At 39.9% G+C, this 566,276-nt stretch overlaps 3 protein-coding genes and 1 long non-coding RNA gene across 6 annotated transcripts; 2 read left to right on the forward strand and 2 right to left on the reverse strand.

The window, feature by feature from the left end:
• Positions 1–26,481: 26,481 nt before the first annotated feature.
• Positions 26,482–480,133, reverse strand: LOC124884263 (calsyntenin-2-like). Of its 3 annotated transcripts, none has more exons than XM_047392088.1 (17): positions 479,670–480,132; positions 318,151–318,273; positions 233,980–234,175; positions 210,518–210,726; positions 191,454–191,603; positions 144,944–145,129; positions 128,574–128,831; positions 121,698–121,819; positions 67,329–67,491; positions 60,867–61,033; positions 56,402–56,550; positions 46,703–46,914; positions 39,852–40,022; positions 39,616–39,761; positions 36,774–36,909; positions 32,163–32,347; positions 26,482–29,935 (listed from the first exon to the last, which is right to left on the reverse strand). In XM_047392088.1, exons 1-17 carry the CDS (start codon positions 479,731–479,733, stop codon positions 29,729–29,731), a joined length of 2,844 nt encoding a protein of 947 aa, XP_047248044.1. In that variant the 5' UTR covers positions 479,734–480,132; the 3' UTR covers positions 26,482–29,728. The 3 variants fall into 3 exon arrangements, 2 of the variants coding, with proteins under 2 accessions (XP_047248044.1, XP_047248045.1); XM_047392089.1 differs by having other exon boundaries at positions 36,786–36,909; positions 479,670–480,131; XR_007042408.1 differs by lacking the exon at positions 26,482–29,935 and adding an exon at positions 32,652–32,757 and having other exon boundaries at positions 32,206–32,347; positions 36,786–36,909; positions 479,670–480,133.
• Positions 231,281–252,438, forward strand: LOC124884264. The gene is made up of 3 exons (XR_007042409.1): positions 231,281–231,565; positions 234,011–234,206; positions 252,295–252,438. It is a non-coding gene; the product is annotated as an uncharacterized LOC124884264 (long non-coding RNA).
• A 23,079-nt stretch (positions 480,134–503,212) lies between the features above and the next one.
• On the reverse strand, positions 503,213–505,545 carry LOC124884278 (lysophosphatidic acid receptor 6-like). The gene has a single exon (XM_047392108.1). The coding sequence runs from the start codon at positions 505,382–505,384 to the stop codon at positions 504,509–504,511; it is 876 nt and encodes a 291-aa protein (XP_047248064.1). The 5' UTR covers positions 505,385–505,545; the 3' UTR covers positions 503,213–504,508.
• A 55,709-nt stretch (positions 505,546–561,254) lies between these two features.
• LOC124884360 (retinol-binding protein 2-like) lies at positions 561,255–563,051 on the forward strand. The gene is made up of 4 exons (XM_047392255.1): positions 561,255–561,394; positions 562,301–562,479; positions 562,571–562,672; positions 562,903–563,051. Exons 1-4 carry the CDS (start codon positions 561,322–561,324, stop codon positions 562,954–562,956), a joined length of 408 nt encoding a protein of 135 aa, XP_047248211.1. The 5' UTR covers positions 561,255–561,321; the 3' UTR covers positions 562,957–563,051.
• The last annotated feature ends 3,225 nt before the right edge of the window (positions 563,052–566,276 follow it).

Below are 566,276 nucleotides of genomic sequence, written 5' to 3' on the forward strand. Positions count from 1 at the left end.
ATGATATGCTAATTTTGTGAGATAGGAATGTTGGGTTTTCATGAGCTGTATGCCAAAATCATCCGTATTAAGACAATAAAAGACCTGAAATATTTCAGTTAGTGTGCAATGAATCTAAAATATATGAATGTTAAATTTTCATCATGACATTATGGAAAATAATGAACTTTATCACAATATGCTAATATTTTGAGAAGGACCTGTATGTATATTCTCACTGAAGGCATCAAAACAGTGAATGACACATATGCAATTATGTAGCAAACAAAAAACTGAAAAATAACTTTAAATATGTTTTAGATCTTAGATTCCTTAAAGTAGCCACCCTTTGCTGTGTTGACTGAAATATGAACCTTTGGCCGTCTTTCAGTGAACCTCTGGGAAGTTCTTTGAAGACTCTTTGGAAAACCATCTCAGGTGACCACCATGAAGATCATGGAGAGAATACCAAGAGAGCAAAGCAGTCATCAAAGCAAAGGCTGGCTGTTTTGAAGAATCTAAAATATAAAAATGTTTAGAGTTATTTCATATTTTTTGTTTACTACATAGATCCATGTGTGTTCATTCATAGTTTTGATGCATTTGGTGAGGATCTACAATGTTAATAGTCATGAAAATAAAGAGACCCATTAAGTGAGAAAGTGAATCTAAAACTCTTGACCGGTAGTGTACATATTAAAGCTGCAGGACATGCAGTAAAGTGGTTTAAAGTAGAGTGTTTATGTAGCTTCACTGTAAAGCATGGAGGTGGAGGTACAATGGTGTGATTATTTGAAAATATTCAGATTTAAGTTAAAAGTCAGCAGTAAAGATTCAAAACATCTATAATAAGTCATTCTTTAGTGAAGTCCCTCCATCTTGTTAGAGGAGAAGATTTCAACTTTATTTACTTCTTTACTTATTTGGCTTTTTTTTTATATTTGGCTGTTTTGCAATAAAAAACAAACAAAATATGGACTCTTCTGACTGAAACTCCTCTCATCAGTTGCTCACAGGCACCGACCAAACACAGCAAGGAGGGAGCGCTACCTAGTTCACAGATCATTCTGTGATGCATTCACATGTACTCGGACATCTGTTTATTAGTCATTTAAATGAACGTGTTAAAGCCCTGATTAGAAGACAATGTAATCAGAGAGTATCAGTGATGCATTAACATCATGAGTGTTTGAAATAAATAAAGCTTAAAATGAACCAGTAAGGTATAAACCCTTCATAAGTCTTTAATAGGCAGTTTTAGTGGATTTTTTAAAGGTGGAGGTCAAATAGACCAGTGCCTTGTAAAATAGATAGCTGTATGACAAGTTAAAGGTTTATGACTCTAAAAAAAGCCCAATAACTAACCATACAGGTCTTATTAAAACGTGTTATAGAACAAGTTAAAGAGCATATAAAAAAAAGTAAACAGTAGAACAATTTGTTTGCTTGTAGCATCTGTGCACACACAGAGGAATTTACACAGTTCACAAACTGTGAGGTAGAAAGGAGTTTGAGCCAGGAGACGTTTTTTCAAAGTCTCACAAGAAGATTTTTATAAAAGATATGCCATAATATTCTGTGCCAGTTAAAACAACTGTCGCTTGCTCTGCCCTGACAGACAAATATAGCCACATGGTCTAAAACAAGAACAATGCATAAATCAGTCTTCTGCCTCATAGTGATGCGAGTTATTAGCGTCATTAGAAATAATCCCTTTTAGCCATGTTTAAAGAGATATGAGCAGATGGAAGATTTACAAGAAGAGCCACTGTGTGACATTTACTGTGCTGCTGACTGTCGTAAAACAATCTGCCACAATCTGCAACATGCAGTAGGAACATCATAACATATATCCATCCATTTTCTTTAACCCCTTCCTCCCTACAGGGTTGTGGGGGAGTTGGTGTCTGGGCGAGAGGCAAGTCACCAGTCCATCACAGGGCAACTTAGTTACAGTGCCTTGCGAAAGTATTCGGCCCCCTTGAACTTTTCAACCTCTTGCCACATTTCAGGCTTCAAACATAAAGATATAAAATTCTAATTTTTTGTGAAGAATCAACAACAAGAAGTTGGACACAATCGTGAAGTGGAATGAAATTTATTGGATGTGTCAAACTTGTTTAACAAATAAAAAACTGAAAAGTGGGGCGTGCAATATTATTTGGCCCTCTTGTGTTAATACTTTGTAGCGCCACCCTTTGCTGCAATTACAACTGCAAGTCACTTGGGGTATGTCTCTATCAGTTTTGCACATCGAGAGACTGAAATTCTTGCCCATTCTTCCTTGCAAAACAGCTGGAGCTCAGTGAGGTTGGATGGAGAGCGTTCGTTAACAGCAGTCTTCAGCTCTTTCCACAGATTCTCGATTGGAGTCAGGTCTGGACTTTGACTTGGCCATTCCAACACCTGGATACGTTTATTTGTGAACCATTCCCTTGTAGATTTGGCTTTATGTTTTGGATCATTGTCTTGTTGGAAGATAAATCTCCGTCCCAGTCTCAGGTCTCTTACAGACTCCAACAGGTTTTCTTCCAGAATGGTCCTGTATTTGGCCCCATCCATCTTCCCATCAATTTTGACCATCTTCCCTGTCCCTGCTGACGAAAAGCAGGCCCAAACCATGATGCTGCCACCACCATGTTTGACAGTGGGGATGGTGTGTTCAGGGTGATGAGCTGTGTTGCTTTTACGCCAAACATATCGTTTGCATTGTGGCCAAACAGTTCGATTTTGGTTTCATCTGACCAGAGCACCTTCTTCCACATGTTTGGTGTGTCTCCCAGGTGGCTTGTGGCAAACTTTTAACGAGACTTTTTATGGATATCTTTGAGAAATGGCTTTCTTCTTGCCACTCTTCCATAAAGGCCCGATTTGTGCAGTGTAAGACTGATTGCAGTGGTGTGATACTCCTTCCATTTCAATATGATTGCTTGCACAGTGCTCCTTGGGATGTTTAAAGTTTGGGAAATCTTTTTGTATCCAAATCCAGCTTTAAACTTCTCCACAACAGTATCTCCTGCCTGGTGTGTTCCTTGATCTTCATGATGCTCTCTGCGCTTTGAACAGAACCCTGAGACTATCACAGAGCAGGTGCATTTATACGGAGACTTGATTACACACAGGTGGATTCTATTTATTATTATCAGTCATTTGGGACAACATTGGATCATTCAGAGATCCTCACTTCTGGAGCTGCACTCAAAGTAAATGTAGCAAGAGGTTGACCAGTTCAATGGGGGCCAAGAACTTTCTTAAGGCACTGTATATACAGGACAAACAACCATGCACACCTAAGGGGACTTTAGAGAGACTCATTAACCTGACAGTCATGTTTTTGGACTGTGGGAGAAATCCAGAATACCCAGAGAGAACCCACTCTTGCACAAGGAAAACATTCAAACTCCATGCAGAAAGACCTCAGGCCAGGAGTCGAACACAGAACCTTCTTACTGCAAGGCAACAGTGCCACCAACTACACCACAGTGCAGCCCAAGGTCATAACATAAAGGTGTAATACCAGGTGTCCTAAAATATTATTGCAGCTTTTTGGGAGAGACGTTCAACACTGAAAAGACATGGGAGGTGACCTTTTGCAGGAACATACCAGTCAACCTATGACTAGACTTTGCACAACTGGTGTACAAATGAATGTGAACTCTCCTGTGCTAACTAGGTCCTTGCATTGTTTGTATTAAACTTGTTTTCACTCAGGATGCTGTCAGTGCAGCAGTCCTGAGTGAAAACAACTGGATAATTGGTGTATAATAGGTTCCAAGAACTGAGAGAAATACTTCTAAGGAACAGTTATTCCTTCTCTTGGTGCTGCTCTGATTTCTTGAAGCTCTTCTTCTGCATGATTTAGACTTCTTCAATAATCCTTCCAACACTATTCACTTCAGGAGTGAAACATGATCCTGAAGGTTTTCACAACCTTCTAGCTGCAAAAACATTCTGTTTTTTTTAACCTTTTATCATTTAATTGCAGTCTGTAAGTCCCAATCTTGCTTGAAATGATCAAAACACTTTTGGGGCTCACGATATCCTACACTCTGATCTTCAATACTTTAGGACAAGATTTTTTGGTATCTGTTCTTATGATTTGGACACGTCTTTTGCCCCATTTCATACGTCCACATTGTAATTTCATCCCTTTCTACTTATGTTTTGCACCTGTAAAGCTAATTCCTTACATAAGGAATTCCTTACAGCTTAAGTATTTTCATGCATTATGGTCATAAAAATACTCAAATATCACGCATGAATTAATTCAACTGTACATTATTATTAAAAAACTTTGTATTCTGCTTTGTTTTCATTGTCATTCTAAGCTCTGTTCAACCCGTTGACTCTTACTTGGCAGATTAGGACTTGATGCAGTTGTCAGTGTGGGTTTGAAACATCTCCTTGGTGGGTATGAAGATGGTATAATTTTGCACCAAAGAAAGATATGACTGAAACAACCAGAACTGTAAAGATACAGTGCTGTAATAATATATTTATATAATAATATATATCTGTAATACAGATTTCTTCTGTTTTTGCTTTTCTGCCACACCTAAATGTTTCAGATATTTAAACACATTTTAATATATATTAATATTATAAATATAACCTCAGTAAACACGAAACATTGTTGTCAAATGATGATTTCATTCATTAAGGGAAAAACAGCTATTCAAACCAAGCTGGCCCTATGTGAAAAGCAACTGCCCCTCAAACCTAATAGTTAGTTTTGACACCCTTAGCAGCAACATCCCCACTGAGGAATGTTGGCCAACTCTCTTTTTCTAGTCCAAATCCAATTTATTTATAAAGCACATTTAAAAACAGCAAATTTGTACAAAGTGTTGTACAAAAATAAGTTGGATAAAATACACAAAACAGTAATTTAAAGCATTCATAAAATAGAACAGAGACAAGAAAAAGAGCACCAACACCTGAAGAGATGTTTTTAAAGAGACACAAAAAAAGGAATTCAAAATGCCTGTCATATTTAAGAGCAATGTATTCCAAAGTGTGGGAGCTACAACAAAAAAGTTCAATGTCATCTGTGTGTGCCTAGTATTTGCAGAAAAAACTTCACCTTTGCAGAGATGTTTTAATTCAGTCTCATTGAAGGGTTTTTGAGCATGAATGGCATGTTTGTTTAAGGTCATATCTGAATTGAACTTAAGTCCTTACTTTGGTTAGGTCACTCAAAAACGTTCTTTTGTGTTTTTTCAGTCATTCAAAAGTGGTCTTGCTACTGTACTTTGGATCATTGTCCTGCTGCAGAACCAAAGTGTGATTGGACTTAAGGTCTCCTGCAGGATATTCTGGTAGAGAGCAAAATTCATGATTCCATCAATTATGACAAGTTGTCCAGCCCTAAACCCTCACACTACCAGCAGTATGTGTGACTGCCAGTACCATGGTCTGTTTCTGAAATGCTGTGCTAGTTTTTGGTCAGATACAACATCACCCACACCTTCCAAAACATTTCCCATTTGTCTCATCAGTCCAGAGAACATTGTCCCAAACGTTTTAGAGATCATGAAGGTGGTTTTTACCAAATATGAGATGAGTCTTTGTGTTCTTTTTGGTCAGCAGTGGTTTGGCATATGAACTCTCCCATGGATGGCATATTTGCCCTTGTTTCTTTCTTATTGTTGAATTATAACCACTGAGCTAAACTAAGCCAAGTGAGGCCTGCTTTTGTTTAGACATAAATTCATGGTAAATAGTAAATTAATTTATTTAAATGATTGTCAGTTTCGTTTTACCCAGAGGTCCAGTTTGGTTTGGGTACCTTTTGTCTTTTAATGAATCAAATCATTTTTTGAAAAACTGCTTTGTGTAAGCAGTTTAATATTAAAATTTATTTGATGATCTTAAACATTTATGTTTGGCAAAAATACAAAAACAGAAGAAATCTGTAAGGCATTAAACACGGCCCCCATCTAGACCTATCAGAAGAACATAAATAAAAAAAGAAGTGGTCCCAAGGTTAAACCTTGAGGAACTCCTATCTTTACCTTAAAGGCTGTAGCATTGTAGTTATCTACAGCAACATACTCAGATTTCCTGGTTTGAGAACATACAATCATCAAAACCTGTGTGTTGCAGAATTTGCAATAGAAGACCATGATCTATGCAATAAAATGCTTTAGATCTACAGAAAGTGTAAATTAAAATATCTCCGTAATTTGACATTATGTTTGGGAAAAACTCTGAAAGTGATTCAGGTGTGATGAAACAGAGAAACATTTTAAATATACTGGGGCAGAATTGAAGTTTGTTTACTTTTGATGCCTATATTTCTGCTAAATATGCTAAATATTTGATTGTAAGAGATTTTTCCTACATAACAGAGTTTCTGGAGTTGATTCTAAGGAATCATTCATTCGCATACAGTACAGTCCAAAAGTTTGGACACGCCTTCTCATTCAAAGTGTTTTCTTTATTTTCATGACTATGAATATTGTAGCTTCACACTGAAGGCATCAAAACTATGAATTAACACATGTGGAATTATATACTGAACAAAAAAGTGTGAAACAACTGAAAATATGTCTTATATTCTAGGTTCTTCAAAGTAGCCACCTTTTGCTTTGATTACTGCTCCGCACACTCTTGGTATTCTGTTGATGAGCTTCAAGAGGTAGTCACCTGAAATGGTTTTCACTTCACAGGTGTGCCCTGTCAGGTTTAATAAGTGGGATTTCAAGCCTTATAAATGGGGTTGGGACCATCAGTTGTGTTGTGCAGGAGGTGGTTATAGTACACAGCTGATAGTCCTACTGAATAGTCCTACTGTTAGAATTTGTATTGTGGCAAGAAAAAAGCAGCTAAGTAAAGAAAAATGAGTGGCCATCATTACTTTAAGAAATGAAGGTCAGTCAAACTTTGAAAGTGTCCCCAAGTGCAGTCGCAAAAACCATCAAGCGCTACAATGAAACTGGCTCACATGAGGACCGCCCCAAGAAAGGAAGACCAAGAGTCACCTCTGCTGCGGACGATAAGTTCATCCGAGTCACCAGCCTCAGAAATCGCAGGTTAACAGCAGCTCAGATTAGAGAACAGGTCAATGCCACACAGAGTTCTAGCAGCAGACACATCTCTAGAACAACTATTAAGAGGGGATTGTGTGAATCAGGCCTTCATGGTAAAATAGCTGCTAGGAAACCACTGCTGAGGACAGGCAACAAGCAGAAGAGACTTGTTTGGGCTAAAGAATGCAAGGAATAGACATTAGACCAGTGGAAATCTGTGCTTTAGAATGATGAGTCCAAGTTTGAGATCTTTGGTTCCAACCACCGTGTCTTTGTGCGGCGCAGAAGAGGTGAACGGATGGACTCTACATGCCTGGTTCCCACCGTGAAACATGGAGGAGGAGATGTGATGGTGTGGGGGTGCTTTACTGGTGACGCTGTTGGGGATTTATTCAAAATTGAAGGCATACTGAACCAGCATGGCTACCACAGCATCTTGCAGCAGCATGCTATTCCATCCGGTTTGTATTTAGTTGGACCATCATTTATTTTTCAACAGGACAATGACCCCAAACACACCTCCAGGCTGTGTAAGGGCTATTTGACCAAGAAGGAGAGTGATGGGGTGCTGCGCCAGATGACCTGGCCTCCACAGTCACCGGACCTGAACCCAATCGAGATGGTTTGGGGTGAGCTGGACCGCAGAGTGAAGGCAAAAGGGCCAACAAGTTCTAAGCATCTCTGGGAACTCCTTCAAGACTGTTGGAAAACCATTTCAGGTGACTACCTCTTGAAGCTCATCAACAGAATGCCAAGAGTGTGCAGAGCAGTAATCAAAGCAAAAGGTAGCTACTTTGAAGAACCTAGAATATAAGACATATTTTTAGTTGTTTCACACTTTTTTGTTCAGTATATAATTCCACATGTGCTAATTCATAGTTTTGATGCCTTCAGTGTGAAGCTACAATATTCAGTCATGAAAATAAAGAAAACTCTTTGAATGAGAAGATGTGTCCAAACTTTTGGTCTGTGCTGTATATAGTTACCCTTCACATTAAAAGCTCTGGTAATAAACAATACTTTGTTAAGAGATGATCAAAAGAATTACCACAGAAAACATCAGAGGCTGATCATTATGACATCTTTCAAGATTTGTTCTCCTTAAAAAATACTTGGACGCATTGTTATTGCCTCAGAATTACTTTCAGATAAGTTTCAGACTTTAATCAGCAGTTCAGTTTCAGTGACAGTCAGCTATCACAGCGGAGCTCTGAACGTTCCTCGCCTGGTTCCCGAACAGCCTGTTCCTCCACTCTGAACGCAGTGCTGATAACCAGAGGAACGTTGAAATAAAATAAGCAGTTAAAAGAAAGAGAAGGGAGGAGAGACGGCAGGTAACAACTGGGGGAAGAGAAGATAACGGAAGAAAAAACCCTTCCATCCACAGAGAATAGAAACATAGTTAATGGGGCTTTTTTTCTGTTTTCCAAACAGCAGCCTAATGAGCTCATACATAGTCTGAGCATAAATTCTAATTCCAGCAGCTCTACTTCAGCATCTGAACGTCTGTATTTAAGTGAGCATATGCATGAGTCACAGTTTTGCCTCAGCACTGCACACCCCCAGCAGGAGAACTCAGTGCAAGGCCAAACAGCAACTGTTTCGTATCATCCCTTCATGTTTTCTCCCTCTGCTCTCTGCACCATCACCATCTCCCTCTCTTCATCTTTGTGTGTGTCTCTCTGAGTTAAACAAGTAGAGAACTGACTACAGGAGTGTCCCTTTTTTCTTTTTTTCTGCCTTTTTTGAAGAGTAAAGGAGAAGCAGAACAAATTGCTGCGGAGTTCCCCGGCTTGAACTTGTTAACGTGTGCCAGTAGGACCACCCATGTGCCTTTCCCAAATGTTAACTGCTGCTTGTTAAGCAAAACACTATTGGAATCCTAAATGATAAAAAAGCCTACCCCTAGGTTCAGACACACAGAGATTTAAAGAAAGGTGATGGCCTGCAGACAATATATCTCACTGTTATATTTGTACATAGAAAATCTGTGTTTGTTCACTGGTAGATTAATGAAAACACTAAAACCAGTGAGTGACTTCATCGTTTCATCTAAGCAAACACAGCAGCCATTGTTGTCACTGACTGTGTGCCAAGGTTGTTTAATTCCTCAGTAGCTACACGTGGCCCTGTGACGTTAGCCCACAAAGTGGTCTGTGCCCAGCGGCCTGCTCTGACTGCCCGGCATTGTGTCCTCCGTTCATTGTGTAAAAAGGGAAAGCAACCAATGACAGGCAGGAATTTAGGCTTGTGGCCTTTGATGCTTTGTCCTGATTTCGATCACTTCTTTTGCTCCCCTAGAACAAAATATTAGAGAGAATATAGAGAGTATAAGAAGAAACCATTTGTTGACAGAAAATCCCATTTGCAGTTTGCCACAAGCCATCTAGAGAGCACAGCAAACATGTGGAAGTCAGTGCTCTGGTCAGATGAGACAAAAACTGATCTTTTTGGCCAGCATGCAAATGCTCTGTGTGGAGGAACACCGCACTGCACAGCATTCTGGACCCACTACCCCCATAGAGAAACATAGTGGTGTCACTATCATGCTGGGGGATGCTTTTCTTTAGCAGAGATAGAGAAGCTGATCAGAGTTGATATAAAGATGGAGGGAGTTAAATACAGAGCAATCCTGAATGAGCACACCCAGAAGCCACAAAAGATTTTAAACTGTAGTGAAGGTTCAACGTCCCTCAGGTTAATGACCATAAACAGAGCTGCAATCGAATGGTTTAGATTAAATAGATCAAAAATATGTGTTAGAATAGCTTTGTTAAAGTACAGACCTCAATAAAATGGAGACAATAGGTCTTCACAGACACCATTCATCTAATCATGAGTTTAAGCTGTTTTGCAACAAAGAATAAACAAAATATTAATCTCCAGATGTGCAAAGATGGTGGCGACATACCCCAAATGATAGTAGACACTGGGAGTTCCACAGAGTATAGACTCTGGGAGTTGAACACAACTGCACACCACGTTTTGGTTTTTTCTTTGTAAAAAAAATGTAGGAAATAATTTTTTCCTGGTCTATCCCAAAATTTCAATTTTCACAGTAATGAACTTTCAGAGAGATTGCCCATAATATCACAACTTATACAGTTAAAGAGATTAAATGAAAATCAAACATGTTTTGTATTCACCTGAATTCATGTTGCAGTGTCACAGCTGCCACCATCTGGTTGACTAAAAGCATTGCAACATTTAGATTAGTCAAAACTGCTGAGAAGGGAATGTTTTAATTTAGTAGTATGGCCTTTGTGCCAGTTTAACACTACATCCGTGTGTGTTAGAACAAACTGTGTAAGTCTTAATAATAAGATTATTTTCAAAATTTTTCAGGGAAATTCCACGTTTCTTGATATAAATGATAAGATATAGGAATTTAATAGCCCAAAGTAGCACATGGTTTTTACAGTGCAGTGTAAAAGTATTCATACCCCTTGAATACTTTATTTCATTTTGGCTGTGGCTGCATCAAAGGTCAATGTTAAAATCTATCATCCTCGTGGGGGAATTTGCTGTGAAGACTGCAGTCACATAAAAACAAGCACACAACATTAACAAAAAAAGTCATCCTCATATTGTTTTCTTTATTTCTGGTGAAAAAAAACGATCCCCACAGAATGATGCTGCCACCAACATGTTTTACTGTAGGGATGGTCAATTCAGGGTGATGTTTATGTTGTGGGATTCCATAGTTTCTTCCATGTTATGGTAAGGTTGCTGTTATTTTGTCTTAGTTGCCGTGTTCCTTTGTATCTGTGTTCCGTGTACTTTGTGTTGCAGTGTCACCTAAAAGCCCCTTCAATACACTGATGATAGTGGTTGTCATCGGACAGTTCAAGGGGTGTGAATACTTTGGCAAGGCACTGTAATTTATTTCTAAAGTTTAGAATGCAATTGTTTATTGTAAAGAAACTTAAAATGAAACCACCAATTATCCAAGCTAATTCTATCTAATTCGGTTTCCATCTTTTTTCTGTTTGCTTCAAATTTTTTCTTTCTAAGGTTCTGCAGCCTAGTGCGTGTAAATAGATCTCTGTGAGAGTCCCCCATTACATCTCGGCTGCTTCAGTGGGTACAAGCGACGCCGAATCCTGTGACGTATAAAAGGGGTGTGACAAGCAGCTGGAGCGGATCTTTTCCCCGGCAGGAGAAGCACAGCTGGAGTAGCATTAATGATGCCTCAGTTACCTGTGAATCTCTCAGTGAGGCATGGCTGTGAAGCAGCATGCACATCACCAGGAGCCTAAGCCCTCTAAACTGGGTGTAAAATCTTCCACTCTTGAAAACATCTCCTCCACCTAAAGTAGTGATATTTTGTTAAGTTGAAGACCTGATACCTCTGCCCCTCTCACTCCAGCCTCTGGTCCTGATCCCCTTTGCTCTCTGGTGTAATGAGATAAACAGTCAACAGAAAAAGAAAATACAACTTGGGGCTGTTAAAGCCTTAACTAGTAATAAAAAGTTGCAGTTTCATCTTTATTTTTATGAGTGTGTTGTGTTAAAGTGGCTAGCATAAAGCTTGTTTGTGACGAGCTGCCTTTCTGAGAGGCTCAGCTCATTTTTGAGACCCGACTCTCGTGCTGGGGCCTCGTAATTAGAGCAAAGTGGATTAAAGTGTACTTGACTGTGAAATGGCGAGTTGCTGCTGCCCGCTGGAGTGTGAGGAGCTGTAATTGTCGGACAGTACACACCAGATGTGTGGAATCCCACGTTGAGTTTAAGAAGTGATTATGAAAGCAAGTTTATGCGCTTGTGCTTACATGCTGAATTTAAACTACATTCAAAAATGAAAGAAAAGACCTCATTAGCAGACTGACTGAAGCTCTGTGGCCATGAAAATATGAGTTGTGAACACTGCTGAGCCCTCAGTGCAGATAGACAGATGGGAACTACTGAAATGAAAGGGTGAACAGTGGAGGATTTCATACAAATTCTTAGAGCTTCAATCAGGAGCTGACAGTGAAAGCTTTTGATTTATTGGTCATCAGCAAAGAAAAGCTTGGAAAGCAGATGTTTTGGCTGTTTGCTGTTCATGCAAGGAAGAATGTCAGCAGCAATTAACTTAAAGAAGCAACATGGCTGCACATCAATCTGGGATGTTTTATTGGTCATTTTCCAACCATTTATAATCCCACTTTCTGCGCTGAGATAGATTATTCACAAGTACAAAGACAGCTTCCATTCAACCCAGCAGCAGATGACCCAAGGAGTTCACACTGGGGTCAGACTGTACATTGATTAAAGAATCCCCCATCCAAAAAACTAAACAAAACAAAGATAGAGCTACATCTCAGACTGAAGGCTAAAAGTATGGCTTCTTTTCCAAGAAGAAGCAGGTGTGTCTTAAATGAAGGTGGCAGCATTGTTTTATTCTTAATCTTCAAAGCATTTAGTGAAAATTAAACAGTGAAAATTAAAGCTCTGTGTAACTCATTTGTCAGTTCGAACACTCATTTTCTCCATTCCTACTACCACTTCAACATAGTTCATGGAGATACAAATTTCATAAAATGCCCAAATCTCATGCATTACTCAATGTAATCAAGAAGTATATATGTGTATATTTATGCATATATATATATGTAATACTGTATATGTAATATATACATTATTACATGTACTCAGTGGGAACTGGAAGTTTTCACAGATTATGATAATATTGGAGGATCAAGTTAAGCTCTTGGCTGTTTACTCAGAACAGCATTTGTTGTTCTCCACTGTGGATTTGTGTGAAGTGCTGGTCTGTGCTGCTTCTCAAAAGTGAGTTTCCACTTGCTCCAGTTATATTTGGAATATATATTTGGTGAAAGTGTTATTTGAACCACAACCCCAATTCCATTGAAGTTGGGCCATTATGTAAAACGTAAAGAAAAATCATGTTGAAGTCTTTTGTTTGCCCCTGTCCCAGCTTGTTAGGAACGAGTTGCAAGCATGAAATCCAAAATGGGTATTTTGAATTTTCATTTTTGAGTTTGAACGTCAAATATCTTGTCTTTGTTGTGTATTTAATTGCATATAAGTTGACTAGAATTTGCAAATCATTGTATTCAGGGCCTGTTCTAGGCATGCATTGAGTCGCGTGACTATGTTTTACCTTAAAATGTAGGAGGAGGAGGCAGACGCAAGGCGGGGGCTTGTGATTGAGAATTGAATTGAGGGAGCCAGGCATTTGTTTGAGGGCCCCTCTTGCCCCTGCGTAAGCCTCGATTGTATTTTTTTAAATTTATGGTTTACACAATGTCCCAACTTGTACAAATTAACAGTCCACCGCAGCACAATGTCCAGCTTCCAAGTTGTTTTCCCTCTCCCTGGGGCATTCGGACATAGGGGTGGTGGACTGTTTGCCTAGGGCCCACTTCAGGAAGGGGTGCTCCGAAAGCCTAGAATGAAAACATTTTTTTAAAAGTCCAGTTCTTTAATGCAATAACAAAAATCTCTTGGCTGAATGAAAAGGCTGGGCGGCAGAATATTCCATTACTAATGACAATGGTTGCTCTCTGAAGTCCTTATCTTATACCTTATCAACTTCGATTATGTTTTGATGAATTTTTCTTTACTTTGTTTCTCTTCCATTTTCAATATCCCCCACATTCTAGCTAAAATCTCTGCAGACCCCACACACCCCGCGCGCAAACTGTTTAGACTTTTACCTTCAGGTCGGCGTTGCAGAGCGCTATCTACTAAAACCAGCTGCCACAGAGACAGTTTCTTCCCCCAGGCTGTTTCTCTGATGAACACTTGACAGTCAGAGTTCCAGAACAACACCATGCATACCTGCACTGATCTCACATTATATTCTATTGTAAAGTCAGTTGTGTATATTTGTACATTTAAAAAGATATTCTTTATTATTGAGAGCACAGTGCCAAAGTCAAATTCCTTGTTTGTCTGTACAATCTTGGCAATAAAGCTAATTCTAATTCTGAAGAAGGTGTACATGACCCAAACGCGCAAATTTATGGGAGGGGGATATGCATATCTAATCCTTTACTACCCGCAATGTGATTTATTAAACCTGAAACGGATTGCGGGTGCTGTTTTTGTGTCTAGATTTAGCATGTTTGAAATGCAGGTACTAACTGGGATGCAACAATTTCTGCTGTCACTTTGGCCAAAAGGAGGCATATCGAATGATGAGATAATCTTCTGTACATGTGTCGACAGATTTGGATTGTCAAAAATAAAAATAATATAAATAGATGAGAATAGAGGATTCTGTGTAGGATTATCTAAGGTCTGATTTGGAGGCAATCACAAAAAAAAGCCATGACATATTTTATCTGATAAAACTCCTTGCAACACTTTTTTTCTTGAGTCTGGATCGTTCCAGCGCACCATCGCTGTCAGTGAGATGATCTGCTGCTGAAGCACAAACCTGATCATGGCGAAGTGCGCATATAACTGATCAAGCGCCCACAACCTGTTAACTGTAATTGTACATCATGCAAAGGACCCACTGTGCTTTGATGTTGATAATATAATTAACAGGAAAGAAATAAAGACATTATAAGGCAGTTTCAATCCTTTATATGCAAAATGGACACCAAAGTCACCATTTTAAGGCGGCCCATTCCATGTGGTGCAAAAGACTAGTCACTAAACAAAAAAAAAATTGCACTTTGACAGTGACATTGTGTCAATGCAGAGCAATCAGAGCTGGACCAGTTTGATTACTCTGTTTAAATGTATGTATATGCCAGGGGAGCGTTTATAAGAGAAAGACAGCGTTATACAGCGTTTATACAGTGAAAAATGATTTTGTGTCACCAAAAAACATTTAAAAAAATCAAACACATTTTATATCGTTAAAATATTGGCAAAACAAACAATGAATTCAGTAAAATCTTAGTTATTTTTATGTAAATAAATGTTCGACTATGTTATGTGATGTTATGTTTAAAAATGAGCAAAGCTATAATATACAGATACCCAGTTCCTATAACAAACAATTTTTTAGTTGCTAATATTACGTTCAGGCTTAAATATTGTGGCTGTTTATGATAAACTCCAAACTCTTAAAACATATACTCTCAAAAAAAAAAAAAAAAAAAAAGAACACGGTGAGTCTTCAAAAAGAGTTAAAAGATCAAGGGAGGCTGCGCAATGGCCGGTAATCCAATATTTTGATCAAAGGTGATGCCCAATGTAGCCTCACTGGGTTCATCCGGACCACAAACAAAAAGCATTTGCTTGCAGAACAAATTCAAACTCAGCCTTCTGCATGTGCAATTACGCACTCAGAAGCGTCCCGCGCAAATGAATAAGCATGCATGGGATCATAAGATACACAGTACAAGTTCACAGTAAGACAGCAGACCAAACATGACTTATGTGTCTTTGTAGATATAGTCTTGTTTGTTGCATTTGTCGGGACCCACAGCCATGGATACAACATGAAAGATGCGGTACAGACGTTTCTGGAACTTTCAAAATAAATTGCATTTAACCGACTTCCAGCAACTTAGGAAGAGGGGGGTAACAGCGGACTTCCCATGATGCCACTAGCTGTATAAAACCCCCACCTTTCCAATGGTCCAATCTCTTCTACGTGGGTCACACGGGGACCTGGACAGAGAGACCCAGCCCAGCGGCGCTAATGTCTCTTTGCTGCCAAACAGACATAAACTCTTCAAACTGGATCCAGGGGTGTCATAAGATCATCGATCATATGAACAAGTTAAGTATGAACGAATCACTGTTTGTTTACCGGGTATTCATTCATAAAAAGGTGTAAATTAATGTATAAGCATTGCTTTACTTTCTCTCTGAGACCTGCAGAATCAAACTGTGTTCCAGAGAATTCCCTGCAGAGACGCGGTCTCTACGAAGCCGAGAGGAGCAGTTTTCCTGAAAGAAAAGTCTGAAAGAAGGACAACAGGAGCCGCATCACCGTGGTAACGGTAACATGCAGTTTGGTGGCCCGACAGAACGAGCCACTCCCCACAGCTAAGAGAGGTCCGTTTGTTGACTGTGGACGTTTCTTCAAACTTCGCCGCCCTGGACAGCTTTTCCTCAGCATGGTTCAGAGGTTAGGGGTTTGGGCAGAGAAAGATTTAGAATGAAATCCGTCTAAACGTTTTTCATTTTATGAATTTTGGTTTTGTTTGTGTGAAACTCTGCTATCTTGGTGCTAGCAGGCTATCTGCAGCACACGTGCTCAGTTTTGTGTTCTGTGTTTGTATGTTTTTAAAGTTAAGACAAACTTTATTTAAAGGATGATTTTAAACACAGAAGATTGATCATAACGCGCCGTCCGCGCTCATGCAATTTAACTGTTTTATTTATGGTATTTTAAAGGTATGTGTTTGATTCTGATGATAAGCTATCAGCTTCTTTTGTTAGCTTTAACTGCTAACAGCTAAGAACACGTGCTTGCTGCTAGGGAACATTTAACAGAAAGGTTGTTAGTTTTTATTCCAGTAAATAATGTGTCCCTAAACATTATTTTACTAAACTTGATAACTAGGTAAACACCATTAAGCCCCATTTCTCCAGAAAGATTTGGCTCTTTTCCAAAATATTTCCTTAAATATTTTACAATTTCCTTAATAATATTTCTTTAAATATTATTTTAATAAATAAATGCAGCTAATTAGACACTGTTGAGAAATGGTCATCCAGAAGGTTGGTTTTATTCAGCAGATCATTCTTTAAAACATTATTTTAATAAAATAATATTTTATCTGATCTTGCATTGTGAATGGTTGTCTAAACGTTTGCTGATTATTGCCTAAATTGGTTCCAAGACTAACTTAACTTCATTTCCAGATTCTTCAAGATAATCCTTGGTTCTCAAACATAAATAACATTGAATGGTAATGTTGCATCACTCTTTTGGTCATGGTTTTCAACCATCTTTAATCAACTTGTTTATATTGTACATAGCCCATTAGTCTTCGTTATTCTTTAATTCTGCTTGGTAGTTTAGTTGGATTGTTTTAGCATGGTGAAGAGTTTGTTGATTGAAATATGTTTGACTTTGAGTTGACTTATTTTTGTTAATAAATTCTTGTATTTTAAGAAATTGTGTGAATCCATTCCATGTGTGTGCAGAGTTTTTGCTGTTCATAAATGTCAGAGCTTGGTTCACCCTTTTGATTTTGTCCTATTACCACCGCCTTACTGGGCTGGTATTCACAGGACAACCCTTAACAGATCGAAATATTATTTAATAAAATATTAAATTATCAATATTAAATATTAAATAATATTTTCAGATTCATGGTCACAACACATTGTGACCATAACAGTTCCTCTGTAACATTGTAATATATGAGTATTAGCAAAACGTAGCATTATGAACCACATAGAAAGATTAAACAGCCCATCAGTGAAAGACAATTGGCAGGAAATGAAAGGACATTAGAGTAGTGCTGAAACACTAATCAGATTAATTGTGATTAATTGATTATCGAAATAATTGTCAACTATAGTAATCAAATAATAGTTAACTGGAATATACAGACTCTAAAACATGCCATTTGCTGAAAGATCACCTCAGAGCAGTTATCCGGTCAAAATTGTAAAACAAATACATACCTTTTGTGTTTAAGATGAAAAACGTTCTTTGTAAATATGCTCTATCCAGAACTCCTCAAGTGGCATAGCTTTAACTTCACCTAGTTCAAATTCTGTAAACAATCTCACATTAAGCACCTTTTGCTCTCTGATTATTAATCGATTAATCAAAAGAAATCAACAGATTATTCGATTATCAAAATAATTGTTAGCTGCAGCCTTACATTGGAGACCCTATGAGTAATTTTGCAGAACTAAGAACATTTCAGGGGACATTATCGGAGAAGAAATTCTTTATGTATTTGTTCAGCCATATTTCCAGCAAAGGCTAATGATCTTTTTCTGCCAGTAAAATGAAGACGAATGATGACTGATTTGAGCTGCAGCTAAGACACCTGAGACAGCTGCAAAAACAATCTCTTCCAGTTCACATAAGCAATGCATAGGCATTGTTCCTGGTGTTAAAACTAGGCTTGGGCTGTTTATCAGTGTCCAGTTATACCAGGGGTTTTTAAGGTGACTGTTTCAAAACTACTACATTTTTCCTTCATGTTGTTCCTTTGGTTTAAAGTCCTTTTAAGGAGATATGAGAGAAAGTGACCGGAGGTTCCCCTGGCTGTTTGAACCAAACAGAAGCCCCCCTCCCCCACATGTTGCTACACACTCCTGGTCACTGCAACACTTTTCACATTATCTGATTGGTTACTAAATATCTGTAGTAATCAATATGTCATCAATAGCAAGTCAAAAGCAGTTTGGATACTCGTTGCTTTTTTGTCTTAAATAAAAGCGATAGTCATGTTGTAGTTGTTTTTATTTTATTGTACAAACCATGATATCATGAAACTATGTTTCTGCCTGAATCTCTCATGCGTAGTGAAGACATATGTACAGCTGCACATGTGCTACACTGCAAGCTGACGACTGGCAAACCTGAGCTCTTTAGCAGCAGTGGCTCTGACATGCTAGCAATTCAATTAGCCTATTTCATGCTATTTTGATTGGAATAGCTTTATTTGTTTTGAGGTAAGGTTTTGTGAAGTAATTCTCATTAATAGTTCCCTTACCTGTGGCAGACAGATGTCATATCACAGGAAGTTGGCAGAAAAGTGGAGAAATTCTCAGATTTCTAGGAGGCTAACAGCTAGTTAGTGAAAACCCCCACCTTAGTCTATTTTAGAACTTCAGAACAACTCAAATTGAAAATGTTCAAATTTGTGGGATATGATTAGTAAACATTTAATGACTACACCTTCACAAGAGAATGTTAATAACCTTACTTAATGCTGTTGCAAAATTTTAAAAATTTACTCTAGTCTCGGAGGGGTTAGAGTGGAATTACAACTCCCAGACTGACATTTAGACATGTATTATCCCCCGATATACAGACCCATTCAATAAACAAAGTGAAACAAATTATATTGATAAATTACACACAGACGTTTTCAACCCTTTATTTTTAATATGATTTTCCACATATTGCAAATGAACACACAACATCAGAACATTGCAGATCATCATGACTATGTTCAGTGCACAACATAAAACTTCAATAACTGTTTTTACACATTTTTTCTTACAGATTTGTCGTTAAAATGTTGACTGGTTTATAAGCAAAAACATGGATGCTGATTGGTTTATAGAGCTCAAAAATAGAAATATAATGATGAGAAAAAGTATATATATTTTTTTATTTTATCAGTCTTATATAAGTTCTTGTATCAGTGATAAACCAAAATACAAAATGCAGTTTTTAATTTATGTCATAACCTATGAAAGGAAAAAAGCTATCTAAACCAACCTGGCCCTATGTGGCAAAGCAATTACCTTGTATTACATCATGAACTAATGAGGATTAATCATTTCCTTGGGGAAGATGAGTTCAGTTTCACTTGCTAAAAGGCTAATCAAGAAATCAATTAAATAGAACCTTTCTGACAACATGAAGTAGGATAAAAGATCTCAAAGAGCAACACATCATGACCTGAACTAAAGAAATTCAAGAACAGAAGTGGAACAAATCCACTGGCATCTGTCACATTAGAAAGAGTAACAAAGCCATATATGTTGTTTTTTTTAACGTGTCCTGTCCAACATTATTGTCTGAGTATCAAGAAGAAGCCCAACAAATTTACTTTCACAAGCGGCACATCAAGGATTTCACTAAAAGTGAAATTTTTTAGAAGTTGTGTTACTTGTTACTTGTGGCATAAAACTAACAACATTTCAGAAAAAGATCATAGCAACAGTCAAACATAGTTAATATGCAGTAGGATGCAGCAGGGTAATTATTCAAAGCACACCAGCCAGTCCACCTCTAATTGGTTCAGAAAAGACAGAATGACGAATTTAGCGTAGCTTAATCAAAGTTTAGACTGCCAATTTAAATGCAATTGAGATGCTGTGGGGTGACCTAAATAGGCCGTTTGTTCTGAAAAACTATGGAATGTGGCTGAATTGAAACAATTCTGCAGAGAAGAGTGGGCCAAATTTCCTACTAAGCAATGCTAAAGAGTCATTTCCAGTTATCATGAACTGATAGTAGTTGTTGCTGCCATAAATGACACCACCAGTTATCACAATTAGAGGCAATCGCTTTTTCACAGTGCTGTAAAACACTTGACAAAAACATTAAAATAAAAACCTCTTTATCAAAAGCAGAGAAAGAGATGTTTAGGTTTAGCTTGTCGGAAATGTGAATGTAACAGTTTCTCTTCTGGTGCATATATGAATACAGCCGATAGGCTATCATTGTGCTTCGGTGTGAAGAACAGGGAAAGCCCAAATGTACTGTCTGTGCAGAATATAAATGAATATTTTAATGGTCATAATTCATTACAATATATTGCAACAGACTGATGCAGCACGGAAAACACCACATTGTTTGAAAACCTGAAGCTGTTTAGCTCTCAGCTTGCCTGCTGTCTGTATCTTCCTCTGCCTCTTTATCATATGAGTGGTATCAGTCTGTGTGGTGTTGTGCTGCGGGACACTGGCAAGCATGAAGGCTGCCGATCACAGTGGGAACCAAACTGAGCTGTTCTGGCCTCATATTTTCCAGAGTGAACAGATTCTAAACTTTAAAAATTCCCTGCGCACAAATGAGTGGACCCTCTCCTGTTATTTCTATCAGACAACCACCTGCACTTCACTATTCAGCTTGGCCCTTTCTTCTGGCTCACAACTTTTGATCCAGTCATTAAATTCAATTCAATTCAAAAATACTTTATTAATCCCAAAGGGAAATAAATTAAATGCTTTGATTTTTATACTCAACTTTCTCTTATAAATGATAACACTTGCCTATTTATGTTAAATCATATATTTACTTCTTTCTTGAAATGAGCTGTACTTTATGTGCTAAGTTTTAACACTGTGATTTCTCAGTGCAAAGCTACATGTAATAAATTAAACATGCAGAATGAGGCTTGTCTATTTCTGAGGCAAGTTGAGCTTCATTATTCATGCTCATGTCTCAACCTTCACTGGCATAATGCCTCAGACACGTCCTGATTTTGGAGCCTTGTTGTTGAATACTCTAGTGTGAGCTTTGAATAGAGGAAAATGGCCACGTGTCTGTTGTTGCTGTGGCTGGTTGTAACCATACCAAGTTACATGGTTAAAGTAGGTTTCAAACAATCTCATTGTTTTTGCATTCCTCCCTAGTTCTCTGCAGAAGGACCTACTAGGTTACAGAATCACGTAAATTATTTCACAATAATCAGGTGGAGGATCTCTTGGGTCATTTTCTAACATTGGAGTTCAGATTGGCTTAAATATGAAAGAGAAAATTTAAATTGAACTAATCAACAGGTATGTTGTTATAAGGTGATTAAATATAGCACAGACGGGACCATGAAACCCTGCTGGAATGTCCCACAGACCATATGTTAATGGTTTTGAAGCTAGGTACTGTACTTTGTAGCCACTAGATGGAGACATTCCATTAAATATTGAGGAAAGCCATCGCAGCATTAAGGCCCTGTTAAGAGATGATTAATGATGTGCTTTTATGTTCACAGGGCACTTATTCAATAAGCTCAAGAACCCTGATGAGAAATCATTTGATTTACTTTAATACAGTGCCAAAACCCTTTTACTTTGCACACAGGTGTGGTGTATCATTAATAAATGGTGTTGCCTTGTGCAGTGGTATTTGCATTAAACATCATGTACATATCTGGAAATAAATTTCATTGACACCAAAGTTAGAAAAAGGACAGAGAATTGGTTTTAAAGTTACCTGTCATTAGCATTGCTGTTTATTCCAGAGGTCCCTGTTTTTTTTTCCTGCATAGAAAACAAGTCAACCATATAAATGTTTTCCTAATGTTCCTTGCATCCCATACCAGTGGGCTGGTGTACACTCTGGACATGTCACCAGTCTATCACAGGACTACACAAAGACACACAGGACAAACACAACGCACACACATTCACACCTAAGGGCAATTTAGAGAGACCAGTTGAGCTAACAGTCATGTTTTTTGGACTGGGGGAGGAAGAGAAAACCCATGCATGCACAGGCAGAACATGCAAACTCCATGTAGGGACCCCAGATCGTGATTCGAGCCCAGGACATTCTTGCTGCAAGGATATAGTGCTAACAACTGCTCCACCGTGCAGCTATAATTCAATTCAAGACCCCAAGATCCTTGAACACCTCCATTTGAGGCAGGAACTCCCCTCCATCCTGAAGAGGACAAGCCCCCGTTTTCTGGTCGAGGACCATGGCCTCAGATTTGGAGGAGCTGATCTTTACATCAGCCGCTTCACACTCAGCTGAGAATTGCCCCAGTGCATGCTGTAGGTCTTGGCTAGAGGGGGCCAGCAGGACCACGTCATCTGCAAAAAGAAGAGACGAAATCCACTGGTTCCCAAACCAGACCCCCTCTGGCCCTTGACTGTGCCTAGAAATCCTCTCCATAAAAGTTATGAACAAGACCAATGACAAAGGGCAGCCCTGCCGGAGTCCAACATGCACCGTAACCAGGTCCGACTTAGGGCCAGCAAAGCGGACCAAGCTCTTGCTCCACTTGTACAGAGACTGGATAGCCCCTAATAAAGGGCCCCTGATGCTGTACTCTTGGAACACCCCCTACAGGGCACCACAAGGGAGACAGTCGAATGCCTTCTCCAGGTCCACAAATCACATGTGGACCAGTTGGGTAAACTCCCATGAACCCTCGAGTACCCTACAGAGGGTGTAGAGCTGGTCCAGTGTTCCACGGCCGGGACAAAAACCTCACTGCTCCTTCTGAAGCCGAGGTCCGACTATCGGCTGGACTCTCCTCTCAGATACCCTGGCATAGGCCTTACCAGGGAGGCTGAGGAGTGTGATCCCCCTATAGTTGGAACACACTCTCCGGTCACCCTTCTTATGAGGGGGACCACCACCCCAGTCTGCCAGTCCAGAGGCACTGTCCCTGACAGCCACGCAATGTTAAAGAGGCGTGCCAACCATGACAGCCCCACAACATCCAGAGACTTGAGGTACTCAGGGCGGATACCATCCACCCCTGAAGGCCTGTCACTGTGGAGCTTTTTAAGCACCTCGGTGACTTCAGCCTGGGTGATGAGGCCAACCCCGAGTCCCCAGCCTCTGCTTCTACCAGGAAATGTGTGACGGCAGGATTGAGGAGATCCTCCTTCTTCCACCACTTGATAATGTCCCCAGTCAAGGTCAGCAGCCCCTCGCCCCCGCTGTAAACAGTGTTAGCGAAGCACTGCATCCCCGTCCTGAGGCGCCGGACGGTTTGCCAGAATCGCTTCGAGGCCAATTGGTAGTCCTTCTCCATGGCCTCATCGAAGTCCTCCCAGGCCTGTCACAGCCCGGGCCTGTCACAGCCCGGGCCGCAGCACGCTTGGCCTCACGGTACCCGTCAGCCACCTCAGGAGTTCCACAAGCCAACCACAGGACTTCTTCTTCAGCTTGACACCATCCCTTACTGCCGGTGTCCACCACCGGATTTGAAGATTGCCACCGCAACAGGCACTGCAGACCTTACGGCCGCAGCTACGGGTAGCAGCATCAACAATAGATGCGGAGAACATGGTCCACTCGGACTCTAAATCTCCAACCTTCCAGCGGAATCTTGTCAAAGCTCTCCCATAGTTGGGAGTTGAATAGATCCCTGGCCAAGGGCTCTGCCAGACGTTCCCAGCAGACCCTCACTATGCGCTTGGGCCTGTCAAGTCTGTCCGGCTTTCTCCTCTTCCAACGGATCCATCTCACGACCAGGTGGTGATCAGTGGAGAGCTCAGCCCCTCTCTTCACCTGAGTGTCCAAAACATGCGGTTGAAGGTCTGAAGACATGACAACAAAGTGGATCATCGACCTCCTGCCTAGGGTGTCCTGGTGCCAAGTGCACTGATAAAAACCCTTATGCTTGAACATGGTGTTCATTATGGACAATCTGTGACTAGCACAGAAGTCCGATAATGAAACACCACTTGGATTCAGATCGGGGAGGCCATTCCTCCTGATCACGCCTCTCCAGGTGTCACTGTTGTTTCCCACATGGGCGTTGAAGTCCCCCAGCAGAATAATGGAGTCCCCGGGAGGGGTACTATGCAGCACCCTCAACAAGGACGCCAAGAAGGCCGGGTACTCTGCACTACCACTTGGCAAGTAGGCCAAAACGACAGTCAGAGACTTGTCCCCAACCCGAAGGCGCAGGGATGCGACCCTCACATCCACCGGGGTAAACCCCAACTCGCGACAGCTGAGCTGGGAGGCAACAAGGAAATCCACCCCAGCTTGCTGCCTCTCCTTGCGGGCCACTCCAGAGTAGAAGAGAGTCCAGCCTCTCTTGAGGAGATGGGTTCCAGAGCCCACACTGTGTATGGAGGTGAGCCCAACTATTTCTAGTTGATATCTCTCGACCTCCCACACAAGCTCAGTCCCCCCCCGCGGGGTGACATTCCACGCCTCTAGAGCCAGCCTAAGCATCCGGTGATTGGGCCGCCGTGGTCTCCACCTTCGTCCGCCCGATCCTATTTGCACTGGTCCCTCATGGTTCCCTCTGCAGGTGGTGGGCCCACTGGGGGATGGCCTCGCGTTTCTCGTTCAGGCTTGGCCCTGCCGGGTCACTCGAGGAGCAACCTGGCCACCAGGCACTCTGACGAGTCCTGACCACAGTCCTGGCTCCAGGGTGTCAAGTCAAGTTTATTTATATAGCACTTTTCAGCAACAAGATACAGAAAATCAAACGCAGAAAAACAAATCAAATGACACTAATAATCCTTTTGAGTTTACTGGTAAGAGCTGGTTCTATTCCAATCTTTCTAATAGAGGTAATTGGCTTATTAAGTCCTCTGTGGTAAGGAATTCATCCGGTGCTAGAAGAAAAATGATAATATTAATCCTTGAGGTCACTGGTATGAGGCAGTTGTGGTCCCATCATTCAAATAAGCAGGGTCATTGGTATAAAACAGTTTTCGTCCAACCTTTTTAAATACTAATAATGTTTGGCTGTCACTGGTATGATATAGTTGTAATACAATCCTTTTAAGAAATCTAAAATTATCTGGTCATTGGTGTAAAAACAGCTTTAGTCCAAATTTTCAAATACTAATAATATTTGGCTTTCACTGGTAATCCTTCTGAGAAGTCTGAAAATCTATGAAAAGTAATGAAATCACACAATTAGGTAGATGAGAAAAGAGACCACATTAGGTAAGCAGAGGTAAAAAATCATATTTCACACTTTATCCTTATAAGGATACAGTTTGAGATTGCGAAAAAACCTCAGCACAAAGAAGCAACAAATATACAAACAACATTATGCATGGGGATCCGGTGAAGGTGGTGTGAAGGGGTGCATATGTTTATCTTGAGCATGTGTGTGTGCAAAGTAAGTCCTTGACGCACTGTCACAAAGGCCATTGTCCTTGATGATACGATGGAATGTTCATCAACCGGCCACACAGTTCTAAGCAGGTCCACAGATTTCCTCAAGGAAGGGTGGGGGCAGAGGGAGCGGAGCGTCATGTTTACATAACTTCCAGGAGAAGTTGAAGGTAGCCAGCCATCAAGGCCGTACAGGGGAGCCAGATTCAGAATAGCAACAATTACTTGGGTTAGTCTCTTAATTAGAAGTTGGTGCTTCTCAATGGCGAATCCAAAACGCCAAATTCCAGGTCCTTTCCGCCACATCTGAGCGAACAACTTTCTCCAAGATTTATCTCATTTCACCCCTGACTCCTGGAACCGCAACCTGCCTGTGATCCTGTGCAAGGATCACAGGCAGGTTGCGATTCAGCTCATGTAACATCTCAGTCTGAGTGTTGATCGCTCTGCAGATCCCATCATACATGCCAGGCAGCCTTACAATGGCCAGAACAGCTGCCGACGATTTTCAAATTTCTCGATATGCCAGGTAACCGCCAACCCCAAAAAACAGAAATCCTGTTATCAAACATCCAATTGTGTACACATCTTCGACATCCTCGACTGACAATATATATATTAAATAACTTAGATCAGTACATAAAAATCCCATTTGGAACACTATAAGTAAATAAACAATTGGTGCTAACAAACTAGGGTGAAACAATCTGTAAGGTATTTGAAGTTTAGAATGTTGACAGTGATCTTCTCGCCAGGCTTCTTACATGCTTAAGACACATTCTTGGCTTGTTGAGTTGGTTCTTATTGAAGGAATAATGTCGCCCCAAAATATGTTTAGGAACCCTACAAGCTGTTTCCTGTTAGCCACTGGTAAGATGGCAGAGAACAAATAACTGCTTCAGAATCATGGCATTTGCTGCTAAGGCTTAGCAGGTAGTGCAGATTTAAAGCCAAGCACTAGCTCTGCTACATGAAAGGCACCTGTCCAATAACTCAGAATCCAAGATGTTCATTGAGCTTTATAGATGTTGTTTCCCACAAACCCACCAGAACCACACACACACACCACAAGAAAATAGCTCTCAAAGATTGATTCAAAAACAAGTCTTTATTGGCCAATTTACAGAAAGTGCTGTAGTGACCATTCCAAAGAAAAACAGAACAAAGAGTCCAAAAAATAAATCAAAACAAAATATAATAAAATATACACGTTTCAATACAAGGTTTCAATGGTAATTCCAATGTCCTCTTCTAAAACAAATATTAGGACAACACCGGGGCTCAGGGTGATGCAAAATCCACCAAAGTTTTCAGGTTGGGGTGCAGAGGGAAGGCGACATCACAAGACAAGGTGTCAAGGTAGATGAGGAGAATTCCTAAACAACATATGAGAGCTTTACATGGACATACAATAGAGCTTACAGTACACAAACACAGTAGATTTGCCCAAAATATACCGAGAGAACAGCTGGAAAAAGCTCACCAGGTTAGAGGAGGCCACTCTCCAGCAACAAACCCTTTGATTAATCCTCATCAGACTGTTCTCTGGTTTCTCTGCTATCAAACGGTACATACAGGCTGGATCAGGATGACCACGGTCAGGGAGTAATGCCCTTTCACTTCGATGTGAAACAACTTCCATCTGAGGTCTCTGACCAACTGAAATGTGACTGTATAATGTATTCATTTTGTTTCCAATTCTCCTACTGCTGCACCAGGCTACTGGCAACTTCTCAATTTTGTGGATTTAAGTGGAGGGGAATGAACAGGGATATATGTACTGCTGCGGCAGTCTCTATACATTATTATTATTATTATGCTGGGCTTTAGTCGGTGCTACTTTCAAAAGGCTGCTCACAGTTATGGGGGGTGGGGGGTGTATACAGTCTCTAAAAATGATACAAGGCTTTTGATTTTCACATTGGAAATTGTAATAGTTAATGCTTATCATTCATGTGGAAAATCACGTTTATGGGTTATGAAACAGCAATGCTTTCATAGCATTCTGTCAAGGCTAGACTGACTGATCACCTGGATAGTGGTGTTTGGCATGTTCAGGCTTACTGCAGATATTTCTCACAATTAGCACACAATTAAGAAAGGGTAAGCATCTGTTTAAATGACTGAATTCCCTTTAATGGACTTTTGACCATGTGCAGCTGATTTGATAAATGTGCGAGAAATAGAACAATAATTTGACGTTACACATTTCCACTCTAATTTAAATTCTGCACCACTTTATTGTTGCTCATAATTTCATTGTAAATTTATTTAATCCCTTTCATTTCATTTCTGTAGTTAGATTCATCAGTTTTTGGTACAGAAATGTCTAGTCAAGTGGGTTTCTTAAATTGGACAAATAATTATATGGCCACTAGATGTCATACTAAAGCTGCAAATATTCGGTTCAGAAAGAGTGAAAACTGACAGCAAAACTCAACTTGGAGCATTTAAGGTTGTGAAATTGTGTCAGAGATCGGCTGACTCTAATTTTAATCTTTCTCATAATCTTCTCCAGCTTCATAACCACTGAACAAAAGTGGTTTTCTTGACTCAGTCCCTACAGAAGCAGTGGCATATCCACTTGAACAAACCCAGGTCAAAAGCATCTAAAAACACTAGCATACAGTTTTTCCACCAAAACAGTTCCAGGAGAATCCAGTGAACTCATCGGAAACCTGATCAATTAACATACCATTTCCAAGTGCTCCCAGGTTACACTAATCACAAGTGGAAGTTGTTACTGTGAGAAAAAGATTCGGCATACGCTATTTTCAGTGTCGGTGAGGTGTTTAAAATAAGTACAGAGCAAGCAAAAAATCTGGAGAAGGCAATGGAGCCAACTTTCACAGATAACAGGAAGGCTGAACATATTACATCAAGGTTGCAATTTGTTTTTTTGTCTGGCTAATGTGCTAAAGACAGTTTAAAATGTCTTCATATTATTTAGCTTGGGATGTCGCCTTTGCTCATATTGTAAGTAATAAAGGAACATTCACAGCCGTAAGATTAGAAAATGCTTTCTCAGTGCCATCAATATTTGTTCTTGAAGTAAGCAGAGCGAACTCTTTGACAGGTACATCACAAATGCAGTACCTATAGAGGCAGTAGCACATCCATTTGAATTTTAACCACTATCAGTTGAAATGGTGCGATCCAGGAGCTAAAAACCAACATATAATAGGTGCATGTTTTGTGAAAAGGTAGGGTAGGAAATGCACAAAACTGCAAAAGTACAAAATAACTTGACATTCTATCACAAGGAGGATTTATAAACACCAGAAGTAAAATTTAAAGGACCAACAATTTGTAAATACAGAGTTGTAAATGGCAATAAATTAAGTAAAATTGGTTTGTGGTTCTCAGGTCTCCCTACCTTAGACCAGTAAAGAGGTTTTCAGGTGTTTCACCTGTTCAAACATCAAAACTCTCCTGTAAATTCTGGTTAATCTTGGAACTGGTTTGGTGGAAAAAAACAAACAAACTCTGGATTGTGTTCTTGCCGGCTAAGGGGTCAGAGTGTGTGCTTGTGTATAAAGATGTGACGTGTGCTGTGTACAGGAGGAGAGAAGAGAGTTTTAGGACATTTAGGGATAGTGATAAAGGAGAAGGATGAGGAGGGGTATCATCTACTTTACTTGATATTTACAAGAAGGGAGCGTATAAAAATGTACAAGGAGACTCCTCTTCCATTGCCAAAAACCCAGAAAGTAGACCTGGCTTCTAATTCGACATGACATCTGAAACAGCACATTGATCTTTTTTTCTTTGTTTTTTTTTTTTAAATACCATTGAAAATATGCTTTTCTGTAAAATCACCTGGCTTTGCCATAGTGGCTAGAATAAAGACAGATAAATAATAAGTATACAAACCAAAAAATAGTCTCATTTTCTTAACCTTTGCAATTAATTATTTTCTTAAATAAAGGCTGTTTTGCATTTTTAACCTGGGGACATCCGAAATCTGAATGGGGAATTTTACACATCAAACTGGATGGAAGGTACCAAGTCAACAAAAAATGGATTTCATACAACTTGTTTTCACTGAAGATTGTAGAAATGAGGGAGGGACATAGATCTGACAATGTTTGTTGAGCTTTGTTGATCAAGAAGCAGTTGTAGTGTCCCAATATTTCTCTGATCTGTATTTTTTTCTGTTTTATTTAATCTTCCACAAGGGGGCAACAAAACTTCATTTCTTAAGAACGCAAAGTCCCTTTTTGTTGTTTACAGCCATCTGTGGTGAGATTTCATTGAGGATGTATTGTGAGAAATGTGTGTGTCTGTGTGTGTGTGGGGGGGGAGAGTGATAGTATGAGTGTATGTGTATGTGTTTTCAATAACATATTGTTGTTTTGTCCCATCTTTGGGACTTCTCGCTCGAGCGTTGCATCCTGGGTAGCTGGACGTCCACTTCCTCCTCGCTGTCGTCCGACTCATCGCTGCTGACCTCTTCGTCCTCCTCATCCTCATCATATTCCTCCTCTTCTTCATCCTCTTCCTCGCTGGCCTCCTCCTCCCCTGTTGCATGATTCTCCATGTTCTGTGGTGAGTGATAAAAAGAAACCACATTTTTTTTGCTCTCCAACAATAAATCAGATTAATCTTTTCCTCTTTTAAATCAGTTAGAATCACCAACATTATTTTCTAAGCCCAGGATAATGAAATATTTTTTGTTTGCTTGTTTTAAAGGTTTAAATATATCTGTGTAGTATTAGGTATAATTGCCATTTAAACTGAGAGTTGGGTCAAAGGTATACCCAGATGATGATCTGTCATGATGATGCCATCTATTTTGGCAAACACCCCCACAGCATAATACTGTCACTCTCGTACCTCACAGTTGGGATGGTGTTCTCAGGCTTGTAGCTTCCTCCTTTTTATTCAGAAATGGTCATTATTGCTAAACACCTCAATTTTAGTTTCATAAGACCACAGAACAGGTCCTTGAGTGCATTGTAACTAACAATTTTCTTCCTGATATCTTTTGATTTTTCAACGATTAGGAAGCAGTGTGCTTGAGATGTTGCCTAAAAATACAATCCTCCAATGAACTTAGATGTTACCTTGTCATCATATTCTGTGATTTTCCAAATTGTTTTTTTAAAGCGTAGAAATCCTAGTGTTCATTTCTGACTTTAAAGATGTACATATCCAGTGTATGTAAATATCTGGTTTTAGTTCTATTTATCACACACTTTGAGACAGATGTACCTTACAGAACAAAGCATGTAAAGTGGTGATCTAAAATAAGCCCTGATGGGAGTAATTAGTAGTTGCATTCCTCTGCACTCCCTGAAATGTGATTGAGTCTTACATTTTGTGGATTAATGACTCTATGCTGTGTCCCAAAACAAGCAGGAGGAGTGCTTTCTTGTCAGCCAAGAAAAGGTCTGCCAAAGTGTTGCGGCATGCTTGCATGCTTCCAAACAGTATGCCAAAGCTGAGCCAGGCAGTTGGGTTTGATTAAGACTTTTTTTTACACGTTTTTATCCAGTCCTGTTTTATTTATTGATATCTTAGAGACATACGTATGCTGATGCAGAGGAGATTCATTTTTAAGCCCAGGCCTCTGCATGATTCATAGCTCCTCATTCTTTATTTTAGTGCTTTGTTTATTTATGTTTTATTTATTTTCCGCATCTATTTCATCAACCAAAGAAGGATCAAAATAAATACTACAAGCTTAGATATGGGGACATTTTTGAACCAAAAAATTATAGCAGAACTGGCAAAGCACAAATATCATCAGCAGAGTTGCACCAAGGAATCTGCTGTTTTTTGTTTAGCCTTCCTGCTGTATGCTGAAGTTGACTAGGTGACTGCCGGGAAGGAAAAACAAAAAATCGCATCTTTTTTCTGATCTATGAACACATCTTAGCGAAGTGCTACCAGTGACAACAACACTCTTTTGTGTGAAAGGTGTTACTGAGAGAAAATGACTGAAAGTCAGCTATTTTAATAGCCAGTGAAGTGTTTGGTAAAAGAAAGCACAAACACTGAATGAAGCAAATAAGAAACCAACAGTATTTTATCCAGAGGCATGTTGGGTATTAGTCTGGGCTGCTACAGCAGAAACTGGACTTCACATTTTGGTTTTTGCCAAGTTGTACTTATGCACTTTTGGTCATTTCATAGATGACTTTTTGGTGTGAAATAGAGCCATGTGCCATGGTACTTTAGTTTGCACCCATGTTGGGGATGTTTCATCCGGCTAGTGAAGAAGCAGATTGATCTGGAGCTGACTTCAGTCGAAAGCAGGTAGGCTGAGCAGTTGCTCTGTTAATCCTTAAGAACATTCCCTCACAATATCTGATGGAACATGCTAATTATATTACTTACTAATTAATATGTTCTAAACAGTTTTAAAAAAGCCAACTCTGTAATCACTATATTTTTGTTAAAAAATCTCAAAAACATGTCATGTGACATTGCCTTTGCACCTAATAAAAAAAGATTAATGACCAATCACTGCAGTAAGGCTTCATAAAAAATATTTTATATAGTGTAAATCCTAGTTTTAAAGATAAATCAGAATCATCCAAATTGGTATCTGCTGGTCAAAGCTTTACCATGACCGGAGATCAGAACTCGATCACGAAACTCTGATCCGTGCATTTCTAATCAGCAACATAGATTGAAGGACTTATGATGGAGTTAGTTTTAACTAACTGTGAACTGCAACACCAGAGTAACTTTTCTTTGTTTTGCTGAAGTTCTAACCGTTGACACCCTGTTCACAGCATCCATCCAGCTCTACCTCCTCCTACCTCCATGGGGTTGACTGTAATAGTCAGAGCCGAGTCGTCCCAGTTTGTGTCTGCCTCCTTGGCCGTCTCCGCCTGCTTCTCCTCCTGCTGGTGGGTCACGTGGATGCGGTATATGCCCAGCACCACCACCACCACCAGGGCGGCGATGCACATGACGATCACCACAGTGGCAGTGCTCGGTATGCCTGAGAACAGCATGATAGGAAGCACTCAGATGAGGTTGATGGAGTGCAGAAGCAATGTGCTTCTCTGTAAAAGCCAAACATGATTAAGTCTGAGTTTATTCTGCTGTCTTAGTTAAGTAGAGCAGCACAGTGGCTGTAGATAAACTTTATGTTAATGGTCAGTTGTTCAGGGACCGGGAGATCAGTCCGTGGCTTTATTAGGAGCAACAGCAGGTTAGTCAAAACATATAACACTGGTTAGATAAGAGGTTAGATAACAGGCAGTTATAATCTAATGTAAAGCACATCTCAGCATGATGTTTACGTTGTTAGATGTGGGCGGGGCCAAGGCTGGGCTTTTGGGTATCTGCTCCTTTTTGTCTCCTCTCATTTTGTTTGTTACCACACCTCTCTGTCACTCTTTTCTCCATCTGTCACACACAAACATTCAGAGTTGTGGCTATGCTTTGCTTGGGTGACATCGCACATAGCATTTTTTCGTTTTCCAACTTTGCGCACACCCCAGCAATGGATGACATCTCTGTCGACATCTCTGCCTTCATCGTAGGATGCAGAAGGAAAGCAGGTAAACATCACAGTAACTGCAGCACATTTGGCAAATGGTCAGTAGCACCCAGTGGGCTGGATTGCGGGTCTGGCAGGGTACCATCAATGTCGCCAGACGTGGTTCCATTTAAACACACTTGCTGCTTGGTCAACAATCTTTTCTTTTTAAGTCAAAAAGTTCTAGTCCAAGTAAAGTCATATCTTTGAAAGTCCATGCCATGTCCTAAGTCTTTTACGGTTTTATCAAGTCGAGCCTTCAATCTGTGACTCGGGTCTGACTCAATTCCAAGTCCCATGACTCGTGTCCACACCTCTTCTTATCATAGTTTTTGTTTCATGTTATGCGGCCATTACTCTTTGACTGTCACACTAATCATTGATCATTTTGATTTTTCTTCAATTACATTTGTTGGTAAATTGCATGCATTTGTATTCAGAAAATGCAACTCAAGCTCAAATCAGATTGAATGGAGAGCATCCATTCTATTGTAGCTCTGGGTATATATGTATTTAAGTTGCCATGTATCTAACTCCATCCATCTCCTCATCATCTCTGGGGCAGCTCCCCTGTCCCTACCAAAGAAAAGCTTCTCCACAGCATGATGTTGTTGCAAACATATTGCACGGTGAGAATAGCGATTCCAGGGTGATGGTCAGAGTTAGTTTAACGCCGCACAAAGCCTTTTGCACGCAGGCCAAAAAACTCAATTTCAATTTGACCAGAGGACCTGCTTTCACACTGTATCCTCTGACCCTTAGGGCAGACTGCCAGGAAAACATCTGATGGCTTTCTTTCAGCAGTGTTTTTCTCCTTGCCACCCCACCTGTCACAATTTGGCTTATAAGGTCATGACAAAAAAAATGGAGGCACACAGATTTCAGCAGCCAAGTGTTTTTTAAAATTAAATTATACTTAAATAGAGGCAAAAGAAACAATCACCAAGGAATAATAAAAGCTTAGAATGTGAGAATCAGTAAATCAGTTGTGTTTGGTGTGGATGTTTATGAAAGAGTGAATGTGCCAGTATTTTATGTTCTAAAACAAGCCAAGACCTAACCAAAGCAAACCAAAACTCTGCCAAACCAAATATCTGGACTGCCTGCTTTGGGAAAAGCAAAGACAGTCACATGTATGAAGAGCAGCCTGGTTTAAATAGAGAGGAGGAGTAGATATTGTTTTGTGACCTCAGTCTGCTTTAAACTTCCCCACAACTTTCTGCTGTGTATCTTGGTTTTAATGAAGCTGTTTTTTTTAGTAATATTCTCTAGCAAACCTCTGAGGCTTCATACAGCGTCTGGATTAATACTGAGTTTAAATACCACTTCTGAAGGCAAGTGATTGCACTAAGTTAAAGAGGGCTGGACACAAATGCATGCCACACTTTTTAGATTTTATTTCATTGTTTTTCAATTGAAAGTCAGGCCTAGATTCCTGCAACTTCACAGTTAGCTGCTGCTGTTTGTTGGTCCGTCACATAAAATCCCAATAAAAAAATATTTAGTTTTTTAGCAGTGACATGACAAAAAGTAAAAAAGTTTGGGGGGGTGTATATAATTTTGCAAGGCAGTGTTCTCCTAATCACCCTTCCAAACAAGTCTAAACAACCATTTTTAAGAAAGAACTCTATAATTAAACATGCTGACTGAGGTGTGTTCAGTCTGAGATGTTATTTTTTGCTCCTGCACAGTCTCCCTGAGCATTGTACTCTTGGTTCTCACAGTGAACATGCTGGAACGGGTCGGCCTGTTCGATATTAATGCAGTGACGTGATAAATAGCTCTGTGCAAAATGTTTTATTCAGAAAATGGAGCAGATGCTCATTTCACTCTCTGTAGCAGATGAGATGGTAAGAACATCTGAAAACTGTACATGGATTTGTTATCCAGAAAAACAACTTTTTGTCTCAGGGACAAGAGCTTAATCAACATTATTTAAAGTTATCTCTATTTATAAAAAGTTTTTTATGGAAGACTACTAAGGCACATCATCGTGTTGCAGCACATGCTGAGGCTTGGCTCTTGAACTGATGTTTATTTGGTTCACTCCAATCTCCAGCTGTCTGTAAGATGCGTGACTTCTCCGTGCCGCCCCTCTCTCCAGCAGTCCTTCCTGGTGAGTCGAAGCCTGTAGTTAATGAGACCTCGACTCTCAGAGCCCTCTTCAACTGATAATTTGATTCAGTCTAGTTTGTAGATTTTCACACCAAATTCAGGGCTTTTGATCTTCCAATTAATACTTTATGCAACTCCCTCTGAGTAACTCAAAGGTCTGTGTTTACACGTGTGCATCCCCACCCAAATTTGCAGGTACCCGAGATACCGAAGTCTACTGAAGCAGGCGCAGGTGCCAGAACAGTTTTGCCATACACTCATTGCTGAACCTCTCTCCGCCCTCCTTGCTCCTCTGACCTCCTTTCACGGACACACACACACACACACACGCACACGCTCCAGCTCTCTGATTCATTTACAGCCTCAGCCACTGAACTCTCCAGGACTCTGAGTGGAATCCATTAGAGTCTGATGAATAATTAAATTGCATGTGGTAGATTAAGACCAGCTCCACTCCTTCACCCCACACTCATTTTACCTCAGATCACTCGGATGCTAAGAGTCAGGAGAAAGAGGCGCGATGGAAAGCAGCCCTTTGAGCAGCGGAGTCATAAACAAACTTAAAAAGAGGAACTGGGCGTTCTATTGGATCTCGGTTTGTGTACCCAGAGACGGATAGCTGACATCATTTTTTTATTTTATTTCTCCAGCAGCTTTGCCTTTTAAGTCAAGCTTTCAGCCTTATTACTTTTGTCTTTTTGAGTTTCCCTTGAGATTATTCATCAGTGTCTGCAAGTCTGCAAATACATTTTAATCAGATTTGCTTCTCCCAAAACAATAAGATTTTACCTAAGCTAACATTTCAAAGAGATTTATGTCATCCATTGTTTCCTTACTAAACTATTTATACACCATTTCGCATTTTGTCTCGTCACAATCACAAACCTCAGCTTATTTGATTGAGATTTTATGTGCATAGGTGTGAATTAAAAGGAACAAGACACATTTTCAAAATAATTTATTAGTAAAAAGTATGACGTTCACTTGTATACAGCTCCTCTTACTCTGATGCCCCAGAATAAAGTCCAGTACAATGACTAGTCATGCACTACATAAATCTGCCCTTTATGAAAGGGTGGCAGGAAGAGAGTCAAGCTATAAGTCCTGTTTTAGGTTTGACACAAACAATGTTGGGGACACAGCAAAATAAGTTATGCACAGTGGAAACGGTGCTCAATATAGCCCTTTTCCCTTAACATATGAACCGCACCGTGAAACATAGTGATGGCAGCATCATGCAGTGGGGATTGTTTTCTTCAGCAGAGACATTTAAGTGGGTCAGAGTTGACAGGAAGATGGAAGGAACTAACAACAGAGTAACAAGAAAACCTCTTAGAGGTTGCAAAAGACTTCCAGCAAGACTGTGACCCCAAACATAGAGTTGCTGGAATGTTTAAGATTAAAGTATTTTGATGAATTAGAATGGCCCATTTAAAGTTCAGACCTTTTCTGCAGGATGCTCTCTATCCGGTCTGACAGAGATTGAGCTCTGCAATGCTGATAGAGACAAACCCCGAAAGACTTGTAGCTGTAATTGCAGCAGAACACAGCGGGGCTAATTATAAATATACACAACAATTTCTTCGATTTTATTTGTAAATATGTTATTGAAAACCAAGTGTGGTTTTCTCCCTGTTTCATACCAATGCACTGCTATGTGTTGGTCACATAAATCTCAAAGAAATACATGAACTTTTGTGGTTGTAACAAGACTGAATAGTATGTAACTGACACTTTCTTCGCTGTTTGGTGAAGAAATCTTACAAACCTGTTTTCCTACCTGAAACATGGTTGGGGTACAGGTCGCTGATCATGGATGGATGGTGGACCACCTGCATGTACTGAGGGGGGGCCACCATGTGACTGATGTGCTCCCCTGTTTCTGAACTGTGCCAGATGCTCACCTGGTTGGAGGACAGAGGGAAACTGATTGAAGCAGAATTCCTGGCATTAAAATGTTTAAACTATTTAACCCAAACAGATGTTTCCTCCAGGTAGAATAGAAGGAAGTGAACTTTTGTTCCAGTCAGAGACACAAACAAACAAAGGCTCACTCATCAGGTAAGAGGTGGTAGAAAACATCAATGAACCTGCCTTAGTGTAAAATGCTTCAGAAGAACAGGGAGTTTAAGCTGTTGCTCTGTGTCATGTCTTACAAATGAGAAACAGGAGTCTCACTTCTGCTGAATGTGTACATCTGCAACAAACTGATTGGTTTGATGAACACGAAAGTGAAGTTGAACATCTCCCATGGCCTGCACAGTCACCAGATCTAAATATTATTGAGCCACTTTGGGGTGTTTTGGAGGAGCGAGTCAGGAAACATTTTCCTCCACCAGTATTACGTAGTGACCTGGCCACTATCCTGCAAGAAGAATGGCTTAAAATCCCTCTGACCACTGTGCAGGACTTGTATATGTCATTCCCAAGATGAATTGACGCTGTATTGGCCACAAAAGGAGGCCCTACACCATACTAATAAATTAATGTGGTCTAAAGGCAGGTGTTTCAGTTTCATTGTCCAACCCCTGTAGATCATTGATCTGTGTGTTAACAACTGACATGTTTTGAGCAAGCATAAGTGATTGCATCAGGAATACATCCGAATGTTACATGCAGTTCCTGGAGCTTCTGACAGCCACTTAAAACAGTGAGTGAAGGTCACCAGAGGATACCTCATAGAGGTTTTATGATGCGTTCTGTTAGTACCTGGAAATCGCCGCCTGAGTTCTCAGCCCGAACTATAAGCAAAATGGCCCCCGAAATTGACTCATCTGAGATCTCCATGCTGCTCCAACTTTTATTTTCAATTTGGTCACCATGGATCTTAAATCAGGTTCACACACTGTACTTTACAAGCACTCTTTGTGAGAATGTGCCTTTGGTCTTTGAGCACAAAATAAATCATGAGAAATTGAATGTTATCAGATTGTATAGCCATTAGTAGTTACCAAAACAACTATAGGCAAATCCTGGTTTTACAAATTGCAACTACTCAGACATGAAATCATTTTCATGTTCTACTTTTTAGAGGGTGGGAGTTCGTATTGTGCCTGGGAAGCGAGGCATGCAGATGTCTTAGAGCTGCTGGAACCGATGAGAACTTGAGGGCACCTACATACCTCATCTTATCCTTGTTCTTTAAGAGTACACCAACCCGGAAACGGAGAGAATTTTGTTCCAATGTTATTGCAAGCAAAGGATGCTTTTAAAAAGGAACTTTAAAAAAACGTCTTAATCAACAAAAACGTTTTGAGAGTAATTTCAAAAGTTGAACTGACATTTTTGCTGTTTTCTGTTTTTTTTTCAGATTTTTTAATTGATTTTGTTTGGAGTCTAAGTTTGATGAATGTCATTCTTTTCAAATAGTTTTTTACAGATGTGTTTGTCTCCGCACTTCTAAAGGCAGGGCTTCCTCTGATGGGTGGAGAAAAAAACCCGTAGAGAATGTAATCTGTAAAAAGCGATTTGAAAAGAATGCAATTTCGTAAAACTCAGTCTCCAAAAAAATAATAATTTCAACAGCAAACCGCAATAATGTAGGTCCAGCTTTTGCATACACATTTTAAATTACTCTCAAAACCGTTTTGATTTTGATTGAGAAGTTTCTTAGAGTTACATTTTTGAAATGCGTTCTTTCCTGTAATAATATTGGAACAAATTTCTCTCCATAACTGGACAGATATTTGGCCAATATGAACTCTGGGCCCTCATGCTTAGAAACAATATGACCCAAAACAAATAACTATCTGTCCCTGGTTACTGCCTGTAACAACATCAGACCAATCATGTTGCCACCTATTATGCACTCTTGAGCTGCATGTGTAACATAGTACATCTAAACTGAAACATTTCCTTAAAGTGCTTGACCTTTTCATCATAGATTGAACCTTATTATCTGTATATGATGGCTAAAACCAAAGCACTCAGTAAAATTGCGTTCATCTCGATAATGCTGGTTAGGACATAAAAACATTTTACTGTGATTAAGAATTACTTTTACCAGCAGTTTATCTAACATTGCCCTTTTTACTTTCTGACTTAGAGATGTCAAACAATGTGATGAAAAGAGTAAACAACTACCTGGGTTTTATGTGGTTTATCAGATGACAAACAGCAGTAATTCCTCAGATTTGTTTTTGCTGCAACCAGTCATGTTCATGTTCTGTTTCATTCTGGTGTAAATGCCATTATTGGGCCTGTTATGTTGCAGTGAGCCATTCACAAACTTGCACTATTTGCCTCAGTCATAGAAATTCAAAATAAGCAGGGAATGATTCAGTCCTCTAAAAGTGCCTCCAATAAAATCCCAATACGGCTACCAAAATGCCTGTTCCAAGTAGCTCCATTTCTGAGGCCATTTTCATTTAGGCCAGAAGCAAACATTTTGTCTTATTTGTTTTAAATATAGATTTAAACTAGTGCTCCCAACATATGTCAATTTTGCTGCTTTTTATTTGGTTAAATTTCTACAAACGGAAGATTTAAAATCAAAATGACACACAGAGGCACAATAATGGCAGGTAAAAAGCACATGAACAATAAAACGTTCCAACAGAGAAAACAAATAATATAGAAAAACAACTCTATAAAGCTGTTGGATGGCTGACCTCAAGGGTGAACTCATTGCTAGTGTAGCGCCCATTGAGCTCTGAGCAGGTCAGGCGAAACCTTCTCTCCGTCAGCTGTCCAGGCTGCAGGTGGTAGTAATGTACCTGTCTGATCACCTGTTCATAGTTTGTCATGGAGTCCACGCCTGTGGAAAGGGACAGCAGAGGGCTTGTTACTGCAGTTATTCCATATATCCAGCAGATACACCGATGTGGTTTTAATGTTGGTCACCTACCATATATGGACATGCCGGATGTAGAGTTGGTGGCATCAAGGTGTTTTCCCAGAAGTGAGCTTAGCTGCAGCTGGAGAGATTCTTGCTTTGGATTTAGCTCCTCCCCCAACACAAGGATATCACAATAGTCCAAGTTATGAATGATCTCCTCCAGGACACCAGGTTTATGAGCTATACAAACACAGACACCAACATCACTGCAGGTCTCCTTGTCAGACGTTTAAACATACAGATGTCCAAAAAACATATGTTTTCAGTTTGCTGTTTTAAATTGCTGGTCAAATCTATTCAGTTAGGGCTTTTAAAGACTCAGATGAACCATTCTTTTCCCCATGGTGGAGATTATACAACTTCCTTTACTTTAGAAGACAAGAATTGTGTGAATTATGCATGTATCCCCACTAAGGCTGCACAATATCGCACAATTATATCATTCTTAAAAGTGTATCAATATCAGTGTGTGGTATAATCATATCAGAGACGACTGTTTGGAGTGCAGTAACTATTGAATAATATATTCCAAGTGTTATGAACATGCAAAGTCATATTTAGCCAGCTGGACATAGTCTCATGGCTGCAGATGTTCACACTAGACATACATGACATTGTCCAAAAGGGTGAAGGTCACTGAGTGTAGGAAGCACAGAGAAAGAGAGGAAGGAAAGAAGATCTTTAAAGTTGTTTAACATCCACGTAGGAGCACCAAGAAAGAAGGGCCCCCACCAAAGTTGACCCCTTCAAGGACGACTGACGGTTCTAAGGTCAGATGAGGCAAAGCATGAACTCTTTGGCCATAATGAATGATTGAAGGAGACATGCATTGTAGTGACAACATCCTGCTGAGGGTCTGTTTTGTGGTAAAGGTTCATTCTATAAAATAGACAGAATAATAAAGACAAAGGACTACCTCCAAATTCTTCAACTACACCTTAGATAAACAGCTAGCCAGTTAAAGCCTAGAAATAAGTGAGTATTCCAACAGTACAGTGACCCAAAACATTCATCCAAACTGGTTTTGATAACAAAGCGGGCTAATATTAAGATTTTGTAATGGCCTAACTACTATTTCTGCCAAGTAGAGTAGTCAAACAGGCCATCAGATTTATGCCAGTAGCTCAATGATGGTGACAAAAGACGTTTTGTTTCTCTGCATCTTGCTAATATGTGTCCAAATACTAATGAAGGTTCATATATATTTCAGCGTACAGTGAAAATTAAAAATGTTTAAGTTTTTAAAATGTGATTGTTTGTTTTATAATCATTCCACCTTGATCAAAATAAAAGGTTGAAATGCATCTTTATAGTCCTAAATAAATATGATATTAATGCCCAAGATGAGTGTGTGTAAATTTCTTACCCGGAGCTGTACCAGGTTCAAGCTTTGGGTCTGAAACTCTAGTTTGTTTTGTTTTTCTTTTAATTATTTTTAGATTTAAAAAAAGCTTTTGCTCAAATTAACCAAGATTATATGGGTTTTTGTACCTCATGTACCTTCGTTTCTTGCTCACTAACTGAAAAACACTAAAGCTTTATCAACAGAGCAAATGAATATGTACTTGTCAAGTCACTACTTAGTAATGACACAAAGGCTTCAAAGAGGCATAATTCAAACTGTTAAGGACACAACAGAAAACGACACCCATTCATGGACAATTACCAGTAACCGTCTGAACACAGGAAGCCCCACATACCAACTCCCTCCCATTACAGCTCTGAGTGAGTGCTGGGGGGCTCACTGAAAGCAGTATCCTCCACTTCTCACTGCGACTCAGACTGCAGGTTCCCAAGGGAGGGAACCGGGAATGGCCATTTAACAGCTTCCCAGTGGGCTCAGACAGAAATGGTGGTGGAGGGGGTGTTTGTTGGAGTAGCAAACACATTGAGGGAAGTTATGTCTAAGAGAAGAAACTTAGGTTGTGGGTATGAGGACCAAAGAGGAGCAAAAATCACCTTTATGGTGTCTTAAACACTTTGTAGCTTCTTTTCAAGTGAACAGTTGCTTTCAGCTTAAAAGAGCTAAAATAAAGCTCAGAGATATTCCCCCTATAATAATTAATGTTAGCAGCTGACAGGATTTGTTCAAGTATTAGGAAGCAAACTTTAGGAAAGAAAAACTCTTATGATTTAAATTTTAGGCCTTAATGAATTCTGAAGAAAATGTTTTTAGAAGCACAGTCGCCTCAAAACACAATGCCTTGCCAAATAAAAAGTCGCCACCAAAAACATTTTTATAATATAATTAGAAGTAATAAAATTTCGTTGGACTGCCTCTAGCTTTGATTACAGCATGCATTCGCTGTGGCATTGTTTCGATAAGCTTCTACAATGTCACAAGATTTATTTCCACCAAGTTTTACATACATTTTTCACCAAGATCTTGCATTGATGATGGTAGAGTCTGACCGCTGCACAATTCAGTATATTCAGGTAATCAGCTGACCTCATCCTTTGAACACATACTGTTGCTGAACCCAGACTTGACCAACTGCAGCAACCCCAGATCATAGCACTGCACCCACAGGCTTGTACAGTAGGCACAAGGCATCACTTTACCTGCCTCACTTCTTACCCTGATCCACCCATCACTCTGGAACAGGGAAAATCTGGACTCATCCGACCATGACCTTCTTCCATTGCTCCAGAGTCCAATCTTTATGCTCCCTAGCAGATTAAAGCCTTTTTTTCCGGTTAGCCTCACTGATTAGTGGTTTTCTTAAGGCTAAACAGCTGTTCCGTCCTAATCCCTTGAGTTCCCTTTGCATTGTGTGTGTGGAAATGCTCTTACTTTCACTATTAAACATAGCCCAGAGTTCTACTGTTGTTTATCTTCGATTTGATTTCACCAAACGTTTAAGTGATCGCTGATTTTTTTCCGGCCACATTTCTTCCTCAAAGATGATGGGTCCCCACTATCCTTCCAGTTTTTAATAATGCGTTGGACAGTTCTTAACCTAATTTTGGTAGTTTCTGCAATCTCCTTAGATGTTTTCTCTGCTTGATGCATGCCAATGATTGGAACCTTCTGAAACAGACTGACATCTTTTCCAGGACCACGGGATGTGTCTTTCAACATGGTTGTTTAAGAAATGAGAAGCAACTCATTGCACCAGTTGGGGTTAAGTAACTTGTTGGTAGCTGAAACATAATCGCCCATGCAGTAATTATCCAATGGGAGGCTCGTACCTATTTGCTTAGTTAAATCCAGGTGGCGACTTTCTTTTTGGCCAGGCAGTGTATAACAGTTGCAAAATCAGTTGTCAGCAACCATTTTCAGCAGTCATACTACAAAATAAAATCAGCATAGAGCCCCAAAACCTACATGTAACTTGTTTATTTTATGATTATAGAGCCAGGATCTTATTTCCATATATTACATTTTGGAATAAAATATTTCTACATTTGGGTATTTATGAAAAAAAGCTTTCAGTCAATCATTTTAAGTGCAGGGAGTCCTTGCACTACTAGAACCACTCTGTTGTGGAAATTTAATTCAAATACTGCATGAAAGTACACAGAAAATCTGCTAAAGTTAGCAGAAAAGCCAGTGGGATAAAATGTTGGGAACGAAACGTACCTGAAAACTGCTACAAAACCTGGCAGGTGGTTATTCTATAATTGTACTTAGGTCTGTGTTTTAAAATACAAAAAAATAATACTTAGGCCGTTTCATATAATGAGAATGTCATGATGGCAAATGCCTAGTCATGCTTTATAAGAAACATGAAAAAAACACCCTGGTAAGAGCTAAGGCCTACAAGCTTTGGTACCTTGCACCTAAAAGCAATTTAGGACTAACAAAAAAAATTAAAAGATTTCTTATAATAATAAAAAATAAATAAATAACGGAAATAAAATGTAATGCTGGGAGTGTGTAAACAAGAATGTCATTCACCCATCAGTTATTTTTCAATCATTCAAAGAAATATATAATCTGTGGATTGTAGAGAGAATCACAAAGAAAACACTTTAGATAAAAGGAGGCTGAGTGAGCAGCCAAGCACCCAAAGGAACAAAGAAACAGTGACCTCTAAAGAAAAGCAGAACAGATGAGCCTAGATGAGCCTAAATGTCTGGAAAAAGTGTCAAAGCACTTAGCATTAAAATTGGTGACTTTCAGAATCATCTGTATTTGGCTTGAAATAGACATCTAGGGGTATTAATGAGAGAAAGAGGGAAGGCAGTGCAGTGTAGGTTCAAGTAGAAGACAACCAATGGCAAAGATGTAATAAACAGCTGCAGGAAAGAAACTTATAGCATGCCTCGCAAAAAAACAAAAAAAAAATATATATATATGCAGTTTATCTTAAATCCTTTAGACATTGAAAGAGAACAAAATCTAACCATCATAATAATGTAACTTCTCCCAAAAAAAATCCTATCAACTCTTCCCATTTCTCGGCCTTCTATTCTTTCCATTCTTTGGCTTGCTGCTAATCTGTCCCTCCCAGCTGTAGTTTCCATTTCACTTCCAAAAAGAGTTCCTTCAACTCCCTGAAAGCAATGCCACTTTCTGCTCCTCTTCCTTCACACATTAAGCACAATGGAGGCTCCAGCTATCTGCTCCTAATTGACTGCCAGCGACAGGCCTGCGAGCCGAGGCGGGCAGTTTCTTGCTTCTTTGGTCTGATTGTTGGACGGAACTGGAGCTGATGGGATTTAACTGTCGCACTTGTTTGCTACCGGTCAAGGAGGTGCAATACGAAGAATCAGTACCCCAGCAGGTACAGGCTTTATTCAGCAGCAGGAGGTCTGCAGTTGCTGAGTGACAAAGAAGAACTGGAGGGGCTGATACCTGCAGACTTTTGCAGAGAGGGATGGACCATGCTGCAGGTGAATGACTAAACATGGTGGGGAGTAATCTGAACAAAAGGCTCTTGTTTTCACTGCAGCTACTGTTGCTGAGAAGAGCTGCTCATCCTGTAAACTAAAAGATGGAGCATCTTTTAGTTTACAGTTCTCTGGTTTGTGTTTGGAAGTCATTTTGTATCTATTTTATGCAAGTTTAATTCGCTGTGCTGAGGCAGAAACTCTACTGATGATGAGAATTATCACTCCGAGAGTGCTTTACAGTTATACGTTGCCTTTTAAAAATATTATTTTACGATATTTTTCTCATTTTGGTTACACAACAACCACAAACCTTAATGTAATTTATTGGAATATAATGTGATAGAGCAACACCAAGTATTGCATAAATGTGAAGTAGAAGGATTGAAATAAATTCTTTTCAATTCATTTTTACTAATACTAAATCTGAGTGTAATATACATTAATATTCAACCCCCTTTGCTCCAATAATCCAAAATAAACTATTATCCAAGATGTTGCCTTGTGAAGTATCTGTGAGGTAAACAGAGTCCACCTGTGTGTAATGTAATATCAGTATAAATGCAGAAGTTCTGTGAAGACCTCAGAGGTTTGTTAAAGAACATTAGTGACCAAACAGCATCATGAAGACCAAGGAACACAGAAGACGGGTTAGGGATGAAGCTGTGGAGACATTTTACAGTAGAGAGCAGTATTCCAAACAATATTTCAAGATTTGAACATCTCACAGACCTCTGTTCATTATATATCCAAAAATAAAGAAAGGCACAATGGCAAACCTACTTCAGGCATGGCCGTCAACCTAAAATGTCAAGCAACAATTACATTAATCAAAAAGGCAGCCCTTGAAATCCACTCAGCTCAGTTGGGAGAATCTGACAACTATTAGTCTTTTCTGTCCTTTATGAAACAGTTTCAGGAAAAGGAGGGGGGAGGGGGACTGGTCAGAGGTGAAGATGGTTGGAGATAAAAACAGGGCAATCCTGGAAAAACAACTGTTAGAGGCTTCAGAAGACTTGAGACTGGGCTGAAGATTAACTTTCTGGCATGACAAAGACCCTGAACACACAGTCGGAGCTATAAGAAAAATGTATTAATCTAGAATGGCCCAGTCAAAGCCTAAACTGAAATCCAATCAAGAACCTTTGGCAAGACTTGAAAACTAATGTTCATAGCCAAAGTTATTCTACAAACAACAATGGTCAAAAATTTTATTCTCTAGATGTATAAAACTGGTAGATTCATATCTCCAAAGACCTGCTGCTGTAACAGCAGTGAAAATGGTTTTTATGACATATGGACTCACAGGGGCTAAATATATGCATACCAAACATTTTTGGATTTCTTTTTGGTAAAAAGCTGGAACAGTATAATTTTGCAATGCATGTCGCTCTATCACAGAAAGAAAAAAAAATACACTAAAGTTTGTGTTTGTGACATAATGTGGAAAGGTTTAAGGAGGGTGGATACTTTCGCAAAGACAGGTGAAAAGAACAGTTTTGAGAAAAATTGACCATAAAGAATCACCCTGATTACAGTGTTTAAAAAAAGAACTTTATAACTCGAGTTTAAGAATTTGCCATTATGACGGTGAGAGCACAACTTTTTGATGCCTTGACTTGACAAGTTGTACAGATGCAGGAGATGAAAGAAGCATCTGCTTATCCTCGGTTTCAGGAGGTGTTATAAAATGTTTAGCTTTCTCTGAAGGTTTGTTTAGCGAGACAGGTGATGTGTGAATATGCTATGGGGCTTCATGAATGAGCCAACATACCATGAATATAAAAAAAACACCTGATGAAATATTTACCGAAGACAGATTTCCACTTACAGGGAGGAGCTTACTCAATCTAAAAACTTTGTGAGGTAGTCAGACTTTCTTCCTTGTTGTTTAAAAGATCATCACATTTATGTTCACTGTTTGGTCATCCGTTGCTTAAAAATAGGGAGTGAAAACTTAAGAGATCAAAAGAATATTCACTGATTATTCACAACTGATCGATGTGTGTGTGAAAAGGTCCTACCTGCGTGACGGGGGGTGGCATCTGCCCTGGTGACAGTACTGACAATGTGGAGGTCCTGGAACAGAGTGATGCCTCCCGCCTCCCTGAAGTCAGTGGCCGACTGGCTGAGTCTCTCCACCCCACTGATGGTGATCCTGGGCTCACTGGGCTGCAGAACCATCACCACGGCGTCAATGCTGGGGATGGTGATACATGTGTCTTCACCAAAACACCTAAGCCATAGCAAGATTTTAGTTTGAGACAGGTTTCAGAGTTACAGACACTTCAACAAAGCTTGGACAACAGAGTTAAAATGAAGACTGTAGGATACTCCTAGGCAGAAAACGTTTTACATTTTGCCAAATGAAAGAAACAGTGCAGAAAATCATTCATAAAACCACTGAAGTGTTCTTGTTGCTAAAACTCTTCCCTGGATTATTTCCAGACTGCAGATTTGGGGAGTTGTTCACTACAAATTGTCTTTCTCTGTTTATTTTTTTCAAAAACCAAGCAAAAGACCAAGAAAAACAAAACACATTCAATAAATGCAGCAGTAAAACAGACCAAAGCAAACACAATTGTGGACCAAACACTACAACTCCTGGCAAAAAGTATGGAATCACTGCTCCCAGAGGTCGCACAGTCAGCTGATTCCTTCGCAGCAAAGAAGAAAACTTAACATATGACAGAAAAGTGTTTTATTTTTAGCATTCTAGCTTTGTCCAACATACCTCTAAAAACAAAAGACAAAGGAATATTTTATCAACTGGTTTTGCCATCTTCTGCCATTCCCCATGTTAATTTGCCCTCATAAAGAAGCTTTGCAACCCCTTCCACTGTGTGAACTGTTAGGGACATGTTTCCTATCTATCAGCACGTTACATCTCTCCAAGGTCTGTAAGCACTTTTCTTTACTTGCAGATTTATTTATATAAATTAGACTTATGCAGGAATTTGTTGGTGAAATTCAAATTACTGGGTGATTCCATATTTTGTTTTCCTGTTCCTGATCTGAAAAAATATGTGCAATTAATCACAACAATTAAGAACGTTTAATTGTTATGAACAGTGCTGTCCACATATGTTGTTGAGATGTGTTAAAAGCTTTGAAATTAGTTGCAGTGTATTTAGCGGAGAAAGAAAATCCCATGTTTAGAAATAATAGATTTGAACAAAATCAAATTTTTAGGCCTGAGCAGCAAAGCGCTGCGAAGGCCTATTGTAATCAGCGAATTTCTTGTTATTATTCTCCTGCCCCTTTACGTGGCTTTTTGGGGGCCTTAACATATATGAAAACTCACCAAGCGTTGCCCAAAATTGGGATTTTAAACAGGATTTTAATGGAATTGAAAATGGGCGCGGCCAAACCGCTCTACAACGCCCCCTAAAATGAGATAGCAAACTGGTAAATCCAAGAGATTTAAAATTTCGTACAATGGTAGATCTTTTTAATAATGAAAAGAACTCTTCTGGGGGTATGCCCTGAAACGAACAGGACGTTCGCCATTTTGGGTCAAAGGGTCATTTTTGACTTTTGTATATGTCGAACTTTAAGGAACTCCTACAGCTCCTTTGAGCCATCAGCTTCAAATTTGGTCAGTATGGCCTAAACACATACTGATCAAATTTAACTAAAAGTTAAATCCTGAGTTTGTGAGCACGTTTAGGGGGCGTGGCCAGGCCACGAACTCAACCCACTCACCAAAAAATTCAAACAGTTGTATTTTTCACATACAAAGGGTGATTAAGTCCAAAGTTGGTATGATTAATGCCCTTTGGGTACCCGATGATTGTCAAATCATTAAAATCCCACCCCCTGAGATCATGAAGTTACTTTTTTTACTTGGAAAGGTCCTTCTCTGACCCTCTTGACCCAATCAACTTGAAAGTGTGTCAGAAGACAGATAAGAAGTTGGTCTAACTTTGCTTGGAACACAGAGACTGTACTCTGGAGGGTGTGGCCATGGTGAAGTTGGATGTTTGGCCATGGGGTGACGTGGGGTGAATATGGTTCATCTAGGTCAACCCCCAAACAAACTCTATTGTATTACATTGGATCTTGGATCAACTTCGCCCCCTAGGAACCTTTAAAGACTTTATCTCCCTCATGCATCCTCGGATCAATGCCAAATTTGGCATGCATCATCATTAACAACTGCTGAACAATTTGGCATGGTCAACTGATAACGTCATCGTAGCTCTGCCCACTTAGAACAGGAAGTCACATGTTTCACTGGTGGACGTCCTTCTTTTACACTGACTCTTACAGGTTTCATCACAAATAACAAGGCAATGTTGAGTCCTTCTTTGAACAGATGCTGTTGGCCAGACAGTGTGGGCGTGCCAAATTTGTATGTCTCGCTGTTTGCATACATTTGGCTCTAAGTCAGAAATGCATTGTCTGATTTACTCCAAACTGAATATGGATAATCATTGTCAACCCCCAAACAGCTCTACTGGATTACATTGTAATTTAGATTAACAGCGCCACCTAAAGATTTTAAAATATTCTAAATTCCTCATACATCATCAGATCTGCACTAATTTTTGTGTGCTTTGTGTGTTGGTGAGGACTGCTCAACATGTTAGCATGGTTGATTGATGATATCACATTAGCCACAAAAATGACAGGTTAATTTGATGATTTTTCTCTTCTTTAAAGCCTCTACAAGTTTCAAACTTTGTCAAATAACAGATAATAATTTGAAATGACAAATTCAAAGCACGACAGGAAGTCTTCATTAATCCTTTGCCATGCCACCAAATATGAAGTGACTGCAACTTCAATCAGGAAGGTCAGATTTCAGCCAAATTTTGAACACTTCTTGGTGGAGCAGAACTCAGCATGAGGAAAGTTCATGTGAAGGCTTGCTCACGTTACCACCTATTTGCGATGTGTGGAATCGAGCAGCAGGCTGGCAGATGGCGCGGAGGTAGTGATCCAACTGTCCTTCGGTCGCTACACAGCCCGAGCGGCTCTAAGCTGCGAGCGCCGCCCAATGCTGCTATTAATACTTAATCCACAAATTTGTTGTGTAACTATGACATAATCCAGAGGCCCTTTGCTGTTAGTTACTGGCCACCAGCTAGACCCAAATTTACGGATGGTAAGGTAAACGTAAATTTTACGCCAAAGCTCACTGTTAGACAACTGCAGCCAAGAGTGGCATCTTGGTGTCACCAAGTTGACCGACATAACAACCATCAGACACTATCTCCATGCCAACCAGGAGTTTGTAATTGATGCAATAAAAAAATTATATTTTCCTACCATCACAAATTCAAACGTGGAGTTTGCAAAAACGTACTGGGACTTTTCATGAAACTGTGTGCTTTGGTCAGATAAAACTCAAAAATAGCCATTTGGAAATAAATAATCCCTGTGGATTTGACATAAAAGAAGAGATGAACATGTGAAAAAGAAATCCTGGTGGCCTCTGCCAAAAAACAAAAACTAGTTTATTACTGGGTCTTTCAGTAGGATAATGATCCAAAACAAACTGATAAAGCAACACAGACATGGTTCATCAGGCACAAATCTTCTTTCACAGCATTCAGTGACCCAAAACCCAAAAGATCCCTCACTGTTTGTCCCAACCTTTTGAAATGTTCTAGGAGAACAGTAGGAGCTGTTCTATTGGCAACGTATTAATAGTTATACAATTTGTGATTTTGTAACAAACCAAATTGGATTTCTGTCCCCAGTCAATTAATATACTCACACTATAGGCTGGGTTTTTCAGGATTTTCAAGAGTGAAAGCATGCTACTGGAGTAAAATGATGAATACATTTTAAGGCTTTTTACACATCTTTATCAGGGGTGCCAGTACATGCGGCCAACGCTGTATATTATACAAACCCAGAAAATAACTTTTAGTCTTATTTCAGAGTTTTTTTTTTTTTTTTGCTACAACAGACAATATTCTCCAAGAGCTGTAATTCCATGTTTGTTTTTGCCAAGGTTTTCAGCAAGCCTCAAATCAAACCTCTGATACTACACAGAAGGAAAGAAAAAAACGTTTACAGTTATTTAGGGTGTAACACAGCCTGTTATGTAAGTTTCCTACAGCAGACTCAGACCTGCAGCATTGTCCTTATTGTCTTTGCCTGCCTCCTAAACACACACCTTTCGCTGGCAACATTTAATGGGTGGGAACATATTGGCTGCTTAGGATTGGCTGTGATCTCTAAATGATGCTAGGCTAAGAACGAACTCACACACACACACATACACACACACACACACACACACACACACACACACACACACACACACACACACACACACACCTGCCGTGTTCACATATGTATTTGTACAGAAACTATGCAAAGCCTGACTGATGCATTGGCTGAAGACTGCAGGTCGCACATCAATCAAACTGAAAACATGAGCTATTAAAACGAGAATGGAAGCGGGCAGGCGGGGTGAAGGATTGATGCTGGAGCTGGTGGTGCTGGTGTGGTGGGGTATAAGCAGTGGGAGCTGAACAAACATGCTGGATCTTTGTTTTTACATTTTACCAAAGGCCTTCCAAGCATACAAACGTGTCGAAGAGGGAGGGGGGTCAGAAGAAACAAGAAATAACACGTTTTCTTTCCTGGATTGGATGTGGTGTACAGTTTATGCTACTAGGCATTATCTGTCGATTGCCACCTACGTTCTGATGTAAAATATGCTGCAGTATATGAATCCGTGTCATACATCCTCACGTATTTTCCCATCTCCAACGGGGACGTTTTGTAGGGTTTTTGTTTTGAATTTGCATTTAAAAATTCAAAAAAGATATGGTAAAACATCAAAGCTTCTCTTTTTATTTCATCATCCAGAATTCAGACACTCAGGTTAAATAAAAAATGAAATAAATTAAACCCGTGGTCCAAAAATTTTAAATGTAAAATGCCCCACTTTTCTGATTTTTGAAGATGTTCTTAACCCAGCCAAGCAGCTGCAGATGGAGAACAACACAGAATCTGAGTGTGACATTGATCCCACCTGCACCTCACAACTGAAATGACAAGATGCTAATAGGAGTGAGCGCTGCTGGAGAAACGTGGATGATTAAAGAGATGTAAAACATCAATTTTCCAATGTTTTAAATCAAACCCTTATGTTTTAAACCAGGATACACATCCTAATAAGCTGTGTATGTTAATCTGACGTATGGCAAACAATACTTCATAAGTTTATTGAAATTTAAATAAACTTAAGTGAAAAGGGCAAAACAGGCTGGTAAAGCTTTTCTTGTACCATTGATGGAGAGTTTTAAAAGCACAGCCATGCTTGTTGTATTCTTCAGGTCTAAACACTACAATTCTCACGGATATGTATTTTAAAGCCATCAAGATACACCATGCATAATTCTGTCTTGTTGGTTGACCACTCCTCTTATAAGAAATAATATAGTCCATTTAAACTGGGCTGTGTCATTCAACTGATCCATCTTTTAGGCATAGATCATACCTTTATTCAGTCTAAATCCAGTTTGGATCTGTTTGAACCATCTGAGGTAAAGAAGATAAATATGGAAGTTGTCCTTCACCCTTCTTATTCCAAACACTGTCATACCATTATGACAGGCAGCTAAAAAAATACGTAGCATGATGTTGCCACCACCATGCTTGACAGTTGGGACAGTTTACTTAGTTGTGAAAGCCTCACCTTGATCTCCTCCAAACATTATTTTGGTCACTGTGGCCAAACAGCTCAACCCTAGTGATCTCTGATCATAGAACCTTTCATCAGAATGCCTTTGGCTTGTACATATAGACAGCTGCACATATTTAGCAACCTTGTAAGTGTCAGGTTTTGGAGCAGGATCATGTTTCTTGGTCTGCACTTTCCAAGTCCATGTTGATGTGAAAGTGACTTAATCGTTAACAATGACACTGGTAATGGTGACTGGAAACAGTGACACAGCAATTTCCACTTGATGGCAGCCTTAAACCTTGATGGGTCCTCCTTGTTTTTGAACTTAAAAACAATATCCTTTCATCTGAGGATGAACACTTTGGCTGATCTAAAACTTATTAAAATTTGCTCTAACCCACAACAACAACAACAATGTGATTAAAAACTATGAAATCAGACAGTGGTATTATCACATTTTTAATTACAGTTATGACTGAATGCATCTTCACATGAAGTCATGTGAAAATGTGTTACTGAAATGAAGTTTAAATGAGCTGCACTAACCCCAGCTCCTTAGTGAATGAGGTGGAGAAAGCAAAGGAGTTGAAGCAGCAATAATTTTCAGCAATAAAAACATAACGGTCAGTGCAAGACTTATGTAAGTCTGCAACTTTACACAGATTTTACCAACACAGACTCTCATGTTGTAAGCAGAGCACAGGTGGGAGCTACAGAGTGCCTGTTTCTTTCAAACTCAAAATCCGTTAATGATACACAATCATGGGGGTTTTGATTGCTTAATTTGTATCTTGAAACATGAACACTATAAAACAGGGTTGTCAAACTCAAATCACAAAAAGGGACCAAAACCTTATACACAGACAGCATTAAGGGCCAAACACGATTAATGCTTATCCCTCCCATTACAAAAATCTACTCCTGGTCCATTCTTGCCATTTAGGGCTGTTAACTGGAAAAGAAGTCTACCTACCTTCTCAGTTTTGGCCCTGGTTCCTACTACCCCCAGATAACTACTGCGTTTCCTTAAGAAGGACTCTGCAGTGTAGACACACCTTTAGTGAGGGTGTTTTAATATATTTAAGCCTGTATGTATAATTTTATTCTTATGTGGATAAGACAAAATCCACAAATTGAAACATTTGAACCCAATTTTTGTTGTGGAAATTCAAAATTCAAAGTTCTGTGTCGTATGACTATTCCACCTTGCAAAAGGAAATGTTAAAATCCTTTAAAAGGCATGACATCAATGCCAATGGTGAGTGGATGTAAACCCTTTTATTAGCACAGTACACTAAAACAAGATAACACGTAACTTTCCATCAAGCTTGATAAAAGTCCACATATTGCCTCTAATCCTGCAAAATTTACAATTCACAGGGGTTTCCAAAGTCCAGTGTATGGGACATTTAAAGCCCTGGATATAATTTTGTAATTTGTAAATTTAAAAATTCTTACTGTAAAATGGAAAATGTTGGGTACAACAAGTTTGTTTATATTTTTTTGCTTACATTTCAATTGTATAAAAAGTAGGTTACTCAAAAACTGACTTAGGTGCATCCATTTAATAAACTTGACAAAGGCTTTTCTGAAGGAAGAGCATCCATATCCCCATATTGTTAACCCAAAAAAAAAAAAAAAAAAGAATTCCAATCTGCATTTTTATTTGGAAATAAAACTTTTTTTTTTGCGGCTTTTGAGTACTCAGTTACTGGCCACGTGGCGGAAAATTTGGACACCACTGATCCACAGGCATCTTATTTTGTCGTTGGCCAATTTGCAAATAAATTGCGTTTAGAGTTTTTTTTTGTCTGCAGCAATTTTCTTCCTAATACTTGCTGTCAATACAAGCTAGAGGCCAGTGTTTCCCCTGGTCGTTCTTTTGGATGGAGCACTTAACCGTCTAGCTGCAAATTAGATCAGCTAAAGGATGCAGAAAACTGCACACAGATTTGCTGTTGTTAACTCAAAGTAGATAAAACACTAACATAACCATGGCTAGAGGCAGCACATTCAGCTGTCTAAGGTCGATAAATGTGTAGAATTAAAGGTCATTAGGAAAACCCACTAGGTTTATTAAGTAGTCAATACAGATGCTTTCCTTTTAAGTGTAAGAGCAAAGAAAATAGTTCCCTAGTATGTTAAAACACTATATTAAAATATTCACCCCAGTTAATAAGTTCTAGATGTTATACATTTATGTGCAGTATAATGTGCCTATTTATCCCATCATTCTCATCCAACCTCTGCAAGTGTAACAGCAGAAAATTTACAGGCAGACTATGCTTACCAAGCCATTAAACCCTAAAAAAGTGGCAAATCTACCTGGGAAAATTGTTAAATAAGAGGGAATGGGTTCTCAGAGCTGAGTATTTTCTCTAAGAGATGACTTCTCATGGTGCTAATGCATCTTGCCACTAAAACAAAACTTAAAACTTATGCATTAAAACTTAAAGAGAGACAGACCAACTTAATGACATGGCCAGGAAAAAAGAAACATAAAAAACAAATGGTTCATATATTGCTCCATCCTGTAAAGTAGACTGGTCGACTACCACACCAGAATGTTGCACCTGAACGTTTAACAGTGTTAGTTTAGCTGTGTTTCCGTCAGTGAAGTTCATTCCTCAAACAATTCAAGCTGCCATGTGTTGATGATTAGATGAGATACAAACTGCCAGAAGAGGAAAGAAACAATATTTATTTACTGCAGCTATTTCTAGGAAAAAAGAAAGTGCAGCCATCTTGGACTTAGAAGTCAGGATTGATCTCAGATTTTCCCACTTAGAATTCCATTTTTAGATGGACCATTCTTTTATTATTTGGAAATTTCCTTTAACTAATCATGCAGCGATAATGGACAACTTTGTGTCTTCTTCTTCCCACCATGAAAATTTCACACAGAAGTATGGTGGAAGCCCTGACAGTGCTTATCATGAGGCATTTATGGATTGGAAAATGTTCTGATCAGTTTGTTTTTGGCTGGTCACCGGTCAGGGCTGGCCAGGATAGAAGAAATCCTCCTCACTGGAGGATTTTAAAAAATTGGTGTCTAATAGTAACAGCAACAAAATCTATGACGTATTCGTTTGTTAGTGCAGCTTTGGAGAAACAAATCAGTTTCTCAATGTCTACAGCCACTGCAGTTATGAAACGTCAGCAATAAACCAGTATAACGGCCAAAAATCATTTAGCATATCTGTTCATTTCTTCAAAACAGTTCTCACCAGACGGGCTTTTTCCAGCAGTTGCCAAGATTTTGTGGCAGGAAGCCAGGTTTCAAGTTTTCGTATTTGTTTATGCACGTGAAGAGCCATTGCAACTATGTTCAGGACTTCCAAGCAAAACTTCATTTTAACAAAATTTAGCAATGATGCACGCTTATTTGCGTTTGCATAATGTATTGCTTGACAACTGGTTAAGCCTCCAGCTTCAATGGCTTTGCTTTATCACCAACGCCTGTGCAGCACTCACAGACATTAGCTGAAGTCCTCGGGTCCGTGTCTGTGCAGAGAAGGTGAGGAGGGAAGAGAGAATGAACCCAGGGCTGTGCTGCAGGGGTCTACATATATTTAAAACAATCATGAATTTTAATAGTAACCCGCTGAGGGAGACTGTTTTACAAGCCACTCGCTCTTTCTCTCCGTCCCTCCCTCACACATACTTTCTTTCCCGACTCCTCCAGCAAAACCCGTCCGGAATTATTAATACATGACATGAGGGTGTTAAAACTAGTCCCCAGTGGTGACAGCAAACTCAATTTGGTGTGTTAACAGGAAGTGACAGCCGAGGAAACGGCAGCACAGGGACAGGACTGAGAGAAAGGCGTGTGAAAATCAATGTGTAAAAAGGGAATTATATTAGTCAGGCTGCGTTGTCTTCTGTGTTGTTGGTACACTTAACAGAAGTGTTGAGGTGGAAGAACATTCAGAGGAGAGCCGCAGGGACCCAGAAACAATACGAGACAACTAAACACACGCAGGAATGCAGAGGGAGGAAGGGGATAAGTTGGGTGGAAGTCAAAATAATAAAGGAGGGAAAGTAACTAAGTACAAGTTGGTGACACACTTACTGGACGGTGGTGGCGATCTGCAGGCGGCGGACTCCGGGTGTGGGAAACTGGCGGGAGTTTATGTAGGAAACTTTCCTCATAGCTGTGTTAATGTTCTCCAAATTCTCTCCCTCCATTACCAGGATGGACTGAGCTGGGTTGAAGTGGAACTAGGGAAGGAAAGAGAAGAAAAATTGAAAAACATATGTTAAATGAACTGATGGGCATTTCTACAGTAGATCGCCCTGGTTTCTGCTATAAAAACCATCACTCTCACTTGCACTGTTGCTGTGAACAGATTAGCCTGCCAGAGGACCAAAAGTGATCCATTCCCACTGAAGCTTCTGTGCAGTGCCATTTTCTGTGCCTGCATACTAACAGTCAGTGATTTTCTGAGTTTAAAACTGATTTCAGGTCGTAGCTGCTAGATAAATTAATAAAACTGAAGGCAGAATAAAATTCTATTAATATATACTTTGACCACCTGGGGGCAGTGTAGCGAGTTGTGAGCACCAAGATAAATGATCCTTGTGTAAAACTGTTGTGGTGAACATGTTTACAGTCAATTACAAATCCAGTAGGTGCAGAGCAGCATCATTAATCATTTGGAGTGGTATCTGTAGCAACTTTGTGCAGGAGAGTCCAATAATCCCTCTCCTCTAAACTCTGCAGCAACTCCTGTGGGAAATTTGTGGCTATTTAGCTGCTAAGTGCTCCACTTTGTTCACCAAATAGCTTTGTCTGTCAGCTATCTGATTGCAGCACAGTTAGCGTACTGATGCTTTTTTTCTTCTTCTTTTGGAATGACAACTTATTGGAGACTGAAATTATTCAACAGCTTTAAAATAGTTTGTACTGATATGAGCCTTGGATATTTAGACATTTAAGATAATACAGCCATTTAATTTGGTTTTGATAATATAGCCTTTCTAACTCTAAAAACCAATATCCGTCAGCGGCATTAAATGTATATATTGAACTTGTTGAGGAAACTTAAGTCTATGAAAAGACAAAAGCATCTTTCAAATAACATACATTGTAAATTTTACAAATGTTTGGAGTTCCCAAATAACTATTCTGCTTTTTTTCTACGCCTTTTATAGTTATAATACTGACCTAGCCAATTAAAAAACAAATACAGTCCTATCTTTTTGAAACCACACTTACATGCTGTGCTAATCAAATGAAGTTGGGTTTTTCCCACAGAGTTCCAAATTTGGTCCATTCATGACCTCCAAAACATAGTGGGCTTATATCCCAATAGCATAAAAAAGCCAGCTCCAATCTGCTCACAACAGTATAAATATGCCAAAGAGGTTTTGGGATTCTGTTCTGCGTAGCAATGAATCAAAACTGTAACCTTTAGGGCCAAATGTCTGTCTGGAGGAGGAAGAATAAAGCATGTACACTGAACATAACACCATACCTAAACTGAAGCACAGAGGTGGCTTAGTGATGCTCTGTAGCTGCTTTGCAAACTCAAAAATATTAATAAAGTGGGCAGTATTACTCAGCAACGCTGCCAGCTACTGGTGTCTTGCTATGAATCATGTCTTCAGCGGGTCATAACAGCAAAATGATGCTCTACTAAGTACTAAAAGTGCTTGACATAAAAACGTTGAATAATTTTGAGAATGTAGTAATTAAAAGTTGCATTTTGTTTTCAATTTGGTAGAACTATGCATATTTTTTTAATCTGTTTATGCCAAACAGCTACTAGGTTTTATATTGTACTGCTAATTTTAGGTGCAACTGTATATGTATCAACATAGATACAACACAAGGAGCTGAAAAATGGAATCTGCTCCAATTTGTGCAGTCCTCTGACATTAGATGGCACACATTTCTTGCTCCTCCAACTTCAGAGATCCTATTGTGTGTTCCTACGACAACATCACCGATTGCCACCCATTCCTTCACGCTGGGTCTTGGCAGCAAGGTGACACTCCATGGAGCTCCCCCCTGTCATTTTCTCATTCACATCACCCTTTCTCTTGGGGACTCCTCTCAACATTCTGTTTTCTGTCACCACTCTTACTGTCTACCTTCCTCAGATTCTCCCTCTCTGCAAGTTTGTCTCCTCTGATTGCACAGTGCCAGCCCTCCACCTGCTTGGATAAACTCTTTCCTTTGGCTTCCTACACACTTATTGGAGCCACATGAGAGTGTGGCTAAGAAGAAGATATAATGGCACTCTAAAGATAAACTTAAGAGGATATCCTTCCCTGCTGTCTCATATCCTGACATCTCGTTTCACCTCGTCATCTCAAAAGGTTGCCAAGCATTTCTTCGTTGCATCACAGCACAAGGAGCCCTATGCAACTAGCAGGCTATGGGAGAAAGCACGACTGAAGAGGGAAAGATAAAAATGAGAGTTAAAGGGGCTGATGGTGGGTGGTTAAGGGGGGGGGCAGCTTGGGTTCTGCACAAACCCCCATTCATCTTGTCTGCCCCCTGTCTTCCACAGCGGAGGGAGATGGATTAGCCGAGCTGGTGCAAAGGGAGATTTGGGGAGAGAGAAAGAAAGAAGCAGATAAGTTCCATAAAACCAGCTGGTGATTCTGCTTGTGATTTAGAGTAAAATATTTCTCTCCAAGCTGAGATCGAAATGTGTGCTTCTGTTTGTACACATCCAAGAAAAATGTATGCACTATGTTGACTCTGTATAGATAGGACAGGTTCTGAGGAAACAAGATGTAAAGCATTCTGGGCTGCAGAAAATGCTCAAGTTAAAGAAGCAGTTTCTGTGGAAGAGAAGGTAGAGGAAGATGACTGATGTGGCTCACAGGTCTGCTTGCTTCTGGTAGTGTGTGCAGAGTGTGAACAATAGAAAAAGTAGGAGCAACTAGAAAATTATGAATGAGGCCCAGTGGATGCAAGCCATTAAAATCTGAGATTTAGTATGCATGTTTCAATTATATTAACACTTGTTGCTTTTATAACTCATGCATATGTGCATAGAATGTCATTTTCTATCACTATTTATTGATAGTTTTAAAGAAATATCCTCAGCAACATCAACACTAAAAATACCACACATAATTCCTCCAATAATTACCTAACAAAATGTTTGTCATACGGCAAAAATAAAAAGGTATTTTTATAAACAATCTCACACATTTTAAAAAGAAAAGAAAAAAAGGAAAAGAAAATACAAAGAAATAAACTTGATTGTCCCTCAGTGGGTAAATTTAGGTGTACTAGCAGCAAATTGTCAGGAAAGTTGCAGATTCACACAAAAATATAAAAACAGAAGGTAAGAACAGGAGACTTTACAGTAAGTGCAAATTTACAGCATATATTGCTATGCTATTTTGTACAGTTATTAAAATAGTATACTAAGCTTTATAGAAATGGGCAACTGAGTAAGATAACTTTTTTGTGCATAAAAAACAACTGACTATTTACATTTGGCCAATGTCATTTTCTTTTTTCTAAGCATTATAACACTCAAAAGAGGAAAATGTGGTGCAGGATATTTTATAGAGACAATAGTTTTGAGTCGAACAGAACATGAAACAATCACATTACTGCCATTTATGCATCAAAGCATTTGTCTAGCCTATGTCTGATTTTTACTAAAAATCTTTTTTAAAAAGTACATTAAAATAGATGCTGTTGGTTGATGTGTTTCTAAACTGAAAATAGTGGAAGCTCTTATCAGTGGAAAACGGGCGGATTTCCACCTCCGTCCAATAGTCAGATTATACATTATTGTTTTTTACAGTCTGGGTTAGATTAGGAAGTGAAGGGAATTTTAAAAAGCCTATGTTTGATTCTTCTGGACCATGTAGCTTTTCAACATTACAAAAAAAAAAAACAGTTTTTTTAGCCTCTCTGTGACTTGTTATTTAATACTTAACATATGCTTTGAAAATATTTCTGAATATCTGACTTGTGACTCAGATAGATTTATTTTCACCACAACCATATATGACTAACAGCACATAGACAAGTAAGAGCCTACACTAATGATGGTCCCAAATGTCTCTTAGATTATCCTTTAGTTAACAAGAAGGCATTGAAGAAAGAAAAGGTGCCTTTCCAAACTGTGCAAGGTATGAACCCCGAGAGCATCCAGGGAACATAAATTGATGGTTCTAAAGGGTCAAACAGGCTCAGATGGGTTGAGTTATAAGGGGAAGGAAACAGTACAAGTCCCATCATTCTTATACTCATCCAACCATTCTCTGCTAGTCTTCAGTGGACAAAGGCACCCTTAACGACAGAAACGTTTAATCACAGAATAAAACTTAACAGTTCAGAAGAACTGTGTGTTCATTTGTATTGTTCTTATCTCAAAAAAGGCACAGTCAAAGTATTAAAGGTTTATTTAAAATGAATAAATGCTATAATACGTAAAGACAAAAGGTCATTGTTTACTTTAATCTATTTTTAAGTTTTTTTTTAAGTTTTTTACTATACTATTCTCTCTAAATTATTGTAGGCTTCTTTTCCTTTTTTCTCAGAGTATTTGTGTGTGTACCTTTATACTCTTATCCAAACTTTCAAGGGAGTTAATGTCTAGTCCCTCTTTGCAGGCCTGCAGACAGGAAATGACTTTCTGGCTCTCGATCTTCCCCGGTCGGATGGTCAGTCCAGATAGGCTTCCCCGGAGGTACTGAGTGAACCGGGGCTTGCTGACTTCCCCACCTATAAGCATAAATAGTAAACATAAGCATCCTTGTAATGTCTTTTTGCAATATGAAAAAAACTTAATATTTATGCTTTTTGAGGTTAGAGTGCTAATGGAAAAATGAGGACACTTTACAACAGACATATGGATATTAAATTTAACAATACTAAAATACAAGCAATATAAATACACAATAACTGTAGAAAATACCTCCTGTTAATTTCTGGAGTGTAATAAATTAGAAGGCACCCACATTTATTCCAATTTTTTATATTGTAATCCGAAATTACACATAAGTATCATAAAAGTATTGCTTTTTAAACATGGTTTGCCCAGTTTAATTATGGACATTGAGTTGATGGGCTCCTGACTGTCAAACTCAGATCTGTCTGAGGCCGTCAAAAATAAGTTTCTCAAAACATTTTGACATTATCAAGTTTACTGTATGGAAATAGTCTACAAGTGAAGGACATTGAAAGTGACTACCAAATGCCCAGGTCTGGTGGTATGAACAAGTTCAATCTGAAAGCGAATGCAAGATGCTAAAAGAAGTCTCCAAAAACCCTAAAATGTCATTATGTGACCTTTAGAAGATTCTTAACACTGTTGATCTAAAAGTGCATGTCAGTACAACCAAAAAGTGACTGCGCACATTTGTCTTTCGTGGGAGATGTCCGAGGAGAAAACCTTTTCCCCCTAAGAAAAACAAGAAAAGGATGCTCTGTGTCTTTAGACCGATCAGTAAGATTAGGGAAAGTAACTAATTTCTAACAATGAGTTTCCAGTGCATTAATGTAAATAGTAGCACAGTGATTCCTAACCCCAAACAAGATGTTGGCGTGCATAAACAAAACTGATTCTCTTTTATCTTTTACCGCCTATGACCTTCGTACTGAAAATATACATTTAAAATGATGAGAATAAGATAACTGGAAAAAGCACCAGGGGAAATAAGCAAAACTACCAGGTATGCTGTTGAGCCTTTAAGTCCTATATACACTAAGTAGCAGTTTTACCTTCTTATGCGGTGATGGAGCAGCAGGGCACTGTTCTAAGTGATATTCAGCCCCCCTATTCAGGCTAAATAAAGGTAAGGAAAAAGTCAATACATTTAAAGTCTGTCCTCTGAACTCCATAAAGGCCAGAACCAGCAAGAAGCGTCTCCAAACCATTCATTAGCTAAAAGGTTACTTTAGCTCTGGGTATCAAACTTCACCTTTTCATTCCTTTCATTTATCTCCTCCATCTTTCTCTGCTGTTCTTTAATTCTGGCAGTAAGCCACTGGAGCACTAAAAATAAAGAACATTCCTCTTATCCATTATCTGTCTGACAAACGTCAGACTGGCTAATTCATCAAAAACGATTGGGAAGATGAAGTGAAGCAATGATAGGCAAGGTGTATAACAGGAAACCAACGTCCTGTACTGTATCTTCTGACTTGTCTCAAAACATACCTTTGTGAACCTTTGTCACATGGCGCGGTTCTTCACAAATTCATTGTGGAACAAAACCAAAAAGAAGAAACTTTTTCATCTTTCTAAAGGACACAACACAACTGCATGTTTAGTGCTGAAAATCTGCTCATGTGATCTTCCATAGTTTGTGATCTAGTAGCTATGTCAAATCAGAGAGTATAAAGGGTTAATGAGGGATTAATCCAGTTAAAAGTGTAGCAAATGAGTGCACATAAAGGAGGGAATAGTGACAAGCAAACACTGAATCAAAATATCACACGCAATTAATTCTGATCCTTATCTCTCGGACTAGTTCATCAGCATATGGAGTGAAACAAGACTGAAGCATGTATTATCCCCTGGCTTTATGCTGCAAGAATAAACTGATTAGACAAAATCACGACAAACTGCCTATTAGTGTTTTTGTCTCCCTTTTGCTATCAACCCAGCCCTAACCCATTGAAGCCTGGATTTCACTCAACCCCTGATGATAGGCTGTGGTATTTGGCACCAAGACTTGAGCAGCTGATCCTTTAAGTCCTGTAAATTGTGAGGTGAGGCCTGTATAGCTCAGATTTGTGTGCCCAGGACATCTGACAAATGCACAATTAGATTGAGAGCTTTACAAAGTGAACTTTGTAAAGTGCAGTAACTGCATAAAGCAACTTTAACTGTCTAGTTTTTAAATATTTACCATTAAAAGTGATTGGAGAAAGATCTCAATTTGATGAAACATTTTTTTTTGTCAGGTCAAGAAGCATCAGCAGCATGCATACTGTGAACATTCTTTTGTAACATTTTGATCTTAAGTGGCTGTTTTTCCATTTACATGTGGTTGAGCCACTTCTAGTATTTTTTTTAATGATGACTGCCTTTACAATTCCAGTACTGGAAGTGTTCTGGCATAGTGGGTGAAGTGAAAAAGAATAGATACTTCCCACACATTTACAAAAACCGCAGGGTCACATATTGAACCCCTATATATTAAACACATACTGTTATTGTCACGCTTCACCTGCTCTCTCTTCTAGACTCATTTTTAGAAGTTCTTTATCTTAAGACGTCCAACTATCCCTCAGTTCCACCCTGACAGATGTTATCAATTTAGGAAGCGGTCAGGGAATCTATTAGGGTCCCCAACAGCAGATTAAAAGACAGAAAGTTGAGATGAGAGTATTAGTAAGACACTGCAGAGAGAGGATACGAGTGATAAAGATGGTGATTATTCTCGTTTACTGGGATATATTTTATTTCTCCACAGACCTTCACTATTATTTTTATTCACCTCCAAAAACAGCAACAGATGAGAGTGGAAAGGCACTGCTGAGCTGGAAACAGGATTGTTAAGTATAAGTGAGAAATTTGAGTTCGCACTCTGTGATTTAGAGTATGTGGATAAATGCATCCATGGTTGTGGGCCTATTTTTATTCAATTTACTCTGTAAAAAGGCATATCAGTTTCAATTTGTGCTCATGTGCAATCACAAGCGGATCTGCCTGCATGCTTGCTGCCATGGGAAGTTAGGAGGGCAGGAGGCAGTGTGTGATTACACACTCAAGGGAAGAAAAGAAGGTGGCAAAATGAATGTGTTTCTCTAAATATTACACACTTCTGAGAAAGAACTGGTCAGAGGGTAAATATAGGGAGAGTGTGAAAGAAGTGCACAGCCATCGCTTACTCTCTTATATCAGAGAAGATAGTCTAAGTGGGAGGAAGATACTTTTCTTACAGAATAGAAGAAAGTGATGGTGTGGAAATGCACTCGGAAACTTTCCCTTCAGGAGGCTTTGCTGTTGTAAAGATTAAATTCAAAACTTCTTCAGGGAAAAAGTTGAATCATGTTGTTGGCCATTGAAGATTGTCAGAAGTAAATAAAATGTATGTGTATGTTTATGTAGGAACACTCTTGTACCATACACTACCGATCAAAAGTTTTAGACACACTTTTTCATTTAATGGTTTTCTTTATGCTTATGACTATTTCCATTGTACGTAAATTCTCACTGAAGGCATCAAAACTGTGAATGAACACATATGGAATTATGTGACTCTAGTGTAAAGCGCTTCAGTCCATTTACCATAGCCAGGAGGAGTGACTGCTACAAGTCTCTGACTCGATGCAATCTGCTGGGTTTCCTTAAGATAGAAAAACTTTTCATCCAATTTGAATAAATAACTGAATCTGACCGCACTGTTCAATAGTTAGGATTAATTGGAATGTATGTACCTTACTTTTGTGAAGTGCCTTGAGATAACATGTGTTGTGAATTGGCGCTATATAAATAAACTGAATTGAATTATAAACAGAATACAAGAATCATAAGAAACTAAAACTAAAGCACCACCTGAAATACAATGATCAGATGCAAGATCCAATACACGAATAGAAAAACATAATCAGAATCAGAGAAAACCCCAAAACAAAACTCAAACACCTTTAAATCATGACAGGTAAGGGTACTGTAGGGGAAATAGTCCATGTGGGGGACATGTAAAACAACTGCCAATATGCCCAAGTCTGACTGTCCAAGCAAGGTCACCCAGAATGTAGACTGCAAGATGATAAAAGAAGTTACCAAAAAACCCTAAAATCTCATCTCGGGACCTACAGCTGGCTCTTGTTCCGGCTGATATAAAAATGCAAGCCTGTACAATCAAAACAAGACTGCAAAAGCTTCACTATCATGGGAAGTAAGCAAGGAGATCTCTAAAAAAACATGGAGGCTAGGTTCAATTTAGCCAGAGATGGTGTAGACAAAGACAAGAACCTCAGGAATGTTGTTCTTTGGGCAGATTAGTCTAAAAATAAAATATCTGGACACCAGAACTGAGGACATGTTTAGTGTAAACCAAACACGGCATGTTCAGGAAAAGAACCTCATACCAACTGTAAAGCATAGAAGGGACAGTGTCATGGTTTGGGGAGGCCTTGCTGCAGTAGTATCAGAGGGTGAATGCAGAACATATGAACACAATCTGTGAAACAAATACAAGCCAAAACAAAACTGGACCCAGCTGCATGACAAAAACCCAAAGCGTATCAGTAAATCCAACAAGATATGGAATGTCCTGGGCTGATTCAAAGACCAGATCTTATTGAGATGATGTACGGTGGCTTAAAACAGGCTGTACATACAAGACACTTCTCAAACATGGGGAAAACTTTCCTGACTGATGTCAAAGATTGGTAGAAGGCTACTAGAGGCCACTGAAGTTATTTCAATCAAAGGTGGTAAGACTGGGGTTCAGGGGTTAGGGTATTCCAGCTTTTTTCCTGTTAGAAAATGCAATTTAGTGATTTTATTTTTTGTTTAATGGGTAAAACAAGGTTAGATTTTGGTGTTAACTTCCAAATAAACCAACTTTTTTCCATAGATGAAATGAAAAAATTTTGAATATTTAATGGAATGCCCTATTTGTTTTTACATAACTATGTGATAATATTACGAGTTGTTCATCTTCTTTGCTTACACATGATTGATTTATTTCTGTCTATGCTAGTCCACTATTGACACTTTCATTTTCAAAGCACAAATCAAATCCTTGTTTTATTCAGATCAGAAAGCCTTTTTTTACATATAAAAATTGTCATGCTGCAAAACCCCACATGTTAGCAACTGCTAACAATGTTAACAGCTGGTTTAATTACAGGTTTTACACACTGGCTGATGCACTCAAAATCCTGTCACATTAAACCAGATTGGCTCCTTTGGGTAAACACATGAAATACAATAATTCCATGTGAAATTTATTTGCTGTGGTCCAAACAGAATATGTTCTCATTAGACAATGCTCACTCGCCATTTGTGTGTTATGAACCATGAAATTAAATCATTAAATTGAATTAAATACAACAGACTATTACTGCAGTATTTACAGCTGGCAAATATTTTATTTACTCCACAATCACACTCCATCAAGCTGTTTACTGAGAGAACTTTATATCGGCCACTGAATGTTTTATAAACACAACCAGTAAGCTAGAAAATGCAGATAATCACTCTGGCAATTCTGCTCTGAAAATGGGTTCACAGCAGAAGCTTCAGGAGTCAGTCACACAACAGATGAGCTCATCTTTGCAATCAATATGGCAGACACTAACAGCTTAGCGCTGTGAAAAGGCAATCTGCTGTGGCTAATGGCTTATGTTAAGATTTTAGCAGCGCCTTTATGACTCTTAACTGAGGCTTAGCCCAAATTGTAAAACCGCTGCAATACTCTCTCAACTCCCTTTTCAATTCAAGTCTCTTTTAATCTTCCCAAAACCATGTTGTGCTGTGTTCACTGAAAGAAATGGGAGGGTAAGGAGGAAGAGGAAGAGAGAGGTAGGGTGGCGCGGTCTCTGCCAGAGATGAAAGCGACAAAAGATGACCCGCTCGCGCTCTCACACAGAGGGATATCTTCATCTGAGGCAGAGCATCACTGAGCAGCTCTTTGGTCTGTCAGATCAATGGTAGGGGGCACCGGGGGTAAAAAGTCTCATTTCTTCTATCTGTGTCCAATTAGCAGCAGCTATCAGTTTAGAGGACACTTTAATAGTGGGTCTTCATTCAGACTGGGTCAGTCGTTTGTCAAAGGCAGACTAAGGGCTCTTCTTAATTACATTGTTCATTCAAGGCCAAAGAACATGGTCCACACCCAGTGTCTCCCTGATAGTAATACTTCAGCATTAATATTCTGGAGTTTTTAATATGAGGAAGCAGCAGAATCCCTAAAACCCAAGTAATGACTTTGACTTTTACTGTATGTCCAAACTTTTGTTTCAGTTGAACACTTTTCCACTCTCCTGTGAGGCAACTGGATTCAAGTAAGAACTGAATACCTCGTACTACTTATAACATCATCACCATCATCACCTTGCCAGCAGGCACCAACTGTAAGCTGCACATCAATCTGCGACGAGTGGATAGGCCAGTCATCTGTCACCAGGTAGGGATCGTAGGTGACTCCATCCACGTAGAGCATCACCACCGGGAACTCCACGTTGATGACGTAGTAATGCCACTCCTTGTCACATATCTGGAAGGAAAGAAGCAAAAGAAGAGGACACATTAGTGCATGGACTGTTTACCCTAAAGATCCTGTTCAGCAACGTGCTGTATGTGCTGTACATTTCCAATGCCAAAATTACATGTTTGCTCACATATGGTATCCTCAATATGAATCAATGGAAGTCTTGCAAAGAAACTATTGGATGTTTCAACTTTAGCTTGACTGTGAGTTTCTTGTCCCTAAGGGGGAATTATTTTTCACCTTCAAACTACTTGATGTATCTATAAGAACAACACCAGTGTGCAGAAAGGTTCCTATCTCTTTTCCTTTCAGTTTAATAAAGCTGATTGACATTCCTTTGGGTTTCACTCTGAAACAATTTCTTGCAATTTACTGTGATGCAGTCTTTTAATAACATTTATACACTGGGAAAGACGGCCAACAAAAGGGCAAAAATGCAACCATCAAGTAATGGCACACGAGTTCCAATGTAATGTAAAGCATTCTTAGAGGGCCTTTTGCTGGTTGTCTTTAAGATATAATGACATTGTTATACATATTTAGAAGTTAAATATAACACATCACCTCTGCTGAAGCAGTCTTAGGGGACAAATTAAGACCTCAGTGGGAAGACAGATGTTTCTACATACAGTTGTAAAAAAAATCTTACTTCCCAAACAGATTTGTAAATACAATAGTTTGTTTTCTGTTTCGTTTTGTTTTTACTTGGAGAGTCTATTAGTTTTTAAGTTAAGCTTTCTCTGCACATTTACAAAATAAAAAAAACAGAGGGATTATTTTAGATCTTATAAATGCATTTCTATTATGTTGACTTTTAATAATTAAAAAATATAGATACATTTATGCTTTCTAACATATTTAAGTGAATTAGATGAACTTTGAAGTTTCTTTCAGCAGCCTTTTGCTTTTCTTGTTTATATAAGTTACAACTTTTAGTTTCACTCAGAAATACCTAATACTAAATATTAAAAAAATCAAATGTTTTTGCCGAGATCGTTTATGGGTGGCGTAGTTTCCTCTGTGTGAAATGCTCAGTAAAAATTGCACCTCTTAGGAGAAACACCTCGCTGAATGGTTCTCCAACATGCTTGACTGCGTACCCTGCCTTGTTGTGAGATTTAATTGCAGTGGCTTGACCACGTCTGCCTGTCGAACTTTCCTTCCCCTCTTCTCTCCTTTCGGACCTGTGCTTCAGCAGTGGCAACCCTCATCAGGCCGTGTTTTTCCTCTTTCAGCTCCTTTGATATAACCTGGGACAGCCTTTGAACATTCAGCCTTGGGTAACCTCCCTCTTTAATGAGGAGCTCTCAGATGCCTGCTTATTAACACCATGCTAGCATGGCAGATGGGAGTTCTAATCAATGCGGTTCCTTTTCCCAGTTATGGAGGAGTGAGGTACAACATCTGGCCCACTGATAATCATTCTGCACAGCTGCTTCATGCACATGCAGTGCGTTGATCTGCTGAGACGTTGCTGAGTGTAGGCAAGGGGGATAATCCTGTTAAGGTTTTGATGGTTCTGCAGTTGTGATTGAATCTAATGGGATTGAGTTTACTTAGCTATTTAGGATGTTAGAATACCACCAAAAAAAGCCTACCACATACAATTTCCTTGCTCTGCTTTACATCTTATCATGATTTAATTATTTTTTTTAGTTCTTTTGGATATACTAAGTATTGAGCACATCCTGGAAACCGCCAATTCTTTTTTATCTTTAATGTCTCCGTAAGTAAGATTTTATTGCCATATTTTAAACGTGGGAAATCGTATTACTCAGCTACTGGGTGTAATGCAGCTATGTACACTAGCGTGCACAAACATTAATTCCTTTTGCACTTTTTGCCGCTCAGCATTTCAAAGAGATCTCAGGCCCATCTGGGATGCAAGGCCCTAGCGGGTGACTTCTTCTTGAAAGCTTCAAAGGGGAAATGGTGCGGCAATATTGCTCAGGAGGCTGTTGCCTGAGCAGGCTTTTGATGATTGTTTGGTGAGATCTCTCTAGACTAGAAGGAAGAAGAGAATAGCAGGGCCGCATGTGTTGACAGAAAGCAGAAGACCTATGAGTAAAATAAAAACAACAATCTAAGAAGCTCTAAAAAGAAAACCTCAGTGAATGGCACATTTTGTGGTTACACGGAGGTTAGTGAAAGGGCGTTGAAACATTTCAGGTACATTATGCTTTAGACCAATTCATTTTTGCATAGAAACCAACATCAAATGCTGTGACAGATTGACAGTATCTGAGGAGACATTGGCCATCTATAGAGAGATGGGCAGAGCAATGCTAGGCTACAAACACACATATTTATTCATCATTAGGAAAATATAAAATGAACTTATTCAACACTTAACTTTATATCTCAGACCAGAACCTTGAGTATCTAATATGTAAAAAATTAGAAAGGATGAGTGATGTCAGACATTTTTAGCGATGTTTGTAGACATAAAGCACCAGCATCCGCGCTTCTCGTCTTTGCAATACAGTTCAAGTGAGAAGTATAAACATATTCATCATGGCCATGAATATGACATTAATTATGAGGTCATAAATTATTTGAAATATAAAACATTGGTAGTTTTATATTGATAGATTAGGATAAAAATTATTCTTGCTTTTCTTTTAAACATATTGTCAACATTATCAACTGTCAAATATGTTATCTTAAAACTAGATATTTATATACACTGAATAAAAATATATATATGTTCCTTTCTTTTTGTTACCTTTTCCAAATGTAGAAGTTATACACAATGACCCTGATCTTCAAAAGGTTTACGTGTACAAAACCACACGCAAACCTCTTTGCATAAGCAAAGCTGATCTACAAACGAGGTGGTAATCGGATTGCGTGTGCAAAGTCAGCATAACTGCGGTGCAAACGTTTTAGCGTGTTTGCCTTCATGAATATGCAAAACATATGAAAATGACCCAAATTTATGGGAGGAGGATATGCAAATGTCATCCCTTACCACCCGCAATGCAATTTTCAAAGCCTGAAATGGTTTGCTGACGCAATTTTTGCGTGTGGATTTAGCACGTTTGAAATGCAGGTGCTAACTGGGACGCAAAAATGTCTGCTGACCAAAAATAAAAATATGAAAAATAGATGAGAATAGAGGATTCTATGTAAGATTATCTAAGTTCTGATTTGGAGCCAACCACAATCAAAAGCCATGATATTTGTCCTATGGTAAAACTCCTTGCAACACCATTCCAGCGTTACATCGCTGTCAGATCATCTGCTGAATGCGCACAAACCTGATCATGGCAAAATGCAACCATAAGTGATGAAGCGTGCACAGCCTGTAATCGCACATCATGTAGAAGACCCACTGTGCTTTGATGTTGATAAAATAATTAATAGGAAAGAACCAAAGACATTATAAGGTAGATTAAATCATTCATTTGTAAACTGGATGCTAAAATCACTTCTTAGCAGGTGAAAAATCCCCATATTAAGTCAGCTTTTCCATGTGGCGACAAAGACAGTGTATGGTCTAACCTTGTCACTAAACAAAACACATTGCTTTTTTGACAGTAACGTTATGTCATCGCAGAGCAATCGGAGCTGGATCAGTTTGATTACGTTGTTTAAATGTGAACATATGCCACGGGAGGGTTTTGTTTTGTGTCACCAAAAAACTGTTTAAACAATCAAACATGTATATCATTAAAATATTGGCAACATCAACAACACAAATTTAGTAAAATCATTGGAAAATTATTTCTTTTTACGTACATAAATGTTTGATTTAACTTTGTGCAGGACAATTAAGTGACGTTATGTTTTAAAATTAGCAAAGCTAAAACATACAGATTGCCAACTCCTACAACAATCTATTTTTATGTTGCTAATGTTACGTTCAGGCTTACATATTATGGCTGTTTGAATTCTTCAAACATATATTCTCAAAAAAACAACAGAACCCGGTCAGTCTCCGAAAAGAATTTATCACATTCTGGGTTTGGATTGGACCAAAGGGCAGATAAGAGCTTGGCAGCCGCATGATGAGAGAAAGGCTTCTCTTTAATTAAAGGTCTCCAAAACGGAACATAATCCAGCATGTACAAACATGAGTCGAGCCAAAAACGTATATGTGTTCACAGTTCTGTACCGTAGCAAAACTGAGCATTAACAGGGGTAGTGAACGAGGAATAGTGACGGAGGAACCAGCGGGGAACGAAGAACACAGACCAACTAATATATAGGGAGAAAACAAAGGCAGGTAATCACAAGAACTAAGAACAGGTGTGGCAAGGAGACATGGAGGCATAAGGGACAGGTGGAACTCATTAACAGTAAAGGAAAACATAGACCTAAGCACAGTTAACACAAAAACACAAACCAAGTCCAAGGATGTCATACCATGACAGAATTAAAAGATCAAGGGAGACATATTAATTAACAGACATATTTGTCTTATATATTATATTGTTAATATTGATTGGCCAATTTGTTGCGAGTTACAAACCTGCTGTGAGTAGCACAACATAAGTTAACTATACTGCAACAGTCCAGAAAAGCAAGGGCCAAACAAAACAGAAGGAAAAAAAAACGCTATTTGGGATCTAAGTGTACAATGACCTTAAACAATTTACAATAGCACAAATGACAATGTCATAGCTTTGCGTGCTTAATAATTTTATAACATTTAAGTTAAATGGAGGCATGTCTGTGGAAGTGTTTTAAGACAACACATTAAACACACTGCTTTTTTGAGTGACATGATGTAAAAAATTTAAATAAATCAAATAATACTTCAGGAAGAGAGGTGGTGACATCCTCGGGTACATCTTCTAGATTCCTGAAGGTACCACATTTATCTGTTCAAACAGTTATCTACAAATACAGTATAAACACCATGGGAATAGAGATTCTGTTTCTCTGAGAAGAATGTGTTTGGGTGTGCAATATGTTCATCGATGCCAGAACAAAAACAAAAGACCTTGTAAAGATGCTGCTGAAGCTGGTAGAAGAATGCCCACAGAGAAAATTTCCTGTAACAATTGGTTGATTGGTTGGTAGTGAGGAAGAAGCCACTACCAAAGGGAACAAAAAAGCCAGATTACTGTTTGCAAATGCACAAAGGAGCAAAAATGGCCTGAAATTCTTGGCCATAATAGCCCTCATTTTATTTGAAGGGAAAAGGGGGACGCTCTAAAACCAGACACCCTAACTGTGAAGTATGCTGGTGGTGCCGTCATGATGTGGCTGTGTGTTGCTGCAGGAGGGACTGGGCGCCTCACAAAACATATGTCATAATAAGGAATGATACAATTTATGTAAATATTTGGTTTCATCTGTACATACACCATTACTAATATTTGAAAATATTTTCTGAAGCTATGTGTCTCAAACAGACTTCTTGGAACTATCTGGCACACTTCTGGTTAAAGATGTAAACACTGTTTTCTGTACTTTAAGTAAAGTAAACTTGAATCTTTGTTTTATGGCATGGACCGGCCTTTTAAGTTTGCAGTTGTAGAAAGTTATCAGTGTTATTATCATCTGAATTTTTCCATTTCAAAATCAGTCTAAATGTGTGTTAGGATTATTGCTCTGTTGGAACATCTACTTGCTTCCAGATTTCCACTATATAGTCATTGATTTGATGTAAAGTAAAGAAATAAGAAAGAAGTCCAGCTTGTTCTATCCTCTTTGTACAATGCATCAGCCCCACAGCATGATGCTTCCACTGCTATGCTTGATAGTTTTTACAGCATCTGTTGCTGTGAAATCTGTTGCTTTTAAAGTTGTTACTGATCATTTTACTGTTGGAAAAAGGTTAAAAGTATTAGATACACTTTCTCACTTAATGTGTCTCTTTATTTTCATGACTATTTACATTGTAGAGCCTCGCCAAAGGCAACAAAACTGTGAATGAACACACATGGAATTATATAGTGACCAAAAAGTGTCAAATAACTAAACATTTTTATATGTTAGGTTCTTCAAAATACCCACCCTTTGCTCTCTTGGAGTTCTGTCAATGAGCTTCATGGCGGTCACCTGAAATGGTTTTCTAAAGAGTCTTGAAAGAACTTCCCAGAGGTTCATTGAGAGATGGCCAAAGGTTAATATTTCAGTCATCACAGCAAAGGGCGACTTCTTTAAAGAATCTAAAACATAAGACATATTTAAAGTTCCTTTAACATTTTTGTTTGCTACTTTATTCCATATGTGTTCATTTACAGTTTTGATGCCTTTATTGAGAATCTACGTACAATGTAAATAATCATAAACATAAAGAAAACAATAAATGAGAAAGTGGTTCTAAAACGTTTGACTGGTGGAGTATATATATAAATATATATAAATTTGCAAACTGTTATTACTGTGGAGTCTCCAAAGGTTGCAACTAAAAAAAAAAAAACCTGAGCACAGCATCAAATAAGGGAACAATGAAGTCATAGTTAAAGGTCATGGTATTTGTGAAGAGCTGTCCAACCACATTCTTACTGTGAGTCATAAATGAAGATTGATGATAATAATGAGTGTTTAGGTTGTTTTTTTCTTCATGAGCACAATATTTCATCTTCTGCATAATATTATTTTCATTCTGCCTTTATACAGCAACCATTTCTTTATTTTTTATTTTAATTTTCTATCTCTTAACCGGATAATGACAATATTATGCAAGAATAATTTCCTCATGAATTTGATACAGTGTTTTAGGATCAATTTTACCTTCTCTCTGTTGGAGATTTGTAAACTATACACCTTATTCCACCTCTTTTAATGTCCCGTACAGTGCCCTGTAGATTAGCTAAAACTGAAAACAGTATCTAGCCCAAACGACAGAGATGGCAAAAACATTTGGCATTTTCTAATCCCTTAAAGATTAATTCATATTTCGAGCTCTCATGTACTCCTGTTTACAGGACTAAGGCTGCATTTAATGAAAATTTTTTTGCTTGTGTGTGAAAGAAATGAAGTTGATCCCAACCTCAAAGCTTTATAGTAAAACTACAGTCCATTTGTGCGTGTACACATGCATACTGTGCTCACCTAATTGCAAAATATAGAAATATAGAGTGAAAACACTGCTAACCACATAAAACCAGCAGCTTTGCAGGATGTGATAGCTAAAACATTTGTTCAGCACCATCAAGTTGAAGCTCAGTTTCAGTAGAGCACTCCTGGCTTTGCTTGCCTGTGAAAACCAAGCCAGAAGTTTTCCGTTCCCCAAAGCCTCCTCTTCCCCATGTCTCTGATGCAACTTGACAGATGGAAGAAATGAATGAAAAAATAAAAATAACCACACAAACAAAGGAGAGGGAGGACTCGAAACAACCAGAAGCCAATGAATAGAAAGGGATTGAGGTGGAGAACGAAGACAAGAGACATCAAAGGACCCTCCATCATCTCTTGGGGCACTTGTCGGGTGAGACAAAAACAAAAGTTCTATTGCCTCCCTCTATCTCACTCTTTCTCTCTGCAGTTTATTTGCTCTCCTCTCTTTGTTGCCTCTCTCTCCATAAGAACTTGACTGTGGGAGTTGTTGCCTCCAGTTCTTTGGAGTTGAAAGGCTCTAGAAGATCTGTCACCCAAACCATCATCTTAACTTCAAATATAAGATGGAAAATGAGATAGAAGGACGGAGTGACGAGGTGGTATGAGAGAGAAAACTGGCCCATGGAGGAAGGTGGAGGAATGTAATTTAATCACAGCTGGAAATAAAGAAAATGATGAAAAATATTTTAGAATAATTCTTCTTTTTCAGAATGCTCAAAAACGAAAAATGCACTTGCAAGTATTGTTTTCTTTTTTTTTTTAAGGTGTGATGGGCAGATGCTCCTGCACAGGTGTTCCTCATTCTGACAGCAATCAGCTGGAAACCCAGAGATGCGACGCCTTCGGCTCATGGTTCTTGCTCTATTCTCCACCTCCAAGCCCAACATTCAATTGCCTGTCCACCCTCCAACGCTCTCCTCAAGTCGCAGCGAAGTTTTTCTGGATCGCTTCTAACTGGACATCACAGGAACTAGTCGGCTCACTGCCTGCCAACCACAGACGCTGTGGGAAAAGACTAATTCTCCCCACTGTCTCACCCAGCCTCTCACTCAGTAAGTCCGCCTAACAAAATCACTAACAGCAAGATCTTTTTCCCCTGTGTCTGGACCCGTCTAAGTTTTCTTTTGCCTGCCTAGATAAACTCCAGTCCAATCCGCATACCCAGTCCTCGTTCCTGTTCATCCTCGCATCTTTTTGATAAACTGTTTTCAAAACTTTTCCCTTTGCCTCTCGTGGTTGTGTGGTATCAGTCTTAACCAGCATTATGACAAAGCTAGTATACAAACACATCTGCAGCTCATACCAACACTGAAAAAAACAAAATTCCTGTCCTTCATAAAATAGTGTTTAATAGAGATACAACAATACATTCAGCTCATGAAATCATAAAGTACATTAAACTGGTTCATTAGAGTGATGCAGTGATTTTAGAAATATGTTTGAAAACACTAAAGGAATTTTTTTATGGTTTAAACATGAAGAAATGTTGCGCATCCTATCTCTGAAGTAGGTCTGATGCTTTTGATCCTGGTTTTGTATAATGTCATTTTTGTTTGGGATGAAGGGTGTAAACAGGGTGCTACTGTTTTAGGATGGTGGATGTTACTGTTTCCATGACATTATCATCTAACTTTTTGTTTAGTTGCTTTGTCGTATTGTTGGGACCCCAGCCATGATTACAAAATGAAAGGCCAGTACGAACTTTTCTGGAACTTTCAAAATAAATCGCATTAACCTACATACAGCACAGCCAGGAAAAGGGGATTACTTGTTTATGCCCAGCGGACTTCCTGTGACGTCACTGTCTGAATAAAAACACCACTGTTGCAACAAGCTGACCTCTTCCACCCAGGTCCCCAAAGGAACTGGATGGAGGGACACAGCGCGCTAATGTCTCTTTGATGGGAAACAGACATAACTCTTCAAACTGGATCCAAGAGTGTCATACAATCACGCGATCATATGCACTAAGTTAAGTAGGAATGAATAGCTGTTTTTATATCCGGTATTCATTCATGAACGGGGGTAATTAAGGTTCAAGCGTTGCTTGACTTTTCTCTCTGAGGTCTACAGAAGCAAACTGTGTTCCAGAGAGTTCCCAGCAGAGACCCTGTCTCTACGATGCCGAGTGGAGCAGTTTTCGCGGTCTGAAGGAAGGACAACGGGACCGCATCACCGTGGCTACAGCTGTAACGTGCAGTTTGGCCGGCCGACAGAACGAGCCGCCCCACCCCACAGCTCCTGAGGTTAGCTGCAAGTTAACCCTTTGTTCACTGTGGATGTTTTATTCAAACTTCGTTGCCCTGGACAACTTTTCCTCAGCACGGTTCACGTAAGAGGTTAGCTTTGGGCAGAGAGAAGTAATTTAGAATGAAATAATCTAAACATTTTTCGTTTTATGACGTTTGGTTTTTTTTGTGTTGAAAACTCAGCCATCTTAGTGCTAGCAGATTATCTGTTCAGCACATGTGCTCAGTTTGTGTGTCCTGTGTTTTTTTTTGTTTTTTTTTAAAGTTAAGACAAACTTTATTTAAAGGGTGATTTTAAACACAGAAGATCGGCCATAACGCGCCATCCACACTTATGCATTTTTACCCTTTAATTACTGGTCTTTTAAAGGTATATGTTTGATTCTGATAAGCTATAAGCTTCTTTTGTTTGGGTGTGTGTGTATATACAGGGGTTGGACAATGAAACTGAAACAGCTGTCATTTTAGTGTGGGAGGTTTCATGGCTAAATTGGACCAGCCTGGTAGCCAGTCTTCATTGATTGCACATTGCACCAGTAAGAGCAGAGTGTGAAGGTTCAATTAGCAGGGTAAGAGCACAACAAAAATAATATTTCCTTAAATATTATTTTGCTAAACTTGATAACTAAGTAACGCAATTAAGCCCATTTCTCAAAGATTTTTATCTTATTCAAAATAATATTTCTTTAAATATTATTTTAATAAATAAAGGCAGCTAATTAAACACCGTTGAGAATTGGTCATCCAAAAGGTTGTTTTATTCAGCAAATCATTCTTTAAAATAGTATTTTATTAAAATAATTTATCTGATCTTGCATTGTGAGTGGTTGTCTAAACGTTTGCTGATTATTGCCTAAGTTGGTTCCAAGACTAACTTAACTTCACTTCCAGATTCTTCAAGATAATCCTTGGTTCTCAAACATAAATAACATTGCATGGTAATGTTGCATCACTCTTGCGGTCATGGTCTTCAACCATCTTTGATCAACTTGTTTATATTGTACATAGCCTATTAGTCTTCGTTATTCTTTAATTCTGCTTGGTAGTTTAGTTGGATTATTTTAGCATAGCAAAGAGTTTGTTGATATATGTTTGACCTGAGTTGACTTATTTTTGTTAATAAATTCTTGTATTTTAAGAAATTGTGAGAATTCATTCCATATGTGTGCAGTTTTGCTGTTCATTAATGTCAGAGCTTGGCTCATCCCTTTCAATTTTGTCCTAATGCCACCGCCTTATTGGGCTGGTATTCACAGGACTACACTTAACAGACCGAAGTATTATTTAACAAAATATTGAAGTATTAATATTAAATATTAAATAATATATTCATATTCATAATTACAACAGTATTTATTTATTATCTGGTCATCTCTGAGTGGGTACTCACTGAATTTTCCCCATGTGGACAAAATATCATAAGAATTAATCAGAAAATTAGAAGGACTGCTCTCCTAAACGAAATTCCTGTAAGCAATATGATAAATATTTGTTCGCTATTTAAGTGTTCTTTAAATAACAATTTGATGGAAGGATTATATCTTTAAATATGAGGTTACTTTTAGCAACAGAGGGGAAGGAAAAGTGGAGATAAAAGAGAAGTAGGGACAGAGCTATGAGGGGATTGGGTCTATGGGGTATGCTGCAGAAGAGAGCCACAACAGAGATTGATGAGCATTAGAAACAAGGTGACTTTACACAGAGGTAGAAAGGAGGAAGAACTAGAAACAAGAGCATATTTTTGTGGTAACAGGCAAAATGGAAGCAGATATTTGGAGCTGGGTGCCAAATTAATCTAGAAACACAAAAATACCTAAAATAAAATGCACCTCATTTTTGTTTGGATCAAACTAAATGTACGGTTAAGAGTAATTTAGAGTTTTACCTTTTAAAGCTTTACCAGTCCTTATTGGTTGTCAGCGAGACTTACCTTTTTGGGAATTAGAAATAATACATTTATGAACAAGTGTTCTGTTGCCTGTCAGTGTAAAAGGGCGCCCCCCTATGGTACGCCTGGCTTAAAAAGATATTGTGGTGCACTGTGGGTGGCTGATGACCCTGAAATTGGTATCTGATTTGCTGTGTTTTAAGCAATGTACACTGCATTTGACAAGCTCTAGTTCAAAATCATATATATTTAAAATGGTCAGACCTCAACCAATTTATTCTACACTGAACACAGATTAATACCTGTCAGTACATGTTCAACCTCTCTGGTGTCAGAATTACATAGCCACTCAAGATTCATTTGAATGTATTGTTTGAAAAAAACAAAAGTGTCATAAATCATTGGCAGCTCAGTGTCAGTATAAACACCATTATCATGTTAAATACTGAAAGCTTCCAAAATTGGGGGTTTGAGGGCCTTTAATTACAAAAATAGAAGGAAGAGTTTAACGAGAGGAGTGATATGGAAGTGATGGTTTCTGGTCTGTGTGTATAAAGTGTGCACTGCTTGCTTGTCTACTTGTTAAATGAGGAGCATACTTGAAGGTGACTATGAATTACCGGCTGGCTAAAGTGACTAATTAGAGAAGCAATTATACAAGCGCTCCAGGCAGAGACCCAGAGTCAACAGCCAAATGACCTCTATACAAGCTCTTAATGGGCCACACATAAATAGATACTCACTCATACACAGTAGTAACTGATTCAGAAAGATTTAAAAATTAACTTACAGAAATGTGTTTTACAATGCTTTCTATTGAATTTTCTACTGTAAACATTTTTTATGAATTGAAATTAATATGTAATTTGAAACTTTTTTCTTCTTCTCCTTTAAAAGAAATTACACATCTTTTACACGGTGTCACAATGCAGTCATCAAGCAGTGCTTGATGTTTGTGCTGTGAATGTCATGCATGTTGAACAGGTCATCATTTTCACAGCGGTGCTTTACACGACCAGACCTTTCTGAAGCTTACAGAAAAAAGAGTCTATCTTCATTTCTTTTAACATATATTTTGAAATAATCCCACAGGAAGCTTATAAAAAGTCTCCTCCACAATAACAGTTTGCAGTTTTATTACCAGCCTCAGTTGATATGCAGACTATTGTGCAATTGTTGGGACAGTTGGTTCTGCATACAACACACTCAACAATTATTGGCTTCCCTGGTAAAGATGTGTACAAAGAGCTAAAATAAGTTGCTGTTATGGAGACCAGATGACTCCCAAGATGCTGCTCTTGCTGCAGATCTCCAACAGCTTTGGAGATTTATTTTTTACCTCCATCACCATACTCCTTACTGTAGATAGGGTCAAGACAAACTCTGGTCCTTATCCATCTTCATTTGTCACGGTTTCAGCTGTTTTAAGCATTTTATTTATTGTTCTGACTGTAGATATAAACATGTTCATGCAAAGGGTGTTATCAAGAGGATGAGGGAAGTTGGCTGCTAGCTTAATTTGACATATTGAAACATGGAGAGTGAGCAGAGCAATGCTGGTAGTTTTGCCACCAATAGATGTTTTGAGGAGAAGGATTTTTCACTCCTCTCCTGACTGGAGGTTAGGGGGGCTTTGTGGAGTCCAGCAGGCCTGAGTCTTATCAGTCCGAGCCGCTGGCTCAAGGCGCTGACTCAGTGATGCCTGTAGCTAGTGCTACCAAGGCAGAGGAGGAGCAATTTTAACTCGCTTCGGGGGTGTGTCTGAGTGAGATGGTTTTATAACCATGTGACATAGACAAGTACCAAGCTGTACCAAGCTGTACCAAGCTGTACCGTTTGAACCAATAGGAAAATCCAACTGCAGTAATTACGGTTCAACCCAAAGAGGTCAGAAATTACAGGGTTTTAGGACAAATATTGCTAAATTAAACAAGTTTACATCAAAATGTGAAACAATCCACAATAACATAAAGAAAGCACCCTTAATGACTAATTTATACAGTTTATCTGCAAAGAAAATTTATTTTTTGTTTCAGTCCCTCAGTCATACACCAGCCAAGAAACAGTCATACACCAGGCAATGTTTTCATTTGTATATGAATTAGGTGTTGTAAAGCACTTCATAACTGATTTTATGACCACAAATATTTAGAATATTCTGGTTCAAAAAGGACAAAACAAAGATGCCCAGTCAATTAAAATCAGAATAAATTCCCAGGGCTCAAAAGAGAAACAAATTTTGTATGATTTCTGTTAACTATATAGCAGAGGTGCTCCCTATTAGCATGAATGGTTTTAATGTTCTCACAACTTACTCATAGCACACCACTATCAAAGAAGATGTTTCACTTTCTATGGAAGCAAATGTGTCCCAATATTCAAATTAAAATGTATTAATAAAAGCTGCATTTTTTTGACTCATAAATAAAATAAAAAATAAATCATTCAAACTGCATTTTCATTTTCTTCTCCAAGACTGCATTCACATGTTTCAGCTGATAGAAGGAATGTGAAGTCCTGAGAAATGTGAGAAATTCAGCAAACGATTTTAATAATACAAGCATACACATCTATTACATGTTGCCACATCCACAGCTAATACAAGTCCTGATGAACTTTGTTCAGGGACAGCCAAATGTCCCTGGACTTTGTTCAGGGACATTTGGCATTACTTCATGAAATTCAAACATGACTTCAGATGTGTGTCCCTGATGGATTCAGAGGGAGGTGATGGAGAGATTGAGCAATCTCAGGTCATGTGCTTTATGGAACCTTGATGGATCAGAACATAGTGGTGGACGGCTCCTCTCTGTTCAATGCAGGACAGAGAGATTTTGAAGATCCTTCATTCCTGCAGAAATCAGGCTTCCTTTTTAAAAGCAAAATGTGAAATGCAAATGAAGTTTGCTGGGTGGCTCAAAACTTTGAATACACTAGCTTAAAACTGAACTTTAATAATTTCTGGTCTGCTTACTTGTTTATGCCCAGCTGCTGTTCAGACCCAAATATGTGGGATTAAATAAAGTTGAGCTGGAAAATGGACAGTGAAAGTTTGTGCAGCAGGTTCTGCATCTGTCCAATATGGGCAAGGGTTTTCCTTTCTGGACAGTTATATGCAACTGAAAAAGAGGGCCTAGTTATTCCAAGTTAATATTTTTCTAAAACACATTCTCAAAATATAGGTAACAGAGTGATATCAATTAAAATACTTTAAAACATACATAGTAACATAAATATAGACTGAAATAATAACCTTTGGCCGTCTCTCAATGAACCTCTGGGAAGTTCTTTCAAGGCTCTTTGGAAAATCATTTCAGGAGACCACCTCATGAAGCTCATGGAGAGAATACCAAGAGAGCAAATCAGTAGGGGCAACTCTGGCTCAGGTTGTAAGAGTTTGCCATGTAACCAGTGGTTTTCCCCATTCGAACACCCGTTCCATCTGTCTCAGTCGTGGGTCCCTGAGCCCCATTAGCCCCAGAAAGCGCCCGGACGCCGCACAGTGGCAGCCCACTGCTCCCTAAAGTGATAGGTTAAAATACAGATGTCGATTTCTCCATTGTGAGATCAATAAAGTCACTCAGTCAGTCAGTCAGCCAGCCTGTGGTGAGAATCTACAATGCAAATAGTCATGAAAATAAAGAGACCCGTTAAGTGTATCGAAAACCTTTGACTGGTAATGTGTGGGTGTGTGTGTATATACAGGGGTTGGACAATGAAACTGAAACAGCTGTCATTTTAGTGTGGGAGGTTTCATGGCTAAATTGGACCAGCCTGGTAGCCAGTCTTCATTGATTGCACATTGCACCAGTAAGAGCAGAGTGTGAAGGTTCAATTAGCAGGGTAAGAGCACAGTTTTGCTCAAAATATTGAAATGCACACAGCATTATGGGTGACATACCAGAGTTCAAAAGAGGACAAATTGTTGGTGCACGTCTTGTTGGCGCATCTGTGACCAAGACAGCAAGTCTTTGTGATGTATCAAGAGCCACGGTATCCAGGGTAATGTCAGCATACCACCAAGAAGGACATCCACATCCAACAGGATTAACTGTGGACGCAAGAGGAAGCTGTCTGAAAGGGATGTTCGGGTGCTAACCCGGATTGTATCCAAAAAACATAAAACCACGGCTGCTCAAATCACGGCAGAATTAAATGTGCACCTCAACTCTCCTGTTTCCACCAGAACTGTCCGTCGGGAGCTCCACAGGGTCAATATACACGGCCGGGCTGCTATAGCCAAACCTTTGGTCACTCTTGCCAATGCCAAACGTCGGTTTCAATTGTGCAAATCTTGGGCTGTGGACAATGTGAAACATGTATTGTTCTCTGATGAGTCCACCTTTACTGTTTTCCCCACATCCGGGAGAGTTACGGTGTGGAGAAGCCCCATAGAAGCATACCACCCAGACTGTTGCATGCCCAGAGTGAAGCATGGGGGTGGATCAGTGATGGCTTGGGCTGCCATATCATGGCATTCCCTTGGCCCAATACTTGTGCTAGATGGGCGCGTCACTGCCAAGGACTACCGAACCATTCTTGAGGACCATGTGCATCCAATGGTTCAAACATTGTATCCTGAAGGTGGTGCCGTGTATCAGGATGACAATGCACCAATACACACAGCAAGACAGGTGAAAGATTGGTTTGATGAACATGAAAGTGAAGTTGAACATCTCCCATGGCCTGCACAGTTACCAGATCTAAATATTATTGAGCCATTTTGGGGTGTTTTGGAGGAGTGAGTCAGGAAACGTTTTCCTTCACCAGTATCACGTAGTGACCTGGCCACTATCCTGCAAGAAGAATGGCTTAAAATCCCTCTGACCACTGTGCAGGACTTGTATATGTCATTCCCAAGACGAATTGACGCTGTATTGGCCGCAAAAGGAGGCCCTAAACCATACTAATAAATTATTGTGGTCTAAAACCAGGTGTTTCAGTTTCATTGTTCAACCCCTGTAGATGGCGCTGTTGTGGAAGAGATCTAGAACTGCGGGTCTGAAATTGCGGTCTTTGAGTCTGCAGACACATGCTTCTCACAAAATCAGCCACACACACAAGGATTGTGCGATGGTATGAGGGAGCGCCATGATGCGTGCAGTCTCCGCCACCTAACGCACAAGATACATAATGGTGTGGTCTGGGGTAGGAGAAGAAGAGTTGCCACTGATGTCACTCTCCTGCGTCGCTTGGAATTGCGAAGTCAAATTGATTTATGGAACACTTTTTGCGGGCGCAGGCATGAAAATAAAAAAAACCTTCGTTATTTCACACAATGTCACACAATGAGCAGTCTTGAAGAAGAAAATGAAAAGGCAGTTTGGATTATCTATTAGCAATGTCATTTAGGAGTCAAAAAATGCAGCTATGACTTTAAATTGAAAAAGCATTTTTTGTTAATACATTTTAATTTTCAAAATTGACATTTCAAAATGAATTTTGGTCACTTTTTGCTGAGACATCTTTTGAAATTGAAATGTTAAACGTTATTTATTTATCATTTTAATTAATTAACAAACTGAGCAGTCTTGGAGACGAAAATGAAAATGCAGTTTGAATGATTTATTTTTAATTTTATTTATGAGTCAAAAAATGCAGCTTCATTTTGAAAATAAAACAGCATTTTATTAATACATTTTAATTTGAATATTGGGACACATTTGCTTCCATAATTTTCGGCTACTGTGGTTTAAATGTGAAATAAAATAAAGCATTCAGAAAAGACAGAGCCCTTTTGCTTTTAGTCCCTACTTTTCTAAAAACCCACTTACACAGTTACTATATTTCTTAGCGCTTGTTTTAGAAACACTTTGGCCCACTTTTGATTCCAACACTCCCCAAAGCATTTTACGTTGGCTCAGCAAGCAAAGAGAGAATATTCAGCTCCAGAAATTGTGACTGCCTTATTTCACCCCATTGGAAAACTGGGTTTCTGCACCACAACGTCATGCTGTGCTGCAGCTTTAGCTGCAAATTACAATGCTTTGCATCGGTTTCCGCCATTGCAGTCTTGATAAAGATGTTTTGAGAAGTGGGTTGTGAAACGACTGCATCCTGGTATTTGGACTCTGTATTAGATTTGTGTGTTATTGTGTTGCATGGAGAGCTACTTGACTCTTCACAGAGCTTGAAGAATATGAACCAAACAGTATGCGGCCAATAATAGGTTAAAAATATCTCTGCCCTCACAGTATCCCACTGACTTTTATCTTCCTCCAGTTCTATTCTCCCATCAGAGTGATATGCAAACACAGTAAAACACTTAAGTCTACTTTAAATTCAAATGAGGCTGAAGCCTTCTGATCTGAGATTGGAACAAGAGCAGATAGAAAAACAAAATCGGAATTCTGCACCAGAGACTCGGTGAGCATGTAGTGTGCCTAGGTTTAAATGGGATTTGCAAAGAGGGAGAGTTTATGCCTTGAAGGTTCAGAACCTGGAGGCCACATCCAAATTAAATGCACCTTAAAGCTTCCTTTTAGGGCTAACTATTAAAGATGTCTTTGGATTCAACAGTGAAGGGGAGGCCCCTTTAGACCAGCAACATAAACTCACTGGCCACTTTATTAGGTACACCTGTTTTGCTGCTTCTTAACACTGTTGAGGAATTTGTCAAAGACAGGGCACCAACTGAAGTTTAAACCAAGCATTAGAGTAGAGAACAAATCAAGGAATTGAGGAATTAAATTACTGAATGTGGCATTGTTGTTGGTGTATTACTGGCTGGTCTGCTTATTTTAGAAAATGCTCATCTACTGAGATTTTCACACACAACTGTCTCTCAGGTTTACAAAGAAAGGTCAGAAAATGATAAAACCTCCAGTAAGCAGCAATTACAGTAGTGAAAAAAAGCATTGGTGATGTCATAGGTCAGAGAAGAATGGGCAGACTGGTTCCAGATGATGCAACCACTCTGTGTGTGTATATAATAAAAGTGACTAGTAAGTGTAATGTCATTGATGTTGTATATTTATATTGATAAGTCTCTCTGTTTAGCAACTGATCATCTATCTTCCACAGTTGCAAAATATTTATTTATTTATGGTAAATTCATTATTATTACTTGTTGTGTTTCAGTTGAGCCATTGGTTAAAAAGTCTCTTACCTACACAGAGTCCTTTCATGGTTAGTTTGTGTCTGGTCTAATGCATGAGCAAGGTCATAGTCATACATGTTGTCTTTTAGTTTACTATTCTTAAATAGGGAAGTACATGACACAGTACTAACTGATGACCTGCTGTGTTTAAAAACCTTTTTGCCAAGGGGGAGGCTCATAGACATGTTTTCCTGTTGCTAATTGTCATATATTACTACTACTCACAACTGATTTTTACTTAAGCTGCTATCACCCTGTGTCTTATCCTGCCATGTAGTGTATCTTAAAACATATATGTATATAAAAAACTTATTATGTGGGTCCAAGCACACAACTGTGAAACATCAAGTTTCCTTCCTGATATATTTTACAAATTTAAATCTGAAAAGTACTGTAGCTCCAACTCAGACTACATGTACAACAGATATCTACCTTTATTGAACCTTGCCACACGTTTAAGGTGGACTTAGGTCACATAAAAATAATTAGATCTGAACCATTTTATTGGAGCTCTGGCTGTATCTTTAAAGTTATTGCCCTGCTGGAAGATGAACCTCCGCCCCCAGTCTTAAGTATTTAGCTTCATCCATTAAAACTAACCAGCTTCCCTGTCCTCACTGAAGAAAAAAACCCACAGCTTCCACCACCTTTTATTACCATGGGATTGTGTATTCAGTCTGATTTGCAGTTTTGTTGTCAGTCACACACTGGGTTTTGCATGTAGGTTAAAAACTTCAACTTTGGTTTCATCTGACTAGAGCACCTTCTTCCACATGTTTTCTGTTTCCCTAGATGGCTTGTGTCAAAATGTAAATGGTCCTTTCCATGGCTTTCTTTCAACACTGACTTTCTTTTTAACACTTTTTAATAAAGAGCAGATTAATGCAGTCCAAATTAGCACTGAATCTCTGCAGATCTTCCAGAATTACCATGACCCTTATGGATGCTTCTCTGATTAATGCTTTGAATACCTCTGCAAGGAACTGTAGGTATACAGCAAAGAAAGTACACCCTTTCAAATCTAGAATTAAAAATATCAGGACATAATAAAATGTTAGGTTGACTTTAAAGTGATTGTTTTCCATTGTTGAATATTCTTGTTCACTGTATAATAGTAGAATTTGTTTTTATTATAAAAGGTGTTATAGCCCTTCCCAGATTTATGGACAACAACTGCTTCTTAAAGGTCACTGCTTATGTCTTTTGACCTTGGCATTGTGTTAACATAGACCTGTATGATCCACACCGGCAAACTGGCAAAACTCCTGCTTTTATAGATCTGGTCACACATTTGCTGACAATCACTTCATAAAGTGAATTTGAAAATCCTTGTTTTTTTATTGTTTTAGTTACAGCATTTTAATTATGACTTAAACTTTATTTAATAAATAATAAAAGTATGAAATGTGCTGTTTGGTTTGTACACTTCAGTTAGATTGGAATAATTTTATAACCTATTAAAGCCCAGATTCTTTCTGCTATGTCCTGATAAATTAAAACCCTGAAATGAAAGGACAATATTTGTAAATGTTAATGCAATACATGAAAAATTATTTTCCATAAGCTTGGATTCCTGTCTGGTGAGTTTGATGAATTTATTAGTAAAATAACAAGAACTGGAGGCATCGTAGTATGTTACAGTTATGTTACAATTTCATTTTCTGCAAGGCACACATTCATTATTAATGAAGGCATGATGTTAGACTTGGTAATGTCTCCTTCTGGCCGACATATCAAGAAGTGCATGCTGATGCAACGTGTTGGCTGCTGTTTATTGTGAGTGGCTGTGGGGTAATGCTGATGTTTGAATAAAGGAGAAGTATCGGTTAAGCCACAAACCAGAGATTGTGAAAGAACTGCGGGAAGAAAAAAGAAAGTATGGTCAATATGAATGGACCGCTGCAGAACTTTAGCAGAGAGACAGAGGGAGATGTGTTGGGGTAGGGACGCTCATGCCATCTCTCCTTCTTCCTCTCCGTATTCATCACATGCCTTCTTTTGATTATCTAAACCCGTAAAACAAGCACATCGCTGTTACTCCTACACCAAATATACCTGCTTTCCACCTGGCTCCCTCACTCCTCTGCCTCACCGTCTAATCCCTCCTTCAATTCATCTTTACTCTCTCATACCTTTCTCCTGTAACACTTAAGGTCAGGGTGAGATTTAAACAATAAATCTTTGCTGCATGCTCTGACAGCAACCCTCAATCCAGGAAGTGCTTTGGCTTGTCAGACACAAGAGGAGCACTTCACCTAGACACTCCCCTCTTAAAAATAATTTGAGTAGGCAGAAAGTCAGGATGAAAAGTTTGGAGAGTGCTATTTGGTGTGAAAGTAAGACAAATTGGTGAAGAGAAAAAATGAAGAGAGAAAAAAGTGCAGAGGGTAAAGGGAGGGAATTTCTGGAAGAGCAGTGGATCCGGTGAGCCCATGTTGTCGAGATTAATATGACGAATGGCACAGAACAGCAGCTCTAACTGCACTATTATTTTCTTTTATTTGGCTTTGGTGCTCCCTTACAGCCCAAAACGATATCAAAGGTCTTCAATTTCTCACCCTCAAACACACAAACACCTACGCATATACTGCAGGTATGACAACGTGTGAACAGGAGATGCTGTATAGGTGCAAATGGCGCTGTTGTAAAGCACTAGACAATGCTCATCCCAACAGTAACAGTTGGTTTTCAACATCTTCAAACACAGATTAAGACTTTTTCCCCATTCAGAATACCTATCTATAGATAGAGAGAGAAGTCTGTCTACATCTTTAATTTAAACATTATTTTGGTTATTGAGTGTGTAAAGACTTACAATTAAAAAGGTCTACATGTCTTACAATCCAACTAGATTACTTGCATTAACAGATATACACTATATTGCTAAAGGTATCGAGACACAGCTCCAAATAAATGAATTCTGGTGTTTTAATCACTTCCATGGCTGCAGGTGTAGAAAGTTTGGTGTGGAGAAGCTTGACTGGCCGGTACCAATTCCTGACCTCAACCTTCTTGAACATCTTTGGGATGAATTAGAGAGGAGTCTGCAATTCTGGTTTTCTCATCTAACTATGAATACACTCCTAAACCTTGTGGAAGATGTTTACAGAATATTTCAAGCTGCTGTTGCTGGCAACAGTGGGTCCATCAATAAATTGGACCTTATAAATTAAGAGAAAGATGTCATCAAAGTTTATATACATGTAAAAGTAGACAAATACTTTTTGCAATATAGTGTATCACAGAATCATGACAACCATGTTAAGTGAAGTCAAATGTTTGCTTTGAATATATAGAAAAATAACTGCCAGAAACATCTGAAAAGGCAAAAACTTACTAACCACTGTTAGAAACTCAAAACGTATTTTCATGTTTGCATGTTGTCTCCATGTATGTGAGTGCTTTCTCCAGGTACTCCAGTGTCCTTCACAGTCCAAAAACAAAGAGGCTAGATTCATTGGGGATTCTAAATTGCTTTTAGATGTGAGTTTGTTTGTGTATCATTTAGGTCTTGTTTCTTTATTTGGTGCAATGTTGGACTGGCAATCTGTCCAGGATGCACAATACTTCTTGATCATGATATTGGTCAAGAGGTGATGTTGTCGGTCATGCATACAAATACGTGGGGGTCATACAAAGTACTCAGTACCATTTTGAGTTCAGCAATGACATTTCAGCAAAATGGACTAGTTTGCCGCATCACTTTTTCCATTTAAAATTCTTTTGTTCTGAACACATTACCCATTATGTATCAGTATGGATATCCAGCATGATGCAGATCCAATTGAGATGGAATGAGGTTTCAAAGTGTTGATTTTGTTTTGTATAGCCATCAGACACTCAAACTTTGTTGGAGACCAACTCTGTGTGATACATTTTTGATGAAGTACCCCGCATTTAGAAAGACAGAATGGACAGTACCAATCACTGGACTTTACCCAAAGGTTGTTTTGCAGGCGAGTTACTTTTTTCCTCCACACGGCTGTTCCTGGAAGAGCTTGAAAGCTGGAATTCTACAAGAAGGTCAGAAGATTCATACACTGACCGAATACCCCTCCAACACTCCGGCTCAGGTGAAAACCCACAGAGATTTGTTGCCAAGGAGATGAGTTTTCCTTTTTGTTGATTCAGACGACTGCAATGGTTGCTCATATTTTCCCCATTTTAGACAGATGAGAAATTCACCGTTTTTGAGTTGATCATGGACCCGTGTCACTCTAGCCCCCCACCCCTCCACCCTTGTTTTTCTTCAGACCTGCGACTCATTGTTAAACCGGTGGAGAGAAGATATCAACGTCAAAGTAATTTCGTTGCTTTTTTAAAATATTAAATCAAATAGGTGTATTTAGAGGTCTGAGCAGGGTGAGGCATACTTAAGGTGATTTAGAATCACCAATAGTTAATCCAAGGTATGAACTTGTTGCATGCAATACTGATTGAAGTGTTTTATGCTGAGCTCATGTAGGCGGGACAAAACCAGCTTGATTTTTTATTTATGGATTGCCACAGACTTTTCTTAATAACTTTAAAAGATTGGTGGATCATACATGTTCAACAAACGTTAAGCAGAGACATGTGGGAATAATAGATAGACTTGTGTTGATGAGGCACTGTACACTTGGTCAGCAGGAGCTAAGGGACATTGCTCGTAGCACTTCAGTTTCCTAGAGGTGGGAGCAATGCAGATTCTGTAAAACAAACTATTCTGGAGAAACTAATCTCATGTTTGGTAAGATAATTCTTAAAACAGGAACACATTTTCTCTTGCAAAACAATCAGTGTTTTGCAATTTTCTTGTCAAGACTTGTTTTAAGTACAGCTCCCACTCAATTATTTCATGTTAAAAATATCTCAGCTAAATTCACCCCCCAAGACATAAACTAGTTGACATCTACTTATCATTTCTTTATGAAAAAGTAATCAAATGCAGAGAAATTACTTCATGCGTCCATTGGCATACAGATTAAATCATCATGAAATTTGACGTCTAGTTTCTCCTGTTTCCTTTGCTTACATAAAAAGAATTTAATTTGTGGCCAGATTTTCAAAAAAACCTGAATTCATTCTCATATATTTACCTTTACTTGTCAGGAAGCAAGTGTTTCTAAAACTGCAAAGGACATTCAGACCATGCTTTTCATTGGAGTTATGTTAAAGTAGTGAGGTTGGTGGTTCTTTTTGGTAAAATCATAAATACTTATAGGACTTTCAGGTGGTAAAGACTTGCTCATCTCTGCTGTGATTATAGGCCAACACTCTCTTTTCCTGGAGCAGGCTCTTGTTGGGTGCCAACACAGCTGAGCATGAAGGCACAACCTGGCCAATTCATTCAGTTTCGATGTGTAAGTCATTGGACTTGTTATAGTTGAGATTAAAGCAAGCGGGGGGCATACATTTTACAAAAGTAGATTTCTAAAAGACAAATTGTGTTTTTGTTGTGTCACATCAATAAAATAGCTCGGTGCATGTGCACACAGTAAAAAAAAAAAACTTTTCCTGAGGGTAAACATTGAGATTCTTCCCAGTATAAAGGTGTTCATTTTTTTTTAACTAACTATCTCTTAGTTTGCAGCAGCTGTTCACTCACTAATAGAACACAGTTTAATGTTACTATGACAAGCAGAGTGCAGTTTAATTTTATCAGGCAACAATATCATCAAGCTCAGAGAAGTCAAAAAAGTTAATGCTGTTTCAATGCGTTTGTGCCAACCCCCATTACAAAATACAATTTTCTATAGACTTTTATATCTACATAGACTTTATACTTGATCCTAAAATTGTTCAAATTTACTTTAGTTTAAACCTGACGTTTTCTTAACATGGCACTTTCCCCTCACAAATAAGTTTATCTGGCAAGCAAATGGGTCTGAGCATAAATGCTCATAATGCATAGGACACGCTCACACTCCCCTATGCACAATTGCAAAAATGCACACCCACTTTTCTCTTGTGCCCCACATATCACTGCTACTAAGTCACCCACCCGCCTGGGGTGAGAATGGGCAACATAATAAAAGCTATTTCTCCTCCGCTCTGTCATTTAGTGGCCTCTCCAGCGCCATTTCCACCCATCTAAGACCCACAGTACTTCCCACGCTCATAAAGGGGAAGGTAATATCCTGGGATGCTTGTGTGTGATGGAAATAAAAATAATGGAAAAGGACATAGATCTGGCTTTCAGAATATGGTTTTGTAATAAAGGCTGATTTCATTTGTGAAAGAGGCTGTGCTTGCAAAGGTTGAGAGATGCGTTGGCAGACTGCAATAATGCTGACTGTGGTGAATGAGTGATATCTCACTAAGATGTGTGCTACAAAAAACTGCCTGTTATGAATGAATTAGAGAAATTATCGTTGTGCACATGTTGGCCTCTTTATGTAATTTGCAATGTTTTTGTGTTGATCTAATGGAAATCTACCTTTTTGTACATAAGACTTGCTTTGCTCCCTTAACCTAAAGGGGAATTTTGTTTGTGGCATATCACAGTGATGGTTTTTTTTCCATCCTGCTAATATTTCCACATTTCAGTCCTGTTTAGCTACCATTTATGATATCTCTTACACCCTCCTTTTCTCTCTCCATCTTTCTCCTAAACAAATTTTCTCTTTTAAGCTTGTCCTCTGAGGTTTTCCTCTCCTCTGCTTTCCTTGTTTCTCTTCCTTTTAGTGACTTTTCTTCCCTCAGTTCTCTGTCTCACCCATCTCATCTCCTGTGGTTATTGATTGTTCTTGTCAATAGGAACCTTCACCTGAATACAAAAAAGGCCATCTTCAGGCCTGACAATCAATCTCCAAAATCCAGTAGTGGCCATTCTTTATTTAAAAGCAAATCTAACGTTTTATTTCAAGGTGCTGCGTGAGTATCAAAGATAGGATGGAGACTGCTGTGACAAGTATGTTTCGGGGGAATTTTTACAAATGGATTGCATGCTCCACTTGATGCAATTCTACAGATAGAGTGCCAAGAACTGTTGAGTCTGGAAGCTAAGGTAAGTCCCCATCCTATTCCTAAGGAGACTCCAGGCAGCAGTCACAGCTTTTAATAAAAGTTGTGTTTTTCTAGCGACAGTTAAGGATTTTCTGAAGTGTAGTTCTGTTATAACTTGCAATAGTTAACTCTCTTGGCATCTTCATCAGAATAAATCCAGGTTGGCTGGTCCGGGAGGGTAACAATAATAGATAGTCCATGAGGGGCAAAGACAAAACTAGATATCTATTGTCTTGAAAAAATTTTGTCTTCTATTTTTTTTTAACCTTTAAACTTGTCACATTTGCATTGGGTTGTTATTTACACAAAGGCTGTTTATTTACATAGGAAATAGAGAGTGGAGGTGATATGGTACATGTTATGGAACAGGCATCTCAAACTGCAGTTCTCAAGGGCTGGTTTTCTGGACCTTTTAAAAGTGCTCTTGGTCCAACACACCTGAAATAAATGGCTGAATTACCTCTTGAGGAATCAGCTTGAACAGAGCCCTGTTGATGGCCTAAATATTTTAACTATATGTTGAAGCAGAGACACATTAAGACCCCTGATGTAAAGAATGGCTCTTAAAGACTGAAATAAAAGTGGGGTTAAAAAATGTATAAGAGATGCTTCATTGCTTCAGAGAACACATCTCCACTAATCTTGACTATAGAGGGGTAGAAGGGTTCTTTAGTACACTGCATCTGACACTTTGCTTTGCTGATGTAAGGCTTGGATGCAGATGCTCAGTCATAGAAAAACCGTTCCATGAAGCTCTCTATGCACTATTCTTGAGCTATTCTAAAGGAGGTCTGCTACTAATGCCTGTAGTAATTTAGTGAGCTCTGTGCACAAATGGTTGCAGCATCTGCTGACCCCATTTGATTTTAGGTGGCCTAACACTTTGTGACTGAGTTACTCTTGTTCCAAATTGCCTCAACATTGTTTTACTGCCTCTAACAGTTGATATTTGGTTGCAAAGGAAATTTCCAGCCTGGATTTACTGCATAGGTGGTATTCTATCAGTGTATGACACTGCAATTTATTGAGCTCCTTAGTGACCTATTCTTTATCAAATAATTGTAGTAGTAGTCTGCGTGCCTAGGTGCTGGATTTTATAAACCTGTGGACATCAAAGTTATTGGAACATCTGAATTCAAGGATTTGGATGAATGAGCGAATTCGTTCAGCAATTTAATGTATAATAATGTATAGAAATCTGCTTGGAGTTCAAATCTCTTTCTAAGATAAATCAGAAAGTAGGCCATGCCTTCAGTTTCACTTTCAGTTTTCAGCATCCACCTCACAAAGGTGAGTTCTTCATTTGCGTTGCACAGCATGAGATGAAATCCTCTTACATTAGTGAGATGCTGGAAGGTTTTTTCTGTCATCATGTCTTCCTATGCAACTGAATTTAACACTAGGACTCCCAGAATTCTAACACTACTAGAAATCCCGAGCCGGTCAGTTTGACGGTGAGCATTCTGGATGCGGTGATGACGTCATCGCATTACATTGGTCAGAATGCTAAAGGTTTTCTTTCACGCTATAAAATTATGGTTTTGACAAGAATTAATAATAGTATTTGATCAAAACCTATTATGGTTTATTATTATTTATAAATAGTACTGGAAAATAATACAGAGTAGTGGGTACATTAAAAAAAAAAAAAGCTTTACTAGTCTGACCAAAAGCTGAACAGCTCCATATTACGCCCTCATTTCATTTCGCGGACATAAACTAGTGCTAAAAATGCCTTCAGCTCATCCACACTCATGTCCGAGGAGGAATCATCTCCTAAAACTCTGCAGGCCTCAGCCACCCTGCAGCCCTGAACGTGGATGAGCATTTCGGCATCCACCAAGCAGAGGAATGCGGTCTGGGCATCCTGGATCTGGCGCTCTGTCAACGCGTTTTGGCTCTGACGCCTCCCTCTACTTTCTTCCTCCCCTACCACTGTCCACACAGTCCCATCCTTTCCTATTTCCTCCTCCTTCCCAGGTGTGCGCTTGTCTTGCGATGAAAACACTGTAAAGCGCAGGATAGATTGTTGTTACTGGGCTACTATATTTATGACCTAACTTATTGTTTATTTCTTTTTCCATTGTTGGGACCCACAGCCATGGTTACAACATGAAAGGCCAGTACAGACTTTCCTGGAACTTCCAAAATAAATTGCATTAACCTACTTCCGGCATAACTTAGGAATTGGGGGTAACAGCGAACTTCCCATGATGCCACTGTCCACATAAAACCCCACTTCCCCCTCAAGTCTTTCCCTTCCACCTGGGACTCCGCTGCGAGGCTGGCCGGAGAGACAATCGCACTAATGTCTCTTTGCTGGCAAAAAGACATAAACTCTTCAACTGGATCCAAGGGTGTCATACGATCCTGCGACCATATGCGCAAGTTAAGTACTGATGAATTACTGTTGAAAGAATCCGGTATTCATTCCTAAAAAGGGGTAAATAAAGGTATAAGCATTGCTTTACTTTCTCTCTGAGGCCTGCAGACACAAACTGTCCCAGAGAAGTCCCCAGTAGAGACGCAGCCTCTACAAGCTGAGTGAAGTTTGGTTTTGTTTGTGTTGAACTCAGCTATCTTGGTGCTAACAGAATATCTGCAGCACACATACTCAGGTTATGTTCTTTGTTTGTATGTTTTTAAAGTTAAGACAAACTTTACTTGAAGGTTTATTTTAAACAGAAGATTGATTATAATGCGCCGTCCGCGCTTATGCGTTTTAACCCTTTTATTGACGGTTTTAAAGGTGTGTGTTTGATTCTGGTGCCAAGCTATCAGCCTCCTTTGTTAGCTTTAACTGCTAACAGGTAAGGACACGTGCTTGCTGCCAAATAATATTTACCCAGAAAGGATTAGTTTTCAATTCAGTAAATAATGTGTCCCTAACATCATTTTAATCAATTTGATAACTAAATAAACACCATTAAGCCCCATTTCTCCAGAAAGATTTGGCTCTTTTCCAAAATACGTCCTTAAATGTTTTACCATTCCCTTAATAATATTTATTTAAATATTATTTTAATAAATAAAGGCAGCTAATGAGACCCCGTTGAGAATTAGTCATCCAGAAGGTTGGTTTTATTCAGCAGATCATTCTTAAAACATTATTTTATTAAAATAATTTTATCTGATCTTGCATTGTGAATGGTTGTCTAAGTTAGTTCCAACACTAACTTCATGTCACTTCCAGATTCTTCAAGATAATCCTTGGTTCTCAAACATAAACATTGCATGGTAATGTTGCATCACTCTTTTTGGTCATGATTTTCAGTCATCTTTAATCAACTTGTTTATATTGTACATACCCTATTAGTCTCCCGTATTCTTTAATTCTGCTTGGTAGTTTAGTTGGATTGTTTTAGCACAGTAAAGAGTTTGTTGATTCAAATATGTTTGACTTTGAATTGACTTATTTTTGTTAATAAATTCTTGTATTTTAAGAAATTGTGTGACTTCATTCCATATATGTGCAGAGTTTTTGCTGTTCAATAATGTCAGAGCTCGTCTCACACCTTTCTATTTTGTCCTAATACCATCGCCTTACTGGGCTGGTATTCACAAGATACCCTTAACAGACCAACATATTGTTTGATAAAATATTAATATTAAATATTAAATAATTTACAGATTCATAATCCTAACACCATTATCAGAACCTTGTTTTTTAGTTTCTCTCCTGCATCTGGCTCGTCTCCCTGTCTCTGAACCTGCGCTGATTGTGGCACTGTTGCCATAGTTTATATATTATTAGTTTACTAATCTGTAAACTATAGCCTAAAATTATAAAATCATTACATAGGCTAGTCTTTTACTACCTTGAAATTATGCGCCACAACCTCCTGCTAATGGGACGACTCGTGTTCTTTTAGCCGGGGGAGGCTCACTCTCTGACCCGCTGTCACTGGAACTGAATGCTGACCAAGAGTCGTCAGAATCCCTCTCAACCCCAGTTCACAATCATGTAATTTTTGAAGCATTTCCAATGCCTCTTGAGGAGAACATATCCTTCTAGAAGCCATTTGTAGGATGCCAACAATCTCCTTCTCAGACTGCGTTCTGGAGTGGCAGTTGCTAGGCAAAGCTTGTGCGTATATTCAGCCGCGGGAAAAAAATATCAATGTAATTAATAGGGCTGTCAAAATAGCGACTGTGGTAGTTAGAGGTAGAAATACTTATATCTTTTATTTACTTTGTTATTTTAAAAAAATAGAGACATAGGAATACACAAGACACAGGTTTAGAAAAAGTCAGGATGCCAGGAAGATAAGAGTTTTAATAAACCAGAGTTATGGCATGTCAAACTTTCAAAACCGTCAAATTGACGGCCCTGGGAGTTCTAGTGTTAAAGTGAGGGCTGCCATAGTGTGACAGGGGTATAAGATTAAAGTTGTTTTATGATGGTAAGTGTCTGCTTTTATTCTCTCAGACTAGCCTTTACTTTCAACCTTTAGCTCTACCTAACCCGAATTTATAGTAAATCAACATGCATAGAGGGTTGGCTACTGCAGGTAAGATTTAACTGCTTACAACGGAGCCTTTAACAAACCTAACCTGACATAAAAATGATGACCCATCCCTTTAAAGTCCTTCTGCTTTAGAAAAAGGAGAGGCAGCTCTACACAGACATGAAGAAAAAAGTTTACAGACAGAACCTGAATTGGGGCTTAAACTGTATGCGTCAAAATGCAAGGAAATTAGACAATCGAGAAAATTCTTCAAATATATTTATGTGTGTTTGTGTGTGTGTCCATCAAGTTTGTTGAAGACAATTGGTGCAGTGGAGCTCTAAATTTAGCAGGCTCTTTAGAAGGAGTCATCTATCATTTAACATGACCCCTCCCATGAGGTGTGAAGGAAGTGCTGTGTGTGGGTGTGTGTATGTAGGACACACTAAAAGATACACAGATACAGTAAGAGACTTCGAAGCCTGCTTGATGCTGGAAAGAAGGTTGTTCTGTCATGTTTTGTGTAAGTGCTGTTCAAATAAAATAATGTGAGCTGTTATGCTCTTTAATTAGGTGGAAACATTTCATTTTTTCCTTTATTAAACTAGGATTGGAAAAAAGTTTTAAAATGTCCTTCTGATGATCATTGTGGATTTCTTTCTCATAATCTTAAATAAATCTTCTACATAAAATGATGCATGTGAAACAAATCTGCAAAACACCCTCCATTGCAGTTTAGTACAAAATAGAAGCCAGCTGCATGTGCTGTTCTTTCAGTACATGCAGCTTAAAGAACTGTAAGTGCTCAAAAGTTCAAGGTTGGTGCACCTCACACAGTATCTACAGGTCCTTCTCAAAATATTAGCATATTGTGATAAAGTTAATTATTTTCCATAATGTAATGATGAAAATTTAACATTCATATATTTTAGATTCTTTGCACACTAACTGAAATATTTCAGGTCTTTTATTGTCTTAATACGGATGATTTTGGCATACAGCTCATGAAAACCCAAAATTCCTATCTCACAAAATTAGCATATTTCATCCGACCAATAAAAGAAAAGTGTTTTTAATACAAAAAACATCAACCTTCAAATAATCATGTACAGTTATGCACTCAATACTTGGTCGGGAATCCTTTGGCAGAAATGACTGCTTCAATGCGGTGTGGCATGGAGGCAATCAGCCTGTGGCACTGCTGAGGTCTTATGGAGGCCCAGGATGCTTCGATAGCGGCCTTTAGCTCATCCAGAGTGTTGGGTCTTGAGTCTCTCAACGTTCTCTTCACAATATCCCACAGATTCTCTATGGGGGCCAGGTCAGGAGAGTTGGCAGGCCAATTGAGCACAGTGATACCATGGTCAGTAAACCATTTACCAGTGGTTTTGGCACTGTGAGCAGGTGCCAGGTCGTGCTGAAAAATGAAATCTTCATCTCCATAAAGCTTTTCAGCAGATGGAAGCATGAAGTGCTCCAAAATCTCTTGATAGCTAGCTGCATTGACCCTGCCCTTGATAAAACACAGTGGACCAACACCAGCAGCTGACACGGCACCCCAGACCATCACTGACTGTGGGTACTTGACACTGGACTTCTGGCATTTTGGCATTTCCTTCTCCCCAGTCTTCCTCCAGATTCTGGCACCTTGATTTCCGAATGACATGCAGAATTTGCTTTCATCCGAAAAAAGTACTTTGGACCACTGAGCAACAGTCCAGAGCTGCTTCTCTGTAGCCCGGGTCAGGCGCTTCTGCCGCTGTTTCTGGTTCAAAAGTGGCTTGACCTGGGGAATGCGGCACCTGTAGCCCATTTCCTGCACACGCCTGTGCACGGTGGCTCTGGATGTTTCTACTCCAGACTCAGTCCACTGCTTCCGCAGGTCCCCCAAGGTCTGGAATCGGCCCTTCTCCACAATCTTCCTCAGGGTCCGGTCACCTCTTCTCGTTGTGCAGCGTTTTCTGCCACACTTTTTCCTTCCCACAGACTTCCCACTGAGGTGCCTTGATACAGCACTCTGGGAACTGCCTATTCATTCAGAAATGTCTTTCTGTGTCTTGCCCTCTTGCTTGAGGGTGTCAATAGTGGCCTTCTGGACAGCAGTCAGGTCGGCAGTCTTACCCATGATTGGGGTTTTGAGTGATGAACCAGGCTGGAAGTTTTAAAGGCCTCAGGAATCTTTTGCAGGTGTTTAGAGTTAACTCGTTGATTCAGATGATTAGGTTCATAGCTCATTTAGAGACCCTTTTAATGATATGCTAATTTTGTGAGATAGGAATTTTGTGTTTTCATGAGCTGTATGCCAAAATCATCCGTATTAAGACAATAAAAGACCTGGAATATTTCAGTTAGTGTGCAATGAATCTAAAATATATGAATGTTAAATTTTCATCATTACATTATCGAAAATAATGAACTTTATCACAACATGCTAATATTTTGAGAAGGACCTGTAAGTCTGAGGGTGAACCATAGAGAAAGAATCCTGGATATCTTTTTTCCAACTTGCAATCTCTTCCTTGTTGGAGCCCAACAGATGGCTCCCGTCTCCCAGTAAGTTTAGTTGCTTTTTTTTTGCACTATGACTTTCACTGTGAAAAACATAATTTTCTAACCTCATCAGGTAGGGAGGTCCCATGACTGCCGATAATTTGTTAACAAGCAGCTTCTGATGATAGCAGCACAAAAAGTACCAGATGCTCTACGTTCAAATAGCACTCAGGAGACGTTTGTTTTGACAAAGAGCATGAACCACTGTGGGGGAAACTGCAGTAGATGTAATGGCAAGAGGGTCAAGAATGTTTCATTCTTTAGGCTATTTGGCTAATAACCTGGTTTATAATACTGTATTTAAACTAATATATTCATGTTGTAATTGTCTTGAGGTAAGCAAAAATGTATTGTGCAAAATTGAATATTAAGTAAGATAAATTCAGAATTTGAAAACAAAATGCCAGTTTTTCTTAATCACCATCAAACTGCAGCAGATGAAGAATTATAAACATCATGTAAGCTTTTTAAAATATAGCATCAGCTTTGTTATTATAATTCAATAAACACAAATTTTCATGTTAATTTGAATAAACAAATGAGATGTGTTTAGTGAAGATGGTGTTTTTAAGCTTAGTGGCTGTTAAAAGGTGCTATGTTGAATGATGTAGAACGACCATGCAATCTAAAAGTGTCAGGACACCGGACCTCAAGGACTAGAGTTTGATACCTTTGACTCAGAGGCTGCGAAAAACTTGAGACAGGGCTGGATGGTCAGCTTTAAGCAGGACAACAACCCTAAATAAGGCAGCCATAGGCAACACTGGAATGCACTGGAGCAATGCATATTTAAGTGTTAAAATGGCAGAGCCCAAGACTTGACCTGAATGTAATGAAGAATCTGTGGCAAATAAAAAATATATATATCTTCACAAACTCACTTAGGTTAGGTGAATTGCAAATAAGAATCCAGAGATATACACCAAAAGACTTGTAGTTGTAATTGCAGGAAATGAGGGTTCTATGAAGAATTGCGTCAGGGGCAAAGACAAATTTCACATTTAATTTACAAAAAATGTTGAAAAGTATTGACCATTTTTCCTTTGTGGTATGTCACATAAAATCCCTGTGAAATGCATTGATGTTTGTGGTTGTAATGTTCTAAATGTGAAAAAGGCCCTATTCACTGAACTAGTGAGTAGTGAGGACAGGACCCTTACTTCAAATGTTAGTAACCAAGAGCACTGTGTTATGGGCATCAGTGAAACACCATTATTTAGTTTGTATCCAAACATGCACGTTTCATAAGGTAAGGTAAGGTGAGGAAAGTTTATTTATATAGCGCTTTTCAGCAACGAGACACTCAAAGCGCTGTACATACAATTACAATACAATCACAAAGCAAATAAACACAGATACAGACACAGAAAAACAAATCAAATTATAAAACCAAGCAACAGAGGTAATTTAAAAAAGTAAAATAAAATAAAATAAAGAGAATAAAATGAAGGACAAGAAAATGAAAGGAAAATTGGACTGAAAACACAACTAATCATGCCAAAATGGCACAGTCAAAGGCCACTCTGAACAAATAAGTTTTTAATCTTGATTTAAAGCAACTTAGGGTTTCGGCGCTTTTACAGTTTTCTGGCAGTTTATTCCAGATTAGTGGAGCATAAGAACTAAAAGCTGCTTCTCCGTGTTTAGTTGTGGTTCTGGGTATGCAGAGTAGATTTGAGCGAGATTACCTGAGAGGTCTGGGTGGTCGATACACTGACAACAAGTCTGTAATGTATTTTGGTGCTAAGCCATTCAGTGATTTATAGACTAACAGAAGTATTTTAAAGTCTATTCTCTGAGCTACAGGGAGCCAGTGTAGGGACTTTAGAACCGGGGTGATGTGATCCACTTTCTTAGTTCTAGTGAGGACGCGAGCAGGAGTGTTCTGGATCAACTGCAGCTGTCTGATCGACTTTTTAGGCAGACCTGTGAAGACACCGTTGCAGTAATCAGTTCTACTAAAGATGAACACATGAATTAGTTTTTCAAGGTCCTGGTGAGACATTAGTCCTTTAATCCTGGAGATGTTCTTTAGGTGATAGAAGGCCAACCTAGTTACTACCTTTATGTGCCTCTGAAGGTTCAGGTCTGAGTCCATCAATACACCCAGGTTTCGAGCCTGACTGGTGGTTTCTAGCTGTATTAACTGAAGCTGTGTGCTAACTTTTATGGTAAAATTAGTTTTAATCTGGAAAAATACAAAGATTATAGTTATGGTGAACAGTAGAGCTGTGCTACTATTGCAAAACAGTACTTGTGACTGATTGATTTTTTATGTTTTCCGCTGCTGTTTACATATAAAGCCAGAGAAAATCCCCCCTGGAGTGTTTTCCTGATTGCTTTCTGGTTTCTATGGGGGGAGCTGACAGTAATGATGCCCTTACCACATTCAATTTAGACCCCTGCTGCAAACATCATTGAGAACTCAATTATCCCAGTTGTCTTTTTGTGTTGTGTTTTTCCATTTGAGGGGTTCCAGGTGACTTCTTATAGATTCTTGCTTTTTGTTGAAAGTGCTCTAAACAGACAATGATGATGCTATTACTGACATTTTCTAAGTTGATACTGAAGACTTCCATAGGTCAAACCTAGTAAGGTTTGCTTTATGCTACTTGACACAAACTTTGTAGCAAAGGCAGAATACTTATGTCAAAAACTCAACCCCTTTACCTTTTATAATTATACAAGTGGTCAGACCCACATGTAATCGATCTCTAAATAGTTGTCCAGAATGTGGGAACTGACTTCAAAATGGTTCTCTTGGTTTTCTTGGTCTTGAAAATGACAGAGGTTGTGGCATATTTTAAACTGTGTTGATGTACAGTAATTGGCTGAAGTCAGTTCTGTTGTTGAGTAACAACTGCGACTCTTAAAGAAACTTAGCTCTTTCCACCTGTTTCGCAAAGGCTGTAATAGACCAAGTTATTGGGAGAACATGATGAGATTACGTTAAAATCATTTTTAAATAGCAAATTTGCATGATTTTCTGTCTGTTTATCCCATCACTTAACAATATGGAAAAGCAGTTCTTTTTTGAATATATCTTTGAGGCGACCAGGTGCCTAACTGTGACTTTTTGATTGGACAGCTCTCAATGAACTAATTAACCAACAGAAAGAGCAGATGTTTATTTTTATAGTTAGTGTTTAAAAAGGAGGGTGTGTGATGGTGCAGTGGTGAACATTTTTGCACCACAAAAATAATGTCTCCAGTTCCAATTCTTACTTGGAAGATTTATGTGAGGAATTTCCATGTGAATGTGATATGTTATGTTTTTTCCATATTTAAGAATCAACTGAGCATCTGGACATTAACGCTCAATGCTCTATGAGTGCCCTAAGTAATTATTGGCTGTATTACTCAGAACTTCAGACTGGCCTTTGGTTGGTTAAAAAAGCTGTGAGCATTTTGCATGCAGAGGTGGTTTAATCTTCAGCATTGACATCTGTGCATCTGCATGGTGTAGTATGACATTATACAATCATATTGGGTCATTGCTGTTACTTACATAAATTCCATATAGTGGCACATAGCTGGCACACAGCTAAAATCAGATGTTTACATACATGGTATAAAAAGATTTATTTTTTTAAACACTTTTTTGCACTGCGCCATCAAATCAGACTAAACTTCTTCTATTCAAAGTCATTTAGGATTGCCAAAGTTTTTGCTAAAAAGATTTTGTTTGACATATTTTTGAAAAGTTTATTCAAATTCAAAAGTTAACATACATTTTGTTAGTATTTGGTAAAATTGCCATGATGTGGCTCTGCATCAAATGTTTTCTTTATCTTCGCACATGCTGGCAATGACCTCTACACCTCTGCCCCCAAATTTTCTATGGGATTGAGATCAGGGCTTTGTGACGGCCCATTGGAAACACTGACTGTGTTTTGCTTAAGGCCTTTTGTAACTAATTAGGTGGTATGCTTTGGGTTATTGTCCATTTGGGAGAGCCTTTTGTCCCAAGGTTTAACTTCTTGGCTGATATCCTGAGATGCTGCTTCAATATTTATGTTCTCTTCTCATAATGTCATGATTTGTAGATGTAAGGGCTTTGTTTTGGGTCTTATCTCTGATTGTTATTGTTTATGCTCTCCAGGTGGTGTGTTATAAGTTAATTCCTTTTGATTATGTTTCTTACTTATTCTGTTTATCGTGTCTTTTAGTTCTGCTATATCTGTAAGACATTTCTTTAGGTTAGATTGTGTCCTCGTACTTCTGTTCAGTTCAAGTCATGTTTTGATTTCACTCTCTGCCACCGCAATTAAACTATTCATTCCACGTGCATTTGCTAATCAACCCCTTTGTTTTCTCCTGCAGCATGCCGCCATATTTATACTGGTCAGTTAGATTCACTCCTCACCGGTGAATATTGTTTTAGCGTGCCAAGCCGGTCCAAGTCCTTGACTGCTTCTGTTCATGCCTACTTCTGCCACTTCAATACTGGCTGTACGTTTTCACTTTTTTTTAATTAAAACTCTTCTATTCACTGCACGGCTTCGTGCCTGTCTGCATTTTGGGGTCCGATCCTAAAACCACATTCCGACACATAATGTCAGGCACAGGACATGTTTCAAAGATTAAGATCTTTGTCTCCATTTGTATTTGCAAATTGTAAACTTATTTATGTTGTTTTTTGAGTAAGGGCATCCTCGTCTTTGATTTTCCTTCCAGTCGCTGCTGGTACAGTACTCATTTCATTTTGGATAGCGACACTCTCTTAGATTTTGAGATCTATAATCTGGGGTTGGTTTGAACATTTTACACCAAAATATGCTTAATCTCTAGGACACCGAATCCTAAACCTTCCTGAACAGCACGATGACTGGGCATTCTCATGGTGTTAATGCAGCATGTACCTGAACAGATGAATAAAACCTTCAGGCAACTGGAAATCATTTTTTAACAGTATACATAGTGTCTCAGAGTTGAGGTCCTCATGACAGAATTATTTTGAAATGTACAAACAAATCACTGGGAGCATAGCTTAGCTGGGGTTCGCACTGTGTATATTACAATATTTGAGAAGTGTAGAAAGGTCTTGCTGGAATATTAACTCTTGCAGCATATCTTTCCACATGACTGAAATGCTAGACAGAACTCGCAATTCATAGCTTTGATTGGGCTGGAATGAAATTATACATTTTTCTTGTTGTCAGAAATGGAAACAGAATTTGTGACATGTTAAAAATTTAAAGTATTTCACTTTAACCTTACAACAAAAAAGGTACAGCAGCATTAATAAGGGATTTATATCCAAGATGTTTATGATAAGTGCTTCTGAGATATCAAACAGAATTGAATTTAAATGACTTGTTTTTCTAAGTGAATAGAATAATAAAGAATCAAAAGCGCTTACACTGTGGATGAACTAATGATTCAAGATGGCGCCGACAATGGCAGCCTCGGAGCTTCGCTCTCTCTTTGTTTTTGGATTTTGTGTGTTTTTATGTTTTTCGAGCCACAGTTCTGTGGTGTCGGGCCACAATCCTGTGGTCTCATTCAGTAGAGAGGAACTTCTCAACATCAGAGAGTCCTCTCTTAGGTTTTTTTCACCATCTTTCATTGATCCGAGGTTCACTGAGCTTCTGACGAGTGGAGCTGCGGCTCTATATGGGATTCTGCGCCGAAAACGGCGGAGGGGAAAACGTGCTGGCGCACTGGTAAAGCTCCGCAAAAGAGGACTTCGCACAGCACTGCCTTCAATCCACCTGGCAAATGTCCGCTCTCTCAACAACAAGATGGACGAGCTGCTTCTTCTCACCGGTAAAAACACGGACCTCCGCGGATCAGCGGTTCTCTGCTTCACCGAGACATGGCTGAGTGAAAACATCCCGGACCGCGCACTGCTGTTGCCGGACTTCCAGCTGCACAGAGCGGATCGCAGCGCAGCGCTATCGGGGAAGAAGCAAGGTGGCGGAATCTGCTTTTATATAAATGAAAGTTGGTGCAGAGACGTAAAAGTGCTGGGAAAAACATGTAGTCCTGATCTGGAGTCATTTTCCATAATCTGTAAGCCGTTTTATTCACTGAGAGAGTTTTCCTCCTTTATAATAATCGGCTCATATTTTCCACCGCATGGCTGCACTTCTGCCGCGGAAAAACATCTTGCTGAACTGATTACAGACCTGGAGAAAAAATACACGGACTCTTTCATCATAATACTGGGAGATTTTAACAGAGCAAACCTCTCCCATGAACTCCCCAAATACAGACAGCATATTAAGTGTCCCACCAGAGACAAAAACACACTGGACCATTGTTACACAGCTTTAAAGGACTCATATCATGCTGTTACCAGGGCTGCTCTGGGTTTTTCGGATCATTGTCTTATCCACCTCATCCCAACCTACAGACAGAGACTAAGAGCTTCCAAACCCAAGGTTCACACTGTTAAGAAGTGGACTGAGGAATCAAAGCAGATGCTGCAGGCCTGCTTTGAATGCACAGACTGGACTGTTTTTGAAACCTCAGCCACTGACCTAAACCAACTAACTGATGTGGTGACATCATACATCAGTTTCTGTGAGGACATGTGTGTGCAGACCAAGACCTTCTGCACCTTTGGGATCAATAAGCCATGGTTTACTCCACACCTCAGGAATCTGCGCAGGGAAAAGGAAGAAGCTCACAGCAGTGGAGATCGGGCGCGGTACAGGCAGGCCAGGAACAAACTAACAAAAGAGATCAAAGCAGCTAAGAGAAGCTATAGTGAGAAGCTTAAGAATAGCCTTTCTACTGGTGACACTTCAGCTGTATGGACTGGTCTAAGAAACCTGACTGCCTGTAGGAGCCCCCCCACCCTTCCTGAACAGAGTCGTCTCCTGGCCAACCGTCTGAATGGCTTCTACTGAAGACATGACAAGAAGCCATTCACACCTCAAATCATCCCCTCTACATCCCATTCAGGAACAAATTCCTCCCATAAAGCAACCAACCCCCCACCATCAGATCCTCTGCCTGCACTAAAGATCTCCGAGGAAGAGGTAAACAGGCTCTTTCAGCGCATGAAAACAAAGAAAGCTGGAGGACCTGATAACGTCTCGCCATCATGCCTGAAAGCCTGTGCAAATCAACTTGCTCCGATCTTCACAAGGATCTTCAACAAGTCACTGGAGAAATGTGAGGTCCCCTCCTGCCTCAAACGATCCACCATCATACCGGTTCCCAAGAAACCCACCATCGTAGGATTAAATGACTACAGGCCTGTAGCCTTGACGTCTGTGGTCATGAAATCCTTTGAGTGGCTGGTGTTGAAGCACCTGAAAGACATCACAGGGCCCCTGCTGGACCCCTGCAATTTGCTTACCGAGCAAACAGATCGGCAGATGATGCTGTTAGCTTAGGTCTACACTTCATCCTGCAACACCTCGACCACCTAGGGACGTACACCAGGATCCTGTTTGTAGACTTCAGCTCGGCCTTCAACACTATCATACCAGACATCCTCCACCAGAAGCTCACACAGCTCAACGTCCCAGCCTCCACCTGCCAGTGGATCAACAGCTTCCTGACAGACCGACAGCAGCAGGTGAGACTGGGGAGCATCTTCTCCCGATCCAGATCAATAAGTACTGGTGCCCCCCAGGGGTGTGTTCTATCCCCACTCCTCTTCTCTCTGTACACAAATGACTGCACCTCATCAGACTCGTCCGTGAAACTCCTTAAGTTTGCAGACAACACCACTGTCATTGGACTGATCCAGGACGGTGATGAGTCTGCATACAGACAGCAGGTGGATCGGCTGGTACACTGGTGCGGTCAGAACTACCTTGAACTGAACCCACTCAAGATTGTGGAAATGGTGGTGGACCTTCGGAGAACACCACCCCCATACACCCCCCTCACCATCCTCAATAACACTGTATCGGCCGTGGACCACTTCAGGTTCTTAGGAACCACCATCTCTGAGGACCTGAGATGGTCTTCACACATAGACACTGTTCGAAGGCCCAGCAGAGACTGTACTTCCTGAGTCAACTCAAGAAGTTCAACCTTCCACAGGAGCTGTTGGTCATCTTCTACACTGCCATCATTCAGTCTGTCCTGTCTTCATCCATCTCAGTGTGATTTGGCTCATCCACAAAACAGGACAGGTCCAGACTGCAACAAATAATCAGGACTGCAGAGAGAATAATCAGAGCTGACCTTCCCTCCATCCAGGACTTATACAGGTCTAGGGTCAAGAAAAGAGCTGCCAAAATCTCTGCAGACCCCACACACCCTGCATATAAACTGTTTAGAGATTTACCTTCAGGCCGCCGCTACAGAGCACTGTTTACTAAAACCAGACGCCACAAAGACAGTTTCTTCCCCCAGGCTGTTTCTCTGATGAACATTCAATAGAGTACAGAACAACAGCATACAGATGTTGCAAATGCACCTTTTCTATTAGATATGTGTATATTGTACATTGTAAATTGTAAATTTGTATATTCTGTAATGTAGAATATTGCATTGTACATTGTAAATTGTAAATTTGTATATTCTGTAATGCAAAAACAGAACAAAAGAGCAAAGTGTACCGGAGTCAAATTCCTTGTTTGTATGCACGAACTTGGCAATAAAGCTGATTCTGATTCTGATTCTGAATCGGGCACTGTTTCAGGGAAAGGATTTTTATGTTTCTATTGTGCATTCCAAATCAATCTTTGAACCAAATCAAACCTTTGAAGCAATAAAACTTGCAGAAGCCTATAATTGCTAATGCAGGGAACATTATAAGACTGGCAGCCTTCTTTGAAATTCTTATAGATCTGCACTGAAAGAATATGAACCTATGCACAAAATTCACAGTAAATGCCACCTCAGTGCAACAATTGTCCATGATGTCAATTAAAACCTCAGGTGCCAGCTCTTAACAATGCAGACAGGGGAGATAAAACCAGTACAAATATGGACCAGCAGTGGACACAATGGGCCTGTGTATGAAGCCACCCTGCCTCCAACTACTGCATCTGGTATTTAGAGATAGCACTGTCATTTTGTCGGTAAAACTAAAATCTATAACCTTCTTTTTCTAGTTCCACTCATTATGTACCAGCTTACTATGCCTGATTGGATTGTAAGAAAAATTAATTGGGCCTATGTGATAAACCAATGTAGCGAGACATTCTTTAGTGCAAGGCTTCTCTCAGTTTGAGATATTCAGATGTTATTAGAAAGGCATTAGCAGCCGAGGAGCATGTGCCATCAAGGCAAGAGGAGATATCAGCTTAATGGAAATCTTCTCCTAAACCCCTGTATTTGAGAAAACTTTAAACAAGAGGGAAGATGATGAAAAAAGATAATTTATAAAAACCAAAAAGGATTCAGAAATACTCAGGACAATTCCAGCAATCACTGTAGAGGTTATTATGGTACCAGCACAGTCCCTAAAATATTTTGTTGGATGTTTGAATGGGGAATTTAATTTAAAATAAAAAACTCACTTTTAGTGATTATCGAACATTGCACATTACCGATCACCACTATGAAACATGGTGGTGGGAGTATATTGCTGTGGTGGTGCTTTTTTCAGCAGCGAAAGTGAAGCAGGTGGGACAGATGGATAGAGCTGAATGAAGGACAATCATGAAAGGAACCCTATTAAAGGCTGCAAAAGACCTTCCAGCTGGACAACAACCCTTAACATAATGCCAGATGTCATTGAAAGCATTGAACGTTTTTTTTACTTCTATAATACCAAACAACAATCTCCTTTCTGATAAAGTTGCCATTTTCTTTGTGTTGGACTTGTTTTGATTTTGCAGTCTAACCGGCTATCACACTGACTGCATAAATCTCCTACATTGGACTACCACTTACTGAAGGATTTATTCTACACAATGTCTTTATTGTTCCATATTTTCAATGCTTCCAAGCAGTCAGCAGTCTTGTAAGATATTATGCTTTAAAGCCTTTCTATACTGAGCTTAGATACACTAATGATTACTTCTGTCTTTTGAATTTCATCATCTACAAATTTTATTTTAACACAAAAAAACTGATGCTGTTCTTATATATGTCTTCCTCTCTAGCACATCTGCTCTGTGCAGTTTGATGCCGCTGCTGTAAAAACAGTCCCAGCATGTATTCTTAGCAGAGTAGTCAGGAGACACTACAGGGACTTTAAAATCTGCTCTAACAAAAGAAGATAAGTTCTGGAAACTTACAAAAAGCAACTATCTGCAAAGCATGTAAATTATTATAGCTTTGTGTGATGTATTATCTACAATAACACTCAAAGGGGAATTTTAAGTTTATGGAGGTCTACTCATAGATCTCAAGCTGTAAGCAGCTGTGAAGAAGAAGCGTAAACAACAGAGACTAATAATTTACTGTAAAACATCTAAATGTTAGGCTTAATAGCTGAAGAACAAACAACAGGCTTTCTACGGGAATCACAGGTATTGTGTAGATGGCATCCCAGCACAAATGGACTGAGCAGAGCCCTGTCTGATGAATTGGGTAGTCTCATGAATCACTTTACCCAAGAGTTACTTGGACAGCATGTTGAAATTTGCAGCAGCAGATTTCAAATACAAAAGGCAGCCTGGAATTGACTATAGAATTCTAGCCTGGTAAAACAAAGAAAATGACAAAATCACTGACACATGTCCTAATAAAATATTTATGTTACTCCAATATTAAACAATGGATGTTTTATATGTATTAGGCTGCTATAGGTGTGTGGCTAGACAAAGGTTTTAAAGAGTTATGTTTCAAAACTACTAAATTATTTTGTCATGCTGTTCCTATGTTTTGAAGTCATTTTATTATAATGGCAGAAAAAGTGCTCAAATGATTGGAGATTTTCATCCAGCTGTATGGCGCATAAAGTAACTCACAGCAGCTCCTCCCCCACCTATTGCTGCTCACTGCCAGTCAGGTATGGGAAATAAACTATTACACTTTCCCCTTGCCTACAGGACACACAAATTTGCCAGTTTGGAAACTTTTCCAGTCATAGAAACCCCAGACAGTCATTGCCTGGAAAACTCTTGTTACGGTATTGCTGATTTAAAACTGCAGTTAACAAGCTTTGCACAGCACATCCGTTAAGCTAGTGTTTCTCAGTGCTGTTCCAGAGGGCCCACTGTCTTCCATGTTTAATTTAAAAAGTAATGGTATTATTTGAATCAGGTGTGCCAGAGCAGAGACACGTGTAAAACATGAAGGAACGGGGGCTTGAGAACCGGGGTTGAGCAGTTGACTGCAGGCTAAATGTATTATATTCTTTGCAATAAGCACCTAAACTTACTACTGGATTTAGGTGGACTTTATTCCATATTTTTTCCTACATCTTTTTACCTAAATCAAAATAGCACAAGAATTGCCATATGTTACACTATTTTAACTTTAAAAATCAATATGTATGATTCATTTTAGGCAGCAATGGGAAAACTTGTTGCATTCAGATTTAAATAAAAGCAGTTGTACCATTTGACACAATTTTAATTTAGGTTTTCTACAGGGGTTGGACAATGAAACTGAAACACCTGGTTTTAGACCACAATAATTTATTAGTATGGTGTAGGGCCTCCTTTTGCGGCCTATACAGCGTCAATTCGTCTTGGGAATGACATATACAAGTCCTGCACAGTGGTCAGAGGGATTTTAAGCCATTCTTCTTGCAGGATAGTGGCCAGGTCACTACGTGATACTGGTGGAGGAAAACGTTTCCTGACTCGCTCCTACAAAACACCCCAAAGTGGCTCAATAATATTTAGATCTGGTGACTGTGCAGGCCATGGGAGATGTTCAACTTCACTTTCAATTCAATTCAATTCAAAAATAATGTATTAATCCCAAAGGGAAATTAAATGTTGTTATAGCTCATATTATGAAGGTTTCCTCAAAGAGCCGTTGTAGAGGATCTCCTGTAAACGCTCCGTCTTACAGCAGATCTGAAGAAGCCTCTGACTGAAGACACTCTGTTGTTGTAGGACAGTCTCATGAAGAGGATGCTCAGGGTTCTCCATAATGTTCTTCATTTTATGAAGAATCCGTCTTTCCACAATGATCTCCAGAGGTTCCAGAGGAGTCCCCAGAACAGAGCCAGCCTTTTTTATCAGCTTGTTGAACTTTTTTAAGTTCCTGGCTCTGATGCTGCTTCCCCAGCAGATGATGGCAGAAGAGATCAAACTCTCCATAACAGACTTATAGAAGATATGCAGCATCTTGCTGCAAACACCAAAGGACCTAAGCTTCCTCAAGAAGTACAGTCTGCTCTGTCCCTTCTTGTAGATGGCTTCACAGTTGCATCTCCACTCCAGTCTGTTGTCCAGGTGAACACCGAGGTATTTATACTCCTCCACCACCTCCACTTCTTCTCCCATGATAGAAATAGTTTTTGACTTATTCCTGTTTCTCTTAAAATCTACAATCACCTCCTTTGTTTTAGTCACGTTCAAAATGAGATGATTGTTTCCACACCATGCCACAAAGCGGTCCACCACCTTCCTGTACTCATCTTCTTGTCCATCTCTGATCCACCCCACGACTGCAGAATCATCCGAGTATTTCTGCAGATGACAGGAGTCTGTCTTGTACTGGAAGTCTGAGGTGTACAGAGTGAAAAGGAATGGTGAGAGTACAGTCCCCTGTGGTGCTCCTGTGCTGCTGACTACCTGGTTAGACTCATAACCCTTCAGTCTCACAAACTGTGGTCTGTTTGTCAGGTAGTCTTTGATCCAGGAGATTGTTGAGGCCTCCACCTGAGTCTTCTGGAGTTTCTGACAAAGCAAATCAGGTTGGATTAAATGCACTGCAGAAATAAAAAAACATGATCCTCGCAGTGCTACTGGCTTTGTCCAGATGACAGTGGGTTTGTTAAAGCAGATGTATGATGGCATCTTCAACTCCAACTCCACAGCGATAAGCAAACTGAAGGGGGTCCTGATGGTTTACTGTTTGCTTATTCAGGTGGGCCAACAGGAGTCTCTCTAGGACCTTCATGATGTGAGTTAATGTAACGCATAGAGTTACAAGTTACAAGTGTCCTGTCAGCAAAAAAAGGGGGGGTGTGGGGGAAAGGGGGAATGTCAGGGTGGTTTCCGGGCTTTGTTAACCAGGCTGGTGGCAGATGGGAAAAAACTGTTCTTGTGGCGTGAGGTTTTGGTCCGGATGGACCGCAGCCTCCTGCCAGAGGGGAGAGTCTCAAAGAGTCTGTGACCGGGGTGGGAGGGATCAGCCAGAATCTTCCCTGCCCGCTTCAGGGTCCTGGAGGTGTACAGTTCCTGGAGCGACAGTAGACTGCAGCCAATCACCTTCTCAGCAGACCGAATGACACGCTGCAGCCTGCCCTTATCCTTGGCTGTAGCAGCGGCGTACCAGATGGTGATGGAGGAGGTGAGGATGGACTCAATGATGGCTGTGTAGAAGTGCACCATCATAGTCTTTGGCAGGTTGAATTTCTTCAGCTGCCGCAGGAAGAACATCCTCTGCTGGGCTTTCTTGATGAGGGAGCTGATGTTTGGCTCCCACTTGAGATCCTGGGAGATGATGGTTCCCAGGAAGCGGAAAGATTCCACAGTGTCAATTGTGGAGTCACAGAGGGTGATGGGGGCAGGTGGGGCTGGGTTCTGCCTGAAGTTCACAACCATCTCCACTGTCTTTAGAGCGTTGAGCTCAAGGCTGTTCTGGCTGCACCAGTCCAACAGATGGTCCACTTCCCATCTGTACGCGGACTCGTCACCATCAGAGATGAGTCCGATCAGGGTGGTGTCGTCCGCAAACTTCAGAAGCTTGACAGACTGGTGACTGGAGGTGCAGCTGTTGGTGTACAGGGAGAAGAGCAGAGGAGAGAGAACACAGCCTTGGGGGGAACCGGTGCTGATGGTCAGGGAGTCAGAGACGTGCTTCCCCAGCCTCACGCGCTGCTTCCTGTCAGACAGGAAGTCAGTGATCCACCTGCAGGTGGAGTCGGGCACACTCAGCTGGGAGAGCTTCTCCTGGAGCAGAGCTGGGACGATGGTGTTGAAGGCAGAGCTGAAATCCACAAACAGGATCCTGGCATAGGTTCCTGTGGAGTCCAGGTGCCGGAGGATGAAGTGAAGGGCTAGGTTGACTGCATCATCTACAGACCTGTTGGCTCTGTAGGCAAACTGCAGGGGGTCCAGGAGGGGGTCGGTGATGTCTTTTAGGTGTGAGAGCACAAGGCGCTCAAAGGACTTCATCACCACAGAGGTCAGGGCGACGGGTCTGAAGTCATTAAGCCCTGTGGTCCTTGGCTTCTTGGGAACAGGGACGATGGTGGAGGACTTGAAGCAGGCTGGCACATGACATGTCTCCAGTGAGGTGTTAAAAATGTCTGTGAAGACTGGAGACAGCTGATCAGCGCAGTGCTTCAGGCTGGCTGGTGAGACAGAATCCGGACCAGCAGCTTTCCGGGGGTTCTGTCTCCTGAAGAGTTTGTTGACGTCCCTCTCCTGGATGGAAAGAGCCGTCCTCGGCGTGGGTAGGGGGCTGGTGGGGGTTGGAGGTGCCAAGGCCCCTCTTGAGGTTGGGGAGGTGGGGGTGGTGGATTGTGGCTGCAGCTGTTGGGGGGCGTCGTGGGAGATGGTTGCAGGACTGTCCCTTTGTCTTTCAAAGCGGCAGTAGAACTCGTTCAGGTCGTTGGCGAGGCGTCGGTCGTTGATGGAGTGGGGGGCTTTCGGCTTGTAGTTGGTGATTTGCTTGAGCCCTTTCCAGACAGACGCAGAGTCGTTGGCTGAGAACTGGATTTGGAGCTTCTCAGAGTACAGTCGTTTGGCCTCTTTCACTGCCTTGCCAAACTTGTACTTGGCCTCTCTGTATATATCTTTGTCCCCACTCCTGAAGGCCTCTTCCTTATCCAGTCTTAACCTTCTGAGTTTAGCTGTGAACCAGGGTTTGTCGTTGTTGTAACTCACCCTGGTGCATGATGGTACACAGCTGTCCTCACAGAAGCTGATGTAGGAAGTCACAGCCTCTGTGTACTCGTCCAGACTGTTGGTAGTAGTCCTGAACACTTGTTAGGGCAACAGGTCTATAGTCATTGAGGACTGATGGGTGAGTTTTCTTTGGTACCGGAACAAGACAGGAGGTCTTCCACAACACCGGAACCTTCTTCTGGGCCAGGCTAAGGTTGAAGAGGTGCTGCAGAATCCCACAGAGCTGCTCTGCATAGGCCTTCAGGACTCTAGGGCTGACATGATCTGGACCTGCAGCCTTATTCCTATTCAGTCTCTCCAGTTGTCTTTTCACCTGACTTCTTGAGACACACAGGTGGAAGGGGGAAGCAAAGGAAGTATCAGCATCTTCTGATATGGTTGAAGGCAAACATGTAGAAGCAGAAGGGTCTAGGGCTGAGGTGGAAGATAAAAAATGTGAGGTGTTACTGGACAGCGGTGGGTCCTGTGGGTCAAAGGAAGGTGGAATGTCTGTTTGGCTGTGAGCAGGGAGGAGGATGCGAAGCTTGTTTCTGAACTGAACCTATGAAGAATGTGTTCAGTTCATTGGCTCTGTCCAGACCTCCATCGGTCTGATCATCCTTCTGCTTGAAGCCTGTGATCTTCTTCATCCCTGTCCACACATCTCTGATATTGTTTTGCTGGAGCTTGCTCTCCAGCTTCTTCCTGTACACCTCCTTGCTGTCTCTTATCTTGACTTTAAGTTGCTTCTGTAAACTCCTCAATAATTATCTGTCTCCCTCTCTGAAGGCTCTTTTTTTCTTGTTAAGCAGGTCCTTCAGGTCACTGGTGATCCAAGGTTTGTTATTGGGGAAGCATCTCACGATTCTGGTGGGGATGATGTTATCCACGCAGAAGTTTATATAGTCGGTTACACACTCAGTAATGGCATTGATGTCCTCTCCATGCGGCTGGCACAGTGCGTCCCAGTCTGTAGCCTCAAAGCAACCTTGCAGAGCTTCTTCAGCTTTCTGTGACTATTTTCTCACAGTCCTCTTTATTACAGGTTGCCTCTGAACAAGGGGCTTATATTTCGAGCAGAGAAAAACAAGATTGTGATCTGATTTGCCTAGAGGAGGTCTTGCTGTAGAGATGTATGAGTCATTGACATTTGCATAAAACAAATCCAATGTTTTGTTTTCTCTGGTAGAGCAGCTGACAAACTGTTGAAACGTTGGAAGTGTAGCAGAGAGTGAAGCATGGTTAAAATCACCAGAAATTGCCACAAAAGCGTTGGAGTTTTGTGTCTGTAGCTTAGCAACAACTGAGCTGATGGCATCACATGCAGTGTCAGCAACAGCGGAAGGTGGAACGTAAACTGTTGCCAAAATAACACTTGTGAACTCTCTGGGTAAATAATATGGACGAAAACTTACTGCCAACAGTTCAATATCTGGACTGCAGAGATGACACTTCACAGTTACATGTCCTGGATTACACCATCTGTTGTTCACAAGTACTGCCAGTCCACCTCCTTTACATTTGCCACTCCTCTTTAAATCTCTGTCTGCTCGTATGGTTAAAAAGCCCGGCAGAGAGACGCTGGAGTCGGGGATATGGTCCTGCAGCCATGTCTCAGTAAAACACATAATACTGCATGCCCGGTACTCTGGCTGGGTCCTTTGTAGGGCTTGGAGTTCATCCAACTTGTTTCCCAACGATCTCACATTGCCCATCAAAATTGACGGAAGAGATGGTTTGAACTTCTTCCTTCTCTCTCTTCTCTTAGCTCCTGCTCTGCATCCACGGCATCTCCTTTTCAACTCATCAGGGATTTGGGGTTGTAGCTTAAGTATTATTTGAGCTTTTGAGATATTAATCAGCTGCTCCCGGTTGTAAGAAACAACCCCGTTGCCATGGCAATGCATCATAACAAATGTCCAAAAATAGAAAGTATTAAGAAAAATCCTCCAAGCTGCACAGCATCCGACACTGGAGTGGACAGTCATCCAAAAACAAAATCAACTGTATCCACCACAAGAGGAATAGTTCCCAAAAAAGAATAAATCAGAATCAAAAGTAACAGAGCTACTCCAACCTGCTGCCACCTTGAGCGGCGCAATTCTAGAAATGTCATGTTCGTCACACCAATCTTTCACCAGTCTTGCTGTGTGTATTGGTGCATTGTCATCCTGATACACGGCACCGCCTTCAGGATACAATGTTTGAACCATTGGATGCACATGATCCTCAAGAATGGTTCAGTAGTCCTTGGCAGTGACGCGCCCATCTAGCACATGTATTGGGCCAAGGAAATGCCATGATATGGCAGCCCAAACCATCACTGATCCACCCCCATGCTTCACTCTGGGCATGCAACAGTCTGGGTGGTACGCTTCTTTGGGGCTTCTCCACACCGTAACTCTCCCGGATGTGGGGAAAACAGTAAAGGTGGACTCATCAGAGAACAATACATGTTTCACATTGTCCACAGCCCAAGATTTGCGCTCCTTGCACCCTTGAAATCGACGTTTGGCATTAGCATGAGTGACAAAAGGTTTGGCTATAGCAGCCTGGCCGTATATATTGACCCTGTGGAGCTCCCGGCGGACAGTTCTGGTGGAAACAGGAGAGTTGAGGGTCACATTTAATTCTGCCGTGATTTGGGCAGCCGTGGTTTTATGCTTTTTGGATACAATCTGGGTTAGCACCCGAACATCCCTTTCAGACAGCTTCCTCTTGCGTCCACAGTTAATCCTGTTGGATGTGGTTCGTCCTTCTTGGTGGTATGCTGACATTACCCTGGATACCGTGGCTCTTGATACATCACAAAGACTTTCTGTCTTGGTCACAGATGCGCCAGCAAGATGTGCACCAACAATTTGTCCTCTTTTGAACTCTGGTATTTCACCCATAATGTTGTGTGCATTTCAATATTTTGAGCAAAACTGTGCTCTTACCCTGCTAATTGAACATTCACACTCTGCTCTTACTGGTGTAATGTGCAATCAATGAAGACTGGCTATAAGGCTGGTCCAATTTAGCCATAAAACCTCCCACACTAAAATGACAGGTGTTTCTTCAGTTTCATTGTCCAACCCCTGTATATATATATATATATATATATATATATATATATATATATATATATATATATATATATATATATATATATATATATATATATATATATATATATATATATATATATATATATATATATATATAGCAAAGTGTCAGCATTCGATTAATCTGAAGTTAGTTTTGTTCTACAGTATGTATGAGACTTTTAGTTGCAGTAAGATTATTTGTTTTTTGTGTGCAACAAATTCTCCTTATGCACATGCCATTGTCTGGTAAGTCAGCACAATTTACACAAAGAGAACCTTTGACTTCTAAGCAAATAATTTTCTTACAACTTCAAAAGGCTGATGCAAAAAATCCCTCACATAAAGAAAATGTAGAGCTAGAATACAAAACAAATCCCAATACTCTGAGCTCTCTGTCTAAAAAGCCTCCAAATGATGACTCACACACACTTTATTTTCTGTCAGGAAGGTGATGGATGACCTCGCTCATGCTCTCTACCCAATCAAGACCAGTCATCCGTCTGATCAAATTAGCCTAAGGTGCTCCATCTGGATGTCCAGGCTTAGCTGTGTGTCTCTAGCCTGAATTCTATGTCCTTGCTGGGTGCAAGTGTGGGGTCTTTGGAGTCGAGGTCACCTGTCTTACACTTGGACACCCTCCTTAAGCAAAAGACAGCTGCTGCTGTTAATACACAACACAAACACACATAGGTACAGGCCACCCTAGGGTGACCATGTCTACTTCTGCCATGCCTAATAAACATCCATAACTTAAAGAAGTAAGTTAAACATAATAAAAAGGAAACATGAAAATTAATGAGAAAGGCATACACTTTATCAACGTTTAATTAGCTATCTTATAAAATATTTAAATTCATACTTCAGTGTTTCCAACCCTATGTCAGTTGACATGTTGCTTTAGCTCAGAACATACAGAAGCTGTTTAAAAATGTATGAAACGGCAGAAGCAAAACAGAACTACAAAATAATGCAAGACCAACAGGAGTCACACATGGAATGATGTTACCATCTCCTAGAGAATGGAAGTTAATCTTTAACAGAAATTGCCCAAAGTTCAGTTCATAAGATTTCAAATAACATTAACTCATGGTCACCCTATCAACACTGAAAATTGTGAGCTAAATTCACACTCTAAACATTTTAGGTAAACTGAACAGTTATTTAAAGCATACAGTCCTCATAGGTGTAGTCTGTTACGTTTTCTTCCCTCTTCATCTGTGTTGATACAAGTTGTATTTTACCAAAGCAAAAATTTCAATAGACCAATGCATATTCACATTTTGTTTTTGTTTGTTTTGTTATCAGAAAGCAGACAAATCAGAAATTCTGACTGAGGATCAGCTCATTGGTGGTACGATTATACTGATGATGACTTTCATAGCACTATGGTGTTAATGCGCTTTAATTAAATCAAATTTAAATGCTTTTTTTTTTATAAACAGAGTGAAAACCCCAGGTTACAACAGTAAAATAACAAGCTGTTTGATATTTGTTTTAGCAATAGTTACACATAAAATTGTTTTTCTTCTTCTGTTTGTTGCTTTGCATTTTCCACGAGGCTCTTACTCTCAATTTACAGATCAGTTCTCATATTTCTTGTGATCTGATTTTAGCAATAAATACTGAAAAGGTCATTATAGTGGAGGATTTTAATATTCATGTTGACAATGAAAGAGCCTAAATGTAGCCTCCAATGCTATCTTAGACTCAATTGGCTTTGCTAAAAAATCCACAGACCTACCCACTTTTGTCTTCATATTCTGGACCTTGTACTGAAATATGACACTGAGTGTAAACAAATATCAGTACTTCCTCATAACCCTCTCATGTCTGACCAACAGCCTTTGAGATCAGTCTAACAGAGAATGCTCCCCCTGAGAGAAAATTTCAATATAGTAGATCTTTATCCGACAAAGACGCTGCTCCTTTTTAATTACGTAAGGGAAAACCCAGCAGAGGGCAGCAATTAAATTTCTACCTTTTTACAAACCGATGTTCATGTTCATAGCATTACTTCCTTATTGCATGTGTCGTTAGAAAATATACAGTAGCTCCCTTAAAAAAGAAGGTAATTATTCATAGGAAGGTGGCTCCCTGTTTGAAATCAGAGCTGTGTACTTTAAAGCACAACAGTAGAAAATTAGAGAGAAAATGGCAATCTACACATCTAGAAGAGTCCCACTTAATCTGGAAGATAGTTTACTGTTGTAAAAAGAGACCCTTTGCCAAGCTTGAACAGCATCCTATGTTCCTATGTTTCCTTTAGTACAGTTGCAAAACTTACACAGAATCATAGCTCTGTTGAGCCATCCATTCTCTCAGCTCTGAGCAGTGATGACTTTAGGGAATTCTTTGTAAATAAAATTCATTATATTAAACATAAAATTATTGGCATCCTACTGAACATGATTACTTCGTCTTCAGTAAGTTAAGCAGCATTGGCGGTAATGGTTGAACCTGATCTGTTTGGTCTATTTTGATTTAGTTGATTTAGTTATCAAAATATTAGCTTCATCTAAACCTTCATCTTGTATGTTAGACCCAGTCCTAACCAAATTATTTAAGGAAGTTCTCCCTTTGATTACCGACCCTATTTTAGATATGATTAATTAATCCTAAGTAAAATGTATGTATCACAGGCTTTTAAGGTAGCTATAATTAAACTTTTACTTAAGAAACCTCTTGATAAAGATAGCTTAATAAATTACAGACCCATATCTAATCTTCCTTTCTTATCTTAAATTCTTGAAAATATTGCTGCTGATCAAGTGTGTGAGCATTCACACAATAATGGACTGTCTGAAGAGTTCTCAGATTTTAGAGCTCATCACAGCCCTGAAACAGCACTGGTAAAAGTCACTAATGATATTCTCATAGCTTTGGATAAAGCGAACCATTTTAAGTAGGGACTACTGGAAAATGAGCATTAGTTACTCTCCTGGGATAACTAGGGATATCTGAGCCATATGATCTGAGGAAAGCATGCAAGAACAGGGCACATAACACACACAGTGTGTGTTATGTCGCAGCAGCATATTTTTTAGTAACTTTAATTAGTAGCATAATGTAATTGTAAAGGGTGAATTTTTTTATGTTTTTGGAAACCAACATTCTTTTGATTGGCAAAATAACGTGCACAGCCTATAATATTGTGTTAGCTTGACTTTAAAGAATTGATTGGGGCTGACAGATTTACAGAATTACAATGCAAAAAACAAAAAAACAGGAATACAGAGTTGAGGTTTGTCAGAGACTGATAATGATCATTTAGAAATTGTTGTTTGAAAGTAATAGAAAATAAATACTTGTATTAATTACAGGGTCCCACAAAAATGGAGGTGGAGAAGCATGGATGTAGACAGGTGTGCCACATTCAAACTGCATAGCAGACAACGAAATCCAGCACGTAGTAAGGATATTTTTGTCTTTTCTGCATACAGATAACCAGGTTTGACTAAAAGGTCTTCCAGCTTTCTGCAACCATTCACTCTGCTGTAGAAAATGCCGCTCAAGAAAACATCTGGACAACAGTTATCTCAACCTTTTATCCACTGAATTTCTTGGTATAACAAAATACACACTCACAAGCATGTTTTATATTTTCTGTAATTTAGAAATGATACAAGCACATTTCCATGTGACCAACAGCCGTGCAAGACATTAGGAATGATGTGCCTTATTTTCTTTTCAAAACGTTGTATAATCTGAAACTTTGAATCAGTAAGAGATCAACAACTATGTGCCACATTTTCATAAATTAAAAATGTGCTTTTTCCACACTTCTGTGCAGATTGAATATTTTTTATGTTAAATACAGACATACATCGATTAAGTGAAACAAAAAATAAATGTCCCAATGGATGTCTAGTAAACCTCATACTTAATCCAGGATAGAAGCATCATTTCTCTCTGTTATTGTCCTGTGACCCACTTATTTAATCCACAAAGAGACCATGAGGATACACAGGCTCTCCTGTCTATCGTTTATATCTTAACATCAGTTTCTTACCTGCTCCAGTTTCCAGTGGAACTCTGCTGGTCTGAAGGTGTCCACCTGAGTGAAGTCCCTCCTCAGCAGGAATACCAGCCGACAATTATGGACATACAGCGAGTAGTGATGACGATTCATCTCTGTAGGAGTAAGACAGATGAGTTGGCACCAGGGAGCAAATCACCACACCTACTTAAAACTGTCAGGTAAAGTCAGTGTGACATCTGGCTTCATGAATCCACAAGAAACTGGGACATCAGTGCTTCTCTGAATGAGGGCAGCTGTCAGAAATTCGTCCACGCTTTCATTGAAATTATTAACAAAACTAATGCTGCTTACTTTGCTAGAAAGAGTTATTACAATAAAGTGCTCAAAATAACAATATCTATCTCTTACAACTTTTTTTTTTATTGCACTCCTCAGTGACACCCCCTTAAAGATTTTGTTTTGGTTTGTTATCACCTAAGACACAAATTAATTATACTCCTGGCAGATTTTGATTTAAAGTAATCTTTTAATTTAGCAATATTTTTCTTCTTCTGAGAGTAATTTTAACATGTTGGAGTCCTGACTTAAATCTGACAGAAAATCTTTGGAGGGAGATAAAGATTAAGGTAAAGGCAACGAGGCCTTCCAACCTCAAAGATGTGGCACTCATCACCAAATACAGGTCCTTCTCAAAATATTAGCATATTGTGATGAAGTTCATTATTTTCCATAATGTAATGATGAAAATGTAACATTCATATATTTTAGATTCATTGCACACTAACTGAAATATTTCAGGTCTTTTATTGTCTTAATACGGATGATTTTGGCATACAGCTCATGAAAACCCAAAATTCCTATATCACAAAATTAGCATATTTCATCCGACCAATAAAAAAAAAGTGTTTTTAATACAAAAAACGTCAACCTTCAAATAATCATGTACAGTTATGCACTCAATACTTGGTCGGGAATCCTTTGGGAGAAATGACTGCTTCAATGCGGCGTGGCATGGAGGCAATCAGCCTTTGGCACTGCTGAGGCCCAGGATGCTTCGATAGCGGCCTTTAGCTCATCCAGAGTGTTGGCTCTTGAGTCTCTCGCCGTTCTCTTCACAATATCCCACAGATTCTCTATGGGGTTCAGGTCAGGAGAGATGGCAGGCCAATTGAGCACAGTGATACCATGGTCAGTAAACCATTTACCAGTGGTTTTGGCACTGTGAGCAGGTGCCAGATCGTGATGAAAAATGAAATCTTCATCTCCATAAAGCTTTTCAGCAGATGGAAGCATGAAGTGCTCCAAAATCTCCTGATAGCTAGCTGCATTGACCCTGCCCTTGATAAAACACAGTGGACCAACACCAGCAGCTGACACGGTACCCCAGACCATCACTGACTGTGGGTACTTGACACTGGACTTCTGGCATTTTGGCATTTCCTTCTCCCCAGTCTTCCTCCAGACTCTGGCACCTTGATTACCGAATGACATGCAGAATTTGCTTTCATCCGAAAAAAGTACTTTGGACCACTGAGCAACAGTCCAATGCTGCTTCTCTGTAGCCCAGGTCAGGCGCTTCTGCCGCTGTTTCTGGTTCAAAAGTGGCTTGACCTGGGGAATGCGGCACCTGTAGCCCATTTCCTGCACACACCTGTGCACGGTGGCTTTGGATGTTTCTACTCCAGACTCAGTCCACTGCTTCCGCAGGTCCCCCAAGGTCTGGAATCGGCCCTTCTCCACAATCTTCCTCAGGGTCCGGTCACCTCTTCTCGTTGTGCAGCGTTGTCTGCCACACTTTTTCCTTCCCACAGACTTCCCACTGAGGTGCCTTGATACAGCACTCTGGGAACAGTCTATTCGTTCAGAAATTTCTTTCTGTGTCTTACCCTCTTGCTTGAGGGTGTCAATAGTGGCCTTCTGGACAGCAGTCAGGTCGGCAGTCTTACCCATGATTGGGGTTTTGAGTGATGAACCAGGCTGGGAGTTTTAAAGGCCTCAGGAATCTTTTGCAGGTGTTTAGAGTTAACTTGTTGATTCAGATGATTAGGTTCATAGCTCGTTTAGAGACCCTTTTAATGATATGCTAATTTTGTGAGATAGGAATGTTGGGTTTTCATGAGCTGTATGCCAAAATCATCCGTATTAAGACAATAAAAGACCTGAAATATTTCAGTTAGTGTGCAATGAATCTAAAATATATGAATGCTACATTTTCCTCATGACATTATGGAAAATAATGAACTTTATCACAATATGCTAATATTTTGAGAAGGACCTGTATAAATCATCAAAATACATGTGGAAATATGCAGAAAGCCGGTCAGCAAATACAAGTAGGGTTAATTTGCTGCGATGACAATAAAGAGTTTTCTGCTGATTATTGAGAAGGGTATAAATTTCAAGATTCCATTTTCAATAAAATGCATCTGAAATAGATTATTTTTTTCTAGATTCTTAGTTGAACAAAAGCAATTTTAAATATAAATGTACCAGGGGTATCAATCAGTTTTGGCTGAACAGTAAAGGTTTAAGATTATCACCCAAAGTTTAGCAACATTTTAAAACCAAAAGAACTTTTTTAATTAGTATTTTAATTAATAAAAGACCCTTTGTGAACAAGTAATTGCCCTTGAACATAACCAGTTTGACCCCTTAAGTGGAACAACTGCCATCAAGCATCTGTTACTTTAGTGTTGCCAACCTTATTTCAATTCAGTCACATTGGAGGGTGTTTTCAAAAAGATCAGCATGTTTAAGGTCATACCGTGACATCTAAATTGGATTTAATTCTCGACTTTTACAAAGCTATTCCAAAATGTTCACTTTGGCTTTTTGAACCAATTAGGAGTGGAGTCACCAGTGTGCTTCAGATCACTGTGCTATTGTGCTGGAGCTTAAGGTCACAAACTTATATTTTCCTTTAGGATTTTCTGATTGTTCAGTCACTGACACTAACCTTAACTGAAACAAGAGGAGCCTACAGGGCTGTCCTGGGTTCTGCTTTCCTTTGTGGTCTGCCTAATAAGTTGTTGATGTGCTGTTAGAGTAATTTTGTTTGACTGCTGCTTATATGAAGGTTCACAACTGTTACATGTTTGCTCCATGTAATGCCTCTTACTGTGGCTTGCTAGAGTCCCAAAGCTTAGAAATAGCTTTTTTTTCCCACATGTTCTTGAATATCTTTAGATCTGGCCATGATCAAGATCTTTTAGTCTACTTCATGGTGTCAGACAGGTTGTGTTTCTGTAGCTTCGTTTCCATTAGAAATGTGCTCAAAACTGCTAAAATAAAATTCACAATTGTGGTCATTCCATTAAATAAGACATGTAATTAAAATCACATGTGAATAAGTTTGTTCAGCATAACATCAATAGACATATATATAACATTATATATGTCTATGATAACATCATCCTCCTACTATCTGCTGTTGTCTTCTTCGTCTTTTTCACCAGTAGTTACATCTGGTTGTTGATCACGTTGATGCAACAAAAAAGTGTTTCCATTGCAGTTTTGGGAAATACACCAAATTTGATACGGCCAAAAAAACCACCTCATCCTAGCACAAAAACATTTTAGTGAAAACCTGGAGTTTTTTCAAAATTGCAGTCTGCATTATTCAAATTTATTTTCGTAATTACAATCTGTGCAACTTGATGGTCATTGGAAATGCAGCTAGTGATGTCTTGATTCTACAGGTCTAACAGTAATCAGGCATGGTGTGCTTTCCAAAACATTTGGGTAATCACAGTTTATTTGTGATTTAACAATGAAGGTGATTACTTTTTCACATATGGCCTGGTTGGTTTGGATGTGTTTTTTTTCTGAACACACAAAAATGAAATCTGAATTTTTAGTCTGAATTTTCAATTCACTGAGGTAATGCATCTGAGAAAACACGTAAGAGGGCACTTTTCTCACAGCAATATAATTTAGAATCAAAATTCAACAGGGGACATCTTTCATTTAAACACATTGTTTAGCAGAATACAATTACAGGGGTTGGACAATGAAACTGAAACACCTGCCATTTTCGTGTGGGAGGTTTCATGGCTAAATTGGACCAGCCTGGTAGCAAGTCTTCATTGATTGCACATTGCACCAGTAAGAGCAGAGTGTGAAGGTTCAATTAGCAGGGTAAGAGCACAGTTTTGCTCAAAATATTGAAATGCACACAACATTATGGGTGACATACCAGAGTTCAAAAGAGGACAAATTGTTGGTGCACGTCTTGCTGGCGCATCTGTGACCAAGACAGAAAGTCTTTGTGATGTATCAAGAGCCACGGTATCCAGGGTAATGTCTGCATAGCACCAAGAAGGATGAACCACATCCAACAGGATTAACTGTGGACGCAAGAGGAAGCTGTCTGAAAGGGATGTTTTTTTTTGTATCCAAAAAACATAAAACCACGGCTGCCCAAATCACGGCAGAATTAAATGTGCACCTCAACTCTCCTGTTTCCACCAGAACTGTCCGTCGGGAGCTCCACAGGGTCAATACACACGGCTGGGCTGCTATAGCCAAACTTTGGTCACTCATGCCAATGCCAAACGTTGGTTTCAATGGTGCAAGGAGCACAAATCTTGGGCTGTGGACAATGTGAAACATGTATTGTTCTCTGATGAGTCCACCTTTACTGTTTTCCCCACATCCTGGAGAGTTACGGTGTGGAGAAGCCCCAAAGAAGCGTAACACCCAGACTGTTGCATGCCCAGAGTGAAGCATGGGGGTGGATCAGTGATGGTTTGGGCTGCCATATCATGGCATTCCCTTGGCCCAATACTTGTGCTAGATGGGCGCGTCACTGCCAAGGACTACCGAACCATTCTTGAGGACCATGTGCATCCAATGGTTCAAACATTGTATCCTGAAGGCGGTGCCGTGTATCAGGATGACAATGCACCAATACACACAGCAAGACTGGTGAAAGATTGGTTTGATGAACATGAAAGTGAAGTTGAACATTTCCCATGGCCTGCACAGTCACCAGATCTAAATATTATTGAGCCACTTTGGGGTGTTTTGGAGGAGCGAGTCAGTAAACGTTTTCCTCCACCAGTATCACGTAGTGATCTGGCCACTATCCTGCAAGAAGAATGGCTTAAAATCCCTCTGACCACTGTGCAGGACTTGTATATGTCATTCCCAAGACGATTTGGCCGCAAAAGGAGGCCCTACACCATACTAATAAATTATTGTGGTCTAAAACCAGGTGTTTCAGTTTAATTGTCCAACCCCTGTAGTTTCCAATGGTTTTAAGTAAATTTAGTGTAAAAAAGCAAGCACACCTACAAGACAGCAGGGAAGAACTGTTATTCTATTGGTTATGGATTTTGTTGTTTCACAGCAGCTCAAGCAGAAAAGATAAAACAGGTGCTGGTCATTATACCCCTTCACCATTTCAGTACATTTCTTTGTTATGTACATGATGTTCCAGGGTATGAGGTGACACCATCCGCAACAGAAAGTTTAGTAACAACCTTGCATCACTTTCTACCTGCCTTGAGGACATTTGGTATCCACAAATGATATAAAGTAACTTTTTACTCTCTGCTCGGTCATCTGCAAGGAAATGTACTTGTATGTTTCCATGTAATAATTTTTTCCTAGCACTGGGGTGCTCATAATTACTTTGGTTTTGATCACTGGATTGTTAATCGTCAACAGACCTAAACAGGGATTAAGATAAAAAATGATGTAATTTAAAACCTTTAGAAAATAGTGTAATGGTTTACCAAAATATAACAGAGATTTGAGCCTTTTTTATGACATGACTACTAAGGGGGACAAGAACAAGAACACATGCATAATGCTAACTACATAGGTAATGGTTTGTTTATAGGCATGAAATAGAAGTAGTCTGGGATGAAACGGAAGTGCAAATTTTCTAACAGCAAAAACCTACACTCTTAATTTATGATAGTAAATTACCCCAATATTGGTGGGTTTTATTAATAGCCCATGAGTAACTCAGAGCTTAATTACTTTAAAAAACTTTTGTCAGGCCCATTTTTCACACAAACTACACATAGTGGATAAATTAAGCAAAAAGTGAAATTGCAATAAAGTGTCAAAAATGCAATTGCTATTTAAAAATGATCTGCCTTGGTAGAATCTTGATATTAAACCACAGATAGACATTAACATCCGGGTTGAGAGTCTGCTAAATATTATTATTTATGTTTAATATCCTCAACATATAAAAAGATTTTTATAACTTTTTACAATTTTATGCTTCACCATACCAGATTCTACGAGCTCTGAAAATTACTGGATAAATGTGACATGAGCAAGAGGTGTCAGTTTCTGCACAGGAAAATGCAAACAGATTTTCTTTTTTTGCTTATTCATTACTTTTTTCTTGCATCTGGCACTAGGGGATAAACACTGGCAAAAAAAACGAGACATGAAACCTGGGGGTTCATGGTGAGTGGCTGAGTTGTTAAAGTAAAAATGTGAATTTCTCTGACTCTTGATCTCTAAAATCCCTCTTGGTTTAACAAAAAGATGCTTAAGGGATGAACACAGTCAGAACATGATGCAGCTGCTTATGGTAACTTAACTGAATCACAGGCTGACATTGTAGTCAGAAAAGAGCTCAAAATCATTAAAGAACAAGTGTTTTTAGTGTTAAAAAGCTAGTTTTTCTACTACCTATTTCTGGCTGATGTTCTGGCTGATGTAACTAAAAACATCAACAAAAACTCAACATAAAGGGAATGTAGAGTCAGCTAAGGTTTGATGTATGTTTCCTGAAAATGGCCCCTGACTTTGGGTCGCAGGTTAGACCTGTGTCACAGACAAATAGGCTAGATGGGTACAATCAATTTGTTGTTTATTTTGGTCTCCTCGAGGGATTTGCCAAAAAAAAAAAAAAACCATCAGAAATGACAAATGACTTACCGGTTTTATCAGAATTACAGAGCAGTGTCTCCTTCTCAGCTCTGAGCCCGGGGCTGGGTCCATGCTTCATCCACGTTGCGATTGTGAAGTGGTCGGTCAGATTCTGGGGAACCACCCAGTCGGGGATTTTGGCCGCCTGACGCCCGTCAAACCTGAAAATCAGGTCGCTGTCCCGTCCACTGTCAGACACCAGGGAATCTGTCCAGTTGGTGGCAGTGCTGGGGGCAGGGAGGAGGTCAGTGCTGCCCGATGAGGCGCCTGGGGGTCACACCCGGGAGAACAAATAAAGAGAGCGACACAAGATGTGTCAATAAAAGTCATGGGAAGTTATGTGGTGTATATTGCCTTAACCCTGGGTATGATTATGTTTGAGTAAGGCAGATGACAGGGCTTAATCTGTAATCAATAGAGCGAGATGATGAAAGGATGCAAGTATTGATTCGTGTCCGATGAAACTAACTTTAAAAAGAAGAGACTTGTGAGTCATTGTCCATAAATTTGGAGCATAGCTCACAGCTGAATTGTGCCTCTATGGAAACAAGAGAGGACACCAAATGAGCACTATGGTTACACAATAAGAGAAGATGCAGCAGGCACTTGCTGAGGATGACAGCAATGTGGTATGAATTGTTTACAGCTGACACTTTTGGTAGATGATCCCCACAAGTCCTGACAAATAGGACCAATCATTAATGCACGACATTGACTCCTTCCATTCCCTTTCCCTTTGCAAACAGCTCCATCATTCCTTTTACACAATAACCTCAGAATCTTGAGTTTAGAGAGTTCTTTCTGTCCAAGCTGTCACCTTGACAAACAACATTGTTGCCGCATTGTTCATCTTGTGCTTTGACATATTTGATGTGCTTCTAAGTGCTCCATCTTTTCTTTTTAAGATGAGGCTGTGAAAAATGTCTTTTTTTTTGCCCAGTTAAAAGTATAATTCAGCATTTTCAAAGTGAGTTTCTGTAAAGAAGTTGTAAGATAGGATGTAAGGAGAACTCAGCAGATGAGATCTGGCGATCATGTTAAAACGTTACAATATTTCTCATTAAAGTGAATTCTGACTAGAGCTGTCAGCATGTAATTTTGTCTGGTGAAATAAGTATAAGCTATAATCATGCCTTTTGCTAGTGCCCCAGAGTTTGTACACCTAGAGTGGCATTAGCTGCACTTGTTGCAGGAGTCTGCGATGAACCCTTTGGAGCTGAACTAAAAAAACACACTGATGAAGGTGTGCTCATCAATAGCAGAAAAGAGGGCAAAACTAAAATTTAAACAATTTTCTTGTGCTAAGACAAACATTAGAACTTGGTATAGTAAGTCAGACAGAAGGAGAAAAATCATTGGGCCCAATTTATTATGAGGCCCCATGATTCAGACAGCAGTGTGGAGCGTGTGAAGAAGCTCAGCTTCGACTTTGCTCTGACCAGCTGCACTATGCATGGTTTGGACCAGTCTGATAGTTATTCTGTTTCTATTGGCTGAGCGAGTATCTGGCACATTGAGTTCAACATGTCTATTGTGGCCACATATGTTACAGTTTTCTTTTAATAGTTCAGTGTAATGAAGAGAAATGTAACCCAGCCCCCGATTCCTTAGTATGTACACTCTGCATGGACCAATCTCAAACATCTCTTTTTTTTTACTCTTTTTATTCAACTCTTCAGAGCTCAGAGCCTCCCTGTTCAACTGCATATTTTTATAATGAATGTTTTTTTTAATAAAAATCAACATTATTCATGACATTAAGCAAACAAGAATAATCAATGAACTCAATAATACAAGACGTTATTACAATATGTGCCAGTTTAACAAAGGTACACTTTCCTTTTGAGCTTGCAGAATTTCATATTCTGCTTTCTTTCGTCCTTGAGCTCTGTAAGGCAGAAAGTCCTTGCCTTCCTCAGCATGTGTAGCTACTTCAGCATCCTTATCTCCATGTTCACTAAAATCAGGATCCTTCTTTCTCCAAGACACATTCACAGGCAATGCCACTGTGGTCCACTAAAGACACTAACTTATGGAGATAAATTAGGGCCATGGAGATAAATTGGGGCCAAAATTTGTTCAAACAAAAAAAATTTGAACCTGAAAAATAAAAGTTTGTTCAAAAGAAAAAAAATTTGAATCTGAAAAAAGAAGTAAAAAAAAAAAACATTTGAAACTGAAAAATTATTTTTAACCTCCCCCAAAAAAATTTGAAAACTGGAAAAAAGTTTTGCAACTGAAAAAAAAAACAACAGATGTGAAACTGGAAAAAAACAAGTTCAAAAATACTTTTCAGATTCAAGTTTTTTTTTTCCAAACTTGCAGATTTTGTTTTTGGCTTCAAACTTTTGGCCCTGTTTTGGCGTGGGGGGCGGGGCCTCACATCACGGGGGTGCGGAATCATGACTGACAGCTCAACACAGCGGCTGAACAACATATTCCCAGCTGTTGCATTCAGGGACCGTGGGAACTGGAATTATCTGTAATACATCATCGATATTCTATATATTTATGATTGGTTTTGAAAGATAACATGCTTCACCGATAGAAGCAGCTTACGTGAATACACGACACGCATCTCAGAGGAGAAAATATGATCTTGACAGATTTGCACAGCATTTTAAGTCCGTGTTGGAGATTTTCCATGCTCTCAACATGAAGCAAAAGAACCGCCACACTAAGCCGTAGTATGAAACCAGATGCAAAATGAGCCGGTATTTTCCGAATATCCTTTGCATAATTAAGCCTGGACTTGTTTTCACATGGACTGGACTCAGGTTTCGGTGTCTGGTGCATTTTTGATTAAAACGTGTTTGGTCTCCATTTAGTGAATTGACTCACAGCCAGGGGCAAACTGGCATACGGGGCAACCGAGGAAATCCCTGGTGGACCGCCGGCTTAGGCATTTCTTATTTTGTGAATGTTTAGTTTTTAATAACCGCCTTTCACAGATGCAGGTCCTTGGGCCGGTGAACCACCGGCCCACAAGCTGAACCACCGGCCCACCACCCTGCACAGACGCAGGGTGAGCGCGACATCAAGTACGGAAAAGGCGACAGTTTGTGGTGCGCTGATATTTTTCTGGACCATTGTGCCCTAAACTACGTCATATCAACCTGTTAAGGATAACCTATATTTATATGACTCATAGCAGTTTTTCCCATTTATACCATATTGATATAAAGCATAAGTTCTAATGTTTCCTTTTTGTTAGAATAGGACAAGAATGCTCATCGACACACATTACAAGGATAAATGGCCCAAGGTTTGTCATGAATGACCTGTGGCTGGGGCACTGGGTTTGATGGTGGAGCAGGCTGTAACTGGTTTGATTAGAATTTAGCAGCCCACTTAGATTAAGAATGAACACCAGCTACTACACAACGTACCAGATAGACACCACAATGGTGACACATAGTCTACTGATAAACACTGAGGGAGGAAACATCCATTGCATCGGAGTGCCGGATATAAAACTACATGTGACCTTCTATCGGGGCTCTTCCTCATCCTTTCACAGAGGCTACGGTCCGAGACGAGCCTCGGCGCTGATCTCTGTAATCATTCCTCTGCCTAATTTAGATTAAAGGAGCTGAAAGTTAGAAACTGTTTGAAAGTCGTTCCTTTAAGAGTCAGTGTTAGATAGACTGTGTTCGCTTCTGGGGACCAAGGATTGGAGAAACTCCGAGAGATCTGACCGCCAACAGGGTGCGGTAGCTCAGACAAACCTCTCCTCTGTTCCATTCAGGCAGATCAGCTCTGCTGCGTGCTGGCGAACAGCTGATCTGTAACACATGAACATGCGCTGCAGGGCGGCCAGCTGAGCTGACAATGAAGAGTGGAGATCAGAAAAAAAGTCGGCTGTGAGTCAATTCACTAAATGGAGACCAAACACGTTTTAATCAAAAATGCACCAGAAACCGAAACCTGAGTCCAGTCCATGTGAAAACAAGTCCAGGCTTAATTATGCAAGGATATTTGGAAAATACCGACTCATTTTGCATCTGGTTTCATACTACGGCTTAGTGTGGCGGTTCTTTTGCTTGATGTTGAGAGCATGGGAAATCTCCAACACGGACTTAAAATGCTGTGCAAATATGTCAAGATCATATTTTCTCCTCTGAGATGCGCGTCGTGTATTCACGTAAGCTGCTTCTATAGGTGAAGCATGTTATCTTTCAAAACCAATCATAAATATATAGAATATCGATGATGTATTACAGATAATTCCAGTTCCCACGGTCCCTGAATGCAACAGCTGGGAATATGTTGTTCAGCCGCTGTGTTGAGCTGTCAGTCATGATTCCGCACCCCCGTGATCTGAGACCCCGCCCCCCACGCCAAAACAGGGCAAAAAGTTTGAAGCCAAAAAAAAAATTTGCAAGTTTAAAAAAAAAACTTGAATCTGAAAAGTAGTTTTGAACTTGTTTTTTTCCAGTTTCACATCTGTTTTTTTTTTTCAGTTGCAAAACTTTTTTCCCAGTTTAAAAATTTTTTTAGGGGAGGTTCAAAATAATTTTTCAGGTTCAAATGTTTTTCTTCTGAACAAACTTTTATTTTTCAGATTCAAATTTTTTTTCTTTTGAACAAACTTTTATTTTTTAGGTTCAAATTGTCGGTAAAGATGCTTAAAACCTTTTAATAGAACCTCACTTTCAAAAAAACTGAATTATCCCTCTAAAGAACATCTTGAATCATTTGTTGCTGCTCTGATGGATGCTAATAGATCCAACTGATACAGGAACCACAACCCTGTTTAGAGATGATATTGGATTCTGTTGTCCAAATGATACAGACATCTGTTCATTCCTGCTAAAAAAAAAATCAACATTAGCACATTAATAGGTGTTTTTTCTCCATCTCTAAAGGTCTGTTTTTCTCCACTGCCTTCTTATGGCACCACCAACGCTTCAACTCGAGTAATTAAATTACCATAGTAAATAAAAACTCATCGACTTCTCCAGCACCCAGCGGCAAACACCACTTTGCTCAATGTCTCTGTACATTATCTTAAATTGATTGTGCTTTAAAAAAGCAATTATAATTTATTCTATTTGCTATCAGATAATGATTATGAGGTGCCTGAAAAGGACTCTTTAGTGGTAAACCATGCATGGACCGGGAGCCAGGGGAGACAGCAAAGGAGGGGAGGGGGCTGTTATGCATTCAGATGAGTTAGAGTGGGTTTTATGTGAAAGCCCTTAGTCAGTAAGGATGACTCCAGCCCCCCTGCTGGCCGTGCGGTGTTGGCTGGGAGGAGGGGAATGCGAGGTGGGCTCGGCTGCTTTGTTTGGGCTCTGTGGACTGACACGGCGACTCTGCTGCTCATCAGTCACTGAGGAGAGAGGGTAGCTGCACCTAGTGCGGCTAATGCCCTCGCTCTTTCACATCATTAGTGGCACAGCTTTAAGTTGCCATTTTGGTGCCTTCATAGCATAGGAATTACCAGGGACATAAGTGGAGATAATCATGTAACATGAACTCAGAGCTTTTAGATGTTACTTTAAAAAGGCAAATGGAAGGCACCTCAGGCCCCTCTCTGACCCTGCTTCCTTGAATGTGGTCTTTAAACAGAAGCATGGTCCTGATTTCATGCTCTCTCTTTTAAGCAGCTGATTCAGTCTTTGAGCTATACTCGACATGACATCAACTGCCATATACAACAAAACATTCCGTCAGAGCAGACTGAGATCTTCAGATTATTTCCCCATGAATAAGGCTTTGCTAAAGGAGTCATACACTTTGAGCTTTTGCACTCTTAGTCACATTTTAACCACCAAGTAGTGCAAGATTGTGAAGTGAAAGAAAACGAATGGATACATCTCAACATTTTCTACAAAAAAAATCTGTTAGCATTATGGCCACTTTACTCTGATTGCCTGAAATAAAATCCAGTACAACTGTCTTCAGAAGTGACCTATTTTTAGAAATAGAGTGCACACCTGTGTGAAATTTAGGGTGCTTTAACATCAGTAGTGTTTGTTTGGTCCACGTTTAATGGACCAGAGTTTGTTTCCTTGGGTAGTCCACTTCAGCTGGGTAGGTGTGAAAGTTTTTTAATTCTGGTTTCGACCAGACAAGCAAACTCTCGTCTACCTGAGAACATGGGTCTCAGCTCATTTACAGTGGGGAAGCAAACAAACTTTCTAGCGAACCCAAAAGAGAAACTGAAACAATTACAAACATAATTGTGATCTAAAGACATTTAAGTCCTTGCTCTGCATTTATGTAACAGCAGAATTTGTGTAACAGCAGCATGTTATAGTCTTTTTTCTCTGCTGTTGCATTTGTCTCATGCATACCGCGCAGTGCAAAGGAATGTAATGCAAAATGCAGAATACAAAAGGGCTGGAGTCATAATTTTTCACTAACAGCCTCCATAAGGTGAAAGTTGGGCACAGCCCAGCATCCTGTCAGCTACAGTATGTTAGATGCAAACTAAATCAAGAGACGCTACTAAAACCCACTCAGATATTTTTATATATCAGAATATATGAGCTATATTTCATTTAAAGGTGTGCAATGCATTCAATATGTTTTTTTATTAGTTTTTGTTACATTCTTGTTCCCCATAGAGAGCAAACCAATGCACGTGCTCTAAGTGTTAAATAAATGTAAACGCAGAAAATGTAGTGCAAAGTGGTGGAGCATTCTCTGTCAGGATCTGTGCTTTGTGTGTCTGTTGGTGCTTTTCCTGTGCTCAGCCCCTAGATGGCATGGAATCTGGAGGAGAGGTGACAGGTGTTCGCTATTCTCCTGATTATTCTGCAGAGGACTATTTAAGGAGGAGGCTGCCAGCAACTCACTGCCAGAGTGTTGCCCTTAGTGGTACTACTCAGCCACGTTACCTTTGCCTTTGACCTTGCCTTGTCCACCAGGTAAAGGTTGGTTGTCTTTGGTTGTCTTTGTATCCTGCAGGTTTCCTGAACCTGATTTTGCCTTGCATTGAATCCTGCCTGGATAAACAGTCTTCTGGAAGGAAGCAATGCTTACCTTCTTGTTTATTTCTACAGATTGCATCCTAGTTCCAGTTCCTTGCATTATTCACCCAGTTGTAAATAAACACTTTACCGAACAATACCGTCTCCTGAATTGCTTTCTGCATGTGGGTCAAATCCTTTAAACTCAATATGACAGAACACTCTGGCCAACCTGACCCAGCAAAAGCATTCAGCAGAACTTTAGCTGAACAACACCACCAGATTGCTACTCATTATTCTTCTCTCTGTTCTCATTTTGAACAACAGAAACAGACCAATCAGCAGATCGAACAACTCAATTCCTTGTTTCAGCACACCTTGAGCAATTTCACCGCCCCGGCAATAGAGGGCGCTGCTGCCTCTCCAGTTTCTCAGCAACTTCCGCACTCACATGAGGTCACTTCCCCGAATACAGAAAAATTATCCGGTGAGAAGGGAGATTGTAAGGGTTTCCTTCTCCAATGCACTTTAGTATTTAATCACTCCCCACAATCTTTTCCTCATGATGTAGTAAAGATTTATTTTGTACTTGGGCTGCTAACAGGAAAAGCCCTGAGGTGGGCAGAGGCCCGTTTTTCGAACTGTTTATATTCTGGCTGCACATTTTGAAGTTTGAAGAGGAGTTTCGTCAGGTTTTCTCCTGTGAGAAAGATTTAACTGCCAGTGCTCGTAGCTTATGGTCTATTAAACAGAGAAATCAGTCAGTTGCTGAATTTTCCATACATTTTCGCACCCTCGCTGCTGCTTCTGGATGGAATGACTGCGCTCTTGGAGCCGCTTTCTTCCAGTCATTAAATGATCCTTTAAAGGATGAATTAGCTTTAGTCGACGAGCCTAAGACTTTGAATGGGTTAATCAAGGTAGCCGTTAGACTAGATAACCGAATGAGGGAGAGAAAAAGATCCAGATTAGAACAGAGTGCAGTTAGGGCCCATCTCTCTAGCCCTACTCCCAAAACTGGTCGCCCCACGCCTGCTTCACACAATTCAGGTATTGAACCCATGCAGATCGGGCGTACCCAGCCAAGCTAATCAGTGTTTTTACTGTAGCTCACCAGAACACCATCCTGCTAACTGCCTTATTCGTCCTTCGGGGCCAAAAGGGCAGGTCCGCCAGTAAGTGAGGGTAGACTGACGGAGCGTTTCCTTACCCCCCAAACTTAGTTTACCTGCCACATTAATTTCACACCGTCCTTTTCAAAACCTCACTGCTCTTATTGACTCGGGTAGCGACCAGAACCTCATTGATCTGAGGTTAGTTAAAGAAGCTCAGATTGAGACTGAGCCACTTCCCACGCCTCAAGCTGTTTCTTCATTAGATGGCAAAAAAATTACCTCGAATCACTCTTAAAAGCAAACCTTTGACTTTAATCCTGTCAGGTAATCATAGAGAGGAGATCTCATTTTTTGTGTTTCCTATCACTTTGAACTCAATCGTTTTAGGTTTTCCCTGGCTCAAGAAGCACAACCCCCACGTGAATTGGACTGAAAGCCGAGTTGAATCTTGGTCCACCAACTGTCTTTCTTCCTGTTTGCAGTCAGCCATTGCTTCACAACCTTCCGAGTTAGCTCCTACTGGAGACGAGATTTCTGACCTCACTAATGTTCCTCCAGAATCCCATGATCTCAGTTTGGTTTTCAGTAAATCTAAAGCCCTATCATTGTCCCCACGTAGGCCCTATGATTGTGCCATAGATTTATTCAAAGGACATTGAAGAACACACCGGTCACGTCCGCCTGGTGCTACAAAGACTTTTGGAGAACAGACTGTTTGTTAAAGCTGAAAAATGTGAATTTCACAAGAAATCGGTCACATTCTTAGGATACATCCTGGAGGGTGGACAGGTTCGCTCGGACCCGGAGAAGATCAAGGCGGTTCTGGAGTGGCCTGTCCCGGACTCCCGCAAGCAGCTACAACGGTTCCTTGGATTTGCAAACTTCTATCGTCGATTCATCAAAAACTTTAGCCTAATAGCCGCACCACTCACAGCCCTGACCTCCACAAACATTGTGTTTTCCTGGACACCTGAAGCCAACAAAGCCTTCCAGACATTAAAAGAGAAGTTTTCTCAGACACCCATATTGGTTCATCCTGATTCCTCCAGACAGTTCATTTTGGAGGTCGACGCCTTGGATACAGGAGTTGGAGCGGTGCTTTCTCAGCAGTCTACCACCAATGGAAAACTCCACCCATGTGCCTTTTTCTCTCGTCGTCTCACAAGCATGGAACAGAACTACGATGTGGGGGACAGAGAGCTCTTAGCTATAAAGTTAGCTCTCGAAGAGTGGAGACATTGGCTGGAGGGTGCTAAGCATCCTATTTTAGTATGGACCGATCATAGGAATCTGGCCTACTTACGATCAGCCAAGAGACTGAACCCACGCCAATCACGTTGATCACTGTTTTTCTCTCGTTTTGATCTTTCTATTTCTTACAGGCCTGGCTCCAAGAACAGCAAGCCGGATGTTCTTTCCCGACTTTACTCGTTGGACTCCACTGAGAAGGAGGCAGAACCCATTGTGCCGTCCCATTGGACTTTTGGGGCCCTAGTTTGGGAGGTGGAGAACCTTGTAAATAATGCCCTACGAAACAAACCGGATCTAGGTACGGGTCCCCCCAACAAGAAGTATGTTCCCACTTCCATGAGGTTCAGGCTCATCCGCTGGTTTCACACAGCTAAATTCTCAGGTAACCCAGGGGTCAGTAGAACCATCTTACTCATCTCTAGAAGATTTTGGTGGCCGTCCCTTCACAACAACGTCACTGAGTATGTTCAGGCTTGTTCGGTTTGTGCCGGACAAAAGTCGAGCAATCAGCCTCTCTATGGGTTACTCCAGCCGCTCAGTGCCCCTAAACGCCCTTGGTCTCATATAGCTCTGGACTTTGTAACAGGTTTACCTACAGGGGTTGGACAATGAAACTGAAACACCTGGTATTAGACCACAATAATTTATTAGTATGGTGTAGGGCCTCCTTTTGCGGCCAATGCAGCGTCAATTCGTCTTGGGAAGGACATATACAAGTCCTGCACAGTGGTCAGAGGGATTTTAAGCCATTCTTCTTGCAGGATAGTGGCCAGGTCACTACGTGATACTGGTGGAGGAAAACGTTTCCTGACTCACTCCTCCAAAACACCCCAAAGTGGCTCAATAATATTTAGATCTGGTGACTGTGCAGGCCATGGGAGATGTTCAACTTCACTTTCATGTTCATCAAACCAATCTTTCACCAGTCTTGCTGTGTGTATTGGTGCATTGTCATCCTGATACACGGCACCGCCTTCAGGATACAATGTTTGAACCATTGGATGCACATGGTCCTCAAGAATGGTTTGGTAGTCCTTGGCAGTGACTCGCCCATCTAGCACAAGTATTGGGCAAAGGGAATGCCACGATATGGCAGCCCAAACCATCACTGATCCACCCCCATGCTTCACTCTGGGCATGCAACAGTCTGGGTGGTACGCTTCTTTGGGGCTTCTCCACAGCGTAACTCATCAGAGAACAATACATGTTTCACATTGTCCACAGCCCGAGATTTGCGCTCCTTGCACCATTGAAACCGACATGTGGCACTGGCATGAGTGACCAAAGGTTTGGCTATAGCAGCCCGGCCGTGTATATTGACCCTGTGGAGCTCCCGACGGACAGTTCTGGTGGAAACAGGAGAGTTGAGGTGCACATTTAATTCTGCCGTGATTTGGGCAGCTGTGGTTTTATGTTTTTTTAGATACAATCCGGGTTAGCACCCGAACATCCCTTTCAGACAGCTTCCTCTTGCGTCCACAGTTAATCCTGCTGGATGTGGTTCGTCCTTCTTGGTGGTGTGCTAATATTACTCTGGATACCGTGGCTCTTGATACATCACAAAGACTTGCTGTCTTGGTCACAAATGCGCCAGCAAGACGTGCACCAACAATTTGTACTCTTTGAACTCTGGTATGTCACCCATAATTTGGTGTGCATTTCAATATTTTGAGCAAAAATGTGCTCTTACCCTGCTAATTGAACCTTCACACTCTGCTCTTACTGGTGCAATGTGCAATCAATTAAGACTGGCTACCAGGCTGGTCCAATTTAGCCATGAAACCTCCCACACTAAAATGACAGGTGTTTCAGTTTCATTGTCCTACCCCTGTATATCTGAAGGGAGTACAGTCATCCTCACTATAGTAGACCGTTTTTCTAAGTCCTGTCATCTTGTGCCACTAAAAAGACACCCTTCTGCTTTTCAAACTGCCCAGCTATTGGTTCAACACGTATTTCGCCTTCATGGCATTCCCCAGGACATCTTGTCAGATTGTGGTCCCCAATGTATCTCTCGTGTTTGGAAACAGTTTTGTTTGGCTCTTGGAGCCAAAGCCTCCTTGACTTCTGGCTACCATCCCCAATCTAATGGACAAACTGAACGTATGAACCAACAGATGGAGTCCATCCTCAGATGCCTGACCGCAACCGAACCTCTCGACTGGAGTTTTTATCTCCCCAAGGTTGAGTATGCTATCAATTCACAAACCTCATCTGCTACTGGCCTCTCACCATTTGAGATTTCCCTCGGTTTTCAACCTTCTTTGTTTTCAGCTGACGAAAAGGACACAGCATTCGTGCGGCACCACATACGCCATTGTAAATGGATCTGGGCAAATGCTACCGGACCTCTCCTTCGAACAGTTGACCAGAACAAGAAGTACGCTGAGCGCAAACGGCGGCCAGCTCCTGCGTACCAGACTGGCCAAAAGATTTGGTTGTCCTCTCGAGACATACCCTGGAAGGCTATGTCTAAAAAACTGTCTCCTTGTTTCATTGGCCCCTACACGCATCCACCCTGTATTTCATGTCTCTCAAGTCAAACCTTCTGTCTCCAGCACATCCTGCCCACGGACGGCAGTATCTTGTCGACTGAGAGGGGTACGGTCCGGAGGATCGTTCTTGGGTGCCCCTGTTGTTTATCTGTGATCCTTCATTGATCTCGGACTTTAATTCTTCTCGTCCTTCCACATCTTTTGGACTGCCAGGCGGCGGTCGTTGAGCGAGGGTGGGGGGGGGGGTGATGTCAGGATCTGTGCTTTGTGTGTCTGTTGATGCATTTAATGTGCTCAGCCCCTAGATGGCATGGAATCTGGAGGAGAGGTGACAGGTGTTCGCTATTCTCCTGATTATTCTGCAGAGGACTATTTAAGGAGGAGGCTGCCAGCAACTCACTGCCAGAGTGTTGCCCTTAGTGGTACTACTCAGCCACGTTACCTTTGCCTTTGACCTTGCCTTGTACACCAAGTAACTTTGTCTTTGTATCCTGCAGGTTTCCTGAACCTGATTTTGCCTTCCATTGAATCCTGCCTGGATAAACCGTCGTCTGGAAGGAAGCAATCCAGTTCCATGAACAAAGACTCAAGTCTCTCATGACTTTGTTGGATCATGCCGGCTGGCAGCCTCCTGATTCCTGCGTACCTTGGACCTCCATCTGCGAACCCTGTCCACCCTCCTCCCTCCATCGCACCTCGTGGATTACAAACTCTCCTGGCTTACCATATCCACCAACTTCAGTCTCACCGCCAAACAACCACTTGGTTTCTCCACTCCCCTTCTGGCAGATCTCTCCACCATTCTTTGTAAGACAGATTTATTATTTTCATGAGTTCAGCCCCAGAGTTTTCCCTGCTTACATTCTTGTTTATTTCTACAGTTTGCATCCTGTTACCAGTTCCCTGCATTATTCACCCAGTTGTAAATAAACACTTTACCGAACAATACCATCTCCTGAATTGCTTTCTGCATGTGGGTCAAATCCTTTAAACTCAATATAACATTCTCCTCGCTCCACAATGTCATTACATATTCAGAATTGCATTGTGTAGCTCAGAGGTCCGCAACCTGCAGCTCCAGAGCGCAATGTGGCTCTTTGGCTCCTCGGCTGTATCTCTATTAAAACCAAATGAGAAATGTTTTAAATTATACTGGACAGGCAATAGGAAAGTGTGGTTTTAGTAATTCTTTTGTGTGTCTTATGCAATACTTGTAGGGAATATCTAAACAGAAGAGCACCAATGGAATAAGACTTTTAACAGTCATTTATTGTTTTTTTAGCTTCGGTCTATGTGCTTTATATTTTTTATTGTGCTAACTATTATTCTTCCATTTCCATATTTATGGAAATGGCCCACTTAGCTGGCGTTCTTCAACAAAATCAAAAGTGTTCTTTTCCTTTTGTAAAAGTTGGATGATTTATTTCATTGTAAAATCTGAAATTATATTTTACTTTCTTAGGTATCAAAATAATTTTTATTTATTTAACACATGTTTATAAAAAAATATGTTTTTTTTTTTCAGCTCTAGACAAATGTAACATTTTAGCAGTGGAGGCAAAAGCAATTTTTAGAAGTGAAAAGATTGCTGAGCCCTGGTTTATCTTGTCGGTAGTTAATCAATTCAGATAGAGACAGAGTAAACATCTAGGAGAAGCGAGAGCTTTTCATTACTGTAGTTAGTATCTATAAGCCTAAAATGGATAAAGTGGATTTCTTTTCTGGTGGATCAGCTTAAAACTGTCAGCGGCGGGGGACGCCGGCCGCGGGGTGCTTGCCGCTGGCCGGGGACCTCTTGTGGGGTCTGTTGTGGGCGCTGTGCTCAGTGGTGTCTGCCCTGTTGCACCTGTGGGCAGGGGCAGAGGTAATGTTGCGCAGGCCCTTGCACCTGGACGTATAGAGAATTTATGGGGATTGGGAGTGCACGACGTCCATTGCTGTTTGTCTTTACGTTGGGTGCATGGGTGAGTGTTTTTATGTGTGCGCATGAGGGTGGAATGTGTGATTGTGACTGTGTGTGCCTGTTTTTTGTGTCACATTGTGTCTTGGACTGCTCCCTCTCCTGGATCAGTCAAATGTGGGGCCTCTTTCCTCCCCGCCACACTACCTGCCGGTGATTGTTGTCTCTGCCCATCGGTGTACTTGTGGTTCTCGGGGCCCAGAGCTTGGCATTTTGGTGTGTGGTGGCTCATTCCCGGTGGCTGCTTGCCTGGGGCTGGACCCCTGGGCTCTGTCAGGCCTCTGCCTGGGGAATGATACGTCTCGGGTCTCTGGATGGTTCCCCTGGGACTCTCCCCTGCTCTTCTCTGGGGGTGTTGTGGTAGTCCTGACCATGGTTCTCCTGGGGTTCCTGAGCTCTGGGGGGCCTTTGGATGTCTTTGGCTCTTCACACTCGTTATTGCATATTTTTATGGAGAAATCTTGAATACACAAGCGTGCTTACACTCAGACCCACAAGTGTTTAGATTCAGGTGTTAAATGATACACTTTTACCACTAAATGCATCTTACATTCATAAGTATCGGGCACTTTTTGGTAAAAAAGCTGTTAATATGAATGTTTCTGCAGGTGCTGAAGCAAGCAGGGTGTTATCTTGTATTCTCTTCATCCTTCTTTCTTTCCTCCATTCTTTTTTCCTTCTCTCCCCTTTTCCTTTTTGCCCCACCTCTCTCTATTTTGTGCTTCTTATCTATTCCTATTTGTTTCTGCCTCCATGTCTGTAACAATTGAAATAATCCCAAAACAATTTCTAATAAAGTTTCTTTTATAAATATCAAGCAGAGCTTTAAATCATTAGCTGTAATGCTCCACTTGTGAAAGTAAATCTGTTGGGCTTCTTCTTGGCACTCAAACAACAATTCTGAGCATTACTCTGCTGGACAGGACTCGGTAAGAAACACTCAGCTTTTAGGAGAAACATTTTGTGCCTCCTTTTTGGGGAGGATGTCGTTTGGTCCACGATTTACTACAAAGATTCAAAACATCTTTTGGAGAGGATTATTTTACCTGGAGACATTAGGATGCATCCAGACAACAAGCTAGGCTGGGCAGGAAGAACACTCACCCCAAATGGACAGTGGATGCAGACACATCTTTTATCTCCACATTTTGACACAATGTGAGAGAGTAGCCAGCTTTGGTATTGAAACATGGATTTTATTGGTGTGACTTGGCTGTGCAGTTCTGGTAAAGCCTCTTTACAACGTATGTTGTCAAAGCTAAAACAGGTTATGAAGTAGGCAATCCAGTGAACTGTATTCAGGTAGTCACTATTTATGATTACAGTTTCAAGGAACTGTTAGGGTTTAACATTATTATTGTTTTTCAAATACATTCTTGCTTTTGGACAGCTGAAATTGAATTTCTTTTTCCACAGACTATCATTTCCGATATCTATGTTTCAAATAAGAATAAGATTTTTTTTTTTTCTTTAACTGGTAAAAATGGTTGCCATACTTACTTGCTGCTCATACTGGGCAGTGTCTTATGATAGCACCCCAGACGAAAAGCTGATGTAACTGCATGATGCTGTACAGGTAGTTTTGTCAGTTTTCAAATGTACAGTGTGAAATTGAACCAAACCAAAAACAATATCCCAAACTTAACACATGTTATGGCCCACTGTTCAAACCATCATCAAAACGATGAAAGAGCATGGCACAACTGCAAACCTACCCAGACATTGCTATGCACCTAAACTGACAGGCCGGGGAAGAAGCATAGAAGATCCTGCAAACAATAGAGAAGCTGCAAGGATTCACATCTCAGGTAGGAGAATCCTTTGTAAGGAAAACTAATAGTTGTGGACTCCGTAAATCTTGCCTTTACAGGGAAGTCGCAAGAAGAAAGCCATTGTTGCAGATGGTAGAAGCATACACCAAAATATCAGCAATTTTAATTGCATTGAAAGTTGGATCTAGTAGGGTTAAGAGGTCTAGCTCTAGATTGTGCCCAGATGTCAGTGTGTGTGTGTGGGTGTGCGTGTGTGCTCTGGCATAAGAAGAAACGATGTGTTTGGGTTAGGAGTTAGTTTGAAGACTATGGTGTGAATTGAGTTTAGGTTAGATATAGGGTTAGAGTCAGGGTTAGACCACTGAAATGGAACTCGGTGGGGGGTCCATCACTGGCAGGCTGCATCACTTAAGGTGATGTACTTGTAATAATAAGTTTGGATGTTACAAGCTGGCCTTTAAGTTGGGTATGCTACCAAAGGAAGTTGGGTAAATGCCAACGGAAGTTAAAATGAAAACTAAAATTATTTTGTCTTTTTAAATAGGTCAAATCCAGCAAATGCTCTTTCTCATACACAGTGTGGCACTGCTCCTGCTCCTAATATAAATAATTTGTGATCTACTAATGGCAGTAAGGTTGGACAAAAATCTTAGTTGTAGTTTTTGAAGAGAAATGGGATTTGACAGCAAATAGTATCAACGGGTTAAAACTTAAAAAACTTAAAATATAAAAATATGACATTGGAAATGGCCGTAAATCTGTCAATGGTGTTTAGGTCTGTATAAAACTCTGCGGTGCTAGTCTCTGTGCTTTGTCAGCAGTGTCACATAAAAATTATTTAAATGGGAACAGAAAAAGAAACCAACCACAAAGTTTCTGTAGTGATTTCTCAGAGTAGGTCTCCCGGTCGCAGCCCTTTCCGATGTGGCTGGTCTGCAGCTCCACGGTGACCCTCAATGAAGACAGCGGCTCGCCACAGGTCTCCAGGTGCATCTTGGGAAACAGCTGCTTACTGCCTGTTCCTGGCTCATAGTCCACTCGTTTATTCCATCCTGGGAAAATAAAGAGATAGAGGGCCAATGTTAGAAATAAAAGGGATGGTCTGCTCTTTTAAGTGGTGGATTCCCAATAATAAAGATAATATCTATGCTGTGCTTTTGTTACAGCACGTTTTCTGACCCCTTCCCTGGTTTTACGAGTCCATCAAACAAAAAATGACTTTCAATTTTCCTTGTTACCGGCCGTTTTGTTATGACAAGTAAATATCTTCCTGGCACAAAGTTTCTGGCTAATGATATTGTGCCATCATTTTTGGAGTGCAGTGCCTGTCTCAGCAGCAGCAGTCATTATGTTGTCACTGTCCTGCCAGATGTGAATTGCGGTTCTCATTCTGGTCTGGCTGTTATTTTTCATCTTTTGAGTTCAAATTTGTTCCCCTAAGCCTTTGTGGCGCACATTTGTGTTCATTTTGCAGCCTATGCTGGAGTTAACAAGACAATGAACTGCAAAGGTAACAGTTTATATTCAGCATTTTTACAAGACTTCATTTAGAAATGCTGCCAGGAACTGCTTAGTGAGATGCTTACTGTCCAATCTTCTATCCTGTTTTCATAACTGGGAGCTGATATTACACACACTGTAAAAAAAACACATAAAATATTTTTCCCTAACTATCTGACTTTAATTCAGATTAGGTCAGTTAAGATTCAATTCAATTTGCTAAATGCCAGAATAATGAGAGAGAATTTTTAAGTGTCAAAGTGTCAAGTGTTAAAATCAGAAGGTAACATACACAAAGATTATTTAAACAATTTGGGAAAGCACATAATGATAATGATACCACTGCTCTGTAAGCATCTGACAGGTTAATTCACAACATCTGAATCCAACTCTGTGGATGTATTTAAGGGAAACACCTCTTACTGCTTCCTTATGTAAAATTATAAAAGGAAATCTAAGGAATTCAGCCAATATATCAAGAAGAGAACTGGGAACCTCTGCATGTCTTGCTCATCTCTGGGTAAACTCTCCATAAACCTGAAGGTGCCATGTTCATCTGGTCGAACAGTTGAGGTGCCCTCAAGAATGAAAAAATTCACCCCCATTTTTACGTGCAGGAGTAACTTATATTTCTGCTCCCCCATTTGACCCAAATAAATTTGATCACTTCCTGCAATCAGACAAGTTTATAAAGTATCTGTTAATTCCCATTACAGTTTTTGCAAACTAATATTAGAAATAGAAATATTAGAAATAATTGCTAACTTTAAATCCCACCATCCTTCACCTTCAAAATGATTCAACAACTCTCCCTATGCTCCAGAGTTCTGAAATTTAAAAAGGTTGCTTCATCTCAACGTGATCTCTTCGGTCGGGCAGTTTACTGCGATGGACTGTAAAAATAAAGTAAACAGAATTGAAAACAGGTTTTTAAGTGCAATAACAGTGCTGCACCTCTCTCTTATCATAATTGATGTAAAATACAACAGAAAACCTTTCATGTCATTGCAGGTGTAGGCTGTATGTGGCTGGGATATGTGGCAATTCTGCAGCAGCAACATGCAAACACAAATTAAGTTAATGTCTTAACTTAGGATCCGGAGCAGGACCACACCCAAACCACACCTCTAATTACCCTGCATTCTACTTATACCCAGTTCAGCCATACCTCACAGTCTGTCACGTTTTTTCAACCGTCAGACAACACTCGTGCTTCTCGAATTCAAACTTAGTGTTGACTTGCAATGGAAGGCAAGCTCACTCTTAAGCTCATTGCCTCTGATTCATACGATGACATGCTTCGCAACCCATCTTCTGCCGAAACTTCTCCTCCCGTGATGAGACTGGTGGCCTGTCATAATTGTCTGCGCTCAGTAATTTTCGACCCTCGATCTCAGCCACGCACAATAATACCTCCAGCTCTGCATCTTCCAGAAGTCATCCCCTTTCCTTCATCAAGACCAAAGACCCAGAGCCGTGACGCATCTAAAGGCGAAAGGCAATCCATTCATCAGCAGCATCAGGCTCCCAGGCTTTCCCCACCAAACAGCATCAACACACCCACACCTTAGCAATCCTTTTCAGTCATTCCAACCCATCAGGCCCTCAGTCATTCCAACCCACCATGACATCTAACCCTGTAGCCTACCGGTACAGGACTTCCCCCATTTCTGACTAGTCTATCCTTTCCCACTTCCGTCATCTGTCCATTCCCCTTCACTCCCCAATTCTGAAATATGTTTTCTCACTGTAATAATCCTTACAACCTCTCTAATGGAGGTTTATGCACCTAAGCCATTCAAAAGACCTTGCTCCTACTAAATTTACCCTGCTGTTTTCACTTTTTAGGGATATAATTTCTTTATCCAGATCATAGGTCAGAACTTAATGACTATCTTTCCTTTATTCTTGGCTTCGGGGCACCGGTTTCTATCAATACCACATCCTCTTCGCTACCCAGGCTGAAGGTTGCTTGCAGCAGTTTAATTAGGGCACATACTGTGGTTCTCTCGACTTCGTATTGTACTGCTGTATATTCGCTGCTCGTACTTCTCTATCATGCAATCTTTGTGGCCCTCCATCTCATCCAGCCACTGCCTGTACAACCATCATCCCTCTTCGCTCTCATTTTCTTGCAGCTCAACAGTTCTTGATCCCCTGTCTTCTGCTGTCCCTCCTCCACCAATTATTTCCAAACCCAGTGACACCCACACCTCAGTCAATATTCCAATCCCTAAGGGTATTGACAAACGTGGCCACCCCATTCTGTATAAGGGAGGCAGGATGCTCTGCAACAATTTCAATGACCTTGACTGTTCAATCTCCAGCTGCAGATTGCTGAAAGCCTGCTTCTTTTTGGCGGAGCCCATGCAAGGAACACCTGCCCCCACAATCTAATGACTAAGGAATCACCTCTCCACACCTGTTAAGGTTAATGCTTTAATTTCTGCTCTAAAAAAATCTGACTTCATGGACTTTCTCATTAGTGGGTTCTCACACAGTTTTCACACATAGAAATCATTCCTGATTTCACCCATCACTGTCACAACCTCCAGTCTGCTCTTTTAGAACCCGACAGTCGACACTATCATAGCCAAGGAAGTTAAAGAAGAATTTATGATAATAAATATAATAATTTATGATTAGGACTGCCACCCTTCCCCATCTTTCATGTCAACCCCATTGGCATTGCCACAGGAAAACACTATGGTAAGAAAAGACTGATTATAGATCTATTAACTCCTTATGGCTCACATATTCTTAGCATCAACAGCATCATCCCATTCCCAGATTTGTCCATGCAATACGCAACTATTGATCATGCCATTAAACTCATCTGCTTGGCAAGTCAAGGCACCTGGCTCTCCAAGGCAGACATACCCAGTGCCTTTAAAGTCCTCCCCATTCATCCAGAGTTTTGGTGTTTTTTTGAGTTTTCTGGAAAGGAACCTACTTCTTTGCAGAATGACTCACTTTCAGCTGCAGAAGTAGCCCAAAAATATTCGACTCCCTTTCAGAGGCATTATGCTGGATCTTCAATAATAACTACAAGCTTCCTTACGTACTGCACCTTCTTGACGACATCCTGATCGTGATCTCCCCATCCTCTCTTCCATGATATGGGCTTGGTGCTCTTACTGCAGCTTTCTCACACCTGAACTACATCATTTGTATCATTCCTCATGGAAATCGTTCATATCTAATCTCTTGTCTAAAGCAACCAGCATCCCTTCTCTTCACAGTTCACTCATCCGTGACAACTCATGTAAAATGGAAAAGCGTCTTTGGCATCAGTTTCTGTCCTCTTGTCATGGCATGTCTTTTTTCTACAATGATTTCATTACTCATACAGATGATATTCAGCTCCACACAGATGCAGCACCCTCAGTAAGCTTCAGTGACTACGACAATGGCAGGTCGTTTGCTTTCAAATGCCCCCCAGAGATCAGATCTCTCCAGGCATAGCCGCATTCGCTCTGAGCAGCTCTTCACGAGCTTTTCCCCATCATCATAGAAGCAATTTTTTGGAGGCATGAATGGTCCAAGAAGTCAATCCTTATCTACTCAGATAACACAGCAATCGTAGAAATAATTAATAAAGGTCATTCTCGCTCCACAGAAATCATGCAGTTCGCTCGCAGACTTACTCTCCGCCCAACACCAATTCCTACTTCTCGCAGCTCATGTTCCAGTAAATAAGAACAGAATCGCTGATGCTCTGTCTTGCTTCACATTCCAGAAATTCAGACTTTTGGCACCAGAAGCCATCCTCAACAGTCTAACTCCTCGCACTCTGTCAGCCTACTTGTCAGGCTGGAACAGTTTAAATCATTTAATGCAGCTTATCAAATGCATTTCACCTCTCTCGATACCACGTCAATCTGTCACTTCATTACCTACTCTTGTTAGGATTGTGTTCTGTTTGGTGGATCTGTTTGTGTTTACTTACCTTCCAGAGTGGCATGGGCGGAGTTTTCCAATCTACGCAGCTGTCCTGGATTCTGCTGATGAGAGCAGCTGGCATTTAAGCTCCTGGAAGTGATCCATTCCTAGCCGGATTATTCGGTGACACTGGTACTGAGTGAGACAGCCAATAATTTGTCTTTGAGACTTTCTTGAATAACCTGGTGATTTTTGTGTTTTTCTAAGGACACTTATTGGAGTGTGGAACTCGCCTTTTGCTGTATTTGGATTCCTCTCCTGGAAACTCTCACCTGGAAACCAACCATCCTCTGTCCTTCCACTCTCTCTCTCTCCCTCGGACCTGGAACACAAACGGACACCGAAACCTGGAACACTTACCTCCTGGATTTCCCTTGCCTCCTCCTCCGAGCTGACCTCCCTCCCAAGAGCCTGTAAGAAACAAAGAGACAATCTCCTCATCATACTCACCATTACTCCTGTGGATGACCAGCTAACTTCTTCCTATTCCTTTGCAGGACGAACCCACTGCTTTGCATTCACTGTAAATAAACATCATTTAACTTTTCATCTTGTCTCTGTGTCATTGTTCTGTTTTTGCCTGAACTTGGGTACTCCTCTAGTTAAACCGCAACAGAATAATCTGGCCAAAAAATGAGTACCCACGGCAAATCAGACAACGACCAGATTCTCGAGCTAATAGCACTCCAAGAGAAACGGTTAAGTCAGAATGAGCTTATGTTTCAGCAAATCATCGCTCAACAAAAGGAACAGTCTGGTAATTTGTCCAAATTAGGTGGCATGTTTTTTTTCTCTGGATCAAAAAGTAACACCCCTCTTAACTCCTCCAATTTCCTCCAGACAGGAACCGACTTCCCCTGCAGCAACAGCAGTAATTCCACCGACTCTCATGGAGACCAAGTTCCTTCCCAGCCAATTTTTTAGTGGCAATCCTGAGGAATTTGGCGGTTTCCTACTTCATTGTAATCTTGCATTTAGCAGAGCTCCCACAATATTTGCCTCCGACTCGGCTCGGATTACTTACTTCATTTCGGCCCTTCAGGGTGAGGCTTTAAGATGGGCTCATGCCTATTTTCGCTCCCTGGCAGTTAATGATTGTCCTTTCTCCACTTTTCTAAGTGATTTCCAAAGTGTTTTTGAACTCCCTCTACATCAGGAGACTGCTTCACGAAGGCTAATCTCGCTGAGACAAGGAAGTCAGTCCGTTGCCGAATTCTCCATCCACTTCCGGATCGCCACCAAGGAGGCAGGATGGGATGATGTAGCCCTACGAGGTATCTTTTCCAGCACTCTGAATGACCAAGTCAAGGACCAATTGGCTACTAGAGACGAACCCAAAGATTTAAATGAGCTAATAAAGACAGCAATTCGAATCGACAAACGGTTACGAGAGAGAAACAAGCAGAAGGACTACAGGTCCCAGCATGCCTCAGTCCCAGTCCTTCCACTTCCGTCTATGGTAAAATATCTCTCCAATGTCTGAGGTAACCTTTTCTGAGTCTGGACCCATGCAGACTGGGGACACTAGACTTTCTAGAGTGAAGAGACAAAGATGTTTTGAAGCCAAAGAATGTATCTACTGTGGCAAGAATTTCATTGCTAACTGTCGCCTTCGTTTAAAAGGGCAATCCCACCAGTAATTCAGGAGATACGGGTGGGTGCTGCTGATTTTTCTCCTGAGAGCCGCCTCACGCTACCAGTTACATTATGTGTCAATAATATTAACCTCCCGGTGTTGGCTCTGATTGATTCAGGGGCCGAGCAGTACCTAATAAGTGACAATCTGGTGGAACAACTCTGCATCCCCACTAAGGAACTTAGTCAACCCATATCCATGATGACTCTCACAGGACAAACCTTCTCCTCCATCACCCATAAGGTTCCCTCTCTCCATTTTGTGATCTATGGAAACCTCCATGAGCTGGGTGAGTTTTTTGTTTTTTATTCGGAACATGCTCAAATAGTTCTGGGTTTCCCATGGCTCCACAAACACAGCCCCATCATTAACTGGTCTCAAAAAAGAGTAGATTCATGGAGTGAATCTTGATCCAAGAATTGTTTAAGGGCTGCTGTGTCCTCCTTATCTTCCTCTACTGAAACTGAGAGGGTCGATTTATCGACAGTCCCCTCTTGTTACCATGACCTGGCTCAAGTATTTAGTAAGTCCAAGGCTCTCTCTCTTCCCCCCCACCGCCCTTACAACTGTGCCATAGATCTCCTTCCCGGGGCTCCCCTACCATCCAGCAGACTCTACAACCTGTCTGGCCCTGAGAGGGAGGCTATGCGTGAGTACATTGAATCTTCCCTGGCATCTGGTGTCATCCACCCATCCACCTCGCCCTTGGGGGGAGGATTTGTTTATGTGTCCAAGAAAGATAAATCAGTGAGACCATGCATCAACTTCACAGAACTTAACAACATTACCATTAAAAATAAATATCCACTCCCTCTTATTGATTCTGTTTTCGAACAACTTCAAGGGGTTACCATCTTTACAAAGTTAGATCTCCGCAATGCCTACCATCTGGTTCACATCAAGAAGGGCGATGAGTGGAAAACTGCATTCAGAACACCATTGGGACATTTTGAGTATTTGTTGATGCCTTTCGGTCTCATCAACGCACCTGCAGTTTTTCAGGCCCTTATTAACAATGTCCTTAGGGACCTCTCAATTCAATTTGCTTTTGTCTACCTAGACGACATATTAAGTTTTTCCAAGGACCCTCACCAATATTCACTACATGTTCGCACTGTTCTTCAGAGGCTCCTTGAGAATCAACTATTTGTCAAAGCTGATTAGTGCGATTTCCATGCCTTATCCACATCTTTTTTGGGTCTGATTTTTGAGAGTGGACAGGTTTGGACGGATCTTGAGAAGGTCAAGGCAGTGACAGAGTGGCCCAGACCAGAGAACAGAAAGCAGCTGCAACAATTCCTGGGGTTTGCGAACTTCTACAGACGCTTCATCAGGGATTTCAGCCGAGTTGCAGCCCCCCTTACCAAACTTACCTCCACCCTCCGCACATTCTCATGGAACTCTGAGGCCGAGGATGTGTTTTGTAAGTTAAAACAACTGTTTTCTTCTGCTCCCATCTTGAGTCATCCTGATCCTCACACCCAGTTCACAGTGGAAGTGGATGCTTCGGACTCAGGTGTGGGGGCAGTCCTTTCTCAACATTCTCCCAAGAATAATCGCCTAAACCCATGTGCATTCTTTTCCCGACACGTATCTCCATCTGAGACCAATTATGATGTTGGCAACCGAGAGCTTCTTGCCATTAAACTGGCATTAGAGGAATGGAGGCATTGGCTGGAGGGCGCAGAGGTCCCGTTCATCATATTAACTGACCATAAGAATCTTGTTTATTTACAACAGGAGGTTGAACGCCAGACATGCAAGATGGTCACTTTTTTTTTCTAGGTTCAACTTTTCTATCACATACCGGCCAGGATCTAAAAATGTCAAGCCTGATGCCCTGTCTTGACAGTTCTCTTCCTCAGATCACTCCAAGTGCAACGAACCCATTCTGCCTCTCTCCTGCACTATTGGAGTCATCACATGGAATATTGAGAACGAGATTCGTCAAGCACAACAAGTGGAACCAGACCCAGGTACCGGACCTCCTAATTGCCTTTTTGTCCCTAAGACTGCAATCAGCAAGGTCCTCACATGGATTCACGTCTCCAAGTTCTCCTGCCATCCAGGAGTCAACAGGATGTTATTCCTTTCTAAGCGGCATTTTTGGTGGCCTACTATGTACAGTGACATAAAGGAGTTTGTTTCTGCCTGCTCCGTGTGTGCCCGAAACAAGAGCTCACATCGACCTTGTTCTGGACTTCTTCAGCCACTTCCCATCCCTGGACGACCTTGGTCTCACATCTCTCTAGACTTCGTTACTGGACTACCTCGGTCAGAAGGTAACACCAACATTCTCACCATCATTGACAGATTTTCCAAGGCTGTTCACTTCGTTCCATTAACGAAACTTCCTTCCGCACATGAGACTCCTCAGCTCATCACCCAGCATGTTTTCCGATTACATGGCATTCCCAGAGACATTGTCTTGGACAGAGGTCCGCAGTTTGTTTCCCAGGTTTGGAAGTCCTGTCAAGCTATCGATGCATCAGTGAGCCTATCTTCTGGTTACCGCCCTCAATCTAACGGTCAGTCTGAGAGAGCAAATCAGGAACTTGAATCACTTCTTCGCTGTGTCATCAACAATAATCCTTCTTCATGGTCCTCTCATCTAGCATGGGTTGAGTACGCCCACTACACTCATTCCTCCTCTGCCACCGGGTTAACACCTTTTGAAGCATCCTTGGATTATTTACCAGCTCTTTTTCCCTCTCAGGAACAGGAGATCTCGGTACCCTCAGTCCAGCATCATCTCAGGCGCTGTAGGAGGTTTTGGAGGCAGACAAGGGAGGCTCTTGGGAGGTCGAAGGGACAGAATAAGAGACTAGCGGATCGTCATCTGACTCCAGCTCCTCAATTCAGGGAGGGTCAGAAGGTATGGTTATCCACCCGTGATATACACCTGAAAGATTTTTCCAAGAAGTTGGCTCCTCGATTCATTGGACCTTTTCCTATCACTAAAATCATAAACCCCTCTGTGCACTGTGGTTCAAACTCAGCAATGGTATAGCATTCTAGACCTCTAAGAATTACAATAGCACACTGTGGTGACTGTGGCTCAGTAGGAAGAGTAGTTGTCTTGCTATCAGAAGGTTGTGGGTTCGATTCCAACTTTCTCCTGCCATATGTCGATGTGCCCCTGGGCAAGGCACTTAACCTCAAGTTGCCTACCGATCTGCGTATGAATGTGTGAGCATTAGTGAGTGCAATTGGGTGAATGTGGCTCTAGTGTAAAAGTGCTTTGAGCGGTCTGTATGACTGGAAAAGCGCTATATAAGTTCAGTCCATTTACCATTTGCATTCCAAGTCTTAGGGGTATATTAATAGTTCAATGCATCAATGTTGTTTCATGGCTTCCTAGATCAGTGCAGTAGTTTATTTCTGAGGTGCATCTAGTAGTCCGTGGTTTATAAATAGGTGCATTAGAGAAAAAATTATATTCCTGTTATTTGACGGGTTTATTTTCTCTGCAGGGTGAATAACATATTGAAAGCAGGAGTGGGAGAAGTGTTTAGTGGTTGGTATTTTTTCAAATAAGGAAATGTTCTCCCTCATTTTACAACATAATCAGGCACCCATGCAAACAGTTGTACACCAATATATGTATATATGCAAACTTTTGAACTTGAAGACTGTGAAAAAGAAATCTAAATAATTTGATTTTAGATTATTCTGACTTTTATTAAACAGGAATGGTTTTGGTAATCAAAAACCTAAATGACATAAAACAGTAAACATTTGGCCATACAAGGAAAAAAAAGTTTATTTTTTTTTATACAGTATTTTTTAAATATCTGTCTTCAGCTGTATATGTTGTATTGTCACTCCTGAAAGTTTTTCTTTATTATTCTTTAATTAACTCAAAACACATAGCAAAATCCCTCAGCCATTTAAAACCGTAAGTGCTGCTTGTGGACATGAATGACTGCCAATTCACCAATCAGTATGAACAGAACATGTCATAAGTTCAAGGCAAAAGCATGGAGTCTAGATAAAAGCAGAGCAGGGGGGAAACAAACTGTTGTTCAGCGGACTGTTAAATCTGCCATGTTTCCTTCCTCACACAATCACTATGCCATACTCAAACACATTGAAACACTGCATCTGTTTTGTAGCTGATTTAGCTTCTCCAGTCTGTAAATGCTGTGGGGTGCTGCAGGATTGTCAGTGGTTGTGATACAAATGTGCAAAAACAGTGGGGCATCCTTAACAAGAACAAAGACCTGAAAAATAAGTGAAAAAGGACTAAAGGCACAAAAAAGGTTTTGTTGATTTATTGTGGCTTATATATTTCTGTCCCACAGATGTCTTTCTTGCCACAGTGGCACTGTGTTGCTCTTGGATTTATGGCCCAGCCTTTCACCTTTAGATCACTTCTTTATGTGTCATCTCTTTCTGTAGTCTGCTCTGGGTATTCGCAGCTCAAAGGGAGTCAGGTATTGTGAGTAATAACAGGGTTGCTACTAGTATGCCTCAATGCAAAGAAGTAACATCAGGGCAACATACTTTTAGTTTAATGAGATAACAAAGCAGACACAGCTAGCACTTCTAATGAAATGAGTGAAAAAATATTTAAATTTTCTGTCATAAAATATTTGATTACAAGAATGCATAACCGGTTTCTTCAACTGGGTTTGCGCTGGTACTGCTTAGGGAATTTTAGAAAGCAGAATTTAGTGCAAAAGTTGGACTTTATTCTAGATCTCTAACTCACAGTTTGAAAATTTTACATACGAGGTCTAACCACACGCTTGTACCTGTCAACAAGCTGTTAGTATAGTTACAGTTGAATATTTCATGCCTCTTCTTGTCTATTCTGGAAAAACATGTTTTATGGACAGGCAAGACAAAGATGTTGCTGTTTGAAAATAATGAAAACAAACTGGTTTAAAGGAGTCAATCTGAAGCTTTCAAATCTAAGAACACTGTACTAATTTTTAAGCACGGTGATGGTAGCACCATTGCAAAGGTCTCTTTTAATACCAGCAGTGCTGGTGCATTACACAAAGTGGAAAGAAATGTGAAGGAGCACAAACATTACCTCCATATTCATCCATTTTTTCCCAGTATTATTTAAGCAATGGAAACTTTATTTTGTTTTGTAAGATATACCTGTCATTAGAATATTACGAAATTTCCTGACAAATTTGTTATTTTAAAATTTCTGAATAAACAATTCCAGAACTATCACTGATAACTAAAAAAATTTTTTTGTCCATTCAAAAAGTTAATGTATCTAAATCTCCTAAATGTCCTAAAACATTTTAATTTATTTGACCTTTATATACCAAGAAAAATCCTCATTGAGAATAAAATTCTCTTTTATACAAGTGTACTGGAAAAGAGAGCAGCACAAAATAAAAAAAAATGTATTGTTAACATTTCAACATATAGATTCAAACTGACAAATAGATTAAATTTGAGCCATGTCTAAGGAGTTTCAAGTGTTTTTGCCATTTGTTCTAGACAAAGGGAGCAGCATATGTAAAACCTTTTTTAACCCATCTCAGTTTGTACCCTTGGTACTGAGAATAGAAAATAGAATTCATTTTAAACTATTATTTATGCCATCAAAATCAGGTTGGTATTCCTTGAAAGGTTATTGTGTGATACATTTAGATATTGCCTCAATTTAAATCTAGTCGTAGCACTGAGCTTAGTTTCGAATGATAACCTAAAAAGTGGCTAAACAAAACACCAATATCAACAGTTAAGATAAAAGAAAATTTAGAAAAGGTAAACTAAATTTCAGCAGTGGGCACAGCTAACCAAAAAGTTAGCTTCGCTGACCCATATTCCACTAAATAAAATATTAGCTTCGCTAATGCTGAACCGCTAAACAGATTAAAAAATTAGCTGAAGCTAATGCTAACTACTTAGAAGACTCATTAAGTCACCTTCCATAATCTTAACCCGAATAACTGAACACTTCAGAACTGCGACTCAAAACTGCCTTTAGCTAGCTGCTGCTGCTTTGCACAATGACGCCTTGATGCCTTCACATGTGTACACGTTAAGCCATGCCAAATGGACTCTCCGAGACATGCCTGCAACAGAAAGGAACAGGCATGGGAAATTTGTACTCATTTAGCGAAAGCTAAACGGTTCATTAACTGTTTCCAAAGTTAACAAAATCACTAAATGAAAAATTAGTTCCAGTATTAGCTGTATGCGGATTAGCGGAATCGTGCCCACGACTGATAATTTTCAAAGGTATTGACAATAATTTTCCCCAAAGAGTCAAAGACTAAACTGAAATGCAAATAGAAGGATTAGATGTAAAAAAAATATCCTGTTCCACATTTGTGCACAAATTGTCTGTCCTATTTCTCCTTTTTTTGCTGTTTCATTCTGCAGGGGCGGTGACTGCATCTTTAACCGGATTCAAGATGGAGTAGGGGCGTAGCCAGCTATTTAGTAATACCATACTCAACAGAAAACAGAGAGTGAAATGACCTGTCTGTGATTTGGCTTTAACGCAATATGAGGCTGGCTTTACATTGTGAAAAATGAAGGAGAATGAGGCAGCACCTTGTTAAGGATTCATGGTGAGGAGCCAGGGAAGGTGGAAGGAAATATATGCTGTAATGAGTTTAGGATGGAGGATGCATATAGAAAGGTAGGGAAGGCCACGGCTGCACTTGAACATGAATCATTTAAGGTTTCTAGATTAGAGAGAAGTAGACAAACATGAGGTAGAGCTTGCAAAGAGAGATACAGATTGTTTCACTTTAGTAACCTGTTTGAGTGCCATTGTCCTTGCTTTGACAGATTTGGCCTATTATCAGCAGCGGGTTTAACTGTCCTTATTCTTGCAGCAGTCCTAATCCTACTGTTTTGTCATGATTCCAAAGTGATTTCTTATTATTTTGTTTGTGGATTAATTTCAGGTGAGTAAACCAGACAAAATGTACAAAATAAAATACTGAAGTTATAATTAAAGTACAAAAACCTGTGGTAATTCAAACAGATGCACTTGTACTATTCTCCAACTTAGGAGAATGTAAAGCACTTTCACCCTCATTATATTAAACTGTGCTTTAATTATCTATTGCCATTTTTATTTCAGTGATTATAGGGTTTAATGCTTGTAGTGCTGGCTTTAAAGAATAGCAACTGTGTTGCCAAGAGACAAGACATGGCAGTGAGAGCTGGAACCCAAACTCTGGTGTTAGATATCAGCTCTGATTTAAGTCTTCATGGATTTCTTTATATTTTCCTCTGAATTTGATACATTAGACCCAAAGTCAAACTACAGCTCAGGTAGTGTCAATGTTGATCTTATTACCATTCAATGGGAGGCGTCAATAGATACAGAACCTCATTTGTGGCTACTTTCTTAGGTAGACCTTACTAGTACTGGGATGAACCCCTTGTTGCCTTCAGGAATGCCTTAATTCGAACTCATACTCGTACTCATGGTGGGCAGCAGACTCAGTAGAGAAGTCCTTCTCCCCAGACACCTCCTGCAGCTCCTCCAGGGGAGCCCAAGACATTCCCAGGCCTGCCGAGAGACATGGTCCCTCCAGCGTGTCCTGGGCCGTGTTCTGGGCCTCCTCCCGGTGGGACGTGCCTGGGACACCTCCTGAGGAAGGCATCAAGGAGGCATCTGGTATAGATGCCCGAGCCACCTCAACTAGCTCCTCTCGATGCAGAAGAGCATTGGCTCTACTCCGAGCCCCTCCTGGATGGTCGAGCTCCTCACCCTATCTCTATGGGAGATAAATATGGGAGTGCCACCCTACGGAGGAAGCTCATTTCAGCCACTTGTATCTGGAATCTTGTTCTTTCGGCCATGACCCCAAAGTTTATGGCCATATGGTTCGCTTATTGGCTCAGCTCTCTCTTCACCACAACGGACCGGCACAGCGTCCCCATTACTGCGGCAGCTGCACTGATCCGTCTGTCGATCTCCCGCTCCATTCTCCCCTCACTCGTGAACAAGACCCCAAGATACATGAACTCCTCCACTTGAGGCAGGAACACCCCTCCAACCTCAAGAGGACAAGTCAAGCCATCCTTTTCTGGTCAAGAACCATGGCCTCGGACTTGGAGGAGCTGTTCTTCATCCCAGCTGCTTCACACTCGGCTGCGAACCACCCCAGTGCATGCTGAAGGTCTTAGCTAGAGAAGGCCAGAAGGTCCACGTCATCACCACAGGGCGCCTCAAGGAACACAGTTGAAATCTCCAGGTCCCCAAAACACATGTGGACCAGTTGGGCAAACTACCATGAACCCTCAAGTACCCTGCAGACGGTGTAGAGCTGGACCAGTGTTCCACCGCTGGGACGAACACCACACTGCTCCTCCTGAAGCCGAGGTTCGACTATCGGCCAGACCCTCCTCTCCAATACCCTGGTGTAGGCCTTACCAGGGAGGCTGAGGAGTGTGATCCCCCTATAGTTGGAACACACCCTTAACATACCATAATACTTTCTTGTATATATTCAACAAAGTGCTTTAAAATATTTCTCAGAGATTTTGGTGCACTTTGACATGAGAGCGTTATGTACTTGTTTCAGATTTCTCAGCTGCACATCTGTACCAATGGTGCTTTAATAGACTGATATCAGAAGACTGTGGAGGACATCAGAGACATTCATTTATTTAATGATGAAGGCAAATGAGTCCAATTTACCAATTAATCTCCAGAGATATAATTTGGAATTGGACCATAAATATAAAACTGGGAAATATAAAATAAAATAGGAAATGACTAAAAACCAACTAAAGATCAAAGATAAGTTTTAAGATCTTCACTTTATGAGTTTACAGAAAAGTCTGACTCCTTAAAATGAGATTAAAAAGAAATTCAAAATGTTCTAAAATGTGTTTTTTGTATTATTTCCATAGAATTTAATCTTGTCATGGTTTATTAATTTGGTCTTTATAGTTTTCATCAGCTCTTAACAAAGGAAATTCTCTTTTCATAAATAATGACATTTCAAATCCCTTTAATAATTCTATCTGGATAAAATCAATCTATCCTGATCCTGTAGATGTTTGGCTGGTATCCCCAATCTCAGTCACAGTTCTCTGACTGTATGCATGACTACACGTCTGAGACAGCTGAGACATTTTGGGAACAATAACGAACCACATGTGTAGTCACACTGTCAGACAACAGTCAATATTGACAGGTTTTGCTAAATGTATGTACAGAGGAAATGCAAACAAATACTCTTATTAGCCAGTAAACATACAGTATGCTAAATTTTAGGTTTAGATTAGATTTTAGGGACATTACAAGTTTTTAATATATACACATCATGTATCGTGGATTACAATGTGTTTCAGTGAAGCTCATTTGTCAAATAAAAATATCCTTTTGAAAATAACCTTTAAGCAACTATTAAACATTCTTTTCACACATTTCTCTATTAAAAAATATTTTTTATTGGTCTGATGTAATATTCTAATCTTAAATGTCTTAACACAAATAAAGGCTTGAAAACATCAATCTGTGTCTAATTCATCTATGAAATGTGTTTCACTTAGTGAACTGGGTTACTGAAATACATTACCTTTTCAACATTATTTTAATTCATTGAATAATACTGTATTTTTTATTTTGTCTTTCATGAGAAATGGGGTTATTCAAAAAATGCTCAGGGCTTAAGCCCCAGAAGTCCAGGTTCAACAACTCCTATGGGATAGAGCAGTGCTATTATGTTAAGTTTTAAATTCGGACCCAACCACCGTAATGTCAGAGCTGAACTTGAATTAAATTGGAGCAGGTAATGTTTTTTTCAATCCGATATTGTTTTGGTGATCCTGTGTGAATGTAGGTTCCGTTTGCCTCTTGGATTGGTGACTGTTGCTCCTGTGCTTCACTGATGACCTACCTTTTGTGAGGTATATTTCTGCTCTGGTGGTGCCATAAGTCTGTCTGCCTGGCGTTGCTGCGGCCTTCCGGAATCAAGTCAACCTGTCTTTGCTGCTCTTGGTTGCTGGGTGTTGCAAACTTTCTACTGTTCCTACCACTCTAACAATCGCACAACTTTAGGTGATAAACTTGCTCACCTACACCCACTCAACACAAGCACCCTTAGTTGTATACATGTGCTCCTCACCAACCCACAGACACAAACACATACATCCACATACCCACGCACCCATACCCAAATAACTCAAATGGTTGAAGGTCATACAAACACAGGTTACTATTACAATAATGTGGCTTGCCTAATTTGATGCTGAATCCAGTCCTGATTTAATAAAATTAATCAATGTTGAGATTTTTGTAGTGCAAATCTGCCCTGGCACAACCACAGGTCAAATGATAAAAATAAAATTAAAAAAAGAAGAGATGTTGTTCTGCATACCTAAGTTGCAAAGATTGTTCATTTGTCTCTTCTTCCCATTCGGATGTTTAGCTTGAACTTTATCAAGTCGTCTTCACCATCTCTAAATGAAGAAATGCACTGAGTTGCTGCCAGTTGCTATTTTATTTGTCATCAACAAGCAGTTGAACAGGTGTATCTAATAAAGTGGCTAGTAAGTGTAGTTTCAGAGAGGAAAAATTAGTGCAACTAAATGCAATCTCCACTCTGGTTAGTCTGTTCTTATGCTAACATCATGAAGCAAATACTTGTGAGATGTTAAATATTAAATTTGTAACTTCCCCTTCTAGAAGAGAGTATTTTGGTAAACAACCGATGGAATCCAGCCCAAGCCTGCTTAATATAACTCCAGACACTTTTTCAGTTTCTCACATTTAAATTTCTTTCCATTCCTCTTAAAACTTTTTCTTTAGTTCAGCTCTTTTAAAGTCCCACCATATGTTTAGTTTAGTTTAGTTTAGTTTAGTTTAGTTTAGTTTAGTTTAGTTTAGTTTAGTTTAGTTTAGTTTAGTTTAGTTTAGTTTAGTTTAGTTTGGTTTGGTTTAGTTTATTGATTTGTTTTTAACCTAAGTTAAAAGAATAATAACTAATCCCAATCAGACATACAAAACAGAATGTTTGGAAAGGATTATGTATAAGTAAAAACTTACTATTCCTTACCCTCTTCTTGATTATATTACTTTCCTAACTTAGGAGCAGCAACTACTATTCAAACTCATTGCTGGTGTCTTTCCTCAACAGCATCTTGCTAACAAACTCCAGTATGCATTAGACCAACAAACTGCTAAAACTCATGCTTTCATAGGGGTGGACACTAATGCTGATGATCCTATAGAAGCAGCAAGGATGTACTTAGTTTAATTTGTGAATGAAAAAAATACTTCCTTGTGACAGGGATTGCACAGGTAAAAATGAAATCAAAATAAAACAATTTGATGACTGATTGAGAATTTATACCAAAATCAGTTAAACTGAAAGAGGTAAAATGAAAAGCCATTGAAACATGAATTCTGTAAAAAAAAATGTCATTCACTCATCATGAAAAGGGTTTATGTTAGGCTCTTTCATCATGTATGCAACTCTGTCTGTGCCCCCTCTGATTTATTTAGTCCTGTCTAAGTCTCTGCAGGAAGCTGTTGATATCAGAACAGGTAAATATGTGCAAAAAAAAAAAGCAAAACCAAACAAAATGCTACAAACAGCAGATATACAAATACTATAGAGACATAAAAGTAATGTAGGAAGTACTTTGAAAATGCAAATATGAAATGCCATAAAGCACCGCACCGCAGCTCAGCTCTCTTTAAAACTGTGTGGGTTTATTATGATGCTTTTAGGTCTCTACTGAGATGTGTGCATCAAGGCAGCCCAGAACTCACATGATAGGCCCAAGAGTTCCTTTCTTTGTGAATCTAAGAGGAATATGATAGTGAGAGGAAGAAGGGAAAACATGAAAACAACCATATGTAGCTGTTTCATTATTGCAGGAGAACAATGTTCTCATAGGAGTTTTGATGGTACAAAAAAAGAAAAATGTACTTTCTCATGTGTCTGCAAGTTATTTTGTACACGTGCTGTTGAATTTTGCATATGACAAGAGAGGAACCTCAGTTCATAAAAAATAATCATGCGTTTTTGCTTCTATATATTGTTAAGCACATCTTGACAAGTTGATTTTGAAGAGTGAAAGGTGTTGTACAAAGATACCTATTATGTTTAAAGTGTTTATCCTTTAGCAGTGAAGGTAAATGCATCTACAGGTCCTTCTCAAAATATTAGCATATTGTGATAAAGTTCATTATTTTCCATAATGTCATGATGAAAATTTAATATTCATATATTTTAGATTCTTTGCACACTAACTGAAATATTTCAGGTCTTTTATTGTCTTAATACAGATGATTTTGGCATACAGCTCATGAAAACCCAAAATTCCTATCTCACAAACTTAGCATATTTCATCCGACCAATAAAAGAAAAGTGTTTTTAATACAAAAAACATCAACCTTCAAATAATCATGTACAGTTATGCACTCAATACTTGGTCGGGAATCCTTTGGCAGAAATGACTGCTTCAATGCGGCGTGGCATGGAGGCAATCAGCCTGTGGCACTGCTGAGGTCTTATGGAGGCCCAGGATGCTTCGATAGCGGCCTTTAGCTCATCCAGAGTGTTGGGTCTTGAGTCTCTCAACGTTCTCTTTACAATATCCCACAGATTCTCTATGGGGTTCAGGTCAGGAGAGTCGACAGGCCAATTGAGCACAGTGATACCATGGTCAGTAAACCATTTACCAGTGGTTTTGGCACTGTGAGCAGGTGCCAGGTGGTGCTGAAAAATGAAATCTTCATCTCCATAAAGCTTTTCAGCAGATGGAAGCATGAAGTGCTCCAAAATCTCCTGATAGCTAGCTGCATTGACCCTGCCCTTGATAAAACACAGTGGACCAACACCAGCAGCTGACACGGCACACCAGACCATGACTGACTGTGGGTACTTGACACTGGACTTCTGGCATTTTGGCATTTCCTTCTCCCCAGTCTTCCTCCAGACTCTGGCACCTTGATTTCCGAATGACATGCAGAATTTGCTTTCATCCGAAAAAAGTACTTTGGACCACTGAGCAACAGTCCAGTGCTGCTTCTCTGTAGCCCAGGTCAGGCGCTTCTGCCGCTGTTTCTGGTTCAAAAGTGGCTTGACTTGGGGAATGTGGCACCTGTAGCCCATTTCCTGCACACGCCTGTGCACGGTGGCTCTGGATGTTTCTACTCCAGACTCAGTCCACTGCTTCCGCAGGTCCCCCAAGGTCTGGAATCGGCCCTTATCCACAATCTTCCTCAGGGTCCGGTCACCTCTTCTCGTTGTGCAGCGTTTTCTGCCACACTTTTTCCTTCCCACAGACTTCCCACTGAGGTGCCTTGATACAGCACTCTGGGAACAGCCTATTCATTCAGAAATTTCTTTCTGTGTCTTACCCTCTTGCTTGAGGGTGTCAATAGTGGCCTTCTGGACAGCAGTCAGGTCGGCAGTCTTACCCATGATTGGGGTTTTGAGTGATGAACCAGGCTGGGAGTTTTAAAGGCCTCAGGAATCTTTTGCAGGTGTTTAGAGTTAACTCGTTGATTCAGATGATTAGGTTCATAGCTCGTTTAGAGACCCTTTTAATGATATGCTAATTTTGTGAGATAGGAATTTTGGGTTTTCATGAGCTGTATGCCAAAATCATCCGTATTAAGACAATAAAAGACCTGAAATATTTCAGTTAGTGTGCAATGAATCTAAAATGTATGAATGTTAAATTTTCATCATGACATTATGGAAAATAATGAACTTTATCACAATATGCTAATATTTTGAGAAGGACCTGTAACAATATTTGTAGTTAGACATCTGCAAACTCTTCTGGTTCAAAACTGACAGAAAACGAAACTCTCAAAATAAAACAGGAGCAGATCTACTCAGACCACTACATCCAAAAATCAGTAAAACAAATAAAAAAAGAAAAGAAAGTAATTCAGGCTTAACTTACCCTGTTTTCAAAGCTGTTTTCTTTCTATTTGTTAAACATAAGAACAAATAGGGAAATACAATTATTTTAAAGATTTTTGAAACTTTCTTTTAAATTGGGAGTTTACATTATTTCCTTAGCATGTGGTAGAATTGCTTGAGGATGGCTTGAGTCAGGTATTTTGGGTATCTCTCCACAAGTTTCACACAATAGTTTGCTTGGCCCATTCCAACTGACAGAACGGATGTAAGAGTCAGGTTTGTATGTTGGCCTTGCTCGGACACAGCTCTTTAGCTCTTTAGTGTTCTTTGCTCATGATGCCATATATTTTGTGCAGCACATCACTGTCAGTAATCACTCACAAAATATGATGCTGACCACCCCCCCCCACCCCCAATTAGCTCAAATGTTGGGAAATCTATAAAATCATAATGTCATCATCTGGTCTTTCCCAAATTGTGTAAACAAAGTTTAAGTTGGTGTACATGTTTTGATTTTAATCTAATTATTTAATAAGCTCCTGCTGTCACTACTCTGGCATTTAGCAAATAGACATTTTGGTCATCCAAACTAACCTAAAAGAGGAAAGGTTTAGTCCGATTTAATGTTAGACAATGAGGGGAAAAGGTTATGTCTTTTTTCACAGTAAGGGCCATGATCTTCAAAAGCCTTGCTTGTACAAAACCCATTTCCATCCACAAAGCTGATCTACAACCAATTACTAATCAGATTGCATGTTTAAAATCAGCGGAACAGCAGGCGCAAACTTTTTAGCATGTTTACAACACATGTATATGCAAAACATATGATAATGACCCAAACACGCACATTTATGGGAGGAGGATATACAAATATAATCCTTTACCACCTGCAATGCGATTTATCAAACCTGAAACAGATTGTGGGTACTGTTTTTGCGTTGTTTAGCAAGTTTGAAATACAGGTGCTAACTGGGATGCAAACATATCTGCTGTCACTGTGGTGGGAAGGAGACATAGATTGCAAAGCAATCAGAGCTGGATCAATTGGATTATGTTGTTTGAATGTGAACATATGTCAGGGGAGGGTTCATACAGTAAAAAAGGATATCGTGTCACAAAAAAAACTGTTTAAACAATCAAACTCGTATATCATAAAAAAATTGGCAAAATAAACAAAACGAATTCAGTACTTTTTGCAGGACAGTGATGTGACATGTTTTAAAATTAACAAAGCTATATTATAAAGATAGGTAACCCCTATGACAAACTATTTTTATGTTGCTAATATTACATTCAGGCCTAAATATTGTGGCTGTTTATGATAAACTCCAAAATCTTCAAACACATATTCTCAAAAAAGGACACGGTGAGTCTCTAAAAAGAATAGAACGTTTACTAAAAAAGTTAATAAACTAATTATTTTTAATATTGATCTGCCGATTTGTAAGCCGCAACCGTTGCGAGTTACGTCAAGCAACACAGTAAACAAGCTGTGCGCGCTCCTGTGGTGCTGTCAGATTAGACTAGCTCTGGACACAGCTCTGCCCTCCTGCGCAATAGCCTGTAATTCAATATTTTGATTACAGGCGAAGCAGAATGTAGTCTTTGCCTCACTGTGTCCATCCCAACCACAAATATAAAGCATCTGCCCGCAGAACTACTTCAAAAGCAGCCTTCTGCATATGCAATTATGCACTCGTAAGTGCGATAAAGCATCTTATCAGGTAGGAGGCTGTGATGACAAACCTGCTGCGGTGAATAGCGACAACAAAAGTTAACAAACTGTAACAGTCCAGAAAAGCAGGAGCATATCAGAACAGAAGGAAAAAATTGCAACCAGATCATTCATAATGATGCAGCGCAGTGACACCCCTGCAGGTTTCAAGCGCCACAGCGGAGGATCTGTGTACTTTTCCCTTTGTTCCGCTAGGGGGAGTAGCAGCCAGCCTGTAGCACACGCAATCTTTGAAAATCGCGTGCAACACGTCCACTTATTGCACGTGCATTTTATTTAGCGCAAACAATTTAGTGCACCCTATTTGGGTTCTTTGAAGATCATTCCCTAAATATCTGGCTTCAACTGTATTTATTTGAAAATATTTATTTTGGGGAAGAAAAACTTTTTTCCTTATTTCTATCAGCTTTTTGCTCAGTTAAAAACTTTGCTGATTTATCACAGAATTGTCCTTAGGGGGTTTAAAATCCCAATTCGTTATTGTTCCACACATCTTTTTAGTACAGTTAAAGTAATGCATAAAAACAGATAAGACATACTATATAAACACATTTTACCCCCAGTGTTATTTTTACATGTTTTTGTAGACTTCCAGGCTGGAGCAACTTTGCAGAATGCAGCCCTTATTGTGGAGTGTTAGGTATTCATTCCAAACTGTGACGTGTATGTATGTGACAATAGCCTATGTTATCCAACAGTCTTATAATCTTCACAACAGTTTCTTGTTTTCTTTGTTAAATCTATATATATATATATATATATATATGGGATACAACACATTATATCCAATCCAGAGGTTACAGGGAATGTACTACAAAGTTTAACGTCATTTTGCACCAAAGTTGCCAAAAAGCAGTCCTTAAACATACACCAAGGTCAGACCTATACAATGAAAAACAAAAAAAACCTAACTAAACATTATAAAAAAGAAGCTGTTAGAGCCATACAGCATTTACAGCAGGTCAGTTCCCCACTATCAGCAAACGCATAGTCCAGTAATAGAACAGTCAGCTATTTCCTTAAAGAAAAAGCAGGAAAAACATTATTGACTATTTTTCCCTACAAAATATATGCAGTACTCTTCAACAATTCCTTCATAAGGTAAAAACAGCAATGAAATTGGCATTTGAATCATAGCTTCTAATAAGCGTGTTACACCGAACAGATGTTCAGTCTTGCTTGCAGCCAGAAGCCCTGCAAAACCTTAGTAATTAAATGAAATTGATAAATTATTCAAGGGAAATTTGTTTCAGAATTCATCACACAAAAATATTGATAAAGGCAGGGCCTGAGTGGATCTCATTCCCATCCTGGAAGTTTGACACCTTAGACTGGTCCAATTTGGAAACACTTAAGAAAATGAATGAGAAGGAATTATTATGTTTTTATAAAAAATATATATTTTCTGTCTTGGGCAAGTAATGTTATTTTGCAAATTCAGACTTTTTTCCCAACAAATAGGCAAAAGAGTGCACATCTTCACTTTTTACAGCATCACAATATTCACTTGTGTAACCAGTAACTCACTAGATTTCTTCATGCTTCCCTTAGGTTGCCCATGATACATTTGCAACTTTGTTACAATAAATAAATAAAAAACAATCAGTGAGACTTCAGCAATACTGATATGGAACACGGTTTAACCAAAACTCTAACCGGTTAACCTTTTTAAATTCACATTGCAAAATGGAGTTTAACTCATTTTCACCATTATCTGTCTTAGCATAGTAAACACCAATCAGGCCAATTGAGTTTAGAATGGCAATAAGATTTACAGTTGAGAAAGCTTCAGCTTTGAAGCAAGAATTTTTGTTCGATTCTTGTTTTAGCTACTCTAGTATAAGGGTTGAAACACCGTAACAAAACTTTACCGAACCAAGGTCGCTAGTCACCATGACATACAAAATAATACCTATTGCAGTCTATGTGCACACAGGGTTAGGGTTATTCTTACTTGCAGTGTCATTAGTTGGCTTTGGCCAACATCTCAATAACTTTTTTATTTTCTCTATACCTCATTGTGTATACAATCACAGTCAACACAATTAAAGCCTTTGAAAAACAAGGTACTGGCATGAATACCTGCTTGGGGGCCAGTTCCCCAGCTGGACGCCTCTTGTCCCATCAGTGCCCACACCAGCTCAGCACAGACTGAGGCCAGTCACCCCTGAGAAATCCCCAAAGACACCATGATGGGGTCACCACAGAGCAGCCACCCACCCTCTGACGGGAGCAGTCTGGGAGAAAATGGGTCAGCCAAGCAAAGCAAGTCCACTGCGCCCAGGCCCAGAACCCAGAGATCCACCAGACCAGCTAGGACCGCAGGCTCCATGCAGGCCCTGGTAGGTGATTCCAGCCTCCAGGCCCTTACTGTCCACACAGACATACCCAAATCTCTCAACCCCCCTCTCAGACCCAGAGCCTAATCTGCCCCACCCATGCCCCCCACCCCCAGTCCTACTGCATGATTGGCGATGCTGAGGGATGTGTGCTCAGGCTTTGACCTCCAGAAGTTGATGAACTCCTTTATTTTTTGTTTCCCCTGTTGATGTTATAACTTTTTTACTCAATTGGTAACAGGAAAGAGCAAATTTCTATATATATTTTTTATTAAATAGAATATTCTGCAAATCCGTTCAGAAAACGAAAGGCTACCCGCAGATGTGAGTGAAACATTAATATGTAGTTTATCTCATGTAATGTCTTCTTGTGTACACAAAATTCAAGCGCACATAGTGTCAAAGCATATCTGCTCCTTAAGACATAGAAACTTTCAAGTTAGGTGAGTGCCATCACAGTCCTTAAAGCTAAGGGTGTGAGAAGCAGAGACAGAGCGACATGATGAGGAAGGGAAGATGGATAGAGGTGCTTAAGAAAATGATGCATCATCACACTTTCACACTATCCCCTATCTCTGGAGGGTGTGGACAAGTGTGTGTGTCTGCATGTCATCAGTTAGTTTTTGCATGCCTTTAAATGTGTACATAGATGTGTGGAGGTCTGAGGTAATGGTTGTGTGAATATTGCAAGTGTGTGTGTGTGTGTGTGTGTGTGTGTGTGTGTGTGTGTGTATGTATGTGTAGAGTTCATGTAAAAATGCTGACACCGCGTTTAAGTGGTGGGGTTGTCATCATTACTCATCCCAGCCATCAGTGGAGAGAGCCAATTTCAGCTCTTCTCCTCCTTTTCCCCCATTCCTCTCCACCTCATCCTCCTTCATCTACCTCTACTGCAGAGAGTGCCATCTCTTTGATTTCTTCTCCTCCTGCCTGCCTGCCGGTCCTTGTGTCCCTCCTCCTCTGAATTGCCCCAAAACATTAATTTTAATGCTTTCATACTCTCTTGGAGCCTTACAACCCACTTTGTTTCCTTTCTTGAGTTCATATTAAGAGCTCTTCCTCATTGAGTTGCGGGACTTGCTAAAGAAAAAAATGTAAAGCTTATGAAGAGGGTCCTAAAAGGCAAACATTTTGAACAAGACACTGTTCTACACAGAGTTTCCTTCGTAAAGGTTGAGTAACAGGAGATTTGATGTAAAAAATAAAAATTATCATAAACAAGACATAAAGTGAAGCTTGTGTGCAACAAGAAGTTCAATCTCAAACCAGATTTATTGCTTACTACTGGTGTTGAGAATGTTAATGTATACTGTAACGGTTTTACTATTATCTGGCAGCAGATGAAAATTAGCTTGTTCAGAATAGTTTGGTCCAAAAGGTCCTGGGTTCTAATCACAGCTTGGAGGCCTTCTGCATGGAATTTGCATGTTCTCCCTGTACATGCGTGGGTTCTCAGGCTTCCTCCCACAGTCCAGACTGTTAATAAGCCCTTAGCTATGAGTGTGTGTGTGTTTGTGTGTTCTTGTACTTGTTGCTGAGTGAGAAATATTTATTGCATTTGTTTCGCAAAGTGAGGACATTTTCCTGGTCCTCACTTTTCTAAATTCCATTCTCGGGACAGGGGTTAGGTTTAGGACTAGGGTATGAATTGAGTTATGGTTAGGATTAGGGTTAGTGTTAGGTATGAACTGGTTAGGGTTAGTTTTAGGGTCAGGGTTGGCACTACAAATCAAGGAAAATTAATGGAAGTCAATGAAAGTAACTGAAAAGTCCTCATAAAGATAGTAAAACACGGATGTAAGTGTGTGTGCATGTGTGTGTGTGTGTGTGTGTGTGTGGCCGTTGTCCTGTGTCTCTTTGTGTTGCCCTGTGATGAAATTGCAACCTATCCAGGGTGCTCCCCACCTCTTGCCCAATGGCTGCTGGAGATAGACACCAGCTTCCCACACAACCCTTCACAGACAAGCAGGTAAAAACAATGGATGAATTAAATCAAATAAAGTCAGAACAAATAAAAAAGTCAGAACAAATACAAAAGTCAAAACAAAGTCTGTTCTACCAGAGAAAACAAAAAGTTGGATTTGTTTTATGCAAATGTCAAAGACTCATACATCTCTAAAGGAAGACCTCCTGAAGGTAAATCAGATCACAATCTTGTTTACCTCTGCCTGTAATAAAGAGAACTGTGAAAAGATGGTCACAGGAAGCTGAAGAGGTTTTGCGAGGTTGCTTTGAGGCTACAGAGTGGGATGCACTGTACCAGCCACATGGAGAGGACATTATTGCCATGACTCAATGTGTAACTGACTATATAAACTTCTGTGTGGAGAACACCATCCCCACCAGTACGGTGAGATGGTTCCCCAATAACTAACCGTGGATCAGCAGTGACCTGAAGGACCTGCTTAACAAGAAAAAAGACCCTTCAGAGAGGGAGTCAAGGAATTGCTGAGGAGTAAACAGAAGTCAAGATAAAAGACAGCAAGGAGGTGTACAGGAAGAAGCTGAAGAGCAAGCTCCAGCAGAACAATATCAGAGATGTGTGATCAGGGATGAAGAAGATCACAGGTTTCAAGCAGAAGGACGATCAGGCTGATGGAGGTCTGGATAAAGCCAATGAACTAAACACATTCTTCAATAGGTACAGGTTAGAAACAAGCTCAGCATCCTTCTCTCCTGCTCACAGCCAGACATCCCACCCTCCTTTGACCCACAGGACTTACAGCTGTCCTGTAACACCTCAAATGTTTTATCTTCCACCTCAGCCATGGACACTTCTGCTTCTACATGTTTGCCTTCAACCAAATCAGAAGATGATGATGCTCCCTTTGCCTCCCTTTCCTTCCACCTGTGTGTCTCAAGAAGACAGGTGAAGATACAACAAAGGCTACAGGTCCAGACCGCTCAGGTGGCACTCCCATGCCACCTGAGCATATTTCTGGATCTCTTGCATTGTAAAGGTTTTTGTTCTACAGTACATAGTAACTTCGTATCAAACATTGTCATGAAGTTTGTGGAGAAATAAATATTCCCCTGTCTCTTTATCTACGTGAACATTTATTAAACCAATAGTCCCTCCTACAACCAACTATTCATGTTCAACAACTTTTCACCTAATTATGCATGCACTATTCTACGAAAAGGGTAAATTAATAACCAAAAATAAGAATGTGTACTGAGTATAGATGGAGTTCAAACCAGCAGTTTATGGACTGAGTGAGAATGGATTCAGATTGACTTGAAATATGGATTAAAAAAAACGGAAATCAATAAGCGGCAAAGAGTTTCCACATAGGCTTTCCTTCGGGAGAGGCTTAGCTCTTTAACTGCTAACAGAGCTGCTCCAGCATACAGTCATAAAACCCACCAAGACAGGAACTTAAAGAAGCCATAAACGGTGAAACACAGTAGATGAAAATGAGGCTCAGTTTGGAGCTTCAGTCGGCTTTAAAGTTCACTTTAACTCCTACTGAGTCAGCACTTAGTTGATCAAAAACAAGGTGAATATGCTGAGATTCAACTTTGCTGTGCAGCTGTGCTTCAGAGTTTAACAGTATTTAAACAGCAAGCAGACAGTTCAGCTTAACTTTAAAAAAACATTGCATGCAACATACAACTTAAAAACATACTGGGTTTAATGAATGGTGATTCTAAATCACCCTAAAGTATCCTACTTTATCCTGCCCAGGCTATTTCTACAGTACCAACAGAAAAGATTGAAATTACTTGGTCTAGTCTTCGGCGCTAGGCCCGTCAACTCAAGAATGGTCAACTTCTCCTCCATCGGCAAAAGGGAAAAAAATTATGGACCATTGACAGTTGACTGGAACAAAAACAAAGAAGAAAAATCTGTCTCCTTGGAAAACCTCCGTGGGTTTTTCTTACTTGAGTAGTGCGCTACTAATGAGCCTTTGATCAGGGAAGTACATCTCCTGGTCTTCTTATCTCAGTAAGATTACTAGCTGTGTCGAGGTTCTCATGAGGTTGGCCAGTGATGGAGAATGGAGTGAAAACCCACCTGGGAGCTTCTAATTTTCCTGAGATGTGCTACCATTGTATGGTAACAGGTCTTGGTTCCAGCGGGAATAGCAAAGGCGGAGCGTTTCACAAGCTCATATAAAGCTCACCTCCAGTGACGTCAGAGGTGCGATGCCTGTTGAGCGTAGTAGTTCGTTTGGCTCAAAAAATGGACGATGACCCAACAAATGTATATAAACATAATGCTAAAGAGGAAGGAAAGCAACAAAGTAAAAGTTGCTGCAAATCAATCTGGAAAGGGTTATGAGGCAATTTCCAAACTATTTCATGTGAAAAACATTTAAAACAGATGACAATCTTCCCAGTAGAGGACATCCCAAAGTAAATTCACCCCCAGGTAAGACTGTGCAGTGCTTAGTGAAATAATGCCTCAGGAATGGCCTAGAAGTGTTGCTGGGAGAAAGCCTTTTCTCTCTAAAAACAATATGGCAACATGGCAGTTATCACATCAGCTAACTGAGGCTTTGGGAATTATGGGATTTGGACAAATGAAATCAAGGTACAAATGATAAGATATAATGCGCCACGCCATGTTTGACAAAATCAGTACACTCCATGTGACACTCCATGTCATCTGCTAGACATGGTGTAATCACGATCTGGGACGTTTTTGCATCAACATACCTCAGCACTCTGCAGTCATTGAGCTAACCATGAATTCCTCTTAAACTACTCTAGAGTCATCTGACGAACAGCTAAAGCTTGTCTATAACTTCAAGTCAGAACAATGTATATATACATTTTTACAGGAACAAAAACATTTTCATTTTCCACCAATGTCTTTATATATATATTTATATTTAAAATTTCTATAAATTAAGAGCAACGAGGAACCAAAGTCAAATCCCTTGTTTGTGTACATAGACTTGGCAAATAAGACCAGTTCTGATTGTACCGTCCTTTTGTTTCTCAAACAATGATATATTTTCCCCTGTAATATATACCTGTTGTATATTCTTATGCAACAGATTTCCCTGACCCCATTTAATTCCATCTTTTTTTTTTACATTCCTTGGTCGCTGTATTGTCTTTTCCCCCTCAAAATGCTGGGCAGGACACACATAGATGGCAGTCTTTGGAACAGTGCACTGCCTCAGCTTTTCTCCTATTGACTGAGGTCGAGCCTTATATCTGATTAATTGATCAGTTATTAAATAAATATCTTTTTTTATTATTTTGTTTCATTTAGTGGCACTCTAACTTATATGTCTAGCTATGTTTTGGCCCAGTAATTATTTTAGTGAGTCATTTATTTATTTCTGTATGTATTCTTAATAATGTCAGGGTCTTGGTCCTCCATAAGAAACAGGGGGACACAGGCTGGGTGTTTTAGACACCAGGTGAAGAAAGCTGTTGCTCCTTTTGAGGATCAGATAAAAATGTGTTTAAACTTAAGAAAGATAACCCTTTCAACAAAAAATGCCAGAAAGTGTTGTTCAACTATTCACTTTATCTTCTTTTTACCCCTTCTTGTCTTTTTTTAGCCATGACACAGTGATGGAAAACTAAACAGACTATTCCAGGCATCCTACGTGCTCTATCTCTTCCAAGGGGATCCCACGGGAACCCAAAGCTTTTTGGGATATAGGCTGTGATCTTTGCAGCATGTCTGCCTCAGGGTCTGATCTCTCCAGAGTGAGGCTTTCCAGCGTATGGCTTTTTAGTTACTATGTAAAGCCTGATCGCATACAAGTTGGAGTCAGAATGTAAGATAAGGGTGGAGTAAAAGGTAAAATAATTTCATTACATATGGCTAGACTTACTGTTTGTTTTTTTTATCTGTTAATTGTACAGATTTTTTGTTCCACCATATGGTGGATGCTGTTTTATCCAATATCCCCCTTTTTCTTTCAGTGCATTTGTAATGCTGAATGCTGGGAGTTGTCTTGAAATTGAATTGGCTCAATAAAAGAAACAGCAATCTCAACAGAGAGACAAGGACATAGGCAGAATAATCACTCTGTTGCTGTGAAACTCTTTGTGTCTAAACTGCATCTAACTTGTGTTATGTGAGGCTAAACATAACAAACTGGTGCTACGGAAAACAAAATCCCAACCAACGTCCTGTGCATCTTAAAAGTGAAATGTTGGCATCAATTTCAAACACATTCTTCAGAACTACTGGTCTTTCTTTGAACCCCAGCTAATCAATGATCTATCAGTGCTCTAAGACTGCAAGGGAAGCTCAGCTTCCCCTAAAATGTCAAAAATAATAAGTGATCAAATATATACTGTTATGTGTTCATGTCATTGACTAAATATGCGCTACAACACGCTCAAGTTTTGTTCAGAATCAGCTTCTTATCACTGGTAACAACGCGGCTTTCCTCTCACTCATTCCTGCAGCTTCACAGTGCTTTAAACAGTGAGTTCAATAGCGTAGCAAACAGGCTGGGCTTTGTCCTGCCCATTGGGCACTCAGCGTCTCTGGGGGTCAATGGGGCAGTGGGCTGGCCTCGGCTGGCCCAGACGCTCAGCTTCTGCATGATGATTGGGTGATCTGTCTGAGGCTGAATACCTTTTTGATTGACAGCGAAATGAGCGAATCAGCGAATCAGCAAATCAGCGATCTTGAAATTGAGCTTTCCCTCCTTGAAAGACCAGCATCCGCCACTGGTGGACATGCCTGAGTTCAATAGTTTGTGACCTACTTTACTAGGAAAGATAGCATAGGATAGCTAGTTTTACTCATTTTCAATAGACCCTTTAAAGGTTTCTACCTCATGTACACTTCATCCACATGTACATACATCTAAAAGATTTGTGCAAAATCCCCAGGCACACATTTTAAAGTCACCTACTGCCCAATTTGAGGGTTATTTGACAAACATGTTGCAGAAGACATACTGGTTTTATCTGCAGACTGAAAAGAAAACAGGTCAAAGATCACCCTGTCTGCATGTTTTAATCTTGGAAAATGCTATATGGAAAAAATAGGTGCTGTCTAATTGGCCAAAAGGTGTTGTAAAAGGTTTTGACAATGGAGCTAATAACTATTCTGCTGCTGGTGTTTTTGTTAAGAGAACATTTCTTTTTAAAATTGAGATTGTTTTTCTCCCTGTGCATGCGTGGGTTCTCACCGGGTACTCCGGCTTCCTCCCACAGTCAAAAGACATGCCTGTTAGGTTAATTGGTCACTCTAAATTGCCCTTAGGTGTATGAATGAGTGTGTGCATGGTTGTTTGTGTGTTGCCCTGTGATGGACTGGCGACCTGTCCAGGGTGTACCCCGCCTCTCGCCCATAGACTGCTGGAGATAGGCACCAGCTCCCCCGCGACCCACTATGGAATGAGTGGTAGAAAATGAAAATGACTGAGATTGTTTTTCCAATCTTTCCAATTTTTCCATATTCCAATAGAGGACTTATTTGAAAAATGCATGGGGTCTGTTTTTAGGTTTTTCTGCTTCATGATTTTTAATTACTTTTGAATACTAAACAATAAAATCATTTTGATCACAAAGTTTTCTTGGTTATCAGGACCTTAACTTGAACTGTACAGTTTATGTTAACTGTGATCTATTATGCACTCACTATTACAACTTTCCTAAACCTTTCCATTCCCTTGTGCATTGGTATTAGTTTGTATATTTTCAGAATGTTGGCTGCCAGCTGCTGGGACTAGACTTGATTTACTTAATCACCACTGAACAAGTCACAGGCCAAAAAGTTAATTAGTCTGATGAAGGTTATCTGGGACCTGCAATGTGTTAATTAACCAAGTCTTTCTAACACTATCCTCTCCTTTTCAGTCTAACTCAAATAAGGTAATCCTACAAATAAAAACACTACTAAGTGTAATCTAATAATAAACTGGTTGAATAAAGCTTGATTTGGAGGAGCATTTTATCTTCATTGATTGAAGTTTTTTGTAAATAGCAATGACCCTTCAGCATGTTTGTTGCAGTGTTGTTCTGTAATAAAAACATATATATATTTAAAACACTCTTGAATTTTGCAATAACGATAAAACAGCAGTTAGGGGTATACAAATGTATTAAACCTAGCACATAAAGGAAGGAAATTTTATGTTTTGTTGATTTTCTCCCGTATTGTAACAATGCTTAATGCACAGTTTTTCTTAGTCATAACCCACTTCGACTGCTCAACCCATGCATGCTATTTCTTACAAATTAGAAACCATTTAAGAGGAAATAAAACCAGATTTTCAATGATATTAGATTTATTACCAAGAAGAAACTTTACAACAAAGAAAAGAAACATACTAAACTCAAATGTCCTTAATTTCTTTGCTAAATTTCTTTGCTATTTCTGCCTGTTTTGGATATGACTCTTCACTCATCTTACGCCAGAAAAAAGGATTAGTATGGCGAGATGGACAAGAGCACTGACATCGCTTAGCCATAACCAAAGTTTCCATGCATGACTTGCATGGTGATTCAGACACATGATCAGTTTGTTATTTGGCACATAACTTAGGTATGTTTGAACAATCATCTCTTCCAAAGCTGTTACACAGATTATGAGATTAATTGTCCCTTACAGCAGGGTGTGTTTTGTTAGTTTTGGACTTTGTGTTGTTCGTGCTTAGGATCCAGAAAGATATGATGTATGCTGCCTTGTCAGCGCTCCTAAAATCTGTAGCAACCTCTCTGTTTTCTTAAGGTGTTTGGTCAGAAGGGTTGATTGACCAGGTAGAATATGAAGATTGAAACACTTGTTTTTTCATACAATACAGTAACAGCCCATTTGAGTGAAAGAAACCCAGTTAAGATTTAATTTATAACACAAATGCTGTCATTCAGTTCAATTGAGTTCAATTCAATTCCAATTCAATACAATTCAGTTCAGTTCAATTCAATTCAATTCAGTTCAGTTAAGTTCAGTTCAATTCAAAAATACTTTTTTCATCTCAAAGGGAAATTAAATGTTGTTGTAGTTTATATTATTCAGATTTCTTCAAAGGGCCATTGTAGATGCTGATGGCTGTGGACAAGAAGGATCTCCAGTAGCGGTCTGTCTTACAGCAGATCTGAAGAAGCCTCTGACTGAAGACATTCTGTTGTTGGACAGTCTCATGAAGAGGATGCTCAGAGTTCTCCATAATGTTCTTCATTTTATGAAGAATCTTTCTTTTAACAGCCAGGGGCTCTGATGCTGCTTCCCCAGCAGATGATGGCAGAAGAGATTACACTCTCCACTACAGACTTATAGAAGATATGCAGCATCTTGCTAGAAAAACTGAAGGACCTAAGTCTGCTCTATACCTTCTTGTAGATGGCTTCACAGTGGCATGTACATTCTAGTCCATTGTCCAGGTGAACACTGAGGTATTTATACTCATCAACCACTTCCACTTCTTCTCCCATGATGGAATCATCATCAGTCGGTCTGAAGGTCTGTGCATCCTTCAGAATCATGAAGGTCTGATGAGACTGCATGTACTGCCCATCTTCGCTCAAGGACATCTTAATACTTTTAAACGGGTTCTACACAGAAGGTCCAAAATGGTTTGATTGTGTATGTTTCCTGTTTTAATAAATCATTGTTAGCTGTTGTAACGTGAGATGGAGATGACATCAGCCACGCAGGTGTGCAGATGGATAACGAATGAGCAACAACTTTCCTCAGTGCTTCTTTATTTTAAGGATCAATCGTAAAGTGTCAACTTTACCACACGTTACTGGGGAGCACACCAGCCTGCGTATACACGGGGAATCTAGCTCAGACAGTACACACAAAGAAGATAATATATTGACCTACTGATCATAACAGGTAAGTGGTGCCACCATGTGGTGACACACTGCATTACAACAGCAGTAACTGTTAACACTGTGCATAGTTTATAAAGACAATACCACCACCTTGTAGTAGTAACAACACAATAAAACCAGCTGCCACTCAAACCAAGAAGTCCAATAGCAGTCAAATGTGTTTGAAATAAAAATCATGTGCCATAACTATTCATCTAAACCTTTATAGATACGTTTACCCACCATATATCCAAATAGGGCATAACAGATAGCAAGGTATGTAGGTGCTGCTTACCTGGGAAATACATGGCACGAAGATGGTAACAAGATGGCAACAAGGTAAGCTGGGGGAGACATTATGATGCTTTGGGGAATCTTCTGCTGGGCAACACTAGGTCCTGCCTTTCATGTGGTCCTTCCACCATAGCATTGTTAAAGATAGCACACAGCCTCTTATGGAAACAGTATTCCTTGATGCCTGTGGACTGTTCCAGCAGGATAATGTGTCCAAAGCACAAAGTGGTCCAGGAATGGTTTGCGAAGCACAATAATGAGTTTGAGGTGTTAATTCCAAATTCCCCGCTGCTTAATTATTGGTCGCAGATACCACAGCAACACCAGCAAAGCATCAAGGGTCTAATAAATTGTATGCCCAGATCACTCTGGAGTGTTTTAGCAGCAAAAAGGTGGACCAACACAGTAACAGAAATAATGTTATGCCTGCTTGGTAGGCATTTAAGATAATTTGTATGCTGGTGTTCCAATGGACAGCACTCATAACTGGTGGCTGTAGCTTTAATGTTTAAGTTGAGAACATAATAAGAAAAAAAAAAATGAAATTTTACCTATTTTCCAAATCTTTATAAATCCCAGTTTTATTTTAAATTATCAAGCAAGCACTCCTTTTCTGTAACAGAAAACAAGATCCTTTCACATGCTTAACCACTGAATGTCCAAGTAATGAAAGTGACTAAACGCATGTCGTATATAGGGCAAAGCGAGATAAGAAGATGAAAGTAACGTGACCTGTCTAATAGAGTTGATGTAGAATATTGAAATATGTCTTGAATTAATGATACACTAGCAAACAGTATTTATTTGCAGTGATTGTGGTCAATCCAAAAGTAAAAACAATGAATAAGTAATATATGTAACATTGTTCCTCATTCACTTTTAGAGTACTGTTTAAATAGTTTTTGAGTGGTTTCCCCTCTAATGTTTCAGAGTTTAATAGCTTGCTAGCACTGTCATAAGATGATTTTGGCCAAAATACCAGTCACTATAGGGCATCTTATAATGATGTGTTCAGATAATATCCAAAAATCCTTCAGAACCAGAACGTACTATCTCTTTTTTCTTGGGGCATGGGTCTGTCTTTGATGTTGTCGATCACTGACAGTGAAACGGAACACTTTTTAGGTATTAATGCAAACTTATCTAAATCTTCCTTCTAAGATTTAGATAAGTTTGTATTTTATTTCTAGGATTAGTACCACACACAGATCTCAAAACATGCCTGCAAAACTGTTTTAAATGTGATGACTTTTAAGGCTTTTAAATTTCCTCATAAATGCTCAAAATAATGAAGATTTGTGAATGATGCACATTGTAAACAAAGATTTTAATGTACTTTTATTGGATTATTTCGATAGAAACCTAGCAGATGGGAAGATAGTACAAAGGATAAAGTAAGAGGAAACATGAAAAAATAGAATCAATCCCACAAAGGGAAACAAGATGAAAGACAGACATTGAGGCAAAAAGGGATGGAGAAAATAATGATTGCAATAAGGGAAAACAAGCTAATACCAGACCGGGGATGAAAAGTGCTAAAACAGCAGTCAGCCTAAGATTAGAGTAAGAGCCAGAGAGAAGGAAATGGGAGTGCCAAAGTGCTAAGCCTTTTATTTTTTTTACCTCTCATTCATTCTTCCACTTCTTCTTATCTTAGATCAGGGCTGCTGACTGCCAGCACACATACACATACACACACACACACACACACACACACACACACACACACACACACACACACACACACACACGGAAAACTGTTCCCCTTTCCTCAGAGAGAATTTGCTATGTTAATCAGCAGCAGTTTTCAAACATGCACTACATCAATGAAATTTCAGATGTATTTCTGAGGAGATCATATGAATGAGAATGTGAAAATAAATATCCAAATGATTTCAAAAAACTTTGTGGAAACATAAATTGGCTGCAATGAACAAATGTCTGGTTAATTAATGGCTTTCTGGAGCCTTTGCTGATGATGGTTGCAGTTGCCCCCTTGATTTTTTGTAAGCTTTTCTCATGATACAAATAACCGATATATTGACATAAATTAAACCCAGTCAACATTTCAGAAAAGTTAGTGGCTTGGACCAATGTACAAGATATTGCTTCTATCTCCTTTACACTCCAAAATGCATCGCACACAGAAATAACATCTTAAGTGGTTTTGTGAAAGGGAATCTGCTGCCATAGTTTAGGTTCCCATGGTTCTTTTGCTTCTAATACCGTGTGCTCTGTCATTGCTTTAGATCTCACAGAGACAAAGTAGAAGTGTAAATCACAACTGACAAAATACAGCAGGGATCACTTTGTTACATTTATAGGGAAAGCGTAGTTGCTATAAGAGCTGCCACACACCACTTGTTTGGTGGCATAGAGTTAAACTTCAGGTGATATGTAAGGCTGAACAGTCACACAGAATAGCCCTATAGAGGAAGGGGTGCAGTTTAAAGCAGATACAGCATTGCTTTGCATTTACATTTGAATGCAGTAAGGTGGCTTTAAAATGTAACTTCTAGTAACAATATGCTCAGAGACAGTGGCGGTTGTACCCTGTTCTGACTGTGACTTCAAATGTAGAGAAGCTGAGTGTCACCCCAGCAGCTTTACATCACAAAATATATTGAAATACTACTATCACTATAAGCAGTATAAGCAGGAGTTGCAGTATTATGACTTTGTTTTTACACATTGTTCATCATACCTTTGGACATAACCAAATTCAATGACTTAGATAACCTGTGTTATGTGAGGCTAAACATAACAAACTGGTGCTACGGAAAACAAAATCCCAACCAACATCCTGTGCATCTTAAAAGTGAAATGTTGGCATCAATTTCAAACACATTCTTCAGAACTACTGGTCTTTCTTTGAACCCCAGCTAATCAATGATCTATCGGTGCTCTAAGACTGCAAGGGAAGCTCAGCTTCCCCTAAAATGTCAAAATAATAAGTGATCAAATATATACTGTCGTGTGTACATGTCATTGACTAAATATGCGCTACAACACGCTCAAGTTTTGTTCAGAATCAGCTTCTTATCACTGGTAACAACGCGGCTTTCCTCTCACTCATTCCCGCAGCTTCACAGTGCTTTAAACAGTGAGTTCAATAGCGTAGCAAACAGGCTGGGCTTTGTCCTGCCCATCGGGCACTCAGCGTCTCTGGGGGTCAATGGGGCAGTGGGCTGGCCTCGGCTGGCCCGGACACTCAGCTTCTGCATGATGATTGGGTGATCTGTCTGAGGCTGAATCCCTTTTTGATTGACAGCGAAATGAGCGAATCAGCGATCTTGAAATTGAGCTTCCCCTCCTTGAAAGACCAGCATCCGCCACTGGTGGACATGCCTGAGTTCAATAGTTTGTGACCTACTTTACTAGGAAAGATAGCATAGGATAGCATAACCAAATTCAATTACTTAGATAGTCATAACAGTACCGACATGTGGTGCATGCAATTTTGAAACCCAGTGACATCTCCTGAAATACATGTTCAAAGGATCTAAAAATGTTTATTGAGTTTATTTTTAGAACAATCAATGCAGTGAATGTAATTTTTTCCCTATGTCTCTATTTTTTTAAATAACAAAGAAAATAAAAGATCTAAATATTTCTACTTCTAACTACCACAGCCGTTATTTTGATGGACCTATTACTTACATAGATTTTTTTTTTCTGAACCGCCACTCTAGAATGCTGTCTGAGAAGGAGATCGCTAGCATCCTACAAATGGCTTCTAGCAGGAAAGTTTCTGCTCAAGAGGCATTGGAAATGCTTCAAAAATTTGATGAGTGTGAATTTGGGGGCAAGAGGGATTCTGACGACTCTTGGTCAGTAGTCAGTTCCAGTGACAGCGAGTCAGAAAGTGAGCCTTCCCTTGCTAAAAAAAAGACGAGTCGTTCCATCTGCAGGAGGTGCTGACACATTATTTCAAGGTAGTAAAAGGACCTTTTTAATTTTAGGCTATAGTTTACAGATTAGTAAACTAATAATCTATATACTATTTATATAGCAACAGTTCCACAATCAGCACAGGTTCAGAGACAGGGAGAAGAGCCAGGCGCCCAGTCCCCAGCTATAAACCCAGCAATCCAGCTCACTGGCAGGAGAGAAACTACAAATCAATGTCCGATAATGGACAAAGAAATAATAAGTTAGGCCATAAATAGGTATAGTAGCCTAGTAAAAATGACCTGTTCTGCACTTTACAGCGTCTTCATCACAAGATGAGCGCACACCTGAGAGGGAGGAGGAAATAGGGAAGGATGGCACAGTGTGGACAGTGGTAGGGGAGGAAGAAAGTAGAGGGAGGCGTCAGAGCCAGAACGTGTTGGCAGAGGCCACTACTTATGCAAAGCGCCAGATCCAAGATGCCCAGACCGCATTCCACTGCTTGGTGGATGCCGAAATGCTCATCCACATTCAGGGATGCACTCTGGGTGAGGCCCGCAGAGTTTTATGAGATGATTCCTCCTGGGACATGAGTGTGGGTGAGCTGAAGGCGTTTTTAGCCCTAATGTTTGTCCGCGGAGTGAAAGGGGGCGTAACATGGAAGTGTCCAGCTTTAGGTCAGATTAGTAAAGCTTTTTTGTTCATTTGCCCACTACTCTGTGTTATTTTTCATTCAACTGATAAAAGACAATAAATGCCAATGAAAACTTCACAAAAACCCAACTGAAAAGGTTTCTACATATGATTAGACATGGGCTGGTATGAGGTTCTCCAAAGTAATGAGTAAAACAGATGGTTTTACAATATGATAGTATTTACACACACTTTTTATACAAAAATCTATAACTAATTTGTAACACTGATTTATTTCAATTTTGATACCAATTAAACACCAAAAAAAATCCTACTAAACTTAGCTTTAGCTGCCCTTTGTGCAGAATATTATGGCTTTTTGTTATTTTTCTTTTTATAAAGAGAGGTTTTAACATCTGAAGTAATTAAATTTAATCTATTTATAAAATACCTGTTTTATAGATACGTATTTATGTCAAAATTAAGATAAAATTAGTTATCTTCATCTTCAGAAGTTGGCACACAGCTTCGCACAGCAACACTGGACACACAGATACTTAGCCCTTTTCCTCTACTGCAGCAGCTTAGCTGATGGCTAAGAATCAAGACAATGAGCTGTTGCTGGAAGTTTAAATAACATGGCAAAAATGTAAGTCCAGAGTAGAGCCTTTGTGACCATTTTTAGTCAAAAATGCAAAACTGAAAGCATTATTTTGAGGTATTTAGCCTCTGATGGAGGGAAATGGAAAAGCTGAAGGATATCAAAGACCCCCTCTTGCAACCTGTGGATCCTGGTGGTAGCTAGAAGACAATTAGATTTACAAACTTGACAAAGCATGTTAAAAACAGCACAGATTTTTTTTGAGGAATTCAAAAAGGTCAGTAAAGGTTATTTGTTTAAAGACTAGCAACTTTCTGCCAGCCAATTACAGATCTGTTCCTCTGTGGGTATAAACTGATATCAAGTCAACACCGCCACAGATGGCTATATCCAGTAGAAGACAACCAAAAATTCAAATGTATGGACTGATGAATATGTGAGATGACTAGCATCTCCCCCCTCCTTACTTGTCTACCCTTTTTAGCAGCAAATGAATTAGCAGCTATGGCTATGTTAAAGACCCTGACTGATGCTGTCAGATTCTGTGGCAATCTACTCTGCTTAATCTTAAAAATATATTCTCAGACACACTGAAACTAAACAGGGCTGCTGCTGAATATATTTGCTTGGACCAGATTCTTGTTTACACTGTTAAGAAACCTGTTATCCAATTACTTACTCAACAGAATCTAATTTACATATATCAATGATTTTAACACTTCTAGCAAATCTTGTGTTGCTTACTGTTTTGCTGTGGAGGACAGAGGTACATTCAAATCGGCTAGATTCCCAACTACTCAATGGTTCTGCACTCATTACCAAAATGAAAATACTGCCATACTGTTATTGATAATATTTTAAAAATATTTTTAAAAGTTTTTCTGTGGCTTCTCAAGAAATAAATAAAACTGAATAGACAGCAAATTAATACTGAAGGGAGAATAAGTGTTTAATCCCCTGCAGATTCTCTATGTTTGCTTACTTATTTGCTTACTTGCTTACTAATGCACAGTTTCAAAATTTTATAGTAGTGTCATTTTAATGCAGAAAGAATATTAATGGAAATTTCAGTAAATGCATTACATAAAAGTAAACAATTGGTGTGCATGTCAATGGGTAAAATAAGTGTTTGCTACACACATTTCAATCAGTTTATAATTTACTGATACTCCTAACCTTTACTTGTTATGAGCATAAAGGAGTCCCGTCACCAGAAACTGTTTCTTTAACTCTAACCCCTCTCCCACTATGAGCAGACCAGAGAGCTGTGAAAGGATGCCAGGAACAAATTAGCAGAACTTTAGAAAGGAAATAGAAAAAAATCAATAGGTCTTGGTTCATGGTGGCTAGAATCAGGCGCGTCATTAGACCTGGGCTTCCGCAGCCCCAGATGTTTTTGAATAGCCCCCAACTTCTTGATACAAGAAATTTATAAGTATTAAGATGCAAAATGGTATTGGACTTCACATTTTTATTTAAAAACAATCAGTTTTTTTTTTCCAATTGTGTTCCATATAATCATGACCCGCTCCACCTAACCTGACAATGAGTTGAAAGGAGAAGACAAAAAATAGTTATTTGCGCACTTGCGGCACCGCAAAATCGTAAATACGAGCACAGGCAGAGACGGACTCCATTCTGGAGAAGTCCAGAACAGCAGTTCACTCCAGGGCCGTCGATCTGCCTCGTTCATTACCCAAAAAGTTACAATGAGCGCCTGGCTCATTTCAGAGCAAACAGGGAGCCAACCACAGAGAGCCTGGGGTGTGTGTGTACAGGTACAGGTGGAAGCGAGATAACCCAGGCTGAAGATACCAGTAAAACCTGAATGCTGACTCAGAATGAGCTAATTATAAGTTAAAGCTAATCACTGATTTACCCAGCAAGACATGAGGTGGAGGTTCACTCTAATGAGCATCTTCAGGGTCATGAAGAGGAATAGAGAGCAGAGGAACTTTCACCTGAGCCAAAGATAAATGATCTGTCTGTGATCTGTCAACCTTCTTTCTGAGCTCCTAGCGGGATTAGCATCATAATATGAAAATATCTGGTCCTTTACTTCAGTCAAAATAAAAACATTTAATCCTAACGTAGCTGAACACATTAAAGTCCTTCAGATCAACACACTGCATCTAATTCCTGCAGCCGGTCTTATATTCTAGTTCTACATGTAGACAGAAAAAGGTTTTGCTCAATAAACCAGGAAAATATCTCCTGGTTCCAGTAAGACGTAGTAGAAAGTTCAAAAGTAAGCCTCCTTCTTCTCTTTCATATCTTCTGTGCTGATTCTAAACATAAAGTTCTGGGTTTAAAGATGCAGGATAATTAAGAAATAAATCATAGCAATTAATCACAGGTGGACCATTAATTAGTTAACTATTTTATTTTTCTGAATTACACATGTAATATTATATAAACTAAACTAATTAAACAAGGATACAGTTTTACTGAAGGTGAGACATACATACCATATGTATACAGTTATTAATAACTGTAATATTAGTACTGATAAGGACCAGGATGAGGCTCTATGCTATATTTTAAACACCACAACTTAACACACTTTGTTTAATAATAAGAACTGCACTAATGTCTGACATGCTCGGTGCAGAACAAAAGACTGTGTTGTAAAATGTTTCATTTATTATTTTTTGCAGGCCAAGTTTCTTTAGAACTAGAATGAAGGGCTGAATAGATGGCAATAAAAGAGAACAGGTTCATAAAAAACAGAACAAATTTAATAAAATGTTTCGAAAGCTCTTAGCATAATTAAAATAAATAAATGTGTTTTGAGGTTTTACCATTTGACTACAATTTAAGAAAATTAACTTTATATGAGCTTCCTTTTTTGAAATGTAAGAAATTAAGCCAATGGAGCCTCAGGAGTGGAACACTTTGAGTGTCACGTTTAAAAAGGTAATTTATGTAGATGACAAAAGTAGCACATTTATCTGGCCCACAGTAAACATCTCTGACTTTAAGAAAAACGTTTGTCAACAAAAATTCTGATAATTTTTTTTCTAAATATCTCAAAATGTGCCATTATCTGCTTCAGCAAAAAAAAATTATAATAATAATTCATCAGTCCTAAACTCTGTTTCTAATTATCCTTCATTCAGCTTCTTACAAAAAAAAAAAACCAAGTACAATTATTGTAAACCTTTTTGGTTTATTCACAATGATTTACTTTCAGTCTAAACCCAGCAGAGACAGAGAACTGGTACAATATGTCCTATGTTATTTTAACTTTAAATAACATAAACCTGAATTGGGTTGGTTTAACCCAGCAGTCCTCAGAGTGAATTTATAAAGATATGGTGATCTTATAATAGGATCATGCTGAACCATGTTTTCAAAGAACTAATTTCCAACAACCTTTAGAATGAGTTTCAATTTGGGGTTGCTATAACATCCTTTCAAATATCCTGCAGACTGTAAAGAAATGGTGGGGCTTTTGTTTTCTAATACTGTATTTTCAGGCCAACTTAAGATGGAGAACATAAAGCCCTCTTTTAATGCATTACACCAAATAACACTGATAACTATCACACTGGATGAAACGAAGAGGCTCAACAGCAACTCATGCCATTAGAAGAAGGTGCTATTGTCAAAATTAAACTATTTGACCAAAATGCTATTTGTGGCGGAGAACTAACACTGCACATCACTCTGAACACACCATCCCCACTGTCAAATATGGTGGTGGCAGCATCATGCTCTGGGGGTGCTTCTCTTCAGCAGGGACAGGGAAGGTGGTCAGAGTTGATGGGAAGATGGATGGAGCCAAGTACAGGGCAATCTTGGAAGAAAACCTTTTGGAGTCTGCAAAAGACTTGAGACTGGGGCGGTAGTTCACCTTCCAGCAGAACAACGACCCTAAACATAAAGCCAGGGCTACAATGATGAATGGTTTAAAACAAAACATATTCATGTGTTTGAATGGCCTAGTCAAAGTCCAGATCTAAACCCAATCGAGAATCTGTGGTAAGATCTGAAAACTGCTGTTCACAAATGCTCTCCATCTAATATGACTGAGCTTGAGTTGTTTTGCAAAGAAGAATGAGCAAACATTTCAGTCACTAGATGTGTAAAGCTGGTGGAGACATACCCTAAAAGGCTTGCAGCTGTAATTGCAGCAAAAGGTGGTTCCAGAAAGTATTGACTCAGAAGGCCTGAATATTTTTGCACAATGCCCTTTTCAGTTTTTTATTTGTAAAAAAAAAAAAAAGAAATAATGTATAATTTTCTATCCACTTCACAAATTTATACCACTGTGTGTTGCTCTTTTAAATAACATTCCAATAAAATATATTTATGCTTGTGGATGTAATGTGATAATATGTGGAAAGGTTCAAGGGGTATGAATACTTCCACAAGCCACTGTAGGGGAATTAGTGTCTATGTGTTCTCAGGCAGCTTCCATTAAGGGAGTTTTTAGAATGTATTGTCATATGTCAGAAAACCTATAAGGGGCCCTGTTATCCAGACCACAGCCAATTTAAACAAACAGATCACAACTTTTATTGTCACGAACTGCATATTTTAGGTAAGTCTACGCCTTTGTGTACTACTGACATTCCTACTGTAGCCTGCATTTAAAATAACAGCAGCTGGGCCTATTAAATGTTCCCTGATCTGCAGCCATGACATTTACTTGTCCCGTTCCATCCTTCTCCTTATCCCTGCTGCCAAACAACCCTCGTAGTAATGTCTGGCTTTTCTTTGCAGCATATATTAGGGCTGGAAAACTTCAGTCGAAATATTCAAACACACAAAAACATGCATGTAAACAGGGCTCAAAGGCAGGATTAAGGCAGGGAGCTGAGAGAAGACTAGAATTATCCTGTACACCCACATTAGCCCTGGCTACTTTTTGCATATCTGTCTCAGTGCTTTTTCATCATCTACCATGATGCAGAGCTTTAATGAAAGACAAAATGAGACTGAATTTTGCATTTGAAATCAACCTATAATTAGAAATACATCAAGTACAATTCCAGTACCACAATAGGTCTAGTTTCATTTACTGAGGAGCGTGTCAGTGGTGGACTGGAAGCAATTTTCAAGAGCAGATGGGCAGCTTTGTAGATGGTGTTGAACCATTATTCTTAACTGGAAAAGGAACAAATAGAGAACATGACACTGAGGCTGTATTTAAAAACTAATGGAGAAGACTCAAGTTTTTGGTGAAACTGGAGTCCTAGCTTAATATCTTCTATATCTTCTAGAGGTTTATGGTGGAGTGGGTAGCACCACTGAAGGCCAGAGATGCATACGTGTATAAAAAGCACATGAACTCTACAATATGCTTGAGAAAAAGCTGTTTTTGTGTTGTATTTCAGAACCCTAACCACTAAGTATTGTCCACATAACTGAGGTCGAGGCTAGTTGTGTGGACATTGGAGCCCCACTTCTTAACATGGCTACAGTCAGGCACTCTTAGAAAGACCAGCTTGCACATGATATAAGGGTGACACAAGAGCTTGCAATATTATTGTATTTCCCATCTAAACAAACTCTGTCTTACAAGTCGCAGTCCACCTGCTGTCAGCATGTCTTGAGGTGAGTGATTTGAAGGGGGTGCTTTATTTGAAACCCTGTATCCATGTTTGAGACTCAGATTTTGAAGAATGGAACTAGTTTTTGAGTTTCTTGTTGTGTTGATGGAGGCACTACTTTTAAATTGTTCATTCGGCAGCATTTTGGATACCCAGTAAAAAAATAAATGTTAACAGAGTGACAGAGAAGATATGGTTTGTAATACAATAAGATGATATTACCATGCACAGTCACTGGCTGTTGAAGCAGGTGTTATTAACTAATTTGAAGCTCTCTAACGGTGCTAAACTAACGGTTCATTTCAAAGTTTTTAATTGAGTCTGGACTGGATCTCTGGTTAAAATAAAGCACAGATTTAAACTTTAATTTTATGTTTGAAACCTTCATTTTAGGCAACCTGTACCCCGCCTGTCGCCCATAGACTGCTGGAGATAGGCACCAGCTTCCTTGCGACCCACTATGGAATAAGCGGTAGAAAATGACTGACTGACTGACCTTCATTTTATGCATGAAAACACAAAAAGAGCATCTTCAATGCTTTTTTGCCATCAGGACATATTTAGATTGAAACAAATGGAAAAACAGCAATGTGCAATATTTCTAAACTGAACAGTTTGAAACACATTTTGGTGAGTTGTGAAACCCTTCTATCTAAAAGCACAAAAACAGGAATCGTTAGTTTTTTACTCTTACCCATCTTTTACCTCTTAGGTTCCCCTTCCCTCAGGCCCAAGATTATTTTATCTTTTAAATAAATAATTAACTACACCCTCTTGGTTGTTGTCTCTTCATTTCCTGGTCATTTCTTACCTTCCCCCTATGCCCCTAGACTGCCTTGGGGACATAACACATTTTTAATTTTAAAAGCCAAGAGAACAGTTACACAAAAGACTGCACAAAAAAAGACAAATTATGCAACCAGTTTTTAAAGGGACCCTGTTGCTCAGGAAGACAAAGGCAAATAATTACAGACAAGATCTTTTTGATTGAAACAACAGCTTAGCTCTTAAGAAGTACTGACAGCATAACCAATGGGCCACTGATTGTTACATGATAAGTGGTATTAGTCCTATTGTTATGTGTGTTGTATTTGTTGTTTATGCATGCCGTGAAGAGTGCATACCATACCAGATGTCTGCTTGCATTGCAGAAGTGGACACAATTATTGCACTTATTACTATTATTGTCTTGAACCTAGTTAGTTATTGCCTAATTTGTAGCCAAATATTCCAGCAGAGAAAGTATTTTATATGTATTTATTCTGTAGATGTTTAGAAGACGAAAGTTCTACTAATCTGATTTAGGTACTTGCTGTGCTTTTATTTTGGAGACCTTTTTTATTTAAAAATTTCTCCCAAGTCTAATAAAGATCGTCTGTAATAACTCATGAAATCACACACAAACTTCATGACCACAATCAAATAACACCCAATTCAAGAATTCAACAAGTATTTACCCAGCAAAATGGATAACAAATGAAAAGGGCAAAAATACTGTGTCACTACAACAAAATTTATGTATAATTCTGCAACCACTTTTAAAAATAACAAATAACAAAAAATTAACAAATAACAGAGCAACTGTATAAACCCAAGCGATCATCCACAAACTTTACTGCATTCCTGGTGCCTAAACACTGCAGCGTTTGCACACACATATCTGACCTTGCCAGCCAGGTTTGCAGACCGGCTTGACTTCGATGTTCACCGGGACACTGTGCAAGGCTCTCTTCTGGCCGCAGTCCCAAGCCGTCACCTGGATCTTGTAGTGTTGCTGTCGGTCAAAACTCAGCTTCTCTGTGTTCCGGATATTACCTTGTGGGAAGAGAACATCAAAAACAATGTCAAACGAAAGAGCTTGTTAAAAGGGTCCATTCAAAAATAATTGTGACATTAACAATCCAGAAGGGAATTTCCAATCCTTAACCAATAAGTAAGACATTTGGGGGAAGAAATGCAGCTCTGGCCATGTCAGTCTATCACGAGCTGTACTCATCATATGAAGAAATACTTGAAAGAAGAACAGAATGCCTATTTGTTGTTCAATATAGCACAGTTCTCAGGTATTCTGCACTTTTTTATCCTGTATGAACAATTTTAATCATTTACGTTTTAGCTTAAGTGCTTCAGAAAAAGATAACTGGACTTCTTGGCCACAGAGTAAGTGTTGGAAAGATGAAGTCTGAGACCACCTCTTCTGTTAAGTGTTAGTTTTTCATGTTCAACATAGATGGCACAGATGGTCTTACCTGTCAAAAAATGTACACATTGCTTTCTTTAACTAAGTGTCCCTTGTCCTTGAGATGTAAATGAACCACTAAATTAAGACCCAATGAGTTTGATTTTCTTTGTTGGGCATTTGTTTGTGTAGCTGTTGTTTAGTTTCTCCAAACTCCTCCCTGCACTGGATGGCATATACCACAGCGCTGAGCTTCTGACAGGGTGTTTTGAGCTTAGTATCATAAGAGAGAAATTTAAAATTATTTAAAAGCATTAGCTTGCAGCCATGATAATCTTCTGACTCTAGATTGTTTCATAAAATTCACTCCATATAAGATCAGCCAGAAGCTTTGCTGAAGTATGGACATTTCTAAAGATTCTCAAAAATCCGGTCTTTTTCTGGTCAGCAAATGCGTCATACGTAATCAGTGCAGGGAGAAGACCCAAAGTAAGCTATTTTCAGTATCAGTGAGTTGGTTCAAATGAACCCAAAGGACGGTGAGTGATGCAAGAAGCTAATTAAAACAAAAGTTTATTTTCTATAACACATCAAAACATGGTGTTTCACACAGACTGCAAGAGATAGAGAAAGGCAGATTATTTCAAAAGATAATAAGAAGGCTGAACATATCACTACAAAGTTGATCTGCTAATTCTTTTGAGCTTTAAACCTATGTCAGTCCTTGAATGTACTATATTTGAAAATGTTAGCATTTTCTGGCAAGCTCAGAGTTAAGGTAGGGTTCAGTATTCTCTAAGCAATGCACAGAGAGAGTGCTGTTTTACGATACTAATTGCACTTGCTACACTAATTGCCAATGTAAGATACACGTTAAAAATGTCAACTTGATAAGCATGATGTATCTTTGTTAAATATAACTGAAACCTTGTCTTATTGCAGATGCTGCCTCAAACAAACTCCAACTATAAAGAATTATTGTTGCTCAGAGCAGGAACATTTTTATTTTAAAAACCCTAAAACTGATCTTATATCTTCATCATCAATTTTTTTTATTTCTCTTTTACTTCAAAGAACCATACCTCAGTAAATCCAGATTGCTGTGGGAAAGCAAAACAGATATATTTTACATTTATTACTGTTAATCTAATTCTTTCTTAATGTATTTTTTTCTTACTTTGAAATGGGAAAAACTTTTATATAATTTTAAATCATGATAAACGCTAGAAGGCAGGGGATACTTTCCTCCTCTCTGTTTTTAGGACAGCACATGGTAGTGAATCCATCTACAATCGAATTTTGTTTTTAGTGTTTCATGTCCCACTGTGTGTTCCTGCTTATTTACATAGACAGTGTGTGAGTGTGTTTGCTTTAAGGAGTAATGGTTATTTAATCCTACACCATCATTATGTATCATTGTCAAATTAACTTTAATGACTTAATGTAATCACTGTAACAAATGAGATCACAGTGATGATGACAGGTAGCTTCTATCTCCTAAAGGGGTCTGATTAACTCTACTGCTTCCCAAAATGAGGTACATGTTTCCATTAAATACTTGCCGCCTCCTGGTGTAAAGACATTGCTGCTTGTTTGGCCCCCTGCACACCTCTCGGTTGTTACTTTTCTGAAAGCAGTGATTACCCTTCCCCACCAGCATTAACATTAAATCTCTGATTTGTTTTGTCACCATGCAGCAGAAGTGTAATTGCTGTTGTCCTGGAGATTTTTAAGCACAGCATAATAACCACTGACATTGTTTAGAGTGACTAATCCTATATAATTCAATATCTCCCAAATCACACCTTTAGGAGAATAGGTGATAGTCTCAAAGATACAAATTATGACTTTTAGTATTTATGTAGGGGTTTTACAAGATATCATGCATGACAGATATACTATAATGCCAGATGTATTTGTCCGTGTTATGATTTGAGGGTGTTTGAGTTTTTGTTTTAGGTTTTCTCTGATTATGTTCTTCGGGTCAAGTTTTGGGTCTTACTTCTGATCATTGTTTTCCAGGTGGTGCTTTAGTTTATTGCTTGGGTTTAGTTTCTTGTGATTCTTATATTCTATTCATAGTTCATTTAAGTTTATGTTCTCTTATATCTGTGTCCTGGTTAAGTTCCAGTTATGTTTTCACTCCCTGCCTCAATCAGCCAGTAATCAGCTTCATTCGGTTCACCTGCACCGTGTCAATCAGTCTGCCTGCTTCTCTCGTGCCATGTGCTACATATACTCTGCTGTTATGTTTACCCGTTGCAGAAACATCTCTCTGTTGTCACTGATCACTCTGTAATGCCAAAGCCTTTCTGCCAAGCTTGTCTTCCAAGCCAGTCCATGTCCTTGCTTGTTTGCCACACCTGTCCATTTGTCATGTTTGCCTTTGCTACCACCACCTGCCCGAGTGAGTTTTTATAATATTAAAAGCTTAACTCACCGTTGCTCTGCCTGCCTGTCTGCATTCTGGGGTCCACATGTAAACCATAACGTGCGTCTACTTTTACATATACTCCAACTTTGATGACATCCTATTCCTAATTTATAAGGTCCAGTTTGCGTGACTTGATCCATGAATTGTTATTTTTATTTTTTGCAACAGAACCAATGTGTATTCTTGTATTCTTGTTGCAACTAGGACGTGTCTCCAGTTGCAACTGTCCTGTTGAACTATCATTCGTCTCCATGGTGACATGACAAGCAACCTGTCGTCTGTCGTTAGCCAAATTGCTCCAGCTGGGGCACCTGGTGCCTCTCACTGTCGCTGAGTGCGGGACACGTTTAATTCTGCTGTTTTAGTGAATAATAAGGAATTCACAGAGAACTGATACTTCTGCCAGAAAACTCAATAAACTCTGTTCTGTAGACGAGTATATTTATGGTTTTTTAAATGTTTTTACTTAAATTTTTTGAAAGAGTAGAGGCTGATGGAAGTCAACTTTAAGTTTTATCCTTACTTGTATGCTTCTTTATTTAAAAAGACAGTTCTGGATTACTGCCACAGTCTTTTGAATATGCAAATGTTGTCAATTCTAGAGGTTCTTCCCACTTCTATTATTTTTTAAACTCCTGGTTTGAATCTTGTTATCGCTGCTAATCTCACACTGTCTTATTTCCCGGACAGATCTTTTTAAAACAAATTGTCAAAACCAGATAATGTAAAACAGACAAGACATTGTGAGGGTGTTAAATGTTATGTGATAACGAATAAGTGAAAAATACGAGTAAAAGTACTGATGCAGTTATATCAGTTTTAAAATTGAAACAAATAAAACTTTGAGTCAACGCAGTCAGTCCAAGATACAGGGTTCTATAGGTTTGTTTTAAACAATAGATGCCTCATTATTTTATGAAAGTACTGCCTTCTTTATTTTAAAACAACACAGTCAGTAGGGTAAAATAGTTAATTTTCTTCTTGACACAAAAATACAATAAAGTAAAAATAGGAAATTCAAGTATTGATCAATATTGATTTTCCTTTCTTTTTCCCTTTAACTCATCTTATCAAGGTAGGGCTGAGGGGCTGCTGTGGAGGGCATTGGGTTTGGCAGCGGATGGACAATTTCTTCCTCTAAAGTGGGATTCAGCCAAAGAAGTTTGAGAACAAGTGAAGTAAGCCATTGTTGTGAACTCCAAATATGAAGATGAATGATTTAAGCTTGACGAGCTGTATCTAAGTCTGAAACTTAGCAGTTGAGTTTTTGCCCTGCTGTTGACAGAGTGAAGACAACATTGTCTGACAACACTCACTGAAGCAGCCTCCACCTGCCAAATATCTGGCAGCATCTTGGATACCCAATAGAATAAAGAATCACTGACAGAGTGAGAGACAAGATACAAATGATTTTCAGCACAGATAAAACCATGACTAGCTAACTGTTAATGATGCTATAGTTGGCAAATGCTTCAGAGCGTTCTCTTGGTTCTACTTAAAGAGCAATTGACAGTTTTTAAAATAGCTTTAATCATTTGTAATTCAAAATATGTCAAACAGATAAAGTCTGAACTGGATAATCTTGTCTCGTTCTTGCAAACCCAGTCAAATGTGTCTTCTCTTCTTGTGAGCTGGATGTATCGCTATACCTCTATTAACATGCTTTTGTTTTTTGTTTTTTTCTTAGCGCTTCTATCAGTGTATAAAACTATAACAAGAACAGTTTGGGTTTTTTTTTAGTTTAAAGGGTATTAAGCAAAAATCAATTGTGTGGAAAGAGTCTAGATTTTCTCCCAGCTTAAACCGATACACTTTATTAAAATTTCAAAGAATGTGGATAAAATGACTCCCACTGCGTTTGGGTTCATAAATCAATTCAAGTTTGACATTTATGCCAGGCAGATTTGTTTAAAGGTATTTTATATATGTTGATCGGTTAAAACTAATTAAGTAAACGTCCTTTTATATAATGTATACAATTTTTACTGAGGAAAGAAGTTGCTCAGTGTTTCTTCCTGAGGAATAAATATACGTAAGAAAAGTTTTGTTTTCTGTAAATGGAGCAGAGGGTTTCTTTACTTGACTTTGTTCAAGTACTGGCATTTAAGAAATTGGTCTTTATTTACTGAGTTCTTCATTGTTTCCAATAATGATATTTTAAACATTTGAAAGGGATTACAGTGGTGATATCTATTTTCTTAGTTTTTATACCTAAATATAAGAATTGCGGAGGAAAATTGCGTTTGACGTGAAATCTTCCGTTGTTGATTAAGAAGGTAGTAAAGTTTTTCAGAAGTTTATTATGTTCTTAAAGCAATCTTAAAAGCTGATTCAACAGGGATAATAACTTTGGCAGGAGACAAGAATCACAAGCTCCTTAACATTTCTTCAGCCAGTGGTGTTTACTCATCTTCACTGGCGTACTGTATTTGCTATACTGTGCTGACAGTTGCCAAAACAAGCAACTTGGAAACACATCTAAAACACTACTTGTTTACTTAAAAAAAAAACATCATAAGCAGCTAAAAATTACCACTTTCCCAGGATCAATTACAGTCTTATATATAGCTCCAGTAAGGAGATAAAAATATAAAAATATGTTTAATTTAACATTCAAAATCCACCCATTTAACAGTTTTTATAATTGAGTAAAACGCAACCCATTTAAAAACCAGAATCTTCACTGACCAGAGTGCATGAAGAGAGCACTTGCAGTCTTCATTCGATTGCTAATAATTAAAAACTCTTGCCATAAAATGGATGAACAATGCTATATGTTTACTTAGGCTAAAAGAGGGAGGAGTAAATAATGACTGAAAACAACTGCTGGGTAAAAAGTATGTTACAAACAGACTACTAATGGCTTTAGCTAAAATCTGCTCTCACTGCAATTAGTTATTCTCCTTTGTATATAGCATTATGCATCTTAAATTTTTGAAGTTTTGGGAGATAGAGAAATAAATACCATATGTCATAATTGTATTGAGTTAAATGGTGATCTTTATGGGGTTTAACTGAATGGTTAAACGAAGAACGTTTCTGTAACTCAGCATGTGAGTGTGTTTTGGGAGCAGAGCAGAAGGGAGGCTCCCAGTTCCCCTCCACAGGGACGGAGCTCAAAGGGGGCCAGGCCCAGAGCTTCTACAGTCTACTTTTCATTTTACTGTAGTTCATTCATGTTTTACTGAAAAATGGGTCACATATCATTTTGGTCAGCCTTCTATAAAGAACAATGAACATTTAATCATGCAATTTATTACATATTTTGGAGAAATTTGATGGAAAGAAGTTCTCTAAATGTATAGAATCAGAAATTAATCTTTATCAAGGTATATTCCTAATTTTTTGCATATTTCGAGTTCTTAGATTTAACCATAGAAAGCATCAACTTTAAAAATATTCTAGTTGGTGGAACAAATTATTGGATGAGGTTCAAACTATTTCATTAACCTGAATGGTGGAATAATACAATATGACAGTCTATGCTTTATCCTTGCTTAGTTAGTGTGCAAATGTGTTTTTAGTGTAATGAGTTTTTTGTTATTTTATTTTGTTGAACAATGTAAAAGTCAGAAAGTGAGAGGTGTAACAAACCAAGAGGAAGAAATGAAAAACAGAGAATACAGCTTGATTTAATGATTAATATCAGATAGGTGAAGAGAAATTACTTGTGATTTGGCAAGAATCAATTTTTTGTAGGAATAAAGAGATTTTACTAGATATTTGAGTTGGGCCATGCCAGAATTATTGTTTCTTTAGATTAAACATTAGGGGACAGAATGATACAATGACTTCTTGAAAAAAAGAAAAAAAAAAGGAACAGTTAAAAAGGAATATGAATAGCAAGTCACTGGCTTATGATATATGCTACATTGCCTTAAAATGTAAAAATTGCAATGGTAATGTTATGGATTTTGCTATTGGAAGAACTTTGCCATCAACAAAATTAATTTTAGAAAGATGAAGATTTGACGTGTTTCTCAAAGTTTTACAAACAGTGGCATAATAAAATTTACAAATACAAAGTTTTTATGCTTAAGAATAAATAAATAAACAAACAAATGAACTCATCTTGCAGAAACTGTTCTGTTATGGCAGAAGGGTTGAAAATATTGTGTCTGTTGTATCGAGGCAAAGTCTCATGAAGGAAGCTGCCTGTTATTTTTTCTGACTGATTACTCAGTGAATTACAGCCTGTTAACATGGAGAACCAAACTGAACATCCACAGCAGAGCCTGTGTGGACAACAGAGCACTGGCGCAAGGCCTGCTCAGACCTCAGATGACAGAGAAGAACGCTGGAGCCGATAAAATAAAAGGCCGAGTAAAGGAATGGTCTCCACACACGTTTACAAGGCTTTGGACAGAGCAGCACAAAGCCTCGCTGAACAGCCCAGCCAGATCAGACCAGAGGCTGGAGAGATAAATGCAGGATGTGCTAAAAAGATTCACTTAGATAAATTAAATTCATTTTTCTGTTTACAAAACATAGAATAAACAAATATCTCTCAAATCTTTAAAAAAAACCAAAAAAACAATTTGGCCAAATTTGTTTATTAATCACTTGGGGACTAATGAAGTATTTATTAAATTGAATTATAATACGTTACAACCTTAAACAGCTATTCAACAAAACAGTGATGGCCATCATGAGTTCTTTCCTTAGCAAAATAATTAATTGCCTTTTGAGCTCCAACTAGATGATAAATACAATTTCACTTTATAAAGGTAAATAAGAAATTCAAGATGTTAAAATGGGACAAATTAGAGAGCTCAGAATAACTAGACATTTTAAACAAATTTATACTACATTTGAGCAAATACTGTAATGGGAATTAGGAGTCTAACAAACTCAAAACTTGCAAAATCGCTGACGCCCCACTCACTGAGACATGTTCAAAGGGGGGCGGAGGAGAGTCTGAGAAGCTGTATATATTATGTTAATAGACAGGTTAGGTTACTACTACGAAACACACTCGGTATTTAACAGAAATGTTTCACTGTTGATGCTTTGACCTTAAAAAGCTGAAGAACTGATATTAGAACAGTCTCTATGAGTTCAGAAGCAGATTAGGTGTTGGTTGGAAATTTCATATATATCTTTGCATTCAATTTTAAGCTATTATTTTCATTTTAATTTGAATCCTTTATTGTTTGTTTAATTTTTTATTTATGGGAATCTTTTAATATAAAAAGAAATGTGAATTTCTGCAAAGCTTCATTGTTAATTAATTTCTTTACTTTGTTCCTTTCTGCATAGAAATAGGTACATGTCCAACGTTACCACGATCTCCTTTGAAACTGTCAACTATGAAACATGCAGCGACACAGATGAACATTATGGGACCAGAGATGTTGCATAGTGGAACAGATTCAGCCTCACTATTAAGTGACACAAAGAGGGTTTGATTGCATGAGTTGCATTTATAATCTGACTAACAAATAACTAACTGTATTGCTTTAAGTGTTCTCCATTCTTTTTTTCAGAAGCTGCTAATCTTTTGCATTCTACCCACCTTGTTCCAATGGAAGACATACAAATGCTATCAAATGCTTTGTTACATAGGGGAAGGTAAGGTACAGAAACAACCGTAATGTAATTTCATGATTTATCTAATTGAAACTGGAGGTGGCCATAGGGATACCGGTGAGTCGTTCCTACAATACAATCCATGTGTCGACTATCTTTGAAAAGTAAAGCATTCACATAGTTAGGACAACAAATAAATGAGGGGACAATTAAAAAGAATTTTCAGTTGCTAAGCAGACTGAATAGCAAACTAGGCATGGATCACTTAAAATATTTGACTTACTGTAAGCAGTTTACCAGGTTGCTTCAAAGAGTTATATTTTTGAACATTCTTCCTTTTTCTACCATTTAAGTATTCTTTGCTGAATGTAAAATTACTGAAAGACATCAGGGTTTGCAAACATTAGTTTCCATCAAAACATGTTGAGGAAGAGAATTGTGGAACATTAAGAAACATTTCATAACTTCAGATAGTTGTTTATGATGTTAGACTGGAGGTGACTTGCTTCATAGTACGCTTTTAGTGGATAAAATTCAACAGAAAGTTTTCAAAGGACAGAACAGGCATTTCTGGGTTCTTGGTCGAGGGAGTATTTATTTATTTGTTTTTGTTGAGGATTGCTGGGAAAGGAATTTGGCTCTTTATCGTTGTCACAAATTTAACCTTGAAATTTGATCTTCAGGAGACTGTTAGAGTATGTTCAGATGTAAAGCGAAAATTGATTTTAGAAGCCTTTACTTACAAACCACCACCGTGAACTAACTGCAAAACCAATGTGATTAATATGCAACTTATTTTGAGAAATGAATGAACTGGAAAAAAGCTGAACAAATGATGATTTAGGCACAAAATCAAACATTCGGTTAATGATTATAAGATTTCTTCAAGGATAATGATTATTACAAGGGTGTTAGGTTAAAACAGAGATCCAATCATGGTGCATTCAGGGATTATAATGCAGATTGATGCCTATTATACCAACTACAGAGAGAGACAGTTTGAACTCTGAGGAATTATGAACATCCTTGTGATAAAAGTCGTCCAACAACAACTGGAAGCAGACAGCATTTGGCTCAATTTCATGTGTTGTAGGACAGGAAGCATGAAATATGTCAAGGAATTAGAACTCTTTAGTACTGTTGCATAGGAAACAACCTTATTTTCTTCATAATGACAACAGAACAATATTTCTAGTAATCAGGAAGTAGAACCATGAGCCACAATTATAACAAAATGACTGATAAGGGACAATAACTTGATCCTAATCCTCTTGCATGAATACATGTTATATTAGTTAATAAAATTAAGGAGATTAGGTTTTATACACTACATGTTAAGGACGAACGGATGAGAAAACAAAATAATTTAGGGCTAGGAATACAAATGCACAACTAAGTTCAAATGATAGTAATGGCAAATTAGGACAGTTTTTAATGTTTTGAATGTGTTACCCTAGATCCCAAGAAAACTCTGTGGGAAGTTTAACTTATATTATTAGCAGAAATCAGCAGAAAATTAGAGCAGGATGGAAGTGCTTAGAGAATTTAAAACGGAAACTTCAATAAATTTACAATCCTGCACGACTGAAAGATTTTGACAGTATCGGATACTGGATTTTAAGTCTTGGCAAGTAAGTCTGTCACAGATAAATTATTGTTTGGGATGCACAATGGCAGTCTATATGTACATAATAAAATAGGTTTCTTGTTTTCTTTAAGCAATGGATTTTACTAATTGTTTCTTACTGAAGGGAAAATATTAGGAAAAGCAGTGTTCCCTTTACGGCAAAATGTAGTTGACATCTCTTTCGCAAATAGAGAGAGTACAATGTAATCTGGATGGTGAACCTTTTGACTGTGTGAACAGACAAGTATAAATTAACATAATCTTTGTTAGTGAAAAAATGCAATGGTGTTAGATGAGGCTGTCTCAGATTGTCAGCAAAACTATGATGCTATGTAATGGGAGGGAGGAATGAACTGCCTCCTTTGGCACTCATTATCTTCTTTTTTGAGAAGTCCAAGGCATTGGAGAGACAATGCCAAACAACACATTCCTTGCACAAAGCACAAAATTGCAGATTCCATTAAGTATTCGCTCCCCGAATAAAGACAAATAAGGGCTAAGTGCTTGGCATATAAGTTAAAACTAATCTTTTAGATAAGAGAATGTGTGGAGGAACAAACCCTAATGGAGCTGTGATCTCTGGTACTGGCTGCCAGCTTTTAACTGAAAGAAAACTGACAATACTGGCAGGAGAGACAAAGTATCATTTAATTTGAATATTAGTAAAGAAGCAGTGGTTAAATTAAAGTTAGTATCATGGAGATACAATATTATTCAAACATCCAATGACACAGAATGTAAATAAACAAGAAAGCTGACTTCTCCAGCTGAAAGCTTACAGAAACGAGCTGAAGTTTACTGTAGAATATCAGCTGAAATCTGATAACTTAACAAAATAGCAGAAACTGGGATGCATCATCTCAAACATGCGTCTCTCATTTACAAAAACAGCATCTAATATCAAAAAAGAAACATAATTTAACTCTGAGTGAGAGGACAATTTAAAGTGCATCAGTGACAAAGCTAATGTCTTAAGTCAAATAAGATGGGAAACCTGAGCTTATCTGTTAAGCCTGAGCAACACATTTAAATGCTCTTATGTATCTTTTTGATCAAAGGGGGGTTAAGTCAAAAGTTTATGAGATCGATGTAAGAATAGAATAACACATGAGGTGAGGTCACACACAGTTTTATAAAATGACAAATTTCTGCATGTTAATAAAATGCGCACTAGGCATACTATTTTCAGGCACCAGATCAAACTGAGGACTTTTCAGCTTATTTTGACTTACAAAACACTGCAGTTAGCAATGCCAATCTATCTCTTTTCAGGATAATGTCTGAGAAATACATAGTTTAGGACGAAATCGGTGCTGATAGGGTGAGGCAGAATGACACTAAGCATACTTCCAGGGGAAAAGGTGATTGCTTAAACTATCCTTGCTACCTTATGTTTCTTTCTTTTGCGGGAAAACCCTGAGGGAATATAATTGATTATCACTGCTAAAAGGAACAGTTCAGATCTCTCTATCAAGAGCCTTTTACAGGTGATGAGAAGGAACCAAATTGACCTGCAGAACGTTACCCTGCGATGATGTGGAGGCTGGACCTGGGTTCTCGTTAAGAGAGCTTTTAGAAGAATGTTTTTTCTGAATTGAAAATCTAATCTAGAAGATTTATATTGTTAAATTTGGTTTTAAATTTTCATTTCTGCTCATAATTATTTTGTCTTCTGAGATTCCTATGTACTCGGGGCTGGAGTTTGAGCACTGCAGTGAAAGTCATCACACCCCGTTTCATATCATCATCGCATTGGACTATGATTAAAAAGGTCACTAAGGAAATACAGAATATGTGATGCTAACGATGCAACAACACCCAATTTACATATGACACTTCGGTTACAACTATGATCTGAACAAGGCCCCCAATGTCTATTGCTTGGATAACATGTATGATGTGGTAACTAAGTGCTAGGAATCAGAAAAAGGTGGACCCAAGATTCAGCCAGACACAGTACTGAAAGTTTAAAAGGTTTATTCAGCCACAGGAAAACGTCACACAGGTAACACTCCTCACAGCTTCCAGGAATCGCTGAGGCAGAAAGAGGGATTATTGACTTGTAGTCTCTCCAGATTTTGCAGGGATCAGAAAAGCCACTAACCTGCTCTTGTCTTGAGTGGAACATGAAACCCAGAGGGGAAACCTCAGTGGGCGGCAGGCAGTGATCTCCACAGCACAGGTAAGAAGTGACTCCAGGCTGAATAATCCGAGGGCTAGGCTGGCTCAATAATCCAAGGACAGGGTTAGTCGGGGCTCCACGAATTGCTTGACCTGAGAAATGTGGAATGTGGGATGAATCCTCATGGAGTTGGGTAATCTCAGTTGTACAGCGACAGGGTTGATGACCTTGGAGATTGGGAATGGTCCAACAAATCGGGGTGCCAATTTCCGGGATTCTACCCTTAATGGGAGGTCCTTGGCGGAGAGCCAAACGTTCTGCCCCACCTGGTACTTAGGGGCAGGGATCCGTCTCTGGTTGGCTGTTCTTGACTGAACCAGTGACATTCTGATCATCGACCTCCTGGCCTTTCTCCATATTCTTTGGCACCTTAGGGCAGCCACTTGGGCGGACGGAACATTAGCTTCTCTCTCCTGAACTGAAAACATGGGTGGCTGGAAACCAAACACAACATGAAAAGGAGACAAACCAGTGGCACTTGATTGCATAGAGTTCATGGCGTATTCAACCCAGGGTAAATTTTGTGACCACTTGGTCGGGTCAGACTCACAGAATATACAAAGTTTGGTTTCAGTTTCTTGGTTCGCTCTCTCGGTTTGGCCATCAGACTGAGGATGAAACCCTGAGGAAAGACTAACAGAAATTCCGAACAACGAACAAAGCCCCTTCCAGAAACGTGACACAAATTGAGTCCTCTATCAGAAACAATGTCATTTGGAATTCCATGGAGCCTGAAAACTTCTCAGGTCAATATCTCACCCATCTCCTTAGCAGATGGAAGCTTCTCCAAGGGCACCAGATGAACCATTTTTGAAAATCTGTCAATTATGGTTAGTAGTACAGAGTGACCATTAGAAACCAGTAGACCTGTGACAAAATCCATCGCAATATGTGATCATGGGCGAGGGGGAATTGGCAAAGGGTGCAACAACCCCGCAGGGGGGCGACGAGAAGGCTTGGCTCGACAACATTGAGTGCATTCAGCAACAAAGTCTTTGACATCCTTGACCAGCGATGGCCACCAAAACTGAGTTCGAACTGTCTGAATGGTTCTGCTGATTCCTGGATGACAAACTAAACGAGAGCAATGACAAGACTCCAGTACCTTAGGCACAAGGCGTTCAGGGACAAAACAGCGGTCAGGTGGACATGATAGTGGGATAGGCAGATCTCTAATGGCTTCCTGGACCCAGACAACCTGACGGTTTCAGGAAGGATAAACTCCTCTTCACCCGCAGACTGAGATTCTTCTGGCTCTTGAATCCGGGATATGGCGTCAGGTTTGCCATTTTTACTCCCTGGCCTGTAAGATAGGGAGAAATTAAAACGACCAAAAAACAAAGCCCACCTAGCCTGTCTGGGGTTTAGCCGTTTTGCTGATTTCAGGTACTACAAGTTCTTATGGTTAGTCCACACCATAAACGGCTCCTTAGTCCCCTCCAGCCAATGTCTCCACTCTGTCAACGCCAACTTGACAGCCAATAACTCTCTGTCTTCCACGTCGTAATTCCGCTCAGCTTGTGACAGAGTCCTTGAAAAGAAGGCACATGGGTGAACACGATCATCCTCACCTCTTTGGCTTAATACAGCTCTGACCCCAGTGCTTGAGGCATCCACCTCCACGATAAACTCTCTCTCTGGGTCAGGAGACCGTAACACTGGAGCTGACGTGAAGAGTTCCTTTAACCTATTGAAGGCCTTCTCTGCATCCTTATTCCACACAAATTTCACCTTGGAAGAGGTAAGAGCGTTTAGGGGAGTAGCAACCAGGCTGTAATTTCAAATAAACCTCCTATAGAAGTTTGCGAAGCCCAGAAATCTTTGAAGCTGCTTCCAATACGGCCTTAACCTTGGAGGGGTCGACAAGCACTTGATCTGGGGAAATGATGAAGCCCAAAAAGGAAGTGGTAGTTATGTGGAACTCACATTTCTCTGCCTTGACGAACAACTGGTTTTGGAGAAGACGCAGGAGAACAGCTCTGACATGTGTTCTGTGGGTTTCCAGATCTTCAGAATAAATCAGTATGTCATCAAGATAAACAAATACGAATTGACCCACCATGTCTCTTGGAACGTCATTGACCAATGACTGAAAAACTGCAGGAGCGTTAGTAAGTCCAAATGGCATGACCTTGTATTCATAATGGCCCGTAGGCGTGTTGAAAGCCATTTTCCACTCATCTCCTTCTCTGATTCGGACCAGATGATATGCATTCCTTAGATCCAGCTTAGTAAATATCTTGGCTCTCTGGATCTGATCAAAAGTTGTGTTCATGAGTGGTAAGGGATATCTATTTTTAACTGTTATCTCATTAAGGCCTCTATAATCAATGCATGGTCTCAATGAACCATCCTTCTTCCCAACAAAAACGAAACCAGCACCTGCAGGAGAGGAAGAGGGTTGAATGTGCCCTGCCTTTAATGCCTCATCAACATAACTCTTCATGGCCCTGTGCTCTGGACCAGACAATGAATAGGTTCTGCCTTTAGGGGGTGATGTGCCAGGAAGCAAATCAATAGCACAATCATAAGGTCTATGGGGTGGCAGAGCTGTGGCCTTGATTTTATTAAAAACCTCTTTTAAATCATGGTATTCTTGGGGTACCTTGGATAAATCCGAATAGGTCTCCTCAACCTCATTCTCCACACTGACCTCCATAGAAGACAAAAGACAGTCAGCGGAACATGACTCAGACCAACCCAAAACTTCTTTTTTCTTCCAGTCGATGTGAGGGTTGTGTTTCTGCAACCAGGAGGCCCCTAGGACTACAGGAAGTTCAGGTGAATTAATGATCATGAAAGTTACTTTTTCTTGATGATTACCTCCAACTGTTAAGGTAATCTCCTCCATCCTGAGATGTGAAATGTTCATGCTGTGACCATCCAAAGCTAGCACGTTTCTTATGTCAGCTGACGGAATAAGTTTTATGCCGTTCATATTTGCAAATGTTTCGTCCATGAATTCAGTATCTGCTCCTGAATCAATAAACACGGCCCCCTGGAGAGACAAAGAAGAGGTTTGAAAATGGGAAGGAAACAAGAAGGAGGAGGCAGATAGTTGACTTCGGCTCAGTAGAGACCTCCCTTCCTCTGCTGAGCCTGTCCTTTTAGTGGACACCTGAGAGCTAAATGTCCCTTCTCTCCACAATAAAAACAGAGCTTGAATCTTCTCCGATGATCTTTCTCCTCAGGGGTAATCTTGGTTCTGCCCAATTGCATGGGCTCACAATTATCATTTTCCTCAGTGAGAGGTGACCGACTCCTTCTCTCATACCGGTGTGCAGAAACCTGAGTTAATGATGAGCGACCCTTCTCATGGCGCTTCTCCTTCCTTCTCTCTGCCAGCCGAATATCAATGCGAGCAGCCAAATCCTCGAGTTGTTTCAGGGAAGAAGGATAGTCACGGGTCGCTAGCTCATCCTTGATGTCTTCGTTTAATCCTTTCATGAATGCATCCATTTGTGCTGCCTCATTCCAACGGCTCTCTGCAGCCAACAAATGAAAGTCTATTATATAGGTCGAGACAGGTTGATCACCCTGTTTGAGGGACAATAATCCTCTTGCGGCCTCACGACTTGGAATGACCGGGTCAAAAACTCGAATGAGTTCCTTGGAAAAAGTTTCATAAAGATCACAAGATGCAAACCTGTTATGCCATTCAGCAGTTCCCCACTGTTTTGCCTTACCTGCCAGCAGAGATTTAACAAACGCCACCTTGGAACGTTCAGTGGGAAAGGATGATGGCTGAAGCTCAAAATGAATTTCACATTGAGTTACAAAAGCTCGACATTGGTCTGAGTCTCCCCTGAACATCTCAGGCGGAGAGAGGCGTGGCTCCCTTACCTCTGCTGTTGTCCGTGTTACTTGGGCGTGGTTTCTTTGTGACGGTGGCGGCTCGGAGACAAGATTGCCAGAACGTAATGTGGAAATTATTTCTACCATGCCAGAACCCAACCAGGAAAGGGTCTCATTAACGTGGGTACGCCACTGTTGTGCTGGCGATGGGTCCATTTTTGACCAGATTTTTCTGCTATGAATCAGAAAAAGGCAGACCCAAGATTCAGCCAGACACAGTACTGAAAGTTTAAAAGGTTTATTCAGCCACAGGAAAATGTCACACAGGTAACACTCCTCACAGCTTCCAGGAATCATTGAGGCAGAAAGAGAGATTAGTGACTTGTAGTCTCTCCAGATTTAGCAGGGATCAGAAAAGCCACTAACCTGCTTTTGTCTTGAGTGGAACTTGAAACCCAGAGGGGAAACCTCAGTGGGCGGCAGGCAGTGATCTCCACAGCACAGGTAAGAATTGACTCCAGGCTGAATAATCCGAGGGCTAGGCTGGCTCAATAATCCAAGGACAGAAACAGGGTCAACAATCGGAACAAGAGGCGTCAGGCAAGGGGCAGGCAGAGGCATAAACCAGATGCAGGAAACAAGATCGACAACCAAAATCCAAATAGTCCGACAGGGAGCAGGCAGAGGCATAAATCCAAAAGGCAAGGCAAGGTCAAGAACAATGATCAGACAGGAAGGAACGCTGGATATCTACTCACACAATGGCTTTCAAAAATCTGGCACCGTCTGCTTGTCAGAGTCAGTATATATCAGGGAAGACACAGGTGCTTGGCATTCCACAGATTGCACTACACTGCAGCAGCCACCAGGTGCATCTAATCTGCTGATTGCAGCCAGGGAGACAGGGTAGAGCAGACGTGCCAGAATCATAACACTAAGAGGAGATTAGTAAGGGTTTAACTGCCATTTTTGATGAACGTTTTCTCCTGTTTCTGTTGATTAGGAAGGTAAGATGTATGTATTTGGTTTCAATTTCTTTTATTAGGTAAGTTTTATCCATAACAGCAGGTCTGTTTTGGTTGTTATTTTGGCCTGGGTTAACCCTGAAGTCTCGTTTTTGCACAACTTAAGCTTTGATACTAGATACATTAGTTGGTTTCATATTCTTGAATTTTTCAGAGCTTTGTATGGTTTAGAGGGGAATATGTGGAACAGTTAATCGGATGTGAAAGTGGACACAAACAGGAATCGGACTATGGAGACATCAAGAATAAAATCATATACGGACGAAGGATGTTTAATTAGACGTGGTAATTTCATGTCATGGGTTAGCAAGATACTGGTTGGTATTCTCTGTCTTCTCAGGATGACACCAATCCAGAGACTGGCTGTACAGGTAATCTTTTTGGGTCATTTGACTCAGAAACCTATGGACACATGAAGACTTTGTGGGACCCTGAACCAAGATAAATGCGATGCCAGAACAGGAAAGTTGAAAAGAACCAAAGACACTACAGAATGTTTGATGAAGACCAAGGACAGAGACTGAACTACACTGTTTTGCTGCTGAGAATTTAATTGATGTTTTTCTATTTTCTGTTATACCTTCAAATTTGTCTTTATGTCGTTTTAATGTTCTGAATTGTTTCAAGCTCTTTATGCACTCTGATACAATGGGAGCATCCATTCTTGTGACATTCAGCTCCAGAGTTTCAACATGGTCATTGTTTTCTGTTACATATATTGTGGTGAATAGGAATGATGAACCAGGACCTGATTGGCATGAAAGGTCCTTAAAATAGATGATAATGATACATATTAGATTCAAAACAGAGATCTCTCATTCAGATTGGCCGAGAATGAGATTTCTCTGAGGCCTCCAGACGTTTTTTCCTGCCTTTTAGGACAGGTAGGTTTTCCGATTGGAGGTCCTAAGCCGACCTGAAGGTTCCCTTCATCAACACATAGTTTGTGAGTTTGACAGACATGGATGTTTCCATGGGTAAGTTGATGAGATGTGTTCTTGAGGGAGACTTTTGGGAAGAGCTACAGAGTAGCCAGATTTGGTCTAATTAGTGAATAGGTTTAGTCTAGCATAGTCTAACACAGTTAAAATAATGTGCGCATAGGAACTCTAAATAGGATCTTACTTAATTAGTTGAACCCGAAATTTCAGACCTAAACAAGAACAATCATTTAGAGTTGCTTATTGATTTTGTACATAAAGTATCTTCACTACCTTCCACAATCGTTCACATTTTTATTCATTTTACTTGCTCCAATACATTAAATATACTCACAGGATATTTACAATATGATTATAAAACCTCTCCCAGCTGTTAATTAGCTTAAAAACCTAATTAAGGGGGAAATATGTGGAGGCATAAAGCTGTGTTTGATTAGATTAAAAGTCTTATTATTGTGTTTACCATTATAAGATGAATTCTGTGTGTTCTGTGCATAAGGAAATAGGCCTGTCTGAAAACAGATTACATTAGGGAAAAGTTCTTGGCATGAGAAATGATTACTGGGCTTGTTATTGCATGATATGCTGGCCCCTGCCAGGTCAATTTGACCTGAGAGTTTGTATCCAGATAAGTGATGAAATTATTATTGTAAAACTGTCACGTATGCCAATTTGATGTTTTCCAGATGTTTGGCTAAATGTGTATTCCTGGAAAAAGTAGAGAAAAGCAATGTTGAAGGTGCCAAAAAGGTTTACGTAAATGAGTATGATGATGTCAATTGGTCAGGATGCAATACAATACACACCAATGCTTTGTATATGTATAAAAATCGCCCTGTAGGAACTGAGGGGAGGGAGACTTCTGGAATTTTAGATGAAGATGATTCTGTGTGCTTTTTGAAGAATAAAAGATCCCCCCGTGAGGACTGTTTGATGAAAGAATTCTCTGAGTTCTGTGTTTTACTATCTTGGCTCAGTGATAAGACCGCCCGCTCCTAAATTTTCATTTCTACTCACCATTTCGATCTATAGCAAAAGGCGTGTTAGTGGTAGTGATCTGGTAGTTGCAGATTTGACTGTACTGTGGGGAACAGTCCTGATCTGTGGCCTCGACTTGCAGGATGCTGTCATAAATCTTCCCCTCTGTCACAGCAGCTCGATACAGTGACTCTCGAAACACAGGGGCAAACTCATTCACATCGTTGACCTGGATATGTACCACTGCCCTGCAGACAATACACAGAAACAGAGGAGACAAAAGTTCAAAGTGAAAGAAGATAACACATTATGCAGATAACACTATCACATTTAAAACTGTTTGTTTTTACTAAGGGAAAGAAAAGGCTGCTTGCTTGTTCCATTTGCATTGTAGTAAATGTATATGTTACTTCACTTTTACTGAAATTATTACAGTTATTTCAGTCAAATGAAAAGAAACAGATATCAAAAAATTTGGTTTTTGAATGATAAGCTGACAGGATGAAGCCAACTATCATTCTTAAATCTACAATGGGTTAAAGATAAAGATTTAAGATTAAATTTGCAGCTACAATGCTTAAACATAAATGAAGTAAGGAATTAAAACGTTGCATCACCTCAAAGACCGATCTAGGCATGATACATGCATTTTATTGACTGATGTTCCTGTAGACAAGATATTGCTGTTAATTATTTCAAGGCATTCAGATTGCCACTGTTTGTAATACTTTTACATGTAAACCTGTGGTGATGTTAAGTAAAGTAAAACTGATAGCAATTCAAAACAAGATTCAAGAAATGTAATTTCTAAACAGTGAAACAAAGATGTAGGAGGATGTAGGGCTTAGCCGACAGGCAGAGATGGGTGTCATTGGTGCAACAGGAAAAATTAATATTGTATTTCCTTAAAATAGAACATAAGGAGAGCCAATATATTATATAAAAAAAAGTGGCCCTAAGAAGGAGCTCTGGGGTACAACACTGGTAACTGTAAAAGGCTGGGAATAAGAATGTTTGAGCTCTACAAAATGAGTGTAGACACACTGCTTTAAAATAAAGCAAGAGAGTAATTTTGCTGATGCCAAAAGCACCAAGACAACTGGGACGTTATGTGTAAAGTAAAATGGTGTTGAAAGATGTGAGAAGGATGAGTATGACGCACCCAGTTTTATAATGAATATTACCACATGCCTTGGAGTACTCTTTACAACTAGGTTATCTAATGTATCCATGATGTCCTTTTTGATGGCATCCATATACTGTTATAAAATTAAACACATTAAGCATTTGACAAACAATAAACAGATTTCCAAGCCTTTGCTGTTCTCATTTTGACCTTTAGTTTGGCTGTAGAGCAATACTTAAGAAAGTGTACATAGTTTTAAAGACACTCTTGAATATTCACTGTTGTCTAAAAATAAAGGAATTTAGTCATCCATTTTTAAATCAAGTCTCCACCCATGATGCTATTGACTTTGTTACCAACTCTCAGTCAGGAAAATGCCATTTAATTGAAGTTTTTTGTCTTTTTCAAAAGAAATGTTTAACTGATGAAAAGGTAATCTGTTAATTTCAGGCTTTGTGTTTCATTTAACTTCATCACTGCTCAGCCCTGCACCTTTGGGAGACTGGAACACCAAGAGGTGATGGGAAGTTGGATATTTTCAGTATGTCCTATCATTTGGGTCCCACATACACAAATAAAGACAGCTGTTTGTTTTTCTAAGCCTTAATGCACACATAAATTAATATAAATCCATCAAACACAAAGAAATAGGAACAAAGGGAAATGCAGAAATATGTGTCAGGAAAAATAATGGTTGCAGAAAATATAGCAAATTCAGTCACATATTTCAAATAAATACAAACTGGATTTACTCTGATATTACTAAGAGTAAGACATAACAAAAAAATGGCTGGTAAATTACTTAGTAATGAAAGGTACTTTTGTGCAAATTCATTAGTATTGCATTTGCTTTCATTATGAGGGTGCCTATGCATAATCCACAATTTTGTACACTCAGATTTCCACAAATGTACATTTTTAGGATATGTTCAAATTTTAGATGATAATGTTTTATGCTAGTTGCTTCTGCTGTCTCTCCAAAATTTGGGGTTTATTATCTGAACACTTTACAATGCTGTGTTGAAAAAGGTGGTGAAGCATGAAAAACATTAGAGAACTCCAGCAAAAAGTGGCGGTCAGATGAGGCCAAGATTGGACTTTTCAGCAAGGAACACTTCAGGTGGATTTTGCATCAAAAAAAGGGTAAACATGTGGAACAAGCACACCATGCCCCTTGCTGTGTGTGGTAGATGATCTGTGGGCTTGTTTCTCCCATCTCAGAAATGTCCTCACAATATATCAACACAAAACTATGCTTCTCCCATGGCCATTTAAGTCCCAGACCTAAATCATATTATTAAAAACAGATGGTGACAGGAAGGGAAGAAAGCACTGGGGATCCAGGACTTTGGGTGATTTAGAGAGATTGTGCAAAGTGGAACCTTCAGAGATCCTCCTCTTTGTATGCTTCACCTTTAAAAAAGGACCCAGGGATATCCTATTGGCAAAATGGGTTGGACAAAGTACTGGGAACAGGGGTGTCAATAAGTATGACACAGATAATTTCCTTTTTGTACAACTATTTTGTCACATGGTTTCATCACTTTTTTTAAAATAAATTTTATTTTTAAAATTACAGACTTCTAATTATCAAATAAAAAAACAGCAAATGTGAAAAACAAATTGTGCATGTTTCTGTCTTTTTATACATATCCGGATTTGAAAAACAAAAAAAAGATAGTTCTATACTTTTCCATTCTGCTAATAAAGCCAAACAAAGTCTAATTAGTGCTGACATCATCCTGGTTTTACCACTTTTAGGGGCAACGTCAGACTCTGATAACATGTATTCATAAACTTCTCTCCAAATATCATGTAGAATACATGCTATTTGCCCAACACTTTTATTCAGCATGATTTAGTTTTTTGTACCTTTTGTTTAATTAAACATTTATAAAATGTAGGCAAAAGTTAATTCTTCTTAATTTTGCACTGTCAAAAATTTGACTGAGACTCCAGTATCCAAAATATTTCAATTTAAAAAAGATCTTCATAATCATCAACTTTGCATTAAATGCACATCATATCAACATAAAAAATGACAGCAGCTCAACAATTAACATATAATTATGCATCAGAACAGCAATCAAAAGGAAGCTATTTAAGTGCTTGATATAATTATGCTCGTCAAACTGAAAACAGCACTTTTCTATTATTGGACTTTTAGCAGAAATACATTTTTATCACTACCTCATTGATTCACGGATGCTAGTAAAGAATACACAAATGAATAGGTGGGTGACAGTGATGAATCGCTGAGCTTTAGGAAAGGTGGGATGTTAATGGTGATGCTAAAAGCAGCAGAAGATGGTAATAAGAAGCTCTGGCATATGATAGCGGCACCAGTGTGCACAATAAATCCCTCAGCCAGCCTTGTTTTGTCATATTTATGCAGTTCTCGCATAAACATTGCCCCCCAGCTCCGTTGCACTCCCCAAGTAGTGAGTGAGCAAGCATATGTTTCTGTCTTCTGGGACTAACGTTTGTGAGCGCCATTATGTATTCCTGCACGTAAATGAATAGAATATGACTAAATGAAAAAATTCTGGAGACACCTCTATGTCCATGTGACCAGACTTTCTCTTTTGACAGCGCACATCTGGCTGGAACAGATGCCTCGCTCTCTGGGGCGACTGTACGTGTGTTTGTGTGTATGTGTGTCAGGATAGGTGTGTATGTGTCTTTATAGTCCTGGAAGCTTGCCAAGCTGGGCCCAAGGCCGCTGTCGCTCCTTGTGACAGACTTCAGCATGCTGGCAGGGGTCCACAACAAGTCAGAGAGATGCAGAAAGACAGCAGGGGGCTGAGTGACCCCATGGGTGAGAGAATCATTACAACAACCAAACTGAATGAAAGGTAGAGCCTGGGGTATGATTAGTCAAAAGGCGTCAAGTGCAAGTAAACTACGTCACTTAGTTAATGATGAAGCTACGTCTAGAGCCCTCTTTAATTTAGCAGCATTTGCAGACATCGTGGTCCCAGTAAAACTCAAACATTAGTAGGAAATTACCTGCATATATCATGTACTGTGTTTAACTCATAATATTTAGCGTGATCTGCCTTTAAAAAGCTCCCTCAACACATTTATGTAACAAGACATGCAATGTAGCACCCATAGCTGTTTCACCAGTTGAAAGGTAATAGCAATAAAGTATATTTATATAACCCAGAATGTATCATCAGTCAAGAAATGGAACATTAAACCCCCATTTGGGATCAAGGTACAGTTATCATGTAAAATTATGTTGCAGATAGTGGAGGAAATGCACATTAGAGTTTTTTTTCTTTGTAAGTGCAATACCTGACTTGGTTTTAAACTTAGTTTATGAATAGCTGTTGCAGGATAAACAGCCGGGGATTTCACTGTGAAATACGTTCACGTACTTCAGTGCTAATACGAATTCACAGTGGTTAAAAACTGTGCTAACCTCTCTGTGACCTATGGACATGGGTAAAGTTTTTGAGACTGACAGAACTTGAATTTTTCACAAACTTAAGTGTTTCATTTTTTGTAATTTGCATTTAGTCAAGGTTTGTATGAAAAATAAATGGAAAAAAAGCTATTTATTGCGAAAGTAATAAAGGTTAATGAAAATGAACTTAATCACAAAGGTTTTAGCTCTGCCACAAAGCGACCAGCTAGCATAATTACAGTGAACTCAGGGAAAAGTGGTAATGAGGGCAGGGCAGCTCATGTCACTTTGTCAGTCTGATAGACTTAGAAGAGCAGCTCCTTTAAAATGGAGTGGAGCCTGAAATCATACTTCATTTGTCAACCATGGTTACCTCCAAAAAAACGCATGATGTCAGCATCGCTTTGCATCAAAACGGCTTCATGGACAAACTCCTCCTAGTACAATTTTACCCTTATCAACTATTTATCATATAATCAAGAACTGCAAGGAAAGAAGCTCATATGCTATGAAGAAAGATTCAAAGGGCCCAAGAAAGAAAGCCTGGCAGAGACCCAACTTCCTGAGAAGGCTGAGAAAGTTCAGTGTGAACACCAGCATCCTTACAAACTTCTACAAGTGCACTATTGAGAACCTGGTGACGGGCTGTATCACAGTGTGGTATGGAAGCTGCACCCGTCAGAGAAGGAAAGCACTACAGAGGCAGAGGTCATCACTGGCAGCAGTACCCCCATCCAGGGCATCTACCACAGCCGGTATATGCGTAAAGCACAAAGCATCATCAAGGACCACACTCATCCAGCAAAAAGACTTTTCGGTCTGCTACCTTCTGGCAGGTGGTACAGGTGCTTGCCAGCATGCACAAAAAGACTTAAAGACAGTTATTATCCACAAGCTGTCAGACTACTGAACTCTGGACAATAATACTGCACCAAACCACATTTGTGACACTTTATTAGCTTATTGCTGCTGCACTATGAGTGCTTTTTTTTATCGTACGCTATAAGTACTTTTGTTTTTATAGTGAGTTGACATTCTTCTTATCCCAAGCATTTTATTACATTGTTGACTGTGCGTTAACCTGCATATGACAAATAAACCCGTACAATACAAGAAAGTCCAACAAGTACCAGGAACATCTCCTGAAGAATATTCAATGAAAGTATTCGGTGGCCACCTATCCAGAGCTTGCTCAGGAATGGCAGAAGAACAACATCTGGAAATCGGGACTGAAAATGCTGACTCACTAGTATTACTAAAACAATGCTACGAAGAACGAATAGAATAACAAAAATCATGATCTTTTTGATTTGGTCTCGTTTTTTACTTTTTAGTGTTATTGAACTTTAACTCTTTAATATGTTGTTTGGAGTTGTAGTCTGTAGTTACAGTTTATTTTTTAGATCTGATCTAGTGTCAACGTCAGCAGTTTACTACGCTAAAATGATGTGGCTGAATACAGTCACCTCTATCAGTCTGTCAATTTTGCTCATTGTGAGTCTCCTCCTGGGATAATTTCCCAAAACACGTCAAGGCCTGAAGAAGCACAGGAACATTTCATCTGTGATGCCTTTGCACAAATGACAGCCTGGTAAAATCCAAGAATTTCCTCCACTTTTGGAAAGTGGACTTGGAGCAGCCTGACAATTTGCAGCTGATCAGGTGGATTAGCGCAGCATGCAGCCTCAACCAACATAACTTGGTACAGTAACTCATCTGGTTTGTTGAGAAACCAGATGAATTTAACTTACACACTATTATAGCGTTGTATTCCACAGATATTTTATGTTTACTGGTTAAAATAGCTAAAAACATCTAAAACAAAGGTTCTGCCTAACTAGATGACAGCCTTTCACTGCTCAAAACATGACATTATATTATATTATATATATTATATTATATATATTATATATCAATATAACTAATAACTATTATAACAACTTTACAGAACCCTACTGCAAAATGTCTGAGATATCCCTTATACCTCAAGACCTCACCAAGAACCTATAGATGCTAGCAAACACTGTTGCACGATCTGGTACAAGCAAAAGAGAGGACACGCAGCTTTAGCCTCTCTACACAGGCTTACCGTCCAGTTTCAAATCCATTTTTAAAAATTCTATTTGTTTTTCAGTCTCTTGATGCTTTTTGCCTGTTTATTTTTTTTTTTGTCTTCTCTCTACATGCCATCACATGCTCTTTGATCAGCTGATCAGATGTTTTTGACTGTTCTGAAAACATTTTAAAAATCCAGAGGAGTCAGAGCCAAAAACCTGGAATGAACTGCAGCTCCAGGCTCCATTTCTTGCTGTTTGTAAAAATCATTTATAAACACACTTTTTCTCTTTGTCTTTAAACTCAGTGTGAGTTGTTATCTTTGTCTTAATCATTTAAACTTTGTATGTTCATCTGAAATTTAACATTTTCTATTGGTCATATGTGGTAACTTAGTCTTGTTCTCGCTTTTAAATTTATTGTACAATACTTTGGTCAGCTGTCATGTTGTTGAAAGTGTTTCAGAAATATCACGGTATGGCATGGCATGGCATGGCATGGTATGGCATGCTATATAAAAAAAAAACACACAAACGAACACCATTCATGCAGTATCTGAGATTGCATCTTCCTAAGAGAGCAAAAAACTAAAAATAAATGTTTACATAAAAATTAGCTGAAAGTTATTTCATCTTAGCTCCCTTTAGAAAGGAACAAAAATACATCAGTATAAGAACAAGGTTTTGTTTTATTTTATTTACTCTGGTAAAACAACTGTAAAAAGAAAAATACTAACATGTATATGTGTGCGCCTGAATTTTAAAAAACAGTAACAATCCTTTAAAAGAAGTGAGTGTTGACTACCATCAGCATTTCAATACTACTAAACAGTGTGGAGTTATAATATGCTGATTTCTTTTATCATATGCTTCTTTACGTCTAATCTAAAAGCAGTAACTTAATAGATATGCTATATTTGATTGTGGCACTAGTGGCCTTTATCCACAGAAATCAGAAAAGGAAGTTGGCAGAGAGAGAATGTAGGGAAGACATGCAGCCAAGGTCCCTATGTCTGAAATCATAGCCATAGATCTCTGCATCTGTACAAATAACCGCTCTATTTGAGGAATCTGCTCTACAGCTATGCCAGGCACAACCCTGTTACAAGCTGTGGTTATACATCACGTCAAAATAAAATGTTCCACGATTTCCCTTTGTTAATAAACTTACAGTTTATTAACACTCCAAGTTGTCTCACTTGAGACATGTCCAAGCCAGACATCGACGGTGGTTAGGATCATTGTGAACAGCAGGTTTAATTAAATCTGCACCCTTTTCGTCTTGTTTCAGTCAAAGCAATATTGTTTTATCATTTATGCTCATTAACGTCTTAGAAAACCGTTTTATTAATGCCAATAATTAACCAAATACTGAGAGATTCTAACAAGAGATTTGATTGTCGCCATTTTAATCTGCATACTACAAATATTCAGACATACCAGAGAAATTAAACACAATCATGTTCTTTTGTTTTTTAATAATCTAATTTTGCCGATTGCTTTGTAAATACTGTATATATTTTTGAAGAGACAAGAAATTGAGTTTCTTATATGCAAGCACAAGAGGATGTCATGTCTTGGATGGCTCGGAATCTTTATGCAAGCCATCACATTTGCAAAAGATAAGTCATTACTTTCAGGTTTCTGATTATTTATCATAAATTATAGCCTTCCAATGTGAATCACGTACATACCCTCAACATCTGGGGCACATTTTATGATGATATAAATGATTATAAATTGTGATTTTTTGAAAGTCGTGTTTACTACAGTTTAAGTTATTTCTATGGCAAATATACACTCTGACAAGTCATTAGATGCAGAATTGTTCTTTTATCAAAATAATGATCAAAAAAGAAGGCTACTGCAAGCAAGATATACTGCTCATATAGTCTAAACAAAACCCTATAACTAAACAATCCCTTGAACACTACCACAAACTGGATCCTACCCAAACCTAACAAGAAAAGAGCACATGTTCTATACAGATGCACCAAGAAATCAGCAGATGAAGGTACTTGGCTAAATTGATGCTTGGCCATATGAATTACTAAGAAAGAGATATTTGTTTCCTAGAATGTAGGAAAAACATTTTTTATTGTTATTTACAGTTACTAAAGAGAAATTGGAATTGGCTTACATCAATATCGTTAGGTGAGAGTTTTACAAAATCAAAGAATAGAAATTGGCCATAAAATCTTCCCCAAAATGCATCTTTAGTCCTACAACATGACGTTTAGAGCACACACTTTAAACTTGAGAACAAATTACTCCGAGAAGTGCAAGTAAAAGTATCATTGTGGTCATCGCTGTCTCCCAGTCTTAAATCATCCAAAATTTTGTGGCCTAACCTTACAGACAGTCCAAAAAATCTATCAATCAACTAAAATCAATGAGTAATACCATCCATCCATTTTCTATACTCGATTCTTCTGTACAGGGTCTCAAGGGAGCTGGCGCCTATCTCCAGGGGTCTACAGGCAAGAGGTGGGGTACACCCTGGACACCACCAATGCAAGGGGAGAAAATGCAAACTTCATGCAGAAAGGCCTCCGAACCCAGGACCTCCTTGCTGCAAGGCAACAGTGCTACCCAGGACCACCTTGCAGCCCCTGGGTAAAATCCATAAAGCCTTAATTAATAAAATCATTGACAGTGGCAGTATCATATGATTTCATTACGTCTGGTCTTACATTTAGGGACAAAGAATCTTCTTACAGAGGGAAGAAGCTGCAATTCCCTGTGAAGGGAATGAAAGTCATCATTTAAAACAGATATGGCTATCTGCTGTACCTGCCTGCTGTACAGGGATGTGACTGATTGTTGGGGCTCTCCAATCATTCCAGATGACAGTTTCACAACCTGCTTAAGGGAACTCCTCTCTGTCAGAGTTGTATGATCAAACCATGACACCAAGGAAAAGGCTAAAATTATTTCGATAAAAGTACAATACAAAAGTGTCATTATGGTTTGGTCAATATTAAAGTGTCAGAGTTTTCTTCAAGCAAAAGAGGTGCTGATTTGCCTTTTTGCAAACTGCCTCACAGCTGGCTTCAAAATTGAAATTTGTCATCTAAAATAGTCCCAAGGTATTTGTAAGAATGCATGCTCTCAATGGCCTAAAAGTGGCTTTGTGAGTGTGATGTTTTCTCCTAAAATCAATAATCATATATTTAGTCTTGAGTATTAAGATAAAGATAAGACTCCTCACAACATTTTACAAAGCCATTGATCACAGCGCCATGGCTGTTTTCATTATCATGAAGTTAACAGCTAACAAAAACATAATCATCAGCATACTTTATGATGAATCTGTTGTTATATATACTCTGACACATTGGTATACAGAATAAAAAGTAGAGGTGACAGCACAGTTTTGAGGTGACTCTGTGGAAGTGCATTTAAAATCTGGGAAAGAATTGCTAACTCTTACTCTTTGTGTTCTGTTAGTTAAAAATCCTGAATCCGACCCAACAAGTTATTACTTAAATCAAACTGTTTGTGGAGACTTCTGATTAAAATGTGCATTTGAATTGATATATCTAACACACATTCAGTATTGGGCAGCAACGGAATTTAACAAGTTTATTTAAACTCAAAACTCGAATGAATTAAGGTTGTTGGTTGCAATGAAACAAGTCATATAAGCTTTAGCTATTAACTTCCAGAACCAATATGTTGTTGACATATTGTTTGACAAATAACAAACAATATTTTAAAGATTAAAATATCTCAACAGGAATGTTTAATGGAAGACCTTTGAAACAGTGGAGACGTATTCAAGAGCGAGATCCACCCTGTTTTAAAGCTAGGTGATGGATGTTAATGGCAGACTGGTATTATTCTCTGCTTATTACATATTCATCTGCACTCATTATTTATAAACACACACACAACAATTAGAAAGAAGTCCTCCCTGAATACCTCTAACACACATCTCCACAGAAAGGCAAAGGACTCAATTAATCATCGTCAAGAATTAGCCTGGGGGTTGTATCATCACTTCTCCTGCAGGACTAGAATATAAATAAAGAACCCCAACTATAAGAGTGGGATCAAAAGCACCATGTGGGATGGAAATTCCACTTCCTCTTAGACTACAGGCTTGGAAACACTGCCAGAGGTCATAATGGGGGCCATTGCATTCTCTACACAAGGTTATTGCAATTTATGATAGCCAGTCCAAGTTATTGTGGGTCGAGTAGTCGTCCTGCAATCAGAAGGTTGGGGTTCAATTCCCTTCATTCATTGATGTATGAGTGTGTTATGATTATGAATCTGAATATATTATTTAATATTTAATATTAATACTTTAATATTTTATCAAAGAATATTTCGGTCTGTTAAGGGTTGTCTTGTGAATACTAGCCCAGTAAGGCGATGGAATTAGGACAAATTAGAAAGGTGTGAGACAAGCTCTGACATTATTGAACAGCAAAACTATGCACACACATGGAATGAATTCACACAATTTCTTAAAATACAAGCATTTGTTAACAAAAATAAGTCAACTCAAAGTCAAACATATTTCAATCAACAAACTCTTTACTATGCTAAAACAATCCAACTAAACTACCAAGCAGAATTAAAGAATAACGAAGACTAATTGGCTATGTACAATATAAAGAAGTTGATCAAAGATGGTTGAAAGCCATGACCAAAAGAGTGATGCAACATTACCATGCAATGTTCATGCTTGAGAACCAAGGATTATCTTGAAGAATCTGGAAATGAAGTTAAGTTAGGCTTGGAACCAACTTAGGCAATAATCAGCAAACGTTTGTTTTCACAATGCAAGATCTGATAAAATATTATTTTAATAAAATAATGTTTTAAAGAATGATCCGCTGATTAAAACCAACCTCCTGGATGACTAATTCTCAACGGTGTCTCATTAGCTGCCTTTATTTATTAAAATAATATTTAAAGGAAATAGTAAAATATTTAGGGAAGTATTTTGGAAAAGAACCAAATCTTTCTGGAGAAATGGACTTAAGTATGCAAGCACGTGTTCTTAGCTGTTAGAAGTTAAAGCTAACAAAGGAAGCTCATAGCTTAGCACCACAATCAAACGCATCCCTTTAAAATACCGTTAATAAAAGGGTTAAAATGCATAAGCGCGGACGGCGCGTTATGATCAATCTTCTGTGTTTAAAATCACCCTTCAAGTAAAGTTTGTCTTAACTTTAAAAACACACAAAAACAGAACACAAAACTGAGCACGTGTGCTGCAGATAGCCTGCTAGCACTACGATAGCTGAGTTTCACACAAACAAAACTTCATAAAATGAAAAACGTTTAGATCATTTCAATTCAATTCAATTCAATTCAAAGATACTTTATTGATCCCCGAGGGGAAATTAGAATTCCAGTACAACCCATCCAAACATACATCATGACACAAGACAAGGGGGGACGGGTCACCGAGGCTTTGCTGCCCACTCACAGGCGCTGCCCTTGCTAGATGAGAAAAGAGGCCACATTAGGTAAGTAGAGGAAAAAAATCATATTTCACACTTTATTCTTAGCAGGATACAGTTTGAAATGGCAAAAAACCTCAGCACAAAGAAGCAACAAGTTTACAAAACAACATCATGCCGGGAACGGTGAAGGTGGTGTGAGGGGGTGCATATGTTTATCTTGAGCATGTGTGTGTGTGCAAGTGATTGTGTGCAAGTAAGTCCATGAAGCACTGTCACAGAGGCCATTGTCCTTGATGGTACGTTGGAATGTTCATCAACCGGCCACAAAGTTCTGAGCAGGTCCACAGATGTCCTCAGGGAAGGGAGGGGGCAGAGGGAGCAGAGCGTCATGTTTACATAACTTCCAGGAGAAGTTGAAGATAGCCAGCCATCAAGGCCGTGCAGAGGAGCCAGATTCAGAAAAACAATAATTATTTGGGTTAGGCTGACTCTTAATTTTCCGTCAGCCTTGAGAGTCTCGCTGGCGCTTCTCAAAGGCGAATCCAAACAGCCACATTCATGGTCTTTCTGCCAGATCCGAGCGAACAACTTTCTCCAAGATTTATCCCATTTCACTCCTGAGTCCAGGAACCGCAACCTGCCTGCGATCCTAAGGATCACATCCAGTCTGCGATTCAGCTCACGTAACATCTCAGTCTGAGTGCTGATCGCCCTGAAGATCCCATCACACGTGCCAGGCAGCCTTACAATAGCCAGAACAGCTGCTGACACTCCGAATTTCTCGATATGCCAGGTAACCGCTGACTCCAAAAAGCAGAAATCCTGATATCAAACATCCAATTATATACACATCTTCCACATCCTTGACTGACATTATCGACAGACACACAATCCTCCACTTCTGCCAGGAGTCCATTGTGTATCCAGAGAAAAACGTCCAGTCCGGACAAGTTGGGCTCTCCTTCACCCTGTCTTCTCCTCGAGAAAATTTGATCAATTGCATTGAGAGACCAGCTGACCAAATCCATAACTAAGAATTTGGAAGATTTGCAAAAAGAGGCTCCAAAGACAAGACACAGCTGAAGCAGGGCAGATATGGGAGGGGGTGGGAGACAGAGAAAAAGCGTCCTCCTCCACCGAGAGCAGAAAGAAAGAATCTCTCTGCCCAAACCCCAAACCTCATTTGAACCATGTTGAGGAGGAGTTTTCCAGGCAACGACGACATTTGAAGAAAGCTCTGTGAACAGAGGGTTAGCTTCCAGTTAACATCCGTAGGTGTGGGGAGGGGGGCGGCTTGCTCTATCGGCCCACCCAAAACTGCACAGTTACTGTAACCACGGTGATGCGGTGCCGTTGTTCTTCCTTCAGACTGGGAAAACCGCTCCACTCGGCTTCATAGAGACAGCATCTCTGCAGGGAATTCTCTGGAACACAGTTTGCTTCTGCAGGCCTCAGAGATAAAGTCAGGAAATGCTTGTACCTTAATTATTCTCATTCTTGAATGAATACCAGATACACATACAGCAATTCATCCGTGCTTAACATTGTGCATATGATCGATGATCGTATGACACCCTTGGATCCAGTTGAAGAGTTATGTCTATTTGCCAGCAAAGAGACATTAGCGCGATGTGTCTCCTGCCAGCCTCGCAGCCAAGTCCGAATGGAAGAGGTAGGATGTAGCAAGACTTATTTGGACAGTGACGTCACAGGAAGTCCGCAGTTACCCTGTTTCCTGGCTGTGCCGGAAGTAGGTTAATGCAATTTATTTTGAAAGTTCCAGGAAAGTCTGTACTGGCCTTTCACGTTGTAACCATGGCTGTGGTCCCAACAAATGTATGTACATTTGTGAGTGCAAATGGGTGAATTTGACCCTTGTGTAAAGCACTTTGAGCAGTCAGTATGACTAGAAGGCTCTATATAAATTCATCATATTTACCATTTACTCATCCATTCACTGCCTACTTTAACACTGCAAATATCATGCACTACAGGGCTGTAAAAACAGAAAACAGATGCTCACAGACATGCTGCAGAATCTTTCAACATTTACAAAATTTTGCACCAAGCTGTAACCTTTAAGCTGCAGTCACTAGGAGTCTGACAGTACATATATTTATACCAAAAGTTTTCATTAAAGCCTTTTAGGTTTGACGTGAACATGTACCAAATAAATGCATAACGGTTTCAAACCTGAACGCATGCAGAGGATTTATATGTGGAACTGCCGTGCAACTTTAAAAAATAACTCCAAAACAAAACAGAGGATTCCCAAATGTCACTATTGTCTCCTATATGGCAACATTAAAGTTTGTCATTCAGCTCAAGTGATGAGGACGAAAGAAAGATTGGCCGAAAACAACCTTTATAAGATAATAACAAGCATTTCACATAGGCCTAAAACATGAAGAAATTAAATGGATTTTGTACAACATCAAGTCGTGTACAGGTTTTGTTTTTGATGTGCACCCGGATTAAATGGTGCATGTGATCATTGAGATCAAGGGTGTGGAATTTAAAGTGTTCAACTATGTCTGAATGGGATTCCATGTTTGAGGACCAACTGGCAATCTGGGAATTACATTTCAGTACTCTATGAGTCCCCTAAAGTGGTAGGATAAAAATTAGGCAAGTTATTCAGAAAGAAGATCATGCATCATTTTTGCTTTCAGTTAAAGCAACCTGCATGCTAATGTGAGTTGTGAGTGCTATAGTGTGATGTACATAAGAAGGTCATGCTGTATAGCATTATTTATTACATTAAAGCACAAGACAGTTAAGCAATAATGTGACTGGGTATTACCTTTTGTGGTAAAATAAACAGTGAAATTTAATTTGCTGTACTCAGTGTTGGTACAATGGTGGTTTATTGAAAGATGTCAACATTTGATATCAACACTGGACAAGCTGCAAACCTAAAGTGTCATCTGATTACGATCAGAACCTCAGATGGAGGCAACTATTGCTTCCTTTTGCTGGATGACTGGATCAGACAGAGACGGATGTTCCTCTTCTTGGCAGAGAATCTTATAATTTGAAGATGTTAACTAAGTTCTCCCAAATGCATTCTGTTAGATGGTGATAAACATATTCCTCAGCTATATTTTCTCTTTTTATGGCTTGTCTGCAGTAACAGTTACATCAATTTACAGGTTTTGACAGAATGAGGTTTCACTCATATTAGCAAGAAGTGTGACAAGCGTGAAGCTAAGAGTCTCGGTAGAATAAAAAGCCGGCACCTTGACAAGATCACTGTCTGTGTGGAGTCCCCTGGTCTTCTTACTTCAGACATTTATCATGACAGCTTATGCTAATGAGGCATAGCTTTTTGGCCCACTTCCTTGCTATTTTAAATTTCATTTACTTGAGTATGTTTATAGGTAGGTGTTTATGCGTTTGTATGCAAGGTCATTATGAGTTCCCAAATCAGAGTGTCTCTCCCCAGCTACGGTATTTGTGTTGTTTATATGTACAGGGGTTGGACAATGAAACTGAAACACCTGTCATTTTAGTGTGGGAGGTTTCATGGCTAAATTGGACCAGCCTGGTAGCCAGTCTTCATTGATTGCACATTGCACCAGTAAGAGCAGAGTGTGAAGGTTCAATTAGCAGGATAAGAGCACAGTTTTGCTCAAAATATTGAAATGCACACAACATTATGGGTGACATACCAGAGTTCAAAGAAGGACAAATTGTTGGTACACGTCTTGCTGGCGCATCTGTGACCAAGACAGCAAGTCTTTGTGATGTATCAAGAGCCACGGTATCCAGGGTAATGTCAGCATACCACCAAGAAGGACGAACCACATCCAACAGGATTAACTGTGGACGCGAGTAAGAGTAAGCTGTCTGAAAGGGATGTTCGGGTGCTAACCCGGATTGTGTCCAAAAAACATAAAACCACGGCTGCCCAAATCACGGCAGAATTATATGTGCACCTCAACTCTCCTGTTTCCACCAGAACTGTCCGTCGGGAGCTCCACAAGGTCAATATACACGGCCGGGCTGCTATAGCCAAACCTTTGGTCACTCATGCCAATGCCTGTCGTCGGTTTCAAAGGTGCAAGTAGTGCAAATCTTGGGCTGTGGACAATGTGAAACATGTATTGTTCTCTGATGAGTCCACCTTTACTGTTTTCCCCACATCCGGGAGAGTTACAGTCTGGAGAATTCCCAAAGAAGCGTACCACCCAGACTGTTGCATGCCCAGAGTGAAGCATGGGGGTGGATCAGTGATGGTCTGGGCTGCCATATCATGGCATTCCCTTGGCCCAATACTTGTGCTAGATGGGCGCGTCACTGCCAAGGACTATCGTACCATTCTTGAGGACCATGTGCATCCAATGGTTCAAACATTGTATCCTGAAGGCAGTGCCGACAATGCACCAATACACACAGCAAGACTGGTGAAAGATTGGTTTGATGAACATGAAAGTGAAGTTGAACATCTCCCATGGCCTGCACAGTCACCAGATCTAAATATTATTGAGCCACTTTGGGGTGTTTTGGAGGAGCGAGTCAGGAAGCGTTTTCATCCACCAGTATCTTGTAGTGACCTGGCCACTATCCTGCAAGAAGAATGGCTTAAAATCCCTCTGACCACTGTTGGGATTATGAATCTGAGAATATAATTTAATATTTAATATTAATATTTTAATATTTTATCAAATAATATTTCGGTCTGTTAAGGGTTGTCCTGTGAATACCAGCCCAGTAAGGTAATGGTATTAGGACAAAATAGAAAGGTGTGAGACAAGCTCTGGCATTATTAAACAGCATAAACTCTGCACATATATGGAATGAATTCACACAATTTCTAAAAGTACAAGAATTTATCAACAAAAATAAGTCAACTCAAAGTCAAACATATTTCCATCAACAAACTTTTTACTATGCTAAAACAATCCAACTAAATTACCAAGCAGAATTAAAGAATAGGGAAGACTAATAGGCTATGTACAGTATAAACAAGTTAATTAAAAAGATGATTGAAAATCATGACCAAAAGAGTGATGCAACATTACCATGCAATGTTTATGTTTGAGAACCAAGGATTATCTTGAAGAATCTGGAAGTGAAGTTAAGTTAGTCTTGGAACCAACTTAAGCAATAATCAGCAAACGTTTAGACAACCATTCACAATGCAAGACCAGATAAAATATTATTTAAATAATGATCTGCTGAATAAAACTAACCTTCTGGATGACCATTTCTCAACGGTGTCTAATTAGCTGCCTATATTTATTGAAATAATATTTGAAGAAATATTATTAAGGGAGTATTTTGGAAAAGAGCCAAATCTTTCTGGAGAAATGGGGCTTAATGGTGTTTACTTAATTATCAAATCTAGTAAATGATGTCCAGGGACTATTATTCACTAGCCTGAAAACTAACAACCTTTCTGTTAAATACTCTTTAGTAGCAAGCACGTGTTCTTACCGGTTAGCATTTGAGCTAACAAAAGAAGCTAATAGCTTAGCACCAGAATCAACACATACCTTTAAAATACCAGGGTTGATAAAAGGGTAAAATGCATAAGCGCGGACGACGTGTTATGATAAATTTTCTGTGTTTAAAATCACCCTTCAAGTAAAGTTTGTCTTAACTTTAAAAACACACAAAGAACACAACCTGAACACAACCTGTGCTGCAGATAGCCTGCTAGCACCAAGATAGCTGAGTTCAACACAAACAAACTTCATAAAATGAAAAACGTTTAGATCATTTCATTCTAAATCTGTCTCTGCCCAAAACACCTAACCTCATGAACCATGGTGAGGAAACATTGTCCAAGGGGCGAAGCTTGAAGAAACGTCCACAGTCAACAAGCGGTTAGCTTTCAGCTAACCTCGGGGGTTGAAAGTGCGTTCGCTCCGTGAACAAAAGGGTTAGTTCTGGAGCTGTAGCTGTGCATACCGTAAACACTGTGGTGCGGGCCGTTGTCCTTCCTTCAGACTCGGCTTGTAGAAACAGCTTCTCTAAAGGGGGTTTCTCTGCGACACAGTTTCGGCAGGCCTCGGAGAGAAAGTAAGCAATGCTTATACCTTAATATCCCCTCTTTATGAATGAAACCACCGGGTACACAAACAGTGCTCCACTCATACTTAACTTGTGCATATGATCGTGTGATCTTATGACACTCTTGGATCCAGTTTGAAGAGTTTATGTTTTTTTGCCAGCAAAAGACATTAGAGCGCTGGGCCTCTCCTGACCGGTCCCTCTTGAAGGCTGTGTGGAAAGAGGTCGGCTTGTTGGAGAGGGGGTGCTCTTATTCAGACAGTGGCATCATGGGAAGTCTGCTGCTACCCCCTTTTCCTCAGTTGCTGGAAGTCAGCTAATGCACTTTATTTTGAAAGTTCCAGAAAAGTCCGTACCGGAGTTTAATGTTGAAATCCATGGCTGTGGGTCCCAACACCACTGTGCAGGACTTGTATATGTCATTCCCAAGATGAATTGATGCTGTATTGGGCGCAAAAGGAGGCCCTACACCATACTAATACATTATTGTGGTCTAAAACCAGGTGTTTCAGTTTCATTGTCCAACCCCTGTAAATACAGATTTATTGTTGTGGATTTGAATCACCTGTGTATTTGGGTATGTGGGTAAATATGACAGTTTTTCAGCTGGTTTTACAGAAAGATAATTAGCCTCTCCAAACTGTTACAGGGTTACAAAAGGTCTCTAAAATGTGCTAATAATGCCTTTAATAAATCCCATGTTGCCAAGCATGAATACTCTGTGAACATGTTGCTGTTTGGAAAAGCATATTTCTTAGAATTGCATCTCAGAGCAGGCACACTGACATGCCATGTGGAACCCTGGGAATATACCCCTAGGACAATCTCCAGACACTCAACCTCATCAGGGTCAGTGTTAAATACATCTGTCACAGTTTAGATGTGGTTCTTGTTTTCTGTATGACTTGCTTTGCAGATGATGTGACTTGGATGTCCCTTTAGCCTAATTACTCTACAAAAACAATGTAGTGCAGAACAGAGGTTGGTATTTAGCGAAGACCAATTCAAATTGAATTATAACTTTAATTTTCAGGGATTTATTAGAAAGATAACTTGGTTGTATATAGGGAGTGTTTATCCATAAGAGTCAGAGCTGATGAATCTCATGTTTTGATTAAAAAAAAAGAAAGATGCTACTCAACAGATTGGACTCTTCAGAAAAAGTACAGAGCAACAACTGGTGCATTATTTCCTACAGAGATTTTTTTTTCTTATCATTTTACATGTACCATTAAAATTTGTCAATTTATACTTTGGCATTACACAATAATAGTTCTACTTTATTTTATTTATGACTGTTCACCATAGATTGGATTATTACAGAAACACTGAGTAGTTCTACTCAAGTACCTTATCACTCCCCATTATACATTTAGACTTGATTACTATGAAACACATTCAGCTCTATAGTAGTTCACTGAGTGTTCACTTTTGCAAATCTGATTTCAAATGCTCACACTGTAATTTGCACGTCATCCTAAACAACTAGTAGCATTAACTGACAGCATTAACAGCTTCAGACTGGCATTGAATATGCTGTGGAGGAAAGCATTGTTCTGATAAAGTTATAGAAAAGCAGCTCCTTCGCGTTTTTGCTGCAGAGGGTGGCTCTACAGGCTGTATTTGTTTATTCTGTCATTTACCCTCAGTGGTTTAGTATTCAGGAATCTACAAAAAAACATACACCACATTCAATATAGAAGAATATGGAAACAGAAAGGACAGAACTTTCAGAAATGGAAATTTTAAAGTGTTCTTATATTACTGTAATCTCCGGTATGGAAAATCAAACTACATCAAAATATTGTACAAAAGTGACTGCTCACTTGGTTTCATCATGGTACTCTTTATACTCTCTCTACACTCCTACCTCCTAGTATCCCTCCTCTAACACATGTTCATACCTTACACCCTGGAGGGTATCTGTCCATTGTTGATTTGCTAATTCTCCAACCAACCTGTTCCTCCTGAACTGGTTTATGTTGGTTGTCATTTTATTAGATATGTTATAAATTTCAAGTCATTGTATTTAGTTTGCGTCATCTGTCCATTAATTGTGTTCACATTTATTCTTGTGTGGTATATAATATAGTTTAGGTGGATCTCGATGTAGAAATGTACTTTATAGCCAAAATATATGTTGAATATTTGTCCAAAAATGTAAATAGGTCTTGCAAAATGCACTTACCTAGGTGAAACTACTCTGTGGTTTGACCAAAATAATGATTATTTCACTAAATCTGTTCACACATTAAGGTTTGATGTTATGAGAATGGGGTTCAGTGTTTTAACAACTTTGAAAAACCTGTTAAGAACAAGTAATGGGCTTATATATGCAAGTGAAGTGTACCACTAACATTCATACATACAAGAAAACAGCTTTTGCATAGCTGTCCATTATGTGGGAATGGGTTTATACACATAAAACTGACATGTATTATCCTTTTTGCAGCTAGGAAACATTCCATTTCATTTGACAGAGGTCAGTTCAACGTTATGGAGAATTAATTTGTGTTTTATTTTGTCAGTTTGTGTAAAGCTGACCTTAGCAGAAGCAGCCTCAAGGAGTTTAAGGTGAATTTGTTTGAGATTTACATTTTGCTGACAAGTGAATAAAGCTTCCTCTGCACGTGCATAAAATATATCACAAGAAAATGTGAAGCAGTTAGCCTCGGAAAGGCAAATCTGAATGCGGGGAGTCTTAAACGTCAGTGTTTATCAAGCCGTCCGTTGTCATGGTTACTTAAACAGTCACCAAGAGAGAAACAATACAACGCTCTGGCTCTGGAGGATGATGTATATATCCAAAGTTTGACATGGCATTTTGAAAAGAAAAATGTCTCATTTGTTTGGTGAGAAACGGCAACACTGACGGACAGATTGGCATAGCCATAGGAGAGAGAGCATCTGTCGGTGAATACAGAAACAGCCTGATGACACATATGAACACTGAAACATAGCAGACACAGAACACCTGGCAGAAAGAAGGGCAGAATTGGACAGAGAGAACCAGCTGAGCTGGAAGAAGTGGGACAAATGGGGCAGCAGCTATTGGTAAGCAGTGCAGGAGGAAACGGAGGATAAACAGAGAGCTTTAAACTAATCTTGTGTCACTCCTGATCCTCTCCCTGTCCTCTTTAGCTGCTAATTTTCTTGACTGTCTCCTTTTGTGACTGTTGACATGCCATGTGTTATTTGAGCACAGCCGTAGGCAGAGATTCTTCTTGCTCCCTGTTAGCTTCCTTTATAAATCCAAGCAAGCAGTGCAGTAAAAGGCCAGGCTCATCCTTTGAGATTTGCCAGCCGAAGGACAAGCCATTTAAACTGCTCCCAAATCCACTTACCCTCTAGCATCTACTTGTCTGTAGTAACAGAACCAGGTTTGTCTCATAGCAGAGCCAAGTGCTATTGATTGAAAAAAAATAGCGAGATGCTGAAAATTGATGTGAAACATAGTTAACAAAACCGCTAGAGTTGGAACGAGACAGGACATTCCTTTGTCTCTGAGGAGTCAGAAAATGCCTGCTCAAGGTTTCTCTTAAAGGGGTTTAGACAAGTAAGCTTTTCTTTATGCGCATATTAGATTTTTAAATTAATTACATGCACAAAAGTCTAGATTTTTTTTTTTGTTTTATTAAAAGTTATTTGCTTGCCCCAACAACTACATTTTGTGCTGTGTTTGCTGTACTTTTAGAAGCTAAAACATCTCTGGTTTATTCTTATCATTTGCAAAAAGCATTAAAGTTTAATTTCAAGTTTGAATTCATGTAACTCAAAAAAGAAGTCACTCAAAGAAGTAAGCAAATGGTGAATAATTAATAGAGGTGGTGCAGAGGGTTGAGGATAAAACCTTGAATGAACATACATTTGTAAAGGAGAATTTGAATGATGAGGGGATAAAGATTGTTGAGGAGGATAAGAGGGATATAAATAGGTCAAAAAGAGGGGTGCAGAGGATAAGTCGCATATAAAGAGCCTGTAAACATGGATGAGGAGAAAGCATGAAAACGAAAGTAGTCCTACACAGGAATGGGAGTGAGATGGATGAATGGGATATAAGAGGCATAAGAGTAAGGAGAACAAGTGGGGCATAGAGTGGCCTTAAAATGGATTAATGGGATGAAAATGGGTATTAAACCTGGATGAAAATAATAAAAAGAGTTGTAATGAAGGGGTATAAGTACGAATGAGGAGGATGAATGAGATGTCGAAGCTCATAAAGAGGGATAAGGAGGTTAAGGCCAATGAAGAGGGTATGTAAAGATTAATGAGGAGGATGAGAGGGATCACCCGAACATTTGGATATACAGCGTACTATTTCAAGTACAGTGAGGTAAAAAAAACTAGCCAAGATGATTGATTTACTGTATTTACTTGTTGCAGAACTAAAATACTAAACTCAGTAAAATAGTGGACAGGGGAATGTGTCTGCACATTAAAACTATTTCAGACAGTCCATTCAAAGGAACCTATGAGTGGAACAAATTCCTTTTATCATTTGACTTCTCTAATCTAGTCCATTGCTGTCGGTGGAGATGGAAGGAAATTTAATGCACAGGACATTTTTTACTAATGCTTTGGGGCTAGGGGTGTGGTGGGGGTCTGTATAAAGGCTTTCAAAACACCTGCAGTCTGCATAATCCTGTTTATTGTTCTCATTGAATGTTCATGCTGCTGTGCATTGTACAAGGAACTCTGCAGTCAATTTGACCTCCACAGCATTCTCCACAGACATGCAGCACACATAAAAGATCAGCCATATCTATAACAGATGGTGCTATGTGTGGTATATTACAAGGAATGTTCATTTCATTTAGTATCAGGTTTATATCAAGAAAAACAAGAATAACTGCAGTATTTTATATTCACTGATTCATAGCTGTCAAAAAATCTTCTCCACCTTTAAGTTATATTTTTTTTATTTATTGTTGCTCGTTGAAGTTGAATGTTTCCAAAAGGAAATAATTAATAAGAGCTAATGCTATGTATAAACATAGAAGCAATGCAAAGCAATGGTTAAATGGCAGGGCAACAATTGGCTTAAACTACAGCACTTTCATTAGTGTTTCCTTGCAATGCTGCATAAACAGATTTGCTTGTGATCAGTTTTCTTTGAACCTTCCATAAAACCTGATTGAGTCTTTGGCACAAATTGACTGTGCTGGCAGCTTTCTGAGACTAAATCCTAGCTGGTAAAATGGACAGAGGTACACCCTGAACACCCAGAGTCTCAGGGATTCTGTCCCACACTCATGGATGCTTAGTGGACAGGAATGCTGAAACAGCTGGCTTCATGTAGCTCATTCTTTCTGGAGTGTAAGATGATCATTTTAGAGATAATATGCTGTCTAAATGATGAGTTTATATTTTAAAACCTTTTGTGGTGGGGGACAAATGTGCATGTAGTAAAATGCTATTTTTATTTATATTGTGTCATCTTCACCAACCCTGTTGTCACATTTACTCACTTGTGGGACTTCTTGCCCTCCGCACCCCCAGGGCCTGAACCACAGTCATGAGCTTGGATGATGAAGGTGTACTCCTTTTGCAACTCGCAGTCCACCAGGCCACGAGCCCTCAGCTGACCCTCGCCAGACGTTCCATTCAACACCACTGCCTTGAACGGAGCCTCCAGTCCATGAATGTTGAATGCACAGATCTCTCCTAGAAAGCAGAAGGAAAGAGAGAGAAATAGGTAGGAGGATAAGTTAAGAGTTTATCTTAGTCCGTCAGCTTGAAAGGGAACGTATAAAAAAAGTTTGAAGAAAGAGTACACTGACGAACTCAAGCTTTTAAAGTAATGCAGACTGTCATAAATGAATTTCTAAATGCATAGTTACTCACTGACATACTGTACATATAAATAATAAATTTTACAACTAGTTGGTATCCATGACACACAGGGACACACAGGGCAGGACTTACAGACATTCATACCACAGAGTAATTTAGAGAAGCTAGTTATTCATGTTTTTGGACTGTGGGAGGAAGTCGGAGTACCTAGTGAGAATCAACACATGCACAGTAACACTCTGTGAAGGAAGACCCAAAGCAGGGATTCGGATCCTGGTCCATCTGGGCTGCAAGGCAACAGTGCAACCAACTGCTCAGTAACAGCCGGCCCATAGGGGGCTCTGGGTTGTCGCCCTCCCTGATAAAAGAGGGGGAAATATCAAATATATTTTTACAAATTCTGCTATTTATATATCAGTTTTACTTAGTAAAGTGTACATCTATGTAATGTGAACTATATATATTTCACATTACTAAATACACTTCCCACCTACAGGCCCCATGGCCTTGGGGCACTGAAAATATCGCCAATGAAACAAACGCTTGTGCGGCGCAGCCAATCAGAGGGATGAATGTGAACTTAACGACTAAAGTGCAGCTTCCACTGAATTGGGTGAGATCCTTATTTATCTACCCATTCGCAAGAAAGACAGTGGAAGAGAAAATCATAAGGAGCTGGGACTCGACAAGCCCGACATTATCAACCAGAAAACCAAGAAGAAAAATAAAGTCAACAACTGGAGTTTTTGGTTCGAGCGCAATCGTAGCTGATCGGCTGTGGAATAGCCAATGTCTGTTTTCCCTGCATACTTTTTAAAAAGTGCTAAATGTGATTTAACGATGACACAGTCAGGACAAACTGACTTGAAGCATCTCTCAGAACACATTAAGAAGCATGAACAGTCAAGAGTTCATATGGCAAACTGTGTCAAGCAAGCTGTGCTCGGAAAGATTAGCATAGCGGCGCAGCTGGATGATGGACGCCGCGTTGCAGTAAGAAAGCACAATGAAGAGGTTGATAAGAAATTGTCATATTTTAACTAAACTTATAGACTATATCAGGTTTTGTGGATCCTATGAACTGGCATTGTGCTGGCATGATGAAAGGATGCCGTTCAATTCTATTTGTCGTCTCACTGTTGATTCCAACAGGTAGGTAGATAAATGTATTGTTACATCCGCCCCACCAAGAATATTTTTCACAAGCCGCCACTGCAACTGCTCTATGGCAGAGCTTTGCTACATGGAAAACTAAACCTACAGTCATGTAAAATTATGATCCTGTTTACTTAACATGTTTGAACAGATGGATATTTAATACAGATTTTAACAATACTAAAAGAGAATAAAAAAAAGTTAGATAAACAATAAAATCTCTGTTAAATATAATAATAAAATGTGATTTCTGTTGAGCAATAAATTAGGACACCCCGTCCTTTATTCCCACTTAAAATGGTTAAAATTACACATATTATACATGTATCACTTCAGTTGCATGAAATGAGAACAGCAGTGCTCAGTAGTTTGCAGGAGGTTGTCGCTGTTTAAAACTCAGACATTTAGTTTGGTATGCTCCTGACTGAAGATAGAGTAAACACCATGGTGAGATCCATAGAGCCTGGTAAGAGATTTAAGAGGTCTCCAAAGAATGTGAAATCATTAATTTCACAATATGGAAAATAGCCTACAAGTGGAAGACATTCCAAACAACTGCCCGGGTCTTATTGTTCAAGCGCGTTGCCTTTAAAAGCAGACTGCAAGATGTTAAAAGAAGTCTCCAAGAACCCTAATGCGTTGGGACCTAACGTAACCATCGGCACAAAATGCTAGAGTGTTACTTTCATGGGTTGCGCATAAGGAGAAAACCTTGAAGAAAAACCACGAAGGCCAGACTAAAGTTTGCCTACAATAAAGACAAATACTACGACTACTATCTGCTGAAACTAGCTTTGTAAAAACTGAATAAATATTTAGTTTTAACTATATTTATGTTCATCCTACCCTATCTGAGTGCTTCTGCTACACACTTTTTTAGCAACTGTGCTTATGACATATTCTTTGTGGCACTGTGTTTAATAGGTGTAAAGTTGCTATTAAAAGTAAGATGCTATTAATAATCAACATTCTTAATATAGTGCAATATCCCTACCAGCTTTACAGCATATGATCTATGGAAAAATATATGTGCCATACATCAACAAATGATATTTATGATGAAATGTAAAAAAATGAATAAGGATCTGCTTTATTTCTGGGTAATGGCTCACATGAGTTTCTAAATGACTACTTTTGTAACGTCCCGTAGCAACTGATTGTTTTTTTAAGTGTAATGTTTCTGGTCAATTCCGTAACAATATGGAACTGCAGTCTTGGTTGCTTCCCACTTTCAACACTAATACATACAGTCATCACATCAGGAGATAAACAGATTAAAAAAGGAAACACATGTGCATTAGGATCAACAGATATTTATGAAGAAACCGTTTCGGGAACGGCATATGGATGAATATTGTAAATGTCGGTAAGAACCTACTCACCCTCATTATATATGTTCAACTTTCAAAATCATGTGTGTGACCTGAAATCTATGTAATAAAAAATAAATAAAATTATATACATCATGTTAAATTACTTCAGTATAACCTTTTAGCATTAAATTACATACATTACCAGTTGCTGTTTTGTCACTTTAGACAATAGTACTGCTGCAGCAAAATTTAAACCTCCACTAGGGAAATTCACATTTGAACTAAAAAAGAAATGAAAATCTTTTCTCAAGAGGAAGTGACATTTAGGTAACAGTTTTTAAGAAAAAAAACATTTAATTTGGAAAGGCTAATTCTCTGCTGGCCCTTGATAGAGTGTGAGCTCTCCTGCTTTGTAAAACAACTCTACCATTTAGTCTCAGTCTCTTCCCATCCAATGCAGGCAACACTGTAACCTACTGAATGTAATTCAAGCAGAACTTTGTGAGCGTCTGATAAAATTTAAAGATACAGCACTGAAGAATAAGCAAAAAGTCCTGCAAAACAAGATAATGGCCTTAAAGCAGAGTGGATCAGCACCATGAATATATCCCTAAATAACTAAAAATAATATTTTATCTCTTGGTGGAGGAGGTTTCTTTAATGCTAATCTAGGGTTGACAGCCAGCCAGTCAACTCTGGCAACACAACATCTCAGGAATCCTTTCCTCCCTTATTTCAAAATAAAAATCTTACACAAAGAAGCAAAACACAGTGTCAAACTTATAGCACTCAAGCTCATATCTAGGGCCCTTAAGAAAAGCTTAGACTTCTTTTACCAAACATCCACTAACTAGCTCTTTGCGAGGAACTCTTCCTTTTTGACAAGAAATATTGTAGCATTTTAATATCTTTCTTTTAATATTGTGGTTGTGTTTGAAATACAGGTACATACACAAGATCTTGACAAGATCTTGGTACACCCTAAGTAACGGCTACTTTAAGGAATTTAAAATATAAAACTTATTTAAAGTTCTTTTTCAGTTTTTCGTTTGCTACTTATTTCCATATGTGTTCATTCGCAGTTTTGATGCCTCCAGTAAGAATCTACATAAAATGTGAATAGTCATAAACATAAAGAAAACCATTAAATGAGAAAATGTTTCTAAAACTTTTGACTGGCAGTGTCTATATATATCTACACACACACACACACATATATATTAATATATATATATATATATATATATATAACATGCCAGGACACCGTGTGGTCAGTAAGTTTTTTAAACCAACAATGAGCACGATGGAGTGGACTACAACAGCTCAGATTTGCCCTTGAGAAGATAAAGAGGAAGAAAAGTTGCTTTAAATCCTGTGTGAGAAGCTGACATGGGATAAACAAAGGAGCAAAGAGCTTTTGACATTTATTAGGAAGAATACATAAAGAAGTAACTTATTTTGCAGAGCTGGGACAGGATTTAATTATAATTTTTTGTTTGCTGAGAAAATTAACATCCCCTTGTGCATCTGCTCGTAGCATTTCAGGAAATCACTTAACATGGTAGGCTCACACTCTGACCTGTGACAGCTAATTGCGCTGATATCACTTAAACTAACAGCGAGGACTAAATTGGATTCCCAAGAAGCTTTGTGTGTGCCTTGCTCCTGGCAAGTTCTGATAAGACCAACTTCATTTCCAAACCTTTCATTCTGTTCCTGTCAAAATCCCCACCACCTCAACCCCAAATATCCCTTTCTTCTCCCCTGCTGTCAAGACAGGGCACCTGAAACGATAATTTGCCTGCATAAGAGCTATGAGCAGGAGATAGTATAACTGGAACAAAATGGTAGAGAACTGACACATCCTTCCCCTCTGTCCTTATAAACTTCTTTCCAGGCTATACTACTTGAACAATGTTGTATCAGAGCTAAATGGGCCTCGGCGCTCTGGAAAAACATGGCTCAGTGGTGTGAGCATATTCATAAAATGAAAATGAGCAAACAGTGTGTGATGGGGAGTGACAGAAGATGCAGCGGTCTCCCAGTGCTGCTTTTTTTAATAGCCCTCTGCTGCACGAAACAGGCGAACGCAAAATCCATCACCACTGGAGCGAGAACTAAATCCAATATACCCTGGCCAGTGCAGAAGCTTCCCATCAGGATGAATATGCTTAGGATATGCTGATGGCACACGCCTTTCATTGAGGCTGGGTGGCCCGATGTATTTCTTGTGATTTAATTGTACCTGATGTGGGGAGCTGATGAGGGTTTGGGAGGGTGGGTCAAGGTGACCGGAGGGGGAGGGCCTCCTTTTTTTTCCAGACGCACAGGAACACCGAAACAGCTCTAGCTCCGAGCAGACCTGGCACAATTTCTTTTCCCTTTATGTCTGTCTATCATTTCACTCCAGACGTGACAAGTGTTCTGCCACCTGCGACGAGGAAGAGAGGGCTGGTGGCTGCGAAAGAGGCAGGGGTGGAAATGTTGTCCCCAGTGGAGGTCGAGGAACAGATGTTAGGCGACTAGCATTTGGCAGAGGTAGAGAAACCACAAACACCGATTAGTGCATTAAATTGGTGTCTAAATATGTTTCTGTGCCAGATTAGACAGCTAAAGAGGTAGACCTTTGGTCAAAAGTAACCCATACTCAAAAACTAAAAGGGAGACTGCTTCCTTTTAAGTTAATGGGTATAATCTAGCACACTAAGCCTTACATGTGGTAAAAAAAAGAAAGCACATCCCTTACAATCCTTGTTTTTTTGCCAACAGCTGGATATCATAAAAGTGCTTCTAAAACTTTTTAAATATCTTGTCTAGTCTACAACAGATTCTGCCATTATTTAAAATAGAATATAAATGTTTTTGTAAACAAACTAAGTAAACTCCACAATTAAATTGCAAAAAGAAGTACCTTTAGCAGCAATGCCTCCCTGTAGTGGTTTTGTGTGTGACATTATGAGTCTGGAAAATCTTTGTGCAGAAATTTTGTTTGACACTTTTTTCCATTTGTCTACATTAGTTTCTCCTCACCTCTCCATGGTTCCATCACCTTGGTTCTTTTCTTTTCGATCCATTCTATTGTAGACAAACTGTGTTTGGGATTATTGTCTTGTTGCATAAGTAATTTTGGCCAAGTGTCTGTCATACAGATGGGCTCACATTTGACCCTCGAATGTTTTGGTATACAGAAGTGTTCAAAATCAACTCAGTGACTGCATAGTGGAGAGGTTCTGTGGCTGGAAAATAGGCCCAATTCATCACCCCTCCAACACCGTGCCTGACAGTAGTCATTTATGCTGATATATACAATCAATCAATCAATCATATTGACTTTATGAAATACCTATAAACACAACAAAGGAAACACAAGGTAAAAACAGGAGGCAAAGCACAACAATAAAAGGTAAAAATCCAGATCTAAACAAGGAGCAGAAAGAAAACAGACAGAAAAACCTAGCAAAATTATAATTGTTTTCAAGATGTGGTGCCACAGTGTTTTTAGAGGAAAAAGGCAGCAACCCTTCCAAACAAGTCATACTTGTTCAATTTTTTCTCTGACTGCCCTGAAATGAACATTTATTATCTGAGGTATTAAATTTGAGAGGTAATAGTCAGTAATCTTAGAATTTCTCAGAGAATTGCATGATCTGATGAATTTACTGGGAATATTGTTCATTGATGATATCGTTCTGGCATTGTGGTAGCAGAGCAACAAACCCCCAGACCTCTTGATTTTACAATGATGGAGAGTGTGTTGATGATCGTGTCAAATGCATTTTATTAGCAGTAACTGACTGCTAAGTTCCCTAGTTAATTACAAGGAAACAAGTTATTCCCAAAAGGGCTTCCCATTTTGGTTCTGTTCTTGTTCAAAAAATACACCAGTATGGAATTTGCTGTGTGGTTTTATACCTTTGGATTTAGAATTAAATAATTTTAATTCCTGGTAGAGACAATGAAATTTTGATCAACTTATTATGTAAAACTCTTACACTGAAAGATGGCATGTATGTCCTTTTGCCAAATTTTATTTGTATCATTCCTCTCTCCACCTTCTGTTGCTGTGGTTGGAAAGTCTCACCTTAGTCGAGTGCCTTTTTTGTTTAATCAAGTCCAAAAGATTGGTTGTCTATTAGACCAAGGGAAGATTCATAGTACCTGAGCTGTCTTGTTTGGAAATAAAAGTCATGCAGTGCTAAAAACCTCAGGGGACCCTGGCACTTGTCCACCGAAGACTATCTTTGAGGACACAGAACTCATTATCAGTGAATTCAGTCAAGGCAGAGCTGCTTTGCTGGCAGTGGTGGCCAGTGTTTGCTAAGCTGAAGGAGTGTGACAGAATATTGTGGGCCGCAGTGCCTTGGGCTCCACATTATTATCAAAGCTGACACAACGGTGTTGATGAGCTTCCTGTCTCTGAATGTGCATGCACAAGCTGCAATAATGGAAAAAAGGCTTTTGCACATAAGCGTAGAGATATGGACAGCAGATGTTAACTGAGCAAGAAGTAAAAGTGGAGATATCACTCGAACAATAGTGACAGAGCATGAAAGAAGAGGAAGATATAGTGAAAGATGAAAAGAAGACCCAAGAAGGACAGGAACAGGGCCACTGCCTAGGGTCAGCTCCGTTCTCAGCTCTGGAGAGTGACCAAAGCACGGGCGTGAACACACACTCAGATTTACTGAAACTCTGCCAGTTTGGCAGCTCTAATCAGAACCAATGTGCCTTTCATCCTCCTACTGTTGGAACCCGCACAGTACATAAACACAAAGTAAATCAGATTACTGGATATCATACTGTTAGTGAGCACATTCTACACCAAACACCCATCTACAGGAACCGAGATGTATTCACTCACATGTTCCCTGGCCATTGTTCGAAAATCAACCCCATTTGCACAAGAGTAACTCTCTACAATAAAGCTTACGCAGTTGTAATTTCAGCTGCTTTTCAAATTTGGGTTTGGCATCAAATTATCTTTTGTGTTAGTCACCCCCATAACCTGCTAATTCTCCCCCTCATTTTGTTCCTGAAAACACAATTACACATCCACAAGCACTCCAGGAGTCCCCCCCCCTCCCAGCCCTCTCAGCTGCGACACAGAGATAGAAAGTCTGCCTCATAACTCTGCAGAGGGCTGAAATTGAAAAAGCTGTAATTATGCTCTTCATGAAATTAGCCAGGCAAGGAAAAAATTGAGAATTGAGAAGCTGTCCATTTTGGAGATAAGGATTAACACTAATCAAGCTTGCATGTTCAGAGTAGCGCAAATGAATCCTCGAGTTGTTTTTGTGCAAAGTCCAAGTGTGTGACCGTGTCAGGTGGGGGATTTAATTAAAGATGCACTTTTTGAAGAGGGATTTAGAAGCAGAGGAGTTATAAGGGTAGAGGTGTGATTGTTGCAGAGGAATGGTGAAGAAGATTTGCTCAATCTCTCGGTTGCCGTCTCCCACCCCCACCACCCCTCTTGTCTATTCTCTGTTAATTACTTTAATGTCTCCTCTTATAAAGGTAATAACATCCCACTGTCTTTTAACAACGTGAACCCCCATGCCCTGTGTGTCTACTGCACTGACTGTGTGACAGACTGGTGTCAGAGGGATTGCTTTTTCTAACATCTATGCTGTTTTACCAAGGCAGCTGAAGGTTGGCGAAAGCCTAAACCCTGAAAATAACTTATGCTGATGTTATGCAACTAATGGCTCATGTGTTTGACACTTTTGGAAGGAAGGAAAGCTAGAAAGTATAAACTAGAAAAAAGATTGCAACTTCTATATCTGAATGTTGATGCGCATGTTATCACCTGATAACCTTGAAAAGACTCAAGCAAAACATTGACTGCCAATCTGAGCAGTGGGACTAAAAATAGTTTTTTAAAATGCACTCAAACCTTACCAAGATCTTTTGAAACAAAAGTTATATGCTCTTCTCCTTCTTCATCCCAAAGGAGGTATAAGTGGAGACCAGCTGTTTACCTGCTTGTCTTCTTTTACTCTTGCTCATAAAGCAATATGTTCATATGTTCGCATAATATACACAATACAGTATGGCCTAACTGTTTTTACTTACTTACAGAAAAGCAACAATTATTCCCATTGCTGCCGAAATCATAAAATATGCTGATTACTAATTACATTTTTTATTTATTACTTTTCTTTGTGTACATAAATACAACATAAACCTCTGCCTAATTAAGCAGTCTAGGAGCTTTTAATTGTTTATTGCTTAAAGCATTACACCTTATTACCATTTTGCTCTTTGAGAAGTAACACAAGTATAACAAGCTGATATTAGCTTTTAATTAGTCTCACTATCTGTCAGGGTATCCACTCTGCAGTCAGTGGCTTAAAATACATTAACACAAAAAACTGCCAATCAGTGGTACCACCTGGACGGCTTGGCAATGGGCCTCGCTATAAATTAGCTGGCCACCCCACTGATCCCCCTGGGCAGACAATATTATATGCATAATACCTTGCATTCATGTCTTTAACATAGGAGGGTACATGTTTCAGTTAGTTATGATATTTTTTTTATTTAATATATATTTGTCCTTATGAAAAAATAATGTCCCTAAGTGTGACACTTATCTGTCGCTTAATCCTGGCCCTGCCCAGGACCCCCATTATCTATGCCAACAACATAATAAAACTCCTAAAATTCTACTTAGTTTTTTTTAGGATTTATTGTACCACTCCAAGATTATCAGTAGACCCCATCTGGAAATTTCTTTCATGAACTCTATATGTCCAGCAACAGGTGGGACAGGAGCATTGTTCCTGTACTTTAAAGCACTTTAAACAGCAGGAATGCTATGATTTTCACATTGTTACTTCGTAAAACCTTTGAATGCCTTGACACCCATGCCTAACGATGATTTATAAATGCAGCTAAGAAATTAAAGGTAAGCTGGGGGCTTCATCAAAAAATAAATGAGTCTGGAATACTAAGTCATACTGACTATTGCACTTTTTCTAAAGCTACTTTTTGGTGGATCTGACTCGTGAATTAGTTGAAATAATCTAATTACACTAAGCTTCAGATTTCAGTCTTTATGAATAACCATGCCCATGCATCTTGCAGCTGCAAAAAAGGTCTTACCTCCCTAAAACATAATTTCTATTTTCTCCCATTAGCTTCGAAGGTTTGTTAGATCCACCAGCAATATGTGATGCCAGCCACACAAACACAAACAAACAAAAACACACACACCTTGACATATCAATAAAGTTAATCACAAACCTCAGCAGGCAACGTGCCAATTACATGGGCTTGGAGCAGGGCCAAAGCACTGCTGAGCAGGAGTCAAACTGTCAATAACCAACTGGCATCCAATGCAGCAGCAGCTAAAACCTTACAATAAACACCAACCCCTCAATTAAATAAGCTGACTGTGAGATGGTTACATCTACTGAAGCACAATTCACTCAATACTTTCACCCTGCCAAGATTAATGAAGTCAGGCAGAGATGACATGAAAACTAATTGTGGATTTCTCAGTAGCTGTTGTTTAACTATTTTCTGACTTAAGCCAAGACTGGATTACACACTTCCATCCATCAATTCTGTATGTAGGTATACTGGATCTTCTTTTAACACGAAATAGCATTATATGGTAAATCCAACATCAATTCTTATACTCACAAGGCTTAAAGAAAGACATCATGTAAGGATGAGAAAACCAAATAAAAATAAAAGCCCAAAGGGGAACCAAAATAAGCATGAGAAGCATTAACAAAAACAGTCAAGACAATCACATTAAACACAGTGTGAAATCAATAGTTTCTATTTTCCAATTCGGTTCATGGAAATGACCTCAGGACTGAACATGTGTGCTCGTCAGAGCGAGGCCAGTTAGAGTTCAATATGTTCAAACAGCCGCATAAGTTTATGACCTCTATTTTAGCCTCCTGAGGATGTTATGGCTACAGCTGAGCAGCATGATGAAATAAAGACCATCACCTCCCTAAACAGTCTCTTTGATCAAAGACAGGCTTTATTAGATTGTTTCCTAACACAACAAAAACCTGTTTTTTTTCTAATCTGTTCCTGGGTCTCGCTTTTATTGGCTGTGCCACATATCACACATAATATGCATTGGATGAATTACAGTTGGTGAGAGACACAAAGTTTAAAAATGAACCTGAATCCTTTCTGTGCAGCTGAGCAACAACAGGATGTGGGACTTTAAAAAAACGGTTATGAGGCAGGTAAATACATACAAACCCAAGAGCTACGCCTGAACCCCCCTCCCTTTACCCCTAAATCAGATGTACACAGTGACAGAAAGCTAAAACAAAATATAACAAAAACATCCTCTTATTTTAGCAAATGGGTTTAAATAAAGGTGATTGTCATGCAGAATTATAGCAATGTAACAATGAAAACAAATATTAGCTGGTCTATTGGTTGGGTTACCGAGTCTGGCTAACATAGATTCTGCTTTAGACTTGTATACAAATATAAGGGTCACTGTGGGTTAGTATGTAGAGTAGTCATCTTCCAATTTGAAAGTTGTGGGTTTGATTCCAGCTGCTGACCACATATCAATGTGCAGTCTGACCCCAAAGTAGCCAACAAATCTGCATATAAAAATGGGTGGGTTTGTGATTGTCATTGGGTTGGTGGTTGGTATGACTACAAAAGCTCCATATAAATTCAATCCATTTATCATATTATGAGCTAATAAATAAGGTAGAAAAAGCTGTGGAAACATGTTTTTAAAGATTGCATTAAAAGGAAATCTAAAAGGCCCTAAGGTTCGAATTTACAGGATTCACCCAGGATGATCAGAGAGGTGTTAGTATGTCTGGTAATAAAGCTATTCATTTTAATATGACTTCTAAAATGTTTTGCCCTGCTTGCCAGACGGCATCACTTTCTAGCCATCATAGAAACGATCATAATCATTTAATGGTTTACTGTGGCAAAATGACTCTTAATTCTTCAGCATAACTGGACACTGCCCAAATAAAGAGTGTTACGCTGATACTGTGATACTGATCATCCCAATCCATGTTGATGCCTCTGGCAGTAAGGTTCAGCTGTCTACCAATATCAGCTCTGAATACTACTGACTCGGCTCCCTCTGGATATGACTCCATCCAGCGTTTGTTATTTTGCCCATGGCTCAAACTAAACCAAAGGCTACTGGCACGGTATAGAGGTTTTGTTCATGCATTCAGGGCATAAATCAAACATAAAATCTCAAAATAGAGACACTGGGTTATCACAAGATCTTGGTACACACAACAAAAAACAGCTTGAGGAAAACTTTGTAATGTTGGTATTACGAAAACAGAAGCTTTATATCTGCACTGACCACACCAAAACACAAGTGTATTCTGGTTGTGTTTATGTTATACTTATGGAGTGAAGGAAAAGCCTAAAAAAAAATAATAGGGAATCTCCCAAAAGTGAGCACACCCCTTATCCCTCATTTTTGTAAATATTTTCTTATATCTTTTCATGGAACAACATTGAAGATATGACACTTTACAATACAATTTAAAGTAGTCGGTGTAAAGGTTGTATAACTGTAAATTTGCTTTCCCCTCAAAATAACTCAGCACACAGCCATTAATGTCTAAACCAGTGGACACAAAAGTGAGTACACCCATAAGTGAAAATGTCCAAATTGTGCCCAATCAGCCATTTTCCCTCCCCTGTGTCACAAGGTCTCAGGTGTGAAAAGGGAGCAGGTGTATTAAATTTTGTCTCACACACTCTTATACTGATCACTGGAGGTTCAACATGGCAACTCATGTCAAATAACTCTCTGAGGATCTGAAAGAAAGAGTTGTTGCTCTACATAAAGATGGTCGAGGCTACAAGATGATTGCCAACAACCTGAAAATGAGCTGCAGCACAGTGGCCAAGACCATACAGTTGTTAACAGAACAGGTTTCACTCAGAAAACTATTCCAACATGACAGCGACCACAAGCATGCGTCCGAGACGAACACTGCCTTGCTAAAAAAAAAAAAAGGTGGTAAAGGTGCTGGACTGCCAAACATGTTTCCAGACCTAAACCCTATTAAGCATCTGTGGGACATCCTCAAACAGGTGGAAACAGGTGGAGGAGTGCACGGTCTCTAAAATCCACCATGATGTCGTCATGGAGGAGTGTAAGAGTGGCAACCTGTGAAGCTCCGGTGAACTTCATGTCTAAGAGAGCACTGGAATGATGGAGGCCACACAAAATATTGACACTTTTGGCGTAATTTGGACCATTTTCACTTAGGTGTGTAGTCACTTCTGTTGCCACTGGCTTAGACATTAATGGCTATGTGTTGAGTTTTGAGTGGACAGCAAATTTACAATGTTATACAAGCTGCACACAGACTACTTTACATTGTATCAAAGTGTCATATCTTTAGTGTTATGCCATGAAAAGATATATAATAAACTATTTACAAAAATGTGAGGCATGAACTGACTTTTGTGAGATATATTATATGCTAGCTCAAAATGGCCCGCAGCAGCTCCTATGCATAGATTACCCTTAGTTACATCATCCAGGTAGCTTCCAAGAGACAGAAACCAATCCTTTTTATTTAAGTCTATTGAAATGAATGTGTTCTGCTCTGAGCACTGTGGAGAGTGTGACTGATGGACTCAATATACAGCAGTTTTTGCAGACTGTAAAGCACAGGGTCCTCCAGTAAACTCACAATAGCTGATAGTAAACACCTTCAAATGTTATGTCCCAGAGTCACTACTTCGAGAACTCAGCAGTACTTTTTGCTGTCCACAAAGTCAATTATGAAGAACTACATGTCAGATAACATCTACAGGTGAATTGTAGCACCTTCAAAAGGAGATGTAGAGGTGTTTTCAGCTCACAAGACCACACAATACATGGTATTGGCCTTCCGAGAACTAGACAGGATTATAGTAAAATTTCTGAATCCCATTTTTTTTTGTTTTTAGGAACTATGTTTTATAAATAACAAACTGAGTTTTAAAGAACCTGAAGTTACTGAAGAACAATTCAGTCAAGGTTTGATTACACCATGTATTCAATTCAATTTAATTTAAAGATACTTTAATCATCCCAAAGGGAAATTAAATAATTACAAATTTTATGTTTTCACATATAAAATAAAGTTGACATAAACCTCAAGCTGTGTTTTAAAGAAACCTTAAAACCTAAACACTACACCTTTAGTTTAGGAAGATCCAAAACTGATTTTAACTTTCAAAAGGTCATTATACTGGTTAGAAACTACCAGTCAGCCAATTGCTCTGTTGTGAGAGTGCATACAAACCGTCACTCTGTCGAGTGTCTGTTTCCATAAAAGGTAAAATGTTGCCATCTAAATGACTGTTGTAGACCTGCCCAAAGAGCAGCATTTAGTATTTGTCTCTGTGAATATAACTACTATGTGTCTTGTTTCAAAATTAAAGCCCCATGCATATATACAAGAGGCTGTCAGGTATAAAACATTCACCTTCAAATTCTCATAACATTATCTTGGACGGTCTCCACCAGATAAAATCACAAGCTGACAGCAACTAAATGGTCCTTGATGAGACAGACTTCCCTTTGAGAAACACTTTGGCATTTGAATATAGTGGCATTCTGTGGTGCTAAATCATGTTACACCCCACCTGTAAGTGTTTAATGTTTGAACTGGGACTGATCACATGACCTCTTGTTTGTTAATGTTTCTTGTTACAGGTGCACTTTATTCTCCTTATGGGCAACAAGCTTTGATGAGAAGCTGAATGTGACTGACTTAGGATGTCTGTAAATATTCAAGAACATGGTTAGGACCGGGCTCTTTACCTGGAGAGCCAAATATTCAAAACAGTCAAATTTGCCCAGAAATACATTTTTACACTTTAGTAAATCTTTAAACAAAGTGGCCACGCCTCCACCTTTTCTTTGCTGTGTGCTCTCGGAAAGAAAAGCTTAGCTCGGAGGCCTCGACTCTATCAGAATGGGAGCTTTATTAAATTCATGTAGCCATGTTTCTGTTGAAAACATATCAAGATTATGGTCAGTAATGACATCATAGATTAAAAATTATTTTCCCGACAGAGATCTAATGTTCAATATAGCCAGTTTATATGACTTGGTGGCTGATATTAACTCCTGTTTCTGGTTGTACCTGTACTAGTTTGATTGTTTATTACTGTCTCTTATCCTTTCGGCAAGTAGGAGACTCTTAAGAAAGACTGAGAACCACTGTATTATGGTATTGTAGAAGCAGTCACATACATCATGTTTCCACCAAACTTAGTAAAAGTAAAATTGCTTAAGGACAACATTTGGACTTAATTCCCATTGGAGACTGCTTGCATTAGGGCACAATGTAAAAAAGGAAATGACTTTTTTTTTACCTGGGCCTGTCAGCATCAGCGTAGCACCATCTCTCAATGATACAGTTCAAATTGGGCCAGGGACCAGGCAGCACAAAGGAAAACTCCCTGCCAAACAGTGTGTGTGACTGGTGTATTTCAGTGTGTGAACACAAAAAGTAGGAGATTTAAAGCAGTAATGGTACACATCACAAAATCCCCAGTAGTCTCCATCTCTTGGTGTCTGCATCAGTTTTATGTGTATGTTTGTCTTCGTGCAGTTCTTAGTCCCATATTTGCTGAAAGGAACTGCAGTTGTCTGTAGTCCTCTTTCTTTCCCCCTGTGTATACTGCTGTAAGTGCATCCGAGAAGCTGGATGAAGCAGCTCCCAAACATGGATAGGAGAACTATTCCATTCTTCCTGTCATTTACAGAATGTCCCTTAGTTACATTCTCAATGATTGCTGTTTATTAGTAATTAGATGAGGACTCAGATGACTAGCTAGGCTATTCCATGGTTTTAACAAAAGGGGTCATGTGTACAGAAGGTTTGTTGGCACCCCAAGTAAAGAGATGTGTAATAAGCCTCAAATGTAATCACTCCTCTATTCTATTAGCATAATCATACACTGAAAAATTTTGGAAAATTCAACCCTTAATGTTAATATACTTATTTAGTGAGGCAAAAGCATCTTAAGAAAAATTTGTTTTTCAAAAAGCCATTGTTGGTACCCCCAACAATCCTTTTAAAACAAAGCATTTATTTTATTTATACTTAACTTTTTTAAGTTAATCAGAATCAACAACAGTCTACTCCCTGGAGTACAAGTATGACTTAACATAGAGGCTCATTTCCTTTGGCCACTGGCCACCAGACTGGACGAAGACCCATAATTATCTTGCCACCACACACAGTAAGCAGGATGGTAACATACCTTAGACTTAGATCTATACACCAGCTCCTTAGGACTGCGGTCAAGAAAAAATAATTTTCTGTACTACCATAACAAACGTAAATGTAGCGTTTACTTTAACGGGAACGCTGTTTTTTAGATTGGGAACCAAGATGGAGCTATTCAGCAAGAAACACTTCAGGTGATTTTGATGTAAAACAAAGAATAAATATGTGGAAAGGCACCTTATTGTTAAGTACAGTGGGGGCTCTGTGATGATGTGAGTCTATTTCCCTTCCAAAGGCACTGGGAACTGTGTTAGAGTGCATGGCTTTAGGAACTCTTATCAGCAGATTATAAATTTAAATCTGGCAGCCTCAACCAGCAAACAGAATATGAGTTGTCATTGGGTGTGTTAGCATGATAGTGATCCAAAAGAGGTGGACAGACATACACCAGAATGTTTAATCGGCCTGGTTAAATCACTATCTCAGTACCCAGATGCAAATCTGGTTAAACATAGAAAACCTGGGGAGTGACCTGAAGAGAAAATACCATTAAGAGAAAAGACTCTGGACCACCTGGAGAAGAGCTCTTTGACTTCAGTCCTTGAGAACCACGGTCCAGTAAGTTTTAGATACTTCCAGCCATCAAAAACACCTGAAGCAAATTGCTGAATTAGCTTCTCAGCATGTCGTCAAGTTCTGCAGATGCCTGCTAATGAGCCCTTCATTACATACACGTGTCATACATCAGGAATTCATCTAAAAGTTGCAAGACAGTGGCTCTCGAGGTCAGGACTTGAAGACCCCTGTTCTAGAGAGGTTGTGTAAAAGTGCCTGTCTCTGTATAGGCTTTAATTTGGTTAAATGTTATTGGAAAGGATGCAGCACTGTCCTGTTGGCAAATAAAGTAAAGGAAGTATGCCAATAATTGTGCTTGAGGTGATTATGCTGAAACCAGTGGTGATTGCTCTAAGACTGCAAGGGAAGCTCAGCTTCCCCTAAAATGTCAAAAAATAAGTGATCAAATATATACTGTTGTGTGTATATGTCATTGACTAAATATGCGCTACAACGCGCTCAACTTTTGTTCAGAATCAGCTTCTTATCACTAGTAACGACGTGGCTTTCCTCTCACTCATTCCTGCAGCTTCGCAGTGCTTTAAACAGTGAGTTCAATAGCGAAACAAAAATGCTGGGCTTAGTCCTGCCCATCGGATGCTCAGCATCTCTGGGGGTCTATGGGGCAGTGGGCTGGCCTCAGCTGGCCCAGATGCTCAGCTTCTGCATGATGATTGGATGATCTGTCTGAGGCTGAATCCCTTTTTGATTGACATCAAAATGAGCGAATCAGCAATCTTGAAATTGAGCTTCCCCTCCTTAAAAGACCAGCATCCGCCACTGGCTGAAACCCATTAGTTTTTAGTAGCAGGTGGTCAGGCTGGGGAGCATCTTTAACACAAGAATCATAAGCACCGGCGCCCCCCAGGGGTGTGCGCTCTCCCCACTCCTCTCTGTAACTCAGTGGATCCGTCTGTGAAACTCCTTAAGCATGCAGATGAAATAACTGTCATCAGTCTGATCCAGGTAGATGATGAGTCTGCATGCAAACAGGAGGTGGATCTGCTGTCAACTATATGGGTTAGAACCATCTGGAGTTTAACCTGCTCGAAACTGTGGAGACGACAGCAGACTTCCAGAAAACACTGTATCAAGTGTGGATCACTTCTGGTTCCTAGGAACCACTCATCATTTATCTCATGACCTGAGATGATCCTCACACATACAGTAGAAACTTTTCGGAAGAAGACCCAGCAGAGACTGCACTTCCTGCTACAACTAACCTGCCACAGGAGCTTCTGGTCATCTTCTATATGGCCATTGTTAAGCCTGTTTTGTTCACATCCCTCGCTCTGTGGTTTGGCTCAGCAACAAAAGAGGACAAAGCCAGACTGCAACGAACAATCAGGTCTGCAGAAACAGCTTACCTTTCCTGCAGAACTTCAACACGTCTTGGGTGAGGCTGCTAACATCCCTGCAGACCCCACACATCCTGGACACAAACTGTTTAGACTTTTACCTTCTTTACATTGTAAAATGTCTGTACATTGAGACCAAAGCAGAACATAAGTCCAATTCCTTGTTTGTGTACACAAACTTGGCCAATAAAGCTAATTCTCATTTTCTCCACTGAATAAATGTTTGGAGTTTTCTTTACTAACAAAGTTGTCTGTGTCTGAAGAGAAAAAGGCAGTATGTTTACATACACAGTCAAACAAATCAATCACTCTTACTCCTCTCTGTTTCCTCTCTTTAGGGAAGGGAGTTATGGAAAGCCCACTGGACCTGAGAAGTCAAACTGCTTTCCGTCACTGCAAACGCAACAGAATCCATAGTGAAAGTTTGAGGATTTTTCATTGTTTTGTCTTCAGAACAAATTAAAGCTGCAAACATAACTGCATTATTTTTTAATGTTTACTTGCGAAATTTTTAATTCTTGTCATCTCCACAACAATCACCTGTGAAAAAGACGGCTTTCATCCATTGAGCCCATCTGGAACCATTAAATCACTCAAGTGTGGGCAGGTTCCTTCAGGTAGCTTTATTCCCACAATGCAACATGATCTCCAATCAGTTCAGTCTGTCTCTAAATTACTGAAATTATGTAGGTCCTGGCAGAATAGCCTGATGGGCCAAACGATAGGTCATTTAATAATAGATTACTTTTTCCATAAAACCTTCATAAATGTTCCCTTGAAATGACTGTAATAAAAACTTCAACAACCACCTGTCATCAAGTATAGGTAGGAGATGGCACATAAAGGTCTACTGTAAGAGGGTTATTATGAGTGAAGAAAGGCTAAGCTATTATAGGTGACAACATGGTGACCACACTGTGCCATTATCACACTTTCTTTTTTCCATAAGGGAAAACGAGCTTGTTGAACCTCTTAACAGCGTTTGATTAGTAGCAAGCCAACATTAAAATAACACAAAATTCAGAAAATAGTTTAGCAGTAAAATGAAACTTAATATTAAAAAATATTAAGGCACATTTTCCTCCTTTGTTCTAAGAAAACTAATCTTGTATTATTACCTTAACACATGATCCGATAATCTCTTGCATATGTGAATATGTAATGATAATATGGTATTCATAATATTTGAGGTGAATTTTGAAAGTCTTAGTTATTCAAAATAAGTAAAAAAAATTGTTGGAATTGGAGTATATGAAAACACATTTTGAACTTACCTGGCCTTTTCTAGTGATGCAAACATGCTGTATGAATAAAGTAATTATGGTCTAAGAGCCTTTCATGGCTGAGGCAAGCCTAGATTATTTACATTATATTAACATAAAGAATAAGTAAAATAAAAGAATAAAACTGTCATGAATAAAGCTGCATTAAGCTTATAAACTCCAAAAAAAGTTATATTTGCTTTAAAAATCTAGAAAGGATCACTTAAGTGAGCCATTTCAGACTTGTATACCTCCAATTGAACAAAGGTGCAATCTTGCTATTATTGATATATATGTACAGGGGTTGGACAATGAAACTGAAACACCTGGTTTTAGACCACAATAATTTATTAGTATGGTGTAGGGCCTCCTTTTGCAACCAATACAGCGTCAATTCGTCTTGGGAATGACATATACAAGTCCTGCACAGTGGTCAGAGGGATTTTAAGCCATTCTTCTTGCAGGATAGTGGCCAGGTCATTACGTGATACTGGTGGAGGAAAACATTTCGTGACTCGCTCCTCCAAAACACCCCAAAGTGGCTCAATAATATTTAGATCTGGTTCAACTTCATTTTCATGTTCATCAAACCAATCTTTCACCAGTCTTGCTGTGTGTATTGGTGCATTGTCATCCTTATACACGGCACCGCCTTCAGGATACAATGTTTGAACCATTGGATGCACATGGTCCTCAAGAATGGTTCGGTTGTCCTTGGCAGTGACGCGCCCATCTAGCACAAGTATTGGGCCAAGGGAATACCATGATATGGCAGCTCAAACCATCACTGATCCACCCCCATGCTTCACTCTAGGCATGCAACAGTCTGGGTGGTACGCTTCTTTGGGGCTTCTCCACACCGTAACTCTCCCGGATGTGGGGAAAACAGTAAAGGTGGACTCGTCAGAGAACAATACATGTTTCACATTGTCCACAGCCCAATATTTGCGCTCCTTGCACCACTGAAACCGACGTTTGGCATTGGCATGAGTGACCAAAGGTTTGGCTATAGCAGCCCGGCTGTGTATATTGACCCTGTGGAGCTCCCGACAGACAGTTCTGGTGGAAACAGGAGAGTTGAGGTGCACATTTAATTCTGCCGTGATTTGGGCAGCCGTGGTTTTATGTTTTTTGGATACAATCCGGGTTAGCACCCGAAAATCCCTTTCAGACAGCTTCCTCTTGCGTCCACAGTTAATCCTGTTGGATGTGGTTCGTCCTTCTTGGTGGTATGCTGACATTACCCTGGATACCGTGGCTCTTGATACATCAATGAAACAGATTGAAGGTGTGGTTGCTGCTACTTTGTCTTGTAAAATAAAAACACAATTTGTACTCGAATTTGCATTTCACAGGTGACAGCTGCGTATGTGAACTAAATTTGAATAACAATTGATTTTGGACAACTTACTACAGAAATTTGCAGCTCTGATGCAAGATGAGAAATTCTGGTATGAAAGAATATAAACTCTCTAATCAGTTCACAGTGGGCGGCGATAAATGCAAACAATCTGATACTGGATCAAATCTCCTTTGATTTGGGTGTTTATGGAGTCTGTATGTACACTGTAGAATAGTAAGTTAGGTTTAAAAGTGCCCAGATTAGCAGGTAAAGGACTAAAAGATTAGAGCTGATTAAATTTATTTGCACATGCACCTCTCTGGACATGAAAATCTGTCCATTTAAAGGGCACCACCAGGGTCCCCTTCTGAACGTGCAGTGGCAGGTGCTACAATGCTGTGCAAAAAAGGCTAAAAAAAAGCACTGCAGACCTGGACTGTCTGCTCAGAATATGTAATGGGGGCATGGGGAGAAACGATTACAGAGCTGAGCTCATTCAAATTGATTTTGCTTCATTTTTCTGATAGAGTTCTGTGAGATAACAATATAGTGACTCTCTGTTATACACTGATACTCTGCATATTAAGACAGAAAACATTCAAGTATAAACGTGGTTTGTGTCATTGAAAACTGAAACTATAAAAGAAGTTAAACTGCTGTCCTTGTCGACATGGGGTCAGCAGTAACAACAGCATTAATGAAGTCACCTTTAAGCAAAGCTCTATAATTTTTTTTTTTTTTTCAGGAAATTCGTCCTGGGAAAAGAAACGACATTTAGACAGTACCATTTATTGTGTTCAGTAAAAACGCATGCTTATGTAGTTTTTAAATTGAATATTTAAAATGAAGCAAGAAACGCGTTATTTATTAATCTCTTCATACATAGTAAAAGTACACAAAAAAGACTGTATTTCCTTTATTAAAATGAATAACAAAGATGTAATTTCATTGAGTTTGTTAAACTGACAACTGTTTGATTGATCTTAACATTGATTTTAAGGCGTTGTTCTATAAAGAAGTCTTATTTGGTAAATTCATCAAAGAGCAGTAAATAGGTACTGTCTCTTTAACCCTTGTGTGGTGTTTGGGTATGTGGGACCTATTTTCATTATTTACTGAAGGAAACATTATACAATTAATGTGAAGTAATTGTAAATTTGTTTCCACTCATATCATGATTTTAATTAAGTGTTTGATTGTGAGGCATTAAAAATCACAAAACGCAACGGGTCCACTAGACCCAGAAACATTGGCTGAGTAAAAACAATATGAATACCACACAAGGGTTAAGAGAAGTACATGTTATGCGGTCTGTGGGTTGGTGGCTTGGGAGTGGCAAGCAGTTGAGGCTTATAACTTACTGAGCAACGTGGTTTTTTACCCTAGCATTAATAATTTGAGATGACAACTTTGTGACTACTCCTGTAATACAAGCTCCGGAATAACTTTTAGTTTTCTTTTATCGTCCTTGGAAGTTCATTCATTTTTGAATAAGACTAATGCACAAGTAAAACCAAGATCAACAACTTCAACACAGAATAAGGAATATTCTTTGCCATTTAGAAGATCACATGTCCCAACACTCAAGCAGTAGTGGGGATTGGCTTTGCAATCCAATGTCTTTCTACTAACCTGAGCTCAGTGTTCTTGGTAACCAGCTATTGTACTGGCTAGTACCTGGTAGTAGTGTTCCCTACAGGTACATATCAAAATATTTGAATATTTTGAAAAAGTAAAAATTTTTTGTCTCTCATTTTAGAAAGTAAAACTCATATATAGATTAAATACACAGAGAAGGAATCAATACTTTGTTTCTAAGAATTTTGATAATTATGCCTTACAGATAAGAAAAACCCTAAATTCTGTTCCTTCAAACAATTACTGCAACAATGTGATATGGAGGGGATCAGCCTGTGGTTTTGCTGAGCTGTAATGGAAGCCCAGGTTGCTTTGATAGTGGCATTCAGGTCATCTGCATTGCCGGGTGTCTCCCATCTTCCTCTAGACAATACTCCACAGATTCTCAATGGGATTCAGGTCAGGTCAATTAGCTGGCCAATAAAGAACAGTAACACCATGGTCACTGAACCAGCTTTGGTACCTTTGGTAGTGTGGGCCGGTACCAAGTCCTGCTGGAAAATGAAATTAGTATCCTAGTAGATGGCTGTGCTGGTAATGGTGATGCTCGCCCAAATTCTTGAATGGGATTCGTTGACAATTCTCTCGAGGCTGTTGCTGGTGTACCTTTTACTACCACACTTTTTCCTTCCACTCAACCCTCTATAATTATGCTCGGATACAGCCCTCTGTGAACAACAAGCTTCTTTAAAAATGACATTTTGTGACTTATCCTCCTTGTGGAGGGTGACTGTCCTCTGGACATCTCTCAATTCAGCAGTCTTCCCCATGATTCTGTAGACCATAATATGCACATTAAATTAAATGTATACATACTGTTTTTTAATCCTTTGTAATATTCCTCTTTTTCTGACATTAAATTTAGTTTTTTTTTAGTGAGGCAGTTTATTTCAAACATGTAAAGCAAGAAAAATAATGATCTGTTCTTCATTATCTGTAAGCCATCATAATTACAAGAAATAAAGGCCTGAAATGTGTACGGAGTGTATATGATATATGAGTTTCTCATACTCAAATCAGTAACAAAACTTTTGAACAGTAACATGATACTCAAATTTTTCCAGATGTTTAGTTAAGATATGAACTGCAGCATTACAATATTGGCTTCAAAGAAAACCAATTTCTTTAAAGATCTAAATGAAAGTGTTAGTGGCTTGCCCCACTAGTTTGTCCAACAGGCATTGCTTTAAAGCCAGTCATAAACAAAAACACACCCATCTTGTACTTGTCTCTACATGCTGAATGTACTTGTGACTCTAAATAACCCTTCCTGTTATGAAAATGGCAAAGAGTTGAAGAAAATATTAGTAGCAGTAGTAGTAGTAGTTGTAGCAGTAGCAGTAGCAGTAATAGTAGTAGTTTTGTGCAGGTCAGCATTAAGACTGAAAGGTTTTGTTGACCATCTTCTGCCTTTAAGAAAACAGCATTTCATGTGTCCCCCTTAGTTTGTAAATGGCAAAATTTCTTACCTAATAAAGTTAGGTGTCAAACAGCCAAAACGGCAAGGTTACAAAATGGCAAAATGACCAGTACCCATTCATCCACAAGCATCACTTTAATTAGCATACTAGAGCAAGCCCCAATCCTTCACTGTGAAAGTATCTGCACCACATAAATATTAATATTTGAAAATCAATATTTGTGTGTTGAAGATCCAGGACACTTTAACCTTCTGTCTTTCGTCTTTGCTGCAGCTGATTACTTTTCACTGAAAATAAAGAAAAACACCCTCTTCATTCTGCCTGTCTGCATCTCCAACAGCTCCTTTCACCTGGCGAGCATCTGCCAGCCTGGTAATTAGCTTCAGCACTCTTACAACTCTTACATTATCTTTACTGCAGCTTACCAGTTCGCCACATTAACTGCAGAATAGAAGCTGTCAGCTGCTGTAGAAACAGCCACAGCTAAATCTGAGCCCCAGGACCTGAGGCACTCAATGTAAGAACAAATGTAGGAAGTAATGTCAGATAAAGCATAAATCAGTGCAGTTAAGAAAACTGCTAATTGCCCACTTATGGCCAAATAACTCCAGTATCGAACAAGAACATATTGATTATTTCACAAATAACATAGAAACATACAAAACTACTATTCTTAAGTATTTCCCACCACTTTGTGCTTGAATTATTTAAGTCTTTATAAAACTTTTAAGAAGAATATATAATTATTGCAGTGTTTTTCACAAGCTGGAACTTGAGGTCTTAAGAAACACCTGTAATGCTCTTAGTGTCAAAATACAAAAGAGCTACAGCATCACACAACCTTTTATTTAGGATATCATGTGTGTAGCTGACAGTAGAGGACGTGGTGACAAACCTACTTCCTCTCATCTAATCTGTAGGCTGTATGTTCATCAAGATGATCCGATATACACATTGTAATAACCTAGAGCCCACTGAGAAATTTCAGAATATGGCGTGAGAATTCACAACAGCACAGCAAAAGCAAATGAATGGAAACTGGAGTCAAGAGGCCGACACCAATCTGATGTATTTTCCCTATGTACATTGCCTTGCAATATTCAGCCCCACTGACATTTTTGATGTTTGTTTCCTCGCTACCTAGAATTAAAACTGATTGTTTTGGAGTTTGTACTGTTTCATTTACAGAACATGCCTACAACTTTGAAGATGAAATATGTTTTATTGTGATGCAAACAACAAATAAAAGAAAACTTCAGCGTGCATAACTGTTCACTCACTCTAAAGTCAGCACATTGTAGAGCCACGTTTTCAACTACAGCTGCAAGTCACTTTGGACAAATTTCTATGAGCTTGCCACATGGGATTTGTGCCCATTCCTCAAGGAAAACCTGCTCATAGACTTTGACCAGGTCATTCCAACACCTATAAATGTTTCCATAAAACACTTGAGTATTGCTTTAGCAGTATGCTTTGGGTCATTGTCCAGCTGGAAGGTGCACCTGCGTTCCAGTTCCAAATTACAGACAGACTGCCATAGGTTTTGCAAGAATAACCTTGTATTTAGCACCATCCAACTTGTCCTTGACTCAGACCAGTTTTTCCAGTCCCTGCTGCTGAAAAACACCCTCATCCCCAGCATGATGCTACTACCACCATCTTTCACTGTGGGGCTGGTCTTCCTGGGATGATGAGATGTGCCGATAATGTTTTCTTTGGTAGCTGAAAAGTTAAATTTTTGTCTCTTGTGACCAGGTCACCTTCCTTCATACATTTGGGAAGTTGAGTCGCCCATTCGTGCCTTTTGGTAAACTCACTTTCTGAAAATTAATTGTGACTTTTAAAGGTAATTGGTTGCATCAGACCATTTTAGGGGCTCAAAGGGGGTGGATACAAATGCACATGCCACTTTTCAATTTTTTCTTTTTTTTTTTTTTTTCTCGTTTCACTTCACCAAGATAGAATATTTTGTGCAGATCCATCACATAGACAACATGCAGGCCTTACTGAAATCCCCCAAAACCTTGTGGAGGAGAATGTGCTACTGGAACCTTTGGGCCACATTTTCAAAATGTATGTTTGGCACAGAAAGAACACTAAGCATCACAGAAAGAACATTGTACCAACAATGAAACAGAGTAGTTTGATTAGTTTTCTTTAGCTGGAACTGGAATTTTTGGCCAGGTGGATGAGCAGTTCCTTTTACCAGTTAGTTTTGACCCAAATCCTAAAGCGGGCTTTTAGTTTTCATTGTCACAGTGAGTCTAAATTTAAAAAAAATGGCATCACAAGACAAAACTAATTACACTAAATACATTAGAAAATCTTTACAATGACCTGAAGTGGACTATAGACAGGAGATGTCATCACAATCTGATTTTTTTTATTACCTTGTGTATTGCCTAGTCAAAATGAACAATTCTTAAACAGTCATGCAAAAGCGGACAACAGAGGGACGAGCAAACTGGAAGAGAAATTTGAAGTGACATTTTGATTTAGGACCAAGCTGGTATGATGGATGTGGAAAAACCAAAGGACTCTTTGTTTTATATAGAAACAGTGAAGACGTGACTTCAGTGTTAGGTATGGTTTAGCTAACGTTTTTATGAAAAGGCACAATAACAAATTCAAAAAAACTTTATCTGCAAAGTTTGGAACTTTTAAGGTCCAAGATAACACCAACACACACACCAATAAAACAGGCTTTCATAATTATAAATGTATAGTGTCATGATCCGCCTGTGTTAGGTGTTTGGGTTTGAGTTCCTTCTTGATTGTATCTTTGCATTTCCCTGTTTATGCTCTCTACCTGCTGTTATTTCAGTTCATTCATGGTATATTAGGTTCTTGGTCCATTCTTGTGTTTTGATATTTCTGTCACATTCCCTGCGTTTCTCTGTGTCCCCACAGTGTTAGTTACTCTCCCTCCTTCAGTTGCTCTGCATTCACCAGCTGCTTCACATTTCACACGGTTAGCCCTTCTAGTTCACTGGTCATTTTCTACACCACCTCCACGCATGTAGCTCTGCTGGTGTTGCGCTTCCTGTTCTCTGTTTGAAGTTTACCAGTTTCTGTTATTTTACTCACCATGCGGCTCCCGAACTCCTGTTCGCACGTTGGTCCTGAAAACCCTAGACTTACATGACATATAGCTTTTTAAAAATAATATTAAACTGAAGTTTTAGATCAAATGTAGTTTTTTAATTTTTTAATTTTAAAAGAATTAGATGTTAAGCAACACTATCCTGTTTGAAACGTGTGTCTTTACATAAGCTTTTTATTTTTATCACCATTAAAAGGAAAGCAGATGTGCAAATATTCCATTTTTAGACTACATCGTTCAATTCTAAGCAATGTGAAAAACTGCATGTGTAATTTATAACGTTAGATCAAAGGTAAATATTACAGGGAATATTAGAAGCAAAAAAGGCAATAAAGTGTTGGAGTGCCTGGAGATATTTTTTCCTCTAGTTTATTCACACTTGTGAGCTCGGAAAAAGACAGATCAGTCTGTGTTATGAAAACTGTGATTTTTGCTCCTTATAGCTGAGATGAGAATAAACCAATAAAGATCCAGAAAAGTTCATGATGGAAACAAGAAGCAGATGTCAGCATGTATAATTGAAGGAATCCAGTAAAATATTAGAAGCATCTCTGTGATTTATCCTAAACTTCTGGATGTGATTGCTTTATAAAATCACAAAATGGTCATTACAATAAAAAATGGTCAAAGTGGAGAAGATTCAATAATAATATAAGAGTGTTTAATTAATGTTAATAGGTAAAGTCTGAACATTGATTCAGTGAAGTGAGTCATGAGGCACTTTAAACTATTTATGACAACAGCCCATGTGTCAAGAGGGGATTAATTATGGACTATTCCCTGCCTACAGCAGATGATAGACAGTGGATAAAGCCTTAGCCTTATGCTTGTTAGATGATCTTTTGATGCCCGGTCAATATTATAAAGGATAATGAGAATTGCCTGTTGCATGTAAATGCACCCTCGGAGTGGACATGGTACATTTACCGCATCTTTTGTGTTAGAGTGGAAGGTGAAGCGATGAATGAATCCAAAGGTTGGTCTTCACTATGAGAGCACAAAAGTCAGTCATTTTCACATATTTGCTACTCTAGGTAATTCTGAAACAGTCAAGGAATTCAGGACCTAATGCTCCTTATATGTCTCAGCAGTGTCTTTGTGTGTTAAGTCCTGCTTGAACACTTCAAAGCCTGTCTCTGAAAACCTCCGCGTGTCTCTGTGCCATGTGTGGGTCTGAGCCGGCTGAGCGAACTGTCAATTCTCAGAGGTTCTTGCTCCTGCCTAAGTCCGCCGTCATGCTGATGAGAGCAGCTCAAAGACGTCAGTGTTGCGGCAAATGTCAGCTTGTCAGCCAGGAGTTCCCGCAAGGAACATGGTGCCGATTGTCTTGACGCGACACACACACACGACAATGCCAAATAAGCTGATAGAAGGAAAACCCAAAATCCCACATGAGAACATGAGGGCACGGTATAGGAAAATTAATGCTAGGAAGTTTGTGTAAATATGCTACACCAACTTGAAAAAAGCTTGACTGAACAGTGCCTTGTAAAACTGCACTTATATGAAACTACTTATTTACATGTCAGCTACAAACTTGAATGTATTTTATTTAAATTTTATGCAATAAAGAAACACAAAGTAGTTAATTATTGGGAAGTGTAAGAAAAGTAGGACATGGTTTTCAAACTTTTAAATTAACAGAAATATGACAACTGTTTACTCTGACACCCCTATATAAAATCCAGTGCAATTAGTTACTTTCAAAAGTCACCTAATTAGTGTTTATAGTCGATTCGTATGTAATGTAATCTCCGCATAAATGCACCTATTAGTGAACAAGCAGCACCATTGAGACCAAGGAACACAGCAGATCAAAGCATATTCATGTGAGAACGCCGTTGTCAAAGACCAGACCTCAATCCAATTCAGAATCAATGGCAAGATTTTAAAATGGATGTCCACAGAAGCTCCCCATAACTTCTGACTGAGTTTGAGTTACTTTGCACTCAAGAATGGACACAAACTGTTGTTAGATGTGCAAAGCTTGTTCAATTTTGAAAACTATGTTTTGTTTTCCTTCCACTTCGTAAATCTCACAGTCCTAAAACACACCTCTCTCCTGCTGACTGTTATATAAGCCTTCAGACCCCACACCACACTGGACCAGACTGGATGGGTTCAGAAAATGAGTGGTTGATTTGACTATGATGGAATGGGGAAAATTTCTGAAACAAACTGGGGTGATAACTCTTAGCAATCGATAATCTGAATAAAACAGATTTCTGTAAAATATTTATTAGGAAATCACTTTTTCAGTTGGATCAGTAAAATGTCTAGATGACACCAGAACCTTGTAGCTAAATGCTTAATTCTGTCAAATAAATCAGAATTCTCCTTTTGTGATATTGATGCTGTCCAAAGTCCTCAGAGAAAAGAACAGTTTTTACACATTATAGAGCATGGCGCTGTTGATATTCTGTTCTGTATTTTAAGTGAGAGCCTAAAGGGTCGGATTAATTTACCTTTCGGATCAGTTCTGAAATGTATGAGATGATTGGAACTGCAGGAGAAACAAAGCAATCTGAAGGCTATATCAGTCATAAATATGAAGCAAACCCACAACAGGAGAGCAAAGCCATTTATCAAACTATAATATGTTTTGTGAGTAAAAAGTGGCTGATCTTCCTTACAGGATATGTTTGCATTTTGATAGAAATATATAGTTGAGGACAATTATATTTAAAGTGAAATCATCCTTTCGCTTCTAATCCATGTTAAATCCTTAATGATGATCTCATAAGGTGTCCAAAGTAAAAACCAATCAATAGTTAAAAACTAGAGCGCAATTTTTCTTTCTTTTTTTCAACCTATTCAGTAACTTAATAGTGGCAATTTCTCTGTCATTAGAAAGCCTAAAAAACCCAAGTAACCTGCAGTATTAATTCAACATCATGAACCAGTCTGGACAGAGAATGATACTATTGTTCACAACATTTTCCGACATATGCATATATTTCTGACACATTTGTCAATATACGACAGGTAAATGGGGTACCTGAAAATACATGATGTTTGTTACATTAAAAAAAACTGATTAAACCTTTTTGCACATTTATAGCAAAATATATCTGGTACAGTTCCACAACAAAAGAAACTAATCTGAAAAAATGAAAAAAAAAAAGAAATCCCAAAAAAAAAAACGGCTGCAACTACCTCGTTGTATAAGTGTGCACCCCTTCAAATTCATAAACTTTTGAACCACCATTTCATTTGATTTAGTGTTCAGGTTGTTTTGGTAGGAGTCAGCATCCCCTTTCTTGACATGGCACGTTACTTTGCAGAAGTTCTCTCCCAGATTGTGAGGACATATCTTGTCCACAACTCTCTTCTGGTTATCCCTCATATTTATTTCTGTAATCTGCCTAGGTCATTCAAAAACATACATTTTCTTCTCATGAAATTAATTTTTGTTGGTTTTGACATTATGTTTGGACTCATTGTGATGCTGAAATATGAAATCCTTCTTCATCTTCCACTTTCTAGCAGACACCTTAAGGTCTTTGGAAAAAACTGACTGGTATTTAGAATTGAAGAAAATTAAAAACCAGACCATGAGCCTGCCACCACCATGCTTCACTATAAATAGGGCATTCGTTTGTTGCTATGCAGTGTCGTTTTTGTGCTAAACATACTAGTTGGAATTGTGGCTGAAAATTTCCAGTTTGGTTGGAATATTGAGATCAGATTATAACACACTCTTCCAAAAATGTTTGGGAGATTTCAGTCAGAGCCCAGGGTTTTCTCTGGAAGAAAATAATTTTGTCATTTAACGCTACACCTTAGTCCAGACAAAAGAATAATTCATGTCACCTTACAAAAGGCAAAACCTCTGAAGTGAGTTACCCTGGTTTCATATTTTTACAACACAGAAACCAGGCATTTTAACAGGACGTTAACAGTATTTCTACCCACTGTATGTCTGCATCATGACATCTGCATTTCTCAACCCCACACACATCCCTTTTCACACCAAAGTCTCTGCTGTTGCCACACATCCCATATCTGCACCACCCTCCCAGAGGACTCTTTAGGAAACTCGGTGTCGACTCCCCGGATGGAACATGATAACAGCCACGTCTGTTAGCGCGTAAATAGGGTTAGAGAAATGGGAAGAAGCGGGGAACAGATTCTTTCATAAGTCATTCAAAAGACAGTTATTGCTCTCTGTGCTAAGGAAGGGGAATTTAGATTTAGAAAGTGTGATGCTGGCATTTTCTTTCCAAGAGGGTTGGAAGAAAAAGAAAAAAAATACAATGAATACATTTTACATTTGACATTTTCTTGTGTTTCCTTTACAAAATATGATGTTTTTAGATTTGTAATGATATATCTCTCTTTCATTTTATATGGGAATACTTATCTCTCATTCAATTCAAAAATTATGGATGCCTGCCTTTGGATTTATGGAGATTTATGACATATTCCATAAAGTATTGATTTGGTGTCCTAAGGTAGCATCACAGACAGAAATCAGTCATGCTCCTGTGTAATTTGGGCTGATAACAAAAGACAGGACACTTCATCAAAATGCATTTCATTTGTTTAAGTAATTTGTAATTATAACCAATCAGTATTGAATTATATAGTATTAAATGGGAGGTGAGGTGTGTCATGATTGTGATGCCCTGAAAATGATAAAAAAAATCTTCATGTTAGTCTTTAGATTCATTTTAAGCTGATTTGTAAGATATTTTACATCCAAAAATGATCCCAATTGAAACACTTGCAATAAAGCCTGACTGTCAGTATCAATGAACCAAGAGGTCTGGTGATTAAAGAAAAGGGTGAAATGTGAAACAGAGGAGCTGAATCCCAATAACTGAGTGAGGATGAGGTTGAATTAAATTGGGAGAGAGACAGAGGGGGAGATGGATTTTGCAAACAAATCAGGAAGAAAGAGAGAAATGCAGATGGATTACAGTCAAATCCAAGCCTCTCTCAATGCGCTCTTATTAGATTAGAGCAGAGTGAGAAACACGGCGCCACAGGCTGACCTTCTTTAACTCCATTTCATTCTCCCGGATCAGACTAAATGATTTGATCAGAGCTGCAGTGTCCTGAGAGAGGGAACCTGGCAGGCTCTAAGAGCCACTGTTCCTATACTATCATCACCACACAAACACATTTAATAGTCCAATATCAAACATTACTGTGTATTACCTACTGCTTTACTATTAGACCAACCCTGAGATGATACATATAAATCCAGCTTTTCTTTGAATGCTTCAGAGGTTTGTTGAAGAAAATTAGAGAACAAACAGCCTCCTGAAGACTGAGGAACAGAGCAGACAGGTCAGGGAGAAAGTTGTGGAAAAGTTTAAAACAGGGTTTTTACAATATCCCAAGCTTTTGAAGATATCATAGAGCTATGTAGAATCCATCTTTTAAAAATAAGTATGACACAATTTAATGCCTCACAACGCATGGCCATCCACTGAGGCTGTCAGGTTGGATAAGGAGAGCTTTGGTCAGAGAATCAGAAAAGAAAACTGGCAAAAATGTCTAGATGTGCAAAGCTGATAGAGATACCCTGAAACAGAGGTGATTATCCAAAGCATGCCTGAAGGGAGCTAAATACATGTACATGCTACCATTTTCAGATTATATTTGCAAAATAACATGCATGCTCTTTCATCCTTATGCAAACTTTTCTCTAATTTGTGTTGATCTGTGACATGCAATCCAAATAAAACATGTTGAAGTCTACGGTAACATCATAAGATGTGAAAACGTTCATGAAGTATGAATACTTTTGCAAGGCATTATATGTATACATCTGTGAGGTTCTGCTCAATAGTTGTATCCTGTGCAGCCGTGGCTTTGCAATGATGTACAGTTTTCTGGACAACCTTTATGGCTGACACAATATCTACCTGATACACTGACAATTTGATACATTAACCCTACATGATATCAGCCATCATTCATTGATTCAGTGTTTTGGTCCAACAGAATACACTCTGTTTTGATGAAACAAGAAATACAGGTCCTTCTCAAAATATTAGCATATTGTGATAAAGTTCATTATTTTCCATAATGTCATGATGAAAATTTAACATTCATATATTTTAGATTCATTGCACACTAACTGAAATATTTCAGGTCTTTTATTGTCTTAATACGGATGATTTTGGCATACAGCTCATGAAAACCCAAAATTCCTATCTCACAAAATTAGCATATCATTAAAAGGGTCTCTAAACGAGCTATGAACCTAATCATCTGAATCAACGAGTTAACTCTAAACACCTGCAAAAGATTCCTGAGGCCTTTAAAACTCCCAGCCTGGTTCATCACTCAAAACCCCAATCATGGGTAAGACTGCCGACCTGACTGCTGTCCAGAAGGCTACTATTGACACCCTCAAGCAAGAGGGTAAGACACAGAAAGAAATTTCTGAACGCATAGGCTGTTCCCAGAGTGCTGTATCAAGGCACCTCAGTGGGAAGTCTGTGGGAAGGAAAAAGTGTGGCAGAAAACGCTGCACAACTAGAAGTGGTGACCGGACCCTGAGGAAGATTGTGGAGAAGGGCCGATTCCAGACCTTGGGGGACCTGCGGAAGCAGTGGACTGAGTCTGGAGTAGAAACATCCAGAGCCACCGTGCACAGGCGTGTGCAGGAAATGGGCTACAGGTGCCGCATTCCCCAGGTCAAGCCACTTTTGAACCAGAAACAGCGGCAGAAGCGCCTGACCTGGGCTACAGAGAAGCAACACTGGACTGTTGCTCAGTGGTCCAAAGTACTTTTTTTGGATGAAAGCAAATTCTGCATGTTATTCGGAAATCAAGGTGCCAGAGTCTGGAGGAAGACTGGGGAGAAGGAAATGCCAAAATGCCAGAAGTCCAGTGTCAAGTACCCACAGTCAGTGATGGTCTGGGGTACCGTGTCAGCTGCTGGTGTTGGTCCACTGTGTTTTATCAAGGGCAGGGTCAATGCAGCTAGCTATCAGGAGATTTTGGAGCACTTCATGCTTCCATCTGCTGAAAAGCTTTATGGAGATGAACATTTCATTTTTCAGCACGACCTGGCACCTGCTCACAGTGCCAAAACCACTGGTAAATGGTTTACTGACCATGGTATCACTGTGCTCAATTGGCCTGCCAACTCTCCTGACCTGAACCCCATAGAGAATCTGTGGGATATTGTGAAGAGAACGTTGAGAGACTCAAGACCCAACACTCTGGATGAACTAAAGGCCGCTATCGAAGCATCCTGGGCCTCCATAAGACCTCAGCAGTGCCACAGGCTGATTGCCTCCATGCCACGCCGCATTGAAGCAGTCATTTCTGCCAAAGGATTCCCGACCAAGTATTGAGTGCATAACTGTACATGATTATTTGAAGGTTGACGTTTTTTGTATTAAAAACACTTTTCTTTTATTGGTCGGATGAAATATGCTAATTTTGTGAGATAGGAATTTTGGGTTTTCATAAGCTGTATGCCAAAATCATCCGTATTAAGACAATAAAAGACCTGACATATTTCAGTTAGTGTGCAATGAATCTAAAATATATGATTGTTAAATTTTCATCATGACATTATGGAAAATAATGAACTTTATCACAATATGCTAATATTTTGAGAAGGACCTGTAGATGCTTGGCTTCAAAATAAGAAACGTTCTTTCACAAGCATGCTTTGTTTTAGAAATGCCCTACAACAGGATGCTTTTCCAGTATTAAAGAGTAAAGTCAACTGTTCTTGGCTGATGCGTCTCTATTTTGATCCTCTTGCAGCAGATCTATTCCAAAACAAACAAGCTGCTAGTAAAAGAAGACCACTCCGGCATTTAATTCACAAATACAACTTTCATATAAAGTGACAAGATTTTAAAAGATTTCAAGAAGTGCATCTAATCAAGACGCTGCCACTGGTACACATGCTTCAGACAACTGTGGCTATGTACAAACTGATTGTTTTCATGTCTCCGGCAACAACACAGTCATGGTGCCAATGTTTTGGATGTATGAGTGGTAATTGGTTTTATTCAGACTTGTATCATTATTTCTTTAAGAATTTCTATTTTGTATAGACAGTTGACCAGCCAGCAGATGTTTGCCACCTGCTGGCATTTATGTGGAACTCTAGTCTCATAAACCTAAAGTTGTGATGCAGATTACACAATGGAGAATGGACGTGTGGGCATTGTGTTTCACATTAATACCATGTTGATGTGTTTGTGGTATTTGCATATTTTCTGTAAAAGCTGAAGTGTAAATATGACTTTCAGGATAGTTTTACAAATACTGTTGTAGTCTTTGACAGAAGAAAACCATTTTTTATGCCTTAACAGAGACAGGAAGTGAAGGCTGTGCAGCTGGAATATAAAACTAGTTCATATTCAACAACATTTATTTGACTTTTCTATGTTCCGACACAGCCTGACAAATGTTATAAAGGATATCATCTCTGCCTCCCATTTCAAATACCTCCTCCTGCTGTCACAGTGTAGAACAGCGAAGATAAACCAACAGAGCTTTTCAAAGGGCTTTCCTGAAATAGTGAATATCTACCTGTACCACCAGACAAACTCACCTCAACAAGAGCTCAAATGTTTTCTCCAGGAACAACTCTTCAGCGACTGATCTGCATCATCACTATACGATCGCACCAACAGCCTATCAATTGGTCCGCAATTAGCGTTCTAATTAGAAACCATTGTTCTGAGCAGCAGCTAAGATAGTTCATTCATCAATATGAAATTAAACAGCAGCCACTTAGCATGGGATTACGATTACGTTCATTTGAACTGAAATCAATTATTTGCATCGTTCACCACAACCAGGCCTCCAGCCAGAGCATAGGAGTCCCTGAGACAGGTTCAAAGGAGACATATGTGGATAGTGGACCCTGAGAGAAAAAGACTGAAAGCACAAAACTGTGAAATTAGTACTGATTTCTTCTACACGAAAAGTCACTTATCGCAAATCAAAAGAAAAAATAAAAATAAAAGAAAGGCTGCAAATCCAATTGCCTATTTTAACTGGCTGATTTCCAACAGCTAATAAAAAATCCTGCTCTGAGACCCTCAATTTCACTTCCTGTCTTGTAAGGCTTCAGCAGCGGTGGAGGCCCTTTAAATTACAGTGAGAGACATCAGAGCTGCAAATGAATCAACACATCCCTGGGAAAAGATGACAGCACTGTTGGATATTAAGTCTGTGTTACTGTCTCAAGCTTTGACATTTGCTCTCTTTTATTTGTGACTCTCTTCCAAATAAACTTTGTTTTACACACTTTAGCTTTGTAAAAATGAACAGAACATTTGTATTAACAAAGTCCTGGCCATTTGACTTTACTGGGATATTTTAGGAATAATTTAGAGTGGGAGATGCACATCTATGGCTGCAATCTCCTCTGCTTGACAGCGTCAATCTTAGAAACAACTAAAACTAATCCAGTTTTATTTTCTTGTCCCTCATTCTTAACCCTCAACTGTACCTGTGTAAAGGGTAGAGTTGCCTAAACGGTTCTGAGGAGTAGGGAAAACTAAGCGGCATGGCTTTTAGCTCCAGAAAATTGACATTTGTAAGAGGTACATCAGGAAGCAAGAGGGTAAGAGCTTGGTTTGCAAATACACTCATATGTTCTCAGTTCACAAATGCTAATGGCACGATAACCACTGTAATGTTTTGTTCAAAGAGAAAAATTCTATATTCAAAGTGTTTACTTCTGCATGCAGTGGGACTGTGCTAAAGCGCAACCTTGACTTTTTTTCATTCAGTTTTGGGTTAAATTTTACAGAGCTGTGGATTGTGAAAAACTACACTCTTTACTCAGCTGCAGCATTTCATTTGTGCTTTATTGCTCCTGCAATCACCGTAATGAAAGGCAGATACAGAAGAGTGAGAGTAGTGCTCACACAGAGGATGAGCAGGCTTATGTGGGCGACTATAGATAATAATCTCTGACATCCTGTAATGTTCACATAAAAAGCAAAAAAAAGCTGTAGGCTATTTGTTTGAGTGATCCGTCAGCCTGCTGGATGGAATAAACATGTTACAAAGTAATTCCAAACTAAATTTGGCACAAAACAGGAAATGAGGAGTGGTGGCCTAGTGGTTACAACAGAAGTTATGCATTCCAGAGGGTACACAAGGGGCCAGGTTTGTATCCCACAGACTGCCACTCTGGGTCCCTGAGCAAGAATGTTCCCCAGAATGCTCCCTGGGTGCTGCACAATGGCAGCCCACGGCTCCCTATAAGGGATTGGTTAAATGCAGAGAACAAAGTTTGTTGTAATGTACATGTGCAATGACCAATAAAGATGATTATTATTAGAAATGAATCTTGGACAATAAATAAAATACGGTTGAAAAGCCTGCTTGTTTGCCTTTAAATGGTGCCACATTTGTAAGAAAAAAGTATTTGTAGGGACCAGAGTTATGTTTGTAGGCTGCCCTTATATAAAACCTTGCTGATTCCTAGTAGCAAGTAGTAGCAAGACAAGACAATACTAATGCATTTGTTTCTGTCAGGTTCTGTCTGTTAGGTTTTTGTGTTTGTTTCCTTTCTGTTCATTCAGGTTCATTTAGATTCCTTCTGTTTAACCTTGTTGATTCCTGGATTCTTGTGTGTTTAGTTTATATTTTCTTATAGATCTTGTTTCCACTTGGTTATGTCCCCTAGTTTAGTTTCATTGTTTAGTTTATCTGTTCAGTAGACATGTCCATGTTTCCTTCCTGCACTTCCTGCTCAATCAGGATAATTAGTTTCTCCCTCAGTCTTCCTGCAGCCCTGGTCACCAGCTGTTCCATGTTTCTTCAGATTAGCTCCTCTCCCAGTTTATTGGTCCACACTCCACTTCCCTCAGTATTTAAGCTCTCTGTTTTTATTGTTTGCTGCTGGTTCCTCTTGTTTGTCACCTTGTTGTCACTGGTTGTTACCTTGAGTGGCTCCGGAGTCCATGTCCATGTTCTGCTTCCTGTTCCTATTCCTGTTATTCTCCTGCCTGAGTTCCTGTACCTGGTAAAGCTGTGAGTTTGTGATTTATTAAATCCTGCTAATCATATCCACTACACTCTGCATTTGGGTTGTACCTCAACACGCACCATGACAGTCTCCATTATATGCATTTGAACATGCTCTCAAATATTGATTTTACAGTACTATGTGTGCCACTGATTTAATAGGACAAGCTTTCAAAAGTCCTAATAAATAGTTTAAACTGGTTTGTATGATGCATCTATATTGGATACTGAACTCTGGGTTGCTTGGAGACATCCCCAAGTTAGAGGTAAGGGAGTATTCCTGGTGTATTTCCAACTGAGAAATCCTCTTGTCTTTCTTCTGAGAAGATCTGTACAATAGGAAATGCACCATGAAATCCAAGTATCAGTTTCTAAGAAGCAGATGACAAAAAGAGCACAGGAACATCAAAAGACTGCTGCTTCTCCCATTTTTAGATCAATGCCTGTGCAAGTATATCTGAATTGACAGAGCAAATGGTGATTTGGCCATAATAAAAGAAAATATCACAGAAAATAGGACTGACAAATAAATAAATGTAGATAGGACGGCAGGGAACAGAATACAAATATGAAGCAATGACAAAATTAACATTTGACTAAAGGTCAAGCAGAAGATAAATGCAATGACATTAATAGAGCTGCTCCATATTCAGCTGCTCCTGGTGGTGCTGACTGACTGACTGAGGAAGATCTGCACTGTTGACTGTGCTTCAGCACCGAGGTACAGTTTTCAGACACAAGGCAACAAACATTCTGGCTAATCATTATTAATGGCAGCTCTCAGTAACAACATCACTTGCCCATAAAAAGCCAATCAGGTTCCAGCAATTTAAGATTGAAGTCTGCATTTGCTCACAAAGAACATCTTAAAGGTCAGTTGAAAATTTGGCTTCATACAACTGAACACCATCAGGCATACCAGTTGGATGCATACTGGTGAATTATTCTAGTTTTACAATATCAGCACATTCTCCATCTCTAGCTGAATCTATTCTAATTTAGTCTGAAAAGATCACGCCAACTCGATCTTCACACATAGCTGCCCAGTTTAGCATGGTATTGATCAGACACCCAGATACAGTTACACTGCTCATTAAACTCGGCAATTACCTCTGCTGTCCTTGCTGAATTTCAAGGCAATTACTTGATCTTATCAAATGTGCTCAGAGTTAGTCCATTTATTTGTTTATAAAGCAAATTTAATCAAATGTCTCCTCATCCTGTGTGTGGCGTTTATTTGTATTTAGCCTCCTTTACTTCAACTCAGCTAACTAAAGCTCATAGAGCTGACTGTCAAAGCAACCAATAAAAACAAAAAACAAAATCTAAAATCTGACCTTTATAGAAGAGTGACAAGAAGAAAGCTATTGCTGGAGGAAAGCTAAAAATAGTTAGCGGTTTGTACAACATGTGGAAGAAAGGGCTCTAATCAAATGAGACCAAACTGACTGGCATACACGCAAAAGCCTATCTGTAAAGAAAAACACAACTCTACACATTGCTGGAAACACACCACCACCATGGTGGGGGCTGCATTATACAGTGGCAATGCTTTTTTCAGAAGGGATTGGGAATCTGAGTTGAAGGAAAGATGGATAATGCTAAATACAGGAAAATCCTGTAAGACAACCTGTTAGAGGTTGCGAAAGACTTGAGTCTGAGATGGAGATGTGCCTTCTAGCTGAACAACGACCCTAAACATACAGCCAGAGCTCTAATGAAATGACTAAACCAAAGCACATTCCTGTGCTAGAATGACCCTGTCAAAGCCCAGACCATTTCACTTTGTAATCTGTAGCAAGACTGTGTATTATTCACTTTACTGTTCATAAATCCTGTGCATCCAATCAGACTGAGGTTAAAGAATTTTGGAAAGAAAAATTGGATATTGTTTTAGTTTACAGATGTGCAGAGGCACACCCTAAGGAGACCAGGTGGAAAGGTAGTGAGGCTAGAAGCTGAGGAGCAGGGTTCAAGCTGTTCCACCATGATGTAGGTGGGAAGAGAAATGGTGTATGAGCTATCTTAAAGGAGGAGTTTTTTTAGGAATGTTCTAGAGTTGAAAAGAGTGAAGATAGGGTGACAGAAAACAAAGGTGTGATGCTCAATGTTGTTTGTGGTTATGTCCCTCAGGTAGGATTTGAGTTAGAGAAGGAGAGATTCTGATGTGAGCTAGATGAGGTGATACAGAATATCCCCATGAGTGAGAGAGTGGTGATTGGTGTCAATCTGAAGGGACATGTTAGAGCAGGGAACAGAGGTGATGAGAAACTGACAGATTTTGTTTCCAGAACAGGAATGCAAAAGGACAGGTGACTGTAGATTTTGCAAAGAGGATGGAAATGGCTGTAGTGAATACTTTCTTTTAGAAGACGCAGGAGCGCAGGGAGATTTACAAGTGCAGATGCAGGAGGACACAGGTGGATTACATCTTGTATAGACGATTTAATCTAAAGGAACTCAGTGACTGCAAGGGAGTGGTAGGTGAGAGTGTTGCCAGTCAGCACAGGATGGTGATGTGTAGAATGACTCTGGTGATGAGGAAGATTAAAAGGACAAAGGCAGAGCAGATGACAAAGTGGTAAAAGCTGTGTGGCTTTCAGAGAAGAGTTGAGACAGGCTCTGGGTGGCCAGGAGGGGCTTCCAGATGCCCGGAAAACTACAGCTAATGCCATCAGGGAGACAGATAGGAAAGTCTTTGCTATGTCTTCTGGAAAGAAAGTTGATAAGGAGGCTTGGAGGTGGAATGAGGAAGTACGGGAGTGCGTAAGGAGAAAGAGATCAGCTAAGAAGAACCGGGACACTGTGAGAACTGAAGAGAGTCCCCAGAAGTACAGGGAGAGTACAAAGTGAGGTTAGAGGTTGCTAAGGGCAAACAAAGGACATATAGTGCCTGACATGTATGACAGGTTGAACAGTAAGGAGGGAAAGAAGGATTTATACAGGTTGGCCAGGCAGAGAGACAGAGATGGGAAAGATGTTCAGCAGGTTGGGTTGATTAAGGATCAAGATGGAAATGTACTGACAGGTGCAACAAGTGTGATAAGTAGATAGAAGGAATACTATGAATAGTTGAAAGAACAAAGAGCAGAAGAAGCAATCAGGAAGTAGCAAAGATCAGTGAGGATGAACCAGTGGAGGTTTGGAAGTGTCCAGGAGAGACAGCTGTAGAGTTTTTGACTAGGCTGTTTAATGATTTAAATGTTTGATGACGATGATAAATTTTCAAAAACAACGGAGATGTGCCGAGTGGTGGCAGCTACAGAGGAATAAAGGTAATGAGTCATACAATGATGTTAAAGGGATGGGAAAGAGTAATGGAAGCTAGACTGAGATCAAAACAAAGCATTTGTGAGAAGCAGTATGATCCCATGCCAAGAAAAAGTATTACAGAAGCAGTATTTGTGTTGAGGATGTTAATAGAGAAGTACAGTAAAGGTCAAAGGGAGCTGCATTGCATTTTTGTAGATCTAGAAAAAGCAAATGACAGGTTGCAGAGAGAAGAGCTGTGGTATTGTATGAAAAAGTCTGCAGTAGCAGAGAAGTATGTTAAGAGTGTTGCACAAAATATGTGAGAGCAGTGAGACAGGCATCTTTTTTTGTTTTGTTTTATGACATAAAATCATAATAAAATATCAAGAGGTTTCTGGTGACAAGATGTAAGAAAACTGTGTGACTACTTTTACTCTTTTTACTCTAAAACAAGGATAGACATTATTTGGTGACTGTACCAAAATATATGCTTTGATTTGAAACACTTTTGAAAAATAATGACATATTTTCCCTTATAATTGTCTTAATAATTTGCCTACATTTGTTTTGCCTTTGTTGTTTTTATTGTTGTGCTTTTCTGACGTCTTATGTCCGAGATGCCGGATTCAAAGGCTGTCATTGCTCACACTGATGCTCTTCTATAATCATCTCCTCAGATTATAATTACTTTGGAGTTTCATGCTAATTTGTGTGGAGGTAAATTGTGCTTTTTCATCTAGAAAATTAGGAAAAAATTCTCACAGTGTTATTAGTGCTTCATTCCCACTCCCTAGGCGAGCCTCCATGCTTTATTGTTTTTATCCTCTCCCCCAGCGAATACACATCCTCACCCATCCGTGACAGCCACTGTGCGTAGTTGGCGGTCCCCAATCTCGATAAAAACCACAGGATTTAAGGATGTCTATCACTATTACCACTAATAAGAGTGAAAAAACACAAAAACAACTTGTTACTTTAGAAAGCATTAATCTGTTGTTTAAAAGGATGAAATAAACATTTTCTTTGATAACAACAAAGAAGAAAGAATTCCCAAAAGAGCATCCAAAAACCGGATCTCTGATTGTAGTGATCAAAAGAAATTTACAATAAAAATGTGTCTTGGTGTCTAAATACTTTCCACGTACTGTCACTTCTCTTCTTATGTGTTTCCTATGAACACTTTAATTCCAAGCTGTAGACTTAGACTTTATAAATGCAGCACACCCTGTTGCACTGCTTTGTGATTAATATGCTACAACCAAAATACACAAAGGTGCACCATTCGGCAAAGAGAATTAAAAACAACAGCTGGTAAGGTATTGATGTTTTTATGCTTTATTTATCATATCAATGCGTGTTTTAATAAAGAGACCCAGACCTATTTTTCATAGAACTGTCATTTACCATTGCTTCATTTTTGTTTGCGTTTCCCTCCAGATTTCTAAACACAGCCGTTACGTCTGCAGACGCTAAGCTGGTAACTCCTCACAGCAGTACTGTTGATCGACATCTTGCTTTGTTGCTGAACCATGTGAGAAACTGCAGAAAGAAATCTGCTATTTTTAGCAATAACACTACAACGAATAAATTTGTCACTTCGACTACACTTTACCACCTCTACAGAGTGACTACAAAGAGCATGGTAAGGTGTAACTGCAGCATGTTTTTAATAGATTTTGTCCACACAGACAGTGCAGGCCGGGAACACAACCCGAGAGATGCCCCAAAGAAACATAAACCACAACCCCCCACTCCCTTATTATTTTAAAACCCAGAATTGTTGCTGCTTTGATTTGTGCTTCAGAGCAAAAACAAATATAAAATTCAACAACATTCCTTTGAATGATGGATTTATGCCCTCTTTCTTCACAGACAGTTGAAAGCATATGTCAATGGTTCCAGTTAACAAAAATATGAGCTGTGGGTTATCAATTGATTTGACTGAAAACCTATTTTTTGTGACAGCACTAACTCTTCACACCAAAAGCGACAATAAAAGTCCCATTTAAAGGGGTGGCACCGAACAGACAGCAGGTAAAGAAAATACTGACTCAGATCACAGCCAGAAACAAAAACAAAACAACAATCATGACTTTAGACTTCAGGAAAGATCTTCATGTTGACCTGTTGGTTTAAGTTTTAAGTTAAATGGATATCAAGCTTCTGTTGGGAGATAATGAGCAGTCAGTGTCTTACATGGGTATATTAATATTGTTGCACCCTACAGATTAGTTTTAGCTAAAAACTAGTCAGACTGCTGCAGTTTGCAAAGTGGATTTCTACACTGCACCATTAAAAATGTCATAGTGGTTTGTGTAAACACTATTTTAATGCTCATCTGACGGTAAATAACAGTATAGCAGAAATATAGCAGTATATTTCTGCATCAAAAATATGTGGTTATTTGTTCTTTGAAGATCATATTGATCTGCCATCTCTCACCAGTAAACTTCCATCTGAAACGTGCTGGACATGCAAAACCATTCATCCATTTATTTCTTAATATCTCCCTAATCCTCGAAGGGCTGTGGGGGGCTGGTGCCTATCTAAAGCAATCATTGTGTGAGTGATGAGGTACACCCTGGGCTGGTCTCCATTCCATGCATGCCCACGTTCACACTAAAAGCAATTCAAGGAGTTCAGTTACCTAACATTCATGATTTTAGATGGTCAGAGGAACACAGAATTTTTAAAGAAAATCCAGCAAGGATGCATAGCACTTGAATCATAAAAGCTTATCGGTTATTGCGCCAAACAATTATTTGCAATTTTCACATTGCAGAGTGTGATTTGATACGATGCACAGGCCTATAAGAACACAAAAGCTTCAAAAAGGACAATGGATGGTTTTGTTAAATCTCAAGTAGTGGATTAGTCTTTAAACAAAATTATCTTTATGGTTTCATTTTACATTACAATTTTTAGATAACATTAGATTCATCCATCCATCCATCCATCCATCCATCCATCCTTCCATCCATCCAGACTTTCATGCTAATAAAAAACTACACCAAGCCAAAGTTTTGTATACATATTTAACACACAAAGGGCCCCTAGCAAAACATTGTCCACCATGTTAAGGCAAATGGTATTAGGCCAATAAACAGAGCATACAAAGAGTCTACAGGTCCTTCTCAAAATATTAGCATATTGTGATAAAGTTCATTATTTTTCATAATGTCATGATGAAAATTTAACATTCATATATTTTAGATTCATTGCACACTAACTGAAATATTTCAGGTCTTTTATTGTCTTAATACGGATGATTTTGGCATACAGCTCATGAAAACCCAAAATTCCTATCTCACAAAATTAGCATATCATTAAAAGGGTCTCTAAACGGGCTATGAACCTAATCATCTGAATCAACGAGTTAACTCTAAACACCTGCAAAAGATTTCTGAGGCCTTTAAAACTCCCAGCCTGGTTCATCACTCAAAACCCCAATCATGGGTAAGACTGCCGACCTGACTGCTGTCCAGAAGGCCACTATTGACACCCTCAAGCAAGAGGGTAAGACACAAAAAGACATTTCTGAACGCATAGGCTGTTCCCAGAGTGCTGTATCAAGGCACCTCAGTGGGAAGTCTGTGGGAAGGAAAAAGTGTGGCAGAAAACGCTGCACAACGAGAAGAGGTGACCGGACCCTAAGGAAGATTGTGGAGAAGGGCCGATTCCAGACCTTGGAGGACCTGCGGAAGCAGTGGACTGAGTCTGGAGTAGAAACATCCAGAGCCACCGTGCACAGGCTTGTGCAGGAAATGGGCTACAGGTGCCACATTCCCCAGGTCAAGCCACTTTTGAACCAGAAACAGCGGCAGAAGCGCCTGACCTGGGCTACAGAGAAGCAGCACTGGACTGTTGCTCAGTGGTCCAAAGTACTTTTTTCGGATGAAAGCAAATTCTGCATATCATTCGGAAATTAAGGTGCCAGAGTCTGGAGGAAGACTGGGGAGAAGGAAATGCCAAAATGCCAGAAGTCCAGTGTCAAGTACCCACAGTCAGTGATGGTCTGGGGTGCCGTGTCAGCTGCTGGTGTTGGTCCACTGTGGTTTATCAAGTGCAGGGTCAATGCAGCTAGCTATCAGGAGATTTTGGAGCACCCAACACCCAAGACCCAACACTCTGGATGAGCTAAAGGCCGCTATCGAAGCATCCTGGGCCTCCATAAGACCTCAGCAGTGCCACAAGCTGATTGCCTCCATGCAACGCCGCATTGAAGCAGTCATTTCTGCAAAAGGATTCCCGACCAAGTATTGAGTGCATAACTGTACATGATTATTTTGAAGGTTGACGTTTTTTGTATTAAAAACACTTTCTTTTATTGGTCGGATGAAATATGCTAATTTTGTGAGATAGGAATTTTGGGTTTTCATGAGCTGTATGCCACAATCATCCGTATTAAGACAATAAAAGACCTGAAATATTTCAGTTAGTGTGCAATGAATCTAAAATATATGAATGTTAAATTTTCATCATGACATTATGGAAAATAATGAACTTTATCACAATATGCTAATATTTTGAGAAGGACCTGTATATTAGACTATGCAGGTTTACAACAAAAATAGGCCGTAGCAGGTCAGCTGTTATAGGATGAAATTTACTGATGTTAAATAAGAGACATAAAACTGGGTGAAGGTTGGCAAAAATATGTTTCAAAGACAACCATGTTGCGCTGCATTCAGGGCAAGTATGATTATGAGGCCAAAATTAGTCCTTATCACAACTTGTGTAGCGGAGGACCCCGGAATGCAGACGAGCAGGCAGCATGACGGTAAGTAAAGGTTTAATAAATAAAACTTACTTCAGCGGCAAAACAGACATGGATAGGCTGGCAAGACAGGCTTGGCATGAGTAACGGACGTGACATGAATAGAGATGAATGATCCAAAAGGTTTCCGCGAGAAATGAACAGAACAGATTTGTATATATGGAGCAAAAACCAGGTGAAACGAGGAGACTGAATGCTTAGTGCACGTGGACCGAATGAAGTTAATTGAAAAAAGACAGGAGAGAACAAAACGTGGCTGGAGCAAAACAGAGATTCTCGAATCCAAACTAATAGAAACACAACTAGTGAACTATGAAATTAAAGCATCACCAGAAACATGATCCAAAAATCTAACTTTACAAAACATGAACTAGAAGACAAAAACTAAAGCATGACCAGGAAAATAATAAAAAGAAACATGATTAAAAACCTCAACTGTGAGAAACATAAGAGGAAAAACCTGCAACCAAAAACCAAACAATCCCAAATCATAACACCGATGGCCTTAGTATCACTGCATCCGTAGAATTATACTAAACCTTAGCCTCTTCCCCACAACTAATTTAAACATGTAAATGCCTGCCCACTTGCATTATTGAACAATACCTTATGTATGAGGTTTGCGGGAAAACATTTCAACATACAAATGAATCCCTTAGGCTAAGTTTCGATTATTCCAGCAATGTACTACTAAATCATGCATAAAAACACTTTGACTTTGCAGTATATTTAGGAAAAGATGCTAAGCTTATTGATCCAATGAGCTTTACTTTACATGTTCTACAGATTCCAAATTGTTTTACAAATGCAGATTTAATACAAATGTATTGGTTACAATTCCTATAGCCTCAAGTTTGACTGACAACCAAGCACTAACAACTGATATTTTGCTCTGTTGGGACCACAGCCATGGTTACAACATGAAGTCCGGTACAGACTTTTCTGGAACTTTCAAAATAAATAGCATTAACCTACTTCCGGCACAGTCAGGGAAAGGGGTACTTCCCATGATGCCAATGCCCGTATAAAAGCCCCACCTTTCCAATGATCCTTTTTCTACCACCTGAACTCCGTGCAAGGCTGGCCGGGGACACAGCACGCTAATGTCTCTTTGCTGGCAAACAGACAAACTCTTCAAACTGGATCCAAGAGTGTCATACGATCATCGATCATATGCACTAAGTTAAGTACGAATGAATTACTGTTTGTGTATCCGGTATATTCATTCATGAACGGGATAATTAAGGTACAAGCGTAGCTTGACTTTCTCTCTCAGGCCTTCAGCAGCAAACTGTGTTCCAGAGAGTTCCCAGCCGAGTGAAGCAGTTTCCCGGTCTGAAAGGAGGACAACAGGGGCCGCATCACCGTGGTTATACTAACTGTGCAGTTGGCCGGCCGACAGAACTAGCCATCCTTCACCCACAGCTGCGGAGGTTAGCTGAAGCAAATCCTTTGTTCACAGAACCTTCTTCAAACTTCGTCATCGCCCAGACAACATTTCCTCAGAAACATACAATGTTAAGGTTTGGGCAGAGTGATAGAAGTGATTTAGAATGAAATAATCTAAACTTTTTCATTTTATGAAGTTTGGTTTTGTTTGTGTTTAACTCAGCTATCTTGGTGCTAGCAGGTTATCTGCTCAGCATGTGCTCAGTTTTGTGTTCTGTGTTTGTGTGTTTTTAAAGTTAAGACAAACTTTATTTAAAGGGTGATTTTAAACACAGCAGATTGATCATAACGCGCCGTCCATGCTTATGCATGTTAACCCTTTTATTAACGGTATTTTATAGGTGTGTGTTTGATTCTGGTGCTAAGCTATCAGTTTCTTTTGTTAGCTTTAACTGCTAATAGCTTAGAACACGTGCTTGCCTGCTAAAAATATTTACCCAGAAAGGTTGTTAGTTTTCAATCCAGTAAATAATATTTCCCTAAACAGTATTTTACTAAACTTGATAACTAAGTAAACACCATTATGCCCCATTTCTCCAGAAAGATTTGGCTCTTTTCCAAAATATGTCCTTAAATATTTTACCATTTCCTTAATAATATTTCTTTAAATATTATTTTAATGAATAAAGGCAGCTACTGAGACACCGTTGAGAATTAGTCATCCAGAAGATTGGTTTTATTCAGCAGATCATTCTTTAAAACATTACTTTATGAAAATAATATTTTATCTGATCTTGCATTATGAGTGGTTGTCTAAAGGTATGCTGATTATTGCCTAAGTTGGTTCCAAGACTAACTTAACTTCACTTCCAGATTCTTCAAGATAATCCTTGGTTCTCAAACATAAACATTGCATGGTAATGTTGCATCACTCTTTTGGTCATGGTTTCAACCATCTTTAATCAACTTGTTTATATTGTACGTAGCCAATTAGTCTTCGGTATTCTTTAATTCTGCTTGGTAGTTAGTTGGATTGTTTTAGCATAGTAAAGAGTTTAAAATATGTTTGACTTTGAGTTGACTTATTTTTGTTAATAAATTCTTATATTTTGAGAAATTGTGTGAATTCATTCCATGTGTGTGCAGAGTTGTGCTGTTCAATAATGTCAGAGCTTGGCTCGCCCTTTTCGATTTTGTCCTAATACTGGGCTGGTATTCACAGGACAACCCTTAACAGACTGAAATATTATTTAATAAAATATTAAGGTATTAATATTAAATATTAAATAATATATTCAGATTCATAGTCACAACAGCTGTTAAAACCTTCGATGGCATCCATGCCTTTATGAACCACAGCATAGGAGGGAGGAGGTTTTATCCCTAGCACCACAGACTCTCTCTCTGTCTCTCTCTCATAACGCATTGGTTCTTTCTCTCTCTCTCTCTTGACTTTTTTCCATCCAGCTGTGTCCAGGCCTGCCAGCTGCTGGCTCAGCTCCAGGCTGTCTGTCACAGGGTCAGCTCAGAAAAACGACCACTCATGGCCTGTAAAACACTGCTGATAGCTAAAACACTCACATCATCCATCACGGAGGTGAAAAGACTGTACTTATCCCAGAGGGGAGTCTCTACACACACACCCACACTCATGTACACACATGAAGATCCAAACACACTTACCTTTGATACACCGCTTAGCGGAAGGTATCGATCAGTTTTCTGTAATTAACAAGTACTCCCACAGGGAATAAATCAGTGCTAATGAATCACTTACTGTGGTGCTTTGATGGCAGAGGCCCAAGTGAGTGTTTGTGTGTTTAGGGTTATTAGGACATTAGGCTTGAATGAGTGATAGCCAGGCTCTGGGGTACACTGAAATAAAAATGCCCTGCTGGCCAGTAGAAAAAAGCTTCTATGCTATGGTTCCTTCACTGGAGGCATCAACAGATGACTAAGAGCCATATAAAAAGCAGGAACAGCACAGGGCACAGTCTGAATCCCCCATCATTCACTCAAACATTAAGTACAATTTCTTGTGATCATTACAAACATAATTCAACTCTTATACTGAGGTTTAAAAGTTTAGTTTTTAAGGTTTTGCTTATAAAAAAGTTAATCTGAACACATAAAATACATGTACAGAAAGATTTGGAAAGCTTTTTGCTGGGAGCTCCATTAAACTGTAATTTTACAGATTAATGCTATTTGGTAATGCATTTTTATTTAAGCAAAAGCACGCAAAAATATTGGTGAAAGTCATTATGTACAGTGTTGAACACACATTTCAACTAGCACCATCTTTTATGTTTTTTATCCAATAAAGTTGTTGATTTAAGGTAGTGTAGGGAAAAGTTAATAAAACTCAAGAGTAAATACAATAATATTAAGGCCCACAATGACCATAGCGGGTCACGCCAAAATATAATTTTTGTATTTTGTATTTACAAAAAAAAAAAAAAAATCCTGCATGAAGGCTGAGAGAAAAGAAAAGCACACCATGTTAGCTTTCGCAAATACATGCAGACAGGTCGCTGTATTTAATCCTACACCAGCTGATCACACATAAAATCAGCTGTTCAGGTGCACAAACATTTTCCCCAAAACACACAAAACAATACCACCATGAAACTGAGTGTGTGGTTTGGAAATTTAACGATGGTTCTTAAGTGAACCACCATCTGCAGGAGAAGGGAGCAGGCAGAGAGCAGCTGCCTGTAATCCGACTGCCTTAATCGATTCAAATGTAAGACCTCGCTGAATCTGTGGAGCACGAATATTCAATATCAAACCTAAAACTAACTTCAGCGCGGTCAGAAGAACAAGTCCACGATTTTACGCTTTAGAGTCCTTGTCCTCGTTATTGGCATGGCTGAGACAAAAACTTTCTCATAAACCCAAAATTGTAACATCTTCTGGCAAATCATTACCAGCCCACACAGCAGCATCTCTCATCTCTGCTTCTCCTGCACCGCCATAATAATAATACTAGCTGCACAGCGCACTACACTGACAGCTGGAGGTGGGGCTTCATAGCTCCAGCCGTCAGTGGGTCAGTGGAAACACAACAAGTACCATTCCGAGTAGAGCGAGACTGAGTGGAGCGGGGCCATGGAGCGGAGCCTAAATAGGATGCCACTCGAGTGTTTAAAGGCAAGTAACCCAATAATTTTGGCAAAATGGTGTATTTCAGATCTGTCACATTAGTTGGGTACCTTTATACCCCTGTTGCACTATTGTGTATCTGCCTTTTGTTTTAATAACGTAAGATATAACATTTTAGGTAAATTACTCTCCAGCATGGCCTTCTGCATTTTACACTGTGGTATACACCAATTAATCACCACATAAGCCAGGTTGCCACAGGTTTTTTGATCCAATGTCAAACATTTCTTTCAAATGTACTCCACATGTGCATCAGTTCTACAGCACCAATACTACTGCCACCCAAAGATTGCAACAATGACTGAAAATTTATAACATTACTGTGAAGGCACTTTCGGAACTGAAAAACATTTTCTTGCATCAGCATGCAGGATGCTTAAAACTGAAAGGCAAACTAGCGTGTTGACTTATTTTTTGATTAATAACTATTGATAGTCAAACCTCGGCTTCAGGAGGAGCAGTGTGGTTTTCGTCCCAGCCGTGGAACACTGAACCACTTCTACACCCTCTGCAGGGTACTCGAGGGTTCATGGGAGTTTGCCCAACCGGTCCACATGTGATTTGTGGACCTGGAGAAAACATTTGACTGTGTCCCTCGTGGCACCCTGTGGGGGGTGCTCCAGGAGTACGGAGTCGGGGGCCCTTTATTAGGGGCCATCCATTCTCTGTACAAGCGGAGCAGGAGTTTGATCCACATTGCCGACAGTAAGTTGGAACATACACCTGTTGCCGGTGCGTGTTGGACTCCAACAGGGCTGCCCTTTGTCACCGGTCCTATTCATAACTTTTATGAACAGGAATTCTAGGCGCAGCCAAGGGCGGTAGGGGTTCTTATCTGGGGACCAGTGGATTTCGTCTCTTCTTCTTGCAGATGACGTGGTCCTGCTTGCCCCCACTAGCCAAGACCTACAGCATGCGCTGGGGTGGTTCGCAGCCAAGTGTGAAGCGACTGGGATGAAGACCAGTTCTACTAAGTCCGAGGCCATGGTTCTCGACCGAAAAAGGGTGGCTTGTCCTCTTCAGTTTGGAGGGTAGTTCCAGCCTCAGGTGGAGAAGTTCAAGTATCTTGGGGTCTTGTTCACAAGTGAGGGCAGAATGGAGCGGGAGATCGACAGACAGATTGGAATTCTAGGCTGCCAGTCCATTGTGGTGAAGAGAGAGCTGAGCCAAAAAGCGAAGCTCTCGATTTACCAGTCGGCCTATGTTCATACCCTCACCTATGGCCATGAACTTTGGGTCATGACTAAAAGAACGAGATCCTGGATACAAGCGGCTCAAATGAACTTCCTCCTTAGGGTGGCCGGGCACTCCCTTAGAGATAGGATGAGGAGCTCAGCCCCATGGGCTGAGCTCGGAGTAGAGCTGCTGCTCTTCCACAAAAACAAGACTTGATATCATGGGAAACACAATTTACCCCATCCTGATGCAGTTGAACACTGTGAATTCCACACCTTTGATTCCAACAATGATACAATATTCAGAAAAGGCATCAAAAGTTTATATAAAGCTTGTATATTTAGATTTAATGTATGCTGTGAGCATATGAAACTGAAGTTAAATCTCTTGTTAGTTCGACCTGCCATTAATTGTTTTAAAAATTAAGGCATTGGGGAAATGTTTTAAATACATTTTCTGTTTATTGCAACACTTCAAGGCTTGAGGTTTATGATTGCAAGAGAAAACATCACAGTGAGACAATGACACTGGGCACAGGTTTTTACACAACCTTAATCCTTACAACAGAGATCAAAAAATTTACCACAATTATTTCAGTTTTTCTTTTCTTCACTAAACTGGCATTCACATCTGTAAAAAGTATATTTTGGTCTAGCATATTTCACGAAAAAACTCTGATTTCTGCCAGATTGCCCCTGAACAACACCCAAAAAATCTACAAGGTTTTTCAGGTTCAATAGATCATACATGTCCAATGAATTTAAAGTGCACAGTACATTGGAGTAAATTCTGTCAATTAATATTTTAATCTTAGATTCTATTTGTGTCTTTGATTAACAAACTGGTATAAACTATCAAGTGTACCATAAAAACTGCAAAAAGCCAAAGCACATTTTGTTCACACGTTTTGTTTTGTTGGTGAATTTGAACTGAAGGCTAAAACCTCCACAAAATGCTATGTAGGTGCGGGAGTTAACAACCTGCAGTTTTCTGACTGTTTTCTGACCACTGTGCGGTGGTCTAACTCCTATCCTGCCTGTCAATACAATCGTGCCAACTTTCAGTTATATAAGGAAAAAGATCGCCAGCATAGAAAGTAAATCTTGACTAGACCATTTCATTATACCTAATACAGCCTTATTTTAGTACCTTGGCTGGAATCCAATTACCCTTTTAATTTAATCAGCCATGTTTTTATTAGCCAGTTCATATTTCCTTTTTTTGTCACAGGTCTCTTGCCTAATTTCTTTCTACAGGACTCAAACAAATTAGGAATTTCACTGAACAGAAAGCATTGGAGGGCTTTCATTATTTTGGCCGTGAGCTACAAGAGTTCAATGATATTTAGTTTGAGATATCATGTATCATCAATTTGCATGTAATTTTCAATAAGCTTACCAATTTTAGTTGCTGCAAAGATATGTTTTAGTTTTGATTGCACTGGATGCGTTATTGTTCTAATTTCACCCACCCTCCATCCTAAGCAAACATTTGTTAAAAAGACAGAAAAGATAACCTTGATGTACTTTTGAAAAGTGTGTAAATGAGTTTGTGGAAGGTATTTAGAATGAAAAAAGTTCAATGCATAAATAGAGTTGTTAGAATTTGTAAACATTTAAGGAACTACTATGCCAGTTTCACCATCTCACCTTGACTGCCATCCTCAGACAAAAGGAATCAGCTATGATGTTCAGGAACACCCCAAGAACCACCAAGGTTTAAGTCAATCATATACTGGAAGATGCTAGAACACAGTTAGGTTTATTTAACCATTTGAACACTGTCCACAATAAATTCAGTTTAACATTGCAAAAGACTGTAATAGATAGAGGGTGTAGAAGAAGAAAGAAGGCCCTGTTCCAACATCAGCACCTTCAGTCTCGACCTAAATTTGCAGCTGCCCACGTGTACAATCCAAATGCCTTCAGAAGGTAAGTTTTCCAGTGTAACAAGAAAGATATTTAGGTATTTGGCATCGATGACAAGAAAAACATAGGCAGGTTTCCAGACCCCAAAAAACTGCACCAACTGCCAAGCATAGTGGGGTCAGCATCATGCTGTGGGGCTGTTTTGCTGGCAATTGTACTGGCATTGCACTGTAAGGATTATGATTAATGATTAATTAATATTTATCAAGAATTATAATTTAAAATCATAATTTGAAAAAAATGTATTTCTTAACCAAAAATCATTACTTACAAATAGAAATCAGAGATGTCCTCTGGTGTTGTGATTATGTGCTCAAAGCTCTTTAATAATTGCAATTAGCTATTCATCATTAATAATTGAAAAATTATTAAACAAAACCGCAAAATGTCACTGTTTATTCAACCGCTTCACCAAAGGTGGGGGAACTTTGACCTTGTCTTGACAGATTAATCACTCTTGCACAAAATAAACACAAACGCTTCTCTTAATTTATATGAAGATTTATTGAAGCCAATTAATCCTGATATACCATTATTCTGGTCCAAAAACCTTCACCTAACTAACAAGCACTATTCTATACAAAGGGGATAAAAATGACTGCCTAAAAATAATAATAAAATAAAAATATATGCACATTTAGTGTCTATGAAGATCAAACCAGCAGTTTTATGGACAAAATGTGTAATTTGGGTTAAATGGAAAGAGAAGTCCTCCTGGTTTGCTGATGTCTCGATTGCAGCGATCAGCTGATAAAACGGTGGGGCCACGCCCCTTTTAGCCTCTAGCAGCTGATTGCCCCAAATCTCGAACAAAGAGTCATAAAACTCTGAGGCGGGAACTCAGTGGAAAAACTCCAGTAATAAAACTGGAACCAAGGAGTGGTCAGGTGAGGCTCAGACCGCAGTTCCTTTGAATGAAAAACTTTTAAGAGTCCAACTTCTAACTCCTGGCTGATTTGGGATCAGCCGGACAAAATATGAGCAGGCACGATTCAGCAGAGCTTGCGCAGCAAATCAAAACACCAGTCAGCATAAAACACTTCCATCAGTACTGCATGCAACAAGTTAATACCTTAGATTAATTACTGGTGATTCAAAATCACCTTAAATGTGCCTCGTCCTGCCTAGACTTCTAAATGCACCTATCCAGTTTAATATGAAAAGAACGAAATTACGCTGACGTTGGTTTATTCTCTCCACCGGTTGGGTCAGGTCTGAAGAAAAACGAGGGAGGGGATCACACGTCCGTGATCAACTCAAGAAAAAAAACAGTAAACTTCTCATCCATCCAGGAGGGAAAATATGAAGAACAGTTAGTCAACTGAATCAACAAAAAGGAAACTCATCTACTTGGAAATAAAACCTCTGTGGGTTTTTCACCTGCGCCGGGTGTCGGCGTGGTCTTCGATCGGTGAATAAATCTTCTGACCTTCTTGTATCAAACAGATTTCCAGCTTTCAAGCTCTTCCAGAAATGGCCTTGTGGAGCAAAACTTCGCCTGCGAGCTTTTGTCTCTCCAGATGTGCGCCTTCGTTGCGTCGTCCCATGAGACACGCTGCAAATGGCAACGAAACTTTACTTCCTGCGGGTTTTACAATCCCGGGTGATGTCAGAGCAGCGATCTCTGTTGAGCTGCTCATGTTCAACTGTGCAACCAAAATGGATGACTCCAACAGCACAAATGGGTAGAGTAATGAAAACTACTCTCAAATCAGCAGCTTGAAGGTTCGAAAACCTAGACACAACTGAGTGTTCCATTAGGACAATTACCCTAAGCAAACATGATAACGGGGTTTTTAAAAACGCATTGCATACATTGAAGATGTTTGTTTCATCGTAAGTCCATCCTAAAAATGAACAGTGAACATGCATTATTAATATTTCAAAATTAATATAACATTCATGTCCATGATGAGTGTTTTTAAACTTTTCAACTTAACTGCAAGTCCGACTTTCAATGTTATTGTTGTTGGTAATTTTCAACATACCTTGTAATGCACATTAAAAAGATGTTGACGTTAGAATTTGTTGAAAGAAACTAAAGGTTAAACATGAAACCCAGACTGCTCAGGCTGTTTGGGATGGTGTCTGACAGGGTTGTAAGATGCTTTTTTTAACTGTTGACAGTGTTTAAATGAGCCAAACTGAAGCATTCTTTAGATGCAAGTTTTATAGATACAACACATTTCCATTCATCCTAGAAAATTATACCACCTTCTTTTTGACAAGCACATGCATACTTTATGCATCTGGGTGTAAATCTGTAGCATTATATGTAGCATTTTAAACAGGTTGCTGCTTTAAATTATGCAACTTTCCACACAGCTGAGCCCTTGAATTTCAGTTAAAACAGCAAAAACTTTAAGTTTGAGGTCTGGAAATCCAGTAAAAATAAAACTCAACTATTTAGAAAAAAAATCATTAATTGAAATTATTGAGTCATTTAAGTGCTTTAATTTCTTGAGTTTGCTCCGACATCAATTAAGTAAGTAATTAAGTCAGTAATCTGACAGACTGGTTAAGGGACACCTTTCAAACGGGTACTGATGTGACAAAACAAGAGATGGAGCGTAATACTGAGTTGAGGACAAGATGAGACTTTGGAAATTTGGGAAGAAAAAGGTGGTGCCTATTTCAAAATAGGAGTCTCATAGATACTCATAGATACTACATGGAGAGTGCCTGTGTTCATATCTGGGGTTCATAATAATAGCTTGTACTTAATTCACTAGACAAAGTCACATGATGGCAGCTGCTAGACAGGGTTTGTGAACCAGTCGACACTTGATGAGAAAGATGGTGGTGCCTTAAAATCCCATGATCTTATTTCACCCTGATAATAGGTTTTCAGATAGAAAAAAAACACAGTCAAGAACTTTAGGTCAGTTCCTTTCTTGGCCTAGAGGTTCAGAGAGTCATTTAACCATGCTGCAATGAATGTTTGATTTGATTTTGGCTGTAGCATTTAATCAAAGTCTTTGACCTCATGGCAAAGATTTGCCTATTTAACTTGCAGCTGTCTCTGAATTAAACCTAAATATGATATCAAAAAGGGTGTCTTGTAAGCTGTTGGAGATGATATTGTGTCTTCACTCCTCCACTGGTCTGTAAGGCAAATGCATGAGTATTAAATAACCTTCTAACTATACCCAAGTGGCCATCTGTATATCCATGTCTTCTTCTCTACCAGTGCCCTGTAGTGAAACCTGAGGGATTTGTGGAAGAGACTAACACAAAGTGTAATTTCATGTTGCGTTCTCATCCCTGTCATTTCCCCTTTGTTTGACATTTCTTTAGATACTGAAGGTTGCGTTCAAACTGAGGAAAATGGGGAGCACTCACCACAGCACACTCTTTCATTGGAACTGTCAAACGTCATTGGAATGAAAAATCCGTGGGAAGAAGAAAAAAAAATTACCAGAAGCAGAGGGGGAAGAAGGTGGTGAAACGTTCAGGCAAGAGAAATGAAAGGCTGAGGTGTTTATCATCATCCACTTTAAGTACAGAAAAGGCGACAGGCATAGGAAATAAAAGAGACATGAAAAATCATAAATCTGGCTAGTGTGTAAACTTTAATGGTCCATCTGTGGTTGGGTAAAATTTGCCAATATTTAATTAACTGTAATGTGATCAAGCAGATTGTTAAAGGATGGGGCTGTTCCAATGGGGCACATTGCCAGAAGCACTCATGATATAGCCCATTTAATCTCAAGGAAGATTAAAGCAATCAAAAGAAGCATTTCTTGGGGGGTCTGGATTCCTTTACTATTCATCCCATAATACAGCAAGTAATCTTTGACACACATGCCACCTAATTTTGTTTGATGTATGCATCTGTATTCTTCAGTCAGCATCTTTGCCTTTCTGAGTTTGATGTTATTTATAGTATGAATGCATTCAGTGTTTTTCATCTGGGCTTTGGTATTTTTGTTCTCACTGAGCAGTTTATAAGTGAAGCAAGTAACTAATCACTCAAATTAATTATTACGACACTTTGGAACTGTGGCTTTACATAATGTCATAAGCTCAGCAAACCCCTAAGTGTGTTAAAAAAGTATTCACACCCTATGAACTGGTTCACAATTTGTCACATTGCAGCCACAAACATGAATTCATTCATTTAATTATCTGCTTGTAGACTAACTTTAAGCTGTGTTTAATTGTAAAGATGATATAAATATGAATAAATATATGATAATAAAAAATTGAAAAGTGTTGCATGCTTTTGTGTTCAGTCTTTTGAGTCATTACTTTGTCTAACCACCTTTCACAGCATTACCTTTGGTAACATCTCTACCAGCTTTGCACAGCTAAGGACAGAAGCATTTGCCCATTCTTCTGTATAAAATAGCTCAAGCTCAGTCAAATTGGATGGAAATCATCTGTGGACATCAGTTTTCAGGTCTGGACAAAGACTAAACCATTCTAATACATGAAGAGTGTTCGATCTATAGGAGTGATACTCAACTGGTCAACATTTGGGACCCACCATGATTTGTTACTCACAAGCCAAGCCCCAAGTCAAAACGTCAGTTTCTGTAATTCAGTGCACTTCTTCAAGCAATATTATTAGGGCTGCTATAGTAATCAGAGTAATAAGTAATAACAATTTTACACTCAGTAGCTCATTTATGTGCGTATACTTAATTGGCATAGGTAAACAATCTTTTTGTGTATTCTAATATGATGGGAAACGATGGATGTTAAATAACCTCACAGAGCATCTTCGCCACATACTGTAAGGAATGTGAATAGACGAGACTTTATAGATTATTTTTTACGATTTTTGCCAAAGAAAGGTTTGTGACACTAGTTGAGAAAGGCTGACCTAAATCATTTCATCGTAGCTCGGACGTTTATTGTCGTTGCTCTGCTGAGAGATGAACATCCACCCAAATCTTTTTCAACCTCTTAACAGGTTTTCCTCTATAATGGCCCTGCATTTAGCTCCAACTTCTTTCCATTAACTTTAAAGAACTTCCCTGCTCAAGAAAAGCATCCCAAGAGCATGATACAGCCACCACCATACTGATACTGAGTGATAGCGGTGTGAAAATGGTGTGTTCAGGGTGATGTCTCGTGTTAGTTTTCAACCACACACAAAGTTTTGCATGTAGGCTAAAAAGTTAAATTTCGGTCTCATCTGACTAGAGACCTTCTACTGCAGTTTAACCCCTACAAAGTGTGTAGCAAACGTGTGTCTTGTCTGTTTTTAATTATGATATGAATGGTTTTCCACTCATCTATTTAGGTTGGTTACCAGTCCCTGTTTTCTGTAAATAGGAACAAACAGAATTAGAGTTTACAGTATCAGTCCTTCCTCCTCTCTACTGCTGTTAACTCCCTGCAGGTGATGTTACCTGGTAGAAGGAGGGGCTCGTTTGTCACAGCCAGCAGCTGAATTTTTCAATATTGTGACAATTTAAGATTCTAGACCAGTTTATGCTACAGAAAGACAGCTTTCAATTTAACTTGTTTTTTTGCTCTTTTGCACAGAGCCTGCTGTTGGCATAGCTGGTGGAGGGGAATAGAGAAGTGTTGAAAGGTAAATTTGGTCCCATGATCACTGTGCAAACAAAGAGGCAGACTTGGGTGCGCATTGCTGAACAGATCAATGCATTGTTCCTTCTGGTTTTAAGCACCAGCCTGGAATGTGAGAACAAGAACCTGCTGAAATCATAAACTAGAGAGGAGATTGCAGGACAACAGCAAACTTCTTCACAGACACAAGGGTGTAGATGACCATTTAGGCTTAGGCTACTGACATCATCATGTACAATGTGGCAAATACTTATTTGCCTCATTTACACATCTTAGTGTTTATATTATTGTGCCTTATCTAGCGTGTATTTATTTATATATTCCTTTAGACTTTTCTTTTTTTTCCCAGATGTTTATTTTTGAAAGCATTCATACAGTTTTAGTGATTATTTATTTATTATCCACGGAGGTAATTTTAAAACAACCTTCGTAGAGTTGCACCTTTAACCTATCCTGCTGTTGAAACTATTTAATTTCCCCCTAAGTGGATGATAAAGTTTATCTTATGACCTTCATCTTAGGTGTTACGGAGTTACTATGAGCTCATTCCTGATGAGGTCAACCACAAACATCATCCCTGTAAGATCAAGTAGGTAGTGTTTTATCAACTCACTGTTGTTCATTGTATGAAGAATATCTCTCCATTCTCTCTGTCTTTTTGCTATATTCTGCTCTTAAGACACTCTTAGGCTCAGTAAAAGTCCTCCCTACTCCTTTTTTTAACCTTAAGGGCTCTCTTAAGGCCTAAGGTGCTCTGTGAATAACTTATCTTCCCACGGTAAAATTCTAAGAAAAATCTTATAATGCAAAGAATTCTAAGGTTTTTCTTAAAATGACATCAGTAGGAGCTACTTTTTGGTCTAAGGATTCTCTGTGAATACGGGCCCAGGTCTTATCCCCATGCTTATCGAATGGCATAAATATAATAGGAAACCCATAATTTATTTCACAAAAGCACATATTGTTAGTTTAATAAATGATAAAAAATGGGTCACTGAAAGAAAAACGTTCTGAATGATCTACAAAGTCACAGGGCCTGAAAATGATATGGTTTGTAAAGGTTTCAGTGAAACATATCAGTGGTCACGTTGAAAATTATGTTTTAGTTTTTATTGTTAATGTGCAGCTATTTGGAAACAATAAAACTGCATTTTAATGGAATGATACACTGCTAAATAATCTTAAACAATATGTACAACACATTTAGGGTTTGTGAAGATGGTTTCAGCTACATTAGCCAGGGCACTCCTTAACGAGACAACTACCCATCTGGAAACGTTTTGTAACTGTGCCTGTTACACATACATCAACAAACAACAAAAAAGACATGCTAGTCAACTAGCGTTAGCTTATGTCAACTTTACAACTACATCCTACTGCCAGATAGCAGCGTGTGTAAGGTAAATTTTGTAAATGGCAGAGATATACACAACCATGCAATTATTACATTTGATCTTCCTATCAAAAAGTAAGGATTAAGCTCACTTTTGCGGACCAGCATGTATTGGATGTTTACAAGAAACTCCCTTGCTCATAAAGTACCATAATGAAAAAGGGCCATACAGAAAATCAATCTAAATGCACACTGGAAGAAAAACATTTAACAAAATTATACATTATGAAAGGAAAGGTCACGTCATAGCAACAAAAGAGTCAGATATGACTGATTATTCATTTGTGATCTGTACTAAAACCTACTGAATATACATCTGATGGCTTTTATTCTTCACATGAACTTGTTTTATGTGCAAAGACCTTTAATTTCCAGAGACTTCCAAGGTCAGCTTGGAAGTCTGGAAATTGAAGGTGTGTTGAGTTAATAGAAGAGTGAACTTCTTGGTTAATAAATAATTGTCACTGCAGTCTGAGCCTATGATGGTAAATTCTTTAATTAGTATAATTCTTTAATTTCTTACAAGATCTTTCGCACCCAAAATATCTTCAAAGCAAAAATGTTCTGATTCATCTCATATTTTTTACATACACTTACATACTGTACAATGGTGCTTGTTTAAATGCTTTTGAGTTTGGGCCAAACCAATCTGCACCTAATCAACATCAGGTCTGCTGCCAATATCCCCTGAATAAAATATGATGTTTTTGCAAAATTCCTTTTTAGAAGAAAGTCAGTAGATCATCCATGTATGTGACATGTATGTCCAATAGGGCTTATTCTGTTCAATTGTGCACTTTGCTTGTTTTTCATTAATATACAGTGAGTATGCTGTGAAACGATATAGGCCCCTTTAAAGATCCTTTTTTCTTTTGTTTTTGCCTTTTATCAAAATTATTTAAATATAACCTTTCTGACAACATCAGGTAGGCTAGAAGCTGTTGAAACACAACTTATCATGGCATAATCTAAAGAAATTCAAGATAAAATGAGAAACAAAATCATTGACACCTATCAGTCTGGAAAAGGTTACAAGACATTGGAGTTTCAGAAAACCATGGAGTCTTTATCCAGAAATGGAGAAAACGTGGTATAGTGGTGAGCCTTCCTAGGAGTCACTGGTCCACCAAAACTTGAGCACACTGACTACTCGTCCAGGAGCTTACAAAATAATCCAGAAAAAAATCGAATGTACTTTACTGTAGCCGGCTCCACTTCACTCAGATTGTTTTGCGACTTTTTCTATTACTGGTTTTTCCGTCCCTGTACTAGCTTTCTTAGTATCTGCACATCAGCAAGTCCCATCAGGGACTAACACAGCATTTCAGAAACATAACAATGGTTGAACATGGTGGTAAAGGGAGGTTGTCAGGTCATGCTGTTAAGTGACCCACTTGAGTTATAAAACAGGACAATTATCACAAAAGACTGATGATGGTTCTTGCTGCCAATGATGGCACAAGCAGTTATTAGGTTTAAGGGTCTCCCCTAGGGGTAGGTTTGTAGGGATTGTCTTTTCCTTTAATACATTAAATATCATTTGAAAGGTGTATTTAGTTTTTACTCAGGTTGTCTTTGTGTGATATTAAAATTTGTTTGGTGACCTGAAACATTTAAGTAGGACAAAATGCCAAAAAAAGGAAAAATCTGTAAGGTAAACACTTCACAGCACTGTAGTACAACCTTTTCCTAAGAAACTACAGAACCAATCATGCCCTCTATCTGTGTCCTGAGCTGTATCTCATTTACTCATTTACTAAAACTTCACTCCAATTATTTAACTTCTTCTCTTTGATATGTTAATTCTTAGTCCTTTGGCACCAATTTAGAGACAGCCTTCAATAAAACTGAAGAAACTATGTGTCCTCTCAGTGCCAGATAAGGTGTGTAATTGTTTGGCCTTTAAGGTAAAAGTTAGTATGTTGTTAAATTTCATCATTTCATGTGGCGTAATTTGCGGGTGACAAGCAAGAGCCTTGAGCTATTAATTTGAAATGATAATCTGAATTCTTGGTTGGCTGTTGCCACTTGAATGTGTTGCTGAACTGCAAAGAAGAAGTAAAATACTCTGCATTTCTTTAAATAAGAGTTTTCATTTTGTCATAATGACAAGAATAAGCCTCCCTTGTAATTATGTCATCAGATAAGAAACAGGGTATATGCTTAACAAACTGACCAGACCTCATTAAAAAGTACCCAGAATACTTTGAGTTTAGTATAAAATTTAGAGTTAGTGGTTTTGAAGCCTTTATCCACATGCCTAATGACATATAGTAAATAATATGGTTTGGGTTAAGTTTTAATGATATTTAGGACCATTATCTGTTTCTTTTTAAAAGGTGTAGTTTTTAAATTGTACATTTTAAAAACAATGAAAATTTCTCTTTGTTTCAGCCTGCCACAGAAGGCCAGCATGTAAACTAACTGATGCACTCCAATGTCTAGAAATGTAAAAAGACATTTTTCAGACAATAAGAGAAAATATTAGTTTCATCAGGCAGAACTTGTTTTCAAACAGCACAGAAGTTCAAATGACTCCAGGTTCTGGTCTGTAAACTCTTAACAATTCCTCGATATCTCTTTATTGTAAAGTTTGGGTCAAATCACCTAAATGTTATAAATTAGCGTTTTGGCCTGTTTTCACTTAGAGGCAGTTGAAAAAAATGGATTCCTATTTAACTCAACTTGCTGTCGCTAAGTAACCCCTGACAACACTGGATGAGTCAGCATATTGGATGTTGGGCAGCCTTAGCCACACGTTACAAATGCCCATGTTTTTTGATTGCTACCATGTAGTATGGTCTCAATTTGGGTTGCTGTTGAACTAAATCAGGATCCAATGAACTTTTAGGGCCTTATTGCCTATTTTTACTCTAAGAAGAGATTTAACTTCAGTTTTATATGCTCGCAGCGTACAGACATTAAATCTAAATATACCAACATCAGGTAAACTTTTGATGCCATTTGTGAATATTGTATCATTGTTGGAAACAAAGGTGAGGAATTCACAGTGTTCAACTGCATGAAGATGTGGTTCCTATGATATCAACTCTTGTTTTTGTTGTTTTTAAAGGTATGCTTACTGTCTGGGTATAAGTGCCAAAAGTGGTCTGATAGTACTCGTACTCGTCATCTTCCGCTTCACCTGGGACCGGGTCGTGGGGGAAGCAGACTCAGTAGATGCACCCAGACGTCCCTCTCCCCAGACACCTCCTCCAGCTCCTCCGGGGTTAGTCCAAGGCGTTCCCAGTCCAGCCGAGAGACATAGTCCCTCCAGCGTGTTCTGGGCCGTCCCCTGGGCCTCCTCCTGATGGGATGTGCCTGGGACACCTCCAGAGGAAGGCGTCCAAGAGGCATCCGGTATAGATGCCAGAGCCACCTCAACTGGCTCCTCTCGATGTGGAGGAGCAGCGGCTCCTCCCAGATTATTATTATTATTATTTATTTTTTTTCCAACATCTTGTCTGTCTACTTGTACATGTAAAAGTAGACAAACAAATACTTTTGACAACATAGTATATATTAGTAAAATAAGTGAATGGATGGGTGGAAAACGTTTTCTCACTCTCTCTACATCTTCCCATATTCATATGTGCCTTATGGTTTCTGAATCTAAAAAGTCCAAGATCATAAAGATAAAACGTCCATATAAATATTGTATGGCAAGGGGACAAAAGGTGTGCTTTGTACAAAATAGATAAAATAATGGGAGCTGATGGTGTGGAAAACCAATAAGAGATATTTCAGAGGGGAAGTGGTGTATGCTCCCTTCACACTACACTCTACTTCACCTTTGATGATATAAGCCTTAGCAATCAATGAGTCACAGTGGACATAAAATAATTTGGAGCACAAGCAACGATTGCTATTACTGTATGTGCAGTGACTAAAACAGGTCAAGGCTTTCTTTGCTTCAGCAAACCTTATGTGTTAAGCTTTTATTATTAAAATACAAACGAAATCCTAACTGTTAACAAATGGCACATAAAGGTCAGATGTGCTGACATTTGATATGAAATATGCAGCTCTGTTCTGTAGACAAAGACAAAGCATTGCAAACAAGAGCCGGCTTGTAGGCTACTGATACATACAGGCTGTCGAAAAGGCAAAAACAGAACGATGGCTTATATGGTCTGTATATACCGCTTGCAGACATCCCATGTAAATCTTGTATCTCTTGTCTCACGCTTGACAGGTAGCTTTACTTGTGCCACATCTCTTGGTTGTTATGCCTCCATGACATAAGAGTGTAACCATACACATCCCCCAGGCAAAGAAGGGTAAAAACTGAGATGGATAAACAGTGGTTTTATAAAGCACATCAGAGGGAGTTTACTGTCGGAGGCCAAAAACAAAGCGCTTGCACTGACTGTAAAGGATCATTTTACAGTTACAACCTACATCCTTCCCATCTGTTCGGTTAACTAGAAGATAAAATTTTAGGATCAGCTAAATGCTGCTCTCCTTTTAACAATGTAAAACTTCAGCAATGGCATTGGAAAAAAACAGATTGTAAAATTGAAGGGATTGAGCAGGATAAAGACGCAGAGAGCTTGTCAACAAAAGGTAATCTTTAAAAGAAACCAGAGTTGGCAGATTTATAAAAGCTGAAGGTAAAGAAAGTGAGACAAATCAGAGAATGATTTTAACTAATATACTGTATATGATTCATTTGTAAAAGTGTTTAACCCCCTTCATTATTTCCAATTTGATTTTTGTTCTACGGCGACAAACCTTACTGTATTTTATTGAGATGTGAAGTGATGAGTCAACACAAGCAGGGTATAGTTGTGAAGTGGAAAGAACAGACACACCGTCTTTTTTTTTTAATTTAAACTGGAAATCCCCATAAAATGTCAAGCTTTTGTAAGCTGCAAGTGTTTGGGGATATGTTTCTCAGGGCTTTAGTGTATTTAAAGACTGAATTTTCTGTCCATTCTTTTTTACAAAATATCTCAAGCTCAGTCAGCTTGTATAAAAAGTGTCTGTGAAGATCAGTTTTCAAGTCTTGACAGATTCTCAATTGGATTTGGGTCTAATCTTTGACTGAACTAACACATTAATGCATTTTATGGTTTGATCTAAAGTAGTCCACTGTAGTCATACTAATGAGTATTGGTATACTGGAAGTTCAACATTTTCCCCACACTCAAGTCTTTTGAAGGAACAGTTTCAGCCCTGTACTTACCATCATCCATCTTTCCATCAACTCTGACCAGCTTCAAGGTCCTTGCTGAAGAAAATAATCCCCTCAACATGATGCTGCCACCACCATGTTTCATTATGGAACGGCTGAGTTTATACTGAAATTAAATCACACCCAGGTTAACACTATGTATTTTATTTAGGCTTATAAGAGTATGGTAGGATGAATGCATCAATATAAAAAGCATGTATCATTTTCTTTCAACTTCACGATTAGGTGCCACTTTGTGTCGGTCTGTTACATAAAATCCCCCATAAATACACTGAAGTATGAGGTTGTAACATGACAAAATGTGGAAAGGTTCGATGGGTATGGATATTTTTGCATTTTTACCATTCAGGACAAGAGACTAGAAGGATCAAAAAGCAGTTGTTTTCTTTTTCTATTGTCTCCAAGTGCAGATCACCACTGTCTCCTCTTGAGTTGCACCTCCATTTTATGCTCCAGTGGCTGACAATAATTTAAGCCTCTCGATATGCAAATGCCTCTAATTGGACTGTCACAAGATGCCCGGCATTGTCAACTCCTTAGAATGACTAAAGCTGGGAAGCAGATTGGATTTTGGTTACCAATCGTGTACTTCTAATTTCTTAACAATTTTGCAGAGTTCACTTCATGTTCCACCTATACATGCTGCAATAAAAAAAAAGAATTAGGTGACTCTTTCCATGTCATTTTTAGTTTAACTTTTAAGTTACTTTTTTTTTTGCATACCCAAGTACTTCTCTCTCATGCATATAGCTCATTTGCCAGGTGACTCATCTTGTTTGCACCTTTTTAAAGCCTGCATGATTATAAGGTTGGATCTGGAATTGTCTCTTCCCCAGAGGATTCTATGTCCCCATTCTGTCAGATAAGTATATTTTGTCATGCTTTGTCATATTGGAAGAATGCATTTTTTTCTGCATGGAATGAAGTGAAGGGTTTTGTTTACCCACACTGGGAGTGCCAATGCAAGAGTATGTCTGAAACTCTGCTTCCACCACATGCTCTGTAATTCATAAGGGCTACTATATTAGTCTAATATATCAGTATTCCACGTATCTGTATGGTCTGTGTATTCCAGAAGAGCAGAACCTTGTTGAACTATGAAGGTGTACAGCCAGAAGCATTCATCACTCCATATTTTAGTAAGAGTGCTTTATCCTGAATGAAAAATGAAAACAGCCCCTGTATTATGAACAGGAAAAATGTAATGTATTCTCATTTTAGTTAAATAACCTTGATGTGAAGCCTCTTGGATGTTGTCGGTCATCCCTGGCGAGTTAATTACAACTGATGCTTCCTTGTCATGTCTTTGCCTAATATTTACTTATTTAAAAACATCTGCTTTTTCAGTTTATTAGATGACCTCCATCAAATGTTAAACTCTGTTTAACTTTTACCTTCAATGAAAAACAAGAGTACATAGGGTTATAGCGAAACGGTGAGTGAAAACCTTGCAGCATGAGACAGCATTGCCAGCGTGTGACAGAGGTTGATTGTTGGTATATTTTGTTTGAGCTTTAATGATCAAGTTGTGCAAATTACTAGCAGGTAGAGTGTTCAAATGTTATACTGTAGTAGCCGGTGCTGATACCAACTAGAATGGGAAAATACAAACAAACATCATGAGGTTTTTGGACAACCAAGAAAAATCTTTTCAAGGGAGGATTGTTGCATTGTGCTTCAGGTGTTGCAGAATCCCGTAACACCTTTCCCTGCTATGGAGGCATTGGACAACCCTTTGTCATCCAACATGTTTTTACAACTGGCATCAGCCAAACTACAGGTTCACTGTCCCATGTGTAGGCTCCTATTAACACCAGAGTCAAGACAGATCTGAATTTAGATTGGTGATGTAAGTAAGTAATGCTGCAGCACCCCAACTGACAATTATGTACATGCACAGAGGTGCTGATGGGAGTCGAGCAGTCCCGCCAGCATTGTAGACATTGACAAGATTGGCCATCAACCCATCAGCACCACTCCTGGCGTCATGTGTGAAGCACTATAGCTTGTGTCCTAAGGTCCTTTCTTGTAGGAATTCAGTGGACCATGATGTCACCCACTATAACACTGGCATATATCTGAATGTCCGTTCCTTAGGTAGTACCATGCTACAATGTTTTAATAAGATAATGCTTATCCATTTTGAGATGCCCCTTTGGCCTGCCATGTCCCCCAATTAGGGGACCTGATCAAACATATTTCATCAGCAGAATACATTAATTAGCATACATAGCAAAAAAGGGCACACATAGACCAATCAGGTATAACATTACGGCAACTGAATGGGAAGGTGAACAATGTTTATTTCTACAACGTGGCTGCTGTTTGTGTATGAGAGAAATTAGGCAATAATTGCTGATTTGTAGAAGCAGGAAACATGGTCAAGCATAAGGATTTGGGACAGTTTGCCAAGGGTCAAATTCTGTCAAAACATCTCCTAACCTGTGCTTGGTGTAGGGTGTTCTGGCTCTGTAGGAGTCAGTATCTATCACAAATGTTCCAAGAGTGGTTTGGTTTGAAGAGCACAATACTGGGTTTGAGGTGTTGATTTGCCCTTTAAATTCCCCCAGAACCCAATTCGACTGAATATCTATGGAATGTTCTGGACAAATGAGTCCAATAAAAGCAAGTAAGTTTGAGGGAAGTCCCCACCTCAAACTTACAGGACGTCAAGGATCTGCTGGTAACATCTTGGGGCCAGCAACTGCGGCAAACCCTCAAGGGTCTAGTGGACTCCATGACTCAAAGGGCCTACACAGGTTTGGCAACAAACAAGGGACTTAAAAACTATTAGGTCATAATCTTATGCCTGATCGTGCATGTTAAGCCTTCACCCCATTTATTTCAAAGTTATTTTTAAAGCAAATCCACATCTTTTACGATGAGTAACCACTCCATGCCCTTCTAAGAGAGGTATCTTAAGGTTTTGCAATTCATCACAGTCTTTTTCATGTTTTCTTTCTTCAGCAATCATCTTCTTTCTACCCCACACCCACCACTCCCACCCTTGGTCACTTAATTGAGTCTTTGATTCACATGTGTGTGAACATGCTGAGATGATATTAGAGAAGATGGCATGTAGGGGAAAGAAGATGAAACACCAATGCAGAGATAAAACCTTGAGCCGGAACAAATAATGTTGGCAGCAGAGTTGGTGTGTCTCCCTCACATGTCAAGGTGAATAAATCCTCAATGCCTCCCTTGACTTTAAAAATGAATGCCGTTCATTTATCTGAATGGTGTACAAGGGAGCAAATGATTTCTGTGGTGATCATGCAGCCTGGTGATGAATAGTACACAACATTTTGTGAAATGAAATTCTGACAAACTCTGTTCCCTAAAACAGAGTGCTCCAGGACCAAGTCCATCAAATAATTATTATATATATGTGAAGGGGGGATTATTACTGGACTAGCAGCTCTGGCTTTCTGTAATTTTTCCATCAACAGCACATTTTCCATTTCCATCCAGAAGTTTATTTCTTTGTGACCTCTTAGGTAACGTTTAATAGTCACTGCCTTTTTATTCAGCGTGACAGACAAAGTCTTGCCCTTGTGTAAAAATTGTATTGACTCAATAAATCTCTGAAGGGAACAAAAGAGTTGGGAATAATTAATTAGGAGCAAGGTAAATCAAGTGATGGAAACTGTGCCACGGGTGAAGATTGCTTCGAATTTTCCACATTCCTCCAATCTAAAATCTAAAGTCTCAGTGTGTATTTGAGATCCATGTACATCTGACTGAAGCTGTTTATAGAGCTTTTTAAAAACAATGTATTTGTCCTTAATTGTCAATGTGCTGGATGATCAAATTAAACCTGATGTAAAGTCACATACTGTGGTTCAGAAATGTGTCAACTAAATCTCTGTTAAAAATAAAAAAAAACTAGATGACTGAATGACAACATGAGCAAAGATGAAAAAAAGGATAAATATATATTAAGTTTACAGGAAATTGTATGTTTTGGAATAAGATCTAACAGTCAAAAAGGAAGATTTAAAGATCGGACTGCAAAAAAAAAAATAGTATTCAGGGTGGATGAGTTGAACTTAAAAAAATTAATTGCAAATCAATAGCCCCCTCCTTGAACCGCCACCTTAACGTGGTGGAGGGATTTGAGTGCTCGAATGATCCTAGAGTCTATGTTGTCTGGGGCTTAAATGCCCCTGGCAGGGTCTCCCATGGCAAACAGGCTCTAGGTGACGGGTCAGACAAAGAGCAGTTCAAGAATCCTTCATGAGGACTAGTAGATCGAGGCGCGTGACGTCGCCCGGTACGGCGGAGCCGGGGTCCCACCCTGGAGCCAGGCCTGGGGTCGGGTCTTGCCGGACAGCGCCTGGTGGTCGGGTTGCTCCTCGCGGGACCCTGCCGGGCCAAGCCTGAATGAGAGATGTGAGGCCATCCCCCAGTGGACCCACCACCTGCAGGGGGAACTGTGAGGGACCGGTGCAAAGAGGAATGGGCAACGGACGAAGGTGGAGACCTCAGCAGCCCGATCCCCAGATGCTTAGGCTGGCTCTAGGGACGTGGAATGTCACCTCGCTGGAGGTGAAGGAGCCTGAGCTTGTGCGGGAGGTCGAGAGATATCAATTAGAAATAGTTGGGCTCGCCTCCACGTACAGCGTGGGCTCTGGAACCCATCTCCTTGAGAGGGGAAGCATGTTTTGAACACTCAGGTGAAGAGAGGGGCTGAGCTGTCCACTGATCACCACCTGGTGGTGAGTTGGATCCGCTGGAGGAGGAGAAAGCCGGACAGACTTGGCAGGCCCAAGCGCATAGTGAGGGTCTGCTGGGAACATCTGGCGGAGCCCTCGGCCAGGGATGTATTCAACTCCCACCTCCGGGAGAGCTTCGACCAGATTCCGAGGGATGTTGGAGACATAGAGTCTGAGTGGATCATGTTCTCCGCATCTATTGTCGATGCTGCTGCCCGTAGCTGCGGCCGTAAGGTCTGCGGTGCCTGTCGCGGCAGTATTCCCAGAACCCGGTGGTGGACACTGGCAGTAAGGGATGCTGTCAAGCTGAAGAAGGAGTCCTATCAGCTGTGGTTGGCTTGTGGGACTCCTGAGGCGGCTGACGCGTACCGTGATGTCAAGCGTGCTGCGGCCCGGGCTGTTGCAGAGACGAAAACTTGGGCCTGGGAGGAGTTCGGTGAGGCCATGGAGAAGGACTACCGGTTGGCCTCGAAGCGATTCTGGCAAACCGTCCGGTGCCTCAGGAAGGGAAAGCAGTGCTTCGCCAACACTGTTTACAGTGGGGGTGGGAAGCTGCTGACTTCGACTGGAGACATTATCGGGCAGTGGAAGGAGTACATCGAGGATCTCCTCAATCCTGCCATCACACATTCCCTGGTGGAAACAGAGGCTGGGGACTCGGGGTTGGACTCTTTCATCACCCAGGCTGAAGTCACCGAGGTGGTTAAAATGCTCCGTGGTGGCAGGGCTTTGGGGGTGGATGAGATCCGCCCCGAGTACCTCAGATCTCTGGATGTTGTGGGGCTGTCATGGTTGACATGCCTCTTCAATATTGTGTAGCGGTCGGGGACAGTACCTCTGGACTGTCAGACTGGGGTGGTGGTCCCCCTTCATAAGAAGGGGGATCGGAGGGTGTGTTCCAACTACAGGGGGATCACACTCCTCAGCCTCCCTGGTAAGGCCTACGCCAGGGTATTGGAGAGGAGAGTCCGGCCCATAGTCGAACCTCGGCTTCAGGAGGAGCAGTGTGGTTTTAGTCCCCGCCGTGGAACACTGGACCAGCTCTATAGCCTCTACAGGGTACTTGAGGGTTCATGGGAGTTTGCCCAACCGGTCTACATGTGTTTTGTGGACCTCGAGAAAGCATTCGACTGTGTCCCTCGTGATGCCCTGTGGGGGGTGCCCCAGGAGTATGGAATTGGGGGCCCTTTATTAGGGGCCATCCGGTCCCTGTACAAGCGGAGCAGGAGTTTGTTCCGCATTGCCGGCACTAAGTCGGACCTGTTCCTGGTGCATGTTGGACTCCGGCAGGGCTGCCCTTTGTCACCGGTCCTGTTCATAACTTTTATGGACAGGATTTCTAGATGCAGCCAAGGGCCAGAGGGGGTTTGGTTTGGGGACCGGTGGATTTCGTCTCTTCTTTTTGCAGATGACGTGGTCCTGCTGGCCCCCTCTAGCCAAGACCTACAGCATGCGCTGTGGCGGTTCGCAGCTGAGTGTGAAGCGGCTGGGATGAAGATCAGCTCCTCCAAGCCAGAGGCCATGGTCCTCGACCGGAAAAGGGTGGCTTGTCCTTGTCAGGTTGGAGGGGAGTTCCTGCCTCAAGTGGAGGACTTTAAGTATCTTGGGGTCTTGTTCACGAGTGAGGGAAGAATGGAGCGGGAGATCAACAAACGGATCGGTGCAGCTGCCGCAGTAATGGGGGCACTGTGCCGATCCGTTGTGGTGAAGAGAGAGCTGAGCCGAAAAGCGAAGCTCTCGATTTACCGGTCGGTCTACGTTCCTACCCTCACCTATGGACATGAACTTTGGGTCATGACCGAAAGAACGAGATCCCGGAATCAGACCATTAACCATGTGCTTATCTGAGTTGTTTTGCCAGTTTTTATGCAACTACAGCATGGATGTATGAAACACCTGTGGATTTAGTCTTGAAGATGAGGTTATATTGTAAGTTTCTAAACTGTTTCTATTTTATTGCTCATTAATTTATGCAATTTTAGCACAGAGTAGACTACTACCATATACACCAAATGATCATCATGTGATCTTTTTTCCATGAGAATGTTGATCATTAGCATCCCACCTAATTTCACAGTTTCATTAATTTCACATAAAGCTGAACACAAGATCTCTCTCTTCAAATACTTTGCAAGTTAGTGACCTGATTTGTGACAATCAGATTGATTTATTTTGCCTCACAGAAACCGGGCTGCAGCAAGAGGATTATGTTACTATAAATGAGTCAACTCCTACTAATTATTGAAATTTCCACATTCCTCGAAATACTGGGCGAGGAGGAGTAGCAACAATCTTTCAGTCCGATTTATTGATTAGGCCCAGACCAATCAATAGCTAGTTTTCCTCATCCAAATTGCAAAGCACTAAAACCACTTCTGTTTGTTGTTTTGTATGGTCCACCAGGCCCTTACTCTCAATCTGTAGATCAGTTTTCAGACCTTTTATCTGATTTAGTGTTAAATAAAGATAAGGTTATTATAGTGGGGGATTTTAACATTCATGTTGACACTGAAAGTGATAGCTTAAATATAGCCTTTAATACTATCTTATACTCGATTGGCTTTGCTCAAAACATTAACAAACCTACCCACCTTTGTCTTCATTATCTGGACCTTGTGCTGACATATGGTATTGAGTGTAAAGACATAATATTTTCTCATAACCCTGTCCTGTCTGGCCATTTTTTAATAACCTTTGAGTTTAATTTAACTGAGTACTTGGTTAAATTAAACTGTACTATAATTTTATTATAGTAGATCATTATCAGACAATGCTGTAACAAAATAATATAATCTGTACCACTTTTAATTTCCTCATTATCACAGAAAAACACAGTGGAGGGCAATAATTTTGTTTCTTCCCCTTCACAAATTGATTATCTTGTTCATAGTGTTACTTCATCATTGCGTGGTGCATCAGACAATGTAGCTCCCTTGAAAAAGAAGGCAATTATTCATAGGAGGCTGGCTCCCTGGTTTAATTCAGAGCTGTGTACTTTAAAGCACAATGTTAGAAAATTGGAGAGAAAATGGTGCTCTACACTACTTAATCTGGAAAAATAGCCTACTGTTGTATAAAAAGACACTTCGCCAAGCCAGAACAGCTTATTTCTCATAATTAATATAATAGAACAAGAATAATCCTAGGTTTATCTTTAGTACAGTTGCTAAACTTACACAAAGTCATAGCTCCATTGAAAAATTACAGACCTACAGGGGTTGGACAATGAAACTGAAAAACCTGGTTTTAGACCACAATAATTCATTAGTATGGTGTACAGCCTCCTTTTCCGGCCAATACAGCATCAATTCGTCTTGGGAATGACATATACAAGTCCTGCACAGTGGTCAGAGGGATTTTAAGCCATTCTTCTTGCAGGATAGTGGCCAGGTCACTACGTGATACTGGTGGAGGAAAACGTTTCCTGACTTGCTCCTCCAAAACACCCCAAAGCGGCTCAATAATATTTAGATCTGGTGACTGTGCAGGCCATGGGTGATGTTTAACTTCACTTTCATGTTCATCAAACCAATCTTTCACCAGTCTTGCTGTGTGTATTGGTGCATTGTCATCCTGATACACGGCACCGCCTTCAGGATACAATGTTTGAACCATTGGATGCACATGGTCCTCAAGAATGGTTCGGTAGTCCTTGGCATCTAGCAAAAGTATTGGGCCAAGGGAATGCCATGATATGGCAGCCCAAACCATCACTGATCCACCCCCATGCTTCACTCTAGGCATGCAACAGTCTGGGTGGTACGATTTTTTGGGGCTTCTACACAGCGTAACTCTCCCGGATGTGGGGAAAACAGCAAAGGTGGACTCATCAGAGAACAATACATGTTTCACATTGTCCACAGCCCAAGATTTGTGCTCCTTGCACCATTGAAACCAACGTTTGGCATTGGCATGAGTGACCAAAGGTTTGGCTATAGCAGCCCGGCCGTGTATATTGACGCAGTGGAGCTCCCGACAGACAGTTCTGGTGGAAACAGGAGAGTTGAGGTGCACATTTAATTCTGCCGTGATTTGGGCAGCCGTGGTTTTATGTTTTTTGGATACAATCCGGGTTAGCACCCGAACATCCCTTTCAGACAGCTTCTTCTTGCGCCCACAGTTAATCTTGTTGGATGTGGTTCATCCTTCTTGGTGGTATGCTGACATTACCCTGGATACCGTGGCTCTTGATACATCACAAAGACTTGCTGTCTTGGTCACAGATGCGCCAACAAGACGTGCACCAACAATTTGTCCTCTTTTGTCCTCTTATGTCACCCATAATGCTGTGTGCATTTCAATATTTTGAGCAAAACTGTGCTCTTACCCTGCTAATTGAACCTTCACACTCTGCTCTTACTGGTGCAATGTGCAATGTACCAGGCTGGTCCAATTTAGCCCTGAAACCTCCCACACTAAAATGACATGTGTTTCAGTTTAATTGTCCAACCCCTCTATATCCAATCTTCCATTCTTATCTAAAATTCTTGAGAAAATAGTTGCTAATCAAATGTGTGAGCATTTACACAGCAATGACCTGTTTGAAGAGTTTCAGTCAGATTTCAGAGCTCATCATAGCACTTAAACAGCTCTGCTGAAAGTCACTCATGATATTATTATGGCCTCATATAAAGGACTTGTGCCTACACTTGTCCTGTCAGATCTCAGTGCTGCATTTGATACAGTCGATCACAAAAGTCTCTTAGAAAGGATGGAATATGCTGTAGGAATCAGGGGAACAGCGCTAGGCTGGTTTAAATCTTATTTATCTGACAGATTCCAGTTTGTTCATGTAAATGATAAATCATCTTTAAACTCCAGGGTTAATTGTGGAGTACCACAGGGTTCAGTACTTGGGCCAATTCTCTTTACTATATATATGCTTCCAATAGGTAAAATTATCAGGCAGCATAGGATAAATGTTCACTGTTACACTGATGGTACTCAGCTTTACTTATCCATAAATCCTGATGAGCCCAACCAGTTAGATAGACTACAAGCATGTCTTGAAGACATAAAAACTTGGATGACTTTAAATTTTCTGCTTCTAAATTCAGACAAGACAGAAGTTGTCGTCTTTGGACCGGAGTCTTTAAAAAAGAAACTGCTTAGTCAATCACTTAACCTGGATGGCATTAAATTGACCTCTGATAATAAAGTAAAAAACCTTGGTATTTTTTTGACCAGGACATGTCATTTGAATCCCATATTAAACAGATTTCTAGGATTCCCTTCTTTCACCTCCGGAACAATGCCAAAATTAGAAATATCCTATCCAGGAGTGACGCTGAAAAACTAGTCCATGCATTTGTTACTTCAAGGCTGGACTATTGTAATTCTTTACCATCAGGATGTCCATAAAATGCAGTTAAAAGCCTTCAGCTGATTCAAAATGCTGCAGCAAGAGTTCTGATGAAAATTAAAAAGAGAGATCATATTTATCCTATTTTAGCTTCCCTTCATTGACTCCCTGTTAAATCCAGAATAGAATTTAAAATTCTCCTCCTCACATATAAAGCCCTTAATGATCTAGCTCCATCATACATCAGAGATCTGATTGTTCCATATGTTCCTAACAGAGCACTTCGTTCTCAGACTGCAGGTTTACCGATGGTTCCTAGAGTCTCTAGAAGTAGAATGGGAGGCAGATCCTTTATTTATCAGGCTCCTCTCCTGTGTGACCAGTTCCCAGTTTTAGTCCGTGAGGCAGACACCCTGTCTACTTTTAAGGCTAGGCTTAAATGGCCCTGTCATTCAGTGTTTAACCCTTTCTCTCTCCTAGACATGGCAATTGACTGAGCTTTTACTGTGACTAACTCTATGTGCTCTCTTTCAGACTCTAACCTTGAAAACTGGCTCAGAGTTTATCTGTTCATTCTTTCTGGGTGAAATGACTAAAGGAGCTACATCCATTAAGATTTACTTTTCTTTCCCATAGAAAGGACTCCTGGATCAGTTCTTCTGTGTTCTTTGTGTCTCTGCTCTGTTCTCTCAAACCCCCAGTCGGTCGTGGCAGATTTCCACTCACACCGAGCCTGGTTCTGCTGGAGGTTTCTTCCTGTTAAAATTGAGTTTTTCCTCTCCACTGTCGCTACATGCATGCTCAGTATGAGGGATTGCTTCAAAGTCAACGCCAGTGACTCTCCACTGTCGCTACTTACTCATCCAGGAGGAGTGAATCCTACAAGTCTCTGATTCGATACAATCTGATGGGTTTCCTTAGATAGAAAAACTTTTTATCCAATTTGAATAAATAACTGAATCTGACTGCACTGTTCAATTATTAGGATTAATTAGAATGTATGTACCTGACTTTTGTGAAGTGTCTTGAGACGACATGTGTTGTGAATTGGCGCCATATAAATAAACTGAATTGAAAAATTGAATTCAATTAACTTTTTGATGTTGATGTTGGCACAAATAATTGGTGAATCTCAAACTGTGTTTGGCAGAATCTGTGGAGAGTAGTCCAGTCCAGGTTGAGCCATATATTACATTTTTTACGCTTAGTCATGTTTTAAAGTGGCTCTAATACTAAGCTATGGAAAAAGTGTGCTTTTTGGGTTTTTACAACTAGAATTTTTTATATTAATTGGATTTTAAAGAAACAATGTCCAGTATAGAATTATGAATTTTTAGTCTAAGTAAGACATAGTTCTTTAGTGTAATGCCAAAGGAGGCCCTAAACCAGAGGTTTTTGTTTTTTCTATTTTTTCATTTCAAGTGTCATTCATAATTTAACATTTATTGTTGCAATATTGCGGCAGTGCTTACAAACAGTTCATATCTTGTCTGTGCCTGTAGGACCTTTTCCTCTTTTTTTTACCAAAATTGCTGCCACACAAATGATGAAAAATAGTTTGGGATCCCTCTTCAGCACTTATTTGGTGGCGTGGTGAGCATTATCAGCAAGGTTCTGATAGGAAGGGTGCAAAGAGAGAAGAGTAAGACATGCAGCAAAGGTCCAAACTCGAATCCCCATATGGACGACTAATACCATCCTTTTAGGTCATTGCCATAAAACTTGTATATGAGTTATTTATGAGAAGACCATAGTAGCCTCCTTATATGGGGTTCCTAGGTTGTCCCAACTTTTCTGATGCTTTTATAATTGGCTATAGACAGCTGCATGGTAGCACTTTTGCCTTGCAGCAAGAAGGTCCTGAGTTTGAATCCTGGCTTGGGGTCTTTCAGTATGGAGTTTGCATGTTCTCCCTGTGCATGAACATTTCCTTTGCTTGTACTCCGGCCTACTCCAACAGTCTAGAAACATAACCGTCAGGTTAATTACTCTTTCAAAATTGCCCTTAGGAATCAGTGTGTGTGTGTGCATGATTGTTTGTCTTGTGTATCGCTGTGTTGCCCTGTGATGGACTGGTGACCTGCTATTTCCTGAAAAAGTAAAGATGGGTTCAGGTTTAGAGCATTTACTATCACATCTACATCTCATTACAACCAATATACTGCTCCAAAAACAAGATGATTAACAGCAGATTAGAGAAAAGAAAAGGACAAACACTTCAACCTTATGTGAATCAAACAATACAACAGCTTTGGAAAGCCAGCCTATCATTAAACAAAGTCAGATATAGACGTTGTCAACTGGGAACTTCATTTAAAAGTATTGAAGAGAAGCTAAAACAAGCTATTTTAATCTTGGTCTGCCTTCTTCTGAAAGAACAAAGAATTTGCCGCGAAGTCAGCGTGACTGCTATGGAACTCGTCAAAAGACAAAGAAATATCTAAAAGTATGAAAAAAAACCAACTCATTACAAAGACTATTTCCCTCATCTGCGTGGTTCACTGAAAGAGCAGATTGCAATTCAGTACTTCATTAATAACATAGCATGTGAACAATAGCAGAGTGATAGTTCCATTGTGTTGAAGTCAAGGAATAAGGCACTCTGAATGCCAGAAGGAAGATAGTCATCATGCTATCTGTGCTTATCAGCAAAGTGTGCTGAAAGCAAATTTGCATGAATAGTGAAACACTGAATAATACTGTGCTTGAGTCTGACTAAACAGGGATGCAGTGTTTACATTTAAGTCTCCCTCTTGTCAGGTTCATCTGTTTGCTGCTGATTTCTTATAAATAAGTCAAAAATAGATATAATTAGATTTCAATCAGTGAATAAAAATATCAGAAAGTCATTTGCAGAGGCATGATGAAACATCTTAAACAGTTTGGAGTTTCAGGAATGCTGAAGAACGCCACTCCTGCCTCTGAATTCAGAGGATCTGGATGAAATCCGACAGGCGGAAATTATTTCAGCAAGATAAGAGCGGAGTGTGAGCACACAGGAAGGAAGGTGGGAAAAAAAAGTAAGGTCAAGCTGAAAGCAAAATGGCTGAAAAAGGAGGAGGAGAGCTGTGCAGAGGTTAGACAAGGCCATAAGGGACTAGGGAATAAGGGCATCTGCCTGACTTGTGGTTAAAACAACTTTTAAATGGAATATCTTTACCACAGCCTGCTCAGTTGTAATCATAATATCTGCAGCTTTTACATGAGGGATGTTTTAAAATTATTGTTTTAAGGAACTGAGCACCAGCTGTAAAATAACAAAACACAACTGCCCTTTTAAAATCAGCTCCCTTTTCTTATAAATTCTCACTGAATATATAAGGGAAGATCTGAATGGGTTCTCTAAGCAAATGGCTTAATTTTTAACTCTACATTTGTATCATAATGCAGAATTGGTTTGCATAAAAGTAAGAGAAAGAGTTTAGCTATTACAGAACATATATGTTAAACCATAAACTTAAGGAATATGGGGATTTGATATGATAGTGGGTTCAGAATTGTGAATTAAAAGCACTTAATGCATGGTTTTCACCAACCTTTTACACTGGTGTGCATTTCTATGGTCCGGCCCTTAAATGAACAAATTGACTTCAGAAGTCAACTAATGAGTAATAGCAGTTCTATTAAGGCCAGAGAGGTTTGTTAGAAAACAGAGAACAAACTGGATCATAAAGAACAGGGAACTCAGCAAACAGGTTGTGGAAAACGTTGTAGAGATATTTAGAGAAGGGTTAGTTTAGAAAATAATATCCCAAGCTTTAAACATCTCACTGAGCACTGTACAATCCATCTTCTGAACATGGAAAGAGTATGAAACAGACACAAACCTACCAATACGCAGCTGTCCACCTAAATTGTCAGGTCAGGCAACGAGAACATTAATCAGAGAGGGAGTCAAAAGGAATTTGATAAACTTAGAGTAGAAACAGAGATCCACAGCTCAGTCAGAAGAATCTGTTGATAAGGCAACATTTCATATTGAGTTACCAAATCTGGCCAACATACAGTTTGTCTTTTCAGAAAGACAGAAAACATGGGTCAGAGGTTAACCTTCCAGCAGGACAATGACCCTAAACATGCAGCTAGAGCTATGATGTAATGCTTTAGATGACACCAAATGCATATGTTAAAATGGCCTAGTCAAAATCCAGACCTAAATCCTACTGAGAATCTGGGAAAAGAAATGAAAATGTGTATTTGTCTATTACAAAAAATCAGAAGAAAATACATTTGAGGTTCTGTGACAAAAAGGTACATTGATACCTTTCTCCCAATCACACAGTAAGTGTCTAATTAATTACAGCTATAATAGAAGATCATCACCAAAAGCTCTGATTAATAAACAATCAAAGCAAAGCAGAGAAAAAAAGAGCAGATTTGACAAATCAAAAAGTGTGTGTGTGTGTGTGTGTGTGTGTGTGTGTGTGTGTACATCATCTGGAGACTTTGTGAACCTTTCAAAGAATTGTTGATAGAGCAGAGTATGTGTTTTTGTGGGTCAATGGTAAGACCTTTGCTTGCTTGTCCAAGCAAAAACCATGGGGCTCTGGGGACTGGTGACACTGGGGCATTGACACATTAACAATAAGTTTCTCTGCAAGAAAATGAAAAGCTGTCAGCGTCAGTCAGCAGGCTGGCAATAGAATATTAGAGGTGACTGACAATCATTTGACCTGTGCCAAATGCCAGCACTTAGCAAAGCTCTTGCCGATTAACCTTGCTAGCCCAGCACTTAATAAGCTCTCTCTGAACAGTGAAACCTCACAAATCAGCTAAAAACGCTGGTTCAACTTTAATCACTAATGGTCCATTCATATATTATCAAAGTGGATCATTCAGATCATTAATATTTCAACATTTAAAGGTATTTACAGCAAGAACTTTCTTTAAAAAGCAGATTAAACCACCAAAACCTTCCTTTATCTTTTTCAAAAGGATCAGATAAATGATTATCAAATCGAAACAAAATCTATTGAAGAATCTTCTACAAACCCATAAAATTAATAATATTGTTTTTTGTTGATGATCAGCAATAATCAATCATCAATAATAAAGCCTTCAGGGTGTCCAAAATAGGTTTGCAGATGGCTTTACTCATACATCAGATTTCAGAGCGGTTTTTTAATAATCTTTTAATAACATTTGTATAAATACCTAACCATCCAATCTGGTGCCATGTAAATTTTTATTTGTTGAAATACTCAGAATCTGCAAATAAAATGGTTTAATCGGATCTGTTGTTCTTAAAGACTTAAGATGTTTCTGTCAATATCTAGTGGTAAAAGGCAGTAACCTTTCCTTTCTAAGACACTAAAGACTGTTTCAGGTACAGAGCTGGGCATGCACCACCGACAACAGACATGCCATTTATTTAAGTCAGATCCAGCTTGAAAACGAGAAGGTAGGACTAAATTGCAGCATGAAGAGGAGTCTGAACTACTGAGCTAATTGGTCGAGCTGAAACGATTCAGCACTCACTTTTTTTGTTTCACGCAGCCTTTGCTGGGTTGTTTCTGTACATTATCCCAGCTTTACAGAGCGGAAGTGCCTGGTTCTTTCATCTTTCACAGGCATCACCCTGAACCTGTCACTCGAAAGTAAGGTTGACTGATATTGTGTGGGTGCTTGTCAATTAGCAAATAAATGGATATCTTTAGACTAGACAGAAGCCGTGAAAGGTTTCTGTTGTGTGTGAAACCCACAACATAAACTAAAAATAACATGAAATCTGTAATGTCTTGTTTATTGAATCTGTTTCCTTGTGTTTGTTAGTGTAAATTGACTAGACATTGGCAGACATGTCCATGGATAAAACAAGAAGTCTTTAGAGCAGACCGGTGCCCTTCACTCTTCTTGACATCCTGTATGGGTATTTATGAAGGTGGCAAGTTGCTTTGGAGCCACACTGAAGGTTTGTGTCAGTTTTAGTCAAGTTTCAGACACAGTCTGCCAGATTTTCTGCTGTTCCAGACCAGTGACTACTCAGCAGCTCCAAAGGATTGTCAGACAGGTTCAGAGTGATGTAAAGGACGAACAGGGAATTGCTGTGAAACTGTACCGGCTTAGTGGGATTTTCCTGCTGAATTAATCCAAACTGTGTGTTGATCTTAAAGTTAATGTAAATGAAAGACTAATTTTACAGGATAGACAGAATAACTGCAGTGACTTTCAAAATTCCACATTTTGTCACATTATAATTACACAGCAGTGTAAGTCTGATAAAACGTTTATGTGTAAGCCCAAAAAAGTAACACATGAGCATGTGCAAGTAGAATGAAAGTGGAAGTGGAATTAAATGAAATGTGATTTTTTTAATTTTTTACAACTAAAGATCTGAACGGTGTGGAGTGCATTTCTATTCAGCCCCCTTTACTTGGATACCTTGAAAAAGATTCAAGTGGAACCAGTTGTCATCAGATTAGTAAAAACAAGCCACTTGTGTGTAAATTATTCTCTGTATAAATCCAGCTATTCTGTAAAGGCCTCAGAAGATCGTTAGAGAACATTAGAGAACAAACAGCATCATCAAGGTCAAAGAACTTAAGAAATAGGTTAGTGGGTAAAGTCATGGAAACATTTAAAGCAAGGTTAGGTTATAACACAACATCCCAAGCTATGAACATGTTCAATCAATGATTTGAAAATAGAGTTAGCAATTTTTTAGTTAACAGAAAATCTGTTGGAGGCTGTAAAAGGCTTGAGATTGGGGCAGAGGTTTTCCTTCCAACAGCTTAAGGACCCTACACAGACAGCCAGAGCTACAATGGAATGGCTTAGATCAAAGCATAACCATGTGTTAGAATGGTCCATTCAAAGTCCAGACCAATTAAACATCTGTGCCAAGAATAGAAAAATTATGTTCACTACTCCCATCTAATCTGGCTAGAATTTTCTGTCTCTAAATGTGTAATTCTGGTACATAACTACCCCAAAAGACAGCTGATTCTAGGAAATGGCCAGGTGGTTGGGAGAGGTGGTCAGTTTTGAAAAAAAAAAAAAGTATATGTTCCAGATTACAATTATGCAATCTTTTATGTTGATCCATCACATAAAATACCCTGAGGTTTATGGTTGTAAGCTGGCAAAATGTAAAAAGATAGAAGGGGTGTGAATATTTTTACAAGGCACTGTGACTGGCATACAATAGAAACATGTGATTGACACATTGTTTATATTATTGGACATTGTAAATGCTTACTGCATTAATGAGATCTTTCAGGTTCTTTTTGTACTCCACTAACCCTTAACCAGATGCTTCATGCAGGTTGTTATTACTCAGGCTTTGCATTGCCATGTGTCAGCATTGTCCTAATGAAAATCTGACTGATCTAATTAAAAGGCTCAGACACTACCCGTACACCTGCCTGCAATTATGCAATCCGATAAAAGACGGATGAACTACCTCCATATAATTACTGAATAACTCTGTGGATCAAGTTAGAAAGTGTTTTAGCTCAAACAAAACTGCAACAGCAGTGATGTTTGGGTTTGTTGAGGTTGCTCGGAAATACACAAGGTGGCAGGGAAAACGTTTGGGCATTATAATGAGGGGAAATCAAGAGAGTGGAAAGAGATAACTAATTGCCATAGCAGGAAATAAAGAGAGAGATTCAGTGCTAAGCAACAGGTAACCCTGGCTTGCTTCTATGTTAATATTTTAGTGTTGAATCTCTCCCAATGCTCTCACTTTGGAATTTGAGGAATGTCTATGTGCAAACCTGATCTGTGCGTGTAAGAGAATGCTTGTGTGCAGCCGTAAATGCATGTGTAGCCATCAGTCTATTGAGTGCTAGAGGGCATGTGTTGGTCAGCCAGCTACTCCCAACTACCTCATCATTTTCTCTTTCGCCTTGTGGTGTGGTTATCCCTGCAAGCCCCTCAGGCCACAAACCAACACACACACTCACATACATATGTATACACATTTGCACAATGGTAATAATTGCAAAACAAGTTCTCACAAGCATGCACACATTTGCATTTTCATGCACACACTCTCCCTCACTTCAGCCATCAATCTGTCCATCCATCCAGCTCAGCTTGAGGGTCTCTGTGAGTGGGCATCAACCCCGTGCAGCAGCCCCCTGCCGTGTCCCTGGCAACATTAGCGGCCTGGCGGGAGAAGGGAAGGCTGGGCTAGCCAACAGCCTCCAGAGGACATCCTCCCACAAGAGCTGGCACCCTTCAGATGAGTTGGAATGACCACAAAGTGGGAATGATCTAATCCGGTTATACGAGGTCCTTTATTCACAGCATGCCCAGCCACCAGAGGGGCTTATACTGTATGGGCAACATTCCACTGCAAATACAAAAAAACACGAGTCCTGTATGTGGTGTTTACTGAGAACTATTGGATTCAAACGGCAGCAGGCCAGGCCAATGTAAAACAAACAAAATATATATGATGGAGAGGATACAGAGTATCTATTTAAGCTTATTCAGTGATATCACATGGCAGTCTTATGTGGTTTATCTTTGATGTAAGTACATGCTCCAGCAATGCTTCCCTGTGAGGATTAACATCTGAGTTATTGTCGACTGACCACATTGGAAACCAGTTAAACCATGTTTGCCAGTTGTTGGCATTACACTCAAGAAGACAGTTTAAACATGGCATACCTGCGTAAGGGATGGGGGCATCTTTATCCAGGGCAACCAGAGGAGGATCCAGCAGAACAACATCAGTGTTTTCAGTGATCACCCCATGGTATGATGTCTCTATCCAAGGCTTGTGTTTGTTCACTGTGGACACAGAAAGCAACAACTGAGATTTGAGAAAAATACCGCTTTAAATTTCATAAAAATAATCTAAGCAGAGATCAATAGGTTTACTAGCACTCACAGACAGTCTCCTGTAGTGAGCATGTATGGATATTGCACAAATAAAAGTCCGTTTTGGATGTTTATAAGTCATTTTGCCAACATTTACTTTTACTACTTTATTTGTTTTGTTTATCATCGCATTCTAATATTCACTTCAGGTTAAAAAGCATCAACCCATGAGTTTCATGAGTTACTGTATCCCCACTGTGAAATAAATACTCAAAGCCAAATCTAAAATAAAGTGTGTGAGCTACAATGTAAGATTAATGGCTCTGATAGTCTTGAGCTAAAGGTCAGAGATTAATCAATTTATATTTGACTAGATAAACATGGCAACACAGTGCTTTAATGTCTAACATTTGACAGAAACCATATTTAGTAATGATCGATGAGTGGGGTATAAATATCACAAAGACTCATTTTTATTAACCACTCTTCAAAATGGGAATAACAAAAGAACATGCCTTTTAAGTGAGGCATATTTGCGTTAATCTTCATAAATCAAGACAATGGCTACAAGAAAGTAGCTCCCCACCATAACATGCCAATTTCTAGAGTCAGAACAATGGTTAAAATATTCAAACAACAAGGCTGAAATGTGAAATGTTATAGAAGACCAAGCAATGTCTTATCAGAAATAAGGAGGATAGAACAAAATATTAACAGTAGGGGTGCTTCCACACATGATTTCATGTAAAACCAGATTTCTTCTACTTCTATTCTTTACTTTTGTGAATGAATGTATTTCTTTTTACTTTTCTCTAACTTCATTTGAGCGATTGCTGTTATTCAGGTTTAAGAGCTGTCATTTGACTCACAAAAGGCTCCTTTCATGTCAGTACTTGCATAGCCTGAATTAACAATAACCACCATCATAGAAAAACATAAAATAAAACCTTTGTGTTTTGTCAAGTCAGGCTGTTCAAAGAAATCCCAGCTGTGTTGAATTTGCTTCAAAATAATCATAAACTAGTTCATGCTGGTAAATGGAAATAAAATATTACATCTGTATCAGCAAACCTTTTGAAGCTGAACAAGGGGCCTCTGCAAAGTACTGACCTTAGATGGGGCTGAACTCGTCAGTACCCTTAATTTTTGGCCCTCTTTTGTATTTCTGAGCTGTTTCAAATGAAGGTTTAGTAACACTGCAAAAAGTATAGTTATGTAAATGCCCGGTTGTAAGGACACAAAGTAATATAAATACTCCATCCATCCATCTATTTCCTATAGCCACTTCCAACATACAGGGTTGCAGGGGAGCTGGTGCCCATCTCCAGCAGTTTACAGGTGAGAGGCGGGGTACACCCTGGACAGGTCGCCAGTCCATCGCAGGGGAACACAGAGACACACATACCTAAGGCCAATTTAGAGAGACCAATTAACCTAGAAGTCATGCTTTTGGAACTAAAATGGGATATTTTCACCTCTGTCAAGTTATTTTACTTGAGCAGAAAATAAGGTAAAAAAAACACCCATTGCGATCACTTTGACTCTGTAAATGTCAGGTGTTAGTTGAAGAATCTGAAACGACAAAGCAAGACTGTAATTTTGGTTTCCTCAAGATTCAGGAATAAAGTGCAAGACCAATAATTACTGGTCATCCAGTGACAGGAAAAAGAAGAAGCGGACTCTCTCCAGGCTTAAATCAAGCTGTTATTGTTACAGACCACTTCAGCCATGCACTGGATGTCATTAAAATTGACTTGACAACACTGAAAGCTGCCATTTCAAATAATTCAGAAGAACAAAAGTTTCAAAACATCCTCCACTTTCATTGTGAGGACACAAAAAACAACTTGTTGTTAAGATGCAACCGCCTGTTGAGTTTGAATGTTGTTACTTTTATTCAATTTAAGTGTCAGTTAGCACCAAATCAGAGCCCAGATGGCAGTTGGATCAGAAAATGTATGACTTCTACACGGTTATAAGGTTAAAATCCTGTTTACACAGCATTTGATGAATGACACTTTATTCAATGGTTTAAATCCAAGAGGAAAAAATATAAAAAAGCAAACTGAATTTCTAAAACCAGCTTGGTCAGTTCAAGAATAACTAAGTATGACTTCTTTTCCGCGTCCTGTGAGCGACCAGTTTCATAGAAGTGAGAACCTATTCGGGTAACTGCAGCTAATGCACGGTCAACTTAAAAGTACTACTAAATGGAATCATGCTGGTGCCCATTTCATCTCTTACAATGTTTTCCACTTGAGGGAAAAGCTGCCTTGACTGTCTGTACATTCATGGGGAAAAATAAGTACACTCTTGCAAATGTCGTAGGACTAAGGAAGTTAACCTTCCTGTAGTGTTAGCTTTCTGTTACTATTCATGGTGTTTGGGATTGGTTTAGACCCCAGTCATAAAATCAACAAAACAATTACTCAAAATACATTTTTATTGCCTTTGTTTTATAACTCTTGGTTACTTTATTATGCTTCTTTTTCCATCAACAAATCTGTTTTAATATTTTCAGTGTGGCTCCTTGTGACTGTTTATATAAAAAAAAAGTTAAATGAACCTCAAGAGAATGTCATAAATAAATAATTGGTTATTATGTTATCTGACTGTTACTAGGGAGTATTAGAACACATCTATTGAATAAATTCATTGTATTTATTGATTTAAAATATTTTTAACTAGAGTAACATCTATAGTTTTGGGGTCGGAATTGAACCCTCTGTCAAATCAAGATTAGTCATATGAAGGACTACACGTTTTCTTTTGTTTTTATCAAGAATGCCACACAGATTTGCTTGTGTAAATCTGTAGATTCCATGCATAGCTCATTTTTGCATCACAGGCGGCCCAGGTTTTGCCCAGCTTACTTGGAATATATTGTTGGAAGGGGCATTTTCTACTGTCACCTCTGGCCCTGGATTGAACATCACTGGAAGAAGTTTCAGCTGGCTGTCAGTGGGCTGATGACTAACTGTGTTAGTGAGAAAGAATTGTTTCAGTTTGGGCAAAAATTATTTTTTTTAATCAGTCAAAACTGACCCCAACACATCAAAGGTCATAACATTTACCAGAGTATTTTAAAATTAATTGAAGTTGGACCTTTAGCTTTATTTTGTTAATATAGAGGTTCCTGACAAAGTCAAAAAACCTTGATGCGATTAACAAAATGTATGTGGTACTTTTATGTATTCAAAAACTGAAAGGGTCAGTGGCGACCCCAACACCAAAGGAATGTTAAATAGTAGCCAAATGCTATTCCTCAAAGTATTAACTGATGAAATGATCACGAGCAAGGGCGCCAACCTCTGTAAAAGCAGGGGTTTTAGCAGTTTGCTGGTCTGGAGCATACAGGTGCATTCAGGTGATAACACCATGCAAAGACAAAAAGGCATCAGCAATGAGAAGCAATGTTGCTCCTTATCAGCTTGGGAAGGATTAAAAAATTCAGTTTTGAAATATTTGAAGTTAATTTTATAGTGAGATCAATTACTCACAATTGTAAAACATTTGGGACAGTTACAAATCTGTCTAGCCCCAAGAAATTATATAAAACCCAAAGCATGTACAATTAGAAAAAGACAACAGAATGGGTTTCCAAAAATATTAAGGTAGTATGACTGGTTTGCAAAGACCTGAATTCATCACAAGACTGAAAGGATGCCCTTTCTTATGAGCCCAAAGCAGAAATGTTTAACATTAATAATCTGTAACTTGTTTTTGCAAAAAACAAATAGAATAATAGTAAACGTAACTACTAAGAAGTTAAGCATAGTGGGGGAAGGCTAATGATTTGGGCTTTTTATGGCTGGTCTTTCAGCCAAGAGACCTGGGTACCTTACAGTCATGGAGTCAACCATGAACTCCCCAAAAATAACTAGAGAGAGCTTTTTTCCAAAAGTAAAAGTTTGGCTGAAACTGATTCATGGACATTAAAATGTTTCCAAATGCAGCAGCAAATCTGTAAGAGAATTGCTGCCAAAGAACCAAGGTGCTACAATGGAATAGTCAAAGTCCATACCTCAACCCAACTAAAATGCTACAGTGAGACATCAAGAGAGCTGTGCAGAAACAAATATCTTCAACCCTGAATGAGGTAGAGCAGAGGAGAATGATAAAAATCATCCACAGAGATGTGAGCGACTGTGAAAGTCAGACAGAAAACAACTACTTCATCTCATAAGAGTGGTTCTCCAAGCAACTGAATCGTGGGGTATACTTACTTTTTCTGATGAATGCACTGATAGTAAATTAAACTTTTTTTCCCAGTGACTGCAGTAATGACAAAAAGCTAAACATGAGCCTGTGAGTTACTGATTTAAAATGCATAAATCCAGTTTCTGGGGTTATCTAGTAAATGATAGCAATTAATTTTCAAAATGTAAAGTAAATACCTGCTTTGTAGACTTTAGGAAATGTTTTGTGACTGTGTCTCATGACAAGACAGACCCGGTGAAACCTGAGAAACATGTCTGAAGCCTAGAAGACTAGATATTCATGAAGGGTCAGCCAAGAAAGCGTGACTAACAACACTGATACAGTCAGAGGAGATGATTCACAAAGGCAGAGACTGAAACACACAAGTATATTAAGAAGTGATTCATTAGTTTGATACACCAGCGAGTATAACACTGAGCTTTGAGTGTGTCGTGATGGAAAATATCTTGGTGATGCAGCTGTGCTGAAGTTGCAATAGAAAACATGCTATGTTTTATACAAGAACAGGATGGATCTATGTTTTCATGTTTACACCAAATACCGTATTTTCCGCACTATAAGGCGCACTTAAAAACCTTTAATTTTTTCAAAACATTACAGTGCGCCTTGTAATCCGGAGCGCCTTATATATGGATCAATTGGTTAATTGGTTGATCCATACTGGTTGTACACGGCGCTCTGTCAAAATGTTTCAGTACGACTGGTAAACTACAAAGCCGCACCGCTTGCAGCATTACGGCCACCGTAGTCAGGGGCGTCGCCGAAGTAATAGCGGTAAACACCTGTACTGTGCTTACTCCTAGTCCAACACCACTTGTGTGTGTATAACGTTTGAATGTACTGTTGCAGGAATTGCCTGAACTATATGTGATTAGAAGCTCAGTGTGTGGGGTGTATGTTTCGTGTGTGTGTATGGAAGATGTTGACATTACTTCTCCGGACAGAGGTGGCGCTGTGTGCTGCCGTAGCTGAGAATCAAGAGTGAAGGAGTGACGTCGGTATTATTGTGTGTGTGGGGTGGGTAGAGACGGCGACCGGAGCAGCGGTGTATGAGTCTGTAAGCCCTGTGTTTTTACGTGCTGCAAAGTCATTAAAAAGAACCCCGAATCTCGTCAACAACTCAGTGTTTTGATGCTGTTTCTTCATGCTCAACTCAGCAACGTATGAGTGAGGGAGTTAACCCCGAGGAAACTAGTAACTTCGGCCCTGGAGAAAGCGTCTCCCCTGAGTCATCAGACTACGGTCAGGGGACAGAAACAGGAAAGGTTAACAGTACTAACGTTTGATTTAGTGCATCAAACTGTTTCTTTTACGTGTTTACTGAATCGGGGAAAAGTTCTCTTTCACGTTTTAACTAACGTTTGATTTCAACTTCAACTTCATAGACTCCAATGCATTCCTAACGTGAGGTTGGCTCTATTCAATAGAATTCTATGTAGAGGAGACCTTACCATGAGAGTGAATGGAGTTATCAGAACGCTGGTTTGTAGTGTGTTAATAAAGTTTGACTGACTGACTTATCTGACTGTTTTGTTGACATTCTCTTTAGCACAGCTCCATCTAGTGGATGCATAACGCAACCCCAGTCAAACGTTTCATTGCAGTAGCTTCTATTCTATGCGCCTTATAATCCGGTGCGCCCTATATATGAAAACAGTTCTAAAATACGCCATTCATTGAAGGTGCGCCTTATAATCCGGTGCGCCTTATAGTGCGGAAAATACGGTACTTACCCTACAATCTTAATGTCTAAACTGAAACTAAGACTCATCATCGTCCAGTTTTAGTGAGCATGTTTACATTTTGTAGCCCAGTTTCCTGTTCTTAGCTGACAGGAGTTATCCACAGGGTTGTAGCTCACTTACTAAAAAATCAAAATGTGCATTCAGAGATGGTATTATGCATACCTTTGTTGCAATGTATGCAGGCAGGTCATTCTCATTACCATTTACAAGGCATTTTCATCCACACAACTGCTTCTCACTGAATACTTTCTCTTTTTTGCATCACTCCTTGTAAACCTAAGATATGGTGATGCCTGTAAATAGCAGCAGTTCACCAGTTTCTGTAATGCTCAGACCAGTTCGTCTCACATAAACCACAATGCCACATTCAAAACCCCATAAATCCCCTTTCTTCCTCATTCTGATGCTCGGCATGAATTTCAGCAAGTTGGCTTCATTATGTATAGATACCTAAATGTATTGAACTGTTCCCATGTGATTGGCAACAACTCATTAGTATTACCGAATAAAGTGGATGATGAGTGTAGGACAAAATGTGAGGAAATAAACAGAAGGACATTCAAAACCAAAAGTTTCATCTGTGACAATTGCAAAGTTCTCCTAAATTTGTAAAACTGGCTATGAAACTGAGCACTATAAGTAATGGGGAGTCATTAGGATTGAAGAGCCTTGTCCCCAGCTTCATTTTCAGTATAGTCACAGCCAAGGATTCCCACTGACCTTGTAATTCATGATGCTTTGTGTGCCTCTCAGTACTTAGCTGTGTCAGACTGACCTGAAGGTTATGTTCTGTTGTATAAAAATCTGAAAGCAATTCTACTTTTAAAGCAATGAAAAATAAGGATCTGTTCTTTTTGTTGCCATAAAATAAGCAACAGTGACAGAAAATGTAACATCGCCATTTAGTCCCCTGTCTCCTCCATGATGATGACCGTTTGCAGCTGCATCTTTCCATCAGTTGGCATGGCACAGCTGCTCTGCCATTGCGAGCTAATGACAACTCAAAGCCTTGCTGCTTGTGTGTGGGAAAAATTTTTTTTTTCATCAGGAGTGTTGAAAGCAATAAATGAGCATCTGCCTCCAGAGCATCAAGATGAGGTCTCACCCACTTGTGAACCCTGTACAACTAACCCCCAACCACAGCTCATCCAGTCACTAGAAAAACGTACATAGCAGAACCTCGGAAACAGAATTGGGTTCATGCACTGACAGCCGGAGACACGGCCCTGAGTCATCACAGGAAAATGGATGATGTGCTTCTTTCATTTTAGAATAATGCCAAGCTGCTGGAGGTTGAGGAGGAATAAATGAGAGGGTGGGATGATGGGTGGAGATATGGAGAGTGCCAGACCATCAGTTGCAGAGGTTCTCGGTGGAAACATTGCTGTCGCTTATCATGATCAAACCCACGGCTGTAAAGCTAATGCATTGACAGTAAGTGATTAGCTACATGGTAAACCATGGCAACTTGAATGAAAACTGAACGCGGGAAATCCTCTAATCAATAATAAGGTAACACTACACCAAGCATCACTCTCTGCTGTTAGACCTAAAATAACTCCACTTCTCAGCTTTGCTTACTTTGCTAAAAGTCCTTAAGCTTTACTATACCTCATGACATGCACTTATAATATTTGTCCTTTCGATATTTTGATTTATATCTGTGATGCTCATCTATTGCTTTACCTTCAAGAAAGACTAATGGAATGAATGCTTGAAAAGAACTTAGAAAATATCCACATACCTTAGAAAAACAAGCCCAAGTGGCCCCAATTTCCAAAAGTACACAACTCGTACAGCTACCAAAAGCAGTCAGTAAATAGCATGCGATAACCTGCGAATGGAGGGAGGTCAATTTGCTAGCGCCTTGAGAAACCTCACATCTGTCTGGGTAAATGTGGCCAGCTATGATGTTAAAGGACTTTTGCATGTTTAAGTCAGAACTGGAATTAAACACATAATTGTGTATTTTGTGTGGAAACAAGTTGGGAAAACAGCTCAGAATGAACTAAAAGCTGTTTGCTTGTTCACAGTGCCTAGTAAAAATATTCATACCCATTAACTTTTAAGTTACGTCACAACTACTAATTTCAATGAGTTTTATTGAACTTTTACATGGAAGACCAAAAAAAGTAGTGATTTTAAAATCAAACCAAAGTGATCATTTTAAATGTTACAAATGTTAATTGTTACAAATATGTCTGATCCTGTGTAAATGTAGAACCTCTTTTCACGCCAATTACAGCCACAGGATTTTAGGTATGTCTCTACCAGTTTAACACATCAGGAGAAAAATTGTAAGCTCATTGTTGTTGAAAACAGCTTATGATCAGAGTGGATGGAGAGTATCAGTGAGAGAGCATCAGTTTTCAAGTCTTGCCACAGATATACGTGTGTCTGGGCTTTGACTGGCTGTTAACTATTTTAGCTCTGGTTGTATGTTTATGGTCCTTTACTCCAGTCTAAAGTGTGATTTATAACAGGTTTTCTTCTAGGATTGTCCTGTACTTACAGTAGCTACATCCATCTAACTCTGACCACCTTCTCTTACCAAGACTTCTAACCATGTTGTCAGATGCTGAGGAATTTCACATTTGAGGAATTGTCTTAATTTGCAGTAAAAAGTTGTGTTTCCAACCATAACACCTCTAACTGTTCCATATTAGCCACCATAAGGGTGCCAAATTAATAAAATTATATTCATACACATATTACATTCAAACATTTCAGTAACTGCCTAATTTTGCCATTTAAAAAAAAAGCAGAATCACAGCCCAGATAATAATTGTTGTGACTATCACAGGAATGCAGTTATTAGGCCCATCCAGGCTAATATAATCAGGTTGTGTGACATCTAAAAGGGAATTCTGGAGCTGCAATGCCCTTTACAGCAAGCTGCCTGTCAATGGGACTTTCCTCCGCCATTTCATTGCCAATTAAGCTAAGAGGCGTAGATTTGACTTAAGGCTCTGAGCATGGCAGAGGCGTTATAACAGTGGATTAATCTCTGACCAGGCGACATTGTGCCAACGCCGCGGCGCTGGTGGGTGCCACCTCCAACCATGCTACAATCTGAACAGACCCCCACAGGGGACATGGGGAGAAAGAGAAACAGTTGTAATTAAAAAGAAGTCTGTAGGAAATTAAACTCTGATTGATAAGGTCAGGAAAAAGGGGCCAGGATGAATACATCAGCATAATAAAAAGCAAACGTAGCACAGCCAGCTAGGCATTACTGCTAGCAACAGGCAATTACAGCCTCACTGTAAGCTGGGAGCCTATGACAGCTCAAAGTGCCAGAGACATGTCCATCAGTGGGTAACTGCAAATCAGCCAGAAACATCTCCAATCTGCCCTGTTGGAGAGGGGGATTGTCTCTGATTCAGCTTCTCTCCACCACTCCATCATCGCACTGATCTGTGTCTTCCTTGAACCCTGGAGATCTTTGCAAAATGTAATCTTGTATGCACTATGTGTCCTGGCTTTGTGCCTATGAGAGCAGGCTGACAGGAACCATCTGTGGAGAGACAACTTTATTACATTTAAAAGCTTCCAAGTAGATCACTTGTCCAGGCAGGTGGTGTCTTCCGGTTTTAAATAACGCTAACACATTTAATATCAAAATGTAACTGACACTAATGCTAATGCAGTTTTAAAACTGGTTTATAATGCTTAATGTATCTGTTCCTTTTCAAATAAAGATTTTCAGGAATTTTCAGGAGGCGCTGCAGTGATTTAGCACATTGCTTAATAAAACAAAAGGAACCTATGAAATTGACATTTTCAAATCTCTACAATATTCAGAATGCAATTTCTAGCAACCTTTCTGAATAATAATCTTTGACCAAACCTCACAATTCCATGTTGTAGTCTCTTTAAAACTCCCCCACAAATTCTGATGCAAATGTGTTAATGTCTCAGTGAATACTTTTTCCACACTAATATAAAAAACAGTATCTGCTAAGAAAAGTGTAAACACAGGTGCTATTTTTCATTGCCAGAGTCGAAAACCAGCTTTAAAACATTGGAAGAACTTTAGTCCAGTATGTTTTTTTAAAATAGTTTTAATTCCACCATATTAGGGGGTTTCTGAGCATTAATGTCCTATTTAGGGCCATGCCAGAGCATCTCGGTCAGATTTAATGGCCGGACTTTGTCTTTCAGGATTTTCTGCTAGAATGCTGAATTTGTGGTGTCATAAGCTATGGGAAGTCATCCAGGTCCTGACAAGCAAAGCAGCTCCACATCATCTACCACCATGATGTTTGGGTTCTTTATCTAAAATGCAGCATTAGTTTCACGATAGATGTAATTGTACAAAAAGCTCGCAAAATGTTCTCATTATTTATTTTCACATGAGTTATATATTCATATATACAATTTATATTTTCTAAAAAAGTCTAAGGGATCACTCAGGTATTTCTTTGACAAATGTGAGACAGTCTTGTGCTTATTTTGGCGAGCAATGACTTTGGCCTTGAAACTCTCCCATGAATGTCTTTTTTGCCCAGTCTCTTTCCTTGTTGTTAAATCATAAAAACTGAATTTAACTGTAGTTAGACCTGTTATGCTGAGATGTTGATGCACCCTGAGCTTTTCTGGAAGATAAATCTCTTCGGTTCCATGTGTTCTTCGTTTGTGGATAATGACTCTTAGTGTGGTTCTCTGGGATTGTATTGCTAAGACTAAAAGTAGCTCCTAGTGACGTAATTTTAAGAAGCATTTTAGAATTCATCGAATTCTTTAGCCCCTAAAATGAAAACTGTTAAGAGTATTGAGGAGGACTCCTAGTAAGCCTAATAGTGTCTTAAGCAGAGAAGATGGTGGAAGGACTTAGAGAAAGATTCGTGCTCTGAAACTCCTTCCTGGGAGCTGTGCAGGAGGATGGATTAAAACTGCACATTTTTAGATTCAGTGTTTTTACCAGTCTTTTACCTGTGTGTAGTTTAGTCCTTGTTTCATCCTGAGGCTGGGCTCCCACATGCGTCATTTAAATAGTGCCAAACAAGAAAAAATTAAAGAAATATGTAACAGGATAAATACGTTTTCACAGCAGTTTGCTTGAAAACTTAGTTTAATGTGCAGTAAAATTATGCACACGCTACATTTCATCAGTATTCACCTGCATACCACCTTACCCATTCATAACAATGATGCAATTCCTTTTTTTCTTGAAAGCGACAGATATTTTGTCCCAGACAAAGCTCCTCTTCACAAACTGAGCCCCTTTCTTTGAACATTCTAAAATTCATGATTAGTGTTTCAGCTGCTCTCTACACAGCTCTCTCCTAAGGAGGACAATACATAGTAACAATGCATTTGTTGGAATTCTTCATTGCATGTATGATGTCTTTAGACAAAAAAACAATGTTCCAGATGTTCTTAACTGTTGTAAAGAACTGATGAAATGTTACAAATGAAATGAACAGATATCACTCACAAGTATCAATTATCTAGCCTAAAACATTTCAGTAAGCTTCCAATATTTTGCCAAAGAAAGGAAATAAAATGGTGAAAGATGACAATCAAAGGGTTACAGTAAATGAAGGGAATCTCAGCTTGTTCATTTACTAAACCACTGGAAAAGGAAAATGCAAAAATTAAGTTCAACTGAAAATACACTCAAGGTGAATAAATAAATCTGAGAGAGGCTTGAGTTGAATACAAGCAGATTCATTAGCCAGTGCACAGAGCAAAGCAAAATGTGTTCCTGCCAAACCTCCTGGGTCACATTGAGCCCATCGTAGCTCTTCTCAGACATCGACACCCTGACCTGTGTTGTAGCTCGTTCTGTGGTCCTCCTAGCTCTGAGCTGTGTTTGGAGGACATTCAATGGAGAGTGAACTATCAAGTCATCTTTGCAAAATGAAATTGAAATGTAGTTGAAACCTTATATTTACAAAATAGTGTACAGAAATATACATTACCGTTTTTGCTCACATTAATTCAGTCTAAACGTTTTATGTTTTTGGTCAGTTAGTTTTTTTGCTGGTTTTTTTTCGTGAAATGTCAGAATAATAAGAGATAGAGGTTTAAATACACTAAGATTACTATGCATTTAAACAAATTGGGAAAGGCCAGATAATGAAGTCATGGCCGTGGAAGCCTCTAAAAGGTTAATTACAGACATTTCACTTAACTGGACACACAGCTGTTTATGTATTTTAAGGCAACATCTCAAGCACACTGCTTGCTTGTGTGGCATCATTGTAAAGATGCTGGCTAGAGCTGGTGAGAGAGCGCCATCATCCCCTATAAAACAAGTTGTCCTGGTCTAAACTAAAATTGAAGTGTTTGGCCATAATGACCATTGGAGGAGAAAACGGGAACTTGCAACCCTGAGAACTCCACCACAACTGTGAAATTCAGGGGGGCCATCATCATGAGGAAGAGGGTGTTTTGCTGCAAGAGGGACTGGTGCACTTCACAAAATACATTAATTATAGATTGATTTAAGGACAGCAAAGTCAATATTCAGAAGTGGCCATCACAAAGTTCTGATCTTATTCTTGTAGAAAAATTGTGGGTGGTGCTGAAAACTTGTGTGCGAGCAAAGTGGAGTACAATCCTGACTCGGTTACAACAGTTGTCTGGAGGAATGGGTCCAAATTAAAGCAAACTATTGTCAGTAGAATAACAGAAATATTTGACCCAAGTTATACAGGTCATAAGGCAATTCTACCAAATACTAGGAATATATATGCAAACTTTTCAATTAAATTAAATTAACTTATTAGAATTCGTATTATCCTGACATTTAGCTAACAGAAATCCCTTTGGTCATTCTCACTGACATAAACAGTTATATTACTGAAAGTGAGAAAGAAAATGAGGAAAAAAATATATATATTTATTTTTATAGGAGTAGTTGTAAGTATCTAGTTTCAACTTGATATGTACAATTGAAAATCTTAGCTTTGCTTGATAAGAGCTCAACTGATGGCCACTATTTGACCTTTTAGCACCAACTGTGTTTGGATTTTGGGTTTTATATGATGAGCTGCTTGGAGCGCTGGGTTGAAAAAAGATAAAGCTGGATCACATCATTCTTTTTGAATACAAAGCTTGCACTGTGAGACTCTAGGTGTGTGAGAATGTGTGCGGGTGTGTTCCCATTTGCCTGATAGGCATGCCAGTTCTGCGGCCATTAGGAGGTTGTGCATTTGGGCTGTGATTTTAGTAGCTGAAGTCTAATTACGTTCAGAAGTCAAGTAATGAGTAAATAGTCTGCTTCTGTTTATTTTATCTCACTGTAAATAAAGCAGTTCTAAGGAGGCCAGGTTTGATAGAGAACATTAGAGAACAAACTGGATCATAAAGAAAAGGGAACTCAGCCAACAGATTGTGGAAAAAGTTGTAGAGATATTTAGAGAAGGGTTAGTTTAGAAAATAATATCCCAAGCTTTAAACATCTCATGGAGCACTGTACAATCCATCTTCTGAACATGGAAAGAGTATGAAACAGACGCAACCTACCAATACGCAGCTGTCCACCTAAACTGTCAGGTCAGGCAATGAGAACATTAATCAGAGGTCAAAAGGCATTTGATAACCCTAGAGTAGAAACAGAGATCCACAGCTCAGTCAGAAAAATCTGTTAATAAGGTAACATTTCATATTGAACTACTGAATCTGGCCAACATACAGTTTGTCATTTCAGAGAGACAGAAAAATTGGGTCAGAGGTTAACCTTCCAGCAGGACAATGACCCTAAACACATAGCTATCCCTACAATGTAATGCTTTAAATCAAATCAAATGCATATGTTAAACTGGCCCAGTCAAAGTCCAGACCTACTGAGAATCTGGGAAAATAAATGAAAATGTGTATTTGTCTATTGCAGAAAAACATTAAAAAAAATACATATGAGGTTCTAACGTGACAAAAAGATAAAAAAGTACAAGGGGTATGAATACTTGACACCTTTCTCCCAATCACACTAATTAATCACAGCAATAATAGAAGATCATCACCAACAGCTCTGATTATTAAACAACAAAAGCAAAGCACAGAACAAAAGAGTAGATTTGACAAAAAAAAAAAATGATTTGTTGTTAGTGAATGTATCTGAGTACGTGTGTGTGTGTGTGTGTGTGTGTGTGTGTGTGTGTATGTGTGCTAGTATTCCATGGGAGAGGTTCAGTGGCTTTGTTAACGGCAGGCCCCCGCAGCCTCTTTACCTGATGAGTGCACACGATGTCCTATAAGGTTACTGGGCAAGTACTATGACTGTGGTAAACGGAAGACCTCAGTTAGAGCTCACTGTCACACCAGAAGGTTCATGCACAAGCAGAGATTTTCAAAAAAAATTTAAAGAATTTGCTCTTCACTGACAAAAACAAGCACTCACAGGAGGCAAGGCTGCCAAACATGTAAAAATCCTTTATTTGCACTTCAGCAAGCAATGGCCTTTTGTTGTAGCAGTTCTTTCCTGCCTCCCCATCACCATCCCTCCAGCTATATGAAAGCTTTGAGACAAAAGGTCAGACTATTATCACAAGTTTGTTTTTTACCTTCCCTGGCTGAAGTCCAAACGCCTCAACTCCACCTCCCTTTGGAGTCAGAATACACAATTACAGAAGGGTTGGAGAAACTGAGACAAATGCAAAAATAAAGGCAAACTGTCTGAGTGTGTTCCTTTGATTTAATCAGTGTGCTCCCATGTTACTGCACGTTTTGCTCTTCTCTCTGAGAGAGTGGGGAAAAAGTCAGCACAAAGCCAGCCCTTCTCCTGCCCCTGGGGATGAGTTAGAAAAACAAAGAGCTAGATAAAGGAGTTTTCATGCATTAAGGCTCATGCTCCCACAAAGCTAAAAGCATCCATCCAAATGTCCAGGAGTGGATGTTTGGGAGCTGCATATGCACTTTTGGAGCCATTGCCCCCAGCCATCATTACCCCTCTTTATCAAATGGCTACATAGTCACAAATGTGCTCTCTGTGCATCATTTGAGGGCCATTATCCCAGTCCATTATTGTATGTGCAATTCGAGACACGGCATTTGCAGCTCCCGGCTTTTCTCAGACACGTGTGGACTCAGAAATTTAAATTGTTTGGCGGCAAAAATCGAACAGTCTGAATAATCAAAGACTTCAAACTGGTAGGTAAGTGCAAAACATTAAATGCATCAAGTATAACAGTGGGTAAGGACCTAAAAATAGATAATGGAAAAACTATTGCAATGTAATTATTTGAAAGGCTTCATAGTTTTGAGCTATTTATACAGGAAACCTTTTTAGTCTGCTTGTAGTCCCATTCTTCTGATAAATATCAATACTTAGGTTGGCAAACCTACATACAAAGATGCCTCTATAAGCTGACTTTTATGCATCGGTTAGGGACCTTCCCCTCACAATACACAGCAATCTCCATGCTAATCATCTAAGTTTTTCAGGAAGTTTTTCTTTGTCTTCTTCTAAAAAAAAAAAAAAAACACCTGACAGCCAATTTATTACTATTCAAAGAAATATTGATTGGTCTTTTTTCAACCCAAAATTATTTTTGTGTTGGTACTTTCCACTTCAAATGCACACACTCTATTACCTGCAGGCTATTTGAAGATGTGACAGCTGATTGCTAGGCCTTCTTCACACAGGATGAAGACCATCCCCAGGCCTCTCTAAACTAGATTGTGCAACTTTGCAAGATCATTGTGAACCAGAACAATGTGGTGGATAAACACCATCAACTCTCCTGAAACACCACTAAGCTACCTGATCTTTGTGCTGAATTGTGCTTCTATAAGTTGATCAATCTGACTCTGAGGTTAAGAAGCTTGAAGTTGTTTATAACGAGCTGTTCTGCAATTATTTTACAATAAACCCAATAAGCTCATGTTTGTGCTTTGGTCTCCTCCACCATCAGCCTCATTGCTACATATGATAATAGCATTTGTCCTTAACAGCCTCACAGGAACATTTTGCATCTGCACTGCAGTTTGGCAAAACAAACCTTGCTTTGGTCAACCAGCATATGGTGCAATATGGAGGTACAAACACTTCTCTATAACCTTTTCCAACAGGGACCTGGCACATACCCTCCACTATGTGCAAGGGGGCTGCTAGTGGTGCTTTATTTTGTGGTGTAGAAAATGTGGATTGTTTAATTCTGCTCTGCTTATTATTGACACTGAGAGCCTGGTATGGGTACAATTCGCTTTTATCATCGGCAGTCCCTCCTTAAATCGATCAATCAATGCAGGTGCATTAACAGCAAACATCAAGGACAACCAACCACACTGCTGCAACCAGACTCCTCCATGCCTCATCCAGGACATTAATATGCTGCCGTCATGACAATGGACCAAAAAGAACCTAACCATGATAGTTTTCTAGATGTTTTTTTTTTTTTTAAATACCAAACAGAAGGGTTATTCAGAGAACAGAACAGATTTTCTTACTCCCAGAACCTGCACTTTGACATCTGGAGTATATACTCCAGGTGTACGCCCACGCACATATTGTTAGGTTCCTTCGAAAGGTTATTGCATACTTTTATCTCTGTCTTAAATGATATTGCGTTACCTGTGAAGGTTTTATCTCATGTAAATTCTGTTTTGCAAAGATTTAATTAGACTTCAAAGGAACGAGTTTATTGAAGAAAAGAAAATACATTAATTTCTAAATAAAAGTGTTGGCTCTTTCATTTGCATCCAACCTAGCAACACTAACAATTAAAGATTCTTATTAGTGGCTAATTAGCCAGAAAGAAACATGCTTTTCAAATATAGTGCAACAGCTTTCATTTATTAATCCTATAATAAGGGCAGTGTGACTAAGGCCATGTCTCTGTGATGCAGGAACTAGAGCCATTTTGCAAGATCACTGTGAACCAGAATAGTGTTTCAGAAAAACAGCATCATCTCTATTCATTCCTCAGTCTAATCCAATTTTGAAATCTCTTACAATAGTTCAGTTTTTTCTTCAGGGTTTTTTGACATTAGCTTTGCATAGTAATTATGCATGATGTGTGAGGAAATTGTATGTATTTGGAGAAAATGAATTATGTTGAAAATGCTGTATATAAATTGGCCACAGACAAGCACTCCTGCTGACTCAAACCACTTTGACTCTGTATTGGCCCAGTAAGAGCCTCTTACGTGCAGATGGCCCCCGGTGTAAGCTGTCTTTATGTGAGTGAGTGTGTGTGTTAGAGAACATGTTTCCAGGTCTTTTTGATCCCCACAGAATTTTGTGCCAGCTAGTTAATGTGACACCTGTGGCCAGCTGTGAAGTGGGGGGTGAAGACACATTGAGCCAATAAAGGTTTCCCCTGTGTAATCCATTTAGAGTGACAGGGCGTTTGAAGGGAAGGCCACCGTCTTATGGAACATGAGGTGCACTATGCACTGTAATCTCGTTAAAGAAAAGTCAGTGTGTGGCTCTGGCTGTGTGTAAACACAGACAGGAAGCTGGACTGTAGAAATCTAAGTGACTGCCTTTAGTGGTCAATTTAAAGGGTGAGAAAGGTAAAAGGAACTGATTTTATATGATGAAATTAGTTCCAGCAACATGTTGAGAAAGTGTTTGTTTATATGTTAAATCTGACTATGCCGATACATCAAAGACAGTAAACCTGGGAGAAATAGTTTCAATGGAAATGTTTTGGGAGATAAAATTACACTGTCTTAAGTTAGCTATCTGAAGTTAGCCATCTCAAATATTCATTGCAGGATTTATCTGTCCTGCACATTCAGGTTTTAGACATTTATTTTCTTCAGCACACCTGATTAGAGTGGAGATGGACCAACAAGTTGTCTTGAGATCAGAATTGGATGCTTATCAGCTTGACTGGCCTAACCGTTGATCAGTAGGTCAGAAACTCAAAAACTCAGTGAATATACTTTACCCAACAGCTACTTGGTCATGTTAACAAAAATAGATTTTGGTGTTACTGACGTAAGACGATGCAACCTTTTTGAAGTACCAGAAAGAAGTTTAAGAAGTTAGGTGAAAGAGAGTGAGACTTCAATTGATGGCAAGAAAGCAAAATGTGTTACAGGAAAAGAACTCCAGTCCGACCTCTTCTCTACTACAGTGTATTATAGATGATAAGAAATTTGATGAGAAGCTGTTGAGAAAATTAATTCCATTAGATTGCAAGTGCTGAAGAGAGAAAACGTATAAAACAAAAACAACAGAGGTGCATGAGATTGAACACTGTAATCACTGAGAAGTTGGAAAGTCTTTGGGTTGAGGAAGGAGGCTTGACAGTGATGGTTACTGAATATCAAGGTTGACCTCCACTCATCCCAGACTATTTCTTGTAAATTCTACTTTTTTTGTCATGATATTTCTTACCTTCAAGAGAAAAAATCTTTTGGTTTAGTTAAAAATTGTAGCTTGACCTACAATCAGTCCTTCTAAACCCTTCATGTTTTTTCAGGAAGCTTTATTATAGGAGGGAATGCCATGCCAACACCAGTGCTAAAACTTTCTGTTATACTGTTCTGACAGTTTACAGTCCTATTAATGAGATGCTAGAGAAAGTGCCGGAGTGACCACAGTGTTCTCCGGCTGTGTGGAGAATGGAGTTATGCAGCACTCAATCATCTTCAACCTATTGCTCTACACTGCTGCTCAGTTGGCTTAAAAAAGGCTCCTCCATATTTCCTGGCTTACAAAAAAGACAAATTGAGCTAATGGAAACTGTTTCCAGTTTGGGAAAAACGCTAAGTGGAAACATGAGGAGCACCACCCACCACTTTCATTATTGCATGTAGTACAGGAACAGCAAAAAATGGATTAAAACCACAAATAGCCAGTGAAAACCACAACTGTTTTGTTATTATATACTTTTACTTAAATAAGGCTCAGTAGGAAAAATTGTTTATTTTCTATATTAAACAGAGGCAGCTAAATTATCAGAGAATAAGGGGTCCAACAGTTTAACCTTTTTTAAAACAGAAAACTGGTTTTAGAAGGAGTGTGCGTTTTTAAGAAAAAAGTACTTATTATCAGTGTGTAAAATTATTATATCTTCTCTTCCAGTGTCTATGGTAAGTTCTTGTCTTGGTTCAACCAATTACAGCTGTATTACAGAGTTACAGAATTAGAGCTATAAATGAATGTGTATTAAAACCAAACGACTATACCATTAGTGAGTATTGGTGTCACTATTTTTACAAAACGGTTGTTGAAGTCATGAAGGTTGCATTAAAAAAGAATGATAGTGTTGTGTTCATTATTTCTTGTCTAAACAATTTGCTACATGTTTCTAGTTAAGACAGAACGGAACCAGATATATGCTTTCACCTTACACCCCACAGCTCTGAATGTACTGATAAAGGCAGTTTTTACACCAGTTCAGTGTCTTTTCCTTAGTTTTACAATGGTTGAACTGCGGAGCGGCAGAGGATGACTGTAAAGCATCGAACCGGGAAGACAGAGGCAGAAGGCAGTGATGTACACAAAAAGAGAAAATTAGTTCCGACACACTGTAGCTTCCTCCCTGCACTGCCTCTCAGAAATGGGAACGTGATCACACATGAAATAAATTTTAACACCAGCTCTGTCATACAAACAAAGTGGAGTGATGACAAACAACAGCAAAGCAGTAACAACTAAAACTTGCATGTATGTAAGGGGATACCTGTGTGGTTACAGAAAAGATTGCCTCCTTACAGATTTCTTAAGTTTTTGCTTTTCAATTACACTTAAATGCTTCAAATTGATTTTAATATCAAACCTGGGTAAATACAAATACCTGTTTAAAAATGTTTATTCTAAGAAGGCGAATATTTATTTAAACTAGCTTGATCTTATGTGTGAATAAAATAACCCTCCTTATATAATGAATTAACTGTGATTTACCACATTTCTGGCTGAGCTACTCCAAGGGCTTATTGAAGAGTCTTCCATGCGAACACCAAAGAACCCAGAACAACATCTGTAGCTCCGCAGGCATTATTTGCCTCATTTATGGTTAAAGTTTGCGATTCAACAGTAAGAAAAAGACTGGGCAAAAATGGCATCTATGAAAGAGTTGCAAGGCCAAACGACTGCTGACCAGAAGCAACACAAAGGCCTCTCTCATTTCTGTCAGAGAGCATCATAGTGATAAACACAGTCATAGGAATGAGATGGTTTACGGCGGCGTCAAGACCTGGGTGCCTTACCAAAACTGATGGAACACTGAATTGTGCTCTCTACCAGAAAATGAAGATTCTGGAGCAACTTTATCAAAGTCCAATTTAGATGCTGTTTCATGACCTTAAACAGGCTGCTCATGCTAGAAAACCCTCCATTGTGACCAAATGAAAATAATTCCTCTACAGCAGTGAAAAAGACTAATTGACAGTTATTGTAAATGCTTGATGGCAACTATTTCCCCCAAGGACGGGACAACAAGTGTTTAGGTTTAGGTGGCAATTATCTTTGTCTGATATTTTCTTGTGTGGGTAAAAATCCACACAAATCTGTAAGGGGGCAAATACTTTTTTAAAGCACTCTCAATGCTTGTTGCAAAATCTCAAATTTTTATCCAAGGCATGGTAACGCTTCAGTATTTCAGTGCTATTCTAGCAAAACAACCAAATAAAAAATAAAAAAACACCAAAATAAGCGTTCAGCATTTGGCATAGACACTTACAATTTACACCTTCATTCAGCCATTCCTCCCACTGACCGGCACTTTTTATTGTCCAAACTTCATCTGCAGCCTCAGCCCACCCTACTGTAATTGGGCACTCGCTAAAGAACCAAAGCAATCAGTCAATGCCTACAAAAAAGGGTGTCTGTGTGTGATTTTTCACTAGCCAAAGATCAAGTGGTTAATTTAATTTCTATTATACTGACGAGTGGGAGAGAGGAATAACATGCTGTTATTTTGTGGCACATACAGTCAATCTCTGAAAACTTCCACTTGGTTGTTTTGTACAGGAAATTAATTCAGGTGGAAGACCCATGGGGCAGGGCTTCAGTGGAAAAAGCACAGCATTTGTTTGTGCTGCATTGTTTTCCTAGTGCTTTAAGAGGAACCTGCATCGTAACACGAAAACAGGCTTCAAGCAGCACTGAGGCGAAAGCCTGTTAGCTAAATGTTGGTGGATTATCCCTCTGACCAGCATTTCTGCTTACTGAGCACTGAGATTTGTAAGAATTTGTGTATGTGTGTCCTATTTTATTTTATTTAGTTTAACTGTTCCAGCTAGCAGATTAAAATAAATTGCTGGTGGCCAAAAGTAGATCAGCGGCTCTGAATAACAGGAAAGCTTGCTATATGTGCGAGGGAGGAGAATGCAGCTGTTGTATTTCTGTGCTGCGTTGATACAACTTAAAATTTGTGTAAGCCCTTAAACATGTACATACACTTTGGACTAAATAGTTTCATTTCAGTAACATTCCTGTGGAATGTATTCCTGATGAACAGGATAGCAGTCCCAAATTTTTTTATATCTCTCTGACAAGTGCTTCTATTGTTCTATTTTACATAAATTATTTATTGCTTGTGCACACACCAGATAGCTTTTTTTGTCAGTTTTGTTGTACTTGTGACAGTGACAATAAAGGATTTTCTGATTCTGAAATTTGGCAAAACAGAAACATTTAAAGCTCATATGAGTTTTCAAGTGGTGGGTTATTCTTTCAACCTTTTATTATTTTGTGAACTGGCATAGGTGGTCAAAAAACTCCATATCGCACAGTGTCTCTTCCTGATGTGATTTGGACCTCCAAGTACATTATTGGGGACTTCCTAAGCAGTTGGACCTGTAAGATTGTTAAGAAAATCCACAGTTTGTTTGTGCCAGTCCAGTCTGCTTTTCATTCCTACCATCCTGAAGGAGAGACCTTTATTGCTTTGCAGTTCGATGCTGGGAGAGTTCCTCGAAACAGTATCTCCTTCTAGCATCTCCTGCAAGGCGATCCCCAAGGCAGATGGAATCGACCACCTCTGAACAAATGACAAACCTGTTGCAAAATCCCCAAATTTACTGTATTCTTTGTGGATTTAAAGAGGACTGATGAATCGCAAGTTATCAGACAGAAACAGCCAACAATGTTCACCAAAGTAATATTAGTGAAGCACCATTTTTTTAAATGAGCTGAAACAGGCAAGTTGCTAGCCTTTTACAGCCCTTAGGATATGTTGACTTCCCCATAAACTCACTGTAATATGACATGTCTACTCCAATGGTGAGCGAGCTGTTGCTGAGAAATACACTGCTCAAAAAAAATAAAGGGAACACTTAAACAACACAATATAACTCCAAGTAAATCAAACTTCTGTGAAATCAAACTGTCCACTTAGGAAGCAGCACTGATTGACAATCAATTTCACATGATGTTGTGCAAATGGAATAGACAACGGGGGAAATCTTTGGTGATTAGCAAGACACTCAATAAAGGAGTGGTTCTGCAGGTGGGGACCACAGACCACTTCTTAGTACCTATGCTTTCTGGCTGATGTTTTGGTCACTTTTGAATGTTGGTGGTGCTTTCACACTCGTGGTAGCATGAGACGGACTCCACAACCCACACAAGTGGCTCAGGTAGTGCAGCTCATCTAGGATGGCACATCAATGTGAGGTGTGGCAAGAAGGTTTGCTGTGTCTGTCAGCGTAGTGTCCAGAGCCTGGAGGCGCTACCAGGGGACAGGCCAGTACACCAGGAGACGTGGAGGAGGCCGTAGGAGTGCAACAACCCAGCAGCAGCACCGCTACTTCCGCCTTTGTGCAAGGAGGAACAGGAGGAGCACTGCCAGAGCCCTGCAAAAGGACCTCCAGCAGGCCATAAATGTGCATGTGTCTGCACAAACGGTTAGAAACTGTTGGAAAATATTTAAAATACTTAATAGGGTCTGCATTGCTAAGCTCAAGTTAGGTGTAATAATGTGTGAAATAAAATGTACTGTGTAACTTAGTGGATTGCTCAAAACAGGTGTGTGTGTGTGTGTGTGTCTGACTTGGCTGTGGTCAGCCCGGCACCAGTGAAGATATTTCTGTACATGTCTCAGATAACAGCCAAAAGTAGAATAACAGGAATGTTGTGAAGGTCTGAACAGACAGCTGAATGCCAGGTGTAAGAGTTGAACCAGACACTCAGCTAAAAATGTGTTTTTTCTTTGTAATTGTACACGCCTTGCTTTTGAATAAAAACCCTGTCTTTGGGAAGGAAAAGTCAGAAGTGTTCTGGTGACTTAGCTGGAACACCTCTCCTCCGGCCGGGGCAAAAGAAACTGTGCAGACTCTGTGTTATTTAGCTTTACCAAAACAAACGAGCACGCAGGAGTTTCTGGGGAACAACTCCAACAAAACTCATTCCATGAGGATGGTATGAGGGCCCGACGTCCACAAATGGGGGTTATGCTCATAGCCTAACACCAAGCAGGACGCTTGACATTTGCCAGAGAACACCAGGATTGGCAAATTCGCCACTGGCACCCTGTGCTCTTCACAGATGAGAACAGGTTCACTCTAAGCACATGTGACAGACGTGACAGAGTCTGGAGACACCGTGGAGAGCGATCTGCTGCCTGCAACATCCTTCAGCATGACCAGTTTGGCAGTGGGTCAGTAATGGTGTGGGGTGGCATTTCTTTGGAGGGCTGCATGGCCCTCCATGTGCTCGCCAGAGGTAGCCGGACTGCCATTAGGTACCGAGATGAGATCCTCAGACCCCTTGTGAGACCATATGCTGGTGCGGTTGGCCCTGGGTTCCTCCTAATGCAGGACAATGCTAGACCTCATGTGGCTGGAGTGTGTCAACAGTTCCTGCAAGATGAAGACATTGAATCTATGGACTGGCCCGCCCGTTCCCCAGACCTGAATCCGATTGAGCACATCTAGGACATCATGTCCCGCTCCATCCACCAATGTCACGTTGCACCACAGACTGTCCAGGAGTTGGCGGATGCTTTAATCCAGGTCTGGGAGGAGATCCCTCAAGAGACCATCCAGCATCTCATCAGGAGCATGCCCAGGTGTTGTAGGGAGGTCATACAGGCACGTGGAGGTCACACACAATACTGAGTCTCATTTTGACTTGTTTTAAGGACATTACATCAAAGTTGGATCAGCCTGTAGTGTGTTTCTCCACTTTAATTTTGTGTGTGACTCCAAATCCAGGCCTCCATTGGTTAATAAATTTGATTTCCATTGATGATTTTTGTGTGATTTTGTTGTCAGCACATTCAACTTTGTACAGAACAAAGTATTCAATGAGAATATTTCATTCATTCAGATCTAGGATGTGTTATTTGAGTGTTCCCTTGAGCAGTGTAGTTTCACAGAACCTTTCAAAATATCAGAACTATCCCTTTAATATTTCATGTTTCTCAAGAGAACTTGGGCATGTGGAAGGTTTACGCAAGTGAAGGTCAGAGGCTTGGAAAATGTTTACTTTCTGTGACTAGTCCCACACAGCATGTGGCTCTTTTTCTCACATGAGCAGTTGGATCGCTCTGGCCTGAGTCATTCTGACCCACAGCTACAGATGGCAGAGAGGTTGCAGTAGGCAGAAAGACAGAGGGGTCCACTAACAGAAATGTGTGCAACTGTCAGGTTTTAGAGGAATTACAGATTTTCAGCAGTAAACCAATGAAAAACAACAAATTGGCTTTGGCCAAAAAAATGAAAAAAAAAAAAGTTTCTACCAACACATCTCTCTGTGACATCGTTGAGTAATGGCCATGTGGCACAGATATGAAAATAAGGCTGTTCACTGTTAACTTTAGAGCTCCATGGAGAAGCTATAGAAGCTTATAAAAAAATCAGTCCCAGTGTGATTTGAGAGAAATGCACACAGTCAAACATAGACAAGTCTGTGCAAGCTTATTATATTTGGACAATATCATGGACAGGGTTGATGCCAAACATGCAAGCAGCTGATGCCTTTCACCAAATCTGTATAAAGGTTGATTATTATGTAAAAATTAATCAGTAGATGACAAATTAATTAGCTGTGAAGTTTTAGGAAATATTACACATTAAATTGAAACTGACATTTTTCTTTCTTTACCTAAATAATTTTTTTATTTCCAAACATTTGATTTCTATAAACCCAGTCTAAAAATAGTGAGAAACCCCCAAACCTTTTCAAATGGATGTAAACATGTAAAAAAAAACAACAAGCACAGAAATACTAAATACTAATCTATTATTTATGACCAAAGTGAAGATGAAATGAAAAAGCCATGTGTGGAAAAATATCCCATGACTCAATAGCTTGTGGATCCCCCGTTAGCAGCAATAACGTGACAATGTTTTTTTTCTGTATGACTTCTTTAGTCTCTGACATCACTATGGAGACCCCTCTCATCTTTACAAAATTGCCTCAGTTCATTGAGGTTAGAAGACATTGATTTCTGCACAGCTTTGTTGAAGTCCCATAGCATTTCAATCTTGTTCAGGTCTGGACTTTGAGTGGGTCAACACCTTGATTGTTTTCTTTTCGGGCAAGCTATTGTATTTAGGGTCATTGCCATCGTTCAGTCCCCCTTTAGGTGTCAGATAAAATCAAGTCATTGCCCTTATAGTTTCCGAGGTATTAGACGGTGTTCAAGAGCATGTTCAGGCATTTTGTGTTTTTCTCCATTTTTCCCTTTTTTCAGCTAGTGTTGTGCCTTAATTAATATATTTTCAACAAAAATGTGTTAATATTCTCGTTCCCTGTCCGTTCTGATAAAACCGGTCCAAGAATGACGTTGATAGCCCTTACGGTTTCCGAGTTATGGGCAGTAGTTCGGGAGCATGTGCCACCATGTTATAAAGCCAGGCCATGATGAGACACAAAGTGAGGTGCTGCTGAGTGAGAAACAGCAGCTGTTGGGCGCTCATTAATTACCATAGCAACAGAACACAGCTGCCAGTGAACTTAAGTAACCTCTGACAGAGAGTGGCTCTGAGGCTGAGATCAGGCCAGAAGCTTCCATGAGTGATCACAATAAGTCAGTCATAGCTGACAACCACATTAGACTTTCAAAATAAGACTTACACATACTCTACAAAATAAAAGCCTTTTTTTCACACTGAACATCAACCTTCCATATTTACAAATTATTTTTTTTAAAGCTGATAACAGCATAAACAATGATTTCAGCCGAGCAAGCAGGTTCTATATGACTAATGGAAACAACCCAGAATTGAAAGGACAACCCTGCCAAATATTTAAAATAAGGCAAAACATGCTCTACCAAACAAAAGCCTTTACATTTTAAACTATAGAAAATTGCAGCACTGGGCTTCACAATAATGTTGGAGCTCATCCATTGTAGGAAATAGGACCAGATCAGCCCTTTAAAATAAGGATTACTGAAAATTTCCAAATAAAAGCCTCAACCTTCCATAGTTACTAATGATTTTTTAAGCTGATAATAGCATAGACAATGATTTTAGAACAACTAACGGAACTAACCCAGACCTGAAAGGACAACCTTGCTGGACTTTCAAAATAAGACAAAACATGCTCTACAAAATAAAAGCCTTTACATTTTGAACTATATATCATTGCAGGACTGGGCATTACACTACTGTTGGAGTTCACCCAGTGTTGGAAATGGCACTATGCTGGTCCTTTGAAATAAGGCTTACTGAAACTTTCAAAATAAAAGCCTCAGCCTTCCATAGTTTGTATTGATTTTTTTTTAGCTGATAATAGCATACAATATGATTTTAGAATAGCAAGCAGGTTCTTTATATCTAGTGGAAGTATGCCAGACCTAAAAGGACAACTATACTGGACTTTCAAAACAACACCTAGACATACCTACAAAATAAACGTCTTCATATTTCACACAACGATAATTGCTGCATTGGTCTTAACACTATTGCTGGGACTCTGCGAAGGAAATGAATCTACTTTATCCTTTCAAAATAAACTCACTGATATTTACAAAATAAAAGTCTTAACATTCCTTAGTTGGGGCCTGCCATAGCAATGAAGGGAGAACAGTGAGTGGCTTGACTCCCATGCCATTGCCTGGTGGCACCTATTTCTACACATCTCTAAACTGGACTCTTTATTTATTGGTGACTGCCAAAGCAATGCAAGGACGCATGATTACAGGTCCTTCTCAAAATATTAGCATATTGTGATGAAGTTCATTATTTTCCATAATGTCATGATGAAAATTTAACATTAATATATTTTAGATTCATTGCACACTAACTGAAATATTTCAGGTCTTTTATTGTCTTAATACGGATGATTTTGGCATACAGCTCATGAAAACCCAAAATTCCTATCTCACAAAATTAGCATATTTCATCCGACCAATAAAAGAAAAGTGTTTTTAATACAAAAAATGTCAACCTTCAAATAATCATGTACAGTTATGCACTCAATACTTGGTCGGGAATCCTTTTGCAGAAATGACTGCTTCAATGCGGCGTGGCATGGAGGCAATCAGCCTGTGGCACTGCTGAGGTCTTATGGAGGCCCAGGATGCTTCGATAGTGGCCTTTAGCTCATCCAGAGTGTTGGGTTTTGAGTCTCTCAACGTTCTCTTCACAATATCCCACAGATTCTCTATGGGGTTCAGGTCAGGAGAGTTGGCAGGCCAATTGAGCACAGTGATACCATGGTCAGTAAACCATTTACCAGTGGTTTTGGCACTGTGAGCAGGTGCCAGGTCGTGCTGAAAAATGAAATGTTCATCTCCATAAAGCTTTTCAGCAGATGGAAGCATGAATTGCTCCAAAATCTCCTGATAGCTAGCTGCATTGACCCTGCCCTTGATAAAACACAGTCAACCAACACCAGCAGCTGACACGGCACCCCAGACCATCACTGACTGTGGGTACTTGACACTGGACTTCTGGCATTTTGGCATTTCCTTCTCCCCAGTCTTCCTCCAGACTCTGGCACCTTGATTTCTGAATGACATGCAGAATTATACTTTCATCCAAAAAAAGTACTTTGGACCACTGAGCAACAGTCCAGTGCTGCTTCTCTGTAGTCCAGGTCAGGCGCTTCTGCTGCTGTTTCTGGTTCAAAAGTGGCTTGACCTGGGGAATGCGGCAGCTGTAGCCCATTTCCTGCACACGCCTGTGCACGGTGGCTCTGGATGTTTCTACTCCAGACTCAGTCCACTGCTTCCGCAGGTCCCCCAAGGTCTGGAATCGGCCCTTCTCCACAATGTTCCTCAGGGTCCGGTCACCTCTTCTCGTTGTGCAGCGTTTTCTGCCACACTTTTTCCTTCCCACAGACTTCCCACTGAGGTGCCTTGATACAGCACTCTGGGAACAGCCTATTCGTTCAGAAATGTCTTTCTGTGTCTTACCCTCTTGCTTGAAGGTGTCAATAGTGGCCTTCTGGACAGCAGTCAGGTCGGCAGTCTTACCCATGATTGGGGTTTTGAGTGATGAACCAGGCTGGGAGTTTTAAAGGCCTCAGGAATCTTTTGCAGGTGTTTAGAGTTAACTCGTTGATTCAGATGATTAGGTTCATAGCTCGTTTAGAGACCCTTTTAATGATATGCTAATTTTGTGAGATAGGAATTTTGGGTTTTCATGAGCTGTATGCCAAAATCATCCGTATTAAGACAATAAAAGACCTGAAATATTTCAGTTAGTGTGCAATGAATCTAAAATATATGAATGTAAAATTTTCATCATGACATTATGGAAAATAATGAACTTTATCACAATATGCTAATATTTTGAGAAGGACCTGTATACACACCTGTCCTGTTTATTCCTCGCGGAAACCTTTGCCAAATCATGCTCACGTCTTGTTTTGTGGATCATGCCAAGCTTGTCTTGACTGTCCATTTATTGCTTTGTTCCTGCCTCTCCTAGTGAGTGAGTTTTTTTGTTATTAACTTTTGTACTTACCGCCATGCTGCCTGCTAGTCTGCATTCCGGGGTCCTCTATCTCGCAAGCCTTGACAACAGGTTAATTGAGGCCTGAGATGGAGCTCTTGCACTATACAGCATGCACGTCTTCTGAGTATTGAAAGTTCTGATTTTAGAGTGCATTTGTGGGTTTTTTACACTTCGGAAAAATCTTTTTCACAGTAAAATCGACTGACCTCTAAATGTTTTGAAATGGCCTTATAATCTTTCTCAGATTATAGGACAGCAACAATTGCTTCCTAAAGTTTATTGCTGTTGTCTTTCCCATCAGGTTACTGTGTAAAAATAGATCTCTATGCTCAAGACCAGCAAACTGACAAAACTCCTGTTTTTACACACTGATGATGAAGATTAGAAGAGCCTTGCTGACATGTTTCCTTTTAAATCCTAGTGAGCAACAAAGCAATACTTCTGCATACACATGTTCTCCACTTTGGCTTCATCTTTGTTTAATAAATGATGGAATGATGGAATCTGTTGTGTTTTTTCATGTGAGGTTACACCTAAGTAATTTAATTTTTTTTCCATCATACGTCTAATGCTCATTTTTTTCCAAGTCTGTTTGTTTGACAGTGGCTCAAAAGCCATGTTTTTACTTGATTAGACTTCATTGATTAGACTAAATATTTAATTTGCAAGCTAAATATTTAGCGTGTTAACTAGTTTGTATCTAGTTTGTAAACTCAATATTTAAATTTCTAATTAAATATTTAGTATGGTGAAACATGGTGAAAATATGATCCCCCATGTTTTTTCTCTTATGACAGGCTAAATACATCAAAACATTGCTGTCAGTTTTTGACCATGTAACCTTACAAACAGCACCCAATAGCCGACGATGATTTAGCAGATAAATTATTCATTATTAAAAAAACAAAAAAATGCAGAAAACACTAATTGACAAATTCAGACTAGATGAGTCTACAGATACTTCCACATACACCTGAAAAGTAGAGAAATCTAACTCTAAACTAATGATATAAGATTAATTACAACATTAAATTCTTGTAGTATTAGCGTGATGACAGCCTTATAGAAATCCAATATACCAGCTTGAAGAACACATTAGGTGCAAAGGTATTTGTTTGATATTCAGCTGGAGAATGCCTCTGTTTCGATCTTTGTGATAAATTAAACCAAACCCCATGAGAGAGAAGTAACTTGTTGTTCTATAATCAGTCCAAATGATATATAGTTATGAAGAATTACTTTAATCTCCAGTTTGAGTCTGCATAATGAAGCACAACCATGCATAGCATGATGATTTGGTTTGGGGACCCCACCATTATTTGCCAGCTTTCTGGGTGGTGAAGAAGATAAATGTTCTGCAGAAGTAATTACAGAATAGCCTCACAATTTGGGAGATTTTTTCCTCAAAAGCTAAGACAGAATACTTTTTTAGGGGTCCATAATCATACTTGTTTAAACTGGCTATTTTGATTTAACGCCATAAAACGTGATGCACCAGTCAATTGATCAGAGAATCAGAATCACAATCAGGTTGTTAATTAAGATCATTTCATCAATTGGCTCCGTCTCATAAGCAGCAGGTCAAATACCTCATTTTCAGTAAATGCATTAAAACTAAAAACCTCCTGCTTTCTTCTCTTATTTTGTTTGTATTAAGTCCAGCATAAATCAGATTTATTTAATACTTGAACTGAAAGTTTACACAAATAAGCTTGCATATAATACAGTTCATAAATGTAGTATGGATCCACATAACTAAAGTTGGAATGGGCTTGTTGTGAATGGGCAGTGACTGTGACAGCAATTATTTAAAAATGCCTTGATCTTGTCCCCAGTTTAAGTGCCTGTACCAATTGGATTAGGAAATCCCTGATTTTAAGGTAACTTAAAGGATCAACCAAAAGGTGACCTAGCTCAAGTATTCCTGAGGTAAATATGGACCTAAGATGATCAAGAAATCACAGAAGCAGAAAAAGGCAAAATAAGCCTTTAGCACTGCTCGCCACCACCACAGTTAAAGCAGAAAAGAAACGAAAATAGCTTTCAAGGAGGCACAGAAGTTCCATACTAAAGAGTCTATTTGAGGACTGCTTTAAAATGACAAGTTTTGAGTATTTCACCAAATCAAGCCCTTAGTAAGCATAATTTTAACTCAGGTAGAAAACAGCAACCATAACGACATGATAGACTTACTGTTTCTCTACAATCTAACCATGAACCTAACTGCAAACCTCTACATGACCCCCATTACAGTGTTTGCAGTCACCTCCATATTGAGAGAGAGAGCAGGATAAACCTCACTTATGACCTGTGGGAAAATCAAAGAAAGTCCTTGCACCTTGCAGTGTACTATGCATCACACGTAGCAATAAACCAAAACAACCCATTGTACTGTAGCCATTTTTACAGCCTGGTGCCGTAACACTGTTCAAAGCCCAATTCTGGCCCATTGTAGACAGATCTGATCAGAGTGTAGTGTAATGTCCATTTGTATTCCAGGTGAGGTCCGGTCCCTATGAATATTTGAGGCGTTTGCAGACTCGCTATCAAGCCAAGGTGTAAAGATACTGGCTACAGTTCAAAGTACATCTCAGCATCAAAAGGAGCCCAAGGCTAAGGCAATTTTAGGGTGAAGCTGCGGCGATTCAAGAGGGTTCAATGGCAGGCTGCAGAAGGAAAGGCCCCATTAAGATTAGTTATATACCAATAAAATAAAATAAAAGAGATTCTAATCTTTCTCTGTATGGACTTTCCATCTGATCTCCACATGAATCATGGCAGAGCTCATCAGTTACAGATAGAGGAGGCATTGTATTGGCAGATGATAAAGCTTTACCAGAAGCCGGCCCAGTAAATCCTGCACTCACACTCAATAGTTAGTGTTAATCAATCATCTTCGAGCGGAAGTGCTGATCTGTAGTCAGTTAAGGTTGTTCAGGTTAATGTGAATACGATGATCAAAGGCAGGCAGTTGGTGATTTCAGCTCAGCCGTCCTCATCTGAAAAACTGGATAAATATGTGCTAATATGCTCATCGTTACTGGCTGGCAGCACAGGCTCGTCAGAATTGTGTAGCAGTGCATCTCAGAATGGTCGTATCAGTTGTGCACACACACGTGCACATCTACAGTTGATTAAGAAAGGTCAGTGTACCGTCTGTCTCCTATGCTGTTCGTATAACCACATTCAGGCTGCAGATAAGCCCCATGTCTTAAAAAATGATGCGGAGACTGTGTTAAGATTCCAGGCTTAAAGAGAACAAAAAGTAGCATATATGGGTTATGATAATGTGCCATCTGAATCCACGATGTTTGGAATGTTGACCTGGAATGCTGTGCATTTGCCTCTTTACAGTTTTCTTCTGTTTTTGTTTATCTTGTCACACTCAAAGGTTTCAGATCATCAAACCAATGTTTCTATTAAGATAATCTGAGAAAGTACAAAAGGCAACTTTCAAATGTTGATTTCATTTATTAAATAAAAATAGACTATTCAACCAACCTGTCCATAAATGAAAACATAATTCACCCCATTGTTTTATTGTGAATCAGCTGTGATAAAGCACTCTTTTTGGACAGCTGAGGTTAAGACACACCAAGGCCTGATAACTGTAGAATCAAGAAATCACTTTAATGGAACCTGTCTGACAAAACAAACATACATATGAGAAACAAAGTCCCTGACATGTAACATTATGCAAAGTATTACAAAACCATTTCTAAGAGTTTGGGACTCCATTGAGCAACAGTGAATCCTCCATGAGTGGAAGGCCAGATTTACACTTGCAGCGGGTTGGTGACTAATCCTGTTAAGATACTTGGATGTTTGGGTTTTGGTTTTCATTTGTGTTTTAATCACATGTACGTCTGTTTTTTTAAAATTATTATTATTTCCATGGTTGCCATATTCAGTTAATTTCTCTGTTTTCATTTATGTTATAAAGATGTTAGCATATACGTTAATTAATTAAGGTTTAGTTTCTTACTTATTTCTTGTATTCTATTCACAGTTGTTTTAGTCCATCCTCAAGATCAGTGTTAGTATATTTTCCCCTCTTGGTGTGTATTATTATTTGTGTCTAGTTTAGTTCCTCTATGTTAATTGTTCACCTTCCCTTGGTTTCCCTGTTTTGCTCTCAAAACTGTTGGTTTCATTACTGGTTCCTCCTTTTATATTTCCTGTGCTCCAAGTCCTGCACTCTCTGCGAGTCCCCAAAATCTATTTGTTGCTTTATTATATAAAATAACTCTGTTTTGTCACAGTCAGTCTTGACACTTAGGACCTTTACTAACTCATAATATGACACATCTAGGAGATCACCAAAGAATCAAAAACAACTACAGCACTGCCTGCCTCAATGGCCTTAGTTAAGGTCAGTGATTCAACAATAAAAGACTGGGGAAACTGACTCCATTGGACAGTTGAAAGGTACCACAATCATTGCAGGCCAACAAGAACACAAAAACCTATCACATTTGCCAGACCATGTTGATAATCACAAGACTTGAAGATATTCTGTAAATTCACAAGTTAAGAGTTGAACATTTTGGAAGGTATGTCTCATTACATCAAGTGTAAACCTAACACAGCATTTCAGAAAAAGAACATCACACCATCAATCGAAAGCCTTTAGTCATTGGCTGTACTTAATTCTGATCCAAATGATGTGGCAGAATCTTAAACAAACAATTCATTCTTTAAATCCCTCCATTGTGGATGAATTAAAACGAATCTGCAAAGCGGGATGGGCCAACATTTCTACACAGTGATCTAAAAGAAACACTGCCAGTTTGAACAAACAAGAAAAAAAAATTTAAGAAATTCAGCAAGGTGGAAAACACTATTTTACAGTGCTCGATGTGTTCTCTTGATTTCTTAATAAGAAAGTTAATGTTCTTTTCAAATTCAAGCTGGAGATTTTGCCATCCTTACCTTTTGGTTGGACGTTGTATTATCTAGTCATGTCTGAATTCAGCTTTCCAAATATGGTATCATCACTCTTTGGCAACTTCACAGCCCTGTGCACACGATCTTACATATTTCTTAATTCTGGTCATGGAAATGATTACAACTATTCTGAGCTACAAGTCTGAAGACATCTAAAAAAGAAAACTTGTAAAAATGTTCATGTATATCCAGTAACAAACACGTGTTTCTGTGAATATTAATGCCAGAGTGGGTTCAGATGCAGGAAACATTGACTCACCTTAACCTTTAAATTATCTATTGAACCTTTTATCAGCAGCCAAGACAGATTAATTGTGAGATGTGATTATATAAAAAAAATAAAGTTATACATGATCAGACTACAGAGAGAGAGAATCAAAGCATGAGTGAAGAGAAAATAATAGAGAAAAACAAACTCATTCATTTTTCATGGCTGCTTTCTCTAGTTAAAGCTGCTGTAGTCAACAGAAATATAGATGAAGGATTTTTTACATGCAAGCTAATCTCCTGCAATTCTTCCCCAAATAGATTGAGAACTGCTGCAGCTGTTCCAGGGTTCTTGGCTTGCTGTGAGTGAGTAAGTATGTAAGTAAGTAATCTTTACTTACATAGCACCTTTCACAGATAAAATTGCAGTAAAGTGCTTTACAGAGTTCAAATAAAACAGATACAAATAAAGGCTTAATATAAAAACCAAGCCGGTAAAAACAGCTAACAAAACATTAAGCAAATTGACAGGTAACCATTGTAACGAGGATAAAACTGGTGTGATGTGTTCCCTTCTCTTAGTTCCTGTTTAAAGACTCTCTGCAGCGCTCTGGACCAAATAGAGACAAGCGACAAGTGACAGCAGATTTGCTAAAACAAGTAAAAGGAGAGTTACAATAATCTAAACAAAAATAAATAAAAGCATGAATAATCATCTCCAGGTCTGATTTGCATAATATTGCACTCAATTTTGAAATATTTTTCAGATGTTAAAAGCAACTTGAATGTCTGTCCAGAGACACTGACCGGTCAAATAGGACACCGAGGTTCTAAGGCTGGGCCAGGAAGAGGAGCCCAGAGAACCGAGGTGTTGTTCGGTTTGAGGAACTTTCTTTAAAACTGGTCTTTCAGCTGATTCAAAGCCAACTAACATGTGTGTGCACCCTGTGGCATCCAGCGTCCACCCACAAAGGCAACATGCATGAATTTTACATTGTGCATTAATGGGTCCATTGACTATTCTGTATCAAATTGAGTCAGCAACAAGTCAGTCATTATGGTAGGAACGGAAGTAGGAATGGCAGAAAACATCACCAGGAAGTATGATTGAAATACAGACTTCAGGTTGAAGTAACAACAAAAAAGGGAAGCTAAAGACGAACACAGTGCAGTGTGCTATTTTGCAAAATCAGAGAGCTGGTACAGCAATAAAACGCTGAGCAAAATGATCCAGCTGCTGAGCAGTCAAGGATAAAGTGTCTTTGACAGGAATAACCAACAAGGAGCAAAGGTGCAACTGAGCTAAAATACCTGACAGCAAGAAAACCAATTTAAACATAGAAATGCATGGCTTGACAAATTAAAGCAGGAAGAAAAAGGGATTGACCCCCAAAAAACATTTCCACATTTTCTCAAAGTACAACCAAAACATTTACAGAACTGTATGAGATAAATCAACACAAACTAGCACATTTATAAAGCAAACAGCGGAGAAAAGTAGTGAATAAACAGCATCGTGAATACCAAAATACGTAGCAGACAGGTCAGGAATAAAGTTGTCTTAATTTTAGAGTTTGTCAGAACTGCAAACCTACCATGACATAGCCATCCACCTAAACTGGCAAGGAGAGCACTAATCAGAGAAGCATCCAAGAGGCCCATGTTGACCCTGGGAGAGTGGCAGAGATCAACAGCTCAGGTGGGGGAACTATTAGCTGTGCATGCTAGCCTTTATGCAGAGACATCAAGAAGAAAACATTGTAAACAAAAGTCAAAGAAGTCCTGTTTGCAGTTTGACACAAGCCATGTAGAGAGGACACTACAAACATGCATAGGGAGGTGCTCTGGTCAGATAAGCCTAAAATGTACATTTCTGGCCAACATGCTTTGATGGATTACAAACATTGCACATCACCCTGAATGCACCATTTCCACTGTGAAAGATTGTGGTGGCAGCCTAATGCTTAGGGGATGCTGTAACCGGAACAGAACCTGGTCAGACTTGATGAGAAGATAGATGGAGCTAAACCAGGGCAACCCTGGAAGAAAGCCTTTTAGTCTCAACTCTGCTTCAGCCTCTATCGTAGAGGTTCAGCAGGACAACAACTCTAAACATACAGCCTAAGCTACAGTAGAATCGTTTAGATTAAAGTATCATGTTTCAGAATAAGGCAAAGTGCAGCATCTTGAAGCTCATCAACAGAATACCAAGAGTGTGCGTAGCAGTAATCAAAGCAAAAGGTGGCTACTATGAAGAACCTAGAATATAAGACATATTTTCAGTTGTTTCACACTTTTTTGTTCAGTATATAATTCCACATGTGTTAATTCATAGTTTTGATGCCTTCAGTGTGAAGCTACAATATTCATAGTCATTAAAATAAAGACAACTCTTTGAATGAGAAGTGTGTCCAAACTTTTTTTTTGCACTGTATATATGTATATATATATATATATATATATATATATATGTATATATATGTATATATATATATATATATATATATATATATATGTTCCCAGGTCGGCAAAGAGACATAGTCCCTCCAGCGTGTCCTGGGCCTCCTCCCGGTGGGATGTGCCTGGAACACCCCCCCGAGGAAGGCGTCCAGGAGGCATCCAATATAGATGCCCGAGCCACCTATATGTATATATAGATAGATATCTATCTATCTATATATATTATATATATATATATATATGCATATATATATATGCATATATATATTCATATATACACATACACACACACGCGCACACATATGCATACACAGAATTTAGATAGAAGCAATTAATAAAGAAACAGCTGTAATTATAGCAGAAGTTGTGTCTACAAAGTATAAACTCAGGGGGATACATACAAATGTACACACTTATTTTTGCAAACCATGAATAATTACCCTTTAGCTTCACAATTATGCATAACTTTATATTGCTCTATCACATAAAATCGTGATAAATTATATTGAAGTTTGTGGCTTTAACGTGACAAAGTGAGAAAAAATTTAAGTGATATGAATACCAGTACTGAATGAGTACTGAATATTGGGCAACAACAACTTTGAAGAATAAATTATATTGATAGGACATGATGATAGAATAAAGCAAACTACCAAAAACTATCAGCAACTATCAGAAGCCATCATTTTAAAAACCCTAAACAGAAAACCAAAACTCTCTAATCAGTCCATTATTGCTTCTGGTAATAAGTTGTTCAACCCATCAGATTGCTATGTAGGCCACAAGACTTGCAAAGAGAGAAATAATTTTTTATCTTCTCCCAGGACCTCCTATCATTTCCTTTTACTAAGGATGTGTGTTTTTCACTGAAAATCCATATAACCTTTCAGATGATAAACCTTTCCCCCATGACTCACACATTTCTTGTGCTAAATTATGCTATTTCAACATTTTAGCCATGAGCAGTCAATGAGAGAGAGAGGGACTTATTGTTTTGCAAATCACTGTATCTGGCTGATAGCACAGAAAGCAGATGATAAAAACAAAGACAATTCAAAATGAAAAGAGAGTGGAAACTACTTGTTTATGTTCTAATAGCCAGAGGCATATGGTGCAGATAAAGACTTGGTATTACTTAGAGAATCGCATAAAGACAGAGGAAGTAAAACCTTGAATTATTGTGCCTCTGGCAACATGTCTCAGGACAATTGTTCAACAATTATTGGATAGATTGCTGTCAAGTCCAGTACCAACATTTCAACTATTGATAAACTTAACTTTGGTGGTTTTATAACATTGTTTTAGGTCATAATTGTAAAGCTGCTGTAACACTGTTATCTATAACTGTCTGTTATCTGTCAGCTACTGTCAGGTCAATGCTGTGATGCCAATAGCAACAATTGCATACATTCCCTAGCACTGGACCATATGTCTGATAAATATTGCAGCAGTTAATTGTCCAATTTCTTTATCTTTACATTTTAGCATTTAAGTGTATTAGGGCATTCATATTGGGTGTTTGGTCATATTTAGCTAAATAAAATGTGGTTAAGATAAGTCAAAAAAGAAAGACTAGATGAGAAGCCTTTAACATTTCATAAGGAGCAAGAGAGGAAAGCATTGCTTTTTGCTGGCGTTAGCCTTACCTTTGTCCTTTCTGTCCCCTTTTTCATGGCCAGCTCTTTCTGTTACCAAATCTAGTTGTCCCCTTTTAATTACATGCATTAACGTGTGAACAATAAAGCATCATCTCCATTTATATAATATTCTTCTCCTTCATATTAAGGCACAGAACTGAATTCATTCACAACTAGGTACACAAATTGTCATCCACTTCATATTCTGCAAGCATCGCTTTGTGCCACATCCACACTCCTCCACATTCAATCCCTGGGGAGACACAGCGGCGGTTTGGATGAAGGTTAGCCTTTGTGGGTTAAAATTTCAGCAGTCTAATTTACCTCTTAAGTTATGATAACAACGGTTTAAAGCGAATTCAGAAAATGAAACTCAAAATGAAGCAGAGGAAATTTTAAGAAGCACGTACTGAACAATCAGTACGACCAGTTACCCATTCAGGAAATTAAATAGCAGAGGGTCCTTCAAAGTTTCACCCCCTGGAGTGTTGTTTTATTAACACTTTAATACTTATTTACCATTTCATTGGATATCATTCATCCTTAATAATTAATATACAATAAGAGAACTTTCAATGACACACGATAATAAACCTATCTTTGTTTGCACAGCTAACTTCCAATCTGTTGACGGTGCTCCCACTATAATTATTCTATGGTTGCCAACACCAAGATCCCAAGCTCATAAAACACAACTGTATTTACCTTAGAGGAGATGAAGTAGGCCGGGCGAGGATTGTCTGCTTCCTCCTGATTAGCTGCAACGTGATCATACTTTCAAAGGAGCTTAAACATAATTAAATTGTGTGTGATCTAACAAAACATGTATTGTTTGAACTGAACTTGGAAAAGTTGGAACGATGCTGGTGCAGCAAGGTTCTCTGAAAGTCAAACAAAAATCCCAGCCTGTTAGTATTTGAAGATGGCACTGGAGATATGTTACAGAACGCAAATACAGAGTGCACACGATGTTGTGATTGGGAGAAAAAGTTCTGTCTTATCTGCAGGTGGTTGTCTAAGAATAAAACAAACACTTCATCCATTTTCCTCTTTTTTTGCCATTAGTTATTGCTCCTCATCCTCCATGTCTCACCCCTTTGCTTGGAAACCCTCATCTTTAATATCTCTCTTCCTCAGCGCTGCTTCCATTACTGTCAGCCAGTTCCGGCCTATCTGCGAACTAAAAGTGGCTGTGCTTGGCTGATTCCACAGATAAGAGACTGAATGCCTGCTGTCCACAGAGGAGGAGGATGTAGGGTGGAGAGAGGGGACACGGGGAGAGAGATGAGGAAACTGAGAAGGGATAAGAATAACAATTACTGTTTTGGTGGAATCACATAATCTACTGAAACTTTTCTGGACTTATCACTATATGTAGAGTTCCTTGCACAAGATTCAAATCATTTTAACTTGTCATATAACAGCCACAAACTCCAGTGTGTTTGATAGTAATTTTGAGTTTCAAAAAATAGCAGAGTACTTCATAATTGTTAAATGGAAGGAAATGCAACAAGATTCTCAATTTATATTTTGTAAATAAATGTGTGAAGTGTGATGCATGATAATTGTTTCAGCCCCTCTGAGTCAACACTTTGTCAAACTAAGTTATAGCTACAGGTCTCTTGAAGCATGTTTCTATTAGCTTTGCTAAAGTTTTGCTAAATACCTGAAGCTCTTCCAGGTTAGATTGGGGATCATTTGTGAACATGTTTAGTCCTTCTAGACATTCCCAATTTGAATTATTTCTGTACTTTGACTGTGCCATTTTAACGCAAGAATATGCTTCTAACTAAGTCCATCATAGCTCTAGCTGTATCTGTAGGGTTTCTGTCCTGTGAATGTTAGTCTGAATTCTTATGCAGGCTCTATCCGATTTTCTAACAGGATTACTGTATGTAACTCCATCCATATTTCCATCATAACTAACAGCAACTAAACCGTTCCATAACATAGCTTTATTCAAAGATGCAACTCCTTTATAATTGCTGCAGCTCCTCCAGAGTTTCCATGGACCTATTGACTGCTTTACTGACTGATGCTTTCCTTGCTCAACCAGTCAGTTTAGGTCAGTTCAGATCAATAATGTTCTATAAGAAACCCCTGAGGCCTTCACACAACAGCTGGATTTACTCTGAGATTAAATAAACACATAAATTGATTAATCTAATAATTAAGGGATTTCTGAAGGCAATTAGTTACACTGGGACTTCATTAAGGGATACTATAGTAAAAGTGGACAGCACACAAGGCTTGTCATAGTTTTTATATTTTAATATGAAAAAAGCAGAAAATAACTATTTTCTTCACAGTTCGCATTATTGTACTATTATTTCGTTATTTATACATGAACACCCAACAAAATACGAGCAAGCACAGTATGTACATAAAATATTCACGTTTTAGCATGGTATAAAAACAAAAAGACCATGTGAGGTACTTGACGTGTCACACAGAAGAACTGCTCCATAAAAGGATTTTGTTCCCACCGGTCATGAACTGTGGATACTGTATCACTGGAGGATGATGAATCATTTGCATTCACATCAAATGGTGATAAGGGGAAAAGTGGAGGAAATGTGGGGTAGGATGAAGGAGGGGTGAGGTCAAGCTGTACTTCACAGAGGAGACACTAATCTCCTGCAGAGTGAAGAAAGGGACCAGCTCTGCAAAGAACAGAGCTGGAACAGGGATAATGATGGAGGAAGATGAACACAGTAGAACACCATTTACTAACTGCTGGCAGAGGTATAGAACTTGAGGTGATGTGGGAAATGAATGCAGTTGAGTCAGGACACACTGCTCCAAGTTGTTCTTTGTTCAGCGCCCTTAAGCTTTGTGAACAAGTGGAGATAACGTAGTTTGTATGGTGAAAAAAAACAGTCCTGGGGAAATTAAAATTCAAAGAGAAGAGAAGCAAGAGTGGGCATGAATTCTGAATTATATATGTTATACAGTGTAACCACTTTTTTTCTGATATCTTGGTGCTGATCCATCTACAAGACAGTAGCTCTCCTGTGGTCTGGCCTCCGCAGCCTCTTTATCTCTTTCTGTGATACTTCTGTAAACCTTGTGAGAAACTGAGCTCAGCCTGATTACAGCAGGGGTGAAGCCATTATCACCATTAATCATGAGTCCATTCAACCATCAGTTACCCAGCATGCCTCCAGTAATGACGGTTTTGTAGCAATGGACAGCCAGTTGTTGCTAATGTGAATTTTACAGAGATATTCTGAACTTACTCTGACCTAAATTCAAAACAATCGTACACCCTCATAAAGATATATGCAGAATTTTTCTGGCTAGTGGCCCTTAAATGTCTTTGACCTTTAAGGACGGGTCTAGTAGGACTAAGCTTGTAGCGGTGCCCAGCCACTTATGAAAACATTCAAAGCACTCCCTAAAAACTACCATTTTCTGTTTGCAGCTGCTGCTTGAAAGTAACCTAATAAGGATGCCAGTGTATTTGTGTTAAAAATCTTACGGGCCATTAGCTTGATACATACATACATACATATATTAAATGAATGTACGATTGTTTTAAACACAGAAATGCAGAAATCTTATGTGGTGAATTTAAAAAAAAAGGAGCACAGAAAATAACACTAAACAGCATGGAGAGCACAGATAGACGTAGCTGGTGGATCTCCTGCAGTCATTAAAATCTGCTGTTTGTCAGTCAGTCACAAAGACAGTGGAGAAAAAGAAGATGGATCAAACACAAGCTTTAATTCAGGAAGCATGCAATGTAATGTACGAACGAGCATTAAAAGCCAGTGATAAATGGGGAAAGTCAGAAAACAATTCATTCTGTAGAGGACAGCCATGCAATAACAGTTAATAAAATCCATAGTTTTGTACAAATTATGTGTATATTATACTGTACATTACAATGATTAATTTAGATCGCATAGATGTATAAATATACACATATATTTATTTTTTTAGGAAGGCCTTCAAGAAAATCTAGGCTGTCTTTAGTGAGTTATTTTACATAAAGGTGCTTGTTTTGGTAACTAACTCCAGTGTCCGGCAAAAAAAGATTTGGGTCGAATTTTGGCAGATGGCAAAGGCAGTGTAAATGCTCTCTTTGACTATAAAGAGTGCATAATTACTACAGTGTTCGTTCCGTGGGGTGGCAGAGTGGAGACAGATGCTTTATAAATTAGGGGTAATAGGTCAATGTAAACCAAAAACCAGCTAATCTGGTTTCTGCCATGGAACATGTTGGATTTGGAAATTATTTAGAAATGTGGAAATGTTTTTAACTTTCTGGAAAACTCAGAATCCATGTAACTATCTACATCCACAAGGAAATGCACAGAGGGTTTTAGCAACACTACCAGTCCCAATTATACTAAACACTAATATAAGATGGTAAAGACAGTTTACCTCTAATAATTATCTTGTTTTTTCAGCCAATGCTCTCTCACACTGAGTGTGACATAGCATTTACCTCTAATTTAAATATTTATAGAAGGAAGGCTATAAAACAATTTGAATTGGTGCACCTGGGCACCAATGGTACAGAATTTATGCAACCACTTTCCAAATGTTGCAGCAATCTCATGCTACATAATCCACACACTCAGCATGCACTGATCAATATTCACTCACCTCTGTATGCTAAAAGCTTAAAATAGGCCAAACTGATGGCTCGTCAGTTTGACTTATTTTCTAGAATGTGGGGGCAATCAAAGAGTGTGAATAGATCATTGAACTTGAATAGATCATTGAACTAAGTTCTAGATGTTCGGGCAATTATTTAATTTGGTAAAAAAAATAACATATGACATCATGGTAAACATAACTTTCCCGAAGCAGTAGTAGCAGATCGTACATTTAAGATTTACTCCTTCCTCCGATACACACACACACACACAATTTCTTCACATTTAGACCCACATAAGACACAATTTTACATATGCAAAAAAAGCAAGATCAGAAGCATTGAGACAGTAGCTTTGCAAAAATATTTGTCTGATTTGTTTAAAGAGATCGACAATTACATATATTGTTATCTTAAAGTGGAAAACACCATCTCGGTAAGAATGGAAACACAAGTTGAACGTTTGCGAACATTACTGCAAACATAGAAAAAATATTAATAAACATTACGAATTGTGGTTTGACCTGCAACCCTATTTTTGCCTCCAATGTATTGGATGTCGGAACAGGGTTTACAGAAAACTTTGAACAAAACCCATGCAGTAGGAAAGATCAATGCAGCATTCACTTACACACGCATTCTCTCCAACACACCACTATGCATGCTGTGAGAGGACCGTGCCCTTTGCTGCAGGTCTCCCACTGTGCTACACAGAGACTAGTGCTCTTTTCCCTCCCCATATCCCCAACACACACATATGAGGATCCCTTTAATGACCACCAAGGGATCAAATCTTTATTTATCAAACAGGCAGTTGAATAAACTGCACTGGCTGGCTTTGCTGAGTGTTTGAGAAACAAATCCTCTGTCCACAGTGACAGATTCCTGGATGCTTTAATCTCTTAATGAACATGTCCCTGATCTGAAATCATTTATCAAGTTAAGCTTTGGCAATGGCCCAGATACACAGTCTTTCGTCCTTTGAGGTATTTTTGAGAGATCTATGAAAAAAGGGGCTAATTACTGACAGTACAAAAACAGATGGATTTAAAATTGACAGGAAGATGGATGAACGGACAGATGTCTTTTAGGCAAAAAGATAGGGAATAAAGTTTTGAAATACAAATATTTCTTTTCCGTAAATAAATACAGTATTGTGTTATCACTGCAAGACCTGTTCTTTACTAGACTGTCTATGAACTTTGTGCCACATAGATAAAATCCGCTCTGATTAAAATGGAATTAAATAAAGAAAGAAAACAGTTTGTCCAGTCATGCTGCGGGATCGGGGGTCCTGTTGTGGGTGCGGTGCTTGGTGGGGTCTGCCCTGTTGCGCCGTGGGCGGGGATGGTGTTGCGCGAGGCCCTTGCCTTGCCGTTGCGGCGCGCTGTGTGGTGGGGGAGCGGGGTGCGGCAGGGGTGCTTAGAGCGGGGCTGGGTGTGGAGCTTGCGCTGGGTGGGTATGGTTTCATCGGCCTCTCGGCTATGGAGTTCACCTGTGGGGTGTTCCCCTGTGGGGGAGGGGATTCGTGGCATTTGGGTTCGGGGGCATGTATTCGATATCGGTGTCCTTGTTGGGAGTGGCCCTGTGGGGAGGTTCATGTTGGGGTTGGGGTTCACTGGGGGTGGGAGGCTCATGGGGTTGGGATTGGAGCTCATTGGGGGGTCGGGACTGCTCCGTCCTGGGGCGGCTCTGGTTGGCAGGCTGGTTTGGGCCATGTGGACCCCTCTTTTGTACATAGCCCCCTCTCCGGAGGTGGATGGGGGTTGTTGGGGACTGGGTTCGGGGCGGGGGCCGGGGCCACCCGGGTCTGGGCATTGTCTGTCTGTCTCTGCCCCCCAGGAGGGAAGGGGACCACCTCCTGGGTCCGAGGGCTGGTTGCCCCTAGGGGGTACCAGCGCCTGGACCTGGGAATATAGAGTATGCATGGGGAGTGTGAATGAGTGTATGACGTCTATTGTTGTTTGTCTTTACATTGGGTGCGAGTGATTTTATGTGTATGCATGAGGGTGGGAGTGGGTGATTGTGACTGTGAGTGCCTGTTTTTTTTTTTTTTTTTTTTTTTTTTGTGACAGGTTGGGTCTTGGAGTGCTCCCTCTCCTGGATCAGCTTAGGCCCCCCCATCTTACTACCTGCCGGTGGTTGGAGTCTCTGCCCACTGGTGTACTTGGGGTTCTCGGTGTCCGGGGCCGGGTGCTTTGGTGTGTGCTAGCTCACTCCCGGTGGCTGCTTGCCGGGGCCTGGCCCCCTGGGGTCTGTTGGGCCTCTGCTTGGGGGGTGGTGTGTCCCGGGGTCTTGGGTCTCTGGCTGGATCTGCTCGGGCGTGGACGACTGCAGGCGGGGCCTGTGGGCTCCTCGCTGCGGCTCCCTGGGGCTTCTGCATTGTTGCTGCTGGGTGGCTCCCCTGGGACTCTTCACTGCTCTTCTCTGGGGGGGTAGCAGTAGTCCTGGCGGTGGTTCTCCTGGGGTTCCTGTGCTTTGGGGGGCCTTTGGATGTCTGTGGCTCGGATCTCCTCAGTGTCCGCCAGGGACCAGAGGGCAGGTCGGTGGGTCCTCAAACTCCCTATTGCATATTTTTGTGGAGAAACCTTATACTCACAGGTGTTAAGCTTCAGGTGTTGACAGATGCACAGATGTTTTATATTGGGCTGCACCTCTCACTAAGTACATTTTCCATTCATAAATACTGTGTGCTATTTTGTAAAAAAAAAAAAAAAAAGCTGCAGGTGTATAAGCAAGCAGGGTGTAATCTTTTATTCTCTTCATCCTTCTTTGTCTCCTCCACTCTTCCCTTCTTTTCTCCCCTTTTTCCCTTTTGCCCCGTCTCTCTCGTTTTCAAGCTTCTGTTTTCCTTTTCATTTCAGTCTCCATGTCCGTAACAATTGAAATATTCCCAAAGAAGTTTATAATAAAGTTTATTTTATAAATATCAAGCAGAACTTGAAAGCATTAGCTGTGATGCTCCGCCTGTGAAAGTAAATCTGTTGGGCAATTTCTTGGCACTCAGACAACAATTCTGAGCAATACTCTGCCGGACAGGACACGGTATAAAAAAAAAAAAAAAAAAAAGGAAAGAAAGAAAGAAAAGTTTTACTTTAGCTTCCACTGAAGAAAAATAATGGCTTGCTGTCCTCATTCATGTATACTACCTCATCTGCTTTGTTTGTATGTGCACTGTGATACAGAAGGCAGTTGTTGTGCATAGTAAACTCCATTTTTAATCAATACCAAAGTCATTTCAGGATGTACAAAGACACAATGCACTTTCTGAAGCACATAGATGACAGTGATTAGAGCATAATTCTATTTTCCTATTCTCGGCAGGAAGTCAAACATCTTTTAAGTCTTTGCTAGGCTTCATCGGGGTTATCCTCAATAACAAATACAGGGTTTTTTGTCTCTCTTTATGGATTAGATCTCAAGATGCAGCCAAAGTGTCAAGATATCTTATCCGGCTTTAGGATCACTGAAGAAGAGCTAAAAGATTTTGACGGGAAAGGGATTGTTTGGTCCAATTTGCTTAACCCACCTCCATCGCCCCATCAAGCAACAGAAAATAGCTAGATAGATAAGTGAGGGTCCCTCCAGTGTCTCATCCACCAACACTCAGCTGACTTTAAACCTTCTCAATTTCATTAAGCTTGTGCCTATCAGTCAATTACTTGGTAACTAATCAATTAAAATCCAATCATTGTCATGCAGCATGACCAATCAGCTTTATGAAGGAAGGTCTAAACATCAGCCTGATGGCTCTGTCTGTTTTTGTTAAGATAAAACTGAGGGCAGCCAAGAAAGATGAGCAAAGGAGAGGGGTCGCTCTCCAAAGCTTACATTTAACTAAGACGAATAGAAGATTAGATATAAGAGGGACATTATTTACAAAATGTCACTTTTTGAATGTTAAAAGTCAGAATGAGCCTACTTTTACTTTTTTGGACCAGTGTATTTAAAAATATCCCAATCAGTAAAAGGTTGACATTTTCAGTAAAACACAGCTACAAGTTCCATATCACTTTAGCTAGACGACTTTATATAACACACCCACCAGGCTTGGGGGTATTAAGGTATATCAGGGTGTTTAGAAATTGCAATGCAAGTTGGACATTGTAGTCTGAATGTTGTACATCCTGTATGACTTTTCTAAATTTTGACACCTTGCGTCTAGGACAGTGACTGCAGGGTGGGTAATTCACAAGCATAAATCCCCATGTTGAGGATGTAACTTATTTGCTCCTTTAGGCTATGTTCTGGTATTACCCTGTGAATTATTTAGTCAGATAAAAAAGAAGCAAATGTGACAGTTATTTATTTAAGCCAAATCAATTAAACAACAATATGTCATAGCTTTTATTATTCTTGCAAACTTAGCTATCAGAGACCATAGAGAAGAGAGAAGCATTAAACTAGGGGAGAAGAAACAAGAGGAGAGTATTGAGGAGAGTCGCTCTGTGTGCTACTTTAGTGTGGTTTTCAGCTGGAAAGTAGGCAGCTGGCTGAAGAAGTGAATGATGCTGAATGAGCTCAGTCCCAGCCTATAAAACGTTACAGCTAGCAGGCTTTTGTGATAAAGATAAACCTGCATGGTAGCAGCTGCTGGAATCACTATTAAATAAAAGTTTGAGCATCTCTTATTCAAAGCAATCAGGGAAATTGCTTTGAAACAGCTTTCTCTGCACTACAAGCCCCAACAAAAATACCTTTAAAGTTCACATGTTGATTCTGCAATCTCACTATAATGTCAGGAACCATTTGCAAAGTAAGAGATAAATCCACTGTGCGATGCATATTTAATCAGAGAAGGTAATATAAAACATTACTTCAAAATTCCAAAAATTGCATGGTATGTTTCTATAACATCACAAGCCTATCTATGCCAACATAATACTGTATATATGCATGTATTATTTTAGGAAGCTTTAACAGCATTAAACATGGATGTAGTATTACAAAATAGATATATCCCAACCGTAAACTCCATCCAACTTTGACTTCAAACCAAGCCAGAGAATCCTGAATCATTAAATCAACCATTAGCCATAAAACAAACACACAGACTCAGCAGCCTGTTTGACTGGTACTTTTGGATCTGCTGTGCAGATAACAACTAACCAAGTGTAACACATGACTTAGAGGACTGAGCCTCAAAGACAACCTGTAGGTAATCAAAATGTACAGAGCTCATTGTACTGTGAGGCTAGGTGTTGAAGGTTAGTTTTGAGGATTATGTTAGTTTCTGTCTAAAATGTAGCATTTAAAAAGAAGAGGAGAGAAATCAGGTGTTTCCTTATACCAACTAGAATAAGCTTGACTAAATATAAAACAAGGCTTTAGAAAAGAGCTTTGGTTGCCAGATCCCATTGTATTCTAAGCAAACATGGCATAGATGTTTTAATAAGATGAAAAGTCAGTCAGCTATGTGCTAAGAACAGTTTCAGCTAAAAGTCTCATATTACAGGTCCTTCTCAAAATATTAGCATATTGTGATAAAGTTCATTATTTTCCATAATGTCATGATGAAAATTTAACATTCATATATTTTAGATTCATTGCACACTAACTGAAATATTTCAGGTCTTTTATTGTCTTAATACGGATGATTTTGGCATACAGCTCATGAAAACCCAAAATTCCTATCTCACAAAATTAGCATATCATTAAAAGGGTCTCTAAACAAGCTATGAACCTAATCATCTGAATCAACGAGTTAACTCTAAACACCTGCAAAAGATTCCTGAGGCCTTTAAAACTCCCAGCCTGGTTCATAACTCAAAACCCCAATCATGGGTAAGACTGCCGACCTGACTGCTGTCCAGAAGGTCACTATTGACACCCTCAAGCAAGAGGGTAAGACACAGAAAGAAATTTCTGAACGAATAGACTGTTCCCAGAGTGCTGTATCAAGGCACCTCAGTGGGAAGTCTGTGGGAAGGAAAAAGTGTGGCAGAAAACGCTGCACAACGAGAAGAGGTGACCGGACCCTGAGGAAGATTGTGGAGAAGGGCCGATTCCAGACCTTGGGGGACCTGCGGAAGCAGTGGACTGAGTCTGGAGTAGAAACATCCAGAGCCACCGAGCACAGGTGTGTGCAGGAAATGGGCTACAGGTGCCGCCTTCCCCAGGTCAAGCCACTTTTGAACCAGAAACAGCGGCAGAAGCGCCTGACCTGGGCTACAGAGAAGCAGCACTGGACTGTTGCTCAGTGGTCCAAAGTACTTTTTTCGGATGAAAGCAAATTCTGCATGTCATTTGGTAATCAAGGTGCCAGAGTCTGGAGGAAGACTGGGGAGAAGGAAATGCCAAAATGCCAGAAGTCCAGTGTCAAGTACCCACAGTCAGTGATGGTCTGGGGTAGAGGCTGACATTTTTTCGGGAGTCCCACGGGTCACGGGATTCCCACGGGAAACCCGTGGGACGGGAGACAGCATCAGTAAAGATCCCGTGATTGGGACGGTACAGGATAAAAAATGAACGGGAGCAGACGGGAGCGGGAGCTAACTAATAGGAGGGAAATAAACTAGGATCAATTGTCTTTGGAAATGTAAAACTGAGGCTTTGTTATAAACTTTAAGAAAAAAAAACTTGGATCGACGCCGCCATTGTGTAGTTTTTTTCCAAGAAGCCTATACTATAATGTGAGTCAAACGAACTACACGACCCACAAGCCAACAGTGCTTCTGCTCGGTGTTTTCCACCTGCGTTCAGGATGGAGGGAACAAACGCAGGTGGAGAACTGGACGTGGTAAAATTGGATTTGCAACGTAAAGTCAGAAGTAAGGACTTATCTATTAAACTTATAGAGCTGACAGGAAAGTCGCAAATATTACCGAACTTCAGGAGAGTTGAATGTAGCGGTGTTAACACGCAGTATGCTGCTTGTAAAACGTGTTTAGTCGTAATCAAGTTCACCAGCGATTAAGGGACACTTGTAAAACAGATTCTGGATTAAATCAACCCTGCTTCTCTTCATTCATCAAACCAAAAGTACCAACATGTGTCAAGTCTCATCTCACCAACAAAATTGCTGCATGTGCACTAAAGATTTAAGAGGTAAGGCATTTTGGAGCAACAGCACAGATGATAAACTGCTCATAAAACAAACAGCACTGATATGTCATTGATATGGTTTATTTGTCATATGCAGGTTAACACGCAGTAAACAATGCGATAAAATGCTTAGGATGAGAAGAACCGTTCAAATCACAATAAAAACAAAAACACTAATGGCGTACAAAAAAAAAGTACACATCATGCAGCAGTAATAAGGAAATAAAGTGTCACAGATGTGGTTTCGTGCAGTTTTATGGTCCAGAGTTCAGTAGTTTGTTTGACAGCTTGTGGATAAAAACTGTCTTTTTGTCTGATTGAAGATAATTTTATTTAAGGCTGATTTCAAAATAAAACTCAATAAATCTCAAAACGGGTGTAGTGTTTGTTTCAATTTTGCAGTTATCGGGTTTGGAAACTATCCCACAAAGTATTGCGAAATAACGCAAAGACTATTGCGTGGGGACACAAAAGAGAAAAAATTCCCCATGTCCCATCGCGGACCTCATAGAAAGGCTTCATCAAGGGAAGATATTAAATAAATATGTTGTGAAATAGAAAAAAAAATGAATGTACCATTAAATGTACAATTTATTTAATACATCATTAAATATTAAATGTACCACTAATTACGTCATGTCGTCTTTAAAATTATACTTAATTATTCAGTGGCATATTTAATTGCATTATAGTCCATTTCATGATATAATGGTACATTTATTGTTTCTAATGATGTATTAAATAAATAAATGGGACCTTTAATTTAATGGCACATTTAATGTTACATTTCTTTCATGTTACATTTACTTCACTTATGGGACATTCACAACATTTATTTATTTAATGATGATTTTATTGTATTAATTTTGTCCAGTTTGACCCTCCATTCTTGATGCCTGTATAGGAGGTCATGTCAGAATTTGAATCAGGTGTGCTGGAACAGACACACATCTAAAACTTACAGGGAAGGGGTCCCTGAGGACCAGGGCTGTGAACCATTGAGGTACAGTTTCTAAATTATGAAGGTAATGCCTTTTTGGCCTTTTGTTCAACAAGTACAGTTCTCTTACTAGGTGCATTTTTCTTTCGTTTCAGCAACTTGAAACATAAAAGTGGTGTCATTGTTCAAAGGAAACAGTCACTTAATAAATAAGTAAAATACAACTATGTACATTTTGTTTATTCAACTAAGATAGGCATGGTCTGTTTCCTTGTTTGATATTTTATTATTTCTTCATTATTATTCTTTTTACTTTAACTGGCCTTTACTACAGCTAAAAACAGGGACCTAACTGGTCCTTCAAAGAAAGAAATTGCCAAAAGACTAAATGAAGAAAACAAAAATGGGAGTGGCACAGGAGTGGGAGTCGTTCTGAATGGGAGCGGGACGGGAGTGGGAGTCAAATTACCAGGAGTGGGACGGGACAGGATTTTTTTCGTTATGCTGGCCTGGGATTGGGATGGGACAAGACATTTTTCTGTGGGAGCAGGATGGGACAGGAGAGAAAATCCACTCCCGTGTCACCCTCTAGTCTGGGGTGCCGTGTCAGCTGCTGGTGTTGGTCCACTGTGTTTTATCAAGGGCAGGGTCAATGCAGCTAGCTATCAGGAGATTTTGGAGCACTTCATGCTTCCATTTGCTGAAAAGCTTTATGGAGATGAAGATTTCATTTTTCAGCACGATCTGGCACCTGCTCACAGTGCCAAAACCACTGGTAAATGGTTTACTGACCATGGTATCACTGTGCTCAATTGGCCTGCCAACTCTCCTGACCTGAACCCCATAGAGAATCTGTGGGATATTGTGAAGAGAACGGCGAGAGACTCAAGACCCAACACTCTGGATGAGCTAAAGGCCGCTATCGAAGCATCCTGGGCCTCCATAAGACCTCAGCAGTGCCAAAGGCTGATTGCCTCCATGCCACGCCGCATTGAAGCAGTCATTCTCCCAAAGAATTCCCGACCAAGTATTGAGTGCATAACTGTACATGATTATTTGAAGGTTGATGTTTTTTGTATTAAAAAAACTTTTTTTTTTATTGGTCGGATTAAATATGCTAATTTTGTGAGATAGGAATTTTGGGTTTTCATGAGCTGTATGCCAAAATCATCCGTATTAAGACAATAAAATACCTGAAATATTTCAGTTATTGTGCAATGAATCTAAAATATATGAATGTTACATTTTCATCATTACATTATGGAAAATAATGAACTTCATCACAATATGCTAATATTTTGAGAAGGACCTGTAAATAAATTAGCAGAGGTGGCTTAAAAAGCGCTGAATTAGAAACTACTTTGCCATTGTTCCAAAGTCCGGGCTTTGATTGTTCTTAACGAGATTAAAATTTTGAAGAAGTCTAACGAGGCTGCAGCGTTAATAAAGGCACATCAGATAAGGCCAACATGGGATGATTAAAAAGGGGACTAAAGGGAGAAAGAAAAGGAAACAAAAATCAAATAAATAGACATGTTTAGTTTTATTAGAATTTCTGCTCTAGTTTAGTGTTTGAGGACTCAATTATTAAAAAAATGTGCCATAACCTTGGACGACGATATGTTTGGCTTTCATAACCCTCAGTTACATTGAAAATATGTAGCATGCACTCAAATATTAATGTTCAAAAGGACCTTGTGAGTGTGTTTGTGAGAAAGAGAGCATGCAAGCATTTCATTAGACTTGGCAAGAGACTATTAGGTAGGTGGGAGTTGCAAAGGTAATCCCTTGATGCCTTTGCTGCAGAAACACATCACCTTATCTTTCTGTCTCTCCCCTCATCCCTCTATCACTCTGTCTTATCAATGCGGCAGCCTAATGATGATGAAGCTGTGGACTCAGCAAAGGAGTCAGAGGAGCCTTACCAATGTTCCTCGCATAGAGATGCAGTGTAATTGTTCCGGGAGAGCCGGTGGGTTTAAGCTTTAGCTACCAGCACTAACTAATGGCACAGTTGGATCAGGTGTGATTGTTATGGTGTGTAAATTGTTTTGGGGTGTATTCTCAGAATTACATGTGATATGATGTTGGAAACAGTATGCTAGCTAACTGACTGGTCTTGTGACTGGTTGGACTAAAACCTACAAAAGTCGCGGCTACATTAAGGGATCATCTGAGTCAAATGAAACACTGAATAATTATTTTAATGCACATTCATTTGTCATATTGTATATATTGAACAAAAAGTCTTGTTTTCTGGGAGTTTGACTCCTTAAAATGATTAGCATACTCATTAGGTTATTGAGTGGCATTTACAGTCTTTCTCCTAAAAGTAGTAATACACTGAGAACCGACTGGATTCAGACTATTTTGAGTTCATTTAGCCCACACTTTTGCTGGTTGGAAACATACAACCTTATCTTTTTCTGATCAGTGAACCCACCATAAGCGCATCCAGATGGGGCCAACAACACTCTTAGGTCAGAGTTGCTCTGTTTTACCCTTTTAAAGTTTCTGTCACAGGACACACAGGATTTGGAAATATATTAGTAAATCATGCTTACTGCTAATATAAGATGCTAAAGATACTTTGAATATCAACTCATTAATAATTTCCATTTGTTTTGGAAAGAGGGGGAGCTGGTTAAAGGAGGGTGGCTAAAATTGACATTGGGAGGTTAAAGCTTTACAAAAATCTAATTTTGTGATCAGTGCATCTTTAAGTAAAAGCTCTACAGCTGATGCCTTCTTTTCCATAAAATCCTTACTTTTCTCGAGCACATTACCTGAAAAAACCCATCAATTACAGCTTATTTCCTGTTATGTTAGCTATACTTATATGCATACAGGTCAGCCACAAAATTAGAAGTGGTACAACAGTGCTGTCTGTATGCTGTGATCTGGATGCACTAAATGGCTGAAGCACACACCCAGTGCATCCTTCCAAATCCATCTGGTATGGTTTTTTTTTTGTGGTTTTGATTGTAAGGGCAAGAGCATTAAGTAAGGGATAAGAGAATATTTTATGGGAGTGTACATGCCTGACCACATGGTGCACATACAGCAGACAACCTGACTATGCACCAAGGGGAAAATGCTGCCTCACTTTTCGTCTACTTAAAAACACTTTCTCTGAAATCTCTTTGTTTCTCTTTGTTTCCTCTAGTTTCTACAGAGGTATATCCTAGCTGTTTCACCAGTTCTTAGTTCATCAATTTCAGCTTCAAATGAGACATAAAAAGGCCTCTTTTTTAATATCTTCTTCATTTGAAAAATTAAGGAACAAATTTAAATGAGCCTGGAAATTGATTGATTCATGGTCAAAGTCCTAAATCCCTATGTGGCTTGAATAAAGAATATTCTGAAAGCAGATTGTGGTTCATTTGTAGATTCAAACCAAACTCTGCTGGTTTCTTTCTGTCTCAAGGCAAAAAATAACAATTTCTCTTATATTCAGCAGATCTGCTCATTTTTCACACATTTTCATCAACCTATAGTGTTTAATTTATGCTGCATCTCATGGTGCCTTACACGTAAATACAGAGGTCTGAATTTCCAAATTTACGGTTGGATGATTTTATAGGAAAGCTTGTCAAGATTGAATTTTCAAACTCAGAAAAATCAGCATCAGCCTCAAACTCCGTTTCTTGTTTCTCTGCTCTGATTGGTTACAGAAGGCTCTATCCAGTCCTTGGCAGACTGATGTTTGGTTGTACCTGTCTATAATACTGCTCGAAAGCTGAAAATTAAATTAGAAGCTCTACACTAATTTACCTCTGCACATTTGTCTTCTGCTATAACAAATTAGTTTTAAATTAGTCTGCATAATTGCCACCCTCCCATGACAGAAGACTATTCTTCCTAAACAAAACAAAGGAAGCCCGTTAGAGGTGTTTCTGTGGATATAGTAAACTGAAATAGGTATGAAACCCAGCCTAGAAGTCAGTCATTTTGCTGTTTGTCCCAATCTCTGTCTAAATATCACCCAGAGGGTCTGTGATTCTTCCTGCACTGCTATCCCCTGCAGCAGATGGATAACTGTGCCCATGCAACGGCTAATGAAAGCAGATTTAGACCAGGCACACACAACACATGCACACATCCGATAAACTCAAAACACACAAGCGACTAGTAACAGCCTGCACAGATGTCGCCATTGTCTCCCATTAAGAGCTATGAAATCTCATTAATGTGCATTAGTGTGTTTGGGTGGGGATTTAGGTGCTGAGAAGATTGAATTAGTTCTGAGCTTGGGTCGCCTCAAAACAATTATTTGTCTTCCATCCGCCCATTAAAAAGCAACTTCCAGTAAAGATTACATTTCAAGAAAACACTGACGACAGCGTTTCACTACGGCTTTTGGCAGAATGCAGTTCCAGTGATTGGCATCGTGGAGATTCTTAATGATTTGTGTCCAGATGATCCACTGGACGATCGGTAGGCTCACAGTGAAGGTTTGATGTCTTTGGAGATGTGAAGTCTGCAGTAAAATGCACCTTTAGTCATCAATTAGAATCTGTGTTTTACTGATTTTGTGTGTTTGGTGTTGGTATATTTGCCTTTAGTTCAACTCTTCCATAGCAGACATTTATATTTTACATATTTTTATAAAATTAGAGGTTCTATGAATTCCTAGTCAATAATTTATGGCTTCTGTTTCCATAGAGTATAAAAATGATGCAACACAGAGGCCCATTTCTTTTCCACTGGCCACTAAGCGGGATGACGATCTATATTTGTTTTGGCCACTACATACGATGAATGGAGTTTAAAAAAAAGTCTCCAAAGCTTGCTGTTGGAGAACTGAAGCAAAGTGATAGCATCCTGAGGTCAGCCCTACCATCACAAAGGTAAATGTGGTGTTTTCTAAACTCTGCTGGGACTATAATTGGCAACATGTGCCTTGGTCAGATGAAAGTAATACCCTCGTCGCAGAGGTGGCTCAAATGTGTAGAAATGGCCTTTTAACACATTTGAGACACAATTTAATATCCAGCTAAGTCAGACTGCTAATCTGCCATTTGGACATATCAAAAAATTCCACCCCATGAGCACCGCATCTCTTACATGCCATGTTTATCACATATGTGCTCCACTGCTGGATATTTAACACAACTGCAAGATTTGCAGCAGTGACCCAATAATAGCATTGCATAATCTCATGCTATAGTATGCTGTTTGCATTGATAATAAACTTTTTTCAAATAGGGATGCTTGAAACTGAAAGTGAAACTGACAGATTGACCTAATTTCTCATGTATTCTGATAATAATTATCTGACCACTTGTAGTGTAGTTCTGATTACACCAGTGTATCAGCCGATCCACCTCCTGTCTGTATGCAGACTCGTCACCGTCCTGGATCAGTCCAATGACAGTGTTGTCATCTGCAAACTTAAGGAGTTTCACGGACGGGTCCGATGAGGTGCAGTCATTTGTGTACAGGGAGAAGAGGTGTGGGGATAGAACACACCCCTGAGGGGCACCAGTACTTATTGATCTGGTTCGGGAGAAGATGCTACCAATTCTCACCTGCTGCTGTCGGTCCGTCAGGAAGCTGTTGATCCACTGACAGGTGGAGGCTGGAACGTTGAGCTGGGTGAGCTTCTGGTGGAGGATGTCTGGTGTGATGGTGTTGAAAGCCGAGCTGAAGTCTACAAACAGGATCCTGACGTATGTCCCTGGGCGGTCGAGGTTTTTGCAGGATGAAGTGTAGGCCTACGTTGACAGCATCATCTGCCGACCTGTTTGCTCAGAAAGCAAACTGCAGGGGTCCCGCGGTGGGCCTGTGATGTCTTTCAGGTGCTTCAACACCAGCCGCTCAAAGGATTTCATGACCACAGACGTCAGGGCTACAGGCCTGTAGTCATTTAATCCTATGATGGTGGGTTTCTTGGGCACCGGGATGATGGTGGATCCTTTGAGGCAGGAGGGGACCTCACACGTCTCCAGTGACTTGTTGAAGATCCGGGTGAAAATCGGAGCAAGTTGATGGGCTTGATGGGGAGACGTTATCAGGTCCTCCAGCTTTCTTTGTTTTCATGCACACACATGTCCTCACAGAAACTGATGTATGATGTCACCACATCAGTTAGTTGGTTTAAGTCAGTGGCTGAGGTTTCAAAAACAGTCCAGTCTGCATTCAAAGCAGGCCTGTAGCATCTGCTTTGATTCCTCAGTCCACTTCTTAACAGTGTGAACCGCGGGTTTGGAAGTTCTTAGTCTCTGTCTGTAGGTTGGGATGAGGTGGATTAGATAATGATCCGAAAAACCCAGAGCAGCCCTGGTAACAGCATGATATGAGTCCTTTAAAGTTGTGTAACAATGGTCCAGTGTGTTTTTGTCTCTGGTGGGACACTTAATATGCTGTCTGTATTTGGGGAGTTCATTGGAGAGGTTTGCTCTGTTAAAATCTCCCAGTATTATGATGAAAGAGTCCGTGTATTTTTTCTTCAGGTCTGTAATCAGCTCAGCAAGATGTTTTTCCGCGGCAGAAGTGCAGCCATGCGGTGGAAAATATGAGCCGATTATTATAAACTAGGAAAACTCCCTCTGCGAATAAAACAGTTTGGAGTTTATATAAAATGACTCAAGATCAGGACTACATGTTTTTCCCAGCACTTTTATGTCTCTGCTCCAACCTTCGTTTATATAAAAGCTAATTCCGCCTCCTCGCCTCTTCCCCGATAGCTCCGCGCTGCGATCCGTTCTGAACAGCTGGAAGCCCGGCATCAGCAGTGCGCGATCCGGGATGTTTTCCCTGAGCCATGTCTCGGTGAAGCAAAGAACCGCTGATCCACGGAGGTCCGTGTTTTTACCGGTGAGGAGAAGCAGCTCGTCCATCTTGTTGCTTAGAGAGCGGACGTTTGCCAGATGGATTGAAGGCAGTGGTGTGCAAAGTCCTCTATTGCGGAGCTTTACCAGCACGCCAGTACGCTTTCCCTCTTCGACGTCTCCGTCCGTGCAGAATCCCATAGAGTGCCGCAGCTTCGCTTGCCAGAAGCTCAGTGAACATCAAATCGATGAAAGATGATGAAAAAATCCCAAGACAGGACTCTGATGTTGAGAAGTTCCTCTCTACTGAATGAGACCACAGAATTGTGGCCCGAGACCACAGTACTGTGGCTCCAAAAACACATAAACACGCAAAATACACAAACAAAGAGAGAGCAAAGCTTCGATGCTGCCATCGTCGGCGCCATCTTGGTGAAAAGAGAGTAAAACAGATGACAAAGGACTCTGGATGATCAAGAGCAACAAAGGTCAGTCCTCAAGAGCAGGTGTCCTGCATGGGTTAAATATTTCCCTGCTCCAGCACACCTGAACCAACTGAATGGGTCATTAGCAGGCAGTTTCACACCTTGATGACATACTGAACAGCTAATTTAGCCTTCGAATAGGAAACTTTGGAAAAGGGACACAGGGAAACATGCAGTACACTGTCCATCAAGGATTTAAGTTGGACACCCCTGATGTAGAGAAACTGTGCCAAAAAGAATGATCAAGGATCCCTCTCCTTTTATGATCCCACCTTATAAAATGTTTTAGGGGAGGACTAACAGGTGTTCCTTTAGCAAAGTATAAAGAGTAGGGGTGCCAATTATTGTGCCATCTGTGCTTTTGTTTAAAATTATTATTTCTAAACATTGACTATATATATATATATAGATATATGTTCTGAAGTTAATGGTTGGATTTTACCATTTTTTAGTGCAAGGGTATGCAACTGCAATAAAAGATACTAATGAGAAAATGTATTATCTGACTTTTCACATCCTCTCCAAGGCCTAATTTCTTCACTATTTGTTTGTGTGTTTGTATTGTAGGATTGCAGCTCTCAATACCAATAGAACAAAGTGATAACAAATATCTTTAAATGTCACTTGAAGCATCTTGTCACACAAAGAAAACTTTCGTCCTTCTCCCAGAGCCCCCTACACACACACACACACACACACACACACACACACACACAGCATCCCACCCACTGGATAACACGGACAATCTAAAAGGGGGTAAAATGGTGAATCAAAGGGGAAAAGAAGCTGCAGTTAGTAGATGCAGCAGAAAAATGGAGAAAGTAGTAGGAAAATAAAAGAATGGTGACAGAAAAATAATATGAGGTCAAACTAGCCTCAGAGTTCAATGAAAAATGTTAGAGAGCAAGAAAGAGAAGGAAACTGTTTACACTTTTAGATTTTAGCACAATGAGGAAACTGGTAGAAAGACAGCAAGTGCCTGCTAAAGCCCTGATCCATCTCAAATCAGGTTTAGCAATCTGAGAACAAATATTTACACCAGTGGGGGACATTGGATCTCTTGGTTTCAGTGTCATTCAGTGAAAAGTGGAATCATAAAAAAGTCCTACACAAAATTAGGAACCCCACTGCTGAGTGACTCAAAAGAGAAGAAAAATGTTAAAAGAACAAAAATATCAGTAAAAGGTGTTTGACAAGCTTCTATTATTAAATGAACAATGGTGCTGTAATAACCCACTTTCTCTACTGTTCTGAGATAGCAGACAGCAAACAGCTGAAAATAGTCTGCGTGTGCATTTAAAAAAAATATTGATATAGTCATCTATTTCACAGTTCAAAACTCTTGCAAGATACCATCAGAAGCAATGAAAGTCTACCCAGATCCATTATGTCTGTTTTTGAAGATTGAGGGCTTATTTCAAAATAAAAACAATGCCTTGCAAAAGTATTAATTCAACATAAACCTATTCACATTTTGCCTTATTAAACCACAAACGTCTATGTCTTTTATTAGTTCTAATGTGATAGACCAACACCAAGTAAGGTAGCATAGTAAAGTGGAAGGAAAAAGAGATGTGGGTTTGTAAAAAACTAAATATGAAAAGTGTAGCCTGCATTTGTATTAAGCCCTTTAATCTGACATCCCTAAATAAAGGAATTATTTAATTAATTACCTTCAGATTCATCAAATTAGTAAATATACTCCAGCTGTGTGTTATTTAGACAGCCAAGAGTCCAAGTAGGAACTCTGGAAGAGCTGCAGAGATAAACCCAGGTGGAACATTATTTTGAGAAGTGAACTATTAGTCACAGTCAGCACAAAGATGCCCTTTACAGAAAAGTGGCATGAAGAAAGCCATATCTGAAAGATAGTCATATAAAATTTCCTTTTTCCAGTACGCCAAAAGCCATGTAGGGGACAGGGGAAACGTGTGGAAGAAGGTGCTCTAGTCAGCTGAGAGGCAGCATCATGCTGTGAGGAAGGTTTTCAGAGTTAGTAAAAATATGGAAGGAGATAAATACAGGGCAAGAGTGGAAGAAAACATGCTAGAGGCTGCATAAAACATGAGACTTGTGTGAGGTTTCTGCAGGACAACGTCCCTAAACATGCAGCCACAGCCTCAAAGTTCATGTGTCAAAATGCCCTAGTCAAAGTCCAGACCTAATCCAACAATCTGTGGCAAGACTTCAAAAACTACTGTTTAGAGTTGCTCTACATCCAATCCAAATATCAAATATAGATGTGATTGAGTCAGAAGAGATATAAACCACAAGATTTGCAGCTCTAATTGCAGCCAAAGATGGTTCTGCAATCAAATACGCATGCCACACTTTTCAGATGTTGTAAATCATGTATCCTATGTGATATCCTTTAGTCCAGTCAAAAAAAAAATCGATAGACACACTGAGGTTGTTGGTTTTAATGTGACAAAATGTGAACATCTAAAAGTTGTATAAATGCAGCAACAGTATAATGCAGCCTGGCATAGATTGACTTAGATTCCTACAGAAGGCAGGAGAAGCTCAGCTAATTTCAAAGTGCCCTTTAATCTCTTTGCAGGCCTTGTACTCACACAAAACGTGAGGGTTTGCATGTGCAGAAAGTGGGACTGCTGGAAGTATTTCAAGCTCTGCAATGCCCACTTGTGTTTCTTCTACATTCACCACAGAAATAAAGATTACTCATTCAGAAAGGAGGAACAAAATAAGTTGGAGTACACATCAGCTGTGGACATCCAAGAAAAACAGATGGCTCACAAGAAAATCTTACATGAATATTCTGTGTAACATTTTACGCAGCAGAAAAAAGAAATCACTCTATCACTTATATTACAGACAAAAGCTTTGATTTCACAAAAAACTGCCAACAGGACTCCATCTCATCTCGGGTGATTACTTTACATAATTAGCTGAAATCTCACACAGCAGCAACAGAATCACTTTCCAGCTAAAATAAACGTTTGTGCTTTTACAAGGCATGGGATCTCCATGCCAGTAATTATTCTTTCTTTTATAAGTCTTAAACAGCTATTTTTATTCACATTCGCACATACTAAATTCTACTGTACCCTCTCCGCATCACTGAGTTGTGAAATCGACTCATCAGTAATAACAGGTACAGAGACAGAGAGCTGGGGAGGATAGTAGAGGCAAGGGACTGTGAGGTGAAATCACTCGCAGAAGGGCAGAAGAGTTAGAAAAATAAATGGAAAAAAAGGGCATAGGGAGACGCTCCAGACAAATTCCCAGTGAGCTGCCTGATAATACAACCTATTATGATGCTCAGTTCCTTTTATGAAACTGAGCTGTGTTAGAGGCTAAGAGATAAAGGCTAAGGTACAAAGAGAAATCAGGTGCCCTGCCCTAGATGTTGCTGAGTGTATGAAGGATGGTATAAAGGCCAGGTATTGATTGTGGAATGCATCAGCTTAGCCCTGGAGAGTTGATCAGAAACCTTGGAATAGGCTCGGCATTCAAAAACTTGCACATCAGGTTGGCCGAAGTCAATGTTGGGGTATCAGTCATGCACTAATGCAGAGCTGGTCCAACTAAGGAGTTGTTTCTGATTCTAAGACAAAAAAGTATACATAAATCAGCAAAACAGCCCAAGAGGTAATATGTGATTTATCACCATTTTGGCTGTGCTGTTTAAGTTATGTGAATGCTACCCTACCTAAAGTTAATGGTCAGAGGTGCATTTCCATTTTAATGACTGTATAATTATAATAAAAAACTCTAGGGTACAACAATTATGAATTTACTATACAGGACTTTACCAAAACAAATTAGTGATTTGTTGGTTATTAAACACTGTCAAGAGTCAGCTTTTCAGGATAGCTATGAAGGCAGATGATGAAACTTTTATAGTTATTTTAAATTTGCCAGTCTCCCAACCAGTTATTCTTCTTTAAGTGGAGAAAAATTGAGATAATGTCCCACATTTTGACAACTTCTACAGAGTAGTTGCCACAGAACTGAGTTAGCTCATATTCAGTCATATGGAAGTAAGCAGGGGAAACCAGGGGCTTGAAGTCAGTCAAATTGGTAACCTTTGGCAGTCACTTCCTAGCTCAACACAACTCCCTTAGTCTAACAGCATGTTTTCTTGTATTTCTGATTTCTGAACAGTGGCTAAGAGTAACAAGGGAAAACAGGTTACAAATTATTACATAAAAAGTCTTCAACACCCTAATCAGCTATAAAATGTAAAGTATATGTCAATTTATTTTATACAAAATGCTTTGGGAGTGCAGATGTTGCTAAAACTGTTTTTATTTCATTTTAATAGTTCTGAAATACAGTGAAATACTGAAAAGACATGGCACTACACTGCTTTAGAGACAATATCACACATATCTTCGTCAAACTGCATTGAAAAAGAACGAAGAAAGAGCACATATTTTCTTCCTCACAGTGTTTTTTTAAATGTTACAAACTATGTCGCTAAATGAAGTTTGCTATTCAAGCAAAAGAAATGTAATTAAAGATCCCTGATGGTATTTCAATTTGATGAGGCAGAAGAAGGATCAAATTTCTGTTGTGGTCTCTTATGATCATCTGTGGCCACTTCACCCTCCTCCATTTCAACAGTGCTGTCGCTGACGCTGCACTGTATAACGAACATTAACACACATGTAAAACCTAAAATCTCTACTCTGCCACCAGATGATGTGTTCTTCATTTAAGGTCTCAATAACCTTCTCATGAGATCTCAATCGCAGGATTTTCCGGTGATCTCAATGAATGTTCTGTGATTGAAGTGATGTAATCAAGTCAATAAATTGTGATTGGGCTCATTCTTTGCCAGTCCCAATTACCAACACAGAGTGATTAAAAAGAGTTCAGATATTGTAATTTGAAAGTGCTGCTTCAGAAAACACCAGTGATTCCACTTAGCTTCTATTCACCCTAGGTCTTTATTAAGATGACTGATGCAGATTGAACTTTAGAAATAATTGAAATATTAATTTCTCACAAAGTTCTCTTTCTCTGAATCATGGAATTCAACTTGTTTTTCTGTAAAGATGAACAGATATTTGGCCCATGTCTGATCTCAAGTTCAGCTATGACCTACCGATAACAGTGTTGGTCAATTTCAGTTGGAGAACTAGAATAAACAGCATTTTTAAGGATTTTGTTTTTCTAGCTTTCTTGCTGTAAGTGCTTGCAACGTTATGTTGTTTGTCCGTAAGAGCAGCCAGTTTAAAACAGGGCTTTCCTAATTTAAAACAGAGGCAAAATGATAACGGAGTTTATGTTGAACTGACGTCATTGTTTCAAGCATCCAGAATAATGAGGTGAGTTTAGACTGAGGGTCACAGGTGTGATATTTGTGTAGCAGCTGTGGTGATTCTGTAGCAATGGTACACTTGTTGTGGTGATTATTGGGTGTAGAGATGTAGCACTAACAGCGCAGAATTTCTCAACATTTCCAAAGACTGTAGGTGGCTGGCTTAACTAGTGATCAAATTGTGCATTCTACAGTGGAATAATTTACACCTGGCATCATGTTGTCATACACTATTAAAATGATAGGCAGATTGCCAATATGTAATGGATTAAAACTTCAAAAATAATAAAAGGCTTCCATTTTTAAAACTGTCATGTTCCATGACATAGCTTGAGAGCTCGAAGGAATATAACAGAGAACCTTTATTGTTCTGCATATGCATTTAACTTTGTGCATTAGCACACTGACTGTCTGACTGTTCTTAAAGTCTGTTGTGGCAACCTGAATGAACAGCCAGCATGGCATGGAGGACCAGGAGAGTCACTGAAAAAGAAATACAACCATTTCAAATTTGACATTTAAATGATACAATTGGAAATCAAATTTAAAAAGAATTGTGTAATTGCACATTTTAAATTGAATTACTAAGAGGAATTGTAAATTATATGTATTAATCCATTATTAAATACTGCCATTTGAAAATGCATCTTCAAATCCTATTTCTAAATGGAGATTTAAAAAACACAATTCAAGAATCTGAATATTATCATTGGTAAGATAGCCAACAGTGTTGTGATCCAAGTGTGGCTGTCTAACCAATGAGAGAGCCAGTTACATCCGAGGAGCAACTGTGATCGGTTTAATTTGGTTTTTGGTGTGCTCATGGACCAGAAGGGTCACGGAAATGCTAAATGGAGATGGTAAAGTAAAAAAAATGCAATTGCAAAAAGGATTTGAAAATGTAAGGTGAAAAAGAAATTACCTTTTTAAATGTTTGATAAGGAAAGTTTTTTTATAATCAGATTTATGAATTTGGTTTTTTAAATGTCCATTTAGAAATAGGATTTGAAAATACATTTTCAAATTGCAGTATTTAATAATGGATTAATAAATAAAATCTACAATTCCTCTTTAATAATTAAATTTAAAATGTGCCATTACAAAACATTTTCAAATTGGATTTCTAATTGTATCATTTAAATATTAAATTGGAAATGGTTGTATTTCTTTTTCAGTGACTCTCCTGGTCCTCCATACAGCATGTCTCTGTGAACATGTTTTCAATTATTTGTTATTTAAATGGATTCTTACAGCTTTTGTGTTTCCTGCTATTTAATTTTTAAACACATCACTGATTTAAAAATGGCAAACTTGAGATTTCTTGCCTCAGTAACAACATCCCCATCAAAAAGTTTACAAAAACAAATCTGATTCTTGAGGTTCTGACCATTGGCCAGTCAAGCCAATTTGGTTTACCACCTGATTTTTCAGTGCATCTTTAGTACAAATTTTTATACATCTCGCTTTCATGGTTTGAAGAGCAGTGCATGTCAGTGGTGATAACTGAAGGATGATGTACTGGGACAGTCAGGGCTGAGCAGAAAACAATGTGAATTATATAAGGGAAGTATTTGTGAGGTGAGATGATTCATACTGGAGGTGCACAAGGTGCAGAAAGGCCACAACACAAAAGCCTCACATCCTGGTGTGAGCACATTTACCATGCACATGCAAACAGTCATGCAAACAGACCGCAGTGAGAAGCAACAAATTAAATCCTGCAGGATTCCTCTTGGAAAGCATTGCGTATGGAAAATGTCACATATGCATTACAAAGGCCATCTTAGGAAACAACCAGCAGAGTCATCTGACTCCTCCTGATTCGCATGGAACCATGCGTGTGCAAAACATTTATGTGTGTGTGCCTCTGCATAACAGAGAAAAGGTGGGTTAGAGAGGGGCCATCAATCAAACCCAGTAAAGGACTATGGATGGTGATTACAGCAGGCGTTCGAGATCAGTTCTCCAGATTGATCAACTTCCCCCCCTGCTGGGTCAAAGTTCAAGAATGGCCATTTCACACTTTTCTCTGGTAAAGAAATCTACACCCAGGGTCATAAATCTACTGTATACTGTGTTTGTGTGTGTTTATTAACTCCGGAGTGAGTGTGTTTAGTTGTGTTTCTACTAGTGTGTCAACTCTTCTCACCCAGATTTCCGTTGTGGCTAAATAATTTAGCATTCCCCCCCTTTTTGCTGGGACATTAGATGAAAAGTTGAGATGCTGGAATACAAAAAAAAAGTGAAATCACGGTTGTAACAAAATAGGAAGTGGGAGAAAAACAGGGGAAAAAAAACAAAAATGTACTTTGTCAAATCTAATTTTTTCCAATCAAATATGAATCAGCAGTTTATTGCTTCTGTTGCTTATTTGTTTGGTGCTGATTTGAAACTCTAATATGCGAGTAGTGTTCACCATATGTCCTCATTTAGGAGACCCAGAGAAAATGAAGTGATTATATATGAATAAGCTGCCTGTGCACATAAATGAGTATAATGCATGCAGCTGTTAATTCTTTTAATTGGTTATTATGTTGTTCATTGTACACTCTTCACTCCAATATTGGGCTGGCTTCCAAATTTAATTTTACTTGCCATAATAAATTAAATTGCAATGTGTATTACAGTGTTGTTATCCCATCTGGGCTGATGCCCAAGTCAGCGTGACGTACGCCTTTTTTGGGACTCCTGTAAGTCAGAAATGGGGGATTTTGGAAGGATTTGGGTGAAACTGTGAAGCAGCTTGGCCCTTTGATCAGTGCTCTGTCCTCAGCACTCTGTTTATCCCATTTAAATCAGCCTCCGCTCCCTCTGCCTGCTGCTCCACCCCAACCCTTTCCCATCCACATCTCTCTTTCAAGTAGGCCTTGGAGTGGGCACCTTTGGCTGAGGATGCTTCCAGATAACCAGGCAGCCTCTAGGCCTTGCCTGCCATCATCATTTTTGCTTTTGACACTTTCAACCTCAGGCAATAACACTCACTCCATGCCACTTTCCGTCTCTTAATCTATCTTTGTCTCCGGGGCAACAGAAATCTCTCTCTTTTTCCAGCTCCGTCACTCTTCACCTGCTTTCTTTTCTGATTGCCAGCTCCTGGGCTATGCATTTTTTACTGATCTTCCCCCTCTCACCACCTGTACAACTTTCTTTCTAACTATCATCCCCTTTTCTTTCCACTTGAGACACAGAAAGCTGCTTCAAAATAATTGCACCTATCCCAACCTGATCTTAAATCCATTGCACTTCCTGCCCCACCATGACCCACAAATACAATTATCAATAAAACTTAAATGTTGAACAAATAGCAGCAAGATAAACTAACAGCTAGAAAGCACAACAGTGTTTTCCTTTCAAAATCGAATGCAACCACTAATTGGATTTAGAAATTGATTTTGGGATGGAAAGGATTTGTCAAACAGCTGGGAGGTTCAGTAGAAGAAAATCTATGAGAGATGTGAGCAGTTCATACAATGCAATAACTTATGACAGTATTCATTTATGGGTGGCTCTAAGCTCCACCTCAGACCCAGCATCTAACTGTAACTGTGGTTGATGTTCTTGTGATTTCTCTACAACCCTGTGATCCTTTTCTGTGGGACAAGATGCCTTCTTTAGGTGCCAAATGGGTGCCAACCAAGATGGTTTACAGTGTTAATGTGCATCCACCACTGTTGTGCATCTAAATCACCAATCGGGGAAATGAAAAACTGATGAGTAACTAAAACATTTAGGATAAATAAGAATAACTATTAGATGTGTAACAAAATCACTTTAGCAGATGTGGCAATTTAAGTTAAGTCATGAGTTCATGTCATGAAATGCTGTTCAGTTGCTTTCAACATGTGCACTCAAGCACACACACACACACACACACACACACACACACACACACACACACAGCTAAGGGCATTTTAGAGAGACCTGTTTGTCTAACATGCATATTTTTGGACTATAGGATGAAGCTGGAAAACCCAGAAAGAACCCATGCATGCATTAGGAGAACATGCAGACTTCATGACTTCATGCAGGTCATACAAACATGCAAACCCAGGACCTTCATATTTCAAGCCAACAGGCTAACAACTATGTCACTGTGAACCCCATAAGATAACCAAAAATGCTAAACTTTAAATTAATACTCAAATTGTTGAGATATTTTACATAGAGCTCATGAACACTTTGGGATCCATCCATCCATCCGTCCGTCCGTCCGTCTGTCCGTCCGTCCGTCCGTCCGTCCGTCCATCCATCCATCCATCCATCCATCCATCCATCCATTGGCTATACCCGCTTGTGCTTGCAGATTCGAGAGGAGGGAGGCTGAGGGAGGAAGCCTGGAGAGCCTGCCAGTCCATCACAGGGCAACACAGAGAAATATACCCAATTTGAAGCATTTAGTTCAGCTTACAATCATGTTTTTGGACTGTGGGAGGAAGCTGCCGTACCTGGCACGGGGAGAACATACAAACTCCTCATTCCAAACATGCACTGGATTTCATTAGCCAAGGTAATTTTGTACCAGAAAATTGTTCTGCAGTCACATTATCATAAATGAGAGAAGAAAATAGGTATTAATATGGTAACAAACCAAACTGAAGACAATAAGCTTGCAAATCATTTTTCGAGTTTTTATTATCTCTGCATCTGCAGTGTCTGCATGTGTCTGGGAGATGATGTGTAGGCAGAGCTGAGGTTATTGCCAAAAGGATTGGTTTGTGAGCAAGCTTATTACACAGATGGGCTGAAACCGTGGATTTAGATTACAGTTATTGTCAAGGTGAACAATCTCCTCTTGGACAACACATTTCAGCTAACAATAGCCAAGGATTATACCCAGTACTTATCACTGCAGAGGCTGAGTCCCTCTCACTGCAAAGTCTGTTTGTGGCGATGGGTGTAGGACACATGTAAATTGAGAAAATGTATGTTTTTCAGCTTATAAAACAGTTTTGTGTGAGTGTGTGTGTGTGTGTGTGTGTGTGTGTGTGTGTGTGTGTGTGTGTGTGTGTGTGTGTGTGTGTGGGAGTGTGTGAGGATGAGAAAAAGTAAAAAATCTCCTGCATGTGTCCAGGCTGGTGTCCTGTGGGTTTAAAATGTTCCTGACTGAACAAGGACACAATGCCTGACCTTTCACTGTTGCTGTGTTACAGGATAGAGACTGAGGGGGAGGTTGGTGTCATTTGGCCATTACGATGTGTCGGTCACAGCTATCTGTGGATGCCCAGATCCAGCCCCCCACTGAGGCGCACGAGGTTTGGCACGGCATGCCAAGGATGCAGTTGAACAGCCATGGCACGCATTGTTGGGCCAAAGAGACATAAGCTGCTTGTGTTCAAAGCTTTGAATAGAAAACCTTCACAGATGTAACCGCCCAGCAGAGATCAAGAAAAGCATGTGCACGCTGACTCATTATGAAGAAACCAGACAACTTCAAACAGCGGGCTCGCTGTTCAACACGGTCTGTGAGATATGAGACAACACTGAAAAGGTCGATTTCATTTTCAACAACCCCGAGCTATCTGTGACGTTCCACTAAAATATGTTGTAATTATGAATATGAATATATTATTTAATATTCATACTTTAATATTTCATTAAAAAATATTTCTGTCTGTTAAGGGTTGTCCTGTGAATACCAGCCTAATAAGGCAGTGGCAATAGGACAAAATTGAAAGGGATGAGGCAAACTCTGACGTTATTGAATAGCAAAACTCTGTTATGATTCTGGCCCGTCTGCCTGCTCTGCTCTCACTCAAACAATCAACGCATCTGCTTCACTTGTCTGCTGCTGCGCAATCACCTTCATGCCACACACCTGTGGAGCTGCAGTTATATACAGCCCTCTGACAGGCAGACGGTGCCAGATTTTCGAAAACATTTGTGAGTAGTTATCCAGTGTTCCTTCCTGACTGATCTTGTTCTCTGACCTTGCCTTGCCTCACGGATTTTGCCTTTTTGCCTGCCCCTTGTCTGACGAATTGGATTTCTGGATTTCGACTCTGTTTTCTGCCTCTGGTTTCATGCCTCTGCTGGCCCCTTGTCTGACGCCTCTAGCCCTGGAATTTTACTCTGTTTCTGTCCCTGGATTTATGCCCCAGCCAAGCCACTGGTTTATTCAGCCTGAGCCCGCCTGGCTCTCAAATCCACCTGGAATTATTGTCAAGAGGACAATCGCAGCTCTCTGTGTTCCGGTCACAGCTTCAGCTGATTCCCCTGAGGATTTGGATCAGTCGGCAATCCGACTTCAGTCTGTTGGATTCTTCCTCATTAACTGTCTGGATCACATCCTCTTCTGGATTCTGCGCCTCATTCCCAGACTGAGAAGGTTAATGGCTTTGTCGAACTCTTTGCAAGTCCTGAGTTTTATTCAGCAACTAACTCGTCTCTCTGTCCTCAGTGATTTGTGGAAGCTGACTGCTGCTCTCCTGCTTTCTGATCCTGAGTTACTGAATAAACCTTTTAACTATTCACTCTGTGTTTGGCTGAATTTGGGTTCTCTGTCTCAGGCCGTGATGATAAAATCTGGCTAAAAGATGGACCCATCGCCAGCACAGCAGTGGCACGCTATTGTTGATCACTCTATTGCCCGTCTAGATTCCGGCATGGAGGAAATAATTTCTATGCTGCGCTCCATGACTCCTGCCTCCACGCCAGCGGCCTCACAGCCTGTTTCCCCCAGAGTTCCTGATCTTTCCGGTGTGGTAAGAGGGCCTAGACTCACGCCTCCTGAGCTGTTTAAGGGAAATCCTGACCAGTGCCGTGTTTTTCTTTCTCAGTGTGAGATTCATTTTGAGCTTCAGCCTACTTCGTTCCCTTCTTAGCGCTCTAAGGTGGCGTTTCTTATTTCCCTGCTGTCTGGAAAGGCTAAGCAATGGGGCACCGCGGAGTGGCAGAATGGTTCGGTCACGTGTGCTTCTTATGCTGCATTTTCCAAGGAGCTCAACAGGGTTTTTGACCCAGTTCTTCCTAGTCGTGAGGCTGCCAGAGGTTTACTCTCCATAAAACAGGGAAAGAGACGTGTCACATCATATATCATTGACTTTCATTTGTTGGCAGCTGACAGTTTTTGGAATGAGCATGCTCAAATGGATGCTTTCATGCAAGGTCTTAATGAGAACATCAAGGATGAACTGGCAACCCAGGACTACCCTGCCTCCCTTCACCAACTTGAGGACTTGGAAACCCGAATTGATTTACGGCTCACAGAAAAGAGGAGGGAGAGGTGTTATAACGAGGTTAAACCTTCCTCAGCTTACAGCCCTGTTCCCCACCTAGAACCCAAGGGTCTTCCACCCCCTTCTGAACACCAATATGACCATGAGCCCATGCAGTTGGGTCAATCAAAGATTTCTGTGGGGGAGCGCAATCGACGAAGGAAAAACAACTTGTGCTTTTATCGTGGTGGACGGGTCATGTTGCCTTCAAGTGTCCGTTAAAAGCCCAGGCTCAGTAGAGGTGAGGAAAACTCTACTGAGCCGTAGCCAACTGTCTGTCTCCTCATGCTCATTTCCTGCAACCATTCAAGTGTCTTCTACTTCTCATCAGGTGTCAGTGTTTATTGACTCAGGGGCAGACACAGAATTTATGGATGAGTCGTTCACCAGGGATCATAACATCAAGCTCCTTCCCACATCTGACACCAGTAATGTCCAGGCTTTGGATGGTCATAGCATCAATAGTTCACACTACAAAACAGAGGTAATCAAACTCACACTGGGGGGCAACCATTTGGATGAAGTGACTTTCAGGATCATCAACTCGCCTAAACTACCCATTGTTTTAGGGGCCTCCTGGTTACAAAAGCACAACCCCCACATGGACTGGCAAGCCAAAGAGATTTTGGGCTGGGCTAAGTCCTGCTCGGCCACGTGTCTGTCTTCTGCCACCACAGATAACATTCATGAAAATGACACTGAGGAAACATACCCCGATTTGTCTAAGGTGCCTCCCGAATATCATGCTTTTAAGGAGGTTTTCAACAAATCCAGAACCACGGCACTTCCACCTCACAGACCCTATAACTGTGCCATTGAGCTCCTACCAGGCACATCTCCCCCTAGGGGCCGATTGTATTCATTGTCTGGACCAGAGAACCAAGCCATGAGGAAGTATGTCGATGAATCATTAAAGGCTGGTATAATCAGACCCTCTTCTTCTCCAGCAGGGGGAGGATTCTTCTTTGTGGGGAAGAAGGATGGTTACTTGAAACCATGCATCGACTACAGGGGATTAAACGACATCACCATCAAGAACCGATACCCTCTACCACTCATGAACACTGCTTTTGACCAGATTCAAGGCGCCAAGATTTTCTCCAAGCTAGACTTGAGAAACGCTTACCACCTTGTCCGCATCAAGGAGGGAGACGAATGGAAGATGGCATTTAACACTCCCACTGGTCATTATGAGTACTGCGTAATGCCTTTTGCTTTAACTAATGCCCCTGCAGTGTTTCAGGCATTGGTGAATGATGTCCTGAGGGACATGGTTGGACAGTTTGTTTACCTTGACGACATTCTGATTTATTCCCAGGATCTGGAAACTCACAGAAGTAATGTTCAGGCCATTCTCCTCCGTCTTCTTCAAAATCATCTGTTTGTCAAAGCTGAAAACTGTGAGTTTCACACCACCACCACTTCATTCCTAGGATTCATCATTTCTCCAGACCAATTCATTGAGGATCCCTCAAAAGTCAAGGCGGTCTTGGAATGGCCTTCTCCTACCGATCGCAAACAGCTTCAAAGGTTTCTGGGGTTTCCTAACTTTTACAGACGTTTCATCAGAAATTATAGACTCGTAGCAGCCCCTCTCAATGCTCTCACATCATCTAAGACCAAGTTTGTATGGAACGAGATGGCAGAAAGAGCTTTTGTCAAGCTCAAAGGTTTATTTATGTCTGCTCCTGTTCTACGGTCCCCTAACCCTGAAAAACAGTTCAAAGTGGAGGTTGATGCCTCTAACACTGGGGTTGGAGCAGTCCTAAGCCAAAGAGGTTGTGATGATCGTGTTCACCCATGTGCCTTCTTTTCTAGGACTTTGTCCCAAGCAGAACGCAATTATGATGTGTGGGACTGAGAACTGCTGGCAATCAAGTTAGCTCTCGAGGAGTGGAGGCATTGGCTAGAGGGGGCTAAGGAACCGTTAATTATTTGGACAGATCATAAGAACCTGGAGTACCTGAGATCAGCTAAGCGCCTTAATCCCAGGCAGCCGAGGTGGGCTTTATTTTTTGGAAGATTCAACTTCTCTCTGTCTTTCAGAAAATGGAATCAAAAATGGCAAACCGGACGCCATGTCCAGAATACAGGAACCCTCCGAGTCACAGGCCTCTGGGGAGGATGAGTTTATTCTCCCGGAATCTTTTGCAAAAATAAGTCAACTCAAAGTCAAACATATTTCAATCAACAAACTGTTTACTATGCTAAAACAATCCAACTAAACTACCAAGCAGAATTAAATAATAAGGAAGACTAATAGGCTATGTACAATATAAACAAGTTGATCAAAGATGGTCGAAAACCATGAGCGAAAGAGTGATGCAACATTACCATCTAATGTTTATGTTTGAGAACAAAGGATTATCTTGAAGAATCTGGAAATGAAGTGAAGTTAGTGTTGGAACTAACTTAGGCAATAATTGGCATACCTTTAGACAACCATTCACCATGCAAGATCGGATAAAATATTATTTTAATAAAATAATATTTTAAAGAATGATCTGCTGAATAAAACCAACCTTCTGTATGATCAATTCTCAACGGTGCTTAATTAGCTGCCTTTATTTATTAAAATAATATTTAAAGAAATATTATTAAAGAAATAGTAAAATAATTCTTAAGGAAATATTATTTTAGAGAAATGGGCTAAATTGTTTTACCTAGTTATCATGTTTAGTAAAATAATATTTAGGGAAATATTATTTTACTGGATTGAAAACTCACAACCTTTTTGGGTAAATGATCTTAGCAGGCGAGCACGTGTTCTTAGCTGTTAGCAGTTAAAGCTAACAAAAGAAGCATATAGCTTATCAGAATCACACATATACCTTTAAAATACCACTAATAAAAGGGGTTAAAATACATAAACATGGACGGCATGTTATGGTTGATCTTCGGTGTTTAAAATCACCCTTTAAATAAAGTTTTCTTTGTTTCAACAAAACAAAAACAAACTTCATAAAACAAAAATTATGTTTACATTATTTCATTCTAAATTACTTCTCTCTGCCCAAACCTAACCTCTCAGGTGAACCATACTCAGGAAAAGTTATCCAGGGCGAAGAAGTTTGAAGGAAGCATCCACAGTGAACAAAGGGTTAACTGCAGCTAACCTCCGTAGCTGTGGGGAGGGGTGGCTTGCTCTGTCGACCAGCCAAACTGCACATTACTGCTGTAACCGCGGTGATGCGGTCCCGTTGTCCTTCCTTCAGACCGGGAAAATTGCTCCACTTGGCGTCGTAGAGACAGGGTCTCTGCTGGGAACTCTCTATAACAGTTTGATTCTGTAGACCTCAGAGAGAAAAGTCAAGCCACGCTTGTATCTTAATTACCCCCGTTCATGAATGAATACCGGATACACAAACAGCAATTCATTCGTACTTAACTTAGTGCATATGATCGCGTGATCGTATGACACTCTTGGATCCAGTTTGAAAAGTTATGTCTATTTGCTAGCAAAGAGACATTACCGCGCTGTGTCTCTCTGTCCAGATCCGCTGGGGGAGACCCGTGTAGAAGAGACAGAATGTAGCAACAGCGGTGCTTTTATTTGGACAGTGATGTCACGGGAAGTCCGCTGTTACCCCTTTTTCCTGGCTGTAGGTTAATGCAATTTATTTGGAAAGTTCCAGAAAAGTTCGTACCGGACTTTCATGTTGTAACCATGGCTGGGTCCCAACAAATACTCTACTTCCACAAAACTTTATCACCCAGTCATCCTCATGTTGTTTTCTCAACCAACGTTTTACAATGGAAGTATCAGGTGATTTCAAGGACTTTAAGGGGTAGTTCGGGATTTTTTTAAATTGTAGTTCTGTTAAAATTTTTTAGCAGTTATCATCTTAACTGCTATAGGTAATAAGTCATTTACTATAATTCCAGGTTATTTGGTCTCGGAAGCCAAAGCTAAGAGGAGCCAAGTAGTGATTCTGATCCGATACTCAGTAGAATTCAGGCTGGTATCGGCGATACTGATCCGATATCGATACTTTGTGCAAATACACCTAATGTGCCTGGTAAATCAAAGAAAAATGTTGCTGTTTTATAATATGGGGTGACTCAAATTGATAAAATTATTAAATACCACAATTATTGCACAAGTTTGTCAATAACTACATTTTAAAATGCTGATTTAACAGGTAAAGCAAATTAGACTGATTGTAAGAAATAAATTACCTACATTGTCTTTTCAGTTCTATACCTGGTATACTTAATATTGGTTACTTTTCACAATTCATAAAAAATTTGAATCTCAAGTCTATAGAATAGTCTCTTCCGACTGAGCGGCTTCATTGCTATTTGTCACTTATTACATTTTTTTTATCAAAAAGTAACAGTTTATTATAAAAAATGTGTTCCAGTTATTAATGCACAGATGAACAAGGACACCATTGCACATACACAAGATGACATATTTGTATTAATAGGCTTAGTCATTGATTAAATAACCAATACCAAGTTTGTCAATACCTACATTTTAAAACACTGGTTTAACAGTTAAAGCAAATACGACTGATTGTAAATAACAATACATACATTTTCTAGATAAAATGTTATTTTTATCCATCTTTTCTTGGATTTATTTTTTCACCATAGCAGTTTTTTTTTGCAATTGCTCTGTAAAATTTAATGACACCTAGTTTATGTAATGCACTTTAAATATTCAATTTGTTAGGTAACCTTACTTGAATCTAGACTTTTTTGCCTATGAGATGATCTCAGTGATACACATATTATAACTCCAGGCTAAGCTCATGCAGCTATGTTTTGGAGCATGAATTCATTTTGTTACTTATTTCCTAACCATAATAATTAATTTGAACAACAGCAACAGTGCTTAGCACCGCTTGCACTGTCCCACATTTTGTCTCTGTACCTGGATAGATCCTGCCTGCAGTACCGAAGGACTCCACCAGAGACTTCTGTCTTGCCCTGCAGCAGCACATGTCCCTGAGCATTCGTCCTTTGTCCGCCTCATCATAAATGTTGTGGTTTAACCTGAGGCATGTCACAAGGTTTGTTGTGTTGCCACAACTCTTCACAGTTTTTTCTCAAACATCACAAACTGTGGCTGTTTGTCAAGCTGAAATAGCTCCACACATGACCCATTATATACTCTGCCATGTCTGAGTGACTGACTGAGCAGCAGTGGTATGTGGCTTCGCATTATCCATTTACCTGGGCGGCAGGAAAAGTAGCTCCCACCAACCGGAGAATGCAGTCAAATTAAAGCAATGTGACAGTCATTAAAATACTGTTTTCTGGAACTGTTATTGCTTTTCGTACCGCTTTACCTTTGTATTAGGCGGTTACTAAAAGTATTAGATTGACTGAAAAGTGGATTGCTCCATCTGGGTCGGGGTTCATTATCTGCCTAAAGTCGAGGAGCTCAAGAATCTTGATGCCTTGGCCATTAGTGATGAAGGATGAAGCAGGAGATGGTTAAAAGGATTGGGCTGAAATGAGCTGCCTCTGCATGGTGGCTAGACACAGACTTGAAGACAGGGTCCCGCTGCTTCCCCACATCGAAAGGAGTAGGTTGAGGTGGTTCAGGTATCCAAACATATTACCCCCATGTGAATCCCTCTAGAGGTTAAGTGGGCACTGTGACATCTCAATTTCCTGTGTAAATAATAATCTGTGTCTGTGTAAATAACCACCCAGTAGTGTTTCTATTTCCATTTGAGTTGTTCTAGTGTGGTAGAGGTCTATGGGGTAAGAATGCTGTCAAAAACAATATGTATGTAAAGATGGAAATGTGTGCATATTAGTCAATAGTTGTGCATAAGTAAAATCCAAAAGAGGTATTGTATATTTTCTCTATAAGAATACAAAATAAAATGTTACAGCTTCAAGAAATTACAAACACAAAGTTCAGATTTACAGTTGTGGTTTATTCTTTATGAATACAATATGCTATAAGAGTTTGTGAATACGATTTATTTTCTATGAGAATACGAATTTACATCAGCGACTTGGCGTCACATGATCTCAGGTTGGTTAGTGGAGCACATAGTTAGTCGATTCGCGTTGCACAGGCGCTGTCACACTCCTCACCGCCAGTAAACGTAGTGCCAGAATGGGAGATAATTCAGTCTAAAAGGAATATTAGGAACAGAGGGGAGATAGGGAGGAAATCAAGAGTATTATAAATAAAGCATTGTTCTTATTTTTATGAAATACAAAACTAAAACATAGAATATAGTGGGTGGAGTTATACAATGATGTACAGTAGGTGGCGGTATGCACCTCAGAATTTGTTGCACACTGCCAGCAGAAAAAGAAGAAGAAGAAGCAGCAGCACTAGCACCAAGATGATGGACCAAGAAACTATGGTACAAAGCCAGGTAATGTTAAAAAGTTTATATATGTCTTAATGTCGTTAATATATGCTCTTGGTCCGTCTTAAAGCTGTAAGATTTTAGTCTGTATTCTTATAGAGAAAATATACAATACCTCTTTTGGATTTTACTTATGCACAACTATTGACTAATATGCACACATTTCCGTCTTTACATACACGTTGTTTTTGACAGCGTTCTTACCCCATAGAAGTCTCCTTTTGCCCCCTTGTGCACAAGTATGGTGTTTGAGCCTTCAGGACAAACTAAGTTCAAAGATCCCAAACGAATGCTCTAAGGTAATTGAAGCTAGTCTTAGGCTTTTGGGGCTCATCAATCATTGCCTGCTGACTCAATGCAAACCCAAGCAGTGTCCTCAAGTTTAACAAGTTCCAGACAGGAATTTCCAATCAGACCGCAAAGTGCTGCAAAAGAATCTTTCAGAAAATCCACAAACATACACTGCTCAAAAAAATAAAGGGAACACATAAACAACACAATATAACTCCAAGTAAATCAAACTTCTGTGAAATCAAAATGTCCACTTAGGAAGCAACACTGATTGACAATCAATTTTACATGCTGTTGTGCAAATGGAATAGACAACAGGGGGAAATATTTGGCGATTAGCAAGACACACTCAATAAAGGAGTGGTTCTGCAGGTGGGGACCACAGACTACTTCTCAGTACCTATGCTTTCTGGCTGAGGTTTTGGTCACTTTTGAATGTTGGTGGTGCTTTCACACTCATGGTAGCATGAGATAGACTCTACAACCCATACAAGTGGCTCAGGTAGTGCAGCTCATCCAGGATAGCACATCAATGTGAGCTGTGGCAAGAAGGTTTGCTGTGTCTGTCAGCGTAGTGTCCAGAGCCTCGAGGCGCTACCAGGAGACAGGCCAGTACACCAGGAGACGTGGAGGAGGCTGTAGGAGGGCAACAACCCAGCAGCAGGACCGCTACCTCCGCCTTTGTGCAAGGAGGAACAGTAGGAGCACTGCTACACCCCTGCAAAATGACCTCCAGCAGGCCACAAATGTGCATGTGTCTGCACAAACGGTTATAAACCGACTCCATGGGGATGGTATGAGGGCCCGACGTCCACAAATGGGGGTTGTGTTCACAGCCCAACACCATGCAGGACGCTTGGCATTTGCAAGAGAACACCAGGATTGGCAAATTCGCCACTGGCGCCCTGTGCTCTTCACAGGTTCACACTGAGCACATGTGACAGACGTGGCAGAGTCTGGAGACACCGTGGAGAGTGATCTGCTGCCTGCAACTTCCTTCAGCATGACCGGTTTGGCAGTGGGTCAATAATGGTGTGGGGTGGCATTTCTTTGGAGGGCCACACAGCCCTCCATGTGCTCGCCAGAGATCCTCAGACCCCTTGTGAGACCATATGCTGGTGCGGTTGGCCCTGGGTTCCTCCTAATGCAGGACAATGCTAGACCTCATGTGGCTGGAGTGTGTCAGCAGTTCCTGCAAGATGAAGACATTGAAGCTATGGACTGGCCCGCCCGTTCCCCAGACCTGAATCTGATTGAGCACATCTGGGACATCATGTCTCGCTCCATCCACCAACGTCACGTTGCACCACAGACTGTCCAAGAGTTGGCGGAAGCTTTAGTCCAGGTCTGGGAGGAGATCCCTCAGGAGACCATCCGCCGTCTCATCAGGAGCATGCCCAGGCATTGTAGGGAGGTCATACAGGCACGTGGAGGTCACACACAATACTGAGCATCATTTTGACTTGTTTTAAGGACATTACATCAAAGTTGGATCAGCCTGTAGTGTGTTTTCACTTTAGTTTTATGTGTGACTCCAAATCCAGGCCTCCATTGGTTAATAAATTTGATTTCCATGGATGATTTTTGTGTGATTTTGTTTTCAGCACATTCAACTTTGTACAGAACAAAGTATTCAATGAGAATATTTCATTTATTCAGATGTGTTATTTGAGTGTTCCCTTTATTTGTTTGAGCAGTGTATATGAGGAAAGTGTCCACTAAGCCCCCTGAGTGAATGTTTGACTACAGTGCAATCTGAGCAAGATCCCACACAAAGCAAGCTATCTATCAATCTTTATCACCAGGGGGAGAAATAGGAATCTTCTTGCTCTCACTTGTACATAAACAAGAAAACACACATTCAAGCAGTGGTAGGAGAGATAAATAAATCCTGGAGTAAAATAAATAAACTGAAGTGAACAACATGCCCAGATTGCTGATATGTCTAACAACTCGCTCCTTATCACAACCTTCGCTTGTAAAGTAACACATGGCTGGACTTGCAATGCCATAATAATAAGAAGGGGTAGAGAGAAATCAGGGAGGTTGAGGATTGGGGGGAATCAAAGATATGGATTTACATTGAGGAGTTCTTGCCAGTTACACACACTCCCTTTTCCTTATCAACCATATTAAAGTAGCTTTTTTCCTCTCATTACCTTCCATCCCTTCACTTCAAGCCACAATCAAGAGCCCCCCACCACATCAGCAGTGTGTGGTTATCCACCCTTTATTCTGCAGCCAATAACAAATGATGCACGAGCGCATATGTTTTGTTGACATGATGGGAAAAGTTGAGGAGTTAATTGTGATTGTTTGAAGAAGGAATTATGTAAAAGAAAGTCAGGCTGAGCAAAGATAATTTTTTGTTCTACATGGGGCACAGCTAGGAAGGCAATGAGAAAGACACAGGTATATTAACTACATTCACAAAGGCAGCAGGGATTCTTCACTACACCAATGAAATAATAGTTAAACTGATTTACTGGATGCAGAATGTTGTTTACACATCAGTTTCTGTAGTGAGGACTGTTCAGTGTCAGGGACATCAAATGTAGACTATGTAAAATGATATTGGCTCAATCAACAGACACTTTAAAACAATAAATGATGTTAAATAATGTGCATCACAACAAAGAGAGTAAGATCCTCTTTAACAGGTAGAGCCAACGCAGTTCACTGCGCTAGTTGTGTTTTGATTCCCATAAGGCCGCTGGGGCCAACCATCATTGTCGGTTTGCTTTTAAAACAGGATCCACCATTTGACCTTTTCCTATGATGTAACTTTATTAACATTTACAGCATAGAGCCAAATCTTTATACTTGAAAGTGACTGATCTTTAAACATACATATTCACAGCAGGAAGGCTTGAGCGGTGTGGGAGTTCCAGCTTTGATTTAAAACACATTTCCAAGCATGAGTTGGTTTGGTGTATGATGTTTTAAATGCATCTCATCTTGAACCCCAGTTTCCAAGAATGACTGACTGATCTAAAAATACAAGGACCTCTACTAGGACCTCTAGGAGAATACTAGGACCTCTGAGACTGATGAATGAAGCTATTGTGTAAGTCAGAAAAATACTATTTGTCAAATTGAAGCCTGAGGGGTCCAAATGCAATTTGAAAACTTCCAAACACTATATATATATATATATATATATATATATATATATTAAAGAGTTCAGTGTCTGCTGCTATAAAGCTCCTAGGGTGTTTCTTATAGCTTTGGTCCAGTTTGAATGATCAGCTAGGGGCTTTTTGAAGTCAACGGCAGCTGGTCATGTTTACATTCAGTTGATGCTGTTAAAGTTGGTAATTGAGTTCCAAGGGGAAACGCCTCCCTGTTGATCAATGCCAACATAAAACCCATGTATGATCCACCTTTCTTCATCAGTTGTGACTGAGAAAACTTAATGCTCCCAAACAACAAACTTTAGTGATAGTGGGTATTAGATAGTGAGTATGATATTGTGAGAGTGGAATCAGACTATGGTTTGTTATTTAAAATAGTAGTGCAAGTGGCCCATACATAAAATATGTATTTGTTTTATAAATACATGTACTGTTTCACATCTGTTGCAAATAAGATTAGGTTATTATGCAAATTCTTCCATTAGATGTAATATACAGCCAAGGACTGAAAATCCCATGTGGCTGTTTCAGAGTGGTAGCCGAAAACATTTATTGTTTATAGTGATATCCTACTTCTTTGAAACAAAGTCTGTTTGTTTTTAAAAGCCCAAGCCAGCTTCACACTTTTCCATTAAAAACCTTCTTAGACCGAATATTTGGATCATATGGAGCTTGCACAGTGTGACATGTTCAGGTCCATTAGTATTTTTGAAAGTGCACAGAAATCATCTTAATGAACTTCACCTTATCTTGCATTTGTACCTTGCCCTAATATGAACTGTTAGCATTAGTTTGGCTTTGTGCACTGCATAAAATGCAACACATACAGTCGAGCCTAAATGTATTTATATCCCTGGCAGATTAAGATGGAATATTATTTTCATTCATCCAAGGTGTTTGTTTCCGATAGGAAATGAACCAGACATCTCTCAAAAAACAATAAAATATTGTAAAAGGAGTATCAATTTTGAAACTGAATTGGATTTAATTACAACATGGCATGTGAAAAATGATTAACTGCATTCTCAATAATAAATGGAAAAATCAAAAGCCTTCAAAATAATTACTGACCAGCTTTTAACATCTTACCACTGGTGCTCCTATAGGGTTAGAAGGCCTCCTTGCCAACACTCTAATCTGTAGCTGTCTCCACAAATTCTCCATTAGAGTCGAGTCTGGGCCACTATTTGGACCACTATAGTCTATTTGGGCCTCTTCAAAACATTAATATTGATTACAGTGAGACAAAACGTGTTGGTAAAATTTAAAGATTTACATTTATATATATAATATGCAACATTAGACATTCATGATAAGTAAGCAACACTATTTATTTATTTATATAGTGTAATGTAATTTAAAGAGCAAATATGTGTTTAATTCAACTTGATTCATCTCAGACACACAGTGTTATCTTCACTGCTGGGTAAGCGTGCAGAGCTCACAAGCTTTCTGAACCCGTCTGCTGCACTCTTAACCTCATCAAGCTTTGATAGAGTGTGGTGCCGGAATTTGTTGACACTACTGCAGCCGTGCACAGAAACCACAATTGCATAAATTTTTTCTTGTGGACAGCAACAAAATGTTTCAAATCATGTGACTTTCTGAAAGGCAGTTTTGGCTAGTTAAGACAGAGTCAAAATATACTTCTGAAACACAACATCAAAGGTTTAAAATCTGCATTAAACAGTATGACTTTAAACATTTAGGGAAAAACCTAAAAACAATCATTTACAGGATTTATTTGCTGATATTTGCTAATCAGTTTTTATTAAACAGTAATTGGCATTTTTACTTTTCTTCCCACAAGTAATGTAAGGAAATACTTCAACAATGTGCCTTTGACTAATAAATGTTACTATAAAGAGATCAGAAAGCTCAAAGAGTTGATATTATGAAGCTCTGATCTTAAGGTCTGACCATTATGCATCCTTCTACAATGCCTCACAAAAGTCAGTGTTGGACTTTTACACATGTTGTTACCATTTGATTAGGAATTTATATGACAGAGCAGCACAAATCAGTGGCCAATTGTAAAGTGGAGGGAAAAATGACATGGTTTTGATAATGACCACTTTCACTCTCTCTGCTACATTCTCATACTACTCTCCAATTTTGCATTTTGCAAAGCTTTTAACTTTGTGTTCTCTTTCTGTCTTTTTTTCTTTTCCTTGAAGCTACACCCAACCTGGCTCTGAGTTTAGTTGTGGCACCTTCCTGGAAGGGGGCATCGGCCAAGCTGCTTCTGCCAACAACGTAATGCTCACCTTACACAGATGATACACTTGGCCCTGTCTTTCAGTGTTTAACCCTGTCTCTCCTAGACATAGCTTCTGGCTGAGGTTTTACTGTGACTAACTGTATGGACTCTCTTTCATACTCTTGACTTGAAAACTGGCTCAGGGTTCATCTGCTTAGCTGTCTTTCCTTCCTAGATGAAGCCACTAGAGGAGCTAGCACTATTAATGTTTTACTTTTCTTTCTACTCCTTGATCAGTGCTCCTGTGTGTTGTCTCATATCCCCAGTCGGTCGTGGCAGATGGCCGCTGACACTGAGCCTGCTTCTGGTGGAGGTTTCTTCCTGTTATAAGGGATTTTTCTTTTCCACTACATGCATGCTCAGTATGAGGGATTGCGACTGCCCACTGTCACTACATGCTCATCCAGGAGGAGTGAATGCTGCAAGTCACTGACTCGATAAAAAAATGTTTTAACCAATTGGAATAATGAACTGAATTTGAAACTGCACTGTTTGATAATTAGGATCAATTGGAATATACAGGGGTTGGACAATGAAACTGAAACACCTGGTTTTAGACCACAATAATTTATTAGTATGGTGTAGGGCCTCCTTTTGCGGCAAATGCAGCGTCAATTTGTCTTGGGAATGACATATACAAGTCCTGCACAGTGGTCAGAGGGATTTTAAGCCATTCTTCTTGCAGGATAGTGGCCAGGTCACTACGTGATACTGGTGGAGGAAAACGTTTCCTGACTCGCTCCTCCAAATTAGGATCACACACTGGACCAGCTCTATACCCTCTACAGGGTACTTGAGGGTTCATGGGAGTTTGCCCAACCGGTTCACATGTGTTTTGTGGACCTGGAGAAGGCATTCAACTGTGTCCCTCGTGATGCCCTGTGGGGGGTGCTCCAGGAGTATGGAATCAGGGGCCCTTTATTAGGGGCCATCCGGTCCCTGTACGAGCGGAGCAGGAGTTTGGTTCGCATTGCCGGCACTAAGTTGGACCTGTTCCCGGTGCATGTTGGACTCCGGCAGGGCTGCCCTTTGTCACCGGTCCTGTTCATAACTTTTATGGACAGGATTTCTAGACGCAGCAAAGGGCCGGAGGGGGTCTGGTTTGCGGAGCAATGGATTTTGTCTCTTCTTTTTGCAGATGACGTGGTCCTGCTGGCCCCCTCTAGCCAAGACCTACAGCATGCGCTGTGGCGGTTCGCAGCCGAGTGTGAAGGGGCTGGGATGAATATCAGCTCCTCCAAGTCAGAGGCCATGGTACTCGACCGGAAAAGGAGTGGCTTGTCCTCTTCAGGTTGGAGGGGAGTTCCTGCCTCAAGTGGAAGAGTTTAAGTATCTCGGGGTCTTGTTCACGAGTGAGGGAAGAATGCAGCGGGAGATCGACAGACGGATCGGTACGGCGGCCGCAGTAATGGGGGCACTGTGCCAGCCCGTTGTGGTGAAGAGAGAGCTGAGCCGAAAAGCGAAGCTCTCGATTTACCGGTCGGTCTACGTTCCTACCCTCACCTATGGCCATGAACTTTGGGTCATAACCGAAAGAACGATATCCCGGATACAAGCGGCTGAAATGAGCTTCCTCCGTAGGGTGGCCGGGCACTCCCTTAGAGATAGGGTGAGGAGCTCGGCCATCCGGGAGGGGCTCGGAGTAGAGCCACTGCTCCTTCATATCGAGAGGAGCCGGTTGAGGTGGCTCAGGCATCTATACTGGATGCCTCCTGGACGCCTTCCTCGGGAGGTGTTCCAGGCACGACCCACCGGGAGGAGGCCCAGGGGACGACCCATGACATGCTGGAGGGACTATGTCTCTCGGCTGGCCTGGGAACGCCTTGGGGTCCACCCGGAGAAGCTGGAAGAGGTGTCTGGCTGTCTTTGCTGAATCTGCTGCCCCCGCGACCCGGTCCCGGATAAGCGGAAGACGACGAGTACAAGTATCCCTTTTTATTTCCACATCCCAATTATTCTGGACCTTGAGGTTTGGGGTTGAAACGTGACAACGTGACAACATTCAAGGGGTAAGACAACCTTTCCAAGCCATTGTAACTATGAACAGAAGCTGTTTATACTAGATTAGACCCTTTTTATAAGCCTATGGAATTGGGTCAGTTGTCTTTATTCAATGCCTCGGCCTCTTTTTCTCACCAGCCGTAATTAAAATTAAATTTGAGAAACACAGCGCTAACAAAGATCTTACTATGGAGGGTTATTACTGCAGTCTGGAAGAATCCTAAAGGTGGCTGAATTTCTTCTATATTCAAATTAAGTATAATGACTCTTGTTCAGCTGCATTTTCACAGGCTTTAAAACTAACTGAGGAGGGGAGCTTTGTTAGAAGATTATTCTAGCATTCAAACACCCTCAAAAAACAGTTTCAGTCATTTGGAGCTTTGGAGATTGTCTTGTATTTTACAACAGCCACACGTAGACATATAGACACCAAAGCCAGAGGGGAGACAATTTTAATTAGGGTTTAGAATGATGACCCAACTAAATAATAAGCCGAAGCTTGGTGCCGTCCTTCTGGCCATAAACAGCGGTGCCAGCTGGGGGTTAAAAACAAATCGACCATCTTGTTATTTTCTTAACTGGGCACAATTGGCAATGCTTTCTGAGGCCAGTCATCTTGGCATGTGTTAAATTAGCCCTACTGACAGGATGTTTACCCCTCTCATTCTAATCACCGCAGGCACAACTTCAGAGTGAGGTTTGGAGTTGTGATTATGTGTTGTGAAATAAAAAGTGGAGTAAACAGCAGTCATGGAGAGGGTGAGTGCAGTGCGACAGCTTTAAAATGACACCAGCATAATGGTTTCTGCTTTTGCTGCTTCTTTAATTTGAGTCAGATGCATCTGCCTTGTCCTCCCTCTAATGGCCAGAGGCGATTTGTTCATTTAAAACAACAAAGAATTGAGCCTTTCACATGAATCAGAAACTGCAGCCAGTGGTGGTGGCAAATCATGCAATTGAACCTGAAGAAAAAAGTTTGTTTTCTAAAACTCCAAATGGAGGTAATGACACTCTAAGAGCTAAGCTAATGCACTGTAATTGGTCTGGAGAAGGTTTTCAGTTTCCTTGATTTGCGTGACAGTTACCTTCACTCTTTCCAAAATGGCTGACCATAACCAAACCAGAAAGGCTTAGGTGAGAGCGCGGAACGCTGCCAAATGTGAGCACTCCAGTTCACACCTCCATCGGTGTGATTAACAAGCCGCAGGTGGTCGAGTTTGATAACGACACGATGCACAATGGAAGAGAGACCCTCTAAAATGGTTAAAAGGTAGGAAAGTGGGAAGGAAATAGAGACTAAAGTGGCTGAGAGAGGAGAGGCTTCTAAAGGTAAAACGTAAGCTGTAAAAGCTGTCCTTGAAGCTTGTAGAGCTGTGTTATGTGGACTACTTAGCCCAAAATGTTTCACATGGGGAAAGTGGATGAATGGAAAGACATTCCATCCACCGCAGCTGACGAAAAATGGTGGGCTGCATTAACACGAGAGGCCCTTAAGGTTTTCAAGGTGGTTAGTAGAAGACTAGAATGGGTCCTAGAAACCATTTCTCAATATACATATGCATGTGTGTGTGTGTGTGTGTGTGTGTGTGTGTGTGTGTGTGTGGTCATGATGGAACCTCTTTGGTCTCCTGTTCAGCTTGAGGACATACGATAAGCCTAGTCTCCATTCCCCACTCTGTTTTATTCATATATGCTCAAACACACACATACACACAAATATCTCTGATGCACATCCATAAATACAGCAACTCATACTTGAAAGTCAGACTGCATTCGCACATGCTCCGGCTGCTCCATGAACATCCCACAAGATAGTCTGTGATTTTGAATTGAGAGTCTGTTTGAGCTGGGAGAGAGCCAGACAACTGCATAATGTTTGAAGATGAAGAGAAAACATGACAGAGAAGTGTGCTGAAAAGCAGACGCCCTTCCCCACTCCTTTTTCAGCCTCCCCCCTCAGTCGTTTAAGGCTGCCGATATTTTTAGCCCTGTGGTTTGCAGGCGTGTAGGTGCATTTTGGCCCTGACACCATCCATATTTAGACTGATGCTCCACCAGCCCCCAGCAGCTACAGGGCACTGCCTTCATGCATCACTTTTCTGACTTGATATGAGCAGGAAGGTGTAGTTTGTTAGTTTGTAATCTGAAGCAGGAATAATTCTGGCTATACAAGCATCAAAAGCAGATTCTTTTGGCAGATAAACTTGACATAAGACATCCTTTTCGATGTAAATTTAAAGGATTTAGAGAGGAACAATAATCCTTTCGGATTTTTGCAAGTTTTTATGAGCTAATTTGGGTAATTTAGATTGTTTACTTATTTTCTGGATCTTTAAACTTAATGATCATTTTCTATCGCCATTTTAAACTATCAGATAGAAATAACCTGTTTTAAAAGGGTTAATAATAAAGATAACAATGACATTTCTGCTTCCTCCCTTATTTTAAAATTTTCTTTCAGGAAGGAGGTGGGTTCTGTGTGCCAGAGAAATTGATATCATCCCCAGAATAAAAGCAATCATCCACAGTAAAAGGAGACCTGTACTGACCAGGGCTAAAAGGCCACTTGTGGAGAAAGACGCCATAAATGCTCACCATCTTCCAAATGAAGAAAACAAAATGTGCTACATAAATTCTGCACTACAATACACTTTCCTCTTATATTTGCTCTCAAAAGATCATTTCACCAAACTAGTTTCTAATGGATGATGTTCGTGACGGTGGACCAACCTGGTCTGTGGCGTAAACAGCATTGGACGTCTGTTCATAAAGGTTCATAAAGTAGTGTTTGTGTGAACAACAAATAGGAGAATGGAGTTTCCTTAAGATGGTAGTGGTACACTATGATGCACCATGCCTCGGTACTAGCTTTAGCCTTTGAGGTAAGATAATCTGTATTTTTCCAAAATGAAAGAATTTAGAGTCATGTGGGTAAGATGGTAACTGCTAATAAGCTGTATACGTAAGCCCACTAATATAATCTGCACTATGCATTTAAGGTGTACTTTTCTTGTAATTACGGCTCTTCCCAACACCAGCCTTTCTCAGCATACGTCTAAAATATTGTTACTTTAATTAGGTTGAAAGCTATTCTGTCACTAGTCCAGTTTAACCATAGCTTTCTTCAAGGACCTGGGAATTATACAATGAATAATAGAACATCTTAAGATAACAATATCAAACTGATGGATTTGGCTTGAAGCATTTGTCTGAATTTCATGTGATACAGTTAAGGGCTGCCGGATCAGAGGAGCTTGACTGCAGAGATTTTTGTGAAAAGAGCTTAAAAAGAACAATTTGCTTATCAACATTTGCCATGCTCTTCTATCATTATTTTTTTTATTTTAGAGCAGCTGACTATAAAACTTTTTTTTATGGAGTAGGAACCTCACAAAGACAACAACATACTCCAGAGGCATAATTCCAGTTGTTCCTGAGCCCTATTCCAGCACTGTTCAACATTGCTGTACAACAGTGTCACCCACTCATTAGCGATAAGCTCCTACATACCCGATTCAGAGACACCTGCAGGTTTTTGTCCATTAATTTTGCTTATCTTGCTCATATTTTCTCTCTTAACATTGTAGTTCATCTTTTCTTCATTCATTGGATTATAAAATTAGACCACGAGTCCTGCACTAAAGTAGTAGTACTCTGGGTATATAGTATGGTAACACTGTGATCAGCTATAACAGGAGCGTTTTTCATACAGTTTTCCTCCCTACACACAAAATATTATTATAAAAATGATTAAAACAATTACATCCCAAACATTGAACATTAGTGTTAGATCAAAGCAGAGTATAGTTTTCCTTCCAGAAGGCAGGGGCATTGCTTAACTTATTTTATGGGAAACTACGTTTACAAGTTTTACAATAAATACATGTATGCATGCAACACAATGTAAGCTATCATGGATTTTCAGAAGCATGTCCTCAGATGGATAGCTGTGTGCAAAAGCCCTGTGAATGCAGAGCTGTGACATGTGCTATTTCACCTCATCCTTCTGTAAACACCTCGACACAATGTACAGAAATTTTATAGCCTGACGGTCATCATCTTAAAACATCCAGAAGCACTCCCATTTTCTTATCTAAAACAATGGAATCGGTCAATGTTTTCTTAAATCTGATTGGATAAAAAACATATGTCTCTGCTGTCTTGATCAACAAAAGGCTAAATAAAAAGGTTTGTGATTCACACAATTAAATGCCATAGTACCTTAAGCCTGGATCTTATGTGGGTTTCAACAGCTTTAGCCTCAATCTTTTCACATATTGTTATTATGGTTGTAATAGTTCTTCTATCTCTCTAGGATGATCCCGCTGCTGATCTCTGTAACTGCTTCTGTTATTTTGTCGTCCTTGAGGGAGATGCATTGCATTACGTGCAGTTTATTGCTAAGGAAAATCACAGACATTGTAAGTTGGGTTACATCACAAACAGTTCTGAGGAAGACACATGTCCGGTTATTCTGTCCCCAATCACTTGAATTAAAACCCCTAATTTGTAAATGCAGTTCTCCTACAGATCGTTGAAACAGTGCTTAATTTCTCTTGAAAAGCAATTGTCTAATGTATAACTGCATGGAATCAGTATGTGATAGATTAAACAAAAGAAAATGTGAAATAAATTATTTGTCTTTTTTTTGTTTTCTTTTTTTTAATATGCAAAAACTGATGCGGATAGATATGTTGGAGGCCCTAAAGAGATCATCTTTCCTTGTATTACAGTTTTGTTCCAAGGAAGGTGTTTGACCTTTAAAGGGAACACTAATATTTTCTCTAGAACAACTCCCACAGGCAGGATCTGATTGATGAAAAATGGCATAAAAAGGTACGGTGCCCAGCGTTCCTTTTTTAAGCTGTTCCATTCAGAAACACGAACACTTCAGATAAAACTTTCTGAGGCAGAAGGCCAGCAAACTGACTTCAGCACAATGTGTCTTAAAGGTGCCAATTGATTATTGTCAATTTAGATGCATTCCACAGATGCCTTGAAGGTTTTCATCAGAAATTCAACCTATTTAAATTGAATCATAGAATCTACTGGGTAGTTTGATATCATCGAGTCCACCTCACTGAACATGGACTAGAGATAGCAAAGAATAGAGCTACCTTAGACGCTCAGAAAGAAGATATCCCTCTTAAAGGTAAAGGCTACAAGACCATTTCTAAGTAGCTTCATATTCCTGTCATACCTTAGTTTTGTGTTTGACTTTCAGCCAATACTTCTGATTTTTGTGGCCGCAGTTTGCTGTTCTGGTACAGAGTTTTTTTTTTTTAAATCATGCCAGGTTATGTTTCCTTACCAGTAAAAAAAAAGGAACAATTGTGAGCCTGATTTAATGCTATCTGCCCAGCGTAAACAATATTAGACAGTAGCTGGTTAACATGGGGGCTTACTTATCAGTTAATGAGACAGATATTGCTCAGAGGAGCTGGGGAGATTATAAACAGATAAAAAAGGGAGTTGATATTGGACTTGTGTTCATCAGGTGGCTAGACACATGACACCAAATGAATGCTAATGTTGTTCCGTATCTGATAAGTGTGTGTATATATTCAACAAACAGCTTGTTTCTTTTAACCTTGAAAGTGGAACGAACTGTACTGGCAACTCTTCAATTAGTTGCAAGCAGAGATAGACCTCTGATGAAGGTGAGAGTAAATAGAAAAGGCAAAATGTACCTGGAATACACCAAACCAGGTAAATATATAAGTGAGTGTGTGTGTAGTTCTAATCTTTATGGAAAAATGCAGCTTTTTTCAAAGGATAAATGTGCGGATTAACTGTGCTGTGTGAGAGCAGGCCATTTAGATGGTGACATTATCCTTCGTTATGTCCATTTATATATGACATTTTTCTAATGAGTTTTTCCAATACTAGAAATCCTAAAGTGGATTTCCAGTCACAAATTGATGACAATCCATCTAATGGCAGATTTTACGACTGAAAGCCCACCCTGAACAATCTGTCTCACTTTTCTCTCTGGTGGCAAATCTTAAATGTAAGTAAGCTGATGTAAATCAAAGAGAGTCTATTAAATAGATGAAAAAATAAACCGTAATGCCTGCAAATTAGACGAGACTTGGATCTTTGTCTTTGTTTACTAAAAAAAAAAAAAGGTCTGCCAAATGTTGTTGGTTTTCTCTCTAATTAAATTGGCTTCAGAGTACTTTAGATGGAAAATGGAGCTATATACATAAAACCAAAATTACCTTAGAACTTAATTACTGCTTCCATTTCTTTGTTTGCTTTGAATGTACAAAGAGGATATCTTCTGCCTCCCCTTCTGGCAGTAGCAGTAATAACATGAGCTCTGTCCATGAGCACAGTGACTGTCGAGTACCATGAGAAAAAAAAGAGTGGTATTCACTGTTTGCCATCCATGTTTAGGCATTGCTTTATATTTAAACCAAAGTCAAATTAATTGCCTGTGCTCACAATCTTGGTCCATAAACCTGATTCTAATATTGTGGAGTTTCTCTGCACAGTTCACTTGAGTCAGCAGTGGTGGAATCACAACCTTTGAGGCAATAAACAGGCTGATTTTTACCCTTGTGTTCCCATATGCAGCAAAGACCTTAGCAGACCCAAACAGTTTATGTTACCATCCTCAGCCTAAAAGACATTCATGTTTTTCAAGGAGGAGGCATCAGATAATATCTGTTTCAAGCCAAGATCTTATTCCACGCTGTTACAACAGACAAAACACAGCTAGTCACATATCTTTATAGATTGACTAAGATAGATTTTCTATGCATACGCTGGCAGGCTGGCAATGGACTGGCAAGGTGTTGTACCCCTTTGGTGCACTCTGGTGAAAGGCCTCAGAACAAAATGCACTAAATTGTAGCAAATACTGAACCTGCAAAAACAGGGGATCAGTCTCCAGCAGGAGAAGGCAGCAGGAAACAGAAGGATACTGAAAAACAGTTACAGTCCTCAGGATAATCCAACTGCTGCTATAGTTGTTCTCCAGAGAGAAAGAGAGTAGTAAGGAGAGAAGTGGAGAAAGTCAAATAAACCTCTCTTTCAGTGCTTTTTATCACCTGCCTTTCCTTTTATCAGCCGCCTGTCTGCCATCGCACTGTCAATCCACAATGGAGGGAAGAAGCAGATTAGCTTGTTCAATAAAGTAGGATTACATTTCTTCTGTCAGAGAAAGCTGAAGCCAGATGAAAATGTTGCTGCGTTCAAAAACTTTCTGACAGATTCCGACATTTGAGGTTTTGAGAGGGAAAAAATACTTTTAGTATGCCACTGAGTCAATGTTGCTTGGTGAGGAGGAATATCTGCTCAATCAGAACAGTCAGAGCCTGATGGTAAATTTATTCCCTGTGCTTTTCTCTTGTTGCACTGGTGTAAATTCCTCAATAAAACAACAGATTAAACACAAAAACTTGGTTTTGACTGAATTTACTAATAAATGATGTGCATCCATACGGAAATTGGAAACGCTGATTACATTTCTTTGCACAAAGTGTAATACAGTCTTCTTCCAGGCTTCAATCAAGGCTAATGATCACTCATGCATAAAATAGTTTTTGCATCTATACTTGCTTAAAAACCAGCTTTTCACCCTAAAGTCTGTCTTTTGTGAGTTCTCTTCACTTTGTCAGCCTCTGGTCTTTTGCTGCTTTTGATGTTAATAAGACTTGTTAATTGCCACGTTGGCTCCAATTCCTACTACGATAATTATCAGCTTCTCTCAACATTGCCCACCCAAAAAACAAACGACAGAGAGAGAGCTCATTTTTGTGGTGACCTCTTTGAGGTAGATGAAATCTCTGAGTGGGAAACAATGAAGCTCAGTGGATCATTTTCTATCGCCATTTTAAACTATCAGATAGAAATAACCTGTTTTAAAAGGGTTAATAATAAAGATAACAATGACATTTCTGCTTCCTCCCTTATTTTAAAATTACTGTATGAATACAACACATTTATGAAGAAATAGTCTTCACTGTATAAAACAACACATAACCTCTTTTTTCTCACTGTCTCATATGAAACGAGACTAAAAGTATACCTGTATTAGGATTACAAGAATCATCTCTATTTGCTAAATGGAGATTCTATTATATTTTTAATATTTTCTTTATATTCAGAAGACATAAGACATAAGATTATAATGTATTTAAACAATGCGGGAAAGCCCAGATGAAGATGGCATGACTTTGTAAGCTTCTGTTAGGTTAAGTCAACACATTTGAGTTAATAGTAGGTAATGAAGCTCAGTGGTCTATTTTGCTATTTTTGGCACAACCATTTCTGACTAAATCTACTGGGTTGTGGTTTACTGATAGTGACTTAAAGGAAAAGTGATTTTGGATTTCATTGGTTTGTGAGACAACAGGCTGGAAGAGTCAATTATATCAGAATATTCAACAAATTAAGCTTTTAAAAAGCGAAACTGCAGCACCCGTGTGCAATAAAGATTAAAGGTGCATCTCTTGAAAGCGAGGAAAAAGTGTAGGAGCCTTTTTTTCAGCCAGCTAACAAGCAGGTAACAGCAACAAGTGGGTGAGGGGCAGTGCTGTATTACTTTATGGTCTATACCACCGGAGAAAACTCTGGTCACTCTAAAGCTTGAGGGAAAATGTCAGCGGTTATGAAACCATAACAGCACCTCAAATACTAACATTATATTCTTGAGAGAGCAATAAAGTATAAAACAAATTGTGTTGTCAAAAAAGCATTTTACAATAAAAAATGTTCATGTGGTTTTCTTGTGACCATGATTACTAATTTATTTTAAGGTTTTTCACACATCTTTCTGTGGGTATCCAATGAGAGTGGAGGCTGCATTTTTCTAAGTCGCTGTTAAACCATTTCCTGTCTTGCTGTGTCTGCTGGTGTATTGAGAAACGTGTGTTATGTCAGCTTAAACATGAGGAAATTTAAATTCTTGAATAGTGCATGTGTATATTCGCAGTGTTCTGATGCTTCGAGACTGGGTACGTTACTGTAGGCATGATGTCACTGTCTTGATTTTGTTTATTTTTAATTTAAGGATCAACTTACCATTTGGAAATGAAATTGCAATGCCCTATGAGTGCCGCTGAGGTGGATGAATTTTCAACAAGGCAGACAACACAGCTGCTATATTTGAGTTACAGTGGTGTCTAGCAACGACGTGCATGTGTATTACACATGGCATGTGGGAGACATTTTCAGTAAGTTAAACAGAAACCTGCGGCAGCCTGTGTATCCTACAGAGTCAAATGCATATTAAGGCAAAGTTGTTTTCCTATGCCCCTGCTTCTTTCAATTCCATTTAAATGAACGGCAGATGCAAAATACTGTGGTGAAGGTTTTCCTTAAACTTTCAAGTGTAAGGTTTAGTGCCATTAAAGCAAAATAACTTTATTCATGCATTCCAAAGAAGCATCATGTGCCAGGTGAACATAACCTTTCCACAATGCTTGGTTTCACTGTGGAATATCCTTCTGACATGAAGATCTAGAAAACAAGGTCTAAATAAAGTTGCAGCATTTAACATTATTAGAAATTACATCAAAAAATATGATAAAGGAGTTCATATGACTCACACGAAACTCGTACCACTATTTATTTTGAAAGCTTGAGGTTTTCTTTCATTTTCAACTTTAACTCAAACTAAACGTCCCAGAGAACATTATTTTTTGCAGAGTACACTTCCAGTAATGCAGCTTCGCCTGACATCAAAACCTAATGTCTCCCAAAAGTGGGAACAAAGACCTGAAATTCACTCATCTGCAGGACCAAGCAAATTAGGCATAGAGGGACATGAAGGGGAAAGGGAAACAACAAGCTACTGTGGTAATAATTGAAAGACTGGGGGGGGCAAATGGAAGCAGATGAAAGTGAGCCTTTCCTGTCATTACGCAGGCTGACACCGTCACCAGCGGAAGGACGGCACAAGAATGCATTTTGATGTCAGTGCTTCTTTTGAAATGTGACCTTTGAATGCAATCTGGAGTCAGTTTTCTCCTGTTTTATCCTCGCAATGTAATTCTTCATTGGTGTTGGTCTAAAATACCTTCTTCCTGCAATCTCGGCACTGCATGGGATAAATATCTTCAGGAAGTAAAAAAAACTAATTTGTGTCTCCAGCAAAATGTGACTGACAAATGAAAAATATTTCTTCTGTAGCATTCTAGAACACAAAAGCAACTCAACCAGTAATTGTTCCAGGGAAGCAGTTCACTTTCTTAGCAGTGTTGACCCATGAGGTGTTCTTTGTACGTTTAAGTGCACAATTAACAAATGTATGAAGAGGTTTGGGTTACCTGACTTAAATAAAATGAAGGTAGAATAATTTTCTTTGTATTATTGTTCCTTTCTAGTTTGATGAATAACCAAGGCCAACACATGAAACTGAAATTTAAGTTGATGTTTTTTTTTTCCAAGTTTTTAAACGGTTACATAACATAAAAATGTATATGTTAACCACAACTTTCAAGACTGATACACTGAGTAACTTTAGCTTTTCCTCAGTCATTCAGGACATGGCAAATCAAAAAAAAAAAAGGTTAAAAACAAAAACAAATGGACTTCAGTTCTTGTAGTTGAAGACATTTTGCTTTTCACATTGAAGGGCTTTCTCAATTCAAAGCTAAGGAGGGAGACGTTCCAAGCTCTTAATCTGTTTAAGATATGTCGTTCTGCACATCGAAAATCACATGCAGATTAGACTTCCCTAACAATGGGGCGTTGTTAGTGCTATTGTTAGCCTGGATCACTGAGAGATGTTTTGGTGGCATGCAAGAAGGTGTGATTTGGATTAAAACTTCCCTTTGTGAAGAATTAATAAAATGTTCCATGATGATTAGATCCGTATTCTGAACATAAAACAGTAACAATGGGATTTATGACATTTTGATAATATTATTATTATTTTTTGTTTGCATATTACAGAAAACATTAACCAGTCATGAATAAAGCCATAAGCACTTTTTGGTGCATTTTAGATAATCACCTACACTGAACAGCTATCTGACCTTCCAACGCTTCCAGATATACAAATGGTGCTCCGGTGGCTACTGCTGCCTTATAAGTGAAAGTCTCCACAGCAACATTCTGACTTCCAAAATCAAGATGTGGGACAAAGATAATTTGATGGAAATGTTATCAATGTTCCTGTTTAAAATGTGGCACTATTATTTATACAAGAGGTCAGCTGCTACAGTAACCTGGCAAGAATGACAACCAAGTACTGTACACCTATTCTAACTCTTATGTCATCTGTTTTCAGAATAGCTCAAAATCACAGAGAATCTTGCACCTATATTTTCTCATAAATATATCTATTACCATTATGTTACCTAAACAAGTTACATAACATGTCTGTAAGGTATTTAATAATTTGTGCCACATGATTCGGTTTCATTTTTGTTACTGTTCTTAATCAAAATCCACATTGGCATTACATTCTCAGAGGGTCTTACCCTACTTCCCAGCTAAACCTGAGTAAAATGGAAAAGAGAAGAAATTATTTGAAACAAACCATGTGCATTTGCAATAAAAATCCAAATTTATTTCCAGGTACAAGAACATATCCCGTCTGAGTTGAAGTCTCATTTTTGTTGACACATAAAGTCCTTGTACTGTTGTCAGCAGTCTTAGAAGCAGCTTTAAAGGGATAGCTGGGACCCATTCACCAGTACTGTCAACAGCAAAATGCTTTGCTATTCCTCTTCACTGTCAAGAGAGAACTCTGAAAGTGCTGTAAAGGTGATGCTCCGAAGGAGCTCTGAATACGTTAACAACTCAGCCCAGTTCCAGGATGTGCATCCCCCTCCCACACTGCTGTATACATTTTGTTCTCCCTATTGTTCTTTGCATTAATATAGCGCGCCATCTTGAGTAACCATTATAAACACAGACTTCTACAGGTTTTTTAACTGAGGTTCACTTCCATAGAAGATAAACAGCTGGGTCACTTGCTAAAATTGTTACAGTAGAAAGCGGTGAAGCACAAACGGCAGTGTGACCTTTGTTGTGGTGACCAATATGACAGAATTCACAGGAGAGCCTGAGGAGACTAATAGATGCCCACTCTCACTTCAGAAAGTGTAAAAAAAACCCAAAAAGTCATACATGCAGATGGAGAATATATCAATTAAACATAGTTAGGGATGTTTTGCTGAGTCATCTCTTCCTGATGACCGTCAGAATAAAATAGAGCCTGTTTTGACTGCTGCTTTCTGTCGGTATGATCGACAGATTTGCCGAAAGCAAGTGAACCTCTAGACAATAAATGTTATGATGTTCAAAGCACTTTTTGTGTTAGTTCTGTCTACGTACAATCAACTGGAACCTAACTGAGGTTTATTATATGCGACATCCTCTCAAAAAAGAGAGTTGACATGCTACCATTTAGGTTAATATCCTATACAGAGAAACAATGGCACATAAAGAAATGCAGTGTTGCCTCGCTCCCACCTGTTGCTGTGCACTGCTGGTCAGCTAACCAAAAAATGGCTAATATACTTTTCTTTCACTTACAAAGAAGACAAATTAAGATTTTTCAGGATAGCCCACATGGACAGTCGTTGTGTGGAAACCAAAGGAGAGGAATCCATCAATCTTATTAGGGTTGTAAAACTATAGTTAAGAGTTAAGCAGCAAGGTAAGAGCAGCACGTGTTTTAGGCAGCCAACTGCAGGCTAGCTACCTGGGCAGATAAAACAATTAATTAACTTTCAATACTACTACTACTACTACTACTACTACATTTAGCAGTACAATAAATTACATAAATAACAATATTATAACTTTATTATAATTGTGACGATAAATAAATGGGAATAAAGAGTTGCTTTTGTGCTTTAAATGAAAGCCTTTAGATTATCTTGTAAATCTTTCTTTTTAAATCTTATATTAATATGGTATTCTCATAAAACACAGTTTTTTACTTAATGAGAGAATCTCATAACAGCCCAGCCTTATTGTTGAGTCAGATTTATCTTCAGAAGACATATGAGGCCTAAACTAAACTCCAGTGGCCAAACCCTGTTGCCTCTGTTACATATATTATTGATAGAATGCAATGTTTTAATTTACTGCAACTTAAAGCTACTGAGTTTTTAGGCATATGCATGGTATCTACAACAAAGAAAATCTTAATCTAGACATCTATATTGTAAATTGAATCTTTATTTTCTGAAGACCAATACTATACCAACTACAACAGACAGCAAAATAAAAGTGAATTATCCATAATTAAAGGAGCCAGATTCCTTTATTGACATTGTTAAAAAGCTCAACTTTTTTATGTTATGGAGAAATATAGAGACTAAATATAGAGACTAAGAATTCTGAATTGTTGTGATTAATAAAAGAAAATAACACATGAAACTAAAAAGATATACGGCAGTGTAAGCCCAACACTGGCATTTAAACAAGACTTTTAAAACATAAGTTGAAAGGACAGAGTGGCAAGCCATTTTAGCCACAGCACAGTCAGCTCAGGATCAAACACTGTCCAAAAAACAAGGCAAAGTTTAATCTCTAAACAGTTTTTGTTCGATTGCAATCTTAATTAAAGAGGCCTCCTCTCCCTTCGCCTGTCCATGTCTCCTTGTGTATACATCCCTCCTCTCGCTGTCTTTAGCAACATTTAGCAGCATTTGAGAACAAGTTGTGATGATTGATGGCTGAGATACTGGAAAATGAATTGCCGATAAAAGCATTCAACATTCACACATTGGCACACTTCTCCTTCTGATGTACATGTCTTGAGGACCAACAGGGGGGTAACATGACACATCATGGTGGGATGAAATGTCACCGACTCGCGCCCACAAGTCCACCCACTTGCTCTCTGCAGGTTGGCATGCATTTCTCTGTGAGTGATGACAGCAATTATTCGGTTGGCCAATTTAACAAGCTGATTAAATACTATTTTGAGGTGATCACCTTTGGCTTGTTTTTAAATGAGATGTGTAAACAAAAAAGTAAATGCAGGAATGCACATTTGCAGGAAAGCTGAGTTAATGTGACAACTGTGGGAATCTTGCCCTGTGTGGAAAAAATAAAAAACACAGTGCAAACAGAAGAATAGAGATCCATAAACTCACATACCATATCATACCATAACATACCATACCGTACCATACAATTTTATTCATAAAGCACTTTGAAAATAACATAAAATGCTGTACTACAAACATACAGGTCCTTCTCAAAATATTAGCATATTGTGATAAAGTTAATTATTTTCCATAATGTCATGATGAAAATTTAACATTCATATATTTTAGATTCATTGCACACTAACTGAAATATTTCAGGTCTTTTATTGTCTTAATACAGATGATTTTGGCATACAGCTCATGAAAACCCAAAATTCCTATCTCACAAAATTAGCATATCATTAAAAGGGTCTCTAAACGAGCTATGAACCTAATCATCTGAATCAACGAGTTAACTCTAAACACCTGCAAAAGATTCCCGGGGCCTTTAAAACTCCCATCCAGGGTTCATCACTCAAAACCCCAATCATGGGTAAGACTGCCGACCTGACTGCTGTCCAGAAGGCCACTATTGACACCCTCAAGCAAGAGGGTAAGACACAGAAAGAAATTTCTGAACAAATAGGCTGTTCCCAGAGTGCTGTATCAAGGCACCTCAGTGGTAAGTCTGTGGGAAGTAAAAAGTGTGGCAGAAAACGCACAACGAGAAGAGGTGACCGGACCCTGAGGAAGATTGTGGAGAAGGGCCGATTCCAGACCCTGGGGGACCTGCGGAAGCAGTGGACTGAGTCTGGAGTAGAAACATCCAGAGCCACCGTGCACAGGTGTGTGCAGGAAATGGGCTACAGGTGCCGCATTCCCCAGGTCAAGCCACTTTTGAACCAGAAACAGCGGCAGAAGTGCCTGACCTGGGCTACAGAGAAGCAGCACTGGACTGTTGCTCAGTGGTCCGAAGTACTTTTTTCGGATGAAAGCAAATTCTGCATGTCATTCGGAAATCAAGGTGCCAGAGTCTGGAGGAAGACTGGGGAGAAGGAAATGCCAAAATGCCAGAAGTCCAGTGTCAAGTACCCACAGTCAGTGATGGTCTGGGGTGCCGTGTCAGCTGCTGGTGTTGGTCCACTGTGTTTTATCAAGGACAGGGTCAATGCAGCTAGCTATCAGGAGATTTTGGAGCACTTCATGCTTCCATCTGCTGAAAAGCTTTTTGGAGATGAGATTTCATTTTTCAGCACGACCTGGCACCTGCTCACAGTGCCAAAACCACTGGTAAATGGTTTACTGACCATGATATCACTGTGCTCAATTGGCCTGCCAACTCTCCTGACCTGAACCCCACAGAGAATCTGTGGGATATTGTGAAGAGAACGTTGAGAGACTCAAGACCCAACACTCTGGATGAGCTAAAGGCCGCTATCGAAGCATCCTGGGCCTCCATAAGACCTCAGCAGTGCCACAGGCTGATTGCCTTCATGCCACGCCGCATTGACGCAGTCATTTCTGCAAAAGGATTCCCGACCAAGTATTGAGTGCATAACTGTACATGATTATTTGAAGGTTGACGTTTTTTGTATTAAAAACACTTTTCTTTTATTGGTCGGATAAAATATGTTAATTTTGTGAGATAGGAATTTTGGGTTTTCATGAGCTGTATGCCAAAATCATCCGTATTAAGACAATAAAAGACCTGAAATATTTCAGTTAGTGTGCAATGAATCTAAAATATATGAATGTTAAATTTTCATCATGACATTATGGAAAATAATGAACTTTATCACAATATGCCAATATTTTGAGAAGGACCTGTAGATCAGAAAATAAATGACATACAAACCAATAAAAACTATAATAGCAAACAGAACAATCATAAGTCTGTCATGATTTGAGGATGTTTGAGTTTGCATAGGGTTTGTCCTCTGATCATGATTGTTTTCCAGTTGGTGTTTTAGTTCATTTCATCATGGTTCTTATTCTTCTTGTATTTTTGTCTATGGTGTATTTTAGTTCTGTTACATTTGTCAGATTTTCCTATGGTTAGATTACATCTTAGTCTGCTTGTAATCAGCTTAATGCGGTCCACCTGCACCATGCTAATTAGTCTCCCTGTTCCACCTGTATATATACTCCTTTGTTCTGTTTTCTCCTCACTGGTTTATTCTGTTGCTCCTAACTGTTGTTCTTGCCAAGCCTGTCCATGTCTGTTTACCTTGTTCATGCCTGCAACTGCTTCCACCTCACAGCCTGTAAGTTTTTATTTGTTTTTATTTATTAAATCCTCTCCACTCACCTTCTTCTGCTGCTGCCTGCCTGTCTACACTTGGGTCCTACTCCAAGAACCACCATCCTGACATTTACTAAAATATTCTACAAATTAAGCTCACTTAGGCTGCTGCAACAATATTTTCTATCTTGCCACGTATGTTGGTGTGTTGAAAAACATGTCTTACTTGTGTCTAAACATGAACAAACTATAGCGATTTTGGGGGACATGGAGTCCTTTTGTGTCTTTAAAGTAAGTGCATCGCATTTGATGTTCTTCTCTTTTGAATAGTGAATGTATACTGGGATCAATGGTGAGGGATGGGGAAAACTTCTGCTGCATCCTAGCCACGCATATTACTTTTCTGTGACATTAGCATTTTGTTTGTGCCATTTACTTTTTTCACTGACCATCTGGAAATAAAAATGTCCATGCTCTGAATGCCCCCAAGTGGTCAGATAATTATTACTTCGATTAGTCAGACTATAATGCATGCCTTAAGTTTTACATTCAGCTTCAAATCTCCAGCATCCTAAGGTTAGAGAAGAGTCTGGACAGTGTAACATGAGATTAGGTAATGTCAGTTTTGGGTCATTGATGCAGCATTTGAGATGCAGTTGTGTTGTTCCTCTATCAGTGGTGCATGTTAGATGTGCAGCACACGTGTAGCATATCCAGTGTTAAATGCATAGTAAGGCAAAGTGGAAGCCTCATTTTCCTTTGGCATCATGGCTTCCAACATCATTAAACTGAAAGGCAGGTATGCAGTAGTCTGACAGGGGTGTTAAAAACAAAAGAATTTTAAAAAGCATTTGCATATTAACCAAGAGCTTTGACTAATTCCAAGCATTATAAAAGCATGGATTACTGTTTTAGGGTTGCTTTAAAACCAGTGATTCTTAAAGGGTGTGGTATGCCCCCTGGGGGTACGGAGTGTAATGACACAGGTGAGGATCTTCTGATCTGCACTTTCAGAGGCTACTTTCAGGTACCAAAGTATGAGCAGAAAACTGTTGCTAGAATCTGTTGTCGAAAAATATCATTAAAAACTCTAAACAGAATAGACTCACTTCTATTGTCAGTTTTAACCCAAACTGAAACACTTCCAGACTTTTATGTTCATCCAGAGGGAAGAAGTTGAGTGTAGACAGGTTTTTTTTTTTTTTTACAATACCGTACACAAAAAAAGCTAGCTTACATACTGTTATCACTTTCTAGAGACCAGCCTAAAGTTGGACAGAACAAAAGGGTTAATGCGCTAATTTGTTTAAACAGCATCTGTTCCAGCATGGGTTGCACAGCAGCATGCTTAAAACGTTTTAGAAACACACCAAAGGCTAAACAGCTACGGAAATCACAACTTGAAATCACTCTATTTTTTGTGTTTGAGGAAGTATTCACTGGCAGAAACATTTAAGACACTTTAAATGCCTGCTATTGGATTTCAATATTCTCTATGTACATTGTAAAAATCCCATTTGAGCAGAATTGACTGAGCACTTTGGCTCAAACCAGATGAGAGTAAAAGCAAAGAATGAAGGACAAGACAAGAAAAGCCAAAGAGCAGAAACGTGTCAGCAGAATCCTGCTTTGAGGCACATCTACAAGTGTGAATAAGAAAGTCAGGCTTAATTGGTGCAAGGCAAAATAATATATATATATATATATATACAGTACAGACCAAAGGTTTGGACACACCTTCTCATTCAAAGAGTTTTCTTTATTTTCATGACTATGAATATTGTAGCTTCACACTGAAGGCATCAAAACTATGAATTAACACATGTGGAATTATATACTGAACAAAAAAGTGTGAAACAACTGAAAATATGTCTTATATTCTAGGTTCTTCAAAGTAGCCACCGTTTGCTTTGATTACTGCTCCGCACACTCTTGGCATTCTGTTGATGAGCTTCAAGAGGGAGTCACCTGAAATGGGTGACTCCAGTTTCATTGTCCAACCCCGGTATATATATATACAGGGGTTGGACAATGAAACTGAAACACCTGGTTTTAGATCACAATAATTTATTACTATGGTGTAGGGCCTCCTTTTGCGGCCAATACAGCGTCAATTCGTCTTGGGATTGACATATACAAGTCCTGCAGGGTGGTCAGAGGGATTTTAAGCCATTCTTCTTGCAGGGTAGTGGCCAGGTCACTACGTGATACTGGTGGAGGAAAACGTTTCCTGTCTCGCTCCTCCAAAACACCCCAAAATGGCTCAATAATATTTAGATCTGGTGACTGTGCAGGCCATGGGAGATGTTCAACTTCACTTTCATGTTCATCAAACCAATCTTTCACCAGTCTTGCTGTGTGTATTGGTGCATTGTCATCCTGATACACGGCACCGCCTTCAGGATACAATGTTTGAACCATTGGATGCACATGGTCCTCAAGAATGCTTCGGTAGTCCTTGGCAGTGACGCGCCCATCTAGCACAAGTATTGGGCCAAGGGAATGTCATGATATGGCAGCCCAAACCATCACTGATCCACCCTCATGCTTCACTCTGGGCATGCAACAGTCTGGGTGGTACGCTTCTTTGGGGCTTCTCCACACCGTAACTTTTCCGGATGTGGGGAAAACAGTAAAGATGGACTCATCAGAGAACAATACATGTTTCACATTGTCCACAGCCCAAGATTTGCGCTCCTTGCACCATTGAAACTGACGTTTGGCTTTGGCATGAGTGACCTAAGGTTTGGCTATAGCAGCCCGGCCGTGTATATTGACCCTGTTGAGCTCCCGACAGACAGTTCTGGTGGAAACAGGAGAGTTGAGGTGCACATTTAATTCTGCCGTGATTTAGGCAGCCGTGGTTTTATGTTTTTTGGATACAATCCAGGTTAGCACCCGAACATCCCTTTCTTTGGCTTTTCTTGTCTTGCGTCCACAGTTAATCCTGTTGGATGTGGATCATCCTACTTGGTGGTATGCTGACATTACCCTGGATACTGTGGCTCTTGATACATCACAAAGACTTGCTGTCTTGGTCACAGATGCGCCAGCAAGACGTGCACCAACAATTTGTCCTCTTTTGAACTCTGGTATGTCACCTATAATGTTGTGTGCATTTCAATATTTTGAGCAAAACTGTGCTCTTACCCTGGTAATTGAATCTTCACACTCTTCTCTTACTGGTGCAATGTGCAATCAATGAAGACTAGCTACCAGCCTGGTCCAATTTAGCCATGAAACCTCCCACACTAAAATGACAGGTGTTTCATTGTCCAACCCCTGTATGTATATATTTATATATATATATAGTCAGTCAGTCATTTTGTACCGCTTATTCCATAGTGGGTCGCAGGGGAGCTGGTGCCTATCTCCAGCAGTCTATGGGCGAGAGGCAGGGTACATCCTGGACAGGTCGCCAGTCCATCGCAGGGCAACACACAAACAACCATGCACACACTCATTCATACACCTAAGGGCAATTTAGAGTGAGCAATTAACCTAACTGGCATGTCTTTGGACTGTGGGAGGAAGCCGGAGTACCCGGTGAGAACCCACACATGCACGGGGAGAACATGCAAACTCCATGCAGAAAGACCCCCGGCCGGGAATCAAACCCTGGACCTTCTTGCTGCAAGGCAACAGTGCTACCAACTGCGCCACCGTGCATATATATATATATATATATATATATATATATATATATATATATATATATATATATATATATATATATATATATATATATATATATATATATATATATATATATATATATATATATATCCTTTCATTTCAGTGTGAGATGGCCATCCTGCTGCAGCAGCTCATGGAAAAGTGGGTGACAGTGATAGAATGGAGAAAAAATTAGAGAAGGAATGAGAGATAACAAGGTGTTTATGGAAGACGCCGTTTGGCTATTTTCCCCGCAGCTCACATTAGGGTAAACAGAGCGCTGAGCTGAAAGAAGTGCACGGGGAAATGCTCGGCTGGTAATGGCCATGATGGGAGACAATGATAGCAATCACAGTAGCCACAATAATCACCGTCAATTCTCCAGGGACTTTTAAAGCATCTCACTGAGGCGTGTATGTGTGTGTGGTTTTTTTTTTCCACTTGTGTCCATAGTTTGCAGCATGCAATGGACACAACCGACACATTGTTGCATTTTGCCATCTCGCTATACTCTAAACATTTGTTTTGGATCCACTTTGCTTAGATTTATCCCATGTGCAACATATCATTTTTGCTGACAACAGAATCCATTGGGAGATGTTTCATATTTTCTGGATAGCAAACACCTGGACATATCTTTTTGCGTGATTTTTCAAAAACCTGTCAAAAGATGTCATCTATAGGTTACAGAGGAGTGGCAAAATGATATATCATTCCATGTGCAAAAAGTACCACAGAATTTTGCACTTTTTCTATGTTTTTCCTTACAACTATGTATCAAACGAAGAGAGGGGGAAGATGGCTCAGATGGGGAATCAAACCTAAGGCACCTGCTTCAAGGACTATATTCACAATATACGGTAACCCTGCTCTTCCACTGAGCCACGCAATATCCCTAAATAGAACATTTTTTTAAATAACAGGAAAACTATTATTTCCATATTTCACAATATCACAATATTATCACAAAAATTTTAAACAGAAACATTCAACATGATGTAGTTGCTTTAATTTCAACAACAATAGCAACAATTATTATATTGCTTATCATAACAGTTATAATAATGTTTTAAAGACATTTATTAATAAATTCTTCCATTTTGATACACATACATAGATATAGAGCGAAAATTAGAGTTGACAATCACTCGGTTTGAAACACTCCTCTGTTTCATGTAGTCATGGCAATGATTTGGCAATCAGATTGTTTCTCCTAAATACATTTAGACAAATCAAGAATTGCATTCTACTTCAGAAACAAGCACTGGGATTTTAAAGCAGCTTTATTTTAAATAAGCAGACTTACTGAGCAAAGTTCTATTGCTTTTTGGTGTGTTGCTCTTAATAGATAAACTGTGAGCTACAAAAAGCTAATATTAGCTGATTAATTAGCTGGGCTATGGCCAGCTGCCTGCTGCTTAACACACCTGCAGTCTCTAGCCAGTCTCTTGTGACACTTTGAAAGTCCTTAACTATACTTTCAAAATGCAGTCACTTTGTCTCCATGCCATGACTTTTCAAGCAGATGACTTCCTGTCTTTTAAACAATAGCGACGTTTAGGAGCGACAGTTAGTTAGCCGAAACAGGTGAAGGAGGGGTGAGCATGGCACGATTCTGCTACATACAGTTGTTGGTAACTCCATTCACTCCTGACCGTTTGCTGGGTTCTTACTAAAAGTGTAAACAAGAAACATATAACAAAAGGTTATTTAGCTTGTTTAATAAAAGGAGAAGGTATAGACCTCTTATAAATGAAAGATAACTATAAATGACTTGCATGCTGCCTACTGCAGGTAGGCCATTAACTGCTTACATGAGTTAATTTGTAACAGAACGCCAATTCACAAATTCTAAACTTCCACTTCCTCAAATAATTCTGTAAAAATGTACAAAAACTAACATACTACAGGTCCTTCTCAAAATATTAGCATATTGTGATAAAGTTCATTATTTTCCATAATGTCATGATGAAAATTTAACATTCATATATTTTAGATTCATTGCACACTAACTGAAATATTTCAGGTCTTTTATTGTCTTAATACGGATGATTTTGGCATACAGCTCATGAAAACCCAAAATTCCTATCTCACAAAATTAGCATATTTCATCCGAAAAATAAAAGAAAGGTGTTTTTAATACAAAAAACGTCAACCTTCAAATAATCATGTACAGTTATGCACTCAATACTTGGTCGGGAATCCTTTTGCAGAAATGACTGCTTCAGTGCGGCGTGGCATGGAGGCAATCAGCCTGTGGCACTGCTGAGGTCTTATGGAGGCCCAGGATGCTTCGATAGTGGCCTTTAGCTCATCCAGAGTGTTGGCTCTTGAGTCTCTCAACGTTCTCTTCACAATATCCCACAGATTCTCTATGGGGTTCAGGTCAGGAGAGTTGGCAGGCCAATTGAGCACAGTGATACCATGGTCAGTAAACCATTTACCAGTGGTTTTGGCACTGTGAGCAGGTGCCAGGTCGTGCTGAAAAATGAAATCTTCATCTCCAAAAAGCTTTTCAGCAGATGGAAGCATGAAGTGCTCCAAAATCTCTTGATAGCTAGCTGCATTGACCCTGCCCTTGATAAAACACAGTGGACCAACACCAGCAGCTGACACGGCACCCCGGACCATCACTGACTGTGGGTACTTGACACTGGACTTCTGGCATTTTGGCATTTCCTTCTCCCCAGTCTTCCTCCAGACTCTGGCACCTTGATTTCCGAATGACATGCAGAATTTGCTTTCATCCGAAAAAAGTACTTTGGACCACTGAGCAACTGTCCAGTGCTGCTTCTCTGTAGCCTAGGTCTGGGGAATGCGGCACCTGTAGCCCATTTCCTGCACACGCCTGTGCACGGTGGCTCTGGATGTTTCTACTCCAGACTCAGTCCACTGCTTCCGCAGGTCCCCCAAGGTCTGGAATCGGCCCTTCTCCAAAATCTTCCTCAGGGTCCGGTCACCTCTTCTCGTTATGCAGCGTTTTCTGCCACACTTTTTCCTTCCCACAGACTTCCCACTGAGGTGCCTTGATACAGCACTCTGGGAACAGCCTATTCATTCAGAAACTTCTTTCTGTGTCTTACCCTCTTGCTTGAGGGTGTCAATAGTGGCCTTCTGGACAGCAGTCAGGTCGGCAGTCTTACCCATGATTGGGGTTTTGAGTGATGAACCGGGCTGGGAGTTTTAAAGGCCTCAGGAATCTTTTGCAGGTGTTTAGAGTTAACTCGTTGATTCAGATGATTAGGTTCATAGCTCGTTTAGAGACCTTTTTAATGATATGCTAATTTTGTGAGATAGGAATTTTGGGTTTTCATGAGCTGTATGCCAAAATCATCCGTATTAAGACAATAAAAGACCTGAAATATTTCAGTTAGTGTGCAATGAATCTAAAATATATGAATGTTAAATTTTCATCATGACATTATGGAAAATAATGAATTTTATCACAATATGCTAATATTTTGAGAAGGACCTGTATATCATAAAACAGTGTATTTATGAACTCTGTAAACAGAGTTCATAAATACAGAAGAAATATGCATGTGAATCCCTGAACACAGAGGCGTTTACGTCTCTGCAGCAATCTAATTGAGTCAGTCACTCTCCTGGGACCAATATGCATAAAGTGGCTCAATGTACAGTACATGTAAGACAGGTTAGACTCCAAGTAGTTCTTTTATGCTGCTTTGTAGCTCCTTTGGCAAATATATTTATTTTTGTAGCTATAACTCTTTCCTTTAAAGTGCCTTTACCTCATTTCGTTCATCCGAGTTACATTCAAAACACCTTTCAATGTTGTTTTAGCAGTCTGCACTGACATCTACATAAAAGGGTGACTGAGCTCTCACTTTTCTTAACAGCCTCGTCCATCTTCTCCTGCTTCCTAATAACCGGCTGGCCATCGATATTCAAACAGCTACAAGTCATTGGGGCAGGGAATTAGAGCAGCCCACAGATCTGTTCCACGGCAGCAAAGGTTAGGACATGTTCGATCTGATAGAAGATTGGGTGGGTGGGTTCCTCAATCCCACTGGGTGTCACAGACATGGGCACAAGAGCCCCCATCTGCACTAAAATGAGATAAACACTACCCCATCCTCCTCTTCTGGCAGCCGTGATGAACATGTGAAAAGTGTGATGAACATTAAACAGAACACCAGAGGTGGACAATCCAGGTCCAAAACAGTAAAACGCTGCCTAGTTTTCCTTTATTCTGTTCACTTAATCAGGTGATTAGTCCCTGTGTATGTTGTGGAGATGGAAATGTTAACGGTTGGAACTAATCTTTGTACAGGCTTTTTACTTTCTGGACCTGGATTAACCACCTCTTCAGAGCACACATCAGGTCATCGCTCGAGACACTGCAGCATGTTTTACCTTGCAGCCAGGCCTAAAATCTCTTAGGTTGCAGCCACAGGTAATGGCTGATGGAAGCAAAATGGGAGGTAAAGCAGCTGTAGAAGGCTACTGTGACTGCTCTGACAGGTACCAGCTCTGCTACACAGAGCTGTTCAGTGTTTTTAAAGGGCTTAATTAGAACCGATAAAGCCTCTAAAAGTTTGTTCTGGGTAGAGGTAGTGGGTCTTGAAGTTGATGTCGCCCCAAGAGGAGACTTACATGTACAATCGAAAATGTCACTTTACATCACAGGCCATTTCAATAAAGAACAATCCTCTAGCAAAAGCCCTTTAATAAAAGAGTGACAGGCAAGAGGAAAAGAAACACAAAGTGGAAAACAATTCACGTAATGAAAACAGCCATTAGTTCTAATTCTGCAGTCATCATCAGTAATCATCACTTGTTGGGAGTCATATAGATCTGCTTACTCAGTGCAAGGTGACATAGTGACAAATCTATGATTATGCAGGCTTTTATAACACATGTCAGCATACCTTGACAATGTGTAATCTAAATAATTAAACTTTACATATGTCAAGTTATGTCAAGCTCAGCGACATTGTAATGCAATTACACCATATTAAAATCTGTCATATACATAGGTAATTAATCTATTACCTCAAACAGGAACACGTTTAGACACAATGGACAATCCAATTAAAGAAAATGCACCTGCCTCAGTTAGGTGCAAATTATATAAATGGTAAATTACCTGCACTTGTATAGCGCTATTAAGTCCAAGGACTCCAAAACGCTTTACAGTACAATCAGTCATTCACCCATTCATGCACACATTCACACACTGACAGTGGTAGGCTACATTGTAGCCACAGTTGCCCTGGGGTAGACTAACAGAAGTGGACTGCCATATCCTTGGTGCCACTGGGCCCTCTAAACACCATTAGCAGGCAAGGAGAGTGAAGTGTCTTGCCCAAGGACACAACGACTGAGACGGACGGAGCAGGGTTTGAACTGGTAACCCATCGGTTAAAGGACAAACTCCTACAACCTGAGCAATTACAATGTTTTTCCAAATTAAACTGTTGTTCTGATTCTGAAAAACAGCTGTATCCAGCAAATGGCCAAATCTTTGGAGCAATGAGTTGACAGTCTCTAATTTGCAAACAAAACAAAAAAACAGACCAAGAGCCATTGATTAGTAATCTGGCAGGGCTCCAACATAGGGTAAAGTCAATTATCTATAGTTGTTATAATCATGTTAACATAGCATTACCTCGGAAAAGCCATTCCTCAGTTACACCACTGCATGTCCACGATTTATTTAAATTTAGTGGGCAGACATGATGATAGAAGAAGATAACACGTCTAGCAACTACTAACTACTCAGTCCATACTGCAGCATGCACAATTGGATCACCAGATCACACTGTTCTCCCAGGCTGTCATGTTTTTGTTTTGGCATGTCCAAAATGTCTGCTGTAAGAACGGCATGTAGCACGGCATGTAGAACATATGCTTACCAATACTAACAAATCGGCCCAACTGAAACTCACTCTCTTCAGCATCCTGAATGCTCATAGCTGCCAGTAAAACCTAGGCTTGAGCTAGTTATCAGAATCAGAATCAGAAAAGCTTTATTGCCAAGTACGTTTTTGGACAAACAAGGAATTTGTTTTGGCGTAGTCGGTGCAATACAGTACAAATTAAACAGTATAAACACATCTACAATATAATATATATAAATTATATAAATTATTATATATATAATATAATAAATATATGTGCACAGTTTTAAGTGAGTGAGAGTAAATATAGAGCAGTATTGGGTGCGAGAGCAGTACAACAGTGCAGGTGATCGTTGTGCAATTATGGCAGTGCAAGTAAAGCAGGAGTCCAAGCTGAGCGTTAATGTAACGCATAGAGTTGCAAGTTACAAGTGTCCTGTCAGCAAAAAAAGGGGGGGTGTGGGGGAAATGGAGAGTGTCAAGGTGGTTTCCGGGCTTTGTTAACAAGGCTGGTGGCAGATGGGAAAAAACTGTTCTTGTGGCGTGAGGTTTTGGTCCGGATGGACCGCAGCCTCCTGCCAGAGGGGAGAGTCTCAAAGAGTCTGTGACCGGGGTGGGAGGGATCAGCCAGAATCTTCCCTGCCCGCTTCAGGGTCCTGGAAGTGTACAGTTCCTGGAGCGACAGTAGACTGCAGCCAATCACCTTCTCAGCAGACCGAATGACACGCTGCAGCCTGCCCTCATCCTTGGCTGTAGCAGCGGCGTACCAGATGGTGATGGAGGAGGTGAGGATGGACTCAATGATGGCTGTGTAGAAGTGCACCATCATAGTCTTCAGCTGCCGCAGGAAGAACATCTTCTGCTGGGCTTTCTTGATGAGGGAGCTGATGTTTGGCTCCCTCTTGAGATCCTGGGAGATGATGGTTCCCAGGAAGCAGAAAGATTCCACAATGTCAATTGTGGAGTCACAGAGGGTGATGGGGGCAGGTGGGGCTAGGTTCTGCCTGAAGTCCACAACCATCTCCACTGTCTTTAGAGCGTTGAGCTCAAGTTTGTTCTGGCTGCACCAGTCCAACAAATGGTCCACCTCCTATCTGTACGCGGACTCGTCACCATCAGAGATGAGTCCGATCAGAGTGGTGTCATCCGCAAACTTCAGAAGCTTGACAGACTGGTGACTGGAGGTGCAGTTGTTGGTGTACAGGGAGAAGAGCAGAGGAGAGAGAACACAGCCTTGGGGGGAACCGGTGCTGATGGTCAGGGAGTCAGAGACGTGCTTCCCCAGCCTCGTGCACTGCTTCCTGTCAGACAGGAAGTCAGTGATCCACCTGCAGGTGGAGTCGGGCACACTCAGAATCCGGTCCAGCAGCTTTCCGGGGGTTCTGTTTCCTGAAGAGTTTGTTGACGTCCCTCTCCTGGATGGAAAGAGCCGTCCCCGGCGTGGGTAGGGGGCTGGAACTTCAGGGTGGGGGTTGGAGGTGCCAAGGCCCCTCTTGAGGTTGGGGAGGTGGGGGTGGTGGATTGTGGCTGCAGGTGTTGGGGGGCGTCGTGGGGGATGGTTGCAGGACTGTCCCTTTGTCTTTCAAAGCGGCAGTAGAACTCGTTCAGGTCGTTGGCAAGGCGTCGGTCGTTGATGGAGTGGGGGGCTTCGGCTTGTTGTTGGTGATCTGCCTGAGGCCTTTCCACACAGACGCAGAGTCGTTGGCTGAGAACTGGTTCTGGAGCTTCTCAGAGTACAGTCGTTTGGCCTCTTTCACTGCCTTGCCAAACTTGTACTTCGCCTCTCTGTATATGTCTTTGTCCCCACTCCTGATGGCCTCTTCCTTATCCAGTCTTAACCTTCTGAGTTTGGCTGTGAACCAGGGTTTGTTGTTGTTGTAACTCACCCTGGTGCATGATGATACACAGCTGTCCTCACAGAAGCCGATGTAGGAATTCACAGCCTCTGTGTACTCGTCCAGACTGTTGGTAGTAGTCCTGAACACATCCCAGTCTGTACAGCCTAAACACGCCTGGAGATTCTCCACAACCTCACTGCTCCACTTCCTTGTCGTCCTCACAACAGGTTTGCAGGGCTTTAGTTTCTGCCTGTATGCAGGAATCAGGTGGACCATGATGTGGTCGGATTGGCCCAGTGCAGCACGTGGGACGGCATGATAAGCGTCTCTGATGGTGGTGTAACAGTGATCCAGAATGTTGTCCTCTCTGGTCGGACATTTTATAAAAGTGGTTATGTCAGCTTCCACAGTGTCTGTGTGCAGGTTATGTGCTATGCTGGGCCTTGCTGTGTTTTTTGCTTTATCCTTTTTTTCCTTAGGGTGTGACAGGCAGATGCTCCTGCACAGGTGTTCCTCATTCTGACAGCAATCAGCTGGGTTTTTAAGGAGTGGAGAACCAAGGGAAGGCGTCAGCCCGTTGTATTCACCTAGTGGTAAAAAGGCTCGACCCCTGCTCCAATGCAGTTTGTTTTTTCCCAGGAAACTAATCGTTTTGTTGTTTTTCCCCTGTTCTACAGATCCTGCCCCGTCGGGGTTCTCATGGAGTAACCTGCGCCTGCTTATCTCCGAGTTGTGTCTTAAGGAGAGTTGGAACCCAGAAACGCGACGCCTTCAGACTCATGGTTCTTGCTCTCTACCTCCAAGCCCATCCTCTCAAGAAGAACCGTCAGACCCAACTCAGAGGAATATTCACCTGCCTGTCCGCCCGCCATCATTAGCCTCAAGTTGCAGCGGAGTTTTTTCTTTGCCTCTCGTGGTTGTGTGGTATCGGTCTGAACCAGCATTATGACAAGTTATAATTGTAATACTACTTATCTGATCCCTTGGGGGCACTCATAAAGCATTGAACTTTCGTTGAAAATCGGCAAGTTTATCTTCCAGTATGAAAAAAGAGCTTATGAAAGAGTGATGTCACAGGAAATGAAATGTACCACATCCTGATGCCACTGAACACTGTGAATTCCTGTCCCTCTATTTTAGCATTTGACTATGATTGAGTGTGAGTATAAAGGACAGTTAAAGTTCACCCAACCAGCCATATTTATTACTAGCATGCAGAGTTTGAATGCATGGCACATGTATTATAAAAAGTAGAACCAGCCAGTCCTTTGCGATTGCAATATTGTGCACATTGATATTGCAATGACATTTATAAATTAATACTTTATTCCCCTCTGGTGCAAAAGCAGCAAATATTTTTTAAAAGGTTAAAAACTGTAATGTGGTCATTCCTGGAAGGAAGGCGTGTGCTTTTCTCTGGACAAACTGGCCACATATACTGATATTGGCAACACATTTAAATAGCTGGTTTTCCTCAAGACCTTACAGATGAAGGTGAACCAAACTTAAAAACCAAAAACACAACCAGTACCCTGTATTGTTACTGTGATATAAAATGATTTTGTGAAAACATCCCTGGACAAAAATAACATATGTAAGACTACAGTCACTATATATTATGAAATCATGTTTAAAATACTGCGAGCAAGAAAAGCAACATTACAAAGGAGCAGTTTCTTGGTGATCCCAACTACCCCTGGATTCTCTCAGGAGTATTAAAGATTGGTCACCATTTCAGCCTCTATGTGGTCTGATAAGACATGACATTGGCTTGGTTGTTTTTTTTTTTGAATTAGCCAATGTGGGCATGTCACCAGTTTGCATTATTGAGGGATATAGAAACACATTTCTGTTCTCCAGCCTTATTTTTCAAAAAAACAAGCAGCTATGAAACCTCTATATGTGGGTTAATACAATTAAGCAGAGAAAGCACTGCACAAAAAACATCTAAATGCACATTAATACAAAGGCTTATGATTTTAACACATACAAAGACATAATGCAAATGTTCAGCTCTATCAATGCATAAAAATAAAGTCTTTTTTTGCTTAACTTCATCATCTTGTTTGGATTATTTATGCATTCCTTACCATTACAGAACTTCAAAAATACACACACAGTGATGCCCTAGTTCATTTTTTCCTGCAGTGACACAGAGCCAGTTTTTTATCATCCCCTTGTGTAATTACCACTCAGGCAATCGATCAGGTCAACAACACCATGCATTTTGAGATATACATGCACCACATTTTTTTATTTTTTTTGCAAAACCTTTTAAGATCCTTGAAGGCAGGAGTGATTGTCTTTCATTAAATAGCTGTCATTTGCATTGACAGACTTTATTATGGATTCTGGGTAATGGCGGTTGACACCATAATAAACTTTGTAAACATGGTTCCAGGCCAGATGTTCAATAGCCTGCTGGTGCAACCTGGCTGTCTGCTGCTCTCGCTTATTCCCCCGTGCTGATTAGTAGGGTATCTGTAGTGCAGTTTATCAGGCACTGAAGTCTGTGTTTAGTTAACAGTGCAGAGTAGGGTTTTCAAGGTACAGTGTCTTGCAAATGTAACATACTTTTGCAACCTTTCATAAGTTTTCCTCCAGCCTTGTCATGTATTCAGCTCCATCCATCAGCTCTGACAAACTTCCATGTCCCTGCTAAAGAAAACCAGCCCCTGAGCATGATACTGACACCACTGATTTACATAGGGGGTGGTGTCATATTGTGTTCAGAACCAGGGAACTCTTGAACAGCACCAAGACAGATATGATTTACACAGGTTTATTGAGATAATGTTTTCTGACAGCATCGGGACTCCGTAGTTGTTCGGCTTCTGGGATCAGCTCACAGAGAGACAGGAGTATTAATGACAGGTAGTTGGTTTTGAATTATGAGAAAGGAGAGGCTAGGCTTACTTGGTAAGGTAAGGTAAGGTAAGTTTATTTATATAGCCCTTTTCAGTAACAAGACATTCAAAGCGCTGTATACGAGGAAGAACAATTACAATACAATCACAAAGAAAGTAAACACAGATACAGACACAGAAAAACAAATCAAATGACACTTATAATCCTTGGGAGTAATAATAACTAATAATCCTTCCAAGTTTAGTGTTAGAAATTGGTTCTAAGCCACTCTTAATAATAAAGCATCTTATACTAAAAGAAGATGATATTGATAGTGTCATCATTCCACTGAATTCTAACTAGGGAAGCTGAGTCACTGGTACAAAACAGCTTTAATTCCCATTTTCAGGTGCTAATAATATATTGCTTTTACTGGTACTGAAGTTGAACTAAGTAATAACAGTCCATTGTAGTCTAATTAAGAAAGCTGGGTCATTGGTGTGAGAGCACCTAAAGTCCAAATTACTAATAATATTTGGTTTTCGCTGGTAATCCTTCTAATAAAACTAAAAATTAATGAAAAAGTAATGAAATACTAATAATAATTGGCTTTTGCTGGTAATCCTTCTGAGAAATCTATGAAAAGTAATGAAATCACACAATTAGGTAAAGTAAGAAAGGAGGAAAAAAAATATTTTTTCAGTACAAAAAACCTCAGCAGGGGTAAGCAACACACACATAAGTAAAGATTTAGCAAGCGTACGGTGGAATCTTGAGCGTGCGAATATATATATGAGTCTGAGTTTGTTTGCAAGAATTAGACTGTCAACACTGAGAGAAGCGCCATTGTCTTTGAGAAGAGAGGTGGAAGTTTTATCAATCAGCCTCATAGTCCGATCAGCACACAGCTGGTAGGGGAGTGCTGGGGAAGAGCGTCATGTTTATATAACATCCAGGAGATATTTTGTCGATAGCCAGTTAGCAGAAGTTGCAAAGGCCACATTGGGGCGCCAGATTTAGAAAAACAATAAAGGTTGTGGTTCAGGCAGTTGTGAATTTCCAACTACCTTAAGAGTTTTACTGGTATGTCTCAATTGCGAATCCAAATAGCCAAATTTCTGGTACTTTCCGCAGATCTCGAGCGAACAACTCCTCCAAGATTATATCCTTTAACCTCTGAGCCCAACTGCTGCCAGGCTGCGATTCTGTTCAAGAATCGTGTCGAGCTTGCGATTCTGCTCTCTTATCATTTCAGTCTGAGTGTTAATCGCTCTACAGACTCCATCCAATATCGCAGGCAGCTTTGGAATGCTTTGAACAGCTGCCCACGTTTTGCAAATCACTCAATAAGCCAGGTAACCACCAACTCCAAAAAGCAGAAATCCTGTTATCAAAAGTCCAAATATGTACACATTTTCTACGTCCTCGACCGACATCGTAGTCAGGCACACAATCTTCCACTGCTGCCAAGAATCCATTGTGTATCCAGAGAAGAACGTCCCGTCTGGACAAGAGGGTCTCCTTTACCCTGTCTTCCCGTTGAAAAAAAAAATGTGATCAATTAGGTTGAGAGTCTAGCTGACCAAATCCATAATTTAAAAGTTTGGAGGATATGCAAAGCGAGGCTCTGAGAAAAATACAGACAAAAAGCAGAAGCAGGGATCAGCAGGGAGGGCGGGAGAGAAAATGCGTGTGTCTTCCACCGAGACCAAGAGAAAAGTGTGGTGGAGTCCAGGGAAAAGAGAGCACGCCACAGAGACTGAGGTTGGCAGGTCAGTGTGCTGTATGGCCGAGCTTTTCCAGTTGGCGAGTGTTGTTGGAGTGTGGACAGGCAGAGCATGGAGAGCAAGGAGCGATTATGCAGTCTGATCCGTGAGATCACCTGACAGGTGGTGCATTTAAGGTGATTAAAGGTGCAGTGTTAGTTTTTCATCGCACTTAGCGTTTGCATGTAGGTCAAAAGGTTCCGCTTCAGTCTGACAGAGCAACTTCTTTCACGTTTGCTGCGTTTCCTACATGGCTTTTAAGCAAACTTTAAATAGGCTTTCTTCTATGGCCTTCTTTCAGTGATTGTGTTCTACTTAGCACGGTTCCATAAAGACCAGATTTGTACGGTGTATGATAAAACGTTTTCCTGTCAACCAATTCTCCCACCTGAGCTGGACTTTATTGGTTGTTATCACAGTAAAGGGAGGCTGATACAAATCCACACTTTTCATTTTTTTATTTGTAAACCAATTGAAAACCATTTGTTATTTTTAGAAAGGTGCCTGGCTTTTTCATATCACAAAAATACTGATAAAACACATTAAGTTTGGGGTTGTACAAAATAGCACAGCGTTAACACAGCGTGGTAAGGTTCTTCTGGACTATAGTTCTTTGATGGACCTGGAGCTCTAAATAGGCCAGATTAAGACTCACTTCCTTAAACAGACAGCATGAAATTTCACATCCCATAGGAGAATGCAAGCTGTCGACCACATGGGGACTGAAGTAATGCAGAGATGCTCAGACATGCATTAACCAACACAGTGCAAAATATTTCCTAAAAGCTCAGCAAAAATAACACAATGTTCAGCTGTCGCATTCCAAACAGCTTCAACTGCAACTTTGGAGCTCTTCTCTGGAGATCACAATAGACAGACGAAAGGAAACTGTTACACACCTTTCCGTGTGTGGAGGTAAAGGTAGCCTGTGTAATGAGGAAGAGGAAAGACTAAAAGCGGGAGAGTGATAGTTTCACACTGAGAAAAAAATTAAAGTTCTTTTTTTGTGGTGACAGCCCTTTCCAGAGTGAATCCTTTCATCAGCCAGCAGTGATCCATACTTTTTCATTCACTTTTCTTTTAAAAATCATTGAAACAATAAAACCATTTCATCATAGTGAGAAAGAGAAGGAAGAAATCCCATTGTAATTACGGCTGGTTGACGCAGGAATCACGTTCCCACTCTTCCCTCTGTTGGCCCGAATTATTATAGACCACATGTCAAATTTCCTTAATTGTCCAACCAAGCTGTCTTCTATTTTTTTATTTCCCTCAAAAAAGCAGGGCTGCTGTCTTTGCAAGTTAAACTGAGGAAAAGGAGGAGAACTGCACGCTTTTACATAATGCTTCTATCTGGCCAATTACTCAGCCATTGTTTGCAAAGTGCCGGCAAAAAAGGATTAGCCTGAGCACATTTTGGCTGTTTTGGTCGTCCCAGGAGAAGAATGAAAGCAAGGACGGGACGCTTGTTAACCCGTTTTCAGCGCAAGGACAAAAAACAGTCCAGAAAGTTACACTCCAATCATTTTAAACATTTTCTTTTTGGCTCAATAGAGATGTTTTTCTGTACAGAGAGATGTTTCATCTTTAATGCGAGATTGCTCCTGATTTTGCACAGATGTCAAAATGAGAGCCGGAGCAACTCGGCCTGCTATGTGTCATGCCAACGTGCTACTGGAGTGGAAATGACGTGACTGGCTGTGCATATAGAAAGGACTGGGGGGCATGATAATTGTGTTACCAATTGTCAGGGTGTCGCCAAAATCCAAACATGTTTTTTTACATTGTTCTCATGTGGTGCCGGGTGTACATTATTAAAAATGACAAGACCCTTGTTAGTTCAGTTTGGGAGATACCATTGTTGAGGCATTCACAAACACAATCAGGCATTCATGAGTGCTACGTCTACTCACAAACATCGGAGCAGGAAGGGGCTCCAGTGAATATTTAAAATGTCAATCAAAAGCTATAAAACTTTAAACAACATCTAGTCTCTTCGTAAACATCAACACGGCAAATTTGTTTTACTGCTGCTGATGACAAGGGACAGATGACATTACTACAGTCCTCTAAACTAAAAATGGTCCCATTGTATTTGACTTTGAAGGCTGTATTACCCACAACTAGGTGAGAGAGCCAAGAAAAAGAAACGTGAACTATCTGCAGTTTGTTACATAAAGATGACTGTGAAGCACTAATTCACAGTTGATGTATTCATCCTGTTATCCTTACAAACGTGTTTTACTTAGATTCCCTTGTCGGCATTTTTTGTATGTCCCCCGGAACTGTCACTCAAGCTTTAAATAGCAGTTGTACCTTCCTTCCGATGCTCCCTGTCCTGTACATTGCCTGGAAGACAAGCACAGGCTGTACAGGCCCATTGTGCATTAGCAAAGCTGAGGCATCAGCATTTTAGACTCCCTTTGAATGTGATCTTTGCAGCTCTCCATACTAGACAGGTTGGCTGCATCTCTTTCGTCTGTTATCCATTAGACCCCTGGAGCTCTCACTACAATGGTTGTTCAACATGAATGTAAGTCTTAGCTTAAAATTATTGTACAACTATTGTACAACTACAATAGTTGTACAATAATTTTAAGCTAAGACTTACATTCATGTTGAAGTGAGGCAATAGAATGGAAATTAACCACAGTTCATCGCAATACCAATGTCTGCATATTGCCCCTTTGACGTTTATCATGATATGTTTTCTAAAGGGTACAAAGAATAGAAAAGCAGGAGAATAAATACGATTAATTTAAACGGTCCGGACTTTATTATTTATGTAGAAGATAGGTGAACACACATAAAAAGTGTAATACACCTATAGTACTGTTAAAGAATCAATATATCAACTCTGAAGATTGTTCTCGCAAAATGGCTGCTAACATGAACACGTGACGCAGTAGGCTTAAAATTTTACAGTACATGTTTTACCTCCATACATGAGTCTACACCATATCCAGTCAGCTATGCTTTTGCTTCTTCTCTGTACTCGTGTTATCCTCTACCAATGATGCATTAGTCATTTTTTTCTGAGCATTTTCTTCTGACATTTTCTTCAGGTTTTAACTTGCACTGCTTCCTGCACAGAAAGAACATTCTTTTTTTTTTTTTTTAAAACACAAGTTTGATTAATTCGCAACCTGTCGTCCTTAAATTCACAGCAGCTTTTAAAGGAATACCGTTGGTAGTTTTGTATACACTGAATAAAAAACGTGGATAAATCCTGAATATATAGACTATTAATTAAAAAAAAGCACAGCTTATTCTATGGTTTCTCAACATGGCAAACATAATTGGAAAGTAGACAGTAGCGAGCAACAATCACCATGTGATAAAAAAACCAATACAGGACTCCTACATCAGACTTTGTTAGCAAGACTTCGGTTGGGTGTAGTAATACATCAGTTTATAAGAAAAGATGATGCTTAGATCATGGGAATGAGACAAAAAGAGTTTTCATAAATAAAGGTTTCATAAATCAAAAATGATATTGAAAGGAATCTGCCATCACTGTATAATATTTCAGGTCAGGTTTGGCGAGTCAATATGCGTGGATTTCATGGATGTCATATAAATTTGTTTAATTCTGCAATATATTTCCTAAAACCATCTTAGTGGTGCCCTCTTAGGGTTTAACGGTGGTTACTGCAGTTGAATTTTCCTATTGGTTCAAACGGTACATTGTGGTACATGCTTACTTCACAGCCCCCGCATTCAGGTATAAAGCTGTCTCACTCAGACACACCCCCGTAGCATTCCTCCACTGCAGCAGCGCCAGCTTCAAGCATCGCCGAGTCAGCGCTTCAGCCAGCGGCTCAAACTGGTAAAGGCCAGCTGGGCTCCATAAAGCCTCTCTTAACCCCCGGTTGTTGGGGGGGGGGTTAAAAATCTTCCACCTCAAAAGATCAATCTGTGGCAAAACTACCAGTGTCGCTCTGCTCTCTCTCCATTTTGCAATGTACCAAAATAAGCTAGCTGCTACTTTCCCTTGTCCTCCTGACCGCACCCCAGCTTAACACCCTCCACTCATCCCCACACTTGGCACTGCCTATTATGGTGGCATTTTTCAAAATTTGTCTGGGGGCGGAGTTCTTCTTTTACATGGGGTTTACCCCCACTTTAAAGCCACAAAACAGAGAGTGATCATTTTGCCTTTATAGGGAACATATGCTTTTAAATCCTTCCTTTTCACACTTAAAGAATTCAGTTGTGGTCTATATAATGTGGAACTGCAATGCTTTGGTCTGAATTCCTTGTTATTTTAGCTCCACAGGCCCTTCTTCTACACCTGTTCTGAGGAGCGTCAGAGAGCAACTCGTTTTAAATGCTGCTGAGGCACTTCATACCCTGCCCCCTGCAGGTCAAGGTGCGCTCCACTTTAACCCGTTCAGCCATTTCTGTGGTTTGATAACAATTATCTAGCACCGCAAAAACAAGACAAATATGGCAAAAACAATGTAAAACTGTTGCATGTAATGATACTATTTAAAACATGCAGTACGGTTGTCCTCAGGGAGATAAAAGCAACACACAGCACTGACATAAACAGAAGGCACGATGCTACTGCTGTCAAAGGAACGGCCATGACCTCATATCAACACACAATGAAAACTTATCCTCTTTCAAAAGCTCCGCAAGGCACACTTGAGCTTGGACTACAAAATTGCAGTGATAAATAAATATGTCAGATATGCGAAATTGATCAGCCGGACCTCCATGACCTTATTTAGCTGTGCCGCAGCAAATACTGTGACGTAACAGTTGGAAAAACATAACAGATGATAAAGAAAACTGAATGGATTGAAAAATATGACCAAAACAGAATATAAAGATATCTATGCAGCACCTGGAGAGACTAAATTCAACTTTTCTGCACTCCTACTGACTCCAAGTACACAACAAAATGCATTGAAAGGCTAAAAAATGGATTTTGAATGATTTGTCCCCTTTAATGAAGTCTCAGAAAGCCTTGCTGCCACTTAGAGGGTTTGCTCCTTTCGTAATACCGGCATGTAAGCAGCAAACATCAAATTATGAAAAGACCAGCTGCTGGACCAGCTGCGTCTTTTTGGCATAGCAAAGCAGACCTACTTGGAGTGCATAACTGTGCTAGTTGCACTCTGGTGTGTGGGAGAAAACAGCATGCCAGGCAGTTGCTGTTTTAATGACTGCTGGCTCGAAAACACGAAAAGGACCTGCAGCTTTCAGCGATTGGGAGAGTTTATGGGAGCGTTTAAATTTAAGATAGCTTACAACTTTGCATGTAAATTGCAAATTGATTCTTTGAAGGAGGGATCACACTAGGGTTTCATGTCATCTACTGTACTTTAAAATGCACTTGTACTCATACTCGTCGTCTTCCGCTTTATCCGGGACTTGGTCACGGGGGCAGCAGACTCAGCAGAGACACCCAGACGTCCCTCTCCCCAGAACCTCCTCTTGGCTAGAGGGGGCCAGCAGGACCACGTCATCTGCAAAAAGAAGAGACGAAATCCACTGGTCCCCAAACCAGACCCCCTCTGGCCCTTGGCTGCACCTTGAAATCCTGTCCATAAAAGTTATGAACAGGACCGGTGACAAAGGGCAGCCCTGCCGGAGTCCAACATGCAACAGGAACAGGTCCGACTTAGTGCCGTCAATGCAAACCAAACTCCTGCTCCGCTTGTACAAAGACCGGATAGCCCCTAATAAAGGGCCCCCGATTCCATAGTCCTGGAGCACTCCCCACTGGGCACCACGAGGGAAACAGTCAAATGCCTTCTCTGGGTCCACAAAACACATGTGGACTGGTTAGGCAAACTCCCATGAACCCTCGAGTACCTTATAGAGGGCATAGAGCTGGTCCAATGTTCCACGGCCGGGACGAAAACCACACTGCCTCGCAGCCTCCCACCCCCACTGTAAACAAGCTTCGAGGCCAACTGGTAGTCCTTCTCCATGGCCTCACCGAACTCCTCCAAGGCCCAGGTTTTTGCCTCTGCCACAGCCCAGGCCACGGCACGCTTGGCCTCACGGTACCGCCTCAGGAGTCCCACAAGCCAACCACAGCCGATAGGACTTCTTCTTCAGCTTGACAGCGTCCCTTACGGCCGGTGTCCACCACCGGGTTCTGGGGTTGCCACCGCGACAGGCACCGCAGACCTTACAGCCGCAGAATTGACAATAGATGCGGAGAACAAAATCCACTCGGACTCTATGTCTCCAACATCCCCCGGAATCTGATCAAAGCTCTCCCGGAGTTGAATACATCCCTGGCCGAGGGCTCTGCCAGATGTTCGCAACAGACCCTCAATAGGCGCTTGGGCCTGCCATGTCTCTCCGGATTCAGTGGACAGCTCAGCCCCTCTCTTCAGGGTTTCCAAAACGTGCGGCCGAAGGTCTAACAATACAACAACAAAGCTGATAATCAACCTCCTGCCTAGGGTGTCCTGGTGCCAAGTGCACTGATGGTGTTCATTATGGACAATCCGTGAATAGCACAGAAGTCCAATAACGAAACACCACTCGGATTCAGATCGGGGAGGCCATTCCTCCGGATCACGGCTCTCCAGGTGTCACTGTCATTTCCCACGTGGGTGTTGAAGTCCCCCAGCAAAATAATGGAGTCCCCGGGAGGGGCATTATCCAGCACCCCCGGCAGGGACGCCAAGAAGGCCAAGTACTCCGCACTACCGCTTGAAACGACAGTCAGATACCTATGCCCAACCCGAAGGCGCAGGGATGACGAGACGAGACGGCTGAGCTGGGAGGCAACAAGCAAACCCACCCTAGCCCGCCGCCTCTCCCCGTCGGCCACTCCAGAGTAGAAGAGAGTCCAGCCACTCTCGAGGAGATGGGTTCCAGTGCCCACGTTGTGCATGGAGGCGAGCCCGACTATTCCTAGTCGATATTTCTCGACCTCCCGCACAAACTCAGGCTCCTTCTCCCCCAGTGAGGTGACATTCCACATCCCTAGAGCCAGCCTAAGCATCCGGGGATCGGGCCGCCAAGGTCTCCACCTTTGTCAGCCGCCCAATCCACTTTGCACCAGTCCCTCACGGTTCCCCCTGCAGGTGGTGGGCCCACTGGGGGATGGCCTCACGTCTCTCCTTCGGGCTTGGCCTGGCTGGGTCCTGCGAGGAGCAACCCAGCCACCAGGCGTTCTCCGACAGGTCCCGACCCCAGGTGTGGCTCCAGGGTTGGACCCCGTCTCCGCCGTACCCGGCGACGTCACGTGCCTTGTTTGTGTAGTCCTCATGAGGGTGTCTTGAACTGCTCTTTGTCTAACCCATTACCTAGAGCCTGTTTGCCATGGAAGACCCTATCAGAGGCATTTAAGCCCCAGGCAACATAGCTTCTAGGATCATTCGTCACTCAAACCCCTCCACCACGTTAAGGTTCAAGGAGCCCCTCCCCACCCTTTAAAATGCGGAACAACAAAATATTTTGATTGAAAATGCTATTAAAGGTGGTTAGTTAATGGTTTAATTACACAAAATGTAACTGTGGCTTGGCAATGTTCTGTCATTCGTGCTGTGCCTCTGATGTCTTTTGGACTCCTTCTGCCTATATGTCCATTTCATATTAGTACTATAACTTGCAGAATTTAATCAGTTGCACAGTATTTTAGATTGTTGATAGGCTCCCTTCACGTAGGGAACCCTGTGTGTGCCCTGGTTAAAAGCTTCATTAAGGAAAAGGCACACAGGGATACAGACTGCTCTGAAGTCTGGTGCTGGAAAAGTTTGAAAACTTACCTTGGAAATGCTTGAAAAGTGCTTAAATTGTACAGTGGGAAAAGTGTACAAACCCTGCTTTTGTGTTTTCACCAAGGTTTTTATAAATCAAAAGCTATGTTAACTGTTAGTGGGCAATGGTTAACCAGTTTTTGTATTCTCACAGTGCTTTCAAGTTGTTTTTATCTTGCTGTCTTTTTCTTCTAAGTGCCCAAAATGCTGCCACACAAACTATTTGAAATTGGTGAAGGCGTCTTTCATGCAAATGCAAGTGTTTTCATCCAGCCCAAAGAGAAGTCTGTATAACACTCTTTTAACATAACTGGGCCAACTAAAGAGCTACTTTCTTTCTTGCTTCACAATAAGAGTCTTAAACATTTATAGGACTGCCAAGCTTAAAGCACTTATCTTCATATCTGGTATAATGAAAAAGCTTTCTTTGCATCAGATGAAATCAAAAGATACTTCACTTTTATGATGAATATTGTGGCATTAGTGTATTGTGAGATCTTAAAACACCTGGAGTCCACTCAAATTACTCCTATATCTGCTGAGAATAAAAACAAAATATGTTAATCTTTAGAAAGTCTATACAGTAGCAAAATTAAAAGGTAGGTCAGAACTTTATACCAGCATCATGAGGAGAACCAAGAGAATATGTTTTGGATAAAAAAATGTATCATCACCAGTCGAACCGCAGAGACTTCCAGAGTAGTGGATCTGACATCATTCATCACAAGCCTTGGGTTATTCCCTGGTGTAGAAAACAATGAGCACCCTACTGAACTGTTCCCTTTTTTCTTAGAGAAAAGTTTGGAAAATTCAGACTCTTGTGAGATTTTCTTGAAAAAACTGGGTTATTTTGTTTGTATGCAACAGAAATGAAATAAATTTGACAGAGGTGCCTGAAAACAGTTAGTGCTTTGAAATGACACATTATGTAAAAAACAACTTGTGATGTAACTTAATGTATTCGTATTTCAGAATAGAACAAGAAAAAGCTTTGGGCGGGTGGAAGACTTAATTCAAGAGTATATCTGTTTTCAAATTAGGCTCAATAAGTTTGAGCAGCAAATTGAAACGGTTTTACATTTGAATGATGTAAGATATATATATATATATATATACATGTATATATATATATATATATATATATATATATATATATATATATATATATATATATATATATGTGTGTGTGTAAAGACCCTTTTCCCATTTTCAACTTTTCCTCAAACCTTTTCATTATTTCCTACTTGTTTTTCCTGGTGCCACATTCAGTGCTTACCCTGACAAAATTCTTGTCTCACTTCCCCTAAATCTCTGCCTCTCTGTCAAATACACGCACACACACGCACACACACACAAACACACACACACACACGCACACACACACAAACACACACACACACACACACACACATATCGAAACAATCTCACTCATCACCTCTCTTCCCCATCTGCCATCGGTGGCCAGTCAAGGTCAGAGGTTTTTATTTTTAGTCATCCAATAACAAAACTGCTTATCCTAGCCACCCCAGGAAGACACTCTGAATGTGAGCATCCATAGCATCCATCCCCTCCGGGGCCCATGCAGCATTTAAACTTTGAGCAAGACAGCCATTCCCCAGACACCCTTACAATCCCCATTACGTCACTGGGCCTGCCTGCCTGCCTGTCTATAAAAACATAAAGAAAAAAAATAGACGATAGCTTCATCTAATCAGGTGAAAAAAAATATTTCTCACACTTCAAATTCAGTCCCGTCTGCAAGATTTGCCTGTGTGAAGAAATTAATTTCGGCTCATTTACAGTGAAATGACACATTTGATGCACTGAGGTGAAAGAAAAAGAATAGATGAGATACAGGTGGAAAGGTACACTGCTACAATAAGTTAGAGAAAAGATATTCATTTTGTCTCGATATAGAGCAACTTCTGAAAGGTTCACAACAGGTAATCAATTGTAGTCCTGGGAATAAAATGAAATCCAGAACATGAATGAGTTTGTGATGTTGATCAGAGTGGATGGGAAGTATACCAGAACTTTCATTCAGGTGTGACATGAACTACACAGTACAGAAAAGCATTTGAGAATGTGTGCCATTCTGAAAGAATAGTGGGCTATGTTTTGATTCAAAATGCAGCCAATTCAATTCAGTATCACTATTGGACCTAATACTGATGTCATCCTTGGATCTGATATCGAGCTGAGGCTAAACATCCAAAGGAAGCGTGTTGCTGAAGGTCTTATACTAGCTGATTTCACTCTGAAGGTCTCAGCTTATCGCCAAAGAATGTTTGACACTTCAAAAATACAGTATAAATCACAATCTCATAAAAATATATTTAAAGGGATATTTAAAACAATGCAATAGGTCCGTTTTTGTTAGTTTTGGCAGATTGCTTAAAATGTCAATGTTTAGTTAGAGCTTTTCACAAGTTAGCACTCTGCTGTTCAGCATCACTTTATTTGAAGATATTGTGATGTCTTAAAAAAATAAAATACAAGACAGATGTTTGTGGAAATGTTTAGATTGGTGGAAGCTTTCTGATATTGCAGCTAAAGATGGGAAACATGTACAGGGCAGTTGATCTCCATGTTTGGTGGCATTTCTTGCGATAATTATAACTGTATTCTATTTAAAAATCTACTGAGGTTGTTTTTGACAATAGATTTTATGGATGTGACTGTATGTCACTACAATCAAAGCCCCACAAACAGAAAAACTGCTCTGATATCTGATATATAATGTATGGATAGTGACATCAGTGGAAGAAAATAGTAAAAGTAACAATCTCAGTGACAATTTGTGTTTTTGGGGTTCATCTTGTATAGTTTACCAATGTTGGGTTATATTTAAATTCTTAGGATGATAAAATGAATATCTATCTCTAATTGCTACACTAATATTAACCAAAAAGGAAACTCCCTGATGCTAACTGGAAGTCATTGTTTTTTCAGCTTTCAAACTTCATATGCCATCCTTCCATTCATTTTCTATACACGACTCTTCCATACAGAGTCACGGAGGAGCTGGTGCCTATCTCCAGCAATACGGGCGAGAAGCGGGGTACACCATGGACAGGTCGCCAGTCCATCGCAGGGCAACACAGAGACACACAGGACAAACAACCAAGCACGCAGCCATTCATACCTAAGGGCAATCAGAGAGACCAATTGACCTAACAGTCATGTTTTTGGACTGTGGGAGGAAGCCAGAGTACCCAGAGATAACCCATGCATGCACGGGGAGAAAGCAACAGTACTAACCACTGCACCACCGTGCAGCCCCACAACTTTATCTGCCATGTAGCCTAAAAAAAATTGTAATTGTTGAAGACTTTAACAGTATGGAAACTTTCTCTTTGAAACTGTGAACAGAGAGAATGCGGTTACAGATAGCAATGCTAATGGTGATAGCCGCACCAATGGCTAATCAAAGTTGTTAAAAACCATCATGTTTTTCACTTTGTTGCACCAAAATAAAAATAAAAAATCCCTGGTGTTAGTCTCTCAGGCTCTTATGTACACATGTGCACATACTGACTGATCATAACAGAAGGGCCATTAAATTAGTGTTACATAACAATTTAGTCACTGGATCTAGCTTATTTTCACTCCAGTTTACAAACACTTTATGACTTATTGAAACCAGGGAGTTGACAACATTTTTTAAACTACCGTTACCATTCTTATTATTGTTGTGCGTTATCCTTCTCTCAGTAGTCTACTCACATTTAGCCAGTCTGCAGCTGACAATGATATAAATATCAGCACCACAGCAACATTCTGAGACTCACTTTGTTATGATTAATCTTGTACAAAGGCCACAAAATGCATCAGTATTTCTGAAATAGCCATTGTGATGTATTCATATTTACCTGAGTGCTCCAAAAAGGTATATGTCCTCTTACAGATTTGCTCTGATGGCAAATGTAAATGTCTGATCATTAAACAAATATTAGTGTTAGACAACGATAATCTATTTACAATGATTTTTCTTTTTTTGGAAAAAGCGCAATCCTGTCAAACTGAGTTGATATATCAGGATTCCACTCAAACATGAAAAACATTCTTTTCTTGCCTTTTAGCATAATGAGTAGCAACTGGTGGGATTCATTCAGCATGTGTCAGAAGCAATCCTAAACAAACAATCTGGTAATTATAGCTTTTTGCAGCTATTAGCAAGATGGCATTGATGAGAATATCAGCAGGGCTCAGAATTCACTTTATGGTTCTCTTTATTTGGCCTTTTTACCGCCATCTGTCAGCAACATCATGCAAAAACTACTAAGTGGAATAAAATTATACTTGGTGGAGATGAAGACCCTGTGTATTTTACATTTGGTGCACCCAGATCTGCTTCTGTACAAGAGTAATAGAAAGACCAGGCCCAGAAAAAAGAGTTAAGGTCCATTGTTTGATTTAATACAAAGAATGTTCCACCCAACAGCTCAATGTAATAATCAGTTAGTAAGCCTATTGAAATGAATAAAAGGCTTTTTTGAGCTTTTTGATACTGTGTCCCACATTAAATATGGACAAGAGAAAGAAGACATCTGAACAGATAAGAACTTAATGCTAAGGGATATCAAAGTAATGGCTACAGTCTGAAGTTTCTTATTGTAGTTGCTAAAAAGCTCCTCTAGCTGATGTTACTGAAATTGGCTGGTAAAAGAGAAGAGAACCGGATTAATGCCTTCCACAGTCTGACTAGACAATAGCTCTCTTTTCAGAGTTGTTAAGCTATTAAGGAAGATAATGGCAATAAATAAGTAGTATAAAAAGTCTTAGTTGTCCTTGCCAAAATCCATCTTTACAAATTCCAGAAACGATCAAATTAGAATTTGGTGTTTGGGGAGTAAAACAGGATGCTGCTTTGCTATGTCTGAAACAGCCTTGAAGCTGTGTGAATCATGCATAACAGGGCACAATGGATTTAGAAGTTTATCAGTGAACACTAGAGTTAAACTGCAGTCTAAATGATCTGACCCAAAATACAGCGAGAAACTAGAACACGGGGGTTTAGGGTTGAGGGGGTTATTTTACAAATATGAGATGAGAGTGGATGAAAACCGGACAAAAACAAGATGCTAAAAAGTTCTGACTGGAACGTGAATCATAAGCCGGTAAAGACTAAAGAGAGGAGCTCATCCATCCATCCATCCATCCATCCATCCATCCATCCATCCATCCATCTTGTAATTGGTTTCTTCTTTTCAGAATCCAGTCCCTTACCCTGCTGTCAACAGGCAGGAGGCAAGATGTACTCATGGCAAAATGTAAGTAGATCCCATTTAAATTTTAAGTTTCTATGTTTTTTGATTTAATCTTTCTTTAATAAATGAGAAGATGGTGCAATATGTACCCTGTGCCTTGGTACACTTGAGGCCAGACTTTAATTATTTTAGAATCTGTTAATACCCTAGCATAAACAGAATGTGTGATTTCTTTTCACCTTGACTGTACGTTTCTGTAGTCATAAAACTAATATAAACTAATCTGCACTGAGCCTGGAGATAGAATTTTAAAACATAAAAAAAATAAAAAACTGACCATTCCCTCAAAAGCTTTGACACCATTGGAGACGCTGGAATTGCATGTCCAACTAAACATGGGATTTTCGCTCTGTTGAGGATTTGTCCATATTGGACTTGCAGAGGGGATTATTTTATCTCTTAGTTCTACCCGTGAGCTGGTAGCTGAGAAAATCCCTCATACTCCTCACATTCTGCCGCAATTCATCCTTACTCCAACTGCAAATAATACCTCAATCAAACAGCCTATAGCTAGTGGACTGGGCCTATAGAAAAAACTATTTCACACTTATCCTCATCCTTTGGCCTCCTTTTCCCCTAAAAAGACTTGAGAAATGAATAAGCCTTTATTCAAAACCCATCTAACTGACTCTATCAGTGTTGAGAGGTTAGGTGGGGGCTGGAAAATCTCCTAATTTACAAGTGTGTTACAGAAGCCATCATATTTTGTGTTTACAGCTGTATTTTAGATACCAACAGTGTGTTAGAAAAATTAGTAAAGCTTAAAATCCCTACGTTAGCATTCATGTCCAGACATGAAAACACACTGGGAAAAACGGACATTCTATTCAAAACCAATCATGAAGAAAATTGTCTGTGAGAGAAAAAGAATATTGAGGTTTACAATATAAGCTATTAAATTTAGTTTTCATTGACTCATTGAACTAATATTTAGTTGGATAACAACTACTTCAGGGCACCACCTCACATTGTGTACCATGGAGTCGACCAATTTCCGGCTCTGTGAACAGATGTTTCTGGGCCAGGAAGATTGGACAAAATTCCTCAATTTGTCGCTCTGTTTCTTTGATTTTGCCTCATCAACAGCATGTTTGGGGTTATGGAGTGGTTTTGGAGTGGTTTTCCACTCCATAACTTTACTCAAGTTGGTCTACAACCAACCAGTCTGCTTGCTTCCTGTTGTGTTTAGAGTGGTTGTCTTTTTGAAATACCCATTTTAAGGACATTGCCCCCTCAACATAAAGCAACATGACTTCTTCAATGTTAACGTATTACCACTGATCCATGATCCCTGTTGTAAGATAAATAAGCCCAACACCGTAGTTGAGAAACATCCCCATAGCATCATGCCTGAGCTACCATACTTCACAGTGTACTGGGGCTAGAATTCATTGTTCAGTGGATATCGGTTGACAAGCTATCTGTGGCCCTTAGACCCTAAAAAGCTATTTCACTTTTCATCAGTCAACAGAATGCTGAACCTTGTCTCTTCCATAAAGGACTGCACTCTAAGCACATGTACATTTGTTCCCTTTCTCTTTAAATACAGGCCAACCTCAGTGACTGATCTCTACATGGCTATTAGAATGTACCACTGTTACAGTAACCTTTTCATTAACGTTTCAATTAATTAGAATATGTAAATGCATGTATTGAATGTTACAGTCTGCTGGTTTTCAGTTACTCTACTACACCTAATAGTAAATTATGTGTAAGGCTGCAAGATTTCAGGAAAACATGCAACTGTGATACTATTGCTGGATATTGATTACGATTTACCTACATTTTCCTTGGTATCTTATCTTTCTTTTCCTTCATCACAATGTCCCCACCACTGCTAATGAGCTTTAGCATCTCAGCCAATGAATATATACAAGAAGTGCAGGCACTTGGGGCAGTCAAAGTCTATCTAGGAACCAAATAAACTGGCGAGCAGGATTTGAATGCATGGCACTTGAAACATAATATCCAACAAAATATTGCATCTAAACATTACTTTGTTATTGCGATATCAAACATACTGATATTGCAAATTGATGTGTTGAGCAGTTCTACTTATTTGTCATGCAAAAGTACATTTTAATTTAAAAACAGTGATCGATGTGGTGAGGGTTGCAGGACTGCTATTTGAACAGAGATGTATTTCAAGGCACCATGATGCAACACAGCATCACGTTAGCATCTAGACTGTAATTCCAAAGTGATCAACCCTGTGAGGAAAAGTACTAATATTTGAAAACTCAGTTGTTTTGCTGCAATAAGAAAAAGATCAGATTGTATTGGAGTTCTGCATTTTTGGTGGCAGGACAATGAGGGGAGCAAGTAACCACTGATCCCAGATGTTAATATGAAAAGGGAAAGTTGGAACCAGCTGCTGAAAGATTAATAATCACAACTGAGAACGCTTTTACAGCTACTCGGCCCAATGGGGATGGAAAGAAATTGATTTTCTAGCCGGAGTTACTGCTGTCGTTTGGCAAGACTGTGATCCGTAAGCAAAGTAAGCTTTCCATGATAACAGCCTTGGCCTCTCGCTGACCTGTGAAGAGTGCTTGTTAAAGAAGAATGGGAACATTTAGCTGCCTCGATCAAAAGCTGGATCTCTCTCTGCCTTAATTTCAGCTGTTTTTTATTTCTGGTCATTGGCCAGATTTGAGGTGGAGAGATCGATGATGGGAGAAGTGACACCTAAGTGATAGATCGATAAGATGGGTGGTGTCTCCAAGCAGCCAGGAGGAAAAGATTGTCATCAGGTCTGTGTGTCATCCTGTGACATCACCACAATGATACACAGATCGATTCTGCTTTCACTCTTGCATCTTCTTAAAGTTTTAGAGATAAGAAGAGTGGGAGTGATCCAGCGTCCAGCATTTAAGAGAGCCCATAGAAAGCAGCTACACTGTGTCACATTGTGATTTATAGCAGGAGCCACATATAGCGAGGCAAGAATAGGAACCAAAAGAGAAAAGCACATGTAATCCTGCTGCAAAGAGATGATCATGGCCAGACACAGATAAAGATTTACAGCACCAAAAGATTGGCATATAACGTGTAAACAAGCGACAGATTGCCTGCCATCCAACCACCCACACACACACAAAATAACACACGGCTACATTCCAATCCCAGGGAGCCGGCCCGTTGCCCCTGGCAGCCGGTGATAGTAATGGCACTGCACCGGCTCTAAGGGAGTGAAGCATGGTGGGCGCCAAGCAATACGGCATACGGGCAGCCGAGCAGAATGCAGCAGAGCTAGGCTCTAAAGATGAGAAATTAGCAGGATGAAACCAGGGGACCAACATCAAACCCAACAGTACAAGCTGCCACAAGTTATTCAAATACATGGAATAAAACATGGGCAGCCACAACAGGAAGGCTTATGTAGGGGGTATAGATGACTCTGAAACTCCCCCTTTAACCCAAATAAGCTTCAGGTGAGTTTTAGCGCTTTGTTAGCTGGTAGTCACCATCACAACAATCTCATGGCAATCATTGCTTTGGTATTTTCATCAGCAGCTGGTAGAGGATTCCAGAAATGCAATCACAGTGAAAACTTTAGAAAACTGCCAAAATGTACCTTTTGAGAACAAAATTCATGTACCAACTTTACATTCACCACAGCTTGCTGAAATACAACTCTAAATGGACCTCAGTGTTACCACAAAGAAAATAGTAAATTCAGTTGTAGCAGTTCACAGTTTGCACATGTGAACATCAGCACCTCTTCTTAAACAAAATTAAAACTTCACAAAATATCACCTTTATCTAATCTCATTGCTGTCAGCAGGACCTTTTGTGCTGAAATAAGTCCAGTCTTCCGGATCCAGGCAGTTTGTTGTATGTCCTCTTTGCCCTTCTCCTCGACATGTTGCTGATTAATGAAGCCACAAAATCCTTAAAAAAGGGTAAGTAATACTTAGAGTGATGAAACCTGAACTGGGAAGTTTTAGATTTACTAAACTGAACTGGGAAGTTTTAGATTTACTAAACGTATTTTCTATTTGTGAAAACACAAAAAGGGAGCACTTATGATGTGTTTTTGGCAGTAGGGCCACCTTAGAACAGAACAAGCATAAAAACTGCTGTTTATTGACTAGTAAATGCTGGAATAAAACACACTGATTACATTTTCTCATAAACATAGTTTGTTATATGTGAAACATGGGAAAACAGTAAAAACGGGAATTTTTTAGTGTTCTCCAACACATTGTTAAAATCTTGTCTTGTTATCTTGAATAAATATTGTGTATTGTCACATGGGTTCTTCTGTACAGAGGGACCAACACTGGGAAAGGTGATTACTACAGAGAGACGACCAGATGATTTAATGAAAGGGAAAGCCTAATATGGAACCAACTAATTGTAAAAGGCAAAGCTTATCGGAAATTCTGTGGTGCTCCTCTCAATTGATGTTTATTACTTGATGCTTTTAACACACATTGCATATGTCATACTGTAGGACCCTGGGACACAACAGATCATAACAGGACTTTAATTGTTTTAACCCTTTTAATAGAGCAGGTCTATAAGGCTTGTTGGTCCTTTTTTACACTCCAGATGCTGCCACTATTGTTTAGCAGAAAATAATGTGATTTTTTTAATGAGCATCTTACACAGCTGATATATGTTGTTCATAACAAGGAAAAAAAGAAAACCCTGAAAATTGAGACAATTACATGCCTTAGTACATACATGAAATAGTTCCCTGTGGCTTTCAGGAGAAGCCTGAGGTTGCAGTGACTTTTGACCTTCTTTAGGTGAAGAATCACTGCTGGAGGTGGAACAGTCTTAGCTTTCTTTTCTGCTTACACCACTGAAAGGGTACAGTAAACATAACTTTTAGTGAACAGCTGGCAAGAAATATCTGTTTTCCCACGACACATAAAAATGGACCAATAATATAAGCCTTGAAAGACCTCCACATCCATTCCACCCATCCTCCCGCTTACAGACACACCCTTCCTTCCTAGATCCATTGACCCGTGGAACTTAATGGACACCTCCCAGTTCATAAACCCAGGAGGGGGAATGGAGAGGAAGGGTGGAATTAGCCCAGTAAAACAGTGAACCTGTTCTCTCATGTCCAGCTGAAATCCTTTGTGCTAATAAATAATATCTTTATTCCTCGTGCTGGCATTTTATGAACTGCATTTGCTGTGTAGGACCTTCTGCTCTTCTGCTCACATTTCTTATAAGGGAATGAAAAGAATGGACAATGAAACATAAAACACTGAAATTAGCAGAAACTGCTGCAAAATAATTAAAAAAAAACATTTTCAGCCTGACCTCGGTGGTTAACATATATTCTTTAAAACTACAAGAGATAGATTTGTATGATCTTAATATAAAGAACATTTTTATGCAATACTGGTGAGGGGTGCCGTGGCAACAAACTTGTATTTAAGCCTCTTTTATAGATACAAATTATAAAAGAGGACAATTAAGGATAGATCGTGAATGTCTTTGCATCAGGTTGTTAAGACTACAAAGGTTGATTAATGCCTCAGCCTTTTTACATGTAATAATCCATATTGTTTCACATCAAAAGACATCTGCTTTAACAGTGCCACAGGACGATGGTTTTAATCCATGCTTAGGACTGTTAACTGTACCTTCGTGTTTCATCATGCAGCCTCAGGAACTAAGGAGGATAAAGAAAAGAAAGAAACAGGTTTTAAAGTAAAATGAAATAAGATATTTTGTTTTATTTGAAGACCTAATCCATTAGCCAGAAGGTCATACCAGTATCCCCTCCATTAAAAATAAAACCTTGCTCCAAAATAAACATCTGAAGGAGTAAAATAACCATAGCGATAGTTCTTGTAGTTCTTTTTGTTCAAAAGGATAATACGCAGGAGAACATAGCCTACTTTATCAACTGTGAATGAGAATGTAGTGCCTAATTCATGTCTAAATTTCAGACTATACTTCTGGACTTTTGCATTGGTTTTCTTTCTTAACAACTCCACTCACAGTAAGGCTCTTTTAGTGTGTCAAAAAGCTTGTTTTTTAGGTGAAACTTGTGGCAAAAAACACTGCATGGCTAATGTATTTTCTATCTGGTATCATACAGACCTGCTGGTTGTATGTTCAGGGTCGTCCTGTGGAAGGTGGACCTCTACCTAAACCTTAGGTTATTACTGCCTCTGCAGCCTCAACAGGGTTTCCCTCCCAGAATGCCCTGCATTTAGCTCTGTCTTCCTTGCCTTCAACTCCGACCAGCTTTTCTGTGCTTGGTGAAGAAAAGCATGTGCAGCATGATGGTGCCACCACAGTGTTTCATTGTGGGGATGCTGCGTTTAGGAAGATGTGCAGTGTTGGTTTTCTGCTGCACATAACGTTTTTTTATTCAGGCCAAAAAGTTCAATTTCCCTACATGGTTTGTGGCAAACTTCAGGCAGGATTTCTTATTGCTTTCTTTATCAATGGCTTTTTTCTAGCTAGTCTTGTAAGAGTAAAAGTTGTTTTGTTATATATTCTCTCACCTGGGCCATGGATCTCTGTTCAGATCCTTTGGAATTACCATGGGCCACTCTCCAATAATGCTTTCCTCTTTTGGCCTGTTACTTTAGGGTTGCAAATGTCCCTTATTTTTACTATCTTTGGACTGTAAATTCATCATTGTTGCCTAAAATATTCAAAGCTTAGGATGTTGTTTTACAAGCTAACCCTGCCTTAATCTTAGCCACATCTTTACTTCTGACCTGTCTGCTGTGTTCCTTGGTCTTCATGATGCTGTTTGTTTCTAATTTTCTCTAACAAACCTCTGAGGCCTTCACAGCACAACTGGATTGTTACTGAGATTAAATTACACAAACGTGACTGCTAGATGTATTTGGGATTTAGGGTTATCAGAGTAAAGAGGGTGGAGAAAAATAACTTTTTTGTCTGGTTTTTGTTTGTAAAAAAAATATGTTCTTTCCACTTCACAATAACGTACTTCCATAGAATCCCAGTAAATATTTCAAGTTTGTGGTTGTAAACTGAGAAAGTCCTAGAGGTATGTGTCGTTTTTGCTTTTTGACGGGTTAAACTAAGTTGCCTTTTCCCAATTTTTAACCATGAATGCTGACAACACTCCGTCTTTAGCATGGTAAACATACATACCCAATACAGTTTCTTTGGTGAGAGCAGAACATGTTGAACCAGCAGGTCTAATACAAATATTGAAGATGTTCTGCATTTTGCCAATTAAAAGCTCTCTGTTATATTAATATATCTTCGCAAATAAGGTTTTAAAAACATGAAGCTGTCAGGCACCCACACCAACAGACAAAAGTCAACAGTGGAGAACCTAAAGGAGGAAAAGGGTCTGCTATTTATTCAAAACAGGTCACACTTATTTTTACAGAATTCAACAGATAAATTCCATCATTGTCTCCATTTCTCAAAGTCTTTTTATTTTCTGCATTTTTCTTTTTGACATGCCTACCAAGAAGCTAATCTTTTCTCTATTGTCACCTTACATTCACTCTGACACCACACTGTCACATTCACCTTTTCTTTCAAAGGTGTCTGAATATAATTAAAACCTCATGATGTGTGGGAAATGAAAGGTTTACCGGTTTATAAATACAGCAGCAAGAAAATTCCCCACAGCTGGGGCAGGGTTATTTGTCACACAGCGGAGCAGCATAACAAACATCAGGATATTCACTAAATCAAGGGTAAAAACTGAAGACAGGTAAATAGGAAGAACTTCAGAACTTGAAGACAAAGGAGGGAATCAGCAGTTGAGTGTGTGTGAAAGCGTGTTTCTGCTCCACTCTACTGTGTTCGTCCCTATTGGCAATAAGCAACAGGAGCCAGCCGTCAGTATCCAAACATGGGAAAGAAGATTCACCCAGGCAGCCAAGGACTCAAAGGCCACGTAAAAGGTGACCAATACACTTAGGCCAAAAAAAAAAACACACACACACACCCGCTCACACACCACACAGTATTTGTTGTTTTTGGGGACATTACATAAAAGGAGACGACAATTTTATAACGCATGTGCAAGTGTGTGCGTATGCATGCAAATAAGTGAGGGCGAAAGGTATCAGATATGTGTATCCCGACAACATCTTTGTGTATTTTTGAGATGAGAAGATTATTCTCCGTATTTATGAGACGGAGATGGATGGTTTCATATCAAGGTGTTGCTCACAGACTTAGGAGAGTCTGAGCAAAGGACGACAAAAAGTTGAGGCAAATCACTCATAGTTTTAAACGTTAGATTTTAAAGATCAGCCTCATACGCTGTCTCTAACAAAGATACTGAACGTTTTCACATTTTGTCACAGTAAAACTGCAAACTTCAAGACATTTGTTGGGGAGTGGTGGCGTAGTGGTTAGAGAGCAGGGCATTTGCGCCCTGGAGAGGCCACAAATACCGTAGAAAAATCCTAGAATCTGCCACTCTGGCTCCTTGAGCAAGACCCTTAGCCCCTAGATGCTCCCTGGGCAGCGCACAATGGCAGCCCACTGCTCCCTAAGGGATGGGTTAAATGCAGAGGATAGATTATCCATTGTGAGATCAATAAAGTCTAAATTACTATTATTATTTTATTGAGATTTCATGTTACAGACAAACACAGAGTTGTACATACAGTAATTGTGAAATGGAATTAGAATAATAAATCTATCCATTATCTATGTCCGTGTATCCATGCTGGGTAACAGGGGGGCTTAGGGCTAACTTCAGCAGTCCTTAGGCGAGAGGTGGGGTATACCCTGGACAGGTCACCAGTCCATCTCAGGGAAACACAGGGACACACAAGGCAAGCAACCAGGCACACACACTCATACCTAAGGGCAACTTAAAAATATCATTTAACCTTACATGTATATTTTTGAAATTTGGGAGGGACCTGGAGTACCAGGAGAGATAACATGATAAATGGTTTTCAATATTTTCAACAGACAATAATCTGAAAAGTGTGGCATGCAATTTCTTTAGCCTCTTTGACACAGAGACTGACATATTTCCCTGATCTTCTTTGCAAGCTCAATCAACATCATCTTGGACAGAGAGCATCATCTGTGTACATCAATTTTCAGATTTTGTAACAAACTCTCAATTAGATTTATGGATTAAAGGGGCTGATTACAAATGATCTCTCCAGATTATAGTTGGTAAGAGCTTTTGAAAACTATGTATCCTTTCCCTCCAATTGCAGTATTATGAAATACTTTGTTTTTAACTAGCACATTATATCAGGAGGTTTGTAGTTGTAATGTGACAAAAAGTGAAGGTATATAAAATGTTTTGCAAGGCACTGTACATACAGTAAGGAGGGACATATTCACCATGCGGCTAGATGTCTTTGACCGTAAACAAACAGCTGGTGGTGAATCACCAGCAAAGCAGATGACAGAACTAATGTATTCATATTAGTCATAATTTATTACCTGATCGGCCAGAAATAACAAGATAACTGGAGAATCATCACTAGTTAGTGACAATAGTAGCATCTAGTGTGTGTAATATCGGCTCCTGCCCTGAATGTTCTGATATCTGCAAAGGAAGAGCATGGGTGGTGCAGAGTATATTTAGTGCAGGTCAGGATAACTTAATCCAGCTCCAAAAAGGACATGGAACATGTAGCCAAAGGCTATGCTGTACCTGCAGCAACTACAAATACAAGCTCTGCTCAGAAATCGAAGCAAGTCTTGTAAGTCTGTTTGTGCCTTCACATAATAAACATCTGCTTTCCTCAAGTAGTTGTCTGAGCCCAGAGTGACTCAGAGGTTATAGAGCTGACCTGTGTCTCCTCAGAGACTTCATGCAACCCGGTCTCATAAAGAAACCTAAAATAGGCACACAACAGAAACGATTCAGTTCTGATGAACGAAGAATTGTATGCTGGTTTTGGAGATTTTATGCAAATTCCTGTTTTTAGCCTTTGTTTGGTTGAGATTAGAAACATTGATTTTCCACAAGATATATTTCCTTTTTCTATTTTGAAATTAATAATAATCAAAACTTCAAATTGCTATATAATATCTGACATTACTGTATAGCTGGCCAGCCTAAGAAGCTTTTATTTGTTTAGTAGCAAAAAGAGTCTAATATTGCATTCTGTCCCCTTTAGCAGTCAATGTAATCTTAGTTATGTAAGGAGAACCCAACCGCCCATCTTTAAGTTCTCAGTGAGCAACACTCCTGCACCCAGAGTCTGGAGAGACATAAACATCCAAAACAGTGAGTCTACAGCTTCATTAATTTAAATCATCCCAGTGTGCCAGAGTGAAATAGATTTTTGAAATGAATAAAACAAATGAATAAAAGTGGAGGAACTCACAAGGATCACATTTGATTGGAAGTACCGAAAAAACAAAAGAGAAAAAGTCTTTGATCTCACTAGAAGACAACCACGTGTTCACCCTCATGGCCTTGTCATATTATTTTAATGTGTTTATTATTTTAATGTTAAAATTATTTAGGTGCCTGTGTACAGTTGTTCGCATTTGTCTAAGTTAAATAACCTCAAATGACTTAAATGAAACTCGTCCAAGCTCTTGCTTATAAAGAATGTTCTCTTGCGAGGAAAAACTTAGGAAGTTTGTTTCTTTAACAACATTCTTCTGTCATGTGTTCATTGAACATCTGCTATAAACAGTATTTCTGATTTTTTTCCTCTTTAGAAGGTAAAAGATGACAAAGAATCAAAATATCCTCTATGGTCACTGTCACAAGTACAATGACATAGAGAAAAATGTTTAATTTATATCTCCTCACACATATGGAACATTCTGTAAAATTGAAAAAAAGATAATCTTCATTGGCTGCACGGTGGCACAGTTGGTAGCACTGTTGCCTTGCAGCAAGAAGATCCCATGTTCTCCCCATGACTGTTTGGGTTCTCTCCAGGTACTTTGGCTTCCTCCCACATTCCAAAAACTTGACTGTTAGATCAATTGGTTTCTCTAAATTTTCCTTAAGTATGAGTGCGTGTGTACATGTTTATATATGTCATATTAACTGCTAGAAATTACTAACAATCACGCAAAGATACTAAAATGCACAAGATATAGCTAAAACACAGCCTGACATGTCTCAATATTGAAGAGCTGATACTGCAGTAAAAATATGGATGTGTTAAAAAAATGTAGTTAATATAAAACAAGTACTTAATTTCATCTTAAAAATATCATGAGAACCACAAGCTGTAAGGGTTGAGCACAGCCAACAAGCCTCATGGATTTAATGAAGGAGAGTGCTAAGTTTATTTAAAAAAAGGCAAAAAAGTTGAAATGACAAGTCACAAATATCCTGGTCAGAGACTACATTTAATGATTTGCCTGTCTCAGCTAAGCATGTATGTCCATTAGACATATCAAACCTCATTCAGAGATCTACTAAACGTCTGGACCATATTTAGCTTAATTTTAGACATGTCTTTGGATACCTTAGATGTTTTCCCAGTGCTGTGGAAGAAATCTTAGCATATGTTTCTAACCTTCAAAAAACTTGCTAATAGGGGCAACATTTGGTTGTTTATTTAATATATTTTACGTAAACTTAATCAGGACCATCTAGCTAAAAGACTCAAGACAAACTGGCTGATCAGATAGTAAAAAATCTTTTTTCAATCAGTGAATGCAGCATACATAATTGTTCAAGGTTTGCTCTAATACTGTGGTAAAAAAGCCTTAAAGTTAGTTATTTTCAGCATCAGTAAATTGTTTGAAAGTGTAGTCAGAGGAAAAACAAAAGGTGAAAAGGAAGCTGTACATTTCAACAGGGAATGAACAATCAATTGACAACAAGGCTACATGCATTAGAGCTAAGTTGCCTTGTTTTATCCCTGATTTTTCAACTTCTGTTGAACTTCTGAAAGATGCTGGGAGTGGAAATTTTAGCAGCTTTAAAGTAAGGGTCTGAATTATGAATGCACACAGAGACTGCAAATTATGGTTACTGATGCTAACCATGCTAATTGCTAATTTAAGCAGCTTGGGCATAAAATGTCTTTATTTTAAAATAACATTAAAACTGTTGTTAATCTGTGCTCCTAAAGTCAATAATGACTGCAGGTAGGCTAGAAAAAATTATTTTAATGCTAATATGCCAGAGCAACTTGAAAAACATATCCAAGCATTTATCTTTAGTCAAATTGATTACTGAAACAGTGTCTTCACAGGTCTCCCTAAAAAGTCAATTAGACAACTGCAGCTGATCCAGAATGCTGCTGTTCACTAGAGCTAAGAAAGTAGAGCACATCACCCCAGTTCTAAAGTCAATACACTGGCTCCCTCTATCTCAGAGAAAATACTTTAAAATTATGTTAGTTTCTAAATCACTTAATGGCTTAGAACCAAAATACAACACGTTAAAGATTGATCTTTATATGAACCTTTAAGACTACTCAAGTCTTCTGGTTCAAGTCTACCCTGCCCAGGATCAGAACCGAAAATGGAGAAGCACCATTCAGGTTTTATGCTCCACTAATCTGGAACAAACTTCCACAAAACTGCAAAAATGCTGAATCCCTGAGTAATTTTAAATCATGCTTAAAACACATTTGTTTAGATTTGCCTTTGACTGTTCAACATTATTAATTTCAATTGTAGTCCAACTTCACTTCCCTTTCCTTTGTTTTGCCCCTGCAATGTAATTTTTTAATGTTTTCATCATGTAAAGCACTTTGAATTGCCTAGTTGTTGAAATGTGCTAAACAAATAAACTTGCCTTGCTGTTCATATTAGTTCTTAAACAATATTTGGAACCAGCCTAAAATGGCATCAGCAAGTCAAATCTTAAAAACTGGGTACTGGGAATCAGCCACACATCCCTGTAATTGCTATAAAAAATAGAGCTGAACTTTAAACAAAATTGGTGAAAATTGTTAAACCCTAGACCTGTATAAGTCCTGATGGAGGGAAGGTCAGCCCCGATGATTCTCTCTGCAGTCCTGATTATTTGTTGCAGTCTGGACCTGTCCTGTTTTGTGGATGAGCCAAACCACACTGAGATGGATGAAGACAGGACAGACTGAATGATGGCAGTGTAGAAGATGACCAGCAGCTCCTGTGGAAGGTTGAACTTCTTGAGTTGCCTCAGGAAGTACAGTCTCTGCTGGGCCTTTGTTCGAACAGTGTCTATGTGTGAGGACCATCCCAGGTCCTCAAAGATGATGGTGCCTAAGGACCTGAAGTGGTCCACAGCCGGCACGGTGTTGTTGAGGATGGTGAGGGGGGTGTATTGGGGTGGTGTTCTCTGAAAGTCCACCACCATTTTCACAGTCTTGAGTGGGTTGAGTTCAAGGTAGTTCTGACAACACCAGTGTACCAGCCGATCCACCTCCTGTCTGTAAGCTGACTCATCACCGTCCTGGATCAGTCCAATGACAGTGGTGTCATCTGCAAACTTAAGGAGTTTCACGGACGAGTCCGATGAGGTGCAGTCATTTGTATAGAGGGAGGAGTGGGGATAGAACACACCCCTGTGGGGCACCAGTACTTATTGATCTGGTTCGGGAGAAGATGCTCCCCAGTCTCACTTGCTGCTGTCAGTCTGTCAGGAAGCTGTTGATCCACTGGCAGGTGGAGGCTGGGACTTGAGCTGGGTGAGCTTCTGATGGAGGATGTCTGGTTGGATGGTGTTGAAGGCCGAGCTGAAGTCTACAAACAGGATCCTGGCGTACGTCCCTTTGTATACCAGCGACTCACAGAAAAATTTCTGGTATTCATTTTTAGAAAAAGTACAAAAATGTGTAGTCTGGCCATTTAAGCCTAATTTATTAGTAATAGTATTTAATTCTTTAAAAAGTCAGTCTTCCTAATTGGAACTATCAGTACAGACAACTGATGAGCATAGTGATCTGCGGTGTGTTGCCCTAGGTGTTGTGCGTTTCACAGATTTGCATTGACAAGATATTTTGTAGGAACAGGAACTTTTCTGTAGAGGAAGTTGCCGCGGTGTGTCTCATTATTCAGCGGAACACCGCCTCACCTCTTTCTATGTTTCTTGGCTCAGCTTGGCAAGGGGGCCCCTCTGCTCTCAGAGACAGATGTTAGGCCTGAGTTCGGCCATCCACTCTCACCGTAATGAGAACTCAAGGGGGGTAACAGCCCTGCTTGCACACACCCCAATGCACATACATAAACACCCCACAAAATCACCTGACTTTCCATGTGCTGGAACAGCCGCACGAGCTAAAATATGTATTTCTTACTCCCCAACACAACAGTGAAGAGCAAGGAGTGTTGAATAAGCCAGTGTGGACTCATGACTTGATAATGATGTGCTGCTCAGAGAAACAAGTGACTTTCATACAGACCCATAGCAAGACTAAAGCTGCTATGCCAACATGCAGTGTTGCTCTCTCAAATGGCCTTAAAACTATTTAAAATCTGTGCAGCTAAATAAAAATTCAGGTCCATTTGTAGTGTGTTCCATAGTAGGAAAATGCCTTTTTCCCAAACTCTGCACATACCAAAGCAGCTCTGGGTGTAATAAAAGCCTGTGACATGCAGAAAGTTACATACACTCTTAGTAAGACATTTTGTAAATAAAAAAATAAAAATACATTAGTAAAAATATGTGGTGCGGTGGTGGGAAAGAGGTAATAGGTATGATGCCCCTGCAGTGTCATGCAAAAGTATCCGCACCCTGATCTTTTTCACATATTTACACCTTACAACTGCACACTTCCATGTGTTTTATTGAGATTTCAAGAAACAGACCAAAGTAGTGCAAATTGGTGAAGTAGAAGGAAAAACCATACATGCTCTTTAACCTTTTTCAGAGAATAAAATCTGAAAAGCATGTTCATCTGCCTTCACTCTGGCATCCCTTCTAAAACTCCAGAGTAACCAATTATCCTTAGTAGAAACCAAATTAGTTATTAGGGTCCACCTGTGTGTAATGTATTCTCAGTATAAATCCAGCGCTTCGAGAAGGCTTATGAGATTTTTTAGAGAACATTAGAAAACAAACTGTATCATGAAGACCAAGGAACACAGCAGACAGGTCAGGGAGGACATTGTAGAGAGGTTTCAAGTAGGGTTAGATTAAAAGTAAAATCCCAGGCTTTGAACATCACACAGGGTGCTGTTCAATTCATCACCTAATTATGGAAAGTGTTTTTCCATTAACTGCAAACTTACTAAGAAATGGTCCTCCACCTAAACCCACATTAATCACAGAAGCAGCCAAAAGGCCCTTGGTAACTCTGGAGGAGACGCAGAGATCCCCAGCTGAGATGGAAGAATGTGTTAATGGGTTGAATATTAGATGTACACTCCACAAATCTGGCCATCACCCTGATCACACCATCCCCATGGTGACATATGCCGGTGGCAGAATCATGGGTTTTTTTTGTACAAAAGGGACAGGGAAGCTGGTAAGAGTTGGCAGGCGCATGGATGGAGCTAAAGAAAGAAGGATCCTAGAAGAAAACCTGTTAGAAAAAGGAAAGCACCTCAAACTGATGAGGAGGTACACCTTCCAGCAGGACCATGACCCTAAGCATACAATGAAAGGGCTAAGATCAATTAATATATGGCCTGGCAAAAAACAGAAGCAAATCCCATTGTGAATAAAAAGCAATGAAAGTACTGATCTGTGAATGATGGACATAACACACTTTGAAACTTTTTATTTGTAAGATATTATGAAAACCGTTTTCCTTCCACTCCACAATTATTTGCATCTTTGTCTCCGTCTATCAGATAAAATCCCAATACAATACAGTGAAGTTTGTGTACCGTAATAAAATGTGAAAAACAAGAGGTGTTGGAATTATGATTAATGATTAATTCATATTTATCAAGGATTATAATTAACAATCATAATTTGACAAAATTAACTTCTTAACCACAATCCTCATTTATGAATTGAAGCCAGAGATGTCCTTTGGTGTTGTAATTGTGGCTCAACGCCTTTGATAATTACAACCATTAAATACTCAATAATAATTGATAACTATTACCAGAGATGTCACTGTTTAATCAACCGTTTCTGCCGAAATGTGTGGAACTTTAACCTTATTTTGACTGACAAATCACAGTTGCACAAAATAAACACAAAACGCCTTCTCTTTATCTATGTGAATATTTATTAAATCACAGCCTGATACAATCCACTCTTCTGATTTAATAATCTTCACCTACTCAAACATGCAAAGTTCTACACAAAAAGGGGTTAAAATATCTAACTAAACAAAATAAAACAAAACAGCAGTGGGTGTGTATGAGATCAAACCAGCAGTTATGGCAGTTATGGCAAAATAAAAGGGGAATATGGTTGAACGAAGTGTAGCTCAGCGGGACACGGGCAGTCATAAACTTTCCCCCAGCAAGGTTGTAAAACTCAGCCCACACAAAGGATCATAAACCCTTTTGGCGGCAAACCAGTAAAACATGAAGTTTAAGACAAAGGAAATGGTTGACTTTCACCATAAGGTTATTATAGCAGTCCAGTTTCACAGCGCACCTGCCCGCAGGTGTTCGCACAGTAAAGATACACTTGCGAGACTTGGTGGCCTCCGAAAGCACCAGCAAGTTTCAAAACAATGGCATGCACATACAATTCAGAACACATTAGACTCTAAATGGCGACTCTAATCGTACTAAAAATCCTACTCTACCCTGCCCACGCTATTCCTAATAAAGAAATAAAGAAATAAAAAATAAAAGGATGAGTTTTACTTTGTTGGAGTCTTCCTTCTGAGCAGAGGGAGAGAGGAGGAGGGGGAAAGTTGGAAGTTAACGTGCGTCCACAGTTAACTTCGGGAAGAGCGGTCAATCTTCGTCCTTTGGCCTCCTTGGCAAAAAGGAAAAATATGATCTGACCGTCAGCAGTCGACTAGAACCAAGCAAGGAGGGAAAGTTGCATCTCCTTGAAACTCCGTGGGTTTGGTTACATGTTAAACTCACATCTATGATCGGCAAAGTGAAATTTCTGGCCTTCTCATTCCAGAATCCTCTTTCATGAATTTTACGTTGGCCAACGAAGGAGAATAAATGAAGAATCCACGTGAGACGTCTTCTTCTCCAGAGAGAGATGCTTCAGATGTTGGTCCGGTATCCAATGTGAAAAGCGCTTCTTTCAAACGTTCACCTTCCTATATTACCTCCTGTGACGTCAGACCTGGGACGGCCCCGTCATATCAGCCGCAGTGGCCGCTGGGTTTTGTAGGACACACTATCCTGCGGTACAAAATGGCCGAAAACCCCGGAAGGTCTGGTAGTGTCCAGCAACGTGCAAATGGTCCAATATTCAGCAAACAAGTGGTCCAACAGAGGTATCAATACTTTTGGACACTGTAGGAATATAGATTATGCACATAAGGAATGAACACACATATGGATTCATTTATTTCCATGGTTTTATGCTGTTAGGACAGTAACAATAATAGCTGCATGAACATAGACCATTTGTGCATGTCAGTATGTTTATTTTTCTGCATGATTTTGCATCTGTACCTCTTCAGGGTATGTTTGGCCCTGATAAAGCACAGCTCAACTAAAGTCAACAAAAGCTTCTCAGGAAGCAAAATTTTAGGAGGGTCTGGATTAAAGCTTTCAGCTTTTAAATGTCCCTTACCCAATGTTCCAAAAGGAGAATCTCTGTGGGGGTCCATGTTTAAGAAGGAAAAAACTGTGAATACAAGTGAATCAGAAACAGAAAAGAGATAGATGGATCCTGAGGGAAAGAGAGAGCAGAGTGATAAGCTCTGGCCAAGCTTCGTCATCAGTAATTACCTCTATGCTAATGCTGCACTAGGAAAAAAAAGCTCCCAGTGGGAGCATGGAGAAAGATGAGGGCTATAGATTGAAGGACCATAAAACAAAAAAACAGGAGATTGAATTTTTGATATTACTGGCTCCAAGATTAGACAAAGGCAGACAGGGGGAAAAGACATGGATTATAATAAGATAAAGGCAGATACAGAGCAGAACAGGAGTCGGACAAGAAGGGAGTGAGAGGATCTAAAGCAGTTAGAGGAGGAGGAGGAAAAGGCATACAGTGACCCAGATCTTCCTCCTAGTAACACAGCCGGAGCTGCTTCCACCAGGCTGCTGTCTGCAGCAGAGCTGGAGCACAAAATGAACAGATACAGAGCAATGTTAGGAGTTAAAGCTGTGCCTAAAGTATGCGATCTGATCTAAACTGTTGTAAAAATGAGAAGACTTGCAGTTTATTTGTTGTTTTGTTTTTGTAAACTTCTGCCCCGTCAAGACACAAGAACAAATGAGGCCCAGAGCATCCTTTTAAAACCTGATCCTAGAGTTCATGTCCCTCAGGATATGACCTCGACACATAAATGCGCTCAATCACACACATCTGAGCATGCAATTACTGAGCCTGTGCAACTGGCAAAGCGAACCTGGGATGCACCTTTACAGATAATTATGTGTGTATGTGTTTTCATCTGAATGTGTGTGTCAGTGGCCCAGTTACAGCAAAGGGAGAAAACTGCTGCATCCATGACTAACCCTCTTTATAATGGTGGTCACACCTGTTCAGAACCTGATCCCTGAATGTGTCTGAGCATCCGTACACACAAGTGAGCGAGCAATTCGTCCTGAAATTAAGGTCTTTATCTTAAATGGGCAAATTTCAAGTTTTGAAGGTTTGCCTTATTTGTTTCGCAGCACATGCACTCACTGTGGGCGCAATACACATGTCTCTGCATAAAACACTTCACAAAGCTGCATGATTCATGTGTCATTGTAACTAGATATCTATCGCTACTTAAAGAAATGCAGCCATGCAGCCTGTTTGAGAGAATCACTGGGCATTGGCCAAGGGAGCTCAGACTGAACCCTTAATTCATAGATTCTTCTTTGGTTCGATGTGCTGCAGTCAGATGTTACTGCACTACTCTGATACCCCTAAAAAAATCCAATTTCAATAACTGAATTCAGACATCAGTCAGAAAGCCAAGGACTACATCAGACAGGGCAAGAATAAAGTTGTGAACATGTTTAATGCAAGGTTAAGTTATGAAAAGTTTAGGATGGAGCACATTTCAGAGAGTCATCAAAAAATGAAGGGTATGGCCCATCTAAACTGACAGGTCAGTACCATTAACTAGATTGCAAATAGGCCCATAGTATTTCTGGAGGTGCTGCAGAGATGTGTTCTACAATGTATTTACGCAGGACGCTAGAATATAAATGCATGTCAAATTTCTCAGATTTTCATTTGTCAAGATATTTTAAAACTTATTCTCATTGTCCTTCCATTTTACAATTATGTGCTACTTTGTCATGACCTCTCACATAAAGTTCCAATAAAATACATAAAAGTTTGTGGACCGCAACGTGGAAAAATGTACCCCAGGCTGAGCAAATCTGTTGTTGTATCACAGTTCCTAAAACAATCACAGGTCAGTGTATTTAATGTAATAATAATAATGTCATTTTATCATTAAAATGCTGTAAATACTGAATGCTATAGATTAAAGTTCTGTTGCAATCCTCATTGTTTATTATAGTATCATGATTGCAGTACATTTCTGACATAATACTATGAAAAAACACATAACATGTAAACAGTTGGTGCAAGCTGTCAGTCAGCTGTGTATGATGAGTGATTTAGTTTGAAACATCTGTTGGTTCAGTTTTAGGACCACATGTTATAAACAGCGCTTTTTAACATGAATGTTGGCTATCTGTCACTCATTCATCCCTGTTCTAGCAAATCATAGCAACGACAGGCTGTGGGGTCCCTGTAGCATTTCCACAAATCTCCACCTCGCCAACAGTACTTGCATTCTGACAAATGCAAATTCCCCCTCACGCTGCGTGGGGTCAACTAACGGGAAGACAAAGGCTCCGGTGAGTCTGCATTCAGCACAATAAATAGCTCCACTGAAGCAGCGCCTTGCTGAGTGTCATTGGCTTGTATCAGGACCAAGGACAGCACATAGCTTTGGCTTAGTATGAACCTATTATCCGCATGTTGTCAGCGATTCTCTGTGAATGTGCGAATTTTCAAATGGAGGTTAAAAGCAAGGACCTCTGCCGTCAAAAACAATAGTTGAGATGCCTCTTACGAAGCTTTTCAACAAACCTGAGGTGCATCATCTCACATAAAATCTTGCCTTCAGAGCCTTGTGTAAATCTAAATGTTTATCTAAGTCCTTTTGATTATGAAATGAATCGTTATGCCCATTTCAGTGAGTATAAAAAGACAGTGGATGCCCTTTGATGTGAGCATAAAAGAGCAGTTAAGTAAAACAGGTAAAAGCTCATTAGAGCTCCTCTCCAGTGCCCTCTCTGCAGAAGGGGTGACAGACATCGCAGCATCTGTATGCAAGTTAGACTAACACCAGGGATGCTGACAAAGCTCACAAAACATGGTAAGGAACACCACACCTTTTATTGGGGCTGACAGATCAGTGACACATGCAGGAAAAAACTTTAGTAGAGTGCATACATCTAGAAATGTAAATAAAGATTTTTATCTTAGTAAGTGGGTCATGTTTGTATGAGCCAGTAAATAGTCTCCTCCAGTCTATGCTCTGCCTGGAAATGACTAGCATATGGATGGGCAACTGTTGCCTTCCTGGGGAAATTGATTCATTTTAACTGAGCTCAGACAGTAACACAGACTTAAACAATTAACAGAACCATCACAGAGGGTCTGCCTGCATGGTGCATTTTTGTGTGCTTAAAATGGCAAACCTTTATGATTTACATGGTGCAGATGCTTTCAATGGAGTTATGCAGACTAGTTCCTAAAAAGGAACATGTGTTGCTGTTAAAACTGGTGAAGATGAGAAGTGATGCTTATGTGAAGCTGACCTGAATACGGAGCTTCCTTTAGCACTGAAAGTGCATTAGCATTTCCCCAGATCCAATCAGTGGGAGGCTGTGGGTAAGCATTCATTAAGTATGGAACCTTTGTCTTTCAGTCTAATTTTGCAAGTTTAATTTATATCTGTGCAATCAACACTTTCTTTAAGGAATACATTCTTAATTGCTTTCTTCTTTTCTCTTTTGTATAACTTTGATCCGTCAATACCAAAGAGAAAGTATATCTATATATATATATATATATATATATATATATATATATATATATATATATATATATATACACCATTTAAAATTTGTGTGTAATCTTAATGCTGCCAGTGGTAAATAATTATTTATATTACCAGCAAAATAGTCATGTTTCATGACATGACAATCCCAAACACAGGCAGGAGGCAGATAGAGTCAGATGAAAAATGATTGTTTAATGAATTAAAAGTCCAAAAACTCACACAATAAGGAACAGAAGAAGCAAAGTAATCCAAACAGAAAACACTCAGCGTTTTCCACCGAAGGAACTCTCATTCTTAAACCTGTTCAGCTTTGTTGAGCACCGACGCGCGTTTCCACTAGTTTTTGAGAACCAAGCATGAGTCACCAACAGTTACACAACACCTGGGGAAAACTTGGTAGCAGAGCTTGCTGAGTTGAGCGCAATGTTCATTTTAATGCAAAAAGAGAACATCTATAAACTACACTTAATACAGAAAAGGAGATGAGAAATCCATGCAACAATGGTAGGTATAGTGTTTTCATTTGCATATGTTCAGTATCCGCGAGTGTAATGGAAACAAGTAGTTATACAAAACATTTTATATAATTTTTATACGATACTTATAAAAATACATAACAAATAAACAGTATTTGCAGCTTTGACCCGCCCACAGGTGACGTTATGGTTCATGCAGATGAACCAAGTTTTCTGCAGTGCCCGAGCTGAACCAGAGTTTGTGCTCTGGAACCTTATTTTCGTTGGTGAAAACAAGTGTCACCTGTTTAAAATCACATTTGGGAACTGGAACGGGCTCCAAACTGCATTTGTGGGAAAAGGGTAAGAGAAACATGGAGCATAAGTGGACGTGGGAGCTCAGGAACCACAAGGGTCCAAACTGGAGTAACCAGTGTGAGTGACTGAAAACTGAAGGATTAAACACAAAGGAGATTTGACTGGAGGATCCGGAATCGGGTAGGTCTTGATCACCAGAATGAATAAAAGCTGTTTAGCAGTACAGTAAATTTGAAATTTCCCAAAAATTTCATAACAGACAGAATGAATGCTCCAAAACATAAATGCAGTTTCTAGGATTTTTTTATCACCACATGTGGGGTCTCTCAGGTTTTGGAAACCCTGCCGTGTGAACCAGGCATTACATGTTTGGGCTTACTTTCACTTCATTTTTAATCATCTTACTGCCACTAGAAATAGCTAAGTTAAGTCTTCTTCCCCCCGTAACACCTTCCATACCACCAAAGAAACCAGTTAGCTCTGAGCTATGGTGTATTCACTGATGGACATGAAGACCATCTTTTAGGGTCTCCAACCAGTTAGTGTCCATCGAGTTCTAAGTCATCCAATTCCAGTTACCAGCTAATTATTGCTCGAAAGACTACATACAATTTCAAATTTACAATTAAGAAAGTTCAATCTGTGCCAAACAGCATTGAACTTGATGATATGTTGCTCTGCTGAAGGTAAGCAGATAACCAAACCCAAGCAAGAAAACATTGTAAAAAAACATAATAAAATTGAAAATATGACAATAAACTGTCTTTATGTTGAGTAGGACGGTCATCAATAAATATAAGTCAAAGTTTTGAAAAATATGTCAGGAAAGGACCCCTCGATCTTCTCAACATTATATGTTACTTGTTCGGATAATAAGCACTGACCATGAAACTATGAATGATTGTTTCTGAACAGTTTGTTTCTCTTGCCAAGATCAATGGCACCCTTAAATCTCTACTTGTTTCCTGGCAACAAGGCCAAAAAGTAAATCAAGCAGCTTCCAAGAAAATAAAACTGTTACTTTACCTTTAACATGAAATATCACAAGATATATGCAGTCACTTGCAGCAATGCATAACATCCAGCTTACTTATGCTCAATATGATGCAGACAAAAGAGCCACAAACAAGAGCAAAACTTACCACCTCTACATTCGCTGCCCACTCTTGTTCTGTCAACTTGAAGACCCTGCTCTTGACTCAGTGTGCCCCACTTGTTAAGACTAAAGATGTATGAATCACCAGAACAAAGATCTTCAGCACCCACTCACTGACCCTTTTCCTACAGCACCTGCAATTCTCTCCATCTTCTCCCAGTGATCATTTCCGCGGGAGGTCAGCCACGCCTGGCTGTTGTACAGCGACAGGTCAGGTTTGCATCCATCAGAGTAATCTTTCACTAGTCATCAGAATGTGTGTGTGTTTCTGCGCTCATGAGTATCTCTCTCCATGTATCGTCGCCCCACACTATCTAACAGAGGAGAGTCCACTGGTGAGATTGCGCCCAACTTAAGTGATTGGAGCGCGGGAACAAATGGATTAAAGGAGCGTTGAAGAAGGTGGCAAAAGGAGTCTCTTGTATATCTGGCAGAGCTCTTAGAGCGCATTCAGTATGGTAAGAGAGCAAGAAGGCACTTCAGCCAACCTTACAGAGCTGATTAATGTGAAGAAGTGGGGATTAAGAGTGGCAGTGCAGTGATGACATATACACACACACTTACACCCACAAACATTTATACATGCTGCAGGGGAAACAACTAAGGAGGTAATTACTCCACAGTCACTGAACTGAGAGTCACCGCTTACCCATAATTATCTATTCTTCTTGTTATAGTTTTTTGACCTTCACTTTGGTTATTATGTAGAGGCGAAGTGTGATAGATGAGATGAGATTCAAGCCACACTTTTAGGGAAACGTTTTGGTTTTAGAAATTAAGTAAAGATTTTACAAATCACAAATTGTGTGATCAATTTAAAATAATTCAGTCCAGGCTTGATGAGTCCACATCATGCAGCTTTTATGCTTGTCCAAATCTGATTTCAAAAACAGAACTGAATTTGCAGTTTTTTCATTTTCCCAAAAAATCTAAGTTTCATCAATCTCAGGCTGTGTTTTCAAGAATATCTTAGAATTTTCCTGCTTTACCCAGGTTTGATCAGTCAAACTATTTTAGACTTTTTTATTTTAGATGATCAAATGCAGCCCAGATTGATTTAAAAACTGTACTTTAGGAATAATGGGTGACAAACTAAAAAGTGCCACTGCACTCCAAAAAGTTCGGCATTCCACTCAGACTTGTGCAGATTTCACAACAGCCTCTTAGGGGGGAAACATGTGATGTTTCCAAACCTTTCTGCTTAGAGGAAACAAAGAGCAAAATGTAATATCTACCTAAGAAATGAATGCTGATTTGTGTCCTTTTGACTCCTGACCAATAAACTATCCATATGGGAAAACCAACAGATCTTCTGTTTTTTAAAGCATCTATGATGTCTCTACTCTTTCTGCTTTTGATTTAATATGAAGTTTTCTTTAATTGCTGTGCCGTTAATGCTACACTTTGAATAAAAGTAATATTGTCTATTTCTCCGCTCACAGTCAGGGGTCACAAAAATCTGAAGTGCAAGATGTAGCAGATAAAGATGACAGGATAAATAGACAGTAAAGTAGACTGGGAGGTACAGTGTGAGTTAAGCCTTGTACTGTTTTTACTGTACTGCTGTGCTTTATTAGAATTATGGAAATAAGGTTTAAAAAACTTTAAAACAGTTCTTAAGCGCCGGTAGGAAACTACAACATTAATTTTGAAGGCGGCTAACATTTAGCCTGTAGAGTTACTCTAACTGTGCTTCCAAATCATTCTTGTGATGTCCCACAAAAACGTTTTTAAAAGTGATGAGCAGGTGTTTCTTGGTCGGTTCTGTCACTCATTCGGTGCTACTCGACAACTACTTTCAAACACATTTCAAAATAAGAGCTAACAATCTTACAGGGCTCACCTTCATATCTGGGGGCTGATAATACTAGCTTATACTTTTCTCACCAGACAAAGTCAAATCCTCACCGCCACTGCATGCCCCTGCTTTAATTGTGAGATTTTTTTCTATCTTGTTACTCCTTGGGTTTCTGTGCAGTACCCACCAGTTGCTATCAATGATATCCTCCCAGATTGATCTTTTTAACAATATGTATTTATAGATCCTTGAAATATTAGAAATACATTTTTCACAACAATAACGATAACAAACTGCAGCTCTGATCATGTGATGTGCTCTGAAGCTACATTTCTCCAACATGTTTTTTTTTCTACTTCAGATCTAACCTTTCAACCTCATCTCATCTCTCCGTTCCCTGATCTGCCAATTACCTCCCTCCTTTCTGAAACTCTAAAGGACACTTGAGATTCCAACATGATACGGCAAATAAAAATACAGCTCTGGCCTTGTCTGTGATCATATGCTCCCACTCACATTCTCTCTCAGTCTGTGGACCACATCAATGGGCCTTGGCAACCCAAAACATTTGGTGCCAAGTATGGTCATCTGTGACCACTCAAAGGAAGAAAAGGAAGAAAAGGAAAGATGAGACACCCACTCACTGTAAGGTGCACCCCGTTCTGCCAGCTACTGAACTACATGCTCTCATCCTCTGTGAATCCTTTCTCTCCCACTCTCCACCTCTGAGAAGGCAGTAGTTATCATGCAAAAAGTAAAGCACAAAGAATGACACAGAGGAATACCTCACATAAAAACACAAAGCAAATATCCATGAGTGGCTTTCAGAAACATTTCCCTTTATTGTGGTTCACTGTTAATATTAGATTTTTTTCACAAACTGCACTGATCTTGTGATGGCAGAAATTGTAGATTACTAAATGTCTTTAGTCAGTCCTGGATTAACCCACTTGACGATGCACTGCTCAGTGGTCCCTGTATTTCACACAGTTTACAGTTACATCACTTCATTTAAAACATATTCCTATATGCAATACAGTGTCACTCCATAGAGAACTAATTATATACAGTAATGTTTAGCTTACATACACATCACTAGGCCGCACTGGAATACATAGCTACATCTAAAGTGCAATCATCAATATGCTCATTGTAAACTGATTAGGCCAGAGAAAGTTCTATAAGGAGCAGAATTTGCTCAGATTCTATCTACCATATATTAAAGCAGCGCTACTGCACACTGCTGGTCAGCTGGCTGGTGGATGGCTAGTGCACTCTTCCAACGCTAAAAGGAAAATTAAGAAATTCAGCTGCTTAGAAATGTTTCAGGTCAAGAAAACCATGGACCTCCGTGAAGGGTCACCTATTGCTCTTATAAACAAAATGTTGCTTTATAACTAAAATTGGAAGCTACAAGCAGCATGTATGTTAGGCAGATGACTGCAGGCTGGCTAATGTTTGTTATTTTTAAATTTATTAATAAACCCAGTTCTGTAGGCTATATAGAACATGTTTATTAAATAATACATATCTCAGGATAAATCAGTAGGCATGTTGGGATGAAATGGCGGATGTACTGGTATAAAGTGGTTAGTTTACAGTTATAAAATGGTAGTAGTAGGAAACTGGGTAAACCTGGGTGTCCTTTATAAGCTTAACATAAGTAAGCCCTGGATGTCTTAAACTTCAAAGCTGCAGCCGCACACCCAAAATACCACAATAAAGCAGAACTCACCTGCCATGTGAGCAGCATTAATGTGTTTTCTAGCTGAGCAAATTGTTAGCACATGATGGTGAACTGGTCAAGACCTGCAGCAGCAAAGCACTCCCTTATCATTACTCTTCCACCTCCATGCTACACGGATCGTATTGGGTTCTCCTCCAGGACTGCTGTATTCGGTTTACACCGAACACGTCCTGTTCTGTTTTTTTTTTAGACTTTATTTAACATACTCCTGCCTGCTCTTGGAGTTGCCATGGTTGGAAAGCCAGACTTGGTTATGTTTACAGTTGTTTTAAATGTCTTCCTCCTGTAGACTATTTCCTTTACCATGAAATGGCAGATTTCAAATTCTAGCAGCCTATGTGTCTGATAAATCATTTACCAGACACATAGGCTGCTAGAACCTTTATTTTGACGCCCTCAGCCAGCTTTTTGGATCTCACCATGGTCTTCACACTCACTTCAACAATCAGGAGCACACCAGAAAAAATATCTGAGGTTCAATCAAGACAGATTTCTTTCAAAATGCTGACTAATATTGCTCTCCCCATGTGAACCTGATGTGATTTATCTGTGTGTGATTTTAGCTTTCATAGTGTCCTAACCTTTCCACCTGTATGTTATTCTGTTGTCATAAGTATAACAGATTTAGCATCATTCCGCTTTGATTCCTCCACCCTCACTCCACTTTTTGTCTCTGATGGTTGTAGATCTGTGCGGGGATCAGCAGCCTGAAGCCGCTCCATCGCAGCTGCCAATAAGTGCTCCTTCCTCTGAAAAGGCATGAGGCTGTTCAGGGTTTTGACAAAGGAGGAGATAGCAAGTGCTTGTAAATAAATCTGTGTTGTTCCGCCATTACGCAGAGCTCTGGAAACCCTGGCTGTGATGAGCCAGACAAGATTTGTGCCACTTCCTGTGTCACAGCCTCGTCGTAGGATTTATAGCGGGCTTCCATTATGCACTTTCTCCCGACAAAGAGGGGGCATAACTCTACCTATTTTTGTTAACACCCCTCTTTTTTGTTTGCAAATGAGAACCTCTACTGCGCTGTTGGCTTGCTTTATCTCTCCCGCACACTCACAATAGCACCGCCTTACACACCATGCAACATGTACAAAAGCTGCATACAGAGAGGTTTTAAATTAAAAGCCTGCCTCAATCCATCCTAGAACTTTTACTGGGGTGTGTCAGAGTCAGTCTCATGCTACCAACAGGCCTGGAAATAATATCCTAACTGTTCCTATCGGCTGTTCTCCTGTTCATCAGAACGCTTCGCATTGTGTCTGGGCAGAGAAAATTGGGTTAGAATAAAACTATTTAAAAATTGTTTTTTTCAATATGTTTTGCTTTGTTTGTGGTGCTTAACTGCCTGAATGTTAACAAGCCATTGAGACTAATGGTACAGATTTCTTTTGTAAAGCTGACCACTGGTACAGAGAAACATGAGATTATTCATTTTAACAGTGTTTCCCTTTCATCTTCTCAAACTAAAATGCATAAAATATGTCTGCATAGTCCTGAATGTGGTAAATTGTCAACGTTATCCCTGATGCTAAAGCTCAACTAATGCTAAGATGGTAACCTTCATTAGTTCTGCTGTGTTTACTGCACAGCTCATTCTGTATGCACTCATACACACTAATATTTGTATTAATGGTACCTACAGTTACATTTTACATTCCTGATAATCAGGTGGTGCCCTGACTTGGTACTTTTGATAAAACTGTTATTGAATTGCCTTTGGCACGTATAAATAGTTATTCATAGCCAAAGGAAACTATCATTGCACAACTGTGTGTCCATCTGAAAAAAATTTAAGCAGCAAAAAAAGTCTTACTAACAAAGAGTCTCATGGCAGGAAGCTGAATTAAAAAACACTGTGCTGGTAATGAGCTATCTAAATTCAGAGTTCATATTGCTTGGAATTACAAAAAAGCAAGATTCGGGGCAGCACCAGTAGGAAGGAAAAAAAGACAAGAAAAAAAAACACTTTACGGCACTTTCTGCTTCGTTGCCAGATGAGTCTCCCTGTCGCGCGGCGACACGCTCGGTCCCGGGGAAATCGTTTGAGCCGCAGCATGTATCTGTGAAGGCAATAATTCCTTTGTAAACGACATCACCTCCTCGCCCATTTCTGCATACTTGGCGGCTGTCACCATGTTGGATGCACTCTATCACTCACACACACCCTCACACGGAGGGATGTTAAAGCTTCAAGCTCTGATTTCTGACAACACATGTATCAAGACACACACATGAATGCTCTGTGTGTGTAGCAGCCGGGGGGGGGGGACTCCACGGTGACGATGATTAAAGCAACGCTCACATCCGCTCCGCGCTTTCCTGGAATGAGACGGTGGCTAAACAGGAGTGGCAGGGATCAAAGTTATCTGGAAAACAGCTTCGCTTTTTGGCACCACACACTCAGATTTCTCTCCTGCACATGACACAAATGTTCTATTTCAGTCCTTATTTAAAAAAACTGAGATCCAGAAACTGTGTCAGAGGGAGGAAATGGGAAATAACTTGTTTCTGTCAGCTGTAACGGGACTGGAGGACGATTGCGAGAGCCACAGATAGATAGTTTTGAGACAACTGATTTTTTTAACTGCTCTGTACAGGGGCCCCAGGGAATCAATTAGAACCATGGCGCGCCTGGTTTTTCCACCTTTATTGGCTCGGGAGTCATTTGTTTACTTCACAGTCAAGCGCTGGATGGAAAACATAATAAATCCTTTCACAATGCGAACCGTTCTGCTTAGACAGCAGCCGGTGAGAGGTTCTCATTGTTTGGTAACCTTGAGTAACAATACCACTTTTTCATGGTCTCGCTGAATTTAGACATAAGCCAACTAAATGTTCTTATTGTACAGAATATTATACCTTTCAGCTGTTCTGCTCTTTATAAGGGCAGCGCCTGTGAGTGGGCAGCAAAGCCTCGGTGACCCGTCCCCCCTTGTCTTGTGTCATGATGTATGTTTGGATGGGTTGTACTGGAATTCTAATTTCCCATCGGGGATCAATAAAGTATCTTTGAATTTGAATTGAATAAGGTAACACAAGTACTTTAAGATGATATTAGCTGGTTAATTAGTCAGGCTATCTGCTCTGTTGGCGAGGCTGCAGTCAGTTCCTTGATGCTCATAGCTTGCCGACTTACCAGCACTCTTCATCAACTGATGCTAGTTTCTATGAAAGTGGCGGAGCATGCTAATGCTCATAATAAGCTAATATGCTAATAAGTTTGTCGCTTATTATTGATTGTTAGACTTTTAGGAAATAAGCAAAGTCTCAACTGTCAAGCATTTTGGTTTCTTTCCTGCACAGTTTAAGAGGTTTCATGATATCACTGTATTTACACATAAAATGTACAATCTAATGTTTTTATTTAAAACAACAATTATTCTTACTACTGCTGGTATAATATAACCTTCGCCATAATTCTGAAAGCCCTGCCTGAGAGCTTGAGAGCAGGACAGCTTGTGGACTGTTTCTAAAAACAATGCAAGACTGTTCATTCAAGGAAAGCATCCTAACAGGATCACTACTCTTTTAATGGATATTGTTACCCTACTTTAATCCTTGTTTTGTCTTCCTTTAATATGTTTATGTAGTACTTTGATATATGCTTCAAATCCAAAGCCCTATAAACAAAATTATTATTATTGTTGTTATTATTATTAACATCCAATATAAATTACCTGTTTTCAATTATTCCTTTTTGCTGTTGTGCTTTTTATAGAGTAACTCAAGTATAATGGGCTATATTATAATATTAGCTGGTTAATTAGTCGGGGTATCTGTGAGCTTGTATTCAGCCTAAGTGATACTCTACTACAGTGTTATAGGTTCTTTGGTATCTTTTAGGTCAGGAAAAACTGTAGTAGCCTTCATTTTAGCCAGCTGTTTGGCTGTTTACTGGAATTATTTCAGTACTCTCTCTGGCCTCTTTTTAAAAGGAATTTAAATGGTAGGATAAGTATGATAGAAAATACTAGCTGTTTTATTGAAACTGTGGTACACCTCGACATCGATAACTGGCCCATGCCTCATTCTGCAAATCCAGGCCAAGCTGTTTCCAAAATATTATCTGGGTAACTCCATACATTTCCTAAGAGGTAGCAGTCAGCCTATGCATCAAGTTTTCCCTGGGCACAGCACATTATAGTCATCCTGTTGGGTGTCAGCAAGTACAAGTGGGGCAAAACTCTGACCTCTGGGCCAGGTCACACAGCCTGCAGCCGCTCTATTACCATATGTTTTCCCTCCACACGCCAACAATAAAACCCTTCCAGCTGCAACCGGCTGAACAGCGGGGAGGATCGCTGCTGTGTCAGGAAGGATGAACAGCTTATTGCAGCTGTAGCCTCTCCTGTCTGCCAGTAGAAACTGACAGGTGTCACCTTGATATTTCACGGCAGAAGAAGACACCGTATGGGGTCCAAGGGGAGTTGATTAGCACAAACTTGTTGCCACGTGTACCAGCTTTGACCACGACACACGCCACTCTCGCTGGAGAATTGAGAACTGAGCAGCAGGAGAAGGGGACTAAAATTAGTTCAGCAAGTGAAGCAAGAAAGTACCAACAGTTAAGCGCACAGTTGTGACATATTGATGTTGTTATCTTCCTGTATGGCTGGGGCTACGTTTCCCATGTTTTGACATCTGTTTGAGCTAATTCTGGCTGTAAATGGGATTAGTCGGATGTTTAATAATTCATGTTATATTAAAGTTTAAGCACCAGCTACTACACAGCAAGAAAGAATCGAGGCTGTTGATTCTGTGCTAGCAGGTCAGATATTCTGACCCGCATTCCTGTTTTAAGGTTTAAAGAGAGATTTCCTTATGTTTCCTCATCTTGACTGTCCTGACAAGCAAAGATCTAATTTTTACTAAAGCTCATCACATCTACACCAGCACCCCAGATAATATTCCAAAAACCTCCATTCAGCATATTTACAGTTTTTTTATAAAAACTTGATTTACACATCCTCTTCTGTCCTCCAACATAACTCCATTCATCAGTCACAAACAACTGGGAAGCCCTGCAGGCAGGCACTACTGAGCTGAGTAACACAACGTTTCTCCCACATCCGGCCCTTACTTACAGAAATGTGAGCTGTAAATGTATCAAAGACAGCAGACCTGGACCAAAACAGGTCACCTTGTTACACCTTGTTGAGAAGCGCAGACAAGCTGCAGGAGATAAAGCAAACACCGTGAAATGCCATTGGTGATCAGTGATAGTGCAGAGATGTTATCAAGAAACGGGGAGTAATCAGCGCGATCAGCAAGGAGTTATCTGTTTCAGAGAGACATTTTTATTTCTCCACATATCCACACCAACAGCTGCTGAGCCCGGAGCAGGCTGCCCTTCACCTACCGTACCTTTGGTGTGAGCGGAGCTCAGCCCCGCAGCCAGCACTGCCAACACGCAGCCTATCCTCAGCATCTTCTCGGTGGGAGATTCAGCAACTGCTGAACGGAGAAGGACCACAGCGACCTCTTTCCTCCTCCTCCTCCTTATCCTTCTTCTTCTTCCTCTGTCTCACTCCTCTCGTCTTCTTTCCTTCTTGTCACCCTTTCTTTCTAATTTAATGAGTGGTTCTCTCCTCTCGCTTCACGCAGTGTGGAAACAGTTTACTGTTAAATTTGGGACGAGACGAGCGGCGTGGAGTAGTAGAGGGACAGAAAAAAAAAAACGCCGGGTATTCGGAGCAACAGCCCGAACCTGACGCGCTTCTCCCGCTGCTTTGAGAGGCGGCAGGTGAGGTGGACTGAGCTGAGCTGAGACGGGACCAGAGAGCGGCACACCCTGGGTCCACACCGAGCGACGTCACAGGGAGGAGAGAGGTGGATTCAGTCACTTTTTTTTTTTACCCCACTCCACTCCACTCCCGCTCTCGCATCCTGCCTCCTCCCATTCCTGCTCTGTAGAGCATCCCAACCCACTCCGGAGATTGGACCATTTTACATGCGCTAACGTAAAACATCCGTCTCAGATAAATGGGACATGAGTAGATGCGATGTATTCTAAAAAAAAAACAGTCCCGGGCTTTCCTTCAAATAGCCACCCAAATATGTACCAATGGTGCATTTATGTCTCCCCATCTCACATTAAAACACCCATAACACCTACAGTATTTATGTTAGGAAACATTTAAAAACTGGGGCCGTGTTAAAGTAGACTGAGACTTGACATCATGTGTGGCCCAAGGCATAAGCGAACTAAGCTGCAGCTTAGGCCCCCCCAAAATATCGGTAGCAGGCTCCCACAAAAGTTTGAATTTTTACACAGACAAAAGATCTGCAAGTTTTATATTTGTTTATGGAGGATGAGGGCTATTAAATTAGATTTGAAAGTTTGTGCATAAATTAAAATATAGCTTAAATTATAATTTAATATTCAAAGATATTTGGCAAGTTTACCTTGTTAAATTGCAAACGGTAATCTTTATTGTTTGACTGGTGTGATTAATCTGATGCTACCAATTTAAGCTTTTTTGTGTTTGGACTTGTTTAGTTCACAAGTAATAACCAATTATCTGTGATTGCTTTTAAGATCAGTCAGGTGATCTTAGCCCCCTCTCCTAGATTCCTGCAGATCTGGATTGAAACGCTGTTAGTCGTGATGCCAAGAAGAGGAGCGTCAAAACAAATCCTGCTTAAGGCGCAATACAACGATGGTTTCAACTACTTTTTCTGTTCTCTGTTCTAGTTTTTTATATGCCACTAATGCCTGTAGATTTTACACCAAGGTTATTGTTTCAACAAATTCAACCAGCCTGGTGTAACAAGACAACCAAGACATTGATTAATTAACAAATTAACGTGAACTTGATCCTTATGTGTATTAAATTACTTTTTTTTCCAGACACATTTAATGACAGACTATGCTGCTTTTTTCACAGATATCTTAGTTATCACTTATGTACAAAAATCTTCTCAGCACTTAATTGATTATTTAATCTGCAGTGTTGTGAAAAAGTTATGGCTCCTTGATTTTGTCAGTTTTCTCTTTATTTTCATATGTAAATGTTTTAGATCATTGAACAAATTCTACTATCAGTAGCCAGAGTAAATAACAAAAGCAGTTTTCCAATGATAACTTCCTCGTTTAAGAAAAAAAACCTATCCAAACCAACTGGCACTAAGTTATTTTAACTGGGATTAACTACACTTTTCAGAAAGCAGAGTTTAATTTAAGGAAGATATAACCGCCCTCTAAATCATAACTGATTGTGCCATCCTTGGAGGCAACAACTGCCATGAAGCAAATGCCAATACCAGACAACCAGTATTTTCCATTGCTGTGGAGGAATTTGATCTAACAGGATGCAAGCCTTCCAAAAAGTTATATTTTTGTCTTGTTATTTCAAAGAATATCTTCTCAAAATTGTTGAGAATCATCAAGATGTTTTTGAGCTTATGCAAAATGGACTTTTGTGTTCTATTTAGTCAGAAGTCACCGGTGAGCATTCACCACAGTTTTGTATTTTATTCATTTGTGGATAATGGCTCTCGCAGTTTAACCCTTTCCAGATTGAATGATGTTAGTGATAATTTCTCATGAATTTCCTAAGACCTGGGCATGATGAGTTGTTTTCTTAGATCTGTTAGCCTATTTCATGTTGTCAGACAGGTTCTGTTTAAGTACTGTCTTTTATTCTATGGGTCTGACAGCAGTCAGGTGTGGGTCTGGCTAGTGAAATTGAACTCCACTCTTTGAAAGGTGTGGTTTATCCATGACTCCACTGGGAGGGCAACTGCTTTTTCACATAGTGCCAGGTTGCTTTGCAGCCTTGTTCCCATTATAAATAAAATCATCTCTTGAAATTTGTGTTTTGTATTTACTCAGGTTATCAACTCAGGTTGTCTGAAAGTAAAATCTGTTGGATGAGCTGAAACATTTAAGTGTGACAGAAAAACAGAAGAAATCTGTGAGGGGGCAAAGTCTTTTTCACAGCTATTCTTGTACATGAGAGTTCTGTTTCACAGCACTGTAGATGGTTTGCAAGAGAGACATGCGTTGACAGGAAGCCAGAATCTTAGAAAGCAAAGTAGCTTGTTCTGGTAACATATTATAGCTATCTGAACCCAAACAATCTAAGTATGATTAGTTGGATCATTCATATTTTGTAAACGTGAGAAAATTGCCTCCTTAAATTCCCTTGTAACAAAAGCCTTGGGGCAATCAAGCAGCATCTAAAGAACAATACTGTCATCTGAAAAGTTGGATGTCAAATGTATGAAGTAGAACAAAATGAAAAAACTCAAGTGCAAAATGTGTCAACAGGGTAGATGTAGTTTCTGCCACTGGTAAGTCCAACCTGCCTTGCTAGAACTCATCCATGACCAGCAACAAATTCCACTTGACCAGTTTAAATTAAATATAAATAAATGGTTCTGTGCTTGTTCCATCCTGGGGAAACTATTTACCACTCTTTATACATTTTAAATGTTATTGCAACTTTCAGAAACATGTAATCAAATTAAAAAGCCCCAGAGGGACATAGCTTATGCCTGGAAAACAGTACAATATTGTTTACCAAGATTCAGAAAAAAAATCCTTATTTTATTCATGTGTTTTGTCCATACGGTGTGTGTTTGGTGTGTGTGTGCAAGCTGGTGCCGGGCAGTGGGATTAATAATAACTTTTTCAATTTTCCTGAGGAGCCTATCTCAAAGGAACTTTTCTTTTTTCCCCTATGGATTATCTTTACTGGTTTAGAATTATTCTGGGAGACAGAGAAAAATATTGCCGCTCTTATCTCGATGGAGAAGAGTAAAAAAATAGCAAAAACACATGACAATGCAGAGATTCGATTTACACGAATCACTGATGAAATTTAATTTGGTCTGTCTTTTTCCTGGCAAATGATTTAGGTGAGATACAATTGCCGGAAAGGCTTCCTCGGGCTAATATAATCAAGAGGTGATTGAAAAAAAGAAGGGGTTTGGATCTGAAAGTGGGGTTTGGAGACCTTCAGGAACTTCAGAAATGTATATTCTTGAAGTTCATGAGAGACATTCAAATGTTACCTATCTAAAGTCAGTTAAAGTACTTTGGTCCAGTTTTTTACATTTAGAGTGATTTAGCTTGTGAGAACAGATACAATAGGCAAATGTTAAATAAATGGCTTCCTGCCATGGTGCCCTTCTATCAGGGGGTGGCACATGTGCTTGAAACAAGAACAAGTGTTTTATGTTGCTTAGTTGCATTTCTACTCAACAGGGATTTGGTATCCCCTCAATTGTGCTTAGTGTAAAGATTATTTTAAGAAAAGGTAGCCAATCAACATTGCTTATTGAGGACAGTGAAGGTTTGTAATAATCCATTCACCTAAAGAACTTAAAGGGGAGATGTCATGCTAAATCCACTTCATAGCCTTGAAACACATTTTGTTGTGTACTTGGAGTCTGTAGTAGTGCAGAGAAGTTAAATTTAGTCTCTCCAGGTGCTGTGTAGATATCTTTATACCATGTTTGGGTCATATTTTTCAATCCTTCCAGTTTTTTCTTTTCTGTTACGTGTTTTGAACCATTACTTCACAGTATTTGCCGCGAAACAACTAAATAAGGTCATGGACTTCCAGCTAACCAATTTCACATATCCGTTATTTTAATTTCTCACTGGGATGTTTTAGTCCAAGCTCAAGTATGCCGAAGCTGCAAGCAGATAAGTGTAAATTCTTTGGTTGTTGTGTGTATTAACCCACACAATTCATAACACTGTCCCAGAGCATCAGAACCTTTTCGAAGTGCCTGGTTAAATTTTATTTTCCATTGAAATCTACCCACATCAGTAGGGAAATTCCTATTTCTATGAGTGCTTCAGTAAACCTCCAGCAGTATCATAAAGGATTTGCTGAGAGACTTCATTTGATTAAGGAGTCAGTTCCTTTTGTCTACAAAAACAACAAAGCGGTATGCTGCAAATAATGCTAAAATGACCACAAAGTTTATTCGTACTCGTACTCGTCGTCTTCCGCTTATCCGGGACCGGGTTGCGGGGGCAGCAGACTCAGCAGAGACACCCAAACGTCCCTCTCCCCAGACACCTCCTCCAGCTCCTCCGGGGGGAGCCCAAGGCGTTCCCGGGCCAGCCGAGAGACATAGTCCCTCCAGCGTGTCCTGGACCGTCCCCTGGGCCTCCTCCCGGTGGGACGTGCCTGGAACACCTCCTGAGGAAGGCGTCCAGGAGGCATCCGGTATAGATGCCTGAGCCACCTCAACTGGCTCCTCTCGATGTGGAGGAGCAGCGCCTCTACTCCGAGCCCCTCCCGGATGGCCGAGCTCCTCACCCTATCTCTAAGGGAGTGCCTGGCCACCCTATGGAGGAAGCTCATTTCAGCCACTTGTATCCGGGATCTCGTTCTTTCGGTCATGACCCAAAGTTCATGGTCATAGGTGAGGGTAGGAACGTAGACCGACCGGTAAATCGAGAGCTTTGCTTTTCGGCTCAGCTCTCTCTTCACCACAATGGGCTGACACAGTGCCCCCATTACTGTGGCAGCCGCAGCGATCCGTCTGTCGATCTCCCGCTCCATTCTTCCCTCACTCGTGAACAAGACCCCGAGATACTTAAACTCCTCCACTTGAGGCAGGAACTCCCCTCCAACCTGAAGAGGACAGGCCACCCTTTTCCGGTCGAGAACCATGGCCTCGGACTTGGAGGAGCTGATCTTCATCCCAGCCGCTTCACACTCGGCTGCGAACCGCCACAGCGCATGCTGTAGGTCTTGGCTACAGGGGGCCAGCAGGACCACGTCATCTGCAAAAAGAAGAGACGAAATCCACTGGTCCCCAAACCAGACCCCCTCCGGCCCTTGGCTGCATCTAGAAATCCTGTCAATAAAAGTTATGAACAGGACCGGTGACAAAGGGCAGCCCTGCCGGAGTCCAACATGCACCGGGAACAGGTCCAACTTAGTGCCGGCAATGCGGACCAAACTCCTGCTCCGCTCGTACAGGGACCGGATGGCCCCTAATAAAGGGCCCCCGATTCCATACTCCGGGAGCACCCCCCACAGGGCATCACGAGGGACACAGTCAAATGCTTTCTCCAGGTCCACAAAACACATGTGAACCGGTTGGGCAAACTCCCATGAACCCTCGAGCACCCTGTAGAGGGTATAGAGCTGGTCCAGTGTTCCACGGCCGGGAGGAAAACCACACTGCTCCTCCTGAAGCCGAGGTTCGACTATTGGCCAGACTCTCCTCTCCAATACCCTGGCGAAGGCCTTACCAGGGAGGCTGAGGAGTGTGATCCCCCTGTAGTTGGAACACACCCTCCGGTCCCCCTTCTTATGAATGGGGACCACCACCCCAGTCTGCCAATCCAAAGGCACTGTCCCCGACCGCCATGCAATGTTGAAGAGGCGTGTCAACCACGACAACCCAACAACATCCAGAGATTTGAGGTACTCAGGGCGGATCTCATCCACCCCCGAAGCCTTGCCACCGCGGAGCTTTTTAACCACCTCGGTGACTTCAGTCTGGGTGATGAAAGAGTCTAACCCCGAGTCCCCAGCCTCTGTTTCCACCACGGATTGCATGATTGGAGGATTGAGGAGATCCTCGAAGTACTCCTTCAACCGCCCGATAATGTCCCCAGTCGAGGTCAGGAGCCTCCCACCCCCACTATAAACAGTGTTGGCAAAGCACTGCTTCCCCCTCCTGAGGCGCCGGACGGTTTGCCAGAATCGCTTCAAGGCCAACCGGTAGTCCTTCTCCATGGCCTCACCGAACTCCTCCCAGGCCCGCGTTTTTGCCTCTGCCACAGCCCGGGCCGCAGCATGCTTGGCCTCACGGTACCTGTCAGCCACCTCAGGAGTCCCACAAGCCAACCACAGCCAATAGAACTCCTTCTTCAGCTTGACAGCATCCCTTACTGCCGGTGTCCACCACTGGGTTCTGGGATTGCCGCCGCGGCAGGCACCGCAGACCTTACGGCTGCAGCTACGGGCAGCAGCATCGACAATAGATGCGGAGAACATGGTCCACTCGGACTCTATGTCTCCAACATCCCCCGGGATCTGGTCAAAGCTCTCCCGGAGGTGGGAGTTGAATACATCCCTGGCCGAGGGCTCCGCCAGGCGTTCCCAGCAGACCCTCACTATGCGCTTGGGCCTGCCAAGTCTGTCCGGCTTTCTCCTCCTCCAGCGGTTCCGACTCACCACCAGGTGGTGATCAGTGGACAGCTCAGCCCCTCTCTTTACCCGAGTGTCCATAACATGCGGCCGAAGGTCTGATGATACGACAACAAAGTCGATCATCGACCTCCTGCCTAGGGTGTCCTGGTGCCAAGTGCACTGATGGACACCCTTATGTTTGAACATGGTGTTCATTATGGACAATCCATGACTAGCACAGAAGTCCAATAACAAAACACCGCTCGGATTCAGATCGGGGGGCCATTCCTCTCGATCACGCCTCTCCAGGTGTCACTGTTGTTTCCCACAAGGGCGTTGAAGTCCCCCAGCAGAATAATGGAGTCCCCGGGAGGGGCACTATCCAGCACCCCCGACAGGGACACCAAGAAGGCCAGGTACTCCGCACTACCGCTCGGCCCGTAGGCCGCGACGACAGTCAGAGACCTATCCTCAACCCGAAGGCGCAGGGATACGACCCTCTCATCCACTGGGGTAAACCCCAACATGAGACGGCTGAGCTGGGGGGCAACAAGCAAACCCACAACAGCCCGCCGCCTCTCCCCGTGGGCCACTCCAGAGTAGAAGAGAGTCCAACCACTCTCAAGGAGATGGGTTCCAGAGCCGACGCTGTGCGTGGACGCGAGCCCGACTATTTCTAGTCGATATCTCTCGACCTCCCGCACAAGCTCAGGCTCCTTCCCCCCCCAGCGAGGTGACATTCCACGTCGCTAGAGCCAGCCTAAGCATCCGGGGATTGGGCCGCTGAGGTCTCCACCTTCGTCCGCCACCTTCGTCCGCCACCCAATCCTCTTTGCACCTGTCCCTCACGGTTCCCCTTGCAGGTGGTGGGCCCACTGGGTTTATTTTAGTTTATTTTAGACATGAAATAATTGTGTTTCTTGGCCATTGTATTGTTTGCCTTCTACTTATGTTATGTTATGTTAGTGCTATGTGCTCACTTTTGGCTCCTTGAGAACATATACATAACACATGTGTTTTGAATAGTATTATTACAGTTTTGCATTGTTTTTGCTGTTTTTGTCTTGTTTCTGTTTCTGCAGCTAGATAATTGTATCTCTATTATCAAACTACAGAAATGGCCAAAAGGTTTAAAACGGAACACTCCTTGACCTGGAGGTGCGGGGTGTGAAGTGCCTCAGTAGCATTTAAAGAGACGGCACCAAAACGAGTTGCTCTCAGGCACACCTCAGAACCGGGGTAAAAGAGGAGCTTGTGGAGCTACAATAACAAGAAGTTCAGACCAAAGCATTGCAGTTCTACTTTATATAGACCACAACTGAATGATTTAAGTGTGAAAAGGAAGGATTTAAAAGCATTATATGTCCCCTTTAAACTGGTCAAACCTGAACTATATTTGACATAGATTTACTTGTTGTCACCTGACCCACATGCACAAATACTCTCAGGAGACCAGAAGAAAGTTTTAAACAGTTTATGAGGAAACAAAGATAATGAATGTTTAGGAGATCTTGATAGGGGTGGGTGTTCTGGGAACACCGGTCAGTAAAGTAACAAGGGAGTAGAGGAAGAAGTGAGCAGGGGAAAGGATGTTAAGGAAATGGAGGAGGCTTACTGGCTGTTGTTGGAGTTGAACGCCAGGAAGAATGAGTGGTAATCCGGAGGGAGAGGTCCGTGTGGTGGCTTGTAGCTGGTTGATCGAGAGCAGTGGTGCAGTGAGCAGTGGAGGTGGAGATGAAAGCATCAGAGGGCGGACAGGTTGTACTGAGGCAGTAGATGATGAGGAGCCTTGGGGTTGCCAGCCATGGAATGAAGACCAAAAGATTATCGTTTGTTGTGGGCATCTTGTGATGAGAGATCCAGAAGCACACAGAAGAAGAAGTTGGTCTGCCCAGAGGTTTGCCTTAAACGAAGAGAAGCACAAAGATTCCTACCATAGGAAAACAACACAGAGAGAATCATGAGACTGCAGAGAGCTTCAGGTTTACCACATGCGGTAACACTCAAGTGAAGGACTGGCAGCCAGCTCCTCATATACTTCTATTTTTCCAAATATATTTTATTACGTTTTTCATTTTCAGAACAAAACAAAACACAAACATTGCTCAGTTATGCTCAAAAAAGAACATAATACAAAGAGACACCGCAGTCAGCATTAGCCACATTAACAGATGTCTATCAACACATGCTTTAATAACAGCATCATCTATAACCAGGAAAATGCCCAAGATAAATAGCAGACACATTCCTGTCACCAGAGTCAAGAAAAGGTTTCCATTTACCATTAAACACAACAGTCTTAGAAAGTCCAGTGGGATATGTTCCATTATTAGCTTAAACCACCCAGAGACAGCAGGGGCTTTGTGAGAGATCCAGTTCAGTAAAATGTTCTTTCGAGCACAACATTATACAATCTCCTGTTATTCTTATTAATTATATGTTTTTTTGGTAAAACAAGAAGAAGGGTCAAGGGTTCAAGATCAAGATTAATTTTAAGAATGCTCCTCATCTCAAAAAGTGCAGACTCCCAATATGCCTATAACTTTGGGTAGGACCATAAACAATGTGTGAGTGTACCAACATCACTTCTGCATTTTAAGGTTAGCGCTAAGGAGGGAAATTGGTCTGTGTGAGCTGTAGTTTTCTGAACATTTTCCTTTCTTAAGTATCAAAAATATGTCAACTTCCCTAAGTGAAGGAGGGGGGAAGACCAGTACTAAAATAATTGTTCACCATATCTAAAAAGGGTTTTGTCAGCAGATCCTTAAACGCTTTATAAAACCCACTCCCAAGACTGTCAGGGCCTGCTGTTTCCCCTGCCTGAAGTGATTTAATAGCTTTTTGTACCTCAAATTCTGATATTTCAGCATTTGAACTAGCCTTGGAAAAGAACACCTCCATTAATGATTGAGCATCGTTGCTTAGCTCAGAAGTATTTAAGGTCTAATAAATTTCCAAAAAAGCAGTATTTATTACATCAGGCCTACTGAAGTGGGAACCTTTAATGCCAGAGATGGAAGTAACTGTTCAGGAAGTAATTTGTGTTTTTGTCAAGTAAGATAAATATTCACCCAGCTTATTTCCATGTTTGAACAGCTTTTGTTTGTGAATTAAACTTTATCTACGGCATGCTGTGTCAGAAGAGTGTTAAGTGAGCACCGAATGGCGTTAAGCGCTTTTAACTTGAATGGTGAGGGAGTTTTAACGTAATCTTTTTCTGATACGCTTAGCCTTTTTTCAAATATAACCTGTTGTTCTACAGCTTTATGTTTTTTACTAGATCTATACGAGATTATTAAGCCTCTACTGTAGGCCTTAGCAGTGTCCCAGAGCAGTGAAGGCTTACTAGCTGTAGGTAAGTTAACATTAAGGAAATTATTAAACTTTGTTGTATTTCACAAAACCATCATTTTTAAGAGTTAAGCGGTTTAACCTCCAATATTTCATCTGATCCCTGGAACTTTTGGTTATAACATCCAGATAAACTGCTGCATGGTCAGATACAACTGCAAGTAATTACCTGTTTAAGCACAAATTTAAGAACAAAAAAAACATCTGTGTGTTGCTTATTTTATGATTTATATGATTGGGAAACAAATGGAGTCCCTACTGGACGAGTGGAGGGCTCGCCAAACATCCACCAAACCCGCCTCCTCCATGAGAGCAGACATCTGCTTAGTTTGTTTAGGATCTGAAAGACAGCCAGTAGGGAGCCTATCAATCAGTGGGTTCATTAAACAGTTAAGGTCACCTCCCAATATACTTCTTTTTAACAGTGCTTAACAGATACTTGATTTGTAAAACCATCGTAACGTGAATTCAACATTGTGTATCATGCGTGTCTGTAAACATATTTATTTACAGTGCCGTCCACATTTATTGCCACCCCTGGTAAAGATGTTTAAAAGCCTTTGATTGAAATGGCAGAAATCAAAACCGAGAAAAATTATTATTAATTGTTGTTCTTACTGTAGATAATCGGAATTTTAGGTGTGTAGCTATTCTGCTCCATGACTTGTACATATCAACATACATTTGCCTTAATTGAAAGTGATGTGCTCTTGTTTTTCTCTTTTTAAAGAGTGCCTTAAAGAATCAACTAAAATAAACTATATACTAAAAATGCTTTCGATACTTTTATGTTAAAAGAATCGTTAGAGGTATTCTGTGAAGAACGACTTTGTTTAACTTCTGCTATTTTTAAAAGAAAAATGTACTCAAATGACATTATACAATAAACACAAGAGCAGAAGGAGGAGCTCCCACTTGGTGACATCCATGCCAGTACAGCTCCTGCTACTTCCTAAAACAAATATTTGGTTTATCAGCTTTATCAGGCAAAATATTTGTATTTTTTTCCTCAAGGCTATTTTCCAAATGACAACCAGCTGCAAATTGGCCAATTTGGTTCAAATCCTGTATCTGCTCTCCAGTTTTTTATGCTTTTTTAAATTATTGACACACATTACCTTACCTTATTGTGAGTTGTAAGCCCCAACCATAATGTCCAAAAGAGACTTTCTCCCATGTAATGTGTGTTTGTGTCTAATCAAACCAGGTCTTTTTAACTCTTGTGTTTCTTACATGACTGACAACCATCTGCTGTGTGGGTTGCTAAACATTCATGGAAACATAGAGCAGGGATGAGAATATGGGATTAAAATTCATGGCACAAGGTTTTGTGATAAATATTCAATGTTTGTGCTGTCAGTTTAGTTGCCCTGTGAAGAAATAAAACCAATAAAAACCTTTAAAAGACATTTATTTTGGTGTGAAAGCTTGCAGAAGACTAGATCATTTAAGGCTGCACATAACAAACCTTCCAATGACAGTAGCCACAAAACCCTGCAGCACTTAAAACCAGAGATACATAGAGAGAGGAATGTCTGATTATAAATTCAAGTAGATGTGATGCTTTTGTTTTGTATTGATTTCTGCTCTTTGAGCTGAATCTCAGGGCTGCTCTGGGCTCACTTCACGTCCATTGATGATGCACTGCAGCAGAGCACAACGGGTGCTAATGAGTTGCCCCGACAGCCACAGGGTGACATTCAGCATGGTGATACGTATAGGAGCTCTGTTGCTAGGCAGACTCACTCAGCATTAGGAGGATTTTGAGGCACCCAAAAATGTGTATTAGTTACACTGTAATACACGCTCTAATGAGTTAGCACTGAACACAGGAGGTCACTGCTTCAGTGCTGTGCAAAAGCATTCAAACTTGAATTTTTCCCCATTTTGTCCACGTTACATCCACAAATTCTAATTGGGATTTTATGGGATGGACCAGCACAAAGTAGTGCATACTTGTGAGATTAAAGCAAAATGATACATGACTTTTTAAAAATTTGCTAAATCCTGGGTTCATTACCACTCTGACACCCCTGAAAGAATTCAGTGCAACCTGTTGACTTCAGAGGACACCTAATAGGTAAGGAGAGTAAACAGAAAGAACAACCTGTCATAGTGTCACCGATTTGACCCACATGCAGTAACACTCAGAAACAGAGAGCAGTTTTGTCAGGTTTATTTAGAATCAGGAGTGGAACACGCAAAACACAGGATCCGCAGCAGGGCAACTGTACGGGAGAAGAAGGGTGAGTACACTGGCTGAACAGGACTGTAACCTGATGATTGGTAAGCTTACTTTGTCAGGGGAGAGATACCCGCCAGGCAGAGGGAGTGTGTAGAGCCTGGAGCACGGGTCGGTTGGTAGGACTTGCTGGAGCTCGGGTAGTCGCTGGTGCTGTGAGCCACCAAGGATGGACAGGGTTTCACGGATCGCACGGTGCACCGAGTTGCTGCAGACTGCCAGCTGAGCAAAGGTTCACGTAGTAATCTCTGTCCGTGGTTGTCTTGTGGATCTCCTGACTTGAAGGCAAGCGAGAGCAGGAAGCAACACCTACAGGACCAGGCAATTAGTTCAGGTTGTCAAGGCAAGAGAATGATTCTTAACGTTCACACAGAAAGTCAGGAATTGGGCTGGATCGAAATACCGCTAGTGGCAAAACACTCAGCCGCTGAGGTATTGGCAGTCCTCCCTCTTATAGTGCACAGGCTAATGGAGGAACGAACTGCACCTGCCACCCTCCGGGTTTCCACAGGCTCCAGCTGCATCTAATGGTGGAAAGGGGTTAGCACCTATCATGAGCACCCAGGCTCTGACACAAACAACCTCATGAACACAGCAGACATTTGTGATATAAAGTTGTGGTCAAATTTAAAGCAGAGTTACACGACAATATAACAAGCTTTTATATCATGGAGAGTTTTTCAGTTCATCATCTAAAACTGGAAAAGTATGGAACAAATGAAAACCTAAAAGGAAATGGCCAAATTTACTAAACTGGCAGGCTGGTCCAGGGGAACTTTAATCAGAAGCAGCCAAGTTGCCCCTGGTTACTCTTGAGGAGCTTCAGAGATCCACTGCTCAGATGGGAGAATCTGAGGACAGTACAAATATTAGATGTGCTCTTTAGCCTTCATGGAACAGTGGCAAGAAGAAAACCATTGTCAAAAATCAATACAAGACTTGTTTGCATCTTGCTCCAAGTCAAGATGTGGAAGAGGGTGCTTTGGTCAGACGAGACCAAAATTAAACTTCTTGGCCAACAAGCAAAATGAATGTGTGGCAAACAATTAATGCTGCTCTTGAGCACAACGTCCCCATTGTAAAGCATAGTGGTGGCTGGATGATAATGTGGGCATGCTTTTGTTTATCAGGAACAGGGAGGCTTGAGTTGATAGGAAGATGGAGGGAGCTAAAAACTGGGCAATCCTGGAAGAAAACTTGTTAGAGGCTGCAAAAGACTGGAGACTGAAGCAGAGCTTCGTCTTCCAGCAAGACTGGGACCCTAAACATGCAGCCAAAGCTGCAATGGAACGGCTAAGATCAAAGCATACCTTAGAGTGGCTCAGTCAAAGTCCAGAACAAAAGCAATATTTGAATACCGCTGTTTACAGATGTTCTTCATCAAGTCTGACTACAATTCAGTTAAGAAAGATGGGGAAAATATTCAATCCCTAGAGGTGCAAAACTGGTTGATATTACCCCAAAAGACTTGCAGCTGTAATTGCAGCAAAAAGTGGTTCTACAATGTATCGATTTAGGGGACTGGATAGAAACGCATGCTTTTCAGATGTGTGTACATTAAAATGTTTGAAAAACCAAGTGTAATTTTCTAACATAAAATCCTTATAAAATACATTAATGTTTGTAGTTGTAATGTGACCAAATAAGAAACAATTCAATGGGTGTGATTACTTTTGAAAGACAATGTATATGTTTATTTCTCCCTGTTGTGTTCTCATTACGGCAGTTTTCCCTGCAAAGTTGCATAGAAACGGCATGAAGAAAACACAGTTTAAAGTCCATTTTCACATCTATGGAGGACCCACTCAGAAATGCCGTCCCACAAACTCTCAGCTTTTTTTCCCCAGCAGTCTAGTTGGAGATCCCTCTGTGCACAGCAAGTGTGACAGATAGAAAAGCACACTCATGCATCTTAATTTGATCATTTGCTGAACACATGGAGGGAACAGAAACTCCATCTTCTTCATTGCTGAACCTAATGGTCCATTGTGCAGCTATTTGGAACATAATCATAGAGAGAAGCAAACTCCTTTATTGTATATATGCAGCTTTTTATGAGTCAATCTGTAGTGGTAGTTAAACTAAAATAAGTATTTCATTTTTTCCTACTCTGCAGTGAATACATTTAAACTTGATGTTGCAGACCAACCAAGGCAGACGGCTCCTGGATCTTGTTTTTGTCATTTTGTTTCCTGTCGCTACACCCCCACCTAAACCCCATTTTCCCATCTTGTGCCTCTGGGCAATCTAGCAGTGCCTTCCTCCTTCTCTTATCTGTCTCTCAACTCCTAGGTCATTTTGTCCCAAGCAATCACCCTCCCATGTTTCTATTTGTTCCATCTTTCATCCCGTATCTCCTCCCGCACCCTGCCCTTGTTTCCCCTGATGCCTCCTCCCCGGCTCTCTACATGGTCTAATCACTCCACTGTCACCACATTCAGATCTCTCTATCCGCCCGTCAGTGCCCTTGCTCTCCAGTTAGTGTGTGTGACAGAGTGCAGTGCCTCAGCATACTCCCACTGACAGCTGGCTGGAGCAGCAGCAGGAGCAGGAGGAGGAGGAGGAGGTGAGAGGGAAGGATGAGAGGAGGAAGAGAAAGGCAGGGAGATGGAGCATCATCCCCCTGCCAGCCCCCTCCCCCACCTCTCCAACCCTAGGCTCTCTCTGAGGAAGTGTCGGTGGTGCTGCTTTGATGCCGCCTACATCATGCAGAGGTCTTGTGCTGTGAGAATGCCTCCTGGCCTGCTTTGCCTCGCTTTACTGGCAGGAACTGGGCCACAAGTTGTCATCTGCTAAAAAGCCTTGCAAATTTCTCAATCCTATTACCAAGCACTACAAAAGCAAATATTATTCCTTCTCTAGTCAGGAAAAAAACAACATTTCAAAACCTCTGTGTTGACTGAAGTCATTTCTCTCTTTCTCCTTTCATCTTAAGTTTCCAATTATGCACTGTGAGACTAATCTAGCAGTCCAGCATGAGTATAAGCCCATAAAAATCCCAAATACAGTGCAAGTAGTATATGCTTAAAGTAAGCACAAGTAAAAATTAGCAGAGGTAAACATTAACAACTAGTTCAAGTACTGTCTTTGGTACAAATGATATTTCCAAATAGCAGGTAATTTGTAGGTTTAGGACAGTAATAGGCCCAAAAGACAGATGACCCTAATTGAAGGACACAGGGAAGAAAACGCTCTACGTGCTCCAGTCCTCTCGCTCCAGACACTATTCAGAGGAAGAGTGCACTTTGAATTAAATGTTGTTTGGAAAGGGGAACACACATAAAGAAGTGCAACGATAAACTGCTAAACTAAAATGAAAACCAAAACCAGAAAATGTAAAAGAAAACATAGTGAAGAATTTGAATGCATTAGATAAAAGCCATATAATCAGCTTCAGGATAATCAAGGGTCTACAGTTACCTACATTATACAATAATGTAATAAATTATGACTTCAGAATGTAATAAAAGGTAAATAGAACTGCATTTTGTAATAGTTTCTGTAATTATGTAAAAACATTATTACATTTTTCAGTGGTTTTTGTAAAATGCGGCGCTTCCTCTTTTTTTTAAAAATGATTCACAAACCAGTCTTTGTGTTTCCTCATTTTCAATATACATTTATTAACTATCATGTATTATATCCTAACATTTAAATCATTGAATCTCTGTTTAATCAATGCCAAACCTGTGGTCATTTAGTCACTTAATTATCTTCGTTGCCAAGGCAGGAACACCTAGACATGTAAACTTTTTTCAATGCATGGGCTATCTGAAAAATGACAACCCATGTTGTAAAAAAAATGGGACATTTGGTGATCACATAATTCTACAAAGGGCTGCTGAAATTTTCAGTGTTCAATTTTTTCTCATCTCCTCTTTGGGAATGGAAGCCTCTTAAAAATGTTTTCAGTCTAACACATATTTAAATGAATTGCCATTGTTAGTGATTGGCCACATTGCAGAAGGGCATGGAGATCATTACCCGAGTCTGGAAGGGTCAATCTGTACTATAACTGAAAATATACAGGAAGCTCAGCAAGAAATGTTACTGGAGACCGCATCACACCAGGAACGTGAAATGAGGAGCTAATACAGCACACAACCACAGAGTATGAACATCTCACTGATGAAGTCTAAGATGATGCCCAGCCAAACAGAATCCCATGTGATGTTCTATCAAGCGGACCCCTGATAATGATGAAGGTGTGAAACATAACATCCCCATTTTTCCAACAGAATTGTTGTCATTTATTGTGAAGGTAACCCTTGAAGCTGACATGACAATGCTCGGGGTACTCAACAGGGTTTCGGAAGAGCTAATAATCACTACATGATGGTATCTTTTTTATGCTTGAAATTATCATAAGTTGTTGAACTAATAACAAAATTTAAATGTTTGGCATTTATTAACCAGAGTTTCAGAGATTAAATGTTAGGGTTAAATTGCATGACAGTTAATAAATGTATATTGAAAAGAATGAACACAAAGACTGGTTTGTGATTGTTTATTATTTATTATCATGTGCCACATTATTAAGTTATTACTTTTAAAAAATAGGAAATGCTGCATTTTGTAAAAAGCACCACAAAATGTAATAGAAACTATTACATTATGTTAACTATTTCAAAATAGTTTTTATTACATTTTCTGGCGATTATTACAAAATGTGGTTTTAGTGACGTTTTATTATGTTTTGAAATCCTAATAATGTGGCGATATTACATAATGCAGCTTTACAAGCATAATGTATGTGAAGCCAAGACTTCACCAAGAAACACCTGCAATCTGTGGACTAGTAAAAAACAAAATTCTTCTTTTTGGGTCTAAGGTCCACAGGCTTCTTTGTCAGATGACCCCTAAACACAGATTTCAAGCCGGAGCACTGAAGCATGGTGTTGCAGGCATCATGATATGGGGATGTCTCTCATGCTGTGGTTTCTGGCATAATTAACACATAGTAGGAATTATGAATCTGTTTGAATATACCAGAGTAGTTGCAGAGATCATGTTGCTTTATGCTGAAAAGAAAAGTCGCTGAAATATGTATTTCAACAACGACGACTCCAAACCCATTAGTAAGCCGCAGAGCATCTTGGTTTAGGAGCAACACAATTATTGTTATGAAGTGGCCGGCCTAATCCCTGGACCTTAATCTAGTAGTGTCATACCTGCTTGTGTTTTTCTTATATAACCTGGTCTAGTCCTTTGTTTTCTGTCTCCCTGCACCCCAAGCCCACACCTGTTCTGTGTTTTCCAATGATTGTCTTGTCATGTTTGTCATTGGTTCAGTTTTTGTATTTAAGCCCGTTTGTTTCCGTTGTTCCCCGCTGGTTCCTTATGTTATGTTATATTATGTTATGTTATGTTATGTGTATGTGTGATCTTATGTGTTGGCTACCCTGTCTGTGTCTTGCCATGGATAATAAAGACTCATCTTACCTGAAAACCTCGAGCTTCTGGAGTTCTTCCCCACATTTTGGTCCAACAAGAAACCAAACTATGACAGAAGAAACCAGCCAATGGGACCAAGCGGGAGGAATGGTGAGGGAATTCAAGAGGGGTGAGATTCTGGCCAAATTATTTTCTCACCTGGTGACTTCTCCCAGCTCACCATGGAGAAGGTTGGAAATAGCTGGCAGCCTCCAAGACTGGCACGAGGTGAGGAGGGATTTTTTTTCCTGATCCTTGGATTCACCACATCATTGAGGCCGAGCGACAAAGGACCCTGGGAGAAATCGCCGCTTCAATGAGGAGGTCTCCTGCCCCATCCTCCGCTCGCCTCTCCACTGAAGCTGGAAGCGGCTTTCCAGCTCATGATTTAGCTCCTGATCAGCCATCGCCGCTTTTTCCGACTCCTAATCCAGTTCCTGTTTCTGTTCCGGAGGGGTTCTTAGATGAATCGCCTCCACAGCCCCATCCTGTTTCTGGTCCTGTTCTGGAGGGGTTCCAGAACAGCCCTCACACTCTGCCCACACACTCTGTTCCTGTCTTTGAGGGGCTCATGGATGGACTGCCTGTACTTCCTGCTCCTGTTCCCGGTCCTGTCCTGGAGGGCTCCGAGGACGAACTGCCTCCATCCCTGGTTCCCGTTCCGGAGGAGTTCGTGGAGGACCTGTCTCCACTTCCTGTTCCTGTCCCTGAGGGGTGCCTCCTGTGTCTTAGCGGCTCCGCCACAGATCTCCACGGCCTCACCGAATCTCCCAGCGGTCTCCGCATCGCGCCTGTGAGCTCCACTGTGGGTTCTCCTGGTCCTGCTGCCGGCCGTCAGATCAACGGCTCCTACGTCACCGGCCTGCTCAGCTCCTGCGTCGCCGTAGACTGATGTGGAAAAATAATTTTAATGGTTTTTTCAAATTATTACAAATAAAATGAATTTGTACTCAGTCCAATTTACTGATACCCTAAATAAAATCTAGTCTAACCAATTGCAGATTGAGTAAATAATTTGTACAGGTGCATTTTGGGCTGTAGCTCTCAGAGTTGGACATAAAGAAACACTAATAGATGCAAATTAATTACTTAAAAATCACACAATGTGATTTTCTGGATTTTTGTTTTAGATTCCGTCACTCAGTTGAAAAGCGCCTATAATAAAAATTTAAAACTTTGCAAGTGGAAAAATCTATAATCAATATCGACAGTGTTTGAAATACTTGTTCTCCCCACTGTATCTGCTTTCTCCTGATGCGGGATGCTAGCAGCTATATTAGACTGCCCAGATTGGCGAGGTTTGTTTGATATGTGTTTTGAGTGTTTCAAAGCTGGCGTGTCACACAGAAGCACTGCTCAAGTTAACTGTGTGACCTAGCTCCCTTCTGTCGCCTCATTTGTCCTGTTGATGAAGGTTGTTGCTACAGTATAAAGAGGAAAAATGTGAAAATTGTTTAAGGGGTGAGAGTAAATTAGCTGTTAACTGTATATTAGTAATGCATTATTCAGTAATGGATGTTTCTATATAAGACAGTTTCAGACTGAATATGTTGCCTGCATAATACTCTGGAACCTCTGGAGATTATTGTGCAAAGAAGGATTCTTCATAAAATGAGGAACATTATGGAGAACCCTGAGCATCCTCTTCAAGAGACTGTGGTTGAGTGTCTTCAGACTGTATCAGGTTCACTAATCTGTGCACAGGTTGGAGTGTGCTGTACCTCTATCACCTTTTTTCCTGGTGGGTGCGGCTGGAAGGTGCAGCTCCTTAGCTGTTTCCCATAAGGACAAATCAAGGAAGACTTAAAAGGAGCATGCAGCCAAGACGCCAGATTGATAACGCTACCAGTGTAATAAAATCAGGCCCTTAAGTCACTTAAGTGTTTTCCAAGCCGTGTCATGTTTTGATTGTCCTGTGTGTCATCCATCTTTCAAGGACCCCACTTGGACCTATGGTTTCCTTGCTCCCTGAGGTCCAAGGATTCTTCCCCATTGGAGCCAGCTGTTCAGTTTCTCCCTCGCCCCAGGAGTTGCCTCCCTCCTGCTGCTCTCAGCCTCTTTCTCGCCTGCCTGTTCACCCTCCAATGGAACCTCACCGCCGCCTGTCAATCACAGCCTCTATGGTTCTCTCACCTCATAGATTTTCCCTCCAAAAGTAATATGAAGTTCCATCTTGCAAGATTACACTGCTGGTTATCCCTCTGCTGAACTCACCTGTTTCCCTCTGCCCAGGCTGACTCCGTTTCCAGGAATCCAGAGGACTATCTGTGCTGACCTGTTGTTAAATAAAACCATTAAAAATCTTTAATTCCTGCCTCAGTAATTGTAGCCTACTCCAGAGTCAAAGAAATCCTGCACTATGACAGTCAGAACCTTCTTCAGATGTGCTGTAAGTCAGACCGCTTCAGGAGATCCTTCCTGCCCACAGCCATCAGCATCTACAACGGCTCTTTGAAGAAACCTGAATAATATGAGCTATAACAACATTTAATTTACCTTTGGGATTAATAAAGTATTTTTGAATTTCAATTGAATAACTGTCACGTTTTCTGAATAAAAAGTACCTGTTTTGTTTTGTTTGGTGATTGTACCAGTGACTTTGTTTTGTTAGGTATGTCTACGTTTCGAGGAGGATATCATGGACCCAGTAGTTAAACGGTGGTTTAGTGGTGTAACCACATCACAAATGTAGAATTAGAAAATCTTGTTTGATTTAAAGAGTTGTTAACCAGGATCACAAACCACTTAGCGTGAACTAGATTGTTAGGATTAGTTAAACCAAATGATCTAAAGAATAAGGTGGATCTGTTAAGCTTGGTATTGTAAGAAAATGAGCTCTGAGGGACTTTTCAGATGTCGCATGTCCTTGGCCTTCTCTTTTGAGTCATACTTTATGAAAAATGTTTGGCACATATTTGGTACCTTCCTTTCATTTGTGGTTTTTTTTAAGAAATACTTTAGAAAGGCTATTTACAGGTCCTTCTCAAAATATTAGCATATTGTGATAAAGTTCATTATTTTCCATAATGTAATGATGAAAATTTAACATTCATATATTTTAGATTCATTGCACATTAACTGAAATATTTCAGGTCTTTTTTTGTCTTAATACGGATGATTTTGGCATACAGCTCATGAAAACCCAAAATTCCTATCTCACAAAATTAGCATATTTCATCCGACCAATAAAAGAAAAGTGTTTTTAATACAAAAAACGTCGACCTTCAAATAATCATGTACAGTTATGCACTCAATACTTGGTCGGGAATCCTTTTGCAGAAATGACTGCTTCAATGCGGCGTGGCATGGAGGCAATCAGCCTGTGGCACTGCTGAGGTCTTATGGAGGCCCAGGATGCTTTGATAGCGGCCTTTAGCTCATCCAGAGTGTTGGGTCTTGAGTCTCTCAACGTTCTCTTCACAATATCCCACAGATTCTCTATGGGGTTAAGGTCAGGAGAGTTGGCAGGCCAATTGAGCACAGTGATACCATGGTCAGTAAACCATTTACCAGTGGTTTTGGCACTGTGAGCAGGTGCCAGGTCGTGCTGAAAAATGAAATCTTCATCTCCATAAAGCTTTTCAGCAGATGGAAGCATGAAGTGCTCCAAAATCTCCTGATAGCTAGCTGCATTGACCCTGCCCTTGATAAAACACAGTGGACCAACACCAGCAGCTGACACGGCACCCCAGACCATCACTGACTGTGGGTACTTGACACTGGACTTTTGGCATTTTGGCATTTCCTTCTCCCCAGTCTTCCTCCAGACTCTGGCACCTTGATTTCCGAATGACATGCAGAATTTGCTTTCATCCGAAAAAAGTACTTTGGACCACTGAGCAACAGTTCAGTGCTGCTTCTCTGTAGCCCAGGTCAGGCGCTTCTGCCGCTGTTTCTGGTTCAAAAGTGGCTTGACCTGGGGAATGTGGCACCTGTAGCCCATTTCCTGGACACGCCTGTGCACGGTGGCTCTGGATGTTTCTACTCCAGACTCAGTCCACTGCTTCCGCAGGTCCCACAAGGTCTGGAATCGGCCCTTCTCCACAATCTTCCTCAGGGTCCGGTCACCTCTTCTCGTTGTGCAGCGTTTTCTTCCACACTTTTTCCTTCCCACAGACTTCCCATTGAGGTGCCTTGATACAGTACTCTGGGAACAGCCTATTTGTTCAGAAATTTCTTTCTGTGTCTTACCCTCTTGCTTGAGGGTGTCAATAGTGGCCTTCTGGACAGCAGTCAGGTCGGCAGTCTTACCCATGATTGGGGTTTTGAGTGATGAACCAGGCTGGGAGTTTTAAAGGCCTCAGGAATCTTTTGCAGGTGTTTAGAGATAACTCGTGGATTCAGATGATTAGGTTCATAGCTCGTTTAGAGACCCTTTTAATGATATGCTAATTTTGTGAGATAGGAATTTTGGGTTTTCATGAGTTGTATGCTAAAATCATCCGTATTAAGACAATAAAAGACCTGAAATATTTCAGTTAGTGTGCAATGAATCTAAAATATATGAATGTTAAATTTTCATCATTACATTATGGAAAATAATGAACTTTATCACAATATGCTAATATTTTGAGAAGGACCAGTATGTTATGGGACATAAACTCACATAAACAACCTCAGGCCCCCATACTATGTCTACTGTGGTTGCCTGTTTCTTTGGCCTTAAAAGTAGCACTTGAACACACCACAAACCTGGTTCTTGAAGGAACACGTTTCACATCGGAGGGGTTATTTTCTACCCGTAAAAAACGCCTTTGGTTAGCACACGGCTTCCGTTTCTAAATGTGTGAAAATGTGGTCATGAGAGGTGTGGGTGCAAGAGGACATCACACGTGAGCTGATGCTCCCAGCTTATTGAACTTGTTTCACTGTATTTTAAGAGGTCATTTTTCAGCTTTAGTCTTTTTCTATCTTATTTTTCGAAAACTCTGCCTCATTAACAGGCTTCTGTTGCAGCCCAACAAACCAGAATGTGAAATAAATTGGTTCTTACCGGGGAGCCTGCACTTTTTAAAAACAATTTTTGTGTGCAAAAAGTGTGAAACTTAATTAATTTCATTTGTTTATGGGTTTTTTATTGATGGATGAACCTTAATTGATGAGAATGTGGGTATTTTGGCTTCTGCCTTAGCCAGTTTGGTCACGACTTAAAGCACCTCTCAAGTTTAAATCATGCATTTAAATAATTGCATCGTTTAGGTAAAAGTTTACATAAAAATGTATATGCATAACTAAATCAATGGTAAGTCTATGTAAAGGATTCCACTGAAAATGCACTTTATTTACGTTTACCCATCATTCGAGAATACATTACCTTAAATGTTATTCTTACATTGAATTAACGTGTTACATCTGGATGTAAACTGGATGTTATTACATTACATAAAGTCTATGGTTTTTTGTAGGCACTTTGGTTGGCAATCACACTGACAACATGAAAATTTATTTTTGTTCACATAAACCCTGTGTCCTCTTAAGGCATCAAATGTTGGTTTTACTAAGCATTCATTATTCTCAGTCTCTGTCTATTTCTCCCTTTGCTCTCCTTTTGCCACCATACTCTCCATCGTGACCAAAACTGCTGCTTTCTTTGAATAGTGATCTGCCTTTGGTCAAAGGCATAACAGGCTGCAGCACAATAGAGGCTTTGGTGGTCCTGCAGGGCACAACAGACTGTGTCTGCTTGTTATCATTTTGTATGTTGAAGCTTTTGTATTTGTTTGTGCATGCAAGTGCACATGCTTCAGAAATAAGCATACAGGAAAACGGGATGTTTGTGTATTTTCTGCTTTTATCCCAGACTTAACAGATCGCAACTTTCAAATGCGGCTTTAGATATAATGGATAAAAAAGCAAAGACTTTACCTTCTTCAAAATCATCTCAATCTAAGATTTAACATCACACCAGTTTTGGCTATTTACAACAATCTAACATACACACAGCACACTGAATAAATGCTGTCACATGGATGTGTAAAAAAACATGACCATGGCTGAGTCAGTACAGGCTACAGTACAGATGTGAGGCTGCAAGCTCTTGTGTTTTTTTCAGTTTCTTGTTGTTCAGCTTCATCCTGCAGAGGGCACAAGTAAGTCACATTATACATATATGGAGCAGCTTGAGGCAGGAGAGCGCCTACACACAGGACTCCAATTTAAGAAGCGTCCCATACAAGCAATTTCTGGCCAGCCGCAGTCTTATGGACCTTACTTTATTTACAAGAAGCAACATTTTATGCATACAAATTGCATTTTGTTCCAAAATGACTAACCCCATGTGCTTAGAATGAGAACTCTGAATGCTGTTATGAGTGCATAAGTTGTGCATTGAAGATGTAAAGTGGTTGCTGTGGTTTGCTTTGTTCTGTCAGTGGGCTAGTTAAAAGGAAAGAAAAAGTACCAATACATATGAACATTTATATGGTTTACAATAAATCATTGCAGATAACAAACATAGACCTTACATTTCTATTCTTTAAACTTTTGATCTGGATTATTTTCTTTTGCTACATGCAGTATTTTACAAAAATATTCATAGCATTTCACATTTGTCTCGTTGCAACTTCAAAAGTTCCTGTATTTCATAGAACTTTTATGATAGTCCAAAACAAAACAGGAAAAGGATATAAGGTGTTTAATAATTTATAAATCAAAAACCAGTATAATATGGCTTGCATTTGTATTCTGATCCATTCTCTGATACCACACCTAACTTTAAAGACATTTTGTTCACATAAATCCTGACCTGTATGGTGTGTTTCTCTGTCTTTTTTAATTAGTTTTTTCCCCAGTTTTTAACCTATTTACTAATCAGATGACTTCTGGCACAATATATAAAAACAATTTAAAGTATTCAATTGATCTAACAGTCATGTTTGGACAGTGGAGGAAGCTGTGCCACCTTGCTGCACATTAATATTTATGTCTGTCGACCAGAGAGCACCTTCCACTTTTTTACATGATGTAAAAAGCAACACATAATATATGTATATATCGTTTTTACAAAATATTCGAATTTCATCTTATCCCTGCTTAATTGATAAATAGCTCCAGCTTTCTCAGTCTGTTCATGTTCCGCGACTTGCAAGAGACTTTTCGACATCCTCCTGTCTTTTCCAGAACCCGTCGAAAGAAAAGTAATACAACAGAGGATCCAGGCAGCAGTTCACGCTTGCAATGCAGCTCAGAACGGGCCTCAGTTCATCAAAGAAAACAACCAAAGACACCGGCAAGAAGAAAACTATGAACATCATCAGGTTCATGACAAAAATCAGCATTACGTTCAGTTTGTTATTGACCTTTGCAGACTCACTTAGATGTCTTTGGAGTGTACAGGACACCATAACTGTGGAGATAATGTTAACCATCAGCATAGTCAATAGTAACACAAGCTGAAAATAACCAATTGTGATTTCCAGCATCTTATCCTTTGACTGGTGAGCCAACTGGTGAGTCTGTGTCCCGTTGATTAGTGGGCCAATCACAGAATCAAAACACGTTTGATTGTCTAAAGTTCTCAAAAAGCCCACACTTTCAGGGACATTCACCAACAATACAATCAGCCAAATGAGAACAGATCCCTTTAATGCATTGGCTGGCGTTCGAATAAGCCTTGACCTCAATGGATAAACCACAGCCAGCAGCCGGTCCACGCTGATGAAGGTGATGAAGATGGAGCTTGTGCGGATGTTGTTGCGAAAGAGCATTGTGAACCAGACGCACCACATCTCCCCAAGATGCCAGCTGTCTGTAGCATAAAAGTAGACCCTCAAGGACAGAGAGATGATGAGCAGCAGGTCTGATATTACCAGGTTGACCATAAAGACGGCGCTGGGTGACTTGCCCCCATGGTGACGAAGCAAAATCCATAGTGACAGGATGTTGAGAGGCAGACCGAGAGCAATAATGGATCCATAAATAATTGCATACACTAGGTTCTTCATGTCTCACTCTGTTCCATTTGCTTTCTGGCTCTCGTCGAACAACAGGTTGGCCTCTGAATGAAAAGCAGAAAGGCACGCAAGGTACTGTAGTTGTGACACAGACCACAAGTGTTCGTTGCAACACACCGTCCACAAGATATGTAACAGCAAAAGAGGGAGTCTTGCATGCCAAAAGGTTTGAGAGCAGTGAAACAGGAAGCGAGTGAGCACGCTTTTTAGAGAGGAAGGTTTCAAACACCACAGTGGAAAGGTGGCACATAGAGTCTGTGGGAGATTAAAGTCGTAAAAGATTCTTGTGTTTGAAAATGACAGATAAACAAGAAAAACTGTGTTCCTTTCATGTTTACTTACATGAGCAAGCATTCAGAGTTTACAAGATCACTGATGACTGTAACAGTATTATTTTTAAAGTTCCAGTGCTTTTCCTCCATCACAGCAAAGCTCTACACTTAGATCACAAATATTTTCTAGCTTGTTTCTCCTCTGGGGAAGTCAGATTTGAGTCAATCCAGTTTCAATGAAATTTATACTTGTATGTGAATTTGCATATTCACTGTACCTACAAGTACTGAAGTCTGTTGACTGTAAAAGAAAAAAGTATACGTTGGGACCTCTGCCCACAGAGGAAATGTGCAACCTGACCTGAAATGTCATGTGGTTTTGATGAGAAATGAAAGATAAAAAAAAAAAAAAAATCTTGCCAAATTGAAGGGTCTAAAAAGCTCAGTTTGTAAGCTTGATTCATGTAAATGTGTAAATCAGACACCAAATATGAGGCAGAAGTAACAAGTGGGTGAGTTTAAATATGAATTTAAATGTATCAGTGCTCTATAAGCCAGGAGGTACGGTTATGAAAAAAGTTTGTTGTAAAGTTTGAATAATATTCTGATGCTTCAGAGCAGACAGTTATCCCAATCAGCAAGTTTCACTGTAAGAGTAATGTGAAGAAGACCTGTACTGTAGTACTGCAACCAAGACATACAGTCTGGCGCTGCGTGGGAATCCTGCAGCTCAATAAGCAGACTTTAAGGCAATGAAGGGAGGGCTTTCAAGGCAATGCTTGTTTGTTAGGCTACATCTTACCTTTGAATCATTCCAGCATAAAGTTATCCATAAGTGAAGAGGAGTACCAGTACGACCAGTACAAAAGAAAATTAAAGTGGTTTCTTGAACAGTCAGTCTGCTGTGAAGGTACAAAATTGTTTCTATTTTCTTGGTTGCAAGTATGAGAAATGCTTAAGGGAGATCAACTGATTTTGCTTCTCTCAGGTCCTGTCAGGCCTTTGATGGGCTTTCTTTTTGCATATTGTAAAGGATCTCTTCATGTGCTGTAAATAGTTGTTTCTTTAAGTCTGACCTTATTTGTCTTGTCCCCCAGTGGTTAAACCAGACTGCACACTCTGCTAAAATACACACTTTTTTACTACTTTTGGAACTTATTTAGGTAAAAGCAAATGTCCAACCTATTTCATGCATGTCAAACTGGTATTTCTACACATATTTATGAAGAAATGTGGAAAAGTGCCTGCTGTTAACAAATCACGCTGCACAGCTGCGCAGTGTGTGGCTTTGTTGCCTTGCAGCATGTCCATGTTCTACCATACATGCGTGGGTACTCTGACTTCCTCACACACACTGTTTGTCCTGTGTGTCTCTGTGTTGCCCTGTGATCAACCTAACCAGCATAAATCTCGCCTTATGCTGAACAACTGCTGGAGACAACTTATTTTGTATTACCTGATACAAACATAACCTATGACTGCATGAGTATTTATATCGAATTCCAAGAAGAGGTAAAAATACAGCAAAGCAAGAGTACGACAGGTAATATCATCAAACATCTAAAATTGTCAACTACAAGAGGCTTTTTTTTTTTTTTGAATGAATAATAGATAATATGTTTGTTCAAATAAGACCTCTAAAACATTTTTTTCATTATTATGGTACTATTAATCTTTTTTAATCTCATCCTTTTTTCTTGTGAAAATAATTATGATATTTCATGGACTAACAAATAAGCTTAAACTAAGAGTTGCTGTTTCCTTTTTCATTCTGTGCTAATGCTTTAACACGTATGTTCAAATCTTGATTGAGATTTAAAGCATCACACGCCCAAAATAAGTTGCAAACTTGCTGAGGCTAGAGTGATCTAGTGTCTTCCCCATTCTGAGCAAGGACAATGAATATAGATAGTCTCTGCCTTTACTTTTTTTGGCAAGTAGAAGAACAAAAATCTTTTAAATTAGAGGACTTACAGTGATATTTATAAAATTACATTTTCTAAATGAAAATGAATTTTAAAGTTAATTTAACAAATTAACTAAAAAAAAATTTAGGCTTTCACTTAGCAAAAGACAGCATTAGAATGAATCAATGTTAACTAACAGTTCAAATCAAGCCACAAAATATAGGATTATCAAAGTGCTTTTTGTAGAGCAAAACTGCCCTGGCACATGTATGCAACCATCTGCTCCAAATGATATTCCACAACAGGACACATTAAAAAAAGAAAAGATTATCAAAGTTACCTTTGTGACCTGTTTTGTCTCGATCTAAAAACATGGCAGCATGACGCTGCCACCAAGCACCCTGCTTTTGGTAAATGCCCCTAGTACATGTGTAAACTACAGAAAGGGAAATGTGTTTGGCTGCTTTCTTCCTGCCTGCCATGTTTATTTATTTTTTTTCAACTAGTTAAGCTCCAAAACTGTTGTTGTTTTGCATATTTTCTCACGTTTCCAAATCCACACACAGGTATTACAGCAAGACATCACCCCCACATTTTAAAACACTGTCTGAAGAACTTAGCCCAAATTTCCCTTCGTGGAAACAAAACACATGCAGCGTTGGAGGGCTGCTGCTACAGGAAGTGGTGAGATGACAACAAACCTGAGGAAGCAACAAGATTGTTTTTTTTTTCTCTTCTTTTGTAGCACATAAGAGGAAGAGCTTTTAATCAGCAGTTCTTAAGTCATGAGATGTCATTACCGGCAGAACAAACACTGAATTTATTTGAGCGAAACGATTTGTACAGTATTTATTTTCAGCTACATCCAGATTGTCAGTGTATATGTAGAATGAAGCACCTGGAGACACAGACACGGAAATCTAAACAGAGCTGTAGTGGCTATCTTCTTGATAATGTTTTTGGCAGAGTTTTATTCAGAGAGGAACTTTTTAGGCTTTCCTTACTTTTTTTCATATTTTCAATATCCAAATATTCATCTTTAACTTTATTAGGTACACCTTGTTAATTCAGAGATGGACCCTGTTTTGTCTTCAGAACTGCCTTAATAGATTTAACAAATAGTCTGAAACATTCCTCAAAGATTTTTGTACAGAATGAGATGATAGCTTCTCAGTTGTTGCGGGTTTGTCGGCTGCACATCCATGATGCAAACCTCCCGTTCCCTCACATTATAAAGGGGCTCTATTGAACTGAGTTGTTATGTCTGAGGAGGCCATGGGATCACAGTGAACTCATTGTCATGTTCAGGAAATCGGTTTGAGAAAATTTGAGCTTAGTAGCATTATGCATTTTTCTGCATATTATTTAAACATAGTTGGTTCTAAGGGGCCCAAGGCTTGCCAGGAGAATGTTCCCCACACAGTTATTACACCACCACCAACCAACCTGACCATTTGATGCAAAGCATGAAGGACCCATGAATTCATATATCATGCCAGATCCTGACCTTACCATCTAATTGTTACAGGTGAAATCAGACCAGGCAATGATTTTCCAAACTTGTATTTGTCATGATTTTTAAAGCCGACTTAACCCACATGCAGAGACACTCAGAGAACTTGTTAAATAAAGAAGTTTATTGAAAACTTGGTCAAGCACAACAGAAGCGGCGAATCTAATCTCCCGTCACAGAAAGAACAAAGAGAAATGATTAGTGGCTGAACCTCAGAATATGACCCAACTGAAACATTCTCTTACTGGAGATTCTGGGGAAACCGCCAGGGAGAGGATAAGAGTCAGGAAAGAAGCCAAGGCGTCACAGAAATGTCTCCAGACACGGGAAGTAAACTGAGGCCCCCTGTCGGATAACAGGTCACTGGGGATGCCATGCAGACGGAAAACATGTTTGACCATCAATCTAGCTGTTTGGAGGGCCGATGGCAGCTTTCTGAGAGGAACCAGGTGGCAGGCCTTGAAGAACCGGTCGATAATGGTCATAATTACGGTCATCCCTTGAGAACGTGGTAGGCCCATGACGAAGTCCAAGGCCACATGGGACCAGGGTCGGCCGGGGATGCTGAGAGGCTGGAGCAAACCTGCGGAAGGTCGATTTGAGGACTTGCTTCTAGTGCATGTGGCGCAGGCATTCACATACTCCCTAACGTCTCTGTGAAGCGACGGCCACATAACTTCTGGAAATTGCGGCGATGGTCCCTTGACACCAGGGTGGGCGGAGAACTTGGCTGAATGGAACCAGCCGATCAATCTGGATCGCACTGAAGCTGGAACGTAGGTCCTTCCAGGGGGTCCAGTTCCTGGCCCAGGATAATCAGGAAGGGATCGCCGCACCAGGTCCTCTATCTCCCAGGTTAACAAGCCCACTGTACAACTTGGCAGCAGGATCGACTCAGCCATTTTTCCGCTCAAAGTGGATAAACAGGTGTTAACTTAGTCTTAGTCTTTACATAGACTACAGCACTTTGTTTTTGATTCATTTAGAAATTCAACATTAACAGGTTTTACTCAATGCCTATGTATATTTCGAATAGGGTAAACATTACATTTGATCAGTTTTCAAAACAACATAATTAAGCCTGTGGCAGGGCGAGCAGGAAAGGACAGTCAGGCACAGGTTAAAGTGCAAAAAAAAAGGAGAACAAATAAAAAGTAAAGTGCAAAAAAAGGGGATTTTATTTAACCCAGAAAAACTAACTTTAGAAATAATACAAGATATTGGACCCATAAAAGAGGTCAAACTAACAAACAGTACTCAAAAGACGGGCAACAAACAACACTCTACAAAAGGGAACTTAAATAGTGGCTGATCAGTCTACACAGGCAAAAAAGTGTCAAACACACAGAAACTTACCTAAAACTAACACAAGCAAGTTCCATTCTCCCCCATGGTCCTGAGTTGTGGTATGAATCAATTTTCAAGTCTCCACATTGGCTTGCTCTGCCCCTTTCCACCTCTTTGTTCAGCAACAGGAATGGAACAGGTGCCACTAAAGTAACTCAGAAAACAAAAAGGATTAAATCAAAAAATACACAAATAGCACCCCTCACAGCACTAACCTCTACAAAACCAACCTTCTGTTTGACCCCGAAAGCATAAGAAGCAGTCAACACACTAAAAGAAAAGTTATCTTCTGCCCCCATCCTTGTGTACCCTCAACCAAAGTTCATATTAAAGGTAGATGCCTCTAATACCAGTGTTGGAGCCCTCCTTTCAGCCCTCCTTTTGCAGATGGTAAATTACACCCTTGTGCCATTTTTCAGGCGATTTCCCTACCCCGGAAAAGAACTATGATGTGGGTGACTGTGAGTTATTGGCCATCACGATGGCTTTGGAGGATTGGCGTCACTGGTTGGAAGGCACCTCACTATCATCTGGACGGATCACAAGAACTTGGCTTATCTTCACTCAGCTAAATGCCTCAATTTCCGTCAGTCCTGATGGTTTCTCTTCTTCTCCAGATTCAGCTTCACCATAACCTAACGACCTGGCTCTAAAAACACCAAACCGGACTTACTCTCCCGACAGTTCTGGTCCTCCGAAGAATCCTGAACCCGAACATATCGTTCCCTCAAATGAAACATAGAGGATTGAGTGTGGAAAGCTCAGGAAGGAGAACCTGACCCTGCAGAAAGATCCCCAGGTCGCCTTTATGTTCCGTCATCTATGAGGTCACAAGTCATTCATTGGGCTCATGCATCTTTTTTTCTGGAGATCCTGGCTCTAGTTGAACCATTGCCTTCATTCGTAGATACTTTTGGTGGCCTACTTTGAATAGGGAGGTAGTGAACTACGTCAACGCATGCTCCATCTGTGCTTACAGCAAGAACTCACCTTAACCTCCCGTCGGGCTCCTCCAACCTCTTTCCATCCCCAGTCGGCCCTGGTCTCATATCACATTGGACTTTGTCATAGGTTTGCCTACTTCACACCATAAAACTGTCATCCTCTCCATAACTGATTGATTTTCCAAGGTATGTCAGTTAATCGCTCTAACCAAACCGCCATCTGCTGCTGTCACTGCAAAACTACTCATTAACCACATTTTCGGGATTCACAGACCTTCCACCGAAATCGTTTCCGACAGAGTCCCCAGGTCATCTCACAGGAAAGGAAGGATTTTTGCTCCATTCTACAAGCATGGTCAAAACTCTTTTCTGGTTTCCATCCTCAGACCAACGGCCAGTGTGAACAGCTAAACCAGGAAATAGAAAACACCTTGAGATGTCTCTGCGCTAACAACCCCAATCTTGGAGCCAACATCTCATTTGGGCCGAAAATGCGTATAATTCCCACATTTCAGCACCCACAGGTATGTCACCATTTGAATCATCCTTGGGTTATCAGCCTTCTCTCCTTCCTTCCTCTTGCCCCAAACCGGTTCTCCCATCAGTCTGAGTACACTTCTACTGTTGCAAGAGGATCTGGAACCAAACTGAAGCAGCACTTCAACAAGCATCTCTCCAGACAAAGAGCTATGCCGACCAGAAGAGGAAACTGGCTCCCACTTATTCTTCTGGACAAGAGGTTTAGCTCTCTGCTCAAAATGTTTCGCTCAAGGCTGATTCCCGAAAACTTGCTCCCAGGTTTCTTGGTCCTTTCCAGATCAAAGCCTTTATCAGTCCATCCTTGGTGCGCCTCAAACTTCCATCTCATCTCTGTGTTCATTCTACCTTCCATGTATCCCAAATTAAACTGGTCCTTACCAGTCCTTCATTATCTCTGCAACAATCTATCCACCTTCCAGACTCCTGCTGGATCCTGCATTAGCCAATATTATCAATAAACCTATTAAAACTTTATCCTGTCTTCATGATTTTGCCTGCACTAGAGTCTCCTGGTTCTGATCCGACAGCCAAGCAGATAGCAAAGAGACATCCCCAACCAAGCAGGTATGTTATATAATAAAAAAGTATCTCTCAGGATTCAACTGATCTGTTTGGCTTTCACTGATAAGCATTTTCATTGGAATAGCAAGTGCTTTGTAGGGACATTTTATGTCTTAAAATAGAGACTGATGGTGTTGCTCATTGTATTCTTGCACTTTGAAAAAAAACCTAGATTTTAGTCTTGTTTCTCAACATTTTATGACCCTTTATCCCGTCATACTTTCCAAATTGCTAAAAATGTAATTTGCTTTCTTAAGCATATTTAAGAAACTAATGTGATCGTTAATCATTAAAACCTCTTCATTTAGAGATACAGCTGAGGAAATTCTTATTGGATTGTGATACTTTGAGAAATGTTGGAAAATGTTCCAGTAACTCATTTTCTGGAGAGATTGGGATCTTGACAATGTGTGTGTATGAATTTTTTGCTGGAGAAAGGCACATTTTCTTTTTTATATTTTGCCAAGGGCTCAGGGATTGTGCCATTTAGAGCATTTCCTGTCCAAAATACTGACTTCTGCACAGGAACAAACATAAGATTTAATCTGTAGACACATCTCACCACCTTCCTCTTATTGCCTTGCAATGTCTGTCTGAGGTGTCTAGTTTTTGCTTTTTTCATATGTGAAACTTTTTTACCCTTAGGCTTTACTACAACTTTTGCTTGTGTTTTTACATATTTTGCATTGCCACACTCTGAGCTTTAAAATTTGCCCATGAGCTCAGAATCTTTAAAAGTGACTGTAGGTAGGCTTATGGTGGTGTATTGTATAATGAAAACCAGTTTTATGCATTTTCTGCCATCGTCACACTTTCGGTACTATTTTCTGTATAGGTTGAAAAGAAGAACAAGCAAAAGAAATAAGTTAAAGATAAATGAATAAAATATGTATTATGCATTCCCTATCATGGACTCTATAAGCAAAAATAGGTTGAAAAAATGTTGACTGGAGTTTTAGCTTCTACCTTTGATAAGATCACTGGACCGTTTTTGGATAGTGTGAATAAAGTGCCATTCTCCCATGCCAGGCAGTGAGGGGCGGCTGCAATTGCTGTGCTGACTTCATTAAAATTTCCATTTCTGCAACAGCAGGACTCACAATGAAGCGTGCTCCTGTGGCCTGTGGAGCTAATGCATGTGTGTTTGCTGGCATCAGTATGTGGCTGGAGGTTTGAAAATGAATCAACATTGATTCATGGGGATGTGAATGTATGTTTGTGTGTATGGAGCAGAGTAGTAAATGTTTGAAGAGGCAGGATTTGGTATAAATATGGACAAATTCTCCCCCTCCCTCATCTCCTGCTTCTGTAGTGGTCCAGTGTAAACACAGCAGGTAAACATCGGTTGAATTGTGGGCCTGAATAGCATCTTTATCTGCCTCGTTCTCATGGCTGCAATGTGGGAAGAGCAAGGATTTGAACGATTATATGCTTTAGACCATTTCTCCACTATTACCAGCTGGGCCAAAGCAATTAACCCGCTTCATATGTTTCATCTAAGCCCAAAAAACAAAACAAGTTAATCTTTCCCAGTTTGTGAGGGGCCTCTCTGTATCTGTCCCATGCAAAGAGACGGAGCTGCAAAACTCAACCTCAATTAGTTCCTTATTTACCTCTATTTTCCAATTAGCAGCTGCCATCTTAAATCTTTACATGTCCACGAAGTTTAGGTTGATTACTTATGCAAATGAGTTTTACGTTTTAATATTGCTGTCAGCAGAAATAAATGAGTTTAACTGAGAAGAGTGTTGCAGTCTTTAAAATTACCTACTGAGCCTAACAAAGAGCAGCATTCATAAAATGTTTAAAGTTGGAAGAAGAAAGGAGAAGAACCAGTTAAAACTGTTTTTTTCTTAATTACTAGGCGTAATGAAACAGGAGTGGAGTTGGCCAGGTTTATTGATTTTAGATCCAATCCCGATATATGAATTCAAATTTCTAGCAATACCAATCCAGAGGGTTTTTAGGAATATGAATAAACCACACAAGAGCTATTAGCTATACTGCTGCATGTTTTCCATGTACATTTAACAGTTTTTATACCTACAATATTAATAGTATCACATTAACCTTCATAATTATCGGTTTTTACATTCTTCTCAGCTACAAAATGGACCCAGAACCCATCTACATGTACAGTCAAAGCAATGTTAAAGATAATCCAAAAGAATAGGCATCCATCCATCCATCTTGTAAAGTGCTTTTATAAAATAATTTTAAACTTATTTATAAAATCCTTCAGCTTGTTGCTTTCCAGTGTTGTCTTTGATTCACATCAACATGAAAGCTTTGAAGTCTGTAGAGTGTTTCAAACTTTATGTAAATTGACAGAGGCAGCTTTAGATTTTTATTGTTCCACCTGTTCGTTCGTTCGTTCGTCGTCTTCCGCTTATCCAGGACCAGGTCGCGGGGGCAGCAGACTCAGCAGAGACACCCAGACGTCCCTCTCTCCAGACACCTCCTCCAGTTCCTCCAGGGGGAGCCCAAGGCGTTCCCAGGCCAGCCGAGAGACATAGTCCCTCCAGCGTGTCCTGGGCCGTCCCCTGGGCCTCCTCCCGGTGGGACGTGCCTGGAACACCTCCTGAGGAAGGCGTCCAGGAGGCATCCAGTATAGATGCCTGAGCCACCTCAACTGGCTCCTCTCGATGTGGAGGAGCAGCGCCTCTACTCCGAGCCCCTCCCGGATGGCCGAGCTCCTCACCCTATCTCTAAGGGAGTGCCCGGCCACCCTACGGAGGAAGCTCATTTCAGCCGCTTGTATCCGTGATCTCGTTCTTTCGGTCATGACCCAAAGTTCATGGCCATAGGTGAGGGTAGGAACGTAGACCGACCAGTAAATTGAGAGCTTTGCTTTTCGGCTCAGCTCTCTCTTCACCACAATGGACCGGCACTCGTGAACAAGTGAGGAACCACATGTCATGATGATAATGTCATTTTAATGGACAAAAAGCAGAATTGACCAGAGCTGAAAAGCATAATCATGAAGACTTGGTACACAAGGAGAGATAGATGTGGAAAAAAATACTGATCTCATTGTGCTTTCTTACCCAATATGAGTCACAAGAAAAAACTGAAACTTTCAAAAACTTTTTAACTTCTTCAAAGAGGTTTGTGTCACACGTGCCTGTAATGAAAGTGCTGCACAAATATTAACAAGTTGGCGGAGGTAAAAATAGCTGTAATAAATATAGCTGACAGCTTTTCTAGGTTTTATAATTGATATTTCATGGTTTAACTGTAGCTTTTAGTATTTTCATGTTTTTAAATGTTTTTACTGTTGCTTTGTGGCACTTTGAGATACTTATATCAGTGCAATTTATTATTACCTCTGGCTCCATGGCTTCAAACTTCATCTTTTTTTTCCGGCCACTTTGCTTTCCAACACTCTCTATAGTGACAGCCTGTAGCACATGACATTACTTTATTTTAAATAGGGCGGCCTGCACCCGTTTGCATCTGTTATCCATTGCGCACGCAATCTTTGTAGATTAACCACAACACACCCACTCATTGCACAAGCAATTTAGTGCTCCTTATTTAGAATCTTTGAAGATCGGGCCCTGAGCATTCTACACATGCATTCTTTAATATGGTATGGAGGGTGTTCTTCTCCTCACTTTGAGGTGGTGAAGTTTTAATAATATTGTTACGGCTTGCAAGATATAGGACCCCAGAATGCAGACTAGAAGGCAGCATGTCGGTAAGTAAAAAGGTTTAATAACAAAAACTCACTCACAGCAGGAAGCAGGAACAAAACAACAAACGGGCAGGCGAGACAGGCAGGGCATGATCAAAAAACAAGACTTGGTTTGAATAATGTTTCTGCCATGACTAACTGAACAGGTGTGTATATATGGAGTGAAAACCAGGTCGAGCAAGGAGACAGATTAACTTGGAGCAGGTGAACCGAATAAACTTAATTGACAGACAGAACAAACGTGGCTGCGGCAAAAACAGAGACTCTAATATACAAACAAAACCAAACTTGACAAAACATGAACAAGACTAAAACATGACCAGAAAAATAATAAACAGAAGCATGATTCAAAATCTCGTACTCGTACTCGTACTCGTCGTCTTCCGCTTTATCCGGGACCGGGTCGCGGGGGTAGCAGACTCAACAGAGACGCCCAGACGTCCCTCTTTCCAGACACCTCCTCCAGTTCCTCCAGGGGGAGCCCAAGGCGTTCCCAGGCCAGCCGAGAGACATAGTCCCTCCAGCGTGTCCTGAGCCGTCCCCTGGGACTCCTCCCGGTGGGACGTGCCTGGAACACCTCCCAAGGAAGGCATCCAGGAGGCATCCGGTATAGATGCCTGAGCCACCTCAACTGGCTCCTCTCGATGTGGAGGAGCAGCGGCTCTACTCCGAGCCCCACCCGGATGGCCGAGCTCCTCACCCTATCTCTAAGGGAGTGCCCGGCCACCCTACGGAGGAAGCTCATTTCAGCCGCTTGTATCCGGGATCTCGTTCTTTCGGTCATGACCCAAAGTTCATGGCCATAAGTGAGGGTAGGTACGTAGACCGACCAGTAAATTGAGAGCTTTGCTTTTCGGCTCAGCTCTCTCTTCACCACAACGGACCGGCACAGCACCCCCATTACTGTGGCAGCCGCACCGATCCGTCTGTCGATCTCCCGCTCCATTCTTCCCTCACTCGTGAACAAGACCCCGAGATACTTAAACTCCTCCACTTGAGGCAGGAACTCCCCTCCAACCTGAAGAGGACAAGCCACCCTTTTCCGGTCGAGGACCATGGCCTCGGACTTGGAGGAGCTGATCCTCATCCCAGCCGCTTCACACTCGGCTGCGAACCGCCACAGCGCATGCTGTAGGTCTTGGCTAGAGGGGGCCAGCAGGACCACGTCATCTGCAAAAAGAAGAGACGAAATCCACTGGTCCCCAAACCCGACCCCCTCCGGCCCTTGGCTCGCCTAGAAATCCTGTCCATAAAAGTTATGAACAGGACCGGTGACAAAGGGCAGCCCTGCCGGAGTCCAACATGCACTGGGAACAGGTCTGACTTAGTGCCGGCAATGCGGACCAAACTCCTGCTCCGCTCGTACAGGGACCGGATGGCCCCTAGTAAAGGGCCCCCGATTCCATACTCCTGGAGCACCCCCCACAGGGCATCACGAGGGACACAGTCGAATGCCTTCTCCAGGTCCACAAAACACATGTGAACCGGTTGGGCAAACTCCCATGAACCCTCGAGCACCCTGTAGAGGGTGTAGAGCTGGTCCAGTGTTCCACGGCTGGGACGGAAACCACACTGCTCCTCCTGAAGCCGAGGTTCGACTATCGGTCGGACTCTCCTCTCCAATACCCTGGCGTAGGCCTTACCAGGGAGGCTGAGGAGTGTGATCCCCCTGTAGTTGGAACACACCCTCCGGTCCCCCTTCATAAGAAGGGGGACCACCACCCCAGTCTGCCAGTCCAGAGGCACTGTCCCCGACCGCCACGCGATGTTGAAGAGACGTGTCAACCATGACAGCCCTACAACATCCAGAGACTTGAGGTACTCAGGGCGGATCTCATCCACCCCCGAAGCCCTGCCACCGCGGAGCTTTTTAACCACCTCGGTGACTTCAGCCTGGGTGATGAAAGAGTCCGACCCCGAGTCCCCAGCCTCTGTTTCCACCACGGAATGCGTGATGGCAGGATTGAGGAGGTCCTCGAAGTACTCCTTCCACCGCCCGATAATGTCCTCAGTCGAGGTCAGCAGTCTCCAGCCCCCACTATAAACAGATTCAAAATCTAAGAAGAAGAATAATAATAATAAACAAAAAAACGAGTCAAAACCGTAACTGTGAAAAACATAAGAAAAAACCTGAAACCAAAAACCAAACAACCCCACATCATAACAAATATTGGGAAACCATTCTCTAAATTCACATTTAAACATTTGTTCTAAATAATAAAGATCAAAAGTTTAAATTTAAAGTATAAATTGCAACATAATAATTAAAACAATGTGTACAAAGTAAATAAATGAGTGTTGAACTTAATAAACAGAAGAGGAAGTTCTTTCGATTTAAAATTCTCAGCCAGAAGTCTCCGTGTAATGTTCCAGTAAGAGAAAGTCGGAGGTATTTCATTCTGAAATGATCCAATGTCATTTTAATACAGCCTTTATTTGGAGAGACATTTATGTGGTCATTATTATGAAGCTAAAGCTTACATTAAATGATTGCTTATGAGCCATTAACATACCATAATCCCTCAGTGTCATTGGCTAATAATCAAGCACCTCTTTCACTATAAAACATGCGCAGCAGCTGCAGTCTGTAGCTAACATACTGGCTTCCTTTAATTCTTCATTACATGACATAATAACTGTTACTAAGACCTGAATCTCAGACCAGGAGTCCAAGTCAAGTCTTAAGTCTTTTAATTTTGTAACTTAAGTGCGACTCCAATTGGAGTCTCAAACTTGAGGTGCCATCTCTGCCTTGAGGTGTAGACGTATTTGTGGTTATTTGTGTCTTATCTTGGAGTAATGTAAGAAGTTATTATTTTCAGATTATGTTCAGTTGGGATGTGAAAAAGTGGTAGAACAAACTGTTGTAGTAAAAAGGTTAGTGCACAATGAAGATTTTAGTGAGTTGCTGATCTCTGGAAAGCCAGAGCTGTGATCTGGAAGTCAGCCTAAGGGCATCATATGCGCTATTGGTGCCCGCTTGGTTGAATAGACGGCGCTCTGTGCTGGTATATGGTGCTTTCATTTTAAAAGCGCCATCGCTGTGGTACCTTTATCTGCCCTTTTCACAACTAAAGGCTTGGGGAGACATCCACTCTTTTCTCTCTTAACTAAATAAAATAATTTCCTATTGGTAAATTACTTTCTTCAGTCAAGCCGAACCAATCACAGACTTTCAATGTATAACATGTGAGAAAACGAGAGACAAATTGCTAGGTATTCAAAAATCAAATAACCATCTCCAGTCTGCCAGGGGGTGGAAATTCTTTCACTTTAGGCAGAAAACTAAACATATTCGATTAAAATGTTTGCTTTTCATCGGAATTTGATTTGTTTTGAGTTGATGTGTGTGAGCAGAAAAAGCTGGTGCTATTTTAACAGTGCCAGCTTTATCTCAAAGCAAAACCATATCCAAGGCATACGTAAGGGATGTTTCTGGAAGACAAACACAACCTGTGTAAATACAAAATGCTGTTTTCAAATCCTGATACTATTTATTAAGAGGGAAAAAGATTGGCCCTTTGATCATAGGGGCCGGGCCGACTTGGCCTAATGTAAAAAAGTAATTGCCTTCTTTTTTAAACCACTAATTAACTGTGATTAATCATGTCTTTTGGAAAGCTGAGTTCAATTCAATCAGCCACACCCATACCTGATCACTGCCAGATCTGTAGACTGAATGCATCACTTAAATAGTACCTGTCTGACAGCATGATGAAGGCTAAATGATCAAAAAAGGCAACACATTACCATTATCTATCCTTCCAGAAAGGATTACACAGCCACAGGTACAACATTTTGTATTTACTCTGATTATCTTTGTCTGACTTTAAATTTATTTTGAAGATCATTTGATTGTGAGAAAGCAGATCTGGGAGTACAATCCTTTTTAACAGCACTGCAAATGCTTGCATTTAAATTTGTAGAACAACATATCTTTTTCTCTTCCAACAATGCCAACAGACTACAGATAAGCTCTGGATCGGGGAAATAACTCCACCACAGGAATGGAGAAGTCCAACACCCACTGAACAGTGTGGAACCGTACGTGTGGAACAGTCGTATATCATTGCAGCTCAGCTTTATAACTACACATTTGATGAGTTTAATTTAGGAAAATTGAAGCAGGGGAGGGGACAAGACAGGATTAACCAGAAAATCTGGCAGCGCTATTGTTAAACAAGAAACGGGTGATAGAAAATACATGCAAGATGTGACAGCTGGGTAACACAACAGGAAGGCAGAGAGATGTGAGAAAAATCACAATGAACTGAATTACATAAAAAGTCAGGTAAACGTTAAATGAGAAGAAGTAGGTGAAAGCAAATGTGAAGAGAAGGTGAAGGCAAATTAGGTGCAGAAAAAGAAAAAGAATGCTGATTCTGCTTGATGGGTTTGGTTTAATTTGCCTCAGAATTCTCAGAAAAAGGCAGCCAAAGGGAAGACAGATAGCTCACAGTGCGGGGGACCTGAATCTGAAGTGCATTAGTTTTATGTATTTACACCACCCTGCACAGATATTGGGCATTTGGAAAGATGTGTGAAAAACAAGTAGTAGTTTAATCCCATGCTGAAAATCTCAGAAAGAATCTGATCTTTTCCTTGAGTACATTTATTCAGCCTACATGTCTCTTTAGGTCTAGCCATTAAAGACTGAACAAGTCTGTTGATTTGGTCATATGTTTTTGAATCATTATCATGCTGACAGACACTTTTTCAGTTTTCTGATAGAGGCCATAGTAATTTTTTATTTAAAATCTCTGATATTTCCTAGATTTCATGATGCCATGCAGATTCCTTTAAAATACACACAATCCCACAGCATCACAGATTGTCAAAATACTTTGATTCACACAAGAGCCACAAATTTACTTCCTGAAAGCTCTATTGTAGTTGGCTTTGAGAAAAGTACAAAGTTCCAGTGATATCTAGTAAACTTTACCTGTTTAAACATGTAATGTTAGGACAGAAAATTGTTTTTTTCTGGTATGTCTCCCTGACAACCAGTTGGCATTTAGATTGTTCCTGTTGGTTCTTAAGAAAACTTGTAAATTCCCAGATGCCATTCTTTTTTGTAGTTTTCTTACTGTGAGATTTGGAGATTTTTTTTTACCTCCTTTACTATCTCCCTCACTATAGATATCACAGTGCCAGCTGTATTTAAAAAGTTAAACTTTTTAATTATTTTCCTGAGATGTGGATACGTTTAGGTAAGTAGCTATTTTCTTATAGCAATTTCATGGCTAATAAAGATCAACACATGTCTGCCTAATATCTTGACATGAATGGCATGTTCTTTTCTCTTTCCCATTTTGAAGACTCCTAGCAGTTTCTAAGTTTAAAGACCCTGATCAGTTTACAATAAGTTTTATTAATTGGACATAACTTAAAAAATGCTAATTGTAAGAATTATTGTGTTGATTGGTCCTGTAGAAGTGCTTTCCTTTTTGGCAGCCCCAGCTCTTATAGTACACATGCAATAGTCAGTGGTAGGTGGCAAATTGCAAACTGATAAAAACATAAACCACAGAACCTGTGACTTACAGTAGAGCGTATCACTATTGGTCATATAGTCCTTGTTGAAATGGTGGCATGGTGCAACTTATTTAACATAATACTTTTTTATAAAAAAATAATACTATGGATTTTCCCCTCGTTAATTTACAATAATAAGGAAATATGTGGTTAGATGTCCAGGTGGGTAAGTGCAGCCATCCCCTGTATTCTGGCAACATGGACTTCTATTAATGTATGAATGCTCATTTTAAAACCAGATTTAAATTCTGCAAGACTTTGTGATAGGAGTGGTAAGCCTTAAATTTCCTCAAGAGCTCTTTCTTGTTTGTCAAAGAAAAATGTCATATCAAATGCAATAGCTGCTGCATAAAAGAATACAGGTGTAATAGCTGGAATGCTTGCTAGTAAATATTTCTTTTTTTTCAAAATTGTAGATTTGGAGCAGGATAAGCACAATGGTTTGGGTTAACTAAGTCAGTGATTTACATACGTTACAAAAGTATTCATACCCATTATTCATAATTTTCCTGATCACATTACAACTGCAGTGAAATTATACGCTGTATTCAGACAAAGTTAATGAGCCTTTGTAGTTAGCTCCCCACATTCAATACTTTGTAGAGCCACCTTTCACTATTGCTGATGCAAGAGTTTTGGGGGTATGTTTCTACCAGCTGGGCCCATAACTGAAGGTTCTGATGGATATGGATTAAAAAGTGGCCTTATCATTTTTAAAGGTATACCTTTTATAGTATTATAACTTTCAGAACTATGGAAGCAAATACAGATTTCAGGTGGTGCCAAACACACAGCAGATAAGGCAAACAATGGGTCAGATCATGAGGAGAAGAGTAACAATAACAAAGCTTGTTTTAAAGACACATTGTGATGAAAAATCTGATGTTTTCCCAGTGTGGATAAATCATCTCTCAGAGCCAACAAGGATACAAAAATGTATTAATATTCTGGTGAGAAAACAATTCATTGTTTTTGGTTCTTTTCTTCTTCTCCTCCTCTGAGTACACAGTGTACAAACCCATCACTGCCCCCTAAAAGAATGTTCTGAAAATGATCTTTGAATGGCACGGTTGTTTAGCTGAGCTAAAAATAGTATGCATAGGGTCACCAGCTTGTCCACAGGTCTGAACAGTTCCTAAAGCAATGAGGCGTGTTATCTAGAGTGACGAATCGCACTTCTCCACATGGCAATCTGATGGACGAGTCTGGGTTTGGCAGTTGCCAGGAGAATGGTACATATCTGACTGTATTGTGCCAAGTGTAAAGTTTGGTAGAAGAATAATTATGCTGTGGGGTTGTTTTTCAGGAACTGGGATTGTCCTCTTGTTTCCAGTAAAAGAAACTCTGAATTCTTCAGCATACCAAGTGATTTTGTCATAGCTGCAAACGTCATATTGCACCATATGGATTGGGAATGCGATGTCATTTAGGTTCAAATGTGAGTAAAGGCAGGTGAGCAAATACTTTTGGCAATATAGTGTATATATTCTATATATAAACAAATAATTATTTGTTAATTATGAGGTAGTTATGAGGCATTGGGTTAGGCACCTGACAGCTTGACTAAACTGGTTCCATCTTACTCCACTGCGTCACTGTTTCAGAATCTTAGTAATCACTAAAGTGGGGAAAATGCTGGTAAAGCGGAGCCCTAACCTTACTTTATTTACAAACCCACGCACTTTGATTCTCGTAATCTACAGGGTAGAGAAAACGTGTTCAGTGGTGAGCTGGTGCCAAACCCACACGTTCACGTTCACTTTTCTCTTCCATCATTCATGTCAACAGCTATTGAGATCCCACCCACAACACTGAAACAAAACACTGGCAGTGGTTTCTGCTCACCCCTAACATTCTCACGGCTTTCTCAATGCCTAACATTCTCACGGCTTTTATCGGTGACAGTCCTGCTCCTGCTAACAGCGTAACCCTGAAGCCAAAACAGAATGTTAAAGCTGCCTTGGCATTTTCTGTGCTTCATGTTCTCCACATCAAACCTGTTCTCCACTCTGCCATTTCCATCCAAGCACCAAACTTACTGCCCCAGCTTGCTACCATCTAGTCTGCTGGCCATGAAAGTAGATTACAGAGGAAAAATTTCATACACTCTATGGAGAGGAAGCACAGGTTGTCAATTATACATGTGGCACTCTGCTGCTATCTCCAATTCTCCTTCTCCACCCACTCCAAGAAACTTGGCCGAAGCTGGCCCACTCTCCTCCTCTCCATTCTGTCTCTGTCAAACTCTGACATCTGTCTTTTATCGTGCTGCCACAAGGAAACTACACTGTCACACCCACACACACACACACACACACACACACACACACACACACACACACACACACACACAGCATCCCACATAAATCTGGGGCTTGGGGGACGGTTACCTGAAATCAGCCCAAAATAGTCTGATAGGCTTATGATCCAGCCTGAGGGAGAGGATAGAGAGCTATGTTGCCAAAGATTGAGACATTCATGTCTACATGCAGATGCCTCTATAAATAAACCACTTCAAAAAAAGAAAACACAGCAAAAGATTAAATTAATGTGAAGACCAGGGTTTTACTTCTGACTAAAAGAAGATTCAGAGAGAATTTCAAGCCAAGTCTCTTTGGGTTTTAGTCTAAAACTTGGCCTCTGTGATACTTTGGGTTGGATTATCTGTGTATTCGTTGTTCTCCTGGTCCATTTAATATAAGAAGGTAATTCCAGTCCTGTAAAATTCTTTACGGTCAAACAAGACGATAACAAGATGCATCCAGCAAAAACTCCCCTAATTAGAAGAGTGAAAGTGGTGAAAACCTTTATTCTGCATAAAATGTTTAGGCATGCATAAACATCTATTCCATAAAATCTACCCAGGTTGTCATAGTCGCTCCAGTTAAGAGCTAACCCAGAGCAGTTTTTGCAAGGAGATACCAAGCTTAGAACTTAGGATCATATTCTTTTTTCTTTTAAAATATGATTATCATGGGAAAAATCTGATTGTGAAGAGCACTTAGAAGAGTCATAGTAAGTCTTCACTAAAAGAAATGGTCCATAAAGAGTTCAAGAAATTAGCTTTATTGAAACAAATTCTCTTGGTATAGTTTAGGCCTATTTGTTCCTCACAAAAGGAACAGAGAAGCTATTTAACTAAGATGAGACAAAGACAAAAATAAAACACTGAACTTAAAGGGAGTATAAGTATCACTCTATCTTGTTAAGAGTATTTTTGCCGAAACCTGTCAGCATCACGCTAAAACACCACCCCAGTTTCAGTTGATTTGCTAGCCCAGTCCTGGATCAAATGAAAATTGTGGTCTAGGTTGACCCACCAAAACAGGATTTGGTTATGGACTTGACCCAGCATACAGGGTTAGGTTTTCAACAACCAAAGTTGGTGAAATAGACTAATGTCTAATGCTAAGGCTTAAAGGGTGGTCTAAAAATAAATACTAATGTCAATAAAATACACATTTTACAAATCCATCAATCCATCCTCTAACCCTGCTTTATATTTGTAGGGTCACTACTGCCAATCTTCAGGGCTCAGGGATAACAGACCAGAGGCTTGATACATACTGGACAGGTTGCTTGTCCATTCCAGGACACACAGGGCAGAAGACAACCGTGAACTGGATTTATACCCAGGACCTTCTTGATTTAATGCAGCAGTTCTGACTCCTTGCTGCTGCCTTCAACCATAAGATTTGTTTGTTCCAACTGGAGGAGTTTAATAGCAGCGAGGTGAGCAGAGTCAAGAAAGCTTTCGAGACTGCTGTACAGACTGCACTAAGTGAGGCCAATATGGAAGGCTCACCAGTAATGAGGAGGATGAAGAAGATGATTTCCTCAGCAACATAACTAGGTTAAAGGAGAGCAGGAGCCACAGGTCTTTGAAGTCCAAGACACAGAACCTAGGGAAAACCTGGCTGGAGGCCAGCTCAAAGGACATTGTATTTGAAGCTGCTTTTTTGCCAGTTTTGATCAACCCGTTCACCAAGTATAACACTCCTGTCCCATCCAGTGCTGCAGTTGATCACCTATTCTCTCTAGGCAAAAACATTTTAAGGGGAAAGAGAGCAACCTTGCCAGACAGTAACTTTAAGAAACTGATGTTTATGAGGGTAACCAGCATCAATTTTATTGGGGCTCGGTTAGAGTAAAAGACCTTGATTATCATTAGCCAGTTGTTCTGGAAACTTGTATGTCTAAGCTACAGAATACAAATTTCAGCTCTCGAGGTCTGTATTTTTTTAATGTTATCAAAATAAAGAAAACATTTGTGAGATTTCATGAGAACTGTAAGCACCGCAGCAGATGTTGTTTCACTGAGATGAAGATAAATGTTTAGATGTTTTTTGCAACATTTATTGAACTTTTTGACAACGCTGTAAAAGACTTGCTTTTTTAGTGTATTTCCAAATTGCACACACATTTTTGACACTGTCTCCAAAAAAATCTATTGTAAATGAAAATAAATGATTGATTCAAACTGAGTAGTTTTACTTAATACCAGACCTCACAATTTTCTTGTCAATTTATTCAAATTCCCGTTCTACAATGGCTTTGAAAAACTTTCAAATAAAAACATTTTTGATACAATTCATTGCATTATTGCTTGGTTTTGCATTGACAGTGTCACATACAGGTCCTTCTCAAAATATTAGCATATTGTGATAAAGTTCATTATTTTCCATAATGTCATGATGAAAATTTAACATTCATATATTTTAGATTCATTGCACACTAACTGAAATATTTCAGGTCTTTTATTGTCTTAATACGGATGATTTTGGCATACAGCTCATGAAAACCCAAAATTCCTATCTCACAAAATTAGCATGTTTCATCCGACCAATAAAAGTGTTTTTAATACAAAAAACGTCAACCTTCAAATAATCATGTACAGTTATGCACTCAATACTTGGTCGGGAATCCTTTTGCAGAAATGACTGCTTCAATGCAGCGTGGCATGGAGGCAATCAGCCTGTGGCACTGCTGAGGTCTTATGGTGGCCCAGGATGCTTCGATAGCGGCCTTTAGCTCATCCAGAGTGTTGGGTCTTGAGTCTCTCAACGTTCTCTTCACAATATCCCACAGATTCTCTATGGGGTTCAGGTCAGGAGAGTTGGCAGGCCAATTGAGCACAGTGATACCATGGTCAGTAAACCATTTACCAGTGGTTTTGGCACTGTGAGCAGGTGCCAGGTCGTGCTGAAAAATGAAATCTTCATCTCCATAAAGCTTTTCAGCAGATGGAAGCATGAAGTGCTCCAAAATCTCCTGATAGCTAGCTGCATTGACCCTGCCCTTGATAAAACACAGTGGACCAACACCAGCAGCTGACACGGCACCCCAGACCATCACTGACTGTGGGTACTTGACACTGGACTTCTGGCATTTTGGCATTTCCTTCTCCCCAGTCTTCCTCCAGACTCTGGCACCTTGATTTCCGAATGACATGCAGAATTTGCTTTCATCCGAAAAAAGTACTTTGGACCACTGAGCAACAGTCCAGTGCTGCTTCTCTGTAGCCCAGGTCAGGCGCTTCTGCCGCTGTTTCTGGTTCAAAAGTGGCTTGACCTGGGGAATGCGGCACCTGTAGCCCATTTCCTGCACACGCCTGTGCACGGTGGCTCTGGATGTTTCTACTGCAGACTCAGTCCACTGCTTCCGCAGGTCCCCCAAGGTCTGGAATCGGCCCTTCTCTACAATCTTCCTTAGGGTCCGGTCACCTCTTCTCGTTGTGCAGCGTTTTCTGCCACACTTTTTCCTTCCCACAGACTTCCCACTGAGGTGCCTTGATACAGTACTCTGGGAACAGCCTATTCGTTCAAAAATTTCTTTCTGTGTCTTACCCTCTTGCTTGAGGGTGTCAATAGTGGCCTTCTGGACAGCAGTCAGGTCGGCAGTCTTACCCATGATTGGGGTTTTGAGTGATGAACCAGGCTGGGAGTTTTAAAGGCCTCAGGAATCTTTTGCAGGTGTTTAGAGTTAACTCGTTGATTCAGATGATTAAGTTCATAGCTCGTTTAGAGACCCTTTTAATGATATGCTAATTTTGTGAGATAGGAATTTTGGGTTTTCATGAGCTGTATGCCAAAATCATCCGTATTAAGACAATAAAAGACCTGAAATATTTCAGTTAGTGTGCAATGAATCTAAAATATATGAATGTTAAATTTTCATCATGACATTATGGAAAATAATGAACTTTATCACAATATGCTAATATTTTGAGAAGGACCTGTACAGTAGAGATGAATAGCCTTTAATTATTCCACACAAGAAAACACAGTGAATAGTATGCAAAAACATGGGAATAGTAGGAAAAACAAATGCTTCTACATAGCAATGATGATGATTACAGCAAGTAATGCGATAACAGTTAGGATTTAATGTACATGTGTGTTAAAGAGTATGATGGCAGAGGGGGAAAAGGACCTCTGTAAACTTTCATTCAGGCAGTATATCACAGGTCTCCGGCCTACACTCAGACCATTTAAGATGCTGGGCACAGAGGGATAAAATATCTCAAATTCTTCTACTGCTGTATAAATGTTAAATTTTAAAGTCATTTATCTAGAATTAAAACAACTATCCCCTTATGAATATGCAGCACTGTATGCGTAGGCCATGCGCCCTGTGTGTGTGTGCAGCTTCTTCTGTCTGTGGACAGGAAACACAGACTAAATGAAAGCCATCTTCACGGCTAGTGGTCAACACTAGCTTTGCAGTTTTTTTGTCTCTTCAGCAGTTTGTTTGTTTGTTTGTTGTTGTTTTTTAAAGACATTACCTTTTATTAACAAGTAGTTGCCATGCCAAACATTTCTGCTCCAGACGGTGAAAGCACAATGATACATTCCTTCATCTTGTTGAACTGTTTTTAAAATTGTCAGGTTACTCATTTTGTCAGTGAGTACAGTTTTTACTCTTGAGTCAGAATAACCCGTAATCTGGCTTTGCATTGACAAACTTTGCAACTATTTCTAGAGTATCTCCTGCTGTTTGCCTGTGCCAGTAAAGTTTGCCATTTCTGTCTTTAATTTCGAGCAAATCACATGTAAATGTTACAGTTTCACCAAGATGAACTGTGATCACTGAAACCAAAGCATCTGCATGAGATGAAAAGGGAAAAAAAAGAAAAAATGGTAAACAAAAGGTTTTGATAAAAAAAGCACCCGAAATTGTTTATCAGAGGAAAAACAAAGTTAGCATAAGTAGGCATAAATCTATAAAGCAGCCTTCAGCATATTTTGCATGCTTATAATAGTCTATTAAAAATAATACATTTAATTAAGAGATTCATCAAAGCTCATGTAGTAACTTACACCTAAGGAAAAATAGTGCAGTCTAACCTATACAAAGCAGGATTAAAGGTGTAGTAGGTGTCATGGATTTAAAGAGAAAAAGTTAATTTCCGTTCAAGTACAGACTTTGACTTAGGGAAAAAGTGTCAGTAATTGTGTTTGAGGAGTCGGACCAGGATGCAGGAAGTTACTGGTGAGCCATATGGTATGGTTAAGATCCATTCTTTATTGGAAGGCTTGATGAGCAGAGTTGACAGTGCACACTTAATCGAGTCGGGAGAAACAGGTCTAGACAGATGGGATGAACTGGACTTCTTGGGAGCTGAACAGGAACAGAAACTTGACAGGCATGGAATCAGGAACATAGCAGGAACATAGCAGGATACGGCGACGGGGAACAAATGAAACCGGTGAGCTTTTATACAGAGGGAAGTGACTAGTGAGACAATGGGAAGGAAAGGCAGGTAATCAGGGTGAGTACTGCCGGTGTGAGGACCAGGTGTAAGGAACTGAGGGAATTAGGTTACTGTGGCTACAGGGAAACTGAGACACGGAAACATGAGGAGAGACTAAACTAAAGCACAAACTCAGTGAAACAGATCTGAAGGGAAACACTAACTGGGCAAAGCAGGGAACGAGAAACTAAACAGAACATAAGCTAACATAAATAGTAACTCAAGAAAGATCTGAATCTTAGGACATGGAAAAAACTAAAAGTAAACCAAAAGAATACCAAGCGAGAAACTAAAACTAAATAAAACCAAAGAAGGGAAATAACCATAAGGAACAGAAAAAGAGCACTGTATTTATAATAATAAACCAGAGGGAGAAAAAATTCTAAGGAATAAACAAATGAGTAAACAATAACCAAAGGGACCTACGGACGAGGAAAGAAGAACCTACTAGAACTAAGGGGCAGAAGAGTAGACAAAACTAAAACACCAGGATAACAGAAGGAATACATAAACATAACTATTAAACCAAAAGGAACAGAAATACCTAACTGAAAAAGTAAACAAACACAAAACCCAAAATGGCAGATCCTACCAAAAGACATGATATGTGACTTGGACTTGGCCCCCAGTGACTTGAGACTTGACTTAGAAAAAAAATGTTTGTGAACATCTCGGCTTTATGGTCTCAGCTTTAGTGAACTAACAAACTGGTGTTTGAAGATTCAAAGGTTGGTGAGGGTTATAACTTATAACCAATTGCCTACAATAAAGTAAAGATGTTTTCTACTACTTATATCTCCAGATTATCAATTTCAATCACACAAAAATGTGAAGACATTAGAGAAAAACACCATCTGAACACATTATTCTGAATGTAGTGCTGAGTGTGTTCTGGACAGAAAATATACTTTATTTATTCAGTTAGTATTTCACAGCAAAATGAATATGACTTGCTAGCACCAGCAGTTGTATTGTCAGTTAAGCCTCACTTTTTGAAAGATAGAACTGTACCGTTTTCGTTTTACCCACATATATTTATATTATATTGTAGATATGTTTATACTGTTTAATTTGTACTGTATTGCACCGACTACGCCAAAACAAATTCCTTGTATGTCCAAAAACGTACTTGGCAATAAAGCTTTTCTGATTCTGATTCTGATTCTGATCTGATGGTGGGACTTTGCTTATTTAGACTCAGCAAACACTCAGAGAGTCTGGCAGTGCAGCTTCTAATTAGCAGCAACCCTTCTGCTCACCTTTTGTTCTTCTGACCAGCCATCTGTGGGCTTCTTTTGCATCCTCTTTGACCTAAATGCAGTAACATAGTCACATGTGGAAACACAGAGATAACAGTCTAGTTATAACAGGGATAATCTTTGTGAGATGTCATCATATTTTGAGAGGAACTGTGGCACTTTTCATGAAAGGTTTAACAATCTTTTTTCTATGTGTTGATGACGTTTGTCTGTATAAATGAACTGAGAAGGAATGAATGAAACTCCCAAGACTCATGAAACAAATGAGACAATTAAAAAGATGTCTCTGCTGTTAAAAGAAAAGCAGCATGATTCACTTTTTTGATTGAAATCATTGAGATCATTAGTTCTAAGTTTTTGTCACGTGCATCTGTTTCCCCCTTGGAGGTCAAAGAGTCTTTGGACAGAATGGACAGGAGTGTTTTAGGAACTTGTTCTTGTTGTAGAAAAGGTGCTTGTGTTAATGGGGAAAAAAATGAAAGAGATGTCTGAAATGTTAAAGACTCGGACAAGATGAGAAGAGAAAGATGTTTGAAAAGAAGGGAATAGTAAATGAGCCGCCCTGACTATAATTCATCAGAATGTTTATTTTTTCTTTTTATAATGTACTGTAAGAGCAGGATTCCAGCTGTCACTCAGTGGTACCAGGCAGTATGTTGATCTCTATCAGTTGGCTTTTCTTGTTTTCACATGGCTCTTTTTCTACATTTTGTATCTTTCTGCTGAGGTCATGCTCTTGCTTTTGCTAGAGTGTGCACAAACTATAGATGTTATAAGACAAACTGATCTAAAATACTTTCTATGATAAACCAAAAATATAATTGCACTGCTAATAAACAGATGGACAGCCCTGATTCTGGGGAAGACACATGGCCAAGATCAGGATTCTCTTTTTGCTGAGTTATCTGTGAAGAATGTAAAGTACTCTACCTTAAATCAGAATTTTCACAGAGAAAGTTGGCAACCAGCTTGTCTATATGCCTAAAATAAGACATGCAAAAAAACACTACAAAAACAATATGGCCGCTGAGTATTTAAAATCAAAAGATTTTAGTTAAAAACTATTCAGTGCACATTGCACATGCATAATGTTGTACAAACTTCATTTAGCATATCAATGCATAAAGTGGAGTAAAATAAATGGGTATGCGCTTGCTTTGCCAATAGTAGTTGTGCAACAAAAAGGTTTTCAGACAGGCAACTAGAATGCTCTCATTTTTGTGTGACATCGCTCCCAGATCCAAACTCTTACTTCAGAGACAATCAGAAAGCAGAATGATTCTCAAAGATTTCTTCTTAATCTGAGTATACATGAAATATGAAGGTTTTTCTATGTAATTCCTGCTGTTTATGTCTACATGATGAATGTCCTTGAAAGCTAATTAGGAACTGGATCCTGGTAAAGGAAGCAAAAATAATACATTCTAATGAAAGCTTCTTCTTAGATGTTGACTTTACATAACCTATTGTTTCCTATTTTATCTTATACTTTGCTGTTTTGGCGTGTTTTTCTGGAGTGAATAATATATGTAAATCAGTATTAATAAGCTAAGTTCTTAGTTTTTTCTCATTTTCTGTTAATGTTAAAACCATATTTACTTTCTGTATATTTCCTACGTACCTGATTTCAAGGTAGTTCATGCCTTTTCATGTTTTTGTCATAGGGTCAATTTTAGAGGTGGACCAGGGATGCAGGATGAGCGGAAATAGTTGGAGAGAATATCACAGTTTGATGAAGCGAGCCAACTTACAAGTGCCAATGCCGGCTTAACAGGAGATCCAGGTAACAGAGTTCAATAATAGACAGTCCTGGTTTCTGGATCACAGCACACACCTAAATGTGGCAAGAACTGACAGACTAAGAAAACAAACGACACCGCGTGGAACAAAGGACAGAGACAAACTTAAATACAGACGAAGGTAGACATGAAACAATAGGGCAGGTAATCAGGGAAAACAGACACAGGTGTGGAACAGGCGTGCAGCAAGACAGAGGGGCAGGTGAACCAGATGAGGAGCCAGACAAGACAAACAGTAAACAAACCCAAAGGACCAGAACACAGGGAGATAACAGATCTAATAATACAATAAATAACACAGTCAAGCTGAACGGAACCTAGGAAACAAAACACCAGAAATGAGGACTCAAGGACTAACCAAACTAGAAAAGCAAGACACCTGACTAAACGTAAACAAATACAGAACCAAAAATCAACACTGTGACAGTTTTAGCATTAGGGTTAGCATAGCTGTGCTGATCTAGCCTTTTTTGTGGTTTTAGCCAATTGACTCGCTTGTCTGGATGATCTACTAGACCTTACACCTCTAGGATAAGTACACACAGACACACACTTTCTCTTAAAATATTGGACCAATGACACAAAGCCCTAATGCTATAAGTATTGATCTTGGTGTTCACCTCATATCATTTTTAGATGTATTATAGCCCTATGTCATTGTTTCCAAATAATCTCCCTGGTTATGACACTAAACGGCTGGTTCAATATGAAACAACACAGATAAATCTTCATCCTGCTATCTGCTACTGGTTCCTGATGGCATTATCTGTCACCGTGCCCGAGCCATGCCTCCATAATACCCTGGACTCCTAATGGAATGGATCCAGTTCCTAAAATAGTGACTTGGAAAATAGGTGCAGTGCACTTTATGAGAAAAGGAAAACGGAAATATGAAAGGGAGTAAAACTGACTGCAATTGTGTGGGCAAAGAGGTCTCCTATTAGGGCAGTGGAGGGAGAAATATTGGCCAGAGTAGCCCCGTACCATTTGTCCTCATCAGGATCTTAAATAGAATTGGGATCAATTATTCATGGGATCCATAACTCCCAATAAATGTTAGCTGACGCGGTGCCGCCTGTACCAGGGAGAGTCAGAGGACTGGGGTTTCGACCCAAATATAGAACGTCAAGTTTAAAAGTCTGGACAAAACAGCTGAATAACCAATTATAGATCAAACATGCTTGTGACATTTAAAAGCTTTTTTTGTTTTCTTGATCTGCCACTTTAACCACATGATTACCTAGGAAAACACAAAGCAGCATTGAACACAACAGAGCAATAGCAATCTGAACTCAGCACAGAGCTGCTTGAGGCTAAAACGACCAAACTATGTTCTTGGAACTTATTATTTTCGAAATTCACTTATTTTTAAGATATCTCTACTTCCACTGTACCACTGTGACTCATTTTTTAAACTGCTACTCCTTTAATAGTTTTTTTTATTTTCTTTTGAGAAATACCTGCCTTAATTCCTATTAGAAACAAACTTCTTGGTTGAATATAAACCATTTAAAATCTAAATCTGACAGGTGTATCAAAATAACACTAAATAAATGTTGTTAATAATGTAACAGTGATAATCAATATGTTTATTATTTTAGAACCAATAAGAATAATTTTCCTTTTGTGTTTTAAATCAAAACAAATTGGACTATGTTAAAGATTTGTTTTACATTTTTTGTAAATCCCATTGAACAGTTTATTTTTACTCAAAGTTCTTGTACTGTATACATATTAGCCCATACCTACCTGCTACCAGTCCAAGTCATTAAGGTATTTGCTAGTGCAATACTTGTTTAATTAAATAAAATCAGTGACATTTACAGTGCCTTGCGAAAGTACTCGGCCCCCTTGAACTGGTCAACCTCTTGCCAGATTTCAAGCTTCAAACATAAAGATATTAACTTCTAATTTTTTGTGAAGAATCAACAACAAGTGGGACACAATCGTGAAGTGGAATAAAATTTAGTGGCTGTGTCGAACCTTTTTAACAAATAAAAAACTGAAAAGTGGGCCGTGCGATATTATTCGGTCTCTTTACTTTCAGTGCAGCAAACTCACTCCAGAAGTTCAGTGAGGATCTCTGAATGATCCAATGTTGTCCCAAATGACTGATGATGATAAATAGAATGTACCTGTGTGTAATTAAGTCTCTGTATAAATGCACCTGCTCTGTGATAGTCTCAGGGTTCTGTTCAAATCGCAGAGAGCATCATGAAGACCAAGGAACACACCAGGCAGGTCCGAGGTACTGTTGTGGAGAAGTTAAAGCCGGATTTGGACACAAAAAGCTTTAAACATCCCAAGGAGCACTGTGCAAGCAATCATATTGAAATAGAAGGAGTATCAGACCACTGCAAATCTACCAAGAACCGGCCATCCCTCTAAACCTTCATCTCGAACAAGGAGAAGACTGATCAGAGATGCAGCCAAGAGGCCCATGATCACTCTGGATGAACTGCAGAGATCTACAGCTGAGGTGGGAGAGTCTGTCCATAGGACAACAATCAGTCGTACACTGCACAAATCTGGCCTTTATGGAAGAGTGGCAAGAAGAAAGCCATTTCTCAAAGATATCCATAAAAAGTCTCGTTTAAGTTTGCCACAAACCACCTGGGAGACACACCAAACATGTGGAAGAAGGTGCTCTGGTCAGATGAAACCAAAATCTAACTGTTTGGCCACAATGCAAAACGATATGTTTGGCGTAAAAGCAACACAGCTCATCACCCTGAACACACCATCCCCACTGTCAAACATGGTGGTGGCAGCATCATGGCTTGGGCCTGCTTTTCGTCAGCAGGGACAGGGAAGATAGTCAAAATTGATGGGAAGATGGATGGGGCCAAATACAGGACCATTCTGGAAGAAAACCTGTTGGAGTCTGCAAGAGACCTGAGACTGGGACGGAGATTTATCTTCCAACAAGACAATGATCCAAAACATAAAGCCAAATCTACAATGGAATGGTTCACAAATAAACGTATCCAGGTGTTGGAATGGCCAAGTCAAAGTACAGACCTGAATCCAATCGAGAATCTGTGGAAAGAGCTGAAGACTGCTGTTCATGAACGCTCTCCATCCAACCTCACTGAGCTCCAGCTGTTTTGCAAGGAAGAATTGGCAAGAATTTCAGTCTCTCGATGTGCAAAGCTGATAGAGACATACCCCAAGTGACTTGCAGTTGTAATTGCAGCAAAGTATTAACGCAAGGGGGCCAAATAATATTGCATGACCCACTTTTCAGTTTTTTATTTGTTAAAAACGTTTGACACATCCAATAAATTTCATTCCACTTTACGATTGTGTCCCACTTGTTGCTGATTCTTCACATAAAATTTGAATTTTATATCTTTATGTTTGAAGCCTAAAATGTGGCAAGAGGTTGAAAGGTTCAAGGGGGCCGAGTACTTTCGCAAGGCACTGTATGTGCTTGAAAACCTAGCAGCTTCAAAGGTAAATAAAATAACACATCAAATGTCTTTATTTTTACACTTACTAATTTACTAACGATGGTAAAGATGCTGCAGTCTCTCCTGTCCGTTTTTATAGAGAGGAAAAATAATTTATCCTGACCAGACTTTGTATTGAACAACCTTAAGCTAAAACTAACTCTTAAGATAAAGCTCACTGTATGTCTGAAAACATATCTCGAATGACATACAACTACAGTCTTTATTGAACTCCAATCTTACTTCTCCTGACAATGTTTTCATGCAGAGTAGTTTGGTGAAGTAGTCAGTTAATGCTCGAATAATTGCTCTGTTTTGATATGACTCATCGATAATTTAGCTGTTAACATACTACAGTGCAGCTCCGGTTAAACATCTGCAGACAAAATGTGCACAAATGGTTGTTCTCCTGCTCTTTGCGTTTTGCTTTGCTTGGAATGTTGTCCTTTTTAATGACCACTCTGGCATACTCTTGAGATGTCTGAGCACAGAGTAACTCACAAGACCCAGCCAGGTAGGAAACTGCAGCAGCCAACATACAGGGGTTGGACAATGAAACTGAAACACCTGGTTTTACACCACAATAATTTATTAGTATGGTGTAGGGCCTCCTTTTGTGGCCAATACAGCGTCAATTTGTCTTGGGAATGACATATACAAGTCCTGCACAGTGGTCAGAGGGATTTTAAGCCATTCTTCTTGCAGGATAGTGGCCAGGTCACTACGTGATACTGGTGGAGGAAAACGTTTCCTGACTCGCTCCTCCAAAACACCCCAAAGTGGCTCAATAATATTTAGATCTGGTGACTGTGCAGGCCATGGGAGATGTTTAACTTCACTTTCATGTTCATCAAACCAATCTTTCACCAGTCTTGCTGTGTGTATTGGTGCATTGTCATCCTGATACACGGCACCGCCTTCAGGATACAATGTTTGAACCATTGGATGCACATGGTCCTCAAGAATGGTTCAGTAGTCCTTGGCAGTGACGTTCCCATCTAGTACAAGTATTGAGCCAAGGGAATACCATGATATGGCAGCCCAAACCATCACTGATCCACCTCCATGCTTCACTCTGGGCATGCAACAGTCTGGGTGGTACGCTTCTTTGGGGCTTCTCTACACTGTAACTCTCCCGGATGTGGGGAAAACAGTAAAGGTGGACTCATCAGAGAACAATACATGTTTCACATTGTCCACAGCCCAAGATTTGCGCTCCTTTCACCATTGAAACCGACCTTTGGCATTGGCATGAGTAACCAAAGGTTTGGCTATAGCAGCCCGGCCGTGTATATTGACCCTGTTGAGCTCCCGACAGACAGTTCTGGTGGAAACAGGAGAGTTGAGGAGCACATTTAATTCTGCTGTGATTTGGGCAGCCATGGTTTTATGTTTTTTGGATACAATCCGGGTTAGCACCAGAACCTCCCTTTCAGACAGCTTCCTCTTTCGTCCACAGTTAATCCTGTTGGATGTGGTTCGTCCTTCTTGGTGGTATGCTGACATTACCCTGGATACCGTGACTCTTGATACATCACAAAGACTTGCTGTCTTGGTCACAGATGCGCCAGCAAGACGTGCACCAACACTTTGTCCTCTTTTGAACTCTGGTATGTCACCCATAATGTTGTGTGCATTTCAATATTTTGAGCAAACCTGTGCTCTTACCCTGCTAATTGAACCTTCACACTCTGCTCTTACTGCCTTACTTTTTTAGTATTGATTATAATGAAATATTGAATTTTCTGACAGCCCTTCTTTCCTCCAGTTCATAATTGCACACTTATTTGTGTTTACTGTCACATAACATCATATTAAAATACACACTATCACAAATACACACTTAAAGGGCTATACGCCTGAACTGTATTTACCCCAGGGCACTGGCTAATTACAAGAATAAAACAACACATTAATGCTGTCAATGTATGTTGCCCGTTGTTTCCATGCACAAGTAGAAAGTGTGGTGAAATAAGTAAAAGCACATAGAAAGAATGTGAAAAACAATTAGTTATCGCCAACGGAAAGTCTAATGGAAAGAGGGGCTCAGGTATTAGAACCTGAAACTGTAGTTGAGTTACTGGGACCTGCTAGGAGAATCAGCACTGATGTTCTGCAGCACAGTAAAATGAGAAGCCTTTATTCACGTGTAATGATTGTAGTCACTGCAATGTGACTGCTACTTCCACAGAATATAGAGTTGGTGGAAAAACAATAAAAATTGAGCACATTTTTAGTTGTAAAAATTACGTGGACGCTAACACCTGCAGTAAGTCTACAGAGAAACGCTTTCAACCTAATGAAACAGCCTCCAGCAGGTGGAATGCTAAAGTGCAAAAAATAAAAAAATAATTAGTTAAGAAAGCTTTTACTGTGCTTGGACACTTTTTAACTTCACTAAGTTAAGCTCAAGAAAGTGCATTGGTTGCTGCAGCTCTAAGAGAGTTGTGACACTATCATTAAACTTTTTGGCATTAAAAAAAGAAAAGATTTGGCTTAAAAGAAAAAACTTTACATTAAAAAACAGTCTAAACTATCATCTGCATTTGCTGAAATTCAGCAATAAATGGAACTGTCATTTACTGTTGCTGTAAAGTTGATGGTATCATTGTTGGCCTGTAAAAAGCCTGCCTTCAACTAACCAGGGGAAATTAGTTTTTAACTGCAACTAACAAACATTATTATGAGATGCAATTTTGCTAATGAAATTAAATTTTTGCAAATGGAATCTAAAAGATAATTTCTGTAATGACAGACACTGTTTAGAGAGAGACCCTTAAGAAAGTCTGGGCTTGCAAGGAAACAAGTCTGTTGCCTTTATTTTATATAACAAAGACGCTTGTTGTTATCAACAGAATAGTAGTAATTAAAGGGTGGGGCGTAAAAGTGCCTGCATATCTTTTCTGGTCAGCTGAGGAACGAGGGTTGCATATGCAGTCTTTAGACCAAAAGATAATTTCTCCAATTAAGAAACCGTTCATTATGAAAACAAATGCTATTAAGCTTTTTTTTAGACATTTTCCCTTCTTGCTGTATTATTTGGTTCGAACCTGTATAGACTGTGTTAAAACACTTTGTCACTGATTTATTGACATTTTCATTGAGCATGTGTAGTCACTGATGTATAAGATACAGTTGTGTCATATGTGCTGACATTTTTCAAAGGAATACTTTCTACAACAAATTTTTCAGTTTTTAGACTCTTTCAATTAGAACAACAAATTGGGGTGATGGCAAGGAGGGCTTCCAAACTCAGAGACTTGGAGCTCATCACCAAAGATAAACCTTTAAAATACAAGTGGGAACATGTAAATATTGAGAAGGGTGTTTATTTTTTAAATAAAATGTAAATAAATCAATCAATTTTTTTCATAATTGATATGCAATTTGTCTTGTTTTGTTATCTTTCAACAGATGTCTATCTCATTTTCTTGGCTGAATAAAAATCATTTTAAATCTAAATCTGCAAGGGTATGAATAATTTTGGGCTCCACTTTAACATATTGTGGCTGAATAGCTTTTACCATATTTCCGACAGGTTCAGAATTCAAACTTGAATAAAAATAAAGGTTATTTCTAGCTTTTCACTTTGATTTGCAACACAGACTCCTTTCCCAACCTATCATGAGATTTGTCATAGAGCTGGGAAACAAAGGAAATTTTTATTACAACACACCCTTATGCAAACGAAAGATGTTTAAAGGTTTTGCATTCTGACTAAAAGTGGTTGAGAAATGATAGAGTGGTGGCTTGTGAGACCAAATTATTATGTAACATATTCAAAGTAGTAGTTACACTCTTGAAATTGCATCCGCAATAGGTACTGGGAAGGCTAAACATAGAAAAGCTAATGCAATATCCTGAATTACCCAGATGCACATACACGTAGAGAGATAGACTGAATTATCCCTGCATGCACACACACAAACAAACAAACACTTTACCCATCAACATAAGATGTGATTTAGTTTATGTTATGAGTCTTAAACAACTAACCCATATTGTTACTGCTTGTTTCAAGAGTGTTAACAGTCTCTATAGAATAGTAGTGACTGATTACTGCTGAAGATTTTGTAATCTTTGCTTCAAACCGCCATCAAGATTTTTCGTGTAACTTCGTTCGAGCCTACACACACACAAGCCTGACGCTTGAATTATCACACAGAGACAGTGCAGCTTATAATTGACTGAAGGAATGCCAGGCACTTACTGATGAACATGGAGGCACTCCACTGTGCATCTCCAAATGGCTTTAGCGAGCTAATGGCGAAGTGGGAAAAAATGAGCTCACACAAGGCAGAGGAGGTAATGTAGCTTCCAGCTCGGCTCATTTTCTCCAAACGAAAGAGATAATCTGGACCCCCTGAAGGCCTCAGAGATTGAAAGCCTCACAAGCGGAAACGGCAAATAACTAAGAGAAATTAGACATGAACCTGGGCCAAAGTTTTCTCATTCCACTCCCCCCATCTACCATCAGAGGTGTGGACAATGTGCCTAAAGTGTGGAATATATGTGAAATATTCTCTGTGATAATAACCTTTTCCTGCCTCCCTCCCTCCTTCCAATCCTGCACCTCTGTTCCCCATCTCTACTCTGGCTCACTTCCCTTTCACTTTCTTCATTCACCCGTCTTGCTTCCTTTCCTCATTTTCTCTCCACACAGACAGAAATACATACCGTTAGTGACAACCGGAGCGCTTTCCTTGCCCAGATGGACTGGCAGCTATCTGTCTCAGTTGAGCACCACAAGCTCTCATTCCCCCAGTGTCCCAGACTTGCACAGCCAGTGTGCGAGCAAGGGGTTTGAAGGCAGAAACAAAGGCAGAAATTATGTGAATGCCTTGTGGGGAAATGCAAGGAGGCAGCTAGAGAAGGGGCTTGGGGCTGGAAACTTTCCCTGACTGGCAGGTAAAAATGTGGACTGAGGCAGCAAGACAAATGCTGTCCCGCCACATTATTCATGGCTGAAGTGCCCCAGAGCAAAGTACCTCCTATATGCTACACCAGATGCTGTACAGTACAAGTATGTGAAGCTTCTAGAGTTGCTGCTTGTTTGTGCAATAGTTGTAATGTGTGGAATCAGTGCAGAGGTATGTTGGAGTAGAACTTTTGGGATTTCTTGTTTTATTGTGGCCAGATGATTTCGTAGATATTTCACTAATTTTGGTTCAACTGTTGAAAATTAGTGAGTTTTTTTTTTTTTTTTAGGCCAGCACGGTGCAGTGTTTGAAATTGGGCTAATTTTGTTTCTTGATTTAGGTGTTTGGGTTTAAGATTTTCAGGTAATGTTTGCATAGTGGTCCTTGCATTTTCAAATTCTATTTTACTTCCTTTCTACCTGTGTTTCACATATAATGTTATTCATTTCCACTAAGCTATTCTTCACATTTTCTTGGTTCCCTCAGTATATACAGTGGGTTGTAAAGCTTTTATGTACATTGATCTTCCGTTTTAGGGATTTTATGTGCTAGACCAACACAACGTTGTGCATAATTGTGAAGTGGAAATAAATGGTTTGGTCATAGCTGATGGTAAGATGGGTGTCAGGATGTGACGTTTTGGACTTTGTTTGTGGTTTTGTGTTTTTGTTTACCTTTTAGCTAGATGTTTCTTACTTGTGTTTTGTATTCATGTTAGTTGTGGTTTTCTGTTTTGGGTTATCTTCTGCCCCCCAGTTTGCTCTCCTAGTTCCCTTGGCGTTGCTTTCCTGTTTATTTTCTTAGAATGGTTTCATTATTATTATTATTTCTCTTAGTTCTCTGGTTCCCTTGCACTCTCATTTATTAGTTTCTTTTCTGTTACTCCTCTCGTCATTTGTTTTCCCCTTTTAGTTATTACTCAGTTTAAGTTCCCTTTATTCTCCATTTCTTCTTAGTTTTGTTCCTCTAGTTCATCTTTGTTTTCCACCCTCTCCTTTATAGGTTAGCTTTAGTTATTGCTTACTTAGGTTTCTTTACTTTTGTAGTCAGGGTTTCCTTATGGTTTCTGTTTTGCTAAGTGCTTAGGTTGTTGTGTTCCCTTCAGTTTCTCAGTTTCCTTCAGTTCATATTTATCCTTGATTCTTATCAATTCAATTCAATTCAATTCAAAAATACTTTATTAATCCCAAAGGGAAATTAAATGTTGTTATAGCTCATATTATGAAGGTTTCCTCAAAGAGCCGTTGTAGATGCTGATGGCTGTGGGCAGGAAGGATCTCCTGTAGCGCTCCGTCTTACAGCAGATCTGAAGAAGCCTCTGACTGAAGACACTCTGTTGTTGTAGGACAGTCTCATGAAGAGGATGCTCAGGGTTCTCCATAATGTTCTTCATTTTATGAAGAATCCTTCTTTCCACAATGATCTCCAGAGGATCCAGAGGAGTCTCCAGAACAGAGCCAGCATTCTTTATCAGCTTGTTGAGCTTTTTTAAGTCTCTGGCTCTGATGCTGCTTCCCCAGCAGATGATGGCAGAAGAGATCACACTTTCCACAACAGACTTATAGAAGATATGCAGCATCTTGCTGCAAACACCAAACGGCCTAAGCTTCCTCAAGAAGTACAGTCTGCTCTGTCCCTTCTTGTAGATGACATCACAGTTGCATCTCCACTCTAGTGTGTTGTCCAGGTGAACACCGAGGTATTTATACTCCTCCACCACCTCCACTTCTTCTCCCAGAGAAATAGTTTTTGACTTATTCCTGTTTCTCTTAAAATCTACAATCATCTCCTTTGTTTTAGTCACGTTCAAAATGAGATGATTGTTTCCACACCATGCCACAAAGCGGTCCACCACCTTCCTGTACTCAGCTTCTTGTCCATCTCTGATCCACCCCACGACTGCAGAATCATCCGAGTATTTCTGCAGATGACAGGAGTATGTCTTGTACTGGAAGTCTGAGGTGTACACAGTGAAAAGGAATGGTGAGAGTACAGTCCCCTGTGGTGCTCCTGTGCTGCTGACTACCTGATTAGACTCACAACCCTTCAGTCTCACAAACTGTGGTCTGTTTGTCAGGTAGTCTTTGATCCAGGAGATTGTTGAGGCCTCCACCTGAGTCTTCTGGAGTTTCTGACAAAGCAAATCAGGTTGGATTGTATTAAATGAACTGGAGAAATCAAAGAACATGATCCTCACAGTGCTGCTGGCTTTGTCCAGATGACAGTGGGTTTGTTGAAGCAGGTGTATGATGGCATCTTCAACTCCAACTCCACAGCGATAAGCAAACTGAAGGGAGTCCTGATGGTTTACTGTTTGCTTACTCAGGTGGACCAACAAGAGTCTCTCTAGGACCTTCATGATGTGAGATGTCAGGGCAACAGGTCTATAGTCATTGAGGACTGATGGGTGAATTTTCTTTGGTACCGGAACAAGACAGGAGGTCTTCCACAACACCGGAACCTTCCTCTGGTGCTTTATTTTCTAATGCTTTATTTTTTATCTTGGTTTATAGTTTCATTTAGGTCTGCTTACTGTCTTGTCTTTAATCCCTTTCCTCATGCTTTGGTTTTATTGGGTTCACCTGCTCCCTCTGCCTCCCAGACTCCTTGTGTCACCTGTTCCCTGTTCCTCTGATTACCTGCCCTATTGTTTCATCTCCACCTTTGTCTGTATTTAAGTTTTGCCTTCGTCCTTTGTTCCACGCGGTGTCGTTATGTCTCTTCCATGTCCACGTAATGTCTCTTTTGGATTTTTGTCCTTGCACTGAATTCTGTAGGTTTTGTTTTCAAATACCCAAAAGAATGCAGTCCTGAATTTGGACACAGCAATAGTGAATGACATCCGTGAATCAGTAAATCTGTGTTTGATTAATCTGTGGCTTCAAGGACCCGGATGTGTGACACAAAAAACTGAATTTTGCAACTGAAATTGAATTACAGACCTGAAAGTTAAAGTATTGAATTTTCAATACAAAGCAAAGCAATTTTCAAAGCAAACAAGTTCAGTTTTAAGCCATTATATTCAGTTTCACTTTAGTGACATTCATTTTCAAACCAATGAATTTAATTTGAAATTACACAAATACAGATTTAGTCTGAGCAATTCAAATTCAGTTTCTGATGGCACAAGTTTCTTCCCATACAATTTAGAGAGACCAAATAACTTAAAATTCATATTTTTGGACTGTGGGAGGAAGCCAGAGTACCCCAGTTTTGGGACCTCAACATTAAAGGCTGGTATGAACTTTTGTGGAACTTAAAAACAATCACATCAACCTTCTTCCAGTTCAGCCCAGGAAGAGAAGGAGTCAGAGCTGAATCTCTGAACAAAAACTCTATCCCAACTTCCATTCGTTCTCTACCACACAGATCTCCAGGAAGAACCAGACAGAGAGACACGTGTGTCAGCTGAAGGTCTTTAAACTCGCAGACAAGTATAAGACTACTACCTTTGGAATATCCTTGGATCAAAAGTGAGTACAATCCAGCAGCTGAGTCCCTGCCGACCTTATGCAACACAGTTAAGTAATGATCTGCTGTTAGATTACCCAGCATTCATTTATAAAACGGGGTAATTAACACAAGCTTGTTTTCTTTATGAGGCCACAGAAGCAACCAGAAGACCCCAACAGCTCTAACTAAAGCAGTTTTCCCCCTACCTGAAAGAGGACAGTGTGCAGACCCACCGAGAGCTACCCCGCCATCTTTTATTCACTTGTTCATATTTTACATAGTTCATTCGTCTTCCTTATTCTTTCATTTTGCTTGATAGTTTTAGTTGGATTGTTCTAGTATAGTAAAGAGTTTGTTGATCGAAATATGTTTGACTTTGAGTTGAATTATTATGGTTAGTAAATTCTTGTGTTTTAGGAAATTATGTGGTTTAAGCTTATTGTCCTGCTGCAAAACCAAAGTGTATTTGACCTTAAGGTCACAAACTGATGGAAGGACTTTCCCCTTTAGGATTTTCTCCTATTAGAAAGGTTATGGTTCCTTTAATTATGGAAGGTCATCCAGGTCCTAGAGCAGTAGATGCAGCTCCAGACCATCACACTCCCACAACCATGTGTGTTGGTATGATGTTCATTCTTAAAAATGCTCTGTTCATTTCATGCAAAATGCGAAAAGACATGCAATTTCCAAAAAAGTACTACTTCAGTTGTAATAGTCCAGAGAAAACTTGACCAAACGTCTTGAGGATCATGAAGAATTGTTTTTGGCAAATTTGAGATGGGACGTTGTGTTGTTTTTAGTCATCAGGTATTTTCATCTTGGAAGTCTCCCATGGATGCCGTTTTAGCCCAGTATCATTTTTGTTGTTGAATCATTCACTTTGACCATAGCTGAGCCAAGTAAGCCATGCAGTGATTTGGATGTTGTTCTATGTTGTTTTGTGGATGAGTCGTCAATGCGCTCTTAGAATAGTTTTGGTAGTTTGTGTTGGAATTCAACCCTGTCGATGACAAAGGACGGTTTGTAACTTCACATTAGAGTAGTTTTACCAAGGAACAACTCCAAATTCCATCATTTCACACCTGTGTGTGAACTAAATCTACAGCACTACATTGCAGAAACCTAGCTAGGTAACTGTCCTGAACTCGCTGGCTGAGAGACAGACCTCCCTATCTTCCGAGTCAAGATCAGCTGTTTGTGTATCTGATGATCTTAAGTAACCCAGATCTTCAAGGTAGAAACTTTTTGCCTTTCTCCCATCAACATAGTTTTACCCTGTCCTACCAGAAGACAGACTACCCTGGAACCACAGATGGAGTACTGTTCTGGTCCATTCAGCTGCAACCAGTCTACCTGGGCTCTGTTCCTGAGGAGCCACAGGTTTAGATCACTAGCCAAAGTGATCAAGTTTGACACTTTGTGTCTGGGCAGAGACATTACGCTTGCGTTGAGTCTGTTCCTGCTTCCTTTCACCCTATGACCCTGTGAGACCGCTAATGGTAAAGCTTTCTAAAATCATGTCAGCTTCGAAGGGTGGGTATAAATGGCGTCATGTCACGGCGTTCTTCCCGGTAGCTGCTAAGCACAAATCAGGTAACGGTAATTCCACTGACGGCGAGGAGCAAAATGACGGGCCTGCAGCCAGTACTAACACTGCGTCAGTCATAGACAAGGACGTCATCTCTGCTGTTGGAGGGCTTAACAAGCAGAAGAAACGGAGGTCTGCCATCGATGCACCATGGAGAGAAGCCTTCCAATGGCTGAAAATAACTGCCGATGAAGCTTGTAGCTTGTAACATTGGGTTATTTGCACTGACTATGAACCTTTAATTTTACTTGATGGCACCTAGTCAGCAAATAAAAATAAATAAACTATTTATATCCGGCTGTGAGCTGCCTCTGTACTTAACTATGTAAAACTTGTGTGCAACATGAGAATTAATTGCTAAAACTCACACAATAATAATGCCCCTCTAAGCTGCAAGGTAACCCTTCCAAACACCTTAAAATCCAATGGTTTTAATAGCTTGAAAAAATCATTTCTCTTTAGCTCTTCTTCCTGCAGAACAGTTGTACTTCTGATGACTCCTCTAGAACCACAGGAGATGATTGTGCAAAGAAGGATTCTTCATAAAATGAAGAACATTACAGACAACTCCAATCAGCCTCTTCATCAGATTGTCGTATAACAACAGAGTGTCTTCGGTCGCAGGTTTCTTCAGATCCCTTGTAAAACAGACTGCTCCTTCCTGTACACAGCCATTAGCATTTGCACCTCCTCTGATGACACCTGCATAATATGAGTTACAACGACATTTAATTTCCCTTTGTGATAAATAAAGTTCTTTTGAATTCGAATTTAATTGATATTCAGGTGTCAGAATGGCCCAGTCAAAGTACAGATTACTGCATACAGATGCTCTCCATCACTGATTGAGCTTAAGCTGTTTTCCAAAGCTAAACTGAGAAGAATTTCCATCTGTAGATGTGTCAAGCTGGTAGAGACAAATCCAAAATGACTTGAAACTAATTTCAGTGAAAGTATAATACTTCTACAAAGCATTGACTCAGCTGTGTTAAAATCATATATACTCCATGGTTATGTGTTTATTTGTGTTTATCTATGTAATGAAATGCTAATAAAATACATTGTAAAAAATGAGTCTGGGATTGTAATATGTCAAAACATGAAAAAGTTAGAAGGGTATGAATAGTTTTGCAATGTACTATATACTTATAAAGGATGTTAGTGCAGCAAGCGTTTAGTAAGGTTAATAAAAAAATATATCATCATTTTAGAACACTGCACAAACAAGATACAGGACAATACATAATGGGAAAAAAGGAGTGAGTGTGGAGAAAAACTAATATTTCTCCCCTCTTTATTTCCAGCATACGAATCTGGACACCCTATCCCGGGCTGGTCCCTCAGGACCCTCAGCCCTTTCCAGCTCCACAGAGGAAGCCACATGCATTATGTATCACCATCCAGTCCTATTTCAGAGTAGAGAGGCAAAAAATAGAGAAACATGGAGCTTTTCTGGCTCCAGCAATCAGTCCCACATTTTCTGATGTTTCTTGTTCCTACCATGCGGAATTACCAAGAGGGATACATGAAATATTTAGCATTATCATCCCCTATTCTCCCCTCTCCATTTTCCAGGTCTAAGTTGTTGTGAGGGAAAAAAAGTTAATAGAAATGCAGAGACCCTGAGGTAGGTTTTCTGATTATCTGGAGGGTTTGTGGATTTGTGAGTAAAGGTAGAAGAACCATGCAGATTGAAGGAAGTCTTCCCTGCATGACTGTCCGCCTCGGGGAAGAGGATGCCACCTGCAGAGGAGGAACATGAGATTTGATTTACAGTAAGACGAATCGGTCAGGTCAGACTGGCAGAGGCCAGGTCAAAGTATACAAGCAGAAAGAGACGATGCTCAGCATAGGTGACAGTTTTAGCTTACAAATGAACAAACAACCATGTGCAAGAATGGCCACATGTTTCTGTTGGACACATCCATACATTTATGACAGCTCACACACACAAGGCACAGCAAGTCTTGTCTTACCCCTGGCAATTTCTCCAAAAGAGCCCACATCTACAGTTCTCATTGGTGACCTTGACAAGGAGTATATCTCCACAGGTACTTCACTATAAGGATGTTTTTTGACACCTTAAAAGGTTCCTTCTATTGACATTGAGGCTGTCAAACCAGCAGACCTATTATTTTCTACTCTCTGAAAGACTGCACACTATTTGTGATTGTGCAGAAACCACACAAATCAACTGGCAATCACATAGATTTTGTCCTCAATTGAAAACTGCATTGTCCTTCCATCAGGAACAGCTTTTGAATCTTTATATGTGTGTGTGGAGACATATAGTGTCTTTGAAAAGTAATCATATGTTTTTACGTTACAACCAGGTTGCCAGTCATGCTTCAACAATCTTGCGGAATGAAAGCTATGGGGAGAAACTTGTGCCATCCGAAACTGAATTTGAATTTCTCAGACTAAATCTGTATTTGTGTAATTTGAAATTAAATGCATTTGTTTGAAAATGAATTTCACTTAATTGAAACTGAATGTAATGGTTTGAAACTGAATTAATTTGCTCTGAAAATGTATTTTGTTGAACTGAAAATTCAGTTTCACTACTTTTACTTTCAGTTCTAAAATTCTATTTCAGTTCTAAAATTCAGTTTTTTGTGTCACACATCCGGGTCCTTGAAGCCACAGATTAATCAAACACAGATTCACCGATTCACAGATGTCATTCATTATTGCTGTGTCCAAATTGAGGGGCTGCATTCTTTGAAGGACGCATTTGTTGGCCGATTACGTCATTGTGAGGCAGTGAGGTCTACAACTTCATAGGTTCCTCCAAATAGGGCCGACAAATGCGTCCTTCTTTAGCCCAGATATGAAGGGTGGGTCCGGTGTATCCTTCGCGGGCCACCCTATCCCATGATTCATTGCGGGTCAAAGTAGATTGTGCTAACGCAAGTAGCAAAGCCTGGAGGAGAGGGAAAAGCTGTGAACAAAGTTGGATATATGTAATGTAATTACTGCAGTGTAATTACATGGGGGTAAAACCCTGTTTTTTACTATTTCATGTCAGTTAGAATAATAAGAGGTATAAGTAATAAATAATATACAAATGTATATTTGTATTTTGTTTAGGTAATGGCTGCACAGTGGCACAGTTTGTAGCACTGTCGCCTTGCAGCAAGAAGGTCCTGGGTTCAACTCCAGGCCGGGGTCTTTCTGCATGGAGTTGGCATGTTTTCCCCGTGCTTGCGTGGGTTCTCACCGGGTACTCCAGTTTCATGAAGGAGCAGCTATAGAAAATGGATGGATGGATAGATATAACCACAGATCAGACAGTACAGAAAATGGTCAAAAGGACTGGTATTGTTTAGTCATTTAAAACAGCAATACAGTGTGTTTCCAGACAGTCTGAGGCTGTCAAAGTCAGCATTATTGTCAATTTGCTATATATGTCAGACATGCAGCCACATTAAAATGTTGACCCTCATGGTGAAATATGTGGTCACAACAACCAACAGTGGTGTGTACAGGAGGGCCACAAAAAAGCCCGTAAGGTGCAGGATTTTCATAGACAGAACCTTGGAGACCCCTGGAGATGATGATGATCTTATTAGTTAAGAGGGAGACATGAGTGTAAAGGTCCAGTGTTCTCTCTCTTTAGTTTCCAGAGGAAGTACAGGCGCTGATGGGCTTTCCCGGTCAGTAATGCAGTGTTGGTGCTCCATGACAGGTCTTCAGAGATGTGTAAACCAAGGAATTTGGTGCTGGTCAAAACTGCAGCGCTGTTGATGGTCAGCGGGGCATGCTGAAGGTGCGCTCTCCTGAAGTCCACCACAATTTTGTTCATCTTCTCCATATTCAGATGGATATTGTTGTCCCAGAACCACACGGCCAGGTGGCTCACCTCACTCCTGTAGGCAGTCCTATCACTGTTGCAGATATAATCAGTTGTGTCATTCGCAAACTGTGTGTGGAGCTGTGTGTTGGTGGTCAGTGGTGGGTCAACATGTCAAGAGGAGGGGGCTTAACATACATTCTTGGAAGGCCTTGTGTTCAGAGTGATTGTGCTGGAGATGTTACCGCTGATGTGAACTGCCTAAAGTCTTTTGGTCAAAAAAATTCAACAGCCAGTTGCACAGTGAGGTACTGAACCCTAGCTGGTCCAGCTTCTGAATGAGCTGCTGGGGGATAATTATGTTGAATGCTGTGCTGAAACCAATGAACAGCATCCTAACAGAAGAGTTCATGTGACTGAGGGCTGAGTGGAGAACAGGGGAAGGCATCATCAGTCAAACAGTTGGAACGAAATGCAAACTGGATTGGGTCCAGGGAGGTGGGGAGGGCAGACCTTTATGTGGTGCGTGAATAGCCGTTCGAAGCACATCGGTTGGATGGAGGTGATTAGTGACTGACTTGTTTCTATATAAGAAAGTAAAGAATAGAAAGTAACAGAAAAACTATTCTAAACTTAACAAATCCACGTAAATTAAGGGTTAATAAAAGTTTTGGGATCTAAAAGGACACAAAATACATATAAATGTTGACCTGATTTGAAGCTGATACATATTTATGAGCCTTTGAAAAACAATTATTGTTTTGTTTCATTTTGTTTTGACCAGACAGGTGTTCTTATGGGAATAACTCAACAACCATTCAGCTGATAAACTCATATAAAGCTGTTTAAACACCAATTTTCAACGGATATAAGAGGCAAACTTGACACTTAGGTGAGCATCTGATTCAAGGCTTTCAACACTGCATTTAATAGGTGAAACAGCTCTTTCAGAAGCTACAGATCCCACGCCAACTTCTGCTCTCAAGAACATAACTTTCGAGGTAACATTATCTAGCTGAAGTGTAACTGAAGCAAAATATTAGAAATGTTAGCATTGACCCTCAGACACCATAAAATATAATTAGAATGCTGAAAAGCAAAGTGAGCTCATTTATTTATTTACCTACTTCGAAGTAGTTGATTGTGGGGCATCAGTGAGGGGGTTATTTACTTACTTTTTGTTTAGATTTGACTGATAGTGGCGAATGAAAGTAACAGCTGGTTTGGAGTTAGTATGGTTCACAAAATTTTAATACAAGATTCGTTCACACATATGTTAAGATAAGTAAATTTACAGAACCAGTAACATGAATAATATGACTGTTTTAAAACCCCCAACCTCTTTTGCCTCTTTTAGGAGATGGCATGTCTTAATTACTGAGGTCAAAACCCCTATTTCCCTGTAATTCTTACCATGGTTACAACCACAAATTCTTTATACACCACACAATATTTATATTGGATTTCTGTGCTACACCAACACAAAGTGTTGCATATTTGTGAAATGGAAATATTCATTTTACAAAATAAGCAACATTTTTAAGAAAACAAAATCTGAAGTGTAGTGTGCATTTGTCTTCAGCCCTCTGAATAAGTTCTTGGTGGAACCACCTTTTGCTACAATTACAGCAATAAATCATTTGGGGCATGTCTCTATCTTCATTGCATATTCTTTGCAAAATAGCTGTCATTACAGAGCCTTGCAAAATTATTTATACCCCTTGAGGTGTTTCACCATTTATATATTATGTTACTTACAAAACCACTCTTAGCAATTGATCAGAAATACTTCGCCATTGCAAGGCTTTAAACATGATGGTCTAAGAGGGAAGTGGCCACTGAGCCTACAGTGTCACAAAGTGTCATCAGCAGGTTGCAACAAGACATACAAAGAGATTGGAAGAGTCACAGAAAACATTTGTATTGAACGTCCTATGGCTACATCCCACACTGATGACTGCTTCATTGTGAATAGTGCCCTGCAAAACTGGATGTTACACCCAAGTGTAACATCAGACCATTCAAGACAGTTTACATCAGCGTGGCCTGTACCACACCAGCAGCCACAGGCATTATCATCTTGCATGGGCCAGGGAGCATTTACGCAAGATGAGGAACCAGCGGGCCTCAGTGCTGTTCTCTGATGAAAGTCGAATCACCATGAGCAGAAATGATGGCCGCCAGCGATGTTGGAGATGTCAAGGAGAGCACTATGCATCAGCCACTGTTGTCACTAGAGAAGCCTTTGGTAGCGGTGGTTTTACAGTGTGGGCAGGTGTGCCCAGTCAAAACAGAACTATCCTACGCTTTGTGAATGGTACAATAGCAAACCCATATTACCTGAATAACACCCAGTCCTTGTGCCCCAGCATGACCATCACAGGTGTAACTTCATCTTCATGGACTTCATATGTGGAGTTTGCAAATAATAGTTGTCCTGTTGACAGATTTGCCCAACTGAGCTGTAGATCTCTGCAGCTCTCCCAAAGTTACAATGAGCCTCTTGTCTGCCTCTTAGATTTAGGATCTTCCTGCATGACATGGCTGTCCAGTTTATGTGGACAGCCATGTCTTGGTAGGTTTGTAGTAGTGTCATACTCTTTCCATTTTCAGATAATGGATTGTTCAAAGCTTGGGAAATTGTTTTACAACTTAAACCTGCTATAAACGTTTTCCTTCCACTGGCACTACTTTGTGTTGGTCTGTCACTTAAACTCCAAATGAAATATATTAAAGTGTGTCGTTGTAATGCTACAATATGTATTAAAGTTCAATAGGTGTGAAAACATTTGCATGGCACTGTATCTTGCTTTGATACGTGTAATCTTCCCTAATGTTTGCATGTTTTTGTGTTTTGTTTTTTTCTTTTAAATAAAAATTAAAGCCAGAATAATTTGACTGTGTGGGAACATTTGGACCCTTTCAATATTCACTGGGACATCAAAGCACACAGCAAGACGCAGCACTATTAGAATCTATGGGTGGGCTGATAATATTTTACAAACACATTACTCTTTGCTGAAATCCACATTACGGGATTTCATAAGCAAAAGCAGCATCCTCTCAACCATTAGTCTCATCTGAGAATTGTGATTAATTTTACCTTTGATGTTCCTAAAACAACAGAAGGGAGGAAGACATGTGAAAAAAGAGAGCCACCCCTGGAGCTGCGAGGGAGATGTAAAGACAGAGCAAAAACACTGCTTTTAATGTCAAGTTAATGAAGCAAACTGCATTAAATAATGCAGGATATTGATATTGATATTGCATTGAGCGGCACAGCATGCAAGCACAATGCTCAAGGTCTTACTGTTACAAGATTAGGCTGCAATGGAGGGATGAGAAACTCAACTCTCAGAGGGAGAGAAGAGAAACCGGGTGTCAAAGGAAACAGAATTATACGATTAGATCAAAGCCTGCCAACTGCCATAAGATGTGAATCGGCACAGACATTGTTTAAACACATTGTATATGTATGCAGGCAGGTTAAAATTACAGCTGGAATGTTTTCAGAGCACACAGACACAAGCAATCAGTCTAAACAAGAAATATCTATGCATGTGAGCACATGGGCCTGCAGGGTTAAATGGCAAAACTGCATTTGGTGTGAGTTAAAATGCATGAATAAAACTAATGGATGATTATTTGTTTATGAAAAGTAGTGCACATGCACAAGCAGCATGTGTGTCATTCTAACACCTCTGTGAGCACCGTGAGACATTAGGTTGTGTTGCAAATTCACACCGCTTTCTTTTGTTTCATAGTTACTATAAACCGGTCACCACCTCCTTAACTGAGCAGCTAAAGCTAACTCTACTCTATCAACCTCTCTGTTTACCAGATGGCTCTGTTTAATCTACGCTTTGATCACATTATAACTTATGGGCCGTTTTTACTCCATGTTATACTGTGACTGCAAATGAGCTGATGCCTCCTCTCAAATGCAGCAACATTGCCCCTGTGTGGTGGCATGCAAAAATGTGGAGAAGCTTGAGAAAACCTTAAAAATGCCAACGCTTCACTTGAATAGGCTGACACTTAAGAAAATATGAGAAAGTGTAAGTTATGCTTGTGAAAAATGGCTTGTCAGGAGTAATGTTTACAAAAAAAATAGATCTGCTATTTAATTAGCCGAAGGTGACCAAAAGGTGACCAAACCTCTATAATACCACCAACAACCCACAACCTGTCATCAGTGTGAAGTGACATATCGCTCTTCCTTAAAAAAGGTTAGGAGGGTTTATTTTTGTGTTCTTTCTTGCGGTTTTTCTGTTGCACAACAACCCCAGAAAATGGCACTAGCAAAGATCACTTCATGCGGCTAAACCAATTAATGGACATAAGCATTTTAGATGGCTGATTACACAAATTAGAGAGATAAAATATGTAAGCAGTGCTGCAAAATGAGAAAGATTTAGTTTATTTTTGCTATGTTGTTTCAGATCAGCTAATTTTAATGTGGTTCACTGGGACTCCAGTGAAGAAAACCGTTACCCAGAGAAACAGTGGTGGACCTGCCCAGGAGTGGCTTGCCCACCAAGCTTACAGGTTGGTTTAGCTATTTTTACCTTAATTAATAAAATCATTTGGAACCTCTGATTTTCAATATTGACTGATGATCTGAACCAGTTACAGTACATGTGACAAAAAAGCAAAAATAGAAAATAAAAATCTGTAGGAGAGCAAATACTTTTTCACAGCACTTTACCTGCTGTTGGGAAAAGTGATTATTTGAGCCCCTTCTGAATTTGTACTATCCTTAACTAACGCAGAACTGAACAGTCTCTACCTTTTATTGGAGGACTAGAAAAAATGCTACATTTCTGTCCAACACAGTGTAGTGTGTAACTAATGGTGTGTTTGGTCACTAACATTTAGATCTTTACCAAGCTCCTCCCATTTATTTTGGCCTGACCCTTCATTGTGATAATCATCAAACCCTGAGGAAGGTTCTGGCATGGACCCCCGCCCCCAATGGTCGGCAGCTGGTGGCCATTTTATACATATTCAACTTCAGAATAACTGCATCAGCAGTTGTTACCTTCTCACCAAGGTTCTTATTAGTGGACCTTAAGCCCATTCCAGCCTTGTGCAAGATCTCTCACCTTCACTGACAACATTTAAGAGTTTGTTGGTCTTGTGGCGATGAGAGATGGCTTCATAAACTTGATGATTGAGGACGAGTAGTATCAGTAATTGATTGAATGATTAATATTGCCACTTGGATACATAACTAACCTGTAAGAGGCAGAATTCTGGCTTAGAAGGACATGAAAGAGTTGGTTTATTTATATGCAAATCATTATTAAACTTTGATTTAATGTATTTTTCTGGTTTTCTGATTTATGTTTTCTCATGGCAGAAAAACAATAGCCCATGGGACAGGAAACACCAGCTTGGCTTGAGGAACCAAAATCAAAGGAAAAATTAGATCTTAAACTATCCCATGACCTTTGAAGCTGTAGCTCATTGAAACATACACATTTCTCATTTCCTGCAGTGGCTAGCTGTGCTGCAGTCCCAGCTTGTATATAAACAAGATCAACAACAGCTTCAATTGTGTTTTTCTTTTTATTTCTGTCCTCACAGAATTAAAGCTTATTAAATCCCTGTTTGCATCTCTGCATATGAAGAAAAAAATTATATTCTTTGCTGCAACTTGACTAAAGGTACTGTTAAGTTGTTCCTTCATGTTAATGTTGAAAGATAAAAGCTTTAGAGAAAAATGTGTATGCATAATTCTAACCCTACATGTAAGACTGTTCTTGTTATTATATTTATATGTTCATAGTGGAGTGTTCAATAAATTCTGCAGCATGAGAGTCAGTGACTTAAAAAAGGTCAATACACTGATAAAAAAGGCTGTTTCTGTTCAAACAAACCATCAGTGTCGTATCAAACCAGTGTCAGTGTTTTTGAGTTTGTGTTTTTGTTTTACCCTGTCTGGTCCTTGTTTCCTTATTTTTACCGCAGCCTAGCTCGCACCTGTTTCTTGTTTTTCCTAATTACCTGAACCTGGTCTGGGCTAGCCCGGGCTCATGCCTGAGCCCGAGCGACCCCGCCCCGACCCCAGTCCCCAACCACCCCCATCCTCATCCGAGAAGGGGGCCATGTACAAAAGAGGGTCTACATGGTCCAAACAAGCCCGCCAACCAGAGCCGCCACAGAATAAAATAGTCCCAACCCCCAATGAGTTCTGATTCCAACCCCATGAGCCCCCCACCCCCAATGAACCCAACATGAATCTCCCCACTGGGCCAAACCCAACCAGGACACAGATATCGAACACATGCCCCCGAACCCAAACGCCATGAATCACCCCCCCACAGCACATAGGCACTCTCCCACAGGAGAGCTTCATCCCCGAAAAGCCAAGGAAGCAACACCCACACAGCGCAAGCTCCACACACAGCCCCGCTCCAAGCACCCCGCCGCGTCCTGCCCCCACCACAAAGCGCACCGTGACAGCAAGGCAAGGGCCCCACGCTATGCTGTCCCAGCCCCCGCCCACAGGCGCAACAGGGCAGACACTGTCAAGCAACGAGTTCACAACGGAGCCCCCGACCCCACACCGAGACAGGACAAACTCACCCGGCATGAGGTCCTCGGCCAGCGGCAAGCACCCGAGGCCGGCGTCCCCCACGCCGCCCCCGCAACCACACAGACACACCACATCACTGCCACTGAAACGATAGCCCAGGTAGAAACATTATCCAGCTCAGCTCTACCATCGCTGCTCAACCGGTCCAGATGCCGGTGACCCCACATCCAAGAAGAGGACACAACCCCCTCACACACTGCAGTCCCCCACGCCACTACCCAGAGCAATACCCCAATCCCCCCGCCCCCAAACACAACAGTCAGCAGAGCAGCATGCCAATCCCACCCAACCATTCACCACCGTCAGCAGCCCCAGCCCATCCGTCCGTGAGAGGGAAACATGCAACAGCCGGGTAACCGGGCTGGGCAGGTAGACCGCTCCAGGCCAAGCACATCTCGTCAGCTGCCCCAGTGCAGGCACAAGACATGCTCTGCCGCCCCACCCACCTGACCACCAACCGCAGCCCTGCGCCCGGCCAGGGGCAAGAGCCACAGAAGGAAGCATTGGAGGAAAGCCACCACAGCACGCAAAGGACCGGGCACCCCGCCAACCCCACACCCAAACCCCGGAGGAGCTCCAGGATGCCAAAACCCACCCTCCCACAAGGCACACCCTACCGCATCAAGCAAGCTGGCCAGCCCCTCCATCAAAGTGAAGCCACATCTCAACCAACACTGCAAACCGCCTGGCCAAGACCTCCTCGCTGGAGCCTGACACCTCCCCAACAAACGGACCGGGCACCGAACCCAGGGGCCAAGATCTAAGACAATCCAAACAATCCCGAGAGGGTCTAAAGAGCCAGCCCTAAAGAGCCAGCCCTAGCAGCAGACAACCCCCAAGACCGGAACATCAACCCTAGCCCAGATTCCGACCAGAAAGCCCACTTCCTCTCCCGGATTCCGACCCCAGACGGTAAACAGCAAACGAGGGTGGGAAAAGACCCCAAGCCTACCTCCGAGTGTCTGAGTGTCTTAAGTTGTACAATAAAATTGAGGCACAGGCTGCCATGGGACCACAAAGATGGAAATCCCTTGCGGCACCCAATGACGCACCAGCACCCCAAGGCCCTACATGAGTGGTAGTGTGATGGAGTGGGCAGAGGGAGGTGTTCGGGGATGGAGAGGGAAGACTGGGGGGCAAAATGTTCTCCCAGGGAGCCAGTTCCCCGGCTGACCCCAATAGGCACCCCTGTTTGCCGAGTTCCAACAAGGGACGGAGGCATAGGCACATCCATCGGGCAAAAGGCTAGGGACAGGTACCGATCCTCGAGAACTGACCGAAAACCAGGACCAACACCCCCACCCCCCCAGAACCATCCAAATCCTCAAGCCCCGATCCCCAGCCCCGACAGCCCATTCCCCGCCCGAAGGAGCCACTGCTCCCCAAAAAAAGGAGCCAGCCAGAAGCGTGCGCAGCTTCGACCAAGAGTGCAGCCCCACCACAGAAAAGAGAGCAGACCAGACAGCCCAGCGCAACCAGAATACGCCATACAAAGTAGGGCACATGACCAACATTCCTAAACTCCCCCAAACCACGGGGCAGAGACAACAGAGCGCCCAGTCCCCGATGCCTGGCACCAGACCCCAGCCACAACCAGGTAAGCAGGGCAACAAAACACGTCCCACACCAACACCGAGGCCGCCAACAGGAAACACCCGACCCAAAATGGCAAGCTCACTCAAATGCAAGCTCCGGACTAGCATAGGCATATGCAAGCCCTACGGACAATCGAGCCGACCCCCACTGGAACAGCCAGGCAGTCAAGCAGACCCCACGATGCACCACCCCGCCCATCACCGTGCCCGTGCTCTATTCTGCTCAGGTGGCCTCCTGTACCCTGGGTCTCACCGGGACAACCTCCGAGCCATCCGCCTGAACTCTGTCTCTGCTTGGGACGACCTCCGAGCCGTCCGTCTGAACTCTGTCTCTGCTTGGGACAACCTCCAGGTCGCCCGCCTGAACTCTGGGTTTCGCACGGGTCAACCTTCCAGTTGCCCACCTGAACTTTGTTTTGTTTCTGGCCCTGGTTTTGTTCGGGTAGTTTTTTATTTCTAGCCCTGTTTTGGGTGCTTTTTTGTGTTGCCTCTTGCCCTCCGCCCAAAGCCCCCTCTGGCCACCCTGGTCGGATGTTTTGTTTTGTTTTTCTGGACCCTGTGGGTGTCTGGAATCCACCCTTAAAGAGGGGGGGGGCTATGTCGTATCCAGCCAGTGTCTGTGTTTTTAAGTTTGTGTTTTTGTTTTTTTTACCCGGTCTGGTCCTTGTTTCCTACTGTTTACCGCAGCCTACTTTGCACCTGTTTCTTGTGTCTCCTAGTTGCCTGGTCTTGTTTTTCATTGGCTCTGGTTTCCCTGCCAGGTCCGTGAGTGAGAACAATAAATATCGGACTGACCTTTATTCATCTGATTCCTGGCGTCTCCTTCTCTGCACTTTGGTCCTACCCACAAACCACATATCATGACAGTCAGAGGGGCAAAGAAAGTATTATTATGGCATTGTATGGCAGCTAACCAGCTTGTAATTTTGAATTTCCAACTTCAGAGCAGAAATTGAATGCACCATCATCCTAAGCTTCAGTCTGCATAGAAGTATCAAAAAACAAGTATTCAAAGATTAAAAAAAGCAGAATCAATTGAAAATGAAATGAAATTGGTTTACGAAACGCAGCCAAATAGTTAATTTTTATCCTTGAAGTGTTAATTGAAGTGAGATGTTTCTGCACTTAATAATCTTATCAGTCCTGATAAACTACACATGCTATTACACCTTTAACCCTCCACATACAAGCCCTTCATGACAGGATCAATTCATCTTCAGATAGAGGATTCATAAAGCTGTTGTAAAACCATATCACTTAAGAAGAGTTTTTTCCACATAATTTCTACATAATTCTGCATTGAGGTTTCCAAGAGAAGAAAGAGATGAGATATTAGATGGCATCTGATCAAGTTCTCATTTGTGGAGCGACAAGCTGGAGTCTGTAACCTCGATAAAAACTAAGAACTTTTCATTAAACAGAGTTGTGCAGCTCAGAGATTTAACACACAAAACAGATGTCATAAATATTTTATCAAGGCAGCCTCACACACTCTGATAAAGAAGCTTCAGCAGACTGAAGCACAGGCGTCTTATCTTCAAGTGATTCAGAAAGAGAGCTTGAAGCAAGGACTATTATGGAACCCTTACGCAAACACAAACTTGAACCTCCATCTAAGTAAATGGAATATGCTTTCTTTCCTAAAGGAAAGTTTCTGAAAACAACCTCTCTACTCAAAGCAGCCTAAAGTGCACTAAAGAAACAAGCTCATGCCTGTTGACATCTGTGTTAGAGCTTCTCTCCATTTTCCCTCCCATTCCAGTCCATTAGAGTAAAAGCAGGCGGCGGTTTGCTGGGAGGAAATGGAAATAGAATCTCCTACAGTTTTATTTCTAAGAAGACATCAGTCTAATGCAACACTAGCAAAACAAACTGTTAGAATTTAACCAATATTTCTTAGTAGAAATTACATACGTTTAAAAGCTAAAAAAACACATTCAAATAAATGTCCTTAGCCCATACAATTTGTTATATTCAAAGAATTTTTTTAGATCACACGAATGAATTTAATCAGTCAAAATAAATCATTCAGGTTTAACTGTGGTTTTTATTGACTTAAACTTTAGCCACAACAGGTAATATTTTGTTAGCCTCATAACAGTTGCCTAAGTCATATTTTGGCTTACATGACTTAGGTAATTATGCTATAAGGTTAACTATTTGATAGTCATGTTTTATGAATTGAAATCAGACCTCAATCCCTTGTATCACAGGAGAAACCTCTGCTGGGTGCTCCTGGGCAGCAGAATCATCACAAGAAAAGACTTTCACTATTTTCCTCATGAAATTATCTGGTTTGTCTTTCATGTTAAAACAAAACGCAAAAAGAAGAGCTGGTTTGTGATGAAAGCATAAAATGTTGCTGAATTATTAATAAGCAATCTATTCTTACAAGGTGGCATGTAAACCATTTCCACAAAGGCAGCAGCTAAGAAGCTCAGCATGTTAGCAAGTTTAGCATTAGCACTGTGGCTGAACTAGCTAAAGCTGAATAGAAACGTAAATTCTTGCTACAAAACACAGAAACCTTCTTCGCCACAATTCTTCTGGCAGTTCTTAACCTGTCTGAAGTTAAAATATTTATTGATAATACAACCCATATAGCTAACCATATCAGCCTTAGCGATCTCTGCTAGACACTACACACCTCAAATGAGAATAACTGTTAACTGGACCTGAGCCACTGCCAGACCAAATAAGTGCCCCAGCAATTATTTTCTATGCCCCAACAAAATTCCTAATCAAATTTCAGCAGAATGTTGCCACCGTTAAACACTAAAGATCCACTAAAAAAGATTACAAAAAAATGCATGGAAGGAAAATATAAAGGAAAAAGAAAAGACACAGAAATGTGGATAGTACTTTTTGTACAGATGAGCTTGCATATTGCTGGTATTTTTCACAATGCATTTTCTGCAATAAGCTCCAAATCTTTGAGGTTGCCCTGCCATCATCCTAATCTTTAGGATGAATCTCCACAGATTCTCCTTCAAGTTCAAGTAGAGTCTGGTTGAAAGTAAATTTAGTTTTATTAACAAAATTGTATTATCCCTTAAAATGCATTTTTTACAGTGCAGAGGGACATGTTCCCTATTAACAAAGTGTTGATGTTGTGAAGCCTTGTCGCAGAATAATATCTTGTTGTTTTAAAGTGGTCACTATGCAGCAAAGGAAGCATGAACTTTATGCCGCATATACACACTTCCAGTGTCCTGAAGCAATTATCAGGCGGACCATGTCCTTTGGTCCACATGGACCCACACAATCATACACACACTTAAAAACACACACCCAGAAACAAAGTGTATATAAAGGGCTGGGCCCTTGAACTCTCTCCCTTAGTTGGAAAAAAAGGATCCATAAGGCAGGCTGCTTCCTCCTCTCACACACTGCTGAAAAAATGCCTGCAGACTACAATGGACGCTGGGAGATGGTGAGCAATGAGAACTTCGGTGATGTCATGAAGGCTCTCGGTAAGTTCCATTCTGATGTTACACATTTAAATTTACAAGAGAAACAGAAAAAACTGTCTGTTGTTCAAATCAGAGTTCTATAGTAAAATACTCAGTCAAGAAGAAGGGAAAATCTGAGTAGAAAATGCTACATTAGTGTGACAGAGAGAACAAGAATTTTAATATGGGAAGGGAGGAAAAAGAAGATTGATGTGCCCCTGCTTCATTTCCTCATTGAGCTACTGTCAAGCAGAGTTAACCTCCACTCTATGAGCAGTTGCTGTCTGTTGCCGAGCCAAATAAATATTGATTCAGTCCCTTCTGCATTTTCATCCTTCCCATTCCTCAGAAATGAAAGACAGATTCCGACCCTGGATCAAGCGACGGGGGTCGGCTCTCCTCCTTCTGGCTCGTCATTGATCAGCCCCAGAAACACTTTCATTATTCACGACAACTCTATCTGCAATTCATAAAAAACAAGCTCCAGTGCAGTTGGCTCAGTCAAGAAATCCGGGGTAATCCTCGGCTCCTCAGATGCATTTCCATGGAGTGAATGAGAAAATGAGATCCTTATGGAAATGGGTCAAAAACTATCAGTCAGACGGGTAAATATGGGGCTCCATCTGTAAGAGTGTTGGAAAGAAATTGAATTTCCACTTTTGGGCAAATAGGATATGAATATCTAAAACGACCAGGATGAGTGGTTCACTTTGGCAGAGCCTAATGGTAAAAGGGGTCAAATAAGGTCATTTAGATCTATTCACACTGGGTACAAGGTTACTTCGGAGGACGTATGGTCACGTATGTTTTTTGTAAAAGCCATCAGCATCCCAAATCAGAAGGAGAAAAATCTTCACATCTTAACATTAAGATACATTAGTCTGTGTTTTCTGACGACATCTGTGAAACCTCTCTCCATAAAAACAGACATCGACTTTGCCACCAGAAAGATCGCTGCCCACTTGCACCAGACGAAAGTGATTGTGCAGAATGGTGACAAGTTTGAAACCAAGACCCTGAGTACCTTCAGAAACTACGAGGTCAACTACACTGTGGGGGAGGAGTTTGACGAGTACACAAAGGGCCTGGACAACAGGAACGTAAAGGTGGGAGAACTAAAAGGTCAACGAAGGTGAATGGGTTGGAGGACTTTAATGTGTTGGACCGTGCTTTAATAACTCTGTTGTGATATGTCAGTCCCTGGTTACCTGGGATGGGGACAAGCTGGTCTGTGTCCAGAAGGGGGAGAAAGCAAATCGCGGCTGGAAGCACTGGATCGAGGGAGACCTGCTGCACCTGGTGAGAAAAGAATGACACACTATGAACTAATGTGAATTCCCTCTTTCAGCTTCCTCAGTAACAAAATAAAAGCTCAACTCACAATCTTTCCCAGTTGCATCACATTAATTGCCTCAGATTACTCCTTTTGAAACATGCAGATGTAAGCACTGCATGCTTGTGTAACTAACTGACAGCTTTGTTGCAACACGTTTCTCTCTAGGTCTGAAGGTTTGTGTCTTGCCTTGCAGGAGATATCAGTCCTAGACAAAGTCTGCCACCAAGTGTTTAAGAAGAAGGTGTAAATGGAGAAAGAAGAATATGTGTGAAAAGCCCGACTACTATTTCTGTTATGTTGTGTTTAATTGTGAAAAACTATATTAAAACCTTTTAATACAAACCATGTCCAGTGAACAGTCCTTTGCATGTGCTGTTTGGAATACTGCAGCACATTCTTCTTTATCACTCTCCAACCTTCCTGTGTTCTTTTCATTTCTCATTTCAACTTTTCCTGTTATAGGTCAGTTAGGATTACCACAATTATTTCTGAAAAATAATTGAAAATGAAATTGAAGTATGTGGCCATAATGACCTTGCAAGCAAGCAGGCGGTATCTAGCAAGCACTATGCCAACTGTATGCCAACTCTGTACAATATAGCTCTGGAAAATGGCCTTGAGATCAAGACTACTTTTCAGTTTTTTCTTTGCACATTTCAGTTGTTTTTTTTTGTTGTTGTTTTTTTGCTTTTTTTTTTAGAAATAAAATATACCTAGTACATGGTAGAATTGCTATTACAAAAGATTACACTGCAAAGAAGTCCTTAATTTCCCTCCTAGCCTTTCTTTCCCCCTTCCACATCCACATTCGGCTAAAGGGCCACTGATGGGTAAGAGCCTAGCCCATCCCACTCAGGTCAAATTACCCTTTAAATTTAAGCTTTATCAGACTGTGAATATCTTAAGGAAATGATAAGTATGCAAATTTTAGAGCTCTTTACATTTTAACAGTTTTTTGCTAAAAGCAAAGTGGAACATTGTACTGATAATTGGAAAGTTAGTAAATGTAAGGTTGTTTTTCTTTTCAACTATGCAAGTTGAGGAACAAGACAAGACTTTTGTACAGCACGATGCATAAATACTGATATACACTGATATCAGTGAAGATGCAAGAAAGAGAACAAATACAGGGGTTGGACAATGAAACTGAAACACCTGGTTTTACACCACAATAATTTATTAGTATGGTGTAGGGCCTCCTTTTGCGGCCAATACAGCGTCAATTCGTCTTGGGAATGACATATACAAGTCTTGCACAGTGGTCAGAGGGATTTTAAGCCATTCTTCTTGCAGGATAGTGGCCAGGTCACTACGTGATACTGGTGGAGGAAAACGTTTCCTGACTTGCTCCTCCAAAACACCCCAAAGTGGCTCAATAATATTTAGATCTGGTGACTGTGCAGGCCATGGAGATGTTCAACTTCACCTTCATGTTCATCAAACCAATCTTTCACCAGTCTTGCTGTGTGTATTGGTGCATTGTCATCCTGATACACGGCACCGCCTTCAGGATACAATGTTTGAACCATTGGATGCACATTGGCCTCAAGAATGGTTCGGTAGTCCTTGGCAGTGACGCGCCCATCTAGCACAAGTATTGGGCCAAGGGAATGCCATGGTATGGCAGCTCAAACCATCACTGATCCACCCCCATGCTTCACTCTGGGAATGCAACAGTCTGGGTGGTACGCTTCTTTGGGGCTTCTCCACACCGTAACTCTCCCGGATGTGGGGAAAACAGTAAAGGTGGACTCATCAGAGAACAATACATGTTTCACATTGTCCACAGCCCAAGATTTGCACTCCTTGCACCATTGAAACTGACGTTTGGCATTGGCATTATTGACCAAAGGTTTGGCTATTGCAGCCCGGCCGTGTATATTGACCCTGTGGAGCTCCCGACGGACAGTTCTGGTGGAAACAGAAGAGTTGAAGTGCACATTTAATTCTGCCGTGATTTGGGCAGCCGTGGTTTTATGTTTTTTGGATGCAATCCGGGTTAGCACCCGAACATCCCTTTCAGACAGCTTCCTCTTTCGTCCACAGTTAATCCTGTTGGATGTGGTCCGTCCTTCTTGGTGGTATGCTGACATTACCCTGGATACCGTGGCTCTTGATACATCACAAAGACTTGCTGTCTTGGTCACAGATGCGCCAGCAAGACGTGCACCAACAATTTGTCCTCTTTTGAACTCTGGTATGTCACCCATAATGTTGTGTGCATTTCAATATTTTGAGCAAAACTGTGCTCTTACCCTGCTAATTGAACCTTCACACTCTGCTCTTACTGGTGCAATCAATGAAGACTGGCTACCAGGCTGGTCCAATTTAGCCATGAAACCTCCCACACGAAAATGGCAGGTGTTTCAGTTTCATTGTCCAACCCCTGTACATCAAAGCATTTTAAATGTGTTAGAATGACTCAGTCACAGTCTAGACCAAGACCCAATGGACAATGCCAGTCCGTATACAGGTACATCTCAAACAATTTGAATATTGCATAAAAGTGCAATATTATTTGACAGTCATTTCAGAAAGTGAAATGGTTATTTTATATTCATTCCACATAGAGTAAAATATTTCAAGCTTTCATTCCTAGTAATTTTGATGATTATGGCCCACAGGTAAAGAAAACCCAAAATTCAGTGTCAAAGAAAATTAGAATATCATATAAGACCAACCAAACAAGGATGTTTTAAGCACAAATGTCAGGCTTCTGAAAAATATGCCCATTTCTATGCACTCAATACTTGGTTGGGCCTCCTCTTGCATGAATTATTGCATCAATGCACCGTGGCATAGAGGTAGTACTGTGTAGGTGTAATGGAGGCCCAGATTGCTTTGATAGCTGCCTTCTGGTCTGGTGTCTCTCATCTCACTCTTTACAACACTCCATAGATTTTCTATGGGGTTCAGGTCATGGGCATTTGCTGGCAAATCAAGAACAGGAACATCATGGTCATTGAACCAGCTTTTGGTACCTTTGGCAGTGTAGGCAAGTGCCAGGTCCTGCTGGAAAATCAAATCAGTATCTCCATACAGATTATTAGCAGAAGGAAACATGAAGTGCTCTAGAATTTCCTGGTAGATGACTGCAATGACTGTGGACTTCAGAAAACACAGTGGAGCAACTTGAATGCAACTTGTAGCCCTATTAATAATAACAAAATCCTCGTTTATAAAAATCGGCTTATATTTTCCACCGCATGGCTGCACTTCTGCCGCGGAAAAACATCTTGCTGAGCTGATTACAGACGTGGAGAAAAAATACACGGACTCTTTCATCATAATACTGGGAGATTTTAACAGAGCAAACCTCTCCCATGAATTCCCCAAATACAGACAGCATATTAAGTGTCCCACCAGAGACAAAAACACACTGGAGCATTGTTACACAGCTTTAAAAGGACTCATATCATGCTGTTACCAGGGCTGCTCTGGGTTTTTCGGATCATTATCTAATCCACCTCATCCCAACCTACAGACAGAGACTAAGAGCTTCCAAACCCAAGGTTCACACTGTTAAGTGGACTGAGGAATCAAAGCAGATGCTATAGGCCTGCTTTG

Source organism: Girardinichthys multiradiatus, chromosome 18 (genome assembly GCF_021462225.1).
Source record: "Girardinichthys multiradiatus isolate DD_20200921_A chromosome 18, DD_fGirMul_XY1, whole genome shotgun sequence".
In the NCBI taxonomy this organism is placed as follows: Eukaryota; Metazoa; Chordata; class Actinopteri; order Cyprinodontiformes; family Goodeidae; genus Girardinichthys; species Girardinichthys multiradiatus.

What these genes read in the sequence shown, in the direction of transcription:
- LOC124884263 (XM_047392088.1), bottom strand. Translation starts at nt 479,733, where the DNA reads ATGCTGAGGATAGGCTGCGTGTTGGCAGTGCTGGCTGCGGGGCTGAGC. An exon ending in CTGTAATTCTGATAAAACCG is followed by an intron (nt 121,820 to 128,573) that starts GTAAGTCATTTG and finishes TTACTCCTACAG; the next exon opens with AGATGAATCGTCATCACTAC. An exon ending in ATCCGGCATGTCCATATATG is followed by an intron (nt 39,762 to 39,851) that starts GTAGGTGACCAA and finishes CCCTTTCCACAG; the next exon opens with GCGTGGACTCCATGACAAAC.
- LOC124884278 (XM_047392108.1), bottom strand. Translation starts at nt 505,384, where the DNA reads ATGAAGAACCTAGTGTATGCAATTATTTATGGATCCATTATTGCTCTC.
- LOC124884360 (XM_047392255.1), top strand. Translation starts at nt 561,322, where the DNA reads ATGCCTGCAGACTACAATGGACGCTGGGAGATGGTGAGCAATGAGAAC. An exon ending in TGATGTCATGAAGGCTCTCG is followed by an intron (nt 561,395 to 562,300) that starts GTAAGTTCCATT and finishes CCATAAAAACAG; the next exon opens with ACATCGACTTTGCCACCAGA. An exon ending in TGGACAACAGGAACGTAAAG is followed by an intron (nt 562,480 to 562,570) that starts GTGGGAGAACTA and finishes GTGATATGTCAG; the next exon opens with TCCCTGGTTACCTGGGATGG.